Here is a 496,301-nt window from a genome sequence, read left to right as displayed (position 1 = left end):
ACTTGTTTGGCATGCAAGGTAAATGTAAATGAAAAATAAAAACACTGAATAATCCAAGTCCAAACATGAACTATATACAGATATTGGAATAAAACATTGTACGCAATAGAGGGCCTATAAGAAAAGGTGACTCTCGGGGCTCATTCACACCAGAACACAGATCCCATGTGTACTTCCCACACCATGTTGCAAGGGCACTGGGTGTGCAATCTGCCGTGGGTGTCAATGCATTCCTAATGACACCCCAAATGCAGATCTCTAACAGTGCGTTTGCCTGCACTGGATAGAATGGTGTGTTTTTGAAAAGTAGTACATACAGTCCAGTGTGATTTGGGCTGAAAATCACACTGCAATGAATCGCACAGGAATGTGGCCTGCGTTTCCGTACAATTCAGATGTGAACCAGCTATTGATGAGTATTTGTTTAAGCAATCAGGGCCAGTTCACATCACTGAAACACACTCGGATGCGTTCCGGATATGTTTTTGCTTACAGTTCACACGACACTGCGCTGCGCTTTTGATGTGTTTTGCTATGTTCCAGTACAGTTCTGTGCAGAAAAAATGCAGCATGTTCTACTTTTTTTTCTGCGCTGGAACTGACTGCACTGGTGTGAGCTAAGGTCATTGGAACACATGGAAAACACTGTGCATGCATTTTTGATGCAGAAAAAAAAACGCATTGGACTGCATCTGGTGTGAACCAGCCTTTAGACCAAGTCCACACCTACGCAGGTTGTGGCTGATGCATTTTTCCAGGGCATTTTGTGATGCGGTTTGCATTTTTCCACATGCATTTCTAATGCGCTTTTGATGTGGTGTCTGTTAGAATGCAGAAAATGCACTAAAAATGCATGTAAATGCATTTTTCATGCATTTCCATTGAAGTCTATGGAACCAAAAATTCAATCTGCTGCTGGCAAAAAGTCCCTGATCCTTTCCAAAAAAGCACTGGTTGAAAATGCATAGATGTGAACATGACTCATACAGCGCCGATGCTTCCACTAGGCAAACTAGGCAGCCGCCTAGGGCGCACTGCCACCTAGGGGCGCCTGCGCACAGGCACTCTCTCGTCATGAATGATCCTTCAGCTGAGGGGAAAGGCGGCAGAGGGGAGGAAGAAAGGACAGAGGAAGATGCCGGGTAACTGGGTCCAGTGTAGCAGCCGAACTGCTGCGCCTTCCAGTGTTCCTCTCAGACTCAGTCCCTTACTGCAAACTGGCTGGTGGCTGCTGATCACTGTGGAGTTCCAGCCCTTCTCTTCCCATTCATTAGTGGAGGCGGAGCTGCGCCTGTGGAGGAAGGTAATGTCTGACTCGTGTCTCGTGTCTGTGTGAGTTTGACCCGGCCGGACATCCATCACATGTGCAATGTGTCAGTGAGTGATGACATCTTCACAATCCCACAGCCTGCTCTTCTAGTGCCTGCTGATCTGTGTCAGTGTTGGTGGTGGTGTGTTGTGTCAGATCTGTCACTGTGTGGGATCGCTCAGTTTAGGTGTTCTCTGCATGTGTGGGGGCTGGGCTGCCTGCTGTCACACATTTTATCTCCCCCCATTACCTGGGAAATTCCAGCCTGGGATCTGTCAGAGTGTGGATCCATCATCCTCCACTCACTGCAACTGTCACCCTGCCACTGCCAGCCACAGATACAGTCCATCCGTGTCACTGATTTTGTCTTTAATATTGGTGCTGGTGGCATCTTATAGCACTTCTTTTTGCAGATTAAAAGAAATTTAGCAGATTCATGTGATGTTCATTTAATATTTTCTACTGTCTTCATTTCCGCCCCCTTCACCTGCTACATCTGACTCTGCTCTCCAAGCTTCATTTTTGATGCACAGGCACATCCTGGACTCTACTTCCTGATCCTATAGGCATAGTTTGCTGCTGGACGGCTGGATGTCTCACCTGGATCTAATTACCACACGATGAGTCTTTTTAACCAATTATCTTCAGCAACAAATGTGTTTTCATCAAGAAGTACCGAGCCTGCATTGACCTGATGAAGCAGCTTGGCAACCCTGCACCTCCAAAAAGGAGTACTTATTTTCAGATCCAGGCACCATACCAAGAGGTGGAAGATTTCCTGTAAACAGGCAGTTCCTTCCAGCCAGCCCCTTTGAGGAAACCTCTGGTTACCTGGATCTTATTCATCTTTACTGAGTCCTGTCATCGCACAGAAGGGAGGATTGCCCAAGCTGACCAGACCTCTGACCAGACCCCAGATGAGGGATTTTATACAACGCTCTTACCCTATTTATTTCTATCAATTCCTAAGGAGCACCACCAGTACCTAGTAGTTTCACCTTTTCACAAGTCATAGATTTTATGGACGTTGTCTTGATTTTATTGAATTTCATATGATTTTAGCGCTGCACTAATCTATATTAATATTTTCTACTGTTTTTAATTTTTTTTCTTTTTCTGAGGGGGGGGCGCAAGTAGCTGGTCTTGCCTAGGGTGCAAAATAGTCTAGCACTGGCCCTGGACCCATAGGCAATCATGTTAAACGGACTGTAGAACATTTCTGCAAATCTGAAAATGCACTGCAAAACGTAGCCTTAGTGATGACCAATCAGTTCACAAATGGTCAGAGATTGGAACTGTCTGATCAGTGGCATACCTAACATATCTGGCACCTGGAGCCGATCATTTTTTTTTTTAACACCTCCCCCCCTACAAACAAAATTACTACCTGGAGCAATAAACTTGGTTGTGACCTAACAGTGGGAGGAGTTTAAGGCATAGTTCACCTTTACCAAAAACTGCTGATGCGGGTAAGGGGGAGTCTGTAGAAAAAAACAAACTGCAACTTTGACCAAAGTTGAATAATGCCCTTGATATAGGTGTTGGCTATTTAAGTACCTCCTGAAGCCTGACTGAAATTACTCCCAGAGATGACATCATCTCATCCTGCTTTGTTGCTAGGACATTGCTAAGAGATACTGTCAGGAATGGTCTTATCTCTGGTAGTGCTGGGGCTTACCTGCCTTGTGGGCTGCAGTACCAGTGCTGGCCAGCGGGTGCTCTCAGCAGCCAGTGTCTCACTCCTGCAATCAGGCCATCACCTGAGGCTGATTGCAGGAGCTGTATTAAAGTAGGACCAGGCCTGCAGTCAGTGCCTTGGTGTATTGCTCCCTTGTGCCCTGTATCCTGCCTGACGCTCCTGCTGGACTCTGACACTGCTTGAACTCTACCCGTACCAACCCTGCTATTCCTGACCACTCTTCTGCCTGCTCCTTTGTACCTTGTCTGCCCGTTAGCTATCGACCCGGCCTGCCTGAGTACGTTTGTGCTCCAAACATATTTATATCAGTTAAGGTTTGGGTTTAGTTTGCACTTCGTTGTACATATTTATATTAATTTAGGTTTGGTTTGTTTGCACTGCGTTTGTGTATTGTATAACCTTTAATAAATTATATTGTTTTACACCTTACTTGAAGCCTGCGTTTCCCTGTGTCAGTCCACACATCTCTGGTCATACCCGGATCCCTGACAGACTCCCAGCACTTACTGTACACCTTCACTATCACAGGAGCGAGCTCGTTCTCTGATTCAAACCCCCTCACATGCACTTTCCATCCCCTGGCAAAGTAGTTCTGAGCTCAGCTGGCTTTTCTAGGTGTGTGGTGTTTGGGACCTTTCTAGGTGTGTTATTCCAGTTAACAGGTACAAGGCAGGCCATCACTGGAACAGGGCAGAAGGACCCTAACAAACCAGCAGTTCCCATGGGGATAAATCTACATAAACGTTTTTGCATCACTTTCACCCAAAATGCACACTTTTTCTAACTGGATTCAGGCGAATCTCTTGTGAAAACATTTATAAATATACGAAAAACATTTATAAATATACGACTAAGTGTTGATTCTTTTTGGGTTGGCTGAATATAGGGATAAGGTTTGAGTTTGCAAAGATTCATTAAGTTTCCAAACCACAAACGTTTGGTTGAAACATTTTCAGGTTCACCATCAGAATAAGTATAGTGCCTTTATAGGTAGCCAGGGGGAGCTAGCTACATTTTTTAGTGAGGAAAGCTGAGTAGCTGCCAGGGCATGAGTTAGCCTGGGTGTGAGTCAGCCAGATCATCTTAGGACAGGGCTGAGGGCTCTGCAGATCAGTTCCCTGATACCTCTCCTTGCTCTAGAGACTTGGGAAGTTTTTAGAAGGCAGTGGGTGGGGGGTGAGGAGGGGCTGATCTACATACTTAGGGAATCCTGACCCATCCCCAGGCAGGAGGCTTGGCATGGGGTCGGGAGAGCTCTTAAATATGACTGAGCCTGCTCTGCAGCAGGAGAATTTGAATGGAAAATGAACTGCGAGGCTGGGATGCAGGGGCATGGGAGGGGACCCAGTGGGAAGGGGCCTACCTCCAGGCTGGAACTGAAAGGAGGATTGCTCATCTTCAGCAGTCCCCTGAGAGAGGACCACGTGTGCAGCAGGAAAGGAGCAAGCCCAGGGGTAGGCCTGAAGGCAGCCAGCAACACAGTAAGCTAGCAGGAGAGAGAGTGAGAAGTCCTACACCCCCTGGGCTGGAAAAGGGGAAAGGACATTCAGGTGGGAAACCTGACTAGCCCCCATCAAGAACTGTTTGATTTAAAGAGACAAATTCTGGGTCCCCTTTCCCAAGGATACACCCAGTACAGCTGGATGCGGAGAGGATTCATCTGGGGTCTGGGGTGGTACACCAGGAGAGGCTGGAGAGCTCTCCAGGAAGAAAAAATTCCTGTCCTTGGACTTGTACATAGTTGTTAGGAAGTTGTCCTTGGGCATCTCATACATCCCTCATCTCATACATCCCTCAAGCTCATCCAAGTTTACTGCCCCTTAAAAAAACAAGCCTAAGGATTGTTTACTGTCTCCTGTGTGAAAGGTCAGAAGAAAATGTGTGTTTCCTGGCTGTGCAGGACTATAGGGGGACCCAAAACTCAGCAACTTCTAAGGGGGTAGTGCTACATAGGAAACAAACCATAAACTACAGCTATGTAATGGAATATAGTCAATTACATACAGTATTTCCACACTTCAGTCCTCCCAAGTGATGACGCCACAGTCTTTCAGTAGCATACAGATATAGAACAGAGCAGAGAGCCAAGTCAAGGACCAGACTATACTTTAGGGATTGTCCTGCATCCCACACCCAAGGAATGTGAGTAGTCCCATAGTCCTGCACCTCTCATTCCTTGCTTGCCCCCTAAAGGGAAGCTCCCAGAAACTAGATCCCCAAACGTTTACTTTTCTTTTTAACATTCTTTATTTAAGAATTTTACATACAGACAGGAATACTTGAAAGCCAAGCACATGATTCAGCATAAGCCATTTCCACGGTAAAACAACATACTGGACAAAGCAATGAACCTTCCTGTTCAATGAGTGTACACTAAAAGCTATCTTCAGGGTCAGAACTTAGATATCACATCAAAGAAAGTATGCACCCCATCTGTGTTTTTAACAGAATAACACCACAGAAGACAGATTCTCAGAAAGAAATACAGGAATCAAGGATGGAAAGAGGGGTTGGGGGAGAAAAAAAGAAGGGGGGGGGGAGAAAAAGAAGAGAGGAGGGAGGCAGGGGACTTAGAAGGGAAAGGAATTCTCACTCATCCTAGTGCACAATTGATGCATATTCTCTTGAGCAGGTAAAGAGGGTCCAATAGAACCAGCTACGGTGGAACCAGTTTCACCAGCAGTCTTTTCACCACTGGCACCCGCATCTTCAGTGAGGGCACCCGGCTGTGACATCTTGTGGCTTCACAGCCAGATGCCCACTGCGCATGTGCAAGCTTTCTGAATGGTCCTGTAGTCCTGAGACCTGGCATGTGTCCCAGAAGACTACAGGGAGGGAGGGGTGGAGGACAACTTCCGCTTCTGATCACCTAGGCCAGGGTTGTCAAACTGGCGGCCCTCCAGCTGTTGCGAAACTACAAGTCCCATCTTGCCTCTGCCTTTGACAGTCATTCTTGTAACTGTCAATCTTGTAATGCCTCATGGGACTTGTAGTTTGGCAACTGGAGGGCCACCAGTTTGACAATGATGACCTAGGCGATTGAAGCGGAAGTGGAAGCGGGTACTTGTCAAAATCAGGTACCTGCTACCCCCTCTGCTCCCCAAAAATACCAATCCTATACAGGCACCGGGGGATGAAGCCTTAAAACAGAACTTCCCCTTTTGGGTGGAGCTCTGCTTTAAGCAGTCCTTAGATGGATCCAATCTCGGCCAGTTCAGCAGGGACAATGGCCCCTATGGAACTATGGGGAGGCTGGTAGTACTAAAATAGATTCATGAATTGACTTCAGTACTACCAGCCTGTCAGATTTTTTTTCATGCAGTTACTGCCGGCAGCTACTGTAGATAACAGTAATCATTGTGTTATGCTGCTAGAGAAGGCTCCCCGTCGGCAGAACACAATAGTGCTGCGTGAGGGCGCCTCCCATCAACACAGTCAGCAACCAGTTTTCTTTCCTGCAACCCTGCCAAATCTTCCAATTGTTATAGCCTACAACCCCTGTAGATCCCATTAGTCACCTTTTTAGGCTTTTCTTTAAAGAGCATCTCTAAACATTTCAGAAAGTTAGTTACATATATCCTGATGTCAAGCCTTGTATCCCGGAATTGGACCTGTAGAGTCCCATCCACTAGAGTGGAATTATATAACAGAGTCAAAGAGATCCAATTGATAGACACCCTAATGACAAAAGTGAATAACACGCTGGACATAAACAATTAAGTTTATTTTTGTTGCCACTAGTGCCAAAGGTCCAAAAAAAGTCCTGCAGCTGAGAATATTACTGCCCCCCAGGCAGAACAATTAGTCTATAATAAACCAGCGCAATATTTATCCAAAAGTCCATGTACAATGAAAAATCTTATGCTTTCATCAGATTCGTCAAGAAATGAAGCATTGTATACAAATAAATCCTCCTTTCCTCCTCTTCTCTTCCGTCCACTCCACTGCACGTACTCCCCAAAAAAAAAAATATATAGTGTAGTATGTTCTAACTACCCACATGGAAGAAAAATATATTTGAAATATAATTTAAAAATATCCTTCCCAAATATATTGACATATATTTGAAATGCTAAAATTTTGGCCATATTCAATATATTTCAAAATATATTTCAATAAATATATATATATATATATATATATATATATATATATATATATATATATACTGCATGTTGAAACATGTTTTTTATATATTACAAAATATATGAAAAATATTTAAAAATTTTTTTTTTAAAATGTATTCTTCAGATTTTTTTTAACATATAAAAAAGTCATTTTAACATATATTTTTACATATATCTGTAAATGCAATCCAAAAATGTAGATTTGTATTTTTAAGGACATACAGTATATTTGAAATGTATTTTTAAAAATATTTTTCATATTTCAACATGCAGTGTGTGTGTGTGTGTATATGTGTATATACAGTATGTAACGGAACCGGAACCCAGACCGCACTGAGTTTTTCCGTTATACCACAGCTTCCCCTGTCCGAACACCATCCACGGACCACACCCTTGAAATCCCTCAGGAAACAGACAGCACCCAGCTCTTCTTAATACACGAAGCCAACTACTTTTATTGTACACAAACAACATGTTTTATACAGAGGGCGGGGAAAGACAACCAGGGACAGGAAACACATCATCAGCCCACCCTATCAGTGGGAAGGGCTACAGTATAGGCAGGAAACACCTCATCACCCCTCCCCATCCAACCAAGACACAGAACAATGGGATGAAACACATGATAAAGGACATTGACCAACCCCCACACCAATACACAAACAGTACATCCCATAATAGTTGGCTGGACAGGAAGACACAGCACAATGGGGGGTAGCACATGGCAAACAGACAATGGACAGCCATGTGGCCGAGAACAAAGGAACACACACTATACACAAGACTCAGACATTCACATACACACCCTGTACCCCTTAACAGGCACAGGGTGCCTTAAACATAATGGGAATTTGGGAAGATGACACAGAGGTCCCCCCACCCAAAGTCACTCCCGTCACACAGTATATATATATATATCGTATTTTTCGCTCCATAAGACGCACTTTTTTCCCCCCAAAATAGGGGGGAAAATGTCAGTGTGTCTTATGGAGCGAATATGGAGCGGCCGGTCCGGTATTTCCACCGCCGCCGAGTCAGAATACCGGGCCGGCCGCTCAGCTCTGCAGCGGGACCTTATGGAGATGACTGCTGACCTTTGGGGAGGGAGGGGGAGCGGGTACCTGAATTTGACAGGTACCCGCTCTTACTTCCGCGGAGTTGTTCTTTGACCTTACCTGTTCCTCTATCCAGCGGCGCACTGTCTTCCCGGCTTCTGTAGTGTGGGCGCTGGGCTTGACAGCCGGGTGCCAAGTGCGCATGCGCAAGAAGCGGTGCTTTTTGTGAATGGTAAGGCGGTACCTGGGACACATGACAGATCCCAGAAGCCGCCGGACCAATCACAAAGCGCAAGTGCTTCTCGCTCATGCGCACTGGCACCCGGCTGTCATGCCGAGCGCCCACACTACAGAAGCCGGGAAGACAGCACGCGGCTGGATAGAGGAACAGGTAAGATCAAATAACAACTCCGCGGAAGTAAGCGGGTACCTGTCAAATTCAGGTACCCGCTCCCCACCCCCCCAAAGGTCAGCAGTCATCTCCTGTGCTGTCCGCAGTCTCTGGTCATCCCTGTGCTGTCCGCAGTCTCTGGTCATCCCTGTACTGTCCGCAGTCTCTGGTCATCTCCTGTACTATGTCTGCAGTCCATTAGTTCATAATTTTTTTTTTCCTGTTTTCTGCCTCTAAAACCTAGGTGTGTCTTATGGTCAGGTGCTTCTTATGGAGCGAAAAATACGGTGTGTGTATATGTATATATGTATATATATATATATATATATAATTTTTTTTTTTTAATATATTGAATATGGCCAAAATTGTAGCATTTCAAATATATGTCAATATATTTGGGAAGAATATTTTTCAAATATATTTTTCTTCCATATGGGTAATTAAGTGAATAGAATACTACTACCACTACTACCCCTACCCCCTCCCTCCTAGATTGTAAGCTCGAAAGAGTAGGGCCCTCTAACTCCTCGTGTGCTGTTTGCAGTTGCTGTACTGTTTCATGTATTGTCCCCCCCTCTATTGTACAGCGCTGAGCAAACCCTTTGGCGCTATATAAACTCGATGTAATAATAATAATAATTATAATGCGCTCACATTTCAAATGGCATGATGTGCTCCAAAAATATTATTAATAACCGTGCGATCATCACCGTTCTCAGTATTTATCTCTTATCCTCCAACAAAAATTCCATGCATTTAGTCTATATGTGTATCTTCTCCACAACTCCTCCTCAGAATCTTCTTAGTGTATCAAGTGCACCATGCACCTCAAATGTTCACACCACCACTAGTGCTCCTCCCTTCCCCTTTTGGTAATGCACCTTACCCTCTGTAAATTGAATATACGCCTTTTTAAAACTCCCTGTTAAATGTCCAGTGTCGCCTCTTCTCTATATTCCGTGTCATATCCTCCCGACATGTGTAATCAAAAACAAAATTCTTTAGTGCAGCAGTATGTATAAAATCACACTTTATTAACAGGTTCCGCACTGCCCTGTAGCAGAAATACTGCTATAGGGCGGCACGAGTGCACAAAATCATGTATATATACATGATTTTTCAGTTCCAGGTAGGAGGCACGCTCCTTACCTGTGCCGCCATTTGCGGCCTCGGCTGTGAATCATCGGGTCCTAGCTGGAGATTACTTGCCGGCACCTGGTGACCGCCGAGTATCTCCGACGGGGGAGAGACCTGTGTATAAACAACACAGATCTCTTCCCTGTCAGCTCCTGCACACTGCTTTGTATGGCTCTGCATAGCAGAGCCATACAAAGCAGTGTGCTTACAGTAGAAAACACACACACTGAAACAGCACACAGTTAACCCTTGGATCGCCCCACATGTTAACCCCTTCTTGCCCAGTGTCATTAGTACAGTATCAGTGCTTTTTATTAGCACTGACCACTGTATTGGTGTCACTGGGGATGTAAGTGACACCAAGACAGTTCCCCCCCAGTGTCAGAATGCCCGCTGCAGTCTGCTATAAGTCGCTGATCAGTGCCATTACTAGTAAAGAAAAAACAAATTCCAGTATATATACCACAATTTGTAAATGCTATAACGTTCACGTAAACCAATTGATTTACATGTATTGGGATTTTTTTAAGCAAAGACATGTCGCAGAATATATTTTGGCCTAAATTTATGACTAAATTTGATTTTTAAAATCTTTTCACTGGACATGTTTTATAGCAAAAAGTCAAAAATAGTTTTTTTCTCAAAATTGTCATTTTTTTTTGTTTATAGCACAAAAAATAAAAAACGCAGAGGCGATCAAATACCACAGAAAGCTCTATTTGTGGGAAAAAAGGACATCAATTTCATATGGGTGCAGCGTTGCATGACCGCGCAATTGTCAGTTAAAGTAGCACAGCGCCATATCACAAAAAATGGCCTGGTCAGGAAGGGGGGGTAAATCCTCAGGAGGGCAAGTGGTTAATTAAAATCTGCTTACATGGATTCCAGATACAAAAAACACCTTCTCTAAAATGGCCGCTGTGGTACATCCGGTTTGCGTCTGACGTCACTTCCGTCTAACGCGTTTCGTTATAAATTGACTTCCTAATAGGCTGTGAATGTCAGACGCGGCTAGACCATCCGTTTATAAAAAGTTCAATACCACCCCTCTTGGAGACCTCGTCAGCCATTTACTTACTGGAGAAGTACAGCCAAAGCTCTTTTGGCTGTACTTTTCCTGTGGATCACAGGAGTGCAGTTAGTCCTGCACTCCCATGACCCATTGTCAGCTGACAGTGGGCTGACATCACTCAGCCGGTCCAGGCTGGGGAAAGATCCCAACTTTAAAGTCGTGATCCACCCCAGAGTCTGGAGTGGCACCTGGCTCACAGAGGCGTCCCTAAGGTTGGTGTCACCAGGTGCGGTAACACGTGGTGTCACCCCTCCAGAGAGTAAGGAGTGGTGCTGGTGTAGCAGTAAAATGAGTATCCCGACCCGTGAAGATATGTATCCCCTGAAGAAACTGCGCATGTGCCGGAGTCAGGCCGAAGAAGCTGAAAAAACAGCCTTACTTTCAGTCCTGCACAGTTGTACACTATCTTCTCCTGAACTGAAATTAATTACTCTGATTTTGCTGTATATTGTAAGCTTCTCACAGTGTGCGTTAGAAGCTGCAGCTAGTCATATACAGCCCACCTAATTTCTTGGCTATAGGACATCCAACATCATCTAGCTATTTTCTCCCCAGCCTTCCTGTCCCTGGCCTGCCTTTGTGCTTCATTGGACATCAGTTCTTTGAATCATGGGGGCTTAACATCACATGGGAATGTCAAGATGGCATGCATGCAATCACAGCCTGCCTAGGAGCGCCCACTTCTACAGACTGTCATCTGCGCATCAAGGCATTTTGATATTTGAGTAAGTCCTCCCAAGAGCCAGCCCACTGTTTGCTTCAAGGCTGAGGACTTTTGAGAGGCATACTGAAGCAGGGTGCTTTCAGATGGATGTTTTCAGGAAGCTATGTATAGTACCCTGCTGGCCCCTCCCATATGGAAGAAATATATATTTGAAATATATTTTTAAAATATTCTTCCCAAATATATTTACATATATTTGAACTGCTACAATTTTGGCCATATTCAATATATTTCAAAATATATTTCAATAAATATGTATATATATATATATATATATACACACACACACACTGCATGTTGAAATGCATTTTTATTACAAAATGAAAACTATTTTTAAAAATACATTTCAAATATACTGTATGGCTTTAAAAATACAAATCTACATTTTTGGAATGCATTTACAAATATATGTAAAAATATATGTTAAAATTACTTTTTTATATGTTAACAAAAATCTGAAGAATATATTTAAAAAATATATATTTTTAAGAATATATATATTTTAAATATATTCTTCAGATGTTTTTCAACATGTAGTGTATATATACACACACACACATATTGAATATGGCCAAAATTGTGGCATTTCAAATATATGGCAATATATTTGTGAAGAATATTTTTAAAATATTTTTAAAATATATTTTTCTTTCATGTGGGCTACCAGGATCTACATAAGCCTGCATTGCATAGAGAAACACATAGACCTAGTGATGACTCCACTGGGTGTGAAATAAAGTATGTAATAAAAATAAAAAGGTTTTGTAATTAGCATGTTGATGAAGGAGGAGGTAGGAACCAGGAAAAGGAAAATATAAGCAGAATAAACTTCCTTTAAGAATAAAAAAAGCTTCCAACAGTGTTGTACTTTCATAATTTCTGAAGTCTGCAAATGAATAAATATCTCTTGCTCTGAGCAGCAAGACCTCCATTCACACTAGTACAGCTTCTCCTGCATCTGCCATTGCTCTGCAATGCATGACAATGGAAAATCACATTATTCTCCATGGTGCCTATTCACATCAATGAAGCAATTTTTGAAAAGGTGCAGGTGCTTCTCTTGGTGGGTCTCATGCCCTATAGCAGCGGTTCTCAACCTGAGGGTCGCGACCCCTTTGGGGGTCGAACGACCATTTCCCAGGGGTCGCCTAAGACCATCGGAAAACACATATTTCCGATGGTCTTAGGAACCGAGACGCCGCTCCTGTCTCCGGCGATGTGTGGGCGGGATGATATGCTGCCCCTGTCACCGCCTCCTCACCGCTGATTGGCCACCGGAACTGTAGCTCAGGAGAGGCACACAGGCGGCCAATCACCGGCGAGAAGGTGGAGCTTGGAGAGGAGGAGCCGAGCGGCAGCGCGCGGAAATCGAAGAAGATCGAGGGAGCTGCAGGAACGAGTGAAGAGAGAGGCCAGAGAAGGAAGACAGCTGACAGGTAAGTGTAAATTTTGCTGCTGCAGCCAGGTATGCAGGCTGTAGATGGGAGAAGGAGGGAGCGAGCCCAGGCTGGAGCAGGAGTCAGCAAGGTAAGTATCATTGGTGTCAGTGGGAGGGATAGTGCCCCATCATTTGTGTCACTAATACCAACGATGGGGCACTATTCCTCCCCCCACTGACACCAACGATGGGGCACTATTCCTCCCCCCACTGACACCAACGATGGGGCACTATTCCTCCCCCCACTGACACCAACGATGGGGCACTATTCCTCCCCCCACTGACACCAACGATGGGGCACTATTCCTCCCCCCACTGACACCAACGATGGGGCACTATTCCTCCCCCCACTGACACCAACGATGGGGCACTATTCCTCCCCCCACTGACACCAACGATGGGGCACTATTCCTCCCCCCACTGACACCCACAATGGGGCACTATTCCTCCCCCCACTGACACCCACAATGGGGCACTATTCCTCCCACTGACACCCACAATGGGGCACTATTCCTCTCACTGACACCAATGATGGGGCACTATTCCTCCCACTGACGCCAATGATGGGGCACTATTCTTCCCACTGACACCAATGATGGGGCACTATTCCTCCCACTGACACCAATGATGGGGCACTATTCCTCCCACTGACACCAATGATGGGGCACTATTCCTCCCACTGACACCAATGATGGGGCACTATTCTTCCCACTGACACCAATGATGGAGCACTATTCCTCCCACTGACACCAATGATAGAGCACTATTCCTCCCACTGACACCAATGATGGGGCACTATTCCTCCCACTGACACCAATGATGGGGCACTATTCCTCCCACTGATACTAATGATGGGGCACTATTCCTCCCACTGACACCAATGATGGGGCACTATTCCTCCCACTGACACCAATGATGGGGCACTATTCCTCCCACTGACACCAATGATGGGGCACTATTCCTCCCACTGACACCAATGATGGGGCACCATTTCTCCCACTGATACCAATGATGGGGCACTATTCCTCCCACTGACACCAATGATGGGACACTATTCCTCCCACTGACACCAATGATGGGACACTATTCCTCCCACTGATACCAATGATGGGACACTATTCCTTCCACTGACGCCAATGATGGGGCACTATTCCTCCCACTGACGCCAATGATGGGACACTATTCCTCCCACTGACACCAATGATGGGACACTATTCCTCCCACTGACGCCAATGATTGGGCACTATTCCTCCCACTGACGCCAATGATTGGGCACTATTCCTCCCACTGACGCCAGTGATTGGGCACTATTCCTCCCACTGACGCCAATGATTGGGCACTATTCCTCCCACTGACACCAATGATGGAACACTATTCCTCCCACTGACACCAATGATGGGGCACTATTCCTCCCACTGACACCAATGATGGGGCACTATTCCTCCCACTGACACCAATGATGGGACACTATTCCTCCCACTGACACCAATGATGGGACACTATTCCTCCCACTGATACCAATGATGGGACACTATTCCTCCCACTGACACCAATGATGGGGCACTATTCCTCCCACTGACACCAACGATGGGACACTATTCCTCCCACTGACACCAACGATGGGACACTATTCCTCCCACTGATACCAACGATGGGACACTATTCATCCCACTGACATCAGTGATGGGGCGCTAGTCCTCCCACTGCAAAATTACAGTTATGAAGTAGCAACGAAAATAATTTTATGGTTAGGGGTCACCACAACATAAGGAACTGTATTAAGGGGTCGCGGCATTAGAAAGGTTGAGAACCACTGCCCTATAGAATATGGGAACGTATGTAAACGGCATGAAAAATGTGTTTTGGTGTATCTGTGACTAAGTTTTGAATTTAAAAAACAGTCCTCTCCTAAAAAAAAAAAGAATGTATGAAAACGCATATAATAAAAAACACACAAAAGCGAGCTACAAGAATGCAGTTAAAAATGCATTAGTGCTGCAGCAGCATTAGCGTGAACCTAGCCTTACATAGCATAGCTTCTACTATAAATATGCAACATATTATGATAAGGGGTTCTGTGTAGCATTTTTGTTATCATGTTATGTACTTGAATGTTCATCCGACAACATGCTGTTAGATTACATTGCTATAAATGTTACAGCATATATACAGCATGCTACATTGAAACTGTTCTTCTAGCTGCAGAAATCACACATCTGACATGGCTTTAGCTTGAACCAGAGGGTTTCAATTTGTATAAACTCCATGGGACTTATTAGTCCTTATGCACACTGGACGTTTTGATAATGGCTGGTATTGTTAGCTGTGTAAACTCACATTAAAAATCTCAACTTTCTTTTTTGCATTAGCGTGTAGCGGCATTTTGCTGTGATTAGCGGCGTTTTTCTGTGTTTGTGGTTTTTAGCATTTTTTACTGAAAAGAAATTTGGAGGGGGTCAAAGGTCCAAGAACGCCGGTTTGCGGCAGTTTACCATGTTTTACTGGGTTTTTCAGCGTTCAAGCTTTTTTTACAGCTAAAAAACTCCTCTAGAAACCCACTAGTCCTGGGTTTTTTTTCCAGCCAAAAAATGCCCCAGCCAAAAAATGTTGATTACAGTCTATGGGCAATACAGTGGATAAGTGGATAGCACTTCCGCCTGGCATTGGTTTGAATCTGAACCACGGCGCCACCTTCCTGGAGTTTGCATGTTCACCCTGTGCCTGCGTGGGTTTCCTCTAGGTACTCCAGTTTCCTCCCACACTCCAAAGACATGCTGGTAGGTTAATTGGATCCTGTCTAAATTGGCCCTAGAATGTGTATGTATGAATGGGAGTAATGCATGCCATAGATGGATCGAAAACCGGCCTTTAAAAAAAAAAAAAAAAAAAAAAACGAAAAATCAGTCATTCAATAGGCCGACGTTACCACCAACGGTAAAAAAAATTGGCAGATTTTTGTCCCGTCTACGGACGGCATTTAATTACTTCTGTCCCTGCAGAGAGCTCCGCTATTATATTTGAGATTAAAAAGTATAGCGGCTGCAACATTGTATCTATTTGTATCCATTTCAGATACAGATGTTTTTATTCGGATACAAATAGATACATTGTTGCGACCGCAATACTTTTTCATGTCAACTATAATAGCAGACTGGAATTCTTCTTCTTCTTTTTCTTCTTCTACTTCTTCTCTTTCTTCTTCTACTTCTACTTCTTCTTTTTCTTCTTATTTTTCTTGCAGGTCACGGCTCATGCGCAGATTTTTTATCGGTAAAAAGATCGGCTGATTTGCCCATCATTGCTGCGAAAATCGGCCGATTGGCAAAATTGGCCGATTTTTTTTCCAACTTTACCAATAAAAAAGATGTGGAAAAATCCAGAAAAACGGCCGATCAATTAACACATTAACGGTGCGAAAATCAACCGATTTTTTTTTTTCGGACAAAAAATTGGCCGATTCTCAACCCATCTATGGCCTGCATTAGGGACCTTAGATTGTACACCCCTTGAGGGTTAGGGACTGATGTGAATATGCAATATATGTATGTAAATTGATGGCGCTATATAAGTACATGAAGTAAATAAATATGTGTGCATGGAGACATAGGATAACATGCTGGGGAGTTTGACTGTAGAAAAAAACATCAAACCCCAAAAGCAGCCGCTGTAAAAATGTCAAGTGTGCATGAGGGCTTAAGCACAAGTCCCACCATGAGTTAAAGCTGACTTTTTGCTACATACAGCATGTTCTACACTGGTGGCCATACATGCCATAAAGTCAGAAGGTGATGAAAATGTGCCTGTCCTAGTCCTCTGCATGTCTTGACTGATGTGGAGTACATGTGCACTGAGCCATAAGAAACCCCACAAAGCTTTTTGTTAAATGCAATGTTTGAGCTGAGCTGGGATCAGGCTGCGTATGGCCCATCTTTAATGGCTTTTATGTAATGTGATTATTTTTTATGCAGTCAGCCTCATAGGGTTGGTTTGATATTAGCAGCAAATCTTTGATGGGCACAAAAGAGAACAAAAGGTAGCAACATGCTTTTATTAATCTGTCCAGACAGAATACTGTCTTACCTAATTAGGATGTTTTCCTTGTTGAATCACAATGAGAACACGTCCCCAGCTATAGGAGGTGCACAGCGAGGAGGCCCATTGTGCCCTGTATGCTTCATTAAATAGTTAAGCCTCTTAAAACTCAGTATTATGTACATGTGACAAGCAGGAGTCTGAGAGAGTGGGTGTTCAGTGCGAGAATTCGTGCTTCGAAAGCAAACAACATACAGTTTGTTTATCATTTCTGACTAACAGTTCTTTGTGCATGATGTTACCTCAATGTTTAGTCCTCTTACACACTGGGCGTTTTTACAGCGGCTATTTTTGGCTTTTGGCGTTTTTTTTTTCTACGGCCTGTAAACCCCCCAGCATGTTATCCTATGTGTCCATGCACACATAGACTAGTGGGTTTCTAGAGGAGTTTTTTGCCCTCATGCACTTGATGCTTTGATAACGCTGGTAACGTTAGCTGTGTAAAGTCACATTAAAAACTTGAGTTTTTCAGCTTTTTTTTAGCATTAGCGTTTAGCTGCGTTTGCCGCGATTGGCGGTGTTTTCCCACGTTTTTCCGCGTTTGTGTTTTTTAGCGGTTTTTTCCAACCCCCATAAAATGTCCAAAAATGCCGGTTTGCTGCGTTATACCATGTTTTACCACATTTTGACACATTTTTCAGCATTAGAGCATTTTTACAACTAGAAACCCTCTAGTCCTGGATTTATTTTCCAGCCAAAAATTGTCCCAGCCAAAAAACATTCATTACAGCCTATGTGTGCATGGACACATAGGATAACATGCTGCGGAGTTTACTGGCTGTAGAAAAAAAAATCAAAACCCCAAAACATCAGCTGTAAAAGCGTCAAGTGTGCATGAGGGCTTTAGCTGTAAAAATGCTCTAACGCTGCTAACTGCTGAAATATGCTAAAAAAACATTACTATCAGGCGTTTATGAGAGTTTTTGAGCCTGAAGATTTTGTGGGAAAATAACTTTGCTAAAAACCGCAAACATTGAAAAACACTAAACGCTGAAAAAAGCTAATGGGAAAAAGCTAAAAAAACGCAAAAAACTTTTTATTGCATCATTCTACAGCTAACACCACTGACATTTTTATATCGTCTAGTGTGCATGGCTTAATGATGTTACAGGCAGCACAATGTTCTCCACAGCTTCTCCAGACCCTTTCAGGTCTGTTACATGTGCTCAGGGTGAACCTGCTCTCATCTATGAAAAGCACAGGGCACCAGTGGCGGACCTGCAAATTCTGGTGTTCAATGGCAAAATGCCAATCGAGCTCTATGGTGCCGGGCAGTGAGCACAGGGCCAACTAGAGGAAGTCAGGCCCTCAGGCCACCCTCATAAAGTCTGTTTTTGGTTGGTCAGAGATATTCACACCAGTGGCCTGCTGGAGGCCATTTTGTAGGGATCTGGCAGTGCTCATCCTGTTCCTCCTTGCACAAAGGAGCAGATACCAGTCCTGCTGATGGGTTAAGGACCTTCTACAGCCCTGTCCAACTCTAGAGTAACTGCCTGTCTCCTGGAATCTCCTCCATGCTCATGAGACTGTGCTGGGAGACAGCAAACCTTCTGGCAATAGTACATATTGATGTGCCATCCTGGAGGAGTTGGTCTGCCTGTGCAATCTCTGCAGGGTCTAGGTATCGCCTCATGCTACCATTAGTGACACTGACCCTAGCCAAATGCAAAACTAGTGAAAAACAGTCAGAAAAGATGAGTAGGGAAAAAAAAAATATCAGTGGCCTCCATCTGTAAAACCATTCCTGTTTTGGGGATTGTCTCATTGTTGCCCATCTAGTGCATCTGATGTTAATTTCATTAACACCAAAGGAGCTGAAACTGATTAACAACCCCCTCTGCTACTTAACTGACCAGATCAATATCCCAGGAGTTTAATTGAGTTGATGCTATACTCTGATTAAAAAGTGTTCCTTTAATTTTTTAGTGCAGTATGTGTGTGTATGTACAGTCATGGCCGAAATTGTTGGCACCCTTGATATTTCTCCAGGAAATCATGTATTTCTCACGAAACGTATTGCATTAACACATGTTTTGCTATACACATGTTTATTCCCTTTGTGTGTATTGGGACAAAACAAAAAAAGGGAGGAAAGAAAGCAAATTCGACATAATGTCACACAAACCTCCAAAAATGGGCTGGACAAAAGTATTGGCACCCTTTCACAACTGCGGATAAATAAGAATGTTACAAGCATGTGATGCTCCTGTAAACTCACCTGGGGCAAGTAACAGGTGTGGGCAATATAGAAATCACACCTGAAAGCAGATAAAAAGGAGAGACGTTCACTTAACCTTTGCATTGTGTGTCTGTCTGTGCCACACTAAGCATGGACAACAGAAAGAGGAGACGAGAACTGTCTGAGGACCTGAGAACCAAAATTGTGGCAAAATATCAACAATCTCAAGGTTACAAGTCCATCTCCAGAGAACTAGATTTGCCTTTGTCCACAGTGCGCAACATTATCAAGAAGTTTGCAACCCATGGCACTGTAGCTAATCTCCCTGGTCGTGGACGGATGAGGAAAATTGATGAAAGATTGCAACGCAGAATAGTCCGGATGGTGGATAAGCAGCCCCAAACATGTTCCAAAGACATTCAAGCTGTCCTGCAGGCTCAGGGAGCATCAGTGTCAGCGTGAACTATCCGTCGACATTTAAATGAAATGAAACGCTATGGCAGGAGACCCAGGAGGACCCCACTGCTGACACAGAGACATAAAAAAGCAAGACTACAGTTTGCCAAAATGTACTTGAGTAAGCCAAAAGCCTTCTGGGAAAACGTCTTGTGGACAGATGAGACCAAGATAGAGCTTTTCGGTAAAGCACATCATTCTACTGTTTACCGAAAACGGAATGAGGCCTACAAAGAACAAAACACAGTACCTACGGTAAAATATGGTGGAGGTTCAATGATGTTTTGGGGTTGTTTTGCTGCCTCTGGCACTGGGTGCCTTGACTGTGTGCAAGGCATCATGAAATCTGAGGATTACCAAAGGATTTTGGGTCGCACTGTAGGGCCCAGTGTCAGAAAGCTGGGTTTGCGTCCAAGATCCTGGGTCTTCCAGCAGGACAATGACCCCAAACATACGTCAAAAAGCACTCAGAAATGGATGGCAAAGAAGCGCTGGAGAGTTCTGAAGTGGCCAGCAATGAGCCCAGATCTAAATCCCATTGAACACCTGTGGAGAGATCTTAAAATTGCTGTTGGGAAAAGGTGTCCTTCCAATAAGAGAGACCTGGAGCTGTTTGCAAAGGAAGAGTGGTCCAAAATTCCGGGTGAGAGGTGTCAGAAGCTTATTGATGGTTATAGGAAGCGACTGATTTCAGTTATGTTTTCCAAAGGGTGTGCAACCAAATATTAAGTTAAGGGTGCCAATACTTTTGTCCAGCCCATTTTTGGGGTTTTGTGTGACATTATGTCATATTTGCTTTTCTGCCTCTGTTTTATATTTGTTCCAATACATACAAAGGGAATAAACATGTGTATAGCAAAACATGTGTTAATGCAATACCTTTTTTGTGTGAAATACTTGATTTTCAGGAAAAATATCAAGGGTGCCAACAATTTCGGCCATGACTGTATGTGTGTGTGTTTGTGTGTGAGTATGTGTATATATATATATTAGTGGGAACTTACATCAAGGATAGAGACTTTTAAGCACACAGCCACTCACTTTACTCTGTTTTTTAAGTTTTTTTTTAGCCCAATTTTATTTAAAGGAAAGTTCCATAACATGTTTCCCATGCAGGGATATCCACTATCAAAAGAGATTAAACAAATATTCAGCCTCCTGGCTTGTACACAATTTCTTCCGCTCTGGCCTTCCACTTTAGGCTCTCAGCTGTCTCCTACAGACTCCTTCCTAAATGACTGTTTGCACACAGCTAGCAGCCACTTGCTGCTCTGGCTTTCACCTCTCCTAAGTGGAGCTCTCCTGACTCCTGGGCAATGACCTCCTGTCTGCCAGGGTGGAGCCCAGAACCATGGTTAGACCTTTACAAAAAGGCCAGCACACACCTGTGTAATCAGTGTGTTGGATGTTCACAAAACATGGTCCCAGGATTGGAGATTTCATCCCTCCCAAAACACTTAGAAATCTCCAGGCCAAAGATCCCAAAACGGGCTTTACAAACCACAGAGGAAACTGACAAACCAGTTTCCTCTGCATTAAGAGAACTGCCTGGAGCCCCTCAACCTGTATGGTTGAGAATCCTGGGTTATAACCTTGATTTTCACCGTGGCAGGACACAACACTGCTACAATATATATATATATATATATATATTTTATAAATCAAATTTTGGTGGCAGTATAACTTTACTGTATTTTTACCCATAACGTGTCTTTAACCACCATACTGGACACATTTTCCCCTTCCTGCCCAGGTCAATTTTCAGCCTTCAGTACACTCACACTTTGAATGTCAATTACTCAGTCATGCAAGACTGTACCCAAATTAATTTTTTATAATTTTTTTTTCACACAAATAGAGCCTTATTTTGGTGGTATTTAATCACCACTGGATATTTTTAGTTTTTGCTAGATAAATGAAAAAAAGACTGAAAACTTTGAAAAACGCATTTTTCTAAGTTTTTTGTTAGAACATTTGAAAATAAATAATTTTTCTGCTTAAACTTAGACCAAAAATTTTTACTGCTACATTTCTTTGGTAAAAATAACCCAAAACAGTGAATATTTTTTGGTCTGTGTGAAAGTTATAGTGTCTACAAGCTATGGTACCGATCAATGAATATTGATCACACCTGATGTACTAACAGTCTATCTCATTTCTTGAGGCCCTAACATGCAGGACAGTACAAATACCCATCAAATACTCACCCTTTCTGGAAAGTAGACAATCCAACATATTTAGTAAGATGCATGATGAGTTTTTTTAAGTTGTAATTTTTTCCCACAATTCTGTGAAAAATTAATACATTTATTTTTTGCTTTCCCTGCAAAATTGTAATTTTAACAATTTTGTATCAAACACATAGCATAGACATACTTGCAATTACACCCCAAAATACATTCTTCTACTCCTCCTGAATATGATTTCTTTTACAGCCTAGCCACACAGAGGGGCCCCACCTTTTAGCTTTCAAGCAGCATAAATTATGTATCTAATTTCCTGACTACCTATCACAGGCTCTGGAGCACCAGGACAATGAAAACACGACAAAATGACCACATTTTGGAAAGCAAACACCCCAATATATTTTCTATGAGGCTTAATGAGTCTTTTGAACATTTCATTTTTTTGAAAAACATGGAAAGAAAATGAAAACTTTTTTTTTTTATACAGTTGTCAATTTATAAGATTTTTCTAACAAACAGCATGGACATACAGCATGCATACACCCCAAAATATCTTCTGCTATTCCTCCTAAGTATGACGATACCGCATGTGTGAGACTTTTTCACAGCCTAGCCACATAAAGAGGCCCAAAATCCAAGGAGCACCTTCAGGCATTTTAGGGGCATAAATTACACATATAATTTTATGACTATCTATTACAGTTTTGGGTGCCCACTGGAGACACCAACAGATGTTGATGGTCCACTAGGGACACTAACAGATGTTGATGGTCCACTGGGACACTAACAGATGTTGATAGTCCACTAGGGACACCAATAGATGTTTATGGTCCACTGGGACAGTGCTAGATGGTGACGATCCACTAGGGACACTGACAGATGTTAAAGGTCTAGTAGGGACACTGACATATGTTGATGTTGCAATGGGACACTACTGCAGATGTTGATGGGGCACTGGTACGCTGTGACATAAGTTTTGTGCGCTGGTACACTGTGACAGAAGTTGATGGGACATTGGTACACTGACAGATGTTTTGGTGCACTGGTAAACTGTAACAGATGTTGAAGGTCCACTAGGGACATCGACAGATGTTGATGTTGCAATGGGACACTATTGCAGATGTTGATGTGAACTTGGACGAAGGGACAGATGTGCTTGGTGGGATGGCTGCACTCTGTGTGATCTGTATGTAGCTGCACAGTAAAGTCATCAGCTACACACAGATCGCTGACAGGCTTCAGCAACATCACATGATTAGGAGGGCCAATCAAAGAGCCCATGTCCCAATCTGTGATGCGCTGTGTCCGACCTATCAAAAGATCATGCCGCTGCACAGCCCCAGGTTCTGACAGGACCTGAGGGTACGTCTTTTCAGGTTCTTGTCCCACCTGGCTGTGTATGCACAGTGGCTGGATGGGAAGCTGTTATCTACATTTCATGGCATTTTTTCACCTCTTTTTACAATTCATTCTTATCCCTTTTTGGCCCCACCCATGTTTTTCGATTTTATGGTTGACCAGTAAATACATGACACCCCTGACATACAGTTGTGCTCCAAAGTTTGCATAGCCTGGTAGAAATTGTGAAATGTTGGCGTTGATATTGAAAATATGGCTGCTCATGCCAAAAATCAGTTTTTTATTTAGGGATAGAGATCATATGAAGGCATCTATTTTCACATAGTTGTTTGGCTCCTTTTTAAATCATAGTGATAATAAAAATCATCCAAATGGCCCTGATCAAAAGTTTGCATACCCTGGAATGTTTAGCCTTGGTACAGACACAAAAGATAACAATCACAGGTTAAAATTGGAATTAAATGTTAAAGAAAGATTGCAGTCACAACTGCCAGAAGAATTGTTCAGAAAACAAAGGCAAACAGGAGAAATACAGACAGCTCTGGAAAAAGACTGTGTGATTGTTTCAAGGAGCACAATGCAATGAAAATGAGCTGCATGGTTGAGTTGCTAGATAGAAGCCTTTACTGTGCTAATGGCAAAAAAAAGCCCAGTTACAATATGCCCGACAACACTGTAGCAAGCCACGCAACCTCTGGCACATTGTAATCTGTGTGAGTGACATGACCAAAATAGAGCTTTACCATAAGCGCTATGTTTGGAGAGGGGTCAACAGTGACAAGAATACCATCCCCACTGTGAAGCATGGTGGTGATTCACTGATTTTTTTTTGGGGGGGGGGCAATACTGACAGACAATTTGCTTTCTTCTGCACGAAAGCTGCACATGGGACACTCTTGGCGGTTCCAGCATGACAATGACTTTAAGAGCAAGGCCAAATTGACCTTTCAGTAGTTACAACAGAAAAAGGTGAAGGCTCTGTAACCACTTGCCTACCAGGCACTTATACCCCCTTCTTTACCAGGCCAATTTTCAGCTTTCAGCGCTGTTGCACTTTGAATGACAATTGCGCGGTCATGCCAGATTGTACCCATATGAAAGTTTTATCATTTTTTTCTCACAAATAGAGCTTTCTTTTTGTGGTATTTAATCGCCGCTGGGCACTTTACTTTTTGCGCTATAAACAAAAAAATGCAAAAAATTTGAAAAAAAAAGTTTCTTTGTTTCTATTATAAAATTTTTCAGACGGGTAATTTTTCTCCTTCACTGATGTGCGTTGATGAGGCTGCACTGATGGGAACTGATAGGCAGCACTGATAGGCACTGATAGGCAGCACTGAAGGGCACTGATAGGCGGTACTGATAGGCAGCACTAATGAGGTGTCACGGATAGGCGGCACTGATGATGGGTACTGATAGACAGCACTGATAGGTGGCACTGACTGGCATCATTGCTGGGCACTGCTAGGCATTGACTGGTGCAACTGCTGGGCACTGACTGGCACAACCGCTGGGCACTGACTGGCAGCACAGGTGGGTTGCACTGATGGGCACAGGTGGGTGGCACTGGTGGGCACAGGTGGGTGCACTGCTGGGCACAGGTGGGCGGCACTGGTGGGTGGCACTGCTGGGCACCGGTCATCAGGGCACTGATCATCAGTGCCCTGATGATCAGTGCTGATCCCTGCTCTGACAACTGCCGGTTCTCGGCAGTACTTTCCTCGCGCTCTGACAGCGCAAGGAAAGTGCAGCCGAGAACCGGCAATTCCATTTCCTGGTGATCAGGGTGTCATTGGACACGGCCGATCACGTGGTAAAAGGCCGCTGTGATTGGCCTTTGACCACATCACATGATCAGCTGTGTCCGTAGGACACAGCGATCATGGAGATCGCCGGGGGCGCGCAGGAGAGCACGTTCTGGGACAACGTCATATGACGCCCTCCCAGAACTGGCCAGCCGCAGTGTAGCCGTCATTCGGCTATCTGCGGTTGGCGAGTAGTTAATATCGTCAAGCCATTCGGAGATTTCAAATACCGGTTTTTGCCAAGACAAATGGACAGCTATATCCCTTGCATAAATTTGGGGCCTCATAGACAACTATTACAAAAAAATGCACGCTGTCATTGATGCTGAAGGGGGCAATACACAGTATTAAGAACTATTAAGAACTAAGGGTATGCAAACTTATGAACAGGGGTCATTTCATTTGTTTACTTGTTGTCATGTTTTGTGTTATGATTGTGCCACTCTGTTATGACCTCCAGTTGAGTATGAATCCCACAAGAAATAAATGTGTTTTGCCTGCCCACTCATGTTTTTTTTAAATTGGTGCATACTGCAGCACAGTGGCTAAATGGTTTGCACTTCCGCCTGGCAGTACTAGGGTCGCTGGTTCAAATCCCAGCCACGGCACCTCCTGCCAGGAGTTTGCATGTTCTCCCTGTGCCTGCATGGGTTTCCTCTGGGTACTCTGGTTTCCTCCCACACTCCAAAGACATGCTGCTAGGTTAATTGGCTCCTGTCTAAATTGTCCCTAGTATGTATGTATGAATGTGAGTTAGGGACCTTAGATTGTACACCCCTTGAGGGTTAGGGACTGATGTGAATGTACAATATATATGTAAAGCACTGCATAAATTGATGGCGCTATAGAAGTAACTAAAATAAATAATAAATTCTCCAAGGGTATGCAAATGTTTGAGCACAACTGTATATTACCAGGAATTATCCTAAGAAGGTCAATAGGACTTTTCTATGATTGCTTTTTCTGCCCTCCCTTTTTTCTTTTTTAACTCGCCCTTCCTCTCTCTTTTAATTTTTATCATTTAATCATGTTTAATCTCTTTGGGGTATGCTGAGTGCCTAATACTTTCTATTACAATGACTGTGTGCAGGACTGCCCCGAGAGGCAACTCGACTTAGCATATCTAACATATCTAACTTTTTTTTGGATATGTGTTACAGTGTAGATCTACTGTCTATGTCAGTCCCATGCCAGTCTGGTTGCTGTTGGACCATTGTACTTTCTCTTATCTGTTTTTAATAAAGACATCCTTTTGGTAGGAGAAAAAAAAACAAAACACATCACACCCCTATATTACCTAAGAAACGGGTGGACTGACAACTCATGGGGCCCCGGGCAATAGGGGATCATGGGGCCCTTGTGTCCTTGCCCAAACTCAAAAAAGCCTATGAAAAAGGTACCAGGGGCATCTCATGGGGCCCCCTACTGATCCCCGACCCTTGGACAGTGCCCGAGTTTCCAAATGGTCAGTCCACCCCTGCTAAGAAATCATCTTTCAGTCATCTGACTTCAGTAATGTAAAAAGTATTTGGTATAGCTGTAGCCAGGTGTTTGGCTAAGAAATGGAAAGTGGTAGAAACACTGGCTGCAGCTGCTTTCTGTCATTGCTCCCCTGTTCTGCTGAACTGGTTAACAGCTAGATCAGCAAGAGGAGGGAGCTGCTGAGAAGGAAGAGTTCAATATACTGAGACAGGTAGCACTACACTGTGGGAACTGTAGTCCAGAGGAGAGAGACTCTACTGTAATCAAGAGCTTTTGAACGGCATTTCCCAGAGAGAGATGCCAGGAGGCGGGGAAAGAATTCCATTTTCTCAGGCTGTACAGGACACGGCTTCCTCTTGCCCTGAGGGAGAGTGCACAACGTTGTCCAGTGTGAACCATCACTGCTGCATAGTGGCGGCCTAAGCAGGATCCTGAGTGCGGATGTGCCGACAACTAGAGTTACCTGGGTGAAGAGCAGAGAGTGGACTAACCGTTGTGTGTGACCAAATGGTGAGCTGCAATGTCACTGGAACTGGTGAGCTGCTACTGTGGGGATTTACTGTCTGCTATTAGAGAGGTTGAGCCCTTTAGGAACTGACCATACAGACATCCAGTAGCCTTATTGATGCCTGCAGACTAGACTGGGACTTTTCTCATGTGCACCAAAGGTACAACTGGGCCCCACCACTAGCTGGCTGAAGAGTTAGGGCTAAAGACTGTCCCTTTACAGCTGCTACGAAGATACCTTAACCTATTGCTTATGCTAAGAGGTATCTTTCCAGGGAAACTGCACCATATTCAACCATTCTCCTAGATTGCACTGTAGACTAGTGATAGTATTATTATTCACATTTCAGTTAATGCGTACAGTATATGCACTGTCCATTGCTGACTTTGCTGAATTATGTGTTGACTCAGTCTAGTGGTACAGAACTCTATTCTTACTTATCTGGGGATATTGATTATACTGTCTAGCAGACTGTGTCTGAGCCTACCTTCTGTGTGTTCATTTATCCTCAAACCACAATTTAGTCTAACCTGTACCAATATATTGAGTTCAGTTACCACTAAATGGTCTTGTGTCTATTTCCTTGTGCTAATTCATAGCTGAATTAAAGGTGTCTATACTCGTGTTCTTATCAGTGCTTGCAGTAACTCACATTCAACCAGGCGCGTCAGAGTGGCTGAGGGTGTTCTTGGAGTCGCAAAACAAAGAACCCAAATTAACACGAGGCACCTTCAGGGCTAGTGTTACATGTTTTAGTGCATTTGATCTATTAGGCCCCATGTACACAGGACACTTCTGAACGATGGTAAGTGACTGCTGGAAAACGTAAGTTAAAAAATGTCTGTTTAGCCACATTTGCATACTACGTTTATGCACGCTTATGCACATTTGCATTTAGAAGCGTTCTGGACAGCATCTGGAAATGGAACAGCTAAACAACGCTTCTAAACACAAACGTTTATAAATGCGTTTAGTCATGTTTACACGCTTTTACAAGCATTTTGCAATTGAAACGCTGATGAAATCTACTGCTGAACGCAAATATGGTGCGTTCAAAAAAATTACTGTAAACTCAACTGCCTGTAAACAACTGTAAACGATGATGTGCACATGGACACATAGGAAAACATTAGGGTAAGTTCAAGAGCTGCTGAAAAAAACTCTGAACAGCTCCTAAACATGAGTTTATCAGCTGCAGTGTACATGAGCCCTAACATGATATTGTACTGTATTTGTGTACACTATACAAATAAGAATATTGTGCAAGAATTGACATTTATAATAATCTGATTCTCCACTTTTGTTGTATTATCATTATTATACAGTATTTATATAGCGCCAAAAGGTTTGCTCAGCACTGTACATTATAGTGGGGGACAGTACATGAGACAATGACAATACAATACACGAGGGGTTTGAGGGCCCTGCTCTTTCGAGCTTACAATCTAGGAGGGAGGGGATAGTGGTACAGGAGGAAGTGGCTGTGGGGGATGGAGTGGTAGGAGGAGTGGAGGAGATCGGCTTTTAGGTGAGGGTGGGGTAGGCTTCCTTGAAAAGATGGGTTTTCAGGGTGCGCCTGAAGGTGAGGTGGGTAGGTGACAGTCTGATGGATTGGGGTAGAGAGTTCCAGAGGATGGGGGAAGTCCTGGAGAAGTCCTGCAGTCGGGCATGGGAGGAGGAGAACAGGGAGCTAGAAAGTAGGAGGTCTTGTGAGGAGCGAAGATTACGGGTAGGGTGGTATTTGGGTATCAGGTCGGTGAGGTAGTTTGGGGCAGCATTATGAATGGCTTTGTATGTCAATGTTAGTAGTTTGAATTTAATGCATTGAGCAATCGGAAGCCAGTGGAGGGAATGACAGAGGGGGGTGGCAGAAGTGGAGCGGTTGGTAAGGTGGATGAGTCTGGCCGCTGAGTTCAGGATAAACTGAAGCAGGGATAGCCTGTGTTGGGGTAGGCCGGTGAGAAGGGAGTTACAGTAGTCCAGGTGTGAGATAATAAGGGAGTGAACGAGTTGTTTAGTAGTGTCTGGGGTTAGGAACGTACGTATTTTGGAGATGTTGCGTAGGTGGAGCCTGCATGAGTTTGCCAGCGATTGGACACGGGGATGGAAGGACAGGTTTGAGTCTAGAGTGACACCTAGGACTTTGGCTTGCAGGGTGGGACTGATGGCGGCGTTGTTGATCGTGATGGAGGGGGGGGGGCGCGGGCTGGGGGGAAAATTAGGATTTGTTCAATTTTGGAAATGTTCAATTTGAGGAAATGGAGGGACATCCAGTCTGATATGTCGTTCAGTAGGTGGGTGATACGGGTGGAGACTGAAGAGGTGAGGGGTGGAGAGGTAAATTTGCGTGTCATCGGCGTAGAGGTGATAGTTGAAGCCATGAGACTGTATCAGTTTGCCAAGGGAGGAGGTGTAGATGGAGAAGAGAAGGGGCCCGAGGACAGAGCCTTGGGGGACCTGAACAGAAAGGGGGAGGTGGTAGCGTTATAGGTAATGCTGAAGGAGCATTGGGATAGATAGGAGGAGAGCCAGGAGAGCGGAATCTCTGTTGCCGAGGGATTGTAGTTTATTAAGGAGGAGGGGGTGATCAATTGTGTCGACTGTGTTGTATTGTTTTACTAGTACAGATTTAATCCTCAGGGATAGTGGTGTGTACAATTAAACATTTCCCTGTCAGAGCAAAAATGTCAGTCCATTGTCAGGCTGTCATCTTTACATAACTTTTGCTGTTATGACAGTTGTCAGCATTGAGACCTGACAGCCTGACATCCAACTTGATTCTTCTGTTCTGACAAGAAGAGTACAAAGAAATAATACAAAATCAAATTTTCACTTACAACGAATTACCTTGGAAGCATAAGTCCAAAAAACCTGACATTTCAGTTTTGGGTAAACTTTGCAATACTGAATAATTTCCTTCTTGTGTATCTTAACCTCCCTGGCGGTATTCCCGAGTGTAGCTCGGGGTAACATTTCAGTACCAAAAGCGGTAACCCCGAGCTACACTCGGGAATACCATGCGGCGCTGCTCCGGCATGTGTTCTTCACTTACCTTACCCTGCGCTCCCACGATGTGTCCCCTGCAGCGTCCCCGGCCATCTCCTCCGGCCGATGCCGGCATCCGGCTTCTGTGTCCTGTCCCTGTGACGTCGGGACGTACGGGCGCCGCCGCCGCCGGCGGCGGGAAATTTAAAAATTTTAAAAAATTTCATTTTTTTTTTTTTTCATTTTACACAGTAAAACATTGCTGTTTCAACCTATTTCACATACATATTGTCCCTAGTGCTTTGTCCTGCGCCCTGCCTGCATTTTGTCTGTTCTTTCTGCCTGGAAACTGAGAAATGTCCATGGCGTCCAAAAAGTGTCCCTTTAGGTCAAAAGCGGTTTAGATCAGCTAGAGAACAGCGATAGTAAATCAGAACCACTTACAGAATTGAGTGATAATGATTCGTGGGGGAAATTCATCATCAGAAACTGAAAACAATTTTGCGACTGAGCTCAGCAATGTGCGAACTTGGCGCTCTATTTCACATTTCAGTGTTTTTGGTTTGATTATATTATTGAATTAAATTTTTTATTATTTTTATATTATTATTATGATTATTTATTAAATTATAATTTATGATTTTGTGTTTCAAATTTTATCATACCCGGGATGTTTACTAGACTCTTGTTCGGACAGATTTCAGTGAGTTTTTCCTAAAAATTACAGCCTACAATAAAAAAAATACATATTTCCATGCAAAAAAATGGTACCGCTTTCAGCACCAAAAATCTGAAATAATCATACCGCAAGGGAGGTTAAAGCCCAACTCTGGTAAACTATAAAATGATCCTTTGCAGTGGGGCTGTGGCCACACTGCAAGGGTTAACTGCTTGTTCTGTCCAGGGGAGGGGAGGAACACATTTACTTACCTGATCCACCACTCCTCCAGCAGATGGCATTCCCCCTTGCTCCAGTGGTGGACTGTCTGTCAGCGTCCTCATCCTGTATAGGGCTATGAACCCTGCATAGGTCTTAATGTTGGTTGTCATGATTTTAGACCGCTGGAGCGTAGGGGAGACCGAAACTTGTCTTGCAGCAGAGAGGAGCTGAGGATAGGGTAAGTAAATCTGCTTTTCTGTGTCCCTTAGACCTAAATGAGCAAATAACCCTTGTTGTTTTGACACAGCCCCACTGCAAGGGATACTTTTATAGTTTCCTGAAGATGGGCTTTAAGTATTGCAGAAGGATTAGCCCATCCTGTTTTGCCCCTCTTTCTTGTAATTTTTCTGTGTTGCTATTAGGTTGTTATTGTTTGGCAGTGTGCTGACATCTATTGGCAGTGTTGGGCCAGTACAACTTGTTTACAATGTGATTTTGGTAGCTTCCTCTATCCTGCCCTCCTGTTTAGTGCTAGTTAGTTTAGTCTTAGACAGATGCTCTTCCATGTTCCCTCTGTCATTATTAATTATTCACAGAGACAGGGCTTTGGAAAATCATTGTCTTCTTATACTTCTTAGACTGGAAACACATCCTTTGTACTGCAGTTAGCTGAAGTAAAATTGCATTGCATCTAATTTCTGTGTCTTATTGAAGAGTTAAGCTGCCTGTAGATGGTGCCAAGTCAGTAGATGACTGTACTGCATGGACAGACTGGGTCTAAGGAGGGATGTCAATGCATAAAGTGACATTTAAAACAGAACAATATCAAACAATGGAATTTCCCATTGCGTCCTCTGTGATCTTATGTGCAGAGTGACATTTCATGGAATTGTCCATTAGATTATCCAGAATCCAAAGATCCTGTAAAGTACATCTCTGACTTTGCTGTGTTATTAGGTTTATTAAACAGACAGATTGAAGAAGTAATGCATTCCTAGATTGTAAACTCGAAAGAGCAGGGCCCTCGATCCCCTCATGTTTTGCATTGTATTGGTATTGTTCTGTCACATGTTCTGTCCCCCTTTGTAATGTACAGCGCTGACTGAACTATTTATAAATACTGTATTATAATAATAATAATAATATAGCACTTATCTTTCTCTTTCATCTGCTAACACTTTAATTTCTACATTACACAGACCATAAAATGACTTTTGCGTTTGTCTTGCAATGCGTTACTATCAACCGTGAGAAATGCTGGCAAATATAGCAATCACTATTTCAGACTTGGAACAGCTTGTCTATTTTTGTTGTTGCTTTTAAAAGCTACTATTGTAGTGCAGTGCAGGATTGATTTAATTGCTGGCTAGAGCTACTGTATATGAGGTGCGTCTAGTATGCTTACACCATATATCAGAGAAGACGGAATGCCAGAGCCTCCAAGGTGCATTAACACAGCAAAAAAGCTCTATAGAAATCCAGATACGGGTATGAGCAGGAGAGAAGAATAAAGGACTAAGGAACATTTCACTGAGCCAATCTGTGTAATATGCTGTAAAAGACTTGGCTGAGATTCAAAGGAGACATTAAGAAGATACACTTTAGCTGTGCCATCAGCTGGAGGTTGCCCAAGACCAGAGTCTTTGGTAATAATAATCATGATTGGATGATTGCCATGTTGCTTCCAAGGAGCAAGGTTAATTACTGTGCAGAAATAAACACTATTCCTTTTTTTTTTGTATAATAAAGCTAGGTGAGATGCTACAACCCCCCCAAACCTGTGTGTGTGTCATATAATAGAGGCTTTATTACATTTCTCCCTTTCCCTATCTTGGATATCCAATGCAGTTGTAAATTATGAGATAGCATCCTTTTCATCTGAGTAGCTTGCAGTAAAATCCATTATCTTTCTTTAGTTTGAATTCAGTTCACATCAGCCTCTCATAGACTATAAAGAGGTTCAATCTGTTCCAGAACAGTAATCACAATCCATTAAACTGTGTTCCCTGTAGCCTTTGTTCCCAGTTACATGTGATACTGTAATTCTGAGCAAGAAAGGGAAAAACTATGGGAACATAGGATTACAAAGCATTAACCCCTTAACCTCAGACCGTCAAGGAGCCCTACCTGTGAGTGTACAGTGCAGGTGACAGGTGGGCACACTCGTAAAGCAAACCTAAATCTAGAATTTTAAAACATGTAAAGTTAGTTTGAGGCTGTATAACAGGCACATTGGCCTGGATTGTCGTCTCTGGAGCATGCCTAATGTGTAGTTGCCAATATTTAAAAAAAAAATGTCATGGACATTTTTTTTTTTGCTCTGCATCCAGCAAGCCATTGTAGGCAGAAAATGTACTTTAATTACATAGTTGCCAACATTTAAAAAAAGTTTTTAGGGCTCATGTACACGGGGCATTTGGAAAACTCTTCTGAACGATGGAAACTGAATGCTGGAAAACGTAGGTTAAAAAACATCAGTTTAGCTGCATTTGCATACCGCGTTTATATGCATTTGCTTATAGAAGCGTTTTTAAAAGATAACCTCAGCAGACCTTCCAAAATGCCCAGAATGCACTGAAATATAGTAAAAAATTAACTATTTCAGACATTTTGAGAGAAATACAGAGAGCATAAGCAGAGAGAGCAGTATGTGTTGAGATGACCTGTCTTTTCTGGTTGTATTCACTATGGATCCTATCATGAGCAAAATGCAGCACGTTCTACCATTTTTTACTTCACGCAAAACCTGGAACTGACTGTACTGGTGTACCGGGTCCATTTGAATACATGGAAAATGCTTTGCATGCATTTCTGATGATGAAAAAAGGCTCTGGGCAGCATCTGGACATAGAACAGTTAAAAAACGCTTCTAAACGCAAACGCTTATAAACACGGTTAACCACGTTTACAAGCATTTACACGCGTTTACAAGCGCTTCGTGTTTGAAATGCCTGAACGCAAGTTTTGTACGTTAAAAAAAACTACTGTAAACTCAACTGCCTGTAAATGACTGTAAAGGACTATGTGTACATGAACACATAGGAAAACATTAGAGTTCAGGGGCTGCTGAAAAACGCTGAACAGCTCATGAACGTCAGTTTAGGAGCTGCAGTGTACATGAGCCCTTAGGGACACTTTTTTTCTGTATTTCCAGAAAGCCGTTGTAAGTGGATCACGCACTTTAATTAGGGGAGGAGCATTCATTTAATATGGGCGGGGTTTTACAAGATGATTAATCACGTACTTTCATCAGAGATCTGACAGCAGAGGAAGGTTTAAAGGATAAGTTCACCTTTTGGACAAAAATAATAAATGCACAGTTTTTTTGCAGGTAAAAAAATGTGCATTATTATTTTTTCCAAAGGAGAATGGAAAGCATTGCACCAGTGATCAGTAGATTGCTGATGCCATGCAGGTCTCCTGCAGACCTGTCAGAATATTTGCTTGCCGTACGGGATGTAGGGGCAAGCAAATATTCTGATAGGAAGCTTCAATGAACTACCACGGTGCTGTGGTAATTCATTGAAAACTACAAGCTGACAGCCGCAGTCCATTCCTTAATGGAAGTCCGTGAATGAATGATGCAGTCGTGTGGTTGGAGTCTCACAGGGCCACAATGTTTTAAAATCTGACAGATAGTACGGGGAGACTTCTCTCCATACTATCCGTTAGAGGCGTGCAGCTATGGGAACATGTTACATGTTCCACCCTAAAAGCGGTTGGAACAGGTAACATGTTTCCAAAGGTGAACTTATCCATTAATCACGATGTGCTTCCATCAGGGGTTGAACAGGAATGAATAATCATGTCCAGCCACCAGGCTTCTACTAGCAATAAAAGGGTTAACCAATGTCAATTAGGCTAGTAAGATCCCTGGTGGCTAGAGACATGGTTAACCTTTTTATTGCTTGCAGATCCTTGCTGGCTCTACATTCCTTTCTTTGCTAGTAGATCCCTGGTGGCTAGACATGATTAAATATTTCATTACCGTCAGATCCCTGATGGAAGCACATGATTAACCCTTTCTTTGCTAGCAAAGCCCTGGTGGAAATGCATGATTAGCGCTTTAATCTAGCCGATAAAAGGTTAATCATGCATTTCCACCCGAGATCTGCTAGCAATGAAATTGTTAAAATCATGACTTCCAACACACAGATCATCTAGCAAAGAAAGGGTTAATCACACACTTCCAACTCATCTGCCAGCAATGAAAGGGTAAATGTCCAGTCAACAGGGATCTTCAAAGGGTTAATCTTGTGCTTGGCTTCCATTCCTATCACCACAGTGTGGAGCCGCCACAGAACTTACCAATCTGTCTCTACTCTTTCACCTCTATTCAGCCTGATAGCTCACAACACTTGCACCACGGGTAGCCCAGCATTATCACCTCCGAGGCTGGACACACCCCCAGTCTGAGTCCTGCCCAATCACTAAGAGGCAGAAGGCTCCACCTGACCTCCCATCAGTAAGTTCCCAGTATCAGGGGCGGACTGACCATTTGGAAACTCGGGCACTGCCAGAGGGCCCGGGGTTAGTAGGGGGCCCCATGAGATGCCCCTGGTACCTTTTTTTCATAGGCTTTTTTGAGTTTGGGCAAGGACACAGGGGCGCCATGATCCCCTATTGCCCGGGGGCCCCATGAGTTGTCAGTCCGCCCCTGCCCAGTATTGACAGCCACCTGAACAACTCAGCTGCTGGGGGAGGATATAGGGGGAGGGATCTGTGGCTATAGTGTGCCGCATGCCTCTGAACTCATCTGACAGGATTGCCTTGATATGAATGCGGTTCAGCTGTCCGTGACAAACCCTGATTTCCGGGATGCAGCCTGGGACAAGATCTCGTTTAGGACAGCTGTTGAAGATTCGTGAGCATCCCAGGCAATTTGTGACTGTTGGCAAGCATGTAATTAGGGGTGGGACATTCATTTAAAATGGTTGTGGTTTTACAAGAGGCATGTTAAAAAGTTGTGCTTCTATGGCGGGCACATTCAATAGTTATTGCTCTGCAAGAGCAAAGTTAATAATATTGAAACCTCAGGTTTTAAACACTGTCAGCTGATTTAATCACTTACTGAGTATGCAGCTTCTTTATCTTTTAATCCTTGTCTATATTGTGTTTAAGCTGGTGCTATGACTGCTGATCTAGGTTTCCATTTTCATGGGGCTCCTTTCTGTTGCAGCATTCTATGGAGCCACCCTTACATGCAAAGACTAGACTTGTGTCTTCCTATACTATGTGCATCAACATAAACACACAGCCCATAGCCTAGGGTGGCAAGACAAGACATTCCCCTGCTCTTCCCTCCTCACTTCTCCAAACTAGCTGGCTGGAGACTGCCTTCTGTTAACTCTGTCCTGTGAAGACCAGACATTCAGGAAGCAGCACTGAGAGATCAGGAACCAGCAGCACTGAAAGCTGTAAACTGTATGTGGTGGGGTAAGAAATTTAATAAATGGTTTCCTGGGGAATGTCAATTTTATTGTGCTTGAAGCAGAACTGCACTGTATCTGAGCACCACAAACCAAAAATACTATTTCATTCATTTTTATATTCAAAGCAAATTCACCCATCAATCCGTGTCTCCATGCTTTATTTTGCTGAGAAATCACTTTGAAAAACTCCCCATAGCCTTTTTGGCCATGGCCATCTTGTGTAAGGGCAGATGATTCATGAAGCATTTACTTCCTGGAATCCATCTCCCCTTAGCTCAGGCATGAGGGTGTGGTTAGCTGAGAAAACCCTCCTCTCCCCCTGAAGATTCCTGGGATGTATGACATTATTTGCTTAGGCATGGAAACCAGGAAGTAACTGAAGAAATGTAAAAATCAGTTTAAAACAAGCAAATACAATATACCTTCCTATCTATTTACTAATGCTAGTAGCATAAGGATGAAAAATAGTCAACATTGATTGAGAGAGTGAAGTTCTACTTTAATGTGTAAAGTAGTTGTGAACATACAATGATATAGACACTTTCTAATAGGCATGATGCAGGCTGCGCTTGAGCTCGGGGCAAGTTCAAGAGGCAGGCTGTGATAGGGAGGGTGTGTGTGCCAAAAGCAGACTATGATTGGTTGGGGGGCATGGTGACTTAACAAGCTACCTAATATAGGCAATGCTGTGTGTCTGCACAGTGTCCTGTACTTCTGAATGACCAGCCACAGGATGAAAACTGACCACTCTAACTGATCAGCTTCTGTACTTTGTGTGGTCAATTTAGAACAAGGAAGAAAGGCGACTGTTAGGATCAACCAGTTACTTCAGATGGAAGAAGTACATGAAAATGATAAAGATTATGATTTATAAAATACTGCACGTATGCGGACACACATAGAAAAAAATAAATATTTAGGATAACATACCTAATGTAACTTTTAGGTAAAAAATGCTGAGTTGAAAGCTGTTGTAAAGGGTATTTTTTTAAAATTAAAATAATAAGCATAACATATTTACTTGCTCAGTGCAATGGTATTGCACAGAGTAGCACAGAACCTCCTCCTCTGGGGTACCCAGCCAGCGCTCTTGGCTCCTCCTCTTCTCTGTGTGCCACTATAGGACGTCACTTCCTATGGGGGCAAACGTGAGGGCTTGCTCCTTAGCCGAGATGTGTATGTCCATCGACACACACAGTGCAGCTTGGCCCCGCCCCCTCTCCGCTCACAGGATTTGATTGACAACAGAGGGAGCGAATGGTTCCTGCTGCTATCCCTAAGTCTGTAAGTAGAGAGATGATCACCGTTGCAAACAGGCACAGTGCTGGATCGATATAGGACTCAGGTAAATATATAGGGAGGTGGGGGCATACAACTAGTAGGACATTTTTTACATTTTTAGGACATTTTAAATGTCTGGCCTTTTAGAACTACTTTTTAATCTATTGTACAATTTTAAAATACTGTATATATAGAAACAATGAATTTAAGGACAGACATAGCCAGGAAGGTATTGTTCATTAGTGAAAGCATTTATATATTTGTTAACCTAGCTACAAGTTTTAGTCTGTGCAGTCTATTTAATTGTGATAACCCAACAGCTCATGCTAAGAATACTGTAATAAACAACAATTACACTGCAAACACATTTAGCATAAAATATTTAGAAAACATTCTTTTACAATGACCATTCTGCTGAGAACTGCAACATCTGTTATTCTGGCTACTGATGTGTTGAAGCTTTTCTAGTTGTAGCCAGGTGCTGGCTATATCATTATGCCTTTCAGGGACATTTACATATGAGACTATGGTTAATCCTTTTTCTCCCTAGTGCCCAGTACTGGGACTGCTACATCACTTCCTGTTAGCAGAGTGGATCCAGTTCTTGTGACAGCAGAGAATCCTGGGATCTGTAGTCCTGTAGCCAATACATCCTGTATTCCTGAGTGCTGATTGAACTACAACTACCTGGGGAACCAGGTTGCTAGGAGAGCAGATATATTCTACAGCAAGGAACTGGTTCGCCCTCTTGGTGCAGGATTCAGATCGGAACACAGGGGGACTGCCATTCTCCTCCACAGATTGCTGGCTACTACTGCAGGACTCTGCATACAAGTTCAGCACAACGGTGACGCTGATCAGCACACCAGGATTGGATCAGGTTCTTTGCATCAGACTCGCTATTCAGTCTTCAGCCAGTCATCTTTGCTTGCCAGGCTGTCAGGCCATAACTCTACATTTCTCTGTGAGCAGCCAAGAGCATGGGCAAGAACCCTGTTGCTAGGAGGCTGTACAAATCATGGGATTGGTGAGCGGGCGGATGTCCAATATCTTTCTGACGACACTTTAGAGGCACTGCATGCAGACACCTTTACACCTCAGTACCAAGAGATCTTTGCTTTCAGCACTGGCTACAACTGATCTGTTATCTTCATTGAATTACCATTACTCAGTACTGTATATGGACCCACCATTACTAGCAGAAGACAACGGCTATTACGGCTATAAACATCTCAGGACTCAAGTTGCTAATTCTAGTTAAAGGGACCTCTTCGCATCTAAGCCATTGTTATTCAAATTGGGGTATCTATACCAATTTATGCCAGATATATATATATATACAGTGCTCAGCATAAATGAGTACACCCTTTTTGAAAAGTAAGAGCTTCATCATAATCTCAATGAACAAAAAAACAATTTTAAAGTTTATAGAACATTTGTCTGGCTCATTACATGAAAAGGTTAATAATATAACTTAGATTACACAATCTTCAGTTTTATTCAAATTAGTTGATGCAAAAATGAATACATCCCACAACAAAAACTACTACATCTAGTATTTTGTATGACCTCCATGATTTGTAAGGACAGCACCAAGTCTTCTAGGCATGGATGGAATGAGCAAGTTGGTGACATATTGCAGCATCTATCTTTTTCCATTTTTCAAGAACAACCTCTTTTAGAGCCTGGATGCTGGATGGAAAGTGATACTCACGTTGTTGCTTCAGAATTCCCCACAGATGTTTGGTTGGGTTCAGATCAGGAGACATACTTGGCCACTGAATCACTTTCATCCTGTAATTCTTCAGAAATGCAACAGTGACCTTAGATGTGTGTTTTGGATCATTTTCATGTTGGAAAAGTGCACGACGACCAAGAGCAGAAAGTGATGGCGGCATCAACTGTGAATTCATGATACCATCAACGAAATGCAGCTCCCCAACACCAACAGCACTCATGCAGCCCCACAGAAGGACACAGCAACCACCATGTTTCACTGAAGGCACCATGCATTTTTCTTTTTTCTCCTCACCTTTGCGACACCATACAGTTTTGAAGCCATCAGTTCCAAAAACATTTATCTTGGTCTCATCACTCCAGAGTACAGAGTCCCAGTAGTCTTCTTCTGTTCCAGCATGGGCACAGGTAAATTCTAGGAGGGCTTTTTTGTGTATGGGCTTTACGAGAGGCTTCCTTCGTGGATGACACCCATGCATGCCATTCCTCTGATATGTACACTGTATTGTGTCACAAGAAACAATCACTCCAGTTTGGCTTTCTACTTCTTTAGCTAACTGCAGTGAACTTGCATGGTGATTTTCTTCAACCATTCTCATCAAAAGATGCTCCTGCTGAGGTGTTAACTTCCGTGGACAACATGGACATCTCTGTGAGATGGTTGCAGTTCCACCTTTGTTAATTGTTTGTATCACTTTTGCTACAGTATTCTGACTGATAAGTAAAGCTTTGCTGATCTTCTTGTAGCCTTACCTTTCTGTAAAGAAATTATTTTCTTTCTCAGCCTTGTGACATTTCTCTTCCATGTGGTGCCATTGCTGACAGCATGAAATGGGAAGGGGTTTTCTTTGTTAAATAATGCCCTTTTATACTCAACTGTCTGCTGGACACCTGTTTAATGAATAATTAGACTCACCTGTAGTTGAATTCTTCTTAATTAGGATTTTGTTTCACTTTGCTCCTAAGGTTACGTTCACACTAGCTTTGTCAGCAGGCGTCAGACAGGCGTTTGGGAAGCGTTTTTAATGTTTCTCAAATGCCTATAAAAATTCTGCACATGGCAGCACACAGTGCTGTTCACACTGAAGTGTTAGCGTCGTGGCAAAACTGAAGCCTCATGTTGAGTCTGGAGTTGAAGCCTGTCATTCAGGTCTATGGTTCCGCTCCTCAAACGCCTGGCAGGCGTTTGTGGGGCATTTGTGAGGTGTTTGCGGAGCATTAATACCATTTAACTTCATTATAGGCATTTGTGGTGCAGTTTTAATGCTTGGCAAATGCCTATCAAACGCCTCAAAACTGTGCATAGGGTGTTTGAGGAGCATTAAAAATGCTTCCCAAATGCCTGTCTACCACCTGTCAAATGCTATAGGGACGTTTGGCAAGAGTTAGAAATAAGTCAAGTGAGAACGAGCCCTAAAACTTTCATTGGGGTGTATTAATTTTTGCAACATGGTCTTGAATGAATTTGTTAGGAAAAATACTTTTTTCTGTTTGCAAATGAACAAATCTTGTTTGCAATGAATGGCCTGCATTTGTGGGAGTATTGTGTAGTATAGTGTCTCACAGAAAATGTTGATTCGGAAAGAAAAGTAAAGGTTTTCTGACAAATCTGGTGGGGTGTACTCATTTATGCTGAGCACTGTATATATACAGTATATTTACATAATTATTTGCATTCCCTATTGGCTCAGAGGGAGATGATAAGTCAATAAGCCTTTTCTTCCTCTTCCTGCTGCTGGTGTTGCAGTTACATAAATATAAAGGGAGACAATACAGCAACAATGCAATGCAATACAAGAGGGTTAGGAGGGCCCTGCTCCTTGGAGCTTACAATCTAATAGAGAGGGGCAAGTGGAACAAAAGTTAATAACTGTGAGGGATGAACTGATGGGAGAAGTAAAAAAATAAAATAAAGTTGTTAGGTGAAGGCAGGATAGGCTTCCCTGAAGAGATGAATTTTTAGGGATTGCCTAAAAGTGGACAGAGTAGGAGATAGCTAAACAGATTGTGGTAGGGAGTTCCAGAGGATGGCAGAGGCTCTGGAGACAAGCATGGGAGGACTAGAGAGGACAGTTTGGGTGATATTTGGAGACAAGATTGGTGATGAAGCTTGGGGCAGAATTGTGTATGGCTTTGTATGTTGTTAATATTTAGAATTTTATTCTTCGGGCAATGGGAAGCCAGTGGAGGGAGTGGCAGAGAGGGGTGGCAGACAATGAGCAGTTGGTAAGGTGGATGAGTCTGGCAGCAGCATTCATGATAGACTGAAGAGGGGATAGCCTATGATGAGGTAGGCCAATGAGGAGGGAGTTACAATAGTCAAGTCTAGAGATAACAAGGGAGTGAATACGTTGCTTAGTGGTTTCAACGGTTAAAAAGGGGCATATTTTGGAGATGGTACAGAGGTGAGGTCTACAAGAGTTGGATAGTGATTGGATTTGGGGCTGAAAGGAGAGGTCAGAGTCCAGGATTATACCTAGCACCCTGGCATAATGGTAGGGACTGATACCTGTATTATTGATCTTGATGGAGATGTCAGGGGATGGGGCGGAGGAGGGAATATTATCAGCTCAGTTTTAAAAAGATTGAGTTTGAGGAAGTTGTGTAACATTCATGCTGATATGTCGCTAATAGGTTAGTAGTGCAAGAAGACACTGAAGGGGTGAAGTGGGGAGTTGAGAGATCAGGGTGTCATCACCATATTGATGGTACTTGAAGCCATGGGAGTTTATCAAAAGACCAAAGAAGGAGATGTAGAAGAAGAAGAGGAGGAATCTGAGGACAGAACCTTGGGGCACGCCTAAAGAAAGGGGAAATGGAGAGATTTGTAGGCAACACTGAAGAAACGCTGTGATAGCAGGAGAACCAGGAAAGAAAGAGCAGAGGAGGGGATGGTCAACAGAGATTGTACAACATAGTACATACAGTGCAAGGATCAGGAGTATAATGTACAACATTGCATATACAGTGTAGGGGTCAGGAGTATAATGTACAACATTGCATATACAGTGTAGGGGTCAGGAGTATAATGTACAACATTGCATATACAGTGTAGGGGTCAGGGGTATAATGTACAACAAGTGAATGCAGTACAGGGTGAAGAGTATAACGTACAAAATAGTGGATACACTGCAGAGGTCATGACTAAATTGTACAACATAGAGTATGCAGTGCAGGAGTATAATGTACAACATAGCATATACTGTGCAGGGATCAGGAGTATAATGTGAATTCAGGATCAGGAATATGTAAGATACAGCACTGTGTACAGAGTGCAGTGGTCAGTGGTCATGTTGTGTCCCTTGTCAGTGGGAGAAAATATGGCCCAAAACTGGATTAAGAATGTGGAGTAATAGACTCCCCTCCTCTACCCTAAAATAGCTAGCCCCTCTTTGCCTCCTCCAGTGCCCATGTCTGTGTGGGTACACAGTTTTGATTACAATGTGGGTAAGCAGCATCTTGCCTCTTTCACTCTCACCAGCCCTTTCACTGCTTTCTCGTAAGTGCCAGTAGGACTCAGCTTTGCCCCCTTAAGAGGTACTGTCTTTCCTCTCCAACATGCAAGCACTTAAAGAAATGCCTGTAATAATGCCAGTTCTGTGGCAAGTTCATATGCAATTCTGTTAGAGATTCTGTATATAGCTCTACAGAACAGACAGTGCACAGTCCACATGTGTTTATCTGCTGCTTCTCTGCACACTGGAATCAGGAACCTTTATTATACAGAAAAGACATAGAGTTTACCATAGATGCAGCTACAAATTTATAAACACTCCCATCTACTGAATGAAAAAAAGATCTCTATTGAATATTGATGTAGTTGTACAAAAATACATGAACATTGTATTCCAACACCTCCACTCAACAGCTACTCCCTGTTAGTCCCTTTTTTCGATCTCAGTTCTATAAATCCATTTTAGTTCACTAAGAGTTGTCTGACCCACTTTTTTGTTTCTCATGGGCTGGAAGTCTTTGAATCTCATCCCATGAATCTGGCTCTGGTTTTAAATTGTTACTAAACCCAGGACCCTGTATTCACTCTATCTGGTATCCCACAGCACACACAACATGGAAATGCAATTATTTTAGTAAATGTAAACTGCTAAATACCTTTTCTCATCAGCAGTTAGAGCAGTCTTGTGACTTCAGCAGAGTACTGGTTAAAGCTTGTAGGAGGAGTTTTCCTTCTGCTCTAGGAGGATGCAAAACTATGTCTGGACAGTGCTGATTTGCCCTGTGCTGATCAAATGTACTCTCCCCAGAAAAAAAAACCTCTATAGCAATACACACTAAACTGAGCATGTGCATGTAGCTACGGGTTCAGTCTGTCTTATCAGGTGGAGATCTGAACAAGAGGAAAGGCAGAGAAAACAGGATCAAACAGCCTTCTTACACAACACATTACTTTCTATTTCTGTGTCACTTTGTTGCTTATCTTCATGCAACACTGATGTAAATTTCCCTTAGTTTGAAGTGTTTGTGTTAGTTCATGAAATTATGAACACACTAAAGTTTCATCGACAATTACACTTCTACTGATGGTTACCTTGTGTAGCCAGGTGACAGCTATACTATATCTTTATGCCTTTCAGGGACATTAACAGATGAGACTATGATTAATCCTTTTCTCCCTAGTGCCCAGTACTGAGACTGCTACATCACTTGTTAGCAGAGTGAATCCAGTTCTGCAGCAGAGGATCTTGGGACCTGTAGTCCTATAGCCAATATATATTGTTTTTCTGAGTGCTGTTTAAACTACAATTACCAGAGAGTTGGCGAACCAGAAGGAAGCTGGGAGAGCAGATGTATTCTACAAGAAGGGACTGGCTCGCTCTTGGTGTTTGATTCAGAACTGAACACAGGAGGATTTTACGTTCTCCTCCAGAGACAGATTGTGGGCCTACTGCTGTGGGACTCTGCACATCAGTTCAGCGCAGCGGTGATGGCGATCACCACACCGAAATTACAGCTTCTCTGTATCAGGACTGTCACTGTTGGTTCTCACACAGACATCGCTGCTCACTTCTACAAACAGCCAAGAGCATGGACAAGAACATAGGACTGGTGAATGCGGGCAGAGTGGGAGGACCTCTTTCTGTCATCGCTTTGAGCAGTACCACAATACTGGTACCACCATATCAGGAACATGGTTGTGCCTAAAAATCCAAGTTGATTAGAAGTTTTTGAAATACTCAGACCAGCCCGTCTGGCACCAATAACCATGCCACGTTCAAAGTCATTTAAATCCCCTTTCTTCCTCATTCTGATGCTTGGCTTTAACTTCAGCAAATCGTCTTCACCATGTCTAGATCCCTGAATACAATAGGGATATAATAATAGTTGCTGCAATGTGATTGTCTGATTAGCAATTTGTGTTACCAAGAAATTGAACAGGTGTACCTAAGAAAGTGGTCGGTGAGTGTATTTGTGCATCACATTGTGTTTCATGAATTAGCGCTAGGTGCTTAAAGTGTTACTAAACCCACAACAGTAAAAGCAGTCTGTATATGCAGTAAAGCATGCTTGTTATATTTACTGTGGAACCTAAGGGGATGGTGTGTATTGCTAATTATTTTTTTTCTTCTTTGGGAGAGTGCATTTGATCAGCACAGGACCAATCAGCACTGTCCAGACAGAGGGTCAGGGGTCCTGCAGCCTCATAGGACAGTCAGAGGAGAATGAAAACATCTCCTACAAGCTTAACCAGTGCTCAGCTGGACACTGATAGAAGTCACAAGACTGCCATGTACTGCTGATGAGAAAAGGTATTTAGCAGTTTATATTTACTAAACTAATTGCATTTCCATGTTCTTTGTACTGTGGGAGACCAGATATAGTGAATGCAGGGTCCGGGGTTTAGTAACACTTTAAAGGAGCGGTTGCCTTGCCCAAGTTATGTCATTGGGAGGCATTCCTAACTCTGCAAATCTACACACAGTTGGTAGTTGCTTAGGATTTTTTGGCATGGCTGAACTTCATGCTCACTTCACCGTGGCCAACTGAGCCAGAAGTGGGAACGGGTACCTGTCAAAAACAGGTACTTGCTCCTCCCCTCCCCCCCAAAAGGTGCCAAATAAGGCAGTGGAGGGGGGGAGGAGGCAAACAAGCAGAGCTTCCACTTTTAGGTGGAACTCCGCTTTAAGTTCTTGAACCACAGAGGGCCAAGATAAAGTTGTGGGAGGGCCTCATGCAAGTTTAAAAACTTCAGTTTAATATGCAGACACCTGCTCACTAGTCAAATGGTACATGTGTTTCCTTCAATGCAGTCTAAAGCTAATCGGTAAGTGATGAAATATCCTACTAAAATGCTTCTAAGCTTGTGTTACCTGGGAAAAATGAGTTCCTATGAGTGTCTTATAGTAGTGAATTCTGTGCCTCTATACTACCCTGACTTCTTCATGTGCAGCTACTGAAGAGGAATAGAAGTGCTGGCATGGGGTGCAATTTAGGCAGAAGATAACATCAATAATCTCCAACTGTGAGTTACATCTCCCCACAGTCCTAGCTTGTTATTCAGGAAGTGTAAGGACCATGTCACACAATTCTGAAGCAGCTATAGGATCACTCTCTCTAGTGTTTTGTTGGTAGGAAAAATAAATTGCTGTCAAATAAAGCAGTATTAAATCCAAAGCCAAAAATCTAATATGCTGCAGCATATCAATCATTATAGCTATAGTGTGGTGAAACTCACCGTTGACATCTCGGGGGGAGCATGTTGGATCCATGGAGTCCAAATTTTGAGATATCTCTCATGGATATCTAGGAAGATGCTGGACAGTTTTTCATTGATCAGGAAAAAAATCGAGGCGGCGGTGAACTTCTGTATAGGACATGACCTGTTGTTTCCATGCTTTCACTATGGATTGTTTAGCCACCAGTAATACATGAGTGGCAAGTTTGAATTGGTGTTTACATAAACCCAGGGGCTTTAAGTTTAGGAGAGTATACCAAGGTTCTCTTGGGAAGGAGCTCATGACTAATGATTGAAGTAGTTTGAGAACCCTTGACCAGAATTGGGAGAGCATGCGGCATGTCCACCATATGTGCAAAACATCTGGTGTGTTACACCCTCAGAAACTACTGTTGGAGACTGATGGATGAAGAAATGCTAGGCGCAAAGGGACCAGATGCCCCCGTGTGACTGTTTTAAATGCAGATTCCATGGTGAGGACATTGATAGAGCATGAGGTCAGGGTTAACCATATGTGTGACGAGCATGCATGATTTTTGGTGCTATTAACTTCCCTGGCGGTATTCCTGAGTGTAGCTCGGGATAAAGTTTCAGTACCACAAGTGGTAACCCCGAGCTACACTCAGGCTTACCATGCGGCGCCGCTCCGGGATCTGTTCTTCTCTTACCTTGTCCTGCGCTCCCGCGATGTCCCTCCTGCAGTGTCCCCGGCAATGTCCTCCGGCCGATGCTGGCATCGGTCTTCTGGATTCTGTCCCCTGCGAGTGTGTCAGGGATCGCGGCTCCGGAATCAGGGAGCACGGCGTCTCCCCCGCGCAGGCGCACTGGCGGCAGATCACGCCGGGACACAGGCACTAGGTCCCGGCGAGCCGCGGCTGACAGGACGCCACGCCTCAGGCGTCCAATGACAGCCGGGGCCGCGTCCTAGCCGGCCAATGACAGTGCAGGGCGCACTATTTAAAGATGCCCTGCACTGTCACAGATTGCCGCAAGGTCTATCTGTGATCCTGAGTTCCTGCACCCGTCTAGTGACCCTGATTGCCCTGACTACGCTGCCTGCTCCTGTGATTGACCCGGATTGTCCTGACTACGCTGCCTGCTCCTGTGATTGACCCAGATTGCCCTGACTACTCTGCCTTCTCCTATTCTGACCCCCGGCTTGCCTGACCATTCTACGGACTGACTTACCCTGCTGATCCTGTGTGTGACCCGACTACTCTTTGCCCGCCGATTCGGTACCCCGCTTACCCCCACAGGACCACGATCCGTTACCACCCTGCTGGGGCCGCCATCCTCTTCACATCTGGCTCTCCCGGTACCTGCATACGTCCCCGGAGGCCTCCTCAGCCACTGGTGGGCCTGCTCAGAGGTCGTGACCTGGCCCGGGACTGTTTCAAGTCCATCCCCACCATCAGGGGCCCTGGTGAAAGCACAGCCCGGGCTTAGACCCCACGCTCTGGGTAGGTCTGTCAGTTGGCAGCCTGAGGCACCACCTGGCGGACCATAACAGTACCTTGCGGCCATGACAGAGCCAGGAAGTGGACCGGCGTCCCTAGAGGATATTTGCCAGCACCTGGCAACTTTGACCCAGGCTTTCCAGAATTTCCACAGTCGCTGCGCCCGACTGGAGGACCGCATGGAGTCGTTAGCCCCCCTGACTCCCCCTGCTCAGAGTCCTCCATCTGCGGAACCTCCCGCTACCCCGGCATCCGGAGCGGTTGCCGCACCCCTAGCTCCTGAACCCCGCGTTCCCCTGCCGGAACGATTCCGTGGAGACCGGAGCCGCTTCCGAGCCTTCCGGAATGCTTGCACCCTGTATTTCGACTTGCAGCCCCGCACGTTCACCACCGAGACCGTCAAGGTGGGGTTTATAGTTTCTCTCCTTCAGGATGAGCCCCAGGATTGGGCTCACTGTCTGATGGAGAAGCACGATCCCCATCTTGACTCCGTGACCGAGTTCTTTCAGGCCATGGCTGTTTTGTATGATGACCCACAGCGGGCTGCTTCCGCAGGGGCTACCCTATACTCTCTACGGCAAGGCCGCCGGACAGCCGAAGAATACGCGTCTGATTTTAGGCGTTGCATGGGAGACACCAGATGGAACGATGCGGCCTTATGTCACCAGTTCCGCATCGGGCTGTCTGAGTCTCTCAAAGACGAACTAGCACGAGTAGGCCTACCTGACTCCCTGGAAAAACTGATTGAGTTGGCCATTCAAATTGACCGTAGACTAAGGGAACGTCGGCTGGAAAGGAGCAGCCAGGGTCAAAGGGTGGCATGGATTCCACCGAGAGACACAGCTCCAGCCCCAGGGAACCATCCCCGAAGCGCGGAATCGGGGGACAACCCGGAACCCATGCAACTGGGACTGGCCCGTTCCCACTTATCGGTCGAGGAACATCAGAGGAGACAATCACAGAACCTATGTCTGTACTGTGGGGAAGCTGGTCACCAGGTGCGCTCCTGTCCTGCAAAAATGAGTAAGTCCGCTTCCTTTTCTTTTACTTTACCTGCAGGAAGGGATGATCAGTCAAGTTACCTGGCCATACCTGTGTGTTTACAGCTCCCCGGAGGAACATTGTCGGTGACCGCAATCGTTGACTCAGGAGCCTGTAGTTGTTTTATCGATCTGACTTTTGCCCAACGGCAAAAAATCCCTCTCCAGACCAAAGAAAGGGGGTTCAACATCTTCTTGGCAGATGGGTCCAGTATAAAATCAGGGGTGGTGGACCAGGAGACACCACCCATTTTCACCACAATGGCAGACCATCACCAGGAGTTCCTCCGTTTGGATGCCATCGCATCTCCCCTTTTTCCAGTCATTCTGGGGCTCCCTTGGCTGCGGGCCCATAACCCCCAGATTGACTGGGAAAAGGGAACAGTTCAATTTTGGTCACCTTACTGTTTGAGTCACTGCCACGTCACAGGATCCGTGGTTCCCCGGTTCCTCCTGTGCTTGGATGACGATACCAATCTATCCCAGGTTATTCCTCCGGCCTACCATGACTTCTTAGACGTTTTCAGTAAGCGAGGAGCTGACATTCTTCCTCCGCACCGTTCATACGATTGCCCCATAGACCTCCTACCCGGATCTGAAATCTCGTTCGGCCGTATCTTTCCTTTGTCAGAAACGGAATCGGGAGTACTGAGGGAATATATTGATGAAAACCTTCGGAAGGGATTTATTCGTCCATCCACATCCCCAGCCGGGGCCGGGTTGTTCTTCGTAGAAAAGAAGGACAAATCGTTACGGCCCTGCATAGACTACCGTGATCTGAACAAAATAACGGTAAAGAATCGCTATCCCTTACCTCTAGTCCCCGAGCTCCTCCAGAGATTGAGATCAGCAATGATATTTACTAAATTAGACCTGCGGGGGGCATATAACCTTGTTCGTATCAGGGAGGGGGATGAGTGGAAGACGGCTTTCCGTACGAGATTCGGTCACTATGAGTATTTGGTGATGCCGTTCGGGCTCTGTAACGCACCAGCAACCTTCCAACATTTTATCAACGATGTCTTCCGTGATTTCCTCGATGTTTTCGTGGTGGTTTATTTGGATGATATCCTAATTTTTTCCCCCTCACTGGAGGTTCATCGAGGTCACGTGTTACGGTATTAGAACGGTTGCGTCAACACGGGCTATACGCTAAGGCAGAAAAGTGCTGTTTCGAACAGCGCGAAATCACGTTCTTGGGACTGGTTCTCTCTTCCGCGGGGGTCGTGATGGATCCCCAGAAAGTCACGGCGATCTTAGATTGGCCAATACCCGCCGACAAAAAGGGGGTACAGCGTTTCATCGGCTTTTCTAACTTTTATAGAAAGTTTGTTGGGAACTTCTCCGGTCTGGTCTCCCCGATCACGCAACTGACGAAACAAGGGGTCCGCTTTAAGTGGACTCCCGAAGCTCAGACGGCATTGGAAAAGCTCAAGAAATTGTTCACCTCTGCTCCCATTCTCTGCCATCCGGATTCTTCTCTCCCCTATGTTTTGGAAGTGGACACCTCCGAAAACGCGGTAGGAGCGGTTCTGTCCCAAAGGAATGGTACCAAGGAACTACTGCACCCTGTGGCGTTCTTCTCCAGGAAGTTGACGCCGGCGGAACGTAATTATGACATAGGAGATCGGGAGCTCCTGGCCATTAAATCCGCTCTAGAAGAATGGAGGTATTTACTGGAAGGAGCCACACACCCAATCCTAATATTCACAGATCACAAAAACCTTGAATATTTGAGAACGGCAAAACGACTGAGACCGCGCCAGGCGAGATGGGCCCTTTTCTTTTCTCGATTTGTATTCCATATAACGTACCGACCCAGTACTAAGAATACAAAACCAGACGCTCTGTCCCGCATGTTTGAGGACCCCGACGACGCAGTGGCACCTGACACCATCTTACCTTCCGGAAGCTTCCTCGCTCTACAAACGGAACTTCGCTCCCGACTTCTCGATGCTTCTGTAGGACTACCAGTTCCGTCTGGATCACCTCTCCAGAACCACGGTAGGCTGTTTTGGAAGGAAGACCGGATCATGGTCCCAGAAGAAGTGCGAACCTTGGTCCTGGGGCACTGCCACGACCATCCAATGGCAGGTCACTTCGGGGTTACGAAAACTCTGGAACTACTACGGCGCTCGTTCTGGTGGCCGGACATGATCAAGGATTGCGAGCGTTACGTCCAGACCTGTTCCACCTGTCAAAGGAACAAGCCCTCCAGGAGCAGGGCATGGGGATTGTTACGTCCATTGCCTATACCCAAGCGGGCCTGGCAAATGATAGCCATGGATTTTGTAGTCGAACTCCCACCATCCCAAGGCTACACAGCAATAATGGTGATCGTCGACCGCTTCTCAAAGATGGCACATTTCGTACCTCTGGAAAAGACCCCATCGGCACCAGAAACTGCACGGATCTTCATTAAGGAAGTTGTGAGGCTTCATGGGGTTCCCGAAGATATAGTGTCGGATCGGGGAGTTCAATTCACCTCCAGGTTCTGGAACGCCTTATGTAAAGCGCTGGGAATCAAGCTGTCGCTTTCATCCGCTTACCATCCTCAGACCAACGGCCAAACCGAGAGGACCAACCAAACGCTAGAACAGTACTTACGATGCTACACATCCTACCTTCAGGATGACTGGCTGACGTTGTTGCCTTCCGCAGAATTTTCGTAGAACAACTCGAATCACTCAGCTACGGGACAATCCCCGTTCTTTTCCAATTACGGGTATTATCCTACATTCCTCCCTGATCTGATGCCTGAAAACCCGGTACCTGCGTCTCAAGACATCTTGAACTTCTTTTCTGTCAATAACAAAACGATTCAGGAAGCCATCGCTAAAGCCCAAGAGGACAGTAAAAGGGCATTCGACAGGAAAAGAAGAGGAGAGTTACTGCTTCAACCAGGGGATCAGGTTTGGCTGGCAACGACCAACTTGAAGATGCTGTGTCCTTCGAAGAAGCTAGGACCCAAGTACATTGGCCCATTTCCGGTTAAACGAGTAGTCAACGAGGTGGCCTACGAACTCGAGCTTCCGCGAACCTTCAAGATACATCCAGTGTTCCATGTGTCTCTCCTGAAGCCATCCAGACCAGATCCCTTCCCGGACCGTGAATCTAGACCTCCCGAGGCAGTCACCATAGGTGACCAGGAGGAATATGAAGTGGAGTCTATCCTCAGTTGCCGAAAAAGGGGGGGCCAGACACAGTTCCTGATAAAATGGAAGGGTTATGGCCCTGAGGAGAACTCATGGGAACCCGCCCAGAACGTTCGCGCACCCAGGCTCATCCGGGAATTTTTTCGTAGTCACCCGCGGTGGAGAGATCAGTGGGGCTCCCGGAGGGTGCCCATAGGGGGGGGCAATGTCAGGGATCGTGGCTCCGGAATCAGGGAGCACGGCGTCTCCCCCCGCGCAGGCGCACTGGCGGCAGATCACGCCGGGACACAGGCACTAGGTCCTGGCGAGCCGCTGCTGACAGGACGCCGTGCCTCAGGCGTCCAATGACAGCCGGGGGCGCGTCCTAGCCGGCCAATGACAGTGCAGGGCGCACTATTTAAAGATGCCCTGCACTGTCACAGATTGCCGCAAGGTCTATCTGTGATCCTGAGTTCCTGCACCCGTCTAGTGACCCTGATTGCCCTGACTACGCTGCCTGCTCCTGTGATTGACCCGGATTGTCCTGACTACGCTGCCTGCTCCTGTGATTGACCCAGATTGCCCTGACTACTCTGCCTTCTCCTATTCTGACCCCCGGCTTGCCTGACCATTCTACGGACTGACTTACCCTGCTGATCCTGCGTGTGACCCGACTACTCTTTGCCCACCGATTCGGTACCCCGCTTACCCCCACAGGACCACGATCCGTTACCACCCTGCTGGGGCCGCCATCCTCTTCACATCTGGCTCTCCCGGTACCTGCATACGTCCCCGGAGGCCTCCTCAGCCACTGGTGGGCCTGCTCAGAGGTCGTGACCTGGCCCGGGACTGTTTCAAGTCCATCCCCACCATCAGGGGCCCTGGTGAAAGCACAGCCCGGGCTTAGACCCCACGCTCTGGGTAGGTCTGTCAGTTGGCAGCCTGAGGCACCACCTGGCGGACCATAACAGAGTGTCGGGACGTATGGGGACGGAACGGCAGGAAATTTGAAAAAGACAAAACGTGACATTCACTAAATTCACTAAAATAACATAGTAAAACATTACTGTATCAAAGCATTTCACATACATTTTGTCCTGAGTGCTTTGTCCTGTGCCCTGCCTACATTTTTACTGTTCTTTCTGCCTGGAAACTGAGAAACGTTAGGTCAAAAGTGGTTTTAGACCAGCTAGAGAACAGCGATAGTAAATTAGAACCACTTGCAGAATTGAGTGATAATGATTTGTGGGGAAATTCGTCATCAGACACTAAAACGATTTTGCGACTTGGCGCTATATTTCAAATTTCAGTGTTTTTGGTTTGATTGTATTATTGAATTAAATTTTTTATTATATTATTTTTTATGATTATTTATTAAATTATCATTTATGATTTCGTGCTTCAAATTTTAACATACCCAGGATGTTTACTAGACTCTTCTTCGGACAGATTTCAGTGAGTTATTCCTAAAAATTACAGGCCTACAATAAAAAAAATACATATTTCCATGCAAAAAAATGTACCGCTTTGAGCACAGAAATATGGACATAATCAGACTGCTAGGGAGGTTAAGATCTCTTTCCCATCTGGAAATGTAAGCGGGATTGTTAGGGTTCCGTAGGTTGGTTAATTGTGTGTACAGGATAGAGATACGTTTTAGGAGAGAGGCGTTTGGTGGCAAATGTGTTCAAATAGAGATAATTGTGTGGTTGGGTCTTTGTCAATGATGATTGATGATACCCAATGCTTAATTTGTAAGTATCGGAAAAGTTCTGAGGGGGGGACTTGATGTTTGTCTCGGAGCTCTGCCCAAGTGTAAACTGAGTGACCTGTAAGAAACGAATGAATACAGTGCAAATTGTGAGAGCTCCACCACTGGAATGCGGTAGGAGATTCCAGGCCAGGTGAGAACATAGGGTTCAAACATATAAATTTACCACAAAATATAAAGGCGGGGTAACCTAGTAGTGAGCTCAATGAACGCACCTAATAGTGGTGTGGGTGTAAACCAAATAATTTTAAATAGCAAAAAGAGTTGTAGTTGCAAGGAGCAAACTACCAAAGTAGGTAATGAACACCCAATCAATGTAGCTCATATGTAAAATCACATATTTTTATTAAATATTAGGATTTAGGAAAAAAGAGTAATAGATGGTGACACATACAATCACTGAGCACATATTAAAAACAGTGAAAAGATAAGCAATCCGGGTTGCAACATTAATACATTTTAGTGGTAATCACTTTAGACTGGTTTAAAGATGCAGACAAATTAGAATGAGATTAGACAAACATTAGACCAGATCTTTTAGATTGTAAGCTCCGAGGAGCAGGCCCTCCCAACCCTCTTGTATTGAACTGTATTGTTGCTGTATTGTCTCCATTATATTGTAAAGCGCTGAGCAAACTGTTGGCGCTATATAAATCCTGTATAATAATAATAATAGACCAGATGGTTCTACTGGGACCTCAATATGTCTGAATTGTTGTTCTGCTGCTCATGCCTCTGCGGCTTGGTCCACCTGCACACCACATGCAACCTCTACTGCTCTCCTCTCTAGTCTCACCTTCCCCTCTCCCCCTGTCCCCCCCTCTGCAATTCTAAATCTTTCCCTCTACACCCAATCTCCTCCCCCCCCTTTTTTTACCCTCCCCCTTACTCTCTTCATTTCTTTTCCTTCTTCTGATAATCTTTATCTTCTCAAAAAACAATAAAAATCACCGATGCACATTTCCATGGCAAGTGGCCAGTAGCTACATTAGCGTGACAGCTCCGTGATGCCAGAGAATGTAACTGATGGTTTTATGTCTCTATAACATCACTCAGAGTTCCCACCCGAAAACTTACTTTCTACAGACTCACCCTTTGGATTACCAAGATTCCACCTGCTTGATTTGTTAGGACTGACACCGTTATTTCAAATGATCATTTTGTATTTCTCTTATGGGATGTAATATTTCTTGTCACACAAGCTATTTAATGCTTATGGTTCTTTTGTATATTTCTTTAAATAAAAAATAAATTAAGTTCATTACCACTAGACGGTCTTGTCTGTTTCCTGGTGGTAATTCACACTAGAGTTTAAATGTAATTATATTAATGTTCTTGCAGTATTAAAGTGCTTGCAGTAACTCTCATTCAACCAGATGTGTCAGACAGGCTGGCTGAGGGTGTTCTTGGAGCTGAGGAGCAGAACAGGGAACACAAATTACCAAGCGGCTCCTGCTGGGGTAGCTCTACACATATAAATATTTCATACTTACACCTTGAAGCCAGCAGGTGGCACTCTAAGCAAGAGTAGAGCTACATGGAAATCTTTGCAGTTGTTGCAAAAATAGAAGTGGAAAGTCAGAGGAAGAACGCACCCCTCCTTCTTTCTTACCAAATTATTCAATTAACATTTTGGCAGAAAGGCCATGCTGGGCGTTCTTGTTAGCAAGCACAATATGCTTTGCAATCAGAATGTCATAGACACACCCTGTAAAATAAAGATTTCCTACCATTTGTTTAAAAATCTGAATTACCAATCTGTAAACCTAAAATTAAATAAAATTGACCAAAGTTGTATTATATGTTGTAGTTTCTGTCAGGATTCCAGTGGTGTTCATTTGCTAAAACACTAAAAACTGATTTACATAAATGTGGACACTTATACAACATATAAATACAGTATGCACATCTTTACCAGTAGTGCTTGGTTTTCTGATAGCAACTGTATAAATATAGGCAGAATATTTGGGGTTGCACTTTTTGGGTCTTAGACTGGGAGGAGTTGGGAAGATTATTGACAATCCATGCTCAGTACGGAACACCATAATAAGGTTTGCTGTACATACACATCCCACAATTTTTCATAAAGAAAAAATATCTTTGTGTATCTCTTACAAAAGACGTGGAAATAAATAAATTTGACGTGTGTAGAAAATATACAAGATAAAACAAAATGTGAAAGACAGGTTGTTGCTGTGAGATGAGAAATATAAAGTCCCCATCAAAAGTGATGGTGACAAGGTTATGACTTTACCATAGAGCTGGAAGACAATTGACAATAACAAGCCACAAGGGTGACCAACGGTTCATTGAATAAAACTATTAAGGCATATGCTGAAATGTACAGTACATGAATGGCATAAACATAACTATAATATATAGCTCCTAATTCACTCCCTGGTTCTCTCGCCTCGACTACTGCAACTCCCTCCTCATTGGCTTACCTTTACATAGGCTATCCCCCCTCCAGTCCATCATGAATACTGCTACCAGGCTCATCCACCTTACCAACTGTTCAGTGTCTGCTACCCCTCTCTGCTAATCCCTCCACTGGCTTCCACTCGCCCAACGAATAAAATTCAAAATACTAACAACTTACAAAGCCATTGTGACAGGAGTGACTTTTGGAGGTGGGGGACCCCTGTTGTTCCTTTTATGTGTAACCCACCCTGTGTCTGTTAGGGGTACAGGGTGGTCTGTCCTGATAGGGTGTAGACATGTGTAAGTGGGGTGGGGGGTTGTCCATTGTTCACTGCCAAGTGGTTGTTCCATTGTTCATTGTTGTCTGCCATGCGGCTGCATCCCATTGTTCTAGCAAACTATTATGGGATGTAATGTTTGTGTATTGGTGTGGGGGTTGGTCATTGCTGCATCCCATTGTTCTGTGTCTTGGTTTGGTGGGGGGGTGTTTCCTGCAGCCCTTTCCCCTAATGGGAGGGTCTGCTGATGTGTTTCCTGTTCTTGGTGGTATTTCCCCGCCCTGTGTATATATCTTGTGTTTGTGTTAAAATAAAGCAGTTGACTTCCTGTCTTAAGAAGAGTCTGGTGCTGTCTATTTCCTGCATGATCAGCGGTGGTGTCCGTGGTCGGTGTTCGGACAGGGAAATGGGAGTATAACGGAAATACCCTAGCGTGGTCCGGGTCCGGTTTCGTTACATCGGTGGCAAGCGGTGGGATTGTGCTTCCAAGCTGTGAACACGTCCAAACCACCACCGGGATTCAAGATCAGGAAAGGAGACGTCGGTCACCCCAGTGGAGATATGGACCTGGCATCATAGTTCCCAGGGCTGCTGCAGACTGTTCTTACAACATACCCCAGGTTTGTTTCTATGGATCAGTACCTGGAGCTCAGGCAGCAGATTTGGGATGTGCTTTGGAAAGGAGCCCTCCAGGCTGCTGGTATGGACAAAGGCAAGTGCTATCCAACCCCCGAGGAATGGGCCAGGGACCATCTGAAGTTACAGATGCCATTCCTGGGAGAGCGACCCCAGGAGCAATGGGTGACTGAGTTGGACAGGCTGGTCCAGCAGGAGATAGAGCTGGACAACAGATATCATCAGGCTTTGCGATGGTACGCAGAGCAGGAATATTTAGGGGTGTCAACAGAGTGCTCGCCTGAGGGATATGACCTTCATGGCCCTGGTTTGCTGTGGGAGAGCCTTACAGAGCATTTTGTGTTTGGCGATGAAGGAGAACCTACCCTGGAGGAGTTGCGAGAAGACAGAGAGGCTATGCTCGGTCTCACAGGGGTCTCAGAGCTTGAACCAGATCTGGAATACCTGCTGAAGAAAGAACTGCATCGGGAAAGGGCATACAGGCAACTGCTAAAACATGTTCAGCAGCATGCCCAAGAATCGGCAGTGGAAATTCCAGAGACTGGGGATTTGATAGACTTCTCTGCTGAGGAAAAACAACCTGGTAAGCCTCAAGCAGAAGACCTGGCAACAGGGCCAAACATTACTGAACCCTGCCCAGCACTGGTAACATCTTCTGAGTTCCACAGACAGGAGATGGTGAACCCCTATCCCCAGACATCAGTTCCAGAGACTGGGGGTTTGATTGACTTTTCTGTTGAGGAGGAACCAGCTGGCGCGCCTCCCACAGAAGAGCTGGCATCAGGGCATGGCATGGTTGACCTCTGCTCACAACAATCAGCACCGCAGGAGCTACAGGAAGAGGATGCAATCGGCACCTCACAATGGCAGCTTGAGCTGATGTCCGTGGATGGGACTTCGGTCTCCACTGACACAACCCCAGAAGAGGGTCTGGTATTGGGACAAGAGGATGTCAGCCTTACTTTGCAAACACTGGGGGATGTCCATCAAGTCAAAGTGGATGAGACTACAGTCACCACCTGGATACCCCAGGGATGCTGGGCAGTCGTCCCAGATCCCCCTACAGCATGATGGAGTCGGCCCAGCCACCCTGTCATCTCTCCAGCAGCTGAGAGGACTTCAGGGAGAAGGACCAGTCCGTACTTCTCCCCAGCGGCGGTTATGTTCTACAGGAGAGGCAGAGGTTGGCTGGGTGAGTAATGCTTTGTGTGGGACAATTTGTTTGGGGTACTGTGTGGGTGCTGGCATTGGGGGAGAAGTACAGACTAACTTCGGAGTCCATCCGTCTGGGATTTATTCCTGCGTTAGACTCCTGCTGAAAGGGGAGATATATGATGGGAGTGACTTTTGGGGGTGGGGGGACCCCTGTTGTTCCTCTTATGTGTAACCCACCCTGTGCCTGTTAGGGGTACAGGGTGATCTGTCCTGATATGCTGTAGACATGTATAGGTGGGGTGAGGGGTTGTCCATTGTTCACTGCCACATGGTTGTTCCATTGTTCATTGTTCTCTGCATCCCATTGTTCTAGCAAACTATTATGGGATGTAATGTATAAGTATTGGTGTGGGGGTTGGTCATTATTCTCTGCCATGTGCTGCATCCCATTGTTCTGTGTCTTGGTTTGGTGGGGGGGGGGGTGTTTCCTGCAGCCCTTCCCCCTGATGGGAGGGCCTGCTGATGTGTTTCCTGTTCCTGGTTGTATTTCCCCGCCCTGTGTATATATCTTGTGTTTATGTTAAAATAAAGCAGTTGACTTCCTGTCTTAAGAAGAGTCTGGTGCTGTCTATTTCCTGCATGATCAGCGATGGCGTCCGTGGTCGGTGTTCGGACAGGGAAGCGGGAGTATACCGGAAATACCTTAGCGTGGTCCGGGTCCAGTTCCGTTAAAGCCATCCACAACTCTGCCCGCAGCTACATCACCAACCTGGTCTCAAAATATCAACCAAACCTCTCTCTTTGATCCTCCCAACACCTTCTGCTCTCTAGTTCCTGTGTCACCTCCTCCCATGCTCACCTCCAGGACTTCTCCCAAGCTTCTCCCATCCTATGGAACTCCCTACCCCAATCTGTCCGGCTATCTCCTAATCTATCCACCTTTAGATGATCCCTGAAAACCTTTCTGTTTAAAGAAGCCTACCCTGCTTCTACCTTGTAAACTGCCATTTATTTCCTCCATCAGTTCATCCCCCCACAGCTATTACTTTTTGTATCACTTAACCCTTCCTCCTAGATTGTAAGCTCTAACGAGCAGGGCCCTCTGTTTCCTCTTGTACCAAATTGTATTGTAACTGTAATGTCTACCTTCATTTTGTAAAGTGCTGTGCAAAATGTTGGTGCTATATAAATCCTGTATAATATCAATAATATATAGGGACATAAAATGTGAAATTGACACTGAAATGTACCAGCAACAAAACAGCAAATGCAACTAAACCTTAAGATCTACACTGATCATCCATAAATTATGACCAACCGCCTAATATTGAGTAGCTCCCCTTTTGCTGCCAAAACAGCTCTAACTTGTTGAGTCATGGACCTCACCAGATCTGTGAAGGTATGCTGTGGTATTTGGCAGTAAGCTGTTAGTATCAGATCCTTTAAATCTTGTAAGTTGCGAGGTTAGGCTTCTATGGATCAGACTTATTGATGGATTGAGATCGTGAGATTTGAAGACAACACCTCAGATACGTTGTGTTCCTCAAACCATTCTTGAACCATTTTTGCAGTGTGGCAGAACACATTATCCAGCTGAAAGAGGCCATTGCCATCAGTTAATACCATTTCCATGAAGGGGTGTACTTGATCAGCAAAAAGGCTTGGGTATGTGTTTTGTGTCAAGTAACGTCCACATGAATGGCAGGACCCAAGTTTTCCTACCAGGATGTTGCCCTAAGCATCACATTGCCTCCACTGGCTTGCCTTCTTGCTATACTGCATCCTGGTGCCATCTCTTCCCCAGGCAAGTGATGCACATGCTTTCAACCATCCATGTGATATAAAAGAAAGCATGATTTATCAAGCCAGGCCACCATCTTTCATTGCTCCTTGGTCCAGTTCTGGTGCTCACATGCCCATTAGGCACATTTGGCTGTGGACATGGGTCAGCATGGGCACCCTGACTGGTCTGTGACTATGCAGCCCCATGTACAACAAACTGTGATGCCCATTTTTTCTGCTTTCAACACATCAGCTTCAAGGACAAAATGTTCACTTGCTGCCTAATATATCCCACCAACCTTCAGATGCCATTTTAACTGAATAACCAATGTTATTCATTTAATATGTTAGTGGTCATAAAGTATGGCTGATTGGTGTATATTCAGAATTGAGATATGTAAAATGTGCCTCGTAATGCACACTTCAGTGGATCTAGAGATATACACAACTGAAGTTATATGAAAATATCCACCTTACTTTACAGTGAGAGCTGTGAGAATGTGGAATAGACTCCCTCAAGAGTTGGTGCTGGCCAGCTCAATGGATTTCTTCAAAAAAGGCCTGGATTCTTTCTTAGATACACAGAATATAACTGGATACTAACATTTATAGGTAAAGTTGATCCAGGGAATATCCGACTGCCTCTCGGGGGATCAGGAAGGAATTTTTTTCCCCAGCAGGAACAAATTGGATAGCACTTTGCTGGGTTTCTTTGCCTTCCTCTGAATCGACTGTGGGTATAGGATTATAACTTTTTTTTTTTTTTTTATGGTTGAACTGGATCGACTTTTGTCTTTTTTCAGCCAGACTAACTATGTACCTGTAAACGATAAAAATTAAAGGCCATCTCTGGCCAAAAATTGTTTTTACCCCATCTCTCTACCCATTACCTTCTCTCCCTTTCACCTAAAAAAAAAAAAAGCCCCCCAAATCCTTCTTAACCTTTCCGATTCTGCCATCACACATCATGCCGCTGCTTGAATCTTCAGGACCTATGAGGATCCCATATGAGAAGTGTCTATGCTAAAAGGCAAAAAGCACCAGAGAAGCATTCTTTCAATCAGCAGCGAAGAAAAGGACTCGGGACCTGCAGTACCAGGTATATGGGGGAAAATATATTTCTTTATTAAAGGTTTTTATATAGCGCTGACAATTTATGCATGCTTTACATACTTCACATCAGTCTCTGCCCTCAGGGAGCTTGCAATCTAAAGTTCCTATCTCACAAGCATACCATATACTCACACACATAATAGGGCCAACATTTCCTTCAACTTTCATGAATGCGTCTGACATTCGTGCAATGATTGTTATATAAACAGACCCTTTGAAGTGCAGTTGTACTTTTAGTGACAAACCTTGTTCACTCTCTCCCTCTAGCTATTGTTCTAAAAATCAGACATCAAGTGCATTGCAGCCCTGCTATATACTGTCCTGGTCTCCACTGCATCAGGCAGTGTTTACATTCAATTTTCTCCTGCTCAACTCAGCTTTCCTATTTCTTTCTATACAGCCTGTGGTCATGCCTGTGCACTGGAGCACATGTACCAGGAGAAATGGAAATGGAAACACAGTGCAAAGGAGACCCAGGCATTGCACATGAGGATTGTGCACCATATAAGGTCTGATTTTTTGTTCTAATAGCTAGGCGGAGGTGGGAAATTTTTTTTTCATTTTAAAGGAAAATTTTATTAAAATTAAAAGATGTTATAATTACCTGCCCTGTGCAATGATACCGAACAGAATGACCCCTTACCTCCTTTTTGGCAGTCCCCTGCCAGTGCTGTCCTTCCTCCCTGCTGTGCCTCTTCAGCAAGTCAGGCAGCAAGGGGTCACCTGTGCACGCATGCTCCTGAGTCGAGTTGTGCGCATCCAAAGACACACACAGCACCAGTAAGCCACACCCCTTCTCCCTCCCTATAGGAGTTTGACTGACGGCAGCAGGAACCTATAGCTTCCACTGCCCTCTGAGTCTTCTAGGAAGTGAGAGGAGCTGTGCAGCGGACGGAACAGTGCTGAAGTGATGAGAGGTGCATAGTTGTCAACATTTTCAAAAAGTTTTCAGAGACACGTTTTATGCTGGGTGTCCAGCAAGCCATTGTAGGCGAAGAATGTACATTATTTTGGGGTGGGGCATTCCTTTAATATGGGCGTGGTTATATAAGAGGAATATTAATAACCTAGTAAGCACTATAATTTTCAAATACTGTAAACACTGAAAGATTTATCATAATAAGGACAGAAACATCACAAAGAATGCATGTTCATTAGCAAAAATGTATTTATGTATTTTTTAGCTCGTTAAAACTTTTAAGCTGGCCATACATAACTCCTGCTGAATTGGCTGAAATTTGAACCATGGGTGGCCCTGTTGTCATCATCCGGCTTCACTGATTTCTACCATGTCCACTAATGTGAGGGGAGCCTACACCAGAAACCAATGTATTTGGAATTTATACACTGACCACCAATGTAAAGAGGGACCCTACACTGGCCACCAATATAAGAGGGGATTCTGCACAGCCCAACAATGTAAAGGGGAACCTACACTGACCACCAATGTAAGAAAAGGCCCTACAATGACCACCAATGTAAGGAGGGGCCTACATTGACCACCTATGTAAGGAAGGGCCCTACACTGACCAACAATGTAAAGAGGGACCCTACACTGGCCACCAATGTACGAGGGGATTCTGCACAGCCCAACAATGTAAGGGGGAACCTACACTGACCACCAATGTAAGAAAAGGCCCTACAATGACCACCAATGGAAGGAGGGGCCTACATTGACCACCTATGTAAGGAGGGGCCCTACACTGACCAACAATGTAAGGAGGAGCCCTACACGGACCACCAATGTAAGGAGGGGCCCTACACTGACCACCAATGTAAGGAGGGGCCCTACACTTACCACCAACGTAGGGAGGGGCTCTACACTGACCACCAATGTAAGGAGGGGTCCTACACTGACCACCAATGTAAGGAGGGACCCTACACTGATCACCAATGTAAGGAGGGGCTCTACACTTACCACCAATGTAAGGAGGGGCCCTACACTGACCACCAATTTAGGGAGGGACCCTACACTGACCACCAATGTAGGGAGGGGCCCTACACTGACTACCAATGTAAGGAGGGGCCCTACACTGACTACCAATGTAAGGAGGGGCCCTACATTGACTACCAATGTAAGGAGGGGCTCTACATTGACCACCAATGTAGGGAGGGGCCCTACACTAACCACTGTGATCCTTCTTAACTTTGAGCACAGTAAACTGTTTTTTTAGGGGGGGAGGGTCCTGTCAGGTTGGCTGTATGGGGCCCTATGGTTTCTAACAGCAGCCCTGCATACATGACTCTTCATGCATTACACTTGACTTTATGGGTGGAACAAATTAGTTTAGGGGGAACTCTTTATAAAATGAACAATGGTAATGGCAAACTTTTCCTAAAACCAGCCCGTCTTGGCAAGATTTTGCCTTTCAGGCTTGTAAAGGATAATTAGCCCTTGATTGTTTTTGCATACTACTGCAGACCTCTGCACTTCCTTTTTTTGAGCTGGACACAAGAAAGAGATTTGATAATATTTAAAAAAGACCAGAAGAGCTTAAGTCACGTCACAAAAAACTCTCAGAAACAATGGAATTCTGGCAAATACAACAATAGCCAGAATGTTATGCCAGGCCTTGTGGAAGACCTTTGCCAGATGCCAGTTGTAACTGCTGCAAAAGTCTACAAACCTGTCGATACCGCAGTGCACTGTATCATGCATGAGTGAATGTAAGTTCTAAAACGATAAACTATCCAAGCCAATAATGAAAGAATTCACCCATTAAATGACCTTAGTAATTTCAAGCTTGTAAATTTAGGTCACCTTTATGACTGTCTGTAGAGTAACATTACCGGTACATAGAAAATGTTCTACATGGTTGTGACTTTTGTTTTGCTAATTCTTGTACATTGCTAGCACGACCTCCATGTTTGGATTTGAACTTAGCTTTATGAAACCCAGTGTAAATGCCATCAGGTCAATGAAAGATTAGCTTAAAGGGGATGATTTCGACCCTGCGCTAATACAGTGTTCTTCCTCAGATACCGTATAACATTTCAGAACAAAGTGCAAAATGCACCATGTCACCTCTTTGAGATTGAAATATCAGAAAGGCCATGTTTAACCAACCGTGTAAAATGCTTTTAACACTGTGCTTCACTGTAATAGGATTAAATAGAAAATACATTCTTCTTCATTATACGTTTTTAATAGTGGGGACTGAAGTGTATGAAAGTAAAAAATTATAAAATGTTAAGTGAAACGTATTTGTAATAAGCCCATGTTAATTAATCAAATGTCACTCATGGACATTGGAATCCAGTGAAGCATATCAGGGTTGGAAATTATTTCCATTCTGTGATCTCCTGACCTGCAGTCCAGGGATTTGTGGTCTCGTTGGTTCTCCTTGGATCCATTTTAGTAATGATTTCAGCAGTTTGTCTCTTGGTTGATTGATGGAGGATAGGTTATCCAGCTTTTTATAATACTGCAGGGGTGCATGTTTTGTTGAACTGCCTATTACTATCTCAAATAGAATTAGTAACATCATATTTTTAAAATCGCACTCAATCAAATTCTAATTGCACCAATACAGTGGCCACCAATGTTAAAGGTTATAACGAGCAGCTTGGAATTAGCTACCTACTGCTGACCACTATTGTTAACCACTTGCCTACTGGACCCCCTTTGTGCCCAGGCCACTTTTCTGCTTTCGGTGCTCTCACACTTTGAATGATAATTGCACGATCATTCAACACTGTACCCATATGAAATTTGTTATCATTTTTTTCACACAAATAGAGCTTTCTTTTGGTGGTATTTAATCAACACTGAGTGTTTTATTTTTTGCACTATCAACAAAAAAAGAGCAAAAAATATGAAAAAAAGAATTTCTTTGTTTCTATTATAAAATTTTGCAAACAGGTAATTTTTCTCCTTCACTGATGTGCGTTGGTGAAGCTGCACTGATAGGCAGCACTTAGGGACAAGGATAGGAAGCACTGATGAGGTGGCACGGATAGGCAGCACTGATCAGCACTGATAAGCTGCACTGATGAGGTGGCATGGATAGGGAGCACTGATAAGTTGCACTGATGAGGTGGCACGGATAGGCAGCACTGATCAGTACTGATAAGCTGCACTAAAAAATATATAGTAATACTCGTGAGCCAAAATGTGATACTCCCCTTGTGCAATAAATTATTTAACAAACTATTAAATCAAATAAATGGTGCATCAACACTTTACACAATACTCATTATCTGTGTGAAACATGTAATATAACAAAATATGTATATACAGTTGCAAGAAAAAGTATGTGAACCCCTTGGGATTACGTGGAGTTTTGCATGAATTGGGCATAAAATGTGCTCTGAACGTCATCTAAGTCACAACAATAAAAGAACACAGTCTGCTGAACATAATACTACACAAAAATTAGATGTTGCCATGGTTTAATTGCACATAACATGTAAACATTCACAGTGCAGGGAGGAAAAAGTATTTGACGCCCTAGCTTAATGACTTCTCCCAGAGCTAATTGGAGCCAGGAGTGAGCCAACCTTGACTCCAATCAGTGTGATGATATTGGATGTGTTGCTGACAGCTGTCCTGCCCTTAAAAAACACACACCTGTTTTGGGTTTACTGGTTTCAAGAAGCACTGTCTGATGTGAACCATGCCTTGCAGAAAAGAGCTCTCAGAAGACCTACGATCAAGAATTGTTGACTTGCATGAAGCTGGAAAGGGTTACAAAAGTATCTTCAAAAGCCTTGATGTTCATGTGTCCACGGTAAGACAGACTGTCTACAAATGGAGAAAGTTTAGCACTGTTGCTACTCTCCCTAGGCTTGGTCGTCCTGTAAAAATGACTGCAAGAGCACAGCGCAGAATGCTGCATGAGGTAAAGAAGAATCCCAGAGTGTCAGCTAAAGACCTACAGAAATCTCTGGCACATGCTAACATTTTTGTTGACACATCTACAATAAGGAAAACATTAAACAAGAATGGAGTACATGGGAGGACACCACGGAGGAAGCCATTGCTGTCAAAAAAGAATATTGCAGCACGTTTGAAGTTTGCAAAAGAGCACCTGGATGTTCCACAGCACTACTGGCAAAATATACTGTGGACAGATGAAACCAAGATTGAGTTGTTTGGGAAGAACACACAACACTATGTGTGGAGAAAAAAAGGCACAGCACACCAACATCAAAACCTCATCCCCACTGTAAAACATGGCGGAGGGAGCATCATGGTTTGGGGCTGCTTTGCTGCCTCAGGGCCTGGACGGATTGTTGTCATTGATGGGAAAATGAATTCCAGAGTTGATCAAGACATTTTGCAGGAAAACGTACGACCATCTGTCCGCCAACTGAAGCTCCGCAGAGGATAGGTGATGCAACAGGACAATGACCCAAAGCATACAAGTAATTCAACAAAACAATGGCTGCAACAGCACAGAATACGCCTTCTGGAGTGGTCCAGTCAGAGTCCTGACCTCAACCCCATTGAAATGCTGTGGCATGACCTTAAGAGAGCGATTCACACCAGACATCCAAAGAATATTGCTACACTGAAACAGTTTTGTGAAGAGGAGTGGTCCAAAATTACTCCAGATCGTTGTGCAGGTCTGATCTGCAACTACAGGAAACGTTTGGTTGAAGTTATTGCTGCCAAAGGAGGGTCAACCAGTTATTAAGTCCAAAGGTTCACATACTTTTTCCTCCCTGCACTGTGAATGTTTACATATTATGTGCAATTAAACCATGGCAACATCTAATGTTTGTGTAGTATTATGTTCAGCAGACTGTGTTCTTCTATTGTTGTGACTTAGATGACGTTCAGAGCACATTTTGTGCCCAAATCATGCAAAACTCCACGTAATCCCAAGGGGTTCACATACTTTTTCTTGCAACTGTATATCTTCAGATACATATACAGGTGCTGTGCTCCATATATACAAGTGATCATATAAATAGTGCTATGAAAAAAACTTTTGTGCTTCAAATCAGTGCAACATATAGTGCTCAACAAAATAAATGCTGATTCAATACTAAAAAATAGTCCTCTTTATACTTTAAATTTATTCAGTGACAAATTCAGTGCTGGGCCACACTCCCCGTGCTCTATAGATAGATGTGCGCTCACCTCCTTATTTAGCCAAACACAGTGGCTAACAGCGCTTTTTGTCCTATCAGGACTAGGTAGTAATCTTCATATTATGTATATATATCCATCCATGCCATGGGTCTATATTGCCTTTTTCCTGCCACCAGAGGTCTCCCTTTTTCCTCCTTCCACACTGAGCCTCAATGGATAGTAGGGATGGTTATCAGTAGTATTTCCTCCTCCCAGTAAATTGGGAAACCATGTAAGAAAGAGCCACAATAGTGCCTTATCCTTTGTGAGGTTAAATCTTTTATTATGAATAAGTTGCCACTCACATTGTGCTGTCTCCCACAGAGCTGTATCCAACAGAGCTGTGCCCAGATCCTGTGTTTGTAAATGCCGCTCGTCCACCGCGGCGTCGTGACGTCAGAGCCCCTCCCCTACGCGTTACGCCACAGGGTCACGTGGCTTCATCAGGGAGAAAACAATTCTTTTTCCCCCTGTTGAAGCCACGTGACCCTGTGGCGTAATGTGTAGGGGAGGGGCTCTGATGTCACGATCATCACTTCATCATGTGATCAGCTGTGTCCGTAGCGGCTGGGCGCCCTCCCAGAACTGGACAACCGCGCTGTATGACGCCCTGCCAGAACTGGACAACCACGCTGTAGCCATCATTTGGCTATAGCGTGGTAAGGATGTGGTTAAAGTGGAACTGAACTTAAAAAGTAAAGATTTACTTTATTATAGGAGACATTTGAAAATGCTAAGCAGTGCCCTAAAAAAATTACCTTTTGTCTGGAATTCCTCCTAAAATATAGCAGTGCCCTTCCTTGCATGTGAGTATGCCTAGGCACTTCTGTGCCTATAGTCTCATAGTATACCTGCAGTGTTAATCTAAGGCACTGCTGCCATGGATTTAATTTAATAAAGTGGAATTTGTTGATGTCACCACTGTGCTGCTCACTGTTCTCCTTGCTGGAGGCTGTAACAGGAGGAAGCAAAACCCTGCTTATACCAAGATGGTCACCTCCACACAGGGAAACACAGTGCAGAACAAGGCCTGTAAGTCAGTAATGTGAAAAAATCAGCTGCAGGAAGACCACAGTATTGTTGACTACTTCTTTGCCCTCTGCCTGCCTTTATTTGAGCACAGCTTCAAGTGTTTAGCTCCTCTTTAAAAATATTGACATTTATTGAAAACTACTTTTATTATTATATTACCGTGTTAAAGCTTATATTAGATTTTATTGACTTTGTTAAGATATACTTTAAAGTTAGATACCATTGACTCATAAAACTGCTGCTCTGGGATCCCACAGTGGTGGGTCACTTGACCATATGCCAAGGCAGTGGTTTTGATCTATATTAGATTTCAAACAGGCCAAGAGACAAGATTCTTATTAAAGTTTAACTAGTCCCAATGACAGAAACTGCCTGGTGTGTTAGACCAACAAGTCTGCATACAGAACAAATTCTCTGAACAATGGAGTGAGTTTATCCACACACACCTGAAGCTTAGGAAAGGGTCCTTTTATTACTCTGAAACTGGGCTATATTTACAAACTAACAAATGTTATTTGACAGCCCAACTGGAGAAGGACTTCTTGTATAGATAAGAGCCCTTGCATTGTGTCACTTGTGGACAAAACAATTAACAAACCTTGGACACAGCAAACATAGGCCACTGTTAAAGGGGGGAGAAAAACAATATATATTATACTTTCTATTTCCCAGAACAATCTAACCTTGTCTATTCACCAGCTTGCCATTGTCTCAATGCTGGACAAATAAGCAAGAGTGAATCCCTCCAGAGGTTAGGTTCACACTAGCCCGCATGATGCGGGCTGCTTGCAGGTGCGGGAATTGATGCGATTCCCACAGCCGCAACCACCCACAGCCGCATTCTGCTTCTCTTGCTAGACACAAGGGTGCCATTCTTTCCGAATGGCACTTTCATCCATCTCCTCCCACAGCGTGATCATGGGTGTGGGGACTGCACGGAAACCAAATGGTCAAAAAGACCATGCGGTCTCTGTGCGGATGCGTTTTGGAAAAGGTGTATGCGCCTTTTCCCTGCGTGAAACACGGGCACAGCAGGCAATTAAAATGAATGGGCTTCCATGCCCACGCAATGTGGGCCAAATGGCCCGCACTAATGTGAACCAGGGGTATAAGAAATGAACTGCTTGCAAGGGTCTACTATTTCCTAGCCCAAATTATTCATATAACATCAGTAAATTTAATGGAAAAACAGTAATTAGTAAATCAGTGTTTCAATGTATTTACAGTATGTTGATCAGATACAAAAATATTTCATCCTTACAAAACATCCTATTGCTGGAAAAGGGGTTTCTTAATATTGCTACAGGTTGTTTATTAGTAATCATCATTGTTGGTATATATGTATGTGTTATAACTAGAGATGAGCGAAGTATTCAAAAATTCGAATCGACTGATTCGGCGAATTCGTGGAAAAATTTCGATTCGAGTCGAATATATTCGCTGCGAATTTAACTTATAAAAGGGTGTTTCTAGGCTTCAGAGAGACTTTATATTAGTGCAGAACACTGTACCTTTAATTTAAATGCCCTTGGATTCTGCTGGGGAAGAGAAATAATACTGACAGTCAGTATGACATGCAGATGAGTGCCGTCGATCTTAGAATCACCACACACTTCACTCATTTGGGCAGTCACGGGGCCAAAACCAGAGTGTGGAGCCACAGTGTGGCGGTGGAGGCAGCAGCAATGGGAGGCCATACAGCACCCTATGACAAAAATGGAAACCACCAGCAGTGTGAGGAGACCTGAAAGTGGCACATGGCAGAGTGTGGCGATGGAGACAGCAGCAATGGGAGGCCGTACAGGGACCCATGACACACTCTGGACCTGGCAGCAGCATGAGGAGGTGGTACAGGGGCCCATGACAGATTACGGGCCTGGCAGCAGCATGAGGAGTTGGTACGGGGGCCCATGGCAGATTACGGGCCTGGCAGCAGCAATGGGAGGCCATACAGGGACCCATGACACACTCTGGACCTGGCAGCAGCATGAGGAGGTGGTACAGGGGCGCATGACAGATTACGAGCCTGGCAGCAGCAACTTGGACAGGAGGACGTTCAGCTTCTGCACCGTCGGGTGCGTGCTCGCAAACTGTTGTCTCTTGGAAACGGATTCCAAGAAAGACTGCTGACGGAATCCGTGAAGAGGAGTAGCAGGAGAAGGAGCATCTGAACGAGCGGAATATGCCAACAAGCGACAACAGGGGCCCATGACAGATTACAGGCCTGGCAGCAGCATGAGGAGTCGGTACGGGGGCCCATGGCAGATTAGGGGCCTGGCAGCAGCTATGGGAGGCCCGTAATCTGCCAGCACCCTATGACAAAAAATGGAACCCACCAGCAGTGTGAGGAGACCTGAAAGTGGCACATGGCAGAGTGTGGCGATGGAGACAGCAGCAATGGGAGGCCGTACAGGGACCCATGAGAGACTCTGGACCTGGCAGCAGCATGAGGAGGCGGTATAGGGGCCCATGGCAGATTAGGGGCCTGGCAGCAGCTATGGGAGGCCCGTAATCTGCCAGCACCCTATGACAAAAAATGGAACCCACCAGCAGTGTGAGGAGACCTGAAAGTGGCACATGGCAGAGTGTGGCGATGGAGACAGCAGCAATGGGAGGCCGTACAGGGACCCATGACAGACTCTGGACTTGGCAGCAGCATGAGGAGGCGGTATAGGGGCCCATGGCAGATTAGGGGCCTGGCAGCAGCTATGGGAGGCCCGTAATCTGCCAGCACCCTATGACAAAAAATGGAACACACCAGCAGTGTGAGGAGACCTGAAAGTGGCACATGTTTGGGGCATGATTCATGGCGGATTTAGTCAGTTGTGTCAGGAACTGGTGGTTTGAAATCCAGACTAATCCACGCCTGATTCATTTTCACAAACGTGAGTCTCTCCACACTTTGGGTGGACAGTCGTGTCCTCCGCGGAGTTGCAATACCTCCTGCCGCACTAAACACGCGCTCCGATGCCACGCTACTGGCCGGGCATGACAGCCTTTCAAGGGCAAATTCAGCTAGTTGGGGCCAAAGGTCAAGTTTCGTTGCCCAGTAGTCAAGGGGATTGTCTACCTCGGTTGGCAGGGTGCTGTCCAAGTAGGCCTAAGCCTGTTGTTTGAGGTCCTGCTCCAGGTCCACCTGATGCTGCTGCTGCTGCGGCTGGTTAGTAGTTTCCTCACTGCGCTGGTGAAGAAAGCTACTCATCATCGACTGCAGACTGAGGCAGCTGCTGCTGGTGGAGCTGCCACTGCTCCTACCACCCCACCCCTCCCCTGCTGCCATGGCAGCGGAACGCGAGCGCACAGGGCCCACAGTGTCTGAGGATGGACGTTGGCGCAGACAGGCAGAGACCAGCTGACTACATAGGTGGTTTTTATAGTACGTTATTTTGGCCTCCCTCTCAGCAGGTGTGAAAAAGGCCACCATTTTTGAACGGTAGCAAGGGTCCAACAAGGTGGACAGCCAAAAGTCATCCCTCTGTCTGATGGTTATTATTCGGCTGTCGGTACGCAAGCAAGCGAGCATGCTATGGGCCATTTGTGCCAAGGAATGCGAGGGACTCCCTGCCTCCATCTCCACAGCATACTGCCACGGTGCGTCTGGGTCCTCTGTCTCCTCTTCCTCCTCCTCTACCAGATGCTCCTGCTCCTCCACTCCTGTCCGCTGAGTGGAAAAACCACCCATTTCACTCAATAATTCCTGAGCACCAATGTCCTCCTCTACCTCCTCCTCTTCTTCCTGTCCTGCCCCCACAGGGGTCATGTGGCGTTGAGATCTGTGCGCCACGTCTACCGCACCCTGACCAGCCATTGTTAACAGCATTTGTTCCAGGACGTGCAACAGAGGAATGACGTCGTTCATCCCATAGTCCTGGCGACTCACGAATAGCGTGGCCTCCTCAAAGGGCCTGAGCAAGCGCAGGTGTCACGCATGAGCTGCCAATGGCTGACATCTAAGTTACACAGGGAGTACCTTTATCCGCTTTTAACATCATGAAATCTGTGATGGCCTTTTGCTGTTCGTAAAGGCGGTCTAACATATGTAGGGTTGAATTCCACCTTGTTGCAACGTCACAGCATGAGGAGTCGGTACGGGGGCCCATGGCAGATTACGGGCCTGGCAGCAGCAATGGGAGGCCCGTAATCTGCCAGCACCCTATGTCAAAAAATTCAACACACCAGCAGTGTGAGGAGACCTGAAAGTGGCACATGGCAGAGTGTGGCGATGGAGACAGCAGCAATGGGAGGCCGTACAGGGACCCATGAGAGACTCTGGACCTGGCAGCAGCATGAGGAGGCGGTATAGGGGCCCATGGCAGATTAGGGGCCTGGCAGCAGCTATGGGAGGCCCGTAATCTGCCAGCACCCTATGTCAAAAAATTGAACACACCAGCAGTGTGTGAGTGGACATGAAAGTGGCACATGGCAGAGTGTGGCGATGGAGACAGCAGCAATGGGATCCCGTACAGGGACCCATGAGAGACTCTGGACCTGGCAGCAGCATGAGGAGGCGGTATAGGGGCCCATGGCAGATTAGGGGCCTGGCAGCAGCTATGGGAGGCCCGTAATCTGCCAGCACCCTATGTCAAAATATTCAACACACCAGCAGTGTGAGGAGACCTGAAAGTGGCACATGGCATGAGACACTGTGGACTTGGCAGCAGCATGAGGAGGCGGTACAGGGGCCCATGGCAGATTAGGGGCCTGGCAGCAGCTATGGGAGGCCTGTAATCTGCCAGCACCCTATGTCAAAAAATTGAACACACCAGCAGTGTGAGGAGACCTGAAAGTGGCACATGGCAGAGTGTGGCGATGGAGACAGCAGCAATGGGAGGCCGTACAGGGACCCATGACAGACTCTGGACTTGGCAGCAGCATGAGGAGGCGGTATAGGGGCCCATGGCAGATTAGGGGCCTGGCAGCAGCTATGGGAGGCCCGTAATCTGCCAGCACCCTATGTCAAAATATTCAACACACCAGCAGTGTGAGGAGACCTGAAAGTGGCACATGGCATGAGACACTGTGGACCTGGCAGCAGCATGAGGAGGCGGTACAGGGGCCCATGGCAGATTAGGGGCCTGGCAGCAGCTATGGGAGGCCCGTAATCTGCCAGCACCCTATGTCAAAAAATTGAACACACCAGCAGTGTGAGGAGACCTGAAAGTGGCACATGGCAGAGTGTGGCGATGGAGACAGCAGCAATGGGAGGCCGTACAGGGACCCATGAGAGACTCTGGACCTGGCAGCAGCATGAGGAGGCGGTACAGGGGCCCATGGCAGATTAGGGGCCTGGCAGCAGCTATGGGAGGCCCGTAATCTGCCAGCACCCTATGTCAAAAAATTCAACACACCATAGTGTGAGGAGACCTGAAAGTGGCACATGGCACAGTGTGGCGATGGAGACAGCAGCAATGGGAGGCCGTACAGGGACCCATGAGAGACTCTGGACCTGGCAGCAGCATGAGGAGGCGGTATAGGGGCCCATGGCAGATTAGGGGCCTGGCAGCAGCTATGGGAGGCCCGTAATCTGCCAGCACCCTATGTCAAAAAATTCAACACACCAGCAGTGTGTGAGGAGACCTGAAAGTGGCACATGGCACAGTGTGGCGATGGAGACAGCAGCAATGGGAGGCCGTACAGGGACCCATGAGAGACTCTGGACCTGGCAGCAGCATGAGGAGGCGGTATAGGGGCCCATGGCAGATTAGGGGCCTGGCAGCAGCTATGGGAGGCCCGTAATCTGCCAGCACCCTATGTCAAAAAATTGAACACACCAGCAGTGTGTGAGGAGACCTGAAAGTGGCACATGGCAGAGTGTGGCGATGGAGACAGCAGCAATGGGAGGCCGTACAGGGACCCATGAGAGACTATGGACCTGGTAGCAGCATGAGGAGGCGGTATAGGGGCCCATGGCAGATTAGGGGCCTGGCAGCAGCTATGGGAGGCCCGTAATCTGCCAGCACCCTATGTCAAAATATTCAACACACCAGCAGTGTGAGGAGACCTGAAAGTGGCACATGGCATGAGACACTGTGGACCTGGCAGCAGCATGAGGAGGCGGTACAGGGGCCCATGGCAGATTAGGGGCCTGGCAGCAGCTATGGGAGGCCCGTAATCTGCCAGCACCCTATGTCAAAAAATTGAACACACCAGCAGTGTGAGGAGACCTGAAAGTGGCACATGGCACAGTGTGGCGATGGAGACAGCAGCAATGGGAGGCCGTACAGGGACCCATGACAGACTCTGGACTTGGCAGCAGCATGAGGAGGCGGTATAGGGGCCCATGGCAGATTAGGGGCCTGGCAGCAGCTATGGGAGGCCCGTAATCTGCCAGCACCCTATGTCAAAAAATTGAACACACCAGCAGTGTGTGAGGAGATCTGAAAGTGGCACATGGCAGAGTGTGGCGATGGAGACAGCAGCAATGGGAGGCCGTACAGGGACCCATGAGAGACTCTGGACCTGGCAGCAGCATGAGGAGGCGGTATAGGGGCCCATGGCAGATTAGGGGCCTGGCAGCAGCTATGGGAGGCCCGTAATCTGCCAGCACCCTATGTCAAAAAATTGAACACACCAGCAGTGTGAGGAGACCTGAAAGTGGCACATGGCATGAGACACTGTGGACCTGGCAGCAGCATGAGGAGGCGGTACAGGGGCCCATGGCAGATTAGGGGCCTGGCAGCAGCTATGGGAGGCCCGTAATCTGCCAGCACCCTATGTCAAAAAATTCAACACACCATAGTGTGAGGAGACCTGAAAGTGGCACATGGCAGAGTGTGGCGATGGAGACAGCAGCAATGGGAGGCCGTACAGGGACCCATGAGAGACTCTGGACCTGGCAGCAGCATGAGGAGGCGGTATAGGGGCCCATGGCAGATTAGGGGCCTGGCAGCAGCTATGGGAGGCCCGTAATCTGCCAGCACCCTATGTCAAAAAATTCAACACACCAGCAGTGTGTGAGGAGACCTGAAAGTGGCACATGGCACAGTGTGGCGATGGAGACAGCAGCAATGGGAGGCCGTACAGGGACCCATGAGAGACTCTGGACCTGGCAGCAGCATGAGGAGGCGGTATAGGGGCCCATGGCAGATTAGGGGCCTGGCAGCAGCTATGGGAGGCCCGTAATCTGCCAGCACCCTATGTCAAAAAATTGAACACACCAGCAGTGTGTGAGGAGACCTGAAAGTGGCACATGGCAGAGTGTGGCGATGGAGACAGCAGCAATGGGAGGCCGTACAGGGACCCATGAGAGACTCTGGACCTGGCAGCAGCATGAGGAGGCGGTACAGGGGCCCATGGCAGATTAGGGGCCTGGCAGCAGCTATGGGAGGCCCGTAATCTGCCAGCACCCTATGTCAAAAAATTGAACACACCATAGTGTGAGGAGACCTGAAAGTGGCACATGGCACAGTGTGGCGATGGAGACAGCAGCAATGGGAGGCCGTACAGGGACCCATGAGAGACTCTGGACCTGGCAGCAGCATGAGGAGGCGGTACAGGGGCCCATGGCAGATCAGGGGCCTGGCAGCAGCTATGGGAGGCCCGTAATCTGCCAGCACCCTATGTCAAAAAATTGAACACACCAGCAGTGTGTGAGGAGACCTGAAAGTGGCACATGGCAGAGTGTGGCGATGGAGACAGCAGCAATGGGAGGCCGTACAGGGACCCATGACAGACTGTCAGGGAATGGGAAGATCGCCGCTGCGATCAAATCTGCACATGCGTAGAATCCTGACAAAACGTACAGGCAGGCAGGCACTAGGACCCAGGCGTGCCTGTCACAAATGACGGGCTAGGCAAGCACTAGGACCCAGGAGTGCCTGTCAGGAGTCGGGTGGACTATTTAAACCCGGCTCTTGCAATGCTCAAGTGCCGTATGGTCTTATCTGTGTTCCTGAGTTCCTGTGAGTAGATTGTTTGTTGCCGAACCTGCCTGACCCTGATTTGCTGTCCGTCTCCTGCTCTGATCCCTGGCTTTGTCTGACCATTCTCCTGCTTAACCCTGTACGTTCTGACCTCCTGCTAACGAACCCGACTTGTGACCTGTTTATCCCTCTGCCTGCTGATTTTGTACTACGCCGCCACCACTGTTACCGACCCGGCTTGCCTGACGCTGCTCCTGTTACCTCCTCACATCAGACTCTCACCTGCTATACACCTCCAACGGTGCTTCTACCACAGCTGGGTGAACCCAGGGGCCGCGACCTGGTCTCGGCCTGCTCCAAGTCCATCCCCACCATCAGGGGCCCTGGTGAACAAGCAGGTCGGAGCTTAGATTCCGCGCCTTGGGGGAATCCAGTCTGTGGAGTGCTAGAGGCTACCGCAGTGGGGTCCCTGACACAGACTCTGGACTTGGCAGCAGCATGAGGAGGCGGTATAGGGGCCCATGGCAGATTAGGGGCCTGGCAGCAGCTATGGGAGGCCCGTAATCTGCCAGCACCCTATGTCAAAAAATTGAACACACCAGCAGTGTGAGGAGACCTGAAATTGGCACATGGCATGAGACACTGTGGACCTGGCAGCAGCATGAGGAGGCGGTACAGGGGCCCATGGCAGATTAGGGGCCTGGCAGCAGCTATGGGAGGCCCGTAATCTGCCAGCACCCTATGTCAAAAAATTGAACACACCAGCAGTGTGAGGAGACCTGAAAGTGGCACATGGCAGAGTGTGGCGATGGAGACAGCAGCAATGGGAGGCCGTACAGGGACCCATGAGAGACTCTGGACCTGGCAGCAGCATGAGGAGGCGGTATAGGGGCCCATGGCAGATTAGGGGCCTGGCAGCAGCTATGGGAGGCCCGTAATCTGCCAGCACCCTATGTCAAAAAATTGAACACACCATAGTGTGAGGAGACCTGAAAGTGGCACATGGCAGAGTGTGGCGATGGAGACAGCAGCAATGGGAGGCCATACAGGGACCCATGAGAGACTCTGGACCTGGCAGCAGCATGAGGAGGCGGTATAGGGGCCCATGGCAGATTAGGGGCCTGGCAGCAGCTATGGGAGGCCCGTAATCTGCCAGCACCCTATGTCAAAAAATTGAACACACCAGCAGTGTGTGAGGAGACCTGAAAGTGGCACATGGCACAGTGTGGCGATGGAGACAGCAGCAATGGGAGGCCGTACAGGGACCCATGAGAGACTCTGGACCTGGCAGCAGCATGAGGAGGCGGTATAGGGGCCCATGGCAGATTAGGGGCCTGGAAGCAGCTATGGGAGGCCCGTAATCTGCCAGCACCCTATGTCAAAAAATTGAACACACCAGCAGTGTGTGAGGAGACCTGAAAGTGGCACATGGCAGAGTGTGGCGATGGAGACAGCAGCAATGGGAGGCCGTACAGGGACCCATGAGAGACTCTGGACTTGGCAACAGCATGAGGAGGCGGTATAGGGGCCCATGGCAGATTAGGGGCCTGGCAGCAGCTATGGGAGGCCCGTAATCTGCCAGCACCCTATGACAAAAAATGGAACACACCAGCAGTGTGAGTAGACCTAAAAGTGGCACATGGCAGGGGCATGATTCATGGCGGATTTAATCAGTTGTGTCAGGAACTGGTGGTTTGAAATCCAGACTAATCCACGCCTGATTCATTTTCACAAACGTGAGTCTCTCCACACTTTGGGTGGACAGTCGTGTCCTCCGCGGAGTTACAATACCTCCTGCCGCACTAAACACGCGCTCCGATGCCACGCTACTGGCCGGGCATGACAGCCTTTCAAGGGCAAATTCAGCTAGTTGGGGCCAAAGGTCAAGTTTCGTTGCCCAGTAGTCAAGGGGATTGTCTACCTCGGTTGGCAGGGTGCTGTCCAAGTAGGCCCAAGCCTGTTGTTTGAGGTCCTGCTCCAGGTCCACCTGATGCTGCTGCTGCTGCGGCTGGTTAGTAGTTTCCTCACTGCGCTGGTGAAGAAAGCTACTCATCATCGACTGCAGACTGAGGCAGCCGCTGCTGGTGGAGCTACCACTGCTCCTACCACCCCACCCCTCCCCTGCTGCCATGGCAGCGGAACGCGAGCGCACAGGGCAAACAGTGTCTGAGGATGGACGTTGGCGCACAAAGGCAGAGACCAACTGACTACATAGGTGGTTTTTATAGTACGGTTTTTTGGCCTCCCTCTCAGCAGGTGTGAAAAAGGCCACCATTTTTGAATGGTAGCGAGGGTCCAACAAGGTGGACAGCCAAAAGTCATCCCTCTGTCTGATGGTTATTATTCGGCTGTCGGTACGCAAGCAAGCGAGCATGCTATGGGCCATTTGTGCCAAGGAATGCGAGGGACTCCCTGCCTCCATCTCCACAGCATACTGCCACGGTGCGTCTGGGTCCTCTGTCTCCTCCTCCTCCTCTACCAGATGCTCCTGCTCCTCCACTCCTGTCCGCTGAGTGGAAAAACCACCCATTTCACTCAATAATTCCTGAGCACAAATGTCCTCCTCTACCTCCTCCTCTTCTTCCTGTCCTGCCCCCACAGGGGTCATGTGGCGTTGAGATCTGTGCGCCACGTCTACCGCACCCTGACCAGCCATTGTTAACAGCATTTGTTCCAGGACGTGCAACAGAGGAATGACGTCGTTCATCCCATAGTCCTGCCGACTCACGAATAGCGTGGCCTCCTCAAAGGGCCTGAGCAAGCGGCAGGTGTCACGCATGAGCTGCCAATGGCTGACATCTAAGTTACACAGGGGAGTACCTTTATCCGCTTGTAACATCAGGAAATCGGTGATGGCCTTTCGCTGTTCGTAAAGGTGGTCTAACATGTGTAGGGTTGAATTCCACCTTGTTGCAACGTCGCAGATCAGGCGATGCTGTGGAATTCCGTTCTGCCGCTGCAGCTCAAGGAGGGTGTGCTTTGCGGTGTAGGAATGGCTGAAATGCATGCAAAGTTTACGTGACATTTTAAGGATGTCTTGCAGTGGGATGGTGGATTTTAGGAACCGCTTGACAACCAGATTGAACACGTGAGCCATGCATGGCGCATGGCACAACCTTCCTTGACGCAGAGCAGACACCATGTTCTTTCCGTTGTCGGTCAACATGGTTCCGATTTTCAGTTTGCGCGGAGACAGCCATCTGTCGATTTCTCTGTTCATTACACTGAGAAGTTCCTCCCCTGTGTGACTACGTTCGCCAAGGCATACCAGGTGCAGCACAGCGTGACACCGTTGCGCCCTGCACATGTGATATGCCGGTCGGGTAATGGGACTTGGCACGGGGGTGGCGGCTGAGGACACGAAGGAAGAAGAGGTGGTAGAGGCGGACATGTTTTGTGGACCAAGGACGTGCAAACGTGGAGGCAAAAGCGGCGTGACCTGTCCAAGTTGCTGGTGCGGCTGTGACGGCACCACGTTCACCCAGTGGGCCGTAAATGACGTACTGTCCCTGACCGTAGTTACAGCTCCACATGTCGGCGCTGCCGTGCACTTTGGCAGAGACCGACATGCTCAAAGACTGGCCCACCATCTCTTCTACATGTGAATGCAGGGCTGGCACTGCCTTTTTGGCGAAGAAATGACGGCTTGGCACTCTCCACCGCGGCGCGGCACAAGCCATCATTTCTCGGAAAGGTGCTGAGTCCACCACTTGGAAAGGGAGGGACTGCAGCACCAGCAACTTGGACAGGAGGACGTTCAGCTTTTGCACCGCCGGGTGCGTGCTCGCAAACTGTTGTCTCTTGGAAACGGATTCCAAGAAAGACTGCTGACGGAATCCGTGAACAGGAGTAGCAGGAGAAGGAGCATCTGAACGAGCGGAAGATGGCAACGAGCGACAACTCCCCTCAGCAGAGGTGTTGGAGCCTTGACTGGCTGATAGAGGGCGATTGACGTCGGGTGACGGAGCAAGTAACGGAGCGGGTGATGGAGCGGGGGCTGGGGCGGGCAGAACCGCCGTATCTTTATCACGGTTTTCCCAGGCCACCAAATGGCGACGCTGCATATGCTGCCGCAACGCTGTAGTCCCAACATGGGCCCCCTGGCCACGCTTGACTTTCTGGCCACATAGTCGACATACGGCTACGTTTACTTCCTCGGGCGGCTTGACAAAAAATTGCCACACCGCCGAGTAGGAAACTTTGCCCCCGATACTCCTCACTGGCTGACTGCTGCTTCCTCCGTGCACACCGGCACCACTACTGGCCGTGGTGGTAGGCTGCAGTGGAGCTGGTGCTGTACTCCGTGGCCGTTTGCCTCCACTGACACTGCTGCGACCCTGCTGCCTCCTGGGCAACCCACCAACTGTTTTGCTCGCTGCCAAGCTGCCACCCTCTTCTCCTGATGATGCGGAAGCAATAGCCTGATGACGACGAGGCTGCCAAGTGCGATCAGCCTCCTCATCATCAATTAGGGTCTCCGCCTCACTACTAGCCCCCTCGGCTGCGTGTGGGTCAGGAGACAGACCTGTCTCTAGACCGGCTACCGAGCCACTCTCCTCGCCACTACTTCTTCGCCTGGCTGCTGAAGAGGCGGATGTCTCCCCCCGTTCCTGACCGCCCTCTGTTGGCTATTCCTCACTGTACAGTGGGGCTGAGCCCACAGCATGCGATACTTCGCTTGGTGAGGGAACACCAAAGGACAGGGGCAGGTAGAGGACACGTGATTTCAGTGGGCTTGGTCCCGGGCCATGCCAACTAACGGTTGTGTCTGACGTACCCACCGACCGTTGGCTGTAGGTGTCAGAGGTGACCTGGGAAGAGGAAGACGACCGAGCCAACCAATCAATGACGGCAGGGTTGTCGGTGGAGACACGACCGCTGGATGACACCGGGAGCACTGGCCTCTGGCTGCGAATAGTGCTGCCTCGACCCCTTCCTCTCCTGCCACGTCTGCTCGCTCCTAAAACATTGCCTCCTCTGCCACTCCTCTGCGTGTTGTCTGACATACTCTTTAATTAAACGATTCTGTGTCCCTGAGTAACAATTCTGTGTCTGTCCCTGAGTAACAATTCTGTGTCCCTGAGTAACAGTTCTGTGGCCCTCAGTAACAATTCTGTGTCCCTCAGTAACAATTCTGTGTCCCTCAGTAACAATTCTGTGTCTGTCCCTGAGTAACAATTCTGTGTCCCTGAGTAACAATTCTGTGTCCCTGAGTAACAATTCTGTGTCCCTGAGTAACAATTCTGTGTCCCTCAGTAACAATTCTGTGTCCCTCAGTAACAATTCTGTGTCCCTCAGTAACAAATCTGTGTCCCTCAGTAACAAATCTGTGTCCCTCAGTAACAAATCTGTGTCCCTCAGTAACAATTCTGTGTCCCTGAGTAACAATTCTGTGTCTGTCCCTGAGTAACAATTCTGTGTCCCTGAGTAACAATTCTGTGTCCCTGAGTAACAATTCTGTGTCCCTGAGTAACAATTCTGTGTCCCTGAGTAACAATTCTGTGTCCCTGAGTAACAATTCTGTGTCCCTCAGTAACAATTCTGTGTCCCTCAGTAACAAATCTGTGTCCCTCAGTAACAAATCTGTGTCCCTCAGTAACAAATCTGTGTCCCTCAGTAACAAATCTGTGTCCCTCAGTAACAATTCTGTGTCTGTCCCTGAGTAACATTTCTGTGTCCCTAAGTAACGTTTCTGTGGCCCTAAGTAACGTTTCTGTGGCCCTAAGTAACGTTTCTGTGGCCCTAAGTAACAGTTCTGTGGCCCTCAGTAACAGTTCTGTGGCCCTCAGTAACAATTCTGTGTCCCTCAGTAACAATTCTGTGTCTGTCCCTGAGTAACAATTCTGTGTCCCTAAGTAACGGTTCTGTGGCCCTAAGTAACGGTTCTGTGTCCCTCAGTAACAATTCTGTGTCCCTCAGTAACAATTCTGTGTCCCTCAGTAACAATTCTGTGTCCCTCAGTAACAAATCTGTGTCCCTCAGTAACAAATCTGTGTCCCTCAGTAACAAATCTGTGTCCCTCAGTAACAAATCTGTGTCCCTCAGTAACAATTCTGTGTCTGTCCCTGAGTAACATTTCTGTGTCCCTAAGTAACGTTTCTGTGGCCCTAAGTAACGTTTCTGTGGCCCTAAGTAACAGTTCTGTGGCCCTCAGTAACAGTTCTGTGGCCCTCAGTAACAATTCTGTGTCCCTCAGTAACAATTCTGTGTCTGTCCCTGAGTAACAATTCTGTGTCCCTAAGTAACGGTTCTGTGGCCCTAAGTAACGGTTCTGTGGCCCTCAGTAACAATTCTGTGGCCCTAAGTAACGTTTCTGTGTCCCTAAGTAACGTTTCTGTGGCCCTCAGTAACATTTCTGTGTCCCTCACTAACAATTCTGTGTCTGTCCCTAAGTAACAATTCTGTGGCCCTCAGTAACAATTCTGTGGCCCTCAGTAACAATTCTGTGGCCCTAAGTAACGTTTCTGTGGCCCTAAGTAACGATTCTGTGGCCCTCAGTAACGATTCTGTATCCCTCAGTAACAATTCTGTCTGTCCCTAAGTAACGATTCTGTGGCCCTAAGTAAACGTTTCTGTGGCCCTAAGTAACGATTCTGTGGCCCTAACTAACGTTTCTCTGCCCCTAAGTAACGTTTCTGTGTCCCTAACTCTCTCCCTGCATACAGCCAGGTCTGCCTCTGTTGAATGACTGGAGGCAAATGGAGAATTCTAAAATGGCCGCTATTTATAGCTCGACCATTACACTGTGCTGGCTGGCTGGCTGCTGATTGGCTAATGCGATCACATGTCATGAATGAATGCATTATGGGTCAGCGCGCCTTGTCTGCGCGCCTTCCCAGACATCCCCGCTCCGTCGCCGCACATGTCACCGCCATTTTAGGAAAAATTTCGATTCGCGCATCCGAAGTCTGCTTATTTTCGGATTCGACGCGAATCGAAATTTTCCTAATATTCGAAACGAATTCCACTTCGCCTACTTCGATTCGCTCATCTCTAGTTATAACGTATGCATGCTCAAATAGTGGCTTAAGTAGGCAAGTTATTTTTTATCTTATTATTCCTCTGTATCATTAATATTTTAATTATGGATCACTATGTATGAGTTTACACATCATGTAGCTGATATTTCATGGGTGGATGGTAATATATCAAAAGATAAATAATCATAAATATAGCTACCAGACCCTCAGGACAATCTATGCCATTTAGCTAAAATGATGTTATTCAATATTTATAGAATAAAAATGAATATCCTTTTGAGATTAGTTACTATATAGATTAGTTATTATAAGGAGGAGGTGTTTTAGAAAATGTGTTCTGGATAAAAGAAAAAAAATAAAACAGACATTTTTAGTCTTGGAGTGCCACTTGGTTGCCAAGGGATCTAATGCTTGTATAAACACATATTGAGTAGTATCCTGATCCACCAATAGGAAAGAAGGTTACACCTTCTAGGTCAGGTTTTTTTTGTTTTTATGAGTGTATTATTTGCAATTGTATAAAAATAGTAAGTCCTGTGGCCAGGGGCGGACTGACAACTCATGGGGCCCCTGGGCAATAGGAGATCATGGGGCCCCTGTGTCCTTGCCCAAACTCAAAAAAGCCTATGAAAAAGGTACCAGGGGCATCTCATGAGGTCCTCTACTGACCCTGGGCCCTCGGGCAGTGCCCAAGTTTCCAAATGGTCAGTTCGCCCCTGCCTGTGGCAGAAGGGGACATACATCATCTGGACATACACACATGTCATCATCTAAACATCACACACCTCACCATCAAGAGAGAGCCTCATCATCTGACATACTTCATTGAAGCTAGAACACACAGCTCCAACATACAGTTGCAAGAAAAAGTATGTGAACCCCTTGGGATTACGTGGAGTTTTGCATGAATTGGGCATAAAATGTGCTCTGAACGTCATCTAAGTCACAATAGAAGAACACAGTCTGCTGAACATAATACTACACAAACATTAGATGTTGCCATGGTTTAATTGCACATAACATGTAAACATTCACAGTGCAGGGAGGAAAAAGTATGCAAACCTTTGGACTTAATAACTGGTTGACCCTCCTTTGGCAGCAATAACCTCAACCGAACATTTCCTGTAGTTGCAGATCAGACCTGCACAACGATCTGGAGTAATTTTGGACCACTCCTCTTCACAAAACTGTTTCAGTGTAGCAATATTCTTGGGATGTCTGGTGTGAATCGCTCTCTTAAGGTCATGCCACAGCATTTCAATCAGGTTGAGGTCAGCACTCTGACTGGGCCACTCCAGAAGGCGTATTCTGTGCTGTTGCAGCCATTGTTTTGTTGAATTACTTGTATGCTATGGGTCATTGTCCTGTTGCATCACCCATCCTCTGCGGAGCTTCAGTTGGCGGACAGATGGTCGTACGTTTTCCGGCAAAATGTCTTGATAAACTCTGGAATTCATTTTCCCATCAATGACCACAATCTGTCCAGGCCCCGAGGCAGCAAAGCAGCCCCAAACCATGATGCTCCCTCCGCCATGTTTTACAGTGGGGATGAGGTTTTGATGTTGGTGTGCTGTGCCTTTTTTTCTCCACACATAGTGTTGTGTGTTCTTCCCAAACAACTCAATCTTGGTTTCATCTGTCCACAGTATATTTTGCCAGTAGTGCTGTGGAACATCCAGGTGCTCTTTTGCAAACTTCAAACATGCTGCAATATTCTTTTTGGACAGCAATGGCTTCCTCCGTGGTGTCCTCCCATGTACTCCATTCTTGTTTAATGTTTTCCTTATTGTAGATGTGTCAACAAAAATGTTAGCATGTGCCAGAGATTTCTGTAGGACTTTAGCTGACACTCTGGGATTCTTCTTTACCTCATGCAGCATTCTGCGCTGTGCTCTTGCAGTCATTTTTACAGGACGACCACGCCTAGGGAGAGTAGCAACAGTGCTAAACTTTCTCCATTTGTAGACAGTCTGTCTTACCGTGGACACATGAACATCAAGGCTTTTGGAGATACTTTTGTAACCCTTTCCAGCTTCATGCAAGTCAACAATTCTTGATCGTAGGTCTTCTGAGAGCTTTTTTCTGCGAGGCATGGTTCACATCAGACAGTGCTTCTTGAAACCAGTAAACCCAAAACAGGTGTGTGTTTAAGGGCAGGACAGCTGTCAGCAACACATCCAATATCATCGCACTGATTGGAGTCAAGGTTGGCTCACTCCTGGCTCCAATTAGCTCTGGGAGAAGTCATTAAGCTAGGGCCTCACATACTTTTTCCTCCCTGCACTGTGAATGTTTACATGTTATGTGCAATTAAACCATGGCAACATCTAATGTTTGTGTAGTATTATGTTCAGCAGACTGTGTTCTACTATTGTTGTGACTTAGATGACGTTCAGAGCACATTTTATGCCCAATTCATGCAAAACTCCACGTAATCCCAAGGGGTTCACATACTTTTTCTTGCAACTGTAGCTAGACACCAATTTGGAAAGCCATCTCCACCCATTGGTTGGCCATCATTTGAAGGATCTGGTTGGCAGCCATCTTAAAGCAATCCATCCACAGCTCTTTTGCGGGTAAATATAATGTAATATTCTCCAGTGATTTATGTTTAGGCCAATTGCAGTAATCCTTGCTGTAACTTAGTATCTCTCCCACAATAACAAATCCCAAAGTTAGATAATTTTTTAAAATGTATATTGACGCACACTTTTACGTCTTTTGATACCAGTCGGAATTCATAAAAAGCAGATGATTGCCTGCTAGATAGTTATCAATAGTTATGCTGTCTGAGGGAAAATTAATTATTTTGTTTAATCCAACATTTATACCAATGTTTTAGCGGAATAGCTTAAATAATTCTTTGTGAAGATCATTTAGTGTCTGTGTCAACCTCTTAATTCAACTGTTAGTAGTGTTTGTAAAATTACTTATTGTAAATAAATATTAGTATATTTTTGATAGTCGTACGCCTGATCTTAATGTGTTACTTAAATAATTTCTGCATGGGCCAAAAATCTTGAAAAGAATTAAGCAAGCTTAATTCATTTTTAAAAATAATTTTTTGTATTGGAGGCACTGTTGTTCATCGATTGATTAAACAATCGATATAGCTGACTAAATGAATCGTTCATATGTCCCTGACATATGAACCAGACAATACAGCACCACATAAGTAATACAGTAGCTCAAACTGGCAGGTAAAGCCACCAGGAAAATCTTACCTGGAGATATATAAGGTGTTTGCAATGTCAACCCAAACCTGAAATATTGTTTTTGAGTGTGCTTTAAAGACACTCCAAGCAGCAAGTTATATCTCAGTTTCGGAAAAACTACAATTGTTCTCAAGCCATAAAACATACTTAATGTAAAGTAATCAGAGGATTTTTTTTTGATCCCTTGTTGCCAGGTTCATCAGTCCTTAAAACATGAAACATACATTGGCTCTTATCACTTAATGTACCATACATTGGCTCTTATCACTTAATGTACTGTGATCAGGTTTTTATTATACATTCCCTTGTTGTTGCCAGGTTCATCAGTCGTGGAACCATGGAACACACATTAACCCGCATCTGTTTCTGCTCACATTTTGTAATATTAAACTCTCTGCTCATTTATTTGCTAAATAGAGACTGCAGATCCCTAGCTCAGTAATGAAGCTGTGGGATGAGCCCAGTGTATTTATAGATAGATGTTCACAGACATCAAGGAGAGGCATCCCGGTTTTGGGGGGAGAAGAAAAGATTATGTGAGGATGTGTCAGCTTAGTGCTGATTTGGCCTTATCTGCACTTTGACAGCTTCTGCCACATCTCAAGTCTGTAATATAATTTCACATATAAGAAGCAGTTGGTGAGACTTCATAGTACAACAGATAGATTTATTATGTTAACCAGTGCTGGTGCAGAAAATAGAGTTTGAATATATTTCCACTGTATTCCCTTTTATCTCTAACACACGAATAGCATTTATCAGAAGTAGAAGAAAGTAAGGCTTACACAGTCTTTGATGTTCCCCAAAAGGTCGTTGCTGAAGATGTCACTAATATGATCTTGTGAAATGTAGACTATTAAGCCCATCAAGATTTTTTTAAGCATTAGAACACCCACATCATGCTATGTTTAATGTTTTCTTTCATAGTGAATTATATACGTAGCTTCTCAACTGGGCTGCCAATAACCTTGAAATCTAGTCTTCTCATGGTACGCCTCACCGACATAGTTAATGTCCCTAGAATATAAATACTCTAGAAGTGAGATTCAAGCATAGCTTTAACAGCTGTCCAGGCAATGTAGCATAGCCAGCTGACTTCAAGAAAATTGACTCTTTCTGTTTTTTTTTTTTCATGGTTATGGTTTCATATTTAAATGCCACATCCAGACAGCAAAAACAGATGATATGCAACTGTGGACACTGTGTTTTTAAGCAGGCCTGTTGCATTAAATTAGTAGATATATAGTAGTTCTGCAAAGAAGACAACAGCAGGGTATTCACTTTTTGAAGTGGAACATTTAAAGGGGGTTTCTAAGAAAAAAAATTTAAATTTTCTATTTGATTATGTCTTGCTTCATTAAATAAATATAAATAATAATGCAGCACCTTCATAGATAGGTGCTAGGTTAGGTAAGTTCAGCTCTCTGTAATCCGTGAAGCTGCTTGTGACTACTTTGGTTTGCTCTGAGTTTCATAGGCTGTGGGATTGGCTGCTTCCCCCTGGTTTCTGGATGGTTTTGGAAAGTAGTGGGCTGGGACAGTCAAATCTACAGTATGAATATTTATTTAGTCCCAGTCTATCCCTAGGGCAGTGTTTCTCAACTCCAGTCCTCATGGACCCCCAACAGGTCATGTTTTAGGTCATGTTTTCAGGATTTCCCTCAGATGAAACAGCTGTGGTAATTACTAAGGCAGTGAAACTGATCAAATCACCTGTGCAAAATAATGGAAATCCTGAAAACATGACCTGTTGGGGGTCCATGAGGACTGGAGTTGAGAAACACTGCCCTAGGGGAGGGTGTCCAGATGATGGCTGGGAGTGAGCATAAGAAGCCAGAAGCAAAGGGGTTATTGTATAGGAGGATATCCCAGTCTGAAGGGCTGCTGCCCTTCAGGGCAGTCCAGTTGTGCTTTTCAACTGCTCATCGAGGTTCCACCTGGCTAGCTGGGGGGCCTTTTCTGCTGGAGCTGGCTAAGGGACTTCATTTAGGGAATATGGTCTGGAGGAAACACTGGAGAGGTGTCTGGAAGATATTTGGAGGAGGCTTTCAATTTTCTAAGGACATTAGAGAGTACAGACAAGTGTTTGAGATCCAATTGACTGTGTGCTGCTGCTATCCATCTTACATCAGAGTGAGCTTTTGCTTAAAGGTGGACATTTTTCTTGGTGTCCCTTCATAGCTCAGCCCATTATTTTCTGCTGCAAAGACTGTGCTCAGGATCTTTAGGAGGAAGATAGGTGTTCTCAAGTTACTACTTAAGGTTGCTGGAGTATCTCACAATTACCCTGCATCCATCCAGGATTTTCCAATAAAGCATCAAAAAGAATACCCCTAAAATGATTATGTAGCTGAAAGAATGACTGAGACTGTGCTCCTGGCTGCTCACTTACTGGGGAAAGAACCTTGGGTCCATAGCAGAGGGCCCTTTAGAGGGTGAGCACTACAATAATAAAGCCTTAAAGTGAACCTGTGCCCAAACTATGCACACTAAAGTATTTGCATATTCTGAATAAGTAAAAGAACTTTAACCAAACCCTCATTAATCTCTGTAGTTAAAAGCATTCTGTAGAAATTTATCTTCAAAGTTCCCAACAGAAACACAGAAAGCTTATGTTTCTATTACTTTGGACTGAACTAGAATCTCAGCAGCCTTTTAATGTTTACAAATGGCAGACATTCAAAGCTGTTAGCAACAGACTGAGACCTGACTTTAACCTCTTCCGCGTTGCGCTATAGCAGAAATACTGCTACAGGGCTGCACTGGTGCGCAAAATCACATATACAGTATATACGTGATCTTGCAGTTCCGGGTAGGGGGGGCGCACATGCCCTACCTGTGGTGCTATTCACGGCCTCGACTGTCAATTATCGGATCCCGGCCGGTGATTCCCCACCAGCACCTGGCAATCTCCGAGGATTGCCAATAAACAATACAGATCTCTCCCTTGTCAGCTCCTGCACACTGTTCTGTATGGCTCTGCATAGCAGAGGCATACAATTCAATGTGCTTACAGTGAAACACACACCCAGCTCCCATAGTAAAACAGCACAGTTAACCCTTTGATCGCCCCACATGTTAACCCCTTCCTGCCCAGTGCCATTAGTACAGTGTCAGTGTTTTTTATTAGCACTGATCACTGTATTGGTGTCACTGGGGATGTCAGTGACACCAAGTCAGTTCCCCCCAGTGTCAGAATGCCTGCCGCAGTCCCGCTCTAAGTCGCTGATCGCCACCATTACTAGTATAAAAAAAGTTTCAGTATATATACCGCCATTTGTAAATGCTATAACTTTCACGTAAACCAATTAATTTACACATCTTGGGAATTTTTTTTAGCAAACACATGTAGCAGAATAGATTTTGGCCTAAATTTATGATGAAATTTGATTTTTAATTTTTTTTACTGGGCATGTTTCATATTATATGAAAACCTACACCTCAATATGCCTATCCAAATAAGTATAATAAATAAATATTGCAGCTAACATATATAGTGTTCCCACATACAAATACTATTATAAAAAAAATGCAGCGCAATATTATAAAATAAATATACATAAATCTTGCTCTATGACAATGCCTAAATACCATATAAGTGCATATACTGTGCTCAAAACGTAATGCTTTAAATTAAACACAATAACGCACACTTCCTCATACTGCTCATAATACCCTGCGTTATCTGAATCCTATCCACTGTGCGTTTATCTAATAACAGTGTCCCAATATAAATCTTGGTGAACCGTCCCTTTAAGGCTCAGTGCTCCAAGTGCTAATGTGCAATCTCTCCTCTGTATACATTCATCCAGTGATTTCGCACACTCTCACCTTGTGGATTGACCCGAACCGTCAGGTCAAACTGCGCCTTTCCCTTTATCGTATCGAAAAAAATGGTCAGGAAGGGGGTAAATCCTCTGGAGGCCAAGTGGTTAAAGAATATATACCTCAACATTTCATATTCTTGATATTTGCCTGCTGTAGCATGTACTTGTATGAAAAAGTATCCTATTCTCTTTGTACTGTTTCCTTTGTGTGAAATCTCTGATGTTCCTGCCAGTCCCTCTGCTTTCCTATTAAAGGCATGAGAACACAGCATAGTCACATCTCTAGCTGTGCTGGAATTCAGTCTGCTCTCCTCCAATGATCATACTTGTGCTGACAACACCCCTTTCCCCTCACAGCCATTAATGAGATGATCAGCGTGCTGCTATTTCTTCTTTCCCAGCTCTTATGCAGCTGATAACAGAGAGAATGTGATCACTTATAAAAAGGGGAAAAAACGCATTTATAATTTTTTTATACGTATACATAAATGTTTTGCTTTTCATTTCTATTTTAAACTGAATAGGTTATTTACAAAGTGAGGGTTTACATATACTTTAAAGCCCATTGTGATGTTTGAGAATGAATTACTTCACAGTAAAAGCAGCTAGAGAGGTCAAGGGTGGCATGTTTAAAGCCTCTGAACAAGCTTCTGCTTGTTAAGAAAATGTAAATAATTTAAGTCTTACAATGACTGGTCTTTGGACCAGGGGTTCCCCCCACCTTTTGGTTGACAGTTCAGATGAGAAGGCCTGGCTTGCAGACTCTGTTCTAATTCATCCCAAATGTTTTCTATTGTGTTAAGGTCAGTCAAGTTCCTCCACCCCAAACTCGCTCATCCATGTCTTTATGGACCTTGCTTTGTGCACTGGTGCGCAGTCATGTTGGAACAGTGAGGGGCCATCTCCAAACTGTTCCCACAAAGTTGGGAGCATGAAATTGTCCAAAATGTCTTGCTATCCTGACGCCTTAAGAGTTCCCCTCAATGGAACTAAGGGGTGAAGCCCAACCCCTGAAAAATAACCACACACCATTATGCCTCCTCCTCCAAACTTTAGTTAGAGTCCAGTGACAGCATGCTTTACACCACTGCATCCGAAATTTTGCATTGCACTTGGTGATGTAAGGCTTGGATGCAGCTGCTCGGCCATGGAAACCCATTCCATGAAGCTCTCTACGCACTGTTGTGCTAATCTGAAGGCCACATGAAGTTTGGAGGTCTTTAGCTATTGACTGCAGACAGTTGGCAACTTCTGCGCATTGTGCGCTTCAACATGCACTGACCCTGCTCTTTCATTTTACGTGGCCTACCACTTCGTGGCTGACTTGCTGTTGTTCCCAGTTGCTTGAACTTTGTTATAATACCACTAACAGTTGACCGTGGAATATTTAGTAGCAAGGAAATTTCATGGATGGACTTATTGCACAGGTGGCAACCTATCACAGTACCACGCTTGAATTCACTGAGCTCCTGAGAGCGACCCATTCTTTCACAAATGTTTGTAGAAGCAGTCTGCATTCCTTGGTGCTTGATTTTATACACCTGCAGCCATGGAGGTCATTGGAACACCTAAATCAAATGATTTGGAGGGGTGTCCCAATACTTTCGGCAATATAGTGTATGTCTGCATCACTCTATAGGTCTAAGCTCCTCTTCTTGCTGCCCAAAATGTGGACATCTAGAAGCAGACATGTTCCACGACTTCTGGGAGTGCCTCAGGATTAAACGTTATTGGAACTCAGTGGGGCCTTATGCTACCACACACTTAGTGAACTACCTACCCTTAACCCCTGAATGGGCCTTTTTTTGGTCTACTCAAGATCCCAGGTAAAATTTCAAGGGGATGCAAAAAACTTCTCCTTATCATAAAGTTTGTGGCACAGAAAGCAATTCTACATAAGTGGATTTACCCAGGACCCTACACACACACACACACACACACACACACACACACTTTATAAGGAATTACAGGTTCAAAATATCTTTGATGTTTGGGAATCTTTCACCTAAACCTTGCCTAGATACTCAACAATATATAATGCTATGTTTTATGGCCACTTTTATTGTTAACTGCATTCTTGAATCTAAATAAAATTATCTATATATACAGTATATAAAAAATGTAAATACTTTAATGTCCATAGTCTAGACACTAATGTACTTGGAGGGAAATCACTGTTCAAGAAATTTACCTTCAAACTTTCCCTCTCAGTATATCTCATTTGCTAAATACTTACCTTCAGTATTTCTCCAGAGATCTGTCCAAACCATTGCCCACCACTGTCCTAGACAAGTCCTGGTCTTCCTGCACATATGTGGTGCACAGTAATAACTTTTTTCATGCAAAGGATGTGTGTTCGGTAGTACGGCAAATTTCAGACCTCCCCTATGTGGCTGTAGGTAAGTATTGGCTATGAGAGTTACATTGAGGGAAGAGAGAGCAGTTTTAAAGGACAACTTAATTTATAGTTTTCACATTTTCCTTTATCCTCCATGCCTCTTCACAAGTAACAGTAGGACCACAACCTACTGAAGCTTGTTGGACTGAAGTCCAATCACATTTGATGACTGACTATCACAACGATTACAAAATCCTCCTTCAAAATGCATGTGTAATATAATGTATAGTGTATTTATAACCAATACTCTTTGTTTTCGATAGAGTAGGGAAGGGTTTGAACTCCTGTCAGGTTTTACTTGCTGTCCTCCCTGGGCACCAGGGCTGGATCTAGCCTGTCTGATCTAGGGGTGTGGTAGAAAAATTAAGACAGGCATACTGTCAATAGACCATTGTTTTACCCTCTCCAGTTAGCTGTAGAGAGTTAGTTCCAGTTACTCTCCAGTTAGCCTCACCAGTTAATTGTGACAGAGATGCAAGGAGCCAGTATTCCCTGTTCACGTGGCACATTTCCATGCTTCTGCAGAATGAGTCACACAACTTGTTAGTAAAGTCTGACATTTCTCCCAGGTAGTGCATAGGGGGTGCAGAAGGGAACAGGGAACTCTAGTTCCCTGTATCTCTATGTGGCTGCATCAAAAAGGGCATTTATTAGGCCAGCATTTCCAAACCTTTTTTCAGTCATATTACCATTTAAAAGTATGCAAACTCATGATGCACCCTAGTCCCCAACTATATTTGGCTGAGGGATACTGACATCTGCACTAATGCGTCAGAGTTCCTACATTACATTAGAGTCAACCCATCACTAAAGAGTCCCCCCCATCACATCAGAGTACTATCTTTACATTAGATTTTCCCCTTAACATCAGAGTTTCTAAATTACATTAGGGTCCCCCCCCTCTCACAGTAGAGGCAGCCCACTGTACACCACATTAGAGTCCCCCTTCACATTACAGTACCCTCTTCAAATAAAAGTCAGCCCTCAGTCAACCCCCATTACTTCAGAGTTTGCCCTCATCACATTAGAGTCAGCCCTCATTCCATCAGAGGCAGCCCCCATTACAGCTGGTTGTCCCCCCTGTTGGAAGGCAACATTGTTCTTCAGACATTTATGGATTTTTACTGTCTGTTTATGAAAAAGCCATCTGGACTGCATCTTGGAACACCAAGCAAATCAGTTGACACAGCAGGGTGTTTGTAACAAGGGGTCGCAAATGGGAATTCATCTCTGAAGGACGTTCTCTCACAGGCCCCCCACTGTGATATGTGGAGGTAGAGGAGCATCAGCCCAGACCTCCTGGGGATGTGAAAAATCAAAATGACTGATTTCCTGACTTCTAACAACACCAAAGGTGGCCAGAACTGGGCTGTGATGCTGACCTGGGTCAAGAAGATTCATGGCAATATAACAGTGCACCCTGGTGGAGACGACATACTTCCTGGAGGACTCAGGGTAGTACATTACTTCCGGGTGATTGGAAATGACAGCCTCTTATAATTTACGGATGGTAACTCATTGGACAAAGGAATATATAGGCCGGGTCGAGGGGATTGAATGGGTGTTGCTTGTGAGTAGTATAAATGTAAGGGCCAGCCATGGCCTCCTCCCTTTTTCTATCCAGAGACCAGCCAGATACGGAACTTAGAGGACGAACTTACTTACCGTATCACCTTTGCTCTTTTATTTCTATGTGCTTGGTAATTTTTGTTTAGATTTCTCTGTTAGTGTTTTATTCTTTGTAAATAAATAAAACAAATAAGACCTTGCTTTTTTAAGCATTGTGTTTATTTATATAGCTAATATTGTGATGCATTACTACCATCAAAGATAGTACATCATTTTTAATATACGTAATGGGGAATTTAAAAAACCACCCCCCCTTTTTATTTCACCCCCTGAACCATGGAAATTAATGATGTGGTGGGGCATTTTGGGGGCAGGGCACTGTGCATTGTCCAGGCTGCACAGTTCTGCCCCCAGCCTCTCTACTTCTTGATACTGATGTAACTGATCCTGGGGTATAGAGCTACTGAATGCTAAGGGGGGGCAACCCAACTCTCACCACCTTAGATACAATCCTGCTGGGCATCCTCTCTAATTGACCTAAAAACATTTGTCACCAAAACACAGATTGCTGAAAAATCCAAAATGTTACAGTTTTCACTAGAACAAGAGGTGCGGGAAAATCATCCAACAGGGTACACCTGTTCTGGTGACAGCTGTTTAAGAGGGTGGTTTCCCACACTTTAGAGAGATTTCCTCTCACTTCCTGTTGTATCACCAGCACAGGAAGTGAAAACCTCCCCAGCGGAAAACAGCAAAAATAAACTAACAGGAATTTTAACGATTCTCTACTCAATACAAAACTAGAAAAAAGAGTTTTGGCTACACACTCACTTTCATTTTCTATGGCAGGTTACAATTGAAATGTGAATAATTTGTTTGGCTGTTGGTTTGCAGACAGTGTGAGGGTATTCAGGCGCACAGAAATTGTGTCCCAGCAGGCATATAATTACATTAAAAAGGCACTTGAGGTTTACAAATGGCAATAAATATCCGTAAAGTTCATAAGTCCATTGAAATTAATAAATGACAAAAAGTGCATCGACTGCCGCCTTCCTCAGAGTATGGCCCACTCTATGTGGAAGAAATAAAAAGATAAAAGGGAGGCGCCACCTAAGTGGAGTATTATTTATTCACAAATACTGTAGTTAAAAAACACTGACAAGATGTGAAGTGATAAAACGCTCATCATGTCAATACGCAGCATCAGCAGTTCCTCTCTGTCCCACAGGTACTGCCAACCGGGGTTCTGAGAGCTGTGGAGGTGTAGAATGGACATGGGCTCCTTGTGGATACCAGGGAGTCCATGGCAACCAGCGTGGAACACATGGTCCTCCTTCCCATCCAGTGACATCATATCCACCCACACGTTCCACGCTGCTAGGCATAGACCTCCTGGTCTCCACAAGGAGCCCATCTCCATTCTACACCTCCACAACTGTCAGGATCCTAGTTGGTGGTACCTGCGGGACGGAGAGCAGTGACTGATGCTGCATATGGACATGATCTAATACTGCACTTACGGGGTGCCTCCCTTTTCCTTTTTTTTTTTTTTTTTTGTTTTGCAAAAAAACAGCATCTAGAGAAACTACAAAGAATTGCCATTCAGTCAAATCTTTACACTTGCAATTACAAATAATAGTTTACAAAAATATTGTTCGGTGTTTGAAATCCGTCATTGGCTGGAGATAAGGGGAGCTCCCTTAAGTACACGTGGCAAATTCCCATTACAGTTTTACATTTCTATTTTCAAATACGCAAAAAAAGTAAACATGCCAGCATTTTTCCGCCTCTTGCCTTTTTGCAAATTGTACATTTTAAAAATAACCAACAGCAAAACACACACTGTTGACAGCTGGTGTGGATGCGCACAATTTTTTTCTGTAATTACCTAGAAACAAACATGCAGAGGGATGCAAATTTGATCAACCACTTTCTTTCATTATAATCCAAAAGAAGCAAATCAAATTTAATGGTGTTATTTGGATCAATACAGCACTCTCTGTTGTGTAGGTTTGACAGTGTAAAATCTAAAAATATATTGAACAGGCCGAGCCAGAGTTCCAATGAAATCGATCTGTTGTCAGAGTGGAGTTTATGTGGCTATGAGCCTTATGAAGGATAGCTTTCTAAAAGGCCAGTCTGAGAATTGTTAATTTATGAAGTGAAGCTCATGGTAGTAGTGTAAAACAATGAAAACATTTATCATGTTACATATGCATTGTTGTTTATTTGCCTTTAACCACTTCCAGTCCGGACACTTTCACCCCCTTCCTGCCCAGGCCAATTTTCAGCTTTCAGTGCTATCACACTTTGAATGACTATTGCGTGGTCATGCAACACTACCCATATGAATTTTTTTAGCATTTTTTTGAGACAGATAAAACTTTAATTTGGTGGTATTTATTCACCACTGGGATTTTACTTTTTTTGCTATATAAATGAAAAAGTTGAAACATTTTGAAAAAAGTGTTTTTCTTATAAAATTTTGTAAATAAATCTTTCTTCATAAATCTTGGCCAAAATTTATTCAGCTTTCTTTTTTGTAAAAAAAATGAAACAAATTAGTTTATAACCAAAAATTATAATTTTTCTGAAATTTTATTTACATTTTTATTTAATTTTTTTTATATTATTTACCTTTTTTTGTCTTTACTTGTGGGGGGTGATGAAGATTTATTTTTCTTTTTTTTCACTGATTGCTTTTACACCCATAAAGGCTGTAAAAGCAATCATTTCTCCTTCTCTCTGGCTGCATTCTTGCAGCCATTGATAAATACTGTGAGAGCTGTGATTGGTCACAGCCTGTCACATGGTACAAGGCTGTTGTGAATAGCCTTGTACCATGTGACCTCTGTAATCATTCACAGGTTTCACACGTAGTAAGCAATGATATCGTGGTGGCGCATGCCCCCAGGGAGCGCGCACAGGTAATGAATGTGGGGGGCCATTTATAAACGGCCACCCGCTTCGACACTGCTCCCATCCGGCCGTTTATGTACATGGAGCGGACAGGAAGTGGTTAACTAATTTTGTCCTTTCCTCACTCTGTAGCTAGGAAATGTTCTATCTAGTTAGTCCCACCCTTCCTCTTCTTCATGCTTGAGTCTCACACTGTCACGCTATGATTTTTAACTTATGTTTATCTTATGTTCATCTGTAATGATCTGCACATTTTTGGATTAAAGTGCTTTCTATGGTTATTCTATGTATTAAGGTGAAAAACCTTCTGTGCTGCTGGATATCCCCTTAGCCCCCCCTTATACTTACCTGAGCCAGATCCGATCAGATCCAGTGATGTGCACAAGAGCAGCAGCTCTCGCCACTATCTCCCTCCTCCCTGGGCAAATTGATAGCAGGCTGTCAATCAATTGCTGTGCCGAGCTGCCCACTCTATATCAATGGACGTAGACAGGGCAGCTCAGGAGCGAGCCCGCACAGGTGCCCCCATATAAAGCTGCTTTCCATGGGGGCACCCAATGAAGAGGAGGAGCATGGAGTGCCGGCGGGGGACTACAGAAGAGGAGGATGCAGGCTGCGCTGTGCAATGCCGTTGCACAGAGCTGGTAAGGCTTAGTGTCGCTTTAAAGTTTTCTACAATCTGTTGGATGTCCTTTGGATCGAGTCACTGTATGCCAAGCTACTAGACTACAAGTTAAGCTATTTCACCAGAACTAGATCAGTTATAGAGATCACACTTTTATTGCTTAGATTGTGGAAGCAGAACAACATTCAGGTAAGCACTAGAATAAAAAAATGTGCAGAACAAAAAAAATTGTTTCATTTAAATTCGTTATTTAAATATTTTAATGTAGTTACATTTGTTTAATTCGTTTTTGGAATTCGTTTAGTTTCATTTTGTTTATCCATTTTCGAATTTGATTTGAGTTTTCCAAAATCGGTCAAACTGAATTCAATTTGACCAAATCGAAAAGTATCAAATCCGCATTCAAATTTATTCTATTCAACATTTGAATTTCGAAAGACAGTTTATTCTATTTTATTCTATTCTATTTTTTTTTATTCTTTTCTATTTTATTCTGTTCTGTTTTTTTTACTCTATTCTTTTCTATTCTATTGCTTTATTCTATTCTATTCAAAATTCGAATTTCAAAAGACGGCTATATTCTATTTTATTCTATTCTATTCTTTTCTATTTTATTTTAGTCTATTCTTTTATTTTCTATTCTATTCCTTTAATTTCTATCCATTTTTTCTATTTTACTCTATTCCTTTATTTTCTATTCTGTTCTGGTTTACCCTCTTCTAATCTATTCTAATCTATTCTTTATTTTCTATTCTATTTTATTCTACTTCTGTTTTTGAATTCCATTTTGTTTTTTATTTCATTTTCAAATTCAAATTAGTTTCTATTTGAATTTCAGGCAAAATTTCGTGTCATTATTTTGGATTTGTTTAGATTCATTACTATTATCATTTGGAAATTTGGATACATCCAAATAACGAAAAATTTGTCTGAGCTGTTTAGTGGTTTCTGGGGTTAGGAACATGCGTATTTTGGCGATGTTGCGGAGGTGGAGTCTGCACGAGTTTGTTAAAGATTGGACTTGGGGTTGGAAGGATAGGTTGGAGTCCAGAATGACACCAAGTACTCTGGCCTGCAGGGCGGGTTTGATGGTAGCGTTGTTGGATGTGACGGAGAAGTCAATGGGGGGTGGTGTCCGGGCTGGGGGGAAGACAAGAAACTCGGTTTTGGAGAGGTTCAATTTAAGGAAGTGGAGTGACATCCAGTCTGATATGTCGCTCAGTAGGTGTGTGATTCGGGCTGAGACCAAGGGGGTGAGGTGGGGGGTTGAGAGATAGATTTGTGTGTCGTCGGCATAGAGGTGGTAGTTGAAGCCGTGAGAATGTATGAGTTGGCCAAGGGAGGAGGTATAGATGGAGAAGAGAAGGGGCCCGAGGACAGAGCCTTGAGGGACCCCAACAGAGAGGGGGAGTGAGGGGGAGGTGGTAGCATTATAGGTAACGCTGAAGGAGCGTTGTGACAGGTAGGATGAGAGCCAGGAGAGAGCAGAATCTCTGAGGCCGAGGGAGTGTCGTTTTTTGAGGAGGAGGGGGTGGTCGACTGTGTCGAAGGCCGCAGAGTGGTCAAGGAGTAGGAGCACTGAATAGTGGCCATTAGCTTTGGCGGTTAGCAGGTCGTTGGAGAGTTTGAGTAAGGCAGTTTTGGTGGAGTGTAGGGGACGGAAGCCGGACTGTAGGGGATCGAGGAGGTTGTTGTCGTTGAGGTGAGAGCATAGGCGGGTGTAGACTAGGCGCTCAAGGAGTTTAGATGTAAATGGGAGCAGGGAGATGGGTCTGAGGTTGTTCGGGTCATTAGGGTCCAGGGAGGGCTTTTTAAGTATGGGGGTGAGGGAGCGTAGGATGGAGGGGGAAGGAGTTGTGAGGGGATAGGGTCGAGAGGGCAGGTGGTGAGGCGGGCATCAGAGAGGATCTTGGAGACTTCCTCGATGGTAGTAAGGTCAAAGGTGCGGAGTGTTGGGGGAGCTTCAGTATGAGGAATGTAGGGTGGGGTGGAAGAGGAGGTCAGAGCAGTGGTGGGGCCGTGGGAGAGGGGTGATGAGGGGGTAGCTGAGTGAGGGTGGAGGGGGTTGGAGAGAGTTTGAGCAGCGACGAAGTCCCTGTGGGTTATGTCGAGGGGAAGGGGGGATAAGGGGGTAGCTGTGTGAGAGGGGAAGGGTTGAGAGGGTGTGTGAGTTGCGGCAATGTCCTTGCGAATTGTGTCAATCTTGTTTTTGAAGTGATTGGCAATCTCAAGGGCAGTGAGTGAGGTGCTGGGTGGAGGTGGGGGTGGAGAGAGTAGAGAGTTGAAGGCGGAGAAGAGTCGGCGAGGATTGAAGGAGAGGGCCTTGATGAGGGTCAAGAAGTAGGCCTGTTTGGCAGCATGGAGGAAGGAGGTGTAGGTGTGGAAGGCAGATTTGTAGCGGGTGAAGGCTTGTTGGGCTTTGGTTTTGCGCCATAGTCGCTCCAGGGCACGACTGTGTCGTTTGAGGGTTTTGGTGTGATCAGTCTGCCAGGGCTGGAGCGGTCGGGGTCTGATGTTGCGTGTGGTTAAAGGCGCTAGTGAGTCAAGGGCTGTTGAGAGCGCGTTGTTGTAGGCGGTCATAGCCAAGTCGGGGCAGGACAGGGGGAGGATGCGGTCGTGGAGTTGATCAGCTGCAGAGTGGAGGGAGGCAGGGTTAAGGTTGCGGAGGTTACGGCTGGTAGTAGTGTGACATTTGGAGGGGTAGGCGTTGGAGGACGAGGAGATAGAGAAGGTGATCAGGTTGTGGTCAGAGAGAGGGAAGGGGGTGTTAGTGAGGTTGTGGGGAGCGCAGCGGTTGGAGAAGACAAGATCAAGGATATTCCCGTCGGAGTGGGTGGTGGATTGTATGCACTGTGCAAGTGTAAAGGAGGAGGTTAAGTGGAGGAGACGGGCCGTGTCCGGGTTGTCGAGGTTGACAGGGATGTTGAAATCCCCAAGGATGATGGTGGGTAGCTCAGAGGAGAGGAAGAAGGGTAGCCAGGAGGAGAAGTCATCCAGGAAGCGTGGTATGGATCCAGGAGGCCGGTATATCACAGCAATCTTCAGGGGGGTTGGGGAGAATAGTCGGACGCAGTGGGCCTCGAAGGAGGAGAAGGATAGGGAGGGGGGGTTTGGGAGGACTCGGAAGGTGCTCTGCGGTGACAGGAGCAGACCAACCCCACCACCTTTACAACTGCTGGGCCTGGGTGAGTGGGTCCAGGTGAGACCTCCGTAGGAGAGTGCAGCAGGGGAGGTAGAGTCAGTGGCCTGGATCCAGGTTTCCGTGAGGTTGAGGGAGCGGGAAACAAAGAGGTCGTGGATGGCGGTAAGCTTGTTGCACACCGATCGGGCGTTCAGGAGTGCACATGAAAACGTGGGGGGGAGATTTTAGGGAGCAGGGGGACAGATACTAAGTTGCGGGGGTTGCGGCGGGACGTGGAGGCGGGAGGGTGTTGTGCGGGTGAGGGAGGTGGTGGAGGGCCAGGATTCGGGGAGATGTCCCCCGCGGTTATGAGGAGGAGAAGGGTGAGAAAGGTGGCATGGGAGCAGGATGTGCAGGAGCGTGAGAAACTACTAGTGGAGGTGTTCGGGTCAGTGGAAGAGTGGAGTAATAGGAGGAGGTGGTGGGTGCCGTAGAGGGGCAAAGGAAGCAGTGAGGACACAATATACAATTGTTTGGGAGGAGCAGAGGGATATAGTGAATGGATTTTGGGAACGGAGGAGAGGAAAATGAGAAGGAGGAGTGGAAGAGGCATTTTGGGGAGGTGATGAGAGCAATAGTAGGGAGATGATAGCAATGAGGGAGAGATGTACAAGTTTTGGGGTGGAGCAGAGGGGTAAAGAAATGAGATTTGGGAACAGAGGATAGTAATGTGATAAGGAGAAGAGGGGACGTATTATATAAAGGTACACGGAGTGGGTCTCAGGCATGTAAGATGTTTCCCAGGGTGTTTGCTTGCAGTCTGTCCAGCATGCAGTTGAGTTTCTTGCTGTTGTTGTGTCTTCCTGCTTGGTTTTGATTAGAGCTTCTGATTTTGTAAAAGGTCCCAGTTGGATTTTTTAACTATTCTAACTTGTCAAAAGAGAACCAATTTAAAGTGTTTCTAAAGGCAGAACTTTGAATTTTTAAGTTTTGCATAGTGATAAGGGGTTAGAAACCTTTTCAGGTTGTTGTTGCTAGAAAACAAACATGCACAAAACATGCACCAACAGAAAGAACAGCAGACTAAATAATATAAAGAGTCCAAATTAATTTATTAAAATAAAAATAGAAAAAAAACATGCACGATTAGTACTCTATAAAAACAACTATAAATAAATAAATCAATCAATCAGTACAATAAGTCAAATTAGGTCAAATCGAATCAGGAAAGCAGCTGCCACTCAACTGTGCAATTACTCCACTGTGTTAATGAATCTATATTGAATACTGGTGAAGCGCTTCCAATATGACATAACAAAACAAATATCCTATATCATCATACCATAACCCTTTATCATAAACAGATCCCCCCCCCCCCGTATTCATTATAATTTTGTGAACGTGCAAAAAAAAATATTGCTCTTAAAGCATAAAAAGCAAAAAATGCGTAGTGCAATGTAGGTGTTCCATACACCAACCAATCTTCGTGCAATCCTCAATCGTTATATCAATTTTTGTCAGAGCAGCAATATGACTTCCTTCAGCCTGAATACACAGCTGGTATGCCAGGACGAATTAAGGCTGTTCTGAAGGCAAAAGGGGTTCCAACCCGGTACTAGCAAGGTCTATTAAAGTGGCCGGTGAGTGTATATGCATTTAACATATTTTAGGTATGCTATTTTTCTGTTGCAGCCTCCCTTGTGTAGACACCCATAAGTCCTGAGGCTGTGGCTGGGCACCTCTATCTTGGATATGATGTCAGCAGCCTCAGCAGACTGATAGCTGATACTCAATTGATTTACTATAGTACTTCCCTTTGCTGTTCCCCATGGCAGTTATATAAAAGGTTATGTAGGGAGGTGAAGGGAGGGATGGAGGATTTGGGTCAGCAGAAAGAGTAATTAGACATTCCTAGTAGAGCAGAGAGCTTATAAAGTGTGAGGAGGGAGGGGGCTGTGCTAAGGAAATTGTCTAGTCAATTTTTTTAGCATGTTTAATGTTGCAAGGGATTTAAAAATAATTTATGAAAAGAGAAAACACTGCAAATAAGCATTTAAATGCTCTATTTTTTTCTGTGCTTCTGTCTGCAATTTTTTAGACTGATGACAGGGTCTCTTTAATCATTTCCTACCCTATTTAAAATGTAAAGCCAATTTTTTTTACTTTAGATGGCTTTAGTTATACAGGTGTACCTTGGATTATGAATTGAATGCGTTCTCCGGGACGTTTTGTATTGAGAAACATTTGTAAACCAAAACGCTGTTTCCCATAGGAATGCATTGAAAACCAATTAATCCGTCCCAGAGGTCATAAAAAAGTCAAAACAAAGTCGCTGTCACTATAGGTCAGTGGCAGTTTTTAAATGTAATTACCAGCTTTTTTTTTTCTTCACTATAGCTCAGAGAATTAGCTGTCACTTTCCCCCCAGCTAAAAGAAACAATGTTTCCTTTTTAGTTTGTTTCCCAAGATAAAAGAAACAAAGTATCCTTTAACTCGGGGGAAAGTGACAGCTAATTCTGTGAGCTATAGTGAAGAAAAATAAAAGCCGGCAATTGCAATTAAAAATTGGCACCAACATACACTTCGTATTGCAAAAAAAATTTGTACAAAAAATTTGTAAACCAGGCATTATTTTCAATGGATTTTCATTCATAAACCAAAAATTAAGTTAACCGAGGCGCTTGTAAACCGAGGTACACCTGTATTTTAAAGCTCTTCACACTTACAGTAGATCTAGTGTAACCAAACTTTAATAGTGCCTAAAACCTATACTGTAAGCTCCAAGGAGCAGGGCCCTCCTATCCCTCTTGTATTGAACTGTATTGTTGCTGTATTGTCTCCCGTTATATTGTAAAGCGCTGAGCAAACTGTTGGCGCAATATAAATCCTGTATAATATATAAAAAAAGTATATATACTGTAAATATATATATATAGTATACATAATGTAAATAATTAATTGTGCAGTAGGTGTCCTTAGGCATTAAGTTCTCATACAGAAAGTTTTAATAGGTGTCCAGAAATAAAGATGAATATCCAAACATCCCAAGTGTGGTCAATAAATCCCAAGTGTACCTTTGTCGTGATGCTTGGACAAGAACTCACTCACTCCAAGGCCCTTCTTATGGCCAAGACAAGGCTTTAAATGCTTGCTGGGATAAGTGACAATCTTTCACTAACACTATCTCCATTAGAGCAGATATAAAATACCCTCCCCTCTCTGGAACTAATCAATAACTTATGTGAAGTAGAATATAATAAGCATTCTCCAATGGCTGCCCAAAAGGGATTAAAACACAAAAAAAGTTTTATAAGCAATTTCAACTTCAGTTTCAACAACATAGGCTCCATTTTTAACAAAGAGGACATCTGTTCCATTATGAGTCCTAAAGATGCAAAGATGGCTATTCTGAAGCTTCCCCATCCAAAGTACAAGTCATTTGGAAACATTCATCATTGTCATAGATAGGGAGACACTAACATAAAGGATAAAGGTATAAGGGCTCATTCATATGTGTAGCAAGATGGCCATCTCCACACAATACGAAACAAGATATCTTAACTGTATAAGGACCGCCCACAGTACATTTACTGTTGCAAGGCTGCCCCTGTGTGCAAAATCATGTGTATATATAAGTGATTTGCGCTCCCATGGTTTTCACGAGCCTGGGGGTGCATGCGCGCCCAACCCATGGGTGCCCTGATTTGATCCCCGAGGGATCAATAATTCGATTTAGGCCAGTGATGTCCGTCCCAAGTTGGATGATTGATCCCTGTCCTATCCTGTCCTGTGTTGACAGTTACACAGGACAAAAAGTGATTAATTCTTCTCTCTCTCTGGGCACATTCCGTCCCAGAGAGAGAAGAATCAACACAAAAGTGAGTACAAGCACTATACAATTACAGTTAGAACACTCTAGGACACATTTCACCCCTTGATCGCCCCCCCAGTTAACCCCTCCACTGCCCTGTCACGAGAGTCATTAGTACAGTGTACAGATTATTTGCTGATGACTGTATTAGTGTCGCTGGCGACTTCAGATAGCACTAGTGTCAGTTAGCGCCCCTCCCAGATAGCGTCAGATTGCAGTGTTTGCAGAATCAAAAAATAAAAAGCACACAGGTGATCAAATGCCACCAAAAGAAAGCTCTATTTGTGTGAAAAAAATGGATATACATTTCATTTATGTACCATATTGCATGACCACGCAATTGTCAGTTAACCTAGTGCAGTGTTGTATAGCAAAAAATGGCGTAAATTGCAGTATTTATACCATAGTTTGTAGACGCTATAACTTTCACACAAAGCAATCAATATACACTTATTGGGATTTATTTTACAAAAGACATGTAGCAGAATACATTTTGGCTTAAATTTATGACTATCTTTGAGTTTACTATATATTTTAATAGCTGAAAGTAAAACATACTGTTTTTTTTTTTTTGCAAAATTTTCGGTCTTTTTTTGTTTATAGCGCAAAAAATGAAAAGGTCATCAAATACTACCGAAAGAATATTTGTGTGAAAAAAGGACGTAAATTTGGGTACAGCATTGCATGACCGGGCAATTACCAGTTGAAATAGTGCAGCGCCGAATAGCAAAAAAGGCTGGGTCACGAAGGGGGGTAAATCCTCAGGATGGCAAGTGGTTAAGACAAGTATGTCAGCAATGTGGAAAAGATCAGCTGTGCTGCCTTGTATTACACAGGGCATTCTTTAGCATTCAGCAGTGTCTGTCCCCTTTAAGGCCAGGGACTTCCTGTTTGCTAACTTAGGAGGAAGTGACCTCATCTCTTCAGACTGAAGAAATTCTACTATGCAAGTAGATGTGGGATGCTGTTCTCTCTTCATATATGGGCTTGATTAGACCCCCAAAGTCTGTAAGTACCCCTCCTATGTACTGTGGAATGTTATGCATATAGCTAGGAAGTTAGATATGTACTCATGTCTGTTTATTCTGTTTGTATTCCAGTTTTACCACATTCATTCTCACATTCATTCTCACATTCATTCACACTTCATGTACTATGTTCACATGTTATCAATAAAAGATCATCGGTTATCAATCATCGACTCGTTACTGTGTGGATATCAAAGGTTATACTGCCTGTTACCCTCTGTAACTCTTTCATAACTGCAGAGAAGGCAGGACATCAGCTATAAGGAGACCACAGGCAAAAATGGTGATTAGGCCTTTTGCCTGCCTTTACTCATGTACAGCTTCCTGACCTTAGTTCCTTTTTAACTATTTGTGCATTGTGGGGCACTCAATAGTAAAAATATACCTTTCAGATATGTAAATGAATTGACATGATGCAATGCTTAGTGGTCTGAATCTTTTAACCACTTCCAGTCTGGACACTTTTACCCCCTTCCTGTCTAGGCCAATTTTCAGCTTTCAGTGCTATCACACTTTGACAATTGTGCGGTCATGCAACACTGTACCCACAAGAACTTTTTAGCATTTTTTTGAGACAGATAAAGCTTTATTTTGATGGTATTTATTCACCACTGGGATTTTTATTTTTTTTGCTATGTAAATTTAAAAGTCCAAAATTTTTGAAAAAAAGGGTTTTTCTTATAAAATATTACAAATAAATAGTATTTCATCATAAATCTTGGCCAAAATGTATTCTTTTACATTTTTAGTAAAACAAATGACCCAAATTAGTTTATAACCAAAAATTATAATTTTTAAACATTTTTTTTTACATTTGTTTTTAAATTTTTTTTATATTATTATTTATTTATGTATTTTTTACATACTGTCACCCTAGCAGTACAGTGTCACCATGGTGACACTGTACTAATTGTGGGGGGTGATAAAGATTTTTTTTTTATGCTGATTGCTTTTACACCCATAAAGGCTGTAAAAGCAATCATTTCTCTTTCTCTCTAGCTGCATTCTTGCAGCCATTGAGAACTACTGAGTAAGCTGTGATTGGTCACAGCTTGTCACATGGTACAAGGCTGTTGTGAATAGCCTTGTACCATGTGAATTCTGTGATCATTCACAGATTTCACACGTAGTAAGCAATGATGTCACAAGCGACATCTTGCTTACTACTCTGCATGTGATCACTGATCGGGCCAATCAGTGATCACATGATCGGGACCTCGTACAGAGGTCCCGTCCAAAGATTGGTGTTCCACTGTGCCTGGAGGAGCGCGCACAAGCAGGGTGCGGGGAGGCCGTTCATAAACGGCCACCCGACCCTGCACTGTTACCGTCCGACTGTTTATATACAATGGCCGGACGGGAGGTGGTTAAGTCCTGTACACACAATGAGAATATCAGACGAATGATTGTCCTTTTTTTTTTTTTTGTGTGTGCTAGTCTCACATTGAAAGAGAAGAGATTACTAAAGTTACAAAAATTCTTGCATGACAGAATGAAAATTCGGAAGTGATGTAATGTATTTGTATTGTATTTGCAGACGAAAATGGTACTGATTAAATGAAAATTGTATGACGTTTTCGTGTGTATCCCTTCAAATAATTTCGGACTTAAGATGTTTACTAACGATCAGATTATCATACAATTGCTTCGGAGGCGGTATTTTTCTTATTGTGTGTACTAGACTTTACACAGGATATCTACATTAGATCTTGTGACACAAAAATTGATTCTGGGAGAAAACAAAACATAAAAAAAGAGTTGTAGAATCATCACTACTAACCTTGTATAGAAAAGACAATATATATATCTACAGTATATATAAACTGCCAAATGTTAGAACCCAAGATATACTTTCATTTATTGATCAAAATAATAACAAATGTATACAAAATACAGTTTAAAATTGCTTTGGCTAAGTATTTAAAAGCAAATACATACAAACTAGCATCCTCCTGTGTAAACAAAAATGCCTATATAGTAATATATACAGTCTAACAAAAGGATAAAGTAAACCTTTATGTTTCATCAATTGACTTTATGTTTCCTACCCTCATGTATGCTTTTACTATAATGAGCTTCACGTTACACTAAAGCATACCATCAAACATGCTTTTTCAAAACAGTTCAGCAAATACAAACTGTAGTTCTTATTGTAATTTCTACAGAACAGAAGCAGGTAATGCAATAAAGTTTGCTATGGTCCTGGCATTATATACAGTTGTTTTGACTGGAAAAATATATTTATGTCCCCTCCTTTCCCAGACGACAGATTTATTTATAATTACTATCAAATAATCCCACAAAATCCAGACCAGTATGCATCGTTTTGCCGCCATGAAATGGGCATAAAAGTATATACAATTTATAATTTTTCAGAAGGTAAAACACAATTATAACATTAATCACGCGCAAAACCACAACTGTGATGGTGCCACCTGCGTGCATAGATATAATTCTTATCTGCAAGGAAGAAACAGCAAACAGTAAAAAATCAGAGGGAATACAATTTATGATGGGGTTTTACATGTGACGTCCCTATGAACTATCACTGGACTGCAGCTATCCATTTAACTCTGTTTAATAACCCATGGCAGTGGGTATGAATACAGCTGTGACAGTGCAGCAGGTTTCAGTAGATATACAGTAATCCTTATCTTTGGTGAAAAAAAAAAATGAAGGGAACCATAGTAAGCAGAATTTATCAGAATTTTAAGATTTAATCAGTTTATAGAAGTTTAGTACTAGCCTGCAATGCCAAAGTATCTGCACTAAGATTTAAAATTGTATTACTGTAGCATTTCCAGTACTAGGTATTGTGGTAACCAAGGCAAGTGGGATAAAATGCTCACTCCTACACACACATCCCCCATACAAGAATATAATTACTGCACCAGGAAGAGCCAATGGTAGGTCATCATAGATATATATTGTTAGACAAATGAAAGGAAACAGAGCACTTGAAGTAGTACAGGAGATGTCAACTTGTCAATAGAGTTAACCATCTTTATTAAGGATCTATGTATAATGATTTTTAATTACTGAATAATATTAAACCCCAATTCCAGCCTTCCCGTAAATTCAACATTCCAAGGTCTGGTGTTGATTTTTTTTTGGTTCTAAGTTCAACGGCACCCAGGACCATTCAACCCACCTCTCATGAGCCCTAGGTATTATGAATCTGAATCCTGGGGGTGCATCATCAAGCCAACCCATTCATTACATGTGGCTGGTCCATGCAGCATTAAAGTGATACTAAACACACACTGTTTAACCACTTGCCCTCCAGAGGATTTACCCCCCTTCCTGACCAGGCCATTTTTTGCGATACGGCACTGCGGTACTTTAACTAACAATTGAGCGGTCATGCACCCACATGAAATTTATGTGCTTTTTTCCCACAAATAGAGCTTTCTTTTGGTTGTATTTGATCACCTGTGCGGTTTTTATTTTTTGCGCTATAAACAAAAAAAGACTGACAATTTTGAAAAAAAAATATTTTTTTGACTTTTTGCTATAAAATATATCCAATAAAAAAATGTTAAAAATCATATTTCTTTATAAATTTAAGCCAAAATGTATTCTGCTGCATGTCTTTGCAAAAAAAATCCCAATAGGTGTAAATTAATTGGTTTATGTGAAAGTTATAGCATCTGGAATTAAAAAAAAAAAAAATGTTTATACTATTAATGGTGGCGATCAGTGACTTATAGCGGGACTGTGGCGGGCATTCTGACTCTAACTGCCACTGACTAACTGCCACTGACATCCCCAGTAACACTAATACAGTGATCAGTGCTAAAAAAAAAATCACTGACACTGTACTAATGACACTGGGCAGGAAAGGGTTAACATCTGGGGCGATCAAAGGGTTAAACTATGTGCTGTTTTAATATGAGTGCTGTGTGTGATATACTGAGTAAGCAATGCAGAGAAAAACAAAGCAGCATGGTATATATACTTGATTTTGCACAGCCCTTCTGCCCTGTAGAAGTATTTTTTTAGGTTCTAGGTTCAACGGCACCCAAGACCATTCAACCCACCTCTCATGAGCCCTAAGGATCATGAATCTGAATCCTGGGGGTGCATCATCAAGCCAATCCGGTCATTGCATGCGGCTGTTCCATGCAGCATTAAAGTAATATTAAACATACACTGTTTAATTTACATTATCTCTTCTCTTGTATATGGATGATGGCACTGTATTTATATAACTAAAAAAATCCAAATATCTTTTTTCATAATTGATATACAGCTGTCACATGACCCAGCTCTTCCCCTGCCTATCTGCACTGAAACATCAGAAGAGCGCCTAGTTCTCTCTTGCCGGTCACATGTTAAAAAAAAACAAAACAAAACTAGCCTTTCGAATACAGAGGAAAAATACTCAACTACTTCAACATTTTAAAACATCATACAAATATATATTTGAACTCAAATCTTTATTATTTTTGGTGAAAAAACATGTTGTGGCCTATCTAGGAGGAGGTTTTGCAAATCATAGCCTGTTTCATGCCCCTCCAGCCTGTGTTTATTGTCTGTATGTGCTTAGAATTACAGGGTGATGCCTCCATCAATCAACAGGTTATATCACACCCTCATGGTGCAGAGCTGTTTAGTGGCCATGGAGGAGGAGGGAGGGAGTGGGCTGTCATTTATCTGGAGTGTATACAGCCACATGTGTGACTTATCTGTGCAGATATGTATTAAGAGGAAATGAAGAGCTTAGGAGGAAACTGAAACTGGAGCATGTTCAGTCAATGTGGCAATGGCTGCTCCATACAATCTCAGGCTTTATCGGGGACACAGACAAGAGGGAGTGACAGTGTAGCACAGGATCAACCAGGTTTTCTGCAGAATACAGAAAGCGAATCCCATAGTGACTGCGTAAGTTTGAACAACATGTAATAAACATTTATTAATTTACAACTATTAGTGTGCAGAATTATTATGCAACTAAATGAAAAAATTGCCATCTCACTTGTTTATTTTCATCTGTTAAAGTGATAATAATAAACAAACAACTCAAAATAACATTTCTGATGTTAAAAAAGAAAAAAAAATCCGTGACTAATATAGCCACCCATCTCTTCAAAAACAGTCATAAGCCTTCCATTTATGGAGTCTGTCAGTTTCTTGATCTGTTGACGATCAGCTTTTTGTGCAGCAGCAACCACAGCCTCCCAGACACTGTTCAGAGAGGTGTTCTGTTTGCCATCACCGTAAATCTCCCTTTTAAGAAGGGTCCACACGTTCTCAATAGGGTTTAGGTCAGGTGAGGAAGGGGGCCATGTTGTTATTCTTTCATCTTTAAGGCCTTTACTGGCTAGCCACGCAGTGGAGTACTTAGTTGTATGCCATGGAGCATTGTCCTGCATAAATATCATGGTCTTCATGAAAGATACAGATTTTTTCCTGTACCACTGCTTGAAGAAAGTGTCTTCTAAAAACTGGCAGTAGGTTTGGGAGTTGATTTTGAGTCCATCTTCAACCTCAAAAGGTCCATCTAGCTCATCTTTAATAATATCAGCCCATACCAGTACCCCGCCTCCAAATTGCTGAGTTCTGTGCCCGTTACTGATCCAGCCACAGGCTCATCCATCTGGTCCATCAAGAGTCACTCTTATCTCATCAGACCATAAAACGTTTACGTTGGCCATGCCTCTGAGCACTGAACACCTTGTATTTCTGGGCACTCCTGATGGGTTGCAGTTCTAGAATACGACAGCACTGGAGGATAATGGGCTCCTGGTAGCTTCACGTTTGATTGTTTTCAAATCTTTGGTGGTTAATTTGTGTAATTTTCTCTTCTTCTGACCCTGTTGACTATTTGCAACAAAACATTTGCTGGTTCTGTGATCACACCCCGATATCTTAGCAATTTCAAGAGTGCTGCATCCCTCTAAAATACTTTTTTACACTTTTTTTACTTTTCAGAGTCAGTTAAATCTCTTTTTTTTGGCCCATTTTGCCTGAGGAAAAGAAGCTACCTAATAATTATGCCCCCCGTGATATAGGGTGTTGATCTCCTTCCGTCACACCCCCTCCCACATTACACAAATACACCTCATCTGATATGCTTAAATACTCGCCTAATAATTGTGCACAGTGTGGAGGTTGTAGCTGCTGGCAATATTCGCATTAAAAATTCGACATGCTGGTTGTACCCAAGTCATACAGCAACCGACTTGGTACAATCAGTCTGCCTATAGATGGTTCGGTTCCTGCTGAACAAAGTATTCCTTTTGATTTGAGTTGTTACTAGATGTATTGTGTTGGTATCACATTTTTCAGTATAGGGGTGGTACAAGTTCAAGGATGTGCTTTAGTCACTTCTGTTACCAGGGCAGAAGATGGTTATCTCCCAACACAGACCCCTTCACTGGGTACTAGGACTGGCCTCAGGTGATGCATAAAGATGATAAAAATCCTCCTACATGATTTGTATCTGTTTATCTGCAGTCTTATCTTCTCTACATCAATTCAAAATGTTGAATTTTGAAGCTTGTCTGAGAGTTCAGAAAAAGGGAGACAGAGAGCAGAAATTATACATAGCTTAGGGAGGAGAGCTCTAAAAGCTGATTGGAGGGAAGAGACACACCCTCTTCCACACAGCTCACAGGAACAGAGCTGAGGCTGTCAATCAGCTGGAGGTCCCTCCCCTGTCACCATTTTTCTCTTGGTGTCAGTAAAACTTGTCAGAAGTAATTCTTGCTGATAGCAGAGGAATGAAGCAGCAGACTGGATTGTTACAAGTACACATGATACAGGGATATGCTTTGTTCATATTTCAAGTCTGAAATTTACAACCACTTTAAAAATAATCCAGTAATACACTGTCTCACCCTACTCTGCACATGCTTAATTGCTCTATATTTTTCAGCACCATGCCAAATATGTAGTTGAGGATCCGCAGACAGCGTAAAAATTTACTTCTGCTCAGGGGCTCTGGGCTTCAGCAAAATGGCAGCCTCCAGCAAGAAGAAACAAGAACAATGCTGGAGGCAATTTACAGCACACACTAATATTAGTAGCATAATTATTAATGTGGAATTAATTAATTAATTCCTTGCTAAAGGACATTATTTTTCTCAAATTGTTATGGTTGAAGTTCCACTTTAATAGATCCATTTTAGGTCAACAGGCAGTCATATGGGAAAAACATACATCCGATGACATACTTTCAACTCAAATCTGTCGCATTTAGGTCTGAAATACTGGAAAGGGAAGTAAAAGTTTTCTATTTGGAGGTAAATGAAAGTAAACTGACACACGTCATGCACATTCAGCTTCTGTCCAGATTTGCCTGAAAAACTGACAGGCAGCTCTGATTGGACCACTTGTGTGAAAGGTCCCCAAAGTGATTTTCTCAGTTATATGGTATGTCCTGTTTTTGAGCTGTGGCTCAGTTTTAGACTGACAAGAAGCTGAGTGTCCCAAGTGGAAAAGCAAATATGTTCTCTATGCTTCCTAACAGCATAAACAAATATGTTTCAGAGGGCCATGAGGCTCCCAGAAGCCAGGTCCCCTAAGGGTCCTTTAACATGAGCTTTGTCAGCTCTGTTCATCAGGGGATCCATGAATTGATCCCCTGCTGAATCGGAGGGAAATAGAATGACTGTCAGTTTTGTGATATCCATGCCCATTTTGTCAGCAGACGTCTGTGGATCTGTAATGGCTCTATGGTTGTCCGGATGTAAACGAACGTGTGTCCATTTACATCAGGCTACAGACATTCAGTCTGTTCAGATTTCTACAGACATTCAGTCATTTAGTCAGAAATCCAAAAAAATAGAAAAGCCGTACCTCGGTTTACGAATCTAACTTGTTCTGCAGAACCTTTCGTATTTCGTATTTCCCATAAGAATGCACTGAAAACCAATTAATCTGTTCTGAAGGTCAGAAAAAAGTAAAAAAAAAGTCTTATTTGTTCAAAACTCTTTATAAAGTGCACTTTAAAGGCATAAATACTGTACATGGACATGATTAAAAAAAAATTGTAAATGCATTGAAAACCAATTAATCCGTTCGTATTGCAAAAAAAAATTGTACTTGATTAAAAAAAAATTTGTAAATGCATTGAAAACCAATTAATCCGTTCTGGAGGTCAGAAAAAAGTAAAACAAAGTCTTATTTGTTCAAAACTCTTTATAAAGTGCACTTTAAAGGCATAAATACTGTACATGGACATGATTAAAAAAAAATTGTAAATGCATTGAAAACCAATTAATCCGTTCGTATTGCAAAAAAAAATTGTAAATTGAGCCATTATTTTCAATGGATTTTCATTCGTAAACCGAAAATGATGTTAACCGAAGCGTATGTAAACCGAGGTACTCCTGTAATCATTTTTAATTTTTTTACAGATCTGGATGGACGTGGAGTTCCATTTACATCCACCTATCTATCTATAGAGCTTCATGAAGCTTCTGATCAGGTTTGCCTGAAAAACTGACAAGTAGACGTGATCGGCACACTCATGTGAAAGGGCCGTTATGAAGTATCAGTCCAGTGCTGACAGAGGTACAGGCTGATACCAAAAGCAGAAGAGTCGGCATCCCTCCTGATTGGAGAGCTGATATGCCTACAGGGCTGGGCAGCAGGGGTGCACAAAATCACGTATATACTGTATATATATATACGTAATTTTGTTTTTCCGGGTAGGGGGTGCAGCACAGCCATCCAGAGCAGTGTGCTTACAGTGAAGCACCAACACACCGCCCCCCCAGTAAAACACTTCCAGCACACAGTTAACCCTTTGATCGCCCCTCATGTTAACCCCTTCCTGCCCAGTACTATTAGTACAATGTCAGTGCTCTTTTTTAACACTGATCACTGTATTGGTGTCACTGGGGATGTCAATGACACCAAGTCAGTTCCTCCCAGTGTCAGAATGCCCGCCGCAGTCCCGCTATAAGTTGCTGATCGCCGCCATTACTACTAAAAAAATTAAAAAATAAAACATTCCAGTATATATAACGCCATTTGTAAACGTTATAACTTTCACATGAACCAATTAATTTACACGTATTGGGAGTTTATTTTAGCAAAGACATGTAGCAGAATACATTTTGGTGTAACTTTATGACGAAATGTGATTTTTTTAATTTTTTTACTGGACATGTTTAATAGCAAAAGTCAAAAATATTGTCTTTTTCTCAAAATTGTCATTCTTTTTTTTTTTTATAGCGCAAAAAATAAAAAAACACACAGGCGATCAAATACCACTAAAAGAAAGCTCAATTCCTGGGAAAAAAAGGACGTACGTTTCATTTGGGTGCAGCGTTGCATGACCACGCAATTGTCAGTTAAAGTAAATCAGTGCCGTAACGCAAAAAATGGTCTGGTCAGGAAGGGGGGTAAATCTTCAGGAGGGCAAGTGGTTAATTATTCACTCGACTGTACTTGACAGCATTGCTTAGCAACAGTTTTTGTAAGTATTCTGTAATATTTCATTTTTCATCCAGTATGGTACTGAGGACTATTGATTCAATATTTTCTGTAAACACATTTCTCTTTATTGAAAGATGGCTATCTATTTTATGAAAAGGATATGTCTTCTCTTGTAAAGACCACAGAAGCCCAAGAGGTCGCAAATAAAGGATTCCTTTAAAACACATTTGCAGCTACCTGTAATATGAGATTTATGTGGGCTGCCATTCATAATCTCCTTCAAAGAATACTGTTTTTCTGGCTTTAATATCTCCTAAGTCAGTGACCCAAAAAAAAAACCATTCAGATTGGAGTGAAACCCCTGATCTGCTTATCTATTCCAGGTTAATCGCCCAAAAAGTACTGAAGCGTCTTATCAACTTGACAGCCAGGTAACTAACATTTTTAGAAAGGAGGACTCGCAATACAAGACTTTAGCACAGGTTTAAAGTGGAACATTGGTCTAAAGGAACAACTCTGTGTGCCTCTTTTGCAGTAAAACGCCTTACCTGCCTGCTAGCAAGTTCCTAAAGATTGTAAATTGAGCCACACATGAGCAGATGGCCACAGACAATGAACCTGGAAGAAGACTGGACGAGGATATCACTGGCAATGGGGGAAAATTGGAAGTAAGTAAAAAAGACTTTAGTTCCACTTGATCTCCATAAGGTTTTACCCCCTTCAAGACCAGAGAATTTTTTGCTATTCAACACTGTGCTACTTTAACTGGAAATTGCGCAGTCATGCAACACTGTACACAAATTACATTTCTGTTGTTTTTCTCAAGCAAATCAAGCTTTCCTTTGGTGGTATTTGAACATCACTGGGTTTTTTATTTTTTATTATATAAAAAAAAGGCCAAGCATTTTGGAAAAAAACAATGTTTCATTGTTTCGATTTAAAAATATTATCGACAAAAAAAACAAAATCTAATTTCTTCAGAAATGTAGGCTAAAATGTATTCTGCTACACGTTTTTAGTAAAAAAAAAAAAAAACCCCCAATAAGTGTATATTAATTGGTTTGTGCGAAAGTTATAGCTTCTACAAACAATGGTATATATACTGGAATTTACACAGCTATGACATTATTCTGGTAATAGTGGGACTGTGATAGTGTGATGCTGGCTGGGAGGTACATAAACTGGCTAACTAACACTGACATCAATAGTGACACTAATACAGTAATCAGTGCTAATACTGTACATTGTTACTGTGCTAATGACACTGGCTGGGAAGGGGTTAACGTCTAGGGCAATCAAGGGGTTAATTGTGTATCTAACGATGTTTAATGTGTGTAATACAGTTGCTAGAAAAAGTATGTCAACCCCTTGGGATTACGTGGAGTTTTGCATGAATTGGGCATAAAATGTGCTCTGAACATCATCTAAGTCACAACAATAGAAGAACACAGTCTGCTGAACATAATACTACACAAACATTAGATGTTGCCATGGTTTAATTGCACATAACATGTAAACATTCACAGTGCAGGGAGGAAAAAGTATGTGAGGCCCTAGATTAATGACTTCTCCCAGAGCTAATTGGAGCCAGGAGTGAGCCAACCTTGACTCCAATCAGTGTGATGATATTGGATGTGTTGCTGACAGCTGTCCTGCCCTTAAAAAACACACACCTGTTTTGGGTTTACTGGTTTCAAGAAGCACTGTCTGATGTGAACCATGCCTCGCAGAAAAGAGCTCTCAGAAGACCTACGATCAAGAATTGTTGACTTGCATGAAGCTGGAAAGGGTTACAAAAGTATCTCCAAAAGCCTTGATGTTCATGTGTCCACGGTAAGACAGACTGTCTACAAATGGAGAAAGTTTAGCACTGTTGCTACTCTCCCTAGGCGAGGTCGTCCTGTAAAAATGACTGCAAGAGCACAGCGCAGAATGCTGCATGAGGTAAAGAAGAATCCCAGAGTGTCAGCTAAAGCTAAATCTCTGGCACATGCTAACATTTGTGTTGACACATCTACAATAAAGAAAACATTAAACAAGAATGGAGTACATGGAAGGACACTACGGAGGAAGCCATTGCTGTCCAAAAAGAATATTGCAGCACGTTTGAAGTTTGCAAAAGAGCACCTGGATGTTCCACAGCACTACTGGCAAAATATACTGTGGACAGATGAAACCAAGATTGAGTTGTTTGGGAAGAACACACAACACTATGTGTGGAGAAAAAAAGGCACAGCACACCAACATCAAAACCTCATCCCCACTGTAAAACATGGCGGAGGGAGCATCATGGTTTGGGGCTGCTTTGCGGCCTCAGGGCCTGGACAGATTGTTGTTATTGATGGGAAAATGAATTCCAGAGTTTATCAAGACATTTTGCAGGAAAACGTACGACCATCTGTCTGCCAACTGAAGCTCCGCAGAGGATGGGTGATGCAACAGGACAATGACCCAAAGCATACAAGTAATTCAACAAAACAATGGCTGCAACAGCACAGAATACGCCTTCTGGAGTGGCCCAGTCAGAGTCCTGACCTCAACCCGATTGAAATGCTGTGGCATGACCTTAAGAGAGCGATTCACACCAGACATCCCAAGAATATTGCTACACTGAAACAGTTTTGTGAAGAGGAGTGGTCCAAAATTACTCCAGATCGTTGTGCAGGTCTGATCTGCAACTACAGGAAGTGTTTGGTTGAGGTTATTGCTGCCAAAGCAGGGTCAACCAGTTATTAAGTCCAAAGGTTCACATACTTTTTCCTCCCTGAACTGTGAATGTTTACATGTTATGTGCAATTAAACCATGGCAACATCTAATGTTTGTGTAGTATTATGTTCAGCAGACTGTGTTCTTCTATTGTTGTGACTTAGATGACGTTCAGAGCACATTTTATGCCCAATTCATGCAAAAATCCACATAATTCCAAGGGGTTCACATACTTTTTCTTGCAACTGTATGTGCAACATGCGCTGATTTTACTTTGCTATATGACTGTATTTCAGCCAGATAGCTGTTCTCTGTACACAGAGGTCTGTGTTCTGTAAACGCAGAACTCTCAGTGGCGTCCCTAGGGGAGTGCGGGCCGCACCGGGTGACACCATCACATGGGGTGCAGGAGCAGGATGGCAGCAGAGCTTCTGGGCTCTGTGAAGGTCCTGGCCAGTTATTGGGGTGATCCCGGATTCCCGGAACAGTGACAGCTGCCCCCCGATGTAGCAGTAAAATGAGTATCCCGACCTGTGAAGATATGTATCACCTGAAGCAACTGCACATGTGCCGATTTCAGGCCGAAGAAGCCGATCGCTGATCTCCGACTTTAGCACAGAGCTGCCACAGTTAACCCCTTACAGGCTGCAAACCACTGAAGCTGATGCCGCGGATCACTATGGGTTGCAAGATCAGTTAACCCTATAACCTATAGGTTGAACCTATATGGGGTTAACTGATCTTACAACCCATAGTGATCTGCTGGATCAGCTTCAGTGGTTTTCAGCCTGTAAGAGGTTAACTGTGGCAGCTCTGCGCTAAAGTCAGAGATTGGCTTCTTCGGCCTGAAATTGGCACATGCGCAGTTGCTTCAGGGAATACATATCTTCACGGGATACTCATTTTACCGCTACAACGGCACCGCTCCTTCCTCTCTGGAAGGGTGTCACCTTGTGTTACCGCACCAGGTGACACCAATCGTAGGGACACCTCTGAGAACTCTGTGTGTGATTGAACACAGCCAATCAGCTGTTTTCAGCCAAAATCACTGGCTGAAACCAGCTACCAATCACAGCACAGATAGGCAGGAGATGCGCATGCATGCCCCAAACCCGGAAGAAAGCTGATCATGTATATATACTGTATATGTGACTATGCCTGCACCTGCCACCCTGCCGCAGTAAATGTACTGTGGAGGGACAGCAAGTAAAAAACATGGTGGCTACCATGGCTGACATTTTTTTCAATACTTAGTAACAAACCTACAGAAAGTATTCAGATAAGCTTTATGCTTTGCATATTTGTTCCAGGTCAGTGATTTAGAAAGTAATAAAGCCAGAGGGTCAGCATGACAGCCAAGCAACTCTCATGTCAAAAATGCATAGTCAGTGGCAGCCTGTGTATTTCTCCTGGAACATTGTATTTAGTAACAGACAATAGGAGTGGTGGATTTAGTAAATGACCCCATCGTGTCACACATTTTTTAAAATATTAATGGGTGTTTTCTCCTTAAAAATCTAAAATGAGGTAAGAGCTAGAGGAATACAATCTACTTTAGTATTTGGTAAGTTTTAAAATATTGTGTTGAAGGAAGAAACCCCTTTAATGAACGGTAGAATAAAAAGGATAGTGGAATATGTACTATGATTGTATAAAACCATAATTTGCCAAACTGAGCTTCTTCATGGGTCGGTTTTGCTTGGATCTAGGAATGGTTTCTGACCTGCCTATACAGCACCACGACATAAGTGATATAACAAAAAAATATACCATTGAAGCAGAACTCTAACCTTTTGTGTTTCCTCTGGATAGAGTGGGAAAGGGTCAGGTTTGTCTGGTCTTTTGTTAGCTGCAAATCACCAACAGCAATAGATATCTCCTGAGCATAAGTGTGATAGTCCAGCCAGGGGTGGACTGACCATTTGGAAACTCGGGCACTGCCCGAGGGCCCAGGGTCAGTAGGGGGCCCCATGAGATGCCCCTAGTACCTTTTTAGAGGCTTTTTTGAGTTTGGGCAAGGACACAGGGGCCCCATGATCCCCTATTGCCCGATGGCCCCATGAGTTGTCAGTCCGCCCCTGAGTCCAGCACAGGTACACATGATACTCCACGTCACAGGGGTGATCGCTCCAAGCCTTACTGCACTCTAAGACTGGGGATTTACTGGAACCTCTATAACGAACAAAAGAGGGCTCACCAGCCTAGTGCAATATCCAACAACATTAATTAAAATTCATCATAAGAACTACTTACAAGCATGCGAGTAAAAGACAACTTATCGAGTCACTCTTCCATTGCTCAAAAGTCCTGGACAGGCCTGCAGCAGGCAATCTGACAGGGCTCTGAGGAAGAGGCAAGTCCTCGAAACGCGTCAACCTATTGGATGTCTACACTCCCTATTGCGGACTTGTACTCAGCGCGGTGTTGACCCAGCTGTTCTTTATGCTGTGCCTTGACTATATTGTCATTTGTGAGTACAACACCTACTTTATTTTTTATTAAACATTTTTTATGGTAATGCACTAGGCCTGTGCGCCCTCTGTTTTTTCTTTCCTCAATCTGACACTAACTGTCACTGGGGGGAACGGACTAACTGCTAGTGACATTAGTGCAGTGATCATTACTAATAATATGCACTGTCACTGTACTAATGACACAAGGGCGGGAAGGGGTTAACATCTAGGGCAATTAAGGGGTTAAATGTGTGCCTAACTAGTGTTTATGTGTGTAATATGTTTTGCTTTTACTGGGGATCTAATTGTTTTCATTCCCTGTTTAGCAGGGAATGAACAAACAACGGGAGCCCCTGTCACAGAACACAGCTCTGTGTTGTTTACATTCACAGAGCTGTGTTTTGTGAAGCTCAGAGCCGATCACTGGGTGCCAGTGGTAAATCACTGGCTGGGACCTGGTGTTCAGCATGTGCTGTGACAAATGACAGCTCAGCTGGGGTAGTGCCTCCTGCCGGAGTGCTCAGATCATGTACTAATGCAGTGCAGGAAGCCGCTCTGCTGCCCTATAATTGAATTATACGATCAAGCTGTTAAGGCAGTGTGCCCAAAATCAGAGCCACTAGAGGGCGATCTGCTGACAGTGTAAACATTTACGGCTGCTCAGGGGCTCTGACCCTCAGCAAAATGGCAGCCTCTGGCAGGAGAAAACAGGGGAAATGCTGGAAGCAATTTGCAGCACACACTATTTTTGGCAGCATAATGACTAATATGGAATTTATGTTCCTTGCTAAAGAACATTCTTTTTATCAAGTTGTTATGGGTAAAGTTCTGCTTTAAAATGAGATACTAATGTAATCACAGCATAAAGTACAAAGTGGTCCTTCATACTACTGCTATGCCAGACCTTCAATCAGTTACTTTGTGCCTCATGTCACATTATATTATAGTTCCTGCTTGTACAATGCTGATTTCTCTGTAACATTGGTAAATCCTACTTTTTGTATGTGTGACATGTACAAACATTGTACAGATATCTGATTGTTCTACTGGAGTTTGACTTTGCTGTAGAAATAGGAAAGAAATCAAGAAATACCCTTATGAGTCACAACTTGGTATTGTACCAGTGGCAGGCAGCGATGATAAATTACTCCTGTCATAATGAATAAAATCACAAGCCTTTGAAATATGACTCACGGTCATTGATTGTTTCTAGGAAAGAGTACTATCCGTTCTGGAGAATGCGTCTAAGCACTATTAATATGATCATATACTGTGATGTACGGCAAGGATGGATGACTCAGCACCATCAGTTCATACATAAGCAGAGCTAAAGCATGAGAACTCTAAATATAAGTAAAATTCCATCCAGCATAGGGCCAGTGAATGCTAAAATTGGTTAAGGCTCTTAAGCTGGCCATACACGTATAGATTTTCGTTCAAGAATTTTCGTTTGATTTTCTAATTGTTAGTGGAGTCAAATCGATGTTTATTTTCGACAGCAGTGACGGAAAAATTCGAAGGGGCAGGAAGGAAAACTTTTCTTGATCAAATTAATTTTCGGCCAGTGGATGTGGTTATCGTTCAGAAATTACATTCATTTTAAAGTCAAATGTTTAAAGCAAAAAACTATTTTTGAACGGCATTCGTCCATTCATCGAATGTTCAAAGTATTTTCGTATGACTTGAATATTGAATATGAATGAATATTCCCGCCCTCTACATGTGTATGGCCAGTTTTAGTGTTTATTGCAGATACTAATCTGACATGTCATCGATACACAGCTTGAGCTTTCCAATTACATTGTAAAGTGACAAGTAACAGGCTTACTATAAGTATATTTAACATAATTCCCTAAATTCTCACATAAGTTTTATCATGTTACTGTATTTTCCATGTTATTTTGTTCAATATCTTAAACCTGCAGCTGTAATTAAAATGATACCTGGTGAGCCATGGAAGTCCACCGTCATAGGGTACAAACGCTTGGTCCCTGTTTCCCAGTTGTGATGCTGTGTATTTACTCTTGTCACATGGGCTTTCAATGGAATGGCCATATGATATCCACATACATTGTGAAGGCATGAGCCACTGTTGGCACAATTGGGAATGTAGCCATCATGGGTGTGCATGCATTAAGATAGAAAGTTGTTGCAAAGAGAATGCAGAATATCAGCATCACTGAGATACAACAAAGGATGGAAAAAAGGGGAAAACAAGCATTTTCTTTCAAATAAATTGGCAATTGTTTATAATACATAGGGCTTTAGGAAAAATGGTATTTATTCAGGGTTACCAATTTATTTTAAGGGATAACTATAATTAACCTTTCACATACTAACCCCCCCCACCCCAACATTCACCCAAAGTCTTATACTCGCCTGCCCTCACTCCTGCAAGATCTAAGCTATGGGGAGCCTCCCTTTAATCCCAGATGGTTCCATGGTTATTCTGCACATGTGTAAACATAATCCGATTTTCTTTTTCTGAAAAGGTCATCTATCAGAAGAAGGGCAGAGTGGTCAGGTGAGTATACAGCTGTGGCAGTGTGTAGACAGGTGCAGTCTGCTTTCTCCCCTGTAGGTGGAGCAGAGTGGGATCACAGCCTGGAGAGGAAGTCAGGAGAAACATGGTTTTTCTATGGTTTCCTGGTTCCTGGAGGCAGCGTTTCAGCTAAGCTGCATCCAGGTCACCTCTGCGGCCATCTTGGGTCAGCAGAGCCTTTATAAGTCCCTATTGCCAGATTTTGGCACACTCTTTGGAAGTGGCTAGGGTAGGGAAAGAGCACTTGTCTTTCAGGGAAAGTGATAGGAGCAGGGAAAGATAGACTAGGGCCTTGCAATCTTGCAAAGAAGCCTCCCCTTTGGGACCGGTCAGGCCGCATTCCACCCTCTGAAGACAGGCTGTCAGACACTGCCTAGCGGTATCTCTAGCAGCCCACAGCACGGGTTTCCTCAGGGCGCGGGGTCTAAGTCCCAATCTGCTTATTCACTAGGGCCCCTGATGGTGGGCATGGACTTGGAGCAGACTGAGACCAGGTCACGACCCCTGAGTACGCCCGGCAGTGGTAGAGAGTACCGACAGAGGTGTGCGGGAAATAGAGCCTGATGTGAAGAGGCTGGCATGCCTGGCAGCAGGGACTGATCCGTGCGGGATGGATGGATGGACAGTCAGAGTAATGTAAGGCGTAGTCAGGCAGGCCGGGTTAGCAACGTGCGGGCAGCGAGGTACTAGAGGAGCAGACAGAGAATGGTCAGGGTCACAAGCCAGGTTCAGCAACTAACGGGCAGGTAGGAACCGGAAGAGCAGGCAGAAGAGTGGTCAGGTCAAGCCAGGGGTCAAGCAGGAGACAATCAGCAGGGTTAGGATCAAGCAGAGGTCGGCAACAGGAAGCTTCACTAATCAGATCACAGGAACAGGATAACAAGACCAAGCGGCAATGCACATACCTTCTGTCCCGTTTAAATAGTGTACCCTGCGCTGTCATTGGTGCCAGGCGCGTGTCCGTGATCGCGAGTGCACATGCGCGGCCATCGCTGTTGCCGCGATCGCCCAGGTCCCGCTGCCTGCCGGCTAGAGCGTGTCGGTGTTCTGCGCATGTGCCGCCCAGCGCATCGCTGCAGAACACCGGATCCCTGACACAGGCGCTGTCAGTGCATCTTTTCCCCACTGCATCTCTGCATGTAACTGAACTGTGAGTATCACCCTGAGAGGTGTTCTCTCACTGCAATTGTTTGTAGTTTGGCATTCTTTTCAATACAATTTTCAGTTTACTGCAACCGATCTCTATGTCATTACCGCCGCTGTACCATGCTGCACCCACCCACAAGTGCGCCTTCCCGGTAATAGAATTAATCATTTTTTACCTTAACTAAATAGGGGTTCAGTAGATAAGCTGCATGCCTTCAGGTGCAGCCCTGCTTCTCGCCTCTTTCTAAGCTTTTGGTCTCTGCTGACAAGCAACTGCTCATGCATGCAAACCCATATCCAGATACTTTTACTGCATTAGTTGCATACATCAGCCTAATCTCATTGTATGTCAATGCAATACATTTACAAGTGCACTGATATTTAATTTCCATGAGTAACTTTGTAAATACATCACTTAGGCATTGAAATAAACAAACCCAAAAGCTGACATCTCCTGTATTTTTTAAATTCAGTAAAACTGTTTTGCCAACAATGTTTGTCCGTTGTACTCAAATACACCGCTCAAAAAAATTAAAAGGACACTTTGAAAACATATCAGATCTCAATGGGGAAAAATATCATGCTGGATATCTATACTAATATGGACTAGGTAATGTGTTACAGAGGTAAGGATGCCCCATTGTTTGATGGAAATGAAAATTATCAACCTACATAAGACTGAATTCAAAGACACCCCGAAAATCAAAGTGATAAAATGATGCAGCAGGCTAGTCCATTTTGCTGAAACTTCATTGCAGCAACTCAAAATGGTACTCAGTAGTTTGTGTGGCCCCCATGTGCTTGTATGCCTGATTGACAACGTTGGGGCACGCTCCTAATGAGATGACTGATGGTGTCCTGGGGTATTTCCTCCCAGATCTGGACCAGGGCATCACTGAGCTCCTGGACAGTTAGAGGTGCAACCTGGCAGCGTCAGATGGACCAAAACATGATATCCCAGAGCTGTTTTATTGGATTTTGATCAGCATATTCTCACCACATGAGGCCAGGCATTGTCGTGCACCAAGAGGAACCCAGAACCCACTGCACCAATGTAGGGTCTGACAATGGGTCCAGGAATTTCATCCTGATACCTAATGGCAGTCACCATGCCATTGTCTAGCTTGTCCCTCCATGGCTATGCCTCCCCAGACCATCACTGGCCCACCACCAAATGGTCATGCTGAACGATGTTACAGGCAGCATAATGTTCTCCACGGCTTCTCCAGATCCTTTCACATCTGTCACATGTGCTCAGGGTGAACCTGCTCTCATCTATGAAAAGCACAGGGAGCCAATGGTGGACCTGCCAATTCTGGTGTTCAATGGCAAATGCAAATGGAGTTCTATGGTGTCGGGCAGTGAGCACAGGGCCCACTAGAAAATGTTGGGCCCTCAGGCCACCCTCATGAAGTCCATTTCTGATTGTTTTGTCAGAGACATTCACACCAGTGGCCCGCAGGAGGTAATTTTGTAGGGCTCTGGCAGTGCTCATCCTGTTCCTCCTTGCACTACAGAGCAGATACTGGTCCTGCTGATGGATTAAGGACCTTCTACAGCCCTATCCAGCTCTCCTAGAGTAACTGCCAGTCTTCTGGAATCTCCTCCATGCTCTTGAGACTGTGCTGGGAGACACAGCATACCTTCTGGCAATGGCACGTATTGATGTGCCATCCTGGAGGAGTTGAACTGCTTGTGCAACCTCTGTAGTGTCCAGGTATCACCTCATGCTACCAGTAGTTACACTGGTAGGGAAAAAAATGTCAGTGGTCTCCACGTATAAAACCATTCCTGTTTTGGGGGTCATCTCATTGTTGCCCATCTAGTGCACCTGTTGTTAATTTCATTAACACCAAAGCAGCTGAAACTTACTAACCACCCCCTCTGCTGCTTAACTGACCAGATCAATATCCCAGGAGTTTCATTGACTTGATGCTATACTCTGATTAAAAAGTGTTCATTTTATTTTTTTGAGCAGTGTATTTGTCTGAAATCTGGACAAACTGATAAATACAGAGCTAAAATACATATATGAGAGACGTTTTACCAGTCAAAGGGTTTGCATTTTGTTCATCCAGCCCTGACATTTACACAACTCTGCACAGATCTGTTTGACAGGGCAGAATACCTTTTTTTCTGCTGCAGATAACTAACACTGACAAGTACCTTCCTTCCCTCAGCCTGTGATGTTACAGTAAATCGAGAAGCAGCACACAAACTCATCTATTTACCTATCAGTATATCTCTTGTAAGCAAATGAGCAGTGCAGCACAACTGATTGGCTCCTTGTGCTACTTCTTTTGCCAGTTTGAGCTGTGCTGTGTAGTGAGCTGCAAGAGGCGGACACCAGATCAAATTCAGGTACTTACACTGCTTGCATTTACAAACAAGCATTTAATGATGTATAAATGAAAACAGAGTTGCAATAATTTGTATCTTTTATATCTGACTGGAGTTCAGTGTTAACATATATGAGATTATATTTCTATTTATATGATCAAAGTGTTTGATGACAATATTCTAGATCATGTGAAGGACAATAAATCATATCATCATATAATGATCCATACATCAAATCATCATAAAACTCTCTTTTCTACCCAATAATGTCAATCATGGCTTTAATCTAATAATGTAATATTTGCTGTTATTTTACTCTGTAAATGACAGAAATGTAAGTTTATAGATGGCAGTAATGAGCCGTAGAAGATACTTTTTGACTGTAGAAGAAAGATACATTGAGCACCATATACTATTTTAAATGCAACTGGCTAAAAACCTTTAACACGGTAAGACAATTTTAGGATACACAGTAGGTGTGTAGAGCCTTTGGCTACCCATGTTCATATAGGGGTACATTTTAGTTTTGCCTGCACCTAACTAAGAAGGTAGAATGACCTTTTGGTCAGCTTTCCCCTATGGGGTGCACCTTTGTTCTTTTCCGCTTAGTGGGTCTGCCAAGGACCTGGAAGCTATATAGGGCATCTGTAGATGCTTGAATATATTAGGTTTGTAAGAATATGTTGTAATCTAATTATGTGTTTTTGTATCTAGAAATGCTGTCTTTATGAAGTGGATATATTCCAGAAAACATGTTAAGCCTTTCCTGAAAAACATCTGATTTTGTGCTTTGAGTAAAAAATGCTCTATCAAAAGGCACATATAATTTAATTCTGAGATGATTAATAGAGACATGACTGTGTTTCCACGTGATTTATGTTTTATAATATATGAATTTGTATCCAATTTTAAAGATTGGTGAACAATAAACATAGTTATTTATTTTTATTTATTGGTATATGCTGTGCCTTAAACATCTCACCAGATTGAACTTAATGTTTTAGCTTAATAAGAAGGTATAATGACCTTTCTTGGTTGGCTTTCCTCTATGGGGTACACCTTGATTCTTTTCCTATTAGAGGGTCTGCCAAGAAGTTGGAGGACTCTGTATGAGGCCTCTCCAAGAGTGGGCATAGTGCTGAATGGGACTTACCATGGATATGGAACAAAGACAGAATGGACTGATTCACCGATTGTTGGGAAGCACTGTTGCTGCTACTGTGAACTGGACTGTTATGTTGCCTATTATATACTAAAAAAAGGTTCCAGGAAGACAAAACTAAGTCTCTTTATTTCCGTGATGTTGGTTATACCTAGAAAATAAGAAGTGTACAAAGTGATATGGTGAGGGGACTGGTAGAGGTTGGGTGAAGGTGGGCTGGCCTACATGGTGGTAGTGATGGGTCTCCTGTCTGGACCGCACATAGGGAAACCCATGCCTCTTGTGTATTTGGATCAGGTATGCTGCATCGTCCCGATGGACAATGTCAGAAGGAATTGCTGTTAAAACATTCGGTCAAAGATTATATAACTGCATTTTATATGTGTGAAAGATAGTGTTGAAGACCCTGACCACAGTTTATGGATGGTTGTGCCAGTTTGCCCTAGAAAGCCTATTTCTCAGACCTTGCAGCCCAGTTGTTGGCTCCATCAAAAATATGCACCTTTCAGTCCTGGAAGAAATGTTCCTTCCCTTTTAAGTTGAAGTAAGACTGCTGGGTCATGACCTGTAGAATTTCCCCTCATATGTTGAGGCATGTGCTTGCGGTGTGGTTGTTCTTTTTTTCAAATGAAAAATAATAGTACTTCAAGAGCTGCACTTTCAATTACGGTACATTCTAACACCTATCAGATTCGGCACTCACTGGAAATGTCAGACCTGCCCTTCCGAGGTACTATAAGTACTTGTTTTAAAGCCTCCCTTTCATCAATTCTCCAGGTAATCACCCTTGGCAACAAAATCACCCCATGCTGTTTCTCCTCCTCCCAGCTCTTTGATCACTCTTGAACTCCATAGTAGGACAGGATTGCAGCTTTAAAATGGTATTAAAGGTTCAGCTTTAAAAAAATTAAGCCACTGGTCCTCCTTAATGACTTGTTGGTGAATGGTTGCAATAGAAGCATAACTGCAAATTAAGATGAAATGCTTTCCTCATAAATACAATGTTGCGATTATTTCCAATTTGAAGGATAACATGAAAGATGCATCTAGTTTAGTAATCTATTTTTTATTGATAAAGGGAAAGTTTGCCAGGCTTTCTTCTTTGAAATGTTACGATCCATGCATTTGTTGAATTTTAATCCTCAAAGTCAGAAAAAGGTAAATTGCCCTTGGTGTACAGATTAGTCCCTATATCTTCCAATTTGTCTTGTACAATACTTGTGTCCAGTTTAGCATGAATTCAGGAGATGAAGGCTTGAAATACATATGTATTCCCTCCTGGATACATGCCCCATGGTATCACTAACTCATAAGTCTTCCGGGAGAATTTTCACACAATTGTCTGTTTTAATTATAAAGGGTGGATGGATGGATGGGGGCGGTATTGCTCTGTTATATTGTAAGGAGTATCCATGTTTTTGCTAATATACCTTTTTTATTTGAGTGGCCACCATATGATCTCCTTGTTCTTTTTAAATTGTTTTTTGTGATATATTATTTCTGGAAATACTCCTCACTTATGTTAGTGGTTCTTTTGTTCAAAAATAGGAGATGTTTCAAATGCAATTTTGTTTATTGTTTGGCTTTCTTTGCTTTAGTTAGGGTCTTCTGAACATACAAACTTCTGTCTAAGTTTCTGGGCTTAAAAACACAGGGATGTGTTGTTTGTTAAAGATTCTTCTAAAGCTGACCATCCACTGGACAGAGCTCATGACAGTTCACTGTACCAGCCCGCTTCTGGTACCATATGATCAGGGGCAGACTGACCATTTGGAAACTGCCCGAGGGCCCGGGGTCAGTAGGGGGCCCCATGAGATGCCCCTGGTACCTTTTTCATAGGCTTTTTTGAGTTTGGGCAAGGGCACAGGGGCCCCATGATCCTCTATTGCCCGGGGACCCCATGAGTTGTCAGTCCCCCCCTGCATGTGATTACTGTAGCCAATTACAGCAGATCACAAGACAATTGTACACAATGAAAGGCTTTTGTGATGAGCTCTGTAACTGGTCACAGTGATCACATTGTACAGGCAAGGTCAATCACAGCCCATCTGTTCCATGTGATTAGCTGTGGCCAATCACAGCTATTTATAATAGTAAACACTGAATGAATAGTTTTCATTCAGAAAAACAGGTTGCTTATAACTCTAAAATTCAGTTGTAAGCAATCAGTTGTACCAGTTGTATGATGACACTGTACTGTACTGGTGACAGCATGTAAACAAAATGTGAAAAAAAAAATTGTTCTTTTCCAAAAAATTGTAACAAAAAATTACAACTTCAAAAAACTTGTCATGCCTCTTACTAAATACCTTGGACTGTCTAGTTTGTGGACTCTTTATCTTTCCTACAGACTAAATAATATACACTGATTTGGGTTATTTTCACCAAAGAAATGTAGCAGTATACATTTTGGCCTAAAATTAGGAAGAAAAATTATTGATAATTATTTATTTAGGGTTTTTTTTTACTAAAGCTGGAGAGTGCAAAATCAGATTCACGTCTGCATAGAAACCAATCAAGTTCTAACCTCAGCTTGTTCAGTTAAACTTTGGCAATAAAACCTGGAAGCTGATTGGTTTCTATGCAGAAGTGGTCCCGATTTTGTACTCTCCAGCTTTAGTAAATAAACCCCTATATGTCACCCAATGGTTAAGCACACTAGGATGCAGACCTCAACCATCATGTAGAAAAGGTATACTTACCTAAATTACTTAAAAATTAAAAACGGTACTTATTTTTCAGAGGGTGCTTTTCCTGAGACAGCAATGGAGCTAATGTGGCCATTTTAGATGCATACAATGATAATGTGGTCCTTTTTGATACAAACTGGCTTTGGATAGTTCTTGAATTGTGTCAGACAAATTTGGTAGCCCCTGTTTTAGAACTTGGCCTCTTTACTTTCACGACATTGCTGGTAATTTAAAAATAAAGCCATGTATAGTATAGTGTGTGTTGTTATACGCCAGTAGAAGATAATTAACATTTGAATCCTGGAGACATTTTCAGTAACTGGTTTTTAATTCTATTTGCGCATAGACAGCTAGTTGGTTACCTACTTCGAAAGGTAGAACGGCTGAACTATTGCTTTTGTAAAAATACTTTGTTCAACCAACAGGGAACTTCTTTAGCTTACAATGATTGCTTTGTTGAACTATAAGTATGGTTTACTAAAAAAACTTTCATTTTGTTCTAAAAGAACCAACTGTTCTAAAAGGACCAACTGTTCTAATCACTAAATTCACCTCATTAACATCTGAGTTTACTTTCTTTGTAATAGAAAACAGCTCATTTTTAGCCCAGAAGGTGATACTCTAATATTGCATCTTTACCTGCTCTTGACTAATATAGTAGCTTAGCACTGACGTATCATTATATCATCAAACTTTAGTTTGCTTGGGCCAGGGCTGATAGCTGCTATATTCCTATGTTTTTGACAGTTAAACTATATCTAAACCCTAGAACAGGGGTGTCAAACTCCATTTCATCATGGGCCATATCAGCATTATGGTTGCCCTCAAAGGGCCGGTTGTATCTGTAAGACTAGATGTCCAGAGCACCTCACCCCCCCCCCATTACATCAGATGTCAAGAATCCTTCACCCTCCCTAACATCACCATGCACCCCCTTTGGGGGCAGAGCTGGAAAGCAGAAAGTGCAGGGTCTGGAGGAGGACCAGAGGAGGAGTGGAGTCAGTTACCAGAGTCTGCTGAATGCGGAGACCAGGGGAGCCAGAGATGAGAGGGTGCTGCAGCTGCACAGAGAGGTGCAGGATTTGGCAGAGGAGTTCTATCCTCTCTGCTGCCGACTGCTGAGACAAGGTGGGTGCGGAGACAATGGCATACCTGCAGGAGAGTTGCAAGGGCCACATGAACTTGCTTGGAGGGCCGGATTCAGCCCGTGGGCCTTGTTTGATATCTGTACCCTAGAATAAAAAAGTAATATATCGCAGTTTAGAAGTCCTTAGTTTTGGTGAGTGCATTTGTTTTGTTTTATTTTGAGGCCAAGTACATTTTCTGCAAGTACAGGAAAATACGCGTTGATCCAGATAGAAATTCAGTATCCTTGCAACTAAATAATTCTTAGGAGAAAATAGGGGAAGGTGTTTGAAGTCCAAATTGTGACGAACACAGCGTCAGACCCCAGACCTTCTCACCAAACTCGTGACCGAAGGACTAGCCAATCTAAAACCACGATGTCACGTGCGTAACAATGGCACACCCAGCTGCACCCTGCACAATGATTTTACAGCTAATTGGACCACAATCTATGTACCGGCAGCCTGGGTGCAATTGTTACTGGGTCAGGTTAATTACGCAATTAACTCTTCACACTGCCACCACCTCCTTTTTGTACAGAGAAAGAGGAAACTCGGCAATATCAGCTATAACACTATAATGGTTGAGATAATCGTCTGTATAACACGGTCATCGCCAGTTATACAGAGGGTTAAACAAACACAGTAGCGCTCTTTTTAGAGGCAGGAATTTGTAAATTGTAATAAAGAGCTATAGAAACAGTTCAACACTTTCAGAAGGAAAGATTTATTACTAAAAGGTCGAAAAGGGTGCAATAAAAATATTTACAGAAAAAAGATGTAACCAATATATATATAAATATACAGAGAACAACAGCACAGCAAAGGGGTAACAGAAAAGAGGTTAAAGAGTTTAAGTACTTGCCAATCAGCCTTGGGTTTGCAGATCAAGTTTCAGAGCGAAAGAGTATGGGTCTCCCCAGGTGGTTCTCATGTTTAAATGGGAGAATTCTTCAACTTCTTTCTCTTAGGCCTGACATCCAATTTTGTGGTTCCCCGGCAGGGGGTGTCTCTGAAGTCAAGGACCAATACCCCGTTTAGGGAGGGATCGTCTGGGCGTGGACCTAAACTAGAGCCAAAATCTCTTCTGGTTCATATTTTGGCTCATAACTTTCCCTATGCACAGGTGACATTCCACCCGCGGGTAGATTATTATGCAGATGCCTCTGAGGAGCGGTTAGATATGAAATATATATTTGAAGGGTTCCAGAGATGTACTTTTCTGCTTTCCTATGTATTCCTATGTATTCCAGTCAGGGAGTGTGACCTACCAAACTGTTAGTCTTCTCGTGGCCAATCTGAAGATATGCCTGGTTTTTATGTAAGTCTCTCATATTCCAAGATATGAGACATAGGGGAAAAATGGATTTTAAAAGTGTTATCTGGTTTCCTGCTTCTCTGGAATGCCTTGAACTCCTGGGAAGGCTTGCATTATCTCTTACGAGGTGCTATATGGCACAGCTCTCTCAGACAACCAGGCACCTCGCTCAGAGAGGTGTTTTATAGCTCTGGGCTCCCTGTTGTGCTCTGTCCTGCCTGTGACACTGCCAACACACACACCTAGATGTCACTGTGGCTGAACAGAGAGGAAGGGGGGAGAATGAGGGACAACATGGAGATTCTTAACAAAATGGAGGGTTGGAGCAAAATGGTTGAACCGCATCCATCTCTGTGTGTACGCTTGCTACACAAATCAGGACAGCAGCCAAGGGTGACAGCACTGATCCTCCATAGATACAGTATTGTGATTGATCGTGGTCTTCCTAGGAAAGGAAGTGTGTTATTGTCAGAATTAGAGATGAGCGAATTTCTCAAAAATTCGATTCGGCTGATTCGGCGAATTCCAGTGTGAAATTCGATTCGATGCGAATTTCTTCGCTACGAAGATGACATATAAAAAGGGTTTGTAGGCTTCAGAGAGCCTTTAAATTAGTGCAGAACACTGTACCTTTAATTTAAATGCCCTTGGAGATGAGGAAAGAGAAGGAGAAGGAGAAGGATGAGAAGAAGGAGAAGGAGAAGGATGAGAAGAAGGAGAAGGAGAAGGATGAGAAGAAGGAGAAGGAGAAGGATGAGAAGAAGGAGAAGGATGAGAAGAAGGAGAAGGATGAGAAGAAGGAGAAGGATGAGAAGAAGGAGAAGGATGAGAAGAAGGAGAAGGATGAGAAGAAGGAGAAGGATGAGAAGATGGAGAAGGAGAAGGATGAGAAGAAGGAGAAGGAGAAGGATGAGAAGAAGGAGAAGGAGAAGGATGAGAAGAAGGAGAAGGATGAGGAGAAGGAGAAGGATGAGAAGAAGGAGAAGGATGAGAAGAAGGAGAAGGATGAGAAGAAGGAGAAGGATGAGAAGAAGGAGAAGGAGAAGGATGAGAAGAAGGAGAAGGATGAGAAGAAGGAGAAGGATGAGAAGAAGGAGAAGGAGAAGCAGAAGGAGAAGGATGAGAAGAAGGAAAAGGAGAAGGATGAGAAGATGGAGAAGGAGAAGGATGAGAAGAAGGAGAAGGAGAAGGATGAGAAGAAGGAGAAGGAGAAGGATGAGAAGATGGAGAAGGAGAAGGATGAGAAGAAGGAGAAGGAGAAGGATGAGAAGAAGGAGAAGGAGAAGGATGAGAAGAAGGAGAAGGATGAGAAGAAGGAGAAGGAGAAGGATGAGAAGAAGGAGAAGGAGAAGGATGAGAAGAAGGAGAAGGAGAAGGATGAGAAGAAGGAGAAGGAGAAGGATGAGAAGAAGGAGAAGGAGAAGGATGAGAAGAAGGAGAAGGAGAAGGATGAGAAGAAGGAGAAGGAGAAGGATGAGGAGAAGGAGAAGGATGAGAAGAAGGAGAAGGATGAGAAGAAGGAGAAGGATGAGAAGAAGGAGAAGGATGAGAAGAAGGAGAAGGAGAAGGATGAGAAGATGGAGAAGGAGAAGGATGAGAAGAAGGAGAAGGAGAAGGATGAGAAGAAGGAGAAGGAGAAGGATGAGAAGAAGGAGAAGGATGAGGAGAAGGAGAAGGATGAGAAGAAGGAGAAGGATGAGAAGAAGGAGAAGGATGAGAAGAAGGAGAAGGAGAAGGATGAGAAGAAGGAGAAGGATGAGAAGAAGGAGAAGGAGAAGGAGAAGCAGAAGGAGAAGGATGAGAAGAAGGAAAAGGAGAAGGATGAGAAGATGGAGAAGGAGAAGGATGAGAAGAAGGAGAAGGAGAAGGATGAGAAGAAGGAGAAGGAGAAGGATGAGAAGATGGAGAAGGAGAAGGATGAGAAGAAGGAGAAGGAGAAGGATGAGAAGAAGGAGAAGGAGAAGGATGAGAAGAAGGAGAAGGAGAAGGATGAGAAGAAGGAGAAGGAGAAGGATGAGAAGAAGGAGAAGGAGAAGGATGAGAAGAAGGAGAAGGATGAGAAGAAGGAGAAGGAGAAGGATGAGAAGAAGGAGAAGGAGAAGGATGAGAAGAAGGAGAAGGATGAGAAGAAGGAGAAGGATGAGAAGAAGGATGAGAAGAAGGATGAGAAGAAGGATGAGAAGAAGGAGAAGGATGAGAAGAAGGACAGTTCTGTGACAGTTTCTGTCTATTTCTGACAGTTCTGGGACATTCACTCCATACAGCTGTTTCAACCGCTGTATGGAGGGAATGTCATGGAACTGTCAGAAATAGTCTATTTCTGACAGTTCTGGGACATTCACTCCATACAGCTGTTTCAACCGCTGTATGGAGGGAATGTCATGGAACTGTCAGAAATAGACTATTAATGACAGTTCTGGGACTCTGACAGTTCCATGACATTCCCTTCATACAGCGGTTGAAACAGCTGTATGGAGTGAATGTCCCAGAACTGTCATTAATAGTCTATTTCTGACAGTTCCATGACATTCCCTCCATACAGCGGTTGAAACAGCTGTATGGAGTGAATGTCCCAGAACTGTCAGAAATAGACTATTTATGACAGTTCTGGGACATTCACTCCATACAGCGGTTGAAACATTGTATCTATTTTTTTCCATAAATGACATTCTGCAGATACACTTAGAGGAGCGCTGCAGATACACTTTTTGCCGGCTTGGAATTATTCTTATTTTCATCCTACTTCTTCTTTTTCTTCTTATGAGGATGAGGATGAGGATGAAGAAGAAGAAGTAGGATGAAAATAAGATTAATTCCAAGCCGGCAAAAAGTGTATCTGCAGCGCTCCTCTAAGTGTATTTGCAGAATGTCATTTATGGAAAAAAATAGATACAATGTTTCAACCGCTGTATGGAGTGAATGTCCCAGAACTGCCATAAATAGTCTATTTCTGACAGTTCTGGGACATTCACTCCATACAGCTGTTTCAACCGCTGTATGGAGGGAATGTCATAGAACTGTCAGAAATAGACTATTAATGACAGTTCTGGGACTGTCCTTCCATACAGCGGTTGAAACATTGTATCTATTTGTTTCCATAAATGGATCCATTTATGGAAACAAATAGATACAATGTTTCAACCGCTGTATGGAAGGACAGTCCCAGAACTGTCATTAATAGTCTATTTCTGACAGTTCTATGACATTCCCTCCATACAGCGGTTGAAACAGCTGTATGGAGTGAATGTCCCAGAACTGTCAGAAATAGACTATTTATGACAGTTCTGGGACTGTCCTTCCATACAGCGGTTGAAACATTGTATGTATTTGTTTCCATAAATGGATCCATTTATGGAAACAAATACATACAATGTTTCAACCGCTGTATGGAAGGACAGTCCCAGAACTGTCATTAATAGTCTATTTCTGACAGTTCCATGACATTCCCTCCATACAGCGGTTGAAACAGCTGTATGGAGTGAATGTCCCAGAACTGTCAGAAATAGACTATTTCTGACAGTTCTGGGACTGTCCTTCCATACAGCGGTTGAAACATTGTATGTATTTGTTTCCATAAATGGATCCATTTATGGAAACAAATACATACAATGTTTCAACCGCTGTATGGAAGGACAGTCCCAGAACTGTCATTAATAGTCTATTTCTGACAGTTCCATGACATTCCCTCCATACAGCGGTTGAAACAGCTGTATGGAGTGATTGTCCCAGAACTGTCAGAAATAGTCTATTTCTGACAGTTCTGGGACATTCACTCCATACAGCTGTTTCAACCGCTGTATGGAGGGAATGTCATGGAACTGTCAGAAATAGACTATTAATGACAGTTCTGGGACTGTCCTTCCATACAGCGGTTGAAACATTGTATGTATTTGTTTCCATAAATGGATCCATTTATGGAAACAAATACATACAATGTTTCAACCGCTGTATGGAAGGACAGTCCCAGAACTGTCATTAATAGTCTATTTCTGACAGTTCTATGACATTCCCTCCATACAGCGGTTGAAACAGCTGTATGGAGTGAATGTCCCAGAACTGTCAGAAATAGACTATTTATGACAGTTCTGGGACTGTCCTTCCATACAGCGGTTGAAACATTGTATCTATTTTTTTCCATAAATGACATTCTGCAAATACACTTAGAGGAGCGCTGCAGATACACTTTTTGCCGGCTTGGAATTAATCTTATTTTCATCCTACTTCTTCTTCTTCATCCTCATCCTCATAAGAAGAAAAAGAAGAAGTAGGATGAAAATAAGAATAATTCCAAGCCGGCAAAAAGTGTATCTGCAGCGCTCCTCTAAGTGTATCTGCAGAATGTCATTTATGGAAAAAAATAGATACAATGTTTCAACCGCTGTATGGAGTGAATGTCCCAGAACTGTCATAAATAGTCTATTTCTGACAGTTCTGGGACATTCACTCCATACAGCTGTTTCAACCGCTGTATGGAGGGAATGTCATAGAACTGTCAGAAATAGAATGTTTCAACCGCTGTATGGAAGGACAGTCCCAGAACTGTCATTAATAGTCTATTTCTGACAGTTCTATGACATTCCCTCCATACAGCGGTTGAAACAGCTGTATGGAGTGAATGTCCCAGAACTGTCAGAAATAGACTATTTCTGACAGTTCTGGGACATTCCCTCCATACAGCGGTTTCCGGCAAAAAGTGTATGTGCAGAGTTCCTCTATTCTGCAGATACACTTAGAGGAGCTCTGCAGATACACTTAGAGGAGCTCTGCACATACACTTTTTGCCGGCTTGGAATTATTCTTATTTTCATCCTTCTTCTTCTTCTTCTTCTTCTTCTTCTTCTTCATCCTCATCCTCATCCTCTTCTTCTTCTTCTGAGGATGAGGATGAGGATGAAGAAGAAGAAGAAGAAGTAGGATGAAAATAAGATTAATTCCAAGCCGGCAAAAAGTGTATGTGCAGAGCTCCTCTAAGTGTATCTGCAGAATAGAGGAACTCTGCACATACACTTTTTGCCGGCTTGCAATTATTCTTATTTTCATCCTACTTCTTCTTCTTCTTCTTCTTCTTCTTCTTCTTCATCCTCTTCTTCTTCTTCTGAGGATGAGGATAAAGAAGAAGAAGAAGAAGAAGAAGTAGGATGAAAATAAGATTAATTCCAAACAGGCAAAAAGTGTATGTGCAGAGCTCCTCTAAGTGTATCTGCAGAATAGAGGAACTCTGCACATACACTTTTTGCCGGCTTGGAATTATTCTTATTTTCATCCTACTGCTTCTTCTTCTTCTTCATCCTCATCCTCATCCTCAGAAGAAGAGGATGAGGATGAGGATGAAGAAGAAGAAGAAGAAGAAGTAGGATGAAAAGAAGAATAATTCCAAGCCGGCAAAAAGTGTATGTGCAGAGTTCCTCTATTTCTGACAGTTCTCTCACAGCTTCTTCACATGTACAGCGGTTGAAACATCTGTATCCTAAATGGAAACTAATAGATACAAATTGTATCTATTAGTTTCCATTTAGGATACAGATGTTTCAACCGCTGTACATGTGAAGAAGCTGTGAGAGAACTGTCAGAAATAGAGGAACTCTGCACATACACTTTTTGCCGGCTTGGAATTATTCTTCTTTTCATCCTACTTCTTCTTCTTCTTCTTCATCCTCATCCTCTTCTTCTGAGGATGAAGATGAAGAAGAAGAAGAAGTAGGATGAAAAGAAGAATAATTCCAAGCCGGCAAAAAGTGTATGTGCAGAGTTCCTCTATTTCTGACAGTTCTCTCACAGCTTCTTCACATGAACAGTGGTTGAAACATCTGTATCCTAAATGTAAACTAATAGATACAATGTTTCAACCGCTAAACATGTGTTCCTTCTGTCAGAGAACTGTCAGAAATAGCGGAGCTCACTGCAGGGACACTTTTGCCGGCTGATCGGGAAATGTTCGATTCGCGCACCCGAAGTAGGCAAAATTTCGGTTTCGCCGCGAATCGAATATTTCCTGAAATTCGACTCGAATTCCGGTTCGCCTGGTTCGATTCGCTCATCTCTAGTCAGAATCAGCAGATCAGAAAAAGAAAGAAAACAAATACAGTTACCATATGTAAGGACTGGAAATCTAAAGCATTAAATGTATTAGATACATTATTATTTTTTTTGCTTTTTGGGTTTAGGTACTTTTGGGAAAACAAAAAAATTACAAAAAAGAAGCCTTTTTCCATGAAAGAAGTTAAACATTTTCTAAGTGGTTATTTATTTATGTATTTTGTTAGAAAACTGTTTTGTTGAGTGTTCAAAGAAAAAAAACAGCAAGCCAAGCGACCCAGCATGCACAAGCGCATGCCACTCATTAAACAATTAATTAGGCATTACCAGCAACAACTGAAAGCATAGAACAATTGTGTGCATGTGGCTCGATACATAAGAAGGATATAATAAGGAGACGCTGCCCACTTTATGCCAAAACCCTAAAAAGAATCAGTATTACATAACTAGAACCACTGTTTTTGAATCAGCCCTAAATTTATTATGGTTGAAATTCCTGAGTGTAGATCTTATTTTCTTCCACAAGATGGCGATAGTGGATATGTTCTGTTACTGAACCCTAAACTTGGAACACTGGATGCTGGGAGATGTAGTTTGAGCCATAAGTGGTGCTATTGCTATTGCTGGAAAGAGACGCACCAGAACCAAAGTACCTGGAGGCAAGAGGGGCCAGATAAGGGGGTATAAATTAAAAAGCCTAGTAAAGAGTAAAGGGATTTGGGAGATCAGCAACAATCAGAGAGGAGCTATTACTGAGAGTGAGGAGAGCTGTTAGTGGTTTTACTGCTGAAAGTGATGGGTGGGCTGCACTATCCGGAGAGCCGCTAGTTCTCATCGAATGTCACTGGACTGAGCTTGTCAGGTTTTCTGCACTACCCCACTGTTCTGACTATAACCTGAAGTCGTCCATTCACCATCAGGGAACCTGCCTGTGCAGGACCGCATAGAGGTCCAGTCTGCTCACTGTTTAGGGTCTGCCCTAGGGACACTGAATGTCAACTACTGCAACAGCCAGGAACACCTCTCACCAGACTGCTGGAGAATGCCAGTAAGCGCCATTGGCACACAAAGAGGGACCCCTACAACTACACAGCCTGCTGCCAAGTAACCATTGAGGGAGAGTGGTGGGAGGGTCTTTGACACACAGTTTATCCTAATTGTTGACATAGAATATATTCCCTTTTGAGAAACTTACTCTTCACCTGCATTCCTAATATTTGTACTTAGTTACCCCAAAGCATCACTTGTTCAGCTTGTCCAGGCCTAAAATGCCTAGCTGACTTGCAATCTAGACTTTATTTTTTTATTTATATACATAAAAGAACATCTTTGCTATGCACGCCAATGTCTTCAAGGGCCCCAATGTAGCCTGCAGAAGGACAACTTAGAGAATTGTATACGGTTTAATTGTTGTTGAGGGCATTCAGCATACAAACTCTAATATTGCGCACTCACCAGATACGCAATATCAATGCGCATTTGTGATAAATAACCACAAAACATCAGGTATCCCGGGGTTGGTCTGGTCAGATCTGGTCATGTCTCCCTCACTGCCTCATGGTACTGCCACACTCAGAAGAGACCACTCTGTAAATGTAGCCAACTGGTGTCAGCTGTCACACTGCCGGCTACCTCCGCACATCCCCGAAACTTCGATACCTGAGATCTTATCAACACTCTCACTTTGGACTTATCCCATCTGATAGAGTCTGACACTTTCTTCACTATATCGGCCACCTATTTAGTGGCCCATGTATTTGCACATTGTCATTTTATTCATTATATTGTTATAATGTTTTGATGCTCAGTACCTGTGGATTTCTATTTAGCGCTGCACCCCCCCCCCCCCCCTTACACTTGTTTTTTTGAAGGTCTTATATGGTGCCTTTTGGTGCATAGCCGCTGATGTATTTGATATTATACTGTTCATACCGCTCACTTACTTCAGTTTATTGAACTCTAATATTCTAACCACAGACCTAGGCTTAGCCCTCGCATTGCAAGAGATCTCGAGTCACTTACCCTGCAGAAAATTGTTACCCATTTATGTTGCTTGCTGCTGCTGTTTGTATGAGGAGGGTTATAGTTTATGCTGATTAGAGTAACAATATTTGCTGGGACTTACATTATCGTAACCCTTGAGTGCATTGTTTATGCTGTTACTTTCTCATTGGTTGTACTTTACCTTGATTGACCTTAATTTGATAATACACTCTACTATGTACTATAAAGTCTGGAATCTACTGGCAGGGTGATCCTAAGGTATTGATAAATCAGTACTCCACATCTGCTGAAGTTGTATAACTGGTGGTGTCAGTGGGGCTGAGGCCTTGAACAGGGTTGAGATAAAAGGTGAGTGCCCGCTTCAAATGAGGGTGGCGCTACAATTATGAAAAAGTAGAAGAGCTGTGATCTTCCAACTGTCAGATCCTAAGGACTAATTAAAGACAGGCATCATTGCCATGGATGAATTGTACAACCACCTTGCCCAAACAGCCTCTGTTAGCATAAGTGTCTTTATTCACTTAGAATTCACTAATGATTTCCAAAATTGGATGGTAATAGGTGAAAACTTCTTCCACCTCATGAATATTGCTTTCCTGATATGAACAATAGTAGCCCAAGCAGTGTCCTCCCTGCTGTAGTGGGAACTAAGTCCCTGACAAGGCCCAACAAGCAGATTTTGGGGGATAGAGCAATGGAGGTTTGTTCAACAGGTGAAGCCTGATGTGACATGTGACAGGGTGAAGCCTGACGTGACGTGTGACGTCAACATGCAAGTGGCATTTTTCTTCATGATATCACGTGAGTGTAAAATCATTTTTAGTAAACAGAGTCTATTTATTTTTTCTTGTTCAAACAATTTTATTTTTAACATGGAACAGTATAAAATAATAAGCAAAAGTATGGGTCATTGAAGGTGTACATTAATTGCACAGTAAGAAACCCAATAATACAAGGTCAGGCATCACTAATAAAGAGGACTATCAAATGGCAGTTAAGGCCTAACAAAATGGGGGAGGGGGGGGGGAAAGGATGGGAAGGGGCATACGGCTGCACAGTAGGGGGAGAAGGGGGAAACCCGCAGTATGGTTAAGGAATGGTACCGTCAAACAAAAGATGCAGATTACGGATTGAGAAGGGAGTCATCAAAATTGGATGGAAGGAAATGCTCTACCCAGGGATTCCAAATCTTCTTGAACTTAGGGATGGAATCTAGGATAGTGGCTTCTATTTTTGCGTGAATCATTGCCTGAGTGACCCTATTCGAAACTGCAGTCATACTCAACGAGGGAGATTTCCATGATTTAGCGATAACCTGCTTGGCTGCGGTGGTGACTTGTAGAATAAGTTTGAGATGCGCCTTAGCGATGCCAGGTGGTCGCAGGTTAAGAAGCGCGATTAATGGATCGGGATAGAGGGTTCCGGCACTGAGTGTAGATAATATTTTAAAAACCTCCACCCAAAATGCATGGACAGAGTCTATTTATTTTTTATTCCTGTCTGCCAAGGAATGGAGGAGCATCATTTGATAGAGCTGCCAGGGGTTTTGTTCTCAAGAGCTAATTGACCATTCATTCTTTGATGGTCAATTTAATTTGGTAAGCGATTTGGGTGATTCTTATGTATGGAAGATTCTCCTTTTAATATTAGCACTGGAGGTCATTAAAGGCACTGTTTTAGCACTGTTCCCAGAACTGTTAAATTGCACTGAGACTGTACATGGACTGTTACTTATGAGTCCTGTGACACTGATTTTTTTAGTTATTCATCGAGCACATTATTTGTTCTTTTTTTCCACTTGTCAGTGATTTGATATTGTTTTAACGTTGCTCATTTATATTTATTATTTATTTAGGTTTGTACAACTGCATTGATAACATCCAACCAGAAGTGAGTAATAGCTGGGCAAGTCCAGAATACATAGAAAAAGTTTCCTGTTGGGTGATCACACCTCCAGTAAGCCAGGGGAAGAGTGTAGTTAAGCCTGTGGGGGGTAAAGTAGGCCCTTTGGTTTATTTTTAACTGGGTGAGTCTATCTCAATAGACACTAGGTGCTTAAAATGTAAATCCCACATGTCCATTCAGTCTTTATCACCCAGATCTGAAATGTCCACTAACCATTTCTGCTGGAGAGAAAGGACAGATTTGGGAGTTGATGTTGAAAGAACAGGCTACTGAAGGCATAGGAATTCTGCAGATAGCTAATAGTTAGGTAACTCCATAGTGGAATATTGGGTGGTCTGTGTTATAGGCTCATAGCAGAGCCTTACTTTCCAGGTCTTGAGGGTGGTGGCCATAGATGGGGTGAGGGACCTTGGGGGCCCTGAAATAACAGCACTTGAAGGGTCTGCAGAGAGTGAAAAACAGTGGCTTCTAGCATGGTAGAGAGATTAGGAACATCTGGGCATAGCCAGTAAGCAATTATTCAGTGTGACCATTATATATCTAGCTAGCACTTTTGCATAATTATTTTTTAACGTATCATTCTACCTAACAATGCAAAGCAATGGTTTTCTGCGTAGGCATCTAGTTTCTGTTTTGTGTTGGCACATTAAGATGGTGGTTAGAAAAAGAACAGTTGAGGATACATCTTTCAGTGGTAAAACCTGTTGAAGGCTACATGCACATACAGTATGTGATTTTCCCAATCAGCGATAAATCCAGGTGTCTTCATCCTCCCGGGAAGCACAGGTTTCCACAGGTTTCAGCGCAGCCCAGCTTCCAGCAGCCTGTAAAATACACAGTGGTTGGACGCTGTAGTAAGCAATACTTGTGTTTTTGGTCCATATGCGGTCAATAACAGATGAATCATATGCAGAACTCGTAAGTTGGGGCATACGTCCCTAAATGGATACTGCCCCAAATGAGTACAGCTCAGCACAGCATGCAGTTGCATTCAGCCACCTTGTACTTCAGCCTGTCCAGAATTTTGATGCTGATCGCCCAGAAACACTGAGATTTGACACTGACAGATAAAACCACCCACCCACCTACCTAACAAAACACAGAAAGGGGAAAAAATAAACTGACGGGGCTTTTAAGGCCTTCCTTTTCTATCCAAAACTAACAAAAAAGACATTTTGTTTTGGCTATATTCTTTTATTATATTATTATTACACAGGATATGTATAGCACCTTACAAAATAAAGAGAGGCAGTATAGTTACAATTCATATCATGACAAGAGGGTTAGGAGGGCCTGCTCATTAGAGCTTACAATCTAATTTTTAAAGGGTATATGTAAAGTGTTACTAAACCCACAACAGTAATATAGCACCATCCCCTTAGGAGTCGCTGAGTAATTTTAAGGCTCCCTTTCGCTCTGAACCCCTCTCTAAAAGCCCAACTCCTGCTGACACCAGCAGGAAAAGTTATCTGGTTTGGACCCCAAAAGGCATGAACTGCGGCCAGTTCTGATGATTGGACTGTGCTGTAAATATGTTCAATAGTAGTGGCCGGGGAAATAGGCTGCAACACGTGTTAACTATATGCAATGTCCGCAACTGTGGGCAGGAAAGTGATCAATTTGAAAAAGAATGTCAGTGTTTAGTTGTTTGGCTGGTGTATGGGACTCTCTCACCTAATCTGTGGCTTCCCACAGGTTCTCGCGGTCTCTCAGCTGATGAGGGCCTCCAATCCCCACTGCAGTGCCCGGTCCAGTCACAGCACTCTGGGTTGCCTGCGAACAGGATGTTTCTCTCTAGACTGGCGATGCTGGTGGTCAGCGATCCCTACTGGCTCTTCTTCTCTCTTGCTCTGCGGCCCTGGCCTGTATTCTGGCAGCCCACACAGCTATCTCTCTCCACTTCTGCTCCCCAGCTCTCTCCCCTCTCACTTGTTTCTTTTCCTGGGCTTCTACATTTATATACCTCTGCCCACGCGCCAGCTCTTCTGGGAAAAATGTAGTCCCCCAGTTAGCATCCTTCTAAAACTAAGTCCTGCAGTTCAACCTATAAGATCCATAAAGCTTTTACCAGAGTGTGTGTCAATCAGTTGCAGGACACTACCACCTCGTGTCTCTTTTAACATCCTGCAGTCTGCATAATAGCAGGGTGGTACAGTAAAATCTGTATATGCAGTAAAGCATGCTTTATATACTCACTGTGGAACCTAAGGGATTAATCTTTTGTGTTATGTTAACAGGCTGTTTGATCCTGCCTTCTTTGATCTTCCCCTTCTTCCACAGTCCACAATCCATCTGCCATAGTACACAGCCCTAGGGGACACTGTGTACATGTTCAGTTTGGTGTGTATAGCTAGAGGTTTGTTTTGTTTTTTTTGAAGGGTGTATGCAATCAGCACAGGGCAAATCAGCACTGTTCAGACAGAGCGTCAGGGGTCATGCAGTCCCATAGGGCAGTCAGAGGAGAAAGAATGAAAATTCCTTCGACAGGCTTTAACCAATGCACGGATAGACACTGATAAAAGTCACAAGACTTCTATATACTGCTGATGAGAAAAGGTATTTAGCAGTTTATATTTACTAAAACAATTGCATTTTCGTGTTCTGTGTACTGTGGGAGACCAGATTTAATGAATACAGGGTCCTGGGTTTAGTAACACTTTAAACCCTATATTTCCATCTCAATTAGCTTTATGGCTAAAGGGTAATTTAAGGGTTAGGTTACATTTTAGAGCAGGGGTCTCCAAACCTTCTAAAGAAAGGGCCAGTTTAGTGTCCTTTAGACTTTAGGGGGGCCGTACCGTGCCCAGTGGGAGTTAACAATGCCCGATCTTTGGTATCAGGTGGAAAAATAGTTGATGTCAGTGGGAGGAATAGTGCCCCATTTGTGTTGTCAGTGGAAGGCATTATGCCCCATCACTGCTGTCAGCGGAAGGAATACTGCCTCATTGTTGGTGTCAGTGGCAGGAACTCTGCCCCATTATTGGTATCAGTGGCAGGAATAATGCCTCAATGGCCAGATAAAGGCAAGCAAAGGGCCGCATCTGGCCTCAGGGCCATAATTTGGAGACCACTGTTTTAGAGCTTTGGGGGGGGGGGGGGGGTAAAGATCAGGTGATTTTGGCATCAAAAATCCCACTCTGTAAATTTCCTTTACACAAAAAAAACAAATCTACTCCCAAATCTAATATTTTACCTAGTAACTTTAAGGAACTATAAGTTGGGAGATCTCTGAATTTGATCTCTTACCTTCTACCTGTTGTGATCATTATGAGAAGATTTACTCACTTTGTCATATTTTTCATTCTATATGTTGAATGCTGCAGGAGAAGCAAGACTGCCATTGCTTTAGTAGAACAAGAGAGAATTCATTGCAGGGTAGGTAAGGCCTGGAAGCTGCTGTCTTAAGTAATAAAGAAGGACAATGGAAGTTTCAGCTAACCAGAGTTGAGCCATAGCTGGTAATTCACTTTGAAGTGGATTGATCTCATTAGCCACAGTACAAAAGTATTCTTGTAAGTCACACACAACTGCTACGCTGTAGAGCTTAGTAGGAGATACTGATGTTTCCGAAAGCTGGCCATACACTATTAGAATTTAATTAAATTTTTTTTTGTTTCAATAACATTCATTCAATTTTTTAATCATTGGTGGGGTCAAATCGGCAATCATGTTAGACCCCAGTGAAAAGAAAATTAGAAGGAGCAGGATGGAAATTTTTTCTTGAAACAGCACATTATTAACTGTGTATATAGGGTTTTTGTTCAGGAAAGTACATTTGTTCCAAAATCAAATGTTAAAAGCAAATGAAATTTTGATATACATTCAAATTACTTTTGTCAAATCATCAGAATGTTTGTATGTTCGTACAGCTTTAAAAAGGTAACACTTAATACACATAAAAAGATGACTTACCCTGGGGCCAGGAGGAGGACTGAGTTTGGGATGAAATTGTGGTGTGTGTGCCCACTGGAGAGATCCACATTCCTGGTCACCCTGAGAGTGAAGATGTGCGGGGGAGTCCAACATTTGTCACTGGAACGGGAATAAAAGAGTCCAGAGACATCTCCATACAAGACATTGACGTCCAACCTCTGGAGGAGAGAGAAGAGCCTCCTAGTTATCCTCATCACCGTTTTACTTCTCTTCTTCCTGGGAATATTCCTCCACTCCTTTCTGTGGTCTGGAACCAAATCGTCCGCAGTGAACACCATAGATGCATCGGTGGTTATGCTGGGAATCCCAATACCTTAGTTTATGGCCATACTAATGGAGAGCTGCTGGAGGGGAGTAACATTCTAGGAGAATCTGAGAGGACGGTTCCCTATATGACCAAAAAGCGCATCTGACCACCTTAATTGGGGTCAAAAGGTCTGGTGAGTAAGCAATTTATGTATACCTTGCCAGCACGTGGTGAAGATATAAAGTCACTCTCTTTTTTTGTGTCACAGCATAGAGGAATAGAAAGGACTGTCACCTTTATCTAAAACCTAAATTCACCTTTGGACTTTTATTGATTTTGTGGTTTTTCCTTATGTTTTTTGTAAGGTTAGTAGAAATTATAGCACCCACTATAGGTGCAATACAATTTTATGGCTTGGTTTAGTGAAATAAGCCTCTTATATGCATATGCACATTCTATATGTAGCGCCTGTCTATTTATAATTATTCGTTTGCACAAGTGTGGTTATCCACCCTATTAGGGACGGCTTCATATTACACACAGCATTTTTACTTGGCACCTTAATAATAACTTTTAATTTACCCTAGGTTCACACCGAAGCGTTTTCTGCAGCGTTTTGCAGAAACGCACTACAGTCCATTTAACATGATTTCCTATGGGACATGTTCACATCTGTGCGTTTTCACCCAATGCATTTTTTGGAAAGGGTCAGGGACTTTTTTGAACGCAAAAAGTTGCATTTTTGGTTCTATAGACTTCAATGGAAACGCTGCAGAAAAGCATGTATTGCTTTTTTGCTGAGTTTTTGTGGAATTTTGCAAAAAAACATAAAAAAACCCAAATGCAAAATGCATCAAAAACACTGCAAAAACACAAAACGCAATGCAGAAACGGCTCAAACACAACCTGCATAGGTGTGAACCTAGCCTTACAGTATAGGTTATATGGCAACTTTTACTTCTGCAGACAACTTCCATCCAAAACTGTAATTGCTTATTTATATTATGGTTGTTTTAAGAATTCTGATGACATGGAATCACAGGGATAATAACCAGATTATGCGCTGTAAACTTCAAATGTATATAAATCCTAACATTGAACTGCTTTTATTTGATTCCTTTTGGTCTATAAATATGCCAGCACAATTGTTTTATAGCTGTTGAATAAGTACAAAAGATACGATTTGATCCTGCCAGAAATCTTGTGAACTGTTAAAGCAGAGCTCCACCCAAAAGGGCAAGTTCCGCTTTAAGGACTTCTCCCCCGCTCCCCATTAAGGATTGGCACCTTTGGGGGTGGGGTCGGAGTGGGTACCTGAATTTGACAGATACCCACACCCCCTTCTGGTCTGATCGCCTAGGCGACCGGAAGCAGAAGGTGTCCTCCCTCCCTCCCTGTTGTCTTTTGGGACATGTGACAGGTCCCAGAAGACTACAGGACCATTCACAAAGTGCAGCGCTACTCGCGCATGCACAGTGGGTACCCGGCTGTGAAGCCACAAGCTGTCACAGCCGGGTGCCCACATTGAAGATGCCGGCCTCCTGGAATACAGGACAGCTGGTGAAACGAGGACCAAGGAACAGGTAAGTGGCTGTTTTTTTAAAAGTCAGCAGCTACAGTTTTTGTAGCTGCTGACTTGTTTTTTGGCAGGGTGAGTGGAACTCCGCTTTAACTTCCTTTGCTCTCTGCATGTGCTGGATTCTTTTGCATTCTTATCAGTTATTACTGTTCTCATTTCTTTATGTGGACTTTATACCTTCCCCCTATTGGTCATAGAGAGACCAATCAGTGATGACCGATGTAAACTGTCTGGCCTGTACATTTGTGAGCCCTCCCCTTCCCCTTACACACAGGAAAGGAAGAAAACAATCATTCATTCATTCTAGATTAGAGCCCAGATGAATGGCAATGGAAGCAGTAGTTTCAAGTTGTTTCTTTTTAACCTTTTAACACCACCTACAGTATCTTCCCCGAACCTGAACCTTCACTTCCCTGAACCTGCACATCTGCACATTAAACTCAATATCTCCATCCTCCCAAAGTAAATTACCTTTAAATTAACCCCTTCTCCACCTCCTTCCTTTGTTCATGACCTGTATGTGTTGTATCTAATGCACCATTACCAAGCTCCATGCTTTAATCACCTCAACACCAGCATGTTTTTTGATTTCCAAAAATCTGTGGCAAAAAAATTAGACCACGTTGGAGGTCATTTTGGGTGTGTTTGTAGTGACCTGGCATTTTTTTTAACCAATCAGGAAAACTGTTTTTTTTTTTACCACTTCCGGACTGACATAGGCTTATATACAGTTGTGCTCCTACGTTTGAATACCCTGGCAGAAATTGTGACATTTTGCCATTGATATTGAAAATATTACTGATCATGCCAAAAAATGCTCTTTTATTGAAGGATGATGATCATATGAAGCCATTTATTATCAAATAGTTGTTTGGCTCCTAATTAAATCATAATAATAGGTTATTTAACAGTACTGATTGGCATATTCAAAGCTTTGGACATCTTTTTATATCATTTTCCATCTTTACAAAGCTCCATTACCTTGTTACGCAGGACTTTTGACAGTTCTTTTCTGATCCCCATGGCTCAGTATCTAGCCTAGTCAGTGCTTTCACGTAAGAGCTAACAAACTCATTGACTATTTATACAGTGACACTAATTGCAATTTAAAAAGCCACAGATGTGGGACATTAACCTCTAATTGGCATTTTAACCTTGTGTGTCTGTACCAAGGCCAAACATTCCAGGGTATGTAAACATTTGATCATGGCCATTTGGGGGATTTCTGTTGTTATTACAATTTAAAAAGGCGCCAAACAACTATTTGATAATAAATGGCTTCATATGATCATCATCCTTCAATAAAAGAGCATTTTTTGGCATGATCAGTCATATTTTCAATATCAATGGCAAAATGTCACAATTTCTGCCAGGGTATGCAAACTTTTGAGCACAACTGTACGTCTTTGGGCGTTGGTGGCATTATTTGGATGTTGGTTGCAGCTGCAGTCATCATCCAGATTTCATCTTTACAGCCGATGTTACCTTTCTGGTAACAGCGATCTGAGCGAAAACAGCCGCTTGATCACTTTTACAAGCAGTGGAAGGGGGCCCCCTTCCTGCTGCTGCGCGTTGCAGCTTCTGGGCACTCCTGTCTCACCGGGGAGCCTGGGGCCGCTGCTGGCAGTAATGCTGACTGACTGTAGAGATGAAGGAGGAACTTCTGTTCCCTTATCTCTATGGTGTATGAAACCAGAAGCAACAAGGATTTCATCATGTCTGGTTTCGGCTGTCTGTGTACTAGCCATTACTGACTTGTAAAGCAGCCAATTAGTCCGATCCCAGGAGAGCAGAGAACCTGTCAGGGCCCATGCTACCACAAAATATGTTGCTTATCCCTTGTGATAGCAATAGAATTAAAGGTACTATGTCAAAAATTACAATGAACAAATTAAGATTACAATTAAATAAAGTAAATAATTTTTTTTTTAAAGCACCCTCATCTGCCTGTGCATACGCACAAATACGAACACTCACAGGTCCCACATGCATATGTAAACGGTGATTGCACCACACATGAGGTATCATTGTGAACGTCCTGTTGAACTCTAAACTGCTAACCTATAAAAGCTTTTTAAAGCCTTGCCTTTGGATAATTTTACCACCTTCATGACCAGCCATTTCTTGCTATTAGGCACTGTTCTATTTTAACTGGCAATTGCGCAGTCATGCAATGCTGTACCCAAACAAATACCTTTGTGTTCACACAAATAGAACTTTTTTTTGGTGGTATTTGATCACTACTAGATTTTTTTTTCTTTTTGCGATATAAATGATATAAATGTTGAAAAAAAACCAATATTTTTAACTTTCTGCTATAAAACATATATATAAAAAAATTTTAAAAATCGAATTTCTTCATACATTTTGGCCAAAATGTATTCTGCTACATGTATTTGATAAAAAAAATCACAATAAGTGTATGTTGATTGGTTTTCATGAAAGTTATAGTGTCTATAAACTACATTGGAATTTTTTTTTTATACTACTAATGGCGGTGCTCAGCAACCTATAATGAGACTGGGATAGTGCGTCAGGCAATCTGGCACTAACTGACTCTGGGGGTAACTGACTAACTACCACTGACATCACCAGTGACATTAAGGCCTCATTCACACCATACGTGCAGAAACACTGATTGAAACTGACACGCAGATTTCACTTGCAGAGACATCAGTTTACATCAATTTTCATGTGCACTAGATTGAGTGTTATACACGTTGCAAATTCCTGCGCTGAAAAAAATCTGCACATGATACTAGTGCTGTGGTGTGAACAGGGCACATAGAGAAGAATTGATTTTGTTGTGCCCTTGCAGAACGCATGCAGAAAAAACTAAGGTCTCTGCACCATGGTGTGGAGTCCTTATACAGTGATCAGTGATAACACTATACACGGTCACTGTAGTAATGACACTGGCTGTGAAAGGGTTAACATCTAGTGCAATCAAGGAGTTAAATGTGTGCCTAAATATGTGCTGCTTTACTAAGAGGTCTGCTTTGCTTTGCCAGAGAGAGATCATTCCCTCTGTACAGAGCCCTGTGTTGATTCTCAACACAGGGCTCTGAACTGTGATTGTACACAGCCGATCAACAGGTCCCGGCCATGAATTTTTAGCCAGGACTTGCTGACAGACACCCACTTGTGTACAGTCACAGCGGGTGTCAGAGGGGGGACATGCCTGCATGTGCTCAATACCCGGAAACAGGCAGCGAGGTAACAGTACATTGCTGTGCATGAACGGGCTGTCTGTCCGCAGCCCAGTGCGAACCGGTAGGTCGGAAGAGGTTAATATACCGTAGTTTGCTACCTTTTTGCGAGCGTGTGTAATTTTAAAGCATGACATGGTACATACAGTATATATTTAGTCAGAGTAACATCATCTTTTATATTTTATAAAACAATTGGGTATTATATTGTATTTGTGTACACTAAAATTCATTAAAGTGTATTTGCATTTGATAAACTGATGCGCAAATATCATGTGACATAAAAAAATTCAAATACAATCATTTTATTCTCCACAGCCTCTGCTTTCAGAAAAATATTTTGTATTTTGGGGCTCTAAGTAATTTTCTAGCAAAAAAATACAGGTTTTTACATGTATGTGAGAAATGTCAAAATTGGCCCAGTTTTGAACTGGATAAAATATTGGGTTTTTTTTCCCTTTATATAGCAAACAATAAAAAAAACTTTAGTTCTTAAATACCACCAAAAGAAAGATCTGTCTTTTTAAAAATATATATACAGTGTATAAAATGAATTTGGATTTAGAGTTGCATGACAGAGTAATTGTCAAATGAACTATGACATTGCAGAAAACTCAAACATGGCCTGGTAATGAAGGGGTAATATAGGCTGGCATTCAAGTGGTTAAAGAAAAGAATGAATGCAGATGCCAAATCTAGCTGCAATATATTCCATTTTTGTTCTTTTAGTTTAGATACATTTTAAGGAATACAGCTGCATCCATCTCTACTGGAAAGTGTTAAAAAAGGGGAACTTTTTGAGGTCAGTAGTGACTAGAGAGATCATCATTATATGTATATATAACACTTTGATGGCGAGGTTTGGCCATACGAGATGTTACACATCATGGACTAGTGTCCTTATTCTGTAGAAACAAATGTTTTTGCATTGCGCACAGGCTGTTTTGCATGAACACGGCTCTTCAGGAGCACAATGGGGTGCAGTGTTTTCAATTTGAATAACAGTAGCTGTAATAAGTGCTTGACTTTTTGAAAAGTGGTAATTTGTGCAATAAGTGGAGGCTGACAAAGCAACAATGATATGTTGCTTGATTGCACTAAAATTGCTTTTATATCATAGGGATCAAACTGTGCATGATTAGGGGCTATTTTATTTCTAATAACACAGGCACATTTTTGCACTACTAAAAGGACAATGCAAGCTCTATCATTTTCCTGTTGAATAAATGGCCATAATTAGAGTTAACATAGAGCACCTATGGTCCAGATATAAAAAATGTTATATTCGAAAAGGAGCAATGGGACTTCAGACTGCACTTCTTTCAGGGACTGAATATGCTATGTCTATTTTTATGTTACACATACACACAAGGTTCAGTGTTGGGACCCTTACTTTTTAATATATTTATAAATGATATAGGGTCTGGGATTAGAAATCCCATTTCAGTCTTTGCACATAACACCAAGCTGTGCAGTGGAATAACGTCCTTACAGGATGTCTCCAACTTACAAGCCAACCTCAATGCACTGTGTAATTGGGCAACTATGTGGCAAATGAGGTTTAATGTTGATAAATGTAAGGTTCTGCACTTGGGGGCTAAGAATATGCATGCATCATACATACTAGGGGGAGTACAACTGGGGGAAACAATGGTGGAGAAGGATCTGGGAGTTCTGGTAGATCACAAGCTTAATGATGGCATGCAATGCCAAGCTGCGGGTAACAAAGCGAGAAAAATTCTCCCTTGTATTAAAAGAGGTATAGACTCAAGAGAGAGAGATATCATATTACCTCTGTACAAATCATTAGTAAGACCTCATCTGGAATATACAGTTCAGTTTTGGGCACCAATTCACAAAAAGAACATTGGGGAACTGGAGAAAGTACAGAGAAGGGCAACCAAACTGATAAGAGACATGGAGGAACTCAGCTATGAGGAAAGATTAGAGGAACTGAATTTATTCTCTCTTGAGAAGAGATTAAGGGGGAAATGATCAACATGTATAAATACATCAGTGGTTCATATAGTGAACTCGGTGTAGAGCTATTCACCCTGAGGACATCACAGAGGACAAGGGGGCACTCTTTACATCTGGAGGAAAAGAAATTCAATCTCCAAACACGGAAAGGTTTCTTCACAGTGAGAGCTGTGAAAATGTGGAATAGATTCCCTCAAGAGTTGGTTCTGGCCAGCTCAGTGGATTGCTTTAAAAATGACCTGGATTCTTTCTTAGATACACAGAATATAACTGGATACTAACATTTATAGGTAACGTTGATCCAGGGAATATCCGATTGCCTCTCGGGGGATCAGGAAGGAATTGTTTCCCCTGCAGGAGCAAATTGGAGTGTGATTTGCTGTTTTGTTTTGCCTTTCTCTGGATCAACTATGGGTATAGGATTATAACTTTCTTTTTTTAATGGTTGAACTGGATGGACTTTTGTCTTTTTTCAGCCAGACTAACTATGGAACTAGGAGCTTGTACAATAATATAAAGGAGCAATAGTGTGCACGGGCCAAAGGTATAGTTCTTTAGTATTTTTGTTGTGGGCTTCTAAGTGTTATTGTCTCATATGCCAGGAGCTCTAGTGAGACATTTATACTGAGACTCCCAGTCATTGCATGATTGGTAAAAATGCCCACAACAACCTATATGGATTCATTTGTTTTATTATTATTTATTACAGGAACTTATATAGCACTGTCAATTTACACAGCACTTTACATATAGATTGTACATTCACATCAGTCCCTAACCCTCAAGGGGCTTACAATCTAACGTCCCTAACTAACATTACTAGGGTCAATTTAGAAAGAAGTTAAATAACCTACCAGCATGTCTTTGGAGTGTGGGAGGAAACCAGAGTACCCAGAGTAAACCCACGCAGGCACAGGGAAAACATGCAAACTCCAGGCAGGTGGTGTCATTGTTGGGATTTGAACCTATGACCTAGGTGCTAGGTGGAAGTGCTATCCACTTAGCAACTCTGCTGCCCCATTTTCCCACTAGATACATACAGCTTTCACCCAGGGTTCACACTTTCTTCCAGTTGAATCCCATTAGAATCCAATTAGAAAAGGGTAAATGGTGGATGAAAGTTGTGTGAATCTTGTGTGAATCACTTTATGAACAGAACCCATAATCTTTGCACCTGAGAGCAGTGGTATCCCTTCTGAAGTACATAGTTCCGTAGCAACTATTCAAAATTTTGTTTTCAAAATTTTAAATTAGGTATTTGATGAATAAACAGATTGTGAGGGCCTCAAATATCCCAAATTCATTTAAAGGGCAGTTTAAAGGTTTGGTGGTAATTTGAAGACCAGAATCTCTCGACAAGACATGGCACATATAGGGGTGGCTGTAAAAGTAAAACTGAACTCAAAAGAGAAGTTGTTGTTTCCAGTTGCATCCACTGAAATTTCACAGATGGGCTTATTGCACAGGTGGCAACCTATCACGGTACTACACTTGAATCCACTGAGCTGAGAGTGACCCATTCTTTCACAAATGTTTGTAGAAGCAGTCTGCATGCCTAGGTGCTTGATTCTATACACCTGTAACCATGGAGGTGATTGGAACACCCGAATCCAATGATTTGGAGTGGTGTACCAATACTTTTGGCAATATATAATATAGTGTTATATATATATATAGAGAGAGAGAGAGAGAGAGAGGAAACAGTCTGGTCTTGAAGTGGTTAAAGTCATTGCGGCTTGTGTTAAAGTGTGAACAGTGACAGCCCCTTGTATCACATTACAAAAATCTGCAATTGTAACCTGCATCTGAAAACACATAGGACAGCAGTTTATACTTTAGTTCAGTTCAGACCTTGTAAAAAATCTAAAATGACAAAAAACTTTTTTATTACAAAATCTGTATCTCTGGGTCTCTAGGAAACAGGTCTCTCACAGATCTCTTTTCTTTTCAATTTTTGTGTAATATGATTGGACTGGAAAGATTTAGAAAAGTTTAATAGACCAATTATCCACCCTAGGTGAACATCAAGCCCCATGGGGAGATTTTCATTTATCATTTCTACCACTTCTAGTGCATATTTGAATTTTCTGAAACACATAAAGAATATTAAGTCAGCCAAAGTGCTGTAATAGACAAAATAAAAAAAATGCTTTTTGCTTCTGTAATGTAAATTGCTCAATTTGCAACTGACAATAATGACAGCTATGAAAAAATACATCCTATAACTAAATTCAGGCTCAGATATTTATTAGCTAAAAACATTACTTTGGACATTGGGATCACAATGGTATCAAGGACAAAATTCCTACATGGCCTCATCATATTAGTAACAAGCGCTGATCAGCCATAACTTTCTGGCCAATGCCAGGTTACGTGAACAGCATTGATTATCTTGTTGCAGTGGCATCTGAAAGTTGGTGGGATATAGTAGGCACCAAGTAAACATGTTGTCTGTGGAGTTGATATACTGAAAGCAAAAAAAAAAAGAAGGACATCACAGTTTGTTGTGCATGGGGCTGCGTAACAACAGATCAGTCAGGGTGCCCATGTTATACTGTGTCCACAGCCAAAAGCACCTACTTTGGGCATGTGAGCATCAGAAGTGGACCACAGAACACTGGAAGAAGGTGGTCTGGTCTGATGAATAACATTTTCTTTTACATCATCTGGATGTGTGCTGATCGCTTACCTGGGGAAGAGATGGCACCAGGATGCAGTATGGGAAGAAGGCAAGCCAGCAGAGGCAGTGTGATGCTTTGGGCAAAGTTCTGCTGGGAATCCTTGGGTCCTATCATTCATGTGGATGTTGCTTGACACATACCACCTACCTAAACATTGTTGCTGACCAAATACACCCCTTCATGGAAATTCCCTGATAGTAGTGGCCTCTTTCAGCAGGATAATGTGCCCTGCCACACTACAAAAATGGTTCAAGAATGGTTTGAAAACACGAGTATGAGGTGTTTACTCGGCCTCTAAATTCACCAGATCTCAATCCAATTGAGCATCTGTGGAATGTCTTGGAAAAGCAAGTCTGATACATGACGGCCCCACCTCGCAAGTTACAGGATTTAAAGGATCTGCTACCGATGGCTTGGTGCCAAATACCACAGCATACCTTCATCGGTCTAGTGGAGTCCATGCCTCAACACGCCAGGACTGTTTTCGCAGCAAAAGTGGGACCTGCTCAATATTAAGTGGATGGTAATAAAGTTATGGCTGATTGGAGTATATCTTCACAGAGATGTGCTAAAAAATTATAAAGTAGGAAGGGTTGGGTGATATGAGATCCTTTATAGAAAGGAAACCTTGTGATTAGTGAACAGAGAATCCACTGAATATAGATATTGGATATGTAACGTGAAGTCATGGGTAAACCCCTGCTGTGACTAAAACCATTGAAAATTATTGAAGTGATAAGAAAGCTTTGTTCAAGATCCAAAGAAATAAAGGGGTTACAATGCTGCATTGATTTCCTGTATGATGGTGTTTGGCTCCAAACAGAATGCATTCTTCATCCACATAGACATTAGATAATTGTTTCAGCCAGGTGCAAAATATCTAAAGGACACCTTGAGATGCTGCTGCCTGATGCTTGTCGGAGGTAGAAGTAATTGAACATGTTAGAAAACCATGGGGTTGATTTACTAAAACTGGCGAGTGCGACATCTGGTGCAGCCATGCATGGTATCCAATCAGCTTCTAACCTCAGCTTGTTCAATTAAGCTTTCACAGAAAAAAATACTGGAAATTGATTTCTATGCAGAACTGCACCAGATTTTGCACTCTCCAGTTTTAGTAAATCAACCCCATTTGTTACCCCCTGATAAGCCATTGTGGGAGATGTCTCTGGTTGACTTCCCTTCATAGTCTTAACAGAAGATGAAACCATTGGTGTTAAGGTAAGTGCAAGGTGCCTGAGAGAGGTAGAATTATCCCTCCAAAGAGGATGACACATGATTGAATTGTGCAATATGTTACTTTTATAGAATTGTACAGTGGGCTTATCTGTTTGGCATTAAATGTGTACATAAAAGGAAGATAGATGATATGACCCAGTAATTGGATTGACATACACTATATTGCCAAAGTATTGGGACACCTGCCTTTACACGCACATGAAATTTAATGGCATCCCAGTCTTAGTCCGTAGGGTTCAATATTGAGTTGGCCCGCCCTTTACAGCTATAACAGCTTCAACTCTTCTAGGAAGGCTGTCCACAAGGTTTAGGAGTGTGTCTATGGGAATGTTTGACCATTCTTCCAGAAGCGCATTTGTGGGGTCAGGCACTGATGTCGGATGAGAAAGCCTGGCTCGCAGTCTCCGCTCTAATTCATCCGAAAGGTGCTTTATCAGGTTGAGGTCAGGACTCTGTGCAGGCCAGTCAAGTTCCTCCACCCCAAACTTGCTCATGTCTTTATGGACCTTGCTTTGTGCACTGGTGCACAGTCATGTTGGAACAGGAAAGGGCCATCCCCAAACTGTTCCCACAAAGTTAGGAGCATGAAATTGTCAAAATTGTCTTGGTATGCTGACGCCTTAAGAGTTTCCTTCACTAGAACTAAGGGGCCAAGCCCAACCCCTGAAAAACAACCCCACACCATAATCCCCCCTCCGCCAAACTTTACACTTGTCACAATGCAGTCAGGCAAGTACTGTTCTCCTGGCAACTGCCAAACCCAGACATGTCCTTCAGATTGCCAGACAGAGAAGTGTGATTCATCACTCTAGAGAACATGTCTTCACTACTCTAGAGTTCAGTGGCCGCGTGCTTTACACCACTGCATTTGACGCTTTGCATTGTACTTGGTGATGAAAGGCTTGGATGCAGCTGCTCGGGCATGGAAACCCATTCCATGAAGGTCCCTATGCACTGTTGTTGTGCTAATATGAAGGCCACACAAAGTTTGGAGGTCTTGAGCTATTGACTCTGCAGACACTTGGCAACATCTGCACACTGTGTGCTTCAGCATGCGCTGACCCCACTCTGTCAGTTTACGTGGCCTACCGCTTTGTTGCTTAAACTTTGTTATAGTACCACTAACAGCTGACCATGGAATATTTAGTAGCCAGGAAATTTCACAGATGGACTTATTGCACAGGTGGAAACCTCTCACGGTAACGCGCTTGAATCCACTGAGCTCCTGAGAGCGACCCATTCTTTTACAAATGTTTGTAGAAGCAGTCTGCATGCCTAGGTGCTAGATTTTATATACCTGTGGCCATGGAGGTGATTGGAACACCTGAATCCAATGATTTGGAGGGGTGCCCCAATACTTTTAGTAATTTAGTGTATATGATACAATGTTTGATTATATTTCAATCTAAATTTTTTTCTTTTATAGTAAGTTATTTTAATGAGAACTTTGTGGCTATAAAGTTTGAATTGGTCACAGTGTAACATAGGCTACACATGTCCTGCAGCATTCATTTGTGTACCCCCTTGTCTCTCCTCTGGGTTTCCATCCCTTGAAGTGATGTAATCTCATGCTTGTCTAGGTCACAGTATTCTCCTCTCGAGCGTCTCCAAGCCTCACTTCCAAATTCTTTATCATGCGTCTGCAACATGCTGATCAATCCAAAGATACAAAGCTCACCTGCCTCCTGGTTGTCCACTCATGTTTTTTAGGTGGTAAAGCTTCCTTAGGATTTTTGAGCCTCTAAGCAGCTCTCACCTGCTCAACCAACACCTCCAAATGAATTTAAGAGTATCATATATTAGGTCAATGCAAAAATTATAGAGGTGCAAAAGATAAAGCTTTACCTACATATGAGTTATCTATAGACAGGAAAGGTAGAAGAGGCAATTCACCCTCTTTCCTACACCTAGAAGAGTAGGATGGACTGTTGTTTCCTTGAGAGGATGATTAGTGGTCAAACAGATTATTGTTCCACTGATGGAAATGTACAGGGAGTACAGGGGCAGCAATAGTCAAAACCTGGCAGTCTAAAACCTTTCACAATAATGAAGTATGCACTACAGGTAACAGTCCAGTGTGTTGGAACTGGATGCCAACTCTGACATCCCGGCCACTTTAGACCTGAAGTGTTCACATTTAGATGAATAAAGAAAGCTAATAATAAAGAACTTTAAAATTGGAAGATATGAATTGAAAATGACAGAGTGTGAAAATGGAGATTTATTGTAAAAGTCAATGAGTTTCAAAACTAATATGAATAAAGCTTTGAGAAATTTAGAGTTCTCTGATTTTTTTTTTTTAATTGTGGGAGCAATACAAAGATCATGCTACAGTGCCAAGGACATATGAAGACATAACCGGGATGTAGTTTCAGATAGCATACAGAAGGTCAGAATGTGATTATCAGAATTCTTCAAGATAATAGTAAATTAAAAAAATATACCGGTAAATGTAAAATGTGCCTAAGCAGTGTCTTAAATAATCTACTCCTGAAAAAATAGCAGTGTAAAAGTCTTATAGCTGTATCTGAGTGAGATACTTGCAGTGCAAGAATATCTCTGCTTCATGCCTTTTGTGGATCTTGTGGATTTGGATTTGCCTCTGCCATGATAGCTCCTCCACAACGAGACACAGTGTGGAAAAAGATTTGGTAAGTACAAAATGGATCAAAAGATCAGCTACTGGGAGTGTATAATCAATACTAGTGTTTTGTCCCTCGACCTCTACTTGCTTTTTTTTGGCTACAGCTTCCATAGTTCAGATCCTCTATTTGAAGATATAGCTGAACAGTAGATATGATGATACTCCCTAAAGACCCTTCTGATATGGATTGTCATGCAAGCATGTGCATTCCGTAAGCTGTGCACACCCAGACACTAATGGCTCTGGTTCGCCTGAAATGATCAGTTAATATGATCTTACATGTCAGAAATTTCCCCGGGATTGGTTAGGAGGAAGAGCCTGGTGGCTTGGTCTTCTTCTTGACCTACTGTATATCTTTTTATGGCCCAGTGAGCCAGGGGTTACTTTTGTCCCAATAAATCCACCTGAATTAAAATTCAGTTGGTTAAGGATCTCCAAATGCAGGGCAGGTTGTCCCAGCCCTGTCCACAGTAGGCTCCCTGCTGTCCCAAATATAGAGAGAAAGTAATCTAAGAAATCTAAAACTGAGAATCATGTGAATAAAAGTTTATGTATAGCCAATTTAGTTTTGTATTTAGCGGTAAGTTATTGCTTTGTTTTCGCTTCCTTTTCCAGAGACATGAGAAAGGGGGTAAGAGAAAGTCTTTACAAAGTGAGGAGAATTCAATTCTTAGACCTCTGGTGCCCAGCATGTGGTCTGTGAGCCACATACAGCCGCAGGCTGCATGTGTTTAACATGCAGCCTACTTTAGCAAGCCTTAAGTGCTATTGCATGAATCTGGTTCCACATGTATTATCAGCATGTAAGAGACCTAGATTAGACAGCTATTCGTGCCAAGCTGACCCAGGTTCTGACCCACTTCTTCTCCAAATGGGATAAGTGTACACCATCTAGTGTCACTCACTCTACTGGCTCAAGGCCCAACTCTGTGCATATTCCTGGAATAAAAATTGTCCAGTCTAAAAGGGTTTTTAATGCGTTACTGCATCAACTCAGGATCAAACGGCAACACATCCTCTTCATGGCAGTCACAGTACAGAACACTCAGTATAGTACACAGTACCATTACAATCAGCCATCTTCCTGGATATTACAGTCCCCACAGGTGGTTCCTCATATAGGGTGTTCCTCGAACTTAGGTCCTGAGGCCATTCTGAACCAAGCCACAGGACCTGCTAAGCGAAGGTTAGGGGTGGCAGGGCTCCTCCACCTTCTGCCTATGTGCCCATTTCTGGCCCTGGATATGGCCTCTCCAGACTCTCCACATGACACAGGTCTAAATCTTGTTGGTCAGGGTGTCCTGTTTCCATACCCAAACGGCCAGACCCTACCCACAGCTGGTAATAAAAAGCCCAAAACTCCACCCATTCCATCACCAAAGGAGGGGCTACAAATAAAGGCCACTACTTCTGCCAACAAGCAACTCCCACACTTTTGAAATCATCATCATCATACCTATTCCCATTTCAACTAAACAGGAGTATGCATGGGTTTAAAGCAGATCTAAACTATAAAAAGAAGGATTTACTGTTCCATGCTGCTTGTTATTTACCAAAAACATTAGCACTGAACAAATACCTACCTGTTACCTGGATCTGGGTCACTTTATTTACTGACGGCCTAATTTATCCTCATAGCACAGGATGGAGTCTATGTCAGGCAGAGTCACTAATTTGGCTACCTAAGTATAGATCCTGTAACTTATTTTATAGGGTTTATAGGGTTTAGGTTTGCTCTGAAGCATTACTAATGGACTGTTAATGATTTATAAGAAGATGACATTTTGTTTGCTAAAGCACTATAAAGTATCTTACAGTCAATTGTCTTATTTTTTTAAAATATAAAATACTATTGTTACTTTTTTTTTATCTTGTTTTTTTTTTTATCGCAGTGCTGTTGATTTCTTGCAAGCCTCTTTATGTCTACTTGATGTCAATCACTGGGTCCTGGCTGGTAATTACCTGCCGGATCCCGGTGATTACCGAGCATCCCTGATGGGGAGAAAGATTGTTTTGTTTACAAACAATCTTTCTCCCTGTCAGCTCAAGCACACTGCTTGGGATGGCTGTGCACAGTACAGCCACCCCCGATCAGTCTGCTTACAGTGAAGAACACCCTCCCTCAACCCCTAGTAAAACACTCCAAGCACACAGTTAACCCTTTGATTGGCCCTCACATTAACCCCTTCCTGCCCAGTGCCATTAGTACTATGTAAGTGCTTTTTTTAGCACTGATCACTGTATTGGTGTCACTGGAGGTGTCAGTGACACCAAGTTAGTCCCCCCGCTCAGTGTCAGAACGTCCACCGCAGTCCCGAAGTCCCACTAAAAGTCGCTGATAGCCGCCATTACTAGTAGAAAAAAAATCCCATTATCTATATCGACATTTGTACACGCTATAACTTTCATGTCAATCCATTAATTCACACGTATTGGGATTTTTTTTTTTAGCAAAGACATGTCAAAGAATACATTTTGCCCTAAATTTATGACGAAATTAGATTTTTTACTGGACATGTTTAATGGCAAAAAGTCCAAAATATTGTTTTTTTCTCAAAATTGACAGTATTTTTTGCTTATAGTGCAAAAAATAAAAAAAAACGCACAGGCGATCAAATGCCATCAAAAGAAAGCTTAATTTGTGGGCAAAAAAAGGACGTAAATTTCATTTGGGTGCGGCTTTGCATAACTGCGCAATTGTCAGTTAAAGTAACGCAGCTCCATAATGCAAAAAATGGCCTGGTCAGGAAGGGGGGTAAATCCTCTGGAGGGCAAGTGGTTAATGGTGACAACAGTAAACCATGCTTGTGCAATGCACATTGGCACACTCACAGTTAAAGCTGAGTTTCAGTTGAATAAACAAAATAAGAAAACTGTAGCTGCTGACTTTTAGAATACAGACCAGGGGCGGACTGACGACTCATGGGGCCCCCGGGCAATAGGGGATCACGAGGCCCCTGTGTCCTTGCCCAAACTAAAAAAAACCTATGAAAAAGGTACCAGGGGCATCTCATGGGGCCCCATACTGACCCGGGCCCTCGGGCAATGCCCGAGTTTCCAAATAATCAGTCCGCCCCTGATACAGACACTTACCTGTCCCTCGGTCCAGCGGTGACCTCACCACAGCTGGTTTCACCGGCCGTCTTCTCTCCATGGTGCCGGCATCTTCAGTGTGGGCACCCAGCTGTGACAGCTTGCAGCTTCACAGTCAGGTTTCCACTGCACATGCGCGAGAAGCGCTGTGCTTTGTGAATGGCCCCGTAGTCTTTTGGGACCTGTTACATGTAGCAGAAGACTATGGGGAGGGAGGACAACTTCCACCTCCGATCACCTTAGGCGATCGCAGCGGAAGTGGGAGCGGATACCTGTCAAATTTGGGTACCTGCCCCCTCCCCCCCACTCCCCAAAGGTGCCAATCCTTGACAGAGAGCAGGGGAAAAAGGCTTTAAGCAGAAATTCCAATTTTGGGTGGAGTTCTGCTTTAATAACAGAATAAGCACACATACTGTAAATACAAGCATTCAAGAAGTTTCTAGAGCTCTCTATATAACTGACAGTTACTCAAAAACTCTTGCTATCTCCTAATGGTATTAAAAGTTAATATAGACAAGAGAGCCCTTGACATTTAAATAAATTTAGAACAAAGTGGACATTAGCAACAAAATGGAAGTCACCACAACGACTATCAATCACTAAGTATTATTTTAATACATTTTTATTTCAGATTAAGAATGATTGAAAATGATTTTTGTAATACCATTAACATGTCAAAGCTGAACTCTAGGCAGATATATAAAGTATATGTGCTGCTTCTCCTTTCACCAGTCAGACTGGGGCGGATCCATGACCACCTGGGCTCAGAGGAGGTAGGTTGAATTATGGGGGCCAAATAAAAGTATTGTGGGAAAATTTATGCTGAATATTTCAGCAAAGGTTGGTTTTATTATTTTATATTTGAATGGGCTATTTAAATTTTGATATGCTGGGCTGGAGTTCTACCTTAAAAGTGTTACTAAACCCCGGACCCTGCATTCACTATATCTGGTCTCCCACAGTACACACAACATGGAAATGCAATTATTTTAGTAAATATAAACTGCTAAATACCTTTTCTCATCAGCAGTATATAGCAGTCTTGTGACTTCTATCAATGTCCAGCCGAGCACTGGTTATTCCTGTAGGGGGAGTTTTCATTCTTCTCTGACTGTTCTATAAGGTTGTATAACCCCTGATCCTCTGCCTGGACAGTGCTGATTGGCCCTGTGCTGATCACATTCACCCTCCCAAAAATAAAAAATAAAAAATCTCTAGCAATACACACCAATATGAGCATGTGCAGAGTGCCTCCTAGGGCTCTGTACTATCCGCAGATGGATTGTGGACTGTGGAAGAAGGAGAGGATCAGAGAAGACAGGATCAAACAGCCTTTTTGCACAGTGAGGAAAATTAACCCCTTAGGATCCACAGTGCGTATAACAAGCATGTTTTACTGCATATACAGACTGAATTTATTGTTGTGGATTTAGTAACACTTTAAGATTAGACATTTTAGTATTTGGTGCACAATTGCTATAACTATATAAATGCGGCTTATGAAAATGGTGCAATTCCTCCATTATTTTTCACTATTTCTACACATGTATCCTTTAGTTTTTTCTTTTTAGAAGAGACTTGTATTTGCTGCCACTTTCTTTTATGTCTTGGAATCTATGCCATGGGCCTCCTGAGCATAATGTCTAAGGGTTCCTAGTAACACTGACACCCCACATTTAATTGTTTTTAAATTCTTTTATTTAAACCACTAAACACCTCATTAACTAAATGATCTTCTTTTGCCTGCAGTCCTGCCATAACTAACAATGAATCCACTGTGACAGCTACCTCCACCGGGGCTTACAATGCTTCTGCTTTCATGGGTAACTGCATTCCTTACTTTGGAGACTTAAAGGACAAATGCACTTTAAAATAAAATGTATTCATCCTTTTTTTAAATCAATTGTAGTTTTCTTTTTGCTAACAGGCCTGGTGGTCTGTGCACTGAAGGTCATATGTATGCATATGAAGACATACCGTAGGTAGGAAACTGGCATACCAAATTATTATAGCACCTTCACTTTTGATGTAATAATAACTCATATCCATGAACAGTATACAAACCACACCAGGAAAAGAGTTGCGACACATCCGATGTAATCATTTTATATAAAGCAACTACATATCAGACAGGCAGATGGAAGTTGCAACATGCAGACACCTCTGGATTTAGCACTTTGTGTGAAACGCGTCAAGATGTCTGCTCATCTATGCATGTCTGTATATCTTCACAATAAATCTTATGATCGCGCAAGATAAACAAGAGAATAAGGTGGTTTTAATTTACTGGAATTTTGCTGTATTTTCTATGCTTCTTGACTATACAATAAAGCTGAATTCCAAAATAGGCAAAATATGATCTAAATGCAAGAGGCATGTGTTTTCCTTTTTGACAAGTCCTGTAGTTTTCTGCTGGCAGTCAGTAGTGGGTGTGGCCTGCTGGCTCCCTCCCACAGCTCTGCCCCTCCTATAGGTTCTACAGGTAGCTTGTAGAGGGTGGAGCCGCTGAGCTCCTCCCACAGGCTATGTACAGCACAGTGATGATGACACTGCTAATTTTAGAAGGTAATATCAAGGTTTGCAAAGGCTTTTGATGTTGACAAGGTGGATGTATATTCTTTCTGGTTATTGAGGAATGTATTGAAATATATTTAAAGTGCTTGTAAACCCTTACATATTCCCAGTGAAGTGACTTGCCTCAGATGATACACAAAGATGAAACAAATCATCCTACATAAGTTTTCCTTTTTTATTTGCAGCCTTCTCTTCTCTACATCCCTTCAAAGTCCAGAATTTATAAAGATTGTCTAAGTTGTCAGAAAAAGTGGATGGAGAGCTGAAATTACACATTGCAGAGCTCAGTGAGGAGAGCTCTGAGAGCTGATTTGAGGGAAGGGACACAGCCCCCTTCACACAGCACACAGGAACAGATCTGAGTCTATCAATCACAGCTTGTGTCTCCCCCATTAACCATTTTTCTCTTGGTGTCAGGAAAACTTGTCAGAAGTGACTCATGCAGATAGCAGAGGAATGAAGCAGCAGACAGAAATGGCACTTAGTGCTCTGGATTATGACAAGTACACACTATAGAGGGATAGGCTCTGTTCATATTTAATATCTGAGGTTTACAACCACTTTAAATGCCCCGAATTTAGCTTTAACCATTCCCCAGCTATTTTCCAATATTTCTGCCCTTACATAGCTTGTGACTGTCTGGTCTGTTGAACTGTAGCTCCTTGGACACTGGCCATGGGAAATTATTATCGGAATTAAAATTAACAGTATCCTTTCTAAATGGGATATGCTCATTTTAATGAAAATACTATATATTATTCTAGGATGTATTTTTCTATATATGATACTCTCCTAGCCTTATAATCTAGTGCATAAAGCAAAATCCTCAGAACCATGTCCTTACTATAATTGTGTTTCTGGAGAAGGGTGTGGTCTGCATTGCCAGGATAGTTGTAACCAAATTCCTACATAGGATACCCATAGCAGGACATGGGGGCACACATCCAATGGTCTGGGTGTGGTAGTGTTAAAGAGAACATTGAACACAGAGTACAAGTAGGAGATAAGAGGGAGAAAAGGAAAGAGGGATAATGGAAATGAGAGTGCAATGGGAGGGAGGCACTGGGGGAAAATCAATTCACATTATTTTAACGCTTAATACAGCAAAATGTCCAGTTAGTAAAGATTTGTTCGGTAAAATGAGTAGAAGGAAACTGAAATCAACCCAGATTGCTGTGTAGCAGAGGAGATGTGGATTATATCCAGAAATGTCACAACATATATTAAATGTGTAATCAGCTAATGGAAGCAGTATCTTCACACAATTATTAAAGTGAATCTGCTTACGTATGCTGACCATTCAGTACACTGTGTTCTAAAGATCATCAGAATTAGGATGTGACATCTGTACTCCTTAATGTCCTTATAATTTATCAACCTTTAGTATGACATTGTGAAATGTAAAAATACTTTTCATTCAATTGTGGGTGTAAGCATAACGTCAAGCTGTTACTGCAAACCATCAACCTTTACACAAATATCAGAAAAGATGCTATGCTGACAAGAGCATTTTCCTTCAACAGTCACAGGAGGAGAGCAGGCAATCCGGTGCCACTAGACTTAAAAATTGGTGCCAATTTTCTCTGGGCCATATTGGTTCCTGGGGGCAGGGGTTTGGCAATGTGTGAGCAGGCCCATCCAGTGGATTGTCCTATGCATGTGCATGCCATCTTGGATGCATCTCCCTTGGGCTTTTGATCAACACAGACACCACTTATCTCCCTCTGACTTCAGTGTACAGCACAGACACAGCAAGGCTGCCCTATCTGTGTACTTGGCACAGCCTGGGCACACTCAGAGTTTTTATTCCTCCAAAAGAGTTTACCCATAAGCCATTACCCAATGCCCATTAGAGGGAGGCTTCTGCAGAAATGGACAGTTCTGGCGGTAGATCCTTCTGGCTCATACTTATACAACACCCTGACAATTCATGTATATGCGGTTCCATTATTTAAGGACTATTCAGACTTAAGATTTGAAGCCCTCTTTTTTAGGCTTCCTTTTCCCTGGTGGGTGCAGCCTTCTACTGCTGCAAGGGTCTGCCCTGTTGGTCCAGGCCAAGAATATGATTAAGGAACTTGAGGTCCTTAGGGCTGGTTCCTTCACAATTCAACACCTTGAGCTCTTTCTGGAGGCTCTCCACTTATGCATGGTTGTGGGGGGGATTCTCTTTAACAGCTTTTCTATCTGGGCCTCATTTTAGACATCTTGACTCAAGTTTCAGTCAGCTCAAGTGTTGGTCAGCAGAGCTCCCCTACAAGAAATAGCTTGAACTGAAGCCCTTTGAGGGTGAACCCCCAGAAGCATTCTCTGAGGTTGAATCTGTCCTTTCTTTGACATGTCCTTGGCCTTAAATGTCATTCAGGGTCTAATCTTGGCCCCATCAATGTCTTCTTCAGAAACCTCTTGCTTCCCATTATTTGTTGAGGGCTTTTGTAATGGGGTCACTTGCATTGTTCCTCTGGTGCTTACACCATTGGCTCTGTGGGACCTATCAAGAATATTCCCCTTCTGGGCCTTATTCATAATGTTGCCTTCCTCATAAAAGTTACTTCAGCTCATAGGGTTTCTGAATTAGCAGCAATATATTTTAAGGAGCCGTTCCTCATGCTACACAAGGCTGAGGTGGTGTCAAGGTCCTACCTTTTCCCAGAGGTTATGTTACTCCATGTGCTGGCATCCATCTTGGATTTATGCTGAGCATGGTGGGAGGCTTTTATGCCTTCAGGTCTCTGAGGTCCATCCCCCAGAGGGGTGTGGCTGAGTACATATAAGCCTGTGATCTGCACATGCTCTTTGCACTTGTGTCTTGTGTCTTGGTCTTGCTACAGCTCTGTGTATATGCTCGTGACTCTTCTGGTATTTGACTCGGCTTGTGACTAGACCATTCTCTGTGTTTTCCTTCGATCTGACCTTCCGTTGCTGAACCCGGCCCGTGACCTGTGATTCTCTGTCTACTGTTCTGTACTGTTTTGTCCCGTTGTTGTTGACCCAGCTTGCCTGACTACGCTATTGTCATTCTCACCAGCTACACGCCATTGGCGGCGGCTATTACCGCAGCCGGGGTGTCTCGGGGGCCGCGACCTGGTTCCTGGCTGCGTCAAGTCCATCCCCACCATCAGGGGCCCTGGTGAAGGGCAGCCTGGGACTTAGACTCCGCGCCCTGAGGGACTTCGGTCTGTTGGTGGTGGTTGTCGTCAGCCAGTGCGTTACCCTGCCACTAGGCCTACCTGTCCGTTCCACAGCCCTGCCCTGACAGGTGGGTCTGCAGCCTCGGCCTTCCTTTTTGCCCAAGATGGTCACTCTTTCCCCATTAAGGCATGGTTCACACTACATGCAGGCTGCAGGCTGGCATCGTATCTGTTCCCGCACCTGACTGCATTGCATTTCTTTTGCAAGTTGCATGGGGGTGCCATTCATTCTGAATTCTGAATGGCACCATCATGCATGTCATCCTGCAGCATGATCATGGATATGGGAACCGCATGGAAATCGCATGGTCAAAAAGATCCCTGCATATGCCCTGCAGATGCGTTTTGGAAAAGGTGCATGCACCTTTTCCATGCATGAAATGCAGGCACAGCAGTTCATTCAAATGAATGGGCTGCCATATCCACGCAAATGTGAACCACACAGTCTGCACTATTGTGAACCGGGACTCATAATGGCATTGTGTTACCTGTTGGTAGAGGGAAACTACTTTCAGTCCCTGTGCTGTAATGGCAGGTCTGAACAAGTATACTGCTCCTACAGCTGGCACTGACTGAGAGTCCCACTCTGATTGAGGTCCCAATGGGCCACTGGCCCAACATAGCTTATTTGTATTGGCAAATGCCTCCTTGCTCAGAGTCCTCACATGTCAGTCAGCCATTCCACTTTAGGTCTCCTCTTCTTGTCTTCTGTTAATTGGTATACCGCACAAATCTGTCCTTTGTCTTCTATTATTATCCACTTAAGCATTCAGCCTTGGACAGCTGTTTTTCTACTTTGGAATCTGATATCCTGTTTTGACCCATGTCTCTGAAGTCCCTATTGTAATATCTTGGATGTCTTTCTTCTGTCTAAAGGTTAGTACAGTCAAAACTGAATTTGCACTTTCATCATCCAACTTCATAGTCAATCTGATTCAATAGTTCATTTTGATAAAACTGTGACCTCTCTAGTTCTTCTATGCTCACTGTCTTGGGACAATACCATCTTTAATAGTTCATTTTGATAACACTGTGACCTCTCTAGTTCTTCTTGTTCACTGTCTTGGGACAATACCCTCTTCTTTAGCAAATTGGTACTTCTCTCTACTTTTATTTAAGTAATATAACCAATATATCCCTTACACAAAATCCAGCTAGAACTCGTGATTTGCTTGCTAGACTATTTTCACACATTACAGTGTGGCTTTCCTCTTAAAATATTGTCCCCACTATAGAGCATGTCATGAATGTATCAGCAAAATGTATACACTTCACTTTCTATATGTCATTTGTCAACCTGCTCTGCACATCCCTACTAGCATATTTCATACAGAATCCACCTTAACATATTAGTCTTAACCAGGGGCGGACTGACCATTTGGAAACTCGGTCACTACCCAAGGGCCCGGGGTCAGTAGGGGGCCCCATGAGATTCCCCTGGTACCTTTTTCATAGGCTTTTTTGAGTTTGGGCAAGGACACAGGAGCCCCATGATCCCCTATTGCCCGGGGGCCCCATGAGTTGTCAGTCCGCCCCTGGTCTTAACCACTTCAGAGACCTCCAGAGGATTTATCCCCTTCCTAACCAAGCCATTTTTTGCTGTTCGGCACTGTGCAATTTCAACTGGTAATTGCGCGGTCATGCAATGCTGTACCCAAACAAAAATTATGTCCTTTTTTCACACAAATAGAACTTTCTTTTGGTGGTATTTGATCACCTCTGCGTTTTTTATTTTTTGCGCTATAAACAAAAAAGCCTGAACAGTTTGAAAAAAACCCCAATATTTTTCATTTTTGGTTATAAAATATATCCAATAAAGTCAAAGTTAGTCATACATTTAGGCTAAAATGTATTCTGCTACATGTTTTTGGTAAAAAAAAATCTCAATACATATATATTAATTGGTTTGTATGAAAGTTATAGCGTCTACATATATTGGAATATATGTAGCTTTTACTTTCTGACTGCCTATCACATTTCTTGAGGTGCTGAAATGCCAGGGCAGTACAACCCCCCCCCCCCCCCCCCACAAATGACCACTTTTTGGAAAGTAAACACCCCAAGGACTTTGCAGAGAGGCATGTTGAGTCCATGGAATATCAGACTCTAGATATCTCCCCTGCTCTTACATTATCTAATCTCACCAAGATCAGTGTGATCAGAAGCTTTCCCAATTTACAAATGGAGTTTTTTATATCCTGCGAAACTGAAGTAATGAAATGCTCGTAACTTCCGATTTCTTAGACTTTAAAGATGATTGGAGCCATTCTGGTCTCTGACCAGCTCTATGGTCAGCCGGCGGAATTGCCAGCTGCATTCTCAGATTCCCCTGTGGAACAGGAGAGCCTAAGAACACTGTAAAAGGCAGCAGGAGGGGGGCGGGGGATGTCCCTTCCCGCTGCTTGTAAAAACAATTCAGCAGCTAATTGGCCACTAGGATTGTTTTTGCATGAAAGCCGACCACCAGCTGAAAAAAGTCCAGTGACGTACCAGTACATTGCTGGTCCATGTTGGATATATACAGTGAAGGAAATAAGTATTTGATCCCCTGCTGATTTTGAATGTTTTCTCACTCACAAAGAAATGATCACTGATAGCAACAAAAAAATTTAAAAAATGCATGTTTAACAAATTATGCACTAATTTGCATGTTCATGAGGGAAACAAGTATTCGATCATGACTTAGTACTTGGTGGCAAATCCCTTGTTGGAAATCACAGAGGTCAGATGTTTCCTGTAGTTGGCCACCAGGTTTGCACACATCTCAGGAAGGATTTTGGCCCACTCCTCTTGGCAGATCCTCTCCAAGTCATTAAGGTTTGGTGGCTGACATTTGGCAACTCGAACTTTCAGCTCCCTCCACAGATTTTCAATCGGATAAAGGTCTGGAGACTGGCTAGGCCACTCCAGGACCTTAATGTGCTTCTTCGTGAGCCACTCCTTTGTTGTCTTGGCCATGTGTTTTGTGTCATTGTCATGCTGGAACACCCATCCCCGACCCATTTTCAATGCCCTGGCTGAGGGAAGAAGGTTCTCACCCAAGATTTGACAGTACATTGCCCGTCCATCGTCCCTTTGATGCGGTGCAGTTGTCCTGTCCCCTTAGCAGAAAAACACCCCCAAAGCAGAATGTTTCCACCACCATGTTTGACAGTTGGGATGGTGTTCTTGGGGTCATAGGCAGCATTCCTCCTCCTCCAAACACGGCGAGTTGAGTTGATACCAAAGAGCTCGATTTTGGTCTCATCTGACCACAACACTTTCAACCAGTCCTCCTCTGCATCATTCAGATGTTCAGTGGCAAACTTCAGACGGGCCTGGACATGTGCTTTCTTGAGCAGAGGGACCTTGCGGGCACTGCAGGATTTTGATCCTTGTCGGCGTAGTGTATTACCAATTGTTTTCTTGGTGACTGTGGTCCCAGCTGCCTGGAGATCATTGACAAGATCCTCAGGTGTAGTTCTGGGATGATTCCTCACTGTTCTCATGATCATTGACACTCTACGAGGTGAGATCTTGCATGGTGCACCAGACCTAGGGAGACTGACAGTTGTTTTGTGTTTCTTCCATTTGCAAATGATTGCACCAACTGTTGTCACCTTCTCACCAAGATGCTTGGTGATAGTTTGGTAGCCCAGTCCAGCCTTGTGTAGGTCTACAATCTTGTCCCTGACATCCTTGGACAGCTCTTTGGTATTTGCCATGGTAGAGAGTTTGGAATGCGATTGTTTGATTGCTCCTGTGGACAGGTGTCTTTTATACGGGAAACAAAATGAGATTAGCAGCACTCCCTTTAAGAGACTGCTTCGAATCTTAGCATGTTATCTGTATGAAAGACACCTGATAGCCAGAAATCCTGCTGAATACTTATTTCCCTCATGAACATGCAAATCAGTGCATCATTTGTTAGACATGCATTTCTCTTGAATTTTTTGTTACTATTCTGTCTCTCAGTGTTACAATACACCTACCATTCGATTTTTAGACTGATCATTTCTTTGTGAGTGGGCAAACATTCAAAATCAGCAGGGGATGAAATACTTATTTCCTTCACTGTATGTAACAGCAGAGAACACAGGCTTACGATGAATTGGCTCTGTGGATCAACATCACCGCAATTCATTCTTTTCTGTAATGCCCAACTGTGATAGGTTTCCATGCGAGTTGTCTGGCAAGAGCTGAGTTTGGGTGGGCAGCCAGGTATTGTTGTGTGTATAAATTGCCTTGGCCCACAATCAATTGATACAAATCTTCCATGAAAAACAGCGGAGGGACTAAATGCTAGTGCTGGCAAACTGTTAGTGCTGGCCGATCCTGCTAGCTCTGCGTTTTTGTGGACACTATACCAAGGATGCACTAGTATAGTTCTGTTCGTGATCAATATATTGATCTGTACAAACACTGAATGAATGAGTTACGTTTTGACAGCTCAGGATAGTGATCTGTGATTGGCTGGAGCTGGTCACATGGTACAGGGAGCTGTGATTGGCTTCATGTACCATTTGACAGCTGTGGGTCAATCACAGCTCACTAGGAAGAGAAGCAGAGCTGATATGAATGATTGCTTGCATAGCAATCACATGATCACCGGGTCCTGTTCACCGGGAGCTTCATGAGAGCTTCATTCCGCTGTGTCTCAGTGTGTGTGTGTGTGTGTGTGTGTGGGGGGGGGGGGGGTACGTCGCTTTGCCTATAGCTGCCTCCCGGCTGCAGTACATTACAGGCAGGCGGACGGGCAGGAGGTGGTTAACTGACAATTGCGCGGCCATGAAACGCTGTACATATATTACATTTATGTCCTTTTTTCCACAAATAGAGCTTTCTTTTGGTGGTATGCCATTGACTCTGCATTTTTTTTTTACTTTTTGCTATAAAATATATTCATATATATTTAGGCCAAAATGTATTCTGCTACAAAAAATTCCAATACATGTAAACTAATTGGTTTACACGACAGTTATAGCATCTACAATTGGCGGTTTATATACTGAAATTTTATTTTTATTTAATACTAGTAATGGCAGCGACTAACTGCCACTGACATCCCAATGACACTAATACAGTGATCAGCACTAATAAAAAGCACTGACACTGTACTAATGACACTGGGCAGGAAGGGGCTAATATATGAGGTGATCAAAGGATTAACTGTGTGGTGTGTATTTTACTAGAGAGACATGCTGTGCAGAGAAATACACAGCAGCATGTTACTGCTAGCAGGAGAGACCTGTGTTATTTACACACACTCCCCTGTCACTGTTTCTCGGCGATCGCTGGGTGCCGGCAGGGAATCTCCATCCGGGACCCAGTGATCGACATCTGTAGCCTCCAATGGCACCACGGGTAGGGCAGCGTACGCGTACCCTACCCAGAAAATCACGTATATATACCACTGACATCCCAATGCACAGCAAGAGGGTAAACAAAGATGCATCTCTGAGCATGCTGAAAAGCTAAGGACATCTAGGGACTGATGTATAGTATACAGCCCTTGCCAAAAGTTTTGAAAATAACGCAAATATTAATTTACCTGCAAGAAAGCATGTGCAGTCATCATTGCTTTACACAAAAAGGGATTCACATGAAGGATATTGCTGCTACTAAGATTGCACCTAACCATTTATCGGATCATCAAGAACTTCAAGGAGAGAGATTCAATTGCTGTGAAGAAGGCTTCAGGGCACCCAAGAAAGTCCCGCAAGCGCTAGCACCATCTCTGAAAATCGATTTAGCTGCGGGATCGGGGCACCACCAGTGCAGAGCTTGTTCAGGAATGGCAGCAGGCAGGTGTGAGTGCATCTGCACGCACAGTGAGGGAAGACTTTTGGAGGATGGCCTGGTGTCAAGAAGAGCAGCAAAGAAGCCACTTCTCTCCAGGAAAAACATCAGGTAGACTGATATTCTGCAAAAGGTACAGGGATTGGACTGTTGAGGACTGGGGCAAAGTAAATTTCTTTGATGAATCCCCTTTCCGATTGTTTGTGGCATCCAGAAAAAACCTTGTCCAGAGAAGAAAAGGTGGGCACTACCATCAGTCCTGTGTCATGCCAGCAGTAAAGCATCCCGAGACCATTTATGTGTGGGGTTACTTCTCAGCCAAGGGAGTGGGCTCACTCACAATTTTGCCTAAGAACACAGCCATGGGTAAAGAATGGTACAAAAACATCCTCTGAGAGCAACGTCTCCCAACCATGGTGATGAACAATGCCTTTTTCAGGATGAAGGAGCACCTTGCCGTAAGGCAAAACTCATAACTAAGTGGCTTGGGGAACAAAACATCAATATTTTGGGTCCATGGCCATAAAACTCCCCAGACCTTAATCCCATTGAGAACTTGTGGTCAATCCTCAAGAGGCAGGTGCAGGGGTGGACTGACCATTCGAGCACTCGGGCAGTGCCCGAGGGCTTGGGGTCAGTAGGGGCCCCATGAAATGCCCCGGTACCTTTTTTATAGGCTTTTTTGGGTGTGCTTTGAGTGTGGGCAAGGACACGGGCCCCATGATCCCCTGTTACCCGGGGGCCCCATGAGTTGTCAGTCTGCCCCTGGGCAGGTGAACAAGAAACCCTCCACAAATTCTGACACTGCAAATATTGACTCTCCATAAACTTAATGTAATTGTCAGTAAAAGCCTTTGACACTTATGAAATGCTCGTAATTATACTTCAGTATACCATAGTAACATCCGATAAAAAAATCTCAAAACATTGAAGTAGCAGACTTTGTGAAAATTACTATTTGTGTTATTCACAAAACTTTTGGCCAGGACTGCAATGGTGCTGAAAAAGGCAAGGGGTGGTACTAAATTTAGTTTTGTGAAAGTGTACTCATTCTTTAAAATACAAGGGGATTATTTAAATAAAAATAGTTGTGTATGGCAAGTGTTACATGCCAATTATTGCTGTTTTATGGGTTTTAATCCTATTTATATGCTTGATAGTTTTATATATAATATATATATATAATATTATTATTATTATTATAATACATTATATAGCACCAAAAGGTCTGCTCAGCGCTGTACATTATAGTGGGGGACAGTACATGAGACAATACAGTAACAAGACAAAACACTAGGGATTCGAGGGTCCTGCTCTTTCGAGCTTACAATCTAGGAGGGAGGGGATAGTGGTACAGGAGAAAATGGCTGAGGGGGATGGAGTGGTAATAGGAGTGTAGAGTGTAGATTGGCTGTTAGGTCAGGATGGGGTAGGCTTCCCTGAAGAGATGGGTTTTCAGGGTGTGCCTAAAGGTGAGGAGGGAAGGTGACAGTCTGATGGTTTGGGGTAGTGAATTCCAGAGGATGGGGGAAGTCCTGGAGAAGTCCTGCATATATATATGTGTATATATATATATATATATATATATATATATATATATATATATATATACATACACACATCCAAAAAGAGAGATGAGCATGTCTAAAGTTGATAAGGCCACACATATAATACATTCTAATTAAAAGTGGTTTTAAACCTCAGACATGAAATAAGGACAAAACAAGTATTTCTCTCTGCTGCTTTGTTTCTCTGCTATCAGCATGAATCATGTATGTCAAATTTTCCTGACACCAAGAGAAAAATGATGACAGAAGAGGGACCTCCAGCAGATTGACCGCCTCAGCACTGTTCCAGTGAACTGTATGAAGGGGTTTGTCCCTTCCCTCCAATCAGCTACCAGAACTCTTCTCACTGAGCTCTGCAGAGTGTGATTTCAGCTCTCCACCCCTCTTGTTTCTGAACTCTAGGGCCTCATTCACACCATTTTTGCAGAAATACTGATGGAAAAAATGTGGAGATTTCACTTGCATAGACATCAATTTTCGTATGCATTCTATTGAGTTTTATACACATTCTGCACGGAATCTGATGCAATATCTGCACATGATACTAGTGTTGTAGTGTGAACAGGGCACATAGAGAACAATGGTTTTCTTTGCACCTTTACTGAAGACATGCAGAAACACTCACATCTCTGCACACTAGTGTGAATGAGGCCTTAGACAAACTCTATAAATTCAGCAATTTGAACAGATGTAGAGAAGAGAAGACTACAGATACGTAGACAGGTACAACTTATGTAGGAGGATTTGTTTCATCTCTGTGTATCACCTGAAGCCAGTCACTTCTCTGGGTATATGTAAGGGTTTACAACCACTTTAAAGCAATGATGTTCTTAATACCTTGGTATACTTTTACAGACATATGAAAGATTCCTATTAAACATCATTACAATTCAGCCATGCACTAAGAATATTGTATTGCAGATCTATAACATTTGTTTATTGCCTCTGCAGTACTGCTGGAGTATGGTAATGAGCCTCCATTCATAAAGACATTCACAGTAAAACCAAACTATTGAATTCCGGATGTTGGACCATGTTGGGATTATTATCTAGGATGATTTTGCAACTCTTCCATTTTAAGTTCTAATGAATCACATTCTAAACATAGCTGCTCTAAACTCATTTTATAATATTGTTTAGGAGCCTAATTGTATTATAAAAATCCTTAACGAACAAAAGTAGTTCTAATTTTGTTAGCTGGGAGCGTTTGTTCCGCTATTCAGTCCCCATTTTGTTTTTGTCATGCCGTCCTAATTAAGCCTTTCTGGAGTTTTTTTTCCCTCTCACCGTGATGGAATATTGATCACTACTTCCCAGTGTAGTGATCCTGTGCCAGCACTGCAATCTACTTTATTATGCTTGAACTATTTAAGGAATGCCATATTTTCTGCCTAATGCAAAGAAATGTTATTAACCTTGACTTGACCTTTCTTCCGCTGTCTTAAGTGCACCAGTGCTGTGCTAATTTTTGCAGCAGAGAGAGTGGATTCGGTTCCTAGTACACATCAATTTGCCAGACTTGTGTTCCAAACATATCCTTTGTAGACCGTAATATAATTGAGTGTGCCGAGAAGTGCCAGATTCCAAGCTTTCATTGTTACAGACCTGTGCAGCCAAGTCTGGTTTTAGCGCTCCAAGAGAAAATCTGAAATACCGTAATTAAATGCGGTGCACAAATACCTTGGCACAATTTGTAAACAGAATGATATCCTTGGGTAGTATGGGAATTTACAGACACCTATTATAAAACATGCAGTGCTCATGTCCCAGACCTCCAGAACTGCACTAATTCAATCAGTTGATGATTTCCAGGATCTACCTTAACCATAAGCCTACAGGGCACTTATACCCCCTTCCTGCCCAGGCCAATTTCCAGCTTTCAGCGCTGTCACACTTTGAATGACAATTGCACGGTCATGCAACACTGTACCCATGTGAAATTTTTTTTTGTGACAGATAGAGCTTTCTTTTGGGGGTATTTAATCACCTCTGGGTTTTTTTTTTCTTAAACAAACCAAAAACCACTGAAAATTTTGAAAAAAAAAATTTTTTTCTTAGTTTTTGTTATAACATTTTGTAAATAAGTGATTTTTCTCCTTCATTGATGTGCACTAATGAGGCTGCAGTGATGGGCACTGATAGGCTGCACTGATGGACACTGATAGGTGGCACTGGTCGGTGGCACTGATGGGCATTGACAGGCATCACTGATGGGCACTGAAAGGCAGCACTCATATATGGCACTGATAGGTGGCACTGATAGGCGGCACTGACTGGCACAGATAGGCGGCACTGATTGGCACTGTTAGGTGGCTCTGACTGGCACTGTTAGGCAGCACTGACGGGCACTGATAGGTAGCACTGATGCACACTGATAGGTGGCACTGATTGGCAGCACTGATAGGTGGCACTGATTGGCAGCATTGATAGGTGGCACTGACTGGCACTGATGGGTGACACTAAAAGTCAGCTCAGATGGGCACTGATATGTGGCATTGATGTGCTCTGGTAGGCATTGATATGTGGCATTGATGTGGCACTGATGGGCACTGGCAGGTGGCATTGATGGACACTGACAGGTGGCAATACTGGGGCTACACAGATCATCCTGGCACACTGATCATCAGTGCCCTGATGATCAGTGTACATGTCCCCTCCAAGGAATGCCAATTACCAGCTCTCCTCTCAAGCTGTCAGCGTGACCGCTCATGAGGAGAGAAATGCCGATAACCGGCATTTCCCTATTTACATGCATTCAGCTGTGATTGGACACAGCTGATCACATGAATGGCTCTTTCTGTCGATCGGTGATGCGCTGTGTCCGAGGGACACAGCGCACCACCCATCGCCACGCTGCATGCTCCCGGAGCTGTGCATGTGCAGTGAGAATGGGAGGACGTCATATGAAGTCCTCCCAGAACAAGAGAACCGCCTTGCGCCCGTCATTGTACTATATGGTGGGCGGAAGGCGGTAAAATTAGTATTAAATCCTCAGCTTCTTTAGTTTAAGGGCTTGCGTACACGGGGCGTTTGGAAAAGTCTTCTGACCACTGGAAATTGACTGCTAGAAAACATAGGTTAAGAAACATCAGTTTAGCCACTTTTGCATACCGTGTTTATGCACGTTTATGTGTGTTTGCGTTTAGAAGCGTTTTAGAAGATAACCTAAGGAGACCCTCCCAAATGCCCAGAATGCACTGAAAAATAGTAAATAATGAACTATTTCAGACATTTTGAGAGAAATAGAGAGAGTAGAAGCAGAGAGAGCAGTATGTGTTGAGATGACCTGTCTTTTCTGGTTGTATTCGCTATGGATCCCATCATGAGCATAATGCAGCACGTTCTACCATTTTTTCCTTCATGTAAAACCTGTTGTACTAGGTCCATTTGAATACACGGAAAACGCTTTGCATGCATTTTTGATGAAGAAAAAAGGCTCTGGACAGCATCTGGATATGGACCTGTCAAAAAACTAGTCTAAACACAAACACTTGTAAACATGGTTAACCACGTTCAAAAGCGTTTACACGCGTTTACAAGCATTTGGTGTTTGAAACGCCTGTAAAATCTACTCCTGAATGCAATTTTGGTGCGTTCAAAAAAACGACTGTAAACTCAACTGCCTGTAAATGACTGTAAACGACTATGTGTACATGGACACATAGGAAAACATTAGGGAGAGTTCAGGGGCTGCTGGTAAAAACGCTCAACAGCTCCTGAACGTCAGTTTAGCAGCTGCAGTGTACATGAGCCCTAACACATTGATCACAATAAAATAAACACTCACCAACAAACTATTTGTTAAAATTCTTACTCCAGCACTTGCAACTTTCTTTGCTGCTGGCTCCTGCTCGCTCAATGTTGGTTCCCTGAACTTTGGTCTTCACAGGAATGAAATAACAGTGACCTTTTCCTTACTGTTCCTTACCTAGGCAACAAATGATCAAAGAAATGTCCCAGAGTGCACTTTATGTATACCCCCCTGAATGTTGGTGTATGTATAGCTCCTGAAAGGGGTACCCCAGAGAGGTAGCTGTACACTGTCTGTTGGCTAATGGCGGGGCCCAACCTGTACGGTGATGCACTTGGTTACCCTTTTTAATCTGCAATGGTTGGCTTTGGGATTATTAGGCAAATTGGCAGTCTTCTATTGTACTGAACTGCTAACAGTGGTGTAGTAAGCATAGCCGCAACTGCTCACCAGTCCTGGCACCTGGTGAACCTTGTCCTGGACACTCATCTGTCTCTGTTCTCTGGAACCCGATCCTCTGTGGTTCAGTCTTTGCAATCTGGTCCTTAAAGATCAGTCTCTGCTTTCTAGTCTCTGCACAGGTTCAGCTACAAGTCCACACCACTCCATTCCCCAGCAGCAAGAGAGCCTTTTCCTATCCAAAAACCCAGTAAAACTCTCCTCCTTCCTCCCTGTTTGTAGGGTGTTGCATTCCTTGTAGTTCACAATCCCAATTTACCTCCGTAACCAGTGCTTTGACAAAAACAACATCTCCCAGTGTCCTGAGAAACTACATTATCTTCTCCTTGCTGCTGACTGACTCACCACTGGTGCTGCTGCCAGGAGGGATGGGGAGTAATGGGTAGAGAACTTCACACACAGTCCACAGCACAGCAGCGGGGGAAGGGGAGAAAGGAGCAGGAGGTTCACACATCCCACTTTATCATCAGCCCACTTAGCAGTGGGGGGGGGGGGGTAGAGTGGAGCCACAGCTTACCTCCTGGTCCTTCCGTGTGCCCAGGTACACTTACATGTGGTGGCTGCATTGGTTTTCTTTTTTGGATTTTTTCCCTCCGTTTTTCATCTGGTGATCTGGCCAGTAACACACCTCCTGTGCTAGAGTACTCCCACTCTAGATGTAGGAGCCTAAAGGGGCACCTTTGGACAGCAGCATTATCAGTCTCAGGTAGGGGAGTATTAGATGTACTAGCAGATTTAGATACACTAAAAAACTGAAGATGAACTCCAGTTTACACTTAGTTACACAAGCAGTTACAGCAACAGCTTTTTTTCTTGTGGAATACAGGTTTTAAATAAATAAATAAATAAATACATAAAAACTGATCATTGGAAGAACCCCTGTCAGCGGTAAATGGTTTGCCTCAACAATCTAATTGTTACATTTGCAGCTCGTTCCTGTGAAACACAACATACTTTCTGGCTGGATCACTATGTAAAAATAAAGCAAGGAAAGTCTAAAAAGAAAACTAATGCAGCCATCACATCTAAGAATTATTAAGCTGCAATGTGAATATAGTACATTTCCCCACTTTCTAATTACCAGTGTTTTCTCCTGTTAGAGCTCACTGTCACCAACTTTCTGTATGCGATAGATATAGGGCACTGACAAACATATGTACAATGTAATAGCTTGGGTCCTTCTTTGACACTTTTCACTGTTGGGCCATGTATGTGTGGACTCTGCTGCTATTGTGCCATCTGCCCAGTATGTCTTTGTCAAAGTGTCCAGTGTACTTACTATGTAGTGACTGCAATCACAGCTGCCTTTGTTGCCCTGCTAAATGTCATCATTTATTGTTCTATTTATGTCCAGCTGCATCACATTTTGCAGTGCTGCAAGCAACAGTGGTTCCAGTCCTATGCAACAGCCCTTCAAGTGACTCTATCATGAGAAAACTATGAGGACTGCAATTGAGTTATTTTCCTGGCTGTCATGCTGATGCTTCGGCTTTGATACCCTAAAACAAATAAAGAGATATAACTTGTCTCATAATAAAGTCATTTTAAATGAACCAATCACAAACCTGAGCGGGGCCAGATCTAGCCAGTCTGATGTTGGGGTACAGTAAAAAATGTAATTGGGGTCAGATGATAGGAGGTGAGCAGGGAAGTGTACAAAAACAGGAGTCAGTAGGGCAATATACTGGGGGGGGGCAACAGGGCAGAGGATAGAGGTTAGTAGAACAGAGGACAGGGGTCAGCATTTTGTGGGGCAGTGTGTAGTGGGTCAGCAGGGTAGTGGACGGACAGTCAGCAGGGAAGAGGATGGCGGTTATTAGGGTGGAAGACGGGGTCAGTATAGCAGTGTACAGGAGTTCAGCAGGCCACAGGACATATAATATGTTAAAAAAGGTGAAGTTAGCATTTAACTAGTATAAACAATATGTAAACATTGACAATATTACCAATACTCATAACCAGGGGCGGACTGACAACTCATGGGGCCCCGGGGCAATAGGTGATCATAGGGCCCCTGTGTCCTTGCCCAAACTCAAAAAAGCCTATGAAAAAGGTACCAGGGGCATCTCATGGGGCCCCCTACTGACCCCAGGGGATCATGGTGCTCCTGTGTCCATGCCCAAACTCAAAAAAGCCTATGAAAAAGGTAGCAGGGGCATCTCATGGGGCCCCCTACTGACCCCGGGCCCTCTGGCAGTGCCCGAGTTTCCAAATGGTCAGTCCGCCCCTGCTCATAACAAGTAATATGCCTGGTTATCAATTAAAAAGTTAAAAGAGAATGACAAAATGTGAGCAAGATTAGGATTCTGAAAGACACGGGAAAGAACTGAGAAATAAGTTCTGCGGCTGGCCAGTGGGAGGTTCTTAAAGGGATATTGAACAGAATCTGTGCCTGCTGTGAGTACCACAGTCCATGTACCCACAAAATACTAATTATTGTGCCACAACTGACAGTCTCACAGACACAAATAAACCTCAGGACAAAGGATCATTTTTTTAAATTAAACATTTCCATTACATATGTTTTTATGCACACATATGGTTTTTTCTCTCTTAGGCGCCCATACATGGATCAAAATTCATCTGCTTCAGCAGGGACTGGCTGAATTTCGATCCATGTAGGGGCAGTCTGGTCATATAGAAGTCAATCTACCAATGAACTTCTGTAAACCAGCCTCTAGGAAAATTTCTTCAAAATCAGCACCTCCAGCTATAGCTGGCAGCACTGTCCGGTGTATTCCAGCGGCATGGAAGTCTCTCCACTTTCAGAGCACAAGCAAACCTCAGTGGGAGTGATTCCCCATCCACCCCAATTCAAAGTGGATGAGCGCCACGTTCACATTAGAGTTACACCTTACATCAGTGTCCCCACAGTGCCACCATTTTACATCAGAGTCTGCAGAGTCCCCCGTACATTAGAGTCTGGCAGGGTCCCCTCTTACATCAGACTCTGGAAAAGCCCCCACTACATCAGAACCCAGCAGAGTCCAACCTTACATCAGAGTCCAGCAGAGTCCCCCCTTATATCAGAGTCTGGCAGAATGCCCCCCTTACATCAGAGTCTATCAGAGTGCCCCCTTACACATACCTTCCCAAATAGTGGTCAACTGGCGGTAAAAGGCTTTAAAAAAATCCCCTTATTTGTTGGCTCTGAACTGCTGGGCTCAACCTCAACTGTGGTGGGGCGTGTGAATATAAGTCAAGCCCAATAAGCACCATGATGTCACTGAAAAGTACACACCTGGACGTGCCCTCTCCTGTCCATGGGGGAATGGGAGTGTGCTGGGTGGGCCCTGTGATTCTGTCACAGACACTCAGCCTTGACAGATGCAGCCAGCCACTGAAGACAGTTTCTCCTGATAAACAACCTCTGCGGGTTGCCTGGGTGGTGGTGCAGCTGAAATCTGGGAGGGGGGGGGCAGCCCACAGCCCACCCCAGAACTCTACTAGATCTGATTCAAAATTTAGAAAACACTGAAACAAAACATAAGTGGAGGTGATCTGTAGTCAAAACAACTTGTTAACATTATCAACTACGAGTGACATAGAGAGCTGAAATTAAATGCAAATCTTGACTTTTTGAAAGTAAAAGCCAAGCATTACCCTGATTCTTCCTGACTCATTAGCCGTCTTTTTGGCCACTGAGGCCATTTATTCCATTGAAGAAACATATGAAGGGCCGGATACAGCTCCATCTTTAGAGAAAAGTCATTATTATTGTACAGGATTTATATTGCACCAACAGTTTGCTCAGCGCTTTACAATATAATGGGAGACAATACAGCAACAATACAGTTCAATACAAGAGGGAAAGGAGGGCCCTGCTCCTTGGAGCTTACAATCTAGGACATGCATGTACCTTCAAGCTGCTATTCGTCTCATCAGAAATGTGACTTAAATATGTACAAACTCAAGAAAATGTAATTAAGTGTTCAGTATATGGAAAATCACAGCAACCGTATGCTAGTTTTGGTACCGATTATAGTTTTTGAAAAAGATAAACTTTCAGTCTCCTTCCCAGCAGCATAAGAAAAAAAAATATTGACTGAGCTTTGTGAGGCTGGGCAAAGCATTACTGATCATTTTTCTATTTCTTTATCATATATTCAGTTGTATTGACCAGATAAGTGATGGAATTACTTTCAGTATCCCTACTGTATTCTGGCCCCATACATAGAGGTTAACAAGATGAGCATGAAAAAGGATGGTCTCCATATTGACATCCTATCTGACTCCCAATATATCACTGGATAGTCCATCTTGTCTGTTTGGATACCTAACATATGCACCAAAGACAAGTCTCAACTAAACACAACTTAAAGTGTTGTTAAACCCAAGAGCAAACATGAATTATATTGCAGCTTACCAAGTCTTAGGCTGGCCATACACTATACACTGTCCAATTTCCTTTAGATTTTCCTTCAACTATGTAGTGCAAGGGCCTGCCTAATTGGATACAATTGAAAGTTTTGTTTAGGTTTGACCTCATATTTTATGGTTTTTGGTAAATCTAAAGCAACATTCTCAAGGAAATTGTATAATTTAATTATACAAATTGTGTAATGTACACTAAACAATTTTTTTATAATTTTCTGTCCAATTTCTGCCCAATTTCCTTTAGATTTACCTTTAACTATGTAGTGCAAGGGCTTGCCTAACTGGATACAATTGAAAGTGTTGTTTGGGTTTGACCTCATATTATATGGTTTTTGGTAAATCTAAATTCTCTAGAAAATTGTATAATGTATGGTCGGCCTTACATGTGGTGGCTGCATTCGTTTGATTTTTAGGCTTTCTTTTCTTATTTTAACTTGGTGATCCAGCCAGTAAGTCTGTTGTTTAAAAAAGCAAGCTTCTTTCCAGACTGATAATGCTCCTGTCTGTTGTGCCCCCTGTACTCAATAATCCTGAGTGGAAACATTCTAACAGAGGAGGTGTGTTACTCTCCAGATCACCAGATGTAAACCGAGGGAAAAAAGCCTAAAGAAAAATACCCAATGAAGCCACCACACGTAGTGATTGGTAAGCTGCAATATATTGTATTTGTGTTTTTAGGTGTAATACCGTTTTATTATGTATAATTTATATTACTCTGTGACATTTTCTGGGGCAGCACAGTGGCTAAATGGTTAGCACTTCCGCCTGGCAGCATTGGGGTCATAGGTTCGATTCCCAACGACGGCACCACCTGCCTGGAGTTTGCATGTTCTCCCTGTGCCTGTGGGTTTCCTCCAGGTACTCTGGTTTCCTCCTACACTCCAAAGACATGCTGGTAGGTTAATTGGCTCCTGTCTAAAATTGTCCCTAGTATGTCTATGTATGAATATGAGTTAGGGGACCTTAGATTGTACACCCCTTGAGGGTTAGGTACTGATGTGAATGTACAATATATATGTAAAGCACTGCGTAAATGGACAGTGCTATATAAGTACCTGAAATAAATAAATACATTTTACAGTTGCAAAATTTGAATGATGTTTAAGTGCTGTATAGTGATGTGTACTGGTTCAGGCTTGTGTAGAAATGAGATGTGGAGTACCGATTTCCTCCTCCACGTCTTCCATTCACCAGAACTCAGACTGATGCATGAGCACTAGCAACGGCATGCATTTCTATTATGTTTGCTTTGTGTTTGAGTGCACTTACTGTGGGTCAAAGGAAGCTTTTACAGCACTGCGATATGAATGACTCCACTGCCTTATGTGAATTAATTACAAGACAGAAACATCTTAGACATAACTGGGCCATAAAAAACACCATTTACTTAATCTGAAATTCAATATTTATTTTCATTATAAATTAAACTTATACCAAGTCACCATTCTTTTACTAGCACACACTACTTGTCTGAGCCTGAAGATGTCATTGCTGCAATTGCTGGGCATAGAAGAAAATGCTAGAACTAAATCATGCTGAAACTAATAACCGCATCCATTGTGTGACATGTGTGACAGCCAGACTTCCGTGTCAGCTACAGGCTCAAAACTTTGTGCAGCTTTTCCTTCCTACAGTACATTTAATCATAATCCATATACAGGTAGCATTTATTTCTGAATCTTGTATTTTATGTTGAGATATTTTCTGTAAATTACAAGCCATTGATTGTATAGGATACTAATTTAGAAGAAAAAAAAACTGGACCAAATAAAGTGGTGACAATAGACCAATGAGGTTTACTTTTCACTTTCTGGGCTGCACTGGAAAACTTACCTGCCTGAGGTTGATAATAGTTCATTTCTTACTTCTCTATTTCCCTCCATTTCTTAAGCTGGCCATAGATGGATCAAATCTCGGCTGGTTCACTAGGGAGCGGCTGAGATTCAGTCCATCTATGGGCAGGCTGGTTGTATTGAAATTGATCAAACAATGGACTTGGGTACAACCAACCTGTTGGATTTGTTTGCATGCGATTACCGCCGGCAACTAAAGTCACTAGCCTCTTGTACCAAATTGTATTGTAACTGTAATGTCTACCTTCATTTTGTAAAGCGCTGCTCAAACTGTTGGCACTATATAAATCCTGTATAATAATAATAATAATAGCTAGCAGTAATCATTGTTTTCTGCTGGCCGGAAAGGCTCCCTGCCAGAACACAATAGCACTGCGGGAGGGATACCCCCATCAACACTGACTGAGTTTATGGTGGAATCAAGCAATTCTCTTTCCTCCCACCCGTGAGGGAAAGAAAGAAAATAAAATCATCTATGGCTTTCTTTAAGCTGATATGTTCTTAAAGGTTTGTTCGTGTTATCAATCTCTTCATATATAGTATAAGGCAGGGGTGTCAAACTGGTGGCCCTCCAGCTGTTGCCAAACTACAAGTCCCATCATTCCTCTACCTTTCAGAGTCATGCTTGTAACTCTCAGCCTTGCAATGCCTCATGGGACTTGTAGTTTGGAAACAGCTGGAGGGCTGCCAATCTGACACCCCTGATAGGGTAACATGCTCAACTGGTATTGGCAGCAGTACACCATGCATGAAACAGGAACACCCAGAACCAGTTTGAGCAGATTTATTCTGCACTTTTATTCGGAAAGGCAGTAAACAAACATGATGAGGGACTCCAGGGTTTGAAATGTAGAGAAAGCAGACTTTTTTATTTTTTCAGAAAACAAAGGCATGGGCCTTTATATATATGTGAGCTGGCTGATACTGATACCTTCTCTCTTTCGCTCTCTCTGCTGCTGGGTGAAAAGGCTGACTGCTAACAGAACAATAAAAAGTGATCAATTCAGGAGAGCTTGGTACAGAAAGTCTATAGCATTACACAAACAAAGTGTCTGCTTGTCCGAGCGTCTAGCTCACCCTACGCCAGTGTCTCCTAATGGGTTCCAAAGTTAAAGAACACTTTTTAAGCTTCATGCTGGGGCTCTTCTAAACATCTTTTTCCTGGCAGGAGAGAAGCAGCTGCAAAAACGCTCCTATGCTGTGTTTTTTCAAAGCATTAAGGTATGTTTAGGCGCATCAAGTGTTTGGGCATTTATTCATTTCATTGGCCATTAAAATAAAAATACGCTCAAGCGCTAAATGCACCTAGCGTTAATGCACATTTAGATGTGTTTACAAGTGTTTGCCCACATTTAGGTGTGTCAGCTATTTATTTCTGCCAAAACGCTTCTCTCTTGAATACACAAGTGATTTGTTTGTTTTTTTGTAATGCCTCTAAACGCCCCTGCCTCTAAACTCCAGTAAATGCCTATGTGTGCATGGACATGTAGGGGAGTTTACAGGCAGAGAAAAAAAAAAAACCTTGACCACCTGTCAAAAGCAGCATTTTTTAGCTCAAGTGTTCATGAGGCCTTAGTGTTCTGTCTGCATTCAGCCTTTTCACCTAGCAGCAGAGAGAGCAAAAAAGAGAGATAGTCTCTTTATCAGTCAGCTCCCATATATAAAGGCCCATGCCTTTTTGTTTTCTGAAAAATAAAAAAGTCTGCTTTCTCTACATCAGGGTTCTCCAAACTATGGCCCTCAAGCTGTTAAAGTACTACAAGTCTCATCATGCCTCTGCCTCTGGGAGTCTTGCCTGTGGCTGTCAAAGTCTTGCAAGGCCTCAGGGGACTTGCAGTTCCTCAACACCTGGAGGACCATAGGTTGGAGACCCATGCTCTACATGAATTTCAAATTCTGGAACCCCTCCCCATGTGTAGGTAAGAAGTCTAGGTGTCACTCCTGCACTGTCCAGTATTTTACAGTACAGTATGCATTTGTTTCCCACCAATTGGAACTTTTTTTTTTTAATTTCAACCACTCATACTACATTTTATTTTATGTATTTTTTATAAATATATAATTACAAAGTTATAAAATTGGAATTTTGCCCCAATAAACTATACATTTAATGCAACAGTATAATGGCTTGTTCATATGAGAATTCCTGTTGTAACCTGCATCTGTACACATCTGTACACGCATTATGGTAACACACAATAATGCAATTGTGCATGCAGTTTTTTTTGTAATTTCACACACTGCAAGTACGAGTACAATTGGATTTTCTCCTGTTCTTGCATTTTTTGTAAAAATGCAAGTTATAAATATGCCAAACTGGCATAGTTATGCAGTCCTAATAGATAGCTTCTATTATGCTTTGCATGATTTGAAACTTTATGGTGGGTACCTAATATCCAGAAAGGTCATATATGACTGTTTGCCCTAGAGCCCGAAAAACTCCCACTGATTGGCCAGGTCTTGATACTGTCATACAAGGACACAATGTACTTTGGAGAAAGTCAGAACTGAAGCCAGAGAAAAGATGAATGACTCAAGTGGATTATGCAAATGATTATGTTTATGCTTAAATACAAAACTTGGTTCGTGACAATGATTATATCAGTTCTGAAGATTGTGACTCCAACTCAAATTACATTTTGTCATGTTATTCAAAGGGTGGGGGGGTTGGATATCAACTCAAGGAGAAAATATTACAAGGCTACCAAAGATAGATTGGAGATATTTGCATAATTATTGTATATTCTAATCTGTCTAATGAGTTTACATGGTCCCTTACAATACATAGTTGTTGGTAAGTCTAAAGAAAACTTAGAGAGATAGAGCTTTGTAACGCATGTCCTGCTTTAAACAAGGTGGTCTTTCCCTCTTGATCTGAAGATGATGGCTATTCTTGGGTACCTTCTGACATCAATAGGCACCCCTTTTTGACTGATCATGAGACAAAAGCCAATCATCTATACTGGAATTCCTGACCAATAGACTAAATATCCAGCAAGATAAAGCTGGTTCCATGACTGTGTATGTAGAGCGCAGATGTGGACACTTGCAAAGTGTGTGGTTGCATGTCTGTGCTAGCCATGTGCGAGATTGGCCAATTATACTTTGCATTTTTTGGTGAAATGTCCCCTTATTTCCTGAAAAATGCATTGGAATCAACAGGGAAGGTGAAAATGTAAAGTGGTATTAAACCCAACACCAAAAATATAATATATTGCAGCTTACCCATCATTAAATGTAGTGGCTATATTAATTTTCTTTTTTTAGCCTTTTTTCCCTGTTTCCCTGAGATCAGGTGAGTAGTACACCTTCTGCATTAGAATGCCCCCACTCTGGATGAATGAGCACATGGGGCACCTTTGGACAAAAGCATTCTCAGTCTGGGGGGAGGAGAGTGTTAGAAGTATAGCAGATTTAAATACAGTAACAAATTTAAGCTGAACTCCAGCACACACTAATAATCAAATACAGCAAACACTTTGTTCTCCTTTTGGGATAAAAGTTTTACATAAATAAGTAAAAACTGATCATTTAGGCACACCTGTCAGTGTTAAATGGTGTGGTTCATCTTTGTAACTGCAAGAGAGCTTTTCTGTTGAAAAACAAGACTTATGGGCTAGATCATGACATGAACATAGAAGAAAGAGAGCCTAAAAAAGGAAGTGAATACAGCTATCACATCCATGAATTGGTAGGCTGCAATATAACGTTCGCTTTTGGGTTTAATATGCTTTAACCTCCTTGGCGGTCTGATTATGTCAATTTTTTTAAATGTCAAAGCGGTACATTGTTTTGCATGGAAATTTCAGTGTCTGATGACGAATTTCCCCCACGAATCACTTTCGCTCATTCTGCAAGTAATTCTAAATCACTATCGCTGTTTTCTAGCTGGCCTAAAACTGCTTTTGACCTAAAGGGACACTTTTTGGATGCCATGGACGTTCTCAAGTTTCCAGGCAGAAAGAACAGTAAAAATGCAGGCAGGGCACAGGATAAAGCACTCAGGACAAAATGTATGTGAAATGGTTTGATACAGTAATGTAATCCTAACAGATTTCAATGTATTGTGTGTATGCCATGTTTTTACTTTTTTGAATCTCCCGCCGGTTCCGCCCCCCTGTGTCGCTGCTCTCTCAGGGAAGGGAACCCGGAAGACGGATGCCGGCATTGGCCGGAGGACACAGTGGGAGGCCATTGGGGGATCACAGGGACAAGGTATATTACACTACACACACACACACACTACAGTGTAATCCCTAGTGTGGCTCGGGTTTACTGCTTTTGGTCCTGAAAATTAATCCCAAGCCACACTCGGGATTACCGCCAGGGAGGTAAAGGCTTTTAGGGGCTTTAAAAGCCCCTGAGTGTTTTCTTCTTTGTACTCTGATTATTTTTAATTTTTTGTTGTGTCTGCTATTTTTTTAGGCTGTAGGAGAGATGAATGAGCACATAGGGCACATCTGGACAACAGCATTCTCAATCTGGTGGGAGGAGAGTGTTAGAGGTACTAGCAGAGCAGATTTAAATACAGTAACAATTTGAAGCTGAACTCTAGCTCACGCTAATAATTAATTACAACAAACACTTTGTTCTCCTTTTTGGAATAAAAGTTTTACATAAATAAGTAAAAGCTGATCATTTAGGCACCCCTGTCAGTGTTAAATGGTGTCTTTCATCCTTGTAACTGCAAGAGAGCTTTTCTGTTGAAAAACAAGACTTATGGGCTAGATCACCGCATGATCATAGAAGAAAGAAAGCTTAAATAAGGAAGTGAATACAGCCATCACACTTCTGACTGAAGGGGTTATTTACTAAAACTGGAGAGTGCAAAATCTGTTGCAACTCTGCATAGAAACCAATCAGCTTCCAGGTTTTACTGCCACAGCTTTATTGAACAAGCTGAAGTCAGAAGCTGATTGGCTGATTTGAGTGCACCAGTTTTAGTGAATCTCCCCCTGAGTCACCGATCCAAAGCTGTCCCAGATGCAGCACCACTCCTCTCACTTCCTGATTTCAAAGGAGACACTGAGGGCAGCAGGAGCCATAGGCTCCTTCTCCTGTCAAAAGTAATAATAAGAAAACAATCTGCTAAATTATGTACAGTCCCCTCTTGGAGCAAGCAAGTGATCTCACCACTCTTTCCAAACAAATCAATAACTCAAGAGTGCAGTGTTACCTACCATAAACAGTATTCATATCAAAACAACATAAAATCAGTACACGACTTAAAGATGTGATAGAAAATCAATACTCTAATCATAAAATGTTATAATAACAGCCACCACTGTGCAAGACTAATAAAACACAATTCAAAAGTGATAAAGTTCCATTCCAAGTGTATGCAACGGGGGTCTTCTCTGCAAATCTCACAATGTTTGGTGCAAAATATCTTCACCTAGTCACACTCTGCTCACCTTAGTGATAAGACTTCTAAGATGATATGAGGTCCATACAGCTTGTTTCCCCTATTGTTAATAGTATGGTCTCGTCTCCTCCTTTAATCATCCAAAAAGGGACCGCCAACTCAGCTTGCATCAATATGGAAGACAGAAGCATCATAGTACTCACTGAATTATTTGAATAAAATAAAATAGGATTAAAAACATACAATTGATATAAAATAAAGCACATCATGAAAATGAATCCAGTAGATGAGGAGAATAATGCACAAATTTTGAGTTGAAATCAAAACAGTAATAGAGGAGAAATCTTCCAATGTGTACACTAGTTCTGGTGACCCTGTTTTGGCTATGGGACAGGAAATTGAAAAAAAAAAAACAACTTCCCAATGGCAGATGGCAAAAAAAAACTGACAAGGTTTATAACCCTCCCTAAATCTATCCAAAATGAAAACATTTTTTTTTGTGCTTATAGTTAAAGTGTTACTAAACCCACACCAGTAAATTCAGTCTGTATATGCAGTAAAGCATGCTTGTTATGCTCACTAGAACCTAAGGGGTTAATCCTCTACATTGTGTAAAAATGCTGTTTGATCCTGTTTTCTATGCCCCTCCTCTTGTTCAAATGTCCACCTGATAAGACAGACTGAACCCGTAGGCACATGCACATGCTCGGTTTTGCTAGAGGATTTTTTTTCTTAGGAGAGTGCATGTGATCAGCACAGAGCCAATCAGCACTGTCCAGACAGAGGTCAGAGGTTCTGCATCCTTTTAGAGCAGAAAGAAAACTCCCCCTACAAGCTTTAAGGTCTGCTGAAGTCACAAGATTGCTATTTACTGCTGAAGAGAAAATGTATTTAGCAGTTTATATTTACTAAAATAATTGCATTTCCATGCTCTGTGTACTGTGGGAGACCAGATATAGTGAATGCAGGGTCCTGGGTTTAGTAACACTTTAAAGTTAGGAATTCTGTATAAAGCCCTACAGAAAAGATAGTTCACAGTCCACAGACATTCAGTTTACAGCACCATAGATGCAGCTACAAACTTATAAACACTGGTTGAAGAATATATCTTCACTGAATACTGATGTAGTTGTTTCACAAAATACACAGCTCAAACAAAAATTAAAGGAACACTTTTTAATCACAGTATAGGATCAAGTCAATTAAACTCCTGGGATATTGATCTGGTCAGTTAAGTAGCAGAGGGGGTTGTTGATCAGTTTCAGCTGCTTTGGTGTTAATGAAATTAACAACAGATGCACTAGATAGGCAACAATCAGATGACCCCCAAAACAGGAATGTTTTACAGGTGGAGGCCACTGACATTTTTTTCTCACTGTTTTTCACTAGTTTTGCATTTGGCTAGGGTCAATGTCACTACTGGTAGCACGAGGCACTACCTGGACCCTACAGAGGTTGCACTCCGACTACTCCAGGATGGCACATCAATATGTACCATTGCCAGAAGGGTTGCTGTGTCTCCCAGCACAGTGTCAAGAGCATGGAGGAGATTCCAGGAGACAAGAGTATGGAGGAGATTCCAGGAGACACACAGTTTATCTATTTATAGTACTCTGCTGTCAAATGAAAACTCACTGTACTCATTGGATTGAGTACCATGAATGAGCTTTGTTTACAAACACCGTGTTCATTCGCTATTGCTGAAGTTGGAATGGCTTGCCAGGATGCGGCAGACAGCAATAATGCTTTTGTGTACAGCCCAATGGCATTGTTTTGAAGCATTAGGGACTGACAAGGTTTTATCTAAAATGCAAAACTATTTCACACAGCAATACTTATTTTTTATAGAAAACTACTCTCTTATCGCATAAAGCTTCAAATTAGAAGAGTTGTTTTTTCCCCATGGTGAAATTTTCACAGAAATTAAATATGCTTTGAAATTGCTGTGGAATTAGGTTTGCTAAACTTCACCAATCATCCCTAGTCTATGCAGTTGATCTAATGGACAAATAGTTTTGGTGCCCAGGTGTGCATGTGTAATTCAAGTGCATAATAAGTGGGATGGTGGTGGAAGTCAGGGTGGTGATAGTGAGGGATACAGATCCTACAGTTATTTTGTACATTTTAGAAAATGTATACTTTCATGCCCACAACCAAGTGGTTGATAGGAAATCAGAAAGCATAATCAAAGGCTGCGAAGGCAGCAGATAACCTGCTACTGGCTTTTGTTTAATTTCTAAACTCTTATTTGATGGACTTCATGATAAACAGTCATGGAAATAATGGTTGACTACTGTATACTACAATGTATTAGCTACTAAATTAGTCATTTACACTTAGGTTGGTTTCAGACTGCTGCATTGTGCTTTGGCTGCAGTTTACTTGCAGTTTCCCATAGACTTTGTATAAGGTTGTGCGCTTTCAGCACGTTTCCTGAAATTGCACCAAAGATGCAGCATGCAAGACATTTGATGTGCCAAAAATGCATTACCTAATAAAAAGTCTATGGCAAACCAAGGGTTGACCACACAAAAACTGCGGGTACACCTGCAGCCAAACCACAGTGCATTAGTGTGAAACTGGCCTAAGGTGACTAAAAAGTTGATGTGGAGTTTAAAGTGCCAGTATAGCTGGAGACAAACACATTGACAGATATTGAAAGTGGCTGAAAAACTTTAGTTTGAACCATGAAGTGAGTGTTAGCACCAGCAATCTAGGTTTAAAACCAAGCTAACCACATCTTTTCACCAAGTCTCAATCTCCTCTTCTAGAATAAAAATTATATCCATGTTATGGAATATAAATTCTATTGTATTATCATTAATATAAAAGAAATGTTGCCAGGTAACAGAACAGACAGAAGCAAGGAATTTTGCTACTCTTTTCCGCATTTTTGTAGTCTGTCAAAAAGCCTTACCTAGGAGTGGATGTTTCAGACATTCATGAGCCTGGTTAGGCACCATAATTAGCTCCATGGCTATAAAGGGGAGATTAGAATAGAAATTGGGTGGCCAGTCACTTTAGGTCTTTTCAAAGCTTTAACATTGATCTTGGAAACGAGGTGGAAGGAAAAGGTTAGGCGTTTCAGATGCCATGCAGATCACTTATGGACTCCTTGGAACATATAATCATAAATCCCCAGCGCCAAAGAAATATGTGTACCAAAATAAAATTATTTAAAATTAAATGCTGCTGTACATAAGTGCAATATACACCAAAAAATATGAAAACATCACAAACAGCGCAAATAATTAAAAAATATTAAATAATATAAACATAAAATATGACTAATAAAAATTATATATATAAATAGGCCCACTCCAAAATTTGTGAAGAATTGTGAAAAAAGTTTTATGTATATAAACACAAGTGCCAAAATAAAAATCAAAAAAACAAAAAAATTCCTTGTTCCAAAGAAGCGTATATGTTGGTTTAAAGCACTGATCTTTGGTGGAAGCACACTTCTTTGTGGACTTTTTTTTTCTTTTTATTTTGGCACTTGTGTTTATATACATAACACATTTTGCACAATTCTTCACGCATTTTGGAGTGGGGCTATTTATATATTTATATATATCATTTTTATTAGTCATATTTTATCATTTTTATATGATTTAATATTTTTTAATTATTTGCGCTGTTTGTGATGTTTTCATATGGACTCCTTGGATCCGGAAAAAAGTCCAGCTTCACAGTGTCATAACCTTTAAGCCGACCCGTCAACACTGCAAACACATTTCGTATTTTAATGCTTCCTTTAAGCTTGTCACCAGGTCTTTCTGAGAGACCAGCCTTCATCCTGGCTCTCTCTAGCAAGGGGCCTTCCTTGGATCTTCTCACCGTGGCTTGGCTTCCTCCACCTTGGGCAGGACAGCCTCAGGACCACTTCAGAACAGGTAGGTCTAGACAGGCTTCTGGGCCTAACATGGAGCTCTCATCAGCTGCACCTCCTCAAGCCTCAGCCTGAGGCAAAAGAAAGCACATGGCTGACAAAAACCTCTCCCAGCATGCACCAGTGGCATAGACTCACCTACTGGGCTGACCAAAAGAAATATGAATATTGATAACTCATATGAATCCTAATTAAATAGCCAGAACTTCTCTTCTGATCAGTTTAGACTCACTTTAGATCAGGTTCAATCAAACTTAGTTGACTGCCGATGTAGAAAATTTTAAACAGTTTAGCATTGATTGGCAGCACTGAAATACTGTAGTCATGAATTTAATTGTATTTTCAAGCAATTAGATTGTGAGATCACATTGTGGAAACAAATATGCAATTGATAACTTACAATCATATCTTACGAAAGACTGAAATCCATTTCTCTGGTATATTAGTGAGCTTTAATGGAAAATGTTATTTTGTTTTGTAAAATAGAGTTCTGGCTTGGCTTCCTTCTCTCTTGTTACTAACCACCTTGTGAACCCCTCTGGTCATATTTTATTGGGCCAACAGGTTTTAACTTTCCAGGTTTGCCACACAGATGTTCTGCTGCTCAGCCTTGACTGGTGTCAGTTCACTCACAAAAACTTTTAAATCCTATTTCTTTCCCATCCCTCCCTCCCACTTCTTTCTTACACATTTCAGAAAGTAAATGAGAAAAAAACTCAGGGTTACTTACTCAATTCAGGAGCCATGTGACCCTCTGCAGCACCTCCATGACTGATGATCCAGAGCTAAAGTCCAGGCTCACTACTTTCAGGTCATGTTGCCACCTCTTTTTGTGATGTCATTGTATTCCTGTAGTCTTCAGGACCCAAAAGAACTGTTGGGGAGCCATGAGAAAGTGCTTACATCTCCCAACCTGGCGCCTGTGGGACCAGAATAAGGACCCTTCTGCTTTCCAGAAAAAAATATAGATAACTCAGAACCTGGCGTGCTGTGTGACCATAGATTTGAGTAAGTAAATAAGACGTTTAGACTGGAGGTGGCACTGATTTTCAGTGTTAAAGAACCATTGATTAAATACCTGTTTAAAGGGTAGAGCAGGTTTTGGGGCCAATCTTCATTAAGTGGATTCAGAATTGATTTTCTTTTGAATACTTAATTGTCACTATCTCTAGATACATGTGGGATAATCCAGTAGAAGAACAGAAGAAAGCGTAAGGTATTTTGAGGGAAGAGAAAGGACTACAATTGGAGTACTCCGTATCCAAGGGACTGCATAATTTCTCCATTACCACATTAGGGTTTTCATTTTTTGTGACATGATATTTTTGTGATATTACATTACAGATACTAAAAGGTGGCATAAACAAAAATAGTATCGTAATACTTGTTTGCTCAGTGCCTCATTCTAAATACAGCTTTAAGCATTACCTGACCAGAGGGCCCTTTCACACCAAGCTTTGTTTTGCAACAGTTACAATAGATTACAGATGATAAAAAGAGTTGCATGAACAAAAATAGTAACATAACACATATTTACCCAATGCCTAGAAAATAATTCTAAGCATTACCTGACCAAAAGGCCCATTCACACCATGCTGGTCCTTTATGGTGCGTTATTTTGTGTCTTAAAATGTACTTTGAAGTAGCTTCTTTAACCACCTCCCGCCCGCCATATAGTAATATGATGGACGCAAGGTGGTTCTCTCACTCTAACCGTGCACGGATCCCAGGGGGGGGGGGGGCGCAGCGCGGCGATCGGTGGTGCGCTGTGTCCATCGGACACAGCGGATCACCGATCCATGGAAAGAGCCGAAGATGTTGGCTCAGTCATGTGATCAGCTGTGTCCAATCACAGCTGATCACATGTAAACAGGGAAATGCCGGTTATTGGCTTTTCTCTCCCACGAGCTGTCACGCTGACATCTCGTGAGGAGAGGAGAGCCGGTAATCGGAATACCTCGGAGGGGACATGTATACTGATCATCAAAGCACTGATGATCAGTGTAGCCCCAGCAGCGCCACCTGTCAGTGTCCATCAGTGCTCATCCATGCCATCTGTCAGTGCCCATCAGTGCCACATCAGTGCCACATTTCAGTGCCCATCAATGCCACATATCAGTGCCCATCTGAGCTGCCTTTCAGTGTCACCCATCAGTGCCAGTCAGTAACACCTATCAATGCCAGTCAGTGCCACCTATCAGTGCTGCCAATCAGTGCTACCTATCAATGCCAGTTAGTGCCGCCTATCAGTGCCCATCAGTGCTGCCTATCAGTGCCGCCTATCAGTACCAGTCAGTGCCGCCTATCAGTGCCATATATGAGTGCTGCCTTTCAGTGCCCATCAGTGATGCCTGTCAATGCCCATCAGTGGCACCTACCAGTGCCTCCTCATCAGTGCCACCTATCAGTGTCCATCAGTGCAGCCTATCAGTGCCCATCACTGCAACCTCATTAGCGCACATCAGTGAAGGAGAAAATCACTTATTTACAAAATTTTATAACAAAAACTAAGAAAAAACTTTTTTTTTCAAAATTTTCAGTGGTTTTTGGTTTGTTTAAGAAAAAATAAAAACCCAGAGGTGATTAAATACCACCAAAATAAAGCTCTATCTGTCACAAAAAAATGCTAAAAATTTAATATGGGTACAGTGTTGCATGACCACGCAATTGTCATTCAAAGTGCAACAGCGCTGAAAGCTGGAAATTGGCCTAGGGAGGAAGGGGGTATAAGTACCCTGCAGGCTCGGGGTTAAAATGCACAGTAGTGCGGTTTGTTGTGTGTGCATTCCCTTTGAGAATGAATGGTGTAATCACTGATTTTTGATTGGGTGTTAACCTCTACATTGGCACTGTCATTCTCACCATGGCAGGTAAGTCTTTCACCAGCATAACAGTCAAGATATCTTGGACATTTTTACAGGTGGATTCCAGTGTTCCTTTAGCATTTTGCATAAATATATCAAAACACATTTATTTTAAAATGGGTACATATCCTTTGCAGTTATAGAATGATCCTCAGTGAATTCTGTGGTTTTCTTTTACTGCAGTTTTTTTTTAATCTTCAGTTGCATTAGAACACACAGTACAGGTTAGTTTTTATCTGTATTCCTTCTTTAAAGATTGCTGGGTCAGCTGTACAATATCACAGAAGAGAATGATTCTCCAGCCAGTGCCATTCTTACAAGACATGAAAAATTAATTTCACCCTTCATTACCCTGACTACTTGTGTAGTCCTCAATCTAATTTGTAAAATGCTAGCACACAAATTGCAATGTTCTGCTAAATGAAAACCCTGCATCTGTAAGTGTGTCTGCAGCCACTTCCTGACAATGTTTGCTATGGGTTAAACACACATTGCTACCCAGTGATCTAAAGGTAATCCATATCATGACTATTAGTCACTTCTGGTGTAAGCTAGTGATTATTTCATTATCCAACATCAGCATTATAATATTACAAGAAAAACTGTGTTTGTTATTAGTGTGGAAAGGAGTACATGTATACAAATGAAATACATACAATTGTTTTATTGCGTTAATTGTTTCTAAACCCAGTTTCAAACATTTGCTACTTTGCAGCTCACCAGTCCTTAGATGTAGCATAGCTGTATTTGTTTTGGGTTTTTTTTAGCCTTTTTTTTATTACAGATAGTCCCCGTGTTACGAACAAGATGGGTCCTGTAGGTTTGCGCTTAAGTTGAATTTGTAGGTAAGTTGGAATTGGTAAATTTTTTAGTGTAGCTCCAGCCAAAAAAATTATTTTTAAGTTTTGGATAGCATAGGGCAGGGTTAACTGGCCATGTAGTGATGTGGGATTGCTGACAGGTCCGTCGGACAGTAGGAGGCAGCATGCGGTGAGTATCAAGGTTACTGCCCGGCGGTTTCTGGGACCAGCGTAGCTTTACGCTGCCTCCATTCTTAAGTACGAGACGTATGTAAGTCGGATGTTTGTGACTCATGGACTTCCTGTACTTTACTTCTTATATCATTTTACTGATTGACGAATGGTCGAAGGAAAGAAAATTGCTTAAAGCGGAGCTCAACCCAGAAGAGGAAGTTCCGCTTTAAGCCTTTGTCCCCTGCTCACCATTAAGAATTGGCATCTTTGGGGAGCGGGTACCCAAATTTGACAGGTACCTGCTCACGCTTCTAGGCACCTAGTTGATTGGAAGTGGAAGTTGTCCTCCCCCTGCCCTTCCTCCCCGTAGTCTTCTGGGACACATGACAGGTCCCAGAAGACTACGGGAACATTCACAAATGCAGCGCTTCTCGCGCATGTGCAGTGAGCACCCGGCTGTGAAGCCCCAAGCTGTCACAGCCGGATGCCCCCACTGAAGATGCCGGCGCCAGGGAGAGAAGACGGCCAGTGAAACCAGCGGTGGTGAGGACACTGCTGGACCGAGGGACAGGTAAGTGGCTCTATTTTAAAAGTCAGCAGCTACTGTTTTTGTAGCTGCTGACTTTTTTTTTTTTTTTTTTTTTTGTAGGTGGAACGCCGCTTTAATGTACAGCTAGTATATCTGTTATTATACCCATTGACAGGTATGATCTGTCGATCAACTTCATTATAACCTGCATGTCATTTTTTGTGTGCATTCACTGCCGGCGGCTAAAGCCACCAGCAGTGATCACTGTATTCTGATGGTGAGGAAATCTTCTTCTGCCAGAATGCAATAGTGCTTTAGGTGGGATTTCCCCATCAACACTGACTGTGTTGATGGGGTAATCAAGCGATTTTGTTGAAGGAAAGAAATCTATGACTAGTCTAAGATTATCAAATTATCATCTAACAAAACTAAATAGGAATGCGTTCTATAATGTTATTTAATTTCTTTCATTGTTTTAATGGAAGGAAAGTGCAAACATTGTTCAATGTAACAAACGTATGTTAAAGCCATGTACAGTTGAACTGATCCAGCAAATATTCAATGACTTCATTAACATAAGCAAAATAGCAAATGGCAGTAATGACCAATCCTAATCCTAGATACAGTATTATCTGGTGTCAAATTAAAACATAGCCATGAAGAGTGGGAGTTGCTGTAATGTTCAGCTTGCTAGAGAAACAAAAATGATTACATATATGAAACCACACAAACACAAGTTCACACGGTTTCCACCAGATCCACACCAGTTCACTCTCCAGCTCCAGCCTTTGTTCTGAGCATTATATTATTTTGACCTCTGAAGTTATTTTTTATCAAGGGTTAAATGTTCAAGTTTGAATTGGTTGTCATGTATGATGATGTGTGGTAGGTATAAATCTGAAGGTTCAACCCTTGTTTTGATGCTGGTAGGATTCTACCCCAAAACATTGTGTAGTATGCATTTGCGACCACAATGGATGGGATCTTGTCATGATGATTCTTGGGTTGGGAATTAACATTGCACAAGAAAAACACTTACTGAGAACTTGGTTTCAAATGTCAATGATCATGGAGAGAATGGGAAAGAGTTACCAAAACTGTAGCGTGCAAAATCTGCTGAAGTTCTGCAAAGAAAGCAATCAGCTTCCAGGTTTTATTGCCAAAGCTTAATTGAACAAGCTGAAGTCAGAAGCTGATTGGTTACCATGCACAGCTACTCCAGATTCTGAGTGCTCCAGTTTTAGTAAATCTCCCCCAGTGCGTACCTTTTGGTATTGGATCCCAAGCTCTGCATTGTATGTACATGTCCATACACATAAATAGATAAGATGATTGCTGAAATTGCCCAGAGAAACTGAAATTATATCTGTAGAAGCTTGCAGGCTTAATCAGGTTGGCTTTTTCAGACAAATACTGTTGACTTTCCTGAGATAAGCCCAGTGCTGTAAAAGTTTGTTCCTTTGTCTCAGTTCCATTTACTAACATGTCCACAGGATATGCTAGTACTCTGCACTTTAAAATGTGAAAAGATTAGATAGAGCTGAACCCAATCTACACTGTGAAGATATCATTAAAAAAGACATGTCACTTTGTATACTTTATAAATAGTTAAATGGTCCATGTAATAAATTTAGTAGAATGATGCTCAATATACAGTAAGATTACTACAAAAGACATGGGGACACTCTTTCAGACCAGAAGAAAAAACATTTTGCCCATACATATAATAATGGTTCTTTACTGTAAAAGCTGTGAAAACAGGGAACAGTCTTCCAGTGGATTTGGTTCTAGCAGTCTATGTACAGTGTTTCGAAAGTGGGTTTAAGGTGTTTTTAAATTCACCAAATATAAATGACTACTTTTATGTAAGAGAAATTAAATTGCAGAGTGTTGACTCTAGGCAGATACCCATCATACCAGACTCCCATCTAATGAGTAAAACTGATTAAAAGTATACTCATTTGTTAAAGGGGCAATAGGGCCTTTGGGCCACTTAGTTATGCCCTCCCGTGACCCATATTAGGCTGACATCACTGAGCGGTCCAAACTCAGGAGGGATCCACCCAGATGCCTGACCGTTAGCTGGCTCAGGCTCTCAGAGTTCCACTGATAGACTGAGGTAGCCACTCCCACCACCTCAATAGCTTGGCAACTCCAATGAGTGCTGGAGGGGCAGAGCAGAGAGCCAGTGACTGATAGTCACCACTCTCTGCTCATGGAAGACCTCAAGTGACTAGCAGTCCTGTGATTGCTCTTTTCTTGGTCTTAAAGCTGACAGGGTACAGATAAAGCTTCGGACCGCTGGTGAGTGTAAATATTTATTTTTTTTTACATAGTTACATACTTAGTCTATCTGAAAAAAGACAAAAGTCCATTCTGTTCAACCATTAAAAAAAAAAAAAGTTATAATCCTATACCCACAGTTGATCCAGAGGAAAGCAAAAAGCCCTCAGCAAAGCACGATCAAACTTGCTCCTGCAGGGAAAAAAAATTCCTACGTAATCCCTCGAGAGGCAATCAGATAATCCGTGGATCAACTTTACCTATAAATGTTAGTATCCAGTTATATTCTGTGTATCTAACCTCCCTAGTGGTCTGATTATGTCCATATTTCTGTGCTCAAAGCGGCACATTTTTTTGCATGGAAATATGTATTTTTTATATTGTAGGCCTGTAATTTATAGGAATAACTCACTGAAATCTGTCTGAACAAGAGTCTAGTAAACATCCCGGGTAGGATAAAACTTGAAACACGAAATCAAAATTATAATTTAATAAATAATCATAAAAAATAATAATATAATAATAATAAATTTAATTCAATAATATAATCAAACCAAAAACACTGAAATTTGAAATATAGCGCCAAGTTCGCACATCACTGAGCAAAGTCGCAAAATCGTTTTCAGTGTCTGATGATGAATTTCCCCACAAATCATTATCACTCAATTCTGCAAGTGGTTCTGATTTACTATCACTGTTCTCTAGCTGGTCTAAAACCAGCTAGAGACCTAAAGGGACGCTTTTTGGACGCCATGGACGTTTCTCAGTTTCCAGGCAGAAGGAACAGTAAAAATGCAGGCAGGGCACAGGACAAAGCACTCGGGACAAAATGTATGTGAAATGGTTTGATACAGTAATGTTATACTATGTGATTTTAGTGTATTTAGTGAATGTCACTTTTTGTCATTTTCAAATTTCCCACCGTTCCGTCCCCCGTACGTCCCGACGCTCGCAGGGGACGGAACCCAGACGACAGATGCCGGCATCCGCCGCATTACATTGTCGGGGACACTGCAGGAGGGACATCGCGGGAGCGCAGGACAAGGTAAGGGATCGAGGGATCGCACAGCAGCGCCGCATGGTATTCCCGAGTGTAGCTTGGGGTTACCGCTTATGGTACTGAAACTTTGCCCCGAGCTACACTCGGGAATACCGCCAGGGAGGTTAAAGCAATGCATTGAGCTGGCCAGAATCAACTCTTGAGGGAGTCTATTCCACATTTTCACAGCTCTCACTGTGAAGAAACCTTTCCATGTTTGGAGATTACATTTCTTTTCCTCCAGACGTAAAGAGTGCCCCCTTGTCCTCTGTGATGACCTCATGGTGAATAGCTCTACACCAAGTTTTTAATTCCCATACTTCTCTTTTACACTATCTCTAAACAAAATCTCATTGGTAATTGGAAAGGAATAGAACCAATGTCATGTTTGTATTGCTGTGTGAGTCCACAAATTGGAAGATTTAACCTATCTTAACTGAAAATGAGAGAAATCCAAAATTTGAACAGAAATACAGGGGAAATTCACCAATAGGAACACTGCTCTGGGTGCAATGGTGTAAGAGATTTCACTTGCTGTGAAGAAAATTGTAGTCACTTTCTATTGCATCCATTGAACAGAAAGTGAAGGTCATTCTCCCCATTTGAACACAACTGGAACAAAAAAAAAAAAACTACTTGAATTCTTCTAAACACGAGGAGATATGCAGTGGTCAGTGATCAGTGGGTGTTTGGATGGACATACTTCTGGGGCCTGGCTTCAACTGTCATATTGTAACAGAGCATTGATTGTGGGGCCATTCACTCTTTCATAGAGATAGGAATTTTGAAGATTGCCTCTTCCCTTTTTCCTGTATAAAAGATTGCTGAAGAAGCACACAGATCTTTCATCTGTGTGTTCATCGTCATCGTGTTCATGGTCCAGATGTTGCAGGTCAACATATTAAACTATGTATTTCCACCCTTACTGATGGACTAGCTTTGGCAGCCGAAGAATAAGTGTTTCTTGTACGATCTACATTATTGATTATGTTTTATAGTTCTGAAATGACCATGAAACACCTTTGAACTATGAGCTGAAACAGGCAGGGCCATATACTGTACAGTATATTAAGCTCAAGCAAAGTCAGGCTATTTTGTTTGGACTAACTTGCAGAGGTTTTTGGTGTCATTTATCAAGTATTGAAAGTCAAAGCTATTAAGAATAATTTTCCACTATGTAAGGTGCAGCTAAGTGAAAAAAAAAAATAACTTTGACATGCTGGCAGATTTCCTATGTTCCAGCCTCTTAGGTTAAATAGAAGGTTTTTTTTGTAATAGCTTATCTTTCCAGTCTTTATGAAAAATGAAGTACATTTTTCTTACCTTAACTGAACTAGTAAAGGATCTTTTGAAACACAAGTTTGACATGAGCCTCCTTTCTAAAGTGGTATGCCCTTTCTAAAGGAAAGCCAGTGACTCAGCTCCTTGTGGAGATAAGCTTAGGTTCAAACTATGAATTGCACAGGAATGCACACAGCAATTCACATGCAATTCAGTGCAGTGCGTTTTGAGCCTGTTCATTTGCATGCGCTAGTTTTGGAAACGCACTGCAACCAGATCCCATGGTTGTAGTTTTGTACAATGTGATCTGGTACAGAGAAACTTATTGCATTTGGGGTATCATTAACCACTTCCTGTCCGGACACTTTTACCCCCTTCCTGTCCAGGGCAATTTTCAGCTTTCAGCGCTATCACACTTTGAATGACAATTGCGCGGTCATGCAATACTGTACCCATATGAATTTTTTACCATTTTTTTGAGACAGATAAAGCTTTATTTTGGTGGTATTTATTCACCGCTGGGATTTTTATTTTTTTTGCTATGTAAATGAAAATGTCCAAATATTTTGAAAAAAAATGTTTTTTTTTTTATAAAATTTTGCAAATAAATAATATTTCATCATAAATCTTGGCCAAAATTTATTCCATTATTTTTGTAGTAAAAAAAAATCCAAATTAGTTTATAACCAAAAATTATAATTTTTAAACATTTTTTTTTACATTTTTATTTTTTTTTTAATATTATTATGTTTTATTTTTATTTTGTTTTTACATACTGTCACCCTAGCAGTACAGTGTCACCATGGTGACACTGTACTACTTGTGGGGGGTGATGAAGAATTTTTTTTATTACACTGATGCTTTTGCACCCATATAGGATGTAAAAGCTATCATTTCTCTTTCTCTCTGTCTGCATTCTTGCAGTCATTGAGAAGTACTGAGTGAGCTGTGATTGGTCACAGTTTGTCACATGGTACAAGGCTGTTGTGAATAGCCTTGTACCATGTGACCTCTGTGATCATTTCACACGTAGCAAGCAATGATGTCACAAGTGACATCTTGCTTACTACTTTGCATGTGATCACTGATTGGCCAATCAGTGATCACATGATCGGGACCTCGTACAGAGGTCCCGTCCGACGATCGGTGTTTCACTGTGTCCGGGGAGCGCACACAGCTAGAAAGACGGGTGGCGTTTATGAACGGCAACCCACCCCTGGACTGCCACCGCCCTGCCGTTTATAAACAGCAGGCGGACGGCAAGTGGTTAATATTGAACTGACATCCGCTGCAGATTGCAAGGGCAATGCATTTTGAATGTGATGAAGGAAACACGCATGGATTGCAGGTTTCTCGCACCGCTTTCTAGTGTGAATCTGGGCTAAAGCAATTGCTGTGATGTTATTGTCCTGTAGAGTGATCACTTATGGGAATCGGAGGGAGGGATTGAAAGGGCAACCTACACCTTTCTGCGCCCATATGTGCAACCGTCAGACTGCAAGCTCTTTTTCTGCATATAGTTAATAGGACTGTGTGGTGGCAAGGCTTAGTGGAGATCTCTAACACTACCTATGAGTGTCAGAACTTTGCCTGATCTGAGCAGCTTGGCATTTGTAGAAGACTTGGATACTGAAAGCCGTTATAGTCAGTGGTGTATTTAGGTTTCGTACTGCCCTAGGCAACACAAAAATCGTCTCCCTCCTCCCCCGCGGAGAGACCCTGACACCGACCAACACCCCCCTCCCCCATGAAGAGTGCCTAACATTGACCAACAACACCCCAGCCCCCCACCACTCCACCCCCACGCAAGAGAGCCTTCCACTACCACCAGCCCCCCATACACTGGCAACTCCCCCCCACATCCCAGAAAAAGAGAAGACACTTACCTACACAGCTCCAGACATCCCCGGGAACAGACATCCCCGGGAGTCAGGCTCTGCATACACCATCAAGCAGCCCGCAGCCTCTCAGATCCCATCTGGTCTCCATGCTGTGTGTGCCTCTTCTTCCATCCCTTCTTTAGGGGGGCAGCGCTGCCCCCCTGAAAGATGCCACCCTAAGCATATGCTTTGTTTGCCTTGTGGTAAATACACCCCTGGTTGTAGTTATCTGAAACTCTGGGTACCAGTACTTTATGTCTGTCAGCAGCTTTCCGAATTATTTAAAGGGCATTTAAAACCTTTGCAGCCAAATTTAGATAATACATATTTTATATTTGCTACATGTTCCTATTCACATAGAATGACTCTAAAAACATATTTGAAAATCGTTTCTTACTATTTTAGTTGCTATTTTCTGAAAGCTTCCAAACTGAGGTTTTCCCCTTCTGTGAATGTTAAAGAGGGGGCTGGGGAGTTATGTTTACCATAATTAACTGTGTCTGTACTGTGCTGGCAGATCTTCATGATCAGTTTTAAACTAGAAGTGTCTGTCCTACCAAACAGAACTGAAGGCTTGGGTAGTTCATGAAGAATAAGCTGTACATAGTAACCAATCAACTTCCAGGTTTTATTGTCAAAATTTAACTGAACAAGGTAGAAGCTGATTGGTTAGTATGCTCAGTTGTACCAGATTCTGTGTGCACCAGTTTTAGTAAATTTACCCCATAGTATGGGTTTCTCAAATTTGTCTGCAAAGGTATTATTATACAGGATTTATATAGCACCAACAGTTTGCTCAGCACTTTACAATATAACGGGAGACAATACAGCAACAATACAGTTCAATACAAAAGGCATAGGAGGGCCCTGCTCCTCGGAGCTTACAATCTAGGAGGGAAGGGCTAGTGGTACAAAAGGTAGTAACTGTGGGGGATGGACTGGTAGGAAGAGCAGAAGATTCCATTATTAGCTGATGGCAGGATAGGATTCCCTGAAGAGATTTGCAGAGATCTCCTGAAAGTGAGCAGAGTAGGCGATAGTCTGATAAATTGGGGTAGAGAATTCCAGAGGATGGGGGAAGCTCTGGAGAAGTCCTGGAGATGAGCATGGGAGGAGGAGACAAGGGAGCTAGAGAGCAGGAGGTCGTTCGAGGAGCGGAGAGTATGGTTTGGAGACAAGATTGGTGATGTAATTTGGGGCAGAATAATAATGGCTTTATATGTTATTGTTAATGTTTTGAATTTTATCCGTTGGGCAATGGGAAGCCAGTGGAGGGATTGGCAGAGAGGGGTGGCTGATACAGAATGGTTAGTAAGGTGGATGAGTCTGGCAGCAGCATTCATGATAGACTGCAGAGGGGATAGCCTGCAATGAGGTAGGCCAATGAGGAGGGAGTTACAATAGTCAAGGCGAGAGATAACAAGGGAGTGAATAAGCTGCTTAGTGGTTTCCGAGGTTAAGAATGGCTGTATCTTGGAGATGTTGCGGAGGTGAAGTCTACAAGATTTGGACAGCGATTGGATTTGGGGGTGAAAGGACAGATGGGAGTCTAGCATTACACCTAGTACCCTGGCATGAGGGGAGGGACTGATGATTGTGTTATTGATTGTGATGGAGAAGTCAGGGGAGGGGGCACGGGCTGGAGGGAATACTAAGAGCTCAGTTTTGGAAAGATTGAGTTTGAGGAAGTGGAGTGACATCCATGCAGATATGTCGCTTAGTAGGTTAGTAATGCGAGAGGAGACTGAAGTGGTGAGGTGAGGGGAAGAAAGATAGATTTGTGTGTCATCAGCATAGAGATAGTACTTAAAGCCATGGGAGTTTATCAAGTGACCAAGGGAAGAGGTGTAGATGGAGAAGAGAAGGGGTCCAAGGACAGAACCTTGAGGGACCCCTACAGAAAGAGGAATTGGAAAGGAGGAGACAGAGTTATAGGTAATGCTGAAGGAGCGCTGCGATAGGTAGGAGGAGAACCAGGAGAGAGCAGAGTCTCGGAAGCCAAGAGAATGGAGTTTTTTGAGGAGGAGGGCATGGTCAACCATATCAAAAGCCGCAAAGAGGTCAAGTAGTAAGAGTATGGAGAAGTGGTCATTGGTTTTAGCTGTTAGTAGATCATTAGTAAGTTTTAGTAGGGCACTTTCAGTGGAGTGGTGTGAGCGAACGTCAGACTGTAAAGGGTCGAGAAGGTTGTTGTCAGTGAGGTTTGAGCTCAGGCCATTGTAGACTAAGTGTTACCTTAGTTAAGGTAGAACTATACCGTAATGAGACAGGGTCTCTTTGAACATGTTCAATCTGACTGATCTACATTAGTGATTCTTTTTGTGGATGTGGTCTAATAGTGTGAAGCTGGTCAATTATGAGTAGCTATTTGATTTATTCATTTTTTTGTCTAATAGTTTCTTGACTACTAGGCTGATGAAGGACCATATGAAATATGGCAGTGGTTTCTACCATCACCCCTAATATGGCTACATTTCTGAGAATGCTTAGTAGTATCACAATATCTTTCCCTTTGGACCAACACACCATTAAAAAACATGGTGTGGATTTGGTACAGTTTCTGCGGCCTGTTCTCCACTGGTAGCTATATATCTATCACAGACAGTTTACTGGTTAGAAAGTACCTAGGGCATACTCAATAGAATTGCAGGATCTGCAGAGAGGTGCAAATGGTGGAGATCCATAGCATACAGGCTTCAGTTTTCCCGAGTCATAGCAGATAGGAAGCGGTGTTTGGAAGTTATCATTTTGTACATCCTCATTACTGTGCTGCTTTTAAACACTCCTAATCCCCTGCGGCCTGGCTCTAATTTTAAGTAGAACAGGAACACTCTTCTGATGAGTTTCCTTGGTGAGGGCACAAGACTTTGGAAATCCAGGGGCAGCAGAATATTTTTGAGTCAGCAATGTGAGTGATATTCTGTGGGAAATTACACCTCTGGGGATAGGGAAGTGATATCTTCTGTACAAAGTGTTCTAATGCTAGAGATGGGGCAAAGGCTGGGGCAGGGTGGAAGTGGTGTTTTGGCAGTAAATCACTGCTAAATATAGGAAAGGGGGCATTTTCAAGTACAATGTGCAGCTGAGGCAGGGATAGGGCTACAGAATTTTTTAGGTACATAATAGTGTTGAAAAATAAATAAAAGTTGCAGCGCTAATCAAAAAACATAAAAAACATAAAGTCCAATAAATCAAAGAAAGTTCCAGTTAAAAAGTCCCAAATGCATTTCCCATGATCCACCATCACTAGGAAACCCAAATGGTTCAGCCCCTCACCAGAAATTCTGACCGAAACACACCAGTCAATATAGGCAACTCAAATGGGAGATGAATATGTGTATATCATGGAGCCAGCAATCCTCATCCAAATAGATATCACTCCTCCTCTCAAAGATCTGAAAACGGTCCTCAATTAAAAGCACTGAGTGTCATTTCTGTTTGCTGCCTAGTTCCTCTGCTATTAGCATGAATCACGTCTGACAGGTTTTCCTGACACCAAGAGAATAAAAGGTGGTGGGAGGGACCTCCAGCAGATTGATAGCCTAAGTTCTATTCATGTGAGTTGTTTGGAGGGGGGTGTGCTAGACTATTTTGCGCCCTAGGCAAGACCAGCTACTTGCACCCCCTCCCCCTTTTAAAAATAAACTTAAAAAAAACAAATAGTAAAACTAAACTGACAATGTTGCAGGGGCTGCTACAGGGGGCGCTGAAGGGTAAGGAGTTAAGGAGTCAGCCCGGAGCAGCAGAGATTGGCCTGGGAGAAGGAGAAGGCACTGTCAAGTGCTGTTTCTTCCTCTGGATTCCACTCCAGCAGATGATGCCTGGCACCACCTCTTCTATGCTGAGCACAACCTGCAAGGACTTCCATGACCCACCAGCACAGCAGGGACCCCCCCTTGGAACCCCCCTAGGACTGCAAAGTGCGAGCAGGGGGCTGTTATGTAAGACTCAACTTAAAGCATTACCAGCCTGTGCACAGCAAATAAAAAGGGACCTAGTGATCTATTAAGGTGGATCATTGGCAGGGACACCGCTGGGTGCAGGTGGCATACACTTTTCCCCCACCCTGTCCCTGCTGGAAGTGCTCCTGTTCCTGGTCAGAGCTTGGTGCTGTCACCTAATATATGACTTTTCAGAGCCAGAGAATAGATCAGCAGGTTGCTTTCTATGAGCAGACCCCATCCAGGGGGAGCAGGGCAGTCAGCATGCATCCATAGTGTTTCACCGGGGTCCCAGCTCTGAATAGATCCCAGCGCAGGCAGCACACACTGTCAATTCATTTTGCATTGCTCTGCGTGATCAGGAAGTTAGGCTGGGGGTCGTGGCCGCCTGAAAAGATACATGGGGGACCAGGGAGAGCAAGAGGGGGTAGGAGCATCCAGGGGAAGTGAGGGGGGATGCCAGAGGCTGTGCCTGTGCTCTAGGTGGAAGTGCGCGCTAGGCAGCTGCCTAGTTTGCCTAGTGGTAGCGCCGTCCCTGTGCCTATGTTATGTTTATATCTCTTTTTACTATTATTCAATTACGCACAATTATGGCTTCTTCTAAACACAAATTCTATTACATTATCTGATTTAGTACTGTGTGAATATTAGAAATGAGTTGCACATTGCCAGTTATACAGCGTGCCATCAATAATACAGTTTTGGTTAGGAGGATCCATATTTCAGAATAGCTAAGGCTTTCATAGGAAAACTTTACAAATCGAATCAATTCTTCAATTTTCTCTGTAGGAGAATCACTATGTTAGGAGGACCTAAGGGCCCATGTAACACCTCACTGGCTGTGATCGCTTCTGTTGCTCCCTATTGATGCTATTAAACCAAAAGGCAAAAATTATATTGCAGCTTACCATTTTTTAGATGTGATGGTTGCATTAGTTTTCTTTCTTGCAGATATTGTAGTTAGGTGCTTACAATGATCAGCTTTTATTTATTTATTTAAATCAGGGATTTGCAACTGCTGTAAAACCTATATCCCAAAAGAAAAAAAAATGTTGCTGTAACTGCTCATAAAGTATTAGCTGGAGTTTGGCTTCAATTTGTTAGGGTTTCTAAATCTGCTAGTCCATCTAACACTCCCTTCTCCTCGGATTAACAATGCTGCTGTACAAAGGTGCCCCTGTGCTGCTTCACACAGAGTCGGGGGGACACTCTAATAGAGGGGGTATGTTACTGACCAGATCACCATGTAAAAACAGAGGGAAAAAAGTTTAAAATAAGAAAACTAATGCAGCCACTACATCTAAAGACTGGTAAACTGCAATACATTACAGTTTTGGTTTTGGGTTTAAATACAATGTACAACCTCTTCCAGAACACATTATCATCCCATGCACTAAGCACAGGACATCATCTGACCCCCCGTTTCCTCCCCAAGGGGTTAAAATTTCGAGTCAGATCTACTAGCCGGTCACAAAACTTACTCTCCACCAGTTGCCCCACCCAACATTGCCTGGGTGATATGACATGTATACAGTAATGTATATCCCCCTCCCCTGTACTCCATTCTAGTGATATGACATGTATACAGTAATGTATATCCCCCTCCCCTGTACTCCATTATAGTGATATGACATGTATACAGTAATGTATATCCCCCTCCCCTGTACTCCATTATAGTGATATGACATGTATACAGTAATGTATATCCCAGCTCCCCTGTACTCCATTATAGTGATATGACATGTATACAGTAATGTATATCCCCCTCCCCTGTACTCCATTATAGCGATATGACGTGTATACAGTAATGTATATCCCAGCTCCCCTGTACTCCATTATAGTGATATGACATGTATACAGTAATGTATATCCCAGCTCCCCTGTACTCCATTATAGCGATATGACATGTATACAGTATGTATATCCCAGCTCCCCTGTACTCCATTTTAGTGATATAACATGTACACAGTAATGTATATCCCAGCTCCCCTGTACTCCATTACAGCGATATGACATGTATACAGTATGTATATCCCAGCTCCCCTGTACTCCATTATAGTGATATGACATGTATACAGTATGTATATCCCCCCTCCCCTGTACTTCATTATAGTGATATGACATGTATACAGTAATGTATAGCCCCCTCCCCTGTACTCCATTATAGTGATATGACATGTATACATTAATGTACATCCCAGCTCCCCTGTACTCCATTATAGTGATATGACATGTATACAGTAATGTATATCCCCCCTCCCCTGTACTCCATTATAGTGATATGACATGTATACAGTATGTATATCCCAGCTCCCCTGTACTCCATTATAGTGATATGACATGTATACAGTAATGTATATCCCCCCTCCCCTGTACTCCATTATAGTGATATGACATGTATACAGTATGTATATCCCAGCTCCCCTGTACTCCATTATAGTGATATGACATGTATACAGTAATGTATATCCCCCCTCCCCTGTACTCCATTATAGTGATTTGACATGTATACAGTATGTATATCCCAGCTCCCCTGTACTCCATTATAGTGATATGACATGTATACAGTATGTATATCCCCCTCCCCTGTACTCCATTATAGTGATATGACATGTATACAGTAATGTATATCCCCCTCCCCTGTACTCCATTATAGTGATATGACATGTATACAGTATGTACATCCCAGCTCCCCTGTACTCCATTATAGTGATATGACATGTATACAGTATGTACATCCCAGCTCCCCTGTACTCCATTATAGTGATATGACATGTATGCAGTATGTATATCCCAGCTCCCCTGTACTCCATTATAGTGATATGACATGTATGCAGTAATGTATATCCCAGCTCCCCTGTACTCCATTATAGCGATATGACATGTATACAGTATGTATATCCCAGCTCCCCTGTACTCCATTTTAGTGATATAACATGTACACAGTAATGTATAACCCAGCTCCCCTGTACTCCATTACAGCGATATGACATGTATACAGTATGTATATCCCAGCTCCCCTGTACTCCATTATAGTGATATGACATGTATACAGTATGTATATCCCCCCTCCCCTGTACTTCATTATAGTGATATGACATGTATACAGTAATGTATAGCCCCCTCCCCTGTACTCCATTATAGTGATATGACATGTATACAGTAATGTACATCCCAGCTCCCCTGTACCCCATTATAGTGATATGACATGTATACAGTAATGTATATCCCCCCTCCCCTGTACTCCATTATAGTGATATGACATGTATACAGTATGTATATCCCAGCTCCCCTGTACTCCATTATAGTGATATGACATGTATACAGTAATGTATATCCCCCCTCCCCTGTACTCCATTATAGTGATATGACATGTATACAGTATGTATATCCCAGCTCCCCTGTACTCCATTATAGTGATATGACATGTATACAGTAATGTATATCCCCCCTCCCCTGTACTCCATTATAGTGATTTGACATGTATACAGTATGTATATCCCAGCTCCCCTGTACTCCATTATAGTGATATGACATGTATACAGTATGTATATCCCCCTCCCCTGTACTCCATTATAGTGATATGACATGTATACAGTAATGTATATCCCCCTCCCCTGTACTCCATTATAGTGATATGACATGTATACAGTATGTACATCCCAGCTCCCCTGTACTCCATTATAGTGATATGACATGTATACAGTATGTACATCCCAGCTCCCCTGTACTCCATTATAGTGATATGACATGTATGCAGTATGTATATCCCAGCTCCCCTGTACTCCATTATAGTGATATGACATGTATACAGTAATGTATATCCCAGCTCCCCTGTACTCCATTATAGCGATATGACATGTATACAGTATGTATATCCCAGCTCCCCTGTACTCCATTTTAGTGATATAACATGTACACAGTAATGTATATCCCAGCTCCCCTGTACTCCATTACAGCGATATGACATGTATACAGTATGTATATCCCAGCTCCCCTGTACTCCATTATAGTGATATGACATGTATACAGTATGTATATCCCCCCTCCCCTGTACTTCATTATAGTGATATGACATGTATACAGTAATGTATAGCCCCCTCCCCTGTACTCCATTATAGTGATATGACATGTATACAGTAATGTACATCCCAGCTCCCCTGTACTCCATTATAGTGATATGACATGTATACAGTAATGTATATCCCCCCTCCCCTGTACTCCATTATAGTGATATGACATGTATACAGTATGTATATCCCAGCTCCCCTGTACTCCATTATAGTGATATGACATGTATACAGTAATGTATATCCCCCCTCCCCTGTACTCCATTATAGTGATATGACATGTATACAGTATGTATATCCCAGCTCCCCTGTACTCCATTATAGTGATATGACATGTATACAGTAATGTATATCCCCCCTCCCCTGTACTCCATTATAGTGATTTGACATGTATACAGTATGTATATCCCAGCTCCCCTGTACTCCATTATAGTGATATGACATGTATACAGTATGTATATCCCCCTCCCCTGTACTCCATTATAGTGATATGACATGTATACAGTAATGTATATCCCCCTCCCCTGTACTCCATTATAGTGATATGACATGTATACAGTATGTACATCCCAGCTCCCCTGTACTCCATTATAGTGATATGACATGTATACAGTATGTACATCCCAGCTCCCCTGTACTCCATTATAGTGATATGACATGTATGCAGTATGTATATCCCAGCTCCCCTGTACTCCATTATAGTGATATGACATGTACAGTTGCAAGAAATAGTATGTGAACCCCTTGGGATTACGTGGAGTTTTCCATGAATTGGGCATAAAATGTGCTCTGAACATCATCTAAGTCACAACAATAGAGGATCTCAGTCTGCTGAACATAATACTACGCAAACATTAGATGTTGCCATGGTTTAATTGCACATAACATGTAAACATTCACAGTGCAGGGAGGAAAAAGTATGTGAACCTTTGGACTTAATAACTGGTTGACCCTCCTTTGGCAGCAATAACCTCAACCAAACGTTTCCTGTAGTTGCAGATCAGACCTGCACAACAATCTGGAGTAATTTTGGACCACTCCTCAGAAAACTGTTTCAATGTAGCAATATTCTTGGGATATCTGGTGTGAATCGCTCTCTTAAGGTTATGCCACAGCATTTCAATCAGGTTGAGGTCAGGACTCTAATTGGGCCACTCCAGAAGACGTATTCTGTGCTGTTGCAGCCATTGTTTTGTTGAATTACTTGTATGCTTTGGGTCATTGTCCTGTTGCATCACCCATCCTCTGCGGAGCTTAAGTTGGTGGACAGATGGTCGTACCTTTTCCTGCAAAATGTCTTGATAAACTCTGAAATTCATTTTCCCATCAATGACAACAATCCGTCCAGGCCCTGAGGCAGCAAAGCAGCCCCAAACCATGATGCTCCCTCCGCCATGTTTTACAGTGGGGATGAGGTTTTGATGTTGGTGTGCTGTGCCTTTTTTTCTCCACACATAGTATTGTGTGTTCTTCCCAAACAACTCAATCTTGGTTTCATCTGTCCACAGTATATTTTGCCAGTAGTGCTGTGGAACATCCAGGTGCTCTTTTGCAAACTTCAAACGTGCTGCAATATTCTTTTTGGACAGCAATGGCTTCCTCCGTGGTGTCCTCCCATGTACTCCATTCTTTTTTAATGTTTTCCTTATTGTAGATGTGTCAACAAAAATGTTAGCATGTGCCAGAGATTTCTGTAGGTCTTTAGCTGACACTCTGGGATTCTTCTTTACCTCATGCAGCATTCTGCGCTGTGCTCTTGCAGTCATTTTTACAGGACGACCACGCCTAGGGAGAGTAGCAACAGTGCTAAACTTTCTCCATTTGTAGACAGTCTGTCTTACCGTGGACACATGAACATCAAGGCTTTTGGTGATACTTTTGTAACCCTTTCCACCTTCATGCAAGTCAACAATTCTTGATCGTGGGTCTTCTGAGAGCTCTTTTCTGCGAGGCATGGTTCACATCAGACAGTGCTTCTTGAAGCCAGTAAACCCAAAACAGGTGTGTGTTTTTTAAGGGCAGGACAGCTGTCAGCAACACATCCAATATCATCGCACTGATTGGAGTCAAGGTTGGCCCACTCCTGGCTCCAATTATCTCTGGGAGAACTCATTAAGCTAGGGCCTCACATACTTTTTCCTCCCTGCACTGTGAATGTTTACATGTTATGTGCAATTAAACCATGGCAACATCTAATGTTTGTGTAGTATTATGTTCAGCAGACTGTGTTCTTCTATTGTTGTGACTTAGATGACGTTCAGAGCACATTTATGCCCAATTCATGCAAAACTCCACGTAATCCCAAGGGGTTCACATACTTTTTCTTGCGACTGTATACAGTAATGTATATCCCAGCTCCCCTGTACTCCATTATAGTGATATGACATGTATACAGTATGTATATCCCAGCTCCCCTGTACTCCATTATAGTGATATGACATGTATACAGTAATGTATATCCCAGCTCCCCTGTACTCCATTATAGTGATATGACATGTATACAGTAATGTATATCCCCCCTCCCCTGTACTCCATTATAGTGATATGACATGTATACAGTAATGTATATCCCCCTCTCCTGTACTCCATTATAGCGATATGACATGTATACAGTAATGTATATCCCCCTTTCCTGTACTCCATTATAGTGATATGACATGTATACAGTATGTATATCCCAGCTCCCCTGTACTCCATTATAGTGATATGACATGTATACAGTAATGTATAACCCCCTCTCCTGTACTCCATTATAGTGATATGACATGTATACAGTAATGTATATCCCCCTCCCCTGTACTCCATAGTGATATGACATGTACACAGTAATGTATATCCCAGCTCCCCTGTACTCCATTATAGCGATATGACATGTATACAGTATGTATATCCCAGCTCCCCTGTACTCCATTATAGTGGTATGACATGTATACAGTAATGTATATCCCAGTTCCCCTGTACTCCATTATAGTGATATGACATGTATACAGTAATGTATATCCCAGCTCCCCTGTACTCCATTATAGTGATATGACATGTATACAGTATGTATATCCCTGCTCCCCTGTACTCCATTATAGTGATATGACATGTATACAGTATGTATATCCCAGCTCCCCTGTACTCCATTATAGTGATATGACATGTATACAGTAATGTATATCCCAGCTCCCCTGTACTCCATTATAGTGATATGACATGTATACAGTAATGTATATCCCCCCTCCCCTGTACTCCATTATAGCGATATGACATGTATACAGTAATGTATATCCCCCTCTCCTGTACTCCATTATAGTGATATGACATGTATACAGTATGTATATCCCAGCTCCCCTGTACTCCATTATAGTGATATGACATGTATACAGTAATGTATATCCCCCTCTCCTGTACTCCATTATAGTGATATGACATGTATACAGTAATGTATATCCCCCTCCCCTGTACTCCATAGTGATATGACATGTACACAGTAATGTATATCCCAGCTCCCCTGTACTCCATTATAGCGATATGACATGTATACAGTATGTATATCCCAGCTCCCCTGTACTCCATTATAGTGATATGACATGTATACAGTAATGTATATCCCAGCTCCCCTGTACTCCATTATAGTGATATGACATGTATACAGTAATGTATATCCCCCCTCCCCTGTACTCCATTATAGTGATATGACATGTATACAGTAATGTATATCCCAGCTCCCCTGTACTCCATTATAGCGATATGACATGTATTCAGTATGTATATCCCAGCTCCCCTGTACTCCATTATAGCGATATGACATGTATACAGTAATGTATATCTTAGCTCCCCTGTACTCCATTATAGCGATATGACATGTATACAGTAATGTATATCCCAGCTCCCCTGTACTCCATTATAGTGATATGACATGTATACAGTAATGTATATCCCAGCTCCCCTGTACTCCATTATAGCGATATGACATGTATACAGTATGTATATCCCAGCTCCCCTGTACTCCATTATAGCGATATGACATGTATACAGTAATGTATATCTTAGCTCCCCTGTACTCCATTATAGCGATATGACATGTATACAGTAATGTATATCCCAGCTCCCCTGTACTCCATTATAGCGATATGACATGTATACAGTATGTATATCCCAGCTCCCCTGTACTCCATTATAGCGATATGACATGTATACAGTAATGTATATCCCAGCTCCCCTGTACTCCATTATAGCGATATGACATGTATACAGTAATGTATATCCCAGCTCCCCTGTACTCCATTATAGCGATATGACATGTATACAGTATGTATATCCCAGCTCCCCTGTACTCCATTATAGCGATATGACATGTATACAGTATGTATATCCCAGCTCCCCTGTACTCCATTATATCGATATGACATGTATACAGTATGTATATCCCAGCTCCCCTGTACTCCATTATAGCGATATGACATGTATACAGTATGTATATCCCAGCTCCCCTGTACTCCATTATAGCGATATGACATGTATACAGTAATGTATATCCCAGCTCCCCTGTACTCCATTATAGTGATATGACATGTATACAGTAATCATTACTGTATGCATGTCATCACTATAATGGAGTACAGGGGAGCTGGTATATACATTACTGAATAATGTATATCACAGCTCCCCAGTACTCCATTATAGTGATAGGACATTTTGTATACAGTATTTACTGTCCTCCTGAGTCCCCTGCGGCGGTGGAGAGGGTGTCTCCTCTCAGCAGAGGAGAGCAGACCTCTCTCACACTTGTTCCCTTGGCGGCGGTGCCGCAAAAGCCGGAAACCGGAAGTTGTAAACCAAAACTCGGCTTCACAATGAGGCTTGGAGCACAGGTGCAGTCACTCCATGCTTCATCTGTGCTCACCGCTCGCAGTCACTCGCCACTCGCCACAGAGAAATTTCTCCTCGCATTTGGCGAGCGGGTGAGCGGCTTTTTTAAGCCCTGGTCTATATATATATAAGGGAGTCCTACACGTCTCAACATCTGTCTGACCCTTCCGCAAAATGTTACAACCAAACAATTCCACACTGCATTATTTTATCTGGTAAATCACGAATTTGGTCATTATTTGCACATTGCTAATTACACAGTGTGCCATCATGAATCAATCAAATTATGTTTTTGATTAAGAGCTTCCATATTTTTGAAAGCTTATGCCTAGTAGACCTGGTGAGAATATCGAACGAATGATTGTCTGTTTTTTGGGGGTTTTTTTGCATGTTAGTCTCATATCGAAAACAAATATGTTACTAGAGTTACAAAAAATTTCGTTAGACCAAATACAACTTCCCATGATGATGTAATATATTGTATACGCATGATGTTGTAATGTATTCTTTCCTTATCAAGGTTGCGTGGTCTTGGTCACTCGATTTTTTTCAGACAAATACTGTACTGATTAAGGCTTGGTTCACATATGTGCGGGTGGTGAAAATCTGTGCAGCCGCACCACCCGCACAGAGGAATGCAGACCCGCGAGCAGGTGCCATTAGTTCTAATGGCATGTCACCCACACTGGAAAACGCAATCGTACTGGGAACTGAGTGCAAAGACTTCTTCCCTGCGTGTCACAGGGCATGGGAGTCCATTCAAATGAATGGGCTCTTGTGCCTGCGCAAAACGCATATATGTGAACCAGGGGTAAATGAAAATGGTTCTGTTAACTTTGTGCTTGTAGCTTTGGATAATTTTGCATGAACTATCCTAAGCGGCTCTCAAAAGCTGTGTACTAACAATCAGATTACCTGGCGATCGCTCCAAACACTTTTTTTTTTTTTTGTTCTTGTAAAACTTCCTATAGTTTACAAATCTAATCATTTCTATAGCACTCTGACTTTTCTTTTTTCTCAGCACAATGTAAAGGTTTTTTGTAATAGATCATTTCTACCATTCATCATACAGTATATGCACAATGATGGCTCCTTACAAAAACAAATTGTAATGTATTATTTTATTTAGTAAATTGTGAATATTACAAATGAGCTGCACATAGTTACATAATTAGTCTGGCTGAAAAAAGACAAAAGTCCATGCAGTTCAACACATTGCTACTTTTATATAGTGTGCCTCAATGACATATTTTTGATGAGGAGGGTCTATATTTCAGAATGACTATGACTTTCATAGTAAAACTTTACAAATGGAATCCATTCTGCAGCTCTCTCTATGTTAGGAGGAGCTAAGGGCACATGTAACCCCTCACTGGCTGGGATCTCTTCTATAGCTGCCTTTTTCTCTGTAATCCTGAATGTATCTTCTTCCAGAACACTTTATTGCCCCACACACTAAGCACAGGAGATCTGATCTCCCCTTAAGTGTCCATACACAGAGGGGAATCCTGCACTTCTTAACTTCTGCCTGACCCCTTCCACTAATGTCACGACACAAACACTTCCACGCTGGAAACATGCTGGCTTCTACATTGTTATTCAAGCAAAAACCTGTCACCCCCCTCTAATGCCTGCATTCTCTCTCCACCCCCACAGCTGCTTCCCTGCACGAGCTGGGGATTGCCCACTCCACTCCCAGCCTTTCAATTATTGATTGCCCACAAATCTTCCCTGCCTGCTCATTTCATCTGTACGCCTTGTGCCTCCCGTGTTCTCCGGTACAAAAAGCTATGTGTGTGTGTGACTGAAAGACTTTGTTCCTTCTTTGCTCTTATTCAGCACTGCAGCAGAATAGAACTGCAGCGTAAGATCCACCCAATGTGCTCAGTCCTCCCTGTGTGCCGCTACTGCTGCTGCTGCTGCTGCTGCTGCTGGCCCTTTCAGCACTGAGCCGCGGACAGCTCCCTGCGCTGCCAGCTACACAGCCGCCGCCACTGCTGCTGAGCGGAGTGCAAGCGGGACGGAGGTAAGTAGGGCTACACATAGGACAGCAACACTCTGCTACACGGCCAGCCACACTCTCACGCCTGCTGCAGCTGCTCCTGTCCCTTGCAAGGCTTCCCCTGGCTATGAAAAGAGAGTGCTGTCATGCTAGGGGACAACTTGGTAACTTTCTTTGCAGCTGTCATTTGCAACTGATTCCTAATAGTGACCTAGCAATAATAATGTATAATTATAGTGACCTAGCAATAATAATGTAGATTTCTTTATAGTGACATAGCAATAATAATGTCTAATTCTTTATAGTGACCTAGCAATAATAATGTATAATTTTTTGTAGTGACCCAGCAATAATAATGTATAATTCTTTATAGTGACCTAGCAATAATAATGTATAATTCTTTATAGTGACCCAGCAATAATAATGCATATTTTTTTATAGTGACCCAGCAATAATAATGTATAATTCTTTATAGTGACCCAGCAATAATAATGTATAATTATAGTGACCTAGCAATAATAATGTATAATTATAGTGACCTAGCAATAATAATGTATAATTCTTTATAGTGACCTAGCAATAATAATGTATAATTATAGTGACCTAGCAATAATAATGTATAATTATAGTGACCTAGCAATATTAATGCATATTTCTTTATAGCAACCTAGCAATAATAATGTATATTTCTTTATAGCGACCTAGCAATAATAATGTATATTTCTTTATAGCGACCTAGCAATAATAATGTATATTTCTTTATAGCGACCTAGCAATAATAATGTATATTTCTTTATAGCGACCTAGCAATAATAATGTATATTTCTTTATAGCGACCTAGCAGTAATAATGTATATTTCTTTATAGTGACCTAGCAATAATAATAATGCATATTTATTTTCTTTAATGTATAGAACAGTTAATATTTTTGTAATGCTTGCCTTTATGTACTGTCATTTTCAAATGCAATACAACTTGCTTAGTAGTTTTGTACAATCTGATGGCAATCAGTTTTGGACTGGAAGGGATAGATTTACTAAAACTGGAGAGTGAAAAATCTTAAGCAGCGGTCCATGGTAGCCAATCTGTTTCTAACTTCAGGTTATTCAATTACGCTTTGACAAAAAAAAAAAACAAAATCTGGAAGCCGATTGGATCCCATGCACAGTTGCACCAGATTTTGCACTCTCCATTTTTAATAAATCAACCCCATAGTGTCAATCTCAGGTGTGTTGATTTTTTTTTCAAGGATCTAGCTCCTTGCAGAAATTGCTGTTGTATAGAGTTGGCACTACTTTTGTTTTTTATTTTGGATATTAATAAGTAACATGATCTGAAAGCTCATAAGTAGTCATAATAAGGCATTGTGATTGGTTTCTGTGAATTACTGCACTTTGTTGCTTTTTTGTTTTGTTGCCTTACCAGGAGATGACAACTTATTGCAGTAGTTGGCTCAAAGTGTAGGAAGCTTGCTGCAGAACTAGCATGTCCCCACCACTCTTCACTGCCTCCGTTGCCTGCAGTGCCTCCTCCTCAAGGTCCCTCCGGCATAGAAGGGGTTAAAACGAGACCTGCTGGTTCTGCGGAGTCTGAGTCATCCCCAAGAGCTGTCATTTGTCAAACAACTGCACAGTGAGCCAAATGCAGAGTGTCAGGGCAAACAAAATCTCATTACCAGAATCAGTGTGCGTCAAAGGGTGCGCTGTGATTGATAGTAGTCGCTCTTCCCGCAAAGGTAATACTAGGCAGACTGGCTGGATCCAAACAATAAAATCCACCCCCCCCCCCCTTAGTAGACAAGAACAGGGTAAGCTGCAGTCAACTGCAGTGCAGAGAGTTGAGTCTAACCAGGCACAAGAATACTATGGGGGTGTGTGTGTGGTTCCTTCATTGTGCAATGGCACCAAGAACTGTAATACTTAACAAACTTGACAGCAAGCCTTGTCTTCAGTAACTGATGTGCAGTCATTCTGAATGATAGAAAAGTTACATATGTCATTTTGTCACAGGTTTGTGAATCATTTTTAGATCACTGTTTCGCTCATAGTCTCTGGTCCACTGAACATCTAGCGATTCTAGCGATTAGCAACCCTCATGGTTGCCATTTTGCGGAAATATAGCAGGAAATGGTAAAATCTTATTCATAAATTACAAGCTGTTGGATCTTTTTAATCTTTGCAGAATGCCAGCATTCTCTCGCAAATAGAACTGCGAAATAAAATTAGGGATTGCAAAAAAAATTTGTCAGCGACCCCCTTGGCACAAAAAGAGGCTGGGACCCTCTAATTTGAAAGGACGTAAATTTTCCACCATGCTAACACCAATTGGTTAATGGGATTTTTTTTTGTTTAGCAGCCTGCTTCGTTCCCATCCCCCCCCATTTTTATATATTATTGATCTGTGTGGATCTTTGAGCTAGATACAGGTTTGGCAGCATGGCATAAAATTTACATATCTGGAAGTGTCCTTTCAGTGTTGGATGGAGGAGAGAAAAGTTATATTAAATCTAGATGATATGTATTACTATGCTTGTTTCTATGCTTCGCTGTAAATAGTACACTAGGATATCTTTTTTTTTTTCTTATATGTGACTTCTGTTATATATTGAAATTAAAGTAATTCCACGGGGAATAAGAAACATTAAAATAAAGAAAGTGAACACTTTGTTTATGACGTGGAAGGACATACATGAAAAAGTACCAGCTGTCTATGTTATCTACATTGTGAATCCTGTATCGCCAGTTTTTCCAGACTGGGTGTGCACTGGTTCCATTACATCTTATTATTACCAATTAGACTATTCACTCACCGCTGTGTAATCTGCTCCTACTAAATGACTAGTTGACTGAGCTCACTGCAGCATATTACACATGCATTTTACTACTGAGAAAATAACAGCATTCACAGTACATTAAAGAAAAAAATCTTTCAGACGGAGCAGCATGATACAAACATGTACTGTTCATTTTACATTGTGAAACATTTATTTTAAATTATATTATATGTACACCTGTTGTTTGTGTAACACCATACAACATGGATTTCCTAGGCTTGCTCAGGTGTGTTTATTAAAGATATTGTTCACATGCTAATTAGGGTTCAATATTTTTTTTTAGATATAAAATAATAAATATTTTAGATTAAATATTACCTATTTTATATGACATATTACGATGTTACATATAGTAACATTTCAGTGAAGTCATTTGGAATAGCCAATATTATGGTAGTACATATAGCAAAATGTATAGTCCTGGGAATTGGGAATTATAAAGAAGTATGTAACTTTTATACATTTTGAATTCCTGTTAGTGAAAAAAGGAATAATCTCCTTATAGGGTGGATCTCCTTATAAAACTGGATTTTACTACTATTCTGAAGACATGACAATGCGGATACATCCATAGTTACAAGCCCTGCCCTGTGGTAATGCTGTGCATTACGTCATTCATAGGAACATCAGACTACACGAAACCCTCTTTAGTTACAACAAATGTGTTTGCAAATACAGAAAAACCCATAACCACAAGCGTTCGTATTGATGGGCCACTTCATTTAGTTCATTTTGAGGCATATCTTGTTGTGTACTTTGGATGTGAAGCTCAGAATAAAGTGGATTTACTTATGATTCTGCAGGCCAAACAAATATACATGGCTGTTATACAGTATATGCTTTTGTTATAATATATAACTGCACGTGTGGGATGATCATGTGGGTTGATAATAATGCCCAAAGATATATTGCCCATTCAGTTTTCCACATGGCTTGATATTTGAATGATACAAATGTTTACTGTCCATGCTGTATTTTTCTCTATATACATATGTGTGTACTATATGTATATGACATATAGTTGTATATACACACATTCTATGAGTGTGTGTCAAATATGACTGATTTTTAAATTAGAGTAGCATGAAATATGTTTCTAGCATTTTTTTCTGAATTAATATATCAGGGAGAAAAGTTCAGTTTGTTTTTCCTAAATGAGAACCAGTGATAGTCAATTACAGTAGACATAGTAAGCATAGAAAAAGAACATACCATGTGTACAGCAATACGTGTCATGTTTTATGGTTGATTGGCTTTACATTTTTTTAATTACCTTTTAGTTTTTTTAATTCTTTATTTCATGCACAATGATATAAGAAACATTCAGGCATTACCTTTAGCATTTTTAGTATTTTTGATTGTGATGATGTGCCTTAGGTAGCTTGGATTGTAATCTTACATAAGCAACATTTATGCTTTATTTTCCTGTGCTGCACCCTTACTTCTATTTATGAAAATGGAAAGCTTTACTTTTTTAATTTGAATTTCCATCTAAATGTGTTATTTGAAATGCTGTGGTGCTTACTGATCCCATTTACAAATTCTGCTCCTACAAGTCAATGACAGTAATTTAGGAGTGTTCCCAAGGGAAATGATATGTATTTAAAAGGGCCAACTTGGTGCACCATGATTCCACTCCAGGGAATTTCATTCTAACAAATGCATTCCTGTGTGATAGTAATGCAACAATACATTAGGATGTGTCTATGGGGCCATTTATGGTGCATTGCCTTTCGTGGGTTTCCCATAACTATCCATTCAGTGAGTGCTCAGCTGTAGATTCCCTAGCACAATATGGATGATTGAAGTGGGCATTGGTTTTGTTTTTTTTTTTGCTTTTTTTTTTAGAAGGGGGGGATAATCTTTTTTTTTTTTACAACTTATTTTCTCAGCTCTATACTGGACGAGGGTGCGTATCCCTGGGTACCAATTGGCCAATTAATTAATTTGAAATATAACCTTTTTGTTAAGATTTTTATAAAAATATATGTACTAAACAGTATTCAATTCAAAACCGTATAGACTGGGATGCACTGTGCAACAAACTCATAATTTAAATAATTACAATTGCTAGCCAATAATCTTATCCCTTACATCTAAATAATTGCCATCTCCAAGCTGAGTCATGATTTCATATCATCTTTGGATGAAGTTGTGGCAAAAACCATTGTGGTTTGATCATATGCCTATCAGGTAAAAATGCATACACTCTCCACTGAAGAAATGAAATTCCCCCAGAAAAGAACCCAATAGGTAATATGGTCTATCTTGCTACAGATATGTAATATGGGTACACTCATCCATGGGCCTCAATTCAAGCCTCTAATGGACAAGTCCCATACATCACCATATCAAGTCAAAAATACCTCACTGTCTTGAGGAATGTAAATAATGTGCTTACATGCGCAGTGCAAATCACTCCAAAAAGGGGAGTGAGTACATTTGCATTCAAAAATTGCTCCCAAATGACCCGAAAAAGAAAATTAAAGAAAGAACTCTACATGTTTTAGTCCAACTACAGAGCTTCATCGGGAGTATAAAGAATTCAAATCAGATCAAGTAGTGGTAAGAAGCAGTGCTCAGTATCACATGTTGGCAAGAAATGACACCTATTGTTTGGTTTACACCTATATAGAGAGATATTGGCCAACAAATGGCCGCTACGTGCGCGACGTTGTGACGTCACCGCGGACGTGGGTCATCACGTGCATGACGTCATGGTGCTTCCAAACTTTGGCACATGCTCAGTTCATCATAGGTCGCCATCTTGAGGATGAAAAATAACATTACAATAATCCAAGAGGCAATATACTGCTGTTCCACTCTACAATTATCCCATAGACACAACCTTGATACCTCGCCACTAGAAACTTGTTTATATCTGAAACAGTTCATACCATTATATAATATTTTATGAGGTCAGTTCAGACAGAAACCAAAGTCCCTAATCAAACACAAAAGGGAGGAAGGTAAAGCCTTCATTTAACCCACATGGTGCTCTTGAGTTTAACCGGAAAATCCATTTTGCTTCAAGCTTTAAGAGACATTTAAAGCTAGATCTCCTTTGCTAGGGCCTAGATTATCAATAATCCAAAAATGTAGGAGGTCTGCCTTGCCACCATGTGTTTGTATTATGTGTCTAGCCACTGGTCTATCCTTATTTTGAGTTATACCATTCACAGTTTCAAGGACTCGTCTCCTAACAGGATGAATTGTTTTCCCTGCATACATTTAAGGACACAGACATTTTAAGGCATAAATCACCCCCTCTGTGCTACAATTATAAAAGTCTCTTATTTTAATGATTTCCCCATTTTTGGGATTGACAAATTCCTTGATGTTACACAAACATGTGCATGCTTTTTAATGGCCATGCTTAAAACTACCTTTTGGTAGTTGAGCCTCAGGGATCTTTCATAAAGTGAAGTTTCTGGTTTCCTGTCTTTAGGGTCATTCATTGCATACAAATTTGAAGAATCTAATGGGGACCAAGTGATAAGTAAAATGCTGTGTATAATGGTTGCCTAGTGGATGCCACATAATTATACAAAATACATAATCTCAAATAGGGGAAGTTCAGAGACCTGCCTTTTACAGTAGGATCAGGAATGAGATGAGGGCAGTAGCAAAGACCTGGCATTTCTAAACATAGACTGTAGTTTTTGCTTGTTGTGGCACTCAGCATTCACTTTAACAGCTATCCTGGGGTTGCTGCTATGTACCATAATGGCACTTGTAGACCAGTGTATCAGGGCTAAAAGGGCAACACCAAGCTTCAGAATGTGCCTTTTGTTTGACAACAGCTTGCATGCCTAAAAAATGGCCAGAACTGAGTAACAAGTCCCCCCTGCCATAGATATCTGTGGCGTATAAGCAAGATCTTCTGGTCACCACTGCACATTTGTAGCTAAATTCAACAAAAAAACTGTAGGGTGGGTATAAACAGAATCAAAAGACTTTCTGCAGCTCTAGGAACATCTCTTCTCTGTTTGTTGGTCTATACCAGTGGTCTCCAAACTGCAGCCTGGGGGTCATATGCGGCCCTTTGTTCGCCTGTATCCGGCCCTTGGGGCACTATTCTTCCCATTGACATTAACAATGGGGCAAAATTCCTGTCACTGACACCAATATTGGGGCACTATTCCTCCCACTGACACCAATGAGAGGACACTATTCATCCCACTGACTCCAATAAGGGAGCAGTATTCCTCCCACTGACACCAATGATAGGACACTATTCCTCCCACTGATACCAATGATGAAACACTATTCATCCCACTGACTCCAATAAAGGGGCAGTATTGCTTCCACTGACGCCAATGATGAGGCACTATTCTGACCACTGACTCCGATAATGGGGCAGTATTCCTCCCACTGACACCAATGATGGGGCACTATTCCTCCCAATGACTCCAATGATGCGACACTATTCCTCTCACTGATTCCAATTATGGGACACTATTCTTCCCCCTGATACCAATGATGGGGCATTATTCCTCTCACTGACATCAATGATGGGAAACTAGTACTTTCACTGACACCAATAGTGAAATGCCAGGACATTATTTACTCCTACCGTCCACAGTCCGGCCCCTCTGAAGTCTGAAGGATAAAAGTCTGTTTAAAAAGTTTGGAGACTGGCCTAAACTGTTAAAAATGAAGATGTTGATATAAAGCAAATACCATGTTATTTCTATTAGCACATTCAAGCTGTTTTTTTTATAAAATAATTATATGACACACGGTGCACAATTTGTACTGAAGGGTACAGATATTCAGCTGTGATGCCTAAAGCCCTGGTCATTACCTGTTGGACCTTTTGGTTCAGATTGCCATGTGTCTTTTTAGTCAAGTAATTTGGCACTTAACACCCATTTGTATTTATGGGGAACTGACTTTTGACTTAAAAAGATTAACGGGACAGTCATTTAAATAAAGGTCTGCTACAAGAATCTGAACTGATTGTATTTAGACCATTAATTTAAATAAACAAAACAGTTGCTTTTGGAAAAGGTAGTTTACTGTGCAAGGTTGCCAAGAAAAAGTGAAAAATCTACAGTTTCCCTATCAATAAATACAAAACAGTATCTCTACAATGAAGAACCCATTAACATTAAACCCACTTCCCCTAAAATGAGCCCTTTGCACTAAATCCCTCCAACAATATGCATTAACCCTTAATGTATCCCCCCACCCCATCCCTTACCCTAATACTAAAACTTACTCAAAAACTGAGCCCTTAAGGTCTAACTCCACCAACTCTTACACTAAACAAAATCGAAACCATAAATTGACTGCTTAACCTCCTCCCCCCAACAGCTAAAGATAAATTCCAGGCAGGTATAAAAAACAACAATTAATGCCATTTTATATTCATTATGAGATAATTAAATGTCTTATTAAATCTAGTTAGTATAAGTACCTGAATTTGCAATGTGTTATTACATTTCGCTAGTAAGAGTACTTGAAGTTGACTTGGTATCAGCCTCCAGTACAGGGGTCTCCAAACTTTTGAAACAAAGGGCCAGTTTATTGTCCTTCAAACTTTAGGAGGGCCAGATTGGGGCCAGTGGGAGTAGAAAATGCCCTGGCATCAGTGGAGTATACAATACCCTAGGCTTGGTGGTCAGTGAGAGGAACAGTTCCCCATTGTTGGTGTCAGTGGAAGGAACAGTGCCCCATTATTGGTGACAGTGGGAGGAATAGTGCCCAATTGTTGGTGTCTGTGGGAGGAATAGCGACCCATTGCTGGTGTCAGTGGGAAGAATAGCGCCCCATCATTAGTGTCAATGGAAGGAATAGTGCTTCTTATCAGTGGAAGGAAAAGAGCCCCAAGGGCCGGATAAAAGCAAGCAAAGGGCTCCACCCGGCCTGCAGGCCGCAGTTTGGAGACCCCTGCTCTAGTACAACAGTAGTTAGAGTGGGAGAGGAAGGGGCAGCATTTCCAAATTTTAGAAGAATCAGAGGAACACTGAATATACAAATATCCTTTATATGACTGCACCTGCACTGTTTATGAAAGAGGCTTGTGTACAATATGCAAAAAAAATGTGTTGACAGTACAAAGAAGAAAATAAACTAATGATGATAAGGTGTAATATAAATTACCAGTCATTTTACATTTTCCATAGGTGTTACTCTGATGATCCTTTAGAACACAGAAACAAATTTTTCAATTGGCTGAGTATTGTGGTACGCAATGTCTTAGAAAATGAAGTCCCATTATGTCCACTCCTTCAAATTCAAGCCAATCATAAATTCAGTTCAGCGGGTTAATTAATCCTTCCTCCTGTGATGAGTCCACTATGTTGTTGTTGAGCCTACTCCTCACACAGTTATAATTAAATGATGAGAGATGGCCTATTGCAGAGGGTAGATACACATCTGTCCTCAGCCCTCAGAGCATGAAAGAAGAACTAGGGATAAGTGAAAGTGGGAGTTTTCGCTTTAGTTCAAGACAATATGCTGAAATTTTACAGTTTTGGTGAAATATATTGAAGTCAATGGGGAATGCAGAATTAAGGTGATGGTTAAGGGTGCAATGGACCAGTCTAGAGTTAACTCTAGTACTATTCCTTACCTTTGCAGATAAACAAAGACATGTTATAGTCATCACTGTAATACCAATCATGTGATTTTATGTGATCCTCAACACAATAAAAGGACTTTTGCCAGAAAGCCATGTGATTACACTGATATTGATGTGGTGATCAGATGACTTTAATGATAAGTAAAGCCACACCACACAGGGACAGTGCCGCACAGCTCAGTGCTTCTAGCTTTAAAGAGAAATATTATATCTATGGCAAAAGATTTTGACAAAATCAAGTTTGGCAAAATCACCCACTCATTACTAGTAGTAACCCATATAATATGCTATTACACAGTCCAACCAAAACAGATATTTTAGTTTTGGCTTCATATATCTCTCTCAGTATCGTATTATGAAATCTCTGCAAATCTGTCATCATACTGGCCACATACCTACAAAGCCAAAATATAAATAATATTATTCCTACACCTGTCCAACAAAAAAACCCCAAAATCAACTAATAAGAACTTTATGCCTGAGATAATAGGTGCCACCAATACAATAGTTAAAGTCATACAAAATATACAATTTATTTAGAATCATGAAAATGCTATGAAATTAGATATCAGGATTTATAAAAAAAAAAAGAAAAATTTGATATTTCCAACATAATAATGATAATAATAGGAGAATCTTATTCCCTCTCCAGGAGGAGACTATGTTCACGGTATAGACTCCCTGATGTGTGCTGCATTTAGGAGCCTATCTATTTAGATAAAGTACAGTTAATTAGTAAAGTGCAAGTGTACTGAAATACAAAATACACTCGCAGGCCACTTTATTAGGTACACCTATTCAATTGCTTGGTAACACAAATTGCAATCAGCCTATCACATGGCAGAAACTTGGTGCATTTAGGCATGTAGACATGATGAAGACAACTTGCTGAAGTTCAAACAGAGCATCAGAATAGGGAAGAAAGGGGATTTCAATGACTTTGAATGTGGCATGGTTGTTGGTGCCAGACGGGCTGATCTGAGTATTTCAAAAACTGCTCATCTACTGGGATTTTCACACACAACCATCTCTAGGGTTTACAGAGAATGGTCCAAAAAAGATAAAATATCCAGCGAGCAGCAGCTGTGTGGACGAAAATGCCTTGTTGATATCAGAGGGGAATGGGCAAACTGGTTTCTGCAACATTCAGATGCTAGGGTCAGAATTTGGCGTAATCAATGTGAAAGCATGGATCCATCCTGCCTTGTATCAACGGTTCATGCTGGTGGTGATGTAATGGTGTGGAGGATTTTTTCTTGGCACTAGCAAGGTGTACCTAATAAAGTGGCTGGTGACTGTAATATACAAATGCTATAAGATAAATAATGTGATTCACTATTTCATATATTTACATCATTGTGACCAAAGAATTATATAATTAAACAAGGAAGTAGTAAATGCATTCAATTCAAGACAATATACTGCTTTAAAAGTACAGCTGAGGAGAACAGAGTGTGAATGCTATGAGGTAAAGAAACAACAAATGTAGCTGCATTGAAGGGGAGATTGCTGTTATATTAGGGCTCAATGCATAGTATGAGAGTTGGACACCTACTCTGGAGCAAGGTGAGGAATCAGTTCCTGGGTTGCATATTTAGACTATTCTTATGATGTGCATATAACACAACATGTCAATGAAATGAATATTAATACTATATTTATTCAATAATAAATAAATTGAGCAGTCAATGGAATGCTCCCAAAATGCAGTCAAGCCTAGAAACTGCTTTCTACCTTGGATGGATTCACACTGGTGAGCAGACCCTAGTGCGCCTGCTGAGCTACTTCCTACAAGGTCACCCGCTGAGAACTGACTTTGCGTATCAGTAGGAGGGAAGTTCGGTACAGATGCTGGAGTTTTAATTCATTGTTTTTAATAACTCTGGATATGAGCTGTCATTCCTTTTTGTGTGTGTGCATGAGCAAGAAGAAGAGTTCATGGCTTTTCTCCCCATGAAAGAAATAAGTTAGGGCTTAGTGGGATACGAATAGTTTATGGTTACAGGACTTGGTGTAGCTTGGGAAACTTTGAGTTGATTTACTAAAGGCAAATACGCTTTTCACTTTGCAAATAAATTTTTTTCTAAGCTTAGTCAATGTGATGAAAATGTACTTTGCATAGTATACCCAATCATATGCAAAGAAAAAAACAGTATTGTTTTCATTCACTGAGCTAAGAGAAAGTGAACAGCCTTTAGTAAATCAACCTCACTGGCTTCAAGGGTCTGCTGCACCAGAGCTGAGCAGTGGTTCGGACATGATAAATATGTTGGATTACATTTTATTTATTTGTCAAGGCTTACAGCAGCCCCGTGTGCTGAAAATTTGAGCAAAAAGATCTGACAATCTCATACATGGGTAGGTAGCACCCAAGCATTCCTTCCCATGGGGGAGGAAGGACACACGCGCACACACACATACACATACACACACACACCTGAAGTTCACAGTAGATGTATGAAGGTAGAAGTTCCAACAAAATAGTAGAAAAGTCTATGTAACCATACTGGTCTGATCAGCAACACTTACAGAGAACTGTGCAATAGCAGGGAACACTACATTGATGCTGACAGCAACTGTAAGAGGAGTTGGCTCAAAGGTGGTCATGCAGTGAGGCACCTGAAGAAGAAAGGCACCTATCTGTAGAATGGGTGAACAGTCCCTACTCTGTCCCTTCTCCACTGGAACCTCTCCTTATGGTATGCACACTCTCCTTAGCCCAAATCTATCCACATTTAAAATGCTCATCAATCACAGTGAGGCAATGCCTTACATATAAGCATTGCCCCATCTCAAGATGGCTGCAGGGGGTCATCTGGAGTAACAGCATCCAATTGGACTGCTGCTGTCCTGTGACACCTACAGGTGCCTCAGGAGAACATATATTCCTCCTATTGTCCACTCTCTCTGATTGGTGGCTGCAAAGTAGAGCCATCTGTGCAGGGAGAATGAGCTACACCTACCTAAACATGTATATGGAAGATTGGTCATGATGGTGTAGTATAGTGTACCACAAAGTCTCTTTGTTGCCATCTAACTTTGAATGTACATTTGTAGTAAAAAAGAAAACCCTAAACTTATGTTTTGGGAAACATCTTGAAAACTCTTAACTGTACCTCAGAAGAAGTGCACAAAAATGTAACTTTTGTATATCTGCAATGCAAGACCTAGGGTAGTATGCCTCTGATCTCTAGTTTCATGGGATTTAGGGTGAGATTTGGTGACATTCCTACTGGAGAAGAAGCTATATCAGAGGACATTCAGATAAGGATCCCCCTGCTTCTGCTTCATTTATTGCTTGGATCTGTGCAGATCACCTCTCCTACTGCTACTTGATTTATACTCCATCAGTCATCAAGGGTATAGCTCTGCCATGAAGAACAGATTTTTTTCTTCTACCAACATGGTCTCTATACAGAGATACACTCACCGGCCACTTTATTAGGTACACCTATTCAATTGCTTGGTAACACAAATTAAAAATCAGCCAATCACATGGCAGCAACTCAATGCATTAGCCAGGTAGACATGGTGAAGACAGTTTTGCTGAAGTTTAAATCGAGCATCAGAATGGGGAAGAAAGGAAATTTCAGTGACTTAAAATGTGGCATGGTTGTTGGTGCCAGACGAGCTGATTTAAGTATTCAAAAACTGCTGATCGACTGGGATTTTCACGCACAACCATTTCTAGGGTTTACAGAGAATGGTCCAAAAAAGAGGAAACATCCAGTGAGTGGCAGTTGTGTGGACAAAAATTCCTTGTTGATGTCAGAGGTCAGAGAAGAATGGGCAGACTTGTTGTTGCCACATTCAGATGGTAGGGTCAGAGTTTGGCGTAAACAACATGAACGCATGGATCCATCCTGCCTTGTATCACCGATTCAGGCTGGTGATGGTGGTATAATGGTGTGGGGGCTTTTTTCTTGGCACCAGCAGGGTGTACCTAGTTAAGTGGCCGGTGAGTGTACAGTGTAGAGCAAGGCAAAATAAGTCTGTAGAAAGGTAAAAGATCAGTCGCAGGTTACCTACAATGCAATACTGGTGATTAGTCCTTTGTCCCCTGCTAGTGTTTATTTTGCCATAGCTTCTACTTTAATTATTTTATTTGCTTAGAGCTAAATAAAAATCAATTACATTTAGACCCTGGTTGATTATTTTCACTGCAACATTCTCATTGTTTTCTTCTTTCCTGATGGTTTGTTGCAGTTTTTATATTATGGACTGTGTGTGGGCAGAGCTTGAGGTGTCTTAGTAAGGATAGGCTGTATAACTGCACTCACTAATGCCCAAACCATAGGCAGGAGTCGTGGTCATGTGAAATCAGCATGTAAGTGATACTCAGAATTTAGAGGCGAGCAGGCAATTTGCACAATTAACGCTTTGTAATCCGTGGTTATACTTCTTACACTGTTGACACTAAAAGCACTTCAGACAGAAATTTGTTAGTGAACACATGTCCCTAGCTGTGCAGCATTTCTGTGCTTGCACCGCAGAGCATGTATCGGTCTCCACAAACTCAACAGTCCCATCACCTCACTCCTAGTGGCAAGGTCCTTATATTGCTATTGGATTCAGGAAACACATTTCTCCATACATACTTGTTCTCCTCAAAGGGCCCCCTCTACATCTCTCTCTGTGACTCCAGACTAGGTCCCTAGGTACTCTGTGCCACAAGATTGGTCCCTACATGTGGGGAACCAGTTGCTAGTGAAGGGGCCAAGCTTAATGCCCCTTTACTACCAGAGGATCCGTTGCCCCTGTCATGCCACTCGTTTCCTCTTTGGTTGACTTCTTTACGGACAGCTCATTTTCTCTAACCTCTTCAGTCCCCTGTTTTAAGCTCTGTTCTTTTGATACGCCTTACACGCACCCCTTTAAAGATGTTAGACCAGGCAATTTAGATGAGCAGTAAAGTTCATCTGTTACTGAAGTAGTTACTGGTAACAAGTAAACAGTTCTTAAAGTGGAGCTCCACCCAAAAGGGGAAGTTTCGCTTTAAGGACTGCTCCCCCGCTCCCCATTAAGGATTGGATCCTTTGGGGGACGGGGGGATCGGGTAACCGAATTTGACAGGTACTCGCTTCCACTTCCGGTCCGATCGCCTAGGTCAGTGGTGGGCAACCTTTTTTTTCAACTGAGCCAAATCTCGCCAAAACCACGATTGAAATTTATTTTGAGAGCCACATTTTTAAAACTGAAAATACATCCCCCATATAGTAATTCATCCCCCATAGTAATTCATCCCCCATAGTAATTCATCCCCCATATAGTAATTCATCCCCCATAGTAATTCATCCCCCATATAGTAATTCATCCCCCATATAGTAATTCATCCCCCATAGTAATTCATCCCCCATAGTAATTCATCCCCCATATAGTAACTCATCCCCCATATAGTAATTCATCCCCCATAGTAATTCATCCCCCATAGTAATTAATCCCCCATATAGTAATTAATCCCCCATATAGTAATTAATCCCCCATAGTAATTCATCCCCCATATAGTAATTCATCCCCCATATAGTAATTCATCCCCCATATAGTAATTCATCCCCCATAGTAATTCATCCCCCATATAGTAATTCATCCCCCATAGTAATTCATCCCCCCTATAGTAATTCATCCCCCATATTAATTCATCCCCCATATTAAGTCCCCAAGTCCCCCATGTGTCAATTCACTTACCTTTGCTCCGCGCGTTCCTCTCGCCGTGTTCCCGCGCCGTTCCGGTGTAGCATGCAAATCTGTCTCCTATGAGGATCTGTCACCCTCGACGTATCTGCGCCTGTGCCAGTTTCAGGCATTAGCAGCCGATCGGCGATCTCCGGCACATGCGCAGATACGTTGAGGGGGACAGATCCTCATAGGAGACAGATTTTCATGCTACACCGGTCTTCAGGGCGGACTGTGAGAGGAGCATAGCGGGAGCCTAGCTCCGCGGGCCGGATTAAAAGGTCCGCCGGGCCGTAGTTTGCCCATTGCTGCCCTATTGCCTGTCACCTGGTGGGCAGTGTGCTCCGGAGCTGCAGCCAAGGTGAAAAAGAGCCGCATGCGGCTCTGGAGCCGCGGGTTGCCGACACCCGGCCTAGGTGATTGGAAACGGAAGGTTTCCTCCCTCCCTGTAATCTTTTGGGACATGTGACAGGTCCTGGAAGACTACAGGACCATTCACAAGGCGCAGTGCTTCTCGTGCATGTGCAGTAGGTACCCAGCTGTGAAGCCGCAAGCATTCACAGCGGGGTGCCCACACTAAAGATGCCAGCCTCCTGGAATACAGGACAGCCCATGAAACAGACTGTGGGAGACACACCACGGGACCGAGGGACAGGTAAGTGACTGTTTGTTTTTTAAAAGTCAGCAGCTACACTTTTTGTAGTTGCTGACTTTATTTTTTCACAGGGTAAGTGGAACTCCACTTTAAAGACATCATCCACAAACTTTCCTGTACAAAGCTCTCTTGTGCCCCAAAGTAATGCCCAATGAGGTAGTCATATCTTAGTCCATGAAGAGTCCTTCTCCAGGCAAGAGTCCATATTAGGCAGTAAATTCACAAAAGGTAGCAATAATCTGTAAGAGGGTCCAGTTAAGGTAGCATAAGTCCAGATAAGTACATAGTTTCCAGACGCCACTGAGAACCTCAACTGGGCTCCTCCCAAGGGGTGGTTCAGACCAACAGCATAACAGCTACATCTTGGCAGTATTTCCCCAGGTCAACACCCCAGGGCACTTAGTGAACCCTATTTATATGGTATGACCTGTATAGGGCATGGTAACCCTACTGAAGAGAGGATAAAAACTTGGCCAGAAGTCTTAACCCAAACATGTGTAGTACAATTTGTCATTATTGCTCTGTGATTTGGAATCACGGGCAGAATTGCAGCAATTCTGTTCGACATCACAAAACACTAGATGTGAACAAGGTCTAAGGACACAGTGCAACATTTCAACATTGTAACAATTTGCAACATAATCAACCTAATAAACCTCAGAGCATAAACACAGCAAAAGAAAGCTTTTAACACTTTAGAACCCTCTGGGAAACTCCTCCTTACATGTGTATCTTCTTCTTTCTAGGCTTGACCTATTTGCACAATGGTGTTACATATCCTTTATATAATTAGTCAGTTCAGGGTGCAAACTCTACAGAGTACAGATCTGAAAATTAAAAACTCAGGGGGAAACCCACACTTGGAACTGAGCTTGCTTTCACTGAAAAGAGGTTCTGGGGATGGCCTGGAAATGGTGCTTGAGTCCTTATTTTAGTACATCTGATCCCTATTGAAAAAAATGCCATCTTGAACAACATGTCTTTTAGGTTCTATTTGCCTTAGGTAGCTTTAATTATTAGATGTTAGTCATAGTTACATGTTAGTCTTCGGTAACACCGAAATCTGACTTTGAAATCGTGCAAATTCAAGGGAAGTCGCACAATTTCAAAGCCAGATGTCAGTCCGACTTCAGGTGTGACTTGGAAGACATCTGTGTGACTTCATGCACAGATGTCTATGCAAGTTGCACCTGAACTTGCCAAAAGTAGTGCATGAAGTACTTTCAAAATCAGTGCAGAATCGCACTGATATGGCCGCTTCCAATTCGGACAGTAGGGTGCGACTTATTCGAATTGAAACTATCAAATCACATGACAAGTCGCAGCGGTGGAAATGGGGACTTACTCTTTAACTCAACACAATTCTATGTTGTATTGCAACAATTCCAACCAAGTGGGCTTGTATGCATTCTAAGGAAAATGGAATAGACTAATCAGAGATGACAGAATATCAATGTCCATAAATGGCATCACACAACATGGCTTTCCATCCCCACCTTGCAACTCAGATGCCACTTTTCCCTTCCTTTTAGAACTGGTTCTGTAAAACTGAATTCATTTGTGAACATACAGCCTTCAGTGACCCATTCAACTCATTCTTTAAATTGGAAAAGAGGATACAGGATTTCCTAAGAGCTATATTAAATATTAAATGTAAGGCAGTACATAAATAATGCATGCAAGTAATCCTTGTAATATAATTCATATATGTTAATAATCTTTAATACCTCACAGGCTAAGTCAGTACAAAACTATCATTACAGTTTTGGATGGATGCTGCAAGCCTCTTTTCATTTTTACAAGCATATGTCATTTGCAAAAGATACACCTAATTTTCTCTCATACCTTTACTGAAGTCCAGGGGGAAGATCTCCCATTTAGAGGTGCAAGCTGTATGGCCTTTATTAAATATAGAAGCTTTACCCTGGTAGAGGTTGTCACATTTCCTCTGCTGGAAGAATCAGAAACTGACAGTAACAGTTTTCTTTGGCCAACGTCTCAATGATGCAATCATAGCCGTAGGTTACAGTGTGTGTACAGTATATTTGAAACTTTTTTATAACTTGGTGGTAAGGGTTAGAAACCTCGTTGGATTTATATACATCTGTGTTCCAGCTGAGTGGATTGACCCTTTCTATGTGTTCTGTTGATCATTGCCAGAAAGAAAATGAATGAAAATTAAAAAAAATACAGTTGTATCACCACAAGATGTGATTGTAAATTTTCCAATGGAAACATCTGTTCTGGTGACAACTGTCTGAGATTGAAATTCCTCTACCTCTGTAGAGATTTCTTCTTACGCCAGGGGCGTATTTACCACAAGGCAAACAAGTCACTTGCCTAGGGCGGCATTTTTCAGGGGAGCAGCAATTTCCCCCAGAAGTAGGGATGGAAGAAGGGACACGCACGCCATGGGAGCCAGGTGGGATCAGAGAGAGGCTGCGGGCTGTTTGATGGTGTATGTAGAGCCTGGCTCTCGTTCCTGGGGATGTCACGAACTGTGAAGATGAGTGTCTCTCTATTGCGGGGGGGGGTTGGGGTTAGTGAAAGGCTCTCCCAGGTGGGGGGCAGGGGTGTTGTTGGTCAATATCAAGCTCTCTCCGTGGGAGGGGGAAGAGGGTTGGTGTTTGTTCATGTCCGTGGGGGAGACGATCTTTGTGTTGCCTAGGGCAGCACAAAACCTAAATACACCACTGGTTGTATCTCTGAGACACAAATTTTCCCAATGGAACACAGACAACAAGAAAGAAACTGAATAGGGTTTTAACCCTTCCATACTCAATCTAAAACAAAAAGAAAAGTTTTCGATATACATATACTTTACCTAAAACTTCCAGAGCTAAGCTATACAATGGCACTGCACATTAACTGCTTCCCTGCCGCCCTATTGCAGAAATACTGCCACAGGGCAGCAGGGCTGTGCAAAATCACGTATATATACGTGATTTTGCAGTTCCGGGTAGGGGGCGCATACGTGCTACCCTACCCGCGCAGCCATTGACGGCTACAGATATCAATCGCCAGGTACTGGCCAGAGATTCTCCACTGCCACCCGCCGATCGCCAAGAAACAGTGATAGGGGAAAAAACCACAGGTCTCTCTCCTGCCAGCAGTAACATGCTGATGTTTCCCTAGTAAAGCACACACAGCACATGTTGTAAAACAGCACACTGTTAACCATTTGATCGCCCCAGATGTTAACCCCTTCCTGTCCAGTGTCATTAGTACAGTGTTAGTGCTTTTTATTAGCACTGATCACTGTATTGGTGATCAGTGGCAGCAAGTCAATTCCCCTCCAGTGTCAGAATGCCTGCCGCAGTCCCACAGTCCCGCTATAAGTCGCTGATCGCCGCCATTACTAGTATTTAAAAAAAACACAAATTCCAGTATATATACCGCCATTTGTAGATGTAAACTAATTTTCATGTAAACCAATAAATTTACACGTATTGGGATTTTTTTTTAGCAAAGACACGTAGCAGAATACATTTTGGCCTAAATTTATGACAAAATTTGATTTTTTAAAATTTTTTTACTGGATGTGTTTTATAGCGAAAAGTCAAAATATTGTTTTTTTTCTAAATTGCCAGTCTTTTTTTGCTTATAGCACAAAAAAATAAAAATGCACAGGTAATCAAATACCACGGAAAGAAAGCTCTATTTGTGGGGGAAAAAGGACATAAATTTCATTTGGGTGCAGCGTTTCATGACCGAGCAATTGTCAGTTAAAGTAACGCAGCGCCGTATCGCAGAAAATGGTCTGATCAGGAAGGGGGGTAAATCCTCAGGAGGGCAGGTGGTTAAAAAACCATAAGAATAACTATACAAGGAAGGTTTCTCCTATTATCAAAGTAGATGACTATCTCAGGCCAAAGAAAATTGTAACAGGTAGACATCACGCTATCATTCACTGAGGTGGAGATTTACTAAAACTGGAACATGCAAAATCTGGTGCAGCTGTGCGGAAACCAATCAGCTTCTAGATTTTATTGTCAAAGCTTAATTGAACAAGCTGAAGTTAGAAGCTGATTGGCCACCGTGCCCAGCTGCACCAGATTCTGAGTGCTCCAGTTTTAGTAAATCCCCCCCCCCCCCCCTTAGTGCCAACTGATGTGATAATTTAGCAAATCAAGGAGAGATTACACTCTTTTATATGTTAGAACGAAATGTAGGGGTAAGTAGGAATGAATAAGGGTATTCATACAGGAACAAGTTGAGCTGTTTGTCACAAATCCTTCTTAGTGGGGAATGGCCTGGTCTTCAGATCATTGTTTTATTGATATTAAAGTGGTTGTGAACCTCAGACATGAAATATGAACAAAGAACATACCTTTTATAGCATGGACTTGTCTCCATTCAGAGCAGTAAATGTCATTTCTGTCTGCTGCTTTATTCCTCTGCTATTAGCATGATCCACTTCTGACAAGTTTTCCTGACAGCAGCAGAAAAATGGTGATGGGGAGGGATCTTCAGCAGATTGACAAACTCAGCTCTGTTTCTGTGATCTGTGTGGAGGGGTGTGTCTCTTCCCTCCAATCAGCTGTCAGAGCTCTCCTCACTGAGCTCTGCAAAGTATAACTTCAGCTCTCCGCTCCCTTTTTTTCTGCACTCTCAGACAAGCCTTATAAATTCAGCACTTTGAATTGAAGTAGAGAAGAAAAGCCAGCAGATAAACAGGTATAACCAGGTGCTTCACTGATTTTTACATTTGTATCCCTATGTCTGCATTACACTTGGCCCAACAATGTTAGGCAGGTTATTTTTTTTTTGCTGCAAAGTTCTCATACCTTTTGTTGCCATAATAACTGAACTTCCGTTGTACCTCGCCGCAGCGAGGTATGTCATATCCACCCACCCGTTGGTTCCTGAGAACGATGAGTCATCAATCCCGGAAATCAATGAGCATCCCCGCTTGTAGCATCGCAATATTTCCAACCGCACTTGCCTTCCCTGGATTATCTTTTCATTGACATAACAATGGGGCGGGAACTTCCACCATCACCGCCATTGTTAGGGCAACCTGTTGTAAACAAATTGCGGCACGAAGTGTCCTTACTGCGCAGGCACAAGATCGAAAGGTGCATGCTGGGATAGCTAGCAACAGTGAATCCAGGAAGTATTCACTAGCAGGCTTCAGATGCCCACATCCTTCATGGAACCTGCCTGCTTCCGAGATCTATGTAGGATATTTTAGATTTAATAATTGACGTGCATGATATCAGACATAGCAGTAGTCTAATATTACAGTACAGGGTGTAAGAATTTCAGGAGAGCTTTTTAACAAAAAAAAATGTATGGGGACCGGAACTCCACTTTAAGTTTAACTGTGAGACCGGATTCACACCTTGTGCGCTGTGTTTAACCATTTATGACACTTTATATACATTTGAGTTCTTTTTGGTTGATATCTGTTTTTTTTACTGTGTTGCATTGATGTGCATTTTTTCCCCAAAGCAGAAGCCAAAATACTGTTCTAAACACATTCTGCGGCATGTCATGACGCATTACATTTAGCATGTTCCATTTCCACCCAGTGCACAGCAGCACAATGAGTAGGTGTGAACTGAGCCCATTGGAAACAATGCATTTCAGCTTGCCATTGCATTGATGCTGCCCTATGGATGTGGTGTGTACATGCCTTTAACCACCTCCCGCCCGCCATATAGTAATATGACGAACACAATGTGGTTCTCTCGTTCTGGTCCTCCCATTCTCACCGCGCATGCGCGGCTCAGAGAGCGTGCAGCGTGGCGATTCGTGGTGCGCTGTGTCCCTCGGACACAGCGGATCGCCGATCACGGAAGGGCAAAAGATGTCGGCTTGGTCATGTGATCAGCTGTGTCCAATCACAGCTGATCACATGTAAACAGGGAAATGCCGGTTATCGGCATTTCTCTCTTCTCGAGCTGTCACGCTGACAGCTCGAGAGGAGAGCTGGTAACCGGCTTTCCGCGGAGGGGACATGTACACAGATCATCAGGGCACTGATGATCAGTGTGCCCTAATGATCAGTGTAGCCCCAGCAGTGCCACCTGTCGCAAGCATACACCCAGAGACTGACGCAGTCCTCCATTTTGTTAAGAAATCTCCATGTTGTCCCTCATTTCTCCCCCTCCCTCTCTGAGAGCCACAGTGACATCTGATTGGTGTGGGTGTTGGAAGTGTCGCAGGCAGGCCGGAGCACAGCAGGGAGCCCAAGGTGCCTGGTTGTCTAAGAGAGCTGTGCAATATAGCACCTCATAAAAGCTAATGCAAGCCTTCTCAGGAGTTCAAAAACATTCCAAGGAAGCACAACCCAGATAGCACTTTTAAAATCCATTTTTCCCTATGTCTCATATCATGGAATATGAGAGACTTACATAAAAACCAGGCATATCTTCAAATTGGCCATGAGGAGACTAACAGTTTGATAGGTCACTCTCCTTGGCTGGAATACATAGGAAAGCCGAAAAGTAGATCTCGTGAACCGTTCAGTGTATAATTTCATATTTCATATCTAATCAGTCCTCAGATGTGTCTGCATAATAATCTACCCGCAGGTGGAATGTCACTTGTGCATATGGAAAGTTATGAGCCAAAATATGAACTAGAAGAGATTTTGGCTCTAGTTTAGGCCTACACCCAGACGATCCCTCCCTAAACGGGGCATTGGTCCTTGACTTCAAAAACACCCCCTGCTGGGGAACTACAAAATAGGCTGTCAGGCCTAAGAGAGGGAAGTTGAAGAATTCTCCCATTTAACATCAGAACCACCTGGGGAGACCCGTGCCCTTTCGCTCTGAAACTTGATCTGCTAACCCAGGACTTTGGCAAGTACTTTAACCCTCTAACTTCTCTCTGTTATCTCTTTGCTGTGCTGTTGTCTCTGTATATTTATATATATATATGAGTTATTTTTCTGTAAATATTTTATTGCACCCTTTTGACCTTTTAGTAATAAATCTTTCCTTCTGAAAGTGTTGAACTGTTTCTATAGCTCTTTATTGCAATTTACGACCTCCTGCCTCTAAAAAGAGCGCTACTGTGTTTGTTTAACCCTCTGTATAACCGGCCTGCAGTGACCGTGTTATACAGATGATTATCTCAACCATTATTGTGTTATAGCTGATATCGCCGAGTTTCCTCTTTCTCTGTACAAAAAGGAGGTGGTGGCAGTGTGAAGGGTTAATTGCATAATTAACCTGACCCAGTAACAAACGCTCCCAGGCTGCAGGTACATCGATTGTGGTCCAATTAGCTGGAAAATCTGTGTGCAGGGTGCAGCGGGGCGTGGCATTGTTACGCACATGACACCGCGTGTTAGATTGGCCAGTCCTTCGGTCATGAGTTTTGAGAAGGTCAGGGGTCTGATGCCGCGTTCGTCACATATTGGTGAGAGCGATCATGGGATTGGCACACCACCTGTCAGTGTCCATCAGTGCCTTGTGTCAGTGCTCACCAGTGCCTCGTGCCAGTGCCCATCAGTGCCACATCAATGTCACATATCAGTGCCTACCAGTGCACATCAATGCCACATATCAGTGCCCATCTGAGCTGCCTTTCTGTCACCCATCAGTGCCAGTCAGTGCCACCTAGCAATGCCAATCAGTGCCACCTATCAATGCTGCCAATCAGTGCCACCTATCAGTGCCAGTCAGTGCCACCTATCAGTGCACATCAATGCCGCCTATCAGTGCTAGTCAGTGCCGCCTAACAGTGCCAGTCAGTGCTGCCTAACAGTGCCAGTCAGTGCCGCCTAACAGTGCCAGTCAGTGTGCCTAACAGTGCCGCCTATCTGTGCCATGTATCAGTGTTGCCTTTCAGTGCCCATCAGTGATGCCTGTCAATACCCATCAGTGCCACCTACCAGTGCCTCCTCATCAGTGTCCATCAGTGCAGCCTATCAGTGCCCATCACTGCAGCCTCATTAGCGCACATCAGTGAAGGAGAAAAATCACATATTTACAAAATTTTATAACAAAAACAAAGAAAAAACTATTTTTTTTTCAAAATTTTCAGTTGTTTTTGGTTTGTTTAAGAAAAAATAAAAATCCCAGAGGTGATTAAATACCACCAAAATAAAGCTCTATCTGTCACAAAAAAATGATAAAAATTTCATATGGGTACAGTGTTGCATGACCGTGCAATTGTCACTCAAAATGCGACAGCGCTGAAAGCTGGAAATTGGCCTGGGCAGGAACGGGGTTTAAGTGCCCTGTAGGCGAGGGGTTAATGCATTTTTATTCTGTATGATTTCTAACTACATAAAGCATTCATATAGTAGTGAAGGTATATACTGTACACACCATTTGCTAACTCAGGAAAATACAAAAATTTACATGTTGCTGCCCCCCCCCCCCCACATTAACTTTTACCTAAACTTTACTTTTAACTTAAACTTATTGTTCTCATAGTAAATTTCCCAACATATATTTAACAGTGTCTTCTCTTTCCAGAAATAATAAATACCCAGAGCTGTTATCATTTTAAACCCCTTAAAATACAACATAAACTGCCACACGGCTTATAACTGGCATGCTGCAGGTTTAAGAAATAAAAGAAATAAAAAAAAAGACGTTTCCACATGTCAAGCTGACCATGAACAGCTCAATCTCACCTCTGATTCAGTGTAGGATGCTTGAGTGAGGATCAAACAGCTAAATACACTATAGAAGTTCTTCCAAATGGAATTTCAGACATATAATATACCTGGTCAGAATAATCTTAAATGGGTTCTCTAGTAAAACTACAATTTTAAAACTTAATTTCAGGCACACAAATGTTCCTTGAGATCTACTTTGTGTGTACCAAATTCATTTTCAAACTCAGTTATTACCTTGTAAAATTAGCAGTGATATCATCACTGTGCAGCACATGGCCAGTGCAGGTCCTCCCACTATAGACTGTCTGCAGAATACTACAGGAGGGGACAGAGACAAGACTAGTCACCCTGCACAAGGAGAGAGAGCAGCAGTGACTGGTCATTATTACAGTCATTTCCCACACAAAGGCAAAGTGCAAAAGTCATCCTGGATTACTGTACAGATATAGGAGAAATACAAAAAAGATTCCATAGGCAGGCTGCTGCTGTTAGAAAGCACAGGGCCCCATACAGTCAACCTGATAGCCCCCTCTTTCAAATAAACACAATTTATTATACTTTAGTTATGAATGAACACAATGAGCGATCAGTACCGATCACTCATTGTGTTCATTCATGAAAGGGAGGGGCTGGAATAAATTATACATTTACCAGACTCTTCCTCCACCCAATGGTGTATTTAGCTTTTGTGCTGCCCAAGGCAACGCATAAATTAACACCCCCCTCCCCCCTCAGAGAGAGTCTGACATTCACCAACAACACCCCTGCCCCCTTTCCCCACCGGAGAGAGCCTTCTGCTACCACCACCCATACACTGGCCACCGAACCCTTCCCTCCAAGTGGAGAGAAAGACACTGATCTGCACAGCTCCAGACATCCCTGATTATGAGAGTCGGGGCTCTGCATACACCGTCACACAGCCTGCAGCCTCTCTCGGATTCCACCTGGCTCCCATGCCATGTGTGTCCCTTCTTCCGGGGGGCAGTGCCCCCCTGAAAAATGCTGCCCTAGGCAAATGCCTTGTTTGCCTTGTGGTAAATACGCCCCTGACTCCACCATCCATCCTGAAGGATCCTATTGTGTGCTTGCAGCTGCCAGAAGGAAGGAGGGGGGGGGATCTGAGAGCACTGCAGGAGGGAACACAGGGGGGAAATGTATGGTGCAGAGTGAGGGTGATTGGTGAGGAAGGGGCAATTATTGGAACCAATCCCCTGTATGGCTCTGCAGCAGCTGAAATCTGGCGGAAGGGAGAGGAGTAGAAGCCAGCATTCAGCTGCCGGTCACATTCCCTGTCCAAATATATTCACCTTGCTGCCTGGCCCTCCTGCTGTTCTGGACCCTGTACAGGAGGACTGGTGGCCCCCTGTCCATAGGTATAAGTCAGAATACACATACACATCTTGTATTTAGACTATATTTATTTATTCTGGAATTCAGCTTTATTTACCGCTTTGTTAGGCAGAAAGTAAGGGTCCTGATGCTTAGGACACCCCCCTTTTAGCAGTCTTGGGCCACTGTTGTTTTTAATACTTTGTGGACTATGGTCCATTTCATTGCTTGTGATGGTATGTAGGCAGAGATACATGGGCCTGCCATTGCTAGTCTGCTTTTGAAAAGTTTCATACTGCATTTTCACCCAACCTCAAAATTGTTATTTTGAAAAGCCAGTATAAAGGAAGGGAATTGGTGAAAAAAATCATTTGTTGGTTTCTCCAGATATTTTGTTGTGTATTGATTCTTCATGGTCCACATAATTGGGAGAGTAGCAGGGGTGTGTTCTTTGCCTACATACTTTGCACCAAATAATATCCCTCTTTCTCATCTTGGAAAACTGGGAGGTATGGTAAAGGTTTGGACAAAATGACAAACCATAATATCAAAGCTCTTAAAGTGGCACTGTAGGCTCATTCTTAGCCTGTGGCCCCTAGGCCCATAGATTGCACTTGCAGCACGCCCTGCATAATGTTTGCAATAAAAATGGATGTCATGAACTTTCTATGGTTTATGTACTGTAATTGCAAGCATTGAAAGCATGGCTTAGTATAAATTACCAACAAATAATGGATTGCATTCAGAAAATATGTACTAGGTTGTTCTAGAAATGTCAGTGTTAAGAGAGTTGACAATCAGCTGGTGAATTTACCTCTGGTGCATATAGCTGTACATATGGAAATGTAATGAACATAAAATCACGGTGTTTTTAGATACTCAAAAATGTATCTTATTTTCATTAAAACATTCATATATTGTCTGAATAGCACATGTTGCTGTAACCTCTCAGGGCATAACAATATGAACTAGAAAAGCTACAATTTCTGGGGAAATTGTGTGAAGTGTTCTTGCCTCCACCAGTAGTCTACAACTGGAGTGGGCGGAGTAACCGGGTGGAGTAGCTTTTGTCACTCTGCTGCCTGCTCACCCACCTGGGTTCCTATGGCAACTCACTCTACAGCAAGGGCAGAGAAGAGCGGTTAAAAACAAACTGCTCCAACTTGCTCACTTCACTGGCAGTTGCCATATTCAAACGGCTGTAGTTTAAAAATTGTAAAACCTACACCGAAGAGCTTTATATTGTGAGAATCACAAGACCCAGACCTACATTTTGATGCATATTATGTCTCTGAAATATTAAAAATGAAGCCACAGTCGCAGTTTAGAAATTGCCCTTCAAATTTGAGGTGGCTAGAGTGGAGTTTCAATGAATGTCAATAGGCGGCATAAGTTGCAAACAAATGGTCATATTGTGAAAACTATCAAGACTATGGCTTAGAAATGGACATTTTTAGTGGCAGCAGGGATAGTTGAACGTTTTGATATGATTGTGTAGGTGGGCTTGAAAATGAGGGAGTGATGGCAGTTTAGAAATCATGTCCTGATTTTTCAGCTCACACTCTAGCTTTTGTCAGCTCCCACTCTAGTTTTGAACATCCACCATTCATTCCGATGGGACCAATTTACCACAAAAACACCGATATTTCGTGAACCATTCGGCGAAACGTTCCACAAAGTAATAGCACACCAATCGGGAACAATCCACACGTTCTGGTATATTACTGTCTATGTAGTGTAAAAACTGTGGGAGGAGTTAGGGTGGTAAAATTGGCTATAATAATAAGAATATATATGTGAGATAACAGTAAGTGGTTTTGCCATGCAAGAACACTTAATTATTTAAAGCTGGCCATAGACTGATCAAAATTTGGCAGGTTCAGCAGGTGCCAACCAAATTTTGATCAGTGTGTGGCCATCAACTGACTGTCAAAGGGAGATACTGGATATTTTTGTCGATTAACTGCTGCAGCCAATTGGCAGTTACCTATGGCTGTCATGGTAAACCTCTGGCTTCAATGCTTTCTTTTTCATCAATCCCAAACAAGCATATGGCTTAGGAGTTCTGACTTTACCCTGACTCTTACTGACTACTGAATGCTTGGAGTAAGCAATTATTATTTAACCACTTTTATGCCGGGTACTTTTACTCCCTTTCTGCCCAGACCAACTTTCAGTGCTGTTGCACTTTGAATAACAATTGCGCGGTCATGCAACATTGTACCCATATGACACTTTTCTAATTTTTCTCACACAAATAGAGCTTTCTTTTGGTGGTATTTAATCACCACTGGGTGTTTTTCTTTTTGCTAAACAAACAAAAATGTATGGAAATTAGAAAAAAACTACTTTTTCTTATTTTCTATTATAAAATTTTGCAAATAGGTAATTTTTCTCCTCCACTGATGTGAGTTGATAAGGCTGCACTGATGAGCACTGATAGACAGCACTGGTGGGCACTGATAGGCTGCACTGATGAGCACTAATATGCAGCACTAAAGGGCACTGAGAGGCGGCACTGACTGGTGGCACTGATGGGCACAGATTGGCAGCACTGCTGGGCACAGACTGGAAGCACTGCTGGGCACTGATTGGCATTGATAGGCAGCACTGATGGGCACTTTTGGGGCTGCACTGATAATCAGGGAACTGATAATCAGTGCTCTGATTATCAGTGCAGATGTCTCCTTTCACACTTGCCAGTTAACGGCAGTACTTTCCTCACACTGTGACAGCATAAGGAAACTACTGCCGATAACCAACAAATGTGTTTACATCATGAGAAGCTGTGATTGGACACAGCTGACCATGTGGTAAAAGGTTGTTGTGATTGGCCCTTTACCGTGACATGTGATCAACTGTGTCCAAAGGACACAGCGATCACAGAGAGCTCCGGGTGCGTGCCGCAGGGGGCGCGGTTTTGGGAGGACATCATATGACGCCCTCCCACAACTGGACGACTGTGCTTTAGTCGGCATTCGGCTATAGCATGGTCAGCAATCGGTTAAAGAAGACGGTTCCTAAGATGAAAACAAGATGGAGATATAACATGGACATCCAGATAGAGATGTGTTATCCTATTTCAGAGTTTTTTGCATTCTTTGTAATTCTTGGAAATTATACAACTAAACAAAATTATACATTAGACAAATTAACAAAATAGAGCCAAAGTTAATGTATAATGTTATCTGAGATAGTCTGGAATTTCTCCATCCTTGGATATGTGCCCCAGACATAACTCCATGCTTAAGATGCATAAACAATCCTGAACTTTTTCAATAATCATCCCACTGCTGTTGGCCTGCCTTGTGATCTGATGCATCAATATTAATTAGTAAATTACATATACAGATGATTGAGGTTCAGCTCTGATTTATGGTCTTTATTTTAAGGCTCTGCTTCTCAATGTCATAAATATCAGCCTTCATACTTCCTTCAGTACTGTTTTTTTCAGGTAAAGACTATTTTTAAGTGTTTAATTGAAAAAAGCCTCGTTTACGAAGTTCAATAACTCAAACAGAAATTTACACACACACAACCAAATGGCACCCACTACTTTCATATAATTACTGTATATGAAAGTTAAATATTCATATATTTTTATTTAGAGCACAAGATCCTAGCAAAAGAACAGGATACTCAGCTTTCCAGTAAGTGGCGAGTACATTCTTTGTTCACTTCATGAACTAGAGCCAGCACTGATATTTGACAGTTATGGGCTTGCTGTGTCCTGCACTGATATAAAAGTAAAACCACTGTGTACAGTGGGGGAAATATTATCTGGGACATCGTGAAGTGTCAGATAAAAGTAGCTTTAGCCTACCAAAAAAAGTGAAGAATGGAAAAAAAATTATAACTAAACGTTTATCAGGGTTCAAACTGAACTCTTTACCAATAATAACAGAATTAAGAACAGAGTAAATATCATAGCAACCAGATTTCAGTTGATTGTAGTCAAATCAGTGCAAGGTGATTGCAGAGTGATTGTTATGGAACACTGCATTGTTTTGTATCTTATTAAATATGCCATATAAAATAAACGTAACTTTAATTTCTCACAGTGCATTTGTTGGATGCATTTGAATGTCTCATGGAGGCAGTAGCTTTGTGTTTCCATAGAGTAATGATGTGTGTGCACCCTAAATATTTCAGCTGTATACAACAAACATTTTTGTTTTTCCCATATGTTAAAGTGGTAGTAAAGCCTCACCTGTAGGAACAGTAAATATCTCCTAAACATGCGCCGTTTAAAGATATTTACAATAGTGGCAGCCAGTGATGTCACGGGTGCATGCACACTGCGCTCTCAATGGACAGTGTGCCATCCTTTGAGAGTCGTACTGTGGCCATGACATCATCGCAGCTCGGCCATTCAAGTAGCCGAAGCCTGTGAACCCTGAAGGAAGACCGATTGAAGATGGAAGTGCCTACAGTGGTGACAGCCACAACAAGTTCCCCCATAAGAGGAGGAGTACTGGGGATCCTAAAGAAGCAGCTTGCCACTGAATAGAAATCCCAAGGGGTAAGGCACATTTAGACCTGGTGCTAGGCTAAAATTAAGGTGGGGGCATATATTGATTGGTGGCGGGACACATGGGGGTTTATTTACTAAAGCTGGAGAGTCCAAAATCAGACTCACTTCTGCATAGAAACCAATCAGCTTCCAGGTTTCATTGTCAAAGCTTCATTGAACAAGCTGAGGTTAGAAGCTGATTGGTTTCTATGCAGAAGGGAGTCTGATTTTGGACTCTCCAGCTTTAGTAAATAAACCCCATGGTGTATTCGAGTAAAATACAGAAGACACACTGAGTGTGACCACTGATTTACTTTAGTTTTGATATATCATGGCAGTTTGCTTTTATAAGCAAGTACAGACTGTTTTGATTACCCAGTACGGTACTGGGGGTTTCCACCATTATTGTGATATTTAATTTATTCTTTGTATTTATTTTCATTTTATGTGAAGTGGGTTTTTCACCATTATTTCACAAGTGTATCTCAAACCTTTTTTGTGTGGATGATTTATCTATGTGGGTTTAATATTGCTATTTGTGTATGCTTTTACAGTATTATGGTATTGATTCATTGATCCATTCTGGCATATTTAGATATCACTAGTTGTCGCACAGTTTTTTATTACCAATATCAGGGGGGGTCACGCTACTATTGTGACAGTCTGGTAGTGCTACATTTTTTAATAAACATTAAATGGGCAAGTTTAGGTGCATTTGATAACTGGATAAAGTGTCTATGTGAGCATTTCATCCTGGTGATAAGCGCACTACAGATTTTCTTTATTAAATGACAAAGTAAAGTAAAGATAAAATACAGTACAATGCAGACAAAACTAAATAGGTGCTCAGTAGATAAAGGTAAATTATTTTATGCCATTTCCTTTAAGTCCTTTTTACCCATTATAGCTTTAGTCTTCTGAACATCCACAACATTATAGTAGCCTACAAACAAAGGAAAAACCCCTTGGGCTTTAAGCCAACATTCATGAGAACTAGATTTAGCGTGATAATATGTAGAATGCTGTTTAAACAAAGGCTTGTAAAGCTCTCTATGTATAATGTTTTCCTGAAGAAACCAGAATCAGAATGCTTATAGAGCTATCGTATTAGAATGAACATATAATAATTGTAATAAGCCCCCACATGTGAAATATAGGATCTCTTAGTGCCTGTGTTGGCAGCCTTTTTGTTTGCTTCAGGTGGGTTTTGGACTTCCACACAAGTAGTCTATAGCAATACAAAAACCGCCTGAAGAAACATAAAGGTAGGTCAAAAGGAAGTCAACTGCAGGTCAAATGCATTTGTCAATTAATTTTGAAAGATCTCAGAAGCGTTTCAAATGGATGCCATCAACACAAGCTCAAAGCCCATACAAGGGCTTGTGGAAGCAAATGAATAGTTACCTGTGGTCTCTCTGCAGCTCTCCCCATTACTCATTCATTATACCTTTTTTGTGTAGAAACAGCCATTTTGGTAGAGGGAAATGACTTTGCTTCCTCAAGTCATAGCTGTCCCCTGACGACTGATTTTCTGATAGTTGGTGGAGGAATATTCAAGAAGGAAGCAGAAATCCACAGAATGAATGAAACAAAAGCAGGGAGATGCATGCAATTCAGACTCTTTTCCAGCAAGGAGCACAGTAATGACATCATCAAATCTTACTCCCAGGGGCGGACTGACCATTTGGAAATTCGGGCACTGCCTGAGGGCCCGAGGTCAGTAGGGGGCCCGATGAGATGCCCCTGGTACCTTTTTCATAGGCTTTTTTGAGTTTGGGCAAGGACACAGGGGCCCCATGATCCCCTATTGCCCGGGGGCCCCGTGAGTTGTCAGTCCACCAGTGCTCACTCCAAATCCCACGAGGCTTGTAGTCAGATAGCAGTGACTACTGCTATTGGAAAAATCTTATTGGAAGGCATATTGTGATCCTTTACATTTGGCTATCATTTACGAATTCCCAAGGGGAGAAATGGAGAATATACCGAGAGAGGGTGGACCCCTATAAAACCAAAGGCATATTTGACCACCATAACTGGGGTCACAGGATCTAGTGAATGAGCAATTCACATTATACGTTTGTGAGCATGCGGTGAAGATACAGTCACACCTGGTCTCTGGTTTGATTTGGGACAGATATAAGAAGCTGCCAAGATTGTCACTTTATATATGGATGTTTTTCACCATTCACTTATATATGTTATATATCAATAATATTGGTTTGCAACTGTATAGAGTTACCAGATTTGGTCCATGCACTGGGAGGCATGTTCCAAATTTGAGGTACTTTATATAGGAATCTTTAAGTTTCACAAATTGCATTTTTATTTGGTATTTTCATTTTGATACAATGTAGCGCCCATCTATTTTATTTTAATTGTAAATTCTAGTGGACTTCCACCACAATAGGGGCAGCTTCACATCAACCGTAATCACATCATTATTTATATAAGATTTATTAGGTTGGGTTCATGCACTAGGGGGCATGCAACAATTTTGAGGCACTAGATATAGGGAAGTTTTTGATAATACAAATCCCTTTTCTAAATGCACTTATATTAATATATTTTTAATGTAGCGCCTACCTACTTCATTCACCTATTGGAAACAACGTTCCCATAAATTGGGACTTTTTGCCCTAAATGTTCCAATTTATGGGGTTAATATTTTCAATAGCTTTACATCACTGGGATGATGGCAACATGTTTGACTCTTTATACAAGAAAACTTATTCCTGCGCCAAAACTTTCCAAATATCACTCTAAAAATGCTGCTGTGCCAATCGTGAAAACACAAACAATATAAATATAAATAAACAGCGCAAATTTAGATGATTAATCAATATAATAAATAATATAAAATAGGTGCATAAATTAATCGTGTTTGTCCTTAATCTTAAACAAAAACACCCAAAAGTCCATGTGCTGAAAACATAATTAAATTGTTGAAATAAAAGTGCAAACTTCTTTTCTTCAAAAAATACTTTCACCTTCCACCCGTGCTTGTTTGACTCTTGCCTCGGATTATATAGTAAAGTGGCCATAGATGACTCTTTTCAATCAGTCAGTAGGCTGGTAAAAAATAAGACAAACAGATTCCTCCATCCACACAAGCAAGGTGGATAGAGGAATCCTCCCCTCTCAGACATTGTAGTTTGAAGGTGGGACTCCCCCACTGTCAGAATACACTGATCAGTGGCTGCAGCCACTGGTCAACAAAAGGTTTCGAACATACCCATTCAACAGCAGTCAGTCTAAAGTTTGACTTCTGTCGATCAGGAATGGCCATACATGGATCGAAATTCGGCCAGTCCCTGCTAAACCAGCCAAATTTCTATTCATCTATGGCCAGCTTTAATCTTACATTATACATATACAACTATAAGTTTGAAAGCACATGAATACCAAGGCATTCTTACAAAGAGGGAAGTGCAAGGAAGTGAAGGAATTCAAGACTACAAGGTACATTTTTCAGGGTAATGATTAGGCACAATTAACATTTCTAGATGTACCCTAGAACATAGCAAATCTTTACTTTTTGATTTCACTTTAAGAGCTTCCTGTCATGGTCTACAAGAGTTATCACAAGGTGGATAATGGTTGTAGTTACCCTTTTCTATCCAAAGCTTAAAGATTTGGTCTACTCATTACCCATATGTTGTATAGTTGGGTTTTGAATAAAGGTCAGTAGTATGTTGAATCTCCCAGTGACTTCTATCTCCCAGAGAGGAAAATACAACTTGGAGAATTCCCTATCTGAGTGTGATACTCAGTGGAAAGTACTGATACTAAAGTCTTGCTTCAGAAGTCACCAAGGGGTAGTGGAAGAAGTGGCTGGTAATTCAACTTGCAAGTATTTACCCAAAATGAAAATATTAACTCTTTAGTTGATAACAGACTTTTAGGCTATAGTGCATTCATGCTGTTTGTAGCTCAACAGCTACAGAACCACCAGCTGTCCAACAGAACCTTCTGTGTGTGAATGAAACTCAAGAGGTTAATAATTTTATCCATATCCACAGAGCTGTTCTTTACTGACAGGAGAGGCATTAGATGAGAGCCTGGCATTGGAAAGAAATGTAATGTGCAATAGTATATTAAATGTGGTAATGGTGTCCTGAGCTATCACCTAACCACATGGATCCCTGTTCACATCCCCATAAAATGCAGTTTGGTATTACAGGATGTATTGTCGCGGGAGATATTTCTGAGAACACAACAGTAACTGAGAGCAGATTATCTGAATTTCATTAAGTGATTGGATTCCCAACACGGCTGCAAATATTGGCCTTTAACTAAATACAAGTATCCCCAGGACAATGTATATTTGTCCTACAATAACAGGTTACCACATTGAATGCTCCTGCCATCCTCTTTACAATTCACAATCTGGATGGCAGTTCTGATAAGCTTGTAGAGAATAAGTCTGAAACATACAGAAGTTGTCAGGCAAAACCTAAATATTCTCTTCGTATTCTGGACTTGTATTGGACAATGACCCTTTCCCTTCATTCTCAATGCTTCCTCTTCCCTTTCAATGCAGTTCTTCTTCAGCTCTTTTACTTCTGTGTGGCTCTACCAATCACTAGCTATAGAGAAATAGTAGCACCACCCTGCCTTAGTGTCACAAATTTTTTGCACCACTCTGCCTTTGGGGTTGATTTACTAAAACTGGAGCACTGAAAATCGGGTGAAGCTGTGCATGGTAGCCAATCAGCTTCTAACCTCAGCTTGTTCAGTTAAGCTTTGGCAATAAAACCTGGAAACTGATTTTGCACTCTCCAGTTTTAGTAAATAAACCCCTTAGTGCCACAAATATGCTACAGACTGCAAGAGATCTTTCTGAGGAGTGGAATCAGATAGAATGTGTAGTAGGGTTAGGAATATACAGGCAGTCCCCGAGTTTCAAACTTCTGACTTACATACGAATTGTACTTAAGAACGGAGAAAGTGTGATGTCACTCTGGTCCCGGAAACCTCCGGGTGGCCATTCTGCTGTTCACTGCATGCTGCCACCTACTGTCCGACGGACCTGTCAGCAATCCACATCACTGCATGGCCATTTAACCCTTCCCTATGCTATCCAAAACTTAAAAAAAATGTTTGGCTGGAGTTGAATTTAAAACATGTACCTGTTCCAATGTACATACAAATTCAGCTTAAGAACAAACTTACAGAACATATCTTGTTCGTAACCCAGGGACTGCCTGTAAATTTCATGTAGATAAGTGTGTGTATATATGAGCAGAACAATATTATATGAATGCTTTGTTTTAGCCCTTATTTCTTGTTTTGGGCCATATACAGAAAGATGCCTTATGTGTATAATGTATATACAGTACAGTGCTACTATTCTTGGGCTGGGAATTATTACCATTAGCAATTTTGTTCATTCAAAATTATCATTTGATTGTATACTAGGACATTTGATAAAATAATACCCAAACAATCATCACCACTTATGTTATGGTACAAACCATAATTTTATTTGATCATATATGTAAAAGATATTACATTGGTGGATTATGATAACACACTTTATATGCTAGATGGATTAATGCACTTTATACTGCGCAACACTGTCACATAGGTTCATTTATATTATTGTCACTTGTGGGAACACAAGAAGTGCCAGCAGCAGTAAGGGCACTAGTCTATAAATGCACGTGTGGGTTTTTTTAAAAATTATTAATTATTTATTATGTAGCCTCCCTAGTGGTCTGATTATGTCAGTACTTTTGTGCTCAAAGCAATACATTTTTTTTTCTATGGAAATATGTATTTGGTTTATTGTAGGCCTGTAATTTTTAGGAATAACTCACTGAAATCTGTCTGAACAAGAGTCTAGTAAACATCCCGGGTATGTTAAAATTTGAAACACAAAATCATAAATTATAATTTAATAAATAATCATAAAAAATAATAATATAATAATAATACATTTAATTCAATAATATAATCAAACCAAAAACACTGAAATTTGAAATATAGTGCCAAGTTCGCACATCACTGAGCAAAGTCGCAAAATCGCTTTCAGTGTCTAATAACAAATTTCCACACGAATCATTATCACGCAATTCTGCAAGTAGCTCTAATTTACTGTTGCTGTTCTCTAGCTGGTCTAAAACCGCTTTTGACCTAAAGGGACGCTTTTTGGACGCCATGGACATTTCTCAGTTTCCAGGCAGGAAGAACAGTAAAAATGCAGGCAGGGCACAGGACAAAGCACTCGGGACAAAATGTATGTGAAATGGTTTGATACAGTAAGGAGGAGGAGGAGATGGCCGGGGACACTGCAGTGGGGACATTGCGGGAGCGAAGGACAAGGTAATTGAAGAAGAGATCCCGGAGCAGCGCTGCAGGGTATTCCCGAGTGTAGCTCGGGGTTACCGCTTGTGGTGCTGAAACTTTACCCCGAGCTACACTCAGGAATACCTCCAGGGAGGTTAATCTATAGTACACATGTACTTTAGCTCATGGTCATTAGATCATTTTTATCATTTTTAGTCATATTTACTATCATATAGCACCTGTATGAGAGTGAAACAAGTGGTAGCACTATACTCTTCTTTTTAGTGACTGTGCTGAAGTTTTTTGTGGTTTCATTGTTTGGGTATACATTAAAATGAACGCAGAGCGAGATTGTTTACATTGAACTAAAGGGCATACTGAGGTAATATAGTGAAAGTAACAAGTCTTTATAGAGAATTTTGTTTTGTCAGAGCACCAATGTTTATTGTTATGAAGTAAAGGAAAAAAAGGCACATATGCATCACATTTTACATTAGATCAAAAGCAGAGGACAAAGAAATGTAACAGCACCAGGACATATTTTTAAAATCCAGTTGATCGTAAAATGTCTGGTTTGTTTTATTATGGAATGAGTGCATAATACAATGTACAATCAAAGCTGCTGCAATCTAATGTACCGTATAAAGATGTATAATTTAATACTTTAAATTATTAATGCTGCATTCCACTGGAAACTATGTACGATAACTGCAGCTACAGTGATTTATTTATACTCTGCTATTCTTAACTCTTTTCATATAAGTGATGCATAAACTCCAGAGTAAGAGGATTAAATATATGTCACACTATGGGAAGAGGGCCTGAAGACTTGTTTAGAGGATACATATTTAAGAGGGAAATTAAGATTGGCTAACATTGTTTTACTCTTGAGACATTAGTTACCTGGGAAGCCCCCATTGGGATCCATTTGCCCCTTGTGTTTTGATGCATATCAGCATGTGTACACTGGCTAGCCATTGTTTTCAATGGTGCCAGGTCACACCTGATCACATGCCTGATGAAGGGTTCCTACAACATTGTCTGTTTAAACAGTTCCAAAGGTAGCAACAACACTCTATGTTTGAGATAAATGCCCAGGTGCTCACCCACAAAGAAATCCATATAAATCCAAAACTAGTTTAGAGGCATTCACGGGTCTTTCAGAGGAGGAAGATCAAAAACAGCAGTGTTTTTATTGTCAACATTTCGATGAAGCTCAGTCCATCTTTCTCAAGACATTGTCTGTTTACAGTGTCATGAAAAAGTGTTCATACCCTTTGAAGTTTTCCACTTTTTATCACATTACAACCAAAAACATAAATGTATTTTATTGGGATTGTATGTGATAGACCAACACAAAGTGGCACAGAATTGTAGTAATTCTAGAAGTGGAAGGAAAATGATAAATGGTTTTCAAATTTTTTACAAATAAATATCTGAAAAGTGTGGCGTGCATTTGTATTCAGCCCCCTTTACTCTGATACCCCTAACTAAATCTAGTGGAACCAATTGCCTTCAGAAGTCACCTAATTAGTAAATAGAGCCCACCTGTGTGTAATTTTATCTCAGTATATGTACAGCTGTTCTGTGAAGCCCTCAGAGGTTTGTTAGAGAACATTAGTGAACAAACAGCATAATGAAAGCCAAGGAACACACTATACAGGTCAGGGATAAAGTTGTGGAGAAGTTTAAAGCAGGTTATAAAAAAAATCCCAAGCTATGAACATCTCGCAGAGCACTGTCAATCCATCATCTGAAATTTGAAAGAGTATGGCACAACTGCAAACCTACCAAGACATAGCCATCCACCTAAACTGACAGGTTGGGCAAGGAGAGCATTAATCAGAGATGCAGCCAAGAGGCCCATGGTAACTTTGGAGGAGCTGCAGAGATCCACAGCTCAGGTGGGAGAATCTGTCCACAGGACAGCTATTAGTTGTGCACTCCACAAATCTGGCCTTTATGGAAGAGTGGCAAGAAGAAAGCCATTGTTGAAAGAAAGCCATAAGAAGTCTAGTTTGCAGTTTGCGAGAAGCCATGTGGGGGACACAGCAAACATGTGGAAAAAGGTGCTCTGGTCAGATGAGACCAAAATTTAACTTTTTGGCCTAAAAGAAAAACGCTATGTATGCTGGAAAACTAACACTGCACATCACCCTGAACACACCATCCCCACCTTGAAACATGGTGGTGGGAGCATCATGTTGTGAGGATGCTTCCCCCCTGTTGGAGATCTTAGGAAATCACCGGGCGCCGGCGAGTAATTACCGGCCAAGACCCGGTGATTGACAGGCCATGAATGGCGGTGCGGGTAAGGCGCGTGCACGGCACGAGCTTGCCCCCTACCAGGAAATGCAAAATTACGTATATATACGTGATTTTGCACACCCCTGCTGCCCTGTAGCATTATTTCTGCTATAGGGCGGTCGGGAGGCTGCTTTTAATATGTGCTTGCCTATTAATTGTTTTTACAAACTCTTACTCCACTTTTCACAGTTTTTCAGCTACTGTTCAGTTCAGATCCTGGGACAAAGTTATAATCTGTCCAAGTGCAATATATCTTATGTTCCCATAAATGCTTCCTTTTCCATTACCTGATATGGCACACCCTGTCACTGCTGATAAATGAGTAGATCTCCTTGAATTTGGACTCACATTTAACAGGGCAGATTCAGATACAACTGAATATTTGAACTATGTATCAATCTACCAAGTGAATGGATTTACTTTTCTTTCCCACTTAAATTGTGCTTGTGTGATGCTCTCTATTCTGGGTATATGTAGAGGAATTTAGATTATTTAATTGAATGTTCTTTGTGTTTTTTTCTGTTTTTCTTTATTTTATCTTTATTTGTTTTTTATTACTTTAAATGCTTTATTTTACATTTTTTTTTCTATTTGTTTTTTTCTTCCTTTCTGTAAAGAAAACCCCTAATTAGAAGAGCTAGGAAGGGTTCATTGCCCACTAAAAACTTCATTAAGGTGACTCTGTCAAAGGAAAGCTTTTGGGGCTGCATTGCTGAAAATGCCATGTGCTTACTTTTGAGTCACAGACCTGGATTAAGCATGTTGTAAAAGCATGTCAGAAATGCATAAGACTTTCTTATCTCTATACTTCTTCCAGGTCAGAGACTTAGAAGGCATTAAAGCACAAGTATCAGTATGACAGCCAGGGAACTAGTATTCTCAAAGAAGAGATCAGTAATGGCAGCCCCCATGTTTTTCTCATGATAGAGTGACTTTATTTTTGCCTTCCCCATTGACTCCAGTGCATTTTGATAGATATACTGATTTTCACATAAATTTCAGGGAAATGAAAACTCAAGTTTACTCATACATGCATTCATCTGATGACTACGGATTGGTCAGTGCCACACAGCAAATAATGACAAATGGCAGGCAATGAATGATGGATTATTATTAAATGGATGGGCAGCACAGTGGCTAAGTGGTTAGCACTTCCGCCTGGCAGAACTAGAGTTGTTGGTTTGAATCCCAACCACAGCACCACCTGCCTGGAGTTTGCATGTTCTCCCTGTGCCTGCGTGGGATTCCTTCCACGCTCCAAAGACATGCTGGTAGGTAATTGCATCCCATCTACATCAGCCCTAGTATTTATGAATGTAAGCTAGGGACCAGATTGTACGCTCCATGAGGGTTAAGGACTGATGTAAATGTACAATACATAATTAAAGTGCTGCGTAAATTGATGGCACTATATAAGTACCTAAATAAATATATTTATATAGGTAATAAATAAATAAATATTACTATGTGTAGGTCTGATCTTCTGTTCTGAATGGTCTGATTCTCAGGCATGTGGCCTGCTTTGTAGGTAATATTGCAGTTACTAGCTTCCTATAGAATTTCAATTTTCTTTGCCTTGTGAGTGTTCTTATTGGACATGTTATCAAAGTTAATGCAGTATGTTATTACAAAACTCTTTCATAGGTATAGTATGAAAATACCATAATGTATAGAGCTGGCTACGATTCGCCGGCTCTATACATTGTGGACTTATGCTGTGGGAGATGACTGCCCAGCCAGAGCACCGGTCTCCAGTTTCTGAATCTTGAATATATCAGTAGCGATGGGGAAAGGTTGGTCATAGTATGAAAATATAAATGATTAACACTTAATAGATTTTAAACCACCACGTATATGAATTGCAGAATAAAGAATATGTTATAATGCTTGCTTGTAGCATTCACAGAATCTGATTGGTTAATGCAGCTAACTGCAGTGTGCTCAATATTAATACAGTTAATGGTTTGCCCTTATTTACTAAGTCTGCATGTATAAATACTGTATGAGCTTGAACAGTACAGACATTAAATAATATTCTAAAAATGAAAACTTAGCTCAGCACATTGCAGAAATGGCAGGTATCAAACGAAAAAAATTGCTTGTGAAATGGATTTTGGAAAAGATTGATGACAAACGTGACACAATGCAGCCACATATGTTATCATGGCTCACAGTACAGAGCGGTGTTACTAGGAAATGTGAATCACCATATCAATGGAGATACTCTACAGTGATCAGTTTCATGGTGCCCCAGGGACTAATCCCACATAATAACCTCTCCAGTCAATGGTCAGCCTACTTCAAAGTGGTTCAATGTGCTTTGAGATCACAGTAAGTAACAGTCACATATGAGATTCAAACGCAGGCACATCCATTAGAGTTTTATGCTCCTGATTGGAGCCTTTAATTTTGTATTGATTTTACTCAATAGCTTAAAACCTCTTCTCACTGAGTATTTAATTCATGGAAATCTTTAATGACAACAGTAACCCATTATTAAATAGGTTCAAATATGTGTTTATGACGATCCTAGAATGTATTTAGAAAGCAATAGATTTACTTTATAACAGATATATATTTGTTCTTTCATTATAGTGGAATACAATACACACATATGCTGAACTGAATGTACATATGTATTTACATGTGTATATTTCAGATAGTAAACGGAAGAAGAATTCGGACCAGTACATTTAAGCACCCTAAATGCATGGCTACACAGAAACACTTGCTGACCATTAGATTATTATTATTATTATTATTATTATTATTATACAGGATGTATATAGCACCAACAGTTTGCACAGCGCTTTACAATATAAGGGAGACAGTACAATTACAATACATTTCAGTACAGAAGGAATAGGAGGGCCTGGCTCGTGGAGCTTACAATCTAAAGGAAGGGAGAGGTGATACAAAAGGTGATAGCTGCGGGGGATGATCTGGCGGAGGTGATTCAAGTACAGTTCTTAGGTGGAGGTGGGGTTGGCTTCCCTGAAGAAGTGAGTTTTCAAAGATCGCCTAAAGGCAGACAGGGTGGGGGCTGACCGGACATGCTGTGGTAGGGGATGGGAGAGGCTCTGGAGAAGTCCTGGAGGCGAGCATGGGAGGAGGTGATGAGGGAGCTAGAGAGGAAGATATCATGGGAGGAGCAGAGTGAGCGATTTTGGCGGTATCTGTGGATGAGGTTGGTGATATAGCTAGGGGCAGTGTTGTGGATGGCTTTCTAAGCTGTGGTTAGTATTTTGAATTTTATACATTGGGTTAGTGGAAGCCAGTGAAGGGATTGGCAGAGAGGGGCAGTAGTCGCTGATCAGTTGGTAAGGTGTATGAGTCTAGCAGCAGCATTCATAATAGACTGAAGGGGGTATAGCCTGTGTAACGGTAGACCAGTGAGGAGGGAGTTACAGTAATCAAGGCGGGATATAACCAAGGCGTGGATAAGTTGTTTTGTGGTGTCATTGGTCAAAAAGGGGCGGATTTTGGAAATGTTCCGGAGGATGAGGCGGCAGGATTTAGCTAGTGAGTTGATGTGGGGCCCAAAGGAGAGGTCAGAGTCTAGGATTACGCCTAGCACCCTGGCATGAGGGGAAGGACCAATGGTTGTGCTGTTGATCTTAATGGTAAAGTCGTGAGTGGGGGATCAGGGAGGAGGAAATATTACAAGCTCAGTTTTTGAAAGATTGAGTTTGAGGTAGTGATGTAACATCCATGCTGATATGTCGCTTAGTAAATTTGTGATACACGAGGAGATTGAGGGGGTGAGCTGGGGTGTAGATCTGGGTGTCATCAGCATAGAGATAGTATTGGAAGCCATGGGAGGTTATCAGTTGGCCCAGGGAGGATGTAAAAAGAGAGAAAAGGAGGGGCCCAAGAACAGAACCTTGGGGCACCCCAACAGAAAGAGGAAGAGGAGCGTAGGAGGAGGAGTTGTATGTGACACTGAAAGTGCGCTGAGAAAGGTAAGAGGAGAACCAGGAGAGAGCAGTGTCACGGAGGCCGATGGAGTGGCGTTTACTGAGGAGGAGCGGGTGGTTGACTGTGTCAAAGGCAGCGGAAAGGTCAAGGAGTATGAGTATGGAGTAATGGCCGTTGGTTTTAGCAGTTAGTAGGTCATTAGTAAGTTTTAGTAGGGCAGTTTCTGTGGAATGTTGTGGGCGGAAGCCAGACCGTCGGGGATCAAGAAGGTTGTTGTTGGTGAGGTAGCAGTTCATACGGTTGTGAACAAGGCGCTCGAGAAGCATGGAGGCAAATGGGAGCAGGGAGTTGGGTCTTAAGTTATTCAAACAGGTGGGGTCCAGCAAGCGTTTTTTGAGAATGGGGGTACCCAGTGCATGTTTGAGTGGGGAGGGAAAAGTGCCCATGGAGAGTGAGAGGTTGAAGATGTGGGTTAGAGAGTTTAGGATAGAGCAGGAAGGAGGCTGCAACAGTCGTGACTGGACAGGATCCAGGGGACAGGTGGTGAAGTGGGCCTTGGAAAGGAGTTCGGTAACTTCCTTGGTGGTAACAGGCTCGAAGGAGGAGAGTGTTGAGTTTGGTGTTGGGCCTGGTATGTTGGTTAGAGGAGGAAGCTTGACACTGGAGATCTCATCACGAATTGTGTCGATCTTCTTGAAGTGACTGGCAATCTCCCATTCAGTAAGTAAGTTGGTGGATGGAGGCAGTGGTGGGTGGAGTAAGGAATTAAGGGTAGAGAAGAGTTGGCGAGGATTGGATGAGAGGGTCTTGATGAGAGTGTTATAGTAGGTTTGCATAGCAGCGTGGAGGCTGGAGTTGTATTTGAGAAGAGTGGATTTGTAAAGGGTAAAGTCTTTCAGGGATTTAGTTTTACGCCATGCTCGCTCAAGAGTGCAACTGTGTCTCTTGAGACTTCTGGTGTCATCTTTTTGTGTTCTGTGTGTAGAAAGAGGAGCAAGAACGTCCAGGGAGGATGATAGATAGTTGTAGGCAGATGTGGCCAGCTCTGGGCAGGACAGGGGTGCAATTTCATCATAGAGGCGCTCAGTAGCAGAGTGAAGAAGGTCAGGGCTGAGGTGATGGAGGTTTCTACAGGTGACGGTTTGCTGGTTGGAGGCATGGGAGGTAGGAGGCAGGGAAAGTGTGAAGCTGATAAAGTTGTGATCAGAGAGAGGAAAAGGGGTGTTAGAGAGGTTACAGGGAGTGCATAGGTGGGTGAATACAAGGTCAAGGGTGTTGCCATTGGAGTGGGTGGTGGATTGTGACCATTGTGTTAGGTTAAAATAGGAAGTTAGGTTGAGTAGTTGAGAGGTGGCAGGGGTGTGAACACTGACTGGGATGTTAACCTCCTTGGCGGTATGATTCTTTCCGATTTTTTGTGCTGAAAGCTGTACCATTTTTTTGCATTGAAATATGTCGTTTTTTATGGTAGGCTGTAATTTTTAGGAATAACTCACTGAAATCTGTACGAACAAGAGTCTTTTAAACATTCCGGAAATGATAAAATTTGAAACACGAAATCATAAATTATAATTTAATAAATAATCATAAAAAATAATAATATAATAATAATAAATTTAATTCAATAATATAATCAAACCAAAAACACTGAAATTTGAAATACAGAGGCAAATTTGCACATCGCTGAGCAAAGTCGCAAAATTGTTTTCAGTGTCTGATGACGAATTTCCCCATGAATCATTATCACTCAATTCTGCAAGTGGTTCTGATTTACTATCGCTGTTCTAAAACCGCTTTTGACGTAAAGGGACGCTTTTTGGATGCCATGGACTTTTCTAAGTTTCCAGGCAGAAAGAACATTCAAAATGCAGGCAGGGGACAGGACAAAGCAGTAGGGACAAAATATATGTGAAATGCATTGAAACAGCAATGACAGCAAAAATGACATTTTTTTAAAATTTGAAATTTCCCACCGGTTCCGGCGCCCGTACGTCCCGACGTCACAGGGACCGGAACACAGAAGCCGGATGCCGGCATCGGCCAGAGGAGATGGCCGGGGACGCTGCAGGGGACACATCGCGGGAACGAAGGACAAGGTAAGTGCTGCAGGGACCCCCAGAGCAACACCGCAGGGTAAGCCCAAGTGTAGCTCGGGGTTACCACTTTTGGTATAGAAATTTTACCCCGAGCTACACTCGGGAAAACTGCTAAGGAGGTTAAAGTCGCCGAGGATGATGGCAGGCACCTCAGAGGAGAGAAAGTACGGTAGCCATCCTGAAAAGTCATCAAGAAAGTGTGAAACTGGGCCCGGGGCCTGTAGATGACTGCGATCTTTAGACAAACAGGAGAAAAGAGCCGAATACAGTGCACTTCAAAAGAGCTGAGGTACAGAGACGGAGGGGCAGGAAGAACCTGGAACGTGCTTTGTGGGGACAGAAGAAGTCCGACTCCGCCCCTTTCCGTCTACTGGGTCTGGGCGACTGAATCCAAAGGAGGCCGCCATGGGAGAGTGCAGCTGAGGAGTCGGAATCCTGGAGCCAAGTTTTAGTAATAGCAAGAACGTTGAGGGAGTGGGAGAGGAAGAAGTCATTGATAGAGAGTTTGTTAGAGGCTGAGCGGGCATTCCAGAGGGCACATAGGAGGGAGGGGTTGGCACGTAGAAGTAGGGGAATTGAGATGAGAGTGTGAGGGTTGTGGCTGCGGCCAGAGAGGGGAGGCTGCTGCTTCTGTGGGTTGGGGTTTGATGGTGGAGAGCCAGGGTTTGGGGCAATGTCTCCAGAAGTTAGTAGTAATAGGAGGGTGAGGGAGGTAAGGTGGGAGCAAGATTCATATGAGGGCAAATGCCGCAGTGCTTTTGTAGTGATGACATTATGTGGACCAAGAGAGAGCAGGAGATAAGTGCAGTGATATTGAAAGAGTAGAAGTGAGGGTGATATGTACAGGTTGTGTGGTGGGGAAGAGGGGTAAAGAAGAGAGAGTTTGAGAAGAGAGGGCATTATAGCAACAAAGAGAGTTAGCAAGAGCATGCTGGAGAGAGGAAAAATAACAAAGGAAGGCCTATGGAAAGAGGTAAGAGAGGGAAGAGCACATGCAATCTACTTGATCTGGGGCAATAATGTTTGTACTTGCCTTAGTCAAAGTGCCGTGTTTAAAGTGCCATGTACTTAGCGCCGTAATGCGTACTTTGTGCAAGGAATGCCAACAGGTCCCCTCGCCAGCCATCCCATGGACTGTACTGAATTTTCTTGGATGGCCAGGGGGGGGGGAGAGGTTAGGCAATTGTTCAGATGCCTTTTCTGTCCATTTGCTGCCAGCCTTTGCCAACAATATCCTACATAGATTTTAGTAAATTAATTTTGGTCATGTGCATGAGCCCTTAGCTGTCTGTGCATGGCTGTTTAACAGACAAGGCAACTGAATGATCGGACAGGGAGTAACTGTTATTTGCAATTTTCTAAACAGGTGCAAAGTTAGAATTTATAATGCAAAACAGTTCAGGATGGCAAAAATATGCATAGACTGCAGAATAATGAAAAACAGGCTGATGATGGCACAGACCAGACATATAATGCCAAGCCACATAGTTAGTCTTGCTGAAAAAAGACAAAAGTCCATCCAGTTCAACCATTAAAAGTCTTATTATAAAAGCTGCACAGACATGGACTCTTCCCAGCAATGTCTGTACCATGTAGCTGTATAGCATAGTCTCTTCAAGACTGTAAACCAATGGATAATTTGACTGAGAATATTAGCTTTGGTAAAACAAATCAGAAGACAAACAACTGCTTGTAGTCTCAATCAGGGATGCATGTGAAAGGTAGGATATGTTTTGGTTTTACCGCTACCAGGTTTGTGACAAATTCCCAGGGTTGGCGAAGTTTGTGAATTGCAAACTTTTTGCCAAAAAGTTTGAAGATTTGCCGTCATAAATAAAGCAACCTCTAATGCAGTGCATATCCTTGTGCTTGGTCAGATGAGTTACAAATATCAATAATTTGAAGGAATTGATCACCAAACCCTCTTTGTATAGAAGAATGGGCTGATAGCAGTCATTTTGTCAGTGTGTGTTAGGAAGAGCTGACAATATTATATAGTTAGGGATACTGTGTATATTTTTATTTAAAGTAGTTGTAAAAGCAGGTTTTTTACCTTCATGCTTGAAGCTAAAAAATGTCCCTCTGGTGCTTCCCCCACAGCCCCCCCTTTCCCCCTCCTTATACTTATCTTATACTTATCTCAGCCTCCGCTCAATCCAACAATGTACACAAGAGCCTTGGCTGTCTCGGAACTCCCTCTCCTCATTGGCTCACAGCCAGTGAAAAGAGAGCGGGGGTAGGGCCGAGACAAGGCTCTAGAGTGAGCATGCACCAGTGCCCCCATAGCAAGTGTCTTGCTGTTGGGGGCACTGGTCAAGGGGGGCGGAGACTGGAGCGCCGGTGAAGGACCCGACAAGAAGAGGATCGCGGTGGCTCTGTGCAGGTGCAAGTATGACATGTCTGTTATTTTTTTTTTTTTTTAAAGATGAGCCTTTAATACCACTTTTAAATCTAGTATTGAAAAATGTTCTAAATGGCCACGCCTGGCTTGCAATGCCTTTTGTTTGACAATTGCTTGCTTAATAGCACTACAAGTGACCAGAACTGAATAATAAGATTTGCCCTCAGTCTTCAGTGGGGTTCACTGCAAAGTTTACGAATCTCAAACTTCAAGCAAATGTAATTTACGATGGGTGTTATTTTTAGCAATGAGAGCTATTAAGTGACAATAATATCAGTAATAATAAAAAATCGGAAAAAAAAAAAGAAAACAGACTTTACTGGTACAAGGGATGACACAGTAATTATAAAATCTTCCAATACAATTTTATGGAAACCTTAAAATAGGTTTAAAAAGGGGGAACAAAACACCACATCATTAAATACACATCTGTCAGAATTCCTTTATACCAAAATGCATGATAGGCATGTTTACAAAAAAAAGATCCACGAGGCCAATGCGTTTCGCATATGAGGTTTCTTCAGGACCCTATCTTGTGATCCAATGAGAGAATGACCTAGCACTTCAGAGCAACAGGTGGGGATAGTATCAGATTTTGGCCAAGGGCCAGGCTGCCGGTGTAGGACTAGATGTATATGGAGGATAGGGCAATGTCACCTCAGGACCCAAATCATCTTAATACTAACACTGGAGAGTTGTCCAAGGAAAGGCTCTCATTAATAAAAGCCAGGTATTCTACAGGCGTGCCATATACTTTAACCCACAGTCCTGTCCCCCAGTGCTGTATGAGAGCTAAGCTGGTCTTAACAAAAGCAGATTACAAGATAAGTGTAGGGAAAATATACACCCCAATCAGTCCGTAAGAGAACAACGCAGGATTTACTGGAAGAACAACTCCTTCATTGTGGTGCCCATGTAGAGGGGTAAACTCCACAGAATATTGGTGATTCTGGCTGCCAGTTCCACATACAGTCTCTAATATACAGTTGTGTTCAAAATAATAGCAGTCAGACATCACTAACCTGATCAATCACTGTTTTTGGTAGAAATGATATTTCTACATGGTAAATAATTTACTAGCAGGTGTAGTAGAGTAATAGAAATCCAACAGACCCAACAGTCATGACATGCATGCTGCTGATTCTGTGTAATTGAATCACTTATTGAAAGGGGCATGTTCAAAATAATAGCAGTGTGGAGTTCTATTAGTGAGGTCATTCATTCTTTGAAAAACAGGTGGCAATTATTGCCCTTATTTAAGGAAGGAAGGCAGCAAATGTTGTACATGCTGGTTACAGTGCATTTCTCTCTGAAATTCTGAGGAAAATGGGTCGATCCAGACATTGCTCAGAAGAACAGAGTACCTTGATTAAAAAGTTGATTGGAGAGGCGAAACCATATAAAGAAGTGCAGAAAATGATAGGCTGCTCAGCTAAAATGATCGCAAATGCTTTAAAATGGCAACCAAAACCTGAAAGACGTGGAAGAAAGCGAAAAACTACCATTCAAATGGATAGAAGAATAGCCAAAATGGCAAGGACTCATGGATCAGTTTGAATACATCAGAATACTTGAAGAGGTCATGCTGCCTTATGCTGAAGAGGAAATGCCCTTGAAATGGGTGTTCCAACAAGACAACGACCCCAAGCACACCAGTAAACGTCTTGGTTCCAGACCAACAAGACTGACGTTATGGAGTGGCCAGCCCAATCCCCGGATCTTAATCCAATAGAAAACTTGTGGGGTGACATCAAAAATGCAGTTTCTGCGGCAAAACCAAGAAAGAGAAGAACTGTGGAATGTAGTCCAATCATCCTGGGCTGGAATACCTGTTCACAGGTGCCAGAAGTCGGTTGACTCCATGCAACACAGATGTACAGCAGTTCTCAGAAACAGTGCTTATACAACTAAATATTCATTAAGTGATTCAAAGGAAAGCAAAATCTTCAAACATTTTTCAGTTTATATAGTGAATGTTTGAGTTTGTAAAGAAGAATACAAACACTGCTATTTTTTTGAACAGTCTAATATTCACTTTTCTTCAATTTTTTTAGAGGAACAACACAAATTTGAATATTTTTCTTCATGTTTTGATTTGGAATAGAATGTGTAGTGTTCCCAATGCATTTGTGTGTATGGAAATAAAAGCTATTAGAAGGATTTTGAGCTTTATTCACTTTTTTCAACACACTGCTATTATTTTGAACACAACTGTACATTCACAGCGTTTGAGTCATCCCTTAAACAAGCAAAGTCCGCTTTTATTTTTTGGGGTTTTTTTTGTTTTTTTGTGTACAATATTAGGATGTGCTACATAATATAGTAGCACATTTTTATAATGCTAAAAATAACAGTCAGATATCTAAAACAATGATTGTAATGTCAAGATGTGCCCTAAGCTGGCCATACATGGATCGAAATTCGGTCTATCGATCAACTTGCATATGACCATCCTGTTGGGTTTTTTCCAAATGATCAGTGCCGCCGGCCATAGTCAGCTGTGCTGATGCTTGTGCTAGCAGGGAGTCTTCCCTGCTGGCAGAATACAATAATTGGTGTTGCCGGCTATAGCTCAGCGGGAATGATTGCCCCATCCACATCAAATGTGTGGATAGGAAAACTGAGTAAAACTGGGAAAATGTAATTATGTATGGTCTGCCTTTAGTGAATTGAGCATATAGCTTGTAGATGTAATCTCATCGTACTGCTAGAGCATGCTGCAAGAGCTCCATTTTATGTGCACGTTGCTAATCTGTGTTCCTCGTAAAACCTTCAGTGAGAGTTATTTTCAGCTCACAGTTCCTCGTTCCTTAGCTAACCAGAATTTACAACTCCAATGCTCTGCAGAGTCTGCAGTGAGTTGTTACAGGGAATATCAAAAAGATGATAGCGGATAAAAACAAAAAAAACACTCCAGGCAGATCTTACTTCTCAGACCTATCCCCTGTCACCAGATGCTGGTCTGGTTGGTCTTGCTGGCCTGGCTTGTCTGGCAGATAAATATCAAGAATATGAAGCATGCCCTGTATAGATGGACTGTGGAAAACATAGTTTGTGCATAGTTTAGTACATAGCAATGTAAGCCTAATGTTGCAATACAGTGTATTTTGTACAGCTACATCAGTATCAGTATTCAGTAGATATATTTTCTTCAACCAGTAGATGTCAGTGTTTATAAGTTTGTAGCTGCATCTATGGTTGTACTCCATGTCTTTTTCTCTATAATAAAGTTCCTGTTTCCTGTTTACAGTGCTGCAGAACAGCACAGGTGGACTCTCTGTTCTGTAGGGCTGTATACAGAATTTCTAACAGTCTATGGGCCCAGACGACCAGTCATAGTCAGTTACAGCAAATGAGTGCAACATACAGCATCAGAAAGAAAACCGCAACAGAATAAAGGAAAATGGCCAGTAACACAGCTGCAACAAAGCATTCATTTGCAAATCTGAAAAAACAGAACCACCAGTTTTGGAAATTCAAGATGAAAATGCTGCTAATAAAAGAAGGTACATGAAAATGTATAAATAAAGTCAGGCCAGAACACCCTTCAGATGAGTGGATAGAGAAAGATCAGCAAGCTCAGAGCACAATCTCCCTTAGCAGAGAAGATGATCAAATCACACATATATGTAAGTGTGAAACTGCTAAAGTAATGTGGGAAGGATTCCAAAAGGTGCATGAAAGAGCTAATCCCAGCAATAAACTGTATGTTATTAGAAAGCTATACCAAACTAAGCTGATAAGGATATGCAGGATTACATAAGGCACGCCTTGGAAATGGTTCAATGCCTGAGAGGTACAGGACAAGAAATAAAAGATTTTCCTGTCACTGCACTGTTATTTAGTGGTTTACCAGAAAGTTATGAAACGCTTGTCACAGCACATGATGCACGTTCTTAGATGACCTGACATTAATATATGTTAAGGGCAAGCTTATGAATGAATATAAGTGTAAAACAGAAAGCATTAAGAGTGATGGTGCCTCTGCCACAGAGTCTGCTTTAAAGACAATGGTGGTTGATACTGCCAAGGAGAAAAAATATTCAAACTGCATTCATACATGGCACAGATAACGTGGGCACAGAAGTCCTGGCATAATGAAGAAATTAACCAAGAATGACTATGCAAGTTGAAAAAAATTAGTCCATTTGATCAAACAATGAAATGCACCAGCTGTATAAAAGTAAAATGACAGTGAAAATGAGTAACAGCAGAACTAAAAAAAAATCTCTGGACTTAATCCATTCAGATCACTTGTGATCCAATGGAAAAATTGATTCTTTTATCACTTTTATAATTGATTACTCCAGGTATACTACACTATATCTGTTACACAATAAAAGTGAAGTACCAAAGAAACTTGAACAGTATTTGGCAAGTCATATTTCAAACTACTGTACCATACAACCCAGAACAATACGGGGTTGCAGAAAAGTAAGCCTTTCTCCATGTGAGAGTGGAAGAACCATGCTGTTTGATGCAAATCAACTTCCATGAAAATCAACTGAGAAAACTCCATATGAACTGTGCAATGGAAAGACCCCGAATTTGAACCATCTAAAATGTTTTGACTCCAGGTTTATCCTCTTTAGCTCTTGTATCCTGAGTATACTACAATTTTAGCTGTTTCTTGTTCTTGGTCCCTGCCCAGAAATGTATGGATACTACAACACCAGAATTATATGACACTGATATTAGTAGAGAGACTTGAAATGTTGTGGACATAATCTTGGCACCTTACCCTTGGGCATGATATGATGTGGGTAACTAAACTGTATTTCATTGTCAAAACTATGTGTATATTTTGCCTCAGTATAGGAATAAGCAAATTAAAGCAGAGCTGCACCCAAAAGGGGAAGTTCCGCTTTAAAGACTGGTTCGCCGCTCCCCATTAAGGACTGGCATCTTTTGGGAGCATGGGGGGAGCGGGTGCCCAAAATTGACAGGTACCCACTCCCACTTCCGGGTCACAGTTTGGAGACCACTGGCCTAGGCGATAGGTCTATATACAGAATGTCTAACACTTAAAAAGCATGAGAACCATATCCTGTACCGTTTAACCTCCTTGGCGGTATTCCCGAGTGTAGCTCGGGGTAACATTTCAGTACCACAAACGGTAACCCCGAGCTACACTCGGGAATACCATGCGGCACTGCTCCGGCATTTGTTCTTCACTTACCTTACCCTGCCCTCCCACGATGTGTCCCCTGCAGCGTCCCCGGCCATCTCCTCCGGCCGATGCCGGCATCCGGCTTCTGTGTCCTGTCCCTGTGACGTCGGGACGTACGGGCGCCGCTGGGGGCGGGAAATTTAAAAATTTTAAAAAATGTCTTTTTTTTTTTTACATTTTACATAGTAAAACATTGCTGTCTCAACCAATTTCACATACATCTTGTCCCTAATGCTTTGTCCTGTGCCCTGCCTGCATTTTGTCTGTTCTTTCTGCCTGGAAACTGAGAAATGTCCATGGCGTCCAAAAAGTGTGCCTATAGGTCAAAAGCGGTTTAGATCAGCTAGAACAGCGATAGTAAATCAGAACCACTTGCAGAATTGAGTGATAATGATTCGTGGGGGAAATTCGTCATCAGACACTGAAAACGATTCTGCGACTTTGCTCAGCAATGTGCTAACTTGGCGCTCTATTTCACATTTCAGTGTTTTTGGTTTGATTATATTATTGAATTAAATGTATTATTATTATATTATTATTTTTTATAATTATTTATTAAATTATAATTTATGATTACGTGTTTCAAGTTTTATCATACCCGGGATGATTACTAGACTCTTGTTCGGACAGATTTCAGTAAGTTATTCCTAAAAATTACAGGCCTACAATAAAAAAACTACATATTTCCATGCAAAAAAATGGTACCGCTTTCAGCACCAAAAATCGGAAAGAATCATACCGCCAAGGAGGTTAATATCCTAAAACTAATTATCCCTGCCAAATAAGCTACAATTCAAGTAATTGTTAGCCTTATTGACACCATCCAGCTCAACAAAAATCAGTTTAAAAATTGTCTATGCCAGGTAGAAAATTATCATCTGAACTGCGACTGCATCCTATCAGATGCACTCACTGCATGGGTACTCAGACAGCAACTGGTGCTGTGGCAGCACAGATTTCTCTATCTGTGCAGTTTAGTGTGGATGGAGGAATCTGCTGAAAATGAGACATATGGCTGGTCTGATAAAGAAGTTTTCCACAATCCAGTTGCACAGTGAACTCTGCAAATTCTTGCAAGTAGTTTTTTTTATCTTTCTCATCCTATTCCTTGTCTTTTATTTTCTCTGAAACGATATGGAACTTATTATTATATATGTTGATTTGACTGAGACAGCATTGACAGTTTTTTTTTTGTTTGCAGCATTCACAGCTAGTGTTCTCCCCAGAGTGCTTTCTTTGTACACACTGTAGGGCCATTTTTTGAGGAAGGAAATTAACCAAGTAATATATCTGGATTATGGGAAGAAGCAATATATTTTTAATTATGGGAGGAAAAGAAGAGCACCTTGATGAAACACATGCAAATACAGGGAGAACATGCAAACTCCATGCAAATGTTCTCTCTATACTGGTTCTGTGTTAGGGGCTTAGAAATTATTCAAGGCAAATCCGTGGCTTGACAGTCAGGCAAGTGACAATGGTCAGCACTGACACCCTAGGCATTTCCCTCAAGAAAGGTGTCTTTTATGCTTTACTTGCCACAATCAGCACTAAATGGTATTTGCAGTTGCTGTAGCTGGGATAGGCAGGGGCAGTAAGGGGGATAGTGCAGCAGATAGGGAAAAAAAAGAAGTACAGAGCTTGGATGCAAGGAGGTGTGTTTGCGGTTGCTGTTCCTAGGGTAGGTTGGGATAGGCAGGGGAACTCATAGGTATTGCAGCTAAGAAATGAGGGGTAAATAACATGTACTCAAGGAGGAGGAGAAGTAAAAAACATCTAAACCACAAATCAAAAATATTGCAGCGTACTAGTTTTAGTTTTTTTTTCTTTTTTAAGCTTCTTTCACTTTGTTTTCGCCTGGTAATTTTATAGTTAACATACAAATTGTCCCTGGGTGGCTACATCACTTCTCCATGTATCTATGGAGGGAGCCATGGTTGTCATCCTAGGCTGTTCTTATGATATAGACTACAAACATGTCCATATCCCTTCATCTCTATTGTATGGGGGCAGGGTTATTTGCACATTACACAAGTTAGCTAAGATGGAAGATATTTTTCTGTGCAGCTTACAGAAAATTACATGGACACTCCATTTCTGGCAAGAACGGCTGGCAGCTTCTGTATTTGCTGAAAATGTTCTTAGCTTGAAAAAAAGATAGAAACCTAAGGCTGACCATGCATGGATTGATTTTTTTTTCCAATTAACAAAGGGTCTGATCAAAGAAAAATGAAGAGATTCCCTCATCCACACAAGGACGGGGGGGACTCCTCTGCTTCCAAAATACACTGATCAGCATTGGAGCCACCAATCGAATGGAGATTTTCCAACATCCGCGCTGAGCCAGACAAATTCCATCCATCTATGGCCAGCTTAAGCGGTACTAAACCAAAGCCAAAAATGTAATATATTGCAGCTCACCAATTATTAGATTTGGTGGCTGCATTAGTTTTCTTTTTAAGGCTTTTTTTTTCTTTGTTTTCACCCAACTGAGTATCTTGCCAGTAACACAGCTCTGGCATTTTTTCCCTCTGGGATAAAGGTTTTACATAAATCAGTAAAAGCTGATCATTGTAAGCACCCCTGTCAGTGTTAAATGGTTTGTCTCATCCCTGTAGCTGCTACATCTGCAGGAGAACATGTTCTTTTGAAAAAAACAACAGCTTTACTGGCCAGATTACCAGGTGAAAATAAAGAAAGCCTAAGAAAAACAATGCAGTAATCACATCTAAGAATTGGTAAGATGCAGTGTATTCAATTTTTGCTTTTGGGTTTAATACTGTTTTCAAGTGGTTGTAAACCCTTACATATATTTAGTGAAGTGACTGGCCTCAGGTGATACACAGAGTTGAAACAAATCCTCCTACATGGGTTGTACCTGTTTATCTATAGCCATCTTTCCCCTACATCCATTCCACATGCTGAATTTACACAGGATCTCGCAGCCCCAAAAAGCAGGGGGAAGAGACCTAAAGTTACATCAGTCAAGAGAGCTCTGAGAGCTGATTGGAGGGAAGAGCACACAGGAACACAGCTGAGACTGTCAATCACAGGCTATGCCCTCCCCTGTTATCATTTTTCTCTTGGTGTCAGAAGTGTCTAAGGCTTATAGCAGACAAACAGGGAAGCGGACAGAACATATACCTAGTGTTCTGGATAGAGACAAGTACACACTATAGAAGGATATGCTTTGTTCATATTTTGTCTGAGGTTTACAACCACTTTAAAGCAGAGTTCCAGCTGAAAAAAATAAATAAATGAAAGCAAAAACTGTAGCTGCTGATTTTTAAAATACAGACACTAACCTAACTCTCGGTCCAGCGGTGTCCTCACCACTGCTGGCTTCACCGGCTGTCTTCTCTCTCCGGCGCCGGCATCTTCAGTATGGGCGTCCGGCTGTGACAGCTTGTGACTTCACAGCCGGGTGCCCACTGCGCATGCGTGAGAAGCGCTGCGCTTTGTGAATGGTCCCATAGTCTTCTGGGACCTGTCATGTGTCCCAGAAGGCTATGGGGAGGGAGGGGGGAGGACAACGTCCGCTTCCAATCACCTAAGCGATTGCAGCAGAAGTGGTACTTCTAAAATGCAGGTACCCGCTCCCCAAAGGTGTCAATCCTAAATGGGGAGCGGGGGTCAAAGGCTTAAAGCAGTACTTCCCCTTTTGGATGGAGCTTCACTTTAAGGCAACTTGTTTATCTAAGAACTATACACTACAATATATTGAATTTTTGTTCTTAGGTCTAGTTACCCTTCAGGGGAAGGGAGAAATGTGTGGACAGATAGGAGTGGGAGAAGAGAGCATGGGTTTCCCTAACAGAGCTCCGCACAAGGCTGTACTTTGTAGATAGCAGGGCAGTGGGAGAGGCAGAGGAATTGGTGTCTGGAACCAGAGGCAGAAGTGCAGCATTCTCTGTAGATTCCTGGATCAGGTTAGCACACATGTCAGAGGGCTGCAAAACTAAATAAAGCAACATTAGCATATGTAAGCTGTTTGAATGGGGTAAAAAGATGTACAGTATCAAAGGTACCTGGGGCTGTGCTTTAAATTAAGCAATTTTTACAATAATAAATAAATATTAGCCATAATAGTAAAATTAAATATAAAACCCCTTATTCCTCAATATAATCAGTGACCCGTACGGAGGTTAGGTTTGTGCTGTCTGGCCATTAATCTAGCTGGCTTCACTATCATTTAAAGTCACCATTATTTCCCATTTGCTGGTGTCTTCCTGGAAGGTTGCAATTTTACTGAGTGAAGTCATCTTGTTATAAACTCATTTCATTAGAGTAGATACTGTGCTTGTTTAGAAACATTGGATCAGACAGTGCGATAAATCAATGTGACTTCCCCAGGAGAAGTCTGGTATCTTGTTAGTTAGTCAGTTGAGGATATGCATCCCACACTTGTCTTAATAAAATAGTTAGAATCTGGTTTGTATGCAGATATATTACATTGCAGGCCACATGAGGGTTATAATTCCAGCCACTTGCACAAGATAAAACATTGCTAGTTAGTGCCTGGACTGAATTAAAGCTGAACTCCAGAACAGGCAAAAATGCAACTCTAGTAGTCTTTATTATTTTCAAATCTCCAATCCCGTTATTCCCCCCCCCCCCCCACCCTGTTTCTACTCGCCCTCTCCAGTGCTGTCCCCTATTTCATGCTTAGTCCAGCACTGACAGTCCACTCCAAGCAGAACAACATTCATGTCCTTATGCCAATTGCTTTGAGCCCAACCTGTTGTTATATCCCACAAACCGTGATACACTGAAGAAAATGATAGAATTGTTTTTTTTTAATTTTGCCCATTGTAATATTGGAAGGTTTCGCTGGGACGTAGGACACCAAAATGTTTGTCACAATGCAGTCTTTATCATGATTTTAACAGGCTTGTCTTCAGCTGCATGAAAATATACATAGACTTTGGTTTTTTTTTACTAAAATTGAAGAGTGCAAAATCTGGTGCTACTCTTAATAGTAACCAATCAGCTTCCAGGTTTTATTGCCAAAACGTAATTTAACAAGCTGAAATGAAAAGCTGATTGGCTACCATGTACAGCTGCACCAGATTCTGAGTGCACAAGTTTCAGTAAATACACCCCTGTGCTTCCTATGGTAGCACAATAAAGTCCTGAACACAAAAAATACTTGCTTATTGCAGCTGCATATCATCCATAGAGCAAACAAAGGTCTAGAGTCCTAGCAGTATTAGCAGTAGGAGCAGCCATCTAACCCAGCCATGCAGGGAATGACCCTCCGTCTGCCCATACTACAGCCAGGGTAGCCTACACATGACTCCCTCATCCTATTTCCTTTCACCTTCCCCTCTCATTAGGGTACAACTTTAGCACAACCTTTTTTTTTCTTGGATAGCGTGGATAGGGATTAGAACTCCTGTCAGGTTTTTGTTGCTCTGTTAAGGAGATTCATTCTCACTTTTTGTCCTGGTAACCATTATCACCAAGAGTGAAAGTGAAATGCCAAATTATGACTTGCCACCAGAACAGGATCAGAGGTGAAATATTCCAGTGGGGACACTAGTTCTGGTGATCACTGAAATTCACTCTGGAGGGATTTCCTTTCATTACCTGAAGGGTCTATGAGACAGAAAGTGAAGGGATTTCTCCCCAATGGGACAGACACAGATGGCAAAAAAATGCCAGGTGTTACAGCCCTCACTTATGCTATCCAAAATAAAAAAAAATGGCTTTAGTTATACTTTATCCTTGTACTGGCTCTTAAAGGACCCACTTTCAAAAAATTGGGGGATACACAGTATACCTTACATTCAGGCTATATTCCTTGTATATCCCTTTGACCATTGCACCAAATATACACTTTAAAGGGAACCTTCACTACCAATTAAGGCATCACATCATTCTAATGCTCTCCCCTCATTATTATGCATTTAGAATAGTTTTTTGAGTAGAAAATACCTTTTTTCAGCAGCAACTTGTTCCCTTTTCTTAATTCCTCACCTAGGTGAGGATGGCATAGCCCTTGGTTCATCTCCACACCCAAGTGCAACCTCCTGGGATACATGTCACAAATCCCAGGAGGCTTCAGGACAGTCTCTCACCGTGGACACATCTCACGAGTAGTTACGAGTAGGTCAAAGCCAGCTCCTAAATTCAAGGTGGATGCACCAGAACAAAAAGAGCTATGAAGACGTTTTGTTCTAGGAAGACAGTGCTGGACTTCTTGAACTGTAAAGATGTACTGCTGAGTATTACTTTTTCATAGTCGGGTAAAGTTCCTCTTAACACATCAACTGTAGAGATTTTTAATTATCCAAGGATTTACCAATTACATGTTCTCATTTCTAATTGTATTCTCTATGCAGTAAAGTAATGTTTGGTGGTAATATCTCATAAATTAACAGTTTAATTAGTGATAATCTAAGTAAATTAAATGAATTAAGAGATGAGCTGGCCACATTTTAATTACAGAAAAAAAATGGTGTACATCACAATTACTTATGAGACTTGGTTTTAAATATCTACTTGAGTTAGTAATTTCCCAAAGTATTCATATCTGTAAAACGTCTTCTGCATAAAGCACATGCATGTTAAATGTAGTGCTCATTTAAAGCAATCATATTACACTTGGGAAAGCACTTAAAGGGATCATGTAATACATGAAGCATAATCACATGTTATTGACTCAGAGGAGATTTAAACTAGTTTTTTACCTTACGTTTTTAAAATTTATTCTGCAGTTCCAGAATAGTCAACAGTTAAATGTTTTTGTCGTTTTGCTCCTTCCGTTTAAATCTTCATATTTAGCAGAATTTCACATGGAATCAGGAGATATGGAAATTGCTGTTAATGATCCAAAATTATTGCACACATTTAACCTTTGTATTACATTGTAGCATTAATCTAGGCATTGAAAGATGAATGAAATACATTGTAAAGCAACCATTAAAAATGCATGGCAATTGCCTCAATAGCAGCTGAAATAATATACTTGAAATATTATTCATATAAACAGTCCATCGTTTTTCTCAGCCCTTCCCATGCTTAGAGGAATGGCTCTCTAATGTTTGGCCACACAGCAGATTTTAGGCAATTTCAACCAGCTTCTGCCAGCTTAATGTCTGCAAAATTGATCAACATAAACTTCCCACAGACACTTTCCATTTTATTATGGTATCAAGAACAGAAACGTTTTGTGGTAGGTTCAGCCTTTTAGTCCTTTTGCAATCAAAAGCAGGTTAAAACTTGTTGATTGCCTGAGTACTGCTTTGGGTGGGACCTCCATAAGTCTTTAAAAAGCATACACCAACCATGTTGTTTCAACTGGTGAAAGCCATTGAAATAAATGCATGGTACTGTCTGAACTATAGATAAAACATTCAGATTGACGTGGCACAATGTGATTCCTGATGTGTGTAACGTATAAAATTCAGAATACTAACCACAGCTTACAAAGCCATCCACAACACTGCCCCTAGCTACATCACCGACCTCATCCACAGATATCGACCAAATCGCCCACTCCGCTCCTCCCTTGATATCTTCCTCTCTAGCTCCCTCATCGCCTCCTCCCACACTCACCTCCAGGACTTCTCCAGAGCCTCTCCCATCCTCTAGAACTCCCTACCATAGCATGTCCGGTCAACCCCCACCCTGTCTGCCTTTAGGCGATCTTTGAAAACGCACTTCTTCAGGGAAGCCTACCCCACCTAAACCTAAGAACTGTACTTGAATCACCTCCACCAGATCACCCCCGCAGCTATCACCTTTTGTATCATCTCCCCCTTCTTTTAGATTGTAAGCTCCATGAGCAGGGCCCTCACATTCCTTCTGTACTGAAATGTATTGTAATTGTACTGTCTCCCTTATATTGTAAAGCGCTGCGCAAACTGTTGGCGCTATATAAATCCTGTATAATAACAATAATAATGTGTGTGAAAGTTAGGTAGTCCCTGCCACATCTGAAGGAGCTTGCAGACATCTGGCAGGCACCCTCTTTTATCTTCCATGTGAACATTTGAACAGCAAAGACAGCAAGGATTTACAGGTTTGCATTAAAGATATGCAAATATGCAGCTTACTGTATAAAGAGTAGGATCAGTGATCCCAGAAGCTTAAATAATCTGCCCTGATGGCTGGTGGATTCATTATAAAAAAAAATGCAGGGGATCTAGAGAAAACATAGATTGGATGAAGTAGGAAGATCCTTGTGCTGTAGGGGTCCCAAGTTACAAATTTCTCCCCAGCAAGGAGAGCAGTTAGCAGCACAGTAATAACATCAAAAAATGTCACTCCAAATCTGGTAAGACTAGCAGCCAGGGCACAGTACCTTAGATCTCACATTGTAGATGTACAGCTATGAGGCTTTTTGGCACAGGTGTGCTTAAATACAGTAAGTGTGCCAATATTTATAAGGAGGAATTCAAGAGAAAATGTAGGTATTTCAGGCTATTGCTTATGTGCAATCAACATTTCCAGATGTTCCCTATATGACAAATCGTGTAGCTTTTAATATCACATACAGCCTCAGTAGATTTTTATGGGCTGTACTCATTGTCATGGTGGTCACAAGTATCGCTACAGATTTTTGGCTCAGAGACTTATAGGAAACGTGTTGTGAGAAATATGGAATTTGCCACTGCTGACCTTTCTATCTGAAATTGATCTGGGTTTCATGCTAATTTAATGGCTGAAAGTGGAATTCCAGTCAATAGCTAACTAAGACTAAACCTATTCCCACCTCTATTCTAAAGCTATTCTATCTAACCGTGTAAAGAAAAGATCGCTATACTTACCTATTCTAAAGCTGCTCCAGTCCGGTCTCCAGTGATGGCTTCTGTGTGCAGGAGAGAGCCGACAACAGCTGGGAGATGCCTGGAAGATGTCACTCATGGAATTACTATGGGGTATCTGTTGTTGACTGCCTCTCCTGCACACAGAAGCCATCCCTGACAGCTCAGCTTGGGACCGGACCAGAGCGGCTTCAGAATAGGTAAGCATAGCAATCTTTTCTTTACAGGGTTAGATAGAATAGCTTTGGAATGGGGGTGGGAGTAGCTTCAATGTTGGGATCCAGATGCCTAACTGGCAGCTGGTTCCGTTTCTCTGTGTGCCACTGGGGGACTGAGTTAGCTGCTCCCACTCCCTCCACAGCCTGGAGATCCAATGAGCATTGGAAGGGCAGAACAGACAGTCACCCCTCTGCTCAATGAAGACTGAGAACCAAGCAAACAGTGGTCATGTGATCTTTTACGTTCTTTAAAGCGGAGTTCCACTCACCCTGTCAAAAAATAAAAGTCAGCAGCTACAAAAACTGTAGCTGCTGACTTTTAAAAAACAGCCACTTACCTGTCCCTCGTTCCCACAGTGTGTCCCCCACAGCCCGTTTCACCAGCCGTCCTGTATTCCAGGAGGCCGGCATCTTTAGTGTGGGCACCCAACTGTGATAGCTTGCGGCTTCACAGCCGAGTACCCACTGCGCATGTGCGAGTAGCGCTGCGCTTCATGAATGGTCCTGTAGTCTTCTGGGACCTGTAACGTGTCCCAAAAGACTACAGGGAGAGAGGGAGGGAGGACACCTTCTGTTTCCGATCGCTTAGGCGATCGGACCGGAAGTGGGAGCGGGTACCTGTCAAATTCGGATACCCGCTCCCCCCGCCCCCCAAAAGTGCCAATCCTTAATGGGAAGCGGGGGAGCAGTCCTTAAAGCGGAACTTCCCCTTTTAGGTGGAGCTCCGCTTTAATTCCCATACTTCTGTTGTAAGCACTTTCTAAGTCTCTGATTTAGAACACATCTGATTTCGTTAGCTGCCTGTTGTATGCAGAGTTAGATCATTTACACTCAGTTGCAACATTTACAACACTCCTGTTCCAGGTCAGTGCTTCAAAGTATTAAAGTAAGACAGTCAGGCAACTAGGGTTTTAAGAAGAAGGCCAGCAATATCAGCACCCATATGTCTCTCATAACAGAGTCCCTGTCATGATACAGCTAAAAGAAAACATAGGTAAGGATAATATAAGAGGTGTCATGATACAGCCAAAAGAGAGATGGCTGTATCCAGGGGCATATTTACCACAAGGCATTTGCCTAGGGTGGCATTTTTCAGGGGGGCAGCAACATCTTTTAAGGGGGCAGCAGCATTTTTCAGGGAAGCAGCACCCCCCCTTCCCTGAAAGAAGGGATGGAAGAAGGGACACACGCAGTATGAGGACCAGGTGGGATCTGAGAGAGGCTGCGGGCTGCTTGATGGTGTATACAGACCCTGACTCTTGCTCCCGGGGATGACATGAGCTGTGAAGATGAGTGTCTTTTCTCTCACAGGGATAGGGGGGTTGCCAGTGTATGGGGGGAAGGTAGTAGTGGAAGGCTTTCTTGGGTGGGGCTGGGGTGTTGTTGGTCAATATTAGGCTCTCTTCATGGGGAAGGAGGGTGTTGGTCCATGTCAGGGTCTCTCCATGGGGGAGGGGGGGTCGATTTTTATGTTGCCTAGGGCAGCATAAAACCTAAATACACCACTGGCTGTATCATGACATCCCTGTAAGCCAGAATGTACTATTGAGACAGTATGTTTTCTTCCTTCTCCATATACTTGCTACTGGTCTGTGCAGACCCCATATAAAAATCTGCAGATGATGAAAAGATGTCTTGCATACTCGGCTACAGAGAGTCCTGTGAATTCTTTAGCAGCCTGTCTATCCTTTTACCTCCAAGGTTTGCTCCTAAACTGGCCCACAAGTGTTTGAAAGATGTCAGACATGCAAAAAAAAAAAAAATGAAATAAGTAATTAATTATTCTAAATGTTGTGCTTTGATGCTGCCCCTTTTGCCTTGTTGCTCTAGATTAGTGCATTGGCTCCACATCTACAGCAGCAGAGTAAGAGGAGGTAGCTGTAAATATTACCATGAATGAGCCACAATGAAACGCATGTTTACTATGCTTTTCATTTCACAGCCTTGAGGAGCAAATGAATATCCTACATAAATTATTTACAAAACATTTGTTCATAATGCTATCATCAGGCAGTTCTGCAGGACTCTTTCTTTCACAAGCAGCTGTTCTGAGACTTACTATTAAAACCGTTTTGTCCTGTTTATGTTGCAGATGCATACTTCAAGTACCCTGTAATACATCATCTCTGTAACAACAGAGGCACCTAATCCATCAAACCGGACTTGTGCTGTCAGTTGCAGAAAACTTAGTTCTTGTACACAATGGAAGATAGCTACAGAGACAGGACTTCTCTGGTGAGAGGTGCTAAGGACATAGCTAAAGAAGCCAAGAGACACACAACCAAAAGCCCAAACAGAGGAAGGGAGGTAGAACACGATGGATATGCCCACAGGACCCAGAATCAGTTTCCAGATGAAGAGGAATATTACACACATGGCAACTACAATGAAGAACTTGAGGATGAGGGATCAAGTGAAGCTACAGAAGGACATGACGAAGATGATGAGATATACGATGGGGAATATCAGGGTATACCCGGTCAAGGAAAAGATGGCATGGTTGCTCTAGGTCAACCCATTCCTGATGAGCATAAAGCCCGCCATGAACTGGAAAGTGAAAGGAAAGCTGACGAGGAAGAGTTAGCACAGCAGTATGAACTCATTATCCAAGAATGTGGACATGGACGTTTTCAGTGGACCCTTTTCTTTGTGCTTGGCATGGCTCTGATGGCTGATGGAGTTGAAGTGTTTGTAGTTGGATTTGTGCTGCCTAGTGCAGAGACTGATATGTGTATACCAGATTCAGGATCTGGGTGGCTTGGTGAGTACAATTTCAATTATTTATATTTTAAATATGAAAGTTTAATGGTTTTAGTAAATTTTTTGTTACTATTTTTGCATTTAGAAGTTTATAACTGATCCTTTTAATTATTTTTTGTATTATTATCTATGGAAAATCTTTATTTTAAAAATAAACAGTGAATACAAGATGCACCCATGACACTAGCTTGGAAGAGGCTTCTGGATTTCTTAAATAGAGAGTGCAGCAGTAGTTTTTTTCCATTTGTGATAGTCTCTCTTCCATTAAGTTTCACTAGGGCTCTCTATGATCAGGCAGGAATGGGTATGATCAGGTCGAAAGAGGGGGTGTGAGTCACTCCTCTAAATTATTCAGTTAAATGTAACCCTTGACCTTCGGGTATAAATAACAGGTTTTTTAGTAAAGCAGTAAAATTAGTATGGTAAATATATGTAAAGGATCTTGAATCTCCACCAGCAGGCTGGAAATAGTTAAAGTCAGCATCACATCTATTTCATTTATGCCTGTGTTTACAATTTGTTCTGCTCTTCCAATATCTCCCGTTGAATCACACATTCAGGTACACTAAGAGCAGAGAGTGTAAATGATGACAAGTGATGAGACTGAGTGTCAGAGCACATCCTTGGTAGCCCTTTAGATAAGCATGGGCTTTCTTACTGGCCACTGGATGCTGCAGTCTTTAGGTGTGCTGATCAATTACTTGATTACTGTTCCAGAAGAAGGTCTGAGAATGTAATCAATCAACTGATGGGCGGACTGTGTAGACAAAGTCTATACCTTGCAGTGACCAGCTACCTGCCTGCAAGATACATATCCAAAGGATGCCCAGGGATGTGTTCTTTCACTTTTGCAATCTGCAGAAAGTTAACGTATCACTTCCCCTGCTGGGTAATAAAAAGAGTTAAAAAAAGAATATGCACATATTTTCAAAGAAAGAAAACAGCTGAAATAACAGGAGAATCCACCTAGATAGAGGACTTTTTTTGATAGACCAAGGTATTTCTGATAGTTACATAATAATAAGGAGATGTTATAAAAAAAAATGTTGATTTGACCATGTACAATTATCAGCCCTTTGAAACATATCTTTGTGTGCAGATTTTAAATCTTGGCCCCACCGCAGTAGAAAGACTTCTAGGTATTCCCTTATTTCCAGAGGAAATGGATACATTATGTTATATAATGACAGCGACATGAACACTCTGTGAAGAAAAGTCACATTTTCAATAAAGAATGGTAATGGTAGAGGATTGTTGGCTGCAGGGCAGACATTATGGTGAACAGCAGAGAGGAACGCTTGATGCTTTTCCTATAGTATAATAACCCCAGAGGATTACATAAGCTTTGTAATGAATATATAGAAATACACAAATATAGAGCTACAGATAAACCAGGGGGATAATAAATTGTCTTCTTTCTCCATGTACTCTGCTGAAGTCTAAATATAAATGTATATATTTTTTTTTTCGAAGCAGGCCTCAATCACTTTAAAAAATTTGAAGTGTCATTAAACCCAGACTATGAAAAACTGTCATTACATGCTATATAGAAGAGTGTGCATGCTCACAAAGCCACTAAAGCATTTGTTTTGTTTAGAGTAAAATATACCTGGTTGATCCTGCCTTCAGCTGTCCCTCCTATCTTCTCTGTGTCCCCATTGCAAGCTGAGATTGTATAGAACAGCTGGTATCCTCTATTGAGCTTGCTCAATTTAAGTTCTCTTCTAAGCTCTTATTTTCCTCCTTTTCTTATCTGTGCAGCCCACATGATGATAGAGTCACACATGTAGGTGTATACACAGTGGTAAATGACACTCCCCTCCCTTCATTCTCCTCCATGTCCTCCTATTGCTATGGAGGCAGGATATAATATGCTGATTGGTTACATTTACTATAATTTAGTTTAATAAATATATAAAATATAATTGATAATACCTGTAAAGAAATAAAAGGCCCTTGGATGCAGATGTTCTCTGAACTTTATGTTCAATAAAGATTTATAGGGATCTGTGAAACAGTTTTTTGATATTGGTAATTTAATTTGAAGTGGTCATCTGTAACTGTTTTTTTTTAGTCATGTGACCAGCACATCAGGGCTATGCAGACTTTCTCATACAGTAGTAATAGAAGCCCCTCCCAAAGATCTTTCCCTGCAGATGCCAAAGAACAGGGAAAGATCAGGTGATCACACAACAGCGCTGCAGGAGTAAGGTACTTAGAGGATTTAAAAAAAACAAAAATATGGTGGCATGACATGTATGATTTATGTGAATGAATTATGGCAAATAACACTTCTCTGTTTAGTATCACTTTAACCCCCCTGGCGGTATTCCTGAGTGTAGCTCGGGGTAACGTTTCAGCACTACAAGCGGTAACCCCGAGCTACACTCGGGAATACCCTGCAGCATTGCTCCGGGATCCCTTCTGTACTTACCTTGTCCTGCACTCCCGCGATGTCCCTCCTGCAGTGTCCCCAGCAATGTCCTCTGGCCGATGCCGGCATCTGTCTTCTGGGTTCTGTTCCCTGCAACGGCAGGACGTATGGGGACGGAACGGCGGGAAATTAAAAAATGTGAAAAAGTGACATTTATTTATTTATTTCAGGTACTTATATAGCGCTGTCAATTTACGCAGCACTTTACATATATATTGTACATTCACATCAGTACCTAACACTCAAGGGGCGTACAATCTAACATCCCTAACTTACATTCATACATACACATACTAGGGCCAATTTAGACAGGAGCCAATTAACCTACCAGTATGTCTTTGGAGTGTGGGAGGAAACCAGAGTACCTGGAGGAAACCCACGCAGGCACAGGGAGAACATGCAAACTCCAGGCAGGAGGTGTCGTGGCTGGGATTCGAGCTAACGACCCTAGTACTGCCAGGTGGAAGTGCTAACTATTTAGCCACTGTGCTGTCCATTCACTAAATACACTAAAATCACATAGTAAAACATTGCTGTATCAAACCATTTCACATACATTTTGTCCTGAGTGCTTTGTCCTGTGCCCTGCCTACATTTTTACTGTTCTTACTGCCTGGAAACTGAGAAACGTTCATGGCGTTCAAAAAGCATGCCTTTGGGTCAAAAGCGGTTTTAGACCAGCTAGAGAACAGTGATAGTAAAGTAAAACTACTTGCAGAATTGAGTGATAATGATTCGTGGGAAAATTCGTCATCAGACGCTGAAAACGATTTTGTGACTAAGCTCAGTAATGTGCAAACTTGACGCTATATTTCAAATTTAAGTGTTTTTGGTTTGATTATATTATTGAATTAAATGTATTATTATTATATTATTATTTTTTATGATTATTTATTAAGATATAATTTATGATTTCGTGTTTCAAATTGTAACATACCCGGGATGTTTACTAGACTCTTGTTCAGACAGATTTCAGTGAGTTATTCCTAAAAATTTCAGGCCTACAATAAAAAAAATACATATTTCCATGCAAAAAAATGTACCGCTTTGAGCACAGAAATATGGACATAATCAGACCGCTAGGGAGGTTAATCTATAAACAAAATATTGATGATAGGAATATAAAACTGTTATTGGCATTTTATACTTTAGGAAATCAGTAGTCTAAAAAGCAATATCCCTGGAAAATATGTAATAGCACATAATGTTTTCAGAATTTTCAAAATGAAAGATACAGTTCTTTAGACAAGAAAACAGCATAAGTACAGTCAGGTCCATAAATATTGGGACATCGACACAATTCTAACATTTTTAGCTCTATACACCACCACAATGGATTTGAAATGAAACAAACAAGATGTGCTTTAACTGCAGACTGTCAGCTTTAATTTGAGGGTATTTACATCCAAATCAGGTGAACGGTGTAGGAATTGTGATTAGGATGCATAAATCTCAGGATTGGATAGACAGAATAACAAACCCTTTGGCAGTAAAACAACCCCCTATATCAATTTTGTTTGTGTATTTCACTGTTTACCTGGAGTTCTACTGTAAACTACAGTGGCTACTTTAAAGCCGAAGAGTCTCACACACTTGGGAATAAGGGTTAAGAAAGATACATAGTTGCAACATTTCAAAAAGTTTTCCAGGGACACCTTTTTTTCGCTATGTGCCATCAAAGCCATTTGAAGCGGAATGGCATACTGTTAACCTATTGTAAAATTTAATTTTAAAATACTGTATATATGGGAAGATTTATCATAATAGGGGCAAAAACAGCCAAGAATGTATTGTTCATTAGTAAAATTATTTATGTATCTATTTGAGCTGCAGATGGTATTTTTAGACTGTAATGTCTATTAGTGATGGGCCGAACACTCCCCTGTTCAGTTTGTGGTCAAACATTCGAAAATATAGAAAGTTCAGCCGCAAATTTCAAACAGGGACAATTCACTGAGCAGTACCTTACCGCATCTGAGTATATGGTAAGATACTGTTTAGCTACTATAATTATATTATTAAGTCATGCGGTATTTTAGTAGTGAAATATTCTTTAATGTTTCAGCTGTCAGTGGGGTTCCCCATTGACAGCAGAATGTCAAAAGAATTGTTTTCATTGGCCAACAATTAAAGAATTAAAAAATTGCACGGACCCAGTTATCCACAGGCATATTTGACTCAAATGCACTGTTATATATTGCATACAGAGTTTTCTCCTTTTTGAGTTCCTGCCCTACACCTAGTCTCAAACTGCCCGAGACCTCTATACATGTGGCTGCCAACCCTTACCACCAGGTCTAACCTGACAGGTACTTTTGCAAGTGAGAAAATTCTGTTTGCAATGTTCCAGTAAACCTTTCTGCGGAGGTGCTTGTGGGCAGGTTCATATATTTCTGCATATATTTAAGGATGTATGTGTATTTATATCTATGCACAGTAGGTTTATATTCATATATCTTTTTTTTCTGTCCTCCGCAATGTACCTTACAATGACTTGGAACTTATGTTGGACATGTGTATGGAGTTGATCCATTTCTTGTTATCTGTTACAATCCTTTAAATAAAGAATTGAAAAAAAAAATAAAAATGGCGTGGCCCTTATCCGAGCATGCAGCCCAGCAGGTCAGGACGAGGGACGCCCCCCCCCCAAACCATACCAGGCCACATGCCCTCAACATGGGGGAAGTGCTTGGCGCAGGGGGGGCTCCCCCCCAAAGCACCTTGTCCCCATGTTTATGGGGACAAGGGCCTCTTCCCCACAACCCTGGCCGGTGGATGTGGGGGTCTGCGGGCGGGGGGATTATCGGAATCTGGAACAAGGGGGCCTCCAGATCCCAGCCCCCCCCAATGTGAATATGCAGTACATGGTAACTCTAGACTTACAAAAAAAAAAGTGTAGTGTAAAAATGACAGGAGACAGTCTTTGGCAATTCTTTTAAAAAAGAAAAAAAAATGTCCCCCGAAGTAGATCTGACGTCAATCATGATGCCCGCCGACACTGCCAACCTGAAAAAAAACTATCTGCTCTTGACGCAGGCTCCCAGCCATCTGACAACTGCACTGCGATGACAGTTCTTAAATACTGTGATGTCACAAGGGGGTGGGATAACCCCCGCACCCTTGTAACATCATCATGCGCTTTGATTGAATAATAACATAACATTGACAATGACTATTCTGCTGAATATGTGGGATGTAAGAGAGTATATAATGCAAGAGCTTAGCTTTATAAAATATTGTTTTTCTAACTGTTATTGAAAACATGTCTCTTATAGCTCGTACTTCAGAATCGGAATATGAATTTGTGGCCAGTGTCTCTGTAACTCTTTTAACTGTTTATGTCAAAAACACAATTTAAACTAGTTTAAGAAGTATATGAATTTGTTTTCTCCTGCATCCACACCTTCTGTAGATGCTTTGGCAATGGAGTTATATTTCCACCAAAATAAATCTTTGGGGTCCTCCCAGGTTAGGAGTGATCACTGCAGATACATTGAAAGTATTGTATGGTAAGAACTTGGGGGTAATTATTTCAGATGATTGCAAAATGAGCAAACCGTGTGGGGTTTGCCATCAGGCAGTGGGGAAAGCGAATAGAATTCTAGGATACATCACAAGGTATTACAAGCTGAAGGAAGGAAGTCCTGATTCCCATATATAGATCTTTAGTTAGACCCAGGGACGGACTGACCATTTGGAAACTCGGGCACTGCCCGAGGGCCCGGGGTCAGTAGGGGGCCCCATGAGATGTCCCTGGTACCTTTTTCATAGGCTTTTTTGAGTTTGGGCAAGGACACAGGGGCCCCATGATCCCCTATTGCCCGGGTGCCCCATGAGTTGTCAGTCCGCCCCTGGTTAGACCTCATTTAGAACACTGTGTCCAATTCTGGAGACCTCACTTACAAAATGATATTGATAAGATATCAGGAGTGACTTCAGCAACTTAAACTGTTACTGAACCCAGGACCCTGCATTCACTATATCTGGTCTCCCACAGTACACATAACATGGAACTTTATTTTAGTAAATATAAACTGCTAAATACCTTTTCTCATCAGCAGTTAGAGCAGTCTTGTGACTTCTATCAGTGTCCAACTGAGCACTAGCTAAAGCTTGTAGAAGGAGTTTTCATTCTACTCTAGGAGGATGCAAAACCCCTGACCTCTGTCTGACCAGTGCTGATTGGCCCTATGCTGATCACATGCACTCTCACAAGGAAAAAAACCTCTCTAGTAATACACACCAAACTGAGCATGTGCAAATGTCTATGGTTCAGTCTGTCTTATCAGGAGATAAGAGGTGGTCATTTGAAAAAGGGGAGGAACAGAGAGGAAAGGATCAAACAGCCTTTTTACACAATGCAGATGATTAATGCCTTAGAATCCACAGTGAGTTAACAAGCATGCTTTACTGCATATACAGACTGATTTTACTGTTGTGGGTTTAGTAACACTTTAAAATGTAAGGTCTGCAGGAAAGAAGAGAAAGGGGAGATGTGATGGAAACCTTTAAATAGGTTCAGGAATAAGGTTCAGGAGGACAATATTTTCAACATGAAACCAAAATCAAGAACATGGGGACATGACCTTAAACTAACTGGAGGAAAGTTCAAAATGAATCTCATAAAATATAATTTTACTGAAAATGTAGTTGATAGTAGTGAGCCAGTCAGCAGTTATTATATTCAAACATTCTTGGGACAAGCATAGATCTATACTCAGACAAAAAAGTTAACTAAAAAACTGCCCAAAAAACAACCCCCCCCCCCCCACAAAAAAAAACCCCAAAGGACAGGCAGACTCAATGGGTCACTCTGTCTTTTTCTGCCGTCATTTTTCTGTTTCTACTTTTCTGGGTATCTTCCATAATGACAGATTGGATCCTCAGAGCTAATTTGATGTAACTTTACCTTAAACCTTAGCAAACACTGAAGCGATACGGTCTGACAGAGCTTCTTATGCACTTGTCTTTCTGTCCTATTAGGATGGTGGGATCAACTTTCAGGATGTCATCGAACATTGCTGAAAGAAGAATTACAGATGAGTCAAGTTTGATAATTCTAAGTCAAGTAGTTTAGTGGGAATCAAACCTCAAACATGCTTAATTCTAATGTACAGAATAATTGATAGGTAGCAGGTGGAATATTCTGTAATGAAGGGATTTACTGCATCCATTTACTGTCACTCAATGTCTGCTATCAGAGAGGCGTGTGTTTAATATATGTTGACAACCTATCAAATACATATTAATAAAGTAAGATGTATTAGCATAATAATTGTTTACCAAGACAGTTTAGGAGGTATCAGTAATACTGCTCAATATTATCAAACAGAAGCTAACTTCTATCATCCCATATAACTAAAAATAAATCTGTCATCTATGTAAAATGTTGTTAACTCTTCTGAGCCAATCATTTTAAATATACAGTGCTCAGCATAAATGAGTACACCCCAACAGATTTGTTAGAAAACCTTTACTTTCCTTTCAGAATCAACATTTTCTGTGGGACACTATACTACACAATACTCCCACAAATGCGGGCCATTGATTGAAAACAAGATTTGTTAATTTGCACACACAAAGCAAAAGTGCTTTTCCTAACAAATTCATTCAGGACCATGTTGCAAAAAATAATACACCCCAATGAAAGTCTTAGCAAAGCTAAATTTTAGACAACAAAGTCCTAATTAACAAGAATTGAACTACAGGTGAGTCTAATTATTCATTAAACAGGTGTCCAGCAGACAGTTGAGTATAAAAGGGAGTTACATAAACCATTTCATGCTGTCAGCAATTATCTAAACTACTCATCTAAGGCCACTGTTGCTGAAGAAGAACAGGTTGAAAGTGATTCAGTGGCCAAGTATGTCTCCTGATCTGAACACAATCGAACACCTATGGGGAATTCTGAAGAGAAAGTTGAGCATCACTCTCCATCCAGCATCAGGCTCTAAAAGAGGTCATTCTGGATGAATGGGAAAAGATAGATGTAGCAATATGTTGCCAACTTGCTCATTCCATGCCTAGAAGACTTGGTGCTGTCCTCACACATCATGGAGGTCATACAAAATATTAGATGTAGCAGTTTTTGTTGTAGGGTGTATTTATTTTTGCATCAACTAATTTGAGTAAAACTGAAGATTTTGTAATCTAAGTTATATTAATAACCTTACTTTCATGTAATGAGCTAAACAAATGAAACTCAGTTTTGTCAATATTTTTTAAAATTGTTCTTATGTTTATTGAGATATTGAATAAAATCTTACTTTTCAAAAGGGGTGGACTCATTTATGTGGAGCACTGTATCTTAAAATGTAAATTTGAAGCATAAGGTGACTTTCATTTATCAAGGACTTCTAGCAGTACCATAAATCATGACACACAAGTATACGTAGGAGTTGCTGATATATTGAGTTGGAATATCTTCTTCCCACCTGAACCCAGACTTTCCTGGAGGCATGGGTTAGGCCATAGAAGATTATTACCCTGGGGTGTGACCACATACATCTGGGAACCCCACACTTCTAGGAGTGTTGAACCCTTTTGTCTCCCACCTTTCTCTTTTATCCATCCTGTTTACATCTAATCATTACAGGACACAAGAGTGATGTTGAGGTAGATAGAAGGAACCAATGAAAGCTGCACCAAGGTGATCAATACTCCAGGAAGTGTTGGTTTTACCAGCAGATTTCAGAGTAGGATATCTAGCGGTGGGTTGGCATTTAGCGGAGGCAGAAAAATACATATTTTTTTTCTACAGGTACATGCTTTTCTCAAAGTGTTACTTACGTGACAGGTTCTCTCTGATACTTAGTACAGGGGTCCTCATACTTTTTAAGCAAAGGACCAGTTTACAGTTTATGGTTGGAACTGTGGCCAGTAGTAATGATAATCACAATGATAGATGATTTAGGGCTTGTGGACAGCGTGGTGATGTCCTCCATATTTAGTAGTTATGTCCACAATTGACTGCTTTTTGGTCTAGGATCTTTGAATCACTCCAAACCCATTTTCACCTAATAATTCCAAGTGATGCCAAGTTAGCCCTATTACATTGCTCAATTCCATTGCATTGCCCGATTCCAGGCTTTTTTATATCCCAGCAAAAATTGGCCACTTATTTGTTCCTGGTCAACAAACAAAAAATTGCCAAGGCCTGGAATAAACCCTCCATTCCTTTCCTGTAAGTAGAAGACCACAGTGATGAGCAATGAAAAAAGTCTAGCCTCCTCCATGGATGCAAGCCTAAATTTCTTAAAACCTTGGTATCATGGCTTAATTATGCTTTACTCTGGCTGGGAGTGCCCCAACTTTTGCATGAACTACAATTCGGATTGGATTACTCAATAATGTAGATATAGAACCGTGTGCATGCTGTGCGAGGTAATCTAACTGAAGGAAGAATAAAGCAACAACATTCATTTATGTATCATCTGTACATAATTTCTTTGTAATTATATTCTACAGTGATGGTACTAATTATCTTGCAGTACAGACAAATGGAATCAGCATTAATTAAGACATTGCATTATAAAGAGTAGAGCGCTGACTAAAAATTAATACAGATTAAGACTACTATTATCCATGGAGAGTAATTTTGTAAGTTTCAGTTGCCATTGTTAAAAGAAGATCTACAATCAAATAACATCCTCAACCATCCTGATAATCCTCCTCTATTAAAAGAGTCAATGAAATACTTATTTTTCTTCTGTAAATTTTGTTCCAGTCTTCCTGCAGTGGCTCAGTCATGTGATCAGTACAAAATCAGTGGTGCACTAGTAAAGAGACCAGTGCTAAGTCACTTGTCATATGGTGCTTGCCAAAGGAACCAACGGATTGCTGTTGTTCTGGTAGAGGCCAGCAGTTTGCCTTAGTCAAAACCCTTTTTAAAGCTCTGGATAGAGTAGAGATAAACTAGAAAACCTTTCAGTTTTTATTGCAGTCTGTGTCCTTGTTAGGGAGATTCACCCTCTCTATTTATCCTGTTTAGCATTATCATTGAAAGTGACAATAAAAGAAAATCACAAATTTTGTGTTGTCCTCGGAAAAGTAATAGAGGGTAAGTCTTCCAATGGGGACACTAGTTCTGGTGACCTGGGGATCCCCAAGGGAGTCCTTTACTTTGCAGGGATTTACTCTCACTTCATGTTTTGGCTAGGAGACAGGAAGTGAAGGTATATCTCCCCGATGGAACACAGTTGGCAAAAAAAAACCTGACAGGGGTTATAAAACTCCCTTACTCTGTCCAAAATGAAAAAAAGTTTTCGCTATAATTTTATTTAAAAAATAGATCCTGCCCTTCACCAGAGACTATGTGATCTATGCCTTGCTGCAGGTCACGTGGTTGAATAGCCACAGGGAGTCTGAGACATTGCTTTCTGTTGGAAATACAAGTACTTCTCACATTTTTTACCATTTATTAGCAAGCACAACTATTATAGTGAGAATTAACTGAAAGCACTGCAACTGAATTAGTAGAGCATTCTCAGAATAGAGGGTATTAACATGTCTAATTCCATCACATTTCCTAAAAATTAAAGGTTTATTTCTCATTTCAGGACAGTGGGTGGAGCCATGCAAATCACTTTAGGCCTCAACAGTCAAATGCATATCCAGTACCACTGATGTATAGCGTAAATATAGCCTAAGATTATAGAAACATTTATTTCAAACTGCATAGAGCTCGTTAAGGCTTTTTGGCCATCATCAGTACAATGTATAGAAAGCATGGCTCCTTTGGAGTAGGGCTTGAACCCAACAGGAAAGTAGACCCATTAAGGTTATGGTTAGAAGACACTAAAGTAATCAAAAAGCCCATCCAACCAACTTAGTGCATAGCCTAGTAGAGCCTTCTCAGAATATAAGGTATTTAGGTGCTTCCTTTTATCACATCTCCCAAAACAAGTAGATTATTCCTCATTTGGGAACAGTGGACAGAGCTATGCAAATCTTTGCTTTATGCCCTAATAGCAAAATGTACATTGAGAATCACTGGAATTACAGCAGATTAAACTCTAAAGCAAACATTTATTCTATTGCAGCTTACTACTTCTTAGATGTGATGGCTGCATTCCTTTTCATTTCTAGGCTTTATTTTTGATTTTTACCTGGTGATCCAATCAGTAAATCTGTTGTTTTTCTTAAATTACAGGGACGAGACAAACCATTTAATACTGGCAGGGGTGCTTACAATGATCACCTTTTATTTATGTAAAACCTTTATCCCAAAAGGAAATAAAACTGTTTGATGTAACTATTTATAAAGTATTAGCTTGCGTTTGGCTTCAGTTTGTTAGTATATGTAAATCTGCTAGTACATGTAACACTCCCCTCCCCAGACTGACAATGCTGTGGTCCAAATGTGCCCCTTGTGCTCTATCATCCAGAGTGGAGAAGTAAGGCTTCATGTACATGAACAACTGCTAAACTCACGTTTAGGAGCTTTTGGCATTTTTTTGCCAAAGCTCCTGAACTCAACTCCATAAAAGTCTGTGTCCATGTACACATAGGCTTTTAGCAGAGTTTAGGAGCTGCCGCGTTTAGGTGAGGTTAACCCTCCCATATGGAAGAAAAATATATTTGAAATATAGTTTAAAAATATTCTTCCCAAATGTATTGACATATATTTGAAATACTACAATTTTGGCAATATGCAATATATTTCAAAATATATTTCAATAAATATATATATATATATATATATATATACACACTGCATCTTGAAATGCGTTTTTATTACAAAATATATGAAAAATATTTTTAACAGTACATTTTAAATATACTGTATGTCTTTAAAAGTACAAATCTACATTTTTGGAATGCATTTACAAATATATGTAAAAATATATATGTTAAAAAAAATCTGAAGAATATATTTTAAAAAAAATATATTTTTTAAATATATAAAAAATATTCAATATACCTGTATATATTTATTGAAATATTTTTTGAAATGCATTAAATATAACCAAAATTTTAGTATTCCAAATATATGTCAATATATTTGGAAAGAATATTTTTTAAAATATATTTCAAATATATTTTTCTTCCATGTGGGCTCCCTCTCCTGAACGTGGAAGAATCGCGTTCAGGATAGGAACATTTTGACCGCTGACCACAGGAAAACGCAAAATGCAGCAAAATCGCGGTACATCGGTTGCCATGTTTTGCCGTGATTTGTGGTTTCCTGTGGCCAGCGGTCAGGGTAGGCTCGTGTACATGGAGCCTAATACTCCAGGTGTAATACAGGAGGTGTGTTACTGGCCAGATCACCAGGTGAAAACAGAGGAGGAAAAGCCTAAAAAAAGAAAACCAATGCAGTCACCAAATCTAATGATTGGTAGGCTGTATTATATAACGTTTGTGGTTTTGGGTTTAATACTGCTTTAAACAATTCCAGGCAAAGATTCTATAGTAAATTCTGGTGTGTAAAAACCTAGTTCTGCTGAGAGAGCTGCAGTTGGGTCAGAAAATATAGCTGGTGGTGTATCATCTGGCATAATAAAAGTAAACATATTAAAGAAATGAGCAGCGATCCCTAACACTAACACCAACCATAATACCAACCTTAGTCTGATAACCCTTTTATCATAAATGTAGCTCTTCCCCCTTGCAAGCCACTGGTTTTGGGTCCCCCTTATTTCCTGCACAGCAAAGCAACATGCATTTTCCTGAAACAAGATACTTGGCTTTTTGGATTTATTGAGGAATTTAACTTGGATAGGGTAAAGGGGTTATGGTATGCCCAATTTGATTGAAGAATAACAAAATGAGGAGTTTTCTTCTGTAGTACACTGCAAAATGACAGATATTTGACTGTGTTCCAGACGGAACCTCAACAGTCTTTAGGAAAGAAATCCCCTACTAGGAATGTGGTGTCCACTGAGTGGATTGTTAGCAAAGTGACAACTTGTAGGAGCTCTTGGCCCCCTTAATAAACGCTAAACAAGCCCACCTGGCTACAGTATCTGATCCCAGGACAAGCGATTGGGTAAGTATTAGACTGTCCCCTGAAAACTTGCATCTAAAAGACATCTCCCTTATAGGCCCTGGGGGTATGGAGGTACTCACACTGTCCTTGTCCTGCAGTTATGAATAGAATTGCCTTCAGGCCTTCTGCTGGGCTGGTTCTTTCCCAGGCTATGCAGGCTGTCCTTCCCTGGTGGACTACAGGGCAGTGGAGCTCCCTCCTTCAGCTTTCTTCCTTCCTCCAACCTCCAGCCTAGAGGCAGACCCCCCTCCAAGGCTACACAGCAGCACATCACTCCTCCATCTTCCATACGACTCCCCTGTTGTCCAGGCTCTGTCATATTTATGGGCTAGCCTGCCACACTGCCAGCCCTCCTGCCTGGGATTGGTCAGACTCACAGAAAAATGCATATAAGCTCCTCCTAGCCACTGCCTATGGATTTCTAGAAGCTTCTAGAGCAGGGGAAGGCATCAGAGGACTGATCTGTAGAGCCCTCCAGTCTGCCCTGAAGTAACCACCTGACTCACACCCAGGCTTCTAGCAAGCCTCTAACTACACTTAACAAACTATGTACACTAGATGGTGCTACATAAACAAAGCCATGTGATCACCATGTTGAAGCAATCATGTTGATCACATACAGTACTTTTTTTGCTAAACAAAGCTCTGAATTTACTATGCCGGCTTGTGGGTTTTCATCAACAAATCAATGACAGAGCACTCTGGATTCACAGCATGCTCACAGATTTACAGAGGACCAATAATTAGGCAAATCAAATTTTCCCTTTCAGTGCCGTACAGTAATATTTAACAAATTTTGAAAACATTTCAGTAAAGGCAAAAAAAAAAAAAATTGTGTTATCAAGTTTGGGTTCATGTATGAAATCTCATGCAATAAGACATCTCCAATGTAACAGCCCTGGAAATACATGACATAATGTATAGCAAATTATACTGTCAGTGTGCTGGTGTATGCCCTCCACAAGTGCATCCCGTAAGATCTGACACGTACAAGACGTTTACTATTATGTTTGCATAGATCTATGCTTTGAGTTTATAAATGTTTTGTATGTGTGATACTTGATTAAAGTCTGTCATATAGTGGAAGAACAGCTTTGACATATTGATCAATTAGGCAAAACAGGGCCTTCGTAAAACTGAGCTTTTTACTTTTACAAATTGTTTTGTTTTTTTTCATTTGCAGTGACAAAATGTACATCCATGCTGTTAAATGTCTGACTCATTGCATTGGACAATCTGTATTCCCCAGACATCTGTCCAATTTTTCATTGATGCACTTCAGCAGAAATAGGCACTAGAGAGAAGATTACAGCAACACTTCATCACTGGCAAGCAGGTGTCCCTTGTCAGATCAGCTTTCTCTCTTTCGCTGCAGGTCAGATGTGTCAGCTTAGCTGGCGTTCCTCGAGCCAGGCAGAGACAGACAGGTACATGTTTCAGCTGAGACTTATCATAACCCCTTCTGGGACTGTACTGTGAATGTGCACACATGCTCATCCAACAGCAGAGACTGCTTTCAGCAATTTGTATTGCACTAAATAATTGTGTGCAAAGAGTAAGTGCAGGACATAAAGTAACATCTTCCTGTGCTTACTGGATAAACTGAGTGATAGAATATAAAATATATTTAAAGAGACCCTGTCATTTGCTTAAAAAAATGTACGTTTAGTAAACTGAAACAAAAGAGTTATTACACAGGTGGTCCATGTCTCTTACCATTGATCTATTACAAAGTTGCAGGCTCCATCACATTTTTCAGCTTTTGACACTTTCCGGAGGTGTTGTTTGTGTTCCATGCCACATTCTGTGGCTCCATCATCTGACACCAACATCACTACAAGACATAGCACTGAGGTCAGGGTTGGAGGATGGAACTAGAGCTTGTGGTGGGGGACACAGGCTTCTGGCTCTCCCAAAAGTGTGGAATGCTGAAGAGTTTGACAGAAGCTTCAGAGTTTAAATAGAATGATGGAGGGAAACCCAGGTTGCTGTAGAGGTCATTATAACCTATTTTCAAGCTTTTCAGAAAGACTCAGCTGCTCCCCCTCTCCAGCTCTGGCTTTGCCTATTCTTGGCAGTGGTCAGGGCAGCCTTGTGCGATCTGCATTAATAGCCATGGCAATTCCCACTGAGCTTCCCTGGTCATCCTGTAGAGTTTTCTCTGCAGTTTGCCCTGAAAAGTGAAAAATAGTGCTTGTATACCAACTACATACAGGTAGCTGGGGAGGTCTTTCACATTGATGATCTCATTTATCTATGGTATAGGCCAGGGGTCTCCAAACTTTATAAACGAAGGGCCAGTTTATTGTCACTTCAGACTTTAGGGGGGCCGGACTGTGGCCAGTGGGAGAAGAAAATGTCCTGGCATCAGTTGGAGTAAACAATGCCTCATCATTGGTATTAACAGGAGAAATAGTGCCCCATCACTGGTATCAATGGATGGAATAATTTCCCATTGTTGGTGTCAGTGGGAGGAATAGAGTCCTATTGTTGGCGTCAGTGGGAGGAATAGTGCCCCATCATTGATATTAGTAGGAGGAATAGTGCCCTATCATTGGTTTTAGTGGGAGGAATAATGCCCCATTATTGGTGTCAGTGGAAGGAATAGTGCCCCATCATTGATGTCAGTGGGAAGAATAGTTCCCCATCATCGGTGTCAGTGGGAGGAATAGTGCCCCATCATTGGTGTCAGTGGGAGGAATAGTGCCCCTTCATTTGTGTCAGTGGGAGGAATAGTGTCCCATTGATGACGTCAGTGGGAGGAATAGTGCGCCATTATTGGCATCAGTGGGAGGAACAGTGCCCCATCATTGATATCAGTAGGAGGAATAGTGCCCTATCATTGGTTTAAGTGGGAGGAATAATGCCCCATTATTGGTGTCAGTGGAAGGAATTGTGCCCCATCATTGGTGTCAGTGGGAGGAATAGTGCCCCATCATTGGTGTCAGTGGGAGGAATAGTACTCCGTCATTAGTGTTAGTGGGAGGAATAGTGCCCTATCATTGGTGTCAGTGGGTGGAATAATGCCCCATTATTGTTGTCAGTGGAAGGAATGGTGCCCCATCATTGGTGTCAGACAGAGGAATAATGCCCCATTATTGGTGTTAGTGGAAGGAATAGTGCCCCACTGTTGGTGTCAGTGGCGGGAACTATGCCCATTACCCCCACTGATGGTGGGGGGAATAATGCCCCAAGGACTGGATAACAGTAAGCAAAGGGCCACATCCAGCCCCCAGGCCGCAATTTGGAGACCACTGGTATAGGCGGTGTGATGGCATAAAGATAAGTGGTTGTAAGGAGAATTTTGAACCGAGAGCTTAAAGTGGTATTAAAGTGATTATAAAGAAGTAACACACCTCCTGTTTTAGGGTGTTTGCATTCTGGATGAAGTAGTAAATCCAGACAAATTGAAGCTAAACTCCAGCTGACACTTTATAGGTAAAGTGAGGAACAGAGGTATTTGAACACCCTGCAATTTTGCAAGTTCTCCCACTTAGAAATCATGGAGGGGTCTGAAATTCACATTGTAGGTGCATTCCCACTCTGAGAGACAGAATTTAAAAAAAAATTCAGGAAATCACATTGTATGATTTTTAAAGAATTTATTTGTCTTGCACTGCTGAACATAAGTATTTGAACACCGAAGAAACAGCAAGAATTCTGGCTCTCAAAGACCTGTTACTGTGCCTTTAAAAAGTCTACTCCACTCATTAATCTAACTTAGTAGCATCTGTCTGATCTCTTTAAAGACACCTGTCCACCCCACAGTCATTCAGATGCCAACTACTACCATGGGCAAGACCAAAGTGCTGTAAAAAGACACCAGAGACAAAATTGTGGACCTCCACAGGGCTGGAAAGGGCTACAGGGCAATTGCCAAGCAGCTTGGTGAAAATAGATCAACTGTTGGAGCAATTGTTAGAAAATGGAAGAGGCTAAAGACGACTGTCAGTCTCCCTCGGACTGGGGCTCCATGCAAGATCTCACCTCGTGGGGCATCACTGATAAGAAAGGTGAGAAATCAGCCCAGAACTACAAGGGAGGAGCTGGTCAATGACATGAAGAGAGCTTGGACCACAGTTTCAAAGGTCACTGTCGGTAGAACACTATGCCGTCATGGTTTCAAATCATGCATTGCACTGAATGTTCCCCTGCTCAAGTCATCACATGTCCAGGCCCATCTGAAGTTTTTCAATGACCATCTGGATGATCCAGAGGAGGCATGGGAGAAAGTCATGTGGTCAGATGAGACCAAAGTAGAACTTTTTGGTATAAACTTCACTCGTCGTGTTTGGAGGAAAAAGAAGGATGAGTTGCATCCCAAGAACACCATCCCTACTGTGAAGCATGGGGGTGGTAACATCATGCTTTGGGGGTGCTTTTCTGCGAAGGGGACAGGACGACTGCACTGTATTAAGGAGAGGATGAATGGGGTCATTTATTGTGAGATTTTGAGCAACAACCTCCTTCCCTTAGTCAGAGCATTGAAGATGGGTCGTGGCTGGGTCTTCCAACATGACAATGACCCGAAGCACACAGCCAGGATAACCAAGGAGTGGCTCCGTAAGAAGCATATCAAGGTTCTGGAGTGGCCTAACCAGTCTCCAGACCTAGATCCAATAGAACATCTTTGGAGGGAGATGAAACTCCATGTTGCTCAGCGACAGCCCGAAACCTGACAGATCTAGAGGAGAAGTGTGTGGAGGAGTGGGCCAAATCCCCGTTGCAGTGTGTGCAAACCTGGTCAAGAACTACAGGAAATGTTTGACCTCTGTAATTGCAAACAAAGGCTTCTGTACCAAATATTAATACTGATTTTCTCAGGTGTTCAAATACTTATGTTCAGCAGTGCAAGACAAATAAATTCTTTAAAAATCATACAATGTGATTTCCTGAACATTTTTTAAATTCTGTCTCTCAGAGTGGGAATGCACCTACAATGTGAATTTCAGACCCCTCCATGATTTCTAAGTGGGAGAACTTGCAAAATCGCAGGGTGTTCAAATACTTCTGTTCCTCACTGTAGTTACAGCAACAGTTATATTTCCTTTGGGATATAGGTTGTCCAAAAATCAATAAATGCTGACCATTGTAAGCACCCTGTCAATGTTAAATGGTTGGTTTGAGATGAAAATAAAGGAAAAGAGCCTAAAAAACTAATGCAGCTACCACATCTAAGAACTGGTGTACTGCAATTTAATGCATTTTTGCTTTGGGGTTTAATAGTGCTTTAGGTAATGCCCGCTATGGCTACTTATTCAGCAATCTTCGCTGTACAGCCCTGCTCAGAGGCACACAGGCTTCCTCCTGAAAACTGTGGCAGTTGGTACTGTGCATTCATGCTGAAGTCCTATTAATGCTCATGGGAAAGCATTAACGGGGTCAGGAAGTTTCAATAATGTCATGTCTTGATAAGTGGTGAGAAGAGTTCTCACCTGAAGGGACACAGCAATAAAAGCTGGCAGAGCCTCTAAGCCTTCTCCACTCTATCCATAAAAAAATAAAAATGTTTGGCTGGAGTTGGGATTTATATACCGGTTTTATTTGACCTTTTTTAAAAAAAATATATTACACTTTGTGAACTTCACTGGAAAGATGTAAGTTTGTTTCTTGGTGTATAGGAGTCCTGATTTCACATACTGATATGTCTTAGATGCAGTGGCGGACTGACAACTCATGGGGCCCCCAGGCAATAGGGGATCATGGGGCCCCTGTGTCCTTGCCCAAACTCAAAAAAGCCTATGAAAAAGGTACCAGGGGCATCTCATGGGGCCCCCTACTGACCTCGGGCCCTCGGGCAGTGCCCGAGTTTCCAAATGGTCAGTCCGCCCCTGCTTAGATGAGATGATATGATGAGCCACCTTGTGAACTTCAGTGTAATGGGATATGTTCCTGGTTTTTTTTGCACTACTGAAATCACAACTTAACTTATTGTTTTATCTTGGCATGACCAAAAATTGTGAACTGCCCTGAAAAGGTCTTAGATTCTGTATCTGGACAGGATGGTCATAACTTATCTCAAATGATCCATGTATTAACTGATGACAGATCTATAGACTAGACCAATGGCCTGAATAGCAATATAATTTATTAAAAAAAAAAATCCAATTAATCTTAATTTGATTTGTGACTTGCTGATTTGCAGAGAGGATTTTTGGCAGTAAAACAAGTCTCTGTGCTTTACATAGAGGTTTGCTTATTTCTTTAATGTAGCAAGCTTGGGAATTTACTTATCACTCCTCCTTGCTGCTAAACCAGCCTCCACATCATCGTCTCCCATAGATTCTAGTGGTATAGGGTTCTGGCATCATCAATACCAATGTAGAGTCCACAGACCTGCACTGGACGAGATGACACCAAGGGACAGTCCACCACCAGAGTGTGAGGGAGAGCTATCTGCTGGGGAGTGGAGGATCGGGTAAATAAAAGTACTATTACTCTTCCATAGACTAAACGAGCAATTAATCTATGCAGTGCGGAGTAGTCCTACTGCAAGGGACCATTTTTTTATTTTTTATGAGTTCGGCTGTAGGTTTTTTATTTTTCACAGACAGATAAAAACAGACAGCAAAAAAAACCCCCCACAAATAACGATCAAATACACACACAAAAAAGAGAAAAAAACACAAAAGAATACAAATGAAATAAACTAAACTACCTTAAATTATTAAATTATAACCCCCTCCTCTCCCTATAAAAAGCCTACAACCTTAAGGAAAAAGTCGATTTTTTCAGTATATATACGAATATCACACCTGTCTTAAACATGTGTTGAAGTCTTTTAAATCAACACAAAAAAAATGAAAAGTAGTTGAACAAATCAAAGTGGTCACTTAGATTTCCTTTACTTCAGCCTCCTGACAGATTTCAAGTGATCTCGCATTAAGACAAGAAGAAAACAACATAAAATCCACCTGACAGTAATTTATGGAAATAAAAAAGTGTCATCATTCAGCCCAATGCTGTTCTACCTCTGTGAGAATGTAGGTGAAGCAAAACAATATTTTCATATTTATGCCTCTTGTTTGCCAGGTAGATACATTTGCGTGGCTTGAATTTCATTAAACCTTGATGGACTCACTCACACAGTGTTGTTGGGTAGATAAAAGGAAATATATTGTCTCAGCTATCTTAGGCTTCACTGCAGTAAGATTTCATTGAATTTGTACATAGAAGCCAATTCTCTTTGGTGAAATAGATTCATCAACCTGTCCTAATCATTATCTCAGCAGGAAACCATTTCAATCTGCAGAGAAAGTCATATCGGTGAGGACAGTCGCAGCAGGAGAATGTCCTTATTGACCAAACGGTATTATGAAGGCAACTTTATACTTGATAGGAGAACAGAGCCTCTAAGCACTTTCAGCTGTGGCTGATAATAATATTATTTAAGAGGCTTTAGTGAGATGCTTTTACTGTGACCGGGAGCTGTCTGTTGGACTGAACCTGTGTGGCATTAAAGGGGATGCCTAAGGAAAATGAAAATATGTATGCAGCTCCTCGGTGTAGTGTAGGGCCCCCCATCTTCCGTATTGCCCTGGTAAATAAAAGCAGGAATCTCATTCACCATGTTTATATAACTTGGCAGAGTCTAACTATGAAATACAGTTTTTTCATACAGTATAAATACATCAGTGGTTCATATAGTAAACTCAGTGTAGAATTATTCACCTTAAAGCGGAGTTCCACTCACCTGTCAAAAAATAAAAGTCATTAGCTACAAAAACTGTAGCTGCTGACTTTTAAAAAACAGCCACTTACCTGTCCCTCGGTCCTGTGGTGTGTCCCCCGCAGCCCGTTTCACCGGCCGTCCTGGATTCCAGGAGGCTGGCATCTTCAGTGTGGGCACCCGGCTGTGACAGCTTACAGCTTCACAGCTGGGTACCCACTGAGCATGTGCGAGTAGCACTGCGCTTCCTGAATGGTCCTGTAGTCCTCTGGGACCTGTCATGTGTCCAAAAAGACTACAGGGAGGGAGGGAGGCCACCTTCCGTTTCTGATCGCCTAGGCCAGGGGTAGGCAACTACAAGTTCCATCATGCCTCTGCAAGTCATAGCTGTAACTGTCAGTTTTGTAGTGTTGCAATGCCTCATGGGAAATGTAGTTCCGCAACAGCTAGAGAGCTGCAGGTTGCCTACGCTTGGCCTAGGCGATCGGGCCGGAAATGGGAGTGGGTGCATGTCAAATTTAGGTACATGTTAAATTTGGGTACCCACTCCCCCCCCAAAGGTGCCAATCCTTAATGGGGAGCGGGGGAGCAGTACTTAAAGCTGAACTTCCCCTTTTGGGTGGAGCTCTGCTTTAAGGTCTTCACAGAAAACAAGGGGGCACTTTTTATGTCTGGAGGAAAAGAAATTTAATCTCCAAATACAGAAAGGTTTCTTCACAGTGAGAGCTGTGAAAATGTGGAATAGACTCCCTCAAGAGTTGGTTCTGACCAGCTCAGTGGATTGCTTTTAAAAAGGTCTGGATTATTTCTTAGATACACAGAATATAACTGGTTACTAACATTTATAGGTAAAGTTTACATGATATGATAATATGCTATGCTTTCTTGTAGCTCATTCTTGTTCATATATTCTGCTTTTTCTTTCTGAATAAAAGACAATTGTTAAGAAAAAAAGTTGATCCAGGGAATATCTGATTGCCTCTCGGGGGATCAGGAAGGAATTTGTTTCCCCTGCAGGAGCAAATTGGATCGTGCTTTGTTTGTTTTTTGCCTTCCTCTGGATCAACTGTGGGTATAGGCTTATAACTTTCTTTTTTTTTATGGTTGAACTGGATGGACTTTTGTCCTTTTACAGCCAGACTAACTATGTAACTAGGGCATTTATAGTTGTACAATATCAGATTATTCTAGGAGGTTGATACAACTGCTAAGACATTTTTTACTTAATGCAGAGAATGTATTAAAGCAGTAAAAAATTGCAAAAAATAGCAAAAAAAAAAACTCCCTGCAAGTTAAGAGCATAAAGTGCTAGTATGCACCGCATACTAGCACATTATGAAAGACTTACCTTGAAACGAAGCCTTCCAGCAGTGCGCTGTCACCGCTGACAGGGCTTCCATCTTCACCCGGTCTTCCTTCCGGGTTTGCGGGCTCCAGCCACTTGAATGGCCGAGACATGGTGACGTCAATCCCGTGCATGCACATGGGAGTCATGCCTGCAGCACAGCTCTCTCAATGGACAGCTTGCATGCATCGGTGAATTTACCAGTGCTACTAAAAGTAAATATTTCCTAAACTGTGCACTGTACCTACAGGTTAGCTTTATTATAGGCTTACCTGTAGGTATAAATCAAGAAAAATGACTTTATCCTTGCTTTCAGGTAAAAAAAAGCTTGCCTTTAGAACCACTGTAAAGTAAAGGGTGTATTTTTTCATCATGACTCTTTTCTAGACCTACTTTATTTATTGTTGGTGATTTTGTTCTGTATTTAGCTACAAGGAGCTGGCACTAGAAACTGCACAGGTGCACTGAATCCTAATTGGAAAATTGCCTGGGGAACATCCAATAAAATATAACCACTGTTTAGAAAAGTTGTCCAGTGGGTGAGATTCAGGCTCTGTAATTTGCATCTAGTTGCCATAAGCCTTCCTTTTAGTGGCCAGTTGAGATTCAGAAACACATTTCATGGAAATACAAAGAACCACTATGTAAGGAAGAAAACAGAAGGCACATTTAATGGTGAAGCAGAAAAGAGAAAGTAAGACTGACCTCATACTGTATAGCATGCATTTTATCAGGCAATCAATTGATTCAGATAGTCAGTAGAGTTAAAAAGCCTATGTAACACTAGTAATGAAGACAAAAGATGTATGAATGAGCAACAAGCTTGGCCATCATTTCATGCTAGTATTTTCCAGCATATTAGGTGCAATAGTTGTAGATGCTGTGGTATGCAACTGTTGAGTAATAAAGGCGGAGCTTTGCATCAGGAGGGTATGAGACAAACTCTTGACAACTTTGGTCTAGGATCCAATAGTATTGATTTGAAAACTTACCGGTACTTGCAGGCATAACAAGGTGCCTGCACTTCAGTACCGTTATTACGATAGGCACTGTTTACGTTTGGTCACATTAACTTTATGCTATCCACAGGCTTTAAAAGGAGGTTGATGGTGCAGATATAATCCTACTTCCCTCAAGGGACTCTGTTGAAAGAGCAGCATAGAGTGTTCTGTTAATGTCTAAGACCTGGGATCGAAGTGGTTTGTAGGAAAATCATCAAGGGGGAAATAAAAGTAATCAGTACAGGTCTGGTTGACTGTTCCTCTTCATAATAAATGTATTTATTTATTACAGGTACCTATATAGCGCCATCAATTTATGTAGCACTTTACATATATATTGTACATTCACCTCAGTCCTTAACCCTCAAAGGGTGTACAATCTAAGGTCCCTAACTTACATTCATACATACACATACTAGGGACAATTTAAACAGGATTAAGCTGCATGCTGGTCTTTGGAATGTGGAAGGAGTACCCAGAGGAAACCCACACAGGCACAGGGAGAACATGCAAACTCCAGGCAGGTGGTGCCATGGAAATGGGTCGAGGTCATCACGCGACCAAAGTTGAAAACAGCCAAATTGGATATTTTATTGCATGTCTATAGGTACCTTTAGTAATATGTGCAGCAACAGACATAACTTTTGCGCAGACTGTGCTGATGTGAAAAGGCCTCCTGGAACATAGGTGCCCATTTATTTAACATCTGTGCATTGCTCACTTCTACAGCAGAAGAGAATTGGGGGTCATTTTTCATGGGGTTCTCACTGTAATCCTGGTTTGCTAGGTTTAAGTTGTATCGGCCTGTCTGCATCTCCTTCACTCCCTGCCTGACCAACACAGACATGTATAATACTTCCTCCATTTCCTCTTGACACTATCTGGACTGAGTGCAGGGAGTGTTCATTGTCTGACTCACTTTTCACCTGTATCTAAACATGATAAACACGTGTTTGCACTTGGGCAGTAATTGAATTGGGTGGGAAATATTATTCTTACACAGGAGACCTTCGGTTATTTCGTCCTCCAGTGCCTATGAGATTGTGTAAAATTGGGGACGATATATACCTTTCCTGAAGAAGGGTCATCTTTTGGTTCAGGTGAAATACCCCTTAGTACAGTTGTAAGACTAACAAAAAGTGGCATAAAAAAGTACAGTTGATTTCACATTGCAGAAATATCATATAAAACATAACTGAGATGTAAAACAGTACATGTAAAGCAGTAATGTGTGTTACTTTAAGAAAACCGTTGTTAAAACAGAATCCTTTCTTTCTAAACCATACATTAGCAAAACAACCTGCTCAGATGACAACGTGGGTCCAATTTCAGTTTATAAGGGTGCATTTACACATTATGAACCAAATGAGAACATTTAATTAGAAACTGCTTCAATTAGAAGAGAATATTGGTCCCTTTTGGCAAGAAGGAAAATAAAGTAATAGTTCAATTAACATGTAAAATGCACCACCTGCAATTCCAAAAAAAATACAACTTGCTGCCAAAGGAGGTGTTTGCTGCTTTCCATCCATGGAATTAAATTTAATTCTTGTTAGGGGCTGAGTCACCAGCTGGAACCTTTTATCTCTGGGGAGCTCCAGGAAGAAGATATCCCAGCTATAGTGACTGCCCAGGTTGGATTCCTACTGTTTGCAATACAAAACGGGTGCTCCCAGATTTTCACCTGCTCCTACTACATGATATAAGATAAATAAAAAAACAACAAGGAGAATATATTCCCATTCTAATGGGGGTGGTAAGTGTGCAAACCTTGTACTTCCAGTGCAGAGATCTCTCCACTGGGATCTGTGAAAAAATTCCACTCAAATCAGCTTAAAAAATGGCATGCGGGTGCCTTCCTCTCTTTGCTTAGTCTAGGAGGATGTAACAGAGACTAATACATACAGTATTTTATCACTGAATCCCGCTGCAGCCAGCGCTCCAGTCTTCTGACCTGCCCTGGAATGTTGGTGGGCCTTTGACATCATTATGACCAATGTAGGACCAGCAAGCATGTGTAATACAGGACCAATGGTGCCCGTTGTTCCTGCATTAAACATGATGATGAGCGCCTGCTCACATTGCATGTGATGATGTTGGCAAGAAGGGAAGGGTCATGGAGAAAAGGAGCAGCTTCCTTGAACTGGTCATCAATACCAAAACTGGAGGGATGAAGCCTGCAAGACCAAAGATTGACATAAGTAATTCTCTCTATTACATTACCCCTAGACTAAACTAGACACCCCTAAGCTAGACCAGAGTTCAAATTACTGTCACAAGCCTGAATGGGCAAAGTAACAGTAGCACTTAAAAAATAATAAACATATTTATAAAAATCAGAAAATTAAATTTATAGAAACACATACAATAAGTCGTGACTTTCAAAAAGGAAGCCAGGAATGTCATTCCTCACGTTTTCAGACAGATATGAAAACACAAATTAATGCAGCTCTCTGTTAATTAATATGTACAAACAGAATACAAGTGAGTGCCACTATCTATACACTTCAATGAAAGAAGAAGGAAACTCCACCTGTGCCCGAAACACAGCCCCCACACGCTGCCAAACGTGCAATCAAACCACAGATAATAGGCAACTAGGTGTCTTCACAGCATAGAACATCCTTTATTTAATTCAATGGGAGTAAAATCCAGTATACAAAAAGTCCACGTGTTTCAGCTTTTTGATGCCTTCATCATGACTTAATTGTCATTTTGAAAATGTAATTTTTTCAAAACAACAATGTAAGTATCTGAATTTGACCTGGTCTCAAGTTTTTGCAGTCTACTGTACAGCAGAACTCAGAGAGAGGAAGACAAATTATGCATAAGGAGCCAATCAGGTGTGCTGCAGTGCAAGGAGCATGCTTAGTAACAAAGACAGAAGAGTAACAGATGGCATAATCGGCATGCTGCTTCTTGTTTCACTGTCCAGTCACAGGGCAGGGGTTTGAAGGAGAATGTTAAGCGAAAGTGAAACTACAGCAGAGAAAGTTCAGATCCCCTTTACTTCAAGGTAGGATTGGGCTGTGTAGATCTTGTGACTGCATAGACAGAAATACAGATCCCTTAGTAGATATAACTATTCTCATATTAGTATTTAATTTAGCTGCTTGTCTGGAGTTCAGCTCTAGAGAAGAGCCAGGAAATAGAAGGAATTCAATACCGAAATCCTTCATTAACAATGCCAGGATGCAGAGAGTGACCTTTTCTCTTTCTATTATTCAGAATGCATCAGTCAAATAATGTTTTTGGAGTTAGGTTATGGGTGTTAGACTTAAAGGACCCTTTACAAATGACTGCTACTTCAGTTAAAACAGCAGGAAGTTTGTATTCTGCAAAATTCCCCAAAACTTTCTTATTTTAAGAGAACTTCTGAAAAGGAATTTGACAGCAGTTGTGGGCTGTGTAATTACTGTACTTGCCAAGAAGCTCTATTCCCTTTGCGATTGTTATTGTCACGGTGCAGCCTACACCTTGTCACGTCTTTCTTTCTACATAATACACTGTTGAATTAAGTGCTTCGTCAAGTTCTCACTGCAGAAAGGCTTATTTGTTCTGTAAATTATCATTAGAATTAAAAACCTGACACAAAAAATTAACTTGTGCATAAATAATGATAGACATAAATATGGGAGCCACCATGGAAAATAGAAATCTTCTAGATTACTATCAAGGGGCTCCAAGATTTTTCTATATTGCATTCTGAAATGATGCAAGCTGAAACTTGGAATGTCACCCGCACCGTAGGTACTTTGGTTATACGCTGCACAAGAAAATTAAAGGAACACTTTTTAATCAGAGTATAGCATCAAGTCAATTAAACTCCTGGGATATTGATCTGGTCAGTTAAGTAGCAGAGGGGGTTGTTAATCAGTTTCAGCTGCTTGGATGTTAATTAAATTAACAACAGGTGCATTAGATGGGAAACAATGAAACAACCCTCAAAACAGGAATGGTTTTACAGGTGGTGGCCACTGACATTTGTTTCCCTATTCATCTTTTCTGACTGTTTTTCACTAGTTTTGCATTTGGCTAGGGTCAGTGTCACTACTGGTAGCATGAGGCAATACTTGAACCCTACAGAGGTTGCACAGGTAGTCCAACTCCTCCAGGATGGCATATCAATTCGTGCCATTGCCAGAAGGTATGCTGTGTCACCCAGCACAGTCTCAAGAGCATGGAGAAGATTCCAGGAGGTGCGCAGTGACTCTAGGAGAGCTGGACAGGGCTGTAGAAGGTCTTTAACCCATCAGCAGGACCTGTATCTGCTCCTTTGTGCAAGGAGCAACAGGATGAGCACTGCCAGAGCCCTACAAAATGACCTCAAGCAGGCCACTGATGTGAATGCCTCTGACCAAACAATCAGAAACAGACTTTATGAGGGTGGCCTGAGGGCGCAGCGTCCTCTAGTGGGCCCTGTGCTCCCTGCCTGGCACCATAGAGCTCAATTGGCATTTGCCATTGAACACCAGAATTGGCAGGTCCGCTACTGGTGCCCTGTGCTTTTCATAGATGAGTGTAGGTTCACCCTGAGCACATGTGACAGACGTGAAAGGGTCTGGAGAAGCCGTGGAGAAAGTTATGCTGCCTGTAACATCATTCAGCATGAATATTTTGGTGGGGGGGTCAGTGATGGTCTGGTGAGGCATATCCATGGAGGGATGCACAGACCTCTACAGGCTAGACAATGGCATTCTGACTGCCATTAGGTATCAGGATGAAATCCTTGGACCCATTATCAGACCCTATGCTGGTGCAGTGGGTCCTGGGTTCCTCCTGGTGCATGACAATGCCTGGTCTCATGTGGCGAGAGTATGCAGGCAGTTCCTGGAGGATGAAGGAATTGATACCATTGAATGGCCCCCACGCTCGCAGGAACTAAATCCAATAGAACACCTCTGGAATATCATGTTTCAGTCCATCTGATGCCACCAGGTTGCACCACAGACTGTCCAGGAGCTCAGTTAAGCCCTGGTCCAGATCTGGGAGGAAATACCCCAGGACACCATCTGTCGTCTCATTAGGAGCATGCCCCCACATTATCAGGCATGCATACAAGCACATGGGGACTATACAAACCACTGAGTATCATTTTGAGCTGCTGCAATGAAATTTCAGCAAAATGGACGAGCCTGCTGCATCATTTTTTCACTTTGATTTTAGGGGTGTCTTTGAATTCAGCCCTCTGTAGGTTGATAATTTTCATTTCCATCATACAATGGGGCATCCTTACATTTCCTAACACATTACCCAGTCCATATCATTAGAGATATCCAGCATGATATTTTTCCCCATTGAGATCTGATGTGTTTTCAAAGTGTTCCTTTAATTTTCTTGAGCAGTGAATATAGATTAGTAGTTTAGCCATTTGGGCACACTATCTAAAATGTGTTTATTGCGGAACACCGGCCAAACAGCTAACTACACAGATCACTACACATATGGGAGCCTGATAGATACTGGAAGATTTGTCTTCTGCTATATCCAGTCTGCAGATCTACACAGCTCTGCCACACAGCACAGCCCTGTATGGCTGGTAAGGAGATGTGATTTTTCCCTACTATAGTTAAGTAACAGTTACTGGTCTTGTCTTTTCTCCTGTCTGTGACTGGACAGTGCAATAAAAAGTAGTAGATAATGAGGTCATCTGTCTGTTACCATGCTTTTTCCTCCTTACAATGCACTCTCTTTCATGTGAGCATGCAGCAAAGCTGATTGGCTTTTTGTGCTGCTTCTCCCTTACCAAGCCTGAGCTTTGTTGTACAATGGACTGCAAGAGGCTAATACCAAATCAAAACTAGTCAAAATTGCATTAAAGGATAAGTTCACCTTTTAAGAAAAAATAAATACATACACATTTTTTTGCAGGTAAAAATATGTGCATTTACTATTTTTTTTTTTAGGAGACTGGAGAGCATTGCACCAGGGATCAGTAGATTGCTGGTGCCATGCAGGTCTCCTGCAGACCGTCAACGTAATCTGTCTGTTCGTACATCATACGAGTAGACAGTTTTACACTGACAGAAAGAATCAAAGAACTACCAGAGCACTCAACAGTGCCAGGGTAGTTCATTGAGAACTACAAGTCAACAGCTACAAAGGCTGTCGGGACTAGTAGTTTCTCATTCACAGAACTCTGTAAATGAATAACATGGCAAGGCGGACGGATCCCTGCAGGACCGCGGTTTTTAAAAATTGTGACAGCTAGCAGGGGGGAGAAGATCCCCTGCTAGCTTTCACAATGGGGGATTGGGGCGGGAGCAGTAACATGTTACATCTTACACCCTGAATATGGTTGTAACATGTTTTGAAATGTGAACTTATCCTTTAAATAACATACATCATATATGAATTTGCATCCGGAGTTCAGCTTTAAATAGAAAAAATAAATGTAATAAAAAACATTGTAAGCTCCTTATTACCATTTTGTATTATGTAGCTTTGAAGGAATGACCTCTCAGTTTATAGGATCATTTCTGCCTAGGCCCCCATTCACACCTTACACACACTTTGTAGCTAGTCCCTATTCACATTTGAGCATTGATGTGCTTGTAGCCTGGGAACACACAAAAAAGTGCAAAAATGCATGTTACATGCATCTTTCAGGCACTCCCATATTAAAAAAAGAAGCTCCTGTGTGGTACTTCACCAAACATGTAAAAAAAAGCCTCAAAATCACCTACATACTCTACTCTCAAGTGTCAATGGCAGGTTAACACTGGCTGGCGTTGAATATTTGGCAGGGTTGGGGCTCCAAGTTGAATAGACTATGAATTTTCTTGTAGGGTCCACTTAAAGTATTGAGCCCTAATGATTAAAAGAGAAAAATTAGTGTCCTCCTTCCCCTACTCCTCTTTCTTTTACTTTGGAGCTTCCTACAGTAGGTCACAAAGAAGCACGTTTACCCGTCCCTTTGGGTCATTTTTTTTTAATAAATACATGTTTAAATTGTTACTAAACCCACAACAGTAAATTCAGTCTGTATATGCAGTAAAGCATACTTGTTATACTCACTGTGGAACCTAAGGGGTAAACCCTCTGCATTGCGTAAAAAGGCTGTTTGGTCCTGTCTTCTCTGAACCTCCCCTTCTTCCACAGTCCCAACCTATCTACTGATAGTACAGAGCCCTAGGAGACACTCTGCACATGCTCAATTTGGTGTCTTTGCTAGAGAGTTTTTTTGGGGGGAGAGGGTGAATGTGGTCAGCACAGGGCCAATCAGCACTGTCCAGACAGAAGGTCAGGGGTCATACAGCCTCATAGGACAGTCAGAGGAGAATGAAAACTCCTCCTAAAAGGCTTTAACCAGTACTTGGCTGTAAACTGATAAAAGTTACAAGACTGCTATTATATACTGCTGATGAGAAAAGGTATTTAGCAGTTTATGTTTACTAAAGTAATTGCATTTCCATGTTGTGTACTGTGGGAGACCAGATATAGTGAATGCAGGGTCCTGGGTTTAGTAACACATTAAAACAGAAATATGTAGTTTAATAGCTTGCATTAAAATATTTTCTGTGTTTCCTCACTTGGCTGTTAGGCAAAATACCTAGAATGTCTGAACCAAGCCAGTTTGAAAATTCCTGTTTGCAACTCTGGGGAAAGTCTGGTATTAACTGTCTGAAAAGGGATTAAATAGATCCATTTTATCTTCTTTGTGAGGTCTGTAAATTTAGAGGTTGCGAGTATCCCATAAATAATAAAGAAGACTTTAAAAGAATAAGCAGTCAGTTTGATGAAGTTTGCATTTAAGCTACATTTTCTGAGCTGCAATGATCTGCAAAATACCTAGACTATACCACTTTAGACTATACCACTTTAGACTATACCACTTTAGACTATACCACTTTAGACTATACCACTTTAGACTATACCACTTGATTTTGCCTGAATTAGTTGTAAATAAAAAGGTAAGCTGGGTAATTGTAAAAACAAAAAAGCGACCTGTGTCTTTAGAGCGGAAAAAAAAAAACTTAAAGGAAAACTAATATGGTTTCTAGTCAGTTTTATATTTTTATATGTATAATTATATATTTTATATATTGTTGTTAATTATACAAAATATTTAGCAAATAAATACAATGGGGTTGATTTACTGAAAGCAAATAGACTGTGCACTTTTTAAGTGCAGTTGCACTCTTCAAGAGCATTTGCTCCAAAGCTTAACCCCTTCACGCCTAAGGGTAAAACAAATCTAAATACCTAAGCACAATTTTGCAATGTTGACATGTGTTAGTAAAACTGTACATCACAACTACTTTGTACATCCAGGTGAATTATACAGCGTTTTTTTCAGGACAAATTGGGCTTTCATTTGGTGGTAAATGGTAATGGATATCTCCTGATTTTTTTTATTATCAAAGGAAAAATGGCCCAAAATAGTAAAAAAAAAAACATTTTTTTTATTTAGTTGTGTGTTTCTTGTTACTACCATAACCTACCAGCAAACAACAACCCAAAATAAATTCTCCAGCTCTTGACGATTGCAGCGATACCATATATGTGTATGTTATTTGTTGTTTGTACCCGTAGTACAGCCCAGAAACAATAGTGCGCATTTTGATTTTGTCTTTTTTTTGTTTTACCTAAAACACACTGACTCTGACACTAACATTGACACTAAATCCTGACCGTTGACCCTGACCTTTTGACCTTGACCTTTGACCCTGACCTTGACCCAAACAACCCTGGCACTGAACTAGATCAAACTGTGATCTGGGTATTTTTTCTTTATTTTTTCAATATTTATTTATCTTTTTTTTTTTACAAACATTTTTTTCCCTCTATGCCAGGAGTTAGAGAGATACAATATACAGTCAGGTCCATAAATATTGGGACATCGACACAATTCTAACATTTTTAGCTCTATACACCACCACAATGGATTTGAAATGAAACGAACAAGATGTGCTTTAACTGCAGACTGTCAGCTTTAATTTGAGGGTATTTATATCTAAATCAGGTGAACGGTGTAGGAATTACAACAGTTTGCATATGTGCCTCCCACTTGTTAAGGGACCAAAAGTAATGGGACAGAATAATAATCATAAATTAAACTTTCACTTTTTAATACTTGGTTGCAAATCCTTTGCAGTCAATTACAGCCTGAAGTGTGGAACGCATAGACATCACCAGCGCTGGGTTTCATCCCTGGTGATGCTCTGCCAGGCCTCTACTGCAACTGTCTTCAGTTCCTGCTTGTTCTTGGGGCATTTTCCCTTCAGTTTTGTCTTCAGCAAGTGAAATGCATGCTCAATCGGATTCAGGTCAGGTGATTGACTTGGCCATTGCATAACATTCCACTTCTTTCCCTTAAAAAACTCTTTGGTTGCTTTTGCAGTATGCTTTGGGTCATTGTCCATCTGCACTGTGAAGCGGCGTCCAATGAGTTGTGAAGCATTTGGCTGAATATGAGCAGATAATATTGCCCGAAACACTTCAGAATTCATCCTGCTGCTTTTGTCAGCAGTCACATCATCAATAAATACAAGAGAACCAGTTCCATTGGCAGCCATACATGCCCACGCCATGACACTACCACCACCATGCTTCACTGATGAGGTGGTATGCTTAGGATCATGAGCAGTTCCTTTCCTTCTCCATACTCTTCTCTTCCCATCACTCTGGTACAAGTTGATCTCGGTCTCATCTGTCCATAGGATGTTGTTCCAGAACTGTGAAGGCTTTTTTACATGTCGTTTGGCAAACTCTAATCTGGCCTTCCTGTTTTTGAGGCTCACCAATGGTTTACATCTTGTGGTGAACCCTCTGTATTCACTCTGGTGAAGTCTTCTCTTGATTGTTGACTTTGACACACATACACCTACCTCCTGGAGAGTGTTCTTGATCTGGCCAACTGTTGTGAAGGGTATTTTCTTCACCAGGGAAAGAATTCTTCAGTCATCCACCACAGTTGTTTTCCGTGGTCTTCCGGGTCTTTTGGTGTTGCTGAGCTCACTGGTGCGTTCCTTCTTTTTAAGAATGTTCCAAACAGTTGTTTTGACCACACCTAATGTTTTTGCTATCTCTTTGATGGGTTTGTTTTGTTTTTTCAGCCTAATGATAGCTGGCTTCACTTATAGTGACAGCTCTTTGGATCTCATCTTGAGAGTTGACAGCAACAGATTCCAAATGCAAATAGCACACTTGAAATGAAATCTGGACCTTTTATCTGCTCATTGTAATTGGTATAATGAGGGAATAACACACACCTGGCCATGGAACAGCTGAGAAGCCAATTGTCCCATTACTTTTGGTCCCTTAACAAGTGGGAGGCACATATGCAAACTGTTGTAATTCCTACACCGTTCACCTGATTTGGATGTAAATACCCTCAAATTAAAGCTGACAGTCTGCAGTTAAAGCACATCTTGTTTGTTTCATTTCAAATCCATTGTGGTGGTGTATAGAGCCAAAAATGTTAGAATTGTGTCGATGTCCCAATATTTATGGACCTGACTGTATCTCTCCTCCATTCATAGAGAAAAAAAAACAAGGGGGCCGGGCTGCTCAGTGACTGATCAGAGGCTATCACAGCGATCATGTGACCCGGAATCGGGAGTCCCGGGTCCCGATCGTTAGAACGGGACCTGGGGCTCTTAGTGACACCGCGGTCTTTGTGCTGGGAGCGTGCAGTGCGGCGCGCTCCCAGCTCAAAGACGGGTACGCAAATATGCGGCCCCACAGAAAAAAGCCCAGTTCCGTGAAGCCGCATATTTGCGTGATGTCGGAGTCAAGGGGTTAATAAACGGGGTGAGGCTTCGATTTAGAAAGAATACACAAAAACAGCATTTTTGCTTGCACATGCTGGAACAAATGCTATTGCAGAATGCAACTGCACTTACAAAGTTCACAGTCTATTTGCCTTTAGTAAATTAACCCCAATGTGTTTCTAAGGTACTTTGTTTGCAGAACATGTGACAGAACAATACCAATACAATGCAAAACATGAGGGGATCGAGGGCCCTGCTCTTTCGAGCTTACAATCTAGGAGATGAAAGGATACCCACAGTCCTTGGGGGCAGCAAGACATATCTGCACTATACCTACAACCCGGACAAACAAATAGTACATTGAGTTCTAAAACATCACACTCGAGCGCAGGAGGTTATTTCTGGACTATATCTTTCTAATTAGAAAGCCCAGCACCGCTTGCTTACTTTTTTTTTACGTATTTGATCTAATTGAAAACTGATACAATCTTTATCTGCTGTCTGGGAAGAGGTGACTTCTGACACATTCAGCCATATATGTGTAATTTGGTCTCTGGATGTCCAAGGTTATTCATAACATGAGATATTAAGGCTTTTCACAGCATAGCACTAAGACACCTTTGTAAAGTGGTGAAGAGTAGCCTCAGGCATGCCTAATATGAAATGCAAATTGTAAATTTGAAGGATTAATATGCAATATTTTACATTTTACCCAACTAGAAAGAAATAAACACTGTTTAAAAAAAGATACATATTTTAGTCATTTCTAAGTAATTTAGGAACTCTGGTCTACTATAAAAAAAACTGAATATTTAACCAATTCCCTACTGAGCTATAGTTAAAAGACGGCTACAGCGAGTTTCTCCAGTTCTGGGAGGATGTCCATGGACGTCCTCCAAGAACGTACCTCCCATGCGCCCCCTGGGGTGCATATTGAGCATGCTCTGTGACCTATGTGACCAGTTACAGGTGGTTACATGTAAACAGACTTGCTGGTTATCGGAAGTCCTCCCCTCATTCGCTTTGTCTGTGTGAGGAAAGAAGTGCTGATAACTGGCAAGGCTGACAGTACATTGTTTATACTGATAGTCAGAGCACTGATCATCAGTGCCCTGATGATCATTGAAGCCCCATCAGTGCACATCAGCGCACATCAATGTTACTTATCAGTGCCCATCAGTGCTGCCTATCAGTGCTCATTAGTACAGCCTCATCAGTGCAGCTTATCAGTGCCTATCAGTGCTGCCTATCAGTGCAGCCTCATCAGTGCAGCTTATCAGTGCCCATCAGTGCTGCCTATCAGTGCTCATCAGTGCAGCCTCATCAGTGCAGCTTATCAGTGCCCATCAGTGCTGCCTATCAGTGCTCATCAGTGCAGCCTCATCAGTGCAGCTTATCAATGCCCATCAGTGCTGCCTATCAGTGCTCATCAGTGCAGCCTCATCAGTGCAGCTAATCAGTGCCCATCAGTGCTGCCTATCAGTGCTCATCAGTGCAGCCTCATCATTGCAGCTAATCAATGCCCATCAGTGTTGCATATCAGTGCTCATCAGTGCAGCCTCATCACTGCAATCTTATCAGTGCCCATCAGTGCTGCCTATCAGTGCTCATCAGTGCAGCCTCATCAGTGCAGCTTATCAGTGCCCATCAGTGTCACCCAATCAGTGCAGCCTCATCAGGAACCATTAGTGCACACCAGTGAGAAAGACAATTAATGATTTACAAAATTGTGTGTGCAAAAAAAAAAAAAAAACAGAAACTAAGAAAAACTTTTTTTTTCCAAAATGTTTGGTCTGTTTTTGTTTGTTTAGCAAAAAATAAAACACCTAGTGGTGATTAAATACCCCCAAAAGAAAGCACTATCTGTTTCAAAAAATGATAAAAATTTGATAAAAATATCAAATGGCAGCACAGAAAAACTGAAAACTGGCCTCAGCAGGAAGGGGGTAAAAGTGCCTGGTATTAAAGGTTAAAAAAAATTGCAAATAAAATATATTTAGATATATATAGATATATTTAGATAACTAAATAAAACTAAATTACATTTCCATCTATTTTTTGCAATGAAATAAAAAAAAAAACGAAAAACATTTGGGCATAGACAAAGTAAATCTGTTTTGGCAATCTCTGTGTGCTGTAACAAGTACGTCTAACATTTAGATGTGCTCACTATCACCCCCTAGATAAATCCCACCTGGTCTGATCCTTGCTTCTGTATGGATCTCAAACTGGTAGACAATTAGACCCTGCATTGTTACACATAAAGCCTCTATGCAGCTCCTGCGATGTCTCTATACTGTTAGGGGATGCTGTATTCTTTATATACAGATACAGTATCAATTCCACTTAAATGCAAATGATCAGAATAAAAGACTTCACTACTAGCCAGCTTTGCACTCATATCCTTGTCATGTATTTATTTACCTATGCAAACATTATGTGTTTCTGTTTGACAACTGATAAGGATAAAATAGCTGTATATTTATACTATTTTTATGTTTATCACGGAGGTCTGATAGCAAGTAGCGGATCCTGTATTAACAAAGGTAAATGTTTTCTTACATGATCTGCTGGCTATGCATTTAGCAACATAAAAATGGCAAACGATGTCCTCACAAATAATGGATTGTACTGTCATAAGGGGACCTTACTGGGAGCAGCTGCTTGCTCTGATAAGCGGAACACGTATGAACAAACCATGAGCCAGCAATTGCACAAAATTGCCTTTACTTTTCAGCAACACCTTCCAGATCGCTGATATTATTGCTGTGAGAAATGAATCTGCATGGGGAAAAGACAATTCTTTCATTTGTTTTGCTTCTTATATATGACAAACAGCCCTGTAAAAATTACCACATTTAAAGTATGACATCCTCCTCCTCTCCTAACCTATGTATTTCTTCTGTATTTCTACAGAGGTATTTCGCTCCATTTTTGTACAGTCAGCTACACAAATTCACTAAGGAAAACCAAGTTATCCTCAAGTGTGCATAGTTTGATTCGGAGTATCCTACTATATCCCTTTCCTATCACAGTTCTAAAACAAAATAAAAATAAAAAAAAACTACAACCCCTAGACTGATCATTGCGAAAGTTGTGTGCTCCTGGCTATAGGAAATGTGGAAATGTGGTGTGCTTGGCTGCGGGAGAAGATCTAGAGGAAAGCCTGGGAAAGATACAAGCGGCTCCTACAGGGCTTGCAATATATAAAAATGTATCATTATTTTTAGGGGACGTCTAATTATTGATGTCTGTCCCTGTGGGAGACTGCAGCTAAAAAGAGGACCAAGATTTTCACTCATAATGCTTCTGTCATCCATTATCTATCTATTTAGTCATATCCAAACCTTGGCAATTGCATGGACTGTCACTTGTAAGCAACTTTTTCCATGAATTCTCTTAGCAATTATTTTACAGCAGGGTAGGTTGCCAGGTCTTTCCCCAACCCCTACCATGCAGGAGATTCCACATGGCCAGGGATGAAACTATGACAATTTTTTAGACAGGAGCCAATTAACCTACCAGCATGTCTTTGGAGTGGGGGAGGAAACCAGAGTACCTGGAGGAAACCCACACGAACACAGGGAGAACATGCAAACTCCATGCAGGAGGTGCCATGGTTGGGAATTGAACCCATGACCCAATTACTTCAAGGCAGAAGTACTAACCACTAAGCCACTGTGCCACCTGTCATCCGTTTTATGATCTGCCAATTAAAATCTACAATGTTGATTACATCCTACTTCAGGACCGACTCTCTGGACTGTGTGTCAGAGGATGTTCCACAGGCATCTCTTACATACGGTGCTGGTAGTAATTTGCAATAGAACCTGAAGGTTGAAGTGCTGGCAAGGAGATTCACTCTACCAGGAATATCAAGTCAGATCCACTACTGACCCATTCTTCCCCACAATGCAACATAATAATTATAAAATCCAATAATTTCTCCAGTTGCCAGGAGCTGTAATTTCAAATGTTACTATAACCCCGGGCAAAATGTATTATTACATTTTGGCAAATGTTCATTCAATTGTTTAATTGTGCAGAAAAAAAAATAATCACAGACATGCCTCAAAACTATTTTCATTCAACACTCCAACACTTAAAAAAATTAAAAGGAAAGAAAACTGTAGTCAGTTGCAACTGTTTTTGCAGATCAAGCAGAGGAACAAAATATGGAATCACTCAATTCTGTTGAAAAATATTATGGAATCATAAAAAAAAAACCACTACAGTACACCATTAGTACTTTGTTGCACCACCTCTGGCTTTAATAACAGCTTGAATTCTCTGAGGCATGGATTTAACTATCGACAAAGAGTATTCTTCATCAATCCGGCTCCAACTTTCTCTTTGCAGGTTGAAGCCTTGCCATGGACCATTTTCTTTCATTTCGACCATAGATTTTCAATTGGATTGAGGTCCAGACTATTTGCAGGCCATGCTATTGGCATTATATGTCTTTCTTGAAAGAATGTTTTCATGGCTTTTGCCCTATGGCAAGATGTATTATCATCCTGAAAAATTATGTCATCATCACCAAACATCCTGTTAGGGATCCGGGTATGACCAGAAATGTGTGGACTGACACAGGGAAGTAGCAGGCTTCAAGAACACAGGCGTAGTCAGGCTGGAGAGGTGGAATGGTCAGGCAGGCCGTAAGGTACTGTCAGGTGCCACCTGGCAATGTCTCTAGCAGCCCACAGCACGGATTTCCCCAGGGCGCGGGGTCTAAGTACCAGCTTGCTATTCACCAGGGCCCCTAATGGTGGGGATGGACTTGGTGCAGACTGGAACCAGGTCGCAACCCCTGAGTGCGTCCGGCTGTGGTAGAGAGTAATGGCAGGGGAGTACAGGAACGGAGTCTGATGGGAAGAGACAGGCAGACTTACCAAAGGTGATCCGTGCGGGATGGATGGATCGTCGGGTGAAGTAAGCATAGTCAGACAGGCCGGGTCGGTATCGTGCGGGCAGCGTGGTACTGGAGGAGCAAGCAGAGAATGGTCGGGGTCACAAACCAGGTTCAGCAGGTAGTGGGCAGCGCGGTACCGAGGATCAGGCAGAAGGATGGTCAGGCAAGCCAGGGGTTCAACAGGAGAAGTCAGCAGAGGTCAGGATCAGGCAGGGTCGGCAACAAATCAGATCGTCAGCAGAACAGGATACCAGGTACAGGGGCTCATGGGAAACATACACCAAGGCCCAGATCACAGGCCTAGTCATTCCTTATATGCACCTCCTGCAATCAGCCTCAGGTGTTTTGGCTGATTGCAGGAATGAGCCTCTGGTTGCTGAGAGCACCCGCTGGCCAGCCCTGGAACTGCAACCCACAAGGCAGGTGAGTCCCACCACTATTGGCGAGTCCATTCCTGACACATCCTTCAATGACTGTCATCTCCCCCGTACCTTTACCTGACATGCAACCCCATATCATCAATGATTGTGGACATTTGCATGTTTTTTTCAGGCAGTCGTCTTTATACATTTAATTGGAATGGCACCAAACAAAATTTCCAGCATCATCACCCTGCCCAATGCAGATTCGTAATTCATCACTGAATATGACTTTCATCCAGTCATCCACAGTCCATGATTGCTTTTCTGTAACCTTGTTTTTTTCTGTTTAGGTGTTAATGATGGTTTTCATTTGGCTTTTCTGTATGTAAATCCCATTACTGTCTTACAGTTCGGTCACAGACATTGACTCCAGTTTCTGCCCATTTGTTCCTCATTTGTTTTGTTGTGCATTTTCTGTTTGCAAGGCATATTCTATCTTGACGCTTTGATGTCTTCCTTGGTCTAGCAGTACGCTTCCCTTTTACAACCTTCCCATTTGATTTGTACTTGGTCCAGATTTCAGACACAGCTGACTGGGAACAACCAACGTCTTTTGCAACATTCCGTGCTGATTTACCTTCTTGAAGACGTTTTATAAATCTCTCTTTTGTTTCAACTGACATCTCTTGTGGTGGAGCCATGATTCATATCAATCAGCTTGGTGAAAAAGCTCACCAAGGTGTGCAAGCACTCTTTTTTAACTACAGACTAATTAGTAGATATAATCTGATGTTTGTTTTAGAACTGCAAAGTACATGGTGATTCCATAATATTTTCCTCAGAATTGAGTGATTCCATCTTTTTTTCCTCTGCTTGATCTGCAAAAACAGTTGCAATTTACTACAGTTTTCTTTCTTTTTTATTTTTTTAAGTGTTTCTTAAAGCCAAAAGATTGGAATGTTAAGTGAAAATAGTTTTGAGGCATGTCTGTGTTTGTTTTGTTTTCTACACAATTAAACAATTGAAAGAACATTATCCAAGAGTGGTGATTCCATACTTTTTGCCAGGGGTTGTAGCACAACCATCTTCAGGTGGAGTCTGGCATCTTTGCCTACTAATCAGCTATTATGTATAGTAAGAATAACTACAGTGCATCATTTAGTATGTTGGTGTAATGGGTGTATCTGTGTATTTTGCTACGCAGAGGGAACAGATGATGATATTTGAAAATTGTAGAACTATTGAGTCTGCTATTTTAATTTTCATATGTACTTTGTAATAATTATTATGTCTCTTTCCCCTAGGCAGTATAGTCTATCTGGGCATGATGATGGGAGCATTCTTTTGGGGAGGCCTAGCAGACAAAGTTGGGAGGAAACAGTCTCTACTAATATGCATGTCTGTCAATGGATTCTTTGCCTTCCTGTCCTCCTTTGTTCAAGGATATGGATTATTTCTAGTCTGTCGATTACTTTCTGGCTTTGGGTAAGTTGACATTTTTTCTACTATATATATTTAGTCAGTGAAAGAAGTCACAGAACTAAACATGTACATTATGATAGACTTGGTGTTGGTCCTGAGGCCCAGAGGCTTTGCAGAGCTTTGGGTAAAAATAAATCTTTAATTCCAAGATCCACATCTTACCCGGGAGCCAAACCTCATTATGGCTGTCTGTTTTTGGGAACCCTGAGCTAGTGCTTCAGACAAGCAGATGTGTTGTGTTATGCATTGAAACTGTGTTTGTTTGCTGCCTTGTACAGGTAAAATTTTCAGGTGCAGGTCAAACCTTCTTGGACTGTTCCTGGGTGTCTTTGCCTCATGCAGGGTTTACCCTCTGCTTGTACCATTTGTGTCTGTCCCCTTTAAAACTTGGTGCGTGGCCAGTGACATAAAGAAACAGACACCTATTTTTGAACAATATGGAGGACCTTGTGAAAACAGCTCATAGTGGTAAATGCTTACCAGAAAGAAGCCAAACAGTTAACTGCCCGGCAGATCCAACAGCTTACAATATCCTTCCAGGCTTCCTTGAAGGCATAGCAGCAACTGAATCTGTCTCTAAGGTAGCAGAGACAGACCCTATTATAAAGGTTCTAATCTGTGTTATTCACAAAGACTGTAGCCAGCTTTTAATAGTTTCAGTTTTGTCCATTAGATACTTTATGACCCCTGCCCAATGTTGTAGCCCATAGGCTACCTGTCACTGGGCGAGTATCTCTTGCCGATTGATAGGTAAACATGGAGGTAGGGATCACTCGGTGATGTCATTTTAGTCTTGACTGGTATTTCCACCTAAAAAAGGTTCAGGCAGTTCTAGATTCAAGTCTTAAATGCTAAGTTAACAGGCAATCCAAAAAATGTGCAGTAGGTCTGGAAGAAGCCTAGTATTTGGTCTACATTATTGGGCAGGAGTCCTAAAACCTCTAATGGACAAGACTAAAGCATTTAAAAGCTGGCCACAGTCTTTGTGAATAACTCAGGTTACAGCCTTTCTAGGGTTTGTAAGAGACTAATAAAGGTTTGTGCCTAACTTTACTACTGTAGCAGCTCCACTTACTGATCTCAGCAAAGAGAATACATTCTCATGATAAAATTGAATAAAGAGGCAGAGAGAGCTTTTCAAAAACTGAAGCTAGCACTGTGCAAAGGACCAGTGTTAACTGTCACGGATCCACGATCCCCGCCACCAACATGCGACAATCGCACAACCGCGACTAACAATAATACGTCACGCCCACAGCGTCAGACCCCAGACCTTCTCACCAAACTCGTGACCGAAGGACCGGCTGATCTAAAACCGCGGTGTGACGTGCATAACAAGGCCACACTCAGCTGCACCCAGCACAGCGATTGCCCAGCTAATGGACTACAATCGGTGCCTGCAGCCTAAATGCGCTTGTTACTGGGTCGGTTTAATTACGCAACTAACCCTCTACTGCCACCACCACTTTTGTCGGAGACTGGGAAACTCCCGTTATCAAATATACACTATAATGATTGAAATATTGATCTATATAGCATGGCCCGCGGACCTGTTATACAGAGATATACCAAACAGTAGCGTCTCTTCAAAGGCAGGGATTCGTGAATTGCAAGTAAGCGCTTAGAAACAGTTTAACACTTTCAGAAAGAAAGATTTATTATTAAAAGGGTCAAAACAGGTGCGATAAAATATTTACAAAGAGATGTCACAAAAATATATATATATGTATATAAAGACACAGCAAAGAGATAACTAGGAAGAAGATTACAGGGTTAAGTTACTTGCCCATATGCCTGGGTTTGCAGATCCAAGTCATAGGGCAGGGTGATTTCTTGATCTCCTTTTGTTACGATGTTGCTGGGAGATCTCTGTGTGTGTGTGACTAGCTCTAACTCACTTGTCTCTTCTTAAAAGTCCCTCTCAAAGGGGGGCTCTGACTACACGTTTTGGGAGTGGTCAGTGGGAAACTCTGTATTTATTTATTTATTTATTTATCGAGTTTATATAGCGCCAAAGGGTTTGCTCAGCGCTGTACAATAGAGGGGGGACAATACATGAAACAGTACAGTAACATCAAACAGCACACAAGGGGTAAGAGGGCCCTACTCTTTCGAGCTTACAATCTAGGATTAACTATAGCCTCATAATACAGGACATGAAACATACGGTTGACCTGAGGAATGTGCAATTACTCTGGTCAGTTTGATAATGTGTGGGCTTACACCGTTTTGGGTCAATGCTTCCCAGCCCTCTGAGAAATGCTGCCTTATCAGACGTAGGTGAGAAAGGTGACAGTTTCCCCGGACTGCTGGCCCCACCAGGAATGTTTCTCCTGGGCTGACCCCCACCATCTGTCAGGAGATATTGTTTGTCTCTCAGGACTGGAAAGGGGGGGATGTGAGGAATGATCCAGGAATACCTCAAAAAACAGAAAAGAACAAGAAAAAGAAGAACTCCGCTTCCAGCTCTGATGAGCTAGTTTGTTACATTAACCACCCCCGACTTCAGTCAGTAATTTTTTGTATAGATACCTCTTATGTTGGTATGGGAGCAGCCTTGTCACAGAAAATTAATGGGGAAGCACATTTGTAAGGGTAGGGTAGTGGTTCTTTGTCATGTTCTCCATGACACACTTTGGTTTTCTACTCTGTCTCCGCCCGTAATGACGGCGATCATCCATGAGCGGAACAGTCCACACCCATGAGTGAACCTCTGTCTGAGCCTTACAGCGGATGTCAGTCCATCCTCATTGGAGAGAGCTGCATCTGCACTGCACGCCATCTTGATTATTTGAGCTGTTCACAGGTTGCTCCAATGTAAGTGTGCTACATTAAAGTATTTCTGTTTTTATCACACATTCACCTGGAGCCCTGCTCTTTTGCATGTCCATGAGGGATTCCCCATAGCTTTGGCGAGGTGTTGCTAGAATTGCTTGTGTTCCACTCCATAGTGATCCAGCTGCAGATCTTGTTATGGACTATAACATATATTTTACACTGTTTATATTTAATTTTATATATATATTTTTTTCATTTACACTACTCTGTTTCCATTGTAGTCTATGAGTGCGCTGAATTGGCTGGCTTGTTATTGTTTCAAGTAGCTATTTCACTTATTATCTATGTCCTCCATGGCACCTAGCAAGGGTCACATGAGAGGCCTACCCCAGGGTTGGTTCTGAGCTACGCTAAGCACCTGAAACAGGGTCTCTCTCTCTCTACTTCACACACATGGGGAACATTTACTTTAGTGCCATTTGCACCAATACATTGGGACAAGGCCGAGGTTGCTGTCAGGGAGTTCTCGACCTTAAGGCAGGCCTCTACTCTTTGAGATGGACGTACACCATGAACACTTGCACAACAACTGTTCTCCAGTTAAGTCTCGGGTTCCCGTGTAAATGTACATCTTCCCACCATAGCTTGCATTTAGGCGGGCAGGCCGAACACTGATCACAACCACCTGCCCAGTGTCCACTACCAGTCCCAGTAGCAGAATGGAACCCCACCATGCAAATAGCGCGGGCTCCAATGTGCACTTGACTTTGATTCTTGAACTTCCATACCTCTGTAGAGGATGGAGACCAGTGCAGTTCCATTCTGGTTGCTGTGGGAGACCAAATGTGACATAGGGAGTGCTGACAACATCTCCCTCACAGCTAGAGGCAATTCCATCTATAACAGGCAGATGTTCCGACAAGCTGCTTACTAGCTGTACCTTCATTGCTTGTGGCAACCACATGTATAACCTGCACTAGAATGACTCTTAACATGCTGACTCTTGATACCCTATGTGCTAGTAACCCAAGCGGTAGACTAAGTGCAAAGTTGTGCTTGTTACTTGCATTACGCCCCTTTTAAAGGACTTTAGACTAGACGGATGACAAAGTTTCAAAAACTTTATTTACAGTGTAGAACAGCATACAGTCCAGAAACACAAAGTCCAAAGAACAACAGAACTTTTCCTAATTACTTTCAACAACAGTCATTATTGCTAATTACCTAGTCCCTAAACCTAACCAGGCTATGTGCTGCCTCAGAGTACCTGCAATGGCAGAGTCCATGTGGTTACCGCATCCAACAGAGGCATACTCCAGCAGCAGGTGACTTCGGATCGGACCCCAAGTGTTGACGACATTACATCTTGATGGCAGGCTGTGTCTTTGGCCCTCTTCCAGATGTAGCTCTCTCTTTGGGGATCCAGGGAGACAACTAAGACCGTGGACAAGAAGCAAGGCTAGACAATGGCAACTGCAGCGACAGACCTGTACTTGGCCCACTGCCCACTTTTATATCCACAGGTGCAGTGGGTCGGACCCAAAGATCCCACCAAAATCCAAAGAGCCAGGAAAAACATTAACCCCTACCCTCCTGTCCAGAACAGCACCTAACTAATTTCATCATGCTTATACATTAAGTAGCATACAGTATGTTATCTGAAAATTAACCCTTCAGAAAGGAACTATTGAATAGTGGCAAGGAATGTCTGGCCATAAAGTGGGCACTAGAGTCACTGCAGTAATATCTTTTTGAGCATACAGATCTGATTGATTACAGCCCATTCTCCACTAACGCAGATCATTTGGAGCAAAGAGAACACTGCAAGAGTCATAAGATGGTTTCTGCTCCACATCATTTTACATGTTATGTAGAACACAAGCAAGGGACCCAGCAAAAGGAATGCTTATGGAGTGTCCACTATATTTTAACAAAATGTGCTTCTTTCTACAAGTCTAAGCAGAGGGAGAGGGTATGTGAAGCATTGTCTGGCAGGATTATGGATGGTGTATGTATCACCTAGGTTTTTCACATGCACAAATTGATGTGCTCCAGGGTTTATACCTTATGTGGCAAAAAATGTTTTGTTTTCTCAGAATCTTAATAGATTCTATTCTGAGACCCAAAGCCTTGAGGCACTGTAGAGCTTTGGGTGGAATGAAATTTCAATTCTTTGGTCCACCTCTTACCCAGTAGCAAAGACCTCTTTATTAGTCTGAGCTGTTCATAGGCCTCTATAAGCGTGAGTTCAGTGATGCTCAGTGTTCTTTTTCTCCCTCTCCCATTCTCCGCTGTTGGAGCCTGCTGCTGTATGAGGACATTATGGACAGGTGAAGGTCTTTCTTGGAGACAGTGTCCAGACTGTATTTCATACATAGATGTAGGCTGGCTCTACTTTGACTGCTTTCTTCCCATTGAGACATATGGAAAATACATTGTTCAGTAGTCCCAGCCAATACATATTCAGTGCTAGGAGTTTGGAGCTGATAGTAGTGGTAGTAGTGATGCCTACCCTAAGGCCCCTTTCACATTACCCTTCCTGTAACTCTGTACTGGCCCTAATACTAAATCCTGTCATTCATTTCCGCAAAACCATCCACATCAAATACCAAAAATTTCTGTGCTGAAAGATACCAGCTCCTGAGTCCTGATGCTGTACCCTTCTTATTTAATACCAATTTATGCATGTCACTTAAATTAAACATTCTAACATTTGCAGCACACATAACAGAATACAGGAAAAAGGAACATTTCTCAAAGCTGACTGCTATAATGGCTAAATATGTATGAATTCACAAAGTAAACAGAAACTGCAATAGCAGTATGATAGAATCTAGAATGCTCAGAGATTCTTCAAATTTAAGTTTAATCAAATTATACATCTCAGCTAAGAAAATGTGGAATTGCACAAATATAAAATATGGGCACGTTAGATCAATGCACTTTCGTAGCATGGAGGCGATTCACTCTAATAAACCTAATGATAACTGGCTTTCTCCAAAAGCATATTGATCATTTGTGGCTTTAATTAAATGAAGCCATTGATTGCCGTCCCCTGTAATAGCTTATCTCACATGGAAAAAATCACAATCATTCTGAAAAGAGTGTATAATGTTTTTACTGCACATTTTTCTGTATCAGCATGTATTTTCAGAACTGGAATCCTGAATGTCAATAAGTTGATACCACATCAATGGAAAACAAAATATTCCATGCACATCTTTAAGTGCTTAAATGAAGTGCATTGATGTTTATCGGATTTCCTTAAAATTGATGCCGTGACATAATAATGTCCAAGGTTTAAGGCATGTAAGATTTAATTGCAGTTGTAACTATTGCTGTTCACTACTGTAATTTATCACAGCATTAATCTGTCCCAATCCAATGATTGTTTATGTTAATTAAACTCACCTGATAACAAGCACTCTCAACAATTTAGACTCAAAAATCCAAAGTATCCACACACAAATACTGTAGACTATGGCTGGCCATAGACCGGGCCCTTTATCGGCTGAATTGTCGGGCTCCAATGTGCACTTGACTTTAATTCTTGAACTTCCATACCTCTGTAGAGGATGGAGACCAGTGCAGTTCAATTCTGGACGATAAACGAAAAATCGGTTGTTGCCGATGCTGACACCAATGTCTTTCGTGGATTTTCCAGCATGACCGATAAAAATAAACGAGAAGATCCGCGAAAAACGGCCGATGGGCTGGCCCCACTAACGGCGTGAATATCGTCCGATTTTTTGTGCGGGTGAAAATTCAGCCGGTAAACGACCCGTCTATGGCCTGCATATGACAAACATAATCTGGTTTCATAATGTCATTTTCTCACTCTCTGTATATCACTGCAATGACAGTTGTTTTTCAGGGCCCACTTAAACTGTAAACCTCTTTTTATTTATTTTTTTTAAATCATTTGTTTAGCATACACTTTGCTTCTAGTTTATATCTGTTATACATGCTAGATTGTTGAAAATCATTTTTAATTCATTGTTCATGGTCACACACTATTCAGACTTCAGCCAGAAGAACATTTTAGTGACCGGACCTCCTTGAATTTTAATTCAATACCCCTGGTCTATACCAACAAAAAGTCAAGCTGATAAACACTGCTTTACTCTAGGTTCACACCTAAGCGTTTTCTGCAACGTTTTGCAGAAAAGTAGCACAGTCCATTTAAAATAATTTCCTATGGGACATGTTGACAACTCTGCATTTTCACCCGGTGCGTTTTTTGGAAAGTATCAGGGACTTTTTTAAATGCAAAAAGTTGTGTTTTTGGTTCTATAGACTTAAATGGAAATGCTGCAGAAAAGCATGTATTGCATTTTTGCTGTGTTTCTGTCGTGTTTTTGATGCATTTTAAATCTGCCTACCAACAAGAAAAGAAAAAAAAAAAAAAAGGAATCAAAAACACAGCAAAAACACAGGTGCAAAAATGCAAAATGCAATGCAGAAACAGCTCAAACGCAACCTGCATAGGTGTGGACCTAGCCTTAGTAAGGGCCAGTTCACATTACATGCAGTGACAGACGTTTTACCGCATGGTAAAATGTCTGTCACCGCAGGGACACATGGGAAAGAATTGTTTCCTATGTATCGCAATCACACTGCAATGCAGCCTAGTACTGCAGCATGCTGTTGTAAAATGCAGACATGCTGCATGTTATCACAGTGAACCGAGCTGTGTGTTTTGTACACTTCACATAAAGTTTGTAAAAAAAAAAAGGGGGGCTGTATGATGCACTGAATCACATATCACACTGCCCCCTAGTGCAGCCAGCAATGCAGAGCGGCCGGATTGGTGATTCGTTCCTGCTGCTGTGTGTTGCAATACGAATTCTCCCTTAACCCCTTGGCGCCAGCACCTCCCGGCCCTTTAAGGGTTTCAGAAGTCGGGAGGCGGGCGGGGTTTTAGGTCATGTGACTGTCATGATTCACTTTCACAGTGCTCACATGATCAGGAAAGGTCCCAATCACAAAAGGAGATCTGGACCTTTCCGTGAGTAACGGACATGTGCTAGGAGCGCGCAGGGCGCGCGCTCTCAGCACATTTTTTTTTTAATTGCACGCAAATGTACGGCCACTCAGCGTCAAGGCCCAGATGCCGGGAGGCCGCACATTTGCGTGCGCTTGGCGTGAACAGTACTACTATGTTACACATCCATTGTCTGTGTCTTTGCCCTTAAATATTATATCTCTACCTCGCTCCATAGATAGGGGGTGCTTTTTATAGTCAGCTTCACCCTCCTTCAGTATTATTATTTATTCTTATCACATGTATACTGCTGAAGCTGATCATAGCCTGATCTTTTCATCTATCTTGATGTGCATCTGCCAAGATCTGCACACATTTTGGAATAAACTGATTGTAAAGCTTGACTTTGTTTTTCATTAACCTGCTCTTTTCAATTGTTTTGCGCAGTGCGGCCCCAATACTCCTCTTCTCAGGTCACGTAATGGCGCTCTTGGCTCTTCCCCTCCCCCGCCAAGTGCCCTCATAGGAAGCCACTTCCTATGAGGGCACTCGTGCGTGCTCGGTCCCAAACAGGGCTGTTTGAGGATATTCAGACATACAGCCCAGCTCGTCCCCTCCCCCCACTCTCTGCTCACAGGTTTTGACTGACAGCAGCAGGAGCCAATGGTTCCAATGGAACGGAGAGGGAAGAAGAGTTGCTGCAGATGTGCACTATTAAAAGTATTTTTTTTTACTTTAATGCAGAGAATACATTAAGGTAAAAAACCTTTTAGCTTTTCACCCACTTTAAGGCTCCAAGCACATTAGTGCAAAAAAAAAAAAATGATTTTGTTGCGATTCTATTAGAAAAACTCTCAGTTTCATTTACTGACCTGCATATACAAAATTGCTTTAAATAAAAGATCCACTCACTTTTTCCTTATGTAGAGATTTTAGGGTGTATTTATGGTAATTTTGGTTATTAAATTTGTTGATCTTTGTATTATTTTCCATTTTTGATTGTGTATTTCATCATCATAGTGGTGGGCAGAAGGGGAGGCTGCCCTGAGCACAGTGGTACCATATGGGGTGGGGAATCATTCTAGACAAGAATGGTCAGAGTCATTCCACTTTTGTTGAGAAAAAAACAACACTGGTTTTCCCAGTGGGCCAATCATACAAGCAGGAAATTACATTTTTGGAGGTGTTTTATACACTAAGTAGTGGGAAGGTACAGTGTGGGGCGGTGGCAGAGAAGACACACAGACCGGTTTCAATAAAATGTAGAACTTGTATTGAAGAAAATGCAAAACGCAAAACATCCTAGGCAGGAAAGCACTGCCAGGGAAACACTCACATTTCAGTTCACATGCAAAGATACAGTGGGAGAAGATGTTCCTACAGTATATGTTCAGAGGGCAGAGTGCAGCCTGGCTGGTCCAGTCCAGTCCCAAAAGGGAAGGCTTCCTACAAGGATGGTGGGTCTCTAACCTGTTCCTTCTCGTAAGGAAAATTTCCCTGGCACTAACAAATCTCCCTGACAGGCGGGGTCCATCTCCCTACTCTATCCACGTGGGGGCAAGGACTTATAAAGGGCTCTGCTGACCCAAGATGGCCACCAGAGGTCACCTGGGTGCAACTTAGCCAACCTGAATGCTGCTTCTTAGACCCAGGAAACCATAGAGAAACCTTGCTTCCCTTGGCTTCCTCTCCAGCTGTGGTAGCACTCAAGTCGAGCACCACCTACAGTAGAGAAAATAGACTGCACCTGCCTACAAACTGAGTGCAGAATGCCTCTGGGATGCTATATTGCATTTCATTTTACAGAAAATATGTGTAGCAATTGTATATGCTGCATTAATTTTTTTTTGCTATATTTACCTCCACAAATGTGCATTTGTGCGTTATAGTGTTACTAAACCCAGGACCCTGCATTCACTATATCTGGTCTCCCACAGTACACACAACATGGAAATGCAATTATGTTAGTAAATATAAACTGCTAAATATCTTTTCTAATCAGCAGTTAGAACAGTCTTCTATCAGTGTCCAGCAGAGCACTTCATTGAAGCTTGTAGGAGTAGTTTTCATCCTTCCCTGATTGTCCTATAAGGCTGCAGGTCCCCTGACCCTCTGTCTGGACAGCGCTAATTGGCTTTGTGCTGATCACATGCACTCTTCCAAGAAATAAAAAAAACTCTCTAGCAAAACACACCAAACTGAACATGTGTAGTTGCCCCAAAGGCTCTGCTCTATCAGCAGATGGATTGGGGAATGTGGAAGAAGGGGAGGATCAGAGAAGATATGATCAAGCAACCTTTTGCAATGCAGAGGATTTACCCCTTAGGTTCCACATTGAGTATAACAAGCGTGCTTTACTACATATAAAGACTGATTTTACTGTTGTGGGTATTGTAACACTTTAACTACTGTGATGTAAATATGCTGCCTGCCTACATGGTATAGATGGGGGGCTGGTCAATGATGTGAGTGACGTGTTAATTGGAATTGTTGGTAAGTAATTTGGTGAATCAACAGCTCCTGTTTTAAATAAATGTTATATTACTTTTTAATTAGAATGGTGGATGGCTTTAATAAGTCTTTGGCAAAGAATACACAAGCTTCATTTTCAAGCAAATGACCCACAGGTGAATTTACAAGTAATAATTTTTATGAAATAGGACTTCTCTCTGGTCAATTACTTGTTATGCATTAATTCATATTAGCATGGTTGTAGAACTGACAATTAGCATGGTTGTATAGCTGACAAGATGTGTAGAATAATATTTTTCCTGTATAGTCATGATTAAAGTGTAGCTCTGGGCAAAGCTTTCATTTTGGACACCGAGGAATAAAGTGAAGAGAAATCTAAAATTTAAGAGTTGTCCTCAGAACAAAAGGGGAGATCTTTCAATGGGGACAAGTAAAAGAAAATTTCACCAGTGGTATACAGACAGCAAAAACTAGCAGGGGCTTTAACGCATCTCCACATTATCCTAAAGCTGGCCAAAAAAATGGCTTTATACTCCCTTTAAAGTGAAATTCGTTCAGAAAAAAAATCACTGGCCACTTTATTAGATAAACCTTACTAGCGCCAAGAAAATATCCCCCACACCATTACACCACCACCACCACCATCCTGAACCATTGATAAAAGGCAGGATGATATACACTATATTGCCAAAAGTATTGGGACGCCTGCCTTTACACGCACATGAACTTTAATGGCATCCCAGTCTTAGTCCGTAGGGTTCAATATTGAGTTGGCCCACTTTGCAGCTATAACAGTTTAATCTCTTCTGGGAAGGCTGTCCACAAGGTTTAGGAGTGTGTCTATGGGAATGTTTGAACATTCTTCCAGAAGCGCATTTGTGAGGTCAGGCACTGATGTCTGATGAGAAGGCCTGGCTCACAGTCTCCCCTCTAATTCAGCCACTGGATAAAGAGAAAACAGGTGGCGCACACACCTAGTGCATTATCCAAGGTTTATTGTAAAGAGTAAAAAATAATAAACACGCACTGTCAGTGCGGTATCACCAGCAAGGCTCCCACTTTTCATCCATTACACATCTGCATCAGAGGCTGGTCATTAGCTCTGAGGAAAGGGATTCGTCCCCGAAACGCATCAGCCATTTGACCACACTGACAGTGAGGACACTTTGCCTGCCGTTGTGGCCATCGTCATTTTTCTATGCTTTTTAGATACATGCTTCATTTGTGAGTATGTTTTTATTATTTTTTACTCTTTACAATAAACCTTGGATAATGCACTAGGTGTGTGCGCCACCTGTTTTCTCTTTATCCAGTGGCTGATTTCCCCGTCTGAGGAGGGCTGAACCCCTGAAGCATTTCCTTTGGTTTTCGCTGTCCTGATACCCTTGGCTTCCCTTTTGGCTGTGCATATCCTGAGGCACTGGAGAGTACATACGATATCCGGTTCGGTTCCACTCTAATTCATCCCAAAGGTGTTCTATCAGGTTGATATCAGGACTCTGTGCAGGCCAGTCAAGTTTCTGCACCCCAAACTCGCTCATCCATGTCTTTATGGACCTTGCTTTGTGCACTGGTGTGCAGTCATGTTGGAACAGGAAGGGGCCATCCCCAAACTGTTACCACAAAGCTGGGAGCATGAAATTGTCCAAAACATCTTGGTATGCTGATGCCTTAAGAGTTCCCTTCACTGGAACTAAGGGGCCAAGCCCAACCCCTGAAAAACAACCCCACACCATAATCCCCCCTCCACTAAAATTTATACTTGGCACAATGCAGTCAGGCAAGTACTGTTCTCCTGGCAACCGCCAAATCCAGACACGTCCATCTGATCCTAGACAGAGAAGTATGATTGGTCACTCCAAATAACATGTCTCCACTGCTCTAGAGTCCAGTGGTGGTGTGCTTTACACCACTGCATTCAACGCTTTGTATTGCACTTGATGATGTAAGGTTTGGATGCAGTTGGTTGGCCATGGAAACATATTCCATAAAGCTCTCTATGCACTGTTGTTGTGCTAATCTGAAGGCCACACAAAGTTTGGAGGTCTTTAGCTATTGACCTTGAAGACAGTTGGGCGACTTCTGCACACTATGCGCTTCAGCATGCACTGACCCCGCTCTGTCATTTTATGTTGCCTACCACTTGTTGGCTGAGCTGCTCCCAGTTGGAATATTTAGTAGCAATAAAATTTCATGGATTGACATATTGCACAGGTGGCAACCTATCATGGTACCATTCTTGAATTCACTGAGCTCCTGAGAGCGACCCATTCTTTCACAAATGTTTGTAGAGGCAGTCTTCATGCCTAGGTGCTTGAGTTTATACACTTGTGACCATGGAGGTGATTGGAACATCTGAATCCAATGATTTGGAGGGGTGTCCCAATACTCTGGGCAATATAATATATATATATGTATATATACACAGTATATACTTATATAGGATCCTAGTAAGTTCTTGTCTGGATCCTGGAACCCGGAGGCTTTAGAGAGATTTAGGTGGAGTAAAGCTTCCTTTCCTAGGTCAACATCTTACATATTAGCTAGACCTTATTATTTGCCTCAACTATCCACTTGCCTTTTTTACACGTGAGCTGAGGCTCTCACTTTTTCTGCTGTGAGAGCCGGCTGCTGCATGAAAAGAATGACTACTGATGGGTGAACGCTACAGAGGTCCCAGAGCTTCCTGTTTATTTTGGGTAACCCATTAGGGGGCACTATGTTAACCATAAACAAACTTGAATTGTATAACAAGGATTATTTCAAATTTAACTGCAAATTAATTTCTGTAGAGATTAGGGAGTGATTGGCTGTAAAAATGAGCCCAATGTAGGAATAGGTGATTACAGCATTATTCTGTAATCACATACACAGCCCCAGTTATAAATAACATGATTATTAATATGACTACTATGATTGTAAGTAAAATTCACCCCTTTATTTGTGTAGCGCTATTTTCAAGCATCTTTCCAAAGATGAGATTTCTAGTACACTTAACTTAAAACCTACTTGAACATTTAGTGTCGGTTCACACTACTGTGACCTGAAAGTTGTGCGGCTTATGGCGACTTCCTGGTGAATTGATGCGATTCTACTTTGATGTGATTGATGTAACTTGAAGCAACTTTGAAGTGACTTTCATGCTATGCGACTTTGCCTTTGGCCATGGAATTTGAATTGTCGAAAATTTCTCGACCGATCCAATTTCTGTGTAAAGGATTGCTGGTTGCTAAGGAGTGGGCTGGCAAGCCGGCCGCCACGACCTTAACAACTGATTACTCATCAGCTGTCAATGGGATTTCCCACTGACAGCCAAAGGTAATAATAAAGAATTCCGGCAGGTAAAAATGTGGAAAAAAACTGTGTAGGGGCTCCCCCCCTTTGTCCATACCAGGCTCTTCTGGCCTGGTATGGATTTTAAGGAGAACTCTAGATCAAAATTGCATGGGGTCCCCCCAAAATCCATACCACACCCTTATCCAAGCATGCAGCTCAGCAGGTCAAGAAATCAGTGATCCCCCCCCCCCCCCTCCTGAACCATACCAGGCCACATACACCCATGTTGATGAGGACAAGGGCCTCTTTCCCACAACCCTGGGCTGTGGTTGTAGGGGTCTGTGGAGGGTGACTTATTGGAATCTGGAAGCCCCCTTTAATAAGGCCCCCAGATCCCAGCCCCCCTCTGTGAATGAGTATAAGGTACATAGTACACCTACTCATTCCCCAAAAAAGTGTCAAAAGAGAGTAAAAACACAACAACAGTTTTTGACAAGTCCTTAAAAAAACTAAAAAAAAACTTGTCCCCCCGAACTAGATCCAACATCAGTCATGATGAACACTGCTGCCGACCCGAAAAAAAAAAGAGCTCCGCACCCGATAAAGGCCTTCGCCATTTGACAGCTCCACCATCTGATAGCTCTTACATAAGCTAAGGGGCATAGCCACCCAGTGACATCGCCGGGTGACCCGGCCCCTTGTGATGTCATTGACCTAGCATGCCCAGGTCGATGATGTCACAAAGGAGCAGGGTCACCCAGTGGCTTCACCCCTTAGCTTATTTAAGAGCTGTCAGGCAGCAGGTGCCTTCATCGGGTGCTCGCTTCTCCCTTCAGCACAGTCAGGGTTGGTGGGGGAACCCCTCCTGCTGAGCTATTGTGTTCTCCCATCTGGGGGAGAGAACAAGGAGCCGTCCCTGCCAGGAGAAAACAGTGATAATTGCTAATGGCTATAACAGCTGGCAATAATCACATGCTAAAAATCTGACATGTTGGTTGTACCCAAGCTGATTGATGGATCAGCTTGGGTACAATCAGCCTGCCCGTACTAAGTTGATCGATGGATCAACTTGGATACAACCAGCCTACCTATAGATGGATCCACTCTCGGGGGTCCCTGGTGAACCGGCCGACATTCAATCCATCGATGGCCCGCATAAGTTCACCTTTAGTAACATGTTGCACATTACTCCTGTATTTAGGTTGTAACATGTAACATCTTACTATGCCGCATCCCCCCAGTTCCTCCTGTGACAGCAGTTCTTCTCCCTGCACCCGATGTCACTTTTCAAAATTGGCACGACTATGAGGGGCTCCGCATACAGAGCCACATCATTCATTCACAGGGAAAGTCCTGTCTTCCAGTGCAGTAGACCTCTTGTAGTTCTCAAAGGACTGAGAGGGCACTGATGAGCACCCTTGTAGTCCACTGACATGTCTTCCAGCTTTGTAACAGAAAGCCCGTACACAGGTATGGGCAGAACGCCAGAGGACATGTCTGCAGGAGCCCAACATTGCACCAGCGATTCACTAATCACAAGTGCAATGCTCTGCAGACTCCTGGAGGAAAAAATAATAAATCACAATTTTTTCACTGCAAAATATGTACATTTATTAAGGTCAACTTAGTCTTTAATAAATCAGTGTGATTTTGTAGGCCTTCACAAAACACAGCGGATATTACTTCACTGAAATAAAATCTTCACAAAATAATTAATTATAATAACAGTTGTCATGTATTATTGGATCTGGATCAGTGATTTATGGAGCGAAGATCTTCCCCAGTCTGTATGTCAGCTTCATCAATACCCATTTTTCATGTTTTAGATAATGGGAATTTAGACAGGTCATAAATAACACTGAATCCTAAGTCAGTCAATAGTAATATTCCATCACAAGTATTACACTTAAACACAGTTTAAATTGTGTAGATCATGGACCATGTGAATATTTAATAATATTTGTTTTATGTGAGTATGAAATCTAATAGACCATATTGTACCATATGAAACATTGATTTAATGTTATCTGCTTAGCTGTGATGTAGAGCTTAACTACAGATCATAGCTTTGCAAAATTTTGATACACCCCCCAACACCTTCCCCAACAACCTTCCTCTGTGGCACATGGCAGTGTCAAAATGTCAATACTGTCACTGATCTCGACATAAAATATACCTAAACCAAGGACGGGTAGCAGGGGAGCAGTCAGAAAAGTCAGTGAATCAATAGTCACTAGTGCTCTGTATAGATGTTGCTAAGGTAGAGGGGGCAGCAGTACAGGGAACATACCTTTTTAAAGAATATATTTTTATTGATAGAAGCATTTTCTTTTTTTACAATACAGTATGGTAAACATTGTATTGTACCAATACAGTAAAGATAGGTGATGGGGCATACACCAACACATAGCAGGCTAATACAATATGCAGGGAACATACATTTAACCTTAAAGTGTTACTAAACTCACAACAGTAAAATCCGTATGTATATGCACAAAAGCATGCTTGTTATAATCACTGTGGAACCTAAGGGGTTAATCCTCTGAATTGTGTAAAAAGGCTGTTTGATCCTGACTTCTCTGCCCCTCCTCTTTTTGAAATGACCGCCTAATACAGACTGAATCCGTAGTCACATGCACATGCTCAGTTTGGTATGTATTGCTAGAGATTTTTTTTATTCTTGGGAGAGTGCATGTGATCAGCACAGGGCCAATCAGAACTGTCCAGACAGAAGGTCAGGGGTTTCAAATCCTCCTAGAGCAGAAAGAAAACTCCTCCTACAAGCTTTAACCAGTGCACTGCTGAAGTCACAAGACTGTTCTAACTGATGATGAGAAAAGGTATTTAGCAGTTTATATTTACTAAAATAATTGCATTTCCGTGCTCTGTGTACTGTGAGAGACCAGATATAGTGAATGCAGGGTCCTGGGTTTAGTGACACTTTAAATTTCAAGCTAACTAAACTTTCTTTTTGCAACATAAACTGATATTTTAAGGAGTAAAAGATTTCTGGGTCAAATTCCTAGCCAAACCACAGCAAGCATGTACTGGATGTTGGTGAGTAGTAGTAACAGCAGCAGCAATAATAACAATTATCATAACAATATTTTATATTATGACACTATTGTTAGGTGCTTTTGTACACAATTACTCTATAACTTTAAAATCAACTCCTTTCAACTGAGCTTTTTGAATAACTTCAGCTTTGAAAAAAAGTCACTGACCTCTGTTGCTGCAGGCAATGTGGAGTAAATTATCTTCAACTTTCACCACTGAGGGGAGGCCCTGGAGGCCTTCCAGTCATGGCATGGCACCCTTCCAGTCTTCTAATCACAAATGTAAACAGAGAGCTGTGGAAGAAGGATGTGCAGAGTACTCAGAGATCATCCCTGGAACATTTCCATGCTTCTCGTATAACCTTTTTTTACTCTCTGTTTTTTAAAAAAGTCTTTACAAACCACAAAGTAAAAATATCTCCTATTGTTGCAGTTTCTTTTAGTGAGACTCATGCACATAGAGATGGATGGGTTGCTGTTTCCTGTCTATGTGATTATAATAAAGCATACCGTTTGGAAAGTACTAGAAAGTACTAGAAATGCATGTATTGATGTCTTTAGAAGAGAAGCAAGTAACAATCTGCAATACATTTTAATAAAATCATTGAAATATGAACACTGTTCGCTAGAAGGTATTTATTTACTCACCATAATTTGAGTTTTTCTTTAAAACTCAAACGATTACTTACAAATCAACTAGAATCATTTACACCAATCAGCCATGAACCACCTAATATTGAGAAGGTCCCCTCTTGCTGACCCTTTTTCCGTCAAAACAGCCCTGACCTGTTGCAACATAGACACCAATAGACCTCTGAAGCAATGCTATGGTATTTGGCTCCAAACCATTAGTAGAAGGTCCTTAGGTCCTGTAGATTGCGTGATGGGGTCTCCATGGATCAGACTTGTTTTTCCAGCACATCCCAAAGATGCTCGATGGTCAATATCTCAAACTCATTGTTGTTCCTCAAACCATTCTTGAACCGTTTTTGCAATGTGACAGGGTGTATTTTCCTGCTGAAAGAGGCCACTGCCATTAGGGAATACCATTTTCATGAATGGGAGTAATTGGTCAGCTACAATGTTTAAGTAGATGGTACGTGTCAAAATACAATCCACATGAATGCAGGACCAAGGTAGCCTAGCAGAACATTACCCAAATTAGCACACTGACCAGTTTGCCTTCTTCCAATACTGCATCCTGGTGCTCTGAATCTCCCAGTAAGCAACACACCCGGCCATCCACATGATGTAAAAGAAAACATGATTAATCAGACTAGGCCACCTTCTTCCATTGCTCTGTGGTCCAGTTGTGATGTTCATGTACCCATTGTAAGCACTTTTGGCTGTGGACATGGGTCATCATGGACAGACCAAGAAAGAGATTTGTGAAAAGAGATTCACAAGAAAGCGGCTACATTATGGACAAAATGCGATACTCAGAAAAGTTTCCAAAAATTATGCTTTATTACACATTAATGATTGACAATCGGGCAATCGCCCTGGTTTACCATCACCTCAGTATGAGACAATACACACAGACCTAAAACCATTAAAATCACACCAAGACCGGTCTGGATATATATGTGCTGCAAAGGCTATGACAATCATAGTCTAAAGCATTTGCAGCATCATGGACACCCTGACTGGTGTGCAGATACGCACAACTAACTATGATGCCAGTTGTTCTGCTTTCAATATATCAGTTTTATAGACAACACATTTACTTGCTGCCTAATAAAGCCCACCAACTTTCAGATGCCATTGTAATAAAATAATAATCAATGTTATTCACTTTACCTGCCAGTGATCTTTAAGCAGAACTTCACTCTCTTAATCAACATTGACTTTTTATTCCTTATGCTGCTGGCATCATTAATAGATAGGAAAGTATATCATTTACTTATTTTAAACTCCTTTTTTACATCTCTTTATTACTTACTGGTTTCCAGGTCTAGGCAAATGATGTCATACATCCCAGGAGTCTGCAAGGGAGAGGAGGGGTTTGCTCAGCTTAGCAAACATTCCTGCCTGAGCTAATAGAGGGCTATGGATGGTCCGATCGGGTCCGCCTGAAAAACTGACAGGTGGACCCGATTGGACCATCAGTGTGAAAAGTTCAGCTACACTTTACACATAAACAGTGCAGCTGACATTTACCCTTCTATTGCATATAATTTACTTTTTCACATCTTACAATTTTTCCAGGATTGGGGGAGCTCTACCAACTGCATTTTCCTATTTTTCGGAAGTTCTTGCAAGAGAGAAGCGAGGAGAGCACCTGAGCTGGCTGTGTATGTTTTGGATGATTGGTGGAATATATGCATCAGCCATGGCTTGGGCCATAATTCCACATTACGGTAAGCTGAATCTTTTCTCTCCAGTTTGTCAGCCAAAATTAGTCCATTGTATATAAGTATATGTGTAACCTTACCCCTACCATGTGTGTGTGTGTGTATATATATATATATATATATATATACACACACACACAAAGTGCCTTGAAAAAGTATTCATACCCCTTGAAATCTTCCACATTTTATCATGGTACAACCAAAAACATAAATGCATTTTATTGGGATTTTATGTGATAGACCAACACAAAGTGGCACATAATTGTGAAGTGGAAGGAAAATGATAAATGGTTTTCAACATTTTTTACAAAGAAATATCTGAAGAGTGTGGCGTTCATTTATATTCAGCCCCCGGAGTCAATACTTTGTAGAACCACCTTTTCGCTCCAATTACAGCTGCAAGTATTTTTGGGTATGTCTCTACCAGCTTTGCACATCTAGAGAGTGAAATTTTGCCCATTCTTCTTTGCAAAATAGCTCAAGCTCTGTCAGATTAGATGGAGAGCGTCCGTGAACAGCAGTTTTCAAGTCTTGCCACAGATTCTCAATTGGATTTAGGTCTGGACTTTAAGCCATTCTAACACATGAATGTGCTTTAGTCTAAACCATTCCATTGTAGCTCTGGCTGTATGTTTAGGGTTGTTGTCCTGCTGTAAGGTGAATCTCTGCCCCAGTCTCAAGTCTTTTGCAGACTGTAACAGGTTTTCTTCTAAGATTGCCCTGAATTTGGATCCATCCATCTTCCCATCAACTCTGACCAGTTTCCCTGTCCCTGGTGAAAACAAGCATCCCCACAACATGAAGCTACCACCATCATGTTTCACGGTGGGGATGGTGTGTTCAGGGTGATGTGCAGTGTTATTTTTCCGCCACGCATAGCATTTTGCTATTAGGCCAAAAAGTTCAATTTTGGTCTCATCTGACCAGAACACCTTCTTCCACATGTTTGCTGTGTCCCCCACATGGCTTCTCGGAAACTGCAAACTGTTCAAAGCTTGGGATATTTTATAACTTAACCCTGCTTTAAACTTCTCCACACCTTTATCCCTGACCTGTCTGGTGTGTACCTTGACCTTCATGATGCTCTTTGTTCAGTATTGTTCTTTAACAAACCTCTGAGGGCTTCACAGAACAGCTGTATTTATGCTGAGATCACATTACACTCAGGTGGACTCTATTTACTAATTGGTTGACTTCTGAAGGCAGTTGGTTCCACTAGATTTTAGTTAGGGGTATCAGACTAAAGGGAGCTGAATACAAATACACGGCACACTTTTCAGATATTTATTTGCAAAAAAATTTTGAAAAGCATTTATCATTTTCCTTTCACTTCACAATTATGTGCCACTTTGTTTTGGTCTATCACAGAAAATCTCAATAAACTGCAATTAGGTTTTTGGTTGCAACATGACGAAATGTGGAAAATTTCACTTTGTTTATATATATACTGTGTATATATATATATATATATATATATAAAACATTTTTTTATTATTTATATATTTTTAACAAATAGCTTTTTTGTTTTAATTTTTTTTATAAGCGACCACTTAATCTCTGTTCTCAGCTGCATGATGGGTTTAGAGAGCTGCGAGTGGATGTGCTCTTATACCTAGAGTGGTCAGTTTGAAATAGGTAAGCAGGGGAATGGGTAGGAACACCAGGTATTTCACACAAAGGGAGCAATGCAAAGAAAACAGGCTACTTTTTAATACAAGTACATGGTACAACAGACACATACCAGGAATATGAAATGTTAGGGTACATATTTTTTAACACTAGCTAAGGGATTGTGCTGTCACACTTTTTGTAACAATATAATGCAATGCAATGTTATGGTTAATGTTAATATGCTACCATCTTGTGGATATTTTGCTTATTGCACCTTCTTTTTCTTCCGTCCATCCTGTCTCCTCCCACTAGCTAGTGATGCATTTCCTCTTCCTTTTTTCACTCTGTGTTTTTGGGATGAATATAGCTGCTAGTCTGTAGGCCACATGTAATCTGCTTGCATGCGGGAACACATTACCATGTTTTCACCTGAAAATACCCTCTTTTCAATGATCTGCCGTATCTGTTGTCTGCTGTAACTGCTGCATGCAATAAAGATTTAGTGTTTGAGAAAACAGGTGTTTGGCGAGTTCAGCTATCTGATAAAGACTGTCCATGGTAATGGTATCTGCTTATACAGGCCAGCCATAGAGGTCTCAGGAAGGGATAAGTCACTAATAAAACAGTTGGAATCAGAATAATGATCTTTCTTTTAGCCATGTGGCTGAAATGTTTAGAACTTGTTGACTGAAAATAACTGGCACCTTTTAAGAAAATGAGTATCTTTATTCTAGTGTGTCAGTTTTTTGAATTTAGCCTAATGTGTTGACTTGCAAAAGTGGAGCAAATAAAACAGTAACACAACCTGAGCCATTACCTGTAGAAATCACTGAAGTGTAATTTAAAGTAAAGCAAAGCAATTGACAATGTGATTTCTCTACTTCTTCTATAGTCTTCTTCTTTGTTATAGCCCTTGTACATTAGTCCACATACGTCTTTAGAAACACTTCAATCAATTCATCATACATCTTTACATACCTTATGGAGCAGAGCAATTTTTACATTTCTGATATCGACCTGTTTATTTGGTGCTCACTTTGGGATCACTTAAAGGATAAGTTCACCTTTTAACAAAAAATAATAAATGCAAATTTTTTTTGCAGGTAAAAACATGTGCATTTACTATTTTCTGTTTTGGGTGCCTGGAAAGCATTGCGCCAGCAATCAGGAGATAGTGCCATGCAAGACCGCCATCGGGGGGGACAGTCAATACGCACATAGGGGGTCCAGGCATCAACATGGGGAGGAGTGGGCAGGGGCAGCAGGAGTGGCTGCCCTGTCTTTCTCTGTACATTTACTACAGAAGAGTCGGCAGCTGCTGCTGCTCTGTGTCATTTTTCTCCCATTGGACTCTTTACTGCCTCCTCTTGCTATTTCCATCATGGGAACTCTTCATGTGTGCTGCCTGTACTGTTTTCTGGACTGTGCTTGGCTCCAGGTTCTCTCTGTGGCTCAGTGACATGCGTGAGCTTTGTGTAAACAAGAGCTGGGACTAGGAAGACCTCCTTTACAAGTAGTAGCAGTGTGTAGTGTACAAGTGAGGGGGCTGTTTGTGTACAGGGGAGGGCCAGGGCTTTGTATGTGTTTGCAGATGTGTGTGTGTGGGGGGGAGGGTTAAGTGTATACAGGTGTGAGGGGGTCTGAGTATTTACAGGTGTGGGGGGGCTGAGTTCATACAGGTGTGAAGGGGCTGAGTCAGTACAGGTGTGGGGGGGCTGAGTGCACACAGGTGTGAGGGGGGCTACGTGTGTACAGGTGTGAGGGGGGAATGAGTGCGTACAGGTGTGGGGGGCTGAGTACATACAGGTAGTAGGGGGGCTGAGTGCGTACAGATGTGAGGGGGGAATGAGTGCGTACAGGTGTGGGGGGCTGAGTACATACAGGTAGTCGGGGGGCTGAGTGCGTACAGGTGTGGGGGGCTGAGTACATACAGGTAGTCGGGGGGCTGAGCGCGTACAGGTGTGGGGGGCTGAGTACATACAGGTAGTCGGGGGGCTGAGTGCGTACAGGTGTGAGGGCGGCTGAGCCTGTAAGGGGAGCTGAATGCATGCAGGTGTGAGGGGGGCTGATCGTGTACTGGTGTAAGGGGACGCTGAGTGTGTACAGGTATGAGGGGGGCTGAGAGCGTGAGGGGGGCTGAATGCATGCAGGTGTGAGGGGGGCTGATCGTGTATTGGTGTAAGGGGGCGCTGAGTGCATACAGGTGTGAGTGAAGGCTGAGTGCATACAGGTATGGGGGGGCTGAGTGCTTACAGATGTGAGGGGCTGAGTTCGTACAGGTGCTGGGGGGCTGAGTGCATACAGGTATGAGGGGGGTTGAGTGCATACAGGTATGAGGGGGGCTGAGTGCATACAGGTGTGAGGGGGGCTGAGTGTTTACAAGTATTCGTGGGGCTATGTACGTACAGGAGTGGGGGGATGAGCATGTACAGGTGTGAGGGGCTGCTTGCAGGATTGTGCAGTGCTCACCGTGGGCTGGTCTGGAGTCAAGTTGTTAGACATTACAATGGTAAATTGATTGACAATGTTGCTGGATGTGATCCTGTGCTGTGACTCTTTGTTGGACTGGGCTGTCTGTTCACTGGACAGCGATGTCTCTTTGCTGGATTGGGCTGTTTCTTTGCTATATGGGGAGTCTCTTTGCTATACAAGGATGTCTCTTGCTATATGGGGATGTCACTTTGCTGGATTGGGTTGTCTCTTTCCTGGAGTTGAGCTGTCTCTTTGCTATATGGGGATATCTCTTTGCTGGTTTGGATGTTTCTTTGCTACTATATATTCATTTTGTGTTTTGGAGTTTTTTGTTTTCTTAGATCTGCTAGAGGAGGATAGATTGGGGGGGGCATTGAAACGGTAATGCCGTTAGTGCTAGTGTAGTGTCCTTCTCAAAAAAGTCTACTTTGTTGTGGTGGCAGGCTTCTGGCCAAAATATAATTGCTTACTGTTAAATCTTGAAATCACCGATGACTTGGAATACACTTTTAATTTGGGAGTGCCCTCTGGAATATTCGTGGTAAGGCCTGGGATTGGGGTTGGGTCAGTCCTAAAGCTGTGTAAGGGGTCCCAAAATGTCTGATGGTTGCCCTGGTGCCATGCAGGACTCCTGCAGACCTGGCAGTGTGTCTGTGTGCCCATACTGTACCTATAAGGATTAGAAAAGGGGACTGGAGAAAGAAAGGATACCAAGATGGAAGAAAGTGTTGTCAGGTCTATGGCCTGGGAGGGACCAAGAACATGATTTTGGGATGTACTGGCACACAGCAACCCACCTCTCTGTCAGTTATAAACTGTGAGGATTTCTTCCATAATTTTGTTCCATATTTATATGATTGGGATTAATGTACCAGAGACAGTACCAGGACAGTACTTTATAAGTTGAACAGTACAATACTGTATTCAATACTGAGTGCAATTAACTGTAGATAGAGTGGGTGCATTTGCTTAAAGTCTGCAGGCAGTCACACACAGAGGTAAAACCCTATGATGATTCACTGATACTCAAGCCTAGTCTATACCTGGGGAAAATTGTCATCAACTTGTTAGCAGGTGCTAACAAGATGCATGTGCCATCTAGTGGCAAGCTAGCTTGCCACTAGATGGTGGTCAATATAGTCTGGTATAGGAAAAGTGGCAATTAGGTGTTAGGCCGCTTTAGAGAAAAAATAGTCAGCTACTGTTCAAGGGCCATTTACAGGGGTAGTTCAATACCCAGAAGGACCAGCTGTAGTCGTCTCTTTTAGGTTCCGTTCACATATAAGTGTTTTCAATCATGGGCCGATATTCTGCCTGCGATTTCAAAACACTCTGTTAAAATGTCAAATTGCACATCAGCATTTTCAGGTGGGATTCATTTTAATGGCACCTAAAAATGCGGGGCGATTCTGCTGCAATTATTGCGTGACAAATCACATTGCAATCGTGCAAATCAAATCTCATGACAAGTGTCACCTAAAAGTTCCAGATGGGAACTTCCATGGGGATTCCAGTTACACAAATTATCATGGACACCAAGGGGTTTATTTACTAAAGCTGGAGAGTCCAAAATCAGACTCCCTTCTGCATAGAAACCAATCAGCTTCTAACCTCAGCTTGTTCAATGAAGCTTTGGCAATGAAACCTGGAAGCTGATTGGTTTCTATGCAGAAGTGAGTCTGATTTTGGACTCTCCAGCTTTAGTAAATAAACCCCCAACTGGCTCCCAGTGTACTTGGGCCCTTGCTTGTTATTTGGTAAAATGAGCCAATGTTAGTGCAACATTTGGGAAATTCAAAGGTTTTAGCAGGATACATTTTACTTATTCAGGGTATCAGGCTATATTAAATCCGATATATAAACTTAATTTGGATTAGTATGTCCCTTCCAGATATAACAGATTAGGGAAATTTAATAAAAAAAAATTAATGCAACTCCCAGACAGTCCAATGAGTTTTGCTTGTATAACTTTATGTTCACTTTAATTCACCAAGCTGAAAAACTGCTGCACTTAGCCTACAGGAAGCAAAATTAATGGAAATGCACCAACTGTTTCTCAGAAAATAAAACTGCTAATACGAAAGTTAAGACATCCAGAATGCTCAGCCCCAAGTTAAATGAAAAATGTTTGGGCAGATGTTTTATTAAATAAACTAACGTTAAGGAAAATGTATTCAAGAGATGCTTATCAAAAAATGTAAAGGAAATGTGGACAGCATGAAAATAACACTTTGCATGTGTATACTCTACTCAACGAAAACATTTTTCTTCTTTTAAGGCCCTGTTCTTACATAGATCAGAACATGATATTAAGAGCACAATTCTGTTGTCTGCAAGGGGTTCTTGACATCTGGGACCCAAAGTGTGAATCTTGCTGAATGGCTGAAGTGACCCTGTTATGTGTATGAAATAATCCAGACAAATGTATTCTTCGCTCTCCTACAGATCTCTAGGTGCTAGATGCTGCAACATACCGACACTTCTGCATTTGTCGAATACCTGGTCCTCTGGTTGGTGTTGTTGTTCCTTCCAGTAACAAAGAGTAATGGGGGCAGAAGGGACATGTGCCTCAGGCACAGTCTTGAGTTGAGGCATGCTGGGATATTCCCCTGCATCTCCTATGCTTCACTGACAGGAGTGGATCATCACTCCTGTAAAAAGAATCAGGGGTTCCATAGCTGTTTGAGGAAGGATTCTTTCTCACCCTCTAATAGCAGCCTGCTGTGCAGCCAGCAGCCAGAATTTCCTTTGTCAGGTAATGGAAATCCCCTGTGATCCCATTCAATCTATTAAAGTCCAGCTTATCCAGGATCATGGGTTAATGAACGCCTTTCGGCGATATTGAATGACAAATGTGTATGAAATTGTATTTTTTGCCTGGACAGGGTGCACTTCTTTCTTTGTCTATCCCCTGCCTTTACAAAAGGGATAACAGGCGCATGGTGTGGCAGTCCATGTATGTTTGATGAGTTCCAAATGGCCAGGGGTGAAGGTAGTCCAGTAGGCACTAAGGGCAAGCTGCATAGGAGCGAAGCATAACTCTGCAGAAGGGAAACAAAGAAACAGCGCCTCTAAGTGTGTACTGTGAAGGTATTTAATAGAAAGATAAGTAGTAACTCACATCTTAGAATATAAAAACAGGCTCCTGAAAAACTAAATAAAAATCATTGGAAAATAAAAAAAAATTAATGAAAAAAACCCCACCTGTCTATGGCCAGCTTAAGGGATTGGGTACACTTGCACCCACCTGAACAAGGATATACAGCTACTGGTAAGGAGGAAATATATAATCTCCTCACTGTTTGTCAAAGCCCTCTGAAATCACTTTTCGGAGGGGCAGCAAAGATAGCCACACATCTGAATGAGCCCTTATAGCCCTTTGACCCCTCTTCCTCCTCAGAGCCCCCCTTGATTCCTTTTGTGCACCCCTCAGAGCCTCCCTCCCAGCTACTTTTATCCCACTGACATAGAGTCCAACTCAGTCCAGACTGACACCAGTGATGCAGGGCATTTTTTCCCCTAATGACCTTGATGCAGCACCATTTTTCCTCTTAGCAACAGCACTGTAAAAGGACATTTTTTCTTTTTAAGTAACACTACCAATGAAGGGACTTTTTTTCCCTTCCAGTGACACCCCCAAAGCAGAGACAGTTTTTTACTTCCAATGACAACACCAAAGCAGAGGCAATTTTTTCCTTATAGTGGGACAATTTTTTCTTACAGTGACATCATCGAGAGAGAGACATTTTTTCTTTTCAATGACACCACCAATGCTAGGGTATTTGTTTTCCAATAAACTACCAATTATGGGGCATTTTTTTCTTTTCAGTGAAACCACCAATGCTGGGGCACTTTTAACTTCTAGTGACGCCATTGATGCAGGGGCATTTTTATTTTTTATTGACACCACTGATGTACTGAAATTTTTCCCTTTCAATGACACAACCAATGCTTGGTCATTTTTTCCCTCTAGTGGCATCACCAATTTATGGACTTGTACAACAACTATTGGTACTATGTCAGTGCATGTCGTATGTCGTAAACATTACATACATTTTTCTGTGCTTTAAGCCCTGTTCACACCAGATCCGACTTTGAAATCGTGTGACTTCACTTGAAGTTGCATAATTTCAAAGTTGCATGTCAGTGAGACTTCAGGTGCAACATGGAAGACATCTGTGCAACTTCATACACAGATGTCTATGCAAGTCTCACCTGAAATTGCACAAAGTAGTGCAGGAACTACTTTCAAAATCAGTGCAACTCTGATGGAGTCGGAGTCACATCGATTTGAACGGTTCCATAGTGGACAATAGTGTGCAACTTGTTATGCGATTTGAAACTTTCAAACCACATGATAAGTTGCACCGGTGTGAACCAGGGCTTAGCCCCATCCCCTCCTCCACGCTGTAGGGCAGTGGGACAGGCGGGTGACACTTCCCCCATGTTCCCCTCCTCGTTTTGCACCAAGTGTGGGTCAAATGAGAGGCCTACCCCGGGGTGGGTTCTTCTGGGCTACACTAGGCACCTTGAACAGGGTTACTGCCTTACACAGAGGTACCTTTGCTCTGTGTTGTACACCGTGTACACTTGAACCAATAAACTGTTCTTCAGTTAACTCTCTCATTCCTGTGTCAATGTATACCTTCACTGTAGCTGTTGCATTTAGGAGGGACATGCTGAGCCTTTGCCCACTCCACCTGTCCAGCGTATCTCCACTACCTTCTGTACCTCTGGCTGGAGCCCTCTGCAGCTCTAATCTGCTCCGGTTGCCATGAGAGATGGACCAATAGCAGACAGAGTACAGACAACAACTCCCTCTCTGCGAGAGGCTGTCCACCTATCACAGGTACACATGTAACAACAGGCTGCTTGAAATGACTGATGGCTTTCATAACCACATGCTGTCTTCATTCCCCAATGTGCCTAATGACCCTCTACTAGAGGCTATGGCCCGAATTTGCTATTGAGCCTGGGCGCATTTCTGTGGGCTAGCGTCTACTTTTTAACCGCGAGCGTCTACTTTTAACCGCGAGCGTCTACTTTTAGATGGCAAAGACATTTACTAAAGAAAGCGTCTAAGTAGTAGACGCCAAATCAAATTTACTAACTGGACACAGTCCAGGAAGCAGACCCAAAAAGCAGACGTGCTAAGAAGCACGTCTAACACCATGAAAAATCACTGCAGAGACATGTTTCCATTGAAATTTGCTTTGCCAAATATCAGGACATCACTTTTAACAATATCTGACATTTAAAAAATTTTTTACAATGTGTAAATAGTACTTTTTTTAAGGTTGCTCGTCACATTAAAAAACTAGACGCTTTTCCAGCGGCTCTGGCTAACAGAAATGCGCATGTGCAGAACACGTTAGACGTCTTCCCTGGGCGCTTTCTTTTTAGACCCTGTTCAATAGTGAATCTCTGTGTGGAGTCTACTGACAGACGGCAAAGATCGCGTCTACTGTGTTTAACAAACAGCACTAGGCATATCTTTCTGTATTCTAATTTGAATTGCTTACTTCTTTTGATTCTATTTTTGTTTCTTATCCTTTTTAATTATTTCTGTAATGATTTTACTTTTTTCGAATGTCTATTTAATATTTATTTTGACAGTTGAATATAAAAAAAAGGTCTGCAATAAAAAAAAAAAAAAAAAATTACAATATGGGTGTACTAATTATGTTACATTCTATATATTCTCTTATGCTAAGAGAAAAACTCCAATGCTACAATACCCGTGCTTGTGCGCCATCTAGCGAACATATCCGGTATTGCACCTAAAAATGTGCCAGATGCGATTCCACATTTACTAATAGCAAAGTAGACATTTGTCAATGAGATTGCTAGACGCCGCTCAGAAGACTGACAGGTCTTGATTGATTTAATTGAGTCTGCCTGAATGCTCAGAGTCTGCTGGTAGACTCAACTCTTAGTAAATCAGGGCATATGTGTCTGTTGCTTGCATTACACCTCTTTAAGTAACTTCAGACCAGGCAAAAAGCAAAGTTTTGAAAGCTTTACCGAAAGGGTTCTGAACATTACAAAGTTCAAAGTACAGTACAGTTCTTTTCCTACGTTCCCAGTCCCTATCTCAGGTTTGTGTGTTGCCCCGGCATACCTGCATAGGTAGAGTCCATTCATGACTCAGTTCATGGTTGGCAGAAGCCAGCAGCTGGTATCTTCAGGGCAGACTTTAGGTTCCAGAAGTCCCCCTACATAGTGGAAAGCTTCAAATGGTAAGCAATCTCGGACTCCAGCATCGGTGGTGACATGCAGCTCACAAGTCAAGGACCCCGGGAACTCCTGAACTCTCCGGGTCTGGACAACTGTCCTCTTTTATATGCACAGGACCAGTGGGTTGGACCCAAAAAAGCCTGCCAAAGAAAAACCCAGGAAATAACATTAAGCCTAACCTTCCCATCCAAGGCAGCACCTATCTAGGCTGCCATAAGCAACCTCTTTACAACCCGAAGTAGGTGGGATCGCAGTTTGCCATCTTCAATCTGGGAACTGGATGACCTTCTCCTAGCACTGGTATATCCCACTGGCTGCATATCATTACTGTCCTCAAGTGATGTAGTGACTAGTGAGAAGAACCACAAGGTCCAGCAGGGAACATTCTATCCAACACAACTGGTGTCAGATAGCAGCAGTACTCCTAGCTTTGCAAAAAAGCAAAGAATGCAGCCGCTGTCTGTTGGAGAGGTAAGTAAAACTCTTCTTCCTTTACAGGGTTTCTTTGCCTAGCTTTTCTTAAATACAAGTGACAGGGTCAGTTTGAAGTATATCCAAAGCCAAAGGACTTTTTTCATTTTGGATGGAGTATGGAATTAGTAAAATTGGTAGGAATTTCCTTCCTGGAGCAAACAGCAGGACGTAGGAGAGAATTTTCAACAACTTCAAGACGCCCCCTGTATGGAGGAACTAGTCGCATGCATTGCTCTGGTGTGATTTTGGTCCATTCTTCCACACAAACAGCCTAAAATCTTGAAGGTTCCGTGGGCCTCTTCTATGAACTCTGATCTTTTGTTCTTTCCATAGATTTTCTATTGGATTGAAACTGTTGTTACCAACAAAGGATTTTGTATGACGTATTAAATAAATTTCAGTTAGCGTGTTCAATACTTATTTTACCCGCTGTATATGCCCCAGCCCACACGCTACTCTTCCTGGGAAATGTAGTCCTTGACCCCCTGCTCACCAGCTGAATCCTGCTATACAGCACACAAGGGCTGTTCTGTCCATGCCAGTGACCCTGAGAGGTAGACCACCGCCATCTAATGTCCATCTTAACGTATTGCAAGTAATAACATTTCAATAGGTTACAAACCTGACAGAAGCTATCCTCATGGGTGTTTCTGATATACTGATATACTCTGGATTCAAATCCATCTCGTTTAACCCTGTCCTACACAGCCCTAGGCAGGAGTGTCCCTTATCACCCTTAACCACTTGCCCTCCAGAGGATTTGCCCCCCTTCCTGGCCAGGCCATTTTTGTGATACTCGGTTACTTTAACTGTCCTTTTTTCCCACAAACAGAGCTTTCTTTCGGTGCTATTTGATTGCCTGTGCGTTTTTTATTTTTTGTTGCACTACAAATAAAAAAGCAACCACCAATTTTGAGGAAAAAAACTATATTTTTGACATTTTGCTATTAAACATGTCCAGGAAAGAAATTTTAAAAATCACATTTTGTCATAAATTTAGGCCAAAATGTATTCTGCTACATGTCCATGTCTTTGCTAAAAAAAAATCCCAATATGTGTAAATTGCCGTAATTGGTTTACGTGAACATTATAGCGTCTATAAATGGCAATATATGTACTGAATTTAATTTTTTTATACTAGTAATGGCAGCGATCTGCGACTCATAGCGGGACTGCGGTGGGCACTCTGACACTGGGGAGGACTAACTGTCACTGACATCCCCAGTGACACCAATACAGTGATGAGTGCTAATAAAAAGCACGGATACTGTACTAATGACACTGGGCAGGAAGAAGTTAACATCTGGGACGATCAAAGGGTTAACTGTGTGCTGTTTTGCTATGTGCTGTGTGTGTTATTTCCACTGTAAGCACACTGCTTTGTATGGCTCTGCTATGCAGAGCCATCCAAAGTAGTGTGCAGCAGCTGACAGGGAAGAGATCTGTATTGTCTGCCTACAGGTCTCTCCCTTGTCCGTAAAACTCGGTGATTGCTGGGTGCTAGTGGGGAATCACCGGCTGGGACCTGATGATTGAGAGCTGAGACTGCCATTGGTGGCGTGGGTAGGGCGCGCGTGCTGCTTGTGCGAACCCCCTACCCAGAAATGCGAATTCACGTGTATATATGTGATTTTGCGCACCCTTGCCACCCTGTAACATTATTTCTGCTATAGTGTGGCCGGAAAGCAGTGAATGTACGTGCTTCCTATAGAGCACCTGGCTTATCTGATAGGAAACAATCCCAATATTAAGGGACTTGAATTACTGAGCCTATTCATAGTCCTCTATGTGAATGACACTTCACTATTCATAACTAACCAGTTATTATCATTGCTAATATAATTTCCACCCTTTCCATTTTCACCAACGGTTCTTAGTTAACAATCTATAATGTCAAATATTAAACAGTGGAATTGATGTACTAAAGACAAATAGGCTGTTCACTTTACAAGTGAAGTTGCATTTTGCAGGGGAAGTGTTCCCAAAGCTCAGTGAATGCAGTATACTCAAAGTGGTATTAAACATGAAACCCGAAGGCACCTGGTGATCTGGCCAGTAACACACTTCCTGAATTAGGGTGCTCCCACTCTGGATGAATGAGCTCAGCAGGCACAGCAGACAGCAGCATTTTCAGTCTTTGGGGAGGGGGGGTAAACTTACTAGAATATTACTTCCATTAACAAATTAAAGTCAAACTTCAGTAAACACTTTATAATCAGTTACAGCAAACAGTTTTGAAGAATTTGAAGAATAAATCACCTCTAATGTTGGGTGTCCTACATGTGTGGATGTTGCTGCGCTGTATAAAGCTATTAGAATGGGATGCCTCAAGACTGTCCATAATTTTAAAGGGTGCCTCGGGACTGTCCATAATTTTAAAGGGTGCCTTGACTGAAAAAAGGATGATAAACACTGGTCTAAGGTGCCTAACTTACATTCATACATACACATTATTATTATTATTATATTATTTATTATTATTATATAGTATTTATATAGCGCCAAAGGGTATGCTCAGCGCTGTACAGTAGCAAGGGGGACAGGACATGAGACAAGACAGTAACAATACAATACATGAGGGGTTAGAGGGCCCTGCTCTTTCGAGCTTACAATCTAGGAGGGAGGGGAAGGTGGTACAGGAGGAAATGGCTGTGGGGGATGGAGTGGTGGGAGGAGTGGAGGAGGTTTGTTGTTAGGTGAGGTCAGGTGTTAGGTGAGGTTGGGGTAGGCTTCCCTGAAGAGGTGGGTTTTCAGGGTGTGCCTGAAGGTGAGGAGGGTAGGTGACAGTCTGATGGATTGGGGTAGGGAGTTCCAGAGGATGGGGAAAGTCCTATTATACAGGATTTATATAGCACCAACCAGGGGTGGACTGATTATTTGGAAACTCGGGCACTGCCCGAGGGCCCAGGGTCAGTAGGGGGCCCCATGAGATGCCTCTGGTACCTTTTTCATAGGCTTTTTTCAGTTTGGGCAAGGACACAGGAGCCCCATGAACCCCTATTGCCCGGGGGGGGCCCTATGAGTTGTCAGTCCGTTCCTGGCACCAACAGTTTGCGCAGCGCTTTACAAAATGGAGGTAGACATTACAGTTACGATACAATTTGGTAGAAGAGGAAACAGAGGACCCTCCTCGTTAGAGCTTACAATCTAGGAGGAAGGGTTGAGTGATACAAAAGGTAATAGATGTGGGAGATGAGCTGATGGAAGAAATAAATGGCGGTTTACTAGGTAGAAGCAGGATAGACTTCTTGAAAGAGAAAGGTTTTCAGGGATCGTCTGAAGGTGGATAGATTAGGAGACAACCGGACAGATTGGGGTAGAGAAATCCACATACTTACACATACTAAGGCCCATTTAGACAAGATCCAATTAACCTACCAGCATATCTTTGAAGTGTGGGAGGAAACTGGAGTATCCAGAGGAAACCCATGCAGGCACAGAGAGAACATGCAAACTCCAGGCAAGTGGTGCTGTGGTTGGGATTCGAACCAATGACCCTAGTACTGCCAGGTAGCATTGTTGCCACCATACAGGCACTTTTAAGACCAGGTCAGCTTAGCTTTAACTAGTGATAGAAAAGTATATTCAGGCACTGCATTGTGGGAATAGCATTCAGCTAATCCTTGATTGACTATTGTACAACAAATACGAAGTGGAAGGAGAGACAGAATCCACAGCGGGAGGGGCAAAACAACGCTCAAAACCTTTCTTATTTTCTTTTAGGATGTGTTTCATTTAGGAATCCTATTTTGTTTCTTTAACGGGTATAGCTGTTGTTGGATTATCTAACCAGTATACAGTTTGCTACTATCTGCTGAGTTATATTACCGAAGTGACTACACTGTGTGAAATCATTCAGGCATGTTACAGTTCATTACCCATAGCTCAGCACTCCTATCTCCGCAGCTGCCTGAGTGCACAGCCAAGGGTTTATGGAACACAATGCAGAGCTGTCATTAGCAAGAGTGGTTTCTCCAAGGCACAGAGGTTTATTTGACACAAGGGACTTTGATGTGAAAGAAGACTTAAATGGAAAGTAGCCATAATGTGTTGTTATTTTCTACCCTTTTGTTTTTTAATGTGGTCCCACATGCTCTTTTTTAAGGACATGTACAATCACAGTACACAGTTAAGCTATTAAAATGTTCAAATGATGACTGATCAAGCAATGGATCTTTGGGCCAGCAGTGCTCAAAACAAAGTCTGCAGTTTTCTTGTGTATGGTTGATACAGCCTCATTTCTGAAATGTGGCTGAAAATGTGGAATGTCACTACATTTCTTTCTGGCTCTACCTTTTAGTACAAAACACACAGATTTGCTTTTTTTTAAAGAAGCCAAAAGGAAAGTACAAAGCTACGCAGGGCAATAACTTTACAACAAAAAGGTCTAGTTATAATAGAGGGGTGAACAGCTATATGGCAGATGAGATTTAATATTGAAAAATGTAAAGTAATGCTTTTGGTAGCTAAAAATATGAATGTAAGTTACTAGCTAGGGGAGAACCTCTGGGGGAAATGAGGATGGAAAAGGATTTTGGGGTCCTAGTAGGGCAGAGACTCAGCAATAGCATGTGATGCCAAGCTGCAGCAATGGAGGGAGTTTATTAGCGTGTATTTAAAAGGGTATTTACAGAAGAGATAAAGCAGTAATTCTATCACTTTACTTTGGTTCGTACTCTGCCACATCTTAACTATGCAGTCCAATTGTCACCAATGTTCAGGAAGGATGTTGTCATGTACCTTGGCTGAAGGCCGCGTTGACGAGAGGGCTTCCCTTGCAGCTCTGGTCTGGGCACCCCTGAATGTGGTGACAGAGGTACAAGGCTCAAAGAAGCACGGGTGCCGATAGCTTGATAGCAGGTGATTGCCATGGTCAGGGATGTAGTCAAGGTGATCCAGGATCATATACAGTGAGACAGCAGCGTGGTCAGGAGACAGGCCAGGGTCAGTACCAGGTTAGCAATCACAGCGAGGTCCAATAGCAAGCTGAGGTCAGCCCCAGGAGATCAAGCAGAGAATAATCAGAGGTAAGCTGCAGTCAGCAGCAGGAGATCAGGAGGAGAGTAGTCTAAGGCAAGCCGAGGTCAGAATCCAGAATCCACAGAGTAAGGTCAGGAGCAAGCCGGGCCTGCAACGGTAGATTATTATTATTATACAGTATTTATATAGCACCAACAGTTTGCTCAGCGATGTACATTATAATGGGAGACAGTACACGAGACAGTACAGTAACAATACGATTCAATACATGAGAGGTTCGAGGGCCCTGCTACTTGGAGCTTACAATCTAGGAGGGAGGGGGATAGTGGTACAGGAGGAAATAGCTGTGGGGGATGGAGTGGTAGGAAGAGTGGAGGAGTTCAGTAATTAGCTGAGGGTGGGGTATGCTTCCATGAAGAGGTAGGTTTTCAGAGTGCGCCTAAAGGTGAGCAGAGTAGGTGATAGTCTGATGGATTGGGGTAGGGAGTTCCAGAGGATGGGGGGAGCCCTGGAGAAGTCCTGGAAATGAGCATGGGAGGAGGACACCAGGGAACTAGAGAGTAGGAGGTCTTGTGAGGAGCGGAGAATACGTTTTGGGTGGTATTTGGATACCAGATTGGTGATGTAGTTTGGGGCAGTACAAAGAGGAACACAGAAACATGGGTTACAGGAAGCTGAAGAACATCCAGCGATTAGTACACAGCAGAGTCTCCTTTAAATAGGTAGCTTGGCGCCAATGCGGGAAGGTGTGCTCACATAGAAATACATCTACGTGTCAGTGCATGCTGCATATTAGCCTGGGCTTGTCTTTGTGCTCGTACATGTGCACAAGCATTAGCTGCACGGGAATTAGCATTAGCTGCAGAGGAATTAGCATTAGCTGCACGGGAATTAGCATTAGCTGCACAGGAATTAGAATTAGCTGCACAGGAATTAGCATTAGCTGCGCTAGTTTCCTGACAGATGTCCTTCAAGTGGAGAGGGTCCAGAGAAGGGCAATAAAGCTAATAAGGGGGCTGGAGGACCTCAATTATAAGGAACGACTACAAACGTTAAACTTATTTTCCCAGGAGAAGAGATGTTTACGAGGGAATATGATCTCTATATACAAATCTTTCAATGGTGACTCTAGTTTTGGGGGACTACAGTATTTAATCTTAAAGCGGAGTTCCAGTGAAAATACAAAAAAAACTGTAGCTGTGGACTTTTAAAAACCGGATGTCGATCCGGTTCCCCCCCAGTTTCAACAGCCACCTTGTGTTCCCGCGCCGGCATCTTCAGTGTGGTATGCTGCGCTTTGTGAAAGGTCCCATAGTCTGTCACGTGTCCTAGAAGACTATAGGGAGGGAGAGGGAGAGGGGAGGACAACTTTTGCTTCCAATCGCCTAGGCGATCGCAGCAGAAGTGTGAGTGGGTACCTGTCAGTTTTGGATACCTGCTCCCCAGAGATACCAATCCTTAATGGAGAGTGGGGGAACAATCCTTAAAGTGGACATTCTCCTTTTTGGTGGTCTCTAAAGAAGGTATGCGGTCATATGGGGAAGTTGGACTAAAAGCGGTTCAATCTTATACTATGTAAGTGTTTTTTTTCCTGTTAGCATGCAGTGAGTGAGGATGTAAATAAATTCAAAAAACATTTTACTTATGTTTATTTCTTTTGTTTGTATTGGTGTGACACAAAAAAGTGGAGAAACATAAAGCCAAATATGGCACATTCCGCCCAAAAATGGACTGGACAAGATTATTTGCACCTTCAATATAATATTTGGCAGCACACCCCTTGGAAAAAATAACTGAAATCAATCGCTTCGTGTAATCATCATTGAGTTTCTTACACCTCTCTGCTAGAGTTTTGGACCACTTTTTTTTTGTCAACTGCTCCAGGTCTCTCAGGTTGGAATGGTTCGTTTCCCAGCTGCTGTTTTGAGATCTCTCCACAGGTGCTCTATTAGATTGAGATCTGGACTCATTACTGGTCAGTTCAGTACTCTCCAGCACTTTGTTTAAACCATTTCTGGGTGCTTTTTGACGTGTGCTTTGGTTCATTGTCCTTCTGTAAGGCCCATGACCTCTGATGGAGACCCAACTTTCTGACACTGGGCCCTACATTGCACCCCAGAATTCTTTGGTAATCTTCAGATTTCATAATGCCATGCACGCAGTCAAGATATTCAGTGCTTTAAGCAGCAAAGCAACCCCAAAACATCAGTGAACCTCCACCGTGAAGACCTCATTGCTTTTTCTGAAAACAGTAGAATGATAGGCTTTACCAAAAAGCTGTAGTTTTGTTTCATCTGTCCACAGCACATTCTCACAAAAGGATTTTGGCTTCCTCAGGTAAGTTGGCTAACTCCAATCTGGCTCTTTTATGTTACTGTTTCAGCAGGGGGATTCTCCTGGGTCTCTTACCATAGCATACCTTTTCATTCAGATGGCAACGTATACTGTGAGCTGACCCAGTTGTACCCTGTGCCTGAAGGTCAGCTTGAATTTGTCTGGAAGTCGATCGAGGTTCTTTATTCACCATTCAAACAATCCTTTGTTGCAGTCTTTCATCATTTTTTCTCTTTTGTCCACAAACAGGGAGATTAGCTACAGTGCCATGGGCTGTAAACTTCTTGACAATGATGCACGCAGTGGACACAGGAACATTAAAATCTCTGGAGATTGACTTGTAACCTTAGATTGTCCATGCTTTTCCACAATTTTTGTTCTCAAATCCTCAGACAATTCTTTGTTGCTCTTTCTCTTCTCCATGCTCCATGTGGCACACAGAGACACACAACAACACACAACAGAAAGGTTGAGCCAATATTTCACCATTTTAACTGGCTGCCGGTGTGATTGCTATATTGCCAGCACCTGTTAATTGATACAGGTGAGTTTAATTACAAATTACAGGCGCATCACAAACTTGAAATTCAATTATTTCTTACAATTTTGAGAAGGTTCCAATAAGTTTGTCTAGTCCATTTTTGGAGTCTTGGGTGGAATGTGTCAGATTTGGAAATGAAGGCATGGCGCCCAGTCTCCGTGTAAAGTTATTCAAATGCTACACAACCCTATGCTATAAATTAATTCAAAAGTGATAAAAACCTTAAATATGTCTCATACATAACCACCCTATAAGTGCACTGTGTTTGCCATACCACAAAAAAATAAACATATATTACATGGAAATAGGTGTCGCTGCCCCTTTACTCCTACAAATGAATATATTCCTGCAAGTAGATGCTTACACTATATAAAGCTATCCTCCAATAAATCTACATAATGCAAAAAACCAAAGCAAATCAATTTAAAACATATGGTGAATAAATTGTGCCGCATCAGAGCACAATGTATCCACTATATGTTTTAAAGTGATTTGCTTTGGTTTTTGGCACTATGTAGATAGATTGGAGGATAGCTTTGTATAGTGTAAGTGCCTACTTGCTGGAATATATAGATTTAGCTTTTTTTTTTTATTGTGTCATACCAATAAAAACAAAAGAAATAAACATGAGAATGCCTAAACATTTGTAATTGCAACAATTTCCTGGGTGAAGTGGTGCATTATCTAACAGAAATGGAGGAGTGCCAATATTTTTGGCCATGACTGTATACACACGCACAGGTTGAATTGGATGGACCAGTGTCTTTATTCAACTTTACAAACTATGTATCACTGCACAGAAACCCGCACAACCCCATCTACCATGTAATACTTCAGTCTTGTGCCTCCTCTGCTCTCCTATACCAACTTCTTTGTAGTGAAAAGAAATATTGAGCCCAGACTCACCCATCAGCTAACCAGGGGAAGAGACTGGAGTAGTAACTGATGATTTGTGTTGCCACCAGCGTCTATTCTAGTTTTACTTTCCTGAGTAGCTGGTGGACAAATCAGGGTTCAGGTGTCTGTGGTAGACTAGTGTAGTAGTTGGCTTGTGTTGTAGGTGTGTGTGTTATTGAATGACAGTACTCTTCTTCAGCACGCTGTCATTCACAACAACACAAGTTGCCAGCTACTACTGTAGTTTCTCTTCCCTGAAAAGATGGCAGCTAGGTCTGGGCTCAGTGCTTTCTGTCAGTTCTTTTAGAGTTAAATTCTGCAGATGGAAGAAATGTGGCTTATGAGAGCAGAGAATACACCAGGCTGCAGAATGAAGAGGGGAAGGTGGTCTTAGTGCTGGCTATAACTCCCCCATAGGAACACCCATAAATGGGCCAGCACTGACAGAAAATAAATATTTTTTTTCAAAACCACTGCACAGATTTGAAAAGGTCATATAACAAGCAGACGAATGTGTGTACTTTGGAAAACAAAGGTTTTAAGCACATTTAACGTCAGTTGAAAAATATTGAATCTGCAAAAAATACAAGAAATTTGATCCAAACCATTATAGTTTTTTTTTACCACTGTCTCAGTTTTCCTGTTCAGTTGGATCTGGATGTAAAAAGTTGCATGTGAAATAAAAATGGGCATTACTAATTACTGTAATGTTATATAAACCACGTGCATTTATTAGAATATATTATTTTCATAATAATTGTCTAACATCCTAGGACAAGAAAAAATCTTTACCTATAGCTTTGCTGTAAAAATAAAGTCAAGTAAGTTTATCGGATCATATAGTGTATGAGAATTGGTGACCATGCTGCTCTGCCGTAAAAAATGTTTTAATAAATACTGGTATAAACTATGCAGATCCTAATTTAACTGAAGAACATAACATTACTTTGTGTGGTTCTGTTATGATTTTATATAACGCCTAATTCAGGAGCCCAAGTAGGACCAGTAGGGTAGAAGTCCATCATTTTTCTTGTCAATAACATAGCCTAGAATGGAGATTTTCAAAAAGTACTCAGCTCATTTCAGATGGACAGGGATGCAGACAGAGCAGGGCCAGTCTTCTTCAGGATTTTTCAAATCATTTTATATACTTAGTACAATAATTTCTGTCCATGTATATACTGTGAAGAGCAACACAAGAGACAGAAGAATAACATGAGGCATTTTTCTATTACTCAGTGCACTCCTGTACATTACGGACTCAGAACTAACTTTACACTCATCTCATGCCTTCACTACTGTCTGCCTCCCATTTAATGCTGTTGCATAAGAGTTTTGTGTGAAGAGCTAAGAAAAACATTGTGTGGGTTGAGAAGTGATTATCACCTGCTTTGAATGTATCAGACACTGTGTAGCTTTTTGAAAATAGTAATTGATCACCGCAGAGCTAGCTCATCGGTTTCTGTTAAAAGGCTAAACTATAAACCAACTCTGAAATGTTGGTTATGCAATGCTTCCTATTGCCCTGAATATATTTTCTAATTAAATGCAATTTAAATATTTTTTTAATGTTTTTCTATTGATTCACATGACCACAAAGCTTTGGCTCTAACTCCTCTACTGAGCGTAAGATTGAGCTCCTCCCAGTGTTCTGTGAATGAATGAACTACAAGTCTTGCAGTTCTCAATGAACTACCACAGCGCAGTGGAGCATCCCGTATGGGCAAGCAGATATACTGACAGGTCTTCAGGAGACCTGCATGGACACAGCTTCTTTATCGATCACCAAACAGGGATGTGCCAAAGCAGTGCCACAATGAAGGGAGGGCCAACCAACATAACGGAGAAAAAACCCTGAGCAACATGCCAACACTCGGAACCACCCCAAGAGGTTCCTGAGAATCCTAAACAGCCGCCTGTAAAACGTTTCTGTAAAAACTAGCATCGGAGGATGCCAACACACCAACTTTATAGAACCTAGAAAGCGTGTACACAGACGACTAGATTGCCACTGGCAAACTTGAGGAACAGATGCCTGGTGTCAGATCACCTAGGAGGCACCACCCTCCCTAGCAAAGTGCAAAGCTACAGTAAAGGGAGGTTCCCACCCCTGAAAGGCATGCACCTGTACAATTGGATGGCGAATTCAACAGGAACTAGTGGCAGAAGAGGCACACTGAAAGGTAAATACGAACCATGCCCAAGGAGTGCAGGGCCACCTCCTTAGGCTGCGACAGCTGAGGACATAGAGAAGGAAGGACAGTGGCCTCAGTTAAGAGAAAATCTGATACCACCTTGGAAGAAAGGAAGGGGTAGGTCAAAGTACCACCCCTTTCCTGAGTAAAACCAGAAAATGCGGCTTACAAGACAAAATTGCCAACTCTGACACCTGCCAAACTGAAGTGACAGTGATTAGGAAGGTAACCTTCTGTAAATCTTCCAGGAGGCAGACTTAAGAGTCTTTAACATAGTTGGAATCACAGAGCCAGACAACCCCCTGACCTTCAGAACCTGTCTTCCAAGTGCCACGCCGACAAGCCAGTGATGGAAAAGCAGATTATAACACTGGCCCCTGGGCTAGGGGGTCCTCCTAAAGAGGCAGCCACCATGGATGGTGAGACCAGTCTGGAGTCATCAGGGTGATTGGACCCTACTGTCCTCTATCCAGAGTAGTAGACGAGGAATCAGTCTGAGGGGCAGAAATGCAAAGATGTGATTGTACTGAGCCACTGATACATCCATCAGAGGATCCAAAGATCTCACCATGACCCCTGGAACCTTCCAGTTGAGCCGGGACAACGGCAGCTCCACGAGCGCCCCCCCCCCCAAGAAGGTAGGCTGGTATAACATTTCCAGGTGCAGGGACGACTCACTATCCCAGCGGTTGACAGCTGAGATAATTTGCTAGCCAGATGTTTACCCCGGAGCATGTATGCCAGAGAGAGCCAGAATGAACCTTTCGACTCATCACAGAATGCGAGATGCCTCCAGTGCAGCTGCTGCCCATCCCGTGCTCCCCTGATGAGTGACATTTTCCCTTCGCGGTGGCATCACCCAACTGAATCCTGATTGGTAGACCCTGTATGCGATCCATCCCGCGCATCAGCGACATGATCTCTGAAGCTCCAGGACACTGATGGGCAGGCAAGCTTCTTCTGGAGTCCAGCGACCCTGAGCCGAGTCTGATCCTAGGACTCCACCCCAGCGTGACAGGCTTGCAACTGTCACTACCACAGTTCAGAGAAGTGGAAGGAAGGACTTTCCGCTTTGAAGAGCTAGAGACTGCAGCCACCAGAGAGGAGAGGCACTCGTTGACCACTCCAGGTGAATCCATAGTGTTCTCGTATGGAACTGGGCATATGGAACAGCCTTGAAGGTAGCCACCACCAGGCTGAAAGCCCTCATGCAAAAACACAGGCCAAGAGATGCTGGACTGCTGACCGCAGTTGCTGTAGTTTGTCTGAAGAGACAAACAGGACATACGGGCAAGCAGATATACTGACAGGTCTGCAAGAGACCTGCATGGCACCAGAGATCTGCTGATCGCTGGTACAATGCTTTACAGTCTCCTGAAATAAAAAAATAATAAATGCACATTTTTTTACCTGCCAAAAAATGTGCATTTATTATTTTTTGGTCAGAAGGTGAACTTATCCTTTAATATCGCTGCCTCCAGCTCCATGGTAGAGCATGCACAGAAGTGACGGTCACAAAGGGGTGCCCACAGCCAAAATGACGGGCATGACCTTGTGGTTCGGACACCTGCAGGGTGTGAAGAACTGAATCTTGTCCGGGAGGGCATACAGAGCAAGCTCCTTCCTGCAGCAGCAGACGGCAGCAGACTATTGCAAATTGGTTCCCCAGGGCACTGGTGGACCCCCTCTGGCCAAGACTAGGTGGCTGCCCATCTATACAGTGACACAGATGGGGCTACCAATTACGCAGAGGTACTGCGACCCCTTGAGAAGCAACCCAAAAGGGCACCCCCAGCGCCCAATGCCCACAGTGGAGGGTAGGTAGTAGGTAGGTAGTATCATCAAAAGATTTCCAGAATCTGGAGGAATTTGTGTGCAAGTGACACAGCCAAAAAGCAATACTGGATGGCCCTAAGACAGCATTGCATTAAAAACAGGCATGATTCTGTAATGGACATCACTGCATGGATTTAGAAATGCTTCTAAAATATGTCTGTGAACACAGTTCACTATCCAAATATGCAAGGTAAAGCTCTATCCAGAAAAAAGAAGAAATCATATCTGAACATGATCCAGAAACACCACTGTCTTCGCTGGGTCAAAGCTCATTTAAAATTGTCTGTTGCAAAGTGTAAAACTGTTCTGTGGTCAGACAAATCGAAATTTGATCATCTTTTTAGCGGCAAGGGTATGCAGTAGATGTTGAGTGGCTCTGTGCAGTAATAAAATTATTTGTCCTTTGTTGTGTTGTGTAGAGGTCTGTAGATGTGGTAAGTGGCTTTATTTATAATCAGACCTCATGCTATCCCCAGTAATGCATTCTAGCAGTAGAAGAGTCTTGTACCAAAGAGCGTCATCATTCACGTGTGTCAGGAGCAATAGGGTGCTTAAAGTGTTACTAAACCCACAACAGTAAAATCAGTCTGTATATGCAGTAAAACATGCTTGTTATACTCACTGTGGAACCTAAGGGGATAATCCTCTGTATTGTATAAAAAAGATGGTTTATCCTGTCTTCTCTGATTCTCCCCTTCTTCCACAGTCCCCAATCCATCTGCTGAAAGAACAGAGCCTTGGGGGCAAGCTGCACATGCTCAGTTTGGTGTGTATTACTAGAGTTTTTTGTTTCTTGGGAGAGTGTATATGATCTGCACGGGGCCAATTAGCACTGTCCAGACAGAGGGTCAAAGGTCCTGCAGCCTCCTGGGACAATCAGGGGAGAATGAAAACTCCTCCTACAAGCTTTAATCAGTGCTCTGCTGGACACTGATAGGAGTCACAAGACTCCTCTAACGGCTGATGAGAAAAGGTATTACCAGTTTAAATAATTGCATTTCCATGTTGTGTGTACTGTGAGAGATAGATATGGTGAATACAGGGGCATGGGTTAAGTAACACTTTAAATCCAGCCCTAGATGTGCCTAAAATATGACAGTCATTTATAGAACTGTAGAAGGTACAGCACCTGCTGGGTCATGCTACTTCTCTTGTAACCATCCATGTCTTCAATTTTCCTGCTGTAAAGAATAAGGGTTTATGCAAATGGTTGAAAATGGGTCACAGCTATGCAGAATGAACTGCATTCCTGTGATCCACAGGAGAAATACAGCCAAAAGAGCTTTGGCTGTACTTTTTGTTTAGTACATAAAATTACAACCAAATGTACTGCTCAAACTACAGCACAAATGTGAACACAAGCTAAAAACATTTTAAAAATCTGACCAAAAAAAGAGACAACTGAGGTTTGATGCACTGCAGGTTAAGCAAATCCTGGTTGAAATTCGTGAAGACCAAGCCTAGCTGTGAATCCTATTGAATTATGTGGGGGAATCTTGTTAGTAAGTTTTGGTCATTTTTAAAGCTAATAGGCAAACTACTATTAAAAAAATTTTGTCTAAAATTACGGTATCCCCTAAATAAAATCTACATCCAGAAGTATACCCAATAGCATAAATAAACACCTTCACCCTAAAAGTGTGTCAATCTGTGAATAATCATATGCTACCTATACTATATATAAATCCCCAAATCTTAAAGAAATTTATGGATAAATAATAAAAAAACCAAAAATTATAAAATAACAAAAAATGTCCAAACACAAATCAGTACAAAAAACATAAAATTGTGTCCTTCAAAAATTAATATAGTCACTCAGTGGTAATTCCTTCAACACCAGGATTTTTGGAATTACCACTGAGTGACTATATTCATTTTTGAAGGACACAATTTTATGTTTTTTGTACTGATTTGTATTTGGACATTTTTTGTTATTTTATAATTTTTGTTTTTTTATTATTTATCCATACATTTCTTTAGGATTTGGGGATTTATATATGGTATAGGTAGCATATGATTACCGGTATTCACATATTAAAAAAAATTTGATGATTTACAGTGCCTTGAAAAAGTATTCATACCCCTTGAAAGTTTCCACATTTTGTCATTTTACAACCAAAAATGTAAATGTACTTTATTGGGATTTTATGTGATAAACCAACACAAAGTGGCACATAATTGTGAAATGGAAGGAGAATGATAAATGCTTTTCAAAATTTGTTACAAATAAATATCTGAAAAGTGTGGTGTGAATTTTCATTCAGCCCCCTTTACACTGATAACCCTAACTAAAATCTAGTGGAACCAATTGCCTTCAGAAGTAACGTAATTAGTAAATAGAGTCCACCTGTGTGTAATTTAATCTCAGCATAAATACAGCTGTTCTGTGAAGCCCTCAGAGGTTTGTTAGAGAACATTAGCGAACAAACAGCATCATGAAGGCCAGGAAACACCAGACAGGTCAGGGATACAGTTGTGGAGAGGTTTAAAGCAGGGTTATCTTATAAAATATTATCGCAAGATTTGAACATCTCACAGAGCACTGTTCAATCCATCATCTGAAAATGGAAAGAGTAGGGCACAACTGCAAACCTACCAAGACATGGCCATCCACCCAAACTAACAGGCCGGGCAAGGAGAGCATTAATCAGAGAGGCAGCCAAGAAGCCCATGGTAACTCTGGAGGAGCTGCAGAGATCCACAGCTCAGGTGGGAGAATCTGTCCACAGGACAACTATTAGTAGTGGACTCCACAAATCTGGCCTTTATGGAAGAGAGGCGAGAAGAAAACCATTGTTGAAAAAAAGACATAATAAGAAGTCCCATTTTCAGTTTGTGAAGAGCCATGTGGGGGACACAGCAAACATGTGGAAGAAGGTACTCTGGTCAGATGAGATGAAAATTGAACTTTTTGGCCTAAAAGCAAAATGCCATGTGTGGTGGAAAACTAACACTGCACATCACCCTGAACACACCATCCTCACCGTAAAACATGGTGGTGACAGCATCATGTTGTGGGAATACTTTTCTTCAGCAGGGTCAGGGAAGCTGGTCAGAGTTGATGGGAAGATAGATGGAGCAAAACACAGGGCAATCTTAGAAGAAAACCTGTTAGAGTCTGCAAAAGACTTGAGACTGGGGTGGGGGTTCACCTTCCAGCAGGACAATGACCCTAAACATACAGCCAGAGCTACAATGGAATGGTTTATATCAAAGCATATTCATGTGTTAGAATGGTCCAGTCAAAGTTCAGACCTAAATCCAATTGAGAATCTGTGGCAAGACTTGAATTTTACTGTTCACAGACACTCTCCATCCAATCTGATAGACCTTGAGCTATTTTGCAAAGAAGAATGGGCAAATACTGTATGTCACTCTCTAGATATGAAAAGCTGGTAGAGACATCCCCAAATAGACCGTAATAGCAACGAAAGGTGGCTCTACAAAGTATTGACTCAGGGGGCTGAATACAAATGCACTCCACACTTTTCAGATATTTATTTGTAACAAAATTTGAAAAACATTTATTGTTTTCCTTCCACTTCACGATTATGTGCCACTTTGTGTTGGTCTATCCCAATAAAATACATTTATGTTTTTGGATGTAACGTGTCAAAATGTGGAAAATTTCAAGGGGTATGAATACTTTTTCAAGGCACTGTACAGTGGATATTCTGTTTTGAGTTAACTAAAGACCGTGGAAGCACTGATATGTCACAGGGTGTCCTGCTTGAAGGCATTTTCTTCCTTCTACTGTCTAAATAAATACTATTGCTCTAGTACAGCCTTTCTCAACCAGGGTTCCTAAGGTTCTTCCAAATGATAGGGGTTCCTTGGGCAATGAGCAAATTTTGCCTCTTGGAGAAGCAGCCAATGACACCAGTGATGTTTGTAGCTATCTGTAAAAAGGAAATTCTTCTTTTGGTCAACATTGTTCTTGTTCCGTTTCTACAATCTGAGCACTGAAAGTGTAATCTCTGTAACCAGGGCCAGATTTGCAAGTCATGAGCCTATGGGCAGAGAATTCTGAAGAACCCGAACCCCCCAAAAAAAGACAATATAATATACAAATATTTTTATGTGTGAAAAGGGGAATGCTGCGGACTTTGATGTAAAGGAGGAACTCTGATTTAAGGGGGTCTCTGGTCAACAGAGCCCCCCCCTTACACAGGAGTCCCAAGAGTTCCCCTTACCATACCTCCCAGTTTCTGAGCTTAAGAATGAGGGACACTTGAGGGAAGAAGTGGCCTGCGGCACGTGATGCAAAAAATTGCAAAAATGTGTCCTAACACTTAACAGAGGAAGGGGCGTGGTTAAACAAAACACTTGTACCTATAAAATATGCTTTGATTGTTGCGCCACAAGAAAGAGTCTCATGGAAACAAATCCGAACACAATCATTTAAAAAAAAAGAATAAAAAGCTTCCATTACAAATGGTTTTTACAAACTGTGGAAGAGTGTGTTACACAAATTGTTGAAGGATTCAGGAGTGCGTTTTGTACAGAGTGCAAGATTCAGGAGTTACTTAAGCTGAAAAGACACCAATTAATTAAGATAGCTTAACTTACAGTCTCAGTAGCTTAGCAAACAGTGACTTGATCCAAATGACATCTTGCATCCAAACTTGTGCAGACCATAACATGAAAATCAAATATTTTAAAAAAAAATCATAACTCTAACAGAATGCAGTACATATGATAAATGGAGGGTAAAGCATGAATAAGAAGGATGGGACCAGGGGCAGACTGACAACTCATGGGGCCCCGAGCAATAGGGGATCATGGGGCCCCTGTGCCCTTACCCAAACTCAAAAAAGCCTATGAAAAAGGTACCAGGGGCATCTCATGGGGCCCCCTACTGACCCCGGGCCCTCGGACAGTGCCCAAGTTTCCAAATGGTCAGTCCGCTCCCCCTGGATGGGACTATCTACACAGAGTACCCCCTAACTAGGGAAGGAGGTAGGGACAAAACTATTAAAAGAGAAGTATGGAATAGTTTTTTTTTTTTTAATTATACTTACCTAGGTGGATGCAGTATCAATTCGATGCTGCATTTGTCTACCACCGGCTCTAAGGGTGAGAACTGAACAAACAGACACCACTGATCGCTCAGTTCTCCCAGCCACTCCGTGCAGAGACAGGTGACTGTCAGTCAATGCTGTCTGCTCTGTGGAGGGGACGGGAGCGACTGACTCAGACTCTCAATGGAACTCTGAGAAGCTTAGCCAGGTGTCGGTCAAGGCTCCTGTGTGGATCCTGACCATATGGTCGCAATCTTTCCCCAGCATAGACAGCTGAGTGATGTCAGCGGTCTTTAGCATGCTGTCAGCTGAAACCGGGTCACAAGAATGCAGAACAGACAAGCTTTGGCTGTGCTTCTCCTTTAAGGGCAAGCAAACAGACAATGCATGTGTAACATAGTGCTTCTCTGTGACCACCTGTGACACCAATGTACTGTAAGCTGTAGCTAAAGTAATCATTAGCAGCGGGTTCCCTGAGACCAGAAAATTATTTTAAGGTTGCTTTGTGTTAAGAAGGTTGATCATGGCTGTTATATACTTGAATATGTATTTTATATGCTGATATGGCACTTGCATTTGCTAAAAGTGTAGAATGGTGGCAAGATAAATGCCGCCTGTAATAGTAGCATTGTAGTTATCTTTATGATGCTTTTACATCTGTTTTCCTCCTATACTAGTAACATTGTATTTATCTGTATGATGCTTTTACATCCTTTTTCCTCCTATACTAGTAACATTGTATTTATCTGTATGATGCTTTTACATCCTTTTTCCTCCTATACTAGTAACATTGTATTTATCTGTATGATGCTTTTACATCCTTTTTCCTCCTATACTAGTAACATTGTATTTATCTGTATGATGCTTTTACATCCTTTTTCCTCCTATACTAGTAACATTGTATTTATCTGTATGATGCTTTTACATCCTTTTTCCTCCTATACTAGTAACATTGTATTTATCTGTATGATGCTTTTACATCATTTTTCCTCCTATACTAGTAACATTGTATTATCTGTATGATGCTTTTACTTCCTTTTTCCTTTTAATTCCATTTTACTCATATGTTCAGAAAAGTTGTCCTTTAATCTTGAGACATTTGTTCTTTAATTTTGAGACTTTTGTTTTCTCATTATACTTTTTGCTGGTGAGTAGATCTGACATAGATTAAATGATATCTGTCTCTGCTGTATATTTGCACAATGTTGTACTTCTAACCTACCTTCAACCCTCCAGAAGAGCAGGGTCCAAAATGATCTCTAATATAATGAGATCTTCGTAAAGAAACAAATAAAGTGTAATGTGAAATGTGTGTACGTGTGTGGAGCAATCATTGTGTCAATACATTTGGATTGTAAGCTCTAATGAGCAGGGCCCTCTGTTTCCTCTTGTACCAAAATGTATTGTAACTGTAATGTCTACCTTCATTTTGTAAAGCACTGCGCAAACTGTTGGCGCTATATAAATCCTGAATAATAATAATAATTTGGATAAATACTGCTTATGCACTGCTTAAGGAATACATTATTTTTATTCATTTTTAAAAATAAGTTGTAGTTCTGTTTCGGAAGTACAGAAAGGGACATTTTCCTGTTTTTGGAATATTAATTGTGATAATAATTATAGATTATAAACTGACTATGAACTATTATTCATGTATTTGTTTGTTTTATTATATTATAAAAGATATCATATGATAAATGAATATTAAAACTACTATTTATAGTTTTAATTATATTAGTTATAATATATTATATTATAAAATATATGCTAAAATTATATTCAAAACTACTACTTATTATTAAATATAAAATATTATAAACTGACTATAAACAATTATTTATTTGTTTTCTTACTGTATATTATACCATATATTATAAAATTATATTATAAACTATTATTTATTATTAAACCTTACAGATTATAAACTGACTATAAACTATTATTTATGTATTATTTTATATTATAGAATGTTATAAAATTATATTATAAAACATTATTTATTATTAAACATTATAGATTATAAACTGACATTCCACATTATGAACTGTCAATATAGTCCATGTATGGCCATCTCTACACCTCTACATACATGAAAACCTTCAGTACCTTACAGAGAACATTTAATAAATTAGTTGAAATATATATTGTATGTCCTGAAGGGCCTTAGCAGAATAGTACTAGCATTAACTGTCCTGGCAGGTTGCTCTGACAGCTTTGTCACTGATTCATAGTGAATTTTATGTCTTAGCTTTTCTCTCACAGAGTAGAGCTCTCACAGTGAATAGCAGCATTAAAGTAAACTGAATCCACAGAGCTATGGGTATATAAATCTCTCTGCCTGCTGACTCACTTAGCCATACAGCATCTCAATTGCACCACATGACTACATCCCTGTAATGAGATTTTCACTAGTGTCAGTTTATCAGTAGCTCCTTCTGGGGGCTTCCCAGTAAACCATCATCATAAAGCACAATTTTCTCGGTTTGTTTCTGTGCTGTAATTTTGTAAATTAAGGTTGGTAAAGACAAGCCTTGCATGTTTCCAACATGCAATAAGGAATACCGTTGATAGTAACATTTTTAGGAAAAACTAACACCCTTATCCTATCTCCAGTCATTCTTACATCTTGTTACTTCTTGTGCAAAATATACATTTTATACATTAAAAAGGACTTTCAACATCTATAAGATTCATTATGGAGGAACGAGTGGGAGGGATGTATGGAGGGATTTGGGACCAAAACATGGATAGTTGTGAAGTGATGACTATGTATAGTGGTTTTACTGTCAATATATAAAAGTACTTTCCCTTAAAAGATTGGTAATTGATATTATTATGCCCTGAGGTGTGGGTGTTACTAAGTGCTCATTTGGACAACTGAATTCACCTTGCTGAAGACGCTGATTCAGTGTAACATTATGGGGAGTAAGATATTGTATCCATGAAGAAAAGTTATAAAGGAGCAGTTTTGTATTGCTCTGAGATTAGGTTACATTATAACTAGAGATGAGCGAATTATTCAAAAATTAGATTCGGCTGATTCGCCGAATTTGCGGGAGAAATTCGATTCGATGCGAATTTATTCGCTGCGAATTTAACTAATTAAAAGGGTTTCTAGGCTTCAGAGAGCCTTTATATTAGTGCAGAACACTGTACCTTTAATTTAAATGCCCTTGGAGTCTGCTGGGGAAGAGAAATAATACTGTCAGTCAGTATGACATGCAGATGAGTGCCGTCGATCTTAGAATCACCGCACACTTCACTCATTTGGGCAGTCACGGGGCACGACGAAGAAGAAGAAGAAGAAGAAGAAGAAGAAGAATGAAAAGAAGAAAAAGAAGAATGAAAAGAAGAAGAAGAAGAATGAAAAGAAGAATGAAAAGAAGAAGAAGAAGAATGAAAAGAAGAATGAGAAGAAGAATGAAAAGAAGAATGAAAAGAAGAATGAGAAGAATGAAAAGAAGAATGAAAAGAAGAAGAAGAAGAAGAATGAAAAGAAGAAGAAGAAGAATGAAAATAAGAATGAGAAGAAGAATGAAAAGAAGAATGAAAAGAAGAATGAGAAGAATGAAAAGAAGAATGAAAAGAAGAATGAGAAGAATGAAAAGAAGAATGAAAAGAAGAAGAAGTAGAATGAAAAGAAGAAGAAGAAGAATGAAAAGAAGAAGAAGAATGAAAAGAAGAAGAAGAATGAAAAGAAGAATGAGAAGAATGAAAAGAAGAATGAAAAGAAGAAGGAAAAGAAGAATGAAAAGAAGAAGGAAAAGAAGAATGAAAAGAAGAAGAAGAAGAATGAAAAGAAGAATGAAAAGAAGAATGAAAAGAAGAATGAAAAGAAGAATGAGAAGAATGAAAAGAAGAAGAATGAAAAGAAGAAGAAGAATGAAAAGAAGAATGAAAAGAAGAAGAAGAAGAATGAAAAGAAGAAGAATGAAAAGAAGAATGAAAAGAAGAAGAAGAAGAATGAAAAGAAGAAGAATGAAAAGAAGAAGACGAAGAATGAAAAGAAGAAGAAGAAGAATGAAAAGAAGAAGAAGAATGAAAAGAAGAAGAAGAATGAAAAGAAGAAGAAGAAGAATGAAAAGAAGAATGAGAAGAAGAATGAGAAGAAGAATGAAAAGAAGAATGAAAAGAAGAATGAGAAGAATGAAAAGAAGAATGAAAAGAAGAAGAAGAATGAAAAGAAGAAGAAGAAGAATGAAAAGAAGAATGAAAAGAAGAAGAAGAATGAAAAGAAGAGGAAGAAGAATGAAAAGAAGAAGAATGAAAAGAAGAAGAAGAAGAATGAAAAGAAGAATGAGAAGAAGAATGAAAAGAAGAATGAAAAGAAGAAGAATGAAAAGAAGAAGAAGAAGAATGAAAAGAAGAAGAAGAAGAATGAAAAGAAGAATGAAAAGAAGAAGAAGAAGAATGAAAAGAAGAATGAAAAGAAGAATGAAAAGAAGAAGAAGAAGAATGAAAAGAAGAAGAAGAAGAATGAAAAGAAGAATGAAAAGAAGAAGAAGAATGAAAAGAAGAAGAAGAAGAATGAAAAGAAGAAGAAGAAGAAGAATAAAAACATCTGTATCCTAAATGGAAACAAATAGATACAATGTTTCAACCGCTGTAAATGTGAAGGAACTGTCAGAGAACTGTCAGAAATAGCGGAGCTCTCTGCAGTGACACTTTTTGCCGGCTGATCGGGGAAAATTCGATTCGTGCATCCGAAGTTTGCTAAAATTCGGATTCGGTGCGAATCGAATTTTTCCTAATATTCGAAACGAATTCCACTTCGCCAAGTTCGATTCGCTCATCTCTAATTATAACATATTTAAAAAACAATTGTAAAGGCACTGGACACACCATGGTACCACATCTCGAATTATCAAGAGTAAAGCACTAATAGATGCAAAGGTGGGATTTTAAAGTTACCAGTTCAATTAATCAGACATATTAAAAGTTTAACATTTTACTGAGTACATTAAAAGAGTTTAAAAACATTACAATACAACTGTGGTCTTTTTTAAGTGAATTTGGCTTCAAGTAGATATTTCAACATGGTTTGTCTAGACGGCTTCATCAGATAGATTTACAGATTACATGATGCTTACAACATATACCAAGATTCCAATGTAAGAAAAAGGCTCTCATTTAGACAAAACTGCCCGTTTTGAAGGAGATGACAAAAATACGGTATGTGTACAAAATATTTGTATAGGACACACGCTCCCAGTTCCCAGTCACAGGTCCAGGCGGTAAAAGGCGTATTGCAGGAGAGACAGAGGGACCTGCCAACCCACAATTAAGTTTATATGTACATCAACCATTCTCAACCTTTTCAACACAAAGGAACCCTTGAAATAACTTTCCCGTCTCAGGGAACCCCTGCTAATAGTTACTGTATCTACAACTCATGATACATTAGTGTCATGGTCAGTGGGAAGAATGCCCTTTACACTTGTAGTCATTAGGAAGAACTATTCTCTTACAGATAGCTAAAAAGATCAATGGTGTCAGTAGGAACTTATCTGAGAGACAGAAATCGCTCAAGGAACCCCTAGCAACCTGTGGGGGAACCCTGGTTGAGAAACTGTGCATTAGAGGGTGCCCATAGATCATCCAAATTTGAGTGAAAGGTAATTAGTTGATGGCATATAAATCCCCAACTGAGTCAGCGCATATGAGCACACCAGTGGCTCTAGTAGGCTGCCTGAGTCCCCAACTTGGAGCCAGGGTAGGTACCTTAGGTGTCGTTAGATGTCCCCAAACTGTATGTAGGATGCCAGTGATAGACAGGCAGCATTTACAGTTAATGCCAAATCTGTTCCTGCCAGCAGTGGGGCACCCTGGGCAGGAGGTTACCATATATAGTATTCAATGCAGAAGCTACAGTGTTCCACTTTACTCCACTCAAAGGTTTACTCCACTCAGTGGTAAAAAGGTTGAGAAGGGCTGTGTAAGGGGTAGGGTACATTGCTTATGCATTACCATTGACTTGTATAAGGGAATAAATGCACAATACAAACTCATCTGAACTTACCTGACCTAAAAAGACTACATAGACATTCCCTAAATAAAATCATTCCTATCATGATAAAACTCAAAATGTCTTACAAAGTACACTGGAGATAAATAAAAACAAAGTCTCAATGGTTTTGCTAATTGCAATGAGCAATATATATAAAACTGTGTGTGATTATCATAATAGTGCATTAGTACATGAGGTTTTCCAGTAATTCATTTAGCTGCTTTTGCTTCTCTGTTTCAGCTTTGTAATCAATCACTCTGAGTGATTAGTGAGTCTTTGTGATTTATTTAGTCATTCTATGCAGGCAGCAGACTGAGAAGGTGATATTGAGTAAGTTTCTGCACCAGGCTTTGGTTAGAAATCTGAAAATTTGTTTTTCTCTGCTAGCTGAGGGTTAGGTGACATTGAGATGTGTAATATTATATTGAGTGTGTATTATCAGGGCAATTGAATTACTCAATAGCACATCTTCTCAAATCATTTTCCTTGCTTTAGAGTAGCCAGTTAACCCTGAATTAACAATCACATGTTAATGGTTTGCCTCTAGAAATTACTCCCAGCATTTCTTAATTTTTAATGTAATTATATAGAAATTATTGGCTGTGATGCCTGTATAGAGTTAAATAGTGGGTTGTGCCCTGGGTTTCAAGGTAGAAGAGATAAAATTGCAAGTTCAATACTTGACAATTGTGGGTACTTCTAATCAGGGTTGAGACAAGGGGTGAACAAGAGGGGCGGCTGCCCTGGGCGCAATGGTTTACTGTAGGGATGGCGGTGCCTTCCTTCTGTTACATGGCTGACAGGCGTAGTGACAGTGATTTTGACAAGCGAATGACCACTGAGCATAGGATCCCCTAAGCTTTCACACACTGAATGGGGGGCCGTTTGGCATTCTTGCCCTGGGCGCTGGCTGGCCTTGTCCCGGCACTGCTCCTAATAGCAACTGAAAGCTATGGCGTACATTTATGTTTTACAGAATAGTAGACACAAGTCTTAAGAGACACTGTCACCTTACCCATCCAGGTCAAGGTGACAGTGTCTTGCAAAGAGGCCCTACCGACCCGCTGATACTGTCCTTGCTAGTGTTCCTCTGCTGTTCCTTACTCAGACACCTGCCGATGCTATGGATTTTAGTGCTGTGCCATAAGCCTGGGGGAGCAATGGCATCATACTCTTTGTCATGTGACAGTGTATTGGTCTAGCAATTAGCACCAAGACACAAGCACTGTCATATGGAAGAAGGGGAGGGAGACGATGCACAAGTTGTCAGTCATGCTAAAGTGCAAGGAGCATGCTGCTAGGAGGAGAGAGCAGAGAGATGATCTCCTCAGTGTGCTGCTTTTCTTTTCATTGTCCAATCACTGACTGGAGGTATGAAGGAGACCTGTAAGTGTTTCTGAACAGCAGCAGAGAAAAAAAGGGCCTGTTGCCCTGCCAGGAAGGGCTGTGCAGTGTTGCAAAGTTATAAATATTTCATAGCAGGATGGACAGAAATAAAAAAATCCTTTTGCAATAAAACATTGGTCACATAGGGATTTCATTTGTGTATTGGCTGTTTGCTTGGAGTTTAACTTTCATATAGCTTTCATAACACCCACTGCATGTCCTTCATTCCGAGAAAATGTTGTCCATTGGTATTGATATACATAGTAAACCACCCTGCTGCTGCCATTTATACATTCTGGTTAAATTGTAATACATCAAGCAGGGTGAGTATGGAGACACTAAAATCTAATGCTAGACCTAAAAAAAATAATACTTCTTTATGTTAGGCTGTTTTCTGTCATTTATATAGAAATCTGTTTTTCTAAAGCCTTATTCACAGTGTCAACAATTTATTTATTTAGTCCAGATCTTAAAGTGATTGATCAATTAAGACTAATTAGTTTTCTTTCAACTAATACTTTGATTTGATTCTAATACTAAACAGGATTATGTATTTCATTTTTGTTGCTTGGAGAGCCTTGAATAGAAACCGATTATTTTAAAAGCACAGCTACCAGGAAGACCAAGATGTGCTCTCTTGGTCTCTACTGGTTCTGTAAAACAAAAACCTATACATCAGTGGTCTCCAAACTGCGGTCCATGGGCCGGATGTGGCCCTTTGCTTCATTTTATCCCGTGGGGCATTATTCCCTCACTGTCAGCAACAGTGGGGCATAGTTCCTGCCACTGACACCAACAATGGGACACTATTCTTCCACTGACACCAATGATGGGGCACTATTCCTCCCGCTGATACCAATGATGAGGCACTATTCTTCCCACTGATGCCAATGATGGAGCACTATTCCTCCCAGTAATACCAATGATGGGGCACTATTCCTTCCACTGATATCAATGATGGGGCACTATTCCTCCCAGTAATACCAATGATGGGTCACTATTCCTCCCACTGATATCAATGATGAGGCACTATTCTTCCCACTGATGCCAATGATGGGGCACTATTCCTCCCAGTAATACCAATGATGGGTCACTATACCTCCCACTGATACCAATGATGGGACACTATTCCCCCCACTGATACCAATGATGGGGCACTATTCTTCCCACTGATGCCAATGATGGAGCACTATTCCTCCCAGTAATACCAATGATGGGGCACTATTCCTTCCACTGATATCAATGATGGGGCACTATTCCTCCCAGTAATACCAATGATGGGTCACTATTCCTCCCACTGATATCAATGATGAGGCACTATTCTTCCCACTGATGCCAATGATGGGGCACTATTCCTCCCAGTAATACCAATGATGGGTCACTATACCTCCCACTGATACCAATGATGGGACACTATTCCCCCCACTGATACCAATGATGGGGCACTATTCCTCCCACTGATACCAATGATGGGACACTATTCCCCCCACTGATACCAATGATGGGGCACTACTCCCCCCACTGATACCAATGATGGGGCACTATTCCCCCCACTGATACCAATAGTGTGACACTTTTCCTCCCACTGCCACCAGTCATGGGGCATTTTGTACTGCCACGGACACCAGGACTTTTTCTTCTCCCGCTGGCCACAGTCTGGCCCCCCTAAAGATTGCAGGACAGTAAACTGGAAAGTTTGGAGACACCTGCAATACATTACTGTACAAGTTACATTCAAGGAAAAACTTTAAAAAAAAACATTTTTTAAATCGGTGATGGGGGGGGGGGGGGCAGGAAACTTTGCATTTTTAATGCAAGATACAGTTTAAAGCTGGAGCTACTGCTCCAGCACAGGGATTTTCATGAGGGGGGGGGGGGCAGTGATCTCCAGGAGATTATAACTTCCTGCAATTGCTACACTTGCACACCGCACATTACTTTGCTTGCATTCAAAATACGTGATAAAAATATCTGTTTCACTTCAATATGGAATATGCAAATGTATTACAAATATAATGTATATCAAAGTGCTGGTTGTCGTATGTTTCATCCACATGGTCATTATTTATCACAATATTCAACCATTATAATAATTTTTAGTTCAAATTTATATAGGAAAGCGTTATCCAAATATGGTATCAATATGATATCAAATAATTATACCTACTTTACTTGTAATTTAGAGCAATTTGTACAAAATTATCAGCAGTTTTAATTATCTTTATTTATAATATAGGTTTATTTATTTTATTTTATTTTTTTTTATTATATCTTTTATTAATTTTTTTATTACAAGCTCAACTTTATATTACACATTACAAAACACAAGTTTTCACACAAATTTACCTATTCCCTTCCCCTCCACCTCCTTTCAATTTTTCCACCTCTTCTCTTACTATTTTCTTTTACTTCTAATTCCTCTAATACTCTTATTATCTTTTTTCATTCTCCTCTCCGTCTATTTCTTTTTTGCCCTCTTACGGGACCCTAATTCCTTTCATTAATTTCTTCCAGCTCTTTAGACTCCAACTACTTCTGGGAAACTCTTTGATGTTTTAAAATCATACCATCTACCCCATATTTTTTTAAATATCTCAATTTTATCCTCATCCATGTGGAATAATTCCTCCATCATTTATATATACTCAACTCTATTTATCCAATTTTTTATTTTTGGGGATTCTTGTGCTTGCCAACATTTGGGGATAAGTCCTTCAGCCGCATTTATTAAATGAAATATTATCATATTCTTATATTGTTTCACTGAAGTCTCTGATTTATGGAATAAACAAACCCACGGGTCCTTCGGTATACGGACCCCCAGTATCTTCTCTATATATTGAATTATTTCTTGCTTTGTTTATTTTAATGAGATGAATGAAAAGATTATGAATTATGAACTAGTTTATAGCCTATTAACATAATGTTTATAAATTAATTACTTATGTAAATTGTTATACTATATGAATATTGAGATACTAAGCCCCTGATGGTGGCTCATTGACCGAAACACGTTGGTTGGCGCTAATGGGAGTGGCATCAATATGCTATGAATTGTACTGTGCTTTGAAGATTCCAAATGTGTGTTTTTACTATATTTTTGAAGAAGTGGTTATGGGTTATGGTCTGAGTTTCTTTACTGTAGCATTAATCGCTAGGGAATTTTCTTGTGCATGGTTACAAATTCTGAGCTAGAATTGGGATTGTTTTCCCTGTTTTCAATCTAATGGCAGGATGGACGTGAGATGACCCTGTAACCAATGTTGTTTGAGGGCAGCCTGACCTCCTGCAACTAGGTTGCATATGTTCACTGTGGTGGAGGCATCTTCTCACCCTCTGGTGTTGGGGAAAGAACCCCTAGAGGATTAACAGCTATTTCCTTGGAAAACCCACATTTGGTGCCTATATCTGTTAATAAACTATTATATTATTATATAATAACTGATCTAATTTAGTACCACCACACTATATTTTCTTTTTGTACATAGTAACATTGATATCCAAGCCTCTTGCATTTGTTAGGTATATTTAAAAAAATGTTATATGTAATTTGTATGTCTCAGGGATTTGTGGCTTATTGTTGATTTTAGTCAGGCCTTTCTGTATCCATAGATTACATTGATGTACAATATCTGCATTCTCTCCTAATTCAAACAAAACAAAAATCTCTATGGAGCAGTACAACCCTGAGAAAGATTTGTTTTATAATAGAATGCCCGAAAAGAATGTCTTCATTGTTTTCTGGTATATTTTTCGAAAATGTGATTGTTATATTCCTTGTAGATCCACACATCGAAAGCATCTGTAGAAGATGTTAAAAGTAAAAACACAATTTAGCTGAGGCCTTATGCCTAGTACACATAATTAGAAAATTGGATAAAAAACGCTTTCGGATCGATCGTTTGATAATCTGATTGTTAGTTCACAGCTTTTGAGAGCCAATTATGACAGTTCATGTGAAAATATCCGAAAGGAGAAAATGTTTCTCATAAGATAACAGAACAAACAATTTTCCTGTAATTAAAGTGTTACTAAACCCAGGACCCTGCATTCACTATATCTGGTCTCCCACAGTACACAGAACATGGAGATGCAATTATTTTAGTAAATATAAACTGCTAAATACCTTTTCTCATCTGCAGTTAGAGCAGTCTTGTGACTTCTATCAGTGTCCAGCAGAGCACTGGTTAAAGCTTGAAGGAGAAGTTTTCTTTCTGCTCTAGGAGGATGCAAAACCCCTGACCTTTGTCTGGACAGTGCTGATTGGCCCTGTGCTGATCACATTCACTCTCCCATAAAAAAAAAAACTCTCTAGCAATACACACTAAACTGAGCATGGGCAGAAGGGCTACAGTCTTATCAGCGTGGACATTTGAACAAGAGGAGGGACAGAGAAGTCAGGATCAAACAGCCTTTTTACACAATGCAGAGGATTAACCCCTTAGATTTTACTGTGAATATAACAAGCATTCTTTACTGCATATACAGACTGATTTTACTGTTGTGGGTTTAGTAACACTTTAATGTACTGTAGTATTTGTATGTAAAAAATTGAGTGACCAAGACCACAAATATCTGGAAATGAAAGAGTACATTAAAATTCAATACATTACATCACTTTTTTGTCTTACGAGAATTTTCATAACTTTAGAATGCAAAAAAAATGAGAGATCATTCATCCAATATTCTCATTATGTGTATGACGCATTAGTGCAAAGAGTTGAATAAAAGCAGGTATAGGATATCAAAGAATATAAAAAGTACAACTCCAGCCAAACATTTCATTTGAATAGAAAGGTGCGTGTGTGCTGATCAGAAGGGAGGTCATTAAAGCAAACCAGTGGCACAGATTAACTTTAAACAGAGAAGTTCCTTAGACCCTTTAAAAGTGTTATTTAAAGGGTAACTCTACTTTTGTAGGAAAAAATCTAGCAAATAAAAAAAAAGTAATACAGCATATGCAGTTATAGAAGCCATGTTGTAACTGAATATTATAAAAATGTACCTTTCTTATTCAATCTGCAGCAGCTGTAATTTTCTGTAAAATTCAATGAAATATGGCAACCTGGAGGTGTTCTGTACACAGTTAGTATACAGAATGCCCACAGAAATGTCATTTCCTGCTTGTGTGATTAGCTCACTGATTTTCCCAGAAGTCTACACTAAGATACAAGGCAGATTTTAGGCACCGCCTGCAACAGAAATGCAAGTTTTGGTGAGATACAACCCAAGGGTTCATCACTTCTAAAATGATGCTGACACTGCATCTTTCCTCATTAGAACACAGAAAATGCGATGTCGGATTAATAATGAACCAATCATTCCCAATATGAGTGTGACCAATCTGGTGAAACAAAGAGCTATTTCTCCAGAGCAACAAAAATGGAATAATACGCTACCAAGTTTGTTGAAATCCCTGCAATGTACATTGGTCACTCAGGGGGGTTTGGGTTTTTTTGTAACAAAAGTGGAGATACAGTATTCTTTAGATCTGAAATCCATGCTATATAAATGTTCTTTAAATATAAGCGCCACGTATTTGAATTTGGGTCTCCTTCATGTATCTCTTCCAGATCTGTGCAGTAAGCCAGCATGTACCAACTTTGCCTCTGTGTAGAAGTTTACTGTAACAATGCCCAGTCACTGCTGCATTCTCTCCTTGGGCAGGGTGACTGGTCTTGTATCTGCCCACCTCCCCATGTAGTTATCTGTTGGCAGCCTGTAGTGGGAGAACCTCCTGGGTCCCACTCAAAGATTTGGTCTCTGCACAGGCTATGATGATAATATCACAGTGATGATATTTCTTCTCCATTTACAAGTTTGGAGAACAGAATCAACAGTCCTAACCTTAGGCCTGTTATTTACTGTTCACTGGTCAGTGTGCTAGCCTAATAAAGGCTGTTTTATGGAATTCACTTAAAGTGATCCTAAATCCACAACAGTAAAATCAGTCTGTATATGCAGTAAAGCATGCTTGTTATACTCGCTGTGGAACCTACGGGGTTAATCCTCTGCATTGTTTAAAAAGGCTGTTTGATCCTGTCTTTTCTACCCCCCCCCCCTTTTTTCTACTGTCCCCAATCCATCTGCTGATAGAACAGAGTCTTGTGGGCAAGGTGCACATGCTCAGTTTTATGTGTATTGCTAGAGAGGTTTTTTTTCCTTGGGAGAGTGCATGTGATCAGCACAGGGTCAATCAGTGCTGTCCAAACAGAAGGTCAGAGGTTATGCAGCCTCATAGGACAATCAGAAGAGATTGAAAATTCCTCTTACAAGCTTTAACCAGTGCTCTGCTGAACACTGATAGAAGTCACAAGACTGCTCTAACTGCTGATGGGAAAAAGGCATTTAGCAGTTTCTATTTACTAAAATAAAATATTTCCATGTTCTGTGAGAGACCAGATAAATACAGGGTCCGGGGTTTGAAATTACATTTGCCCAGAAATCCTTTTTGCTCTCCAGAGAGGGATATATACACTCTGGATGATCTTTACAAAACTTTTTAATGTCAGTGTTAACAATTTATATTCCACAGTAATGGCTCATTGTAAAGCCACTGAAACCAAACAGTTAAAGCTGTGGCAGGAAAAGGTTAGCAGAGCCCAAGATACTCAGAGGAAAGTAATTAAATGGTTTCATCCATGACTGTAGCAGATAAGATAAGCAGGTAATACAAAGGGTTGAAATACGTTCACTGCAGCTTGGATATATGGATGAAGAAAATGACTCAGCTGCAGATCATTAATCATTTTATCAAGGCCACTTTCTGCATTATGCTCTGACTATGGCCAAGAAGGAATCTACATTCATTGCACTTTTTGTAAGCTAAAGGGTGACAGGGATAAACCTGGAGTGCCGAGTCAGTGATAGATGGTGTATCATCTGGATGGAGAATAGATGGGCCACAAGAACAGCCAGGCTCAGCAGGTAACACTGACATATCATCAAAGGACAAAGAATAATAAAAGAATAGACTACATGCAAAAATAGAAACAAAAAAAAAAAAGATTGAATGTGGTACTGAGGTTTGCATGAAAATGGGAAATGGGAACTTCAAAATAGTGTTCCTTTATATGCACAAAAAAATAACCAATAGCCACTGCTTTGTCTGCTGCTATACTATTGACCATATGGGCAGATCACTCACTGAGAACAACTGGTAGTATGCATGTGACTAACCAATTTATATAACTTTGGGATATGCCAGGCTAGCAGTGAAATATCTTTTTACTTTTGCACTGAATGACAACAGAAAGTTTCCAGCAGGCTAAAAATCTTTTGGCTTGGGAGGCATGTCCAAGATGGCGACTGGAGCGGCCACATAGTTGAGAGCTCTGCCGCCTCAAACTCTCATCCGATGTCATCCTGGGGGTAGCACTTTCATCATCTGTACTTGGGGCCCTGCTTACACAACTGTATCAGTCTGACCCCCCTCTGAAGTACCGGACACCCGTGGCCTCCGTACGGACCGGGCCTGGTGCACATCCGGGGTGCCGCGGCCCTGACACCTGGGACCCTGCTTGGTAAGTTCGCTGCCTGGGGGAAGTTCTTGCAGCTGCCTGCCCCCCATTTGGGCTCCGGAAGCCTGTGGCCGGCTGAGACCTACTCACCAGTGGAGCCCGTGCGCCCATGCCCGAGGTAACGTGGCTCCCACCATGCCCAGGGACCTCCTGGAGTTTGCTGCTGCCTAGGGGGGGCCAATCCCCCCCTGAAACTCTGGTACCCCGTGATCTACTGTGGCCTGATGGCCCTTGCACCCTACCTGCTTTTTAACCGGGGCTAAGCTCTTGCAGGAGCCCGCACACCCTCAACCCCCATGGAGGCCATCGAGTGGATCAACGGGGGGAAATGCCCAACCCTGCATTGGAGCCCCAGTGATATCTATCTCCAATGAGGCCTAGGCCTCCGTCCTTAGTGAGGGGCATCAATTGTGTCCGCGGCCCATGCTTCCCCTCCCCCTTTGGGGTGATAGCCACTCGTGAGTACCACAGAACAGAGTCATTTGTCTCCTTCATACACACAGTTTCATTTATACTTATTCAGTCACCTGTGAGGACCTTGTGGGCCAAATACCCATATTGAGAGTCAATTATTAGAGTAACCACATTTTCTGCCGGTGTAGATGAGGCCTGGGGATGACTAGAGGCAAGCCTTCGGCCTCTGGCAGAAGATCCGAAACTACACAAACTGCTAAAACCAGGGGCTAAAGGTGTAACAACCATGGCCACACCTTCCTCACAAGAGCCGAACCCACCTTCCGCACCCATGGACTTTAATTCTCTCATGACGGCTATTTCCAAATGTCAAGCAGTACTCACCACGAAAATTGAACTTCTGCAGATTGACATAGGGTTGATCTGGAGAGATCTTGACACATTCTGGGGCCAAGTGACCGCAGTCGAACAAAGGGTCAATGACGCAGAAGACACCATCCACAGCCACTCGGCTGAAATGAGAGACCAGAGCAAAGGATGTGGAGAACCGCAGTAGGCGCAACAACCTCTGCGTGGTGGGTCTTCTTGAAGGGGCAGAGGGTGAGGATCTGCCTCAGTTTACTGAGAACCTTCTCCGCTCCTTGTTGCCTTGAGCCACCTTCTCTAGCTTTTTTGTGGTTGAGAGGGCCCACCGGATGCCAGCAGCCTGGGGCACACCTGGCTCACTGCCCCGCACCTTCATTTTTAAGCTGCTGAATTACTGTGATCTGGCACTGAGAGCAGCCAGGGCCCAGGGGGAACTGAGCTACGAAAACCATAAGCTGATGTTGTTTCCTGTTTACTCGGTGGATACTCAACGGCACTCCTTTGATGCTGTCAAGGCCCAACTGCGAGCAAAAGGCCTTACCTATGACATGCTGTTCCCTGCAAAGCTCAAAGTTCAAAATGGAGAAACCACACATTTCTTATTTGTGCCTGAGGAGGCAGCTTTCTGGTTGGAAACCCTACGACCTATCCGCTGATCTTGATTCCCCACTGGAAGATTACTCTGGTCAATTCGATCTGCAGCCTTTGGTCCCAGTCCCTCCTCTGAATTGGGACTCCCAGATTCTATGTTTCTCAGTTATGATTTAAGCTTGTACCCTCGGTTATAGCTGAGTGACCTGCCCCTTTCAATATGAGGTGAAATCTCTATGGCATGTGAGATATACAGACTTGCTCTATGTACTCGCTCCATGGAGATCCCTATAGCTTGTTGCCTGATTTTGTTTGGAGAAGTATGACTCTCCCAGTTTTGTTGGGTGGGGAGGGGGGTTGGTTATGTTTTTTGGGAGTTTATAGTTTTCTTTCTATGTTGCAAGGTACATATGCTATCTCAATTGGTCCAGTTTGTATATGGTATCAAGCTGATATACAGGTTTTTCTGCTGCATATCTTACATTTCTGGGTTTTCTTGTTGGGATTCGGCCTGAGTGGTAGTAAATTGCTTTTAGAACACCTATATCATGGCCCCCCCCTGAACTGTATCTCCTGGAATGTTCGGGGCCTCCACTCCCCTGTGAAGCGTTCTTTGGTCTTCCAATTTCTCAAAACCTATAACCCACACATTTGTATTTTGCAAGAAACCCATCTGATGGGCCATAGAGTACTAGGCTTAAAGAGAGTTTGGGTTGGACACTATTATAATGCTACATATTCTTCATATGCACGAGGAGTTAGTGTCCTTATTCATAAATCACTGCCTTTCACTCTCCTTCATCTCAGGCTGGATCCCAAGGACAAGTACGATTTGATACATGCAATAATTAACTGCTTTGAAATGGTAATTGTTGACCTTAATCTTTCGCCTCTTGCCTCAGTGCTCTCGTTGGCTGCTTTGGTGCCACTCTTGGCCTTATATCTCACATCCTCCTTGCCGGCGATTTTAACCTCACTCCTGACCCTAGTGTTGACAAACTTAATCCTGAAGCCAGTGGGGAGTCAGATTTGGCCATATGGGCGGGGCTTTACCAGTTCACGGATGTGTGGCACTGGAAAAATCCTGACACTAGGGCCTATACCTGCCACTTGGCATCACATAAAACAATGTCCAGAATTGATCTTTGCTATGTTACACCTCCACTCTTAACGAAGGTCCGGGAGATTTCAATCCTTCCTAGGGGAATATCTGACCATGCCCCACTTCTCCTCCGCTTGAGTATTTCTAATGCCCCTGGATAAAAAATTTGGAGACTATCCCACTATTGGATAACTGACCCGGAGGTGGAACTCCCTATGGGCAAGGCATTGGAGGAGTACTGGGCCTATAATGCGGATACCACTGTCCTTCTATTACATGGGAGGCTTGTAAGGCTACCCTTAGGGGACAGTACCGTACCCTGATTGGGGGGCTACAGGTCAGGCGAAGGTCAGAAGTAGAAATGGTGGACCGGCGGGTGCAGGAATCTGAATCTAGTTATGTGTCTAACCCTGATCTAGTCACTCATAACAACTTGCAATTCGCTGTTAGGGAGGCCCTACTTTTAATGCACAGAGGCCTCCAGGAAGGCATTGCTCCATCAGAAACAGCGTAGTTTTGAACAGGGGGATAAAGCTAGGTGTCTGTTGGCTTGGCTGACTAGGGAACAAACTGCCATGACTAATGTTGCCTTTATATAGGCTGAGGATGGCTCTAGGATCCTTGATCCGGTCTTAATTAACCTACGTTTTTCTGACTACTATGCAAATTTATATTCCTCTAAAGCTGCCTATACACCACAGGACCTGCCTGATATTTGGATTGTGTGGAATTACCATCTCTTTCTCTGGACCAGAGGGGTAAATTGTAGGCTCCGGTCTCTTTGGAGGAGATCCAGCAGGCGATTGGCGCTCTCCAATCTGGCAAGGTGCTGGGTCCGGATTGATTTCCAATTGCATTTTATAAAACATATATTGAACAACTGGCCCCACCACTTCCAAACCCTTTTTAATGCTTCACTGGAGACGGGAACCTTGCCCTCTTCTATGCTCCAAGCACTGGTCGTAGTGATATTAAAGCCTAGGAAGGATCCGTCACTGCTCCTCTTACCGTCAGATTTCCCTGTTGAACACTGATGTGAAATCTAACGCTAAAGTGCTTGTGGGAAGGCTATGCTATATTGGTACACAATAATCAAACGGGCTTTATGCCAGGTAAAGGCACTGACATTAATATACGGAGACAGGGGCGGACTGACAACTCATAGGGCCCCTGGGCAATAGGGGATCATGGGGCCCCTGTGTCCCTGCCCAAACTCAAAAAAGCCTTGGAAAAAGGTGCCAGGGGCATCTCATGGGGCCCCCTACTGACCCCGGGCCCTCGGGCAGTGCCCGAGTTTCCAAATGGTCAGTCCGCCCCTGTACGGAGACTATTCACCCATATCTCTATGGCTCGGGACTGCGACGACCCTGGTGTGGTGCTGTCACTGGGCGCTGAAAAAGGCCTTCGATTTGGTTGAGTGGGAATATCTGTGGGAGACTCTGAGATGCTTCAGATTTGGCCCCAATTTTATTTCATGGGTCAGGTGCCTATATAGTACCCTGTATGTGAGAGTCTGTACAAATAATATCCTCTCTCCCCCCTTTGCTCTCCACAAGGGCACTCAGCAAGGTTGCCTAATTGCGCCGGGCCTGTTTTGAGCGTTTGGCTTGCCTGATCCGCTCTTATCAGACCTTGAGGGGGCTTCCTGTGGGTGACTGGAAGGATAGGGTTTCCCTGTATGCGGACGACACCCTTTTATATCTGAAGGACTGTGATTCATCTCTCAAAGTGGCGCTTGATATTATCGATTGCTTCGGTCATTACTCTGGAGTACGCATAAATTGGGAGAAGTCAATACTATTTCCTATTGCACCGGGGCCTTTTTCTATCATTTCTTTTGCCCCTATTAAATCAGTCTCTAAATTTAAATACTTGGTCGTGATGGTTCAGCATGACCTGACTGCATATCTTTCAGATAATTTTCATCCTCTTCTACAATAACTGCAGACTAAATGTAACACTTGGTCTTCCCTTTCTATCAGTACCATAAGTAAATCTTTTTAAAATGATTTGTCTACCTAAATTTATCTACTTTTTTTGACACACGCCTGTACCAGTCCCACAGTCCTTCTTACATCGTGTGGATGGCATTGTCTCTGTGTTTCTGTGTGCTGGGAGGGCCCCTAGACTTTCCTGATCTACTTTGCACTTACCGATTCATCGTGGCAGCCTGGCACTGCCTAGGTTACTTCTATATTTTTGGGCGGCTGTTTTGGTCATGGTGCGCTGGTGGTTCTCCCAGCCTAGGGATAATGCAGAGGTGATCCTGGAGGCAGTTGTATTGGTGACCTGGTTCATAGGGGTCCGAAGTCCAACCCGGCCATTACTACTCCCATGCTGACGACCCTGAAGGTATGGAGACAGGCTAGGGTCCAGTATAGTGTAAATAATGCCTACACTCCCCCATCTGCACACGTTACCGGATCCTGTAGTGTGGGCTAGATGCGATTTAAAAACGTTGAGACATATTATGCCTCATGGTGTCGTGCTTTCCTTCAATGAACTCAAACGCAATCATGGTTTACCTAACCAGATGTTTTTCTGGATTCTACAGCTGTGACATGCTGTTGCCGCCCAGTTCCCTTCTTCCCCTGTCATACAGACTGACCCTTTGGAAAGCTTGTTGATAGAGGAAGACTTGCCTAAACCCTTATCCTCTCTCTACTCCCTGCTTTTACCCCTAACCAACCCAACCCTAGAATGCAGTCGCTGTACAGTAAATGGCACGCAGACCATCCATCCCTTGGATGGTCATGTCTTCTGCAATGCCTCCCTACTATGAACTCAGCCAGGGATCGCTTTATACAACTAAAATGTATCCATAGAGTATATTACACCCCGCGGCAACTGGCTATGATATATCCTGGTAGATCGGCAACATGTCCCCATTGTGATATGGCAGCGGGCACTTTTAACCATATGTTCTGGGACAGTATGAAGCTATGTCCATTTTGGACCGTGGTATTAGATACCATTAACGCTGTTGGTAACCTATCCATTCCCATGGATCCACTGATAATGTTGTTAGGCCTTACTGACCTCAGAAAGGCATCTAAGCATAGCAAACTGTTTGTCTTTTTTTCTCTATACTACGCTAGAAGAGAAATTTTGTTGAGATGGAAGCAGTCCACCCCGCCCACAATCTCGGGTTGGAAGGCAGCAATCAATAGTGCGCTTTCTTTGTATAAACTTACGTATATGAGTTGCAACTGTCCAGTTTAGAGCATTGATTGTACCAAGTTTGCAATAACTAACTGATCTGCTACTAATTGTGTTATCTACCTTTCTCCTTTTCCTTCTTTCTTTCCCCCTTTTCTTTATCCCTCTCTTCCCTATCTTACCCTACCTGCTCCTCTTCCCTCCTTCTTCTTCTCACACTCTTCGTTTTTCCTTTCAACTCCTTTCCCTTGTGGGTTGTTTACATCTGGACTATAATATGTATGTGATTACTGTGTCTGCTCAGGATAACAGGTCGATACTGTAGGATTCTCAGCTTTGGAACACTGATGTATGCTGCTTATTTACTGTATACTAAATGCTTGATTGTTTTCATTATACTTTTGTACGATTTCAATAAATGCAACTGTTAAAAAAATATATATATTTTGGCTTGACAATGTTCTCCTCCAACATTTAGCATTGCTCCTTATTGCTGTACAGTTAATCTTTACGTGGCTTGCAAATGATGCTTGAATTGCTAGCTTCACTTTGCAGTCTTTGTAAGGCATCCTTATTTAGCAAAATTCCCATAGCTATAAAAAAATATATCATCATGATCATTCTTAAATTGTTTATTCTGAAGGGGGTTGCAGAGACAGAAGGCCAACTCAAGAATTCTTTATGTGCCCTGGCAATAGAGTCAACTCTTTCTGTGGTATTAAAAGGCATTTCTAAGCTAAATAAGAGATAATTTTCAACTGTGTTCCCAGGACTGCCCTGGGGTCTTCTACTATTAAGAGAGGTTTCTTGTTTTTACAAATAAGTGCCAAAACTGATTATTTTTACAAATAAGCGCCAAGACATGTACTAAATATGAATGTGGTTGAGCGGACTATTGGGGAACTGGAGAAAGTGCAGAGAAGGGCACCCAAATTGATAAGAGACATGGAGGACCTCAACTATGAGGAAATATTGGCTTAACTGAATTTATTCTCTCTTGAGAAGAGGCAGTTAGGGGGGATAAGATCACCATGTATAAATACAGTACTTAGGTTATCCATATAGTGGTGTAGAGTTATTCACTTTAAAGTCAAGGGGGCAAAGAGGTAAGGAGATTTAACCTCCACATACTGGCTTCTGCCCAGTAGGGCCCCATTAACACCTGGGTGACGCCTTGTGTAGCATTCTCTTCACTCTTTTTTTGCATGTTTCTCATGCAACAGCAAAGGGCAGCCCATTCACTTGAAGCACACCAAAGTAGCTCCTGTATCTTTTTTTGGCAATTTTATAATGTGCATATTGCCACATGATAAAACACGTAGCTGCTACATGCACATGTTCTCAGAACATAAAGGTGTGAATGGAGCCTATGAGCTATGAATATGTAGAATAGACCAGTGAATATCTGATTGCCTTCAAGAAGGAATGTTTACCCCCTGCTGAAGCAAATTGCACCATGCTTTATTGGGGTGTTTTTGGAATTTCCCTGGATCATCCAGGGTTTTGTATATGGAGGTTTTCAATTTATTGCAGGTTTTCTATGTATTTATTTACCAGTAAGTATTTTCTATTGTTATAATTAGATGGACTTTTTTTTAACCTGTGTGGACTGATGGCACTGTTTCAAGCTCTCTATGTCTGTATTAAAATGTTGGTAATATATAATTTATATAATAAAGTTTTGTTTTTTCACTAGGATGGAGTTTCAGCATGGGATCGGCCTATCAGTTCCACAGCTGGAGGGTGTTTGTCATTGTGTGTGCCCTGCCTTGTGTATCTGCTGTAGTTGCACTCACCTTTATGCCTGAAAGTCCGCGCTTCCTTTTAGAGGTGAGGATGGATACTGCATGTTGTGTCTAATTTCATTGAAAAAATATTTCTGTCATAGATTTCGGCAGCTGCATGTTTTCAGTGATGAAAACTAAACAAAAATAATGAAAAAGAAGATCAATTGGCGAAAACTATGACAGAAATGTATTCCAATTTTATAGTTAGTCACGAAAACTATGACAAAAATTTATTCCAATTTTCAGTTAGTTGAATAAATTCTCCAGTACAATTTAGTTGACTAAAATCTAATGGGTTTAGTTAAAGCAGATCTCCAGTTAAATTTTTATTTTACCATGCAGTGGGGCTGTGCCACCGCCGCATGGCTCAGCTGCTCGTTTTTTCTAGGGGTGAGGACTAAGCTCATACTCACCTGACGTGCCGATCCTGCGGAAAATAGCTCTCCCCCACAGTCCAGCGGTGGACTGTTCCTGCCTGTGGAGTGAGCATTGAGCATGCTGACATCAGAAACAGTCCATTTACAAGACTGCTGGCCTGCAGGGGGGCAGTAGCCAAAAGATCTAGTTTTGTGCAGGGACAATTGGCAAGTCAGGTGAGTATATTTTCAATGTTTTATCCCCTAGAATAAAACGAGCATTAAACCTGTGCAGTGCCGGCACAGCCCCACTGCACGGGCAAAAAATATTTTTATCCCAGATTTCTGCTTTAAATCATAATGCATTAATTAAGCATTGTTCTAGAATTTCCTAAATGATTATATATTGTATTAAAATGTTTTTTTCTCGCATATCTGCTTTAAATTGTAATGCATTATTTAATCAATTCTTAGAATTTCCAAAACTCATTATATACCCCTTCAGTAAAATCTAATAATGTTATTATTTGTGGTATTAAGGACAACAGACACTACAGACACAGATTTAGCTGTTGTGATATACTGTATAACATCTTTAGAAATAAAACCAAGTTTCATAAACAAACAAAAATAATGCTTTTTGACAAATAGAAGTGCAACTTTAATATTAAAAGAAAAAAAAACACCGTAAACTCTTTTGACTGTAATGCTAGGCTGCAAGTGGGATGGGGAAGTAAATGGGAGTGAGGAAGTGCATAGGGAAGAGAACTGGACAGTTTGTTTTACACAGTGCTAAGCACTGCTACCTTGCTGGTAGGGGAACCCTTGTCACATCCAGACAGACATGAATCCAACAGAGGATTTCCTCTTCTGTGATTTTCAGGGATTGTTCCAGTACACCAAGGCAGCAGGAAGACAGAGAGAACTTGCATCTGTCAGCCAATGCAGCTTGCCAAAAGAGTACTGGAGATTTTAGTTGACTAAAATGTACTGGAGATTTTACTCGCTCAAAATACAACTAAAACAAATCAAAAGACTAAAATACGACTAAAACAAAAATGGTGTTTTAGTCAAAAGACTGACTAAAACTAAATTGAAATTTGAGGTCAAAATTACCAGTGATTTCTTGTAAAGTCATTAAAGCTGACATGTTTTGGTTCTGTTTTTATTGGGTTGATAGATTGGAAAACATGATGAAGCTTGGATGATCCTGAAACAGATTCATGACACAAATATGCGGGCCCGTGGACAACCAGAGAAAGTCTTTACCGTAAGTTCATTAATTGTCTACACACACAATTTATGCAAGGTTTACTTTATAAAGAACCTTCCACAAAGGACTGTATTCTTGCAAGACTAAAGGTCCTGTATATAAAATAAACAATCTGCAGATAATTTCTGGTAAATCATGATTCTCTGATTCTGCTATCAACTGAGAATCATGCATTTAATAAATCCTGGAAAAAGAAAACTGAGAATTTGATTGGCCCAGTCCGTTAGATTCTCTGATTCGTAAATCGCTTTGCATCAGGGGCGGACTGACAACTCATGGGGCCCCCGGGCAATAGAGGATCATGGGGCCCCTGTGTCCTTGCCCATACACAAAAAAGCCTATGAAAAAGGTACCAGGGGCATCTCATGGGGCCCCCTACTGACCCCGGGCAATCGGGCAGTGCCCGAGTTTCCAAATGGTCAGTCCACCCCTGCTTTGCATATACTAAAATGTGTGTCTTCTTTATGAGCAGAAATATGTATCAGAGACAGTCCAGCATGGTCTGTCTCCGTCTCTGTCTTTGTCTCTGCTGACTACAAAATTAACATATATTCTAATGCCAGACAGAGAGTTGAGTTAAAAGGACTGTGAAAAAATGCAGTGCTTTATACTGTTATGCACACGTAGCGCTACCCTCTTGAGAGCTGCTGGTTTTGGATCCCCCTTATTTTCTGCACAGCAAGGCAAAATGCATTTTCCAACTTGTATCTTTGATAAGTAACCCTGTACAGTTTTAACCATTTGACAGAAGATTAAGAGTTTTGGATAGGTCGTATAATGACTATTTCTGCATGTTTCTCCTGTCAAAAATTATTGTAAAGTGTCATCTGAAAGGATTAGTTTTCACTAAAACTTACACATTTAAAGCTAAATTCCAGGAATTCAGCCACTTTGTAAAATGTGCTGGCATACTATGAGTTAAGTCCAACAAGGTGTACACCACCTATGGACTTATCTCTGTTATTTACATCTGAAAGTTTTTTGGAGCTCTGGGTGTACAGCTATCACTACACCCCCAGAGCTATGAGAGGAGAGACACTGCTCTTGCATACAGCGGCTGCTGTGCCTGTCCCTTCCCTCTGTTGTTCATTCAAGTAATTCTTTGTAATTTCACAATACAAAGTGCTCTGTGATACAGTAAAAGGAGGGGAGGGGCAGGCGCAGTGGTTGCATGTGAATCTGAAGCTACAGTAGCAGGTCCAATGTTTGAGTGCAGGAAGTATACTAATAGCTATATTTCCAGTGCTCAGTAAGAATAAAAATTGAAAATTAAAGAGATAGGTCCACAAGGTGGCATGCACCTCATTGGACTTAATCTTTAGTAATTGGACACTATTCACAAAGTGGATGAGTTTCGGGAGCTAAGCTTTAATTACAATTAATTAAAGTGTTACTAAACCCTGGACCCTGCATTCACTATATCTGGTCTCCCACAGTACACAGAACATGGAAATGCTATTATTCTAGTAAATATAAACTGCTAAATACCTTTTCTCATCAGCAGTTAGAGCAGTCTTGTGACATCTATCAGTGTCCTCTGACTGTCCTATGAGGCTGCATAACCCCTGACCTTCTATCTGGAAAGATCGGCCCCAGTGGTGTACTTTGTTTTTGTGCTGGCAACAGTAATGGCAACACTAAAATCGCCCCCCCCCCCCCACACATACACACACACAATCTAAAAAAAGGAGAGAGAGGAGAAAGGAGAGAGAGATGTTCCTGCAGCACTCACCTCCGGAATAAAAGCAGCCGAGCAGCCGGCCATCCTCGGGGACATGGTCAGGAAAGTCCTGTGTCTTCCTTGTGTGGGAATGAGACTTGGCCTCTACATACACCCTCCAGCAGCCCCCGGCCTCTTGGATCACATTGCAGAGCTCAGGCAGTGCCTCACCTGGTCCCCATCCTCTGTCACCTGTCACGTGTGTCCCTTCTTCCGGGGGGCGGTGCCTTGTTTGCCTCATGGTAAATATGCCCCTGATTGGCCCTCTGCTGATCACATGCACCCTCCCAAAAAAAAAACCTGTAGCAATACACAGAAAACTGACATGTTCAGAGTGACTCTTAGAGCTCTGTACTATCAGCAGTGGGATTGGGGACAGTAGAAGAAGGGAGGGATCAGAGAAGACAGGATCAAACAGCCTTTTTACACAATGTGGAGGATTAACCCCTTAGTTTCCACAGTGAGTATAACAAGCATGCTTTACTGCATATACAGACTGATTTTGCTGTTGTGGGTTTAGTAACACTTTAAACCTACAAATATCCTGACTCATAATATCCTACACTTTTCCAGTATATGAATTACACATATAATGAAGAGCACATCAGATAATTTAAGGAGAAGAAATCTACATGTTGCCTCTCAGCTGGATTATTAGCTGGATAAAATAATGCAACTGCTCATTTGATGTGATTTTGTCATGTAGCCAATAAGCATTCCTCCCATTACACTTAGAGAAGAAATCACTCTGAAAAAATAACTACTCACTGACTGTCTGCATAAGAAATGTAATGGCCACCCATTTATTTCTAGGTCAACCAAGGCCACATATTGATCTGTTTATTAACACTGTCCTATTCAGGTATCTGTATAGCCGACCCTGAAGTGCAAAGCTACTGTAGCTAATACAGTACATAAGATGAGTCAAGGAAAACAGCAACGTGCCAACTGTTGAATACAAAGATAAATGCAGCAGAGCAGGACTTTCTCACAAATTTCAGAAACTTAAAGTGGTTGAAAACCCTTACATTTACCCAGTAAAGTGACTAGCATCAAATGCTACACAGAAATGAAACAAATCTTCCTACATAAGTTGTACCTGTATGTCTGTAGTCATATGTCATATGCGGACGCGTAGCCTGAGGCTCATGCACCCAGGCTCTAAACCCCCACCGACCCAAGCAGCGGCGTGCCACTCAAAGCTCTCCCCGAGGCCCCACTGTACGGTCCATACCAGGAGGGGGGGATCGGGGTGGGTCTGTCCCCCTCAACCCACGGCTGACGAACTCGACCTACTGAGGCCTACTGCGGCCTACAGTGACACAGCCTGGACCTCAGTGACACAGCCTGGAATTCTACCAACAAGGCCTCATCTGAGTCAACTTGCCTAACCCCATACCAGAGGCCAGGCTGGTATATGGTTCCCATGCTCCCCTCTCATCGGCTTCTCTCCATCGGTTTCAAGGGACATAAATTCTAAAACTGTCACCTATCCCTCTCCTCCTCAAGCCAACCCTCATTTCACAATCTGGAACTTCCACCTGGACCTTGAACCCTGCCTAGTAACCCTCACACCAAGCTAGCCACTAAACTCCAAGCAAATCTCCACAAAAGTACGAACGTCCTCCCTGAAGAAATAGCCACACAATGCTCCAGATCTAACCACTCACGCCGAACCCAGCCCATCTTGACCCAAAGGAGAAGAACTCTAGCTGCAGGAAGATACTACAGCAAGAAACTCTACTGCATGCTAGACAATCTGCAATCAAACGCCCCTGGAAACCATCTCTACATACTTGATCCCCACTCCCTACACCTTTAAATGCCTCTTCTACTTCTCCTTTTCATATTCCTTTCTTGTGTTCCCAAAACCTCACTTCTCCGTCCCTCTGCTCTACCCAAAAACTTGTACATCTCACCCTCACTGCTCTCATCTCCTTACTACTGCTCTCATCACCTCCTGCTGATACTTCATTCTCCTGCTGACCCTAACACCAGGACTGGAAGGCATGCGCGCCCGTATACACCCCGCTCACATGCCACCTTCCTCACCCTTCTTCTCCTCCTAACCTCTGGGGATATCTCCCCGAACCCTGGTCCTCCATTACTTCACCCACACACAAGACATCCTCTTTCTTCCGGGAATTTCCGCAATCCCCTCAATCTAATATCTGTCCCCTTGCTCCCCAAAACCACCCTCCAGTTTTCATTTTTTTTTTATAAATATTTATTGGTTTTCAATCAGATATAATTAACAAACATTTTCTTCATTAAAAGATCATTATATTCCTCATAATTTATTTAATTCCCACAACCCTAATTCCCTCCTGAACCCCCCCACCTCCCACACCCATCCTCGTATCCCCCCTCCCCCCTCCAACCCACTCTGCCTTTTCTTTTCTAATCCAAGAGAGAAAGAAAGGGAAAAAAAAAATAACACTATCCTTTTATTTCTAAAACTCATTTCTAAAATACATTATTCGTTTCAAGAGGTATAAATCAAGTATATTTCACTTTCTGTCTAAATTCTTCCCATTTTCCCCACTTTTTATAGTGCTTCTCCATCCCGTCTATGTGTGTGTAATAAAGTCTTTCCGTCTCACATAACTGATTCATTCTGATCAACCAATCTTCTTCCGTCGGTACCTCACTTTTTTTCCAAAACCTAGGGATCAAGCTTTTGGCTGCACTCAGAAAGTACCAAATCCCTGAGTCTTTATATGATCTCACTGTAAGCTCAGAGATATAAAGAAGACATAACTCTGGATCCAATCTAATATCGATCTTAATCATTTTCCTCATTAAATGGACAATTTTCCCCCAGAACACCTGTATCTTTGAACATTCCCACCATATGTGATATAGTGTACCCACTTCTCCACAACCTCTCCAACATAGTGGAGAGTTCTCCCCGTTCATCTTGTGCTCCACAATCGGTGTAATGTGCCATCTAACTAAACACTTATAATTTAATTCTACTTCTCTCATACTAATATTTTCGTGAATTAATCTAAACATTTTCCTCTGCTGTTCCTCATCTATCTCCCTGCCCATATCTTTTCCCCATTTCTCTACATAAGTTAATTTTGTGTCAGTGTCTAGTGCCGTTAAGATTCTATATATTTTGGCAACTCCGTGTCTCCCATCTCCCCGTGTATCTAATAAACTTTCAAATGAATTCCACTCCTTTCTAATTCTCACCGGTTTTGGAAGACTCTCAAAAAAGTGTTTTAATTGGTGATATCGAACCTCATCCATTCTGCTAAAAACCTCTCCCTTTAAATTCTCCTTCTCTCTATAAGATCTTAGTTCCTCACCCACCATTATATCTCTCAGCTGCGCGTCCTGTTTAATAATCCAATTCCCTGTGATATCTTCCTTCCCAGGTGCAAAGTAATCTGTATTTTTAAGTGGCATTAACTGTGAATTGAAAACCCAACCCTTTTGTCTGTGTAACATCTCCCAAACTTTTAAAACAATAGAAGTGTACACACTTGTGTTAACGTCTAGACCTCTATGATGTATAGGTAACCATATAATTCTATTTAGATTAGACCCACTCAATATATTTTCAATTTTGACCCAACTTTTCCCTGGGTTATGAGTCCAGTCAAAGATTCTCGCGATCAAGACCGCTTTATAATATCTCTTAAAGTCTGTGAGCCCTAGGCCTCCTCTCTCTTTAATTCTAGTCAGCGTTTCATAGCGTATCCTCGGTTTTTTTTTTCTCCATATATACCCCAACAACATTTTCCTTAGTGTCCTGAAAAAAACCTCTGGAAGTTTAATTGGGATCATTTGAAACTTATTTAAGACTTTGGGCAAAATTATCATTTTTATCAAATTTATACGGCCCATCCAAGACGGATTTCCAGTTCCCAACCTCTTCAATTCCTCTTTTATCTCGTTTAAAAGTGAAATATAATTAATCTTATACAAATTATTAATTGAAGCAGACAATTTTACCCCAAGATACTTTAATTCTTTCTCTCTCCATGCAAAGGGGAATTCTTCTTGTATTTTTTCTTTTTCACTATTTTTAAGATTTATATTTAAAATTTCACATTTTGTTGGATTAATTTTTAAGTTTGATATTTCTCCATACTCCTTCAGTATTTTCATTAAGTTTGGTAGAGAAATACGAGGGTTTCCAACGAAAAAAACAACAGATCGTCCGCGTAGGCCGCTACCTTATGTTCTCTATCACCTATCTTTATTCCTTTTATATTAATATTCTTTCTTATCATCGACAACAATGGCTCCAGGGACAAGACAAACAACAATGGGGATAGGGGGCATCCCTGTCTTGTTCCATTTGACATCCTGAAGAGCTCCAAACTTCCTCCATTTACCATGACAGTAGCTGTGGGGCCTTTATATAAACTACCAATCCACTTCCTAATTCTATCCCCCAGCCCTATCTCCACCAAGGTGTCCATCATAAAACTCCAGTTCACTCTATCGAATGCTTTCTCTGCATCAGTTGACAGTAATATTACTGGGGTCTTCCCTTTTTTCCCCTCTTGTATAAGCAACAATGATCTTAATCCGCTGTCTCTACCCTCTCTTCCCGGGACAAACCCCACCTGATCCCCATGTATCCATTTTGGCAACAAGACCTTAAGCCTGTTTGCCAGAACTTTTGCAAACAATTTAGTGTCAACATTCAACAGCGCAATAGGTCTATAACTTGCACACTGAGAAGGGTCTTTATCTTCCTTGTGAATTAAAACTATATTGGCCTGTAAGGACTCTCCCCTAATTTCCAACTCGTCTCCCAGAGCATTCATGTATGTCTTCAATCTAGGTATTATTAACTCTTTATATTTTTTATAGTATTTTACAGTAAACTCATCTGGGCCCGGACTTTTGCCCACCACTGTATCCTTCAATGCTATTTCTATTTCTTCTGACGTAATTTCTGAATCCAAGGAATTCAGTTGGATTTTACTTAGTTTTGTTAGACCTGCATTTTTTAAAAATGTGCTTCTTTTTTCTTTATTTATTCTTTATTTTTCTTTTTTTTCTTTATTTACTGTATCAATATTATTAGGGGTGTCCTGGGGTATGATGTTGTATAGTTCACTATAATAATCTTTAAATACTCTAGCGATTCCTTTAGTTGAATGGACCATTTCACCCTTGGAGTTTTTTATTTTTTCTATATAATTCCTATTTTGCTTTTCCCTCAACGCCCTCATTAGATGTTTTCCCGGCCTATCTCCCCATCTATATCTTTCATTTGTTAGTTTATTAAAGACTCTTCTTTTTTCTTCCTCTACTGCCCTCTCTAATTCATCTTTCTTTTTTATTATCTTCTTCCTTAATTTTTTCAAAATATTCCTGTTCTAGATCAGATATTTCATTTAAAAGTCTATTGATCTTTTCTCTCCTTTCTCTTTTCTTTTTTGCCCCTATTGCAATAAGTAGTCCTCTGATATAGGCTTTATGGGCTTCCCACAGTGTTGCAACCGACTCTTCCTCAGTATCATTCTCTTCAAAATATCTTTCAATTTCTATTTTAATCTTTCGATCAATCTCCTCATCCAGAAGAAGTGCCTCATTCATCCGCCACACAAAACCACCTCTATCTTCTCTACCCCATCTTAACTTCATTGCAACCGGAGAGTGGTCTGAGATAGAACTCCCTCCAATCATAACCTCTACCACGGAGTCTATAAATTGATGTTCTACCAATACGTAATCCAATCTGGAGTAAGTCTCATGAACATGCGAATAAAATGTATAGTCTTTATCTTTCATATGCCTAATTCTCCATATGTCCACTAATTGATGTTCATTCAATGATTTCTTTAATAATCTCAAGGACCTATACTCCTCTTTCCTCGCATGGGAGGTAGTATCCAGCCGTGGATCCATACAAAGATTAAAGTCCCCCGCTACTATCAATCGACCTCTTTTAAAATCCATCAGCCTCTGCAATACTTCCCTTATTTGGGCAATATATACTAGCAACTGTACACTCAATATCCTGCAACTTACCCCTTAAAAAAAAACCTGCCCTCTGGGTCTGTTATTCTCTTCTCCACTTCAAACCTAATATTTTTTGCGAACCCTATAGCTACCCCTTTTGCTCTTCTAATTGGTGAATCTGCATAATACCATGTCGGAAAATATCTTGACCGCAGCCTAATCTTAGATTCCAAATCCAAATGTGTCTCCTGCAAAAAAATTACTGAGGCTGTCCTATGTTGTAACTCCTTAAATAATCTAAATCTCTTTCCAGGGCAGCTTAGCCCCTTTACATTAAAAGTTACAAACTGAACTTCTTCCATGTTGTCCCGCTCTTTCTTTTTCTCTCTCTTTCCTCCACCCATCCTCTTGCACTTACCCCTCCTATGCAGAGTATTATTCCTCCACCCATCCTCTTACACTTACTCCTCCTATGCAGAGTATTACCCATCCAACCCCCTCCACCCCCCATCTCTCTGCCCTCCTCCCCCCACATCCCGCCCCCCCCTCCCCCCCAACCCATCCCCTCCAGGCCTCCTCTGCCTTTGGATCATAATCCACCTCAGATCCCTACCTTAGGGGTTCAACTCATCCCATGACCGCACTCCCCCCCCCCCTCCTCCCCCTGTGTCCCTCTATCCATTGCTTCTCTATTTCTTTTTCTAACCGGCTGCCAATTTTCTTCCTCCAAATTATATAACTCTCCCTCCTCCGCTTCCCAACCCGGAATCTCTGGTTTCTGTATGCCAAATTTATCACAAAAATCCCCCACATCTTCTGGGAACCTCAAGACTGCTGTAATTCCTTCCCTCCAGCCAATTAAACCTGCTGTGCGACCCCATCTGTAGTTCACATTATGCTTTTTCAGCGCTTCTAATAAGGGTTTCAGTGATCTCTTTTTCCTTAAAGTCTCTGCTGTTAAGTCCGCAAAAATTTGGATGTTTTTCCCTCCATATACGATACTTGTTCTTCCTTTCACTTTTTTCCATATCTCTTCTTTATCACCGTAATTATAAAATTTAACAATTATGTCTCTTGGTTTTTCTACTCCTTTTTCTCGTTGATACTTCCCTATCCTATATACTCCATCCAGTTTACATATCGCCATATCCTGATTATCCATTATGGAGGTCAAAATTTTTCCAATTAATTCTTTTAGGTCTTCCCCCAGGGTCAACTCTGGGACTCCTCTTACTCTTAGATTATTTCTCCTTGCTCTGTTTTCTTGTTGTTCCATCATATAAAGCAATCTTTTTAGGTCCTTTCTATTGTCTATTATCCCTTTTTTCAAATTTGGAATAATTTGGGCATGTGTTTGAACTTTTTCCTCAGTTTCCTCCACCCTAGTTAACAATTGCTCCAGATCTTCCCGAATTGTGCCCATCTCTTGCTTTATTGATATTTCCAGATTTTTAAACATCTCAGCCATTTCCTTTTTATTTGGTATTTGAAGATCCCTTTCAATTTCTCTCGGCTCAATGCCTTCCATTAATTGTTGACTATTATACACCGGACCCAGGGAAAGTCTCGGGCTGTTATCCAAACTTATTTCCAATTCACTTTTTTCACTGACTCCCTGGGATCTTTCTGGCGTGAAGTTTCCCTGTGACGTAAATTTTTTGATCATACCGGATTGGGGGTTCCTAGACCCAACCCCTTTGGTATTTTTGCCTCTCATGTTTATTTTGAAGTTTTATTCCTACTCCTTTCCTTACAATCTGTCAGATCTTTAGACCCACCCTAGGACTCTCCGGGTTCAAAAGTCTAAGTTCCTTAAACATCAGATGCAGAATCTCAAAAAAAAGCTTAATGCGTAAGTCCCAAAAAAAAAAAAAAAAAACCCAACCCTGCAATAAAACCACTGTTATCACTCACCCTCCAAGTTGAAATATCCTTCAGGGTGTGAATCTCTTCTGTGGCAATCTTCTCCTAGGGGGGTTACTCTTTGTGAGGTTAACTTCTTCTTCTAGGAACAATATATAGTTTCCCAATGGTGTGGAGTAATAAAGGCGAGAGATGTATCTGTAGTAGCATGGAAATAGTATAATTCGTTAACAGGGCAGAATAGTCATGTAGGGTGATATAGAGGTATTGGAGGAGGGAGGTGAGAAGTATAGTGCTATAGTACTATAGTATATATAATATATAATCACACGGCAGCAGTAGCAATATGGAATATGGAGGCAGTGTATCTGCGTTCCAAACCTCAATGTACCAGGTCGCAGGTTGCAGGTTTCTCCCCTCACAAGGCTCGCAGGGCCTCTCCACTGCTATTATGTCTGCCTCCCGAAGTATGAACCAGAGTGTGAACTGGAGAGCTGGCGTCTCTCCCATGTGGCTGCACCGCCTTGACCGTTTCCTCGTCGCACCGCCACCACAAGATGACCCCAGGGAAGCAGGAGCTTTCTCAACAGCCTCCAGGGGAAGCCTGGAGATTCTCAAGATCCGAGAAGACTGGCATGGGGTGCTTAGCGTACACTTTCCCGTGCCACCACGGCCCACGTCCGATAGAAAGCCGGATTTTCTCCGGCCTCCCAAAACGCCGGCCGGCCGGCTACTCTGTCTCCCAGTGCTCCTCCGCGGCCGCACACGTGTCTGCACCTTCCTGTCTCCCGGCAACCGCTCTCCTTGTCTCACCACTGCCGCGAGATGACCCCAGGGAAGCGGGCACTCCGCTGTCTTATTCCAGGCTCAGCTCCCCGCCATCTCCCGAGACCTTCATCAGCCTGGCAGGTGGGTCCACTTCTCTCCAGGGCAGCCGGTCCACAAGCCGGGACACTTGAGGAGGAGATAGTCGGGGGAGGCTAACGGAGAGTGTTCACTCTACACTCTCCAGTGCCGCCATGTTCAGGCCCCTCCCAGGCCTCCAGTTTTCATGTGCACTCTGGAACGCCCATTCAGTCTGCAATAAACTCACCTCTATCCACGACCTCTTTGTCTCCCACTCTCTTAACCTTCTAGAACTCATCGAAACCTGGCTCCAAGCAGCAGATTCTGACTCCCCGCAGCACTCTCCTACGGAGGCCTCATCTTGACCCACTCACCCAGGCCCAGTGATCGGAAAGGAGGCAGGGTTGGTCTACTTCTACTTCTATCCTTCTCTTTCGAGACCCACTGCATCCGGCTATTCTCTCCGATCTCTCTGAGGATTGCAGTGATCTACCGGCCTCCTGGACCCGTGTCCCGCGTTCTCGATAACTTCGCCACCTAGCTACCCTACTTTCTCTCCTCTGAGCTACCCACTATCATCCTCGGTGACTTCAACATCCCTATTAACATCAATAACCCGGCTACATCCCAACTCCTCCACATAACCTCTTCTTTTGAACTAGCGCAGTGTATACAGTCCTCCACTCACTCCGACCGGAAAACCTTAGACCTTGTCTTCTCTCACCACTGTACTCCCTATAACCTCTCAAACATCCCATTTCCCCTCTCTGATCACAATCTCATCACCTTCACAGTCTCCTCATCCTCAAACACCTATCCCACCAAACAGCAGACAATTATCAGCAGAAATCTCCGAAACCTAAACCCGGCTCCCTTCCAGAATGGGGTGCCTCAAGACTGTCCATAATTTTAAAGGGTGCCTCGGAACTGTCCATAATTTTAAAGCGTGCCTTGACTGAAAAAAGGTTGAGAAACACTGCTGTAGAGGAAGCCTAAATATTAATAACTCAAAATCACTGTGGTATTTCTTAATATTGCCAGAGGTACCAGTGACACCTACAGGCAGCAGAGAGAAACAATAGCAACACTGAGCTAGGATGAAAACCAAATGATCAAATAAACTACAAATCAGCTTGGGCTGACTACCAACCAGCTAGGTTAAATTTAATTAGTCACTCCTGTTTAGGACAAGGTGGCTACACATTTATATAAAGAAGTGTTAATTAAAGTTCAACTTTAACCACATGCCGCCCAGCCACTGTAGAAATACGGCGGCAGGGCGGCACGGCTGGGCAAAACCATGTTTTAAAACGTGTGTTTGCAAAACAGGTAGGGGGCACGCATGAGGCACGCCACCGCCCTACCTGTCCCGACGATCACAGCTGCGGATGTCAGTCACCGGGTTACAGCCGTTCGTCACCGGCTGTGTCCCACCGATTAGTGGCAATAACTGACAGAGAGCAGGGCTGCAGTAGCTCTGCTTTCTGTCAGTTCCCTGTCAGCTCCTGACATGCTGAGCCGGAGAGAAGAGTTTATCTCTCCCGATCAGTGTGTCCCCATGCAGTACACACCCCCCCGCCCCCTATTAAAACACTCCCCTCACACAGTTAACCTTTTCAGTAAATAAAAAAGTTAACCCCTTCCTCCCCAGTGCCATTAGTACAGTGTCAGTGTTTTTTTTTTTGCACTGATCACTGTATTGGTGTCACTGGGGGTGTCAGTGACCCCAAGTCAGTCCCCCCCCAGTGTCAGAATTTCCCCCTCAGTCCCGCAGTCCTGCCATAAGTCGCTGATCGCCGCCATAAATCACTGATCGCCACCATAAGTCACTGATAGCCGCCATTATTAGTATAAAAAAAAAATTAAAAATCCCAGTATCTTTCCTGCCATTTGTAAACGCTATAACTTTCACGTAAACCAATTAATTTTCACGTATTGGGTTTTTTTTAGCAAAGACCTGTTGCAGAATGCATTTTGGCCAAAATTTATGATGAAATTTGATTTTAAAATTTTGTTTACTGGACATGTTTTATAGCAAAAAGTCCAAAATATAGTTTTTTTTCTCAAAATTGTCAGCCTTTTTTTTATAGCGCAAAAAATAAAAAACGCACAGGCAATCAAATACCACCGAAAGAAAGCTCTATTTGTGTGAAAAAAAGGACATAAATTTCATTTATGTACCATATTGCATGACCGCACAATTGTCCGTTAAACTAGCACAGCGCTGTATAGCAAAAAAATGGTGTAAATTGCAGTATCTATAGTATACCATAGTTTGTAGACGCTATAACTTTCACACAAAGCAATCAATATACACTTATTGGGATTTTTTTTACCAAAAACATGTAGCAGAATACATTTTGGCCTAAATTTATAAATAACTTTGAGTTTACTATATATTTTTTATAGCTGAAAGTAAAAAATATTGTTTTTCTTCAAAATTTTTGGTCTTTTTTTGTTTATAACGTGAAAAATAAAAAGCACACAGGTGATGAAATACCACCGAAAGAAAGCTCTATTTGTGTGAAAAAAAGGACGTTCGTTTGGGTGCAGCATTGCATGACCGCGCAATTATCAGTTGAATTAGTGCAGCGCCGAGTAGCAAAAAGAGGCCTGGTCATTAAGGGGGGTAAATCCTCAGGAGGGCAAGTGGTTAATTTGTTATTCAAGTCCATTTTAAATTTCCTAGAGATGTGCACGATGGAAACATTTGTGTCGTTTTGGATTAGTTGGTTACGTTAATAATTTTGTTTCATCATATTCGTTATGTTAGAATGAATCGTTTTCAGAATTTGTTTTCTATATTGTGACTTGTTTTGTATATGTGTTATTTTCAAATCGATTCAAATTTTCAAATTTCAGAACATGGTTATATTTGTTCTATTTTATTATATTATGTTTTTCCATTCTATTCTATTCTTTTCTATTTGATTTGATTTTATATTCTATTCTTTTCTATTCTATTATGTTTTATTCTATTACTTTCTATTCTATTCTATTCTGTAATATTTGTTTTGTATATTCTGACTTGTTTTGTATATGCGTTATTTTCAAATCGATTTGAAATTTGAATTTCAAAAGATGGTTATATTTGTTCTTTTCTGTTTTTCCATTCTATTCTATTCTTTTCTATTTTATATTATTCTATTCTATTTTTTTATTGTATTTAATAATCTTTTCTATTCTATTCTATTCTGTTTTAGTCTATTACTTTCTTTTCTATTCTATTCTATTCTGTGTTATGCTATTATATTCTGTTTTATTCTATTCTATTCTAATCTAATCTATAAAGCAGCCTAAGTAGGAATCATCATCTTATTATACCTTACTGTAGTTATTGCAATAGATTTCCATTTGGAATTCAAATTCGTTTTCAAATTAGAATTTATTTTTTAATTCATTTTCTAATTCAAATTTGGATAATTCATTTCGTTATAATTTATTTTGGATTCATTGAAATTCGTTACTATTGTGATTTGGAAATTTGGATACATCCATATCTCTGAAGAACGAAAATTTTGTCAGAATTTCGATTCGAAACGAAACTATTTGCACGTCTAAAATTTGCTAGTGCCTCTAACACTGCCCTATGCATAGGCTGACAATGCTAGAGTCCAAGAGTAACTAAATAGAAAAAAGACCGCTCTTCCTTAATTAATAATAAATTAATAGTTAATACAATTAATAATAAATACAAACTATAGAGCAGCACGTCAATCAGCCTATGCATGGACCAAAAATCACAAACAAAATAGGGCCTGTTTGGGAAAAGGAAAAGCACTTGTTGTTTTATATTATTATTATTATACAGGATTTATATAGCGCCAACAGTTTGCTCAGCACTTTACAATATAACGGGAGACAATACAACAACAATACAGTTCACTACAAGAGGGATAGGAGGGCCCTGCTCCTTGGAGCCTACAATCTTTATATCATCCTGCACTTTGTGGCTGAATATCGTGGGCACAGAATACATCTATCAGTTATGTTTATTTAATTATCTGTTTTGTATAACACTTTTCACTATAATTTGCACTTCATTCATAGTGAAATCAGGCACTTTATTATAGATCTATTATAGATCTATTTGTGTTATATATTGTTGGCATATACTGTATATCAAGTGTTAGTAGGTATTTTTCATAGTTTGCACATAATTTATGTGGTATCAGGCACTTTTCAATATTTATATTGGCAAAGAGCATGGTCCTATTTGATAATGTCCAAGAGTGGCTGTGTTGCTCTCCATACAGTGGCGAAATCACCAAGTGAAAATAAACGGAAAAAAAGTAGAAAAAAAAGCAAACTAATGCGGCCACCTCATTTAAAGACTGCTGAGCTCCAGTACATTACAATATATTACATTTTTGCGTATGGCTTAAGGTATACTTTAAGCTTCCCAGATAACAGTAATAGGGAATGCTCACTGCTCGCTCATGGAGTTTTCCTCTCTCGTGATCACTGGTTTGCCTGATCGCTATATCTGTATGAACACAATGATGCTTTTGATTTGCCACTCGGCAGTACGTGCTGTGTTTGGGCATGATTGCTTGCCTGTAGATGACAATGAAGGAAACCAGTGCGTAGAGGAAAGTAACTTCCATTTTCACCATCTAAATGGTGAAAATAGAAGTCACTGCATTAATACTGGTTGCAGGATGTTAAATCAACACAAGATGGCAGTGTTCTGCGGTTCAGTTAACCAGATTCTATTGAAGCAAAGCCTTGTTGAACTTGTATGCTGGCACCAGGACTGCTGCTCTCAGACCAGGGGCGGACTGACCATTTGGAAACTCGGACACTGCCCAAGGGCCCAGGGTCAGTAGGGGGCCCCATGAGATGCCCCTGGTACCTTTTTCATAGGCTTTTTTGAGTTTGGGCAAAAACACAGGGGCCCCATGATCCCCTATTGTCCGGGGCCCTATGAGTTGTCAGTCTGCCCCTGACTCAGACAAAGAATCAGACTACATTTCCCAAAAGAGCTGGCAAAGGGGCAGGAGCATATACAGTGGGGATCGAAAGTTTGGGCACCCCAGCTAAAAATTTGTATTAATGTGCATAAAGAAGCCAAGGAAAGATGGAAAAATCTCCAAAAGGCATCAAATTACAGATTAGACATTCTTATAATATGTCAACAAAAGTTAGATTTTATTTCCACTGCTTTAGTGTCTCAATCCAATCCAGAAACCTCAGGACTTTGGCTACAGCTCACGTCCCTGCAGACTGGATTACACTAGTACAGGGGTCTGCAACCTTTAAGACATAAAGAGCCACTTGGACCCGTTTCCGAGAGGGAAAAAAAGACTGGGAGCCGCAAAACCATTGCAACAATTAAAACAAATCCGACACTGCATATATTGCAAAAAACGCTCTGGTCATGAAGGGGGTTTAAGGGCCCAGTAAGCAAAGGGTTAATCAGGGCCACAGTGTATCGTCATAATCACAATCATAGCCTTAGGTCAGTGGTGGGCAACCTTTTTTTTTCGACTGAGCCAAATCTCGCCAAAACCACGATTGAAATTTATTTTGAGAGAACCATTTTTAAAACTGAAAATACATCCCCCATATAGTAATTCATCCCCCATATAGTAATTCATCCCCCATATAGTAATTCATCCCCCATAGTAATTCATCCCCCCTATAGTAATTCATCCCCCATATAGTAATTCATCCCCCATAGTAATTCATCCCCCCTATAGTAATTCATCCCCCCTATAGTAATTCATCCCCCATATAGTAATTCATCCCCCGTAGTAATTCATCCCCCATAGTAATTCATCCCCCCTATAGTAATTCATCCCCCCTATAGTAATTCATCCCCCATATAGCAATTCATCCCCCCTATAGTAATTCATCCCCCATAGTAATTCATTCCCATATTGTGTGAATTCACTTACCTTTGCTCCGCGCGTTCCTCTCGCTGGGTTCCCGCGCCGTTCTGGTCTTCAGGGCGGACTGTGAGAGGAGAGGAGTTCGTCACGCTGCCCCGCCTACATCCGGGCTGCCCCGCCTACATCCTGACAGCCAATGTTTGCCAGCGGGCGCCCGGCACACAGAAGATCTGCATTAAAAGAGCCGCAGCTTGCCGACCCTATTGCCTGTCACCTGGTGGGCAGTGTGCTCCGGAGCCGCAGGAAAGGTGAAAAAGAGCCGCATGCGGCTCCAGAGCCGCGGGTTGCCGACACCCGCACTAGTATCTCCTTTCAAGCCTCTTCCAACTCCAAAGAAACTTGCTTCACCAGACTAGCTCACCATCTTTAGGGATTCAACCTCTGCTGAAGTCTAAAACATTAGCATTTGGTGGTGGTAAAATGATTGTATTTCTAACTTGTCCAAACAATGTATGCATGTCACGTATAGGTGCATACACGCATACAGCATTAATGCAGGCCCATTGTTCACTAGGATGCAGGTGGTATTCACTGCTGGGCCACAGTGCTTTGTTGCTAACGTACAGGCAGCTGGTGTTGCCTAGCATCCTTCATTGCTAGGACACAGGCAGCTGATGTATTCCAGTAGAGTACTGTACATTTGCAATGTACTCATGTAATCATTAGCAGAAATCTACAGCTTAAAATATGATCCATATGCAGGACCGTGGATGCAGTTTTCTCTATTTTGATTTCATGGATCTGAATTTGTGAATTAAACCTAATGTAACCTAAATCAAGACCCATATACAGTATATATGATTTATAGTATAATGTGGCATATTATTTTATTTTAGGTTCAAAGAATCAAGACTCCCAAGCAAATAGATGAATTAATTGAAATTGAGACAGACACAGGGACTTGGTACAAGAGATGCTTTGTCAGGATTCGCACAGAGCTGTATGGTGTAAGTTATTTTCTTTATTTGTTAATATTTAATACATTTGCAAATATACCTTCCATCTGAATAGATATTTGTATATAAGCAACATCTATTATCTTTCTGTATGATACAACTGAAGACAATAGTTAAAATCTTAAATTATTACTTGTTCAATATGTGGCTCTGGATTTCAGCAAAATGGCAGCCTCCATTTTGGTAACATGATTATTTACCGCTTCCCGACTGCCCTATACCAGGGCTACGCAAAATCATGTATATATATATATATATATATATATATGGGATTTTGTATTTCTGGGTTGACGGTTACAGCTGTCGATGTAACCTTCGATGGCCTTCGGTGTATTAAGCAGTTTCACACTGTATGTTGTTTGGACAGTTCACCTGTTTAATAGTTTCTCCTCATTTATCTTGTTTTTTTTTTTTCTCTGCTCTTCCTCTCTTGACTCCTTCCCCCTTTTTTTTTTCCTCTTTCTCTTTCTCCTATATGTTCTCCCTCAACCAACTATGACTCTGATTAAATTTTCCTCTATTAATTGCAGGGGCTTTAACACTCCGGAGAGGCGGAGCCAGATGCTCTACCATTTCCATAAATGTGGAACGCAGATCTTGCTACTCCAGGAGATTCATTTTCACTCCGGTGGTATCCCAGCCCTTCACAATCGTCACTATACTCAGTGGTATCATAGTACTAATCTGCAGGCTAGGTCTAGGGGGGGTGTCGGTGATCTTTCATCATACCTTTGGACCGGAGGTCCTGGACTCCTTAATTGATCCAACTGGTCGCTATCTCTTCCTTAAATTGAAATACAAAGATTTTGTTTTTACACTGGCGAATATTTATGCTCCCAATATAGATCAGGCTTCGTTTCTAGGCTGTCCGCTTTTGGGGGTCCCTGTTTCATCGTCGGAGGGGACTTCAACGTAGCTTTTTCTCCAGACTTGCACACTTCAGTGGGTAAATCTTCTCTCTCCTTGTCAGCCTTATCTCAACTTAAGTCGCGTTATCATGACTTACACCTAGTGGATGTTTGGCGCATCCAGCATCCTTCGGAACGAGACTATAGTTATTACTCTGCAGCTCATTCATCATACAGTCGTATAGACTATTTCTTTGTTTCACAGTCTTTTCTAGATTGTCCTATTTCATCCTCTCTCAGTCATTTCTTATGGACAGACCACACCCCAGTCCATCTTACGACTCAGGACCGACCGTCGTCTTTGCTTCGCTTTTCATGGCGCTTGAACGATACCCTACTCAAAGATTCTCTATGTGTCGCTGAGGTTGTGAAGACTATCCAGGACTTTATTCTAGACCACACATCGGACACTACTGGCCCTCTTAACCAATGGGTTCTTAAGGGTGTTCTTTGAGGGGTTCTTCTAAGCATAGCTCTCGCTTGAAAAAAGCTTGTACATCGGAGATGCGTGGTTTATTTTCGCTCATTGCATGCCTTAAATCACCCCACAAACGTACGTTGGACCAGGTGCTTGCGGTGGACTTCTCTAACGCTCGTAGAGATTTACTCCAACTACTAGATTCCTCCTCCCTTGTTGCACGAGACAAAGCACGCAATACTCATTACTCTCTAGCTAACAAATGTGGTCAGCACCTGGCGCGTGTACTCCACCCTCGACCATCCCGTCGTCCGATCCAGCACATTAAGGCACCTGACGATACTAAAATCTATCACAATAAGGGCATCTGTTCTGCGTTTGAGCGCTACTATTCTCAACTCTATAACCTCTCTGTGGCGAATCTTGATGCTCCTCCCATTTCCTCCCTGCTGGCTATGTCCCAATATATTATGGAGACGGCGTTACCTGTTCTAGACCCCCCAAGATGCATTGGATCTGGAGGAGCCCTTCTCGATTATAGAAGTTCTTGGGGCCATTAAGGCCCTGAAAACTGGTAAGTGCCCGGGTCTGGAGGGATTCACTCCACGCTTTTACAAAACATTCACCACCCAATTAGCCCCGCTTCTGGCCCAAGCGTTTAATGTTATCAATGATTTGAATGTACCTTGCTCAGCTTTTTTGTCCGCCACTATCTCGGTTATTCCTAAGCTGGGTAAAGACCCTTCTCATTGCGGTAGTTATCACCCAATTTCCCTACTTAACCTGGACGTTAAGCTTTTTGCTAAACTTTTAGTGAACCGTCTTTCCCCTTTCCTACCAACCTTGATCCACCACGACCAGGTTGGCTTTGTCCTGGGTTGTGAAGCTAGGGATAATATCTCTAAAACAATTCATCTTATCTCTTATATCAAGCAACACGGCTTAAAGGCTTGCCTACTTTCATTCGACGCTGAGAAGGCGTTCGATCGCGTCAACTGGCGCTTTCTCAGTCTTATCTTGGAACAGATCGGTTTTGGTTTGCAGTTCCTTCCTTATGTCCCTCTATTCTCATCCTTCTGCGTCTGTCCTGGTCAACGGTATGGTTTCTTCGCCCTTTCCCATATCGAATGGGACCAGACAAGGATGTCCCCTTTCGCCCCTTCTCTTTGTTTTAATAATGGAACATCTTGCGAGAGCTATACGAGCTAACGACTCAATCTTGGGCATGCACACTCCCTCCGCACATCATAAATTATCCTTATACACTGACGACCTTCTAGTTTACGTTCAACAGCCACTTATTTCCCCCCCAGTCTTTTCCACGAATTTTGTAGATTTCATTCCTTCAGAAACCTTTAAACTTAATATCTCTAAAATGGAGGCCCTCAATATTTCTTTACCTCCCCATGTACTAACGAACCTTCGGCCTAACTTTTCATTTCAATGGCGTTTGAAGGCTATCACTTACTTGGGGATCCAGATTTCGGCCGATCTTATTTTCCCTTAATTATTATTACCCTTACTTTCGTGTATCCAATGGGATTTGGCTTCATGGGGTGCTTCAGCCCTGCCCTGGTTCGGCCGCATCAACACCCTTAAGATGGATACTTTGCCTAAGCTACTATACGTTTTCGGACTGTACCGATTACTGTCCCTCTGAGTTTTTTCCTTTCATTATGCTCCCTTTCGATTAGATTTATTAGGCACCGTGGGTTTTCCAGGTTAAAACATAGGTTACTTACTTGACCGAAACTGGAGGGTGGAGTGGGTTTACCGGACTTTGAGCTTTACTACAGAGCCACGTTACTAGTTCAGATGCTTGATTGGTTACTAGACCCCTCCGTAAAGCCTCTTGTATGATTGAACAGGATCTCTCTCAGGTTGATCTTCGGGCATTACCATGGGGGCATAATCGGGAATATTTGCGCTTTCCTGGCTTGTCCCCTTTGACTTTAGCTGTTCTGCGGTTGTGGTATATAAACGAGGCATGATTACTCTTTTATCTTCCGATCCCTCTCCCTTATCACCACTATTTGATAACCCCACTCTTCCTCAGGGGTTGGGCTCTTCCATTATTGGACCCTTCACACGCGCTTCCTGGCCCGTGGCTCAGGACTATATCTGCCCCCAATCGGGTCTTCTGCTCCTTCAGGGTGGGTCTAGGGATTGGTTAACCACTCTGCACCTATCCTCCTTTTGCAAGCACTTGCATTCTTCCTCCAACATTCATTGCCCACTTTCTGAGATTGAGCGGCTGTGTTCCCTCTCTGACCCACTGAGACACGTTCTAGCTTCTCTCTACAAAGTGCTCCACAATGCTCTTCACTCTGAACTTCCTCCTTACACTAAGGCGTGGGCTTGAGACCTAAGTAAGGACATTTCGGTGGAAGACTGGTCCACGTCATTCCACTTTACTCATAAATCGTCTATTTCTTGCTACTCACAAGAAAAGAATTTTAAGCTTCTTTCTCGATGGTACAGGGACCCCCTCTCTCTACACAAAATTTTTCCTTCTACACCTGATCTTTGTTGGTGCTGTAATAGAGCTGTTGGTACACAGCTCCACATTTGGTGTGATTGTGATCAAATTCAACCCTTCTGGTGACAAGTCTTTGCTGTATATAACTGGGTCTACGGTGAGTCCTTGGCCCCTTCGTTGGAAATTGCCCTTCTATCTATATTACCGGGCTCACAGGCAGCACAGAAGAAAGGCTGTTGCGCTTCTTTCTGTCTGCGGCCCGCCAATTGATACCTCTCTTTTGGAAAACGGCAACCCCCCCTCCTTTCCCGATGTGGGTCTCTGTGCTTAATGATACCATGCGTATGGAGGATATGCTGGCGTTTACCAATGATACCTATGATAAACATAAGTTGCTGTGGTCGATCTGGCTCCATTTCGTGGAGTTGAGCCTTGCTCCCACAACTACTTTTCATTTTGGCCTATCCGCCGATTGGACCCTGCGGTCTGTGCCGAGATGCGGGCAGCGGGGTCGCTTTGGTGAGATTCGGTTGAGGAACCCTACTGTTGCTTTCTACTATCCCCGTCTCCCGACCCCTCTCTCCTCTCTCTTCTCCTCTTTTGCTTTCCTTTCTGCTGGCTTTTTTCTCCCCCCACTTTTTTTTTTCTTTCCCTCAATTTCTGTTTCTTTTTTTTTAGTTTTCATTTTTGGTTGTATGGAGTTCTCTCATATTGTTTCAGACATCTCACACGGGGAAGCCCTCCTGATACTTTATTATATTATACCTCCGTAATATAAGTTATTTATCCTCTCTTCTTGCAGTTTTACTGCATCATTTTCATACATCCATATGGATGATACTCTCATCTGTGATGTTTTTTTTTTTGTTTATTTACTTGTACAAGCTCTTTATACTTCTCATGTTACGTCTGTTAAATTTATGCAAAATAATAAAGACGAATTTAAAAAGGGGCCAAACAACTATGTGATAATAAATGGCTTCATATGATCACTATTCTTAAATAACAGACAGTTTTTTTTAGCATGATCAATCATATTTTCAATAATAATGCCAAAATTTCACGATTTCTGCCAGGAGATGCAAACATTTGAGCACAACTGTATACCTGTTTACAGTATCACATTGTAGGAACACATTGTATGTCTGCAGTGTTCCCATTTACACTTTGACTTTTTAAAACATTGACACTTTAACTGTTATTTTTTCACTAGTGGGTAGAACACGTTTATAGTGGGGTTATAATTTATAGGAGAGCACCAGCATCACTGTAAAATAAGCATGGGATTACACATAATTCAAATTGTGGATTGTATGTTCCTTGCTAAAGAACATTATTTTTTAGCAAGTTGTTATGGGTAAAGTTCCACTTTAAGGAGCTTGTACCCACTGCTGGGAGCCAAATGACATCTCCGGTTCCCATATATTGACATGCCCATATTTGATCAATGACATCAATTGATCAATGACATCAATGACTCTTTTACATCAGTGGCAGGGATGGTGTGATTGACTATGGATGTAGATCTTTTATTCTTAAAGAACATGTCAAAAACTGTGTTTTTATTTTTACTTGACATTCTTTTGTGAATGAATAAGGGCACTAAGTACCTGTTACTTATTCATATGCAGGGGCAATATCGGTGGCCCTCCATTTTGTTAATAGGAGCTTCCAAATTCCAATGAGCCCTTCACCCACAGACCCCCACTGGGCCACATGGGGTCCCCCTTGGCAAAACCCCCCCCATGTTGAGGGCATCTGGCCTGGAATGGTTCAGAGTCCCCCCCCCCTTTCCTGGCCTGCCAGACTACATGCTCAGATAAGGGTCTGACATGAATTTCGGGGGGGGGGGGCTTCACACCTGAAAATTCATACCAGACCCTAAGGGTCTTTGTTTTGTTTTCAAATGTCCATGCTCCTTTGCTTACAATCACCTGTCAGCTAGAATATGCAGGGCAGAGATGAGTCACTGGTTGTTAGGACATCAGCAGGTCCCTAAGAGCTGAAACTGTCACATTAGCAGTGGTAGGAATACCACTGCTAAGTGAATTGAGACATCTCCTTCGCCAACAAAAATATGCAGCAGCAGGCAAACAAAATCACACAGAAAATAGGATCAAGTTGCAGATGCTCACTAGTGTGAACCTGCTTTAGCACACAAAATTATCTATGCTTTTATCATATTTCTTTTGCAACTCAAAGTTTTTGACCAAATCTATGGAGGTCAAATGTCCTAATGTCACTGTCTATACAGTATATGCCAGGAATCAACCTGCAGCAGCTTCATCCAACCAAGCGGGCTAAAGCATTGTGGATGGTCATCATTCAGGTGGCCATAGTTTAGTCCATGTTAGTGCATCTCCTTGATTGTTCCTGCTATGTTTCCTTTATTGTGACCTCCTCTTATTTTTATTGTGGGATTTGTGGTTCATCAAGTTCTGCCCCCCATGTTATTTGTTGGCCTTCCCACACTCCATACCTTGCTTATCCTAACCTTATGTGAACTCCTCCGTCCCTGACTGAGATCCTCACTGATGACTATGCTCCTCTTCCTAGTTTTAACTTTTGGTTCTCCTAACAATTTTATGTTTCTGTCTCACCCCTTGAAATTATCTATACTCACCGGCCTCTTTATTGGGTACATATGTTCAATTGCTTGGTAACACAAATTGCTAATCAGCCAATCACATGGCAGCAACTCAATGCATTTAGGCATCTAGTCGTGGTGAATACGGCTTGCTGAAGTTCAAACCAAGCATCAGAATGGGGAAGAAAGGGGATTTTTAGTGACTTTGAATGTGGCATGGGTGTTGGTGCCAGATGGGCTGATCTGAGTATTTCAAAAACTGATCTACTGGGATTTTCACACACAACTGTCTCTAGAGTTTACAGGGAATGGTCCAAAAAAGAGAAATATCCAGTGAGCATCAGTTGTGTGGATGCCTTGTTCATGTCAGAGGTCAAAGGAGAATCGGCAGACTGGTTCGAGATGATAGAAAGACAACAGTAAATCAAATAACCACCCATTACAACCAAAATATGTAGAATACCATCTCTGAATGCACAGCACATCGAACCTTGAAGCAGATGGCCTACAGCAGCAGAAGACCACACCAGGTGTCACTCCTGTCAACAGTCTACAGTTCACACAGGCTCACCAAAATTGGACAATAGGAGACTGGAAAAATGTTGCCTGGTCTGATGAGTCTCAATTTCAGCTGCGACATTCAGATGGTAAGGTCAGAATTTGGGTTTAAACAACATGAAAGCATGGATCCATCCTGCCTTGTATCAACAGTTCAGGCTGGTCGAAGTGGTGTAATGGTGTGGGGGATATTCTCTGAGCCCTTTAGTACCAATTGAGCATCGTTTAAATGCCATGGTCTACCTGGGTATTGTTGCTGACCATGTCCATCCCTTTATGACTACAGTGTACCCATCTTCTGATAGCTACTTCCAGCAGGATAATGCACCATGTCACAAAGCTCAAATCATCTCAAACTGGTTTCTTGAACATGACAATGAGTTCACTATACTTCAATGTCATCCACAGTCACCAGATCTCAATCCAATAGAGCACTTTTGGTATGTGGTACAAATCTGCAGCAACCGCGTGATGCTATCATGTCAATATGGACCAAAATCTCTTAGGAATGTTTCCAACACCTTGTTAAAGCTATGCCAGGAAAAATTAGGGCAGTTCTGAAGGCAAAAAGGGGTCCAACCCGGAAATAGCAAGGTGTACCTAGTAAAGTGGCCTGTGAGTGTATGTTTAGATGGCTTTGACCCCTGCTAGTTCATTTACTCTTCTCTGTGCACCCCCTGGTACCATGTTACTCATATATGTCCAGTGCTTGAAATGCTGGTCCATAACTGACTCAAGATTTATAATCAGCTCTACGTTTCTGGGGACACCCAACTAGGAAAAGTTAAGGCTACTAATGGTAGGTTGAGATCTTGATTGTTGCTCCTGAGCTGCTGCTCATCATATTTGCCATACAGTAGTTGTTTAGGAGAGTAGTGTCTCTTTAAAAGATAACTATATTATTGCACCAGTTAATTCTATTTTGACAGTTAAAAGGTTCTATGAGGACTTGAACGTTTGTGGTAACAGCTTTACCTTGACCCTACCAGACCAGTTCAATCATTTTCAGGGTGTGCCTTGTGTAATCCTACATGTCCTGGCCTTTCATCAGTTTGGTTTGGTATAGCTTTCTAATAAAACACAGTAAATTGCTGAAATGAGCTCTTTCATGCACCTTTTGCAATCCTTCCCTTATTTCTTTAGCAAATTCACACTTACATATATGTATGATTTGATCATGTTCTATGCTAAGAGATTGTGCTCTGAGCTTTCTGATCTTCCTCGATCCACTCATCTGAAGGGTCTTCTGGCCTGACTTAATTTATACATTTCCACATATCTTCTCTTATTAAAAGAACATAAATATGTAAAGACCACCGTAAACAGCGTTCACTAATCAGATGCAATTCAATCCCCAAAATTGTGTAAAATATAAACCAATAGAAAATTCATAAATAAATATAAATAATACATAAAAAATAAAAATAAATATAACAATAAATAAATAATAAATAACACTTCCACCAAACAGTGTAAAAGTAAAAAAATATCAGTTTATAATATAAAGTAAAGTCCAAATCTTTCTTTCAAAAAGTATCCACCACAACCGTGATCTCCGATGTGCTCAACACCCCATCAAAGTGTAAATTCACCAGATGCTAGAGATTAATCAGCATTAAATCAGATACCAATAGATGTGAAGATTCAATAAACCAGATCGGTTTGGATGTAATAATCTTCCCGGCGTCTGGGCCTAGACGCCGAGCAGCCGCACATTTGTGTTCATGTAACCAAAAACATATGTGCTGAGAGCGCGTGCCCTGCGCTCTCCCAGCACACATGTACGGTACTCACGGAAAGGTCCCAATCTGCTCTTTCGATCGGGACATTTCCCGATCATGTGACCTCTGTGACGACGCGTTCTGGCGGTCACATGATCCCTAAACCACGCCCCGCCTCCCGGCGTCTGAAACTCTTAAAGGGCTGGGAGGTGCCGGCAGGAAGGGGTTAAAGAAATATTTACTTTTAATATTTTAAAACATACATGGATAATCTTAGTATGATGAGGCACTTTTAGTGGCAGCATTCATCTGACATTTTGTATGGTTCAAATCACACCACATTCGCACCAAAAAGGTGCAGGACCCTTGTTTTGGTCTGCACTAGAATCAGATCGCATGGGTGTTCACACCCATGTTATCCGATTCTGCACATTGCACCGCATTTTGAAAACTGATTTTGGAGTGTCGTTAACTTAAAATACACACCCGCAATAGTTCCCGTGAATGGGGTGTGATTATGATGCAGTGCGGAAATCGCATAGAAACCGGTGCAAATTTTGCACCGCATCAGTGTGAACCCAGGCTCAGTGTTTAAATCTGTGATGCTCAAATATAGATCTCCTTGAAAAATGAAAAGGCAAACCACAGCATTAGGTAGCCGTAGCAGAAAAAAGTTGCAAATAATACAAATCGGTTTAACCTTTGAAACACAAAGCAGATGACAATCTGAGCAGCCGAACACAGTGCAGAGACGTGTGCACATTATACGAATAAGCTTGCATTTCAGCACGATCACTTGTTTGATAGCAAAATATGCCTTCAGAGCTGTTCATGGTGAAACATTTATGTATACTTGAGCATTCCGTTTCAGTCTGTAAAGAACACATTTCATGTTGAAGGGAATGTTGGCAAGAAGAACAGTATGGAAAACAGGTTCTTTCTTTTTTGTCATGAAGGTGTATATTTTTTTTATTAAACCATGCATGTTGTGCTAGTTATTTTATTACCTTGGCAAATCTAAACTATACCTATTTTATACCGTCTGTTTTTAAACATGGTTAAACAAATGGTTGACATTTGCTAAATATAGTATTTATGAAACAACATTGGTGAACATTTGACCAACATTCCTCCAGCAAAAAAAATATTTCATGATTTTTGGCAACATCTTTTCTTCAATAGGGGAGTGTCTTTACCATGACTTACCCTATTTATAAAAGGGTGAATGTTACCTTTTCTGTACTTTCATTCCCCTGATGTTCTATCACCGTGTTTAAGCATTCAAATCATTGCATTTTTGATAGGGATGTATTATTCTTTTTAAAATTCAGCATTTCAATGGTTAACTGTCATTTTAAATAATCACCATTTGCCCCTACCACCTAAACCTAACCATTCCAACACATCAGCATCAGGGAGTGTACTTTGACTAATGCCCCCTTCTAAAAGTACAACTGTCTGATGCTTATAGGCAACAGGACGTTTAGGAGGGCATGCAGTCATGGGGAAGTAGGTGTTTGCTTCTTCCCCGGTGAACTGGTTTTGGGGGTAATATTTCAGATGGTGAGGTTTCATCAATGTACAGTACTTGGCCATATTTGCACACAGACCAAATGTTGGTAGAAATTTCATAGGGAACTTGGCATTTAAAACCACACAGTACAGTTGAACGGTGTTGAAAAGGGACCTATGCTCCCATATTTGGAATTCTGCCACTGAAGGTGACACCATGAGAATGTTAGGTCAATATTAGTGAAATTGAAAAAAATGCTTTTTTTTACCAGATGTTTGTGTTTTTATTTACTTTTACACACCCAAATGAGTGGTGCTTTTGTTAGGGGCCCAAGAGACCATTAAAACCAGTTCAGGGGGGAGAAGGTGGTGACCACCTGTTCATGCATCTGCATTGTCCCACCTGTAGCTGGCCAGCTAAGACCAGTCCTAGGTTGCTAATATGGTTCACATATATGTGTATACCAAACCTGCCAATAACCTCAGTACAGTATATATGTGCATATGTTAAAGCCAAAAGCAGAATCATTGCTGTGATTTATGTCTTTGATTGTTATATGACATTTTTATATTAATTGTGTTAGCAGAAGCAGAAAAGGAAAATATGCCTTTAAGAGTTAGTTAAAGGTGAGCCAATCACAGACAGCCTCACACTGTACAGAGCCTTAACCAATCCCAGCCAGTTTCACATTTGTGCCTGTGTAAAAGTCCCTGCTAGGATTTTCTAGAGACACATGCTCACCAGACAGAAGAGGAAACAAAGTTCCAATCAGAAAAGCTTTATGGAAGCAGAGAAGGCCAAATAGGTATTTAATGCACTTGTGTGTTCCTCTGTTGTTTGGTAATGCAGGTAGATCTGTATCTAAAAACTGTTGTATGTGTTTACTTGTAGTTCCACCGAACTTACGAATCAAGTCAATGTAGAGTAATCTAACGAACTTACGAATCAAGTCACTGTAGACTAATCATAATCGAATGAATTCTAATGAATCTATTGAGATAAGCTATCGAATCAACCCAATGTAATACGAATTAAACCATTGTAATATGAAAGAAACAAGCCATTGTAAGCAGTGTTATATGAAGAAGATTGAAGTTATTAAAGAAGTTAACTAAAGTATTCGGTGTGCTCTTTAAACCTACTGCATCTATAGAGCGGCATTGGAGGAATTACAGAGTAAAGTCAGTCTAATCAAACAAAGAAACAGCAATTGCATAATTTTTCTAATGCCACAGCGCACTAGGCACCAAAGGGTGCTGCGCCTGCCACACCACCTGCCAATGTAAAAAAATCCCCTTTTATTTTGGTGGCCAGAGGGTGGAAGAATGCCCCCGCAGCATTCTTCCCACTAACCACCAATATAAAAGGCATTTACCCTCTGACCTTATGGCTCAGTGACTGGGTCTTAGGTATTGTCAGTGTAATTTGCCATTACCTGTGCATTGTCACAATTACCTCTCTGTTACCAGCAAATTGTTACACTTGCCCATTTGTTGTCTGCAGATTTTCACAATTGCCTATTGTTGCTCATATATTATCAGGATTGTCCATTTGTTGTCCACATTTTGTTAAGCTTGCCTATATTTTGCCCATATATTGTCATAAATGTCCATTTGCTGCCCACATGGTATAATGTACAACAGGTATACTTTTTGTCAATGTATTGCATCAAGTTCTCTTTTACTGCCCAGGTATTGTAACAATTGACTGTTTATTGTCTACATATTGTATTATTGTCCATTTGAAATGTATTTATTGTCAGGATTGCCATATTGTTCTATGTATTTTTCACAACACCTCTGTTTAAAGGATTGAAATTAGATTACTCTAATTTAATCACCTCCTTGCTTGTCTCAACCATACTGCAACTATCTACCTGAATTTAATTAATAATTGAATTCATTATTTTTTTATGATCTGATTTATATATATAACGTTTAGATAAAGAACATTTTCTTTATTCATTTAGAAGTATATTTATAAAGCAGTGACTATGACATTCACCAAAATTTACTGCAGGTGAATTAGTAACTGTAATTTAAAACATGTTCCAGGAAGGTATATATGTTTGGTGAATATCACAGTTACTGCTTTATAAATACAACCATTAAGATTTTTACTAAAAATAATTTTGCCACATAGGGGAGGGGGTATTAAAAATGTATACAGAATGTAATATAAAATAATACAGAATTTAATATAAAAGGCAGAGCCATGCAAATAATTCCTTTATGCCACCTTTGATTAAATATACAAGGGGTCTTCAAAAAGTTTCTGCACTTTTATATATATAATAGAGTTTAAAAAAGTGTGGAAACTTTTTGAAGAACCCTCCCACATACATTTATAGAATGGATTATTCTAACTTGAGTATCACAATCTGTAGCAGTTGTTTCAGCAGGTGTACTGTTTTACAATGCTTTAGATCAGGGGTCTCCAAAACCTCTAAACAAAGGACCAATTTACTGTCAAACTTTAGGAGGGCCGGACTGTGGCCAGCGGAAGTAGAACATTTCCTGGTGTCAGTGGCAATACACAATGCTCCATCTATAAGTATAAGGGGGAGATATAGTGCCCCATCATTGGTGGCAGTGGGAGGAATAGTGCCCCATCATTGGTGGCAGTGGGAGGAATAGTGCCCCATCATTGGTGGCAGTGGGAGGAATAGTGCCCCATCATTGGTGGCAGTGGGAGGAACAGTACACCATTGTTGGTGTCAGTGGGAGGAATAGTTCCTCATTTATGGTGTCAGTAGCAGGAACTATGCCTCGCTGTTGCTGACGGAGGGGGGGGGGAGGGATTAATGCCCCAAGAGCTGGATAAAATCAAGCAAAGGGCCATAGTTTGAAGACCAATGCTTTAGATCAATGGTCTCCAAACTGCAGATTGAACCAGATGAAGCCCTTTGCTTATCTTTAGCCGGCCCTTTGGGAACTCTTCTTCCCTCTGCTGAAAATGACTATTCTCCCCACTGACACCAGCGACGGACTATTATTCCTCTCACTGACAGCAACGATAGGGCACTATTCCACCCACTGACAGCAAAAAGAGGGGCACTATTCCTCCCACTGACACCAATGCTGGGGCACTATTCCTCCCACTGATACCAATGCTGGGGTGCTATTCTTCCCACTGACACCAGTGATGGGGCGCTTTTCCTCCCACTGGAACATCATTGGTCAAAAAAATAAAGAAAGAAAGAACCAAATAAACATTGCGTGAGAAAACTTTTCTTTACTTGAAAAACCTTATTTCTAAACAAATTATTGCAGATTTTACAATGTTGTGGATGCATAAATACAACTACATCTTCATAATCCAGAATAAAGACAAAAGGTCCCTCCTACACTGCTTCTATTTTAGCTTCATAGGAAAATTTATTAAAATGAAAGCATGTAATTATTCAGTCCGCTAATTACTTTTATCTTTATATCATAATAAGTGTTGTATTGTGATACAGGCTATCCTTTTATTCACATGATTGTTATTATTATATGTTATTTTGTAGATCTGGTTAACGTTCATGAGGTGCTTTGACTATCCTGTCAAAGATAACACAATCAAGCTAACTGTAGTGTGGCTCACTCTGTCATTCGGGTAAGGGTTGCTCATTAAAATAAAGACTAATCATGTCTATTCAGTTTGCATTCATTGGTGCAAACAAATATTTTCTTTTACAATAAGATTAGGATCTGATCCTAAATATGCAGTATTGGTGACTATATGTAAGACTGAGAAGTCAAAAAAGTATTAGGTAGCCTTATTTGTTAGCAATGCAGGATATAAATATATTTGATACACAACTGCATTGAATTGGGCTTCTGTAAGGTGCGGACCTGTAACCTCTACTGCAGAGACCCAGTTTTTCCCATTTAATACATTGTCTTATCTTTAGAGAAGGTGAAACCAGGCTGTCAATAACAACCTGAACAGCAAGGAACCCCCCCCAACCTATTCTGTGACAGTCCAGTGCTCTATACAAGGCAGTAGGCATGCATTGATGGCCAGAAGAAGTGATTTAAATAGTAGATCAGGGCTTAGCCACTGACTTTTGACAAAAAGTCAACATTTGCAGTAACAGTACTGTTTAGTCTGCCTAGCATGCATGTTTTGGGGAAAATCTGATTGTCTTTGAAACAGCATTTTAAGCAGGCAATGGAGCAAAGTAAGAAGGTACTGCTAGGTTTACTTATTAGGGGATGAAAAGATTCAGTTTCTATATATTTCAATGCACATTCAGCTTCGGTAAAGAAATGAAGCAAATAGCTGTTGTGCGCTTGATGTTTGAAACTCCTAAGGGGCTTATTTAAAAGCAGCAGTATAAAGTACAGTGATGTGTCTGCACAGCTGCACTCTATGGCCGTTTTTTTATGAATGGGATGAGTTGTGCTGTATAACAGAGAATGGATATTGATACCTTCTCAACATAATAAATGCCCTGTCAGGGATCCTACAGCGGTAGCCTCTAGCACTCCACAGACCGCATTCCCCCAAGGCGCGGAATATAAGTCCCTACCTGCTTGTTCACCAGGGCCCCTGATGGTGGGGATGGACTTGGAGCAGGCCGAGACCAGGTCGCGGCCCTTGAGTTCACCCAGCTGTGGTAGAAGCACCGTTGGAGGTGTATAGCAGGTGAGAGTCTGATGTGAGGAGGTCACAAGAGCAGCGTCAGGCAGGCTGGGTCGGTAACAGTGGTGGCAGCGTGGTACAAAGTCAGCAGGCAGAGGAATAAACTGGTCACAAGCCGGGTTCGTTAACAGGAGATCAGAACGTGCAGGGTTAAGCAGGAGAATGGTCAGACAAGCCAGGGATCAGAGCAGGAGAAGACAGCAGTATCAGGAACAGGCTGGGTCGGCAACAAGGTATTGAGGAACACTGGATCAAACAGGAACACAGGTAACAGGTAAGACCATACGGCACTTGAGCATTGCAAGAGCTGGGTTTAAATAGGCCGCCCAACTCCTGACAGGCGCTCCTGGGTCCTAGTGCCTGCCCGGCGCCGTCATCGGTGACAGGCGCGCCTGGGTCCTAGTGCCTGCCTGCCTGTATGTCTTGTCAGGATTCTACGCATGTGCAGATTCGATCGCCGAGGCGATCTTCCCATTCCCTGACATGCCCCTTTGGTGTACCCTGAGTGAGGAAAACCTACTTAGAAGCACTATTTAGAATGGGAGCTGCTGTATCAACATAGGTACTACACTAAACTCCCATTTGCCATTCAACTCACAGGGTGCTTAGCACTTGTTAGGAATGTATGTACCAAGTACCCCACTTTAGGGAACCATTGTTGTGTATGACAATGCAAAAGAACAACATATTAGTACATATTAGTAGATTATTTATTGACATATTTCTTATTTAACCCCTTAACATGCAACTTCTGTATCATGTGGCTGCAGTGATTGCCTCTCACAGTGGCTACATGATTGGGAGTCCATCCCGCTGGCTCTCAATGAGATGTCTTGACTGAGTGCTCTTCACAGTTCAATCAGTGTGTAAACGTGCTCTCAGCACACAACGTCAGGCTGGTAGAGATGCATACATGCAGCGGTTGGGAGTTGAAGCTCATTTTTCTTAGTGACACATGTATGCATTATAGGGTTGGCAAGAGTTTAGTGTTTATAGCCTATATTAGGAAATAATTTCCAATTTAAGCTGTTGACGCCAGCAACACGCATATATGCGGCCAGCAGCAGTTAGTGGCGGCAAACGGAAAGCTCCCGATCTCTACTTGAGATCGGTAACTTTCCAATCATGTGACCACTGTGAAAGTCAATTACGGTGGTCACATGATCAGAAATCCAGCCCCACCTCCCTGCACCTGAATCCCCCAAAAGGGCCATGAGGTGTTGGCGCCAAGGGGTTAATGTAGATTAGAATCTAAAGCTGTGGCAGCAAGCTTTTTTATTTTTCAGTGATAAGCCTCTATCCAACCAATTTGTTTTTTCTTTTTCTTTCTTTTTTTTTGTGGGGAAGCGGGGGGTAGAACAGGAAAGATTTGTTCACTATCTGATGAAGAACATTCCTCTCATGTTTTGTCCTCACAGGTAGAAATCTCCCTAGTACAGACACTGTGCCACGATGCCAATTAAAACACAACATAAGTTTTGGTTATAGTTAGGCTTTATTAGTTGTTTTGTCTTTTCTTTATTTTCTCTTCTGTGTCTTTTAACATGATCTTTTTTCCATTTCAACAGCTACTATGGACTATCTGTCTGGTTCTCAGATGTTATCAAGCACCTCCAAGCTGATGAATACGCTTTAAGAGTGAAATATTTTCATGGGGAAAATATCTCCAACTACAATTTTAACTTCACTTTGGAAAATCAGATCCATAAAAATGGAGACTTCATCAATGACAAGTATTTATTTTCTGTTTCTGTCTAAAAACAGTTTTATTGTACTTTGGCACAAAGAGCAAATATGACTGCAAACTGTACATGGTGATCCTATAAAGGTGATATTGATAGCTAAACCATGGGTCCGTATCTGTACTATAAGTTCTCATTCACATGAGCATACCTATCTTTACACCCATACAAAGGGCCATCTTTACCCACACAGGATGCACAGGTGTCCCCTGGACCCATTCATGTCTACTGGGATGCAGTGGCTGCACAGACACAGCCACTGGTTCCAATTTGACATCTGTGCAGATGCTGATGCATGTCCTCAAACAAACACTATCTGCATTCAGAGACATACACTTGCACCCTCAAGGCTGTCGAATTGGGAGCAGCAGCTGTGTGAGCAAAGATGGCCTTTCACACGGGTGTGAATGAGGCCTAATAATAAAATGTCAATTATGTACACCAAAGTATGTGGACAACTGACCATAACACTTACATTGTGACCAAAAGTCTGTAGACACCCATCCAAAAAATAGAGTTCTAGCATTTCCAGTGAAGGGTCCCTTTAAGGCTACAGTATAAAAATACATTTTAGACTATTGTGTGCTTTCAAACTTTTGGTAACACTTTGGGGAAGACCCCTTTCTGTTTTGGCATGGCTGTGCCCCTGTGCACAAAGCCAGGTACATATATATGGTTTGATGAGTTTAATGTTGTCATGTACCTGATAGAGGCCTCGTTGCCTTACACCTCATATCCAATAACCCCTGGTGTTGGTAAAAGAACGTAGCAGAATGAGGAGTGGCATGGGTGCCTCAGGTGGGTTGACATGCAGAAGATGATCAGAAGGCAGGCTGGATATTTTTGTGATGCTGTGGATTCACAGAATGCATTTGGTGCAGAATGCAGACACATAGGTGGAACACAGGAATCCGAAGATGCAAGAAACAAGCCGTAGGATAGACGAGCTGGAAACAGCAGCAATAGCAGTACCAAATCAGGAAAAAGGAGCAGGGTCAGAAGCCAGGCTGGGGTCAATATCAGGCAGGCAATAGAGGTAGAGTCAGCAGTGGAGATCAGATACAATGAAATCAGCAAGCAAGTTGAGTGAAGCACACAGCAGCAGAACGCAGGTCAGGTCACAGAAGCTGATGACCACTCAGCAACTTCTCATCAGTGTGTTGTGCTTTAACTAAGGAGATTGGTGCCAGTGTCAGACATGCACATGCATTAGCATGAGCAGGTGCATACTGTATATGCGCAAAGGTGTGCACAAAACCCAGTGTATTGAAGCACTATTTGTAATATGTGCATGTACAGGTCTTTGGGCTTGGCCATACACTCAGTGATCCTGATAGGTGTGGAGGAAATTCAGTAGCCTTCACAGAGCCTTAACTAAATGAATTGCAATGTCAGTTGAAAGCCAGGTCGTCTCGTCCAACATCAGTACCCGACCCTAAATGCTGTTCTGGCCAGTTGGAAACAAATTCCCGCAGATACATTCTAAAATTTTGTGAAAAGCCTTCCCAGAAGAGGTGTCCACAAACATTTGGCCCTGTTGTGTATGTTGGATACAATATTCAGTTTTTTCACCTTAGCTGTGTCTACTTTTAAGCGCCTAGCTCTTCATTACCATTAACTTGCACATCTTAACAGCAAGATATTCTACAAGTGATTATATGCATGTGATTATTTACAATTACTTGCACTTCCTTGCATCAGTTAAATGATACCTTTGTATGTGACAGGTTCATCTCAATGAAGTTTAAGTCGGTGGTGTTCCAGGATTCTCTGTTTGAGAGATGTTACTTTGAAGATGTCACATCACTGAACACATACTTTAGGAACTGCACCTTCATAGACTCACATTTTGTGAACACAGGTAGAGTTTCATGACTCAAATGAAGTTGCTAAAATGACTCATGTCACCTGAGATTTCTTTTTTTCTACACAGCTGGGATTGAGATTATTTCAGTAGGTACTGTCAATTATTGCTAAGGCGCACTGTTCTAGGTATTCTCTGCCGGAGTGGATATCACAGCTGTGTCTCTACAGAACTACAGCTGGTTACTGAATTCATTTTCCAGTCCCAGAACCATGGTTCATTCAAGCCGTGACATGGATCTTTTCCCACCGATTCTCATAGCACAAGATGCAGTAATCAGTTCTGCCTAATGTTTAGTTTATTATTGGAGAATAGTTTAAAGTGTGTGTCAAACCCAAAACACTGGCTAGAGTGAAGAAGGAATAGACCTCCTGCAAGGTTCACAGTATGATCTGAGGCTCCACTGGAGAGATTTCTCCTCACTTCCTGTCCTGATGACAATGGTTTCACTATGCAGGAAAATCTGCAACAAGGACACAGACAGAAAAGAAACTGACAGGAGTTCTAGCCTTCCCCTTCTCTACTAAAGAAAATAATTGTTGGATCTTTCTTTGCTTCTGTTGAAAAGTTGCCCTCACTTCCTGTCTGATAAAACATTGTCAGCAGAGCAGGAAGCGAGGGGAAATCTGTGCAATGCAGTCTTGGATAGCAGTAAAAAACAGACAGGAGTCGTGATCCATTCCCACTTTATCCAAAATTAAAACAGTTACTTAAGGCCCCTTTCTTACTGACGGTCAGTTTTTCATGCGGACCTGATCAGACCATCCATAGCTTTCTATGGACTGGTGGGTTTCAGAGGACATTGCTACTTTCAAAGCAAATACACTTTTGCTCACTGGTACTAACCTGTATTCCAGCATGTCTTCTTTCTTATTTACTCTTCCTCATGCAGCTAATGATGTCCTCCTTATTAACCAATGACGTCAGCCATTGTTAGGATGCTGACAGCTGGCCTACACAGTGCCCAGGGTTGTAATGTTGCACAATGTAAACCTGTGGTTTTGTGTAACAAAAAAGCAAGCTTTGTCCACCTGATGGCTTGTACAGTAAGTACCCGACTTATGAACATTCAAGTTGCGAACTTTCACAGATACAAACAGACCTCGCATTATGAACATTCATAGATGCAAACAAAGAGCTGGAAGTAGCTAGTGTGTCTGCCAGACATTGTCACAGCTGCGCTGTTGTGTACTTACTGTACAGTACAGTGTGATAGTGTACAGTACAGAGCCCAGGATGTCCAGAAGCAAGATGCTACGAGCTTGGCACACCTATTTTTTGGGCAATTTCTCCCATTCTTCTTTGCAGTACCTCTCAAGCTCCATCAGGTTGGATGGGGAGAGTCGGTGCAAAGCCATTTTCAGATCTCTCCAGAGATGTTCAATCAGGTTCAAGTCTGGGCTCTGTCTGGGCCACTCCAGGACATTCACAGAGTTGGCCTGTAGCCACCCCTTTGTTATGTGGGCTGTGTGCTTAGGGTCATTGTTCTGTTGAAAGATGAACCGTCACCCCAGTCTAAGGTCCAGAATGCTCTGGAACAGCTTTTCATCAAGGATGTGTCTGTCTTTTGCTGCATTCATCTTTCCTTCGATCCTGACTAGTTTCCCAGTTCCTGCTGCTGAAAACCATCCCCACAGCATGATGCTTCTACCACCATGCTTTACTGTAGGGATGGTATTGCCAGGTGGTGAGCGGTGCCTGGTTTCCTCTAGACATGACACTTGGCATTCAGGCCAAAATGGTCAATCTTTGTTTCATCAGACCAGAGAGTTTTGTTTCTCATGGTCCGAAAGTCCCTCAGGTGCCGTTTGGCAAACTCCAGGGGGGCTGCCATTTGCCTTTTACTAAGGAGTGGCTTCCGTCTGGCCACTCTACCATACAGGCCTGATTGGTGGAGTGCTGCAGAGATGGTTGTTCTTCTGGAAGGTTCTCCTTTCTCCATAGAGAAATGCTGGAGCTCTTTCAGAGTGACCATTGGGTGCTTGTTTACCTCCCTGGCTTAGGCCCTTCTCCCTCGATCTCTGATTTTGGCCATCGGCCTGCTCCAGGAAGATTCCTGGTGGTTCCAAACTTCTTCCATTTACGGATGATGGAGGCCACTGTGCTCATTGGGACCTTCAATGCTGTACCCTTCTCCAGATCTGTGCCTTAATACAATCCTGTCTCGGAGGTCTACGGACAATTCCTTGAACTTCATGGCTTGGTTTGTGCTCTGACATCCACTGCTAACTGTGGGTCCTTATATAGACAGGTTTATGCCTTTCCTAATTATGTCCAATCAACTGAATTTCCCACAGGTGGACTCCAATCAAGTTGTGGAAACATCTCAAGGATGATTAGTGGGAACAGGATGCACCAGAGCTCAATTTTGAGTGTCATGGCAAAAGCTGTGAATACTTATGTACATGTGGTTCGTTTTTTATTTTTAATAAATTGCAAAGATTTCAAAACAAACTTCTTTCAAATTGTCATTATGGGGGTATTGTTTGTAGAATGTTGAGAAAAAAAATTAATTTAATCTATTTTGGAATAAAGCTGTAACATAACAAAATGTGACAAAAGTTAAGCTCTTGAATACTTTCTGGATTCACTGTATAAAATAACAGTGTGAGGCCCTGCCACTGGATAAATGGAAGTAGAAAAGACACAGGATTTCCATTAAGGTTTAGTGTGAAGTTCAAAACTATCGTTTCTGTGTGAAGAAGACTGGTGTTTCAGTTTTTCCAGGATTTATAATCCCGGATCTGGGCCTGGATATGGTTGCCACCTCATCTCTTTAAAACCAAACACATATTAGTTGCACAGGTTCTGAAGCTAATTTAATGCATATAAGGCACTAAGTGAGTTTAATTACCACCTTAATCAGACAAAAAACCTGTGTAAATAATATGTGTTCAGTTTTAAAGGGATGAGGTGGCAACCCTAGTGTTAGGGATCCGGGTATGACCAGCAATGTGTGGACTGACACAGGGTAACGCAGGCTTCAGGTATAGTGTAAATAAGACAATTTATTAAGACTAAACAACACAAACGCAGTGCAAGGTAAGCATAACACAGTGCAAACAACCCAAACTCCAACAGATAACCATATATACAAATCAACGTAGTCGGGCAAGCCGGGTCGGTAGCAAACGGGCAAATGGTACCAGGAGAGAGCAGAAGAGTAGTCAGGAATAGCCGAGGTCAGGACAGGCGGAGTTCACTCAGAGTCAGGATCAAGCAGAATCAGGAATCAAGCAGGAAGCAGACAGGATGCAGGTACAGGGGCTCATGAGAAACATTACACCAAGGCCCTGATCACAGGCCTGGCCATTCCTTAAATACACCTGCTGTAATCAGCCTCAGGTGATGGCTCATTGCAGGAGTGAGCCTCTGGTTGCTGAGAGCACCCACTGGCCAGCCTTAGTACTGCAGCCCACAAGGCAGGTGAGTCCCACCACCACTGGCAAGTCCATTCCTGACACCTAGGCCTGGACCTGGAAGGCTGCAAAGTGTTGTGGATGGGATGGAGCCTTCAATCCTGTGTTCAGGTCTTATTGGAGAGATATTTGGGAGACAAGACTCCATGATGGAGAGATTCCCTTACTTGCAGGACTGGGAGAGACAAGACAGATAATCGAGTTGGCAGAAGACTGAGAGAGCTGAGGCAACTAGCAAGTCCAGGGTACTGGAGGGGGATCTGTAAATCTCCAGAAGAGTGAGAGAGCCCGGAGTGGTAGGAGAACCCTAGAGGCCAGGATTGGACCCGTGCAGTGAAGCTAAGTAAGCCAAGAAAGCCAGGGAGCTGGGTCTGAAGTCACCTGACAAAACTAGCAGTGCTGCTGAAGCGTAGCCAGGTAGTTCAGCATTTTTGATGGTTTGCTCTGTGAATCCAAAACCCCTGCATGGGCTACCTTATGTGAACTTCTTTTGTCGTTTTGTTATAAACGTGAGCCAGAAAGTCCTAAATACAGTTCGGACTGATGCAACTCGTTGAAAACGTATCTACCACACTGAACATAATCACCCCAATAACACTATATATATACACACACACACATATTTCATTTAGTTAAATAGTATTACAACTCCCTGTGGCACTTTAGTGCACAAAGTATTATAGTACATAATAATATGACTGAACCAAATGACATAAACCAGTACGTTTAGCCTAATGTAGCAATAATGAGAAACCCTAGGAGAGTCCTCCTTGTATGAGCTTATACAATACAGATATCATTTTTTTACATATCATCACACATTTTTCTTTACATCATTGATTTTTATACCATGCTAGTAAATAGCTGTCTTTATGGGTTTGTTGCTTTGTCTAGGAAATCAAATACTTCCTTACATGCTGTGTACACTGCAGTATTATATCCAGTTTTAGCAGAATTACATTCTCTTCTATAATCACCTACAGCTGTGGACTACAATCTAGTGAAACAATTTCATTTTGAAATACCAAAGCCAGACTTTTTTTCTCTATATAAACATAGAGGAAAGGACTTCTAAAAAATAGTGTAGACACAGCAAACACGCTTTATTACTGCAGTAACTGTCTTTCCACCCAGGCCTGGAATACATGAGCATAGTGCCACCTACTGTACATCAGGAGAGTAACATGGATATGAATTAGATACAGAGTAATGCAGGCCATAGATGGGTCAAAGATCGGCCGATTTTTCTTTTAAAAAACCGAAAAATCGGTCGTTCAAGTGGCCGACATTACCACCAATGGTAAAAAAAATCGGCCGATTTTCATCCCGTCTACAGCCGGCAAAAAGTGTCCCTGCAGAGAGCTCTGCTATTTCTTTGACAGTTCTTTGACATTTACAGAGGTTGCAACAATGTATCTATTTGTATCCATTTAGGATACAGATGTTTTTATTCGGAAACAAATAGATACAATGTTGCAACTTCTGTAAATGTCAAGGAACTGTCAAAGAACTGTCAAAGAAATAGCAGAGCTCTCTGCAGGGACACTTTTTGCCGGACTGGAATTCCTCTTATTTTTCATCCTTCTTCTTCTCCTTCTTCATCATCATCCTCTTCTTCTTCATCATCATCCTCTTCTTCTTCTTCTTCTACTTCTTCATCATCATCATCCTCTTCTTCTTCTTCTACTTCTTCATCATCATCCTCTTCTTCTACTTCTTCATCATCATCATCCTCTTCTTCTTCTACTTCTTCATCATCATCATCCTCCTCATCTTCTTCTTTTTCTTCATCATCATCATCCTCTTCTTCTTCATCATCATCATCATCCTCTTCTTCTTCTTCTACTACTTCTTCATCATCATCCTCTTCTTCATCGTCTTCTACTTCATCATCATTCTCTTCTTCATCTTCTTCTACTTCTTCATCATCATCATCCTCTTCTTCTTCTACTTCTTCTTCATCATCATCCTCTTCTTCTTTTTCTTCATCATCATCATCCTCTTCTTCATCATCACCCTCTTCTTTTTCTTCTTCATCATCGTCATCCTCTTCTTCTTCTTCTTCGTCATCATCATCCTCTTCTTCTTCTTCTTCTTCTACTTCTTCATCATCATCATCCTCTTCTTCATCTTCTACTTCTTCATCATCATCCTCTTCTTCTTCTTCTACTACTACTTCTTCATCATCATCCTCTTCTTCTACTTCTTCATCATCATCCTCTTCTTCATCTTCTTCTACTTCTTCATCATCCTCTTCTTCTTCTCCTACTTCTTCTTCATCATCATCCTCTTCTTCATCTTCTTCTACTTCTTCATCATCATCCTCTTCTTCTTCTTCTACTTCATCATCATCACCCTCCTCTTCTTCTTCATCATCATCCTCTTCTTTTTCTTCATCATCATCATCCTCATCTTTTTCTTCATCATCATCCTCCTCCTCTTCTTCTTTTTCATCATCATCATCATCATCCTCTTCTTCGTCATCATCATCCTCTTCTTCTTCTTCTTTGTCATCATCATCCTCTTCTTCTTCTTCTTCTTCTACTAATTCATCATCATCCTCTTCTTCTTTTTCTTCTTCATCATCATCATCATCATCCTCTTCTTCTTCTTCATCATCATCCTCTTCTTCTTTTTCTTCATCATCATCATCCTCTTCTTCTTCTTCATCATCATCCTCTTCTTCTTCTTCATCCTCTTCTTCTTCCTCTTCTTCTTTTTCTTCTTTTTGTCTTCCTCTTGCAAGTCACTGCTCATGCGCAGATTTTTTATCGGTAAAAAATCGGCCGATTAGCCCATTATTGCCGCGAAAATCGGCCGATCGGCAAAATTGGCCGATTTGTTTCCAACTTTCCCGATTAAAAAAAACGGGCAAAATACCGAAAAACGGCCGAACAAATAGCCCACTAACGATCCGAAAATCGGCCGATTTTATTTTCGGCCGAAAATCGGCCGATTTTCGACCCATCTATGGCCTGCATTAGGTACATTTAACAATCAATCAGTCATTGGGTTTAACAAAATAGCCATTTTTATCATGGAGGTTAATTCAATTCTAGTTAATACAAAAAAGGGGTGTGCCCATAACCACTTGTCCCTTTTATGCTGCTTGAAAGGAAAGGGAATCTTCTGTTACATCATAAGATAAGTATGTCTGTATTCCAGACTTGCACAAATAAGGCCCCTTTCACACGGGCTTTCTGTTTTTTTCATCAGTTCAGTCACGTTTTCTCTAAGAAAAAAAAAGATCAGTTCACATGAGTTTTTCATCAGTTCATGTCAGTTTTTCACCCGTTTACATCCGTTTTTCATCCATCTACATCCATTTTCATCCGTTTACAACCGTTTTTGTCCATTTACATCCATTTTTCATCCATTCTGGGGTTTTTCTAACGGAAGAAAAATGGGGTTTTCTTCCATTCAAAAAAACGGATGTTAACTGATGCAGACATTAATGGATGTAAACAGATGATCATCCATTTACATTCGCTAGTCCATATAAATACATGAGTGTCTGCTTTTCATCTGTAAACAGACAGATGATAACGGACATATGGAATGCCTGTGTGAAAGGGGCCTTAGAGGACTAGAGAGGAGAAACCACAGCCTGGACCTCATTTTCTAATTAATCCACATGACTAAGTCATGGGGATTTATTTTATAGAAGTTTGTTTTCTTATGTTGTATTAATGTTTTGAGCTTTGTGGTCTGGTTAGATGCCAGTAGCCCCTAAAGAAGAACTTCCATCCTAGGTTATTAAAAAATAGGATGCTGTCAACAATAGTGGGTTTTAAGCAAAGGTCTAGAAAAGATAAAATCACCCTGTGTGAGGATGAAGCATTATCTTCCTTAATGCAACTAATGACACACTTTGGGGAGTTCTCTGGTTTCCGCATAAATTGGGATAAATCTGTGTTACTCCCACTAGATGCTATAACAGTAAATGTACCTGCTGACACTTCTCAAATTAAAGTAGTTGATGCTTTCAAAACATTTAAGGGCTGTTATCTCCGAAAAATCCCACTGATGTACCTAAACCTTAACTTGTCCCCAATCTTAGATAAATGTAAAATTAAGTGTACCAGCTGGTGCAAACTTCCACTTACAGTTATAGGAAGGACTGATCTCATCAAAATGGTATGAGCACTTCAGTTGCTATACATATTACATACCTCAAATGTATGTGGGCACTTGTTAAAACATACTTAGGACGTCAACATGAGTCTAGGTCTTCCAAGACCTAGATTCATTCAACTCTTGCAACTTACGCATGCTATGGCAGTCCAGGCTCGTACGCATAAATTAGTTCTGCATCAGAATCCAGTTTTGCCATTGCTTGCACACACTGGCTCCAAGAAGGGACTTGTCTTCTCAATTTTATCAGATTCTCTATAACAAAATAGGAATACAGACTAAAATTTTGCCCAAACAAAAGTTGGAAGGAGGACCTAGGATCCCTATTGGAAGAACTATGGGAACAGGCACTTACTACACTTACATTAGTGTCGCTGTCTCCTACACAAAGACTTATGCAACTGTGTATTTTGCCTGGGACCTATCACACTCCTGCTAAATTATTTCAGTGGCCACATAGGGACACCTCCAACTACCCTAGATGTGACAGGAGACAAGCAGGTTTCATACATGTGCTTTGGAGGTGCCCTAAATTGATACTTGAGATATGTGGTGTCCTTTATCTCTACGGTATATACTGTAACTATACCACTTGACTCTAAAGTGTGTTTACTGAATTAGTTTGATGAAGATTTTATAATTACTGAAATGCAAGACCCTTTCATCAGGTGGTTGTGCACACAGTAGCTCGCAAAATAATGGCCCAAAATGAATATCTTATTTCCCAACACTCGTTAAATAGAAACATCAGGTCAATAATACCAAATCCTGGGAAAAAAAGGTTTTCCAGTACAGAAACTGCCCAAAAAGTTTGAAAAGCTATGGAGTCCCTAGTTTGCCCAGGACTGTCGCCATTTGCATTGATAGCACAAAGGTACAAAGGTCATTTTCACCTCCTCCTTAACTTGCCTTATTTATGCTGTTATTTAAGCTGGTGTATAGCAACAGGTTGTAAGCTAAAGGTAATAAAGACTATCAGGTAAAGAGTAAATAGGAGATGGTAAAAGCTTTGCAAATAATGTTTTCTTTTTATTGATTTCCTGAGCATGTACAGGAGCAAATGTAACTGTATGGTTTACGCATTCACATGGGCAGGCTATATGCATTGGTTGATAATAGTATGCACTGAGAATAACTGTGATTGAAATTCAAAAATTCCTTATGTCACCGATCACTATTTTGTTTATCTGGATTAACATAATGGGACCTTGTTGTTGTAAGTTTTCTGTTTTATATGTTAGAAAAAAAATATACCTGACAGTGTGTCTAGAAAAGCAATAAATATTATCTGATTAAAAAAAAATAGAATACTGATCAATAAATGCACATTTAGATATCCTGCTTTGATTCTACAATGAGCCATCAATGTATTTAAGAATATATTTCTATGTTTATTGAATGACTTTCTTCTTTTCTGCTCCTCCCCATACAGAAGCTCAATTTCTGGGAGTTATGCTAAACCACCCGTTTTCAGAGCATGTCTATTGGGAGCTCTCTTCATTCTCCTGTTCCCTTCTCCGTCATTTCAAGCAGGCTCAGCTGGATCCACCATCCGGCAATCCTGCTCCGGGCTGCACAGTGTTATTTATAGCTAGGATGCAGGTTGTAAACCATCACTATCTGTAATATTGCAGGTAGCCAGGGTTTTCCACACCATGGCCACTTGCATTCTAGCAACCAGTGAAGCTAGATATTTAGGTGGCAGATCCAGCTAAATCTATCACTGCATGACAGGAAAGGAGCAAGGGGGGAGAGTAGGACCAGGCAAGGGCGGACTGACCATTTGGAAATCTCTGGACATAGTCAGACAATTTCTCACTCTTGCGCTGGTACATATGCTCAAACAGATATGTCATCTCCTTGCAATTCTTGACCCTACTGAACACTTCTCTCAAGGCCTCCAGGCACTCATGGGTTGTACTCTCTGGCTTGTCTCAGATTGTAATGATTGGACAGGCAAACTGACCACGCTAACATGAATTCAACCATGAAGGGGGGAACTGGCAGATTTAACCACGTAATTCAGAGGAATGACAGCACAACATAACTTCTTTATAGAAAAAGCACATGTGCAATACAGAAAGGAAGAGATTTATTACATTTGATTTTTGGGTTTACAAACACTTTAACTATTGATAGTTTAACTGCGTATAATTACAAAATGTTATTTCCATATCTTTGTGTAAATGTAAGTATATTTATAATTTTAAAAGTTTTGTTACAAATTTTATTTGCTTTTTTTCTGCAGATCTTGAAAAATACAAGTTCACTGACAGTGAACTTAAAAATTGCACATTTGGTGATATGAAAGTTGGATGTCAGATCACCTTTGACGATGATTACAGTGCCTATTGGATATATTTTGTAAATTTCCTGGGCACCTTGGCCGTTCTTCCAGGCAATATTGTATCAGCTCTTCTGATGGACAAGATTGGCAGGTTAACTATGCTGGGTATGTTGACAATAAAGACTTTGTTGCCACTAGGGAGGTGGTTTTGCATACCTCATGCTTCAAGGATCTCAACTTTCAGACCTTGGTTTGTTCCAGTATATGCAGCAAATTTACAGTAAAACTAAAGCGCTTCATTCTCTTGTTTGCCTTGCTTGCTATATATCCTTACGATCAGGCAGTTTGTGTGAATCACAGGAAAGTTTCTTCTTTGATGTATGTTCACCTGTGCATGTCTGTGTATCTCTACGTATAGTCAAGCGCGACTAACAAGAAAATGAAGTAGGTAGTGGAAATTTGCTGCAAATTCTAGGTATTTTGTTTTATCTTACTACTGAAATCACTTTATTATCTATGATTGAGACAGTTCTTGCTTCAACTGTGCTAAATTGCAGTAATCTACTTGGACTATGGCTGCCAGACACCAGAAACCAGGTGTTGAAGTAAAGGGAAACAAATGCCAACTCCGATATTACTTTTTCTGATTTTCAAATGTTTCTAATTACTCAGTAATTTCTGACACATTCTATACATCTGGTAGCCAGGATATGGATAATGTTCCGTGTGTTGGGGCGCTGCAGTACATTTTTATTTAAATTGTACTTGTGCCACATTGTGCACAAAACAAAGCATAGTGTCCAGTGTAACAGAACTGACCCACAGAATACCGCTGCCCCGTCCGAACACCGACAACAGACACCACAATGGTTTGATGAATTAGGATCTCACTACAGAGCAGACGGTCCGGCTCCTACACTGGAGTAGAGGAGAGGCCAGTGTGATCAGCTCTTTCAATTCACATGTCTAGTTCAGAATCAACAACCAGGAATAGTCTTCATATGGCTGATAAATATTACTGTCCCATCTGAAGTAATTCCAATCGCATTCTCAGTGTCCATTAGTCACCCTGTACCCCTAAGAGACACAGGGTGACTTGCACATAAGATGGATATGTGGAGCAGAGACAGGGGTCTCCCAACCTCTGCAAAGTAAGCTGGGTTCCATGAGTCCCCCATCCAGTCATTAAAAAAAATTGCAACCCGCCTCAGATTTTGATGCTTCAAGGTGTATCACAGCCCAATTATTTTTAATGGGATGCTTAATGCAGCATGGCTGAAATGTGTTCTGGTGTGATTGGGCTCCAGGACCTTATGCTGTGTCTACTGAAAAACAACCCCACCCTTGCCATATCGACCATCACTTTGTGGCAGGATCAGCCTGTTTATGGTTATTCCATTAAAAAAAATCTTTTTAAAGAAGTCATGTCAATTTAGATTGATCTCTTAGATCAGGCGTGAGAAACGTCCGTAATAATGTTCTAGTGATAATTTCTCTGTAAATGATTTGCTTGTTGATTGCAATTTTGACTGGAAATCTAAAAAGAGATAAACTAACAAAAAAGTAGCTTCTTAGGCCTCATGCCCTTAGATTGTAAGCTCCAAGGAGCAGGGCCCTCCTAACCCTCTTGTATTGAACTGTATTGTTGCTGTATTGTCTCCTGTTATATTGTAAAGCGCTGAGCAAACTGTTGGCGCTATATAAATCCTGTATAATAATAATGCATATTGGATGTTTTTTGCTGTCTCTATTAGACGCCTTTTTTCCTGGCAGCAGTATTTTGGCAAAAAAAATGCTTGACACTGGCCAGTGAAATGAATTAACAAGCACTAGTGTTAATGCGTGTTCAGATGCGTTAACAAGCGTTTTCACACTTTTTAATCTGCCAAAACATTGCTGCTCCTGAATGCGCTGCCAGTGAGTTTTTGTTTCTGCCTATAAACGCCCCTGCCTTTAAATTCGTTTTGTAACCATAATCAATTTTTTTACAATGTATATATAGCCTAAACTGTGTATGGTATTGGTTTTGGATAGAGTAATACAATATTACAGACTGTGTCAATATGGGGATAGTTCCCTTCACTTCCTGTCCTGGAAACTCTACAGGCAATGATCAGCAATCTCCCAAAATAGAGGAAAAGTCTTATCTCGTACAGTTGTTGTTAGAACATTTTTCCCTTTTCCTCTCCTGACAGCTCTAACATTTTAGATTTACCCCCCCTTTCTGTCTCAGGACCAATGATCACCAGAACAATTTGGAGGGATAAATCTACATAATAAGGACACAAACAGCACTAAACCCTTGACAGAAGATCTAACCCCTCACTACTCCATCTAGTTTTAAAACAAGTTTTACCTTTACACACAATCATTTGAAGACTTGACTCTTAATTTCACCTTTCATTGGCTCTCCTTAACAAAAATAGCAGATAATATCACCAACAAGGACTGATATATTTTAGTGAATCAAGTCTGTTGCCTTTAATACATTTGTTCTGGATCAAAAGATGTATCTACTGCCATAGCTTTGGGTGAGTCTAGACCGCAATTTGTTTTTTCTCAGCAGGTGAGCTGGGGTAGGAATTGAGTATTCTCAGCACATCTGAAAACTGAAATATAAATATTATGAGGCATGCCACAAAACTCTATTGATGCAATGTGTTAATTACTGTGTATTGTACAGGTGGCTCTATGGTACTTTCTGGCATCAGTTGCTTCCTCCTATGGTTTGGTACCAGTGAGTCTATGATGGTGGGAATGCTGTGCGTATATAACGGTCTTACCATTTCGGCTTGGAACTCCCTTGATGTAGTCACTGTGGAACTGTATCCAACAGATAAACGGTAAGTATCACACACAGAACAATGCTATATGTGCATTAAAGGAAAAACCTAATTATTTATTGATCTGACCCTAATTCCGGTGAAATTACTTGAATCAATACTAATAAAGGTTTGACTCCACCAAGGCTGTTCTTTCATTTCCTAAAACTCTTTCATTTAATTTTAGAAACAGCTGGTGTTTTGTTGTGAGTGATTGGTTTTACAACCCTGATAGATTTTTTAATTATCAAGAAGCATAATTGGCATCAGGCTTTCAAAATGGGCCAGAAAAAAATGAGCTGTGACAATCTATCAAAGTAGTTGACTCCAAATGTCCATCGTCTGGTACAGCTGCAGAGCTATAGCATAAAAAAAGCATTCTAAAAAAGGTATAGGTTAAAAAAATAGAAGGATGAACATTAAAAAAAAATAAAATTAAATAAAAATACTATTAAAAAGTACACTCTATTGCTCTTAGTCTATTAACTCAAAAAAGTATCCTCTGTTGTTCTCAGCCTCCTCCAAATCTCCAAAATCCTTTTTTATTGCTCATGTGATATGACTTCCTGATAGTGGCTACATTCATTCCCCATGGTCCCGCTCTTCATAGGAACTTTGCCACTCTCTCTTGCTTGCTCCCGGGACAGTCTAAGGTCTATGGACCATGGATTATGGGACTTGTAGTATGCATAGAGCAGTGCACATGGCTACAACTAACATACACTGTTAGTTCCATGCAAACGGAAGTGATGGGGAGGAGGAAAGGTTCAGGAGCTCACAGAGATCATTACAAGGAGGCAGAAAAACACAGTAAGAAACAATTTAATGAAAAATAGATTAGAGGCCCATTTGGTAGTGGGTGTGTATGATTTTTTTTTTGGTGAATAAGGATATCGTTTATAGTTGCTTTAAAACTCACAAGAATAATAGGAGAGAGTTTTATGAGACTGCAGCTCCTGTTGTCTTTAATGTTAAACATTGGTGTCACACTCCCTCTGCTGGATTCTCTGTAGAAATACAATATGAAAAAAATGCCATAAAGTGTTTTCACAGCCTGGAGCCTTTACAACCACTTTAAGTGATACCATTCCTTATCAAAAAGGTAGCTGTCAGGGGAGAAAATTCCTGAAACATTTTCAAAATGCTAGCAGATATCAAACCCACACTAATCTATCCAATTCCACTCAATTGTATTTGAATTAAAGCCCAAATCTTAAAAAAATTATCCCTTGCAGTGGGGCTTCCCCTCCCTAATACCACATTCATTTGCCAGAGCCCTTGAAATAATGTGGCACGTGAGACATTCTCCCCATGCTCTTGCCTTGTAGGCCAGTCGCGAATCCCCAGTATGTGGGACTTTAGGGGGTGGTTGGAGGTCGCTGTATAAGCTCCAACACAGACAAGCACACAGCTTACACATAGCTTTTTTTGAACATTCTTTATTTAAACAGTTTTTTCGAGTACAAACATATACAAAAATAAGACGCATTAATGGATACTAGCAGATAAGACAACGAACCAGGTACGGTCCAATTACGTATAGATTCAAATTATCAGTTTCAAAAACAGCAAAATAGAGCACACTGGTCTGAAAGGTAGTACAAATACTCATAGCTTTTAATTCAGGGTTAATGTAATCAGAGCAGTGGGGGGAGAATAGAGAAGGTGAGAGGGGTCTCCTTTGCGTCCAGCAAAACGGGTGTACAGCATCATACTTTAGTCATTTTATTAACTGACATATGTTGACTTCCTTTATATCAGAAGAGAGCAATCATTACATATTTAGACATTTTGCTTTCCTGATTTCCTTGTCTCCCACATGTAATACTTTACACACGCTTCATGCATTGTATGTTTGAAGAATGCTGGGAAGCCTGCTGTTTCTTGCTCCATTGGCCACACTGGCCACATTGCCAAGACCTGCTACCTTCTTCTCAGTACATCATACAAGAAAAGAGTGTGATTGGTCATAAGTTTTGCAGAGCTTTCCTATTTCAATTACAAAATTTATAGATGCTCTTTATTACTCCATTTATGACCACTGCATATCTCCCTAATGCTATCTACTGCTTTGTTTAATTTCTGATGTTTGGCTTAAACAGCAAGGGCATTAAGCTCCATACACACAATGTGGACGAATGATCATCCTTTTTTTTTTTGCCTGCTAGTCTCATATCGATAATGTAAAGTTTACTAAAATTACGAACATTCTCGTAGGAAAGAATAAAAATTCAGAAGTGATGGCATGTGTTGTAATGTATTTGTATTGTATTTTCGGACAAAAGCTGTACTGATTCAGTGAAAATCGTATGTTCTGGTATCGTACGAGAAATTTTGGAGCTTGTCCCTTCGAATAATTTTGGACGAAAGCTGTGTACTAACAATCAGATTATCGTACGATCACTTCGAAAGCGGTACTTTTTGTATGATTTTCTTATCATGTGTACTAGGCTTTAGACAATGAGAAATTGATCATTCCTTAGTGACATCACACTATAAACAGTGCACCAAAATTACGGCTCACAGAGGGGTGATTTACTAAAACTGAAGCACTCAAAATCTGGTGCATCTGTGCATGGTAATCAATCAGCTTGTAACTTCAGCTTGTTCAGTTAAGCGTTGACAACAAAACCTGCAAGCTGATCGGTTTCTATGAAGAGCTGCACTAGATTTTCTACCACGCAGCTTTAGTAAATAACCCCCATAGTATTATATGGTAGATGTGCTTTTACGTTACGTTAATAATAAACTAGAAAGGACATCAGTATGAATTGTGCCAAGAAAATATACAAAGGAATGATGTGACCTTACAAGTGCCATGCATGTTTCCTTACAGATCCACAGGATTTGGCTTTTTGAATGCACTTTGCAAAGCAGCAGCTGTACTAGGAAACCTAATATTTGGCTCACTCGTTGGAATCACCAAAGCCATACCGATTCTTCTTGCCTCAACCGTGCTGGTCTGCGGTGGTCTGGTGGGACTTCGACTGCCGGACACAAGAAACCAGGTGTTGATGTAAATGGAAACAAAAGCCATCTCCAATATTACTTTTTCAAAATTTTCTTCATAACCATCAGCCTAAGAGATACAAAATACTCGACAATTCATTCAGAAGCCCAAACACATTTTGTTCCCAAGATGTTGATGTTTTTGCTGTGCTATGTATGTAGAACAAACGCTGTCTGACACACCATGTTGTTACTTACCATTTTCACAAGCTTTAAATTGTGTGTTTCTTTTTATTATTTTACCAAACTTCCATTCTTGAGCAACCTTTTCAGAATTATACAGTACGTATATCCTCACAAAATGCAGGCACAGTAAGCAAGTTGTACAACTGGATAGGAAAAGAACAATTTGTGCATGGGCCATGTAGCAAGCCCCCCATTCCCACCCGATTGCCAAGAACTCTGCATGCTTCAATTATAAATAGATCAGCTTTGAGCAGTATCAACACTACTAGCTATACTGCTGTGGCTATATGTCAAGGATCACAGAGGTATCTAACACGGATGCACCCACAGTAGGGAATCTAGGTCTCCATCTTCAATTCATGTGCATGAGTAGATGTCCAATGAACCCTGCAGTGGGCAGAAATCCTCACAAACCTCCTCCAGCACATGAAGCATACCTGGAATCCCTTTATTTAAATAAGAAGGGTCTGTGTCAACAATGTATTTCATCCAGGAATGTCTTTCACACCATAGAACTTAGGCAGACCTCTGCTTTGCCCTTTCAGGGCTAATCACAAGTTGCCTTTAATGAACCCTTCCTCAGCAGAACATGCTCACCTCTTCTTTGCTCCCATGCAGCTCTTTTCTGCTGCCAAGAGTGAGGAAATAAAGTTGATTTGCTCGAGTTTCAGCTTACACGTACTGAGAGGTCTCTCTCATCACCACATGTAATGGTGCTGAGCAAAGAGTCATGAAGTAGAAGGGGAAAGAGTCACAAGCGCCTTCATACCCAGACGTGCTGGGTATTTTCTTTATTCCCAGCAATTGAACCGAGCAAAGAAAAGGCGAGTATGCTGGGCAGAAGGCATTAAGGTAAATCTGTTCCTTTGCCCTGCATGGACATTGCATTGGTCTGTTTTATGGTATACTTTTGGGGTGATCCCACATAACACACCTCAAAACCTTCTTCATAGCACTTGCTCAGCCCTTTATGAAGGTAGTTCTACTGCAACTGCAAGACTTGAAATTTTGCATTATTTCTATTGCAAGTGCTCCTCAATGGGATTTTTGGGGATTTGGCAAATACTTGAAGATAGATTTTAAAAAGTTTAGGTTCTTTTCTACAAACCAATGTAATATCCATACCATAAATAATACTCATTCATTACTTTTTATAATGTTTGTTCTGGTGAGGAATCAGAGATGCCAGGCAGAAAACTATCAGAGAATATCAAGGGTAAATGTAGTGATGGAACCTACCAGTAGTGTGGAACATGACATACCCTGCGCTGATTTTTTTTTTTTTTAAATAACAGTGGAACATGAAAGCCAATATATCCACGGACATCCAATCAGTACAAAATAGCACATACACATTAAAATTACCCAATGACACCCATACACCCCACCACTACACATCAGGAAATAAACATTTTCCTTTTAAACTTTGTCATTATTAGCTAAATACTATAAATCAAAGAAATGAAACCAGGATTAGCTATAAAAATAGGAAGAAATATCCCGACCCCATCACACCTCATCCAGCCCAAGTGGTTAGCAGGGAAAATCAGCCTCAGCTCAATTCATCCAAGCCATGTCCACAATATGTTCTGCTCCACCCCATGATTAAGCCTCTGGGGGCGGGGTGAAACATGTTGGGGGCATGGCTTGGATGAACTGAGCTGAGGCTGCTTTTACCTTCCAACCACTCAGGTCAGGCCAGGCCAGGGGAGGTGTGTGGTGGTTGGAGTATCTCTTCCTATTTCTACAGCATGCTTTGGGTCTGGACAAACCTCTCCCCAGCCTGCATCCAATTCAATGGACCTAGTTAGCCTGGGGCCACTATACAGTTATCATTGGTCACGGGATTTGTTATATTCATTATATTTATAGTGTTTATTTGCTACCACTAGTTAAAGAGAGGTGACCCCTGCTTCTCTGTAAATAAACAAGAAAAGTTGCCTGAGCCCTGAAATGTCCAAGACAACATTTAATGTGTATCTAAACCCAAAAACAAAAAAGTATTATGTTGCAGCTTAGCGGTTATTGGATGAGGTGGTTGCATTTGTTTTTTTATTTTTTGTCTTTTTTCCTCTTTTCTTACATGGTAATCCTGTGAATAAAACACTTTCTGTCATTGGGTAGCTGCAATCAAGGTACTGTATCTATGGACAGAGCCATGGTTGTCACCCAGGATGGACTATTACTACTACTATTTCATTACTATGAACTATATAATTCATCTCTATTACATGGCAGCTGATGGAATTATTGTAAAGATAAGAAGGGTAGATAATATTTTTTGTACTTGCTGAAAATGTTCCTAGTCTGAAAAAAAACTAATGGAATCACCACATCTAAGAAATGGTAAACTGCAATACATAAAAATTTTGTGCTTGAGTTTAGTTGTTTTAGGGTTTACGTAGTCTGTGCTGAAGATAACTGTCATTATAATGCAAACAATGTGCTGCGATTCACTCAATAATGCTAACTTCAAATAATAAATACATCCATGTACTTCTATTAATAATAAGTGCCAAAAATAATATATTAAATAAATAAATCAACCAATATCAGTAATCAAAAGCAATGTCCATATACAGTTGTGTTCAAAATAATAGCAGTGTGTTGAAAAAAGTGAATAAAGCTCAAAATCCTTCTAATAGCTTTTATTTCCATACACACAAATGCATTGGGAACACTACACATTCTATTCCAAATCAAAACATGAAGAAAAATATATCAAATTTGTTTTGTTCCTCTAAAAAAATTGTAGAAATGTGAATATTAGACTGTTCAAAAAAATAGCAGTGTTTGTATTCTTCTTTACAAACTCAAACATTCACTATATAAACTGAAAAATGTTTGAAGATTTTGCTTTCCTTTGAATCACTTAATGAATATTTAGTTGTATAAGCACTGTTTCTGAGAACTGCTGTACATCTGTGTTGCATGGAGTCAACCAACTTCTGGCACCTGTGAACAGGTATTCCAGCCCAGGATGATTGGAATACATTCCACAGTTCTTCTCTATTTCTTGGTTTTGCCTCAGAAACTGCATTTTTGATGTCACCTCACAAGTTTTCTATTGGATTAAGATCCGGGGATTGGGCTGGCCACTCCATAACGTCAATCTTGTTGGTCTGGAATCAAGATGTTGCACGTTTACTGGTGTGTTTGGGGTCGTTGTCTTGTTGGAACACCCATTTCAAGGGCATTTCCTCTTCAGGATAAGGCAGCATGACCTCTTCAAGTATTCTGATGTATTCAAACTGATCCATGATCCCTGTTATGTGATAAATAGGCCCAACACCGTAGTATGAGAAACATCCCCATATCATGATGCTTGTGCAACAATGCTTCACTGTCTTCACAGTGTACTGTGGCTTGAATTCAGTGTTTGGGGGTCGTCTGACAAACTGTCTCCGGCCACTAGACCCAAAAAGAACAATCTTACCTTCATCAGTCCACAAAATGTTGCGCCATTTCTCTTTAGGCCAGTCAATGTGCTCTTTGACAAATTGTAACCTCTTCAGCACGTCTTTTTTTCAACAGTGGGACTTTGCGGGGGCTTCTTGCAGATAGCTTGGCTTCACATAGGCGTCTTCTAATTGTAACAGTACTCACAGATAACTTTAGACCTTCCTTGATCTTCCTGGAGCTGATTGTTGGCTGAGTCCTTGCCATTTTGGCTATTCTTCTATCCATTCGAATGGTAGTTTTTCGCTTTCTTCCACGTCTTTCAGGTTTTGGTTGCCTTTTTAAAGCATTTACGATCATTTTAGCTATGCAGCCTATCATTTTCTGCACTTCTTTATATGTTTCCCCCTCTCCAATCAACTTTTTAATCAAGGTACGCTGTTCTTCTGAACAATGTCTGGAACGACCTATTTTCCTCAGATTGTCAGAGAGAAATGCACTGTAACCAGCATGTACAACCTTTGCTGCCTTCCTTCCTTAAATAAGGGCAATAATTGCCACCTGTATTTTAAAGAATGAATGACCTCACTAATAGAACTCCACACTGCTATTATGTTGAACATGTCCCTTTCAATTAGTGATTCAATTACACAGAATCAGCAGCATGCATGTCATGACTGTTGGGTCTGTTGGATTTCTATTACTCCACTACACCTGCTAGTAAATTATTTGCCATGTAGAAATGTCATTTCTACCAAAAACAGTGATTGATCAGGTTAGTGATGTCTGACTGCTATTATTTTGAACACAACTGTACATATTAATAGAAGTACATGGATGTATTTATTATTTGAATTTAGCATTATTGAGTGAAGCACAGCACATTTTTTGTTATTTAATATTGGTTTGATACACTAATATGTTAGATGCAGGCAATTCACAATTAGTACTCTGGACTATTCATCACTTATATAGCAGCTCACAAGTCTTCACTTTTATATGTCATTATAATGCATATATGAGATTTGTACTGACCAAATGTAATTTTAAATTTTGGTGTATTGAGTAACATAATATTAAGTAATTTTAGATTTTTGTTATTCAGTAACATTATTAAGTGCTTACTCATGAAACACGCCAGGTGCTATTTTGCTATCCTGCTCCACTGCTATTTAAAATGTAAACTGTCATGGTAACAGCTTGCCATTGCTGACCACCTTCTAAAAAGGTACTACTGCTTAAAATGGCTTTTTTGCTATTAGAAGCAATATGTAGTCTGCTGACTTTTAACAATGTTGACAGAGACATTTTCATGATGACTTTTTGAGAAGCTGGGGTCCATATGTGTGCTCCCCAAAGGTGACCTTTATATGATGTATTAAATAGCTTTTATCTAAGGGCACAGGACTGTCTTTTTCTTAGTGTTGCCTTAAGCAGGCCATAGAAAAGTTGAAAACTGAAGAAAAACTCTTGTCAATCGTCAGATTGTTTGGTTTTCGTATCATTAGTGTGCCAGCTGCAACACACGCTTTTCGTGTCGCAATCGAAAGTGCCTGATCCAACATGCTGGATTTTTTTTTTTTTTGAAACATAAAACAAATGATGGCACAATCGTTCTGTGCCATTTTCGTTTTTTGGTCGACAGAACGCTCGGTTTCTGGCTTATCTATGGCCGGCTTTAATACATCTACTCTGCTGCCCATGCAATGTCAACCTGATAAACATCTCTAATCCCTTGTATGGCTAATATCTGTGTACGTGGCTATCTGACCAATGAACCCAGCTTCCCCCACGCTTAGCAGAATTGGAGACCGATATATTTAAACTGGAGATAAAAGGAGGTGCTGCTTGTGGTAACCAATTCAAATTTAGTTTCCCATTTCTAAATTGCACTACAAAAGTTACAACCTAGACTGGTTGCTATTGGAAGTATTTCTGTTCTGACCATCCTCGTAGTAAAATTTAAGTGGACAGGTTCACAGCAATAAGCCCATGCGATAGCAGAATTTTACACTGCTGAATTTTAATACTGTTTACACATCAATGGCAAAGCTCAGAAATTAGTGACTTGTCATACTGTCTAAAGGATTTAAAGATTCTTATCTTAGTGTGGGTGATTATATATTAGAGCAATGCTAAAATATAAATACTGCAATATGGATTAAATAAACAATATGTATAATAATTGAAATATATATATATATATATATATATATATATAATAAAACAAATCATTTTACATTTAATTAGAAAACTAAAATTTATTTTCTGATAAAGTTATACATTTTTTGCACATGTTTACATTTGGCCTGTCAGTGACACTTAGGCCTCTTATATTCTAAAAATATGTTAAGGGAGGTATATTATTGATTTTCTCCATGTGCTTATTTCAAATAGCTAATCAGGTTAAAGGTGATATAGATTTTTTTGTTCTGAGGTCTAAGAATTATTTTTATTTATTTATTACAATCTAGGATATATATATATATATATATAGATATATATTACATTCAAACAGTCCCTGTCCTCAATGAGCTTACAATATAAGGTCACTAATTCATATTAATACTTATACATACTAGGGCCAATTAATTTATACAGGTGCCAAATAACCTACCAGCATGTCTTTGGAGTGAATAAAAAAATACATTTTTTAAAATATTCTTTTTAGTCAGGTATTCTAAAACTACTTACAGTCAGCAGATAGAGAGCTTTTTCTGGAGGCTCAGATAATAGCTGCTGTTTTGGAACAGATTATAATAGCAGGGAGATCAGAAAACACACATTAGCAGAATGGCTCACAAATGAAGGGACCCCTCTTTCTCTTAGCAAAGTTGTTAGGCCAGACTGTACTACTGACTCAGCTGCACACATGATGTCTCCAAGCATGCAGACGATGCTGGACTTTCTTGTATTATTATTATTTTTTTAAAATGAAGATTTTATATAAGTAAAGATATATATTGTATATAAACTATAATCAAATTGACCAAAAACAATAACAATATGGCTTTCGTCTAAAGAAATCATGATTAGCTATTTGAAGTGAGCACATTAAAAGGAGTATGATGAGCTTCCAGTTATAAACTACGCTATACATAGGATTTTGAATGTCTTAATAGCAAGAGATCCATTTTGAACAGATCAATATAAATGTGTTACAGATTGTCAGAGAGGAAATAGAAGCATGCTGCTAAGTAAAAATATCTATTGTGGAGCTTAGCCCTTTATTACTCGATGAGTTGTATTTTGATTAAAAAAAAACTACGATATTGAAGAGAAAAATTACAAATCTAGTACATTTAAGAACATAAATATGTTTTATGATTTTATGTTACATGTTCTGAAATTTATTTATATACAGTATCTGTTTGTTTTAGCCTAGGACTATACAATAGCCTAGGACTACACAATCTGCTTATACTTATGCCAGTATTACATGGTATAATAAATGCATGTATGATTCCCTTAAGATTGATGGGAAAATTGGGCTGTAGGGATATTGTAATAAACTTTTGCTTTTATTCACAACCATAAAAACAAAATACTGATAATGCTGTGAAAGGTTTGTCAGTCCCTCAAAGAGTTATGGGGGTGGCTAAATGGAAATTCATCCTGTTGTATGGTGCTTGTATGTTGTATGGTGTATGTGCCAAGGTCAACACTCTGTTGCCAGTATGAGATCCACTCTGGAGTATAATGGTAATGCGAAATAATGTTAGGTTTTGGGTTACATGACAACACCACCAGATAAATGATGTGGCTTCTGTGTTTATTTTTCATGCAAAAAAAGGGAAATGTATTTTAAAATATTTTTTACATGCAACTGTGTTGAAGAAAAGGTATTATACACTCATTTGTTTTTTTGTTTTCTATGCTTCAAAAATGTAAGCAGTTGCATGATTGGTTGGTGTGGTAAGGATCAGATTTCTTCAATTACTAAAAAAGAAAAAAAAAGAAATATTAGGCTCCATGCACACTGGGCTTTAAAAATAAACGCCAGTTCTTGCCCCCCTATTCCTCTGTTATTCTCTTTAAGGCTAGGTTCACATCTCGTTCCTGTGGGCCGTGTTTTGCGTGGGCATGAGAGTCCATTCATTAGAATGGACTCCTGTGCCCTGGGACACGTAGGCAAGAAGCCCCTGCGCTCCTTCGGGAAACGCAGCCCACACGGGAACCTCAGTTCCCAGTATGGTTGCGATTTCCAGTGCGGGTGGCGTGCCATTAGAATTAATGGCACCTGTCCGTGCATCCGCATTCCTCTGTGTGGGTGGTGCGGCTTTTTGTGCGGATCTGCAGCGGCACCACCCGCACAGATGTAAACCAGGGGTTACTGTGTTTTTCATGATGTTGACTCCATAAGTTCTATTGCTTTTCTCCTAAATACAAGATTCCAAAGGCTTAGTCTACTACATTTTTTGTGCTTTAAGTCACCTTTTGGTGCCATCTGAATAACATTACATTTCTTGAAAGCTATCACACTTGGTTTCTCCTTACATAACCAACCGGTTTAATAGATGCTACTGTAAATTTCCAGATGGATCCTGAGGCTGACAAGAAAAAAATAATACAATTGTTGGCTTTCAAGTCAATGTTAGCCAGTTGGCATTAATATGAAGGTACCTCTTCATTAGGGAAATCTAATCTCACTACAGACACTGATAAGGGTCCATCTTCTGATAGTATGATCCTTCCCTAAATGATGTTCTCTGCACATCTCAGGCACCAGTCAGTAATTGAAAGACATCCTATGATTGCTTAAGGAATTTATATACTACATACTATGATTCTATTCTTTTACTCTTGGAAATAAACAAAGAGAATATTTTGTATAGTTTAAAGGTTACCTTGTAGATGAGGGTTACCTCACCATCTCTTTTAATGGCATTGTGTATATGTCCTTGTAGCTTTTTTTTTCACTATGGTATTTTGTGCTACCACTTTTTTGTGATTGATTTATTCACTGAAAATGATTATTGAAAAAGAAATGGCCGTTCCCTTGGCAGAAAAATGCTGATATACAGCGTTTTTGTACGCAGTTTAGGTGAGTTTAGGAGTGTTTAGTGGTTTTTCTGCCAGAAATCTACAATCAAAAATGCAAACCAGAATGGTTTTTCTTCTTGGCACTAAACGTTGAGCTTAAAATATGCCTCTTATCGTTCTAGTGTGTATGGACACATAAGACAACACTGAGTTGTTTCTACAGGCAAAACACAAAACTCCTGTAGAAGCAGTGATTTTTAGGCCAGTGTGCATGCTGCCTTACTGTATGTGGCTAGTAGTCGGTATTCACATTCAATTGATGTTGTTCTGTAATGTTAAACATATCTCCCAGAGGCCATGCAAGAAATGTCCTTCTCTCTGCACATTGCTGGAGATGTAAAATTAGCCCAGCAGACTATCTAAATATGCTTTGGAATTGTCCAAATATTCAAAATTTCTAGCCTAAACTTCTGCAATTTATTTCCATACTGACCACTTTTCTGATCGCTTTAAGGGTAGACATATGCATACTGGGCCTAGTGGAATCTCTAGCTTCTACTAGAGCAACCAAAACACTGTTGGGACTCCTGCTACTTTATGCCAGGAAAGCAATTGTATTAAAATGGCAATCAGACATATTTCCAACTTTGGAATTCTGGAAGTCCCTAGTTAATTTAGTGCTTTCCATGGCCAAATATGAATCTATAGTTTGTCTCAAAAAATTCATCAAAGTGTGGGACACATGGCTTACTTCAGAACGCGCAAATGCTGCCTGTACATTGAATACACCCTTAATGATAACTACATAACCCCATTATGAATGGCTGTAACTCTTTTACTGAGAGTGGGAAAATCGATCTTATTTTTATATTAGGGAGTGAGAGAGTAGTAAGGGGATGCCTTGGTGTGACCATCTATGAAAATTTTGATTTGGTATATATTTGACGTTGCAATCCATTCATCCTTGTGGACCTGAGTGTGAACAACCTTTTTTATGTTTTGTCATATTGTGGTGTACTTGTTTTATGTGGTCTATTGCATTATACCTTGAGCCAAAAACAACATTAAAATTAAATGAAAAGATGTAAAAAGGAAAGAAAAGACAGCTCACTGTTCATCCAAGCAGCGTCTTTAATTCTAATGAGTACCAGGAACATATTTCAGCATTTCTAGTGTCAATTTAATCCAATCACCATGGAATGTATCAAGGTAGATGTTGATTGTCCAAGAACATGATGGAAGGTGTGAAAATGTGCTAAGCCATCTGGTCTTATTACATAATCACACCTCATTCCTGTTCTTGGACAATCAATATCTGCCTTGACATGTTCCATGGTGATTGAATAAAGATGACTGAGTTACCCACGTGGCTATGAATTCTTAGTATGTTCCTAACACTCATTAGAGTCGCTGAAGCTACTTGAATGAGCAGCATATTGCCTTCAATATTACAGAACATGTTGAATATGCCTAACTACTATTAGCTACTGCATTTCATCACCTGAATAATTGAAAATATTCACAGATAATACTGTATGTGCATCATGAATGGAGTATTCTAAAATTTGTTTAAAGCAAATGTTTACAAGAATTAAAGAATGCAGTTTTTACCAAAGTTTAAAACAAAATCTATATGTTTGCAAGAAAATTCCAGGATATCTGTATTTAATAGACAATAGACCAATGTTACTAAATTTAGGTGGTTTATTTACCAAAAGGAGTAACATTTTCACCAATCTTGGTACCCTTAAAAATGTTAAACCTACAGTATGTGTGCATCATTTCAAATTTTCTCTGTATTTATATTTATGTCTGATTTTGTTCTTTAGTTTTAGATGGAGTAAAAGTTCAATTACCTGCCAGGCTATTGCATATACTGTTGAGCAGATTGCTTTGTGGCAGATAATATTTTGTATTCCTTTGTTGTCTTTTGTGAATTGTTAATGGCAGAAATTATTTATAGCCCTTTGACTCTGAAATGACATATTTTTATGCCAAACCAGTTCATAAACTGCAGTAGTTATGTAATGCTAAATCAACAGGAGATGACAACTTCCTGCAATGTTTACACTATTTGCCATTCTCATGTGTTAAAAAATAATTATTTTATGGTTACGCTGTACAAATTGTTAAATATTTTTTATTGTATATAAAGCATCATTATTGCAAAGATGCTGCATTATACATTTGTGAATTTTAGGACTGTAATAAAGTGGAGCAAAGCAATCAACCAGATATGACCTTTTATCAGATTAGAATAGAAAGAACTTTGTACATTGCTCTTTCCTATTTTAAAACAAGCCTGATAAGGGCCAATATGGACTACTGCTTGAACTTTTATCCCGAGTTAAGAAGTAATTTTAGATTCAACAATTCCATCCTGTCTGGGATTTATACTAGTGGTATCATAATCATTTTACCATGTAGACAAAAGAAGGTGTTCATTCATGTCTGAAATTATAAATTCTGCATGTAACAATAATGCTGCTTAAAGTTTACCCTTTTCACATAATTTACTGGGAGCTAATGTCAATAGGGGTTCCTTGTGAATGAATATGCTATGGTTCCTAGTGAACTGATATGTTGGTTATGTGTGAATTGTGGTGGACAGAATCTTCCCAAGGTCTCTAAAGTCAACCTGATAAACTCTAGTACCTTGCTGCACTCCAGTCCCAGTTCCTGTATTATTCAACATTTTTAATGAAGTAGTAAGCCCTATAGAAATCTAAGGGGGTTTTCTGACCACCCAACACAGAACAGGAGCCAGGAAGTGTACCAGTACTGGGAGCACATCTCAAAAGACAAGTTTTTTGCACCATCTGATCCCCTGCCAAATTACCAAGATCAATTTCCACCTTACATGTTTGTCCCAATATGCTAAAATACACTTTCAGGAGTTCTTTTTTGCCCATGTCAGGAACTCTGGTATTCCCAGTTCTGTTTTTCACCCTACAAAAAAGTGATACTCCTCCTGTCAAAGTGTCCATATTGAAAAAGAAAAATCCAACAGGGAATATGCAACACCTGTATTGTTTTAGGGAGTGGGTAGACTGGAGACTTTGGGTGCAGAGTTCACACTTCTGTACAGATGCAAGAAGCCAAAAGGTGGTTCAGTTCAAAAACACCTACCTAAAATTTAAATAATAATTTTGGGTTGACATACCATAAACAGCCTGTTGTACTTGGTCATAGTTGGTGTCCTGTATTTTATTCATGATTTTCACACAAATTCACAGGCGTTTTTCTGTTAATCTTGTCATTAAACATTTTTTTTGTAACTTTTCCTTAAAAAATGCTGAGCCATAAAATTACTAACTTTAGAGATGAGGTGACAGAAAAAATTCAACATATTTAGAATATTAGTGTGTGTGCCTTTCCTCAAATCAAATAAGTTTATCATGAATTGCACTGCTTTTATTCTAAAGCCAGGCTCTGCATTAATATGGTATAATTGTGTAAATCAAGCTTTACCAAGAGTGTATTTTCATTTTCCCCTGATGATTGTGCTAGCATGATGTGTGCAATTAAAAAATGCTGTTTCAAAGTGAATTTTATTTTCTGCTTGTTTATCGAAGTAAACGGTATGGTTGACTGGGCTGTCCCAGCTTGAGTTCTTTTAATGATCTGTTCCAAGGCCAGCTTAATGTGAAGGATTTTGTGAACTGACTGCAGATAATCTCAGTTCTCCCTGAAGCCAATGTCAATCCATGTGTCAGGCTTTGTATCCGTGCCCAGGATTTAACACTTAAAAATATAGGCAATGGTCTATTTCTGTAATAGTAATCTTATAACAACTTGTACTGTGTAACTGAAAAGTGATTATGAAGCTCTTGAAATGTGAGGGCTACTGTTGGCCTATTGTTTAGGTCATTAAACAGGCAGTGTCTCTGCAAACGACCCCAATCCCCAACCCCCTTCTCCTTCCTCCATCACAGTCAGTGGCACTACTTGATGCTTCTGGAATGAATGGTTAGGCCCACACACTGTCATATGACTGAAGAAGAGGCATCACCTCTTGGGTCATGGGCAAAGCTGCAATGGAGAAAGGAGCAGTGATGGTGCATAGGTAAGGTAAGTATGAGGAGATTAGGGGAGGGCCCTTTGCAAAGACACGGTCACTTTGCCCTGCATGGGCACATCCTGGTGTCTCTTTAAAGGAAACCTGTATTGAAGAAGCCTAGAGACTACCAATGTTGACTTCTCCTGAATATCTTAGTTTTCTAGCTAAAGATATGAAAAAATATCAGCCAAACTTCAAACGTAGTTGCTCTTACTGTATTTATTGATTGTCAGCCATGTGACTGCATACAGCATGTCTCCCCCTGAAAACCAACCTTCCTTGATGCATTTCACCACTCTGTGTCTTGCTCATAAATATAGAGGAAGTCCCTATCCTTCCCCTATCAATCAATAAATACAGCAAGAGGAGCTAAGTTTGGAGTGTGGTTCATATTTTTTCATATCGTTTGATAGAGATGGGTTACAGTTGCCAACATCCCGATTGTCCATGCATGTCTTGAGTGGAGCTATGAATTTCGGTATGCTCTTGGTAATAGTTTCCTGGCTGTCATGCTGATCCAATGGCTCCACTCTTTTTTAGCTGCTGACTAGGAACAGGTACACAGAGTAAGACCTCTGACTCCACTCTCCTGATCTGCATGCTTGTTCCAGGTCATTATATTAAAGTAAAGAAGCCGGAGAAAGCCAGACAGCTAGTTTAGTTTATCTAGTATGCAATGACGGTTTCTGTATTTCTATGTATAGTTTTCTTTTGAGATTGAATACACCCCCCCCCCTTCTTGTGGTTAGAGCTGCTTGTTCATAGTATATCTGTTACTGTTGTGCCCTTATTGTCCTGTATACTACTGTGTCCAATTGCCAGATTTATTCCCAAACTTTTTCCAGACAGTTCCATGAGCCAATGCTGTATGTAGAATTGTGAAGGGGCATGTTCTGTGTGACATGACCATCTGTACATTAGAATATTACATGTATCTTACAACCAGCCATTCTACTTGTAATTAATACAAACGTTGTTTATTGACAAGCAAACTAAGAAAAGAAGAGGATTTTTTTTCTCCTGCTGTATACTAATAAAGATTGATTCTCTATAATACCTTCTGTGACACAGTCTTCCATAAATTATTATACCATTTGGTATTAATCTACTGAAAAGGCCAGCAGTGTGATGTTAGAGTGGTGGATTGAGTGAAACTATTTTCATACTCTTAATGAAGTATTTATAATTAGAATCACTGCTTCTGTTCTTGTTTAGGGATAAGTAAATCTGCCTGGGTAGGAATCGCCCCAGGTTTGGCAATCCCTGTCTGAAATTTTGCAAACCCAAACTTAGCGGTAATTCCTGTTGAAGGCTATGGAAGATTAATCCTGTTTGAATATTCTGGCCACTGACTATTGTGACATAAATGTATAACTGTATACCATAGAGGTGGCTGAAAGCATGTAGCCTATGAAAATGTCTGTGTCTCTCCCACTCCTCTATCCTCAAATAAAATGATTGTGGTAGGGGTGAGGAAGAGGATCAGCATTAGCAGCTGTGTGACATCTACTAACATACATCCGCCCCTCCAAAAAGTCTTTAGTCCCTCAAAGAGTTAACATACAGTATGTGCAGGCAAATGTTAGAGTACAGAAGCCAGATATAAAATCATACAATTTTGCGGCAGAACTGGATGATCCGACAGGCCGCGAGGTGGAGGTAACACAGAACTATGCACTATCCCCTCCTTCTCCTGTCCCCTATCTCACAGCAGACATTCTGGATGATAAGTTGCATGGACTTCTGCAGAGTTTGTCCCATACTATTTCTGTGGCAGTAGGGAAAATAGCTCAGGAACTCAGAGGGAGATAGCATTGGTGGAACGTACAGATCACCTGGAAACCAAATTAAATGATCTGGTGCAGCATGTGCATGTACTGGAGGAAGATAATCACACTTTGAAACAACAGATGTCCCAGTTGCAATCTCTACAAGAAGATTTGGAGAATAGGGAGTGGAGACAGAATGTACGTATACTTGGAGTCAATATGTGATGCTGATCTGCAAGATTATTTATGGTGCCTGTTCACCGCATTGACACCAGCAGTTCTGGACATAAATTGGCAAATGGATAGGGCCCACCGCTCTCTTGCCCCAAGGCCTCCACTGGGCGCAAGATCAAGGGACATCACTGTCTGGTTTCATTACTATGATAGTAAGGAATCTCTGCTGAATTCAACGCGTAACACGGCCTTGGTTGACTTTAGAGGGGAAAAAAATTCAAATCTCCTATCACACTGTCTAAGAGACTTACACTTCATGTGCTTACTCTCCACCTTCAGAAACATTGTATTATATACAGATGGGCCTTTCCGTTCAGGTTAACCGTAACCAAAGATGGCACTCAACACACAATCAGAGATCTACAAGAAGGAGAGGAGTTTTACATAATCTGGGCCTGCCCCCTCTCCCGGATGAAGCTTTAGCACTGTCCTTACCCAAGTAAAGAGTGGTCAACACCCTTAACAAGATGTGGACCCTGGAAAGATCCAGAAACAAGACACGCCTTCCAATTCCTCAACGGTCTCCTGCCTCCTGGATGTCTTCTAATACCTGATGACGTCATGCAAACCGCAGCTGATGCTACCTAAGACTCATTGTGTATGGACATGTCTTGCCCGCCAATTTTGATATCCTTTTTGGGATAAATCTGATACCCTATCGGGATCTTCTCCTATGTTACCCTGTTATTAGCAGTTTAATTCGGAAGAGAGGAGTGAAGCTACTGCCTGGTTTTCACCCTCCCTATGTCGTCCCCAAACATCTACAGCTATTGCTGTGGATGCCTGGGCAGCCTCGGTTGCTCTGGCCTCTTCCATACTTTGGTATCCTACTATGTTTGCAAATCTTTTGTGGATTTGTTTATTCTGTGCCTGCTAGCCTTTCTGGATGCGTCTTCATTAGTCATTGTTTTTTGTGTTATTTTTTGTAAGAACAGCATGGTCTATTTGTCATATCAACCTGCATACCATTGCTTCATGTTCAAAACACACCAACATGTCTTTACGACTATACTCCTGTAATGTTAAAGGTTTAAATTCCATGAGGAAGAGGTCGATAGCTCTTAGGGAATTCCGTGAGTCTAAAGAAGAAATTATTCTTATCCAGGAAACACATTTGGAAAAGGGAAGCTCATTTAACTTTGCTCTTATGTATTTTCCTATAACATACTCTGCTATGGATAGCACTGGTAAAGCAGGTGTTGCTATTCTTATCAAGAAAGGTTGCCCTATCTGGGTATTGTCCTCTGTACTAGACACCCAGGGCAAATTTATACTACTGCAATGTCACTATGGTGATGTCCATATTACAATTATTAATGTCTATGCTCCTAATTCTAATCAATTGGTGATCTTTAGAAATTCTATATCCCTAGTTTTAGCTTATTCACACCCCTTCACAATTATTAGTGGGGACTTTAATCTAGTTATATCACTCGCACAAGATAGAAGATCCCTTCAGGGCCAGTTGCCCTCAAAACTTGTTTTGCAACAGTCCACCTCCTTCCGCCAATGGATCATGGGACATAAGCTGTTTGAAATTTGGAGAGTACAACACCTGCATGCTAAACAGTTTTAGTTCTTTTCCCTGGTACACTACATTTACACCAGATTAGATTACTTCTTGCTTTCAGCCCCCCTATTTAAACAGACAGTAGGCTCTGAAATTATCCCCAGCTCTTGATCAGATCATTCTTTTTCATCTTTAGATCTATTTGTAGATCCTTCAAATTCACACATTGGTGCCTGAATGACACACTCTTAGGTCAAGCAGGTGTCAACACTTCTATTTCGAAGGCATTGCGTGAGTTTTTTTAACTTAATAATGGAACTGTGTCAGCATCTTCAACTTTGTGGGAAGCCCATAAAGTGTTTATTAGGGGTCTTTTTATAATGGAAAGCTCACGTCTTAAGAAGTCCCTGCTTCATCAGAAAACTGACCTTATGAACCAATTATCACAAGCAGAAAAATACCTTATCGACTCGCCCTCTCTACCTAAACTTCACTTAGTGGTACAACTTAAAGATCAACTTAAGACACTAGAGGCCAGTTCTATAGCAAAGAAAATGTTATGGATGAGACAGAAGTTTTATCAATACGCTAATAAGCCTCATAGGATGTTGGTTTATAAACTGAAAACACATTCGGCTACTTCCGCTTCTGAATTTTTGTTTCAAGCGGATGGCACCCCCACGTTCTGCCCTCAACAGAATGCCCAAGTATTCTGAGACTTCTATCGTAAGCTTTAGAATTGTCTATCACCAGACGTACACCCCACTTTCCGTAGAGATTCTTATGACGCTTTTTTCTCAGCCCTTAATCTCCCTAAACTTAAAAGGGAAGATAGATTAATCTTGAACACACCCAATACTATGGAAGAGCTATGTGCAGTTGTTAAGGCCCTCCCATCGCATAAGGCACCGGACCCAGAAAGGTTTTCTTACACATATTATAAGCAATTTAGGTCCTGCCCTACTGAACTTTTACTCCTCCCTGCTGAGCGGAGAAGAACCTCATTCGCAGTTCCAACATTCTCATATAACAGTCATTTCCAAACCAGGCAAAAATCTAACTACAGGCCCATAGCTTTACTAAACACAGATTATAAAACTTTTACAAAACTTTTAGCTAATCGGTTAGCTCCTTTGCTTCCCAAAATCATACATAATGACCAGGTGGGATTTATCTTGGCAAGACAAACAGGAGACAACACTAGGCGTACTATTGATTTGTTTGATATACTCAATGGCTCATGAACACCGGCTTTATTGTTAAGTTTAGACGCTCAGAAGGCATTTGATCGGTTGGGATGGTCCTATATGTTTGAACTACTACGACATGTGAGAATACAAGGGCCTTTTTTTAAAGCAATTACAGCACTGTATTCAGACCTACCGCTTCCCTTTGCCACATCTGACACTTTTCCCATGCTCATCGGAACTAGACAGGGGTGTCCTCTGTCTCCGTTCTATTTGTGTTGTGCCTTGAACCATTGGCAGTGGTGATCAGAGCACAGCCTGACATAGTGGGAGTGACTGTGAGGGGGGAAGGAGTATAAACTCTCACTTTTTGCAGATGGCGTTCTATTAACTATCACAAAACCACACTTGTCTTTGCTTGCTTTGCATAAACTTTTACAAGCTTTTAGTGGTCATAAGATAAACACTTCAAAAACAGAAGCTCTACCCCTCAGTATCCCATCCCAAGACCTTTTACTGTTCCAACAAAAATTATTCTACCACTGGTGCATGTCATCTATTAAATACCTTGGCACTCATATAACTCCAACTTATGCTCATTTGTTTGAAGCTAACTCTCCCCCACTGTTTCTGGAAATCTATGCTCTCCTAAACCAGTGGGATGCCTATAAGATATCTTTACTTGGCAGGGTGAATGTGTTAAAGATGTCAATTTTACCAAAGTTACCATCCCAGCGGCTATACTGCAAGCTCAATTACACACTCTACAGCGAGCGTTTTTTAGATTTATTTGTCATGCCAGAAAGCCTCGAATAGAAAAAACGGTTCTCTTGGCATCTAAAAACAACGGAGGCCTGGGGGTACCAGATATTATCCATTACTATCTAGCCATTCATTTGAGACAAACACTATCATGATTCACCCAAGAAACCCCAAAATAGAGATTGAATTAGGATATATCTATCCGATCCACACATGCTCATTGTTACGCCCTTTTCAGTATGCATTACCTCTGTCTCCCCCTCCCCTATGCTTGACTCTATGAAATTCACCCTCAAAATTTGGTCAGCCTGTGTGAAATCCCAACAGTTATTGTCTGTATGCTCTCCATTGTTGAATGTTTTGTACAAGCCGAAGCTCCCAGATAGCCTGTCTTACCCACAGATGAGCTCTTGAGCAACCAATGGGATATTTCAACTCTGTCATCTGATCAATCTGCCTTTGCGCAGGATTCGGTCATTTGAGGAGATTAGGGTGTGGAAGCCCACAATACCTGTATCAGCCAGATATGCCTATCTACAGTTCTGTCACTTTTTCCATGCCTTGAACTCCTCTCTAACACTAGACCGCCCCTCAGATTTTGAGAGTATAGCTGCTAATGGTCCCTCTCAACAACATCTTATTACCTCTTTACATAAACTACTCCTCAACACAGGTTCTCTTGTCGATAACCCTCACCTTTATATGAACAGATGAGAAGAAGAACTTCAATGCCCAATCTCTTTACAATGTTGGCAGATGATTTAGGACTCTGTTACTAAACACCTCTCGTTGTGTTGTGTACAATTTATATAAGATATTGATGCATTGGTACCAGACCCCTGAAGTGCTTCAAGCGCTCAACCCAAATCTTTCTGACAGGTGCTGGAGGTGCATGGGAAGAGTAGACACCTTGGCGCACATCTTTTGGTTCTGTCCATAGATTACGGGTTATTGGGCTATGGTTAAGATGGTCTTGGAGAAAGTGCTTAATGTTAACCTTCCCCTAGACCCCTTACACTACCTTCTGGAGCTACCCTTTAGGGGTATTTCTAAACGGTCTAAGAGGTTGGGAATACATATTCTGATGGCTGCTAGACATGTGATACCACGACATTGGAAATAATTTGATGTCCCTACACTAAATCATCTCTTAAAAGCAATCTCTGAAATCAGAGAAATGGAATACCTTATATCTCTAGTGGGTGACTACTCAGGTCATTTTTGATCTATTGGGGAACCATGGAACCATTCTCCCTTTAGTAGACTTCCTTCCTGACCCTCTCTCCCCCCCCCCCCTTATATAGCTCAGATACCTTTCTACTTGTTAAGCTTCTGAGAAATAACGTAACCCAATAATGTGCAGGTGTATGTTGTTTTGTGCTTATGCATTGTATAGTTTACCATGCTGTCTAATTATTTTATGTTCACATTTCTTATGTTTCTGTTATTGTGATGTTCTTTTCATGCAATGTTTACACCTAAAGTGTTGTTGTAATCTTGTCTTGAAAAAATGGGCTTTGGCCCTTAATAAAAATTTACAATATAAAAAAAAAATCATACAATTTTTTTCCCTATTTCTATTAAGTTGAGTATACAAAATCCAAATGTCTTAACCCACTCAGGAGAAGACCACTTGTGAAAATACAAACACCGTATAACATAACAAATACCTTGTGACTCGTGTAGGTGAAAGTAGACATGTCAGAGGCACTAAAGAGTTACCTACTTAAAGTCCACCTCTAAAAGGTAGAGAAGTTACACACAGCAATCCCAGGTAAGAAGACGCATACATAAACATTGAAGGCTAAATGCTTATGCTGTTGAGGTGTCCTTATACCATCTGCTGTTGATGATGAGCATCCTGATACACCAACAGATTTGAGTTGATCAGTTGTTTCCAGGACTGAAGAAATTTGGAAGTTGACTTTTTCCAACTCTTATTAGCTTTCCTGGCATAAAAAAAAGCTTCAGACCTCATTATTCAGCAGAGCAGTGGTTAAAGCTTGTAGGAGAAGTTTTCTTTCTGCTCTAGGAGAATGCACAACTTCTGACCCTCTGTCTGAACAGTGCTGATTGGCCTTGTGCTGATCACATGTACTCTTCCAAGAAAAAACAAAACAAAAAACCTCTCTAGCAATACACACCAAACTATGCATGTGCAGAGTGTCTTCACGTGATATAAGTCTTATTAGGAGATAAGAGGGGGACACTGAAAGAAGAGGAGGATCATAGAAGTCAGGATCAAACACAATGCAGAGGATTAACCCCTTAGGCTCCACAATGAGTATAACAAGCATGCTTTACTGCATATGCAGACTGATTTTACTGTTGTGGATTTAGTAACACTTTAAAATGCTCTTTCTGCTGTAGTAGACCTCAACTAGCTCCAACAGGCACATTTTAGAAGTGGAGGCCAAACTGGTCTGATCAACTGCATTCACAGAAGCAAGGATCTCTTGCCAGTATAGACTTATGGCAGGGCAAGTCCAATATACAGTATATAAAACAAATCTCCTTTGGATTGGCCACAGTGCCAACAGGCAGAAGAAAGTGTTGGATTCATCTTTTAAAGACACTATTGCATTCACATGCAACAGCATTCACACCCTTTGAAGTATCTTATACCCCCTTCATGCCCAGGCCAATTTTCAGCTTTCATTGCTGTCACACTTTGAATGACAATTGCGCGGTCATGCAACTGATAGGGGGCACTGGTGTTAGGCACTGCTGGGCACTGGTGGGTGGCACTGCTGGGCAGCACTGCAGGGCACTAATCATCAGGGCACTGATAATCAGTGCCCTGATGATCAATGCCGATCTGCTCTGTGACAGCTGCCGTCAACTGGCAACTGTATTTACTCTGTGATCTTCTGTGTCATTGGACACACCTGATCATGTGGTAAAAGGCTGCTGTGATTGGCCTTTTACCTCATCACATGGTCAGCTGGTCTAAAGAAGATATTGGTAGAGAACCAAAGCTAGTTTTGGAAGTTAGTCAGCTCTAAGCAGGTTTTCAAGACCAAGACAGATCAGGTCAGGTCAAGCTGTGGCGAAGAGAACTGATTACTGAAGGAGTGTGCAATCTGCAGGTATCTGAAGTGATAATAAGAGGGATGGTTACACTTAGCGTGAAGGACATTAAAAAGAAGTATGGTTTTCTACAATAGTCACAATAGTTTGGATTTTACATTTAGCCCAATAGTGCAGGTCAGGAATCATGAAAAAAGTGTAGCAGGGATGGTTTATTCCATAAAGGAGTGTGTGGAGAAATAGTTCTCAAAGTCAATGAATCCCAGTGGAGGCTTGCTGTCCAGGCATTAATAGTAGTTCTCAGAGAGGGTAAGAGGGTATGGAGCCTTCAAGCCATGATAGAAAAGCAATTGGAGATCCAGAGCAGAAATATCAGCTTCTAATATATAGAATGTGTTATTGATGTCTGGATAGAGCCAAGAGCAAGCTGTCACTAGTTGGGTGACCAAAAACATATGTAGAGGTGTGGCTAAGCTAGTCCACCCTGTGGGGCTGGTCTAGTCAGAGTAGGAAATTTGTAACACAGTGCTTAGGGGCCCCACAGAAAGAAGGTAAACAGTTGAGTGAGTTGTTTAAAAATCATACAATGGCTTAACAACAAACTACATAGCACAGTAAGCGTGGCAAGGTGAATCAAGTAGGTGCATTTAATAACATACTTTTTGCCAAAATGCTAAACATATGCTGCCTATGAGTATTTAGCTGTCTGCCTGGAGTTGCCCTTTAAGCCTACCAATGGCATATAAACAGACCTAAAGAACATCCCCACATGACAATACATGAGGCTATCTATAGATCCTCCTTGTAGTGGTACTGCAGTATTATTCCTGCCAAAAGAGGTGTGCATTGGTGGCTCATGGAGACAAATACCTGCTGCTGCTGTTACTTTTACCATTTTATTGTACACATAGATTTGAATTGAAATGAGAGATCACATACTGACTGCTGTCTACTAAACAATTTAGTGGATTTATTTTAATAGCTTTTTTTTACCTGGTATTTATTAAAATATGAGGTGTGTCTAAAAGGTTTGGTGAATGGTGCGATATATCAACGGCAACATGGGCCAGGTTCGCCCTCATGGCTATCCACAGACACATCGAGAAGCACCACCTAGCATGAAGTACATTATTATTATACAGGATTTATATAGCGCTCAGCGCTTTACAATATAACGAGTCTACGAGACGGAAGCCATAAGCAGAAAATGTGTTTATGACTCATTCAAACTAGGATACATTCTTTCTGAGAACCATCATCACAGGGGATGAGACCTGCTGCTACCAGTTTGATCCGGAATCCAAGCGGCAATCTATGGAATGGCATTCACACTCTTCCCTGCGACCCAAAAAGAGTCTCCTGCAAAAGTCCAAGGTCAAGACAATGTTGATCACGAGGGGGAGGAGCCTGACGCGGTGGAGGGCTCGATGTAGGAGCTCTCCGATAAGCTCCTCTACCTGCCTCACCAGTGCCCAGAGAATGAGAGCCGTGCCAAGACCTACCTGAGTGCCGGGGGAGTCTGCGAGGGAGCGGAGGCCCAGGGCATCAAAGGAAGGAGAGTGGGAGACAGGCCCGCCTGAAGTCCGGCGGTTCAGAGAACCGGGTATCGGGAGACGGGAGGAGTGGCCACGTGTCTGGCTGCAAGGTACTACTGGGAGGGGAGGAAGCCAGCCGGCCGGCGTGCCTAGAAGAGAGGAGGGAGGCGTACTGCTCCCGGCTTTTTTTTGCTTTCTACACCCTGCTTCCTGGTTTGCTTGCTGACCGTGCATAGTGGTGAGGACCTGGACACTGGCTTTCGGTTGGAAGACCCCCATGGAAACAGGAGAAACAGCCTTATGGAGTCCCCCCCCCCAGGAAAAGAACAGCATAGAGGAACTGGATTCCTGAAGCCCCCACCTGCGTTGCAGCAAGGGACGAAAGACAACGTGAGTGAGACTGAAATGGAACTTTTATGTCCCATTGTGCTGTGAAGGAGAGCAGGGGGTGAGGGAGAGATGAGGGGGAATCCCATGGGCTTTGGAAATGAAAGAAAAGGAAGAGAAGAAGAGTAAGCAACTTATAAGAGGAAGAAGAGTGGTCACCAGCTGGGCTAAATTGGGACTTTCTCTTTTTTGTGTGAAATATCTATCTCTATAAGAGAGTATAGAGGAGAACAAGGCCCATAGAGGCAATGAAGAACAAAGGTAGTAAAGGAAGTGGGCCTAAAGGGTCCCAAATGAGAACGATTAAAAAATATACATCCCAGGGAAAAGTGACTCCAGAAAGATCCCAAGGCATAAACGGAAGGGGTGAAGGGGATATCAGTCTGGAAAGCAGCCCTAGACTATCGTTGGGTCTAAATGTTAGCAGTCAACAAACAAAAAGAAATATGGAGATGATAGAGAGAGAAAGTGAATTACAAGTACCGAATAAAAAAGAAATGGCAGAGATGTTTAAAGAACTAGAGAAGACAATAAAGCAAGAAATGGCAACTATCCGAAATGATTTGGGGCAGGTGTTGGTGAGAGTGGAAGAAACGGAGGAGAAAGTTAAAAATCAGGCCCAAACCATAGCGGAATTAGAAAAGAAAATAAAGAATATGGGGAAAATGCAGAAAAAATTGATATATAAGATAGAGGTACAAGAAAATTGGGACAGGAGGAGTAATCTTAGGATAAGAGGAGTCCCAGAAAACGCTAAAGGGGAAATACTGCAAGAATTAATAGGTAAAATCTTAAACTCCATAATGGACAGACCTGCCCCAGAGTTGATCGATCTGGAAGATATCGTGAGAATAGGAAAGCGCCAACAAGGCACTGGGAAGGAAAAACCAAGGGACATAATTGTTAAATTTAACAAATATGGAGATAAAGAAGCGATTTGGAAGAAGATCAAAGGAAAAGCATCAATTAGATATGAAGAAATGGATATTCAGATATTTGCAGATCTTACACCGGAGACTCTGTGGAGAAGGAGAACCCTGAAACCCCTTTTAGAGCAGATGAGGAAAAAGAATGTGTTTTATAGATGGGGGACCCCAGTGTGCCTAATTGGATGGAAAGATGGAGTTACAGCTTATTTGAGATTTCCAGAAGATTTGAGAGATTTCTGTGAAAAACTTGAGTTGCAAAGAATGGAGATTGCCGGATGGGAGGAGGAGGAGAGAGAAATAGGAGTGATAAGACAAGAGGACTGGCAGTCTGCTAGAGGGAGGAATTGGGGTGGGGGGGGAGAAAGGGGAGATGGAGTTTTTTTTTTTTCCTCTCCCTCTCCCTCCTCCTTCCTCTCTCTCTCTCTCTTCCTTGCCCATTTTTCTTCCTTATAGTATGTTACTTGGAGTTCTGTTTCAGGGGGTATGTGAAATTTTAAAGAGTTAATTAAAAGTTGGAGGGTACTGGGGAGGTGGGAGGGAGGAGGAGCTGTCCATGGGCGGAGTTTGACCCTAAGTATTAAATCAAAGGTGGGGATCTTGACCTACAAATGATTAATAGGTACATTAGTAGCCTAAAAATGGGAAGGGGGGAGGGAGCGGTTGGGGGGATGGGAGGGGTATTAGGGCTAACACTCTGCAGGATTGAGGGAGGTACAAAAGCAAGGGAAAAGAGGAGGAGGGATGGATGGGAGAGGGGGGGAAGGGTAGTATTATTGTTAGGGTTAACAATCTGCAGGATTGAGGAGGGTGCTAAAGCAAGGGGAAAAGAGAAGGAGAGTTGGAGGGGAATAGGAGGGACATAAGAAGGATGGAAGAACTACAAGTTGTTACATATAATGTAAAGGGGTTGAATTGTCCTGGGAAGAGCTTTAGGTTATTTAAAGAACTTTATCATAGAGTATCTTCAGTGGTTTTTTTGCAAGAGACACATTTTGAGATAGAATCCAGGGTTAAGTTAAAATCAAGATATTATCCAACATGGTACTATGCAGATTCCCTGATTAGGAGAGGAAAAGGGGTAGCAATAGGGTTAAAAAAAAATATAAGGTTTGAGTTGGAGGATAGAAAAGTAGACCCAGAGGGGAGATATTTGTTCTTGAAGGGTAAACTGCAGGAGGTGGAGTGTACAGTAGCAAATATATATTGTCCAAATAAGAAACCGGAGATATATCTAAGAGGGGTGCTAAAAGAATTGATGGACTTTAAAAAGGGTCATTTGATATTGGCCGGGGATTTAAATTTTTGTATGGACCCAAAAAAGGATACAACCTCTCCTGTGCAGCGCGAGGGGAGTAGGTCTCTGAAAATATTAAAGAAGGTGATCCATGAGTCCCAATTGGTAGACACATGGAGAATTATGCATATGAAGGATAGAGACTATACATTCTTCTCAAGTGCACATGAGACGTATATGAGGTTGAATTACATATTGATAGAACATCGATTTATTGAATCAATGGTTGAAGTAGAAATAGGAGCAATGACTATCTCAGATCACGCCCCTGTAGTATTAAAGATGGGGTGGGGAAAGGAGAAAACAGGTGGTGTAGGATGGAGGTTGAATGAGGCACTTCTCCAGGATAAGGATACTGTCCAGAAGATTGGGAAAGAAATTGAGAGATTTTTTAGAGAGAATGAGACAGAGGATGTGTTCAATAGCTACAGTATGGGAGGCTCATAAGGCATATATAAGAGGTATATTGATCGCAATCAGGGCAAGAAAGAAAAGAGAAAGGAGAGAAAAAATTAGTAGACTTTTAAAAGATATATCTGATCTGGAGCAGACACATAAAAATAGTATAGCAGCAGATGATAAAAAAGAAAGAAGAGATAGAGACTTTAATGGAGGAGGAGAGATGGAGAGTCTATAATAAAGTGCTAAATGAGAGATATAGGTGGGGAGATAGGCCTGGAAAACATCTAATGAGAGCCTTAAGGAAAAAGAAAAATAGGAATTATATTGAAAAAATAAAAAGCTCCAAGGGAGAACTGGTCCATTCAAATAAGGAGATTGCAAAGGCGTTTATGGATTATTATAGAAAGCTGTATAACATCAATCCCTATGACTCAGTAAATAATATGGAAACCGAAAAAAGAGAAAAAAGAAGGATATATTTAAAAAATGCGGGTCTACCAAAATTAAAGGAAGATCAATTAAAATCCCTAGAAGCAGAAATTACACAAGAAGAAATAAAAGTAGCACTTAAAAGCACAGAGACGGGGAAAAGCCCGGGACCGGATGGCTACACGGTGAGGTATTATAGAAAATTTAGCGAATTACTAGTTCCCAAGCTGGAGAAGTATATGAATGCTTTGGGAGGAGAGATGGACATGAGGAGAGAATCTATACAGGCTCATGTGGTGTTGTTACATAAGGAAGGAAAAGACGCTACACAGTGTTCTAACTATAGGCCAATTTCATTGTTGAACTCAGATACCAAGTTATATGCAAAAGTCCTAGCAAATAGGTTGAAAGAGCTTATGCCTGAATGGATACACGGGGACCAGGTGGGTTTTGTCCCAGGGAGGGAGGGGAGGGACAATGGGCTGAGAACCCTGATGCTTATTCAGAGAAGTAGAAAAGGGGATGTACCGAGTGTAGCTCTTTCGATCGATGCTGAAAAGGCCTTTGATAGAGTAGATTGGGGCTTCATGATGGACACCTTAGAAGCCCTGGGAATTGGAGTTAGAATGAAAGAATGGATTAGAAAGTTGTATAGAGAGCCCTCTGCAGTAGTTATAGTAAATGGGGAAAAAACAGAGCCCATTGGGATGTCAAATAGAACAAGACAAGGATGCCCTTTGTCCCCCTTGTTGTATGTCATGTCATTGGAGCCCTTATTGTCTACAATAAGGAAGAATAGCGATATAAAGGGGATTCAGGTGGGAGATATAGAGCATAAAGTGGCGGCCTTTGCAGATGACTTGCTATTTTATGTGGGGAATCCCAGGTCAACACTCCCAAACTAAATGAAATTGCTGAAGGAATATGGGGAATTATCAAACTTAAAAATCAATCCAATAAAAACTGAGATACTAAATATAAATATCCCAAAAAGTGAAAATACAAAAGGAATTCCCCTTCATCTGGAAAGAAAGAGAAATAAAATATTTAGGAGTAAGGCTCGCCACGGCGTATAAGAACCTGTATAAACTAAACTATATTTCATTATTAAATGAAGTGAAGGAGGAATTAAAAACTTTAGAAAGAGGAGTCCCATCATTGATAGGACGTATAAACCTGGTAAAAATGATAATTGTACCTAAAATCTTATATACCGTAGGTTTCAAATTATCCCAATTAAACTCCCAGAAGCATTTTTCAAGGTAATAAAAAGAATGATAACAAGATATATATGGAGAAACAAAAGACCAAGGGTGTCTTATGAAATATTAAGTATAGATAAAAGGAAGGGAGGTCTGGGAGTTCCAGATATCAAGAGATATTACAAAGCAATAATATTAGGGAGACTTTTTGATTGGACGTTCAATTTAGAGGGAAAACGTTGGGTAAAAATTGAAAATGCACTGAGTGGAACTAATTTGAATAGAATTATATGGTTACCGGCACAATATAGAGGATTGAAAGAGGATCGAAGTATATACACTGTAAATGTATTATGGGAATGGGATAAAGTACACAAATATATGAGGTGGGAATTCAATTCTATATTGATGCCACTAAGAAATACGGAATTCTTTCCCCCAGGTAGAGAGGAGATAACAGGTAGATGGTTTAAAAAGGAAGATATCCAACTGAGAGATATAATGGGGGAGGAGAAATTAAAGCCCTTTAAGGATTTGGAAAAGGAAAAGGGAAAGATATTTACTAGATTAGATGAGTGGCGTTATCACCAATTAAAAAGTTTCTGGGGAAATTTACCAAAGCCTCTGAGAATGAAAAAAGATTGGAATTTGTTTGAAAGGTTGTTGGATTCACGGGGGGATGGGAAACACGGCACAGCTAAAATATATAGAATTCTCACAGAACTAGACACAAACACAAAACCAATGCACATAGTGAAATGGAAAAGAGATTTGGGGGTGGTATTAGATGACGATAAACAGCAGAAAATAAATAGATTAGTCCACGAAAATGTAAGTTTGAGGGACGTAGAAATAAATTATAAATGTTTGATAAGATGGGACATTACACCAAGTTTAGAATATAAGATAAGTGGGGAAAAATCACCATGGTGTTGGCGAGGATGTGGACAAGTAGGGACAGTTTATCACATGTGGTGGGAATGTCCAAAAATTCAAGTATTCTGGAAAAAAATATTACACTTAATTGAGATCATAACTGAGATAAAAATTGGGATAGACCCAGGGATGTGTTTGCTACATAGTTCAGAGCTATCAGTTAGCAAATATAAGAAATTAGGTTTAGGGTATTATTTGAATGCTGCAAAAAGTCTGATCCCTAAGTATTGGAGGAAAACAGAAGTAACGAAAGAGGAGGATTGGATAGAAAGAGTGAACTGGATTAGTAAGATGGAGAAGTTTTATTACATGCAGGAAGATAAGATGGAGATATACTATGCGAAATGGGAAAAATGGGAAAAATCTGGAGTAAACGCGAAAAAGTGAAATGTAGGACGATATAGAGTGGGTGGATGGGTAGGATATTCTTCTTGCTTTGGATGAGATGCTGGGAAAGAATGCAGAGTGGGGGGTGCTAGGGGGGAAGGGGGAGAAGTTTTAAAAGGGAAAAAAGAAAAGTAATAAGAAATACCGTATTTGCCGGCGTATAAGACGACTGGGCGTATAAGACGACCCCCTACTTTTCCTGCTAAAATTTAGTGTTTGAGCTATACTCGCCGTATAAGACTACCCCTCTTCCAATGCACACCAGTGGCAGGAATAGTGCCCCATCATTGGTATCAGTGGCAGGAATAGTGCCCCATCATTGGTATCAGTGGCAGGAATAGTGCCCCATCATTGGTATCAGTGGCAGGAATAGTGCCCCATCATTGGTATCAGTGGGAGGAATAGTGCCCCATCATTGGTATCAGTGGCAGGAATAGTGCCCCATCATTGGTATCAGTGGCAGGAATAGTGCCCCATCATTGGCATTAGTGGCAGGAATAGTGCCCCATCATTAGTATCAGTGGGAGGAATAGTGCCCCATCATTGGTGTCAGTGGGAGGAATAGTGCCCCATCATTAGTATCAGTGGGGGGAATAGTGCCCCATCATTGGTATCAGTGGCAGGAATAGTGCCCCATCATTAGTATCAGTGGGGGGAATAGTGCCCCATCATTGGTATCAGTGGGGGGAATAGTGCCCCATCATTGGTGTCAGTGGGAGGAATGGTGTCCCAACATTGGTGTCAGTGGGAGGAATGGTGTCCCATCATTGGTGTCAGTGGGGGGTGGAATAGTGCCCCATCATTGGTGTCAGTGGGGGGGGGGAATAGTGCCCCATCGTTGATGTCAGTGGGGGGGAGGAATAGTGCCCCATCGTTGGTGTCAGTGGGGGGGAGGAATAGTGCCTCATCGTTGGTGTCAGTGGGGGGGAGGAATAGTGCCCCATCGTTGGTGTCAGTGGGAGGAATAGTGCCCCATCGTTGGTGTCATTGGGAGGAATAGTGCCCCATCATTGGTATCAGTGGGAGGAATAGTGCTCCATCATTGGTATCAGTGACACCAATGATGGGGCACTATTCCTCCCACTGACACTTGCTGACCCTGTTCTCGTATGGTGCTGATGCAGCCAGCATATGTGGTTGCAGCAGCACCTCTACACTGACCACTTACCTGCTGGTCCTGCACTCGATTTTCGCGGGGCCGCTCGGCTCCACCCCCTCGCCGGTGATTGGCCGCCTGTGTGCCTTTCCTGAGCTACAGTTCTGGCGGCCAATCACTGGTGAGGAGGCGGAGCCGAGCAGCCGCACGAACATCCAGTGGCCGAACTGAAGGCGCAGCCGCGCTTCCTGGACCGGATCGTCGTGGGACCGGAACCAGGTAAGAAACAGCCGCTGCCCACCCTTGTACTTAGTGTCCCTTCCATTGGGGGAAGGGGGGGGGCGGCGGCGGCAACGCGCCGCCCCCCTAAAAAGTGTCAGTATGCCGTATACCGGCGTATAAGACGACCCCCGACTTTTGAGAAGATTTTCAAGGGGTAAAAAGTCGTCTTATACGCCGGCAAATACGGTAGTTATGTGTATTTATTATGAATATGATGAAAGTGTTTGTTATTATTTTTTAAAAATTTATAAATATTTAAATAAGAAAAAAAAGGACAATGTTGATCACCTTCCTTGACAACGATGTCATCATCCATAAGGAATTTGTTCCTGCGGGTCAAACCATAAACGCCGGATTCTATGAGGAGGTTTTGAAACTGTTGCTATGATTCATCCGCCGTGTTCGGCCAGAGTTGCACAGGACTGCACAGTGGATGTTGCTGCACGATAATCCACCTGCGTACTGCGCGATCCTTGTGCGTCTGCTTTTGGCTCAGTGTGGTGTACTTGTTCTCGATCACCCACCGTACTCCCCTGACCTGGCTCTTGCAGACTTCTTTCTGTTTCTCCACTTAAAGAGTGTCATGAAAGGCGCACGCTTTGCAGACATGGAGGCAATCCAAGAATGTGTGACAGCGGTTCTGCGACCGATTCTAAAGAGGTGACAGTTTCCAGAAACTTTTTGAACATTGCCAGAAGTGTGTTGTGTGTGGTGATTATTTTGAAGGCCAATAAATGTAACTTGTTTGTATCTTCTGTTTTGTTTTCTGATACCATTCACCTAACTCTTAGACACACCTCGTACATCACACAATACGGTTAACTCACCAGCAAGAGAAGTCCGCCTCATCCCCTCCTAAATGTATATATTTGTCAGGAAACAATTTGCTAATTTCTTCAAATAATTTATATATAAACATACGTATAAGGGCCATTGACATTTCTGTCCAAAATTTCCACTTGGCTCCCTATCTTTGTAACGGGAAGTCTAAAGATCTTTTTGGTCTTAAGTACAAAAAAAGAACATATTTACTTTACAAAGATGGATCTGACTGAACGGTAACATAAATCTTACTTGTTAAACAAAATCTTGGCATGCTTCCATGAGGTCCCTTTTAGAGTATATGGGCAGAAAATACAAGGTTGGGGGCCAGTTTACATTAAGTATAACACATTAAAGTCTAGTATTTTCAATCAACATGCTTATATCAATAAAAGTACAAATATGTGCGAATGGCTGATAAGCTTCCTGAAACAAGGACAAGTTAATTAGCATTAGCATTAGAATTGTCCTCAGTAAAAACATGTCAAAACAGGCATTGAATTCAGAGATATAGGCACCTGAAGTAAATCTCTACATTCCCTGCAAAAGGCCACTATGGCATGCCCCTCTCAAGCCTTCCTATTGGCTAATTAATATGGTGGGTGCACTTCTAGCCAATAGGGGGGATCAGGAGGAAACTGGTCAAAGGATTACTTCTGCAGACAAGAAATTAATATTGTTTCGGCTGTCTATAACCTCTGGATCTTCTAAACATGACATGTAGTTTATACCTAAAGTCACCTAGGCTTGTGTATTTTTCATTCCACAAAAGCTTTATTGAAGCTTAACATATACAAAATGTACCTAATAAACAGCTGAGTTGACAATGGGAAGCCCACCTTAATCCAGCACACTACACAGGATACATCAATACAAGAATACAAAACAGAGTATAAACAAGCAACAGTATAAATTTCAGCAGTAAGAAGTCCAGGGTTGCTAGTACAGGCCTTCAAATAGAGAGATGAAGCACAGTATTTGTATCAGGTCCTGCAAATCAGCAACTTATCGCAGGTATCTGGCCACTGGATCATGGCTAATTTCCATGGCATTCCACCAACATAGCACTCGTAATTGGACACATATTCACCTGATGAAGAAAAGTATAGCCCAACCTTCCATGTGTTGTACAGGAAGCTAATAGGAGGGCCAAGCCATAAGTAGGCCCTACATATATCGAGGAACTAGAGAGCAAAGGAAAAGAAGAAAGACAGGATCTGAAGGAGGAAAATAAAGAGAAGAGGGGAAAAAAGAAGAACAAAGAGAAAGTGAAAAAAGAGGGGGAGGGCTTATGTATTTTTCCATCACATGCTTAGACTCATATGCTGGCACTTTATCTAGACACATTTTGGCACATATTCCAACCTGGGATTGCAGTTTCCAGATACACTTTGATTATTCTACAGGAAACACAGTTTATAGACTGTGTTGTATTGTTCAGTTTTTATAATGTGCATTAGAAGCATTACTGCTGCTCAATTATTCTGTAGAACAATGATGTCATAAACATGCAGGATTGCAATGACTGAGTATTCATAATCATGGTCTCTGCAGAACATTCATAATCATGGTCTCTGCAGACATTCTACACCAGGCCTACCTCTGGAGAAAAATACATTTTGGTAGTTTGTGATATTGGATTCTGGATGATCAGTTGCTTCCCTATGATCACCTGATCTAGTCACAGTTCAGGGATACTTGGGATCTGCACTGTGTGCTGATAGATTACATAGTTAATGGCTCTGGACAAAACCAGGACAGAGGCATGACACAGGAGTGGAGGACCTGACACATACCGTACATGCTTAAAATCTAATAAATAATAGCTACATATTTATACAGTTATTCATGTTGAAAAAGTCCATCTAGTTAAACCAATATAAAAAAAAATATTTAAAATAAATAGAATAAATAAATAGAAAAACTCAATATACAAAATCCAATACCCAGAGTTGATCCAGAGAAGGACAAAAAAAATCATATAAAGCAATAGTGCAATTTGCTCCAGTAGGGGAAAAATACATTCCTTCCTGATGTTCCCTGGATCGACAGTCCATATAATCCAACAATATAGTTGTATAAGGTTAATCAATAACTTATCAAAAAGGAATGGAGAAACTTCCTAGATGAAGACATTTTCCTATTCTAAGATTCTTGTTTAGTAAACTAATTTAATGACTTCTAGGCCAAGATCAAACAGGTGTTATTTATGTGTCTGAACATGGAGCCTAAAGTTAGCAAACATATTTATTCCAATCTGTTTATTAGTGTTTCAAGTAGAATATTTACATACATCCAGTTATAAGGTGTATGTCACAAAATATAGCTAAAATTACAGGATTCCATGGTAGTATAGATCAGCCTTTCTCAGACTTTTTACTCCAGAGGAACCCTTGAAATAATGTTCAGATCTCAGGGAACCCTTATTAAAATGAATTCATCTCGGATCAATGGGAACAACACCTCTTACATTGGTGGTCAATGAGAAGAATACCCCTTACTTTGGTGGTCAATGAGAAGAATGCCCCTTACATTGGTGGTCAATGAGATGAATGTCCCTTACATTAATGGTCAATGAGAAGAATGCCCCTTACATTGGTGGTCAATGAGAAGAATGCCCCTTACATTAATGGTCAATTAGAAGAATGTCCCTTACATTGGTGGTCAATGAAAAGAATGCCCCTTACATTGGTGGTCAATGAGAAGAATGCCCCTTACATTGGTGGTCAATGAGAAGAATGCCCCTTACATTGGTGGTCAGTGGGAAGCATACCTCTTTAGGATACAGCATACCTCTTTACAGCGGTGTTAAGAATGCCTCCCATAGAGACAGGTAAAAAGATCACTGGGTTCATGCTGCAGGCTCTGCAAGGTGATATTGGACCCTAGAACTATGCAGTCACTATCAAATGAGAAGTCAATCAGCCACAACCTAAAAAGTGGAATTCCACACAAAACCTAACTAATCATAAAAATGCTTCCTCCCCTCTGTTAACATCTATGCTGGCTGACCTATGTAAGAAAGATGTATTGTATATACTTTCAGGCCTCTCTGGTCCAGTCACGTTCTTTGGCTCTCCTGTGTCAGTCAGCGGCAGCTGCAGGGAGGAGGAGGGAGTGCCAGCAACGGATTAGCCATAGGAGCCCAAGGGTGACGTTACCACTCCCAGAGTTAGCCAGCTGTTGTAAAACCCTCTGTTCTCTCCCCTGCTGCCAGAAGATCATGTGACCCCACCTCACCTTAAGAATAAATATGGACATATTTTGTGTGTGAACCTGGTGATATAATATTTGTTTGATTTGCCATAAGTAGTACAACTATGAGTGCAAAAAAATATGGCTATGGCATGCTAGTATTCACTTACGTTCGGACCAAGCACTCTACTCATCCCTACTCAGCCTATTGTATGGTGTGTGCTTGAGCCCTAAAAAGTGTGGAAAGAGTTGTTGACTCCTGTTATAGAGCATTTGGTGTTCATTTTTTGGAAACTGAATTTTAAATTTTGGGAAGTGAAAAATTAAGTCAAATCCAGTGGACATATCTGGAACAAATTGTAAGCATTTTTCTTACGAGTTCTCAATGTAAAATAACTGGTGAGAAATGGTATTTTTCTGAAGATTTTAATGTAGTAAAGGATGAACACTTGGAGATATGAAACAAGAACATTAAAAAAAGAACATATACACCTTCTCTGAATTTGTGGGTATACAATATGTATCAATTTACATTCGTGTTAATATTTAATTACTGTATCTGCTGAATTTTAATCCAAATCTTGAATTAAGGAGCTGGCTGTGCCGACTGTGTTCTGTAGCCTCCTTGAATGTGTGAGGGACAAGGAAGTGGGAGCTGGTACCCATAAAAAAAAAGATACCCTTTGCCTGATAAAAAGATAAACATAAAATCTGTAATTTTACATCAGGCTGGGGGGGGGGGGTAGAGAATGATGAAAACATCAATTTTGAGTTGAAGCTCTGCTCTAAGGAAAAAAAACTTTTTTTTAATCAAAATAAATGGAAATATTTTTACCACATGCTACTGCTATTTTCACATGAACAGGTTAGAATCATTGCTCCTGTGTATGGTCATTCTTAAAGTGTTACTAAACCCACTACACAAAAATCAGTCTGTATATGCAGCAAAGCATGCTTGTTATACTCACTGTGGAACCTAAGGGGTTAATCCTCTGCATTGTGTAAAAAGGCTGCTTGATCCTTTTTTCTCTGTTTCTCCCCTTTTTCAAGCGACCACCGCTTATCTCCAGACTGAACCATAGGCATGCACATGCTCAGTTTGGTGTATATCGCTAGATAGTTTGTTTTTTTTCTTGGGAGACTGCATGTGATCAGCACAGGACCAATCAGCACTGTCCAGACAGAGGTCAGGGGATTTCCATCCTCCTAGAGCAGAAAGAAAACTCCTCCTACAAGCTTTATCTAGTGCTGGGCTGGACACTGATAGAAGTCACAAGACTGCTCTAACTACTGATGAGAAAAGGTATTTAGCAGTTTATATTTGCTAAAATAATTGCATTTCCATGTTGTGTGTACTGTGGGAGACCAGATATAGTGGATGCAGGGTCCTGGGTTTAGTAACACTTTAACATTTTATGGTTTAGTAGGTCTGAAACTGGAAAACAGTTTTGCTTCCTGATTTAATAGAAGTTTTTCTGTGCTGTTAAGTTGGAGAGAGTGAGATGGGCACAGATAACATTTGTGTGTGTAGCACCCTCCTAGATAGGTGCTAGATTAGGTAAATTTAGTTTTGAGCTCACTGTAGCCAGTTGAGCTGCATGTGATTATTATTATTGTTATTCTACTACAGGATATATATAGCGCCAATAGTTTGCAGCTGCATATTTATGCAGCCCTGGCCAGTCCCTAGGGAGAGTGTACCCAGATGATGGCTGTGAGAGTGTATAAATACCCTGAGACCTGGACAGAGGGGCCTTTTGTCCTGGGGGAAGAGACCATGGCCTGGCGGGCTCATGCCAACCTGAGCAGACTCACCATGTGTGTGCTTTTCAACAAGTTCCCAGTTAGGCTAGCTGAGGAGATTATTCTGCTAAAGGTTGTTGGATCTGACCGAGGGACGTTCATCTGTGGATCTGGTCTGGTATCAATGCCGAGGTGTCTGGAAGATATTGGAAGGAGGCATCCAACTATCCAATGACATTTGTGAGTACAGGCTGGTGCAAGAGATCACTGAGAGTGTGTGTTGCAGCCATTCCTCTTGTGCTACAGTCCATTATATGTTTGTGCAAGGACTGGTCAGAGGAAGATTAGTGTTCTAAAGTGCTGCTAAAATTACTGGAGTATCCTATAGTTCATGTTCTGCAATAAAGCATCAGAAAACACATACCCCTAGACTGTTCATTGGCCAGTCATACTTAGGTTTGTAGGATGGTGACGGACCATGGGTTTGAAGTAGAGTTAGGAGTTCCCAATTAACATTCTTTCAATAAAATTTCAGCAAGCACACTGTAAGGCTCCATGTACACTGCAGCTTATAAACTCATGTTTAGGAGCTTTTATGCATTTTTTTCAGCAGCCCCTGAACTTTCCCTAATGTTTTCCTATGTGTCCATGTACACATAGTCATTTACAGGCAGTTGAATTTACAGGCGTTTTTTTGAACGCACCAAACTTGCATTCAGAAATAAATTTTATCAGCGTTTCAAACGCAAATTGCTTGTAAACGCTGCTAATTGTATTTATAAGCGTTTGGAAAAATCTTTTAACTCTTCCATTTCCAGATGCTATTCAGAGCCTTTTTTCCATCATGAAAAATGCATGCAAAGCATTTTCCCGGTACTCATATGGACCTGGTACACCATACTTTAAGGTTTTGCATGAAAGAAAATATGTTAGACACTGCTGCAATAATTTCTGTACAGAAATGAGCTGGAACACATCCAAACACCACAAAAAAAAAAAAAACAGTTAATCTCAACAAATACTGTTCTCTCTGCTTTTGCTCTCTCTATTTCTCTCAAAATGTCTGAAATAGTTAATTTTTTACTGTTTTTCAGTGCATTCTGGGCATTTTGGAAGGTCTCCTGAGGTTATCTTTAAAAAAATGCTTCTAAAAGCAAACACTCATAAACGCGCATAAACGCACATAAACGCGGCTAAACAGATGTTTTTTAACCTACGTTTTCCAGCAGTCAGTTTCCACCATTCAGAAGTGTCCCATGTACATGGAGCCTTAAGGTCTAAATAAATACACTATATTGTCAAAAGTATTGGGATGCACATGAACTTTAATGGCATCCCAGTCTTAGTCCGTAGGGTTCAATATTGAGTTGGCCCCGCCCTTTGCAGCTATAACAGCTTCAACTCTTCTGGGAAGGCTGTACACAAGATTTAGGAGTGTGTCTATGGGAATGTTTGACCATTCTTTCAGAAGTACATTTGTGAGGTCAGGCACTGATGTCGGCCTGGCTTGAACTCTCCCCTCTAATTCATCCTTAAGGTGTTCTAATCAGATTGTGTGCAGCCAGTCAAGTTCCTCCATCCCAAACTCGCTCATCCATGTCTTTATGGACCTTGCTTTGTGCACTGGTGTGCAGTCATGTTGGAACAGGAAGGGGCCATCCCCAAACTGTTCCCACAAAGTTGGGAGCATGAAATTGTCCAAAATGTCTTGGTATGCTGATGCCTTAAGAGTTGCCTTCACCGGAACTAAGGGGCCAAGCCCAACCCCTGAAAAGCAACCCCACACTATAATCCCCCCTCCACCAAACTTTACACTTAGCACAATGCAGTCAGGCAAGTACCATTCTCCTGGCAACTGCCAAACCCAGACACGTCCATCAGCTTACCAGACAGAGAAGTGTGAGCCATCACTCCAGAGAACATGTCTCCAGTGCTCTAGAGTCCAGTGGTGGTGTGCTTTACACCACTGGATCCGACGCTTTGCATGGCACTTTGTGATGTAAGGCTTGGATGCAGCTGTTCAGCCATGGAAACCCATTCCATGAAGCTCTCTACACACTGTTGTTGTGCTAATCTGAAGGCCACATGAAGTTTAGAAGTCTTTAGCTATTGACAGTTGGCGCACTTTGCACTTCAGCATGCGCTGACCCCCCCACTCTGTCATTTTACATGGCCTACCACTTTGTGGCTGAGTTGCTGTTGTTCCCAGTTGCTTCCACTTTATTATAATATTGCTAACAGTTCACTGTGGAATATTTAGTAGCAAGGAAATTTCATGAATGGATTTATTGCACAGGTGGCAACCTATCACGGTACCACGCTTGAATTCAGTGACCTCATGAGAGCGACCCATTCTTTCACAAATGTTTGTAGTAGCAGTCTGCATGCTTAGAAGCTTTATTTTATACATTTGTGGACATGAAGATGATTGGAACACCTGAATCCAATGATATGGAGGGCTGGCCCAATACTTTTGGCAATATAGTGTATCTATAGCACAGAAGCAGGTAAGAATCAATAGCAGTGCCCTAGAAGCAAACGCTTGAGTTTGACACAGAAATGTGCCTATGTGAAAGTAAATCTGCAACTAGAAGAGATTAGAGTTCTGATGTGTATTTCGTACATGACCCTTGTAGAACTAAGCAATGAGCACTGAGTATCCACAGTCCAACAAAATGTCAAGAAAAAAATAAATAAAGACTATTTTATTAAGATTTGTTGCGCATACCTCTCGACTCACAAGCTATACATTTTCTTTTTCTTACTTCAGCATTGAAAAACATGGGCAAGTGTCAGATTCTATAACTGATAGTTCTGTTCTGGATTGCATTCAATGTGTGGCCAAGTACTAAGTGTTTCACAGCTGACTTTAATTTTTACACAACAAAGTGGGTTCTGAGGATTTTACGCATCTGTCACCATATAATATTTATTGAAAAACTATCAAGTTGTTTTGTTTAAAGAATCATTTTCACTTTGCCTAGTCGGGATAACTTGACAGATTTTCTTGAAAGACACACACACACACACACACCTCTATGCTATGAATTCCAGCAATCTGTAGGGTGATTCTAGCTGACATACAATGTAGCCTGGTACAACTAGTTCTACAAAGATTGATGCTTTGACACAATAACAAACATTGTGTGGAAACAAAAGTGGGTAGATTAGACCTTAAATGTAATTCCAAAGCACAAGAAAATCTTCAACATTTGAAGAATCTTCCCCTGCTCCTCTTATTTCCAGCATATTTTTGTCATTTAAAACAAACCTCATGAAAAAAAAAGATGGTGGCTAATATCACTAAGCTCTCCTAAAATATGTTAGTTTTCTGTTTTGCTGGAACTCTGACATCTTTTGGGTCACTTAGAAATATTTAGTAGGTCTGTATAACACCCAGTAAATTAGTGTTGATTACCAAAAGCAGCACCTTTTTTCTTTCATGATAGGTTTGCCTTAAAGGGACCTGGTCACCACCCCACGCATGCGAGGGATTCTCTGTCATGTAAACATACACAGAGTAGAATAGCTGTGGCTCCCTTTATTTTCTAACTTTGTGCTGCAATCACTCTGAATCTCCTCCAACACTTCTTAGAAGCTCAGTGTTTCAACCTCCTGTCTCTGAGCCCCCTCCCTGGCCCTGGCATCACTCATACCTCTAGCAGCATCTGAAGAAGCCTTGAGTAATCTGCAATAGCGGTTTAAGTTGTGTTGCCTGAATGGGACTTGAAAATTGTTCTAAAACATGAAGAAGCTTTTTGAACCTTTGAACTCATTATGGTTCCTCACCATCTGAGTACAGTAATCGCTTCAGCAAATTAAGTTTCTCAGCTTCAAGCCAAATTATCTTGGGAATAATATTGTATACCTCTATCAAAAAAAATCTTTAAGACCAGCTCATTTTTTACCTCTTTAAATTTAATTTGAGAATGGAGTACACTTTACCCTCTTTTTCCATTTCCATTCATTGCTGTAATAAGAAACCTGATGAGGGCCATCTCCATCTGTTTGGACAAGACGCAAGCTTATGGGCTCTCTTAGTCTTCTACAAACTTCTTGTCATCTCTAAGAGGCTTTCGATAGGTTGGGCAGTTTCTTCAAAGAACAATTCCTCCTCATTTGTTCAATTATCCAGTATGACTGCAAGTAGAAAGGAATTTCTTCTCCTAGTAAGACTGAGACCCATTCTACAAGTGGCATAACTTCTTTCTAGTCTATCATGGCTACCAAGGTTCCAGTCAAGGTCATGTGTACTTCATTCACTGATCTTCTCTTCTTATGTTTGTTCAGAAGTGCAAATTGAAACTAAAACAAGGCTTCCTCCAGCATTCATTTTAGCAGTAGTATTCTTTCATCAGTGTTACCATACTAACTGAATCATGTGCCCCTCTTTAAATTGTATCTAAACCAATGGCAAAAATTAAACATACTGCAACTTACCAGTTCTTAGGTGTTGTGGCTGCAAAGGTTTTCTTTTTTAAGATTTTTTCCCCTTCACTTTCACCTGGTGAAACACTGACACTCATTATGGGCTTGATTTAGCAAAGGTAAGTAGTCTTCACCTTGCAAGTGAAGAGATGTTCTACTGAATTCCATCTTCCGAGCATGTGCAAGCAAAAATCTTTTTTTTTTTCCTTGCTTGTGATTGGGTGTTCATTTGCAAAGTGAAACTTAATCGCATTAACTACGTTTTGGGGCAAATTCCTCTGCATAGTGCAATGTAGTTATTTTTATAGATCGTACGCTCCATGAGGGTTAGGGACTGATGTGAATGTACAATATGTATGTAAAGCGCTGCGTAAATTGACGGCGCTATATAAGTATCTGTAATAATAATAATATACAACATTGTTCTCAGTCAAAAGGTGTAACTAGAACTTTCAGGGCCGCAGTGCAAGAAACCATAAAGGGCCCCCCGACTTCTGCCCAGGAACCCCCACAGTGGCAGAATGCCAGGGCATGCAGGCAAGTGAGACCTTTGCAATCCTGGTAGTCACTCGTTTCTAATTTTTATTTTATTTATTTTTTTAACCATTTTATTTACTTTTTTTTTTACTATTTTATTTTTTATTATGATTTACAATTTTTTAGTAGTCCCGTTGGTGTTTCACCTTTGACACAGAGAAAGGAGATTAAGAACACAGCCCTCAATCTCCTTCTCTGCAGCCTTAGCTGCAAATAATTAATATTCAGGAACAGCTCTGCACAGTTTCCCATTCATTCATAAACCAAAGCACAGTAAACATAGTTTCCTAAGCCTAAATTATGAATGAACCTCTTCATTTAGACAAGGAAGGAGCCAATAAATTACACATTTACCGCCCCCTTTCTTGGTATCTATCCTGACAGATTCCCTGGTACTGCTGCGGGGGATGAGGGGGGACCAGGGGAGTACATAAGAGCCCAATCACAGCAGGAGGTAGATAGGAGGGGCAGCAGGGTTACATTTAGAGGAAATGATGGAGAGGATAAGTTCCTCTTTATGTTGCCCCCACCACCCCTCTGATCCAGGTGTACAGAGGGCCACACAGGCCTCCTGGAACATGGGGACAGGTCACAATCGTGACCCCTGTACGTATGCCCTTAGTGCAATTATTTTTTACCAAAAGGTCAGTCCTTCCAGAAGTGAAATTGTAATCAAAATAGGATATCAAGTCAGATTTTAGTTTTATTTTGGTCAAGAATATGTCAATATTTCATATACCCACACTCCCCCACCCCCACCTCTGATTTGATGTTTAAACCCAGGTGTTATTATGATTCCACGATATATTTTCCTTATATGAACAAATAAGTATGGAATATATTACAGAACTTGGCAGCTGATGTTTCTGAAAAACAACTAGTAAGAGTGATCGTCACTGAAGAATTCATTAGCAAGGGAGAAAGATGGCTCCATGCCAAAGCCTTTCGACCCTTCATTGTAAGCCAAGAGCTGTCAAGTGAACTATGCCTGAAATCATTTTAAAGAGGCTCTCCAAATTAAGTAACTATTTCTTACCTGCTGCTGACCTCTGCATGCTATAAAATCCAAAAACAGACCTCTCTGTATGAGTGATACACAATGATGATCAGAAGATTGCACTCTGATGAATGCATACATGTATCTTTATCTGCAGTGTATTGAACCGCATCAAGTTATCACTGTTCCGTGATATGCTGACATCTAGTAGAGGTTTTGGGCCAGTCACTACAACTTGTTTAGTGTGTGATTTTGGTTTCTCCCCTCATGTTCAGTGCTAGTTAGTTTAGTCCTAGCTAGAGTCTCCCCCCCCCCCCCCCATTTCTTCCATGTTAACTCAGTCAGTAGCTCTTTGAAGAGATGTGTCCTAGGAAAGTCATTGTTGTACATTTCAAAACATTCTCTGTACTGCAGATATCTGAAGTTAAATTGCATTGGATTCAGCTTCTGTCCTACTAAAGAACTGAGCTTCTGTGGATTGTGCAAAATGAGCAGGTGACCATACTGTTTGGACAGACTGGGTCTAAGGAGCTATGTCAGTGCATAAAGCAACATTTGAAACAGAACATATGTACAATTACACATATACTTACATATAGTACTTTTGAACTATTTGTTTTTCTGTTTTCTCATTCTGTACAGGCAGGCCTGTGATTTTACACATCTCTGCCACACTACATAGCAAGTCAGAGATGACATTGAAGATGTTCATTGAAACATCATTCCATTGATTACATGGCCAGTGAGCAGGCAGGTGACACATGTAGCCAGGTGCTTGGCTACGAATGGAGTGAGACTACTACATACTCATTCACATGAGGGGTCGGATCTGGGGGCCAATGATTAAAGGGAGCTTCTAGATTTCATTAACTCACCCCCCTGCACCCCCACAACCACCTGGTCAGGGATCAGAGAAAGAGGCCCTTGTCCTCATCAAGTTTGCCAGGGGGGTTCCCTGGTGGGGGAATCAAATGATTCTATGGCCTGCTTATGTTTTAATGATGGAGCATATTTCAGCCATGATAGCCATCATGTGTTGCCAGGGTCAAAAAAATCTACCTTGAGGCCTTCAGAATCAAAAGTTCTGGCTCCTGTAGCTTACACAAAATGGCAATGAAACTGTTGCTTTAACCAATCAGATTTTAAGTTGCTAACACTGGAGCCATCTAGCAGGCATACAATAATTTATGGCAGAAGGCCCTTAGGGCAAATTTCTTTGAACCTAGCAACTATGGCAATCATGGCTGAAATATGTTTGGATAAAAGCTCTAATATTCTCTGCACAGCTAGGCAACACGCATTTTCCACACTTGCACATTCAAAGTCAGTAAACAGTCCTTGATCTGTTTTTTTAGTTGTTTTTATTAGGAGTTAACAACTTGGATGGGGTCTAGGGGTATATGGGATTCCCAAGAAACTGGAAATGTGCTCAAGGTGAATCTACTCTCATCTGTGAAAAGCACAGGGCACCAGTGGCGGACCTGCCAATTCTAGTGTTCAATGGCAAATGCCAATCGGGCTCTGTGGTGCCAGGCAGTGAGCACAGAGCCCACTAGAGGATGTTGGGCCCTCAGGCCACCCTCATGAAGTCTGTTTCTGATTGTTTGGTCAGAGACATTCACACCAGTGGCCTGCTGGAGGTAATTTTGTAGGGCTCTGGCAGTGCTCATCCTGTTCCTCCTTGCACAAAAGGAGATGATAACGGTCCTGCTAATGGGTTAAGGGCCTTCTACATCCCTGTCCAGCTCTCCTAGAGTAACTGCCTGTCTCTTGGAATCTCCTCCATGCTCTGGAGACTGTGCTGGGAAACACAGCAAACCTTCTGGCAATGGCACATATTGATGTGCCATCCTGGAGGTGTTGGACTGCCTGAGCAACCTCTGTAGGGTCCAAGTATTGCCTCATGCTACCAGTAGTGACACTGACCCTAACCAAATGCAAAACTAATGAAAAAGTCAGAAAAGATGAGAAGGGAAAAAAAAATGTCAGTGGCCTCCACCTGTAACACATTCCTGTTTTGGGGGTTGTCTCATTGTTGCCCATTTAGTGCACCCGTTAATTTCATTAACACCAAAGCAGCTGAACCTGATTAACAACCCCCTCTGCTACTTAATTGACCAGATCAATATCCCAGGAGTTTAATTGAATTGATGCTATTCTCTGATTAAAATGTGTTCCTTTAATTTCTGGAGCAGTGTATATACACTTTAAGCTTGCTTCAGCAGGCCACACAGTTTTGCTGTGGTGAGAATTATACTATATTTCATTTTCAGACAAGATATTAATTAAGGTCTCTGTAGATGTTATGATGTAATGTGTTAAGGACAATTATTGTTTCTTCTCAGAATTTAACATCCTGATCAAAGAATTTGCAGGAGTAAAAAAGATCTCAAGATAGAGAAATAGACAAAGATGTAATCAGCTTTGGTTGCTAAGAGAATAACAATAAAGAAGCTCAATTTTAGTTTTAAAAGAAGAAGTCATTTTTTTGTTGTACAAAAAGGCCTGCAGAAAGGGAAGCTTTGTTAGCAAACAAATTAAATCTGTGTAAATCTTTGAGATGAGAACTATCCTCTAATGAGGTTGTGGGACAGAGCAGAACAGTCCTGAGAATTAATTCACAAGTATCTGCAAAGAAACCATCTTTGTCTAGTGAACTGAAAAGAACAAAAAAAAAAGAAACGGGCTCCACACAGGCTGCTAACCCACACTAAATAAAACACTGATATGTGTACAGTCATTTTCCCACATCCCTGTCCTGGTCTTAGTGAGTGATTAGAGGTCCTACTTCTTTAATGCCACGCTTAAAGAAGAATTCCAGGTTTAAATATTTTTATAGTGGTCCGGCTCGGTTCAATGTAAATATGCATACATCATACCTGTGGAATCCCTCTAAAAGCTAGAAATCATTGTAGTAGACACCACCACTCCACTTGCTTCCAGGTCCTGTGCCAAGCAGCTGCCCTGCTACATTCTGAACACAAGAGGTCACCCACTTAGCATGGGTGCTATGTAGAGGCTGATTTGCATTCTCTTAGTTAATGCAAAGCGTTCTCTGATTGGACAACATGGAGAGCATGATGTTGTGGCAGCACCCAAATACTGTATAGTTCCCCTTAAGTGTTAACATTTCTAACAGCATCTGTTTGAAAAGGAAAGTTATCAACCCTTATTTTTAGCTGAAGATAAATTATCTAGCAAGGCCATATTCTGCACTGTTTAGAAAGTCTTTTGAATGTATAGAAAGTGAAAGAGGAAATGTCTGCATTGTGACGCAATTGCTGAGATGTATACCCTGTCATATGCTTTTTCTAGGCACTTAGCTTGAAGACACGAGTTCTTGCTAAGTCTCTACCAGTGATGGTTAATAAAAAGTTTGTTTTCCTCAAGTTTGTGTCTGGAGTTTTATCCGGTATTCCCAAAGTTGACATTACAATGCCACTGCCCCACCTCTTCACCTCATCCAATCAGAGAACACTTTATATTCATCTCAGAATGGTGAGAATGCCAACTTCCTGTGAATCTATTGGTGTTCACTGTCATAGTGGTGTCTACTCCAGTAATTTCCAGTTTTTAGAAGAACCCTACAGGTATGGCATATTCATAGTTACATTGGCCCCAGCTTTTTTATACCTTACATAAAGACAATGTCCATTTTATATCTTACATTAAGAGAATGGCCTTAAAGGATATCTAAACTCAAGAAACAAAAATGTAATACATTGCAGCATATAGTTCTTAGATGTGGTGGCTACATTATTTTTCTGAAGTCAAAAACATTTGTAGCAAGTAAAGAAAAAAAAAACTTGTTGATCTTGCCAAAAATGCCATGTCTTTGTCACTTCCTATGACCTACACCTACATTATCCTGCACCATATACTGTATTATAGATAAAGAGCTATAGTTTGTAGTTCATATGAGGAGAGAAGCTCAGAGTGACAACCATGGTTCCCTCAAAAAATACACAATGGACTGGTGATGTATCTACCCAGAGACTGTAAGTGTTTTATTAGCAGGATTGCCAGGTGAAAAGAATGCAAAAAAAAAAAAAAGAAAGTTTGACTAAAGAAAACTAATGCAGCCACGGCACAAAGGACCAGTGCACTGCAGCAGGCCTATAGGTAATTTTTTTTGTGAGTGGGGGAGTTCAACTTTCGGCAACTAGAGGAAATTTGCTGCAGAGGATTGTGGTTGTGGCAAGATTGAACTAACAGTGGGAGGAGCTTAAAACATTCGCCTACCCAACGGTAACAGGTGCATGGTACCCAAACATATTCTTTAATTGCAAAAGTCTAACAAAGGGGTAAGAGAGTGCAGTGCATTTAGTGCAATGGTCATGAATGCGTAATGCAGTAGTTAGTAGACAGGGTAGTACAAAAGACAGATCTTCCTCTCCAAGCCAAAATCAGCCCCGGTACAGATTTTCCCCATTCCCACTAGTAAAGATTCCCTACCCCAGTACAGATTCCCTCCAAGACTAGATCCCCCTTCCCAAGTACAGATCCCTCCCTTCCTGTACATTTCTCCCCTCTCAGCTTGCTAGTAGCCGTGAAAATAGGAGAGAAAAATCACATGGTTACGCTGTAAAAGTCCCAGTGATTGATCCCATTCTGTCTGCAGCAGATGAAAGGCATTACTCTCCCCAAGATGTTCATCTCGGGTGAACACTCGAGACACACACTCACTCAAGGACAGGGGCGGACTGACCATTCAAGCACTCGGGCACTGCCCGAGGGCCCAAGGTCAGTAGGGGGCCCCATGAAATGCCCCTGGTACCTTTTCTAGGCTTTTTTGGGTGTGCTTTGAGTGTGGGCAAGGACACAGGGGCCCCATGATCCCCTATTGCCTGGGGGCCCCATGAGTTGTCAGCCTGCCCCTGCTCAAGGATTGTTATTATTATACAGGATTTATATTGCGCCAACAGTTTGCTCAGCGCTTTACAATATAACGGGAAACAATACAGTAACAATACAGTTCAATACAAGAGGGATAGGAGGTCCTGATCCTTGGAGATTACAATCTAAGAGATTAAAACCTTTATACCCAGATAACTTCCTCCCGAAAAACTGTACATCTAGTGGTGGCCAGCAACAACATGTTTACAGCACAGATAGGTATAAACACAGAGCCCGGTCATACTACCTAAAAACAGGATTTATTTTCAGGTAACACATATTGTCAAGTACAAAAGTATGATTTGCATTTCTAATGAAAGTTCAGCAAGGGTTCATTCACACCAGATGTGCTGGTGTGTGAATGCATTACCAACGCATGACAACCCAAAAAATAATGGTTCTCTATGAATGCTTTTCACACCAATGCCTTGCCTTGCGTTTTCCCAGCACTGAAACAATTCCAGCATGCACTACTTTTTTTAGAGCAGCGCAAAACAAGCATAAATGCAACACATTGTAAAGGCAAATCAAAACAAACAGAGCGAAAAAAACCAGAACACATGTAAACCACACTTCCAAGCCTTAGAGCCCCGTTAAA

The 496,301-nt window shown here is 41.8% G+C and overlaps 1 protein-coding gene across 1 annotated transcript; it reads left to right on the top strand.

Annotated features, from left to right (window-relative positions):
* Positions 1 to 220,738: 220,738 nt before the first annotated feature.
* SV2C (synaptic vesicle glycoprotein 2C) lies at positions 220,739 to 450,820 on the top strand. The gene is made up of 13 exons (XM_089694228.1): positions 220,739 to 221,313; positions 284,724 to 285,392; positions 326,124 to 326,304; positions 345,076 to 345,227; positions 396,064 to 396,197; positions 397,691 to 397,780; positions 414,877 to 414,987; positions 428,689 to 428,777; positions 431,378 to 431,542; positions 433,279 to 433,412; positions 443,217 to 443,420; positions 445,939 to 446,098; positions 448,914 to 450,820. The coding sequence occupies exons 2-13, from the start codon at positions 284,834 to 284,836 to the stop codon at positions 449,095 to 449,097; spliced, it is 2,163 nt and encodes a 720-aa protein (XP_089550354.1). The 5' UTR covers positions 220,739 to 221,313; positions 284,724 to 284,833; the 3' UTR covers positions 449,098 to 450,820.
* The last annotated feature ends 45,481 nt before the right edge of the window (positions 450,821 to 496,301 follow it).

The sequence above is a fragment of the Staurois parvus genome, unplaced genomic scaffold (genome assembly GCF_062004578.1).
Source record: "Staurois parvus isolate SC_StPar_1 unplaced genomic scaffold, SC_StPar_1.0 ptg000656l, whole genome shotgun sequence".
Lineage (NCBI taxonomy): Eukaryota > Metazoa > Chordata > Amphibia > Anura > Ranidae > Staurois > Staurois parvus.
This window is presented reverse-complemented; position numbering and strand designations above follow the sequence as displayed.

Bases quoted from the DNA above. Each gene is read 5' to 3' on its own strand.
- SV2C (XM_089694228.1), top strand. From the start codon at position 284,834: ATGGAAGATAGCTACAGAGACAGGACTTCTCTGGTGAGAGGTGCTAAG. The intron at 396,198-397,690 runs GTGAGGATGGAT...TTGGGTTGATAG, and splicing joins GTCCGCGCTTCCTTTTAGAG to ATTGGAAAACATGATGAAGC. The intron at 446,099-448,913 runs GTAAGTATCACA...GTTTCCTTACAG, and splicing joins CTGTATCCAACAGATAAACG to ATCCACAGGATTTGGCTTTT.